Raw genomic sequence first — 576,716 nt, 5'->3', positions numbered from 1 at the left:
CCAATTCCAGTTAAGTGTATCTCAAACCAAGGGCTCTAGGTCGTGCCCTGATTTCGGAGGACCATTTTTCAAGTTCCTTAGTTCAGGTGCACCCCTTCCACAGCATTTAAACCATTTATCAAGTACTAGGACATTTGTATGGTAAGCAGGCCAAATGAAATTACATCATATCAACTCAGTTCACATTCCCACGCAGAGTATGTTTTTTTCTCACTGAAATCATGATTTCAGCCTCTGCTTTTTCCCCACTGAACCCTGAACCAGCACCTTCCCTGCCTTTGACCAGTAGCTGGAGGATTTCCATACACAAGAGGGCTCACAGGTCATCTTGCGGAGAGTCAAGGGAAGCTTCAAATCTGTGACCAGCAAGCTCCATACCTTAGGCAGAAGCCTTCAGGAGAAGACATACTTGGCCTCAAGTCACTCATGCAAAACCTAGCCCAGCATATGATCAGGCTCAAGCCTAAAATCATCACTCTATAGCCTACTGACTGGCAATTTTCCTCTCTCATGCCCACCCACTATAGCAGTGCATCTCAGCGGGAGGTGATTTTTTTTCACTTTTTTTAACTGAAATATAGTTGATTTACAATTTTCAGGCATACAGTTGATTTTCAGGTATACAGCAAAGTGATTCTGTTGTGTGTGTGTGTGTGTGTGTGGCTTCTTTTTCACATTCTTTTCCATTCTAGGTTATTACAGGATATAGAATATAGTTCCCTGTGCTATACACTAGGTCCTTGTTATCTGTTATATGTATATAGTAGTGTGTATCTGTTAATCACATACGCCTAATCTATCCCTCCCCTCCATTCCCCTTTGATAACCATTAGTTTGTTTTCTATGTCTGTGAGTCTATTTCTGTTTTGTAAGTAAGTTCATTCGTATCATTTTTTAGATTCCACTTATAAGTGATATCATATGATATCTGTCTTCCTCTGTCTGACTTACTTCACTTAATATGAAAATCTCTAGATCCATCCATACCACTGCAAATGGCATTATTTCATTCTTTTCTATGGCTGAGTAATATTCTATTTATGTGTATATATATATGATACATACACACACACATATATATAAGATTATATATTTTACATCTTCTTTATGACTTCATGGACATTTAGGTTGCTTCCATGTCTTGGCTATTGTAAATAATGGTGCTATGAACACTGGGGTGCATGTAGCTTTTCAAATTAGAGTTTTCATCTTTTCCAGATATTTGTACAGGAGTGGGATTGCTGGATCATATGGCAATTCTATTTTTAATATTTTTAAGGAACCTCCATACTGTTCCCCATAGTGGCTGCACCAATTTACATTCTCAGTGAGAGGTTATTTTGACCCCCTCCTCCCACCTGTCTGAGGATACAATTTGGTTGTCACAAGTTGGGAGGTGTGTTGCTATTGGCATCTATTGAGTAGAGGCCAGGGGTATGGTTAAATATCCCCCAATGCACAGGACAGCTAGCACAATAAAGAACAATCTGGCCCAAAATGTCAATAAGTGCCAGGATTGAGAAACCCCTCACTGTATTCTTTGTTAAGCTGAGTACAAACGAAACTGCCACCTGTCAGCCTACACAATATCCATTCATCCCTCAGACCAGCTTCAGTGGGTTCTGGGCCCTTTGATTAGTCTAAGCAAGTTATACCCTTTTTTTTTTCTCTTGCTGCAGTTTACGACTAGAAGAAAAGTGCAATTCTGTCAAATGAGATATGTCAGTATAAACGCTGAGAGGCTTCCGGGGAAACCTCCCTTACTCTTAAAAAAAAAAAAGGGGGAGGCACTGTGTTCTCTTCTGGCCTTTCAGTATTGTGCAGGATGTCATTCCTGAACTGGTAGAACTGCCTTGCAACCATGACGGAAGTAGATGACACACTAAAAGTGACAGAGCAGAAAAGAAAAAATGGGGGGAAAAATCCTGGATCTTTGATATTGTCATTAAGCTACTAGCTTAACCAACATTAAAAATGCCATACCCCAAACCTTCCATATCATAATAGATTTTCATTATAGTTTCCTTATTGTTACATATATCTCCTGTTACTTGAAGCTGAAAGCATCCTAATACATGCCTATGGCCCATTCTGTCTTTCAAGGAAACAAAGTTGGAATACTAAATATTATTTGTTTTCTTGGTATTGTAGAATTCAAATGAAATATCTGATTGAGCGGCAGCTATGGGTTGAAGCTCAACTGGGATCCCGAGTCACCACAGCATGCCTCACTAGGAAAAACCTAAGAAACTTGGCTCTCTCCTAGACTGTGTGAGATGCCCCCGCAAGATATGGATTTGCCTACACTGGCCATTCTCTTTAAGAGGCCCAACTCAATGAAGGACATGAGGACCACATAAATGGAACCCTGGAGCAAATGATAAAATTTCACAGAAATAGCTCTAGGACTTTTCCTGAGCCTTTGTTTCACTCTCCCATCTCTGTCATCACATTGCTAAACTTCATGCATGCTGTGCATCAACTAATGCCTAGGAATGATGGTGAAACTATGCTACAGACATCCCTCCAATTGGATTTGCCATTCAATTACCTAACCGTCATCTCTTCCCCATGGCCATTCAGCACAATCATAAGGCCTCCAAAATCTCCGTGATATTCTCATGCCAGGGTCATATCAAATCACAGACAGATGTCTTACTATATCCTGAAGTAGCAGAAACCCTATCAGATGCAGGTCTTCAATGCAAAACTCATCATTAAGTCAATTTCATTTTGATTTATTAAGCAAATGTCTTTATAAAATAAATATAGGCAGTACTATTAAAATCAACTACAACTATTTACTAGAAAAAGAATCATTCCTTTGGTTTTAGAGAAAAACTTTGTTCATAAGAAAAGCCTAAGAAAACCAGATTTCTAGATTCCCTGAGAAGAGGAATTTGGTTACCACTGTTATCTTTACAAATGCTGTGCTCTACTGTTTCAGACACAAGTTTATTTAATTTGTAACCTATGAATTATAGAACAGATTCCTGGCATTATTATCTGCATGACCCAATAAATACCAATATTTCCATTTTTCAGCTCTTCAGAGAAGACCATAACAGAGTTATCACTGAGTCTGGCTGTCTGAGCCCATCTTCTTAATCCCAGTTTACTGATGTATCTAGGATCTGATTAAAGGTCTCAATGGGAAAAACAAAGGTTGAGAGATCTAACTGTAATGGATTAATTGCTCAAGACATTAAAGCTGAATACTCCTCCTCTCGTTAATTAATAGCATCAGAATTTTCCTTCTGTTTCTAAAGGTGGGTTTCCTGGAAATATTCCACAATAATCTGGCCCTGCTTTAAAGAGACATCATTTACCAAGCAAGCATTTCCACTTTGCTCAACAATGAAATCCATCACACTGCAATGGACATTCTCAAATTCCTGGAAGATGCTGCTCAGTAGAATTTCATTCAGTGAGCTCTTGGCACAAATCTCCTGAGCCTGTCCTTTGAAAAGCAGTATATAAATACCTGTAGTGTTAATGGGTCTATTGCAGCAGTCATTTCGAGGAAAGGGTGGAGCAGCATTACATTACTTGAAATGGTTTTCAGCTACAGCATCCCTAGGGATTTGCAAGACTGAATAAGACTCTATCAGTATTGCAAACTCAAATTTTATAAGTATCTGTGCTAGTCATTTGTCCACATACCATGTGTTGTGTAGTTAGAGCATATGGTAATTGATATTCCTATTTTTACCATGTTGCATTCCCATTTTCAGAATATCATACATTTATACACTGATAGAATGTAACCACCATATCTGGAGGCAAACATTCAGATTAAATACATTTTTATTAAAGGTCATTAAATCTGTATCAAATAGTTTTAGCCCCAAACACTTGAATGTGTAAGCATAGGTAAACTTTATTCCTAATAGGTATTCAGAGACGAAGTCAACCTTTAAGAATACTGGGATAGGGCTTCCCTGGTGGCGCAGTGGTTGAGAGTCCGCCTGCCGACGCAGGGGACGTGGGTTCGTGCCCCGGTCCGGGAAGGTCCCACATGCCGCGGAGCGGCTGGGCCCGTGAGCCATGGCCGCTGAGCCTGCGTGTCCGGAGCCTGTGCTCTGCAACGGGAGAGCCCACAACAGTGAGAGGCCCGTGTACCGCAAAAAAAAAAAAAAATACTGGGACATTATTTATCGTTGGGAAAGGTAGAAGTTTGCTTGATTGTTTATGTTTTTATTATGTTATGTCTCCAAAGAGACAGTAACTTGAAACGAGGATAGACATTGAAGGCAGACCTGTGACTTTTATTTCTTCACTCTGAACATAAGTAGTAGCTCAATAAATATTCTGATTTGTAGCTGGAGATTGATTGATCCAGTTGCAAAGGTTTCATGGAATTTGGAGACAAACTAGGAAGCCCCTTAGAGTATTTTTATGGCAAAAGTGTCAAAAGATGTTTTACACAGAAAACTGTTTATAGAATTTGGGTGTCTTTTTTCAATTTTAAGAAGGATATAATTTTCAGTGCTAGATGGGAATGCTACCCTTTCCAGATGAATGTTCACACTAAGAACCCATAGCCTTACCTTTAGACATTCAGACATGAGTGTAATTGTTAAAGTAAGGACTATGTATTAGAAGTTTTTGTCAAGAAACAAGGCTCAATGTGCATTTAAAGCAGGCTCACTCTGGAGAGTTCAGAGTACCCAAAAGCCAGCCAGCCTCTGGAGAAGCACAGCAGAGGGGAAAACAAGTATGCAGGCCCTAAGCAGGATGGGGAGGAAAGGTGTGCTCCCATTTCTACGAAAGGGCAGGAAGACCTGTGTGGCTGGAATAAAGGCAGAGGCAGAGGGAGAGCTGTAGGAGGGCTTCACAGGCTGTGATAAAAGCATACATTTTATTCTGGGTGGAATGGAAAGTCATCAGAGGATTCTGAAGAGAAGAATGAGGTAATCTGACTTAAAATATAAAAAATATATCAAATGTTCAATACAATCATCAATTATTAGCTACCTGAGTAAAAGAATTATAAGCTTTCATCTCACTCAAGTCACTTACTTATACAATAAAAATTAAATTTTGGTAGTTGGAGAATTATCTACATTTAAATAAAGAGAGAATTTTCAGTGACCCAAAACATACTCTGTAGAAACACAGCTATGACAGCCTGGACTTTAGGGCCCCTCTGGTTTGGGGCTCATCTGGTTTGATGAGTTCTTGATGCATGGGGAGTCTCCCATGATGCTTTTGGAAGCTTTAAAATATAACTAAACTTGGCTTTTGCTTCTTTACGTTTATCTGTACAGATATTTTGGCATGAGAAGCTAAAACTGTCACTCTCTTCCACATTAATAAAACAGAGGCAAAGTGAAGGTTAGGGGTAAGGAATATCACCAAAAAGATCCAAGGAAGTACCACAGAGTCAAGCCAACATCACTGTCTCTGAGAAAAGCTGTAATCTCCAGACTCAACTTCTCTTTTCTTTCAAAAGAAAACTACATAGATATTATAATAAGCGAGGTTAGAAGACAGTAGAAAGTCTTATATCTTTGTCCTAATTCTCTCTTTGTATGATGTTGGGCAGTTTATCTCTTTCATAACTCCCACCTGGAAAAGAGGATATTTCTCATCTGTTTCACTGAAGTGCTTATGGAAATAAATTAATTCATATGGATGAAGTATTTTGAAAATGAAATGTACTGAATAAATGCTATATATTAACAGGTGACTGCACATTTAAAAGAATTATTGTAACAAATAATAAAAACCTGTACTATGACATTTCACTGCCTATTACCTCCTTTTGAGTGACTTTCACTGTATTTAAAGTAATAATGCATGATTATTCAAAACAGGAATAAGTTGTTAGGTACTTGCAGTTACATGAGTTGTCAACTGTTAGAAAGGCTTATTTTTATCACACAAACCTGGTACAATGTTTAAAGTGTTATACCTCCAATGAACTTGAGTAGTTTGAATACATTATTATTAATAAAATAAAATAATAGCATTTAAGTACCAGTGTCAGAAATAACGGAGCAATAACCATATTTATCTTAATATTTTGCCTGTAATTTCATGCTTTTATATTGCATTTGGGAATGAAGAAAATTTGATCTGTAATACAAGTGTGGATTGTATTGGATTTCCGCACACTAGGGAATGCTCTAGTTCATATGAGAAGAAATGGCCTTTTGTTTAGGAAAAAAAAAAACTTGTGGCTGCTTTGGGTATGAAAGAAGTCTTCCTTGCATTGTCTTGAAGGAGAATATAGAATAAAAGTAAAATGAATGTGGGGTGGGGGGGGAGGGGAGGGGATGAAGCATCAATAACTTTAGAATAATAACAACAGGTAAAGCAGAAGTGAGAATGGTGCCACAGTTGGAAAGAAAATAAGCCCAGCAACATGGTAGGAGACTGCGGTCAGAGTATCCTTAGTAGTAGAAATCCCTGCAGAATTCTTTAAGAAAAATTTTACATTTTAAGTTGTCTTCTCTGCTATGTGATAGCTGACAGTAGCACCTGTTCCCCTGCCCCATTAAATAACCTCCTGAAAACTACATGTTGCATACTGCTTGTCCTGTAGGCTTTGGGGGAACCACAGAAAAGAACTTTTGGTCCATCTCTGTGCTGATCTTGGATGTAGGGATCAACCCAGTCACAGAAGAACATGCTAATAAGATTGAGGTGGGAATTGGGAATTGGACTGGGATGCATACATCCTTGAAAATTTCCAGAAATCATAGAAAAGATAGTGGCTTTCCAATGAGGAATGGAATAGGACCATGAATGATATTTTTACAAATATTAAAGAAAACCTGACCCCATATGGTGACTCATTTTGATCAAAGAATTCTAGGTTATAAATATGTGGTAGAAATTATGATGACACCATTATTTCTTATGGGAATTATATTGAAATATATATATTATTTATGCAAGTGGATTCTAAGCTTTCAAAAATTCACTAGAAATAACTTCCTGGTTACTTATAATCGAATAGACTTATTTCTTTGTGTGTAAACTATCTGTAGTCCTTTTTTGCTTTAAAATTTTGAAATTCAAAGGTTGCCTTATTTGAATCTTCCTGAGCCTCAATGTCTTATTTCTTCAATTTTCAGTTTCCACTTCCATGATTAAACTCATCAGCCAAAAGAATAACTAAGGCAGGCTAATCACTGGTATCAGCCCTCCAGCGTGCATTATTGTGTCGCCAAAACTCTGCAGGGACCAATCTTCTGCCTCAAAGACCATTAGATGAGAAGAGAGGGAAAACATCCCAAGCTGTTAGAGAATTAAAATGGTTTATCTACTCCAATGCACTCAAGCTACTTATCAGATAGCCAGAAAGGGTGACTTAAGAGTCGCACAGCAGTGGAGAGTCTGGACCCCTGGCTTGGAGCTCTGAAGTAGTGCATGCTCCCAGGGGCTATGCAGCAACCCCACACTTCTGCTCCATGTTCCCAAGAAAGTCTGCCCAACCTCAGGGGCACTGAAGAGCTCTCTGCTCACAAAGACTTCACAGTGTAGGTCTTGCTTCATAATTGGCATTTCTGCCTATAGCACTGTGCCATTCTTCTGGAAATGGGTATTTCAAGGAAGTATGTTTCTCTCAGTGTAACTAAATAATGCCAAAGAGACCAGATCTGTTTTTTTTTAAAGGTCCCATTTCATCATGTTAAATGCACAAATATGGTGCATGTAGCTGTCAAACTCATCTTCATAAATGGTCTGTTTATACCATAATATGATTCAGAAAAGTTACCTAACTATCCATAGTAGCCAGACTCCATGATGGTCCCCAATGATCCTCACCTCTGGGTATTCACAGTCTTGTGTAGTTCCCTCCTATGTTGTTCCAGGGATTTGTGACCCACAGAAAAAGACAGAAGTGATAATATGTCAATTCTGAGATGAGGTTGTAAAAGACATTGTGGCTTTCACCTTGGTGGCTTTTTTTCTCTCATGCTTGGATCATTTGTTTTGGGGGGCATCAACTTGTGAGCAGCCTCAGAAAGAGGCTCACATAGCAAAGAAATGAAGCTCCTGCCAACGGCCACTTGAATGGGCTTGAAAGCAGATCCTTCAGCCCTCATCGAAGTCCTCAGAGACAGCAGTCAACACCTGCAGCCTACGAGACCTGAGCCACAACGACGCAGCTGAGACACTCCCGGATTCCTGACCCCCCGAAACTGGTGTCATAATGAATGTTTGTTGTTTTAAGCTTCTAAGCCTCGGAGTATTTTATTACATAGCAAAAAATAACAAATTTTCTTATCTTCTTCCTTTGGCAAGTGCATGCCAGGACAAAGCGAGGCTTCGGCTGGCGCACAGTATGTTATAGTCCTGAGGGCATAGCATTGCTAACTTGTGGTGCCTTTAGGTTTCAAGAAACAGTATCTTGAAGAACTTATAGATGAAAACAAATTAGACAATTTGAAATCAAGACGTCAATATCAAACAGGCATGGCAAAAAGATAGGATGAAGGACAAAATTCAAAATGAATGGGGGAATGGAGCATGGAATCTCTTCTGAGACTTTGGGATTGCCTTATGTGGTTTCTGTGCCCTCTGAAAAGGGCCTGTTAGAAGTACTTACAGAGGTTGCCCTGAGAAGATATTAATCTGACGTTCAAGGGCTACCATATGGGGACCAATCTTACTGTTTATCTTCACCACTAATCTCACCTCTGAGCTTCAAATAAATATAGTACTTTCTAATCTCTATGTTTTTATGGAAGCCATTACATCCTGCAGGAATTTCTGGCCTCTTATTCACGTGTCCCCTTGGACTGGACCTAGCTTTTAATGCCAGTCTGATCTCTTTATTTCTCTTTTCAGTCTCCCCTGAACAACACAACTCTTAGGGATTGCTCTCCTGTTAGGAAATCAGTATCTGTGACACTAGCGTACTATCTTCATTTTTTATGCCTACCTACCTCCACAATAAATAATTTCTAGAGGTCAGGAGCCTCCCAAACACATTATTGTATCTTCTACAAAGATCCGAGTACAATACCATTTACTTGACAGCAGTGTGATAAACATTGGTTAAAACTGACTTCTATATCTTCTCCGACCACAATGCTATGAGACTAGACATCAATTACAGGAAAAGATGTGTAAAAAATACAAACACATGGAGGCTAAACAATACACTACTCAATAACGAAGTGATCACTGAAGAAATCAAAGAGGAAATTTAAAAATACCTAGAAACAAATGACAATGGAGACACGACGACCCAAAACCTATGGGACGCAGCAAAAGCAGTTCTAAGGGGGAAGTTTATAGCAATACAATCCCACCTTAAGAAACAGGAAGCATTTCGAGTAAACAACCTGACCCTGCACCTAAAGCAATTAGAGAAAAAAGAACAAAAAAACCCCAAAGCTAGCAGAAGGAAAGAAATCATAAAGATCAGATCAGAAATAAATGAAAAAGAAACGAAGGAAACGATAGCAAAGATCAACCAAACTAAAAGCTGGTTCTTTGAGAAGATAAACAAAATTGACAAACCATTAGCCAGACTCATCAAGAAAAAAAGGGAGAAGACTCAAATCAATAGAATTAGAAATGAAAAAGGAGAAGTAACAACTGACACTGCAGAAATACAAAAGATTATGAGAGATTACTATAAGCAACTCTATTCCAATAAAATGGACAACCTGGAAGAAATGGACACATTCTTAGAAATGCACAACCTGCCAAGACTGACTCAGGAAGAAATAGAAAATATGAATAGACCAATCACAAGCACTGAAATTGAAACTGTGATTAAAAATCTTCCATCAAACAAAAGCCCAGGACCAGATGGCTTCACAGGTGAATTCTATCAAACATTTAGAGAAGAGCTAACACCTATCCTTCTCAAACTCTTCCAAAATATAGCAGAGGGAGGAACACTCCCAAAGTCATTCTACGAGGCCGACATCACCTTGATACCAAAACCAGGCAAGGATGTCACAAAGAAAGAAAACTACAGGCCAATATCACTGATGAACATAGATGCAAAAATCCTCAACAAAATACTAGCAAACAGAATCCAACAGCACATTAAAAGGATCATACACCATGATCAAGTGGGGTTTATCCCAGGAATGCAAGGATTCTTCAATATACGCAAATCAATCAATGTAATACACCATATTAACAAGTTGAAGGAGAAAAACCATATGATCATCTCAATAGATGCAGAGAAAGCTTTCGACAAAATTCAACACCCATTTATGATAAAAACCCTGCAGAAAGTAGGTATAGAGGGATCTTTCCTCAACATAATAAAGGCCATATATGACAAACCCACAGCCAACATTGTCCTCAATGGTGAAAAACTGAAACCATTTCCACTAAGATCAGGAACAAGACAAGGCTGCCCACTCTCACCACTCTTATTCAACCTAGTTTTGGAAGTTTTAGCCACAGCAATCAGAGAAGAAAAGGAAATAAAAGGAATCCAAATTGGAAAAGAAGAAGTAAAGCTGTCACTGTTTGCAGATGACATGATACTATACATAGAGAATCCTAAAGATGCTACCGAAAAACTACTAGAGCTAATCAATGAATTTGGTAAAGTAGCAGGATATAAAATTAATGTACAGAAATCTCTGGCATTCCTGTACACTAATGATGAAAAATCTGAAAATGAAATCAAGAAAACACTCCCATTTACCATCGCAACAAAAAGAATAAAATACCTAGGAATAAACCTACCTAAGGAGACAAAAGACCTGTATGCAGAAAATTATAAGACACTGATGAAAGAAATTAAAGATGATACAAATAGATGGAGAGATATACCATGCTCCTGGATTGGAAGAATCAATATTGTGAAAATGACTCTACTACCCAAAGCAATTTACAGATTCAATGCAATCCCTATCAAACTACCAATGGCATTTTTCACAGAACTAGAACAAAAAATTTCAAAATTTGTTTGGAAAAACAAAAGGCCCCGAATAGCTAAAGCAATCTTGAGAACGAAAAACGGAGCTGGAGGAATCAGGCTCCCTGACTTCAGACTATACTACAAAGCTACAGTAATTAAGACAGTCTGGTACTGGCATAAAAACAGAAAGATAGATCAGTGGATCAGGATAGAAAGCCCAGAGATAAACCCACGCACATATGGCCAACTTACCTTTGATAAAGGAGCCAGGAATGTACAGTGGAGAAAGGACAGCCTCTTCAATAAGTGGTGCTGGGAAAACTGGACAGGGACATGTAAAAGTTTGAGATTACATCATTCCCTAGCACCATACACAAAAATAAGCTCAAAATGGATTAAAGACTTAAATGTAAGGCCAGAAACTATCAAACTCTTAGAGGAAAACATAGGTAGAACACTCTATGACATAAATCACAGCAAGATCCTTTTGGACCCACCTCCTAGAGAAATGGAAATAAAAACAAAGATAAACAAATGGGACCTAATGAAACTTCAAAGCTTTTGCACAGCAAAGGAAACCATAAAGAAGACCAAAAGACAACCCTCAGAATGGGAGAAAATATTTGCAAATGAAGCAACTGACAAAGGATTAATCTCCAAAATTTATAAGCAGCTCATGCAGCTCAATAGCAAAAAAACAAACAACCCAATCCAAAAATGGGCAGAAGACTTAAATAGGCATTTCTCCAAAGAAGATATACAGACTGCCAACAAACACATGAAAGAATGCTCAACATCATTAATCATTAGAGAAATGCAAATCAAAACTACAATGAGATATCATCTCACACCAGTCAGAATGGCCATCATCAAAAAGTCTACAAACAATAAATGCTGGAGAGGGTGTGGAGAAAAGGGAACACTCTTGCACTGCTGGTGGGAATGTGAATTGGTACAGCCACTATGGAGAACGGTATGGAGGTTCCTTAAAAAACTACAAATAGAACTACCATATGACCCAGCAATCCCACTACTGGGCATATACCCTGAGAAAACCATAATTCAAAAAGAGACATGTACCAAAATGTTCATTGCAGCTCTATTCACAATAGCCCGGAGCTGGAAACAACCTAAGTGTCCATCATCGGATGAATGGATAAAGAAGATGTGGCACATATATACAATGGAATATTACTCAGCCATAAAAAGAAACGAAACTGAGCTATTTGTAATGAGGTGGATAGACCTAGAGTCTGTCATACAGAGTGAAGTAAGTCAGAAAGAGAAAGACAAATACCGTATGCTAACACATATATATGGAATTAAAAAAAAAATGTCATGAAGAACCTAGGGGCAAAACGGGAATAAAGACACAGACCTACTTGAGAATGGACTTGAGGATATGGGGAGGGGGAAGTGTAAGCTGTGACAAAGTGAAAGAGAGGCATGGACATATATACACTACCAAACGTAAGGTAGATAGATAGTGGGAAGCAGCCGCAGAGCACAGGGAGATCAGCTCGGTGCTTTGTGACCGCCTGGAGGGGTGGGATGGGGAGGGTGGGAGGGAGGGAGATGCATGAGGGAAGGGATGTGGGAACAGATGTATATGTATGACTGATTCACTTTGTTATAAAGCAGAAACTAATTAAAAAAAAAAAAACTGACTTCTATAAGTTTTCTTATTGCAAATGGGGGCCTGTTTTTTTTGTGGACAGTTTTAAAAAATCAATCAAAAAGAGGGAAAAAAATCAATACACCACTCAGCAATAACCACTTAGTATTTTTTGGTATAGTCTTTTTTGCATATGTGTGGGTGTGTGTGTGTGTATGCTATGTGTTGTGCATGTGAAATGGAATCAAACTGATTATGTACTTGCTTGTTTGATAATGAATAGCAAAATTTATTCACTGAATGCCCCATTTTCGGACCTGACACAAAGTCTGGGAGTGTAATTTTTTAATGTAGCTCTACGTTAATATACGGTGCTCTTTTGCCTATAAAAGCAATATGTCCCTTATTTCAGACCCCTTTTGGGCTATTTCTATTAAAAAATATAATGATTATAAACAACATTCTCAGTTGGTACGGATTTCAATGTCATGTCATAACAATACCTCTACTACAAAGAAAATAAACAACCATCAATCAATTTGTGAGATTCAAATAAAATGGATAAAGAAGTCAACCTGCAATTCAAAATCCATTTATAGCTCACCTAATTTTTCAATATTGACCATGGGAAGGGTTACTGCTCCCAGAAAATCTGTCTGCTTTCATTTTATCATGCTTAAACACAGTTCTGAAAAAGACAGGACATGACAGAATTGCTGCTCCCTTTCCCTTCTTATTTCTCTTGTTCTTTTTTGGGTTGTTTGTTTGTTTGTTTGTTTTGCGGTACGCGGGCCTCTCATCGCCGCGGTCTCTCCCGTTGCGGAGCACAGGCTCCGGACGCGCAGGCTCAGCGGCCACGGCTCACAGGTCCAGCCTCTCCGCGGCATGCGGGATCCTCCTGGACCGGGACACGAACCCGCGCCCCATGCATCGGCAGGCGGACTCTCGACCACTGCGCCACCAGGGAAGCCCTATTTCTCTTGTTTTAATCTCTCATTTTCTATAGTTTAAAATCTATATATATTTTTCATGTGATTTAACTGTTCAGTTTCATAAGCTATGAAATAGAAAAAATAATGGTACTTACCTAACAATGTCTGGCACATGGTAAACACTTAAAAATGTTACTATGTATTACACCTGTCTTGTTTTCTCACCCTAGTAGCCACACTTATGCATGCATATGTGTATGCATGCGCTCTCTCTCTCTCTCTCTCTCTCACACACACACACATTCACTCACTTCCTTTAAACCCAGGAACACAACTATGACAGGCCCCTTGGTGTGTGAGTTCTATCTGTGTCTCATTTTTGATTACTTCAAACAAGGGTCAGTTACATAATTCATTAAGCAGGTAAGTATAAACTTCTCACAAGGAAAGCCAACATACTGTTTCTGTTTAATAGTAAAATGTTTATCATTAAAAAGGAAGTCCAGATTAATGATCACCAGAAGAAAACAATTTGGATTGCTTTGAGACTGTGTAGTAATGCACAGTCAAAACCTTGCAATCAATACCAAAGATATTTCTTTTGTTATTGAGAAGGAAGGGTTAGGAATTTGTAGATTCATAATCTGTAGCAGAAAATGGTATTAAAAGCCCTGACATTTGATCTTACTATTCTCCTAGTCCTCTCTTAACAGCTGTGCTGTGATCCTGCCTTCATATTATGACTGCAAATCCCATCTGAAAATGTATAAAGTCCTAATCCCTCGATGGACTCACTACTGGCTCAGGAATCTCACAGACCACGAGGCATTTTGGACATGACCATTTTCACCCCCAATCACAGCTGCATCCACACTGTAAAACCCTGATCATATTCTCAACCAACTGAACTACGGTGGCAACACCTTTCCAGGTCCCAGCAGCAACCCAGGCATAAAACTCTCTCTTCTTGGAAGCAGAGTGAACTCTGGGAAGAATCTGGGAAGAGTAGCACTTAGCCTTCCTCCTCCTCTCCTTCCTTCACCACTTCCTCCCTTCAACATATCCACCCCCAGAATCCTCATGCTCTCTTTCTCTCCTTTACCCAAATGATTTACACCGACGTTCCAAAGACCAAGAATGCTTGAAGTATTATTTCTCCAGGTATTTGCATTCATTGGGGGCCAAGCCTTAAACAATTGAACAGATCTATAAAATTTAAGCAGCAGTTTTAAATTACAGGTATTTGGGGGGACTAAAATTCTTTGGAAACATATCACATAGTCCCTTAATTAGGCCATCCTATTGGCCAATATTGAATTTGAGAATGCAGTGATATATATGTGGTATTCTGTCCATCAGCTGAACACCTCTCACATTTCCAGTGCTTGGATCCGCTTTTCTATCACTAGAGACTGTCCATAAAAGGGATAAAAACAGCTCTGGTGTGGAAAAGTGTGAAGTTATAAAGAAGATAAAGGGTTTTAATAATGGTGTCATCCAACCAATTGATTTTTAACTTATGAATATAATATTTAAAAGAAAATTGAATAATTTTATCAACAATATCACCACTCTAACCATTATGTGTGTATATATATATATGTTTTATTGAAGTATAGTCAATTTACCATTGTTTCTTTTTTTGTGTGCATTAATAGTTCACTCATCAATGTTTACTGATAACCTTCTATATCCCAGGGGACTTGCCATGCTCCCTTTTAGTCCTTTTAATCCTTATTCAGGCAGAATTGTAAATAACCTGAAATCATAGCAGGGACTGAATTTTATTTTTCTTTCACTACTATAACATAAGCATTTAAATATATATATTTATTTATTTATTTATTTATTTATTTGGCTTTGCTGGGTCTTATATGCGGCCACTGGATCTTTAGTTGCAGCATACAGGCTCTCAGTTGTGGGATGCAGGATCTAGTTCCCTGACCAGGAATCGAACCCGGGCTCCCTGCACTGGGAGCATGGAGTCTTAACTGCTGGACCACCAGGGAAGTCCCTATCATAAGCATTTGTATGTGCTGCATACAAATATTTGAAAGATATTACTTAAATTAGACATTCAGGAAAAAAAAATGTTCTTGAGATGAGCCAGGTGAGAGGTAGCTGGGAAATGTGTCTTTCCTGGAATTAACAGGAGGTATTATTATTTATTTATTTATTTATTTATTTTTCTGCAGTACGCGGGCCTCTCACTGTTGTGGCCTCTCCCGTTGCAGAGCACAGGCTCTGGATGCGCAGGCTCAGCGACCATGGCTCACGGGCCCAGCCGCTCTGCGGCATGTGGGATCTTCCCAGACCGGGGCACGAACCCGTGTCCCCTGCATTGGCAGGCGGACTCTCAACCACTGCACCACCAGGGAAGCCCAACAGGAGGTATGATTAATGCCATGAAAGCCCTTCCCATAATTCCAAACTAGTTTACCTGGAAAATTTCCAAGGAACATCATCTTTTGTGTCCAGTGCAAGAATGAGGCATCTTTTATTGGATTGGAGAGAAGCTAATAGCCTTTTGAGAACTTATTACGTATACTTTATTTACATACTAGACATTAGTGTGTGCTCACAAGGTGTTTTTCAGACTTCTTTTCACAAAAGAGGGCTCTAGTAAGAAACTGAGTTTTGTTTCCAGTAAAGTTTCTACTGGCCTGTACTCTTCCCTGTCAAGCTTCCAGTGACTTTTAGAAACCAAATAGGGGTGATGAATTTCCCAGCCCAATGGCCTCCTTTGTCTAGTCATGAGTTGCTAGAAACTGAGCTGCAGGATCTATTTTGCCTTCAAACGAAAGCATGTTGCATGAAGATGCAGGACTTGGCTGGACTGTGAAGTGAGTAGACGAGGGGTGAGCACAAAGAAATAGGGAATATTAAACTCCTACGTGTAAGGATCAGCCTTCTAGGCCACCTTCCTATTCTTCTAAAGTAAATATGATTCAAAGAGGAAGGTTGTAAAATGGCATTAAACCTCTCTCCCTCCATCCTTAAAACTATGAGTAAAGATAAGCCAAATTTTCCTAAATCAGGCCCTGGAAACAAAATAAAAGTGATGCACTGGGCAAGGTGAGGGAGGAAAGCAGTTCAAGCTACAGGCTGGTGTTCCCTGTCAATATGCTGCTATGACATGAAAATCTTAGTTGCCGTTGAGTTAGTTTGGCCAGAAAGTGGAGAAGTGAAAGGCAAGAGTCCATGGATTCTGTGTGTAGGATGGGGTGAAGGCAACAACAGAAGAGTGGTTGAGGATGAAAAGATTTTTTTTTTTTGACAGAGAGGTTTTGGTGTGACCAAAAAATCTATCAGTAATAAACTCTGTTTTCTTTATTATTTTGCCTAGCATTCACCTGAGCATCCACTCACCTTTCTCATCCCACAGCTCTAGCTAGTGCATCTACGTGTCCCTCTTACAGGAAGAGGGACCAGCCCCTGATATGTCCTAGTAGTCACAGAGTGGTACTCAGACCACGTAATATTCAACAACCTCTTCCTATTCCTCCCCTTCACCTCCACTCCTACTATATACAAGAATTGGCCTCAAACGAGAGGGCCTGAAAAACTGTTAAAAATGACTAATAATAGTTATTTATTGAGAGCCTGTTATATGCCAACCTCAGGTCCATCCAAGTCCAAATGCCCTGCTCTTGCTCTTGAACAGTATGTGCTACTTTTGGTTAATATTTTCTTACAGGTTATAGGTTTAAGCTGTAAACCTGTACAGGAGCAGCATAAAATTAAAGACACTTCTTCACTCAGGAATTCTTCAACCATTTAAACTGTGGATGAACATTTGTATATCCAAGAGAAAAGTTGTGAGGAGGATGCCCCAAATTCCTAGACCATGCTACTTCTCCATCCTTCCCTTTGTTATTTTCCCCCCTTTTTCTCCCCTCTTTCCCTTCCTCTTCTTTTCCTTTCCTGCCTCCTTCCCTCTCTCCCTCCTTCCCTCTTTCCCTTCTTCCTTCCTCTCTCCTTCTCTCTCTCCCTCCCTCCCTCCTCCCTCTCTCTTTCTTTCTTTCCTCCTTCCTTCCTTCCTCCCTCCCTCCCTCCCTCCCTCCCTCTCTCTTTTTCTTTCTTTCCTCCTTCCTTCCTTCCTCCCTCTCGCTCTCTCTCTCTCTCTTTCTTTCTTCTTTTCTTTCTTCTTTCTTTCATTCTTTCTTGTCCCAGGCTTCTGCAGCACTACTAACATAGATAACATGCCAAATATATTTAAAAGATAAAAGGGATCTATATAAATCTATTATACACAGAAGCCAATAAACCTGCATGCAAAGTTCCTAAGGCTTATATTTTACACTCTTGCCATGAATTAAAACCTAATTTGGTTTTAAGATTCTTACAGAACAAAAAAGTATATTTTATAAAGAAAAAAATGACCCATCTTTTCCTCATGTGGTAAAACAAGTTAAAGAACTACCATTAGAATAAAGCAAAATTTAATTAAGGAAATAAAGAGACAAACATCTACCTTGGCATATTACAGACTCATGTCATCTAATTTCAACGGAGGTTTCACTGCTGCTTCTTGGTAAATCATGTTTCCTTGCTGATTTCATAACACACTCTCCAGAACGGCGGTTTTAACACTTCTGCTTTCCTTAGGTCCCCGTCCCACTCTTCCCAGTCCACCTCTCTCCACCCCCTCCCACGGCAGATGGTTTGACTCCTGCTTCAGCAAATAGAAGGGTGCATCCATCACTAATTCCCTCATTTGCTCTCCTCACTCCATCACTCTAATTCTACTCAGCCAGCTCCTCCCTAATTTGGGTCATTCTGGGCCTTCATTTCACTCCCCTCACTGGCATCTTCATCTTCCCTTATCCAAGTGCTTCCTGCACCTCCATCTTTAACAGAGTCAGACTTTCTTCCCACATTCCTCTACTCTCTTTTTTCACTTCTGAAAAAAAGTAAATATCAAGAGCCTAAGTTATAATCTAAGAAATCTTTTGCCTAAAGCATCCACCCAATATTGTAGTATGCTGTTTTTTTATTTTTAATAAAAGCCACTTTGGGTTTCTGTGGAGTGGATATAAACAACTGGGAAAAATAAATTCCTTACTTCCATATTTCTTAACCCTGAGGGTCAAAATGAAGGTGGGCTCTACAAATATATCACAAATACAAGCCTCAATTCAAAAATTGAATTGTTCAAGAAATTCTATGTCTAGTTCAACAAATCCCTGACATTCACCACAGCCCCATGCAGTTCCATTTTTAGTGGGGTTGTTTCTGTGTTTTAAGGAGCGGGGGAAATCAGACCATTAGTTACCACTTTCTGAGATGTCCATCATCCAAAATGGACCTCAGTGATTATCTCATGTGGGTCACAGATGCATTCTTCCTCATTTCAATCTAAAGGGCCCAATAAGCCTCACTAGAACTCATCAGGGCTCTCCACACAGTAGCCCCACCAATTCTGTGTCTGCTGGTTCCCTTGAAACTCTGACATTCATTCTGCACCTGCCCCATGCTGCAGTACAGACAACTCGTGACTATGGCACACACATCTGCCTAGACAAACTAAGCAGGCCTTTCCTCTCGGGGTCTTGTCCTCTCCTTGGGTCTACCTGGCCAAAGAGGCACAAGTAACTTCTGCTACCAGATCTCCCCGGATTTCTCCAGGGTTTGATCGCCACTGCTGCACGTCAGCTTGCGTGGGGCAGGGACTAGGTCTCTCGTCTCTCAGACACCAACAGCAACGACCCTTCTTGCTTTGCCCCTGCCTCTTCTCCTCACCAACCCCCAAACCTGAAGCCTCAGGGGGCTGGAAGGCTTGTTCTGATTCATCAAACTTTCTCTGAAGACGACTTTCAAGATGGCAGAAGAGTAAGACGTGGAGATCAACTTTCTCCCGAGAAACAAATCAAAAATCCATCTAAACGTGGAATAACTCCTACAAAACACGACTGGACACTGGCAGAAGACCTCAGACTTCCCAAAAGGCAAGAAACTCCTCACGGACCTGGCCATGTGGCTGAAAGGGTCTTGGTGCTCCGGCTGGGGGTCAGGCCTGAGGCTCTGCGGTGGGAGAGACGAGTTCAGGGTATTGGACGACCAGAGAACTCCCAGCCCCACATAATATCAATCAGTGAGAGCTCTCACAGAGATCTCTGTCTCAATGCTAAGACCCAGGTCCACACAATGACCAGCAAGCTCCAGTGATGGACACCCCATGCCAAACAGCTAGCAAGACAGGAACACAACCCCACCCATTAGCAGAGAGGCTGCCTAAAATCACAATAAGTTCATAGACACCCCAAAACACAACACCGGACACAGTCCTGCCCACCAGAAAGAGAAGATCCAGCCTCATCCACCAGAACACAAGCAACAGTCCCCTCCAACAGGAAGTGTACACAACCCACTGAACCAACCTTAGCCACTGGGGCAGAGGGACAACCAGAGCCACTGGGGACAGACACCAAAAACAACAGGAACTACGAAGCTGCAACCTGCGAAAAGGAGACCCCAAACACAGTAAGTTAAGCAAAATGAGAAGACAGAGAAACACACAACAGATGAAGGAGCAAGGTAAAAATCCACCAGACCAAACAAATGAAGAGGAAATAGGCAGTCTACCTGAAAAAGAATTCAGAATAATGATAGTAAAGATGATCCAAAATCTTGGAAACAGAATGGAGAAAATACAAGAAGCATTTAACAAGGACCTAGAAGAACTAAAGAGTAAACAAACAATGATGAACAACACAGTAAGTGAAATTAAAAATTTTCTAGAAGGGATCAATAAAGAATAACTCAGGCAGAAAAATGGATAAGTGACCTAGAAGATAAAATAGTGGAAATAACTACTGCAGAACAGAATAAAGAAAAAAGAATAAAAAGAATTGAGGACAGTCTCAGAGACCTCTGGGACAACATTAAATGCACCAACATTTGAATTACAGGGGTCCCAGAAGAAGAAGAGAAAAAGAAAGGGACTGAGAAAATGTTTGAAGAGATTCTAGTTGAAAACTTCCCTAATATGGGAAAGGAAATAGTTAAGTCCAGGAGGCACAGAGAGTCCCATACAGGATAAATCCAAGGAGAAACATGCCAAGACACATATTAATCAAACTATCAAAACTTAAGTACAAAGAAAAAATATTGAAAGCAGCAAGAGAAAAGCAACAAATAACATACAAGGGAATCCCCATAAGGTTAACAGCTGATCTTTCAGCAGAAACTCTGCAAGCCAGAAGGGAGTGGCAGGACATATTTAAAGTGATGAAAGGGAAAAACCTACAACCAAGATTACTCTACCCAGCAAGGATCTCATTAAGATTTGACAGAAAAATTACAAACTTTACAGTCAAGCAAAAGCTAAGAGAATCCAGCACCACCAAACCAGCTTTACAACAAATGGTAAAGGAACTTCTCTAGGCAGAAAACACAAGAGAAGGAAAGACCTACAATAACAAACCCAAAACAATTAAGAAAATGGTAATGGGAACATACATATCGATAATTACCTTCAATGGAAATAGATTAAATGCTCCAACAAAAGATATAGACTGGCTGAATGGATACAGAAATAAGACCCATATATATGCTGTGTACAGGAGACCCACTTCAGACCTAGGGACACATACAGACAGAAAGTGAGGGGATGGAAAGAGATATTCCATGCAAATGGAAATCAAAAGAACACTGGAGTAGCAATTCTCATTATCAGACAAAACAGACTTTAAAACAAAGACTATTACAAGAGACAAAGAAGGACACTACATAATGATTAAGGGATCCATCCAAGAAGAAGATATTACAATTGTAAATACTTATGCACCCACTGAGGAACTGCTCAATACATAAGGCAAATGCTAACAGCCATAATAGGGGAAATCGAAATAACACAATCACAGTAGGGGACATTAACACCCCACTTTCACCAATGGACAGATCAACCAAAATTAAAATAAGGAAACACAAGCTTTAAATGATACATTAGACAAGATGGACTTAATTGATATTTACAGGACATTCCATCCAAAAACAATAGAATAAAGTTCTTCACAACTGCTCATGGAACATTCTCCAGGATAGATCATATCTCGGGTCACACATCAAGCCTTGGTAAATTTAAGAAAATTGAAATTGTATCAAGTATCTTTTCTGACAAAAACGCTATGAGACTAGATATCAATTACAGGAAAAAAACTGTAAAAAATACAAACACATGGAGGCTAAACAATACGTGACTAGATAACCAAGAGATCACTGAAGAAATCAAAGAGGAAATCAAAAAATACCTAGAAACAAATGACAATGAAAACACGACAACCCGAAACACATGGGATGAGGCAAAAGCAGTTCTAAAAGGGAAGTTTATAGCAATACTATCCTACTTCAAGAAACAAGAAATGTCCCAAATAAACAAACTAACCTTACACCTAAAGCAATTAGAGAAAGAAGAACAAAGAAACCCCAAAGTTAGCATAAGGAAAGAAATAATAAGGATCAGATCAGAAAAAAATGAAAAAGAAATGAAGGACATTATAGCAAAGATCAATAAAACTAAAAGCTGGTTCTTTGAGAAGATAAACAAATTTGATAAACTATTAGCCAGACTCATCAGGAAAAAAAGGGAGAAGGCTCAAATCAACAGAATCAGAAATGAAAAAAGGAGAAGTAACAACTGACGCTGCAGAAATACAAAGGATCATGAGAGATTCCTACAAGCAACTATATGCCAATAAAATGGACAACCTAGAAGAAATGGACAAATTCTTAGAAAAGCACAACCTTCAGAGACTACAAGAAGAAATAGAAAATATAAACAGACGTATCACAAGCACTGAAATTGAAACTGTGGCTAAAAATCTTCCAACAAACAAAAGCCAAGGACCTGATGGCTTCACAGGCGAATTCTATCAAACATTTAGAGAAAAGCTAACACCTATCCTTCTCAAACTCTTCCAAAATACAGCAGAGGGAGGAACACTCCCAAAGTCATTCTACAAGGCCACCATCACCCTGATACCAAAACCAGACAAAGATGTCACAAAAAGAAAACTACAGGCCAATATCACTGATGAACATAGATGAAAAAATCCTCAACAAAATACTAGCAAACAGAATCCAACAGCATATTCAAAGGATCATACACCATGATCAAGTGAGGTTTATTCCAGGAATGCAAGGGTTCTTCAATATATGCAAATCAATCAATGTGATACACCATATTAACAAATTGAAGGAGAAAAACCATATGATGATCTCAATATATACAGAAAAAGCTTTCGACAAAATTCACCACCCATTTATGATAAAAACTCTCCAGAAACTAGGCATAGAGGGAACCTACCTCAACATAATAAAAGCCATATATGACAAACTCACAGCCAACATCTTTCTCAGTGGTGAAAAACTGAAACCATTTCCACTAAGATGAGGAACAAGACAAGGTTTCCCACTCTCACCACTATTATTAAACATACTTTTGGAAGTTTTAGCCACAGCAATCAGAGAAGAAAAGGAAATAAAAGGAATCCAAATCGGAAAAAAAGAAGTAAAGCTGTCACTGTAGAAGACATGCTACTATACATAGAGAATCCTAAAGATGCTGCCAGAAAACTTCTAGAGCTAATCAATGAATTTGGTAAAGTAGCGGGATACAAAAGTAATGCAGAGAAATCTCTTGCATTCCTATACACTAATGATGAAAAACCTGAAAGAGAAATTAAGGAAATACTCCCATTTACCACTGCAACAAAAAGAATAAAATACCTAGGAATAAACCTACCTAAGGAGACAAAACATCTGTATGCAGAAAACTATAAGACACTGATGAAAGAAATTACAGATGATACAAAAAGATGGAGAGATATACCATGTTCTTGGACTGGAAGGATCAACATTATGAAAATGACTATACTATTCAAAGCAATCTACACTTTCAGTGCAATCCTTATCAAACTACCAATGGCATTTTTCACAGAACTAAAACAAAAAATTTCACAATTTGTGTGGGAACACGAAAGACCCTCAAGAGCCAAAGCAATCTTGAGAAAGAAAAACGGAGCTGGAGGAATCAGGCTCCCTGACTTCAGACAATACTACAGAGCTACAATAATCAAAACAGTATAGTGCTGCCACAGAAACGGAAATATAGACCAGTGGAACAGGATAGAAAGCCCAGTGATAAACCCATGCACATATGGTCACCTTATCTTTGACAAAGGAGGCAAGAATATACAATGGAGAAAAGACAGCCTCTTCAATAAGTGGTGCTGGGAAAACTGGACATCTACATGTAAATGAATGAAATTAGAACACCCCCTAACACCATACACAAAAATAAACTCAAAATGGATTAAAGACTTAATGTAAGGCCAGACACTATAAAACTCTTATATGAAAACATAGGCAGAACATTCTATGACATAAATCACAGCAAGATCCTTTTTGACCCACCTCCCTGAGAAATGGAAATAAAAACAAAAATAAACAAATGGGACCCAATGAAACTTAAAAGCTTTTGCACAGCAAAGGAAACCATAAAGAAGATGAAAAGACAACCCTCAGAATGGTAGAAAATATTTGCAAACGAAGCAACTGACAAAGGATTAATCTCCAAAATATATAAGCAGCTCATGCAGCTCAATATCAAAAAAACGAACAACCCAATCCAAAAATGGGCAGGTGACCTAAATAGACATTTCCCCAAAGAATATGTACAGATTGCCAACAAACACATGAAAGGATGCTCAACACCACTAATCATTAGGGAAATGCAAATCAAAACTACAGTGAGGTATCACCTCACACTGGTCAGAATGGCCATCATCCAAAAAATCTACAAACAGTAAATGCTGGAGAGGGTTTGGAGATAAGGGAACCCTCCTACACTGTTGGTGGGAATGTAAATTGATACAGCCACTATAGAGAACAGTATGGAGGTTCCTTAAAAAACTAAAAATAGAACTGCCATATGACCCAGCAATCCCACTACTGGACATATACCCTGAGAAAACCATAATTCAAAAAGAGTCATGTACCACAATGTTCATTGCAGTACTATTTACAATAGCCAGGACATGGAAGCAACCTAAGTATCCATCAACAGATGAATGGATAAAGAAGATGTGGCACATATATACAATGGAATATTACTCAGCCATAAACGGAAATGAAATTGAGTTATTTGTAGTGTGGTGGATGAACCTAGAATCTGTGATACAGAGTGAAGTAAGTCAGAAAGAGAAAAACAAATACCTTATGCTAACACTTATACATGGAATCTAAAAAACAAAAACGAAAAGGTTCTGAAGAACCTAGGGGCAGGACAGGAATAAAGATGCAGATGTAGAGAATGGACTTGAGGACCCAGGGAGGGGGAAGGGGAAGCTGGGACAAAGTGAGAGAGTGGCTTTGACATATGCTGCATATTCTAGATGCCTAAATTACTGGTTAATATTACAAAAGCTATCACCCTGCCATAATGCCTGCTCCCATCCATAGTGATACATCCAAACAGGAGGCTACTCTGGTACTCGGCTACCTGGTGAGCACTTCTAGACATACTTTCCTTTAGACATCACCCCCCAACTCCCTGCTGAATGATGCACAATCCCACAGGGGCTGTACCAGTGCTTCTGCTCCCCAGTACCAACTGAACAGCGACTGTGTAGTTCTGGAAGCACTGCTACCATTGTTGCTCACTGTGGCCCATCAGAACTCCAAACAGGATGGCTGTCGTGTTTCCTGCAAGTCGCCACTCCCTTGCTCAAGTAGAATAGGTTTCCTGCTGACCTTGAATGGCCTGACCTATAAGATACTGATCATCAAGATAACCCAACTACTATGGTGTTCAATTGCCTGAACAGAAAGAGCTTCCCAAGAGTGTGCCTTACTACTGCTCATTATCCCACTGTGTACCTGCCTCCCGCCCCCAAAGTCTACTGTCATCCAGTAGTTTGTGTAAGACTTTAAAACAGTTAAGTCAAAGCATGATGTTCATCTGCTCAAAGTCCCCCACTGGCTCCGTGCATGAGTGGGAATGAAAGCCACTTTCTTATGAAGGTCTGCACAGTCCTGTGGGATCAGGTTTCTTACTGTCCTTCCCAATTGTCTTCTCGTTTGCTTACTCTGCTCTCATCTCTTTGTCTGAGACCCTGATGCTGAACTCACTAACATGCTCCCACCCTAGAGTCTTCACACCAGGCCTGCTCCCTCCCCTCCAATACTCTTCACTTTGATTGTCTGCCTTGCTCATTCCTGTTATTTCTTCCAAAAACTTGCTCAGAGGAGACATTCTCACTGAAGCCTACTTTGGCCACTCCACTGACAGCTGCAACCGCTGCCAGCACTCCTTACCCTCTTCTCAGATTTATTCTTCTCACTAGCACTTATCACCTTCTAACATACCTCATACATTATTTATAGACCATGTTTACTGTCTTCTTCCCTTTACAAGGTAAGTTCCATGATAAGAACAGTGATTTTTATCAATTACCTTTTCACTTCTCTATTTTCAGCACTCAGTGTCCAGTACACAGTACTCATGCAATAAATATGTATTCACAGAATGGATGCTTGATGCATGATTCTTCAGGAGGTGGCTGAGTGGCAAAGTATGTACTCTCCCATTTGGTATCAGCAGAGCTTCTTCACTGAATCCTCCAAAGGGAAGCACAGCGCTTTGCATCTTCTCTACCTCAGCAGGGGTCTCCCTATTCAGTGATTCAACCTCCAAAAGAATTTAGGAAACCTTCATCCCCCTTTCTTTTTGTAAGAGATGTGGGCTGGTGCCAGGGTCCTTTCTGCCACCCAGATCTTCCATAATCTAACTCAGTTAGCACGAAGATTCCTAAGCAAATCAAAACCATGATGCTCTTTTCTAAATTCCTAGTGTTTCTTATATGAACATGGTCCTCCTAAGAACATTAGAGTAATAATAGGAATAAATGCCTTTCACAGAGCATCCTCTCTGCCAGTTAGTACAGAGTGCTTTATATATTTTCAGTTTAATCCTCAGAACCACCATTTAATGTAGGTGTTACCTCCACTTTCACATAGACATGAGGCTCAGAGAAGGAACATAATATTCCATAGTTTACAAAGCTAAAAATCCCATAGTTCAAAGATATTTCAGAGACTTTGTGCATCCCTTTAACCCCCACGAGGACATCTACTCTGAAGACACAAAAGCCTTTTGTCCTCCCTCATTTCTACTCTAGTAAGTTCACGAGGACTACTGAGACCTAGGTGGTGTCTTCAGCACCTGGAAAATACCTGCTATGTATTTACCACTACATAAATATTTATTCAGTTCAATGAAATCAAACTTCATCCTGTGCAGGAACATTATATTTTGACTGAAAGCAATCCACAAGGTAATTCATTAGATGCCTTAACATACCTTGGAATGATAAATAATTATGGGAAATTTAGACACACGTCAGTCCCCAAGAAAAAGATTTATATAAACTATTGCAATTTGAGATGTGCTGCCATGTCATACTGATTTTCAGCAAACAGCAAGAACCACAAAATTCCATATATTTTTATCAGCCCTGGAGCAACAGTCCACAGCAATAGATTAGGAAGTAATATCCCCATGGAAATGGTCAGTATTTCTACCTTTTGTTACTTTGTTACAAATACTCTCTGAAAGAATGAATCTTCCCCAGCAAGCATGAATGAAAAATTTATGTTGCCACAGAATCCACTTGAATTATGGGTGACCAAGTGTTGATGTGGCTGACATCTTTCATACTTATGTCACTTGACAATGAATGTCTTACATAAAATTGCTTTTGTCATAGTATAGCCATATCAGGCCTATTTACTATATCTTTGCCCCATATTCAGACATATAAGAGGTTCTAAAATGTTCTGAATTTCTAGAATACAACAAAATCCTGGTAAATTCACAGTTATCAATCTTAGTTTAACCTCTATAGTGAGTTAAGTGATTTTCATTCTGACCATCTGGAACTATGACTAGGCTTAAAGTGGTTTTTAAGTAAAAATGCCACACTAACTAAAATAATATTTCTAAGACCCATTTTCCATTTGTTTAGAAAACAAATGTACTCAACCTAAAAGGAAAGAGATTATCTGAGCTGCCATTTAATCCCTAACAATTTCATTGTATTACTTACGCTTTTACAGTTCCAACTGGAAACTGATTCTCTCTGGGGAATTGTTTCTGCTGGTTGTGGGACTTGGGAAGCCAGAATCCTACGACTACTCAGCTACGCTAGCATTGTTAGAGAAACACAATGTCTGTTTTAGTCTCCCATTTTATATTCTAATCTTCTCTATTTCTTTTGCAAAGACTGCATCCTACTCTCAAAGTGAATCCCATCACTCAAAAGTACCTTCATATAGATGGAATTTTCAAATCTCTAAATGACAACAGACTGAAAGATAATAGACCAGGAAGCTCAGCTGAGGCAATAATAATATACATTATTAGAGAAGCAAAAAATGAATTACCATACTCATAAACATTCAAAGTAGTGAGGCAAAGTACCTCATCCATCAACTCCAAAGGACTTGAACATGGAGTACGTTATTCCCCATCATACCAGCATTAGGAAAAAAATGATTGAACAAAACATCTGAGCAAAACAATTCTAGGTTAGTACAGTTAAATGTGATATCCCCAGAAATTAAATTATTTTATTTTCCAACATGTTTTTAAAATCAACTGCTTTTAGAGTTCATTTCAAAAGTCTGAATTTGCAGACCAAAATTAACTGGGAGAAGAGGTAACTACTACCTTGACCCAAAACTTCTTGGAAAGTTTAAAGCCAAGAGAGTAAATGCAAAACATAACAAATACTCTTTAAGATGCAAACACAGCATTACAGCTCCTTATTTGTCCTTGTCTATTTTTAACAAGCCAGAGTCAACATGGACAAATTACAGATTAAGTCTGTGTTGCTGACAGTGACAGTGATGCAAGCACGTTCAGATCTCATTCCAGTGAGACACTTGCAGGAAGGACCTGGTCCCTCCCTAAGAGAAGCACGGTTTCTGCACATTTAGAATATGAATGTAGTCCTTTCTACTACTAGGTTTTGGGAACTAGAGCATGTCACAAAACTTTTTGGCATTCTAACCAGGAAGCCAGCTTTCAAACAGTGTTTCTTTCTTACAGGTGTTGAAAGGTGCTACTCCCCAAACGGTAAACAGCAGTGATTCATTAGCATAATGGCACAGAAAAACAGATGACCATGAACTGTGGGAATGGATGACTCTACTGTTGGGAGTTGTGGTAATGAATCATCATTTCCACTCAATACTCCTCCCTCCTTTTCGTTTTGAGTAGCCTCCCTTTTTGAAGGAAGACATTATGAGGATGACACTTTGTAAACTAGAATTGGGAAATGACGCCCTCCACCTCTGACTCAGAAAGTTGGTTTAGAAAATTTAACTACCCATACCAATATGTCAAAGTTGAGTTCAAAATGTCATTAACTTTGAGCAATCTGTTTTTGCTAATTCATTTTTACACAGACTATAAAGAACTAAAGTTTCCAAAAAAAAAAAAAGTTTAAGGCTAGGATGACCAGAGGTCCTTTTCATAAAATATTTTTCCTTAAAAAATACATTTGGATCCAAAGCCCCCAAATGTATTATCTGAACATCAAACTTTCCTTTCCTTCCAAATACATGTGCAGGAATTTCTCTTAATTAACTGGACTAGGTTGGGAGAATTTCTCCTGATCAATGACTTAAAAGATTCTTAGAGCAGAGAAAAGGAGGATGAAAGCCAAGACTCTAAGGGATCTTATCAGAGAAAGAGGAGAACCTAATCTATCCAACAACTTTCTCAGAGCCATAGCATGCACTTATATTTGCATCCCTAAAATTCCTAATTTACAGGTTTTTGGAAGAGCAGCGAGTAGCTCTACTTTCAAGATCTACATCTCCACTCACGTTCTCATCCAGTAAGCAGTGGTATAAACAGAGAGGGGATGGCTAGGAAAAATACTGTTTGTGAAAAAGTCAGAGTTTCATTTTTGGCTTGTTTCATTTTAACAGAAAAGTTTGCACCTAGGCCAAAACTGGGAGAAGAATGACAGCTGGGAAGCCAGCTGAGAGGCCTCAGGGAATTAGTGAGACTTGCACTAGATTGAGAGTCAGGAGAGCTGTGTCTTAGCTCTGCCCCAACTGGCTGTATGAACTTGGCAAAGCCTCTTAGAGTCCCAGGCCTTCATTCAGATCCTGACCTTGAGGGCAGCTGGACAAATGAGCCAGTTCCAGTGAGTTTCTCCATTGCAAATTTCAAGCTAAAGAAGACAAAGCTAAGGTGGGAACACAGTAACATCCCTCACATCTTCCAGCAAGAAAAGTAGCCAACAAATCTGTGCTGGGGAAAATGGTCCTAGAGTTTTGTCTTTTCAGTAGCATCACTATATGCCACCACAAGGTCTTTTATATCCTTGGGAAAGAAAAAAGCAGAAAGCTGTGAAGTTGATTCAAATGAAAGTACTTCCTCTGTTAGGTAGAAACACCCAAATAACAGACAAATCCTGTGGTTAATAAAAGTAAATTCTATTGTAAAGAATTAAATTAAAACATTCTCTAACACCATACACAAAAATAAACTCAAAATGGACTACAGTCCTAAATGTAAGACTGGATACTATAAAACTCCTAGAGGAAAACATAGGCAGGACATTCTTTGACATAAATCACAGCAGTATCTTTTTGGATCTGTCTCCTAGAGAAATGGAAACAAAAACAAAAATAAACAAATGGGACCTAATTAAACTTAAAAGCATTTGAACAGCAAAGGAAACCATGAACAAAATGAAGAGACAACCTACAGAATGGGAGAAAATATTTGCAAATGATGCAACTGACAAGGGATTAATCTCTAAAATATACAAACAGTTCATACAACTCAATAATAAAAAAACAAACAACTCAATCAAAATATATAGGCAGAAGATCTAAATAGATATCTCTCCAAAGAAGACATATGGATGACCAAAAAGCACATGAAAAGATGCTCAACATTGCTAATTATTAGAGAAATGCAAATCAAAGCTACAATGAGTTACCAACTCACACTGGTCAGAATGGCCATCATAAAAAATCTACAAACAATAAATGCTGGAGAGGGTGTGGAGAAAAGGGAACCCCCTACACTGTTGGTGGGAATGTGAATTGGAACAACCACTCCACTATGGAGAACAGTATGGAGGCTCCTTAAAAAACTAAAAATAGAGCTACCATATGATCCAGCAATCCCACTCCTGGGCTTATATCCAGAGAAAATCATAATTTGAAAAGATACATGCACCCCAATGTTCGTTGCAGCACTATTTACAATAGCCAAGACATGGAAGCAACCAAAAAGTCCTTCAACAGATGAATGTATAAAGAAGATGTGGTATATATATATATATATATATATATATATATATATATATATATATAATGGAATATTACTCAACCATAAAAAGAATGAAATAATGTCATTTGCAGCAACATGGATGGACCTAGAGATTATCATACTAAACCGAGTAAGTCAGACAGAGAAAGAAATACCATATGATATCACTTATACGTGGAATCTAAAAAAAACAAATGAACTTATTTCCAAAACAGAAAGAGACTCACAGACATAGGAAACAAACTTATGGTTACCAAAAGGGAAAGGGGGTTGGGGGAAGGGATAAATTAGGAGGTTAGGATTAACATATACATACTACTATATATAAAATAGATAACCAACAAGCATCTACTGTATAGCACGGGGAACTCTACTCAATATTTTGTAATAACCTGTAAGGGATAAGAATCAGAAAAAGGATATATATTTATATATATGTGCGTGTGTGTATGTATGTGTGTATATATATATATGTGTGTATATATATATATATATAACTGAATTGCTGTGCTGTACACCTGAAACTAACACGATATTGTAAATCAACTGTACTTCAATAAAAAACTAAAGAAAATTAAAAACTAAAAATTAAAAAAGTCAATTCTAATTGAGGATTATACATAAGAATGGCAATCATGATAAATTGGTAAAAGTTAATGATTACTTTTTTCTTTGAAATAAATTTTTTATTTAAAATACTTTATTTAAAAACTAACAATACATTCCAATTAAATAGTAAAACAAAATTTCAAAATTTATCTGAGACAACTGTCAAATTAACCTCTAAGAGAGCTAAATTGTTAAAACAATAGAGAAATGGAATTTCTAACAATAGTTAATTTTTTTTTAATTTAAAATATCTGAAGGATGTAGAATAGGCTGTGTAAGCTTAGTTGGCCCTACAGTAAGTATATGATTACTCTGAGCAATACCCAGTTTTTTCAGTTTTCCTAAAAGCTTGATAAATTATAACATAGTTTTAATGGCAATGTTAAACAACATAGCCAATAGCACTATCCTAATATCCAACATGTTTTGAGTCATTACCATGTGCCTGAGGTGTTAAAAACACTGTTTAATTTATTCTTGATAATAACTATATATATAACAAATAGGTAATATCATTGTTTTCATTTTACAGGTGAGGAACGAGATTCACAGATCAGAAGGAATTTGTTGAGGTTGTACAGTCACTAGCAAGAGAGCTGGCACCTGAACTGAGCCATGGCCTGTCCTCTCAGAAATGATGCTCCAATGCCTCCCTGCCTGTGTTCAACTCGTCTCATTCAAGATGTAGTTCTGTTTTTCAAGAAACAGAAACAATCATGCCCATTTTAAGAAAAATCATCCTTATTCTATAAACTTGTTTCATAAGCTATTCAAGACCATCTCCCCCAGGCAAAGCTATCCAAATTAAACAGTAAAAGTTACTATCTGCAAGGGAATAGCCAGTTTTATAAGAGCAAGGATAATCAACCTATCAGATTTCTCCTTGGAAAACTTTTCAAAATATTTCACCAAACCTGGACAGTTAAAATTTTTATTCATTTCTTGTAAGATACTAGAAAGTGACAGTGATAGTAAAAGTGACAGTGTTCTGAAAAGTTTTAAAAAATGGTTAAATATCATTTTTGTTTATTCTCGTGTGCAGTTTACATTTAGGGCTCAGAACAATGTTGTGTGTAGTCTCTACAGTCCTTTTATGAAACTAACCCCATGCAGACCCAGATTCATCCCAAATTTTATTTGGGCCATTAGTTCATACTCCTCTTTTGATAATTCTCTTAGAAAATAATTTCTCTCTCTTGCACACATTTCCCACCTCATTAAGGACCAACTGTAGCCATTAAAACAGCCCTCTGCACTTAGTCATGCTGCTAACCACATGAACGACACTAGGAGTTTAAAATAAAGCATACTTTTAAATAATGTAGGATTTAAAATTCTTTTGATCCTCAGATTTGGTGTGTTCAGCATTGTGGTCTATGCAACACAAACTTATTAGCTGAGGAAATGAAGATATTTGAGCATTTCTTGTTTCCATTCTTTGAAGTTAAAATTAGAAAAAGAATCGTAATAACTCTGTAGGTACTATCAGATTAAAGTAAACACATGTCACTAATATGAAAACTAATTCAATACCTTAAGCAAAATAATGAAAGTAGGCTTCCCTGGTGGCGCAGTGGTTGAGAGTCCGCCTGCCGATGCAGGGGACACGGGTTCGTGCCCCTGTCCCGGAGGATCCCACGTGCCGCGGGGCGGCTGGGCCCACGAGCCATGGCCGCGGAGCCTGTGTGTCCGGAGCCTGTGCTCCGCAACGGGAGAGGCCGCGGCAGTGAGAGGCCCGCGTACAGCAAAAAAAAAAAAAAAAAAAAAAAAAAAAAAAAATAATGAAAGTAGAACGGGACTTGAATTCACAATATATTAAATATATTTTAAAGAGAAAGTATGATACAATAGAAAGAACATGAGTTTTGGAACACAAGCCTGGTTTGAGCTGAAAAACTCCTCACCTGAACACCTACTAATCTGTTATCTTAATGAAGTTACTTAACCTTTCCAAGCCTTAGCTTCCACATCTGCAAAATGGGATCCATACTATTTAACTTGCAGAATTTTTATGGAAATTAGAGATATTGCATGTAAAACAATAGCTAATAAGTCACTTATCATTTTCATTACCTGTGCCTCTTCAAAACTAATATGGTTAATGTTCAAAGACATAACCTGTTATGGACCTACTTTGCAAATTCTAAAATGTTAGCAATGATAGCAGCATAAGATTGCCCTTGGCTGGAGTTTTAGCTGCTATTACATGAGACACACGATTAGGTCTAAAGTGCTTTCGTTTGGGAGAAACATTTATGGCTGGGCTGCTTTCAAAATCCTTGGTTTCCCTCTCAGTGGTAGCTCTTTCAAATTTTCCTCATTTCCAAAATATGTGAATCTTTGATAACTAACCACCTGTTCCATGTGATGGTGAATATTTCCAAGAGGAAATTAAAATTTCTATGAGCAAGAAAAAGTGAAAAATCTGGTTTAAATGTGTGGGCAAGTGGGCTATGTAAAATGGACCTCCAGAATCAGACAGACTGCCCACTCAGTCCCTCCGACACTGGTCCTGACCTCCTCACCTGCAGGGCTATCCACAGAATGTACATACAGCATGGGAAATGTTGTATGTACATACAGCATGGGAAATGCTGTATGAGGGAAATGCATGATCCTCGCATGCAGTTCACATGCCAGTGAGCAGAAGTGGGGGAGATAATGCATAAACAATTCCTGTTATCAAACTCACCCATCAAATTAAGTCATTAAATCATCCTCTATAAAGAAAAGCATGCGAGGGAGTGGAGAGAGACCAGGAGAATTCCACTGTTAAAGATCTCTCCACATTAAAGGAGACCATCAAGGGTAGAAAAGAAATACTCCCTCACCAAAAACTGACATACGTACTAACCCCTGATTGGGACACATACTTTAGTTAATGAACATAGACAAGTTACCCCCAAAAATTACCTGTTCAACTCCAAAATTTGCAAGCTATGAGAAATAGAAATTTACTCAGTATGGTAGATGATTGACGTGGTTAGAATTAACCATAACAATAATCGCCATCATGACAATCACACTTCCAGGCACTGAGTCAGGCGTTGACCTGTATCCTCTATCTATCTTACTTAGTAAAATATCTCAGAGCAGGTATTATTTTTCTCATGTAATCTCTCATAGAGTTTAAATAATTCACATAAAAGCACACAACTTTTTAGTTTATAGTAGAGCCAGAATTTAAGTATAATCTGTCAAAACAAAGCCTGTGTTCTAAACATCAGGCATATATACAAGCTTTTTGTTGTAACAGTACAAACGCCTGTATCATTGTTCCACTTCTCCAGGATGAGATACAAAATGAGGTCACAAGTGTTCTGATGTTGAATTTATAAAAACTCCACTTTATATGCCCAAACTGGCAGGAAGAACAATCTTTTGCTGAGTTCCTCTCCAAGGATTCATAAAGACACCCCTCCTCCCCAACTAATCATTTGAACATATTCTTCTAGGGCTTATTACCTATTGCACTAAATCAGATGTACCCATTGAGACCATTCTCTGTCAGACCTGACATTTAGACCAGTGCCCCCTGCTGGCCTACCTCAGTTCCTCACAATGGAGCTCTAATACTTGTAAGGAGTAGGGCTGGTGTCATTGATAAACCTAGGATAGTCCAGCGGTTTGGTGGGAGGCCCTTTCAGTGCAACTGCTGGTCTTGCAGTGTTCTCTCAGGTGCTAAGGAGGATACACCTCTCTTCAATTTTATGCTCAGCAACAAGTGTCCCATAGATCTAGCCCCAGAGTCTTTATAACTTGGATTTTTACTTACTTATTTGCATGGTTCCTCCTTAGCACATTAGGTGGCCAGCAGGACAGCGGGTCAAAGCAGGTAACCACTGTAACCACCTAAGAGACCTTCAGCCTTCCAACTTTCAGTTCAGGCACCAGCCCAGTGTTTCTCTGTCTTATTGCTTTCTTCACCATACAACCTTGTTAAAATATTCCTGATCTATTCAAAACTTTTTGATAACTTTTCACTTTACAACAAAGTACTTCAGGTCTTGACCCCTTCCTGTCCCAAAGACCTCTATGCTCATAAAACAAAGCTTTGTAGCTTTTCACCAAGAACCACCAGTTCCCCATAGCAATGAGCAGGAAGAAAGGGCATCGGGCCACCTCTCCATGCTGATTTACTAAATATATTCAAATACACTCTCGCTATTAAAAAAAACTCTTTTCTTCACACTTCCTTTCATCTCCCTAATATGGAGTAACTCCAAAGTGCACACCCTGTCTTACCTAAGCACAATCTACATAATTTTTTTCTCAGATACCATATACATGGTATATATCATCAATGTACAAGTTTGTATTGATTCTCATCTTTCCATCTAGTTTGAGAAATAATATGTTTTCTCTAAAATTAATTCTATTATCCAGGTCCTACTCTTTCCTTACTGCTGAGGGAACTCATTTGGAAGCTACTTTCTCTAAGTGAAACTTCTAAGGCCAAGAATGGCTTTCTTCTCACAAAATCTAATATTCTTTCCTCAGTACCTGTTCTTCTGTTCTTCCTTATAATAAACTAATGTCTGTTCTTGATCCTCCATCTTTTCTTGTGGCCTCAAACTTTGCCATTTGCTCTTATGTTTCTGTGCTATTTATTATTTCCATGAGAAACATCACCCACATTCACAGGTTGAATGATGCCTGATTCTCAAATCTCTATCTTAAGCTCCTATTTCTATGTGAAATTTGAGCCTTCCCCCCACCCCCAGCATCCATCTCACAACATGAATGCCCCAAACTATGAACCTACTATGTCTAAATTGGATTTACAATTCTGTTCCCATTCCACAGCCCAAACTGCTCATTTCAGAGATGGATATTAAAAATCCTAGATTTATTTTTGATTTTATCTTCTTTTCATTTCTTATATCCAATCAGTCATCAAATTCTGAAAACACATCCATCAAAATGTCTAAGATGTGTCCTTTAATTTTAACCCAAACTCTCATAGCTTCTTGTCTGAGTTATTGCCGTGGCTTCTCAACTGGTCAAAGAAGGCTCTCTTTCCTTCTATGTCCTGAATACTGTGTTCAGTTTACTTTTCTAATATGTGACAGTCCTATTTGCAACAGTTACATTGTAAAATCAAATCAAATTTCTCATTCTGGCTTTTTAGTTTATGAAAAAAGCAGTTTCACTTACTTCTCCAAACTTTCATTGTTTTGAAATATAAAATTCTCTCCAGTTATGTCTTCTCACCACTTCCCCCCAATTTTTGCCCAATATTCCCCTCCTACCACCATCATACACAAACATCCCATGCCCAGTGTTGTCTTCAGTTTTTTATAATTGTTTTCTTCAGACTAAAATCACATATCAAAATCCAATCCAAAACAAGTATCTCTGGCTTGAAACCATTTTCACCTCTATTGTTTCACTCTCTTGCTAGTTTGTTTAACAGCTGTTAGCCATACCTTAAACTTTGTACCCATCCCAGGGATGGTTATACCCTGAAAAAAATAAAACTATGAGTGTTTCTTCTCAATTTAAAATATTTAGATAACTATACACTTAGTTTGCAGTCTTCCCTATTTAAAATTATATTTTAGTTATTCAGATGAAATTAGGAAAATTACTTCATTTAGGCACCGTTAGGATTCATTCATCTCTCTTTAACTTGATGCTAAAGCATTCTGCTTAACTATAATGGCAGTCACTGGGAAGAAGAAAAGCAAGGCACGAAATGCGATAGTATATAGTAAATACTTTGAATCATAAAGCTCAAAATCAATAGGGCTACATTTAAATACATAGGACCACAGAATTTTAGAGACTGAAGGGAAGGCAATTCAGCAGGAATTCCTTGAGCATGTGCTATGTGCAGTAGTCTAAAACTTTTAATGAGACACAACCCTTGGCTTTGTGGAGTGGGTAGTTAAATAAGGGGATTTATTTTTTTTGCAATGACACAACATCAATATTTTAAAATTATCTAAAACTTGAAATAAGTCAAGTAATGGTAGCATACCCTTTTAATGTCATACTGAAACATTTTTTTAAAAGGCCCAACCAAGGACTATTAGGTTATCTAGGCGAATGTACCTTTGTTTAAATTGCTATTTATATATGGATAAAAATTCAGTTATTGTGAAGCATAAAACAAAGAATGTTGCTGATATCCAGTTCTACAAGGATTAAGTCATTAGCCACAGCAGTCGCTGACCTACAGTACACCCGAAAGGAATTCAGTGTAGAGAGCAGAATGACGCACTCTGTGCTTTGGGTAAACAGGCAAAATAGGCCCTCAGATAGTTATATTTCAAAAAAAAAAATTACATGAACCCAGATTCTTGCATCTTCCTATTAGAAAAAAATATTCATTAACTGAAATCATTAACTAAGATATCTGCTCTTCTAACTAGCAGTAACCTTCTACTGCAATGTATGATGGATGGCACATACTCCTTAGCCAAAATCACATATATACTGGTCTCACCCTACCTCTTCAGAGCAGTTTCTCAGAGCTATCTGAGAGGTTGTCTCCCAGGCTACAGTCCTCAGTAAGACACTTACAACTCAACTTACAGCTCTTATATTGTGCATTTTTCTTTCAGTTGACAGAAATTACATGATTTCTGTTCAGTAGAAAAGATAATCTGAAAGGTTATAGTGTTATAGTCCCATAGGATATTAGCAATTTTTATAGCTAACTTAGCTATCTTATTTTAATTTAATCTTTAAATGCTTTTGTGACGAGTTATTTCAATGAACAAATACATGTTCATTCTCTATCTGCACGAGTGAGAACTAAAACAAACATAATTTTCAGTCCTTTTGTTAAACACAAGGATGAGGCATACTTCTCTGTCCCTATATTAAACAACGCTAAGACCAAGTTAAAAACAATTATCTGCCTGCTCAATGAAATGTATTTGCTCTTATTAGCCAATGAAAAGAGCATATGTATTAAAACTAGTGTTATAGTTTGCTTATCAAGATTTGCTTCAAAACCTTGCTTTGCTATCCTCACCAGTACAAACTTAATACATGTAAACTCTGCCCAGTCCCTAAAATCACCCTACTCAGAATCTAAAACCCTAAAAATATTCTTAATTTCCCCCATTTTTAGATCCCACTGTTGAATTCTTCAAAATATCACCAAGCAGAGTTTAGGGAGAAGATGGCGGAAGAGTAAGACGCGGAGATCACCTTCCTCCCCACAAATACAACAGAAATACATCTACACGTGGAACAACTCCTACAGAACACCTACTGAACGCTGGCAGAAGACCTCAGACCTCCCAAAAGGTTAGAAACTCCCCCACGTACCCGGGTAGGGCAAAAGAAAAAAGAAATAACAGAGACAAAAGAATAGGGACGGTACCTGCACCAGTGGGAGGGAGCCGTGAAGGAGGAAAGGTTTCCACACGCTAGGAAGCCCCTTCGCGGGCGGAGACTGTGGGTGGCGGGGTGGGGAAGCTTCGGAGCTGCGGAGGAGAGCGCAGCAACAGGGGTGCGAAGGGCAAAGAGGAGAGATTCCCACACGGAGGATCGGTACCGACCAGCACTCACCAGGCCGAGAGGCTTTTCTGCTCGCCCTCCGGGGCGGTCGGGGCTGGGAGCCGAGGCTCGGGCTTCGGTCGGAGCACAGGGAGAGGACTGGGGCTGGCGGCGTGAACACAGCCAGGAGGGGCTACTGCACCGCAGCTAGCCGGGAGGGAGTCCGGGAAAAGGTCTGGAGCTGCCGAACAGACAAGAGACTTTTTCTTGTCTCTTTGTTTCCCCCTGCGCAAGGAGAGAGGAATCAGAGCGCTGCTTAAAGGAGCTCCAGAGACGGGCGCAGGCTGTCGCTATCAGCGCGGACCACAGAGACGGGCATGAGACGCTAAGGCTGCTGCTGCCGCCACCAAGAAGCCGGTATGCAAGCACAGGTCACTCTCCTCACCTCCCTGGACCCTGTGCAGCCCGCCACTGCCAGGGTACCGTGATCTAGGAACAACTTCCCCGGGAGAGCGCACGGCGCGCCTCGGGCTGGTGAAACGTCACGCCGGTGTGCGTCTGCCGCCGCAGTCTAGCCCCGCCCTCCGTACCCCTCCCTTCCTCCGGCCTGAGTGAGCCAGAGCCCCCGAATCAGCTGCTCCTTTAACCCCATCCTGTCTGAGCCCAAAACAGACACCCTCAGGCGAGGCACACGCAGAGGCGGGGCCAAATCCAAAGCTGAACCCCGGGAGCTGTGCGAACAAAGAAGAGAAAGGGAAATCTCTCCCAGCAGCCTCAGGAGCAGCGAATTAAATCTCCACAATAAACTTGATGTGCCCTGCATCTGTGTTATACCTGAATAGACAACGAATCATCCCAAGTAGAGGAGGTAGACTTTGGGAGCAAGATATATTATTTTTTTCCCCTTTTCCTCTTTTTGTGAGTGTGTATGTGTATGCTTCTGAGTGAGATTTTGTCTGTATAGCTTTGCTTTCAACATTTGCCCTAGGGTTCTGACCGTCCAGGGTTTTTTTCTTTTTCTTCTTTTTTTTCTTTTTACTTTAAAAAATTTTTTTCTTCATAATTACTTTTTATTTTAATAACTTTATTTTATTTTATCCTCTTTCTTTCTTTACTTCTATTTTTTTCTCCCTTTTATTCTGACCCGTGTGGAGGACAGGCTCTTGGGGCTTCAGCCAGGTGTCAGGGCTCTGCCTCTGAGGTGGGAGAGCCAACTTCAGGACACGGGTCCAGAGGAGACCTCCCTGCTCCATGTAATATCAAACGCCAAAAAACTCCCAAAGATCTCCATCTCAAAACCAAGACCAAGCTTCACTCAACGACCAGCAAGCTACAGTGCTGCACACCCTATGCCAAACAGCTAGCAAGGAACACAACCCCACCCAATAGCAGAGAGGCTGCCTAAAATCATAATAAGGCCACAGACACCCCAAAACACACCACCAGATGTGGACCTGCCCACCAGAAACACAAGATCCAGCCTCACCCACCAGAACACAGGCACGACTCCCCTCCACCAGGAAACATACACAACCCACTGAACCAACCTTAGCCACTGGGGACAGACACCAAAAGCAACAGGAACAATGAACCTGCAGCCTGCGAAAAGGAGACCCCAAACACAGTAAGATAAGCAAAATGAAAAGACAGAAAAACACACAGCAGATGAAGGAGCAAGGTAAAAACCCACCAGACCTAAAAAATGAGGAGGAAATAGGCAGTCTACCTGAAAAAGAATTCAGAATAATGATAGTAAGGATGATCCAAAATCTTGGAAGTAGGATAGAGAAAATGCAAGAAACATTTAACAAGGACCTAGAAGAACTAAAGAGGAAACAAGCAATAATGAACAACACAATAAATTAAATTAAAAATTCTCTAGAAGGGATCAATAGCAGAATAACTGAGGCAGAAGAATGGATAAGTGACCTGGAAGATAAAATAGTGGAAATAACTACTGCAGAGCAGAAGAAAGAAAGAAGAATGAAAAGAACTGAGGACAGTCTCAGAGACCACTGGGACAACATTAAACGCACCAACCTTCGAATTATAGGGGTCCCAGAAGAAAAAGAGAAAAAGAAAGGGACTGAGAAAATATTTGAAGAGATTATAGTTGAAAACTTCCCTAATATAGGAAAGGAAATAGTTAATCAAGTCCAGGAAGCACAGAGAGTCCAATACACGATAAATCCAAGTAGAAACATGCCAAGACACATATTAATCAAACTAAAAAATTAAATACAAAGAAAACATTAAAAGCAGCAAGGGAAAGACAACAAATAACACACAAGGGAATCCCCATAAGGTTAACACCTGATCTTTCAGTAGAAACTCTGCAAGCCAGAAGGGAGTGGCAGGACATATTTAAAGTGATGAAGGAGAAAAACCTACAACCAAGATTACTCTACCCAGCAAGGATCTCATTCATATTTGATGGAGAAATGAAAACATTTACAGGCAAGCAAAAGCTAAGAAAGTTCAGCACCACCAAACCAGCATTACAACAAATGGTAAAGGAACTTCTCTAGGCAGGAAACACAAGAGAAGGAAAAGACCTACAATAACAAACCCAAAACAATTAAGAAAATGGGACTAGGAACATACATATTGATACTTACCTTAAATGTAAGTGGATTAAATGCTCCCAACAAAAGACACAGACTGGCTGAATGGATACAAAGAGAAGACCCGTATATATGCTGTCTACAAGAGACCCACTTCAGACCTAGGGACACATACAGACTGAAAGTGAGGGGATGGAAAAAGATATTCCATGCAAATGGAAATCAGAAGAAAGCTGGAGTAGCAATTCTCATATCAGACAAAATAGACTTTAAAATAAAGACTATTATAAGAGACAGAGAAGGACACTACATAACGATCAAGGGATCAATCCAAGAAGAAGATATAACAATTGTAAACATTTATGCACCCAACATAGGAGCACCTCAATACATAAGGCAAATACTATCAGCCATAAAACAGGAAATAGACAGTAACACAATCATAGTAGGGGACTTTAACACCCCACTTTCACCAATGGACAGATCATCCAAAATGAAAATAAATAAGGAAACACAAGCTTTAAATGATACATTAAACAAGATGGACTTATTTGATATTTATAGGACATTCCATCCAAAAACAACAGAACACACATTCTTCTCAAGTGCTCATGGAACATTCTCCAGGATAGATCATATCTTGGGTCACAAAGAAAATTGAAATCGTATCAAGTATTTTTTTCCGACCACAACGCTATGAGACTACATATCAATTACAGGAAAAGATCTGTAAAAAATATAAACACATGGAGGCTAAACAATACACTACTCAATAACGAAACGATCACTGAAGAAATCAAAGAGGAAATCAAAAAACACCTAGAAACAAATGGCAATGGAGACACGACGACCCAAAACCTACACGATGCAGCAAAAGCAGTTTCTAGAGGGAAGTTTATACCAAAACAATCCTACCTTAAGAAACAGGAAACATCTCAAATAAACAACCTAACCTTGCACCTAAAGCAATTAGAGAAAGAAGAACAAAAAAACCCCCAAAGTTAGCAGGAGGATAGAAATCCTAAAGATCAGATCAGAAATAAATGAAAAAGAAATGAAGGAAATGAGAGCAAAGATCAATAAAACTAAATGTTGGCTCTTTGAGAAGATAAACCAAATTGACAAACCATTAGCCAGACTCATCAAGAAAAAAAGGGAGAAGACTCAAATCAATAGAATTAGAAATGAAAAAGGAGAAGTAACAACTGACACTGCAGAAATACAAAAGATCATGAGAGATTACTACAAGCAACTCTATGTCAATAAAATGGATAACCTGGAAGAAATGGACAAATTCTAAGAATTGCACAACCTGCCAAGACTGAATTAGGAAGAAATAGAAAATATGAACAGACCAATCACAAGCACTGAAATTGAAACTGTGATTAAAAATCTTCCAACAAACAAAAGCCCAGGACCAGATGGCTTCACAGGCGAATTCTATCAAATATTTAGAGAAAAGCTAATACCTATCCTTCTCAAACTCTTCCAAAATATAGCAGAGGGAGGAATACTCCCAAACTCATTCTACGAGGCCACCATCACCCTGATACCAAAACCAGACAAGGATGTCACAAAGAAAGAAAACTACAGGCCAATATCACTGATGAACATAGATGCAAAAATCCTCAACAAAATACTAGCAAACAGAATCCAACAGCATATTAAAAGGATCATACACCATGATCAAGTGGGGTTTATTCCAGGATTGCAAGGATTTTTCAATATACGCAAATCAATCAACGTGATACACCATATTAACAAATTGAAGGAGAAAAAACATATGATCACCTCAATAGACGCACAGAAAGCTTTCGACAAAATTCAACACCCATTTATGATAAAAACCCTGCAGAAAGTAGGCATAGAGGGAACTTTCCTCAACATAATAAAGGCCGTATGTGACAAACCAACAGCCAACATTGTCCTCAATGGTGAAAAACTGAAACCATTTCCACTAAGATCAGGAACAAGACAAGGTTGCCCACTCTCACCACTCTTATTCAACATAGTTTTGGAAGTTTTAGCCACAGCGATCAGAAAAGGAAAGGAAACAAAAGGAATCCAAATCGGAAAAGAAGTAAAACTGTCACCGTTTGCAGGTGACATGATACTATACATAGAGAATCCTAAAGATGCTACCAGAAAACTACTAGGAGCTAATCAATGAATTTGGTAAAGTAGCGGGATACAAAATTAATGCACAGAAATCTCTGGCATTCCTATACTAATGATGAAAAATCTGAAAGTGAAATTAAGAAAACACTCCCATTTACCATTGCAACAAAAAGAATAAAATACCTAGGAATAAACCTACCTAAGGAGACAAAAGACCTGTATGCAGAAAATTTAAGACACTGATGAAAGAAATTAAAGATGATACAAATAGATGGAGAGATATACCATGCTGTTGGATTGGAAGAATCAACAGTATGAAAATGACTCTACTAGCCAAAGCAATCTACAGATTCAATGCAATCCCTATCAAACTACCACTGGCATTTTTCACAGGACTAGAACAAAAAATTTCACAGTTTGTAGGGAAACACAAAAGACCCCGAATAGCCAAAGCAATCTTGAGAAAGAAAAACGGAGCTGGAGGAATCAGGCTCCCTGACTTCAGACTATACTACAAAACTACAGTAATCAAGATAGTATGGTACTGGCACAAAAACAGAAATATAGATCAATGGAACAGGATAGAAAGCCCAGAGATAAACCCACGCACATATGGTCACCTTATCTTTGATAAAGGAGGCAGGAATGTACAGTGGAGAAAGGACAGCCTCTTCAATAAGTGGTGCTGGGAAAACTGGACAGGTACATGTAAAAATATGAGATTAGAACACTCCGTAACACCATACACAAAAATAAACTCCAAATGGATTAAAGACCTAAATGTAAGGCCAGACACTATCAAACTCTTTGAGGAAAACATAGGCAGAACACTCTGTGACATAAATCACAGCAAGATCCTTTTGACCCACCTCCTAGAGAAATGGAAATAAAAACAAAAATAAACAAATGGGACTTAATGAAACTTAAAAGCTTTTGCACAGCAAAGGAAACCATAAACAAGACCAAAAGACAACCCTCAGAATAGGAGAAAATATTTGCAAATGAAGCAACTGACAAAGGATTAATCTCCAAAATTTATAAGCAGCTCATGCAGCTCAATAACAATAAAACAAACAACCCAATCCAAAAATGGGCAGACAATCTAAATAGACATTTCTCCACAGAAGATATACAGATTGCCAACAAACACATGAAAGAATGCTCAACATCTTTAATCATTAGAGAAATGCAAATCAAAACTACAATGAGATATCATCTCACACCAGTCAGAATGGCCATCATCAAAAAGTCTACAAACAATAAATGCTGGAGAGGGTGTGGAGAAAAGGGAACCCTCTTGCACTGTTGGTGGGAATGTGAATTGGTGCAGCCACTATGGAGAACAGTATGGAGGTTCCTTTAAAAACTAAAAATAGAACTACCATATGACCCAGCAACCCCATTACTGGGCATATACCCTGAGCAAACCATAATTCAAAAAGCGTCATGTACCAAAATGTTCATTGCAGCTCTATTTACAATAGCCAGGAGATGGAAGCAACCTAAGTGTCCATCATTGGATGAATGGATAAAGAAGATGTGGCACATATATACAATGGAATAGTACTCAACCATAAAAAGAAACGAAATTGAGTTATTTGTAGTGAGGTGATGGACCTAGAGTCTGTCATACAGAGTGAAGTAAGTCAGAAAGAGAAAGACAAATACCGTACGCTAACACATATATATGGAATCTAAGGGAAAAAAAAGTCCAGAAGAACCTAGGGTTAAGACAGGAATAAAGACACTGACCTACTTGAGAATGGACTTGAGGATATGGGGAGGGGGAAGGGTAAGCTGTGACAAAGTGAGAGAGTGGCATGGACATATATACACTACCAAACGTAAAATAGATAGCTAGTGGGAAGCAGCCGCATAGCACAGGGAGATCAGCTCTGTGCTTTGTGACCACCTAGAGGGCTGGGATAGGGAGGGTGTGAGGGAGGGAGACGCAAGAAGGAAGAGATATGGGAACATATGTATATGTATTACAGATTCACTTTGTTATAAAGCAGAAACTAACACACCATTATAAAGCAATTATACTCCAATAAAGATGTTTAAAAAAAAAGAGTGTAAAATCTTTCCTCTGTATAATTTTATTATATATTTGGTGAAATAAATGTTATTGACAAATAAAAAAAATATATCACCAAGCAAAGAATCAATAAAGCTGAAGTTATTAGAACTCACTACAGTAAAGCAGAATACCATGTTAGCTGTGTCCTAGAAGAGAGAAGCCAGAGGGTGAGACTTATAGAGTTTTGGTTTCTGAGCTCAAGTGGTTTTAAGGTGGGTCTTTCAAGTTTTTGTAGGGAGAGGAATAAAATGGGAATGGGCAAAGTTCATAATAGTTTGGTGTTGGTGAACACAGTAAGATGAAGATCTTGAAGTAAGTCTTCATAAGTAAATTGCTATTTGATAAATGAGCTATTTTTCCAGATGAGCAGATTGTTATCTCAGATAAAAATGATTTACACGAATTTCCTAAAACAAACAGTGGAAGTATTTACTGGTTTGCAGTCTTATCTTTTTAGAGCAAATATTTATTGGAATGAAGTCAGGCTGGCACAGATCATTTAGTTCTTAGTGCTAATAGCTCTGTCTTGTTGCTGTAGATGGTCTCCTTTCCCACTAAGACTCAGTCAAATTGGTATTCACCCTAACAAGAATAGGTCTTTTGCCAGTTCAATACATTATTCTATTGGTTTCATGAGTTACACTATCATAGGAAAATATACTTTGACATCTTGGTCAAGTTTAAATGGTCTAAGTTTAGATAAATGATCAACAATTGTGGAAAGAAAGGACATCTTATGAAATAAAATAAAATAAAAATATCCTATTAAAAATGAGGGAGATATATATTTTTTAATTTAGTTATCTAAAAATTTCATCCTTGAAATACTTCTACCATTTTAATGGCAAAGTTTAGCTCCTTCATACAGTTGACCCTTGAACAACCCAAGTTTGAACTGTGCAGGTCCAGTTACACATGAATTCAGTTACACATGAATTCTTTTCAATAACTGCATACTATAGTACTACATGTTCCACAGTTGGTTGACTCCATGGCTGTGAAACTGAAGATATGGAGGGCTGACTATAAAGTTATACTCAGACTTTAGACTGCGTGAGGGTTGGTGCCCCTAACCTCTGCATTGTTCAAGGATCAGCTTTATATATATATATATATATATATATATATGGTATAAGTCAGCAGCTTATAAAGAACATCCAGGGAATTCCATGAATATGTCAGGAGAAAAGAGTTCTAAAGTTGTTATGGTTAATTTTATGTGGCATCCTGACTTGGCTGAGAGATGCCAGATAGCTGGTAAAACATTATTTTTGGGTATGTCTGTGAGGGTGTTTTGGGAAGATACCAGCATTTGAATCAGTAAACTGAGTAAAAAAATGACCTCCAGTCACCAACGCAGGTGGGCATCATCCAATCCAATGAGAGGCTGAATAGAACAAAATGGCACAGGAAGGGCAAATTTGCTCTCTACTTGAGCAGAGCATCCACCTTCTCCTGCCCTCAGACGTTGGCACTCCTGGTTCTCAGGCCTTCAGATTTAGACCAGTATCTACACCATAGGCCCTCTGGTTCGTGGGTCCTGGGATACTCCACAGTTATGATTCCCACTATTGGCTCCCCTAGTTCTCAAGCCTTTGGGTTTGGACTGGAGCAACATCATCAGCTCTCCTGCACCTCCAACTTGCAAAGAGCAGATTGCGGGACTTCTCAGTCTCCACATTCAGGTGAGCCAATCCCTTATAATAAATTGATTGATTGATAGATATATAGACAGATATCTCCTACTGGTTCTGTTACTCTGGAGGACCCTAATACAGTTGTCAAACAAATTTGATAAATGATCATTCTGTTGTAGACCCAGAGTTCACTTTAACATAGCAATAGAACTGAGAAGCTTTATATTAAAGGACAAGTTTAAATTTTACACAGAATTTCCAAAGTGTACTTCACCATAGAACTCTTTAGTTTTATAACTTTAACAGTCTACAGGACTGGGTTCAATATAACATTTGGGGGAAAATAAATGGTGATCTTCGATTTGTTCTTTTTTCTACTACAATGTGAGCTCAGAGGCATAGACACAAAGTTTCTATTACAAGCCATACACATAATACCTACTTAAATACTTCATGACAATTATAATTGTTTTAATAAGCAATTGACTCAGAACTTGGGATATTCTCTAAAGTTTGCAATAACACAATAAAGCCAAATATTTTATTTTTCATGATTTTCATCACTATTGATTTACTTTTGCTCACTTTTTTAAAATATAAAGTTCTGCTTACATTTTATGTTTATAATATTCAAGGGAGAACATTTTAGGGCCAATCATTTTTGAAAGTAAATAACTTGTTTGAAATAGTTATTAAAATGGCCTGTTTTTACTACTTGCTGTTGAATTATATCTTGCTAACACTTCAGAACTAAAAACCATATGGTGCATTGAAAAATAAAACTCATGGCATTTTATTACAAATTATTATAATGAAAAAATCAAGATGTTTTCTAGTTTTTGGTAATCAACGCCACACAATTATTTCTAACGAATCCCAATAATTTAAAAATAAAGTTGGAATTGTAGTTCTTATTTGCTATTTCTTAGAACACCAAACCAGTAGGAATATTTCAAACTTTATTTTGGAAATGATTTCAGATTTTAGAGATGCTGAGCCATTAATATCTTTGCTTCACAATATGCCCAAACACGTTTTTTTAAAAATACCATAAATGAGGTACTTTGAATTATATATCGGAAAGCACAATGAGTTTTAGTTATTGAAATAGCTTCATAAGGAGAATGACAAGTAGGCTTTCCTGGCATTTTGAATTTGAGAACTATTTTTAATAGGATCAGGTCTCTTTCTGTCTTTTTAGAGAGGGTTAATATTCTAATGCTTTACAAGTACCATGAATGGTATTCTAGTAGAAAAGTGTGAAAATAATAAAAGGAGCTAAAATCTTAGCAAAGGCTGCGGCAATTCCATAGGACTCGATAGCACCACTTTCAGCACAAAAGCCAGGTTTTCAGCTGAGGTTGCCAACATCCTTGCAGAAGCCTCTGTGTAAGTGCCAATAACATGGTTACCCATTTCTCAAAAGGACCTGTGGCTTATCTTTCCAAGAAAGCAATTGTGACAACACAAACAGCAAAGCAAGCCAGTTTACTTCCAAAGCCTTTCAGGAAACTACATGGAAAAAGAAAACACCCCCCCCCACCCCCACCACCCCCCACACACACACAGAACTTCCCTTCCCAGTATTTATCATGCCTTATGAACTTAGAATACAAATCAAATTTTCAAAGGAAAAAGACTCAAAATTTTTTAATTGTTCTAATTTTTCCTGTGTATCATGCACATGGATAGCAGGGTGTGTATCTATTTCGAGCTTATCTCAAAGCCTCAAGGCACTCACTGAATTTTTTTCCAGTTGGTTGGTTTGCTTTTGCTTTTGCCTTTTCCCATTTAAAAAATCTGGGCAATGAACTAATAGAGGAGGAGATTTCATTGGAATTTGGATGAGGTTTTTCGAAAAGGAACATAGATACTTAAGAGTTTATAAAAGCTCAAACAGTGGCTATATCCCTCCAGGCAAAACAGGAACTCATCATTAGTCAACTGTTAATCAAGAAGGAAATTTCATTCTCTCAATGCCCTAAATGAGCTTCAGGCTTTAGGCTCTGTTTTCTTGCCGGCAAAGAAATGTGGAATGCAATGTCCAGAAAGGCAGCAAAGAATTTAGCATTTTCTTATTGGGACATGAGTTACTTTAGTGTGTCCTTTCAAACAATGGACCTGAAGCATTTTAAGAGCACTGTATTGAGTTAGAGCAAAGACCAAATGATATCAAATTGAGTAGAAAAATACCGGGGAGGTGTATAACTATGAAGTTGCTAAAAGCAAGGTGGCTTACAACGAGTAGAGGATGTCTGTAAACACAGGTGGTGATGCAGCAACATTTCTGCTTCTCACTGGCCTCGCCTTGCACTCCCCATTTGAAATGGACTTTTAGAACAGAAAGTGGTAAATGTCATTGGCCACCTGCATGAAACTGCAGCATCTCCAAATTCAGTGTTGACTGAAAAAACAAAATGCTCAACCTAAAAGTGCGAGTTATGTTTTATTTGGGGAACTTACTGAGGACTATAGCCTGGGAGACAGCCTCTCAGAGAGCTCTAAGGGCTGTTCCAAAGAGGGAAGGGAGGAGCCATGATACATGGGATTTTTTGAAAGGGAAAAAAAAGAAAAAAAGAAAAAAAACAAGTAGTTGAACATCAAAAGATTACTGCTTATCACAAAAAAAACAGACATCTCAAGCTAATAATTTTAGTGCTTTTCTATGTATGGGAAGATGCAAGAGTCTGGGCTCAATGAAAGTATTCCTGTGATATGCATCTTAACTATCTAGGGCCAGTATCCTGTTTTTCTCCATCCTGAATTCCCCTAAGGGAGCATGATAAGGGGTAGCTGCAGCAGCTGAGGGCTTGATGGCAGGCAATATTCTTTGTTTACTGAAAAAGCAGGCAATACTTTCTGTCCACACTAGGATCTCACAAACATAGAATTTTCTTACAGTAATCTCCAAAAGGAGACCTGCCTTTCGTGTGCTAGCAAAATCAAGTCTGAATTCATGGCATCTAAAAGTCATTTAATCTGAAAGAATAAGACAGGCTACAAAAGAACAGTGTTTGAGTTTGTTTTAAAGATTAACTATTGCATAGTAAAAACTCATTTACCTTGCATAGTCAAAGATAAGATTTTCTCAAAAAAGCAAAGTTCACAAATAGTTTTCGAGCCAAGCTTTTAATTTTTCTTCACAATTTTAGCTGGAAATATGGCTAAAATGATTACACATTTCCTGTCTTACTAAACAAATAAACCTAACAACATTTGTGGTAGCTAAAATTCATTATTAAAAGCAGCACTTATGGGGCTTCCCTGGTGGCGCAGTGGTTAAGAATCTGCCTGCCAATGCAGGGGACACAGGTTTGATTCCTAGTCTGGGAAGATCCCACATGTCATGGAGCAACTAAGCCCGTGTGCCACAACTACTGAGCCTGAGCTCTAGAGCCCGCGAGCCACAACTACTGAGCCTGCAGGCCACAACTAGTGAAGTCCGTGTACCTAGAGCCCATACTCTGCAGCAAGACAAACCACCACAATGAGAAGCCCACGCACCAGAGTAGCCCCCGCTCGTCACAACTAGAGAAAGCCTGCGTGCAGCAACGAAGACCCAACGCAGCCAAAAATAAATAAATAAATAAATAATTTTTTTTTAAAAAGTAGCAGTTATAGATGCTGAAAAAAATACTACTACTGAAAAAAATACTACTACACTTGAGGTAGGCAAGATCTTTACGCCTAAACTAAATGGGTCAAGATTGACTTTTTTATTGTGACTATTTAAATTATTTTCTCTTCCTTTTGTCTGTTTGCTCTCACTTACTGCTCTCACTCTGTCTCCTTTCCTTTTCTTCCCCCTGTGAGCTTTTCCCTTCTAATCTGCATCTGATCAAAGCTGTCATAATGCTGTCTGTATTTAAGAAAACACCATCTGAGGCAACATGGATGGACCTAGAGATTATCATAAGTGAAGTAAGTCAGACAGAGAAAGACAAAAACCTTAAAATGGGACCACTGTTTCAATATACGCCACAAACATTCCATGTGGTAACTCAAGGAGATGCAACAATTCCTTCCTTGTGCCCAAGTACCCTGATCTACAAATACCCAGGAGGCCAACTGTAATAACACGTCAGTGCAGGTGGTGGTGTTTATTAAGACATCACATGGAAAACAGATGGTTACAACCTAATCTCCCATGACTGCTCCACATGGCCTTGGCATCACCAACTCCATGGTGTCATTAATCTTACTTTGTGAACCAACTGCAGAGCATCCCATTTCTGGGACACTTACTTATTCAGTGAATTTTTCAGTTTCTTAGAAGAAAATCACAATCATATTCAATCAATAATGGATACTTGAAAAAACTTGAGACATTCCTGTGTTATATCAGAGTCAAGAATTGAGAAAAATTGTTGTATCTTTATAACTTAATTGGGCAGGCAACAATCAGGCAAATTTTAAAAAGTCCAATCAGAGATGTTTCTCAAAATTAGAGAGAAGGAATGATTTATGTCCCCATATCTGGAGACTTATTAATCTCACTAATTTTTTCCGGATCCTTTATTAGAGAAAACCGGTTTACCTGGCATATAGGAAGTACCTGCAAACACTTATCAAATGAATGAGTTATATGGTGATATTTTTTCAAAATTTTAAGAAGCTGCGTTTTCACATGGGGAGTGCCAAAGATTTGCTAACAACCACAGACTGAGACCTCGATACTCTTATCTACAACATAAAGGTCTGGTGCTCTGGTATTGCCATGCTAGGGCTTAATTCCATTATGAAATAAACAATCACAAGCATCACTGACAGAGCAAGTCCATTTACCTTAATTGGCTTTGTTCTGTCAACTCTTTAAATCTCCCTCTAAGCAGTTTTAAATTTATTCTTTCTAAATCCTGGTAGGCTTAGGATACAGTGATTAGAGGGCACTCTCTCCAGCAAGCAAGACTTCTATGCTTCCCGACTTGACTCAGCTGCTATTCCAAGGAGTGAAAATGAAAAAGAGACCAGGGGAATGCTGAGCTGAGTCTCTTGCTCCAAAGTGTATGCAAATCATTCATCAAGGGGCAAATTAAAACAGTTAATTGATTTCCATTTCTGTCATTACTTATTAACGCTTACACATTCGTCGAGTGTCTCACCAGCTATTATTCATAATCTAGATCTCCTAGATCAAGCCCGTTTCTCCTAGCACATACTTGCTCCTTGATTTTTGGCTTCCTACATATTAGACCGGAGGAAGGAAATAGGAAAACTGAATCCAACTCCTTTTCTTCTAAACTAAGGATCCTGTTCTTCCATAGAATCCTGCTTCAAAATGTCTCTTGACTCTTAAGCCTTCTTTTTCTTCTAAAAAAGAAATAGATATCTCATGCTTATTTTGTTAAACAATTGAAGCAGATGGTACATAGCATGCAGAGACCAGCCATCATTCAGATGGGAAAAATTTAATTTTTGCATACCAAATTGAAAATTAATGTATTTAGTTAATAAAGAGGAATGCTCTGTGTTTCAAGTACATAATTAGGAAAGATATGTTTTTCTCAAAAACAACCTAAGACAACCCCCTTTGCCTCTTCTAGTTTAGATTATCCTCTGATGGTAAAGAAGAGGGTCACAGGAGAGCTTAAAACAGTACTGAATAGTCAAATAACTTTAATCCCTACGAGGTATATCTTCCCTCTTTACTCACGTCTGAAGGAGAGAAACTTTAAGATTTATTCAGCTATATATAAAAAATCTTACTTTCAGGTACATTTATCTTTCCTGTTCCAGAAACAAGGAGTGAGGCCCATAGGAAAAGGGCATTGACCTTTGGTAAAGAGCTATATGCAGTGATCAGTAATCAGTGGCTTATGCTTGAGTAAACATCCCAGCCATCAGCTTAGAATTATTTGCAATTGCCCACATTTTGCTCATCCAGTCATTATTCTGTATCCTCTGGCTCCAAGAGTCATTTTAATCACATGGTGTGATGATGCTAAGGCTAGTTTAAGACCTTTAGAGACCCTAAATACTGTTAAGATAACACATCTCATACACATTTAAACAATGACTGGTACAGAACCATAAAATACGTCTTAGAAATTGCAACAAGTTTCTGATTTTTCCCAGTTACTTTGTTTTTTAAAATATCATATATAAAATTATTTTGAGAACAGATTTGGTGTTTTTGTTTGCTGAGCCCTACACACAACCTTGACCTGCCTCTTGGGTGTCTCAGAGTGAAAATGTCTCAAACATTAACACTGCAGTAGAACCAGACCCTAGCAGTTAATCTATATCTCAGCTTTCCCCTTCTTCTTGAATATTTTAATTAGCAATCATTTTAAAAGAAACATTTGAATTACCTAATATAAGCATACTTTGCCATTCAGATGGAAAGGAACTGTGTGTCACTAAATAATGACTGTTCCATACACACCACACATACTGCTTCCCCTAGGCCTTTCTGTCACTCCACTGCTGCTTTGGAAAACAGTAAAGAGGAAGCAAGAGTGAGCCTCTGGTTGCTTTAATCACAACAGAGTAGTAGGGTTTCCATATCAGCAATTCTCCTGACGCCAGCAGCGTGGGCAATGGTGACACTCCCCACATAGGTGTATCCCTGGAATCTCTCAAACCCAAGTGGCAGGTGAGGTACTGTCCACCTTCCTACAGCAAAAACTCCCTGCTGCTGTGTTAATTTGGTATGTAGAATCACAGAATATAATTTTCAGGCAGGACCTGAAAGTTCATCTAGTCCAACCCACATATTTATTTTTGCTTAAAATTTATTTTATTATGCAAGGAATACAATTATACAAGGATTAAAAACATCATCAGCAAAATGAAGAAATGTAAGGTTGCCCTAAATTTCACCTCCTAGGTATATTTCATTTTAACATTTTAACAATCTGGAGAATATCCCTTGGTAATAGTGACTATATGACCATCCATCCATCCGAGTGACTACCTCAACAGTGGTATCCAAGAGTAACAGCTCGCTGAGAGAATGACCAGAAGGAGGGAATTGTTAAAATAAAATAAAAAGGAGAACAGGCTTGAAGACTCCTGAGCAGACAAAACCAGTTCAGCCACATAAGCAAAATTTAATCTTGTTTATTCCATGAATGTAAATGAAATTTAACTTAAGTTATTTCTTATAAATGCCTCTGATAGTCATAAATAAAACCTAAGCTGTCTTCTTAACATGGTACAAGATAATCTCTTTTAACCAATTCTCTTCTGTCTCGAAACCCCCATTGTAATAATCAATCACTGTAAAGGTTAAACAACTTCCTCATTCTTTCTTTATAAGACACCCTATAATATCATGCCTCTGAGCTTCATACCACTTTCGGGTTTGAAGTCTCCCTGTTCACCAGCAATATGTTTCTCACCCAATAAAATATTCATATCATGTGAAACTCTTAATTTTCTTTTGGACATGGTGTGCATGTGTGTGTGCATATGTGTGTGTATGTGTGTGTATATATATACACACATATAAATATATACATATATAATAGTTTATATATTAAAAATACAGTTTGTATATATAAAATAGTTTTTATATATAATGCTTTTCCCCAAAATGGGATAATATTATATACACTATTTTTTAACCCACTTAATCCCAGATCTGCCACTTACTAGCTGTGTGTTAAATTACCTAATCTCTCTGTATTTTAATTTCTTCATCTATAAAATGGGAAGTGAAAAAATAGTCCTTATCTCATAGGGTTATTATAAGAATTAAATGAATTGATGTATGTAAATCACTTAAAACAGTAACCAATAAATGTCAATGATTATTATCCTACAATTCATTAAACCCTTCCTTATTGGTCATATAAGCTATATCCAGTCACTCCCTTCACTGTGCCAGATGAAAATTCTAAATTGAGAGAAGTTAATTGCCTTGACAACTTGGGCAGCGTCTGGCAGAATCAGGATGCCAGGACTTGTCCCAGTACTGGCCTCTTCCTATAACTAACAGAACAGCCTCCTAATAAGAACTAAAATGCAGAGTGCTTCCTAGATGCAAGGTCCTGTGCTGGGAACTTTACATCCATTAATTCATGCAGTTCTGGCAAATAACCTTAAAAAGGCAACTGCTGTTACAATTCTAATCTTATCCATGAAGAAACTGGGACACAAGGAAATTACAAGTTACCAACTAGGAAGTAGTAGAGCCACATGTGAATTTAGATCTTCTAGCTCCAAAGCCCTTGCCTTGAAACACTATCCTATGCCATATCACATGAGAATTTCTACAGAATAAAGATGATGCACCCATAAATCTGTAAAGGTCAATAAGATTATAAAGGTAATTAGGATAGCATATTTCCCTAATGACCTAACTCATTATGAAGGGACTTAAACACCACAAAGAATTCAATGGCCTGACATTCAAAGATGTAACTCAATTCACCACGGGTACTTATATTCCTACTCTCTGCCTCACAGCTTCTCAGGCATATTAAGAGCATGAAAATCCACCTCTGTGCCCATATCTCACTCAGTTCACCTTCTATTTTTCTTGTAAAAAAATCCAGCTGCTTTCAGTTGGGTTTTGAAAACTGCTTCAGTAACAAGAGTAGAACTTTCAGATCTCAGGTTCTTCTCAAATGGCTAAGGAGGGATTAATGTATTTGCCAGGTTTAAGCTTGCTGGGTTCTCTGGAGGCTGGGGAATACATTTTCAATAATGTAGGAAAGAGCAGGCATGCTGAAAAATGTTGCATAGATTTGTTTATAAGCCAGGACAGAAGGTCATATTTCCCCTTTTGAATAGGAAAAAATCCCAGGCAATCTTTTGTGTTGAAATATGAAATTATTCCATCATTTCAATCCTTTGCTGCTTTCATATATTGCTCACTTGTATTTCATAGTGAGTCATGCCTGTAGCAATCTAAGGCTTGTCTTGCTTCATTGTAACCACCTGCCTTCTCATCAGCTCACTTGATGAAAACTTCAAGTCAAACTACAGTAAATATTTTTACTGATTTTTGTGTCCAGACAAAAGCCTTCAAATGACTGTTGGAAAACTACAGCCACATATTTCACCCATTAAAAAAAAGAAACCCAAAATCTGAACACTCAAAGGGAAAACTGGCCATTTTCATAAAGAATTCTACATGTTCATTTCATAGGCCAGTTACAAAAAGTTTGCGTAATATTTTACCCTCATATACAGATAGATGCTTCACTTATTTAGGTGAATATATGTTTTGCCCAAGGGAGCTCCTGATAGAAAATGGCAATATCCTATAAAACACTGTGGGTAAACAATGACAAATCCAAGGAAGCAAACTGAACAATAAGGATTTGTAAAATAAATAAAATAACTACTTACTATCTAATACATAGATTTACCCGATTAACTCTAGAATCCACTAGCAATAACTCTGAGGGTTAAGAGGTTAAGAACTTGCTGAAGCAGATCAGGAAGGTAAGTCAGACAGATCAGAGCCAGGTAACATTACTTCTTCAAACTGTGAAGACTAAATAAATGCAACCAGGGATTTAAATGCATGGTACAGTGTCGCACATAGTAGATGCCAAATAAAAATGAATTAACTTTTCCCTTACCTTTATCTTAGGAGGATTCATAGAATTCTTTGTAAAGCCAGTGGACAGTGTGAATATTCTTCCTAAAACATACCTAGAAGTATTTGCATCTCAAAACTTTACCATGGAAGGGTAGGAAACACAGACTTCCCAAACTCATCCACAGATAAGGAGGAGGAACAAACTACTCCTTTCAGGAAACATTCCCTCAAGTAATGAGATGTTTTCCATATACCTGTTATGAGAATTAACATTCTCATTACACACTGAAAGCGGTCCCCACAGTTGGTAAAACACTTAGAAACACTGAAATGTGCTAACAAAGTTGCTACATTAAGTTAAAGAACATCCTGACATTCAATTAAATTCAATAATTACCAATTTGCAAATCACTAATTAAGTAGTACTAAAGGTATTCTCAAAATTCTTTTAGCACTGAGCCCAAGATTCTGAGAGTATTTTGTTTATATTTTGCCTTTATTTGTATATATATTTACAAATGTGTCTTTCTGGTCTTAGATATTTTATATCTTTTAAATCATTTGTTTAAGCATTAAGATGGTCAATGATCAGATCAACTTCATAGCTCTCTTTTATCATTAGATCCAATAAATCACATGAGTTTAAAAACAACTAAATCCAAGAGACATATATGGAGCAGCACTTCAATTTTCATTTGAGTCTATATATGTATATAAGTGTTTTAACTTGGAACTCTTCTGCTCTCAAAAGTCTTAAAATTGCCAATGAAACAAACAACCAAAAAATCTCAACAGGCTTGTTTAGGATTTTCCACAATGAATAGGTTGAATACAGGTTTTGGACCTAAATATGTTTAAGGCTTTGGTTGGGATCCTATGGTCAAGTTGAGTCCACACAACTGTAGGAGCACCTTGCAAATCTGAATAATTAGAAAATCATTTTCCTACCAAGTAGCTAGAGTCAAGAGGCTGATTCTAGCCCCAACCCGGAAACCAATTGTGTGATGATGAGTAAATCAACTAACCTCTCTAGACATCCATTCTCTCATCTGCAAAGTAAGAAAGGTTTAAAGGAGGTCTTCGTTTCTTTTTCTCTCAAAATTATGGTTATGTTGTATAGGTAGCTTAGTGAGAAGCAAGTTGGAGGAAATAACTTGAGGGTGATTATCACAGTGTACCATGTGCCTTTTAGCTGATTTTATCAATGATGGTCTGATAAACTGAGGAAGCAAGGAGATGAAGGAAGCCCTGATTTACAGCATTTGCCAATTTCAGTTGTGTAAATATTCCCACCGTTGTCAATTTCAAGCTGTCTATGTGATGACACTGAACACAAAGTTGAGAAGAGATGGCCATATTTAGCTCTCGGGAACTGGTACAAGCAGGTTCCAGCACACAAATGACTCCATTCTCCAGATCTAAAGCTAGTCTCAAGATGAGAAGTACCCATTATCAATTTAAAATGATGCCTTAGTAACAAACCAAACCAAAGCTTTCCTGGGGAACATTTTCCTATTTGGATGAAAAGATACACAGTACCCATTTGTTTTGACCTTGGGGAAATAAATGTGCAAACTAATATCCTTAAATGAAATGCACAAAACACATCTGTTTCGCTTAGCACTAAAGTAGGTTGCAAGTTTGCAAATTCTCATTTAACACAGGAGCTCAAGTGACTCCTTTCACTCATATCGGCTGGAAATATATCTCTTAACATGCTACATTTACACAAAGTAAAGTTGGGGAACAACTTAAAGTTGGAGAAGTTTTGGATGAATAATTCAATTGAACATATTTAGAAATCTACAGAAGACAGTTCTTCCTTTCCTGAAGGCATCACTCAAAAATACTTTCTGTATTGAAAGATATTACCAGAGCTTCACCATTTATATCATCAGCCGTATTTATAGTACAGAGAGACTCTGAAGAAAAGACATATACCCTACCCTGAATAGCCAGCAGAAAGCAGCCTATGAGAAAAAGGCTTACATATAGTAGTTTATTTCCAAAAGTGATTCCAGGGAACAAGAGCAGAGGATGGGAAATAATGTAACAGAGAAAGAAGGAAACCAATATTGGGGTATGTTATCAAGCTGACCAATGTTTTAGGCAACTTTTTTTTTTCTTCACACACTTAGCATATGCAACTTTAATCAACCAAAAGAAAAAGTCCCAAATGTACAAGTGAAAAAAAATCGAAACTGTTGACACAGGCTTAACTAATATCAGCTACTTTTATGTACAGCTGTGTAAGTTCAGAAAAGCTATCCTATATGTATGTACAAAAGTTGTTTATACACAGGTCTGTACATAAGGGTCTATACATTTATTTCCTCAGAACCCTTAAGGTGCCACCTCTTGGTGAAGACACCAACACTTCATTCACATGTCTTACAAAAAACAGACTGTTCCCTGTATTCAGGACTGACAACACTGCATCCTGTATTCATACCATGGAGGCTCCACTCGATTGGTTAATAAGTTCCTTCCATCATAATGCAGACAACACCAGGTGCCTGGGTGCCCTTAAACAGCTTTGCACAGAGTGCTACAAAGTAAAAGCCCACAAACCAACATGAGATGAGGAAGCAGCGTCCTGACCAGGGTGCCACCATAAGGTCCAGACTTAGACAAGCCTGCTGCCCTGCTCACTGTCGGTACTCCAGTTCATCTACACTGACAACTTTGGCGGGCATGGAGGGCGGGGGCTGCTGTAGCACATCTGAGCCACACCGTTTGGCAAGGCCCACAGGAGAGATGCTCCTCTGGCTGGGGCGGTGCTCTAGCTGGGAGTGCACCTGAGGCAGGCCTGACCGGCTGGGCACGAGCTGAGTCATCGTCTGAACGCTGACAGCAGCTGCCTGGGAACCAGAGCCTGGAGGATGAAGAAGTGAGCACTGTAGCTGCTGTTGCCTCATTGCCAGATGCAGAGGTGTCCCAGGACGAGGGTTTAGGAGAGGGTGACTAGTGGCAGGTAAAGGGTAAAAGGGTTGACCCAGGATTGGGCCAGATATTCCCTGTAAATGAGTCAGGAGGAAGCACACCAGCTTGGAGCAAACTTGGAAGATGCTGTGGATGTACTCCCTGGGCCAGCATCCTCAAAACTCTCAGTATGTAGAAGTGCTTCAGAATTTTCTGTCCTATGGTTTGAATTGGGGGCATTTATTCACCATCTCTTCTACCACACTAGTCAATAGTTACTCCATAAAATACATATTTTTAGATTTTACTACTTTACTGAGAGAGAATGTATATACATTATCCTGCACAGATTTTAAGTATATAATTTAATATATATATAAGTTAGTGGTTGCCTGGTGATACAAGTAGATATATATAGATAGATAGATATCAAATTATATACTTGAAATTTGTACAGGATAATGTATGTATATGTGTATATATATATATACACACACACATACATACTCATGAAATTTCACCCACAATCATTACTTCAAACATTTCCATTGCTGCAAAAATTTCATCATACCTGTTTTCAAATCATCCTTCCCTCCACTTGTATCACCAGACAACCACTCACTTATTTAGGTCCATATGGTTTACTTGTATTTTCTAGAATTTAATACAAATTGAATCATAGAGTATACACTGCTTTTGTCTAGCTTCCTTCACTAAGCCTAATTATTTTCAGATACATCATTTTTGTTGCACATATTAAGAGTTTTTTTTTTCCTTTTAATTAAGTGGTATTACATTATTTAGCTATCTTATATCTTGTTATCCATTCTTTTGTCTATGGACATTTGAATTGTTTCTAGCATGGGACTATTACAAATAAAGCTGCTATGAATATTCAAATACGAATCATTGCAGAGACATATACTTTTTATTTCTCTTGGTTTGTACATTAGATATGTGTTTAACTTTTTAATAAAATATTAACCCATTTTCCAAAGTGGTTATACCATTTTACATTTTGCTAGCAGCGTATGAGAATTCCAATTGTTCCATACCCTGCCAACAGTTGGTATTGTCACCCTTTTTCATTTTAGCCATTCTAACAGATGTGTAATGTTATTTCATTATAGTTTTAAGTTGAATTCTTCAAACGGCTACAGGAGCTAAACATCCTTTCAAGTGCTTATTAGTTATTCTACTTTGATGACATGTCTGTTCAAATATTTTGTCAGTATTTTAATTAGGTTTTTTGTCTTCCTGTAATTAAAGGGCTTTTTCATATATTATGAATATAAGTTTTTGTCTTGTGAAAATGAATAAAAGAAAATTTCATTTAAAATGAAATCAGGAAGCCCTGAAGAGGGATAAAGAAGATGTGGTATATATACAGTGGAATACTACTCAGCCATGTAAAGGATGAAATCTTGCCATTTGCAACAAAATAGATGGACCTTGATGGCATTATGCTAAGAGAAATAAGTCAGTTGGAGAAAGTCAAATACTGTTGGCTTTCACTCATGTGGAATATAAAAAGCAAAGAAACAAACAAAATAAATGAACAAACCAAACCAAACGGTGACAAACACGTAGATACAGAGAATAGAGTAGTGAATACCAGATGGGGTTGGGGTGGGGGTAAATGGGTCAGCTGAATGGTGACAAATGGAAACTAAATTTTTGGTGATGAGTACACTATAGAGTACACAGAAGTAGAAATACAATGTTGTAAAATGAAGCTTATATAATGTTATAAACCAAGGTTACCTCAATAAAAAAATAATAATACATTTTTTAAAGTTTTGTTAAGTTCAGTTAAATCATGAGCTAAATTCACTGAATATCTGAATGATTTCCAAATAAGGTAAAACACTGAAACATTAAATACTGAACATAAGTTTATCCACTTTGGCGAGCTTTTACAGAGAAACTGAAGATCTTTGATTCTATTAGTACAGGTTTTGTGTCATGGCAAGAAATTTTTCTGTGAGAAAGCATTGGTGAATGGGTGAATGCTAATATGTGTTCTAGAAATTGTATAAAATTCCTAAAATTCTGATATGTCCTGTTGTGACATTATCAGTCATAATTTTAGTTACTATCTTAAACACATGTCACAGAAATAACCAAATTTCCTTGCCAATTGCCATATAATGAACTCTCATTAGATCTTTATCCATTGCCAGTTTTAGTCTTTTGTCATTTACAGACAGGTATTGTTTTATTCTGGCGCTTTTACAAAAGCATTCCCGCAAAAGTACTTTAATGTCAAGGAAATTTAAGGACAGGACTTTTGACAAGTATAGGCTGCTGAAAACTTTCAGATCATAAAACTGAACTGAGTAAGAATTTCCAGAACTAATGGAAAAACTGAATTCAACAGAACAAGTATTAATTACATGGGACTAAATGAACTGAGGAGGAGGATTATAATTTTTTATCATTTTTTTGTTTGAAAGAACGCTGGCTTCTTAATGGGTTTTTTTTTCAGATTTAAGGAAAACTTTTCTCTTAAGCTATCTATGACTTATGTAGACAAAGATAAAACATTTGTTTTTTTTTTCTCTTCCTGATCCCTTCAAAATTTGGAAATTTGGAGCATTCTTTTCACAACAATATAGTTATTTACATGAATTAATTAAGAATCTATTCTCCTTGTAACAAGGCAATTAGAGATATTGGCTATATTACCAACACTTTGACTGGAATATCACATATGAGAGAGGCATGCATAGACTCAGATATAACAAGATAGCTTTAAGGAACTACTTAGACTTGGACTTGGACTTGGACTTGGCTTCCTGGTCTTGAGAGGTTGTTAAGAGCTCAATCTGAGATTCCTTATAAAAAGTTCTAACAAAGCAGTCATAAAAAGAGCTTATATGGCCCATCACTATTATTGGTGCACTTAAGTAAATAAACAGGCCAAGTTCAATAAAAATAAATTAGTTTTACTGTCACTATCTTTGATAAAAATGGGGGCAATTTTGGAGAGAAAACTTATTTTCACACCTTTGTCTATATTAGATTCTAATCCTGTTAATTGTCCTTGAGATTTTGTTATCTACCTGTAAACTGTACTAGATCCTGAATTCTTCTAGTTTCCTCAAATATCTGGTTACAAATCTCCAAAGTAACATTTCAATCACTAAGAACAAAGATTGCTCTTGAATATCCTTGGAAGGGACCGTATTAGGTCCTCTTCACTACTCAGATAGCAACCAAACTTCAGGGACTTGAACCTTAGATACATGTCTTACAGCTGAAAAAGGCTCCATCTGACCTCGTGTACAAAAGCCGGAGACCTCCAAATAAAGTTGAGTAGGAAGAGAAGTATCTGATATTGAGGTAGACTACTTCCTCTCAAAATGCTAGATCAAGACTTCATACTTTGGCTAAACATAAAACACTTTTTTCTTCCCTTTCTTTCCTTTACCCTGGCATTGACCTGAAAAGATGTCATCATCTCTATCTCAGGCCATTGCTAAGGGGAGGGAGGGATAACCTTTCAGACTGCACGAATTGTCATCAAAAACTGATCTGTCCGTGATGCTAGAGACTCCCTGGTCCATTTCCCTGTCTCTGATTAACACCCAAACTTGAGAAATTTTGTCTCCAGGCTTTATGAAAGAAAGGGACACAAGGTAAAAGTAACCAGAATAAAACTGCCTGTATGACCTACAGACCCTTAAAATTCTACTGGCCTCCATGGCTATTACCTTTCCAGTCCTGAGGCATAGATTCAGACAAGAAAAACCCAGAGACATACATGACTCTGGGCTTGCCTCCATAGGGAGAGTCTTTCTCCCTTGCGTCAGATCAAGTGCCAATGAACATGTGATCAGAAATCTTTCTCTAATATTAGGAGAGCTGGTCAATGCCACAGCCAAAGCAACAGCAGCCCCAAAACAATCGCTTGACTCATTGGCTAAAGTAGTTTTGGACAACTACATAGCCCTTGATTACTTTTACCTGCTGAACAAGGAGGCATTTATGCAATAGTAAATATCACCTGTTGTACATGGATAAATGCCTCTGGAGAAGTAGAAATTCAATTACACAAGATCAGGGAACAAGCACACTGGTTTTAACAAATTTCACCTGATTATCCACAGTCCTTCGATTTGTTCAGTTGGCTACCTTCGAGTCTAGGATCCTGGTTTAGAACCATCATACAAACTGGATTTGTCATATTACTTTTAATCCTGTTTTGTGTAATTATTTTTTAAGCTTTGTACCTATTGCCTGCCAAACCCTTATGGAAATGATGTACCCAATAAGGGGATGCTAGCTCAACACTTTGAGATGATCTCCAATGCTTATGACCTTCATAAGATACAGACTTTAAATGGGAAATGGCTGAGAGTTCTCCTTCCTACCCTTCCTTGTTACTCAGATGCGCCTTCAACAGTTCCAGTCTGTACACTTTTCCTCTGATGTGGGACATGGCAACCAGGAAAGGTCCTTCCTAACACCAAGGGACCAAACCACTAAATATGAAAAACCCAATTCTTGATTAGCAGTGTTTTTTGGTTTTGTTTTGTTTTTTCAGTACGCGGGCCTCTCACTGTTGTGGCCTCTCCCGTTGCAGAGCACAGGCTCCGGACGCGCAGGCTCAGCGGCCATGGCTCATGGGCCCAGCCGCTCCGCGTCATGTGGGATCTTCCCGGACTGGGGCACGAACCCGTGTCCCCTGCATTGGCAGGCGGACTCTCAACCACTGCGCCACCAGGGAAGCCCGATTAGCAGTGTTTTCATGGAATGATATTAATTAAAAGGGGAAATGTGAAAATAAATAAAGGAAAACTGCATTTAAAGTGAAGAGGGAGCCCTCACACCTGTACTGCCTGTCACAGCTTAATTTACATACCCCAGCAAAAAGAAGGAAGATTTTCTTCCAGCCCAGCAACAGCTCAGCCAATGACAAATCGCTACAAAGTAGCCAATGAGAAGCCACCACAACCCCACCACCCACAACTCTCAATCTCCTTCAATAAACTTTCATTCAAACCAGCCCCTCTCAACTTTCTCCCTTCCTCTATCAAAGAATGCTCCTCTCCTTTGTTCTCTGGACTTTCCTGTGGTTCACCATGTTCCAAATTGCAATTCCTCTGCTATTCCCACATAAACTCAATTTTGCTGACTAAACGCTGACCTTTTTGTTTTAAAGGTTTACACAGTGATATAAATTTTGTCAGTATTTTCTCCCAACTTGTGGTTTATCTTTGTTTCTTTAATGATGTCTTTCAAAGAGCAAAATTCCTACTTTTGATGAACTTGAATTTAACAACAACAAAAAATCTGTTTTGCTTCCTGTTTTCTGTATTTTATTTAAGAGACTTCTACACATACCAAAGTTAAAAAGATTTTCTCCTAGGTTTTCCTCCAGAATTTTTATAGTTTTAGGTTGCCATTTAAGTCTGATCTACTTCAAGTTAATTTTCGAGTGTGCTGTGAAGTCAGTATTTACATTCAGTTTTATTCATACAGCTATCTAGTTTTTATTAAACCACTTTTTAATAAATCACTTTTATTAAAAAGACTTTCCTTTTCCCCCTGGATTATCCCATCACCTTAAAGTTGAAATACTTGTGTATAATTAATGCTTTCCTTCTTTTCTCTAGTTTTTATGTAACTGGATAACTATTATTCAGATAACTTGGCTCAGTTTAGTTTTTCACTGCATTCAGTTTCTGATTATGATGTTTGCATATTCAATGCTTTATTGTTCTTCCTCCTTACTCTTACATACCTTCTTATACTCTAATCCTCCCAAAATACACTAACTGAATTTTGAACTCTAGATCCCTGCTTATTGATGCTTTTCATACTCTATCACAGTAACTGTGGGAGTGGCACCACTGACATTTTGGACTGGATAATTCTGTTTTGTGTGGAGCTGTGCACTGGAGGATGTTTAGCAGCATCCTTGGCCTCTACCCAGTAGATACCAACAGAAGTCTCCAAGTCATGACAACAAAAATGACTCCTGTGGGGTTAAATTGACCCCAGGTGAGAACCACTGCTTTACATCCATGTTTACATTCATGAATTATTATTGTCCCAAAATGCATATGATTTGCCTAGAGTTTGGGGGCAAAATCATCAATAAAACATGTCATTTTTGAAGCTGGTATATTCAATCCTCACTTTTAGCCAGTAACTAAGTTTTTCTATGGATATGGATTAGCATATAACACAGCATGGGTTGTTGTCTTGTCTCTTTTCACCTAATAAAATTTGTTGGCCTCCATGAACAATAAAAACATAGCTTGAACATGTAATTTTTACCTTAAAGGCTGTTACTTTAAGCGTAGCCTTACATGCTGCTATTCAAATTTATTTCACTTTTTACTTCACTTGCATTCTGAAGTAGGTTGACTAGGTGGTTCAACAAACGAAAATAAACTTGTTAAAGCTCATTGAGATCATTTTTAAAGCATTTTAAGAGAAAATAACTACCTACAGGAACATCTCTTCTGAGATATTAGCAAAAAAACTGACATAGGCCAAAAAATCTGAATATTTTGAAAAGTAGTTCTTTAAAGGTGGGTGGGATGTTATTCTGCACACATAGTTATGGTGATAATGATCTTGCTTAATATTAAAAAGTAAAATTAAAAGATATCAAGCAAGCTATTCTCCGTTAGGTTTAAATTTTCAATTAAAAATGAATCAATGTTCATAATCTTTGTTCATATGTCTTTGTGAGTTAAATAAGTGAAGCGTGCATTAACTAATTTGGTTCTTTCTGAATCTTAAGTGTTCTTACAACTAAGAAGGATTTCTGAGACTGATAATAAGACACCATAATTATTTATGAAAATTTCTCACTCACCCTGCATATGCTTTTATGTACTTGACATATTTGAGACTCTAAACTGAGGATCTTGCCATTATAAACCTGCTTTTCTGTACATCAAGAAACATCTCAGCCAAGCATTTTAGAAATTAAAGTCTCAAATGAAAGTATGAAAAAAGGATGTTTTGGGGGCTAAGAGGAAAACAAGGAAGAGTTAAAAGATAATTCATAATTTAACCTGTATATGTCATGTCAGCATATCTTCTGTCTTCTAATTAAAGATTCATGGGTTTGTATCAGAATTTTTGAAACTTAAGCATATTTCAGGAAACACTAAAAACAAGTAATTTCTTTTCAAAAGTGTTTATAATTTGTACCATCTTAAAAAATGTGACTTGTTTATCATAAAAGAGAAGTGCTTTATAATCATATTTAACCAATATTCTATTGTTATTTCTGCGCCACTTGGCTTTCTTGGTATATTTTCTTGGAACATTTCCAAAAGGATAAACAGTGAGCAGCAACTGAAACCAATAGAATCCATGAGTTTTATGTCCATTATTCCTATTGCTGATAGACAATCCTGAATGCTAACTATAAAGAGCACTTTAAGATTATTGTTTTATGAAGAAATGGAAACTATAAACCAGTTGTTTATAGCATTGTACAGGGATTAAAAATTCAGCTTTGAAAAGCGGTAAATCTGTGTTTGAATCCTAGTCCTATCCTTTCCAACCCATGTGACTGTGGTGAGATTGCTTAACTTCCTGAGTCCCCATTTCCACATACGTAAGATAAGGGTAATAATATCTTCTTCACAGGTTTGCTGAGACACTCAATGAGATGACTAGGGCCTGGCACAGGAGGGCAATGTATTAAGCTGATATTATTTTTATTGTTATTTTTGCTGCTGTTGCTTTTATGATCATTCATAGTAGTACAAAAACTCTTCTACTTGAAGGGAGGAGTTTTAATTTATGAGAATGAAAGACACTTAAAAATTAAACTCCCCAAGGGGCTTTTTAATCATGGTTAGTATATGAAAAATATATGGCAGAATCCAGAACTTCGGTGATACTCAAGATGGTCTATCCACAGCACCCTGAGACAGCTGAGTGAGTTCCTCCCACACGATGCCTTCCCTTATCTCTGCATGAATGTTCTCGATTCTTGCTGACATCCATCCATATGTCATCATAAACTTCCTACTCACTGCTGGGATAACACCCTTTTCTTTATTCATAAGCTTTCAAAATTCATGAAAACCCCAAAATCACTGTCAAGAGATGCAGGAAAATCTAACTTTTTGTCTGTTTGCAACAGAAGAGATTGATTTTCTTATAACAAATAATTTTAAGAACTGATATTTTAATATGTATTTCTAAAATGAAATAACTTAATTTACTTTGTCAACATCTTTTTGAGGTGGATGAATGTTATAACTCTATTATCCAGAGGACTAAAATAGTGAACATAAGAATGCCAGTATTTCACCAAGTTAAAATGCCTTTCACCTCTTGTTGACTATCCTGTGCAGGCTTATCCCTAGGCATTTGGGAGACAGGCAAATCACCACCTTGTAAGTGTTTTATCCAGGTGAACTTAGTGTTAAGGTAGCACAACAAAATCTTAAAAGAGAAAAAAATAATTACATTAAAGCCAAAATGCAACATATTCTTACTTCCTAAATATTTCTTCTTTGGGTTATTTTATTCATGCGTTCTTCTCAATATTATCTCTTAATGCCTCTTTACCCTGTTTCAATAATATCACTCATAAATGTGCTTTCTCTAATAAGAAAATAGTAATAATAATTATTATTCTTATTTAATAATAAGAATAAGAATTTACTGAGTACCTCCTATGAGCCAGGCAATGGGTACATCGTACATGTAAACCCCTTTAGAAGATGAAGAAACTGAAACAATGCAGTTTAAGCCACTTGCTCAAGGTTACCAGGTAGCAAGGAACAAGGCGGGGCTGAAGATAATCAGGATACAGGGAATTCTGAAGCTCTATTCAGCCTAGTTTAATAAAATTCTTCTGTAAATAAGAGGTTTAGCCAAAATGTTCTTTAGTAATCCTTTCCTACATGACATAGCAGGGGAAGGGAGGCATTACTCTGCAAAAGAAGAGATGGGGAAAGGTGAAATAATGCTGTTCACAAACTGGCCCTCAAACACAGAGGACGAGGAGTGAGGGAAGAAAGAGGCAACCACTCCAGATTCCTGGGCGGCAGTTCTAATAAGCAAGGAACTTACTTACCAGGCTTGTCTCCACCACCATGAGACGAGTAGATCTCCACCTCTGCCTGCCAGAATCTTAAAAGTTTATATAGCAGCCTTAACTGGATTCAGTCATATATACCGTCCACGTGGTCTCAACAACACATTGCGCTCTCAAGGCTGCGTCCTTGACAACGGTTCCCATTATGAAAATTTGGGGCAGAACATACATTCCAAGAATGGGGAGGGGGCAAGAAGCCTCCCATTGCCTGGGTCCAGGTCGCAGGTCAACCAGTGGTCAAGTCCTCTTGATAACCTCCTCCAACAAATACATTGTTCAGGTTGGATTTGCACCCAGGTTTGCTTTACGTCGTGAATTTCTGTACTTCCCACCTTATTAATTTGTCAAAATTATGGGTTGTTCATTAGTTCCTCATATTTCTGATTGTCAGATAGCGATGATCCTGAGAAATATTCCCTTTACTTTAAGAATATTTTTCTTGCTTCAAGGCAAAGAAGTGAAGGGCTCTCAAAGCATCTTCTAACAAATGCAGAAATATTTCCTTCACCACAGACCCAGACACTTAAGATCAGTCTAACTTTAGGTCTGAAACTTATCACAAAATGTCTAAAGCTGCAAACCCAAGTGTGATCTCTTTTTTCAACCAGGCTCAGAGTATTTCCATGGGTCAACTTATCAGATACCAGCTTGTACCAGAGCAGAGGGAAGCAGTGGGAGTCAAAGAACAGGATAACATAAGTAGAACATTCTTTAAAAGATCCTAAGTTGCAAGGAAATTGGAGAGTTTTGTTGGTTTGTTTCTTCTGAAAAAAAAAAAGACAAGGTAAATCATTTTTAATATGTTTATTTCGATTTCAACTTCAGTCTCTTGAATGACAGATGGAAAAAAATCATAGAGAAACATTTGATTAAATAGATATGTGTTCCAAAATAATCACTGAGGACATATTTTTTTTATTTAAAAAATGACATTATAAGATTACACTTTGAGCTTTTTCCTCTACTCTAAACAACTGCCATAGATGGATATAAAGTAAAATCTAAACATTAAAATGTGGCGAAACTAAAACAAGACACAGAGATAAATACATAATAGTCAAGGTCCTAGCAGGGAACAGATGTTACCCTCTAAGGATTTAAATGGTCAAGAATTAAATAAGAGGACGATATGTGGAGGTGTAGTCAGAATTAAAGAAATCAATAAGGGATGATGAGTCACTGAGGGGCAGGCAACAGGGGGAAGAATGATGAAGGAAGGGAACAATGACAGCAGTTGTGTGTGGAAACCACAACTTTCTTTAAAATAAACTCATAACACTGGCCAACTTTGTCAAAACTAGATAAATGTTATTGTTCATTTCTTTAAGTCACTCTTGCAGGTACTACCAGATAAACTTTACCTCAGATATTCCACATTTTACTGTAGAGCCCCAATTTGTCTTAGTCTATTATCTTTCACTTTCTAGTATAACCAACCACTTTATTTACTTACTCTCTTTTTCCCTTCATGGACAAAAGTCAAGCCCATTATCTTCTATACACATTTATATTTCTTTGCAACTTTTGAATTTATTAGAGCCTCAACCACCAATATTGGTTTCAACTCTTAACTGCAATTACTAACTTCTGTCATAGGCCAAAAAGTACCAGGGAGTAAACTGAAAATTGTCCATTACATACAAGCATGTCAGAGTAGCAGTATTCCAGAAACAATCGTACACCATTATACATATCCGCATAAGGTAGACTAAATTACTATTTCCAATTATTCACTGATCTGTTGTGATTTTTTTTTCACACATTCTCCATGGCCTCATGGTGAGTGAAGTGTATTTCTTTGCCCTTTGACCCGGGAATGGCCACATGCCTGGCTTTGACTATTGGGATATTAGTGTACATGAAGGGAGCAGAGGCTAGAAATGCCCTTTCATATTAGGGCATACGCTCCGGTGATCTGCCATCAGAGATGCATGTCCCAGGTAGCCGATGCCTGACAGTCTATACCCCAGAACAAATATAGTTGCATCACGGTGAAACCTGGGGCCTGAATCCCAGAGCTGGGGGTTCAGCTCAGCCCAGCTAATGTATAGCCTACCTGCAGACATATGGGCAAGGAAATAAATATTCCTTTAATCCACTGAGTCTGGGGATAGACAAGCAGTATTATTATGGCAATATCTGACTGAATCATGAAACAGGCATTATATTGCTTTTACCTTTGTGAAGGTTAATTATAAACATGTACACTAAAACAAGGTATTTTATATCCTTTCAGCCTACTAACTGATAGCCACTTTTTATTGTATAAAATATTTACCCAGATAGTGTATTTGGAATAATTAGTCTTATTGATTTGCAGCATGATAAACAGTTTAATAGTAGTTTAGACGATACTGTTATTGTAATTTAATTTAGTTAAACATTCAAATTTTACTTAACCATTTTTTGGAAACAATGATAAATTATTTATCCATAAAATCAGTTTAGGAGATTAAAAATTTCAGAAGAATTAAGCTTTTTATGAACAAATATACTTGTCTTTTATAAACCAAACACTGCTAAATAAAATAAAATAAAGCGTGTTAATATTATTTTTCCCACATTGTGATAAAATCAGATGGCATATATTGCTTTAAATCAAAATTATTAAACCAGTATAAATTGTCCAAAAAGTCACCTGAATAAGAAATAGTCTTAACCGTTTTCAAGATTTATATAGTAAATAAAATTTTTCAATTATTTTCTTTTATTTTGTTTTTCCTAATATGATTTTCTTGTTTCTTTTAACACTTGATTTTGACAAATTTTAAACCTACAGAAAAGTTGAAAAAATTGGCCAGTAAACATCCATATATACCTGTCATCTAGACTTACCAATTATTAATATTTTGCCACATTTCCTTTATCTCTCTCTAAATACATAATTTTAAATAAACTTATAATTTTGGAATACCTTTAGATTTGCATATAGTATTGTTCAGAGTTCCTGTGCACCTTTCCCTCAGTTTCCCCTAATGTTAACATCTTATATAGCCTGGGTTCAGTTGTCGAAATTAAGTAATTAACATTAGTGCATTATATTATTAATTAAATTGTAGACTTTATTCAGATTTTATCTTTAAAGTATATTTTGAAGTACGAAAGTTCTTAGGTTTTTTGGGTTTTGTTTTTTGGTTTTTTCCTGGCTATTTGTCTGATATCAATGACCTTTCTGTGCTTCTTCTCTTCTAACTTAGGAATCAAGGTCATTATTTTAAAGTTCGTTTTTTTTCCCTTGAGTTATAGCCCAACAAGTATTTAAAGTTTTTTTTTGTTTGTTTCTGGAAGTGTATGAATTCTTGCATTTTAAATTTACATAGGCCTTACTAGTCTCAATAAGCCAATAGAAACAAGAGCTCTATTCAATTTAAGTGAATTTATAATCTAATTCATCATTTTGTATTTGGAGATAAGCAGTTACATAGCATTCTATTTGTTTACAAAATATTTCAAATCACATAATGGGGTGTTGTTATCAAGCTCTAGTCAGGCTAGTTTAGAACTATAAATTCCAAATTCTGTTGGAATTTATAATTTTATTTCTCCCGCATACATTAAGTGTTGTTTTGGGCAGTACTTTTTTGGTCAGATGAGGGGGTCACAATTTAAAGTTTACTAACACCTTTTTGTTTGCATGTGAAGCTTTCCCTCACATTTTGACCTGAGTCATTTGTATATTTCTATGGGATTTCCTTATTTTTAAAAGAGTAGAGGGAAACATCATATACTCAGAAATCTGTCAATATCTAAGAAAGTAATGAAGACAAGCTGGAAGCCATCTTTTTAATCCCCAAACACTCAGGATTATTTTTAAAATTTATATCCAAAATAAGCAAAATTCTCTTTTAGAAACTCTTTTGTAAATCATTCAAGCAGTTGAAAAGTTGTTCAACCTTATTACTTATCAGGGAAATACAGATTAAAGCTCCAGTGGGATACCACTTTGCACACACTTGAATGGCAACATCCAAAATTCCATTGCAAGTAGAGCAACTGAAATGTTCATAAATTTCTAGTGTGAATGTAAAATGGTACAAGTGCTTTGGAAAACAGTTTGAAAGCTTCTTACAAAGAAGATACACATAAACATAGGTACAGTAGTTCAACTTCAAAATATTTACACAAGTAATGTTAAAATATGTCTATAAAAAGCTGTGTATAAGGATATTCATATCACTTTTAGTCATAACAACCCCAAACTAAAAACAGTTTGGGATTCCATCAACAGGAAAATGGATGAACAAACAGTGGTATATTTATACACTGGGATATTGCTTAGCAATAAAAAAGGATGATCTACTAAGACAAGATGGACGAATCTCAAAAGAAACACACACACATGTGAATAATGTTGTATAAGTCCATTGATATAAAGGTCAAGAGCAGACAAAACTTAACCTGTAGTGATAGAAATCAGAAAAGTAGTGGTTGTCTTGGTGGAAGGAGAGAATTATTTGGTATATTTGATATAATTATTTTGTATAATGGAAGGATACTTTATCTTATTTACATATTACTTGTCAAAATGTCTGTGCATTTTACTAAATGCCTCAATTTTTTAGAACTCTATTATAAAAAATACAAACTTCAGGGTACTATTTACCCCTGGGAGAGGCAGCAGGACAGGATAAAGAAGGAGCACTCAGTGGCAACAGTACTGGAACTTTTTAAGGTTTTAGATGCAGTGACATGTCACAAACATTTATTTTATTAATATGCCATATAATATATAGAGTATATATATTGTTTGGCATTTCTCAACTATTATAGTATTTGACAAAATTCCTTCTTTTTCACTTTTATTAAAGAGTATTTAATGTTAGAATTATTTTTTTCTTGAAAGTTTGGTAGAACCCTCTTGTAAAACCAAGCTCATCCTTGAATTTGCTACGGGAGAAGCTTTTTTAACTGGTGATTTAAGTTCTTTAAAGGTTATAGACCATTCAGATATTTATTTTCTCCTTCATTAGTATCAGATTTTATATTTATTATTTCTTTTCTTCTTTTTATTCTATTAATTGTAAACTCCTTAGGTAAGATGCTTATCTAATTAATTTCAAACTTTCTTCTTTTATAATAAAAATATTAAGGTTTTATATTCCACTCTAAGTATTGCTTTGGTTGTATACCAAACACTTGAATATATAGCTTTTACATTATTCTTATAAAGATTTTCTAACTCACTTTATGGTTTTTACTCATAAGATAAAGCTTTTCTTAATTGAAAGATAAATGTTTTTTTCTGGTTACTTTTGTTGTTTTTTTTAAATTAATGTCAATGTGGTCATATAATGTGGTTTGGTTGCTCCTAATCATTTGAAATTAATGAGATAATTTGGCAGAACTTCCATATATTCTGCAGATTTAAGTTTCTGTACATATCCATTAGACAAAGCTGTATGTTTTTGTTGTTCATATTTCGAGTTAACACACCTGAGTTAAATGCACAAACAAAGACTTTATTCATTCAGTCAATTACTATTTGCCTGTGAGATGTTACTCCAATAAGTATTCAGTTAGTTCCTACTATCTGATTCAAACTGTGCTCAATGATCAGAGCCATAAGATATTTTACTCCACAAATATTTATTAACACTTTTGCTTGGTATTTTAATGGAAGAGGCAAATAACATAAACAAATATATACAGTATTTGATAAGTGATATAAATGCACATTAATTCAATCACAAAAGTGGGGTTAAAAACTTCAGAGAATCCAGGAGGTCTTCCCAAAGTATTGTGCTCTTTTAAACTCTCTGTGAGCCTCTTAAGTGGTGTCAGAAGCAGAGTAATGAAGTAAGGGAAACTGGCACTTTATCAGTATTCATTGCAAGAGACTTATTTTGATGATTCATTCTTTTATTCAGATGTTCACATTATTTTAGATGATATTACAGCAGTTCTATATACTTTTCAAACAAGCCTTATGCCACACCTAACTTCTAGTCCCAAGAAATTCTTATTACAATATAATCTCTAATATCATTAAAACATTTTTACCTAACTCAACCCAACTATGAATACTGATAAATGAGTCTTCAATGCTCTTCTCAGTATAGAATAGCTGCTGGGGGGTTCTGGGCACAGAATGCTGTTGTTTGCAGTTCTTAGTATTTTGATTACCAGGAGCTCAAAAGCTCAGAGCAGCAATTTAATATCTGAAAACCAACTATAGTAGATCAAATGTTCCTTTTTATAATGGTATCTCCAGAAAACATTTATAATGAAAGTTATCTGGGTTGAGTTTCTGGTGTGCCTGTGAAAAAAGTTGTTAAACACCACCTGTGAAAGAAGAATTATCTTTTGATACTAACTACAAATTTTTAATGCAATCAGATTTGCTAAGTCATTCAGCAAGCTCCTCTCTCTACTTTGCCATTGAGTGGGTCTCAAAAATATGAACAAAGATCCTAAAATTCAGTTATATAGACATTTACTAAATGTATATAAAAGGGTATGGTGGGTGAGCTATACTGGTTTTCTCAAATCTGAAACTCTATTCCCTTTTAAGCCATTAACTATCTCTAACTGAATTTTCAGAAGAAATACAGTGATGCATTTTTCACCCTCCTCTCCCTTTCTCTTTCTCTCTCTTTCTCTCTCTCTCTCGCTCTCTTGCTCTCTCTCTCTCTCTCTCTCACACACACACACACAATTAATATTTGAAAAACTCACTTTGTGCACTGCATAAACTCCCTCATAGTATGAAATACACATTTTCTCTTTCCTAGGGATACAACCTGAGTTGCCTGCCCTAATTCATGGCCAAAAAATTAAACTACATTGTCATATAAAATGAATTCATAATATTTTATGAGAAAAGATTGATGTTGAAAGTAAAAGATTGACTTATTTTTATCTTCTCTGAATTTCTCTCTTTGCATTTGATCCAAAACAGTCACCAGAAAGTTACTTAAGATAAATTAAATTGAGGTAATGCCACCTATTCTGTTTAATTTTACTGAAATCATGAGTGCTAAAGCAAATGCCACTGGCTGCCAGATAAGACTTCCTAAAACACCACTATATTGTATTCTTTTCTTTTTTAAGAACTTGTTTCTCTGCTTCCTACTGCACATATATCATATACAAACTCCTTTTAAAAATCTGATTGTCATCTACAGACCATATTTTTCAATGATTCCCAATGTTCAACCCAGTCACCTTTTTCATTTCTAGCCCTGTACCTCTCCATAAGTTTTACTGGAGAAAGCAGGGAATGTATTTGCAGTAGAAAATAATAAAAAGATAATCAATATTCCACAGTCCCTGAATTTCCTACCTGCCACCTCCTATGGCCACAGACACCCTTTCTTTACACTTGTCAGTCAGTACACAGAGACTACAGACAGTCACATTCTTTTACTAACTGGGATTTTGACTCCAAACCCCTAGCTTCCTGGGACCACATATGGATCATGAGAACTCTGAGAGATAGGATAAGGAAGGAATGGAGAGAAGGAGATACTTTTTCACCACATAAACTTTAAAGCTCAGAATCTCAAAGATAAATCAATGAGCAGAATGCAAAGGAAAACCTGCCCTCAGATGCTATACTTTATCATCCTTTCTTGGGTCACATCAAAAGCTCTATCTTCTACCACTATGGCACAGTTTTCTCTTTTTCTTCGAGAGAGGTAAGATAGCCTTGAACAACCTAAGAAGAGAAGTGTATAGCAACAATTCCTATTTTCCCTTTGAAGGCAAGTTAAAAAAAAAGTTACCACATTATATGAAATTTTCATCAGTGATGTTAGTTTTCCATCCATGTATTCATTTAACAAATGTTCATTGAGTACCTACTATGTGTTCGGCTTTGTTCTAGGAGTTCAGGATATACTAGTGTGGAAATAAACAAAGACCAACCAAAGGAGTAAAGCAAAGGCTGCTTATTCTGAGCTTGCTAGAGTAAGGGAGTCAGCCACCATCACATGTCACCTGCACTTTGGCAGAGATTCAAAGACAAATGGAAAAGCTTTATCGTGTTAAAGGGGAAGGCTTCAGGTGTGCACTGATTGGAAGCTGTTGGCATGGAGAAGCTACAGGTGGGCCAACTAGAAGCAGGGCATCCTCTGCGATTGGTTAGGGGTACATATTTGACTTTCTATGGTTGATTTTAAGTTGGAAGCAGGGACAAAAATTAGGGAAGCTGTCAATTATTAATCAGGTCCTGGCCATGTTGGGCTGATTGTTGCAGAAGTTATTGTTTAGCTTCCTAGACTGTCACTAGAGGTAACAATCAGGCTTTCTGCAAGTGTGACTTATTGCAGGTGGGCTTCCTGGATTGTTTATTATAGATAAGGAGATTGGTTTCATAGGCAGTTTGCTGCAGGTTGTAGGTCAAAGTTCTTTTTTTATATATGGTCTGACCATTGACCATTTGTATGTTCAATCTCTCAGCAGTAAACAAACAAAAGTCCTCGTAGAGTGTTTGTTCTACAAGGGATATTACACTGACTTCTTTCTCTAGATCTTTTTGCACTTATTATTTCATATAATTGGTAAGAAGTATGCAGTCTTTTCTTTAATTATTGGCATCTCACAATTTGGACTTTATTATGTCCATATGTAATATTAAAATATCCATTCATTTGTTTAAAAATATGTATTGATCACCTACTATGTGCCAGGAACTATTGCAATCTGTAAAGATTCAGTAGTGAGCAAAGTCCTGCCCTCATTGAACTTACATCTGATTAAAGAGACACAAATAATAATCATAATAAATAAAATAAGTCTTGTTTTTTAGAAGGTGATAAATCTTATGAAAATAAAAAAGCAGAATAGTGGCCAAGATGGCAGAGTAGGAAGACCCTGAACTCACCTCCTCCCATAGGTACAACAAAATTACAACGGTTTACAGAGCAACCATCAATGAAAATGATCTGACGACTAGCAGAAAAGATCTTCTATGAATAAAGATATAAAGAAGGAGTCACAACAAGATGGTAGGAGAGATGGAGATACAGTATAGTCAAGACCCACACCCCCAGATAGGTGACCCACAAACAAAATGATAATTACAATCGCAAAGGTTCTCCCCAAGGAGTGAGGTCCACATCAGATGCCTCAGGCTAGGGGTCCTGTACCAGGAAAATAAGCCCCAGAACGTTTGGCTTTGAAGGCCAGTGTTCCCATAGCTGTGGGAACTAGACTCCACTCTTAAAGGGACCACACAAAATCTCACATGCACTAACACCCAGGGCAGAAGCAGCAATTTTAACGATGTCTGGGTCAGATCCACTTGCTTGATCCTGGAGAGCCTCGCAGAAAAGCAGGAGGCAACTAGGATCCTCACCCTGGGGATAGAGATGCTGGAAGCAGACATTTTGGGGAGCTCATTTTGCCATGAAGACACTTGTGCTGGCAAGCGCCATTTTGAAATCCTCCCTCTAGCTTATTAGTACTGGAGCCCGGCCCCACCCACCAGCTCGTCAGCATCAGTCCTGGGGCACCTGAAGCCAAACAGCCAGCTGGGTGAAGACACAGCCCCACAAACCAGCAGGCCAGCTTCCATAGGAATCCTTGAGCCCCCATCAGCCCCAGGAGCCAGTCCTTCCTACAAGAGGGCCCAGGACCCAGCACTATCCACCAGTGGCCAGTACTAGCCCCAGGACATCCAGGGCTCCACAGTCAGCCCTTGGACTTGGACCCACCGACCAGCAGGTCAACACCAGCTCTGGGACACATGGATCCTACAGCCAGAGACCCTAAGACCCAGCTCTGCCCACCAGTGGGCAAGCACCAGCTCCAGGAACACCTGGCCACAGCCAATCCCACAAGAGAATAGTTACAAGCCCTGGACCACTACGGACCTAAAGCCAGCTGTGTCAAGACACAGCTTATCCACCAGTGGGAAGGCACCACCTCGGGACGCCCTGGGCCCCAGCCCTGGTCACCAGTGGGCTGACGCCAGCTCCAAGACACCCTGGACCCACAGCCAGCCATGTCAGGAACCAGCCCTATCCACCAGCAGGTGGACTTCAGACCCGGGGCATCCCAGGACATGGCCTTATCCACTAACAGACCAATACAAGATTTGAGACATGCCCCCCACCCCCAGGGCTCCATAGCCAGCCAACTCATGACGCTGCCCCACCCACCAGTGGCTGGCAGCTTCCGGCCAAGGCAGGGCCTGGCAACCAACCAGACTTGGGTTCAGCCATGCCTACCAGACTACACACGGTAGTCAGCTTGCCACAACAGAAGGGCCCATGCAGCTCACATGGAGGGCACCCTTGAAGCATATAGCTCTGGTGGCCAGAGGGGAGTGTGCTGCTGGATGCCATAGCATGTTTCCTATATAGAGCCGCTGCTCAAAAATCAGGGAACATAACCAACCTACCAAATACATAGAAATAGAAACTAAATTAGGCACAATGAGGTGACAGAGGAACATGTTCCAAACAAAGGAACAAGATAAAACCCCAGAAGAAGAACTAAGTGAAATTGAGATAAACAATCTACCTGATAAAGAGTTCAAGGTAATAATCATAAAGATGCTCAAAAAATTTGGGAGAAGAATGGATGAACACAGTGTGAAGTTAGAAGTATCTAACAAAGAGTTAGAAAACATAAAGAAGAACCAAACACACCTGAATAATACAATAAATGAAATTTTTAAAATACACTAGAAGTAATCAACAGTATATTAGATTATACAGAGGAATGGAACAACAAACTGGGAGACAGAATAGTGGAAATCACTAGAGCAGAACAGAAAAAAGAAAAAAGAATTTAAAAAATGAGGACAGTATTAAAAACCTCTAGGACAACATCAAGCATACTAACATTCACCTTTTAGGGGTCCCAGGAGGAGAAGAGAGAGAGAAAGGTGCAGAGAACATATTTGAAGATGTAATAGCTAAAAACTTTCTTAACCTAGGAAAGGAAATAGACAACCAGGTCCAGTAGCACAGAGTCCCAAACAGGATCAACCCTTAGAGAAGCACACAAAGACACATTGTAATTAAAATGACAAAAATTAAAAATAAAGAGAGAATATTAAAAACAGCAAGGGAAAATCAACAAGTTAAATACAAGAGGACTTCAATACGGCTATTAGCTGACTTTTCAGCAGAAACTCTTCAGGCCAGAAGGAGTTATAAGATATATTTAAAGTGAAAAAAGTGAAAACCTACAATGAAGAACACTCTACCTGGAAAGGCTATCATTCATATTTGAAGGAGATACCAAGAGTTTTACAGACAAGCAAAAGCTAAAAGAGTTCAGCATCAAGAAACCAACTTTACAAGAAATGTTAAAGGGACTTCTCTAAGCAGAAAAGAAAAGGTTACAACTTGAAATATAAAAATTACAAAAGGAAAACTCCCATTGGTAAATGCAAATATACAGTAAAGATAATCGATCAACCACATATAAAGCTAGCAGAAAGGTTAAAAGTCAAAAGTACTGAAATCATTTATATCCACATATAAGTAGTAAAACCATTTCTATCCACATAGAAAGATCAAAGCAGAAACAAATGAAATAAAAACTAAAAAGAAAAAAAAACAATAGATAAACAAAATTGGTAAATCTTTACCCAGACTCAAAGGAAAAAACAGAGCAGGCAGAATTAAATAAAATCAGAAGTGAAAAAGAAGTTACAACCAACACGACAGAAATACAAAGGATCATAAGAGATTACTGTGAACAATTATATGCCAATAAAATGGACAACCTAGAAGAAATGGATAAAATTCTAGAAGTATACAATCTCCCAAGACTGAATCAGGAAGAAAGAGAAAATATGAACACACCAATTACCAATAATGAAATTGAATCATTAATTTTTAAAAAAACCTCTCAACAATAACAAACAAAAGTTCCAGACCAGAAGGCTTCACAGGAGAATCCTACCAAACACTTAGAGAAGAGTTCCCCCATCCTTCTCAAATGATTCCAAAGAATTGCAGAGGAAGGAACACTTCTGAACTCATTCTATGAGGCCAGCATCACCCTGATACCAAAACCATACAAAGATATCACAAAAAAATAAAAATTACAGGCCAATATCTTTGATGAAAATAGATGCAAAAATCCTCAACAAAATATTAGCAGACTGAATTCAACAATACATTAATCATCCTTTGTGAGTAAAAGGGATTTATCCCAGGGGTGAAAGGATGGTTCAATATCCACAAATCAATGTGATACAGCACATTAACAAATTGAAGAATAAAAATCATATGATCATCTCAATAGATGCAGAGAAAGCTTTCAACAAAATTCAACAAACTGGATATAGAGAGAACATACCTTAACATAAAAGCCATATATGATAAGCCCACAGCTAACATCAAACTCAATGGTGAAAAGCTGAAAGCTTTTCCTCTAAGATCAGGAACAAGACAGAGATGCCCATTCTTGCCACTTTTACTCCATATAGTATTGGAAGTCCTAGACCCACCAATCAGACAAGAAAAAAAATAAAATTCATCCAAACTGGAAAGGAAGAATTAAAACTCACTGTTGGCAGATGACATGATACTATACATAGAAAATACTAAAGATACCACCAAAAAACTGCTAGAACTCGTCAATTAATTTGGTAATGTTGCAGGAAATAGAAGTAATATACAGATATCTGTTGCATTTCTATCACTAACAGTGAACTATCAGAAAGAGAAGTTAAGGGAAAAATCCCATTTACAATTGTACTACAAAGAATAAAATACCTAGGAATAAATCCAAAAAGGAGGTAAAAGACCTGTAACTGTAAGACACTGAGGAAAGAAATTGAAGATGACACACAAGATGGAAAGATATACTGTGTTCATGGATTAGAAGAATTAACATTGTTTAAATGACCATACTACCCAAGACAATCTACAGATTCAATACAACCCCTATCAAAATACCAATGGTATTTTTTACAAAACTAAAACAAATAATTTTGAAATTTGTATGGAAACATAAAAGACCTCAAATAGCCAAAACAATCTTAAGAGAGAAGAACAAAGCTGAGGTATCATTCTCCCTGATTTAAAGCATACCACAAAGTTACAGTAATCAAAAGAGTATGGTACTGGCACAAAAACAGACACATAAATCAATGGAACAGAATACAGAGCCCAGAAATGAACCTACACTTACATGGGCCATTAATCTACAACAAAGGAGACAAGAATATACAATGGGGAAAATACAGCCTTTTCAAAAAATGGTGTTGGAAAAACTGGACAATTACATGCAAAATAATCAAGCTGGGTTACTTCATCACACCATATACAAAAATAAACTCAAAATGGATTAAAGACTTAAATGAAATAGGTGAAAACTTAAAAGTTCTAGAAGACATCATATTCAGTATTCTCTTTGGTCTTATCAATATTTTTGGTCTTATCAATATTTTTTGGGGGGATATTGCCCTTCCTCAGGCAAGGGGACCAAAATCAAAAATACATCAAACTAAAAAGCCTCTTCACAGTGAAGGATACTATCAACAAAATGAAAAAGCAGCCTACTGAGTGGGAGAATATATTTGTAAATGATATATCTGATAAGGGGTTAATATCCAAAATATACAAAGAACTCATACCACTCAACATCAAAAAAAACAAGCAATCCAACTGAAAAATAGAGGAACTGAATAGACGGTTTTCCTAATCAGACTTACACATGGCCAACAGGCACATGAACAGATGCTCTATATCATTTATCATCAGGGAAATGCAAATCAAAACCACAATGAGATATCACTTTACACCTGTCAGAATGGCTATTCTCAAAAGGTAACAAATCACAAGTGTTGACAAGGATGTGGAAAAAATGGAACCCTCATGCACTGTTGGTGGGAATGTAAATTGGTGCAGCCAGCATGGAAAACAATATGGAGATTTATCAAAAAATTAGAAATAGAACTACTATATCATCCAGCAATTCCCCTCCTGTGTATTTATCTGAAGAGAACAAAAACACTAATTCAAAAAGATATATGTACTCATGTGTTCATTGCACCATTATTTACAATAGCCAATAGACAGAAGAAACCTAAGTGCTCATCAATAGATGAAAGGATGAATAAGATGCGGTATATATGTATGTACAATGGAATATTACTCATACATAAAAAGAATGAAACCTTGCCATTTGTGTCACCATGGATAGATCTACAAGGTATTATGCTAAGTGAAATAAGTCAGGCAGAGAAAGGCAAATACTATACATTTTCACTTATATGTGGCATCTAAAAAAATGAATAAATATAACTAAACAGAAACAGAGTCACAGTACTGAGAACAAACAGGTTGTTGTTAGGGAGGAGGGGATTGAAGGAGGAGAGAAATAGGTGAGGAAGATTAAGAGATACAAACTTTCAGTCATAAAATAAATGTCACAGACATGAACTGTAGAGTGTGGGGAATATAGTCAATAATTATGTAATATCTATGGTGACAGATGGTAACTGTACCTATTGTGGTGATCATTTTGAAATGTATAGAAATTCGAATCACTATGTTGTGCACCAGGAACTAACATAGTGTTGTAGATCATTTATACTTCAAAACAAACAAACTCATAGAAATAGATATCAGATTTGTGGTTTCCAGAGGCAGAGAGGGAATTAGAGGAAGACAGTCAAAAAGTACAAACTTCAAATTATAAGATAAATAAGTATTGGGAATATGATGAACAACATGATAAATGTAATTAACACTGCTGTACAATACATATGAAAGTTGTTGAGAGTAAATCCTGAGTCCTCATCACAAGGAGAAACTTTTTTCTTTGTCTTTAATTTTGTATCTATATGAGATGATAGATGTTCACTAAACTTACTGTGGTAATAATTTCATAATGCACATAGGTCAAATCATTATGCTGTACACCTTAAACTTACCCAGTGCTGTATATTAATTATATCTCAATAAAAATGGAAGAAAAAAAAGAAAAAAAGGGTAGTGGAAAGTGCCAAGGAGAAAGGTTTAAGAGTGTAAATAGAGCTACAGGGTTTGCAAGTGCAAATAGGTTTGAATCAAGGTTGACTCCAAACACAAAAAGACCTTTGAACAAAGACATGAAGGCAGTGAAGGTGAAGGCCATGTGGATATCTAAAGAATGAGAATCTAAGACAAATGGAACAGTCCACACAAAATCCCTAATTGAGAACATTCCTGATGTTTTTGTGAAACTGCAAGAAATCCAGTGTGCTGGAATGAGTGAATGAGGGGGAGAAAGTGAATTAGAGAGGAGAAAGCCAAGATAAGTTGGGGGCAGATATCAACACTAAATTTCACAACCTTCTATTATACTTCTTTCACCAATCACGGGAATGATAATTAATAAATGTAGATTGTCCAGGTCTCCTAGCTAATAAATAGCAAAACTTATATGCAAACTCAAATCTGTCTGACTCCAAAAATCAGTGCTCTTTCCACTGATTAGGGCTTATGGATACTTAATAGCCAAGTCTGTTAAAAGAAAAACTGAAATAAATAGACAAAGATTTTTTTTTTACTGATACCTTATTTACTGATCTGAGAATTGAAATCTATCCTCAGTCATCCACTTGATTTATATCAGCCTTAAATTTGTCACTTCTTTACTTAGCTGACTTCTGTATCTGTCCAGCAATTGGTTATTTGGAAATGTAATCTCTCACAAGCCTACTTTAATACTAATCTGAGCATACATATTTGGGAAGGCTAAATTAAAATAGAATGAAATAGTTAACTAAATATCAGTGCCTGAGAATGTTCACCTTCTCAGAAAGCATTAATATATGGCAGACTCTGTGATGTAAGCACACAATATATTAACAATCCAAAAATCTTTAAAGGGAAATCAAACTTTTTTTCCAAAAGTAAAGTTATTCATGTCAGAGCCATTTGAATTAGACCCACATGGAAAATGGGAGTAGCAGGGGAGTCTGGAGCTGATGTATCCATGGGGAAAACTGGAAGACCAGTTGCATTAGAGCAAGCAGAAGAAATACACAAACACACCGCCACAGCACACTGTAGGTCAGGCAACAGCAGTGAAGGCATCAGTACTGAATTGTTGGTGTCTTGCCCACCCTGTGATGAAGGGAACTTTATTGTTCTCATTTTACAGAGGGTAGGCTGAGGCACTGAGTAAGGCATAGATCTCAGTTACAAAGCTGTGACTAAGACCCATCTCGTTGACTGTTAGTGTTTTCTACAAGATCACATAGCCTCCCTGGATGGTTTTATTAAACAGAATTTATTAATTCTGATTCGAGCTCATGCTGGCTGACTTCAGATTTTGAACATAGGTAAGCATTCATAATAAAGGTGAATGGTTTTAGTTACCAAAACTAACCCTTGGAGTATTGTACTGGCCAAAGAATGCTTCCTCACATCTGGATCTGTAAGGAAATAGGAAAACTTCTTCATCCTTATCCTACTCTTTAGGACTCTACACACCATTTTCCAGTAGTTCTGAGTTAGCCAAAAATAACTTCTTATTGATTTTATCAGTTGAAATCCATTGATAGCACTGTACCTTCTAATAGTTTTTCTTCACCAAAACTACCAGGTGGAGGCTACAGTTGTACTGCTCTGTCAAAATGAATATGGGCTTAGTGGCAGCTACTGAAACTTCTGGGTAAACATAATAGGATGTTATTCAAATTTAATTTGAATCATATAACCCCAAAAGCAAAAGCCCCTTATTCTTCAGATAGGTCATTTTATGAATATTACATAAAGAATATCTCTTAAAGGGTTATTAATGTGAGTTTGGTGTCTGTACTTATGTACATGGCTTTATATAATGTGGCTCCATCAGTTATATCTCATATTTATAAGAATCTGTATTTTCAGTGGGAAAAGTACTTACCTTTTTTAAAATTAGAAGAAATTCTATCCCATTGCCAATTCTTTTCAAAAGTGTTGCTGAAATATTTCTTTCCCTAAAAATAGGAAAAATGAATTACTTAGGATCAAAGAGGGATTTGGATTTCCTCTGTAAACTCTCATGTTTGACTTAATTGGGTGGAGGAGGTTTTTAATATAATTAAAGCTATAAAACATCATTAAGTGGAACAAAATGGAACAGGGAAGAAGACACATTTCAACACAATAAAAATCTATAGTGATACAGGCAAAGCACTAGGAACTTTGACTTCAATGAAAAATGTATTACTGCAAAAACAAATTGGCCACAAAGAGAACAAGATGTTACTATTACTTTGGAATAGGTCCTGAATAAGTTGTTTTTGTTTTTGTTTTGTATCACGTATGTGCTTTTTTTAGTGTCTCGTGGTGTACTTAAATGTATACTTGGTAAAATTTCTATTCTAATTTCCTTTTCCTTCCTATTCATAATAAGCATTTTCAGTAGGTTTTCCTTGCCTTTGTCATTGTGGACTACACTGTCTCAAGTTGCATGGTGTTTAAAAGAGTGGGCTCTAGCTAGACTCAGAGCAAGGGTCAAAACTCAGTCTGCCACTTGCCGGATGTTTTGACCCTAAATTCTTTGTGTCTCTATTTCCACATCCTTACTTCCCTCCAGGATAGGACTAATTTTATAGGTTGTAGTGAGGATTACATGAACCAAGACACAACAAGCCCTTAGTATACATAGTCAACACTCAATAAAAGTTATCAGTTATTAATGCAACCAAACCCACCCTATGATACGCTTCTACTTCCAATTCATTGTGCGGTAACATATCCTACTCCACCTTCCAGTTCAGGGATTTTTAGAGGTGTTGGATAAATTGATAATAAACACCTTTTACAGTTTTTTCAGTGAGTGGATGGTTATTTGAACATTTTCTAGTGCTGCTGTTTATGACTCAAGAAGCAAGGGGCACCTGGAAGTCCCTAGTTTTCTTTCTTCAATAAACCTCTGTGGACTTAGACCAAGCAGTCAGCACCAAAACAAGCTGTAGATAGGGCTAAGAGTCTCTGCTCCAGGACCAGAATTCAGTCTGCTGCTTCAAGACCCTCTAAGAACTCTCTGAAATCCAGGTCTCTGCATCCTATCAGTCTGAAGCTATACTTGCCTGGTCAGAATATCTCTTCCCCCATAAAACCAAGAGTTCTTACAGCCCTATTATACTGAGGCTTTTAGCTCCCCTTTTTCTCAACATTTCCCCTTCGGGGTGGGATTTGGATCTTTCCTTTGTATAAGCAGAAGTCCTACTAAAATATTTTTTCTCAAACAAAGGAACAGTTTTCCTGAGTACTAAATTTTGCCAATACTCTTGGCGCAATAGGTGCAGCCTGCAGGCAACTTTCAAAGAGCATATTTCTGATCCTGATACAAAGCATTCACATGCTGTTATTCAAGTCCTTACAGAAGAGAAGAGAAACCAAGGGGGGTTAATAATCATTTGTAACCTGGATTCTTGAATTATGCTGGCAGACATGGCAGGTAGACACAACTCAGTCTGACATGTCTGGAGAACTGCAGGCTATTTGATACAGGTGGAAAGTGGGCTGTAATAGGGAAATGGAGCTAAGGGAGCAGGCAAGGGTCAGAGGGTAGAGGACCACATATGTCATAACAAGAATTTGGACTTTATCTAGGAAACAGTCTTTCCAAATCTGGAGGCACATCAAAACCGTCTGAGAAGTTTTCTTTTGTTAATAGAATTTTTTCCAAGTCCTATTCCAGACCTATAAAATCAGAATATTTACAGAGAAGGCTGCTCTGCTTTCTCTTAATCCAGGCCTGAACTCCCATTGTTTGCCACATCTCACTGGAACAGAAGTTGATATTAAAATTAAAATAGAGGGCTTCCCTGGTGGTGCAGTGGTTGAGAGTCTGCCTGCCGATGCAGGGGACATGGGTTCGTGCCCCGGTCCGGGAAGATCCCACATGCCGCGGAGCAGCCAGACCCGTGAGCCATGGCTGCTGAGCCTGCACGTCCGGAGCCTGTGCTCCGCGACGGGAGAGGCCACAACAGTGAGAGGCCCGCGTACTGCAAAAAAATAAATAAATAATAAAAATAAAAATAGAAAAAGTTTACTAATTTTGAAAGTCCTGTAATGAAATTTCATGTTGAACATGAATTATATGGAAACATATTGCTGTTTAAGCATCTTAGTTGATCAATAATTATGTGTTTGATTGAGGTCTTTTCAGCACTTAGATATTGGTGAATATAATTATTCTATATTTATTTGTACTTTTTGATGATTTTCAAGTCTGCTCAAGTCTTTGTTATGAGTTTATGTCATATTCATACATACATATACACATATGTATATATATACACATATGTATATATATACAAAAAGTTCTGTTCTGCCTTATGATCAAGGACACTGATAAAAGAGAATAGAGAAAGGAGGCCAGTACAGAGAAAGAGTGATATAAAATATAGAATATAGGGCTTCCCTGGTGGCGCAGTGGTTGAGAATCCGCCTGCCAATGCAGGGAGCGCGGGTTCGTGCCCCGGTCTGGGAAGATCCCATATGCCGCGGAGCGGCTGGGCCCGTGAGCCATGGCCGCTGAGCCTGCGCGTCCGGAGCCTGTGCTCCGCAACGGGAGAGGCCACAACAGTGAGAGGCCCGCATACAGAGAAAAAATATATATATATATATAGAATATAATCAGATATTATAATACTGCTTTCTCATAGTCCAAGACAGTGAGATGTAAAAGTGGTATAATCCCTATGACGTGCTGCTGGAGCATCATTAAGAGAAACATGGTACAGTCCAAAGAGGGCTCTAGGATCTACTTCCACACTGAAAAGGTAGAACTGATCCTAAATGATTAAGCCAATTGGGTTTGGAATTTCCAGTACATTCCAAAGCTTAGAAATAACCCAAAACACATAAAACCTCTCATTTATCTTTTGCTCTCTATACAGTTCCTCAATCATGAGTCGTGACAATTTGTCTCAGACATATCTTTCTCAGGATCACCTACAATCCATACCCATTGCAGCTGACCTACTCCAGGTTCTCATTTTCTCTCACAAGACTCGGACAAGTCTTTCCACTGTACTTGTAGCCTTCAACATCTTCCTATTGTGACCTTCTGTACATTAGAATGGTATCTGGAAAGCATGCTGATGGGGTGATTTCTAAAATGTAAGGAATCATATTGTTTTTATACATAAGACTGCTGGTTACTCCAAATTACTTTTTAGATCAAGTCCAAATTCCTTGACTTGGCATAGAAGGCTGTGCGAGGCCGTGACCAGTCTTTAACTCTGATAACTCAATAAGAAAAGGGAACGTAAAGAGTGTAATCAAGTTTCAGCTAGGATTGCATTACATGGGAGGAAATAAACCCTTGAGTGGTGTCTTCTTCTTCCCTGCAGCCTAATGTGATAAAAGCTAGCAGCCTCCATAGTTTTCCTGCCACTCTGATGTTTTACTCCAAGGCCCACACTGCCCATCAATTTTCCGTAGGTCGGGGACCAGGGGCTACTTACTCACTTGTTTCCTCATAATGTGCACTTTGCATGAATCATTTGCTGATATTGGTCGTCTATTGAAAAGCAAATTTGAATGTGATCTGAATGGTGATTCTCATCAATCATCAAATCCAGGCTAGCCCCTTCTAGTTGATCGAAGACCTTTGATGATCTAGAACCTGCTTACATTTATTGCAGACTTTTCCTTCCAAGTCCGCCATACCACACTTTAGTCCAGACACTCAAAACTACTTATAGTTCCCTCCAGACACAATACCCACGCAAGCCTCCCTGCTTTGTTCTTACAACCCCTGCTTTATCTAAATATAACTCATCTTTGAGGACTCAACTCATGCATAATTCTTCCAAGAAGACTTCACAGATGCTCCCCTTCCCTTCCAGACTGGGATAGGCCTACTTCCAATCTGCTCCCATAGTGTCCAGTGATGGCTCTATCAGAGCACTGGTCACCAGCTACTGAATGTCTTTACTTGATGAATTCCCCATCTATACTCTAAAATCCTTGAGAGTGGGATGTAGTTGATTTATCTCGCATGCCCATGCCTAACATATTCTCATGCTCAGTGATTATTTAATGAACTGAATTAGTGGGTTTTTTTTTATTTGGAGGGAATGCAATTACAATGTTGGGTACTTGTGCTCTCTTTTAAGATATTAAAATAGTCGCAGTTTTCCCCAGAAGAAATACTACTGCAAAAAAGGAGACAAAAGTCTATTTTTATTCCCATTCAGTGCTAGCCATTAAGAAAATCTCTTTGGAAGGTTCTCTAGATAATGATGATGATGATGATGATGGTAACAACCAACATTGACTGAGGATTTGTTATTTCCAGGCTAAGTATTTTTGGTCCATACCTTTTTTTAAGTGTCACAACAGTACAGGCAAGTATTGTTATAATCCCCGTTTTACACGTGTGAAGCACAGAGAGATTAAGTATTTGCCCCAACGCAGCTATCGTGTCCAAACAATGTGCTCTAGACATTCATCAGAGCATTTTCTAAAAAAGCGACCATGTAAAGATTACAAAGCTGAATACAACAGGGGCTCCTTAAATCACATTTGACCTCTAGCAGAAAGACATCACTGTATATGTTGGCCCTACCATCACAAAAGCCTTTGACAGCTTACTAGTGTAGCAGCTTTTACTTGTAAGTACACGGGGCACTCCTTGAAGGCGGCAAGCGTACATGGACCAGTGTATCCCCCACTGGCCCTACTGTGAGCACACAGATTCTTGTGATATATTTGTTGGCTAACTGCCTATTGAAAGACCTTGAATGGTGGCCTCAACTACTTTATGCACAGCTCTCCTTACGGAAGCATATGCATTACCTTTATTCACAGAAGAGTGCAGTATGAGCACATTTTCTCTCTTCCAATTTTTTACTTACTCTTCAGTCGTCACACAGCTCCCTTGGCATACAGAATGGGCATCATCACTTGATGTTCCATCTACCTCCTGCATTTTGGCTTAAACAGTATCATTACTCTCAGAGAAGAATAGATTTTTCCAATTAAGCTCTGCACAAATTAGCAATATATTTTACATAAGCCACTAAAACAGTATTATGCGTAGCTGCATTAGGCCACTTTGGCCCTGGATGAATTTCATAATGCTGCAAAATACTGCCTCTTCCTCCTGATTTTCTAACCAAGTAGTCCCCATCCTGTAGAGTTTATACCTAAGTATTACAAATCTTGAAGCAGTGTTAACTTATCTAGGTCTCAGAAATCTTTGGAGACTGGAAAAAAATGAGAGAGTAATTTTTTAACCTGTTTCCTTAATGAAGCAGATTCTAATTTTGTTCTCGGCTGTGTAACATCTGAAAAACCCTCCTATCTAGCCTCATTCACTGAGTGTCTAACATTATATCTAAATGCCCATGATAAAGCATATCCAAATCCTTGTGGATCCTGCTATGGTCCCAAGTAAATTGTGTCAGTTTAATTTGCGTTATGGGATAGTGCTATGGTCTCCTTTTCTTGTTTTGTGTTCAAAAAGAAAATGTCTTTTGCATGTTGGCTGTGTACTTTCTGATGTTTGTTTCCCATTTGAGAAAAAACATAATGAGGTTGCATTTGCACTAATTTTCATAATAATTAGACCAAACTGTACTTGTCCCAAGATGTAGAATCAGGTGAAGCAGAGAACAGTACAATCTAGTCCTACCTATGATTGCATTTATCTATCAGGATTCACTTAAACCATGCAAAATAAAATATTTTTATTTTACACAGAGGCTTAGGGAAAAGTTAAGTTTAACTTTTGTTCCCTTCTTACAACTCTGAGACACTTCACTGCTGATTAAGCTGGACAAATTGCAAACCTTATGAAATAATTGGCATATAACACTATTACGTTACTGTAATTAAATGTGTTTATTGTGTGATATTGGACAGGTCAGCTAACCTCTCTGTGCTTTGGTTTTCTCACCTATAAAATTAGTTACTGAATTAGTCTATAAAAGTGACATTCTAGTGCTTCCAGGTAGAACTCAAAAGCAAATGGATATTTGGGATGTGAAAAGAAAATTTTCAAACTACAGTTTTCTTTGGCAAGGCAGTATTGTATAAAGGAAAGAACACTGATTTGTCACTTAACAATATGAATTTGATTTCCAAAATTGAAATGTACTAGCTATTTGATCTTGACCTCAGCTGTCAAATGAAGAAATAAACATTTATCCTGCAGAGGTGTCATAAGCTTTAGAAGCAGCATGTGGAAACTGCTAGCATATAATAGATGCTCAATAATTGTAGTGCTCTGGGGTATAACAGAGTACTCTTCCCTATCACCCCTTTGTTCTTTCATACCTTCACCTGTGGTAGCAAAGTGTGTCTTTGCATAAGGGTTCATAGGTGCTGTGGGATGAGAAGTGATGGATATTAGTAAAAGAATGGTACATTACTGCTCTATAAGTCACTCCTGAGAATTCCAAACAGCCCAAGCAAACTCTCAGTAAGCATGAGTAACCATAACATGAGGGGCTAAAGGTGAAGTCAGGGTACTAGTCTTCTGATTGGTACCTCCCAGGGTCAGCTCTGACCCATTTACTTTGAGCATTTGAATAAGAACCAAAGAGCAGAGAAATAAAATGCAAAGAACAAAGAAATCAAATGCAAAGAACAAAAGTAAAGGACCTTTTAAACCTCAGCTGAGGCCATTTCTGTTGGATTAATATGTGAGCTGCTAGTAATTATTAAAATAAAATGTTATACCACCTTCATGAATTCAAGTGTCTATGTCATTTTCAACTAATAAGATTTCTTCTTTAATGGATGAACCTACAGACCTTCCTAGGTATGTACAGTGACCCATCATTAAGAGGAGGAAAAAAAGAAAGATGACATTTGAGATCTTGTTAGTTTATGCACTGAAAGTGACCATCTGAAGAAGAGCCAGTCACCTCTCATGCAGAGAAAAATGGCAAATGACCTGTAATTCATGTTTGCTCTATATGTTGCTTCAATTTACTTTTATTTATTCATTGAGGCCTTTAATTCTAAAGAGCCAACTTGGCAAAATCACTTGGAAGCTTAGCAGGCAACTCCGACTCACCCTGGCCAAAAGAGAACTATTGATATTCTGTCTCCACCAAACCTGCCCTGCTATAAGTCCTCCTCACCTCACTGAACAAGGAAAAAAACAATCCCAAATTATCTCTTCTTGCTCTCTCACACCATACATCCACTGCAACAGAGGCCGTGTCCATTCAATTTATAAAATGTATCCTGAATCTTGTACATCTCTCCATCTATACTATTTCCAAAATAATTCCAACCACCCCACTCTCTAGTTCATACCCCACATAAAAGTGATATTTTAAAAATGTAAATCAGGTCATGCTGCTCTTCGCTCTAACATTTCAACAGCTTCCCATCAAACTTAGAATAAACGTCAGACTTCTCACCACGGCCTTCAAAGCCCCAAGTCATCCGCTCCTTCCTTGCTCACCGACCTCATCTCCATCCTCCTCCCCACCCCCCAACCAAGCTTCAGTGGTCTTCTTTCTCGTTCTAAAAAGTGCCAAGTTTATTTCTGCTTTAAGGCCCTTACAGCGAATTCTTAGTCTGCATGGAGGGCCAGCTTCACGGGTGTATGGCCCCTGCAGTCACACGGAGCCCTGACATCAGAAGGGCCCCACTGTTGGTTTGATGTTCTGCTGTTGCCATCTCAAATATTTGTTACTAATTTCAATTTTTAACTTGTGTTTTATAAGTGAAATCCAATGGGACAGTGGAGCACCTGGGTGAGCAAAGAAAATACATGCAATATTTCCATCACTCATCACCCCTCATGTGCATATGGCGTTTGCAATGTCCCACGAGCAAAGAATTCTGGTGGACCTACTATGTGTAGGAGTTCCTTATGACTCAAAGTGAGTACAAAGTGAGCATATTATATCCAGAACTGAGTAAGAAGGGGCGCCGACAACTCTGAGAGGCCACACCTTCTATTGAGAACCAGAACTTGCTTCAGAAAGGAAGCAATGCTGTTCTAAGAAACATGAATGATCAAAGAGCCCTAACATAACCCTTCTTGTTCATGTAACTTCTCAGTATTAGCTAACCATCTACACTGAAAATGATGATATAGACAGAGAAAGATAGGACAACCAGAGCTCATTTTCGCATTTTCATTTAGTCCTTCCTTACTCATAAAGAAGCTCAAGGTAGAGAGTGTTGATAGAATGTATGCCTATGGAGAAGTGAAATTTAAGACGTTGAGTCAATTTTGTACAATGTTTCTGGTAAAAATGAAAAAACATAGGTATGTACAAGCTATGAAATTAAAAACTGTAATTTTGGTGATGCCACCTATGAGTTCAATGCTCTTATTTTTGCACTGAAAACTAGTACTGCACAATACAAAGACGAACGGTAAGGTTCACGCTAAGAATTTGAAATTTTAATTCTCCCTGCTTCAAATAACATTAATAATATTAACATAACAGATTAAAAAATAATAGGATAAGTGAAGAGAAACACCGTAGAAAAAATGAGAAAGCTTTATATTTTTGTACTCTTAATGGTATTTTTTTCTGTTTTGAGAACAAGGGATCATACATTTTCTCTTTGCAGTGGACCCTGCAAATTCTGTAGTCAGCTCTGCTGGCATGGAGTGTTCTTCCTCTGTCCCCAGCTTCACAAAGCTGATTCATGTCAGCTTCTTTGAGAAGCCTCCCCTCACCCACCAATCAAAATTAGTCACCAAGTACTCTCTAGCAAACTATCCAATCTCTGTACTCTACATAAAGTTATGTAGGAACGCTTGTACATTTCTAGCTGTCCGCCTGCATCCTACCTCTGTAGGAGCAGAACTTTGGCTTTCCTGTTCCCCACTTACCTTTAGGGGTAAGAACAGTGTCTGATATTTATTAAGCATTTAATAAATATTTGTGCAATGAGTGAATGAATGAATCTAATGATTATTACCTTACCCAATTTAAAATAAACCTTTATAAAGTTACAGTGTAATTTAAAAAACCACTTGCACTATTTTAAATGTTTTCACTATTTAAAAAATTTAGAAGGGGAAAAAATAAATAAAATAAATTATGAACCATAGAGAACCACAGAAAGTTGGTGACATTGATTTTCAGCATATTTTATACAATGTGGCTACTAAAAATAATGGTGTTGAAATAATACCTTTATACTTTAAAGAAGCTTTCATTTCCAAATAATCTCTCATTTAAAGGCTCCCTATAAATGACCAGCTATAGGTTTCAAGAAACTAATAGATCATTCTTTTTTAAGTATTATTTTAAAATAATTTCCTCATAAAACATCTAGAATAGAGAAGGCTGGTGGGCTTCATCTTGTATGTAATGCCGCAGAATAGAAAATAGATGCCTGCAAGATTATGTTAAAAAGAAGAGGAATCTTTTGCCTTAATCTCTGGAATAGACTGCCCTGGCTGATCAATGCTGCCTTTATGGGTGTAGAAATGGGGAGTGGGAACAGGAGTGCTCTCTATCTACCATCTTCATCCTGAGATACTCTGAAATAGGCATGGTATAAACCTACAAGGTTTTCAGTTTTTCTGGCCTAGAATAAAAGTGTACATTTTTTGTGCTACCAAGGCAACAATTTTGCCTTGGGAAACACTGGAAATAACTGTAAATGATAACAAGAAATCAAAATTCTGAAAAAAAAATTCTGCAGAACATGAAACTATGTCATCCTGTGATTTGTTATGAAATAGAATTTCTGTAGAGCTGAAAAATACAGCTACACCTAATGGTTGTTAATACAAAAAATATTTTCATCTTTAACAAGATGAGATATAACTTTTTGGAGGGAGATATTGATATATTTGATATATTTGGAATACAAAGGTAAGAAGTAAATATAAATGTACTATATATTATAAAAAGCATTTGGTTGCCTTTTGTATAAAGGATTAGAATGTAATCTAGTAAAAGTTTTTGCAAAATATTTCTGGCTGTCAGGACTTATAACAAATTTTTTGCTGTATTAAATTGTACTGTCTACACCAAAGACAGAATAAAATGGCTTTTTGTTTTCCTATTCATCACTAGTGCTGCATGACAAAGGTCTGGGGATGATCACATAGTTATGCATGTTGCAGGTACTCCAAGAAGACATTTATGATACAATAATATATTCCTAGTAAATATATAAAATGTCATAGGTAACTATAAAATGAGGATGTAAAGGAATACCACCAACAACTTTACATACATAAATCAGACAATCTAGTTGAAATGGACCAAGTCCTCGGAAAGCAAAACTGGTTCAATACTCAAAAACCAATTGATATATTACATCATATTAACAGCTTACGAAGAAAAATCACATAACCATATCAACTGGTACAGAAAAAGCATTTTACAAGATTCAACACCTATTCATGATAAAAACTCTCAGAAAACTGGGAATAGAGGGGAATTTTCCTCCTAAGATCAGGAAGAAGGCATGGATTTCCTCTCTCACTACTTTTGTTCATACTAGAAATTCTTGCTAGTGCAAAAAGGCAAGAAAAAGAAACAAAAGGCATACAGATCAGGAAACGTCTATCCCTATTTGCAGATGACATAAAAATTCCAAAGAGTCAATAACAAAAACTCTTAAAACTAAAAAGCAAGTTCACCAAGGTCACAGGATACAAGATTAACATATAAAAATAATTTTATTTCTATATACAAGCAACGTATATGTGAAAATCAAAATTTAAAATATAATACCATTTAAGGTTGCTCAAAAAGAATGAAATACTTAGGTAAACCTAACAAAATGCATCAAAGGCTTGAATGCTAAACTGCAAAATGTTGATGGAAAGAAATCAAAGATAATCTAAATAAACAGAGAGACACTCTGTTCATGGATTGGAAGACTCAACATATTAAAATGTCAGTTCTACTCCAGCTTGATATAGATGTTTAGCACAATTTATTTTAAAACCTCAGTGAAAGTTTTCATAGATATAGACAAGATTATTCTAAAATTTATAGAGAATGTCAAAGGAATCAGAAGAGCTCAAATAACTTTGAAACAGAAGAATAAAGTGGGAAAAATCAGTCTACCTGATTTCAGGACTTCTAGCTACAGTAATCAGGATATGTGGTATTAGCCCATGGAAAGACACATACATCCATGGAACAGAATAGAGAAACCAGGAAGAGGCTCACAGAAGTGCAACTACAGTAGGCAGAATAATGCCCATCCCACCACAGAAGATAGCCAATCGCCAAAACTGTGATTATATTAGGTCACGTGACAAAAAGAGATTTGGCAAGTGTGATTAAGTTCAGGATCTTGAGTGGGGAGATTATCCTGGATTATCTAAGTGAGCCCAATGTAATCCTAGGGGTCTTTATAAGTGGAAGAGGGAGGCAGAAGAGTTAAGAGTCAAAGAGAGATTTGAAGATGCTATGTTGCTGGCTTTGAAGATGGAGGAAGGGGCCATGAGCCAATGAATGCAGGTGGCCCTAGAAGCTAGAAACATCATGAAAGTGTCTCCCTTAGAGCTTCTAGAAAGAATGCAGGCCTGACAACACCTTGACTTAGCCCAGTGACATCCACTTTGTGTTTTAGACCTCCAAAACTGTAAGATAATAATTTTATGCTGTTTTAAGCCACTAAAGTTTGTGACTTTTCACAGCAGCAATAGAATACAATGGCCAACTCTTTTTTTAAAATTGAAGTACAGTTGCTTTACAATGTTGTGTTAGTTTCTGGTGTATAGCAAAATGATTCAGTTTTATATATATATATATATATATATATATATATATATATATATATATATATATATATATATATATAGGCATATATATATGCCTATGGAACCTTAGTAAATTTTGTAATGATGTCAGTTCAGTCCTATTATATCCTCAGTGTTCTTTCTCTTTATAATAAATTTGCTCAAAGAACTTTTATCAAGTACCCACCACATGCTAGGCATGGAGCTAGTGGGATATAGAGATGAAAGGAGACAGTATACCCTTAGAGATGTTCAGAGTGTAGACCTGCAGCAGGTCCTCAATGAACAAGTACAACACAAAGTGGTGTACACTTAATAGAGATATTAGGAAGCTGCTAAATACAGTCACCTTCAGTGTTCAAAGATCCATCAGGACACATGAACAATGTAACTGAGTCTATTTAGAAAAGCACTTCCTCCTTGACAAGAGTAAAAAAGACAAAGGGAACCATTACTGACCTTCTACCATACCTTATGTAATATGATGGGTGGGTGCTTTTTGTACTTCATCCCATTTAATCCCTGCAACATCTCTTGAATTAGGTTCTTCTCATCGTTCTTTTACCAAAGAGGAAATTGAAGCTCACAGTGACTTGACCAAGGCTTTTCATCTGGAAAATGTGATTTGGCCAGCATCTAAATCTGAATCTCACTGACTGTGCACTTTCCTCTCCACCTGGCTAAGGTTCACTGGGGGGATGATAATCTAGTGTATGCTACACACAGATGGTTATTTGTTCTTGCTTCCCCTGCCCTGATTTGCTGGCAGTATATGTAAACTGATTGCCCTAGCCTCAAAGACAAAATATGTAAATATTTAGAAACTATGCTGTTTTTAAAATATTCTAAATGAAGATTTAAGGATTAAATGATGCTTAAACTATTGCTTACAGTGAGATTTGGGGAATATATGTAAATTCTATTAAACCTGAACTATTTTCTTAGCCCTGAATTGCTTTCTATTTCTATACATTTTACCCTCTGTCATCTCCCCGATAAGAGAAACTCCTAAAAATTAAGTGTGTAGTTGGAATAAGCAAGCAAATATACATGTGTACATATATGTGTGTATATATGTATATGTGTAAGATATATCTATATGGAAAAGGTATATGTTATATATATGTATGTATATTACATATGTACATACATATGTGCACAGCACTGAGGCATTTACATCATTCTTTCTTTACTTTGCAGTCCTGGACATACAGGTACATAGCAAGACAGACATGACTCCTTTCCTCTAATGGCATGTAGTCTGAAGGATAATAAGGAAATAAAGAAATAATAAATAAAAGGAAGATAAATATGTATACATACATAAATGAACAGAATAAGGGTGAAAGATTTGATAGTGTGAAAAGGAAGCTATCCCCTCTCTAACTTTCACAAACATTGTCACGTTGGTAATGGGTGCTGTAGTTATGTTTGATCAATTTTGGTTATAAAGCAGAACATTCAATTCTGATTGTAAAACAAGTACGAGGTATTTCATGTCTTCTTGAAGTTAGAAAATCAAGAAAATGGTCCCCCCAAATATAAAGAAGATAACTGACTTATTTGAAAGCAACAAACATTCAGTATTATCAGCATAAGACATGTTCACAATCTCATAGGAAAAATTTCTCTCTCCTGGGGCTATTTCAAGAAAGAGACTATAATCCAATAATGCAGAGTTAATCGCAAATTTAATTCTCTTATTGACAGAGAAATCATTTGTTCTCTCAGAGTGGCAGTACTCAGCTAATTTTTATTTTCCTTATAATAATGCATAAAATTTTGTTAAGTTAATTTAAAGGAAGAACTTAGAGTAAAAATTGCCCAACATGGAAGAATAATTTTCCGATAGTGGAATTTCAGGCACCAACTAAAAGAGGATATTATTCAGCAAATATTTTTCTTAGCAGTCCTCATTTGAAATCTCTAAAACGCTAGTATGAGATATATGTGTGTGGGAGAAAGAGAGAGAGAGAGAGACACCCAACATCGCATGCTTTGTGCATAACTGTCCTAAAGGATCTTATGTTGTGTACTAGATGTATCAATATCAGGGTAATGTACATTGCCACATAATGTAAAAAGAAAAATGTACATAAAAACAATGCAACCAAGTATCCAAGTGTCATACCAACTAAAACACCAAATAAACCTTGAGCAGTGAATAAAAAAGGGAGAGAAAATGAGAGAGGAAGAAAAAGAAGGAGGAGGAGGATGTAGAAGGAAAGGGAAGAGGGGAGGGGGAGGGAGGGTAGAAGAGGGAGAAATACAGAACGATAGAATGGTCTAGTCACCACTGAGCACTCATCTTTACCTTAGTGATGGTGACCATTCGGAGTGAGATGGAGCCAGCTTCCGCAGAAGTGTGTCACGTGAAGCTGAAACACCAAGCCTCTTCAATGTCTCCATTTCTCTACGTACAACAATCCAGCCATTTTTACACTGAAAACTAATCTCTCCTATGACCTCTCTTTATTATTTATAGCCATACAAAACCTTGTTTTGCTTTCTTCTCTTTAAAGTCAAAACTGAGGAGCAAATAGGACAAGGTTAGGGGAATATTTTTAAAGGTAGAACCTGAAGAAGACTTAGGCAAGAGAACTGAGGAGGCAGTAGTTTTGTGCACATTATCCATGGGGTGTAGGAAGAGTTTTTATAGCCCCAAAATAAATTCTCACAACATTCAACAAAGAAAAGAGCAATTGTTTTATATTCATCATGATATAGAAAACTTAGAATTTTAGAAAAATAAAATTGTAGGTGACTTCATGTTCATCTAAAGTTCGGGGCCATGTCTTCACAAATAACTCTTAACTGAAGGATGAGATTTGAGCATCCTGGAAGATGGGCTTAACAGACATAAAGAAAGACATAAGCAGGGAGGTAAAGATCAATAAAATAATAATGGGAACATCCTACGTCCTAGGTGTCCACTTGCCAAAGTCACAAATAAACTATGACCAGTAAAGTCAGAAGAGGGAGTCACCTCATGCAGAGAAGGATATGGAAGTTAATGGAATGAGTTCCGAAAAATGGTTAGCAAAATTCCCAGGTGCAAATGCAACTGGTATTAGATCAGCTACTTGATCTTATCCAACACTTTCTTTGGATAAACAAGTGGTAGAGCTGGGATTAGAACATGAATCCATGGACACCCAGGCAAGACCTCCTTCTTCTCCCTCATATTTCAGGGCCTAAATTTGATGTTTGGGTTTTTTTTTAATTTCTTTTTTCTCATTCTTACTGAGGTGTAATTGACAAATAAAAATTGTATATTTTTAAGGTATATGACTTGATGTTTTGATAAACATATACATCTTAAAATTATGGCCACAATCAAGCTAATCAACATATCTATCACCACGTGCAGTGAAATGGGGAGACATTGGTTGAGGGGTACAAAGTTTCAGTTATGCAAAATGAATAAGTTCTGGTGATCCAATGTACAACAATGTTAACATAATAAAAAAAAAATAGTTAACAGTACTGTATTGCATACTTGAAATTCCCTAAGAGTAGATCTTAAGTGTCCTAAACACACACACACACACACAAAACAAACTAAAAACAAGGTTTGTTTTAAAGTTAGAGAGGTTAATTGATCTGTCTAAGAGCTATAGCTAGCCGTGGAAAAGCCAGGGCTAACACTCAGGACTTCTGGTTCTGGTCCAGGGGGCTTCTTTTAACAAGTGGTCTTGAAATTGGTGTTTTCCAACCTGGAGATTGACCAAGATGAGCTTAAAGTTCCCCTTAGCTTGACTAAACTCTAGATAGGCTTCTTCTTGATGACAGGCCTCTGATCTCACTTTTCTTAGATGAGTTACTTTATAAAATGTATAGCTGAAAATTCTTTCTCTGCCCCTTTGAAATGTATATAAATCTTCTCCCAGCCTCTTGCCAGTTTTACAACCCAGGAATATCTTTCTCAAGAACCTACAACCATCTCTTTGAAATATAATCATCAAGGAAGAGAGTACCCTACATCCCCATCTCTGTGGGAGGGTAGGAGGCTACTGTGCTGTTAATTAGTGAATACAGATGGCTATATCACAGAGAACACTTGCAAATTCAGGAATGATTCCACGTGCTTGGCACCTCCCATGTGTCAACTTCTCCACCAACATCCTTTAGTACTTTTCTGTCAACTCACCCCAACTCCTAAAATCCCTCCTGCCTTTTGTTTCTGTGGACTTGATTTCAATCTCTCTTCCCTATTGCAATAGGCTTGAATAAAGTCTTACTTGCCTGTTTAACTTTCTCCTGTGCAATTTTTCTTAGCCACGTCCAAATTTTCCTGGACAACTGTGGGAACTCTTCAGGTCCAAATAATCAGCAGTATTTTAGGTCGGGTAAATAAAAGTATTTGAATTAAATCTATGCATATTACTACCAATAATATATATTATTTATATATAATAAGTATTTGGTATATAGTTAAATATATGTGGCTGTTATGGTTATTAAATACAGATTTATTTGAAAGCATCTAAATTTTAAATAGCTTTTATACATTTTGTACTTTCTCAATAAATGGAGCAATTCTGTGGAAACCTTTGAAATTAGGCGATGTTAAAAACGGATCTTCTTGCATAATAGCAGTCAGATCATTTTTAATGTCTATTCAGCATAAAGATGTAGAACCATGTAATAATAAGTATGGAACTATGCCACAGATACATTTCTACCTGAACTGCTTCTGCTACTGAATTTAAATGATCACGGTGGGAAATATGAATTCTCAGTGACCCTAGAAAAACCTTTTTTCTAGCAACAGACAAAGAGCTGAATAGACAATACCTTATTTTACCTCTTTTTTTAGTTTATACCATTGTTTCTGGAGAATATGCTAAGTCTCAAAATTCATGCATCAGGCAGAGAGAAGACTATCCATATACAAAATCGTTTGTTGATATTTTCCAATATTTGCTTTCAGATTCCCCTTCTCCACAAGAGCTCACACTCTAAGGGGATACTTGATGAAGTGAGAGATCTGCCACCTGATTCCTTAGATCAAATCTCTCAGACCACCATCATCTCTGGGCTTATTTTCTTCCAAAACAACACATCATGGGTTGCTATAGTTTAGGAACTTGCTTTCTTCAATCTATTCTATTTCTCTAAAGAATCTAAAACATTCAAAAGAGACAAAAACAAAACACCTGAATCTTGTTATAACAGGGGATGAAAACAGAAGAGCGTGGGATTCCCCACTAAACCTCCTTTCATTCTTGGTGATGTCAACTGCCTCAAAGAAGTCATCAAGCACTGTGGCTTCTCAACCCACCCATGTTTTCCTCTAACCCCTCCTTTGCCACAAACTTTCATTATCATCACCAATAACTAGAGTAGCACCTCTGAAATCTCAATGGCAAGGCAGTACTGATTACCATCTTGTATTTACCTGCTTATTATAAAATCCCAACTGCTGTAACACTTTGATTGTGTTGATTCCTCTTATTCATTGACCCCATAACTTTTTCCCTATGAAGTTCATTCAGGTCTGTGGCTTGACATTCTATCTACTTGCTGATAGCTCCCAAATTTCTACTGTAGTGTGTGTGGATGACTGCTGTGGGGAGGGCACATTTAAGATTCTTAGATGCCCTCTTTTTTCCAGATGAGGGAATCTATTAGGCATCGGCTTAGCAATTCCCTTTAGCAAAGGGTTGCACAACTACATACACAATTTGATTTTTATCCACAGGCCTCGTATGAGAATTTTTTTACCAGCTGAGAGACAGGGTGGAAGGTAGTTTACATTCCAACCCAGAAAGTCCTGGGTCTTCTCTATTTCCCCTAATTTCTTCATACAAACTGACCAGTCTCCTGTAGCTTATATCTTTCTTCCTGTATCTTGTCATACTTTATTAAGAGAGGCAGCCTGGCCCATTCACCATTCTGTCTCTAGATCTCTTTTGCCAAGTGCACAAGTACATTAGGTATATTCTCTAACTTCCAGTTTACCACAGGCAATAGTTATGCTACTTGCCCTGGAATTATATAGCACAGGAGTCCCTTCTCCAGCCTCCAGCAGCAATTTCCCCACTGATCTTCCAGCTCCTCTAATAGTTGTGTGGTTCACTCTCTCTCATTAACCTACCACTGGGCTCAAAGCCAATGCTACTTTTGCAGGTCTGCTCCAATCCACATTTAGGTGTCAGTTTTGGTCTCAGTTAATTATTTGTGCATAAAATATCACCCCAAGACTGGAGGCATAAAATGACAATTTATTATTGCTCATGATGCTTGGATTGGGTAGGAGGTTCTCTGCCAGGCTCTCACGTGACTGAGTACGCTGGTACCTTGCCTGGAGTAGAGGGTATACGGTGGCTCTCTCACATGTCTGGGAACTGGTGCTGGCTGTCACCTGGGCTGCTCTCTTCATGTGGTCTCTCACCATTCAGGAGGCTATCCTGGGTTTCCTTAGATAGTGGTGGGAGCAGTACAAGAAAGCAAATCCAGAAGCTTCAAAGCCTCTCGAAACCCAGGCTTCACACTCACACATCTTTACTTCCACCATATTCTACTGATCAGGCAAGTCTCAAGGCCAATTCAGATTCAAGATACATACAGAAATAAACTCTTGATGGGAGGAGATGCAAAAAATTTGTGGACATATTTAACCTGTCACACTCTACATGTAGTCCTCGACTTAGGATTTTTCAGCTTTAACAATGATGCAAAAGTGATATGCATTCAGGAGAAACCATACTTTAAAATTTTGAATTTTGATATTTTCCTGGGCTAGTGATATGTGACATGATACCCTCTCGTGATGCTGAGCAGGGGCAGTGAACCAAAGCTCCCAGTCAGCCATGCGAGCAGAAGGGTAAACACTGATACACTTAAAACCATTCTGTACCCACACAGCCATTCTGTTTTTCCTTGTCAGAACAGTGTTCAATAAATTACAACAAGTTATTTAAAAATAGGCTTTGTGTTAGATGATTTTGCCCAACGGTAGGTTACTGTGTCTGAACACATTTAAGGTAGGCCAGGCTAAGCTATAATGTTTGGTAGGTTAGGTATATTAAATGCATTTTTCAACTTACATTTTAGACTTATGATGGGTTTATCAGGACTAACTCCATCATACGTTGAGGAAGATCTGTATAATGGAAAATACTATAGAGTTTACAAGTTTAAAATAAGCAGAATAATTCCAGGCAATGGAGTCTCTTTGGCTTTGGAAAAGAATATAGACCTCACTGGTTGGATTCACACCATCACTTTGCCCGTTCCTTCTCATGTGGCTTTGGGCAAGCAAGTTTACTACACTATTTCTCAGTCTTGTTATGTGGCAAATAGAGATGATAATATCTACTTCTTTAAATAAAACAATATATAAAGTATTCTTAATACATTAAGTAGCTAATATCATCAATGGAGTGATTAAGAGAATGGGGGAAGAAAATTAATTCCCAACAGGAAAGGCTTTATTATGAAGCTGGGAATGAGCTCTCCAGAAAGAAGTGAAAGAGTAGATAGGATTCAGAGAGAAAGAGAAGAGCAGGTAGGGCCGGACCATATAACACTAATAACAGCTAACATTTACTGAGCAGTAATTTTTTTGCCAGTTGTTCTGTGTATATCATCTCACTTAATCTTCACATTCACACCATGAGGTAGTTATTATTACCCCCATTTTCACTAAACAATCTGGTTTGCAGAGAGTTTTTTAAGCACGAAGATAGTCCCTGGCTCATAATCCACGTATCTCGTTCTTTAAAAAAGGCATTAATCATCCCAGTCTGCTATACCAGAGGTGAGAATGTGTGACATGAGGATTGGTCACAAATGCAATTAGAATGAGTTATGAGAGAAGAGTGAAAGCTAAGGGTGGAAATGTAGGCTGGGCTCCGCCTCTCAAGAAGAGTTTTTATCTGCAGTGGTAGCCCTCAGTCTGCTCAGATAGACTATCCATTCTCCCTCAATCCTGTTGAGTTCAACAGATGTTTCCTGAGTGCTCACCACGTACCAGGCACTTTATCAGGACCTGCATAGAAAAGTTTATAGTGTGATGGGGTGAAGGACACAGCCGCAGATACGGGTTAAGGGTGAGGCTCTGTGAGTAGCAAAGATAGGCAATGGTCCATGTAGGAGATTCTGAGGGAGAGTCAGGTATTGATGGTAGGGATGAAAGGGGGGAATCGACTGAGAAAGATTTAGGAGGCCTTAGGTAATTGGATATTTGGTGAGGAAGAAAAAATATTCAAGATGAAATTGAGGGTGTTTTTTTTAGCTTGGGGTGCCTGAATATATGCTGTTGCCCCCCAAAACAATAGGAAACATAGGCTGAGAATCATGTTTGGGGTTTGAGTGTATTTCTGCACAATGTCATATATATGGAGAGACACACCCAGGTGGAGAAGTGCAGCAAGCAGTTCTGAAGTGAGATCGGGTCTGGATGTACGTCTTGGGAGTTATCAGTCTATGTCATAACAGCTCAACCCAAGCCCTCCAAAGCTCTGACCTAACCACACAACCTCTTTGCCTAGTGGAAGGGAGGTACAAGGAAGTTACAGAGATTCAGGGAGTGGTTCGATCCCTGCTTATTTCAGGCAAAGCCAAATTCCATATTTAAATAAATTATTCTTGCTATTGGCATTTACATTTTTGGTTATAAAATTCCCAGATCAACAATCATACACTTAAGCTTAAGGTTCTCTTGATGGTAACAAATTGAAAAGATGATCCTGGATATTTTCTAATTTAGGACCAACTGCTTTTTAAAACACTAAACCAGCACTACTTAAGGATTAATAATAGAAAAAATAAAGCAATTTTTCTTTTTGGCCACGCCATGTGGCTTGTGGGATTTTAGTTCCCCGACCAGGGATTGAACCTGGACCCTGGGCAGTGACAGCGTGGAGTCCTAACCACCGGACCACCAGGGAATTTCCTAAAGCAAATTTAACATTAGTTTTGTGCCTGGCATTATGCTATACACTTTCCTACAATTTTTTTTTAATCTTCTCCCTAAAACTTTCAAGAGGGATACTGTGGTCACCACTTTACAAATAGGGAAACTGAGGCCTAGGGAAATTAGTTAACTTTCTAAAAGTCACAATGTGTGGACAAGATGCTTAAAAATAATCTTGGTAAAACAGCTTATTTTCTAGACATCTTCCTAGTTTTTCTAAATGGGCTTTAATGTTTATGTCTCATAGAATACAATTTACCATGTAACTTATTAATACCTCTTTGCCTTAACTGAAATGTTACTCTCCCACCAATTCTGTTTTCCTTCTCCCTTGTTCTTTATGTATGCATTGCTGCCTTTTAGAGTGGATTCAAAATGCCTTGACTTTCTCAAACACAGGATAGTCCAACTCTGCTTCACTTCAAGTTTTCATTCCTTCAGTCACGGAGAATTTCTGCTGGAGGCCTGACAAAGATAGCATAACTCCCTAGGTGAGTTATCAAGTTCTCCACGCTGTGCCACTGACACCTCTGATCCTATGGCCCACCTCTCTAAATACACTCTTGTCTACTTGATTACTTTCCCTGTCCATTGTCATTTCACCACACAGATGTATAAAAAGTAATCTCAGCTGTATCAATCCAACAGCTCACTTTTTCTGTTTCTAAACGATACCTGCTTCTAAGTCCTACTGGAGAGGATTACAGAATCCTGCAGGTTGGTTCCCTTATAAATTCATAGTTTCCAGTATAAGGTAGTACTTGAGGCTCCTCAGAAAAACCTGCTGTATGCCCTCATTTACCTCTTTCGGTCCCTCAACATCTGTTTTCCATTGACTCTTCAAACCTTCTATCATTTCACTTTCATCTTTAGTCCCAACACCTAGTCTCAATGTAGTATCAATACCTACTTCACAGAGAAAACAGTGATGTCATACAATACCTACTTTCTCCCCGTCTGTCCTTCCTACAACCCGCCTACCTCATCACCCATCCTTTAGCCCACTTTCCTCATGTGTTTATCAGATGTGGCTCTCTCCTGTGGATGGCTCATCCCTGGGCTGGGCACAGGATAGCATCTCCATCTCCACAACACACATCTCTAGATTTCTCTGTATCTCTCACATTCCTTCAAAATCACCCTTTTAGAAAAAGTGGTGGTTTGGGTTTTTTGAAATTTAGATAGTTATCTTGGTTTCTACTTTCTGACTCTTCAAACCATTGTAATTTAGCTTCTACTCTCACCGTATCAAACTAAAGTGTCTTCAGGATAAATTCTTAATTTTCAATATAGTTAGATTTCATATGGCTTACTCCATCAGCTTCAGTTACATTATGGTTACCTCCCCTCCCCCCAGTTGTTAAATTCAATGCTATTACTAGTAAAAAACCTCAAAGTCAGGGGCAAGATTATAAAACCCAGGCAGTAAAAGCATTTTCCAGAATTCAGCTGAGTCTGTTTTAGAGAACCAGGTGGCTTTATTTATTTTTCTTTTTAGGCTAGTCCTGCACTATTCTCCTTGACCTACTGCATCACAGGAGCAACAGGAAGTGTTTGGTATAGAATGAATGTTTTCTTTGGATAGCTGCATAGAAATTAAGGCTTGTGTGATCAACCATGATAGCTCTGAATAATTTATATGATTTGGGGGGCTTCCAGACAGAATTTGTCATTTAGCATGTCTTCTAGGGTCAGAATACTTTTTCCACTTGAATCATCCTATAGTATGCACAGAGAGTCAGCAATCCCTCTTAGAAGTTTTCTTAAGCAGCCTGTGTTGGCCTCTTTTGGAAGGTTTATGAGTATTCTTTTCAGAGAAACATGATCCACTGGAGGCTGGCAACTATAACCATCTAAAAGTCTCTGACAGGTATCCTGAATACTTAGGATAAGTTAGCATGTGACAGGTGAGGGTAAGCTCAATGTCCACATGAGAACTGGTAGTCTAGTGGGACACAGACTGTATTGGGAGTAGTGATGTCACTTAGTGCCAGGAGTAAACCAATTTTGTCCCTCAGGAGGGACAGATCCCTTGACTAGAGTTAAAGATTTCCCACAAAACAGGTCTCTCGGGGCTTCCCTGGTGGCGCAGTGGTTGAGAGTCCTTCTGCCGATGCAGGGGACGCGGGTTCGTGCCCTGGTCCGGGAAGATCCCACATGCCGTGGAGCGGCTGGGCCCGTGAGCCATGGCCGCTGAGCCTGCGCGTCCGGAGCCTGTGCTCCGCAATGGGAGAGGCCACAACAGTGAGAGGCCCTCGTACCACACACACACACACAAAACAACAAAACAGGTCTATCAAGAAAACAAACTGACAATTGTAGCAAGAATGGCCCCAAATTAGAACCCCCTCCTGATGAGCTAGGTTTTACTGATAGGGTTGTAATAACCTTAGCTGAAGCATTCATTGACATGAGGTCAAAGTCTAATTTTTATCACACTGAAGTGTGTGATATATGAAGTAAACATAAGTTACCGAGAGGTTCCTACAATAATGAATCTACTTCTGAAATGTCTAAAAGAACAGTTATTAAATGTTGTCAGTAATCAGAGCAATAGCTATAGTCTGAGAAAAATACTCCAGAGAGTTTTGCTTTTTCTTAAGTGGCAGAAGAGGGGGGGTCCAAAGTAGCAGGATAAAGATAAAGGGGATCATATTGAGAAACTTTAGTTAATGGAGAATAACAAAAAAAGAACAATAGGCAAGATAAGTGGTAAAGGGGAAAAATGCTGGAAAATCATATAATTAATCTTGTTTTATCATCTTGAGCAGAAGCTGTTTACTTCTGTAGTCAGCAGATTGTTCTGTCATTCCGGGTAGAAGTTGTCCACTTATATAGTCAGCAGCTTCAGGAGAATTCCTAAATATCATCAATTCAAGGTCTCCTGATGGAATAGAAGTCCAGTAGTCAGTAGGAATTGCTGTATATTTTTTTTAACTTGGGAAACAGGAACCCAAGAATTAACACCTTGGAGTTTTATGCTGTGTCAGTTATGACAGTACCTTATAAAGCTTTTTTTAATCGAAGCTCGAGGGTAGGTTTTTTTTTTGTTGTTGTTGTTGTTTTTTCCTGATGCCTTTTTCTGAAGCCCAGATCTCCAGGTTTCAGCTTATGCAAAGGTTGCTTGGGTAGGCATTTTGGAAATCCCCCTTTTACCTGTTGGTGATAAAGCTAGAGGTATCATTTGAGTCTCCTGCAATAATTAGTCACACCAGCTTCTGAAAGAGTACAATCTAGGATAGAAAGTAACTCTCAAAAATATTAGACAGGCCGGCTATTAATTCAAAAGGAGATAACTTATAGATACTACTAGAGAGGATTGGTTTATTGTCCTCAAGGTTATTGGCAGTGTTTTGGGCCTTCATAGTCTGAGATTCCTGAGAGCTTTATTAATTATAGTTTTGGAATTCCCTTGCTTCTCTTTATCTTTCTTGAAATTTTGGATGAAAAGGACTGTGGAGATTCTGAGTAATTATAAGTTACAGCATTCTTAAATAACAGTACCTGTCAAATGTGTGTCCCTGTTATTGGAGAGAGAAATTGGAACTCCCCAAGCTGGGAGTATAAAACCACATTATTTTTTTTTCTACCATTACAACATAGCTCTCTATCAAGGTGAAGCTTCAAACTACCCGAAAAATAAATAACACTAATTAGAACTTATTCAATATATTCAAAAGGGTCCTGAGGCTTACATTCCTGTCCATATCCTACATCTAAGGACTCACTGAGACTGTGTTATTAGCAGGTAGGACATGCCTTGGAGAACTCCTCACCAGTATTTTAAAAATATTCACGAAGTTGGTTCAGTATCATGGCAAATTTATTTTTGCTATTGAGGTTAATATTATGAAGGATTTTGGGGAAATTCCACTTTTATTATGTCAATCTCCTTAGGTAACAGCAAAGAAGCTCCAATTTCTTTAACTTGCCATCCACTTTCTAGGGGTTCCTGTGGTAGCTGGGAAATCTCTATAATCCAAGCATTTCAGTCATGGACTAACCCCAAACCATATATCTCCTATCAGGATAAATATTCAGTCTTTTACCTTTTTTCAGAAGAAGGGTCTGAACAATAGCAATTAACTTAGCCACCTGAATTGATTAAATTCTGTGAGGAGCTTAAATTTTAAGGATGAATTCACATCTGTGATAGCACAACCTAATTGGAAAATTTTAATTTTTTCTTTTTAAGAATGAAATGATCCATAAATATAAGTATTTAAATCAGAATTATCCAAGGGAGTCTCTGTCTAAGAGCTCTGTACAAGGGATGGATAGTTCCCTTAGAAAGGTTAAATATCATGGAATTCTCCTTCCTCCAGTGAAGGAAAGAGGTGGCTGGCTTTACAGTACTGCAGTGATGGACAGCTGCATGTGAATGGGGAAAAAAAACCCTATTTCATAGTTAGACAACTGGCCGTAAAGCTCTAAGGTTATTTTGTCAACGGAAGAGTTTGTATAATATGGGAAACCATGAAGCTTACTTGGTACTTTATAACTATACCAACTGAAGTTTTCATAAGGTTCTCTACTGCTGTATCACTCTTAGTCAAGGGGATATGTGTTGGCTATTGGACCTAAAGAAAGACTGAAATAATCAATAAACCTCTGACAATTTACTTGTTATTGAGTCATACTCTAAGACTTATCCAGACTTTAAGTGAATGAAAAAAAGGTTTTATGAATCTAGAATCCTGGAAACAAATCACTTTGGTCAAAGTTATTGTACCCATCTTTGAACTGAAATAGGAATACATTTTTTTATTTGAAAAATATTCAATCATTAGATCATTTATATTCACATATTTACTAGGGAGACAAACTTTCATTGATTTTGGGGGTTTTTAAAAATACATATTAAGTTTGGTAGACAAAAGCTTTCATAACAGTTTTGACTAAATTAAAATTTGCTGAATTTTTAGAAAAACCCTAGTTATTCCTATGATCCTTTCTTTTGTAGGGTGAAGGATGAAACCTTCGTGTTACCTAATGGCCATTTTGGGAAACTCAAAGATAGTATAGGCGTAAATGACATCTTAGTAGCTTTACAAAAACATTTTTTATTAATTTTATTTCACTTTTATCAAACATCTCAAAATATTTTACTTAACAGCTGTTGATAATTTTTAATTTTTTAGGGCTTTGTTGGTATATAATTACTAAGGCAAATCAAAATCAGTGAGATGTAGTCAGGGTGGGCCTGGAGGAGAATCAGTATTAGCTCTTGAAGCAGCTGTCTGTGATGTAAAGACTAAAGAGGAGGGATGATGGAGAGAGGAGACCCTTCCCTCCACAAGAAAGGGAATTTCAGGGCAAGCTGAGATTAAAGATCTCAGTCTCAGCCCACATTTTCTCAAATGTCCTCAACCCAGATCTCAAGGACCCACTGCTTTCCAGCAGCAGTGTCCTTGCTTTTAGAGTGAGAGTCGGACAAGACTGAGCATTTAATTGGAGCTTCAACTCTGCAGTCCTTACCCCAACACTTCTAGACTGCAACCTCTGGAGAGGAAGAACGCCTTCAAAGCTGTCATGGAGCCTTCCAATCCTTCCTTTTAATTATATGTTTATGATTCTTAATTTCTGTATATGTTCTCTGAGGCCCAAAGAGAAAAATGGGTGATTCCATGGCCCTTACAATCTTCACTGTTTACGAAATAGCCAAATTCCTCAGCCAATCGATCTATGTCTTGCCTGTCACTTGTACTGTATCTTATGCTCACAAGCATGACAAGGTGAGAAAGGGAGATTTTACCACATGCCATGGGTTGCCCATGTTCCTTTCATCCCAGCAAGGATGTTATCCCTGACCTCCTTTAAATATAAATCTCCCAATTCCAGACACCCATCTTTAAGGTGGCTTTCTTGGAAACACTTATGGTATGAACTGTTATATCAGTCAGGTTCCCAATAGGAAACAGTTGGCACACTCATGTTAGAATAACTCACGGGGTGTTTATTTACTAAAAGATTATTTACAAAAATGTTGCAGGATGTAATGGAACCACAAGGGAGAATGCAGGATCCAAGGGTTAGTAAGAGATATTATCATTCCTCAGCCAGAAAGGATGAGGAAGGAACAGTTACCAAAACCTGGAAGGAGTATATTGGGAGAGGAGGCTAACTTGAAAGCAGCTGCAAGAGACACGGACTTCCTGAACTACCTTGAAGGAAGGGAGGAAGGAGAATAATTACCCTAACCTTATTCTTCTCCTCTCATCTGATCTCCTATCAGTACTCCTTGCTGGCCAAACCCAGCTGGAAGCTAGAAGACAAAGGAGGACGACCAGTGCTGGACCACCAGTTCATTCAAGTCAGACTCCTGGGGATAAAAGCAGAGAAATGAAGACAAGATCTGGAGAGGAAAATAGATGAGGTCTGGCTCACTTGTATTATGGACATTCTGCTACGCTCCTATTTCAGCTCTGCTAGCAACTAGAATCATTGCTATTGGGTATATCAATGTAGTATAGGCTTCCATGAAAGCCTATACTTCTAGATTTCCCGTAAGGGGCCTTTTGGATCTGTGCTTTTGCAGCTCTTCCAATAATTATCTAAGCTTCAAATACTTTGCATATATTAATTTTCTTTCCCCTAAATATTCCGACAGTGGCTTCTGCGTCCCCAGTCAAACCTGACTGATCCAAGAATACTACCTCCCTTAAAAGGGGCTCTATAGCCAAGAAGTAAGCGATCGGAGAGAAACAAATTCAACACTTCTTTCTCCAGTTTCTCTGGTCAGAAAGATGATGAGAGCTGAACATAGAGAGGGAATTTTTTTCTTTTGTTTCCCTGAAGACCCATGATGTTGAATGAAAGTTCATGAGAAGTCTGACATAACATATGTAGCCATATTTAAGAATATAGTATTGTAAGACCATACGTTTAAATGTGTGTATATAACACGGACTCAGAGAGAGAGAATAGAGGTTTGTTAAGGCAAAATTCCTATAAAGGGGTCGTACTTTTTAGCTCTTCTTTCTGGGCTCCAAAATCTAGACTGCAGCAAGTGTACAGAAACCAACCAGAATGATCTTCCAGACTGGAGTTGTTTTATTAACTCAAGAAAGGTGAAAAGTAAGGACTGAAAATAAATGAATACACGCTTAAGAATAAGAACCATCTGTAGGTCACTCTGTAATTAATTTTGTCACAAATCTTGACAACAAAGTAAGGACAAATCTTATATTAATTTTTAGGAAAACTGAAAACCTTTAACCCTGTCTCTAGTTCAGGCCATGTTGTTTTTCTTTCTAAATCTGATGACATTCTTGTTTACCACACATTTCTTTTCTCTTATTGGTTCACACTTCAGTGTTGTTTCCTGATAGAAAGCCTTTTGCTTTCAGGTACTGTACACTTGCTTGCTCAAAATTTAACTACAGCCTTTATTCAATAGTGAGGGACAAAGAGCTAATGACAGCAGCCACAAACTCCTGGGCACTTACATACCCGGCATTTCATTAATCTCTCTACATCAGCAGTCCCCAGACTTTTTGGCACCAGGGACTGGTTTTGTGGAAGACAATTTTTCCACGGACTGGGGGTGAGGGTGGGGGGATGGCTTTGGGATGATTCAAGCACATTACATTTACTGTGCACTTTATTTCTATTATTATTACATTGTAATATATAATGAAATAATTATACAATGCACCATAATGCTGACAGGAGGCACAGCTCAGGCGGTAATGCGAGCGATGGGGAGCGGCTGTAAATACAGACGAAGCTTCGCTCGCTCACCAGCTGCTCACCTCCTGCTGTGAGGCCTGGATCCTAACAGGCAGTGGACCAGTACTGGTCTGTGGCCTGGGAGTTAGGGACCCCTGCTCTACATGCATTACCATACTTAACTCTCACAACAACTGTATAAGTTAGTTTATGATCTTTTTATTTTTCCCAGGTATAGAAGAAGAAGTGGAGGCTTCAGGTTCCTGCCTAAATCTACAAATTGGAATGAAAATACGTCTCTACTGATCATAAAATCATTGTTCTTAACCCTTCTATTGTCCTCCTCCTTTCAAGCAAATCTGCAGCCTATGCTGGGAAATGCTTTATCTCTTGGTTTCTACCATGGTGTTGTGCTATTGTGTCTCTCCACCATGAACTGATAATTCTACTTCCTGTATCTTTTCTATTGTATTATTCTATCTGCACCACAGTAAGGGAAGGGATTATATTCCATCAATTTTATCAGGAAGAATAATTTACTGATTGGGCAAAAAGTATGTTCTTATATTAGGGGACATTTGGATGCACTGCTGCTCCCTATGTAGCACTGTGAAACTTCCCTGGAGACAACTATTTCATGTCCTCTTTTGTGAGCATGATGAGTTGAGTTTTTACCATCCATTAACACCTTTTCTTACATAATCTAGAGTCACATCCTATTTGCATGGGCCCAGTGAGTTCACAATAAACAATCACAACTATCATTAGCTTAGGGTTTAAATGACTCAAAGGTTTGTTACCCACCTTACCTTATTCATTTCTAGAAACTGTTCCCATCCTCAACATTTGTTTTCTAGGAAAAGAACATCTTACATTCATTTTCTGTTTTTCCCTTATTTACCACAAAGAGTTTTTATGAACTAAAATAAATATAGGAATGCATATTTGGAAAAATCCAAATATGAACATATACTTTATTTTAGCAAATAAAAATGTTTTCTATGAATGCTCCTTTGATCCGAAGATCTTTAAGTGTTTAAAAAAGACAGCTAACTAAGCTTTTCTATAGTCTTATAAATCTTACTAGCTGCTCTAAAGCACCTTCTTCTTACAAGTTTTAGAAACATTCAAGGAGGGCTTTTAATCCCACTGAAAACCAAAGAAAAATAGGCTGTACTATCACGCCACTTTTCACCAAAGGTGAAAAGTAAATGTCTTCTGAAGTGTACCCAAAATCTGCTTCCTTGATTACCCGAAGCCTTCCAAAGACTAAGAGACAGGGCCTTTCTGTATAGCCAACAGAAGGTCATGGAGTCCACTCTATCATGTGCCTCTTTTGTCTTTGTTTAACAAGTTTAAAAAGATGTTTTAGATAGAAGAGTTTAATCAAGATCTCCTGTAACTGATTTAAAATCCTCTGTAGGTGTCAGAGAATGATGAAAAGTTTAAATTCAAGTTAAAATCGCTCTGGGCAGACAAAATTTGTTAAGTTCTTGGTTTGGGTTCAATTCATTCAACCTTGGTAGAGTGAGGCAGTGTATCCAGTTTGGGGAAGGCTTTTGACAGGATGCTTTCCTTGGGTCTTTTTCCTTGCCAGTTCCACATGCTGGTGCAGTTGTAGACGTGAATGCCTTACTTGGAGGTGGACTGCTTTCTCACGTGCAAGTAAGGAGAATGAAATAAACACTTTGCTCTTTTGCACTTTTCTCAGGTTTCTTATCTGATTTCATTGAAAGCTCGGATTCCTGTACTACATTTTTAAACACAGTGGCCTTAATTTCACACTTGCTCAACAGTAAGTGCAGAAACTCTAAATAAATTAAGAACAGGACAATAGGACCATACACCCAGGGAACTGCTACACATACACTCATACTCTCTTCCAAAGTAATCTAAAATGAAACTTTCCCGGTAACAAATAAAGTATACTAGTAATGAGCTGAGCAGTTTTATGGCTTATTGGTCATTTTCTTGGTAATATCTCTGATCATTTCAAATACCCACACACAAAATGAGTTTTCAAAATGGGAAATAGCACTGAACATTAGGGTAATGGGTTCAAAAATTGAAGCCAGATTTATATAACAAAAAGGGTTATTTCTAACTGGCTTAAACCTCCACATTTAATGAAAAGATGTTCTTGAAGAAATTACCACAATATCAAGAGTTATTAATCAACTATTCAAATATTTGTTCCCGAAAGGTAATTAAAATCCAGTACAAGTCTTAATTCAGATGTGTAACTGACAAATTGAAACTAATTGGAAATATCCAATTTTAAAATTTTAACTGGTATAGTCCAGATAACCTAACAAAGAGAAAAGCTTTGTTAAAAATAGAATATAAATGTCAAGTAATAAAGTATTATTTGAAAGGTAAAACTATGAAAAGCTCAGTATCTATTTGTAATAATTTTTTTGAGAAAATACCAGTGAATTAGAGATATAGTGAGTCATATCATGATAATCAGTCCTATGGAAAAGCTAAATAAACAATCAAAACTCTCTTATATTTGATCATATGTTGTTGTGTACTTTCACTTGAATATGGACTTAACTTCTGAGAATTCACAATATGGTAAAATAATTCATAGACTGGTATATGAGAGTTCTTGATAATTCAGTACTGAACTCAAACTTTATACTACTTATATAAAGAGAATTTTATTAAGCAAATTAAAATAAGTGAGATTACAGAGGAATGCATAACATCGTAAATGCATTGTCTTTAAGTGCTTTATAATTATATTTACCAACAAGTAATTTATCAAGTGCTCAGCATTTTATAAGAATTATCTCACTTCATGCTCATAACCTATGAGGAATACCCAATTAATAGTATCCCCATCTCACAGATGAGGAAACTGAAGAGTAAAAAGACTAACTTCCCCCAAGCCATTCAGTCAGTAGATAATGGGGTTGAATTTGAAGAGTGTTAGACTACAGGCTCCTAGCTTGCACCACACTTCTTCCCGGTGGACTCTTAGAAACAAGTTCTGTTGGTGTGAAAACGCGGGGGCAAGGGGAAGATAGACTAGAAATCAGGATCCTTTGGTTGCTTCCTTCTTTACTCACACACTGTTACAGTCTCAGATGACCTATGGAAGCACACACCCAACCTGCTCTCAGGGCAAAGAGGTGATCTTTTTTCCTTTCATTCACGTGTTGAATGCTCCCTCTGTGCCAGGCATGGCTCTCAATGTTTGGGATACATCCCTGAACAAAGCAGGTAAAGGTATATATCTAGCAGGGGGAGACAGACAATAAACTATTACAACATAGATAAGTATGTTATATAACAGTTTAGAAGCCACTAATTGTCAGGGGGGAAAAGGAGTGGTGAAGGGGATAAGGGAGTGTGTGTGGTAGGGTGGGCTGTAGTTTCAACAACGTGATCAGGTTAGAGCTTTTTAAGCTTACATTTGACAAAACGCTTAAAGAAAATAATAGAGTTAGCATACAGAGATATCTGGAAGAGAAATGTCAGGGCACAGGCAATGCTGTTAGATCTTGCCTGTCAGTTCAAGGAAGAGCAAGGAAGCAAGCACGATGTGGGTGGAGGGGTGGATAGGAGGGAAAGCAGTAGGAGGAAAAGCTGGGGACAGTGAGCTAGCAGGCTTCCTGGGCCTGGTAGGCTGAGGCGTGGATTTTGGTTTCCTCTCTAAGCAAAATGAGGAGAGACTGCAGGATTTTGAGCAAAGGGGTGACCTGATTTTTAAGAGATTGCTGTAGATGCTGGGTTGAAAAGAGAAGATAGGGACCAAGGTGCAGAAATGCAGGGGAGAAGTGATGGTGGCTGTGACAGTGGTCGCAGCGCAGTAGTGAGAAGTGGCCAGGCTCTGCATTCACTTTGAAGGCAGATTCAAAGGATTTCCTAATAATTCGATGTAGACTGCAAGAGAAGAAAGCCCCAAAGAAAGCAAACGAGCAGCCTTAAAAAGGAAATTCTGGCATATGCTATAACATGGATAAACCATATGCTAAGTGAAACAATCCAGTCACAAAAAGACAAATAGTGTATGATTCCAATTATCTGAGGCACCTACAGTAGTCAAATTCACAGAAACAGAAAGGAGAATGGTGCTGCTGTGACCTGGCCAGAGGAGAGTGAAATAGGGAATTGTTACTTAAACGATGTAGAGTTTTGGTTTTGCAAGATGAAAAGAGTTCTGGAGATTGGTTGCACAACAGTGTGAAGATGCTTAGGACTACTGAACTGTACACTTAAAAATGGTTAAGATGGTAGCTTTTAGAATATGTGTATTTTACCCAAATTAAGATTTTTTTTTAATTTTAGAAAGGAAAGAAATTAAGTCAAAGATGACTCCAAGTATTTTGGTCTGAATAAAGGAAAGAATGGAGTTGCCAGCCTTAGATTAAAACCTAGCCCAGGTGATAGTACTTATCCCCTCTAAGAAAGCCTCAAAAAACTGGACCACAATTCTCTACCATCCAAGTAATGTTTATTTTCCATTAAAGCTGTAGTTTTGTTGCTTATAGATGAAGTCTCCTCTAAGAAGAGAGTTTAACATATCTTCTTTCTGGGAGTTGCCCCGCAGTGCTCCTGTTCATACCATGCTTTGTTGTCTTCTACGTGGAAACAGTGAGTCAATATATGCTCTCTAATCCATGCTAATTTAATATCAGCATAATGCAATTCTTAATACCTACCAATGCATAACAGCAGCCACTCTGCTTTATTTCTACATTTTGATGGCTTATGAACAGCATGGCCGTTATCTTCTGTTCCAAACAATTGCTTACAAAGCCCTCTTGCTTACACTGCATTGTCACTTCTGCCCATTACAGTGACTGCTGTCAACTTTTATGAGAAAATCCTCTTAATATTATGACTTCCAACAACCGAACATTTTATCACCTAGCTCGCCTTTTGGTATTGCTTTCTCCTTTTTTCCTCCACTGTTTTCCCCCCAACTTGGAGCATGTGGCCTTGGTATCACTCTTGATTCTCACTGTCTCTTTACCTTCCTGTGTGAATAACCATGGCTTGAGCTAGATGTGTATGTGTAGGTTCCTCGGACTCTGGAGGAATCTCTGCTCCTCTGGGACAATTTTCTTTGGCCAAGAAGAATATGTTGAGGAGGTGGGGAGTGGGGAGAGTGGAAGTGATGGAAGGCAGTCAAATACGACCAGTCAGTAAAAATCATTCATCTCAATTATTCCCATTAATGGGACTTTTACCTTCAATGTTTCTGTAAAAGATTTGCTAATTCTTTAGAACAATATAGTCAATTAAAGTAACAGTTGTTTTCTCTGTTGGATTGACTCACATACCCTCCTTCCTGCCTTTTTCTAGAATGCCTTTTTTACAGAGCCACGGGGTCTAGAAAATAAAAATCTATATTTCCCAGAATCTTACGGAATCAAGGTTCTAAAAGCAAATTAGGTTCCATTAATTCAATGTAGTCAAGTAAGATTTAGACAGCCAAAGTACAAATGAAGCCATTTGTGCCTCTTCTGACTGTTTGATGAATAGGTAGTCTCAATGGAGGCAATTTTTCTCTATTTTGGCTTCCTGCTCCCTGAATCACAGCTATGAGATATGCTTTTGAACTCAGTATTGCAGGAGTAGCCACAGAGGTTGCAGAAAAGTTCCATGGCCCATCAATTCTGAGACATTCCTTGAGCATCAGCCTAAGAGCCCATTTTTCCAGCTGAGCCAACAACCCTTTAATGATCTCTAGGTACCAGACTGGCTGTATGAAACTGCTGTCTTCCTAAAATGGAGCGGTTTCTGTTTTCAGAACTGAGTCCTGAGTAATGCACACTCACATATGTGCAAAGAGATGTGTTCAAGGTTGTTCAGTGCAGTCCTGTTAGCAATGGCAAAAAGCTGAGTATCAATAAGTAGAGACTGGTTAAGCAAATAGCACTGAAGCAGTACAGAGAAACAGAGGGATTTTTAGGTATTAATACTACATAATCTCCAAGTTGCGTATCTTGAGTGAAAGAGGCAAGGTGCAGTGCAGAGTGTATATAGTATGTTACCGTTTGTTAAAATAGTATAGAAAAAGACATAGATATGGAAGAATATATAAGTATATAAGAAACTAATCACCTTGTTCACTTCTGGGGGAAAGAATCTAGGTGGCTAGACAGAGAGAGGACACAGAATTTTTACTATGTGCTTTTTTTTGGTAGCTTTTGAATTTGGTATCATGTTATTATGTTTGACATCTGCGTTCCTCCTCTTTCTCTTATTCTGTCTGACTTGTGAATATCTTTTCTCCAATATTTCCTGGTCAATTCATGTCTTTTCTTGCCATTTGTTTCCCATCCCCATCCTGTAGGTTTTAGTAATTTTCCAGGCCAAAGGTTAGGGAAGGTTTGAGGAGCATTGCTTCAATAGAGGCAACTGAAGAATTCTGAGGAAGAAACAAAGCCCTAATTCTTAGGACTTAGTGGAAAGATCTGAGAAAGAGAAGCTGAATGTTTGGTGAAAGTTCAGCTACACTGAATCTAGTTAGAATACAGAAAGAGATCCTGGAAGAAAAAATTGGGTGATCATTGTTTCATTGCATTGAAAACTGAACCCAGTCTGAGGCCTTAAGAACTATTACTAATCCTGTTTCCAATTCTTATTTTTTGGACATGTACATTGACCCACAGCTACAACACCTATTCTCCCTACAGAGATGGCAATTTGTCCTCTTTATTTCACAGGAAGTTGTAATATTCAATAAACAAAGTTTTTGCAAAGGACTAACATAATATGTAATATGAAGCCAAAAAGTTTTAATTTTAAAAAATAGTATGAATGGGTGGAATGTCTAAATAGACATTTCTCCAAAGAAGACATGATGGCCAAAAACACATGAAAAGATGCTCAACATCACTAATTATCAGAGAAATGCAAATCAAAGCTACAGTGAGGTATCACCTCACACTGGTCAGAATGGCATCATCAAAAAATCTACAAATAGTAAATGCTGGAGAGGGTGTGGAGAAAAGGAAACACTCCTACACTGTTGGTGGGAATGTAAATTGATACAACCATTATGGAGAACAGTATGGAGGTTCTTTAGAAAACTAAAAATAGAGTTATCATCATATGATCCTGCAATCCCACTCCTGGGCATATACCCAGAGAAAACCATAATTCTGGAAGATACATGCAACCCAATTTTCACTGCAGCACTACATGCACCCCAATTTTCACTATCTATAATAGCCAGGACATGGAAGCAGTATAAATGTCCATAGATAGAGGAATGGATAAAGAAGATGTGGTACATATATACAATGGAATATTACTCAGCTATAAAAGAGCGTGAAATAATGGCATTTGCATCAACATGGATGAACCTAGAGATTGTCACACTGAGTGAAGTTAAGTCAGAGAAAGACAAATATCATATGATATCGCTTATATGTGGGATCTAAAAAAAGTGTTACAAATGAACTTGTTTACAAAACAGAAATAGAGTCACAGATGTAGGAAAAAACCTTATGGTTACCTGGGGGGAAAGGGGAGGAGGGATAGATTGGGAGACCAGGATTGACATATATACACGACTATATATAAAATAGATAACTAATAAGGACCTACTGTATAGCACAGGGAACTCTTCTCAGTACTCTGTAATGACCTACATGGGAAAAGAATTTTTAAAAGTGTGGATATATGTAAATGTACAACCTATTCACTTTGCTGTACAGCAGAAACTAACACAACACTGTAAATCAACTATACTCCAATAAAAATTAATTTAAAAAATAGTATGAACTAACAGGTCAAAGTTTCATACAGTTTTCTCTAAACTTTTAAGAACAGAAATCAATAGAGCCACAAGCTAATTTATAAAACAGTCTAATGATATGCTCAGTTGAAACCAGATAAGAACATATACGTAGTGGAATCAATAGTGATCATGGTTAGACAAGTTACTTAGAAAGTGGAAAGTGTCATTGTTGTACAATGCACACAAAGACAATGTGTGTGGGGATATAATAAGGGTGACCAATAGAGTGGGCCATTAGACTCAGACTTCTAATTTTAACATAGTCACGCTGGTAACAACAACAATAATCTAGTTAATATGATTTTATGCTAGACGTAACCCTATTTGTTTTATGTATTTATTCTCCCAAATACATATGTAATACATGATGTCATCTTTATATATGGGGAAACTAAGATTTAGAGAGGCTAAATTAATTGCCTAGCATTGCAAAGCTAGCTAGTAGGTGACAGCCCAGACTTTGCTGGATGCACAGGTTTGAATTCTTAAAAGCTACTTTATACTACTGGAGCAGCTACATTTGTTTTGCATTTATTTATATGTCTTCTTCCCTGTGCCACAAGGACGATGGTATAGTGGGTTCAGAGGTGCCCTTGTATTCCTCAGGCCATCCTATAGGGAACTGATGGATAGAGTCCCTTTCCACAGAGAAGTTCTTCTGAGAGTGGAAATGTTTGCACTCCCACCCCTTGGCAGGTGAAAAGCCAGATTATGTAAAATTCCATCATAAATATACTATTTTTACATGTGGGACTTAGATCATAAACCACATCCATCTGGAAGGACAAAAGGACTGTGCATAATGAGACACTGTCTGTTCTCCCTTTGGTGAGGCAGCATGCTGAGCCATTTGCAAGAACAGCTCTCCTCCTGGGGATACTGTCTGGGGAAGGAAGATACAATCCCAGGCCAGTATTCTTGGCAAGAGTGTATCAAGTGGGAAGTTCCTGGGCTTCTGAATATTTTGCAGTTTCAACTGAGATAGAAAGAACATGAATATTTTCTTCCTTTTCCCTTCATGGATGAAGCAGTCTTCACCTACTTAAAACACAGTTTACATAGAGGATGCCTTCACTGCCTTCTAAGATGCTGGGGGGGGAGACTCTCACATGTGACATTGTAAAACTTGGCTAAGGAAGTCACCTCCTCCCTTACGCCCTGTACACAGAGCTCTCAGAAATCGAGTGTATTCAATTAAAGTTTGGCTTAACCAGTACTTATTTTTTACTAGTAACTAACTCAGAAGTCCTCAGAAAATGCAACAACCTTCATCAGAAGCACAGCCTAGAAAGTAAGGTAGAGCCTCAAGGGACATGGTATCTCAAAGGGCAGTTACCATGTGATTGGCATCTTGCTTTCTTGCAGTTTTCCCGAACTGCAAGTAAAAATCTGCCTATGGGCTTCAAGCTCTAGGCATTTGCTTGGCACACTGGATAAAAGTGTCTGGGGCACAAAATTCTGTGCTTTCAGGTTCCTTAACATGAAATTGACAGATCATAATTCTTGCTCACTTCCTTGTGAGGGTTGTTTTGATAATCAGCAGAGCATGTGCAAATGATGAGAAACCAGCTCCTAATTATTTCTCCTCTCTGAGCTCAGATGAGTAGAGCCATGTGTTCTTGCCCATGAGGAAAAAAGAAAATCCTTCCACAGGATTCCATTCCTAAACTCCTCAAAATTTAATGAACACTAACTCATTTCTACTCCTTTCTTAAGTTGTTTTCAAATCATTTTGTGTTTGGGGAAAATTCACAGTATTTACTATGAGCAAACTTTTTCGGTTTTGCACCTATCATTTCTACAAGAAGCTACAGGAAGAAGCAACTAGAAGGACAGAAGAGGGTGAAATTAGTAAACGTGGTCCCTCACTGTGGGTAGCCAAATTGATCCTCTCAATGTCAAATACTCTACATTCTCCTTTCTAGAAAATGTGAGAAGTTGTTCCTAGAGATTAGAAGGGTCACGTAAGTAATAGACCTGAGGAAGCAACGAAATTGGTGCCTATGATATAACTCTAAAGTATTTAAAAAGTGAAACATGTAGCAAAGTCTCCAGTGGTTGTTGATATGCCCAAAACCTTTTTACTGAAAAATCCAGCCTCATTAAATTAGAAGCATCACTACTGCTCCTTTGTTTTCTCCTGGGCTAATCTCCTCTGTTCGTTTTATGAGGAAAAACTGATGAATTGATATGAAGGATATTAACAGTCTGTCTAGCACTTTGTATAGTTCAGTATAAATTCCCAGAAAAACACTAGGCCTTGTTCACATTTAAGATTCAAGCTCATGTTTTAGGGACTAGATTCACTCACTCTGAGCAGAAAAGTCTTTACTGTAAAATATTATTGTTAGCCCATCTAGTTCATACACTTCTTAATAATATCTAAAGGAATAAACCTTAGTTTAAAAAAAAATCTTAAGCCAAGAATAATCAGACCTATCCATTGTAATTGTCTCTATAGTTTACCAAAATCAAATACAAATATACCCTCTGTATATAAACATGTATACATACATACATGTATGTCACATACAGAAGTAACAATCATCCCCTCAGTTATCATCAGTGTTGCTAAAACCACCTCTCACATATCTCATAATCTGCTTGACCTTCACATACAATCCTGAAGCTATTAAGAATTTCTCACTAGGGAATGTGAAAATTTGAATGGAAATTCAAGTGACTGAAAGTCTAAATGAGGAATGCATAAGCCTCTGATGCTGAATTCCCCAGAGCAGGCCTAATTCCTCCACTGGCTTCTCCAGCTTGTCTACCCATTCTGGACAAATCTTAGCATTCTGCCTATATATTTTGTGGTTCCCTTAAGTGAGTTAGAGTCAGTTTGTTGCTTGTGAACAGAATTCCTCAACAGAGCCATGTATCCACATACATGCATGGATGCCTATATTATGTATGGCTGTCATCACAGAATAGCTTTGTTGGCAAATATAGTCCCTCCTCACTAGACAAATGATGAAAAAAGTAGCCACATGGGATTCAGCCATGAAAAAAGAAGATGGTAATAGTCCTTAAGGTTTGAATAAATATCTTAATCTCTTTAAGCCTCAATTTCCTCATCTGGAAAATGGGCCTAATACCTAACAGAAAGATTTATTGTAAAGATTAAATGTGATAAGATAATAGACTCTCCCTTTATGCTGGAGCCCCTTATTTTGTGATCTCTTTCATCATCACTATCCTGTGTGCTTTCATCTGGTCAGCATTACACACCAGCCTGGAACAACGGTTACTCTCTCATACCAGAACTGACACTCCTTTGCTCATAGTTCAGACTTCTAAAGGAAGAGTTTAATTAAACAACACTTGGAAAGCTCTAACCATTTCATAATCCATAAATCACCCTATTTGCATGGAATGCGGATATTCTGTCAATGTAAACTATACAGAGTTGCTTGCCACAATTGCTCTGTATCTTGTGCATCAGTAAGTATGATTTATTTTTAGACCACTCGGGATTTTAGTAGGAAGAGCACAACTTCCAGATTAACTACTATCAGAAAAATACTCTCTCAGTACTCAGGGATATTCTGGGCTTCCTTTCCAGGTTTCATTTCCAAAGTCCCTGCTATTTTACGCCACAATATTCCCTACCCCCTGCCCTCCAGTTAGCCCCAGAAATCACACAAAGCCAATGGAAATATGACTACTGACTTCAATATTTTTGGCATGTAGATGGATCCACCCACAATGTTTGCCTAACTTTGAAAATATTTTTTACCCTCTCCTACATGGTTGCCAAAAGACATTTCTGCCCAAAATCTTTGAGTCAGAGGCTGTATGTAGGCGCAGCTTAATCTGCTGTATGAACTCATGCAAGTTAACTGACATTTTTTGGTCCATGACTCATCATGGCCCATCAATTTATATGAATACCCCTTTGTCAGTTTGTGGATTGAAAGGAATGATCAGTGTGTCAACCATAATATTGGATGATTTTACTTTACTTTTTATTTGCATTCTTTTTCACACTGTGTTTCATCTATAGTGAATGACCAATTCCATTGTTTACAGCAGAATAATAATGTAAAGTGAAATATTTCCCTTCAAGTTCTCACCCCCAGTTTTCTCTTGGCCTTAAACTTTTACTGTCTTTTATAAAAATTAGTATAAATAGCTTTTAAAGTTTTTTTTTTGGTTGATTTTATTTAAGAATAACAAAGATTAGTTCTGGTAGAGGCATTCGTTTGAGAAATGGCAATGGAAATTAACTACGAGTATTTACCTTGAGTAGAGGAATTGTGAAGTTTATTATTAAGTCAGAGTGGAGGTTGTAAACCATAAGGCACAAGTCATCATATAATCTATGAAATAGAAGAATTACAAGGAATTTGTTAATTTTTCAAGAGAACCATTTGAGGAGGAAGATGTTTTTATTCTAAAGTCTTAGTCCTGATTCTTAGACAAAACTAATCTTAGAATAGAAATGGGGAATTTAGCAGGTAACTCCCTTTGCTTCAAATCTATACTTAGCAAATAGTCCTTCTTAGTTATTATTTGATTTCCTGAATTCATCTATATATTCAACTCCTAGAACTGTGTATAGCACAGAAGGGTTCTCAACAAATATTTGTTGACAGGAAAAAGGAATAAAAGAGTATATTAAAAATGGTCTCATCTGACATGTCACCATTTCTCATGTGGGAAGACTAAGTAAAAAAATGAGAAAAACTTAGTGAAATTACTCATTACTACAGGTGACTAAAAGTAGATGATATAGAGTGGCCTGTAGATTATACTGAATTTTTTTTTTTTTTTTTTTCGGTACGCAGGCCTCTCACTGTTGTGGCCTCTCCCATTGCGGAGCACAAGTTCCGGACGCGCAGGCTCAGCGGCCATGGCTCACGGGCCCAGCCGCTCCACAGCATGTGGGATCTTCCCGGACCGGGGCACAAACTCGTGTCCCCTGCATCGGCAGGCGGACTCTCTACCACTGCGCCACCAAGGAAACCCTATACTGAATTTTTAAAAGACATTTTGAAGGAGTAAACATCAAGGAGATATTGACTCTTAAATGCTTGTATTAATAAGCATTTATTTACCACCTATTCTTTTTAAAGCATATATGAAAAGAAGCTCAGAAGAACTGGGATGCTCTGTGTCAAACAAAATACTTAAAACAATAACATGTAAAAGACAACAAAAACCTTTATAAAATATTTCTATTTAAATATAAAAGTAGTCATAGTAAGGAGGAAATTGGTAAATCTGGGATTAAGGAAGAATTCTGGGACATTTATTATTTTGTATAATTTTTAAGGATAAGTAAATAATCTTAAACCTCCCACTTAGGAATTACAACTGTTAGCTTATACTATACAGAATATTTTCTCCAAAAGAAAAAAAAAAGATTTAGAGGAAGAGCATTGTAAAAGTATAATTGAAAAAAAAAAAGGTAAAATCAATATTTTCATGAAAATATGAAATGAAAACATCAAGGATTTTATTCAATTCATTAATTAACAGGGGGAACCAGTAAACTGTTATAACAAGGTCAAAGAACATTTGAGAAGCTAGTCATATGTGCAATAAAATATAGAACTGTGAGGATAAAATAGCTAGGTTAGAAATAAAACCGAGGACTTCCCTGGTGGCGCAGAGGTTAAGAATCTGCCTGCCAACGCAGGGGACACGGGTCCTGGTCTGGGAAGATCCCACATGCCATGGAACAACTAGAGCCCGTGAGCCACAACTACTGGGCCCGCGAGCCACAACTACTGAAGCCCGCGTGCCTAGAGCTCGTGCTCTGCAACAAGAGAAGCCACTGCAATGAGAAGCCCGAGCACCGCAACAAAGAGTAGCCCCCACTCGCCGCAACTAAAGAAAGCCCACACGCAGCAACGAAGACCCAACACAGCCAATAATTAATTAATTAATTAAAAGAAAAAAATAAATAAAACAGATTTATGTCTTACAGAGTAGTGAACCATACCATTTGGGGTTGTCTCTTCTGTAGGAAAGAAATGATCTGCATCCCTACCAGACAAAAATCTACAAGTTAACCTCAGCCCCACAGATCTGTAAGAGAACCCAGCTGCTAGACAGTCCAGCCGGCACTGCCCTAAAAGCACACTCAGCAATCTATTTTGCCTGTTTCCAAATTTTAGAGACCTTTCCTGACATCATCAATACATCTCTATTTAGCAAGCCTCTCTCCTTACAGTATATTTAATGAGTTCAATGTATATTTTTTTCATGGTTGCTTTTAATCTGAGCTTATTTATTTGGAAGAGGGATAAAAAATATAGAATCAGGAAGTACTAGAAGCTCCCAATTACTTTTGATTCCTACACTTTCAAAATATTATAACTTCTCCTTTAGTGAAATATTTAGGTCACGCACACACACACACACACATGAGAATGTAAAGCAAAATGTCTAAAAGACAATTTCCTCTGCTATAATGTACACAGGCAGCATTTAGTAACATGTGACTAAGCAAGAATGAAGTAAATGTAGTATCCAAGGAGTGACTGCATCATCAACTTTCCTCCTCATCACTGAGGATGAAGACTAGGCCATTTTTGGCTGTAAGGATGCAAGATTTACACAGGCCAACTTGAGGGTATATGTACGTTAGGACTGGCAAGCTGTCAGGGCAAGATGTTGCTGGAGATGAACTCAAGCCTCTCCCCTTCTCTCCCTTCTTCCCTTTCTCCCTGATTCTCATCTAATCTTTATTTTTTAGCCTCTCTGCCTCCTGTTGAGTATACTATCTGTCTTCTTAAAAAGAAAAAAAAAACAGCTATTAACCCACCACTGAGTAAATTCCACAGAGAACTACAATGATGAACAGAGCTAATTACCAGTGACTACCTTAGGAAAAGTCCTTTGTGCTATGACAAGTTATGGATTCCCACCAGCCTGCATTGAGCACATTTGGACAGGTGCATTTCCAGTCCAGTCAGTGCCTATTCGTGTGCACAGGAAACAGCATGGCTTCACTGAGACGTGGAGGTGAGGTGCACTGTCAGGCAGAGAAGGATGCCAGACATGGCAGCCCTGGGACCGCTGTGCCCAATACAAAAATCTAAAAGAACGAAATAATGTCATTTGAGCCACATGGATGGACCTAGAGACTGTCATACTGCGTGAAGTCAGACAGAGAAAGCCAAATATCATACGATATCGCTTATATGTGGAATCTAAAAAAAAAAAGAGTACAAATGAGCTTCTACAAAACAGAAATAGAGTTACAGATGTAGAAAACAAACTTTTGGTTCCCAGGGTGTGGGTGGGGATGGATGAACTGGGAGATTGGGGTTGACATATACACACTACTATATATAATATAAAATAGGTAACTAATAAGGGCCTACTGTACAGCACAGAGAACACTACACAGTACTCTGTAATAGCCTACATGGGAAACGAATCTTAAAAAGAGTGGATATAGGTATTTGTATAACTGATTCGCTTTGCTGTATACCTGAAACTTTACAATTGTAAACTTTACAATTTACAACATTATAAATCAACCGTACTCCAATAAAAATATTTTTAAAAATCTAAGAAATAGGTTTCATTCCTTGTTACGTTCTACAAATTTAAAAATAGTCTCTTATAGCATGTATGTAATAACATTGTGCTTCCTTTCATTACAAATAAAAATATCAATACATATTCATTTTAGAAAATATATAATTTACAGGTGAATAAAAGTCATAGCCTATAATTCTATCACACAGAGACAACCACCACTGTTAAAAATTTTATAATAATATATCCATGGATATATAATCCATATATGATATATTACATGTATATATACCCATATGTATATATCATATAGATGTATATATCATATATATATGAATGAGTATATGTATACGTATACATATACAAATCTAATTGCTAACCTGTTCTTTCACTTAACAATAAAATAGAAATTTACTTCATCAATAACATAATGTCTAGTTATATTCCAAATTTATGATTCTAATTTGAATAACTTTATCAATCCTGTGTTGTTGACATGTAATTGAAGTCCAAATTTTTGCTGTTATAAAAATAATATAACAAAGGAATTGACAGATGTCACTATACATTAATGACTATTTACTTAGGCTTTATTCATAGAATTGCTAAATCAGAAATAAATCCATTTTTAAACAATCTATATACTTATATTGCTGAATTACCCTCCAAAAAGTTTATGCTGCTCTATATACCCACAGATAGTGCATAAGAATTGTATTTCCCACAAATGATAAGTTTTAATAGGCTACTTTTAAGCCTTAATTCTTTGATCAAAACAATATAAAATATAAATATAAACATTATAAATAATAAAACTATGAAAAATACTCAATTTTTTCTCTTGTGGATCACTTAGGAATGCCAACTTTTTCTCTTTGACTTGTAAAAGGTCTATTTATCATAATGATATTGATCCATTATCTGACATTACAGCAGCAAGTTACCATCTGCCCTTTGATTTACTTATTATGAAAAGAATTTTAAATTTTATGTAGCCAAATAAACCTATTCTGAAATGGATTTTGTCTTTATCATGTTAAAGAAATATTCTACTTTTTGGAGCTTAGTAGGAATCACTATTGAATTTTATCTAATGCCTTTGGCATATATGAAAATAATATTATATTTTTATTGAACCTATTAAAGTAATGTTATATTAATACAGATCCTATTATTTAATAATTCTTGCATATCTTAAAACCAATCTCACTATGTAATTACTTATTTTTCTTTAACTACATTGTTGGATTAAATATTTTTAAAATATACAATAAAATGTAATCTATGAACGTAGAAGTGCACGATTCTTAAGTGTACAGTTCAATGAATTTCCATAGATTGCATCAGCTTTGTAACCAGCACTCAAATCAAGAAAGGGAACATTCCCTGTATTAGAGAACTCCTCCAAGTTCCCTTCCAATACTACTCTCATCAAGAGAAATCAATATCCTGATGCTAATACTACAGTTTTGCCTACTTTTGTACTCAGATAAAACATTTTTCCCCCCACCAATAAAAGCAAATGTGTAAACTGATTAAATAATAAATAGAAAAATCAGAGATAAAAAACTGAGTAATTGAAATTTTTTCACAAAGAAAACACCACACTTAGACAAGTTTACAAAACAAACTATAGGAGATATTTCAGGAACAGGTAATCCCAATCTTACAATTTTTACAGAAACTAGTAAAAAGAGCAAAACATCTCAACCTATTTTACTGATACTCCAAATTTGAAAAGCAAAGCAAAGCAAAGAAAAATTACAAGCAGTTGACTTTGATGAACATAAATACAAGAATCCAGACCAAAATATCCTAAACCAAATCCAAGATTCTATATAAAAGAAAATATATCATGACCAACATAACTTTATTCCAATAATTTAACATTGGCTTCATATCAGAAACTAGTTAATTTAATTCACACATTAACAAATTAGAGGAGAAAAACTTGGCAATCTCAACTGTGCAGGAAAAAAGTGATGAAATTCAGCATATACCAATGATAGAAACTTTGCATAATCTAAGAATTAGGAAGAAAAGCTTCCTAATATAAAAGTAAATTTATAAAACTCCCATAGTGAATATCATAATTAATAATAAAAATTTTAAAACAAAAGAATTTTCTTTAATATTAGGAATACATTAAGCATATCACTGCCCTTTTCATAATTGTCCTGGAGGTCCTGGCTAGAAATGTAGAAACAGAAGAAGAAATAAAAGTAGGAAGATTATAAAAAAAAAAAAGTTAATATTTTCAGCAGATATAACCAGTAATAGAAAAACCCAAAATAAACTCGATAAAAGTTTGAATAAAAAGGAGAGATGTATAAGTTTCTTAGACATTAAGTTAATGTACATAATCCAATTACATTTTTATATAACTTTAAAAATCACTTAGAAAATATCATTTTAAAAAGATGACGTTAACACACATTAAAGAAGGCACTATAAAATGCAACAGCATAACATACAGTAAGATAGAAAAGGTCTATATCTTAAAGAAGGCAATTCTTCCCAAATTGATCTAAAGATACAGTTAAAATTTCAACAGGGCTTAGACAAACTTGAAAATTTTAAATATTAAAATTAATGTAAAAGATTATCCAAGATTATCCTAAAATAACAAAAAGGTCATTAAAAAAGGAAGCATAATCTGAGGGGACTTGTTTTTCCAGATATGAGGGTCTGTTTTCAAATTATTTTACATGAGACAGGGTAGTATTGGAACATGGCAAATAATAAGTGAAAGGGCAGAATAGGGAAGAAAGGGTGTCATGCATACATATAAACTTGGTTTATGAACAAAACTGGCGTTGCAGATCAATGGAAAAGGGATGGGTTATTCAATAACAAGGTGAGCGGATGCCTGTACTTTGAATTGTAAAATTATTTTACTGTTAAAATGTTTAAACATACAGAAAAAATTTTAAATAGTAAAATGATTACCTTTATCCCTGTATTAGTGATGATTCTCCAGAAAAATTGAGTCCAAAATAGGATGGGGGGCGCCAGAAGACTGGAGACTCAGGGAAGATTTGCAGTTTGAGTCCAAATGCCTTCTTGCACAGGGAAGTCAGTCTTTGTTAAGATTTTCAACTGATTGGATGAGATTCACCCACAATATGAAGGGTAATCTGCTTTTCTCAGAGTCCACCTATTTAAACATTAATCACATCCAAAAAACACCTTCACTGAAACGTCCAGAATAATGTTTGACCAAATATCAGTGCAAGTTGACACATAAAGTTATCATCACTGTAGCCATAATCTATTGAATAAATTTAAAACTGTTAATATTTTGCCATTTTTGCTTCATTTTTTTTTGCTTATTTTAAAGTAAATTTACAGACATCACAGTATTTCATCCTATATACTTCAGCATGTCTTTATAAAGATGAAGGACATTCTCCTCCATAATAACCACATTAACATTATTATAACTAACAAAATTATCAATAATTCATATGTAACATCTAATTCCAAGTCAAGCTTCAGTTTTCCCCAATTGTCGTAAAGTGATGTTTATATTTGGTTTGTTCAAACCAAGATCCAATTAAAAACCACACACTGAATTCAGTTGTTATGTCTCTTCAACCTCCATTAATCTAGAAAGTCTCCCAACCCATCTCATGTTTCTCATTGATCCTACTCCTGTAGGATTTCCCACATTCAAAAACTGACTGATTGAATCATAAATCATTTTAACTTCTTCCTCCGTTGTCTTTGATTTCTGTAAAATGGAAGTTAGATTTAAAGATTAATTTGATTCAGATTAAATATTTTTGCAAAAATACCTCATAAGTGATGCTGTGAACTTCATTTTGTATCACATAATGATACTCCTAATGTCAGGTTGTCTCACTTGATCACAGAGTTAAGGTGGTGATGAATCCTTTCACTGTAAAATTATTTTTCCTCATGTATGCAGCTAAAATACGTAGGTTGCTACCTTGGAAACATGAAATTATTCAGTTCTCCATCATTGCTTCACCTAATGGTTTTTGCATCCACTGATGATTCTTGCCTAAATCATTTAAACAATAGGGTTATAAAATGGTGACTGACTATCATTTCTTAGCTGACCTTTTTCTGTTCAGAAGAGCTTACTCTCATGAACCAGGGTTATTTGCTAAGTCTAAAATTAAGCTCCTATTAGAAAGACTGAATTGATGCTTATTTATTTCCCTTTAACGACAATTTTATTTTTACTACAGGATTAATGTAATAGTAATCTATAATGATTTTTAAAGTAAATTTTGTTAATTTGAATTTTGTTATTTGCTATTGTTTTCACATTTTTCCTTGTAGACTAATGGATTATTGTATACCTGTTGTTTTGTCTATATTATTTTCATACTCAAATTGAACCCCTTCAAGGTTGTTCCTGCATCCTTCTTCTTTTTTTTTTTTTTTTAGCGGTACGCAGGCCTCTCACTGCTGTGGCCTCTCCCGTTGCGGAGCACAGGCTCTGGACACGCAGGCTCAGCGGCCATGGCTCATGGGCCCCACCGCTCCGTGGCATGTGGGATCTTCGCGGACTGGGGCATGAACCCGTGTGCCCTGCATCGGCAGGCGGACTCTCAACCACTGTGCCACCAGGGAAGCCCCCTGCATCCTTTTTGATGGAAACCCTTTGATCTTGGCAAGTTTCCTTGTTTCCTGGCCAAAAAGATGCCTTGTCTACATTTCCAAGCCCAAACTTGAAATCAGTCAATTATCAAAAGGTTCTACTTCCTTTGCAAGGAATAGCATTTAGAGATCAAAATCTGGGCACTTAAAGAGTTTATTGATATTGAGGTGTCATTTCTCTAGGCCTTTTCAGTGCATAGAACTAAGTAATCTATATATTTAAAATCATGACTTTATATTGATATTTCCAATTCAAATCTAACTTTTTTGCTTTTATACTTAAATAATTTTTCTTTCATACCAAAAATATTTGTTTTATTTACTTTGTAATGATATCAACACAACTACTTTCTTGCCTTATCCTACAAAATACATAAAGTAATTTCAAAAAATAATACTAGTTTTACTACAAATGATAAAACTATTTTTAAAAGTTGAAAACTTCTAGAGTATTTTTATTGCTCTTAGACTATATCCCACTAAGAATGTATAATGAAAAGTTATTTTTGCAACTATGCCCTTATACATTACCCTTAGTCCCATTTTTCTTCACAGTATTTATTAGTTCCCTACTATGAGCAACAAATTACCAGCTTACAAACTTATTCTATTATTTACCTTCCTTTTGCCTATCATCTAACATGAAACATACCATTTGAAACAATAACATCGTTTTAATTTTTTTTTTGCACTCTGAAATACACTTAGGCTTCTTCTGTTTGTCAGTTTTAAATAATACCTATTGATTTCCATTTCTTACCTATGAGGCAATGCAATTATCTTAATCAATTATTTATCCTACTATTCTCCTTCAAGCTCTTTCTCTCTTTCCTTCATAAGTTGTTACTTTTACACCATCAGAGCATAGAATACTAGCATACTATTCTTCACACATTATGTCAATAGTTGTTTAGACCATTAATTACATATCCACTGTTCAACACTAATTCTTTCCTCAAACTTTCCTCAATTATCACTCTGGCAGATTCCTCAGGAAAAACTCACAAGCATAATATTCCCTTAAATCCTGAATGTTCAAACAGTTTTTCTCTGGTCTTGATCTCTGAAGGATAGCTTAGCTAGATATTATACCATTGGCTCATTATTTCCTTGCACATCTTATAGACATTGCTATACTATTTTCTGATAAAATATTGGTGAGAGGTCAGAGGCCAACCTGCTTTGATTTCCTTGGAAAGAACTGGATCCTTTTGTCAGAAGCCCAGAGAAATTTATCTTTAGTGTCTAATTAATGCCAGGATATGCTCCAAGTTGACAATTCAGTGTGTAGATTCAGGTTTCTATAATTTCAGGAGAATTTCCTTGAATTATATTTTGAAATATTAGTTCTGTTCTATATTTTTCTTTTTTTACGGTCTTTATATATTTATTAGATTTACTTTACCTTTCTTCTGTCAATTTTTCTCAGATTTTTTTGGCTCTCTTTTTCCTTATATCTGCATAGTATTCTTGACCTTCCTCATTTCTATCATCTATGCCCCTGTATTATACAGTCATATTTGTTGATCCCTGTGTATCAATAATTCATCTCCAATCGTTTCCATTTCTCCATTTCTCCATTTCTTTGTCAATAATTCGTCTCCATTTGTGTCCTTTCTGTCAAAAGGACAAAAGGTGATTTTGTCCTTTTTGAAAAATTTTTTGAATTCTCTCAGATATTCTTTTATATCTCCTGTTTAAACCATTTCTTCTGAATTTTTGCAATTAAGCTATATAATGGATTTTTACATTTTTGAATGCTTCATTTTTATTTGTGTTTTATTTTTGTTTCAATTTTCTTGCACTTTGCAGCAGCATTTCTCTTATGTACTTTTTTTTCAAGGTAACAGTAGTGTGATTTTTTTTTAATTGCACATGTCTATAAACCTAATAAATAGGTTTTTTCTTTTTTTATATACAGCAGGTTCTTATTAGTCATCAATTTTATACACATCAGTGTATACATGTCAATCCTAATCGCCCAATTCATCACACCACCACCTCACCCCCCCACGACTTTCCCCCCTTGGTGTCCATACATTTGTTCTCTACATCTGTGTCTCAATTTCTACCCTGCAAACTGGTTCACATGTACCATTTTTCTAGGTTCCACATATATACGTTAATATATGATATTTGATTTTCCCTTTCTGACTTACTTCACTCTGTATGACAGTGTCTACATCCATCCATGTCTCAACAAATGACCCAATTTCGTTCCTTTTTATGGCTAAATAATATTCCATTGTATATATGTACCACATCTTCTTTATCCATTCATCTGTTGAGGGGCATTTGGGCTGCTTCCATGACCTGGCTATTGTAAACACTACTGCAATGAACATTGGGGTGCATGTGTCTTTTTGAATTATGGTTTTCTCTGGGTATATGCCCAGTAGTGGGATTGCTGGGTCATATGGTAATTCTGTTTTTAGTTTTTTAAGGAAACTCCATACTGTTCTCCATAGTGGCTGTATCAATTTACATTCCCACAAACAGTGCAAGAGGGTTCCCTTTTCTCCACACCCTCTCCAGGATTCGTTCTTTGTAGATTTTCTGATGAAGCCCATTCTAACTGGTGTGAGGTGATACCTCATTGTAGTTTTGATTTGCATTTCTCTGAATCTGAATGAGATCCTTGCCAGGTAGAGTCATCTTTGTTGTAGGTTCTTCCCTTTCATCACTTTAAGTATATCATGTCACTCCCTTCTGGCTTGTAGAGTTTCTGCTGAGAAATCAGCTGTTAACCTTAGGGGAGTTCCCTTGTATGTTATTTGTTGTTTTTCCCTTGCTGCTTTCAATAATTTTTCTTTGTCTTTAATTTTTGCCAATTTGATTACTATGTGTCTCGGCATGTTTCTCCTTGGGTTTATCCTGTATGGGAGTCGCTGCACTTCCTGGACTTGGGTGGCTATTTCCTTTCCCATGTTAAGGAAGTTTTCGACTATAATCTCTTCAAATATTTTCTCGGGTCATTTCTCTCTCTCTTCTCCTTCTGGGACCCCTATAATGCAAATGTTGTTGTGTTTAATGTTGTCCCAGAGGTCTCTTAGGCTGTTTCATTTCTTTTCATTCTTTTTTCTTTATTCTGTTCTGCAGCAGTGAATTCCACCATTCTGTCTTCCAGGTCACTTATCCGTTCTTCTGCCTCAGTTATTCTGCTATTGATTCCTTCTAGTGTAGTTTTCATTTCAGTTATTGTATTGTTCATCTCTGTTTGTTTGTTCTTTAATTCTTCTAGGTCTTTGTTAAACATTTCTTGCATCGTCTCGATCTTTGCCTCCATTCTTTTTCCGAGGTCCTGGATCATCTTTACTATCATTATTCTGAATTCTTTTTCTGGAAAGTTGCCTATCTCCACTTCATTTAGTTGTTTTTCTGGGGTTTATCTTGTTCCTTCATCTGGTACATAGCCCTCTGCCTTTTCATCTTGTCTATCTTTCTGTGAATGTGGTTTTTGTTCCACAGGCTGCAGGATTCCAATGGCAGACTCTGGGAGAGCTCACACCAAGGAGTATTTCCCAGAACTTCTGCTGCCAGTGTCCTTGTCCCCACAGTGAGCCACAGCCACACCCCAGCTCTGCAGAAGACCCTCCAACACTAGCAGGTAGGTCTGGTTCAGTCTCCCCTGGGTTCATTGCTCCTTCACCTGGGTCCTGATGCACACACTACTTCGTGTGTGCCCTCCAAGAGTGGAGTCTCTGTTTCCCCCAGTCCTGTCGAAGTCCTGCAATCAAATCCTACTAGCCTTCAATGTCTGATTCTCTAGGAATTCCTCCTCCCATTGCTGGACCCCCAGGTTGGGAAGCCTGATATGGGGCTCAGAACCTTCATTCCAGTGGGTGGACTTCTGTGGTATAAATGTTCTCCAGTTTGTGAGTCACCCACCCAGCAGTTATTGGATTTGATTTTGCAGTGATTGCGCCCCTCCTACCATCTCATTGTGGCTTCTCCTTTGTCTTTGGATGTGTGGTATCTTTTTTGGTGAGTTCCAGTGGCTTCCTGTCGATGATTGTCCAGAAGCTAGTTGTGATTCTGGTGTTCTCACAAGAGGGAGTGAGAGCACGTCCTTCTACTCCGCCATCTTGGTTCAGGCCTCTAATGTACTTTTATTTGCAAAACAATTTTAAAGCTTATTATCTACTATTTCCTTATAGTATATCTGTGGAACTTGCATATTAGTTTTAGCTTGTTGTTTTTTATTTTTAAAGACGTTAGATATTCCTAGTATTCTAGTCAGAAGGGGGATTCTACGGAGTGAGGTACAGGAGGTGATTGAAGTGGCTTTTCTGGTTTCTCAGCTCAAGGTTTCCCTCTTTTGTTGCTACAACAAAGAGAAGTTGTTTCAATACATGGTACCATTTTGTGGCCAGTCTTTTTATGGTTCTTCATTCTTGATTATCAGTGATTAAAAGCCTACTTTTTAATCACTGGCTGCTGTTTTCAAAGGACACCTCCAATTTCCAGGTTGTTCCTCTCTTTCTACCCAAGAAGTGGTGCCTTTCTAGGACTATCGATTCCAGTCCATGCACTTTGAAGTCTGTTCCATTCAGCTCCTCCATGTGAGTCCTCTGAACTACTCCATCTCACTTTTGCTTTCAGCAGTTCCCTTAGGATGGGATTCCCTCCTTCATACAGTAAGGTCATCTTTGTACTGATGATATTTGGCCTCTGCCACTGCCAGCATGCCTCTGGACTTAAAAATTTTCAGTGTAATTTTTTTCTGGGTTCTATGCATTATTAGGGGTTCTGGCAGCAACTCTGCCTGTCTTGTTTGTTTTCCCCTAATTACATGCAAATTGAATTTCTTAGTCTTCTAGGTCTCCCAGTTACACTGCGGAAGTAATTGTAAGAGTTTTAATTTCCTCTCCTTTTACTATATGTCTATTTTAGTAGGAGGTTTCAGGTAATTCCAATGTAGGTGGCTACCATTATCCCAGGGAGCCTAAAACTCCTAGATTTCTTCAGCTTAATTTAAATGAAAAAATCTAAAATATTTAGAAGGAAATACAGGTGATCCTCTGTTTGAATTTAGGATATAGAAGATCTTCTCTAGCAAGACTGTCTTTAGAAAATTCTATTATTTGTTTTCTGAGGCTGCCATAACTATAGGCCATTTGCCTTAAATAACAAAAATTATTTTTTTTCACAGTTCTGTAGTCTGTAAATCCAAGATTAGGGGACCATCATGGTAAGGTTCTGGTGAGGGCTCTCTTCCTGGCTTGTAAGTAGATGCCTTCTTACTGTGGCCTCACATGACAGAGAGAGAGACAGAAACTCTCTGGTGTCTCTTCCTATAAGGCACTAATCCCATCATGAGGGCCCCACACTGTGACCTCCTCTAAACCTAGTTACCTCCCAAAGGGCCCCTCTCCAAATACCATCACATTGGAGACTGGGGACTTGACAAATGAATTTGAGGCTGAGTGAGACACAGTTCAGTCCATAGCAAAGTGGAAGTCATATAGGGAGAGACTGGAAAATGCAACCACATTAAATTTAAGAATTTTTGCTTATCAAAAGTCATCATAAACAGACTAAAAAGAAAATAACAAATTGGAAGAAAACATGTCTAATACAAATAATAGACAAAAGATTGCCATCCAAAATACATGAAGAATATCAAGGAATCAATGGGGAAATGGCAAAAAATATGACATAAAAATGGGCAAAGACATAAATAGATATTTCATAAACAAACAAAACTCCACGGTCAATGAACATATGAAACAGATTCTAAACCTCACTTAATGTAATCCATGCAAACTTCATCCATGTAATCAAGGAAATGCTAATTAAAACCACAGTGAATATAAATATATACCCACAAAAATCAGCAAAAATATTTTATAAGTCAGGCAATGTGCAATGAAAAGAAATGAGCTATCAAGTCACAAAAAGACACAGATGTGACAGAAGTCAGGATAGTCATTATACCTTGGGGGTGGGGGCGGATAGCAACAGTAATAGGTATGAGGATAGTTTCTGGGATAATATTCTGTTTTTCAATCTATGTGCTGGTTATACAGCTGTAAGCAGTAATTCACTTTGTAAAAATGTATTGAGGAGTAAAATATGATTTATGCACTTTATATGTATGTTATACAATAAAAATGTTGAAAATTTTTAAGTTAAGTTTTAAAAAATAAATAAAGTAGAAATCTACAAATCCCCAGGGCTGGAAGGAAAAAGGTTTATAAATCCAACAAGAAATAATAGAGAGGAGTAAAAAATAATCAGGTAAAAGTAAATATAAAAAATATGACATTAATAATTTTAGGCAAGCCAGTAATCACATGTTAAGTTGGGGGAAATATATTTTTATATCATTTATAAGAGATATATTTAAAACAACATGACAAAGAAAATTTTTAAGTCAATGGATATACCACAAAAATACTAAGATAAAGAAAACAAAATAGAATTCAATTTAAAAAGATAATCAAAAAAGCAAGAGAGCAATTGTACATTGAAGGATAAGTAGAGTCTACTAAAATAATAATAGCAGTAATAATAATATTTAATTGTATGGGCCAACTTTATTTATTTTATTTTATTATTATTATTATTATTTGTGGTGAGAACATATAAGTTCTTCTCTCTTTGGACCAACTTGTTAAGGTTCAAGAATGCCCAGTTGATAGCACCTTTCTTCTCCTTACATGTTCTTAACCAATTCAGAAATAGAAGAAGCATCAGACAAATGAGACTAAATTAGCAAAGCTGATATTGGGGGAAATGGATTTTTTTCTATGGACACATAGGTGAGTGAATCCTGATAGCAGACACTCACACCAAATCAATCAACAGTATCATTAGACACTGCAGGTCTACTCTATAAGGGCAGGTTCTTTACCACTAAGTTCATCACATATCCATGAGCAATTGAGCACACACTGTCTCTACAGAAAGGGCAGTGATGAAAAAAGGAAAGAAGAAACAGAACTGTGCATGTCCAGTTCATCCCTAAATCAACAGTTACTGAAGTTGCTCCCCAAGAAAAGAATGAGTAAGAAGGGTAGAAGAAGGTCAGTGGTGATATGCTAGTAACTGGGCCTCCATTTGGCAGAGACTTCTAATTGTCCCACATAGTCATACTCCTTTTTTAATAATAAACTTTTAAAAAAAACTTTAGTTTTACTGGGTAGATGGATATCCAACTAGATACTGCATTTCCAAAGTCTTCCTTGCAAGGTTGTGGGGACATATAACTAAGATCTGGCCAATGGAATAAAAATAAAAGAGTTTATTGTCTCATACTGATCAAGCCTTTCAATGTTTAGGTACTCCACTGGCTGGGAGAGGATGAAAACTTTAGACTCATAGTTGTAGTAGTCCTGAGGTAAGCAGCTCAGCTGTCTTCAGCTCTGCCACCCTCAAGTCCCAGGCATAAGCCACTGTATTTCAGGCTGTCTTAGTTATAGCTACTTAGCCACTACCTAAGTAACACAAAATAAGTACATGAAAGTATAGTGATGTCAACATGTAAACCTAAGAACATTAGATTAGCTATCAATTTGTAGATAGTGATGGCAAAAGTATCGAATGATGGAAAAGTGATCATATTTATTGTGCTATGATAAATTGTCATCTTCTATAGACTGAAAGTTGGACTATATGCCCACAGAGTTCTATAATTTTAGCAGAACTTATTAGTGTGTGTTGGAAACAGCTTAATACTTTCAACAAATTTCTACTCAGGCTAATTAAAAGACATGGCTCTGGGGAAAAAAAAAAGGCACAGTTGGAGGCAAAGTCTCAGCTTTCAGAACCTCAGATTAGCTGAAGGACAGGGACAAGAATAGTGGAGTAGGAAGATCCTGGGCTTGCCTCTTCCCACAGACACGGAAGTACAGGACTACACCAGAACTACAACAACACATACAGCAACTATATTTGACCATGACCTGAAGAACAGCAGAAAAGATTTTCCACAACTAAAAAGAAAAAGGAAAAATCCACACTGAGACCAGTGGGAGAACTGGAGGAGCAGTCTAGCCGGGACCCACAGTCCCAACTCAGTGACCCACAGGCTGGAGGGATATCACAACTATGGAGGGCCTTACTGGGGAGTGAGGGGTTCAAACCCCACCTTAAGCACCCCAGCTCCAAGGGGCCTGTGCCTGAAGACAAGCCCCCCATAATATCTGCAATTGATAAAAAAGAATAAAATTCCTAGGAATAAATTTGATCAAGAATGTGAAAGACCTGTACCTGGAAAACTATAAGACACTGATGAAAGAAGTTGAAGACTACACAGATAAATGGAAAGCTATATCTTGCGCATGGATTGGAGAAATTAATACTGTTAAATGTCTCTACTGCCCAAAGCAATCTACAGATTCAATGCAATCTCTATCAAAATACCAATGGCATTCTTCACAGAGCTAGAACAAGTAATCCTAAAATTTGTATGGAACCACAAAAGACCCCAAAGAGCCAAAGTAATCCTGAGAAAGAAAAACAAAGCTGGTGGTATCATGTTCCTTGATTTCAAACTTATCTACAAGCTACAGTAATCAAAAGAGTACGATACTGTTTTAACAATTGTACCATAAGCACACACATAGATCAGTGAAACAGAATAGAGAGCACAGAAATAAACCCACAATTATATGGTCAATAAATCTATGACAAAGCAGGCAAGAATATACAGTGGGGAAAAGACAGCCTCTTCAATAAATGGTGTTGGGAAAACTGAAAAGCTACAATGCAAAAGAATCAAACTGTATCAATTTCTTACACCATGTATAAAAATGAACTCAAAATGGATTAAAGACCTAAATTTAAGACCTGAAACCATAAAACTCCTAGAAGAAAACATAGGCCGTAAACTCTTAGACATTGGTCTTAGTAATATTTTTGTTGGATCTGTCTCCTCAGGCAAGGGCAACAAAAGGAAACATAAATGGGACTACATTAAACTAAAATCTTTTGCACGGTGAAGGAAACCATTAGCAACAACAACAAAAAAGCAACCTACTGAATGGGAGAAGATATTTGCAAATGATATACCCAATAAGGGGCTAATATCCAAAATATATAAAGAACTCCTACAACTCAAAATCAAAGAAATAAAAATCAGATTAAAACATAGGCAGAGATATTTTTTCCAAGACATACAGATGGCCAACAGACATGAAGAGAGGCTCAACATCACTAATCACCAGGGAAATATAAATCAGAACCAAAATGAGATACCACCTCTCACCTGTCAGAATGGCTATCATTAAAATTACAACAAATAAAAAGTGTTGGCAGGGGGCTTCCCTGGTGGTGCAGTGGTTGAGAGTCTGCCTGCCGATGCAGGGGACACGGGTTCGTGCCCCGGTCCGGGAAGATCCCACATGCCGCCGAGCGGCTGGCCCATGAGCCATGGCCGCTGAGCCTGCGCGTCCGTCCGGAGCCTGTGCTCCGCAACAGGAGAGGCCACAACAGTGAGAGAGGCCCGCGTACCGCAAAAAAAAAAAAAAAAAAAGTGTTGGCAGGGATGTGGGAAAAATGGAACACTCATGCACCTATTGGGAACATAAATTGATGCAGCAATTTTGAAAAACAGTGGCAACCTTGTCTTGTTCCTGATCTTAGTGGAAATGGTTTCAGTTTTTCACCATTGAGGACAATATTGGCCGTGGATTTCTCATATATGGCCTTTATTATGTTCAGCAAAGTTCCCTCTATGCCTACTTTCTGAAGGGATTTTATCATAAATGGGTGTTGAATTTTGTCGAAAGCTTTCTCTGCATCGATTGAGATGATCATATGGTTTTTATCCTTCAATTTGTTAATATGGTGTATCACATTGATTTGCGTATATTGAAGAATCCTTGCATTCCTGGAATAAAACCCACTTGATCATGGTGTATGATCCTTTTAATGTGCTGTTGGATTCTGTTTGCTAGTATTTTGTTGAGGATTTTTGCATCTATGCTCATCAGTGATATTGCCCTGTAGTTTTCTTTCTTTGTGACATCTTTGTCTGGTTTGGGTATCAGGGTGATGATGGCCTCATAGAATGAGTTTGGGAGTGTTCCTCCCTCTGCTATATTTTGGAAGAGTTTGAGAAGGATAGGTGTTAGCTCTTCTCTAAATGTTTGATAGAATTCGCCTGTGAAGCCATCTGGTCCTGGGCTTTTGTTTGTTGGAAGATTTTTAATCACAGTTTCAATTTCAGTGCTTGTGATTGGTCTGTTCATATTTTCTATTTCTTCCTGGTTCAGTCCTGGAAGATTGTACATTTCTAAGAATTTGTCAGTTTCTTCCAGGTTCTCCATTTTATTGGCATAGAGTTGCCTGTAGTAATCTCTCATGATCCTTTGTATTTCTGAAGTGTCAGAACTACTACTTGCTACTTCTCCTTTTTCATTTCTAATTCTATTGATGTGAGTCTTATCCCTTTTTTTCTTGATGAGTCTGGCTAATGGTTTATCAATTTTGTTTATCTTCTCAAAAAACCAGGTTTTAGTTTTATTGATCTTTGCTATTGTTTCCTTAATTTCTTTTTATTTATGATCTGGTCTTTATGATTTATTTCCTTCTGTTAACTTTGGGGGTTTTTTGTTCTTCTTTCTCTAATTGCTTTAGGTGTAAGGTTAGGTTGTTCATTTGAGACGATTCTTGTTTCTTAAGGTAGGATTGTACTGCTATAAACTTCCCTCTTAGAACTGTTTTTGCTGTATTCCATAAGTTTTGGATCACGTGTTTTCATTGTCATTTGTTTCTAGGTATTTTTTGATTTCCTCTTTGATTCCTTCAGTGATATCTTGGTTATTAGGTAGTGTATTTTTTAGCCTCCATGTGTTTGTATTTTTTTACAGATCTTTTCCTGTAATTGATATCTAGTCTCAGAGCATTGTGGTCGGAAAAGATACTTGATACAATTTCAATTTTCTTAAATTTACCAAGGCTTGATTTGTGACCCAAGATATGATCTATCCTGGAGAATGTTCCAAGAGCACTTGAGAAGAATGTGTATTCTTTTGTTTTTGGATGGAATGTCCTATACATATCAATTAAGTCCCTCTTGTTTAATGTATCATTTAAAGCTTGTGTTTCCTTATTTATTTTCATTTTGGGTGATCTGTCCATTGGTGAAAGTGGGGTGTTAAAGTCCCCTACTATGTATGTGTTACTGTTGATTTCCCCTTTTATGGCTGTTAGTATTTGCCTTATGTATTGAGATGCACCTATGTTGGGTGCATAAATATTTACAATTGTTATATCTTCTTCTTGGATCGATCCCTTGATCATTATGTAGTGTCCTTCTCTGTCTCTTGTAATAGTCTTTATTTTAAAGTCTATTTTGTCTGATATGAGAATTGCTACTCCAGCGTTCTTCTGATTTCCATTTGCATGGAATATCTTCTTCCATCCCCTCACTTTCAGTCTGTATGTGTCCCTAGGTCTGAAGTGGGTCTCTTGTAGACAGCTTTTATATGGGTCTTGTTTTTGTATCCATTCAGCCATTCCATGTCCTTTGGTGGGAGCATTTAATCCATTTACAGTGAAGGTAATTATCAATATGTATGTTCCTATTCCCATTTTCTTAATTGTTTTGGGTTTGTTATTATAGGTGTTTTCCTTCTCTTGTGTTTCCTGCCTAGAGAAGTTCCTTTAGCATTTGTTGTAATGCTGGTTTGGTGGTGCTGCATTCTCTTAGCTTTTGCTAGCGTGTAAAGGTTTTCATTTCTCCATCAAATCTGAATGAGATCCTCGCTGGGTAGAGTAATCTTGATTGTAGGCTTTTCCCTTTCATCACTTTAAATATGTCCTGCCACTCCCTTCTGGCTTGCAGAGTTTCTGCTGAAAGATCAGCTGTTAACCTTATGGGGATTCCCTTGGGTGTTGTTGTTTTTCCCTTGCTGTTTTTAATGTTTTTTCGTTGTATTTAATTTTTGATAGTTTGATTACTATGTGTCTTGGCATTTTTCTCCTTGGATTTATCCTGTATGGGACTCTCTGTGCTTCCTGGACTTGATTAACTATTTCCTTTCCCATATTAGGGAAGTTTTCAACTATAATCTCTTCAAATATATTCTCAGTCCCTTTCTTTTCCTCTTCTTCTTCTGGGACCCCTATAATTCAAATGTTGGTGCATTTAATGTTGTCCCAGAGGTCTCTGAGAATGTCCTCAATTCTTTTCATTCTTTTTTCTTTATTCTGCTCTGTGGTAATTATTTCCACTCTTTTATCTTCCAGGTCACTTATCTGTTCTTCTGCCTCAGTTATTCTGCTATTGATCCCTTCTAGAGAATTTTTAATTTCATTTATTTTGTTGTTCATCAGTGTTTGTTTGCTCTTTAGTTCTTCTAGATCCTTGTTAAACGTTTCTTGGATTTTCTCTATCCTATTTCCAAGGTTTTGGATCATCTTTACTATCATTATTCTGAATTCTTTTTCAGGTAGACTACCTATTTCCTCTTCATTTGTTAGGTCTGGTGGGTTTTTACCTTGCTCCTTCATCTGCTGTGTGTTTCTCTGTCTTCTCATTTTGCTTAACTTCCTGTGTTTGGGGTCTCCTTTCGCAGGCTGCAGGTTTGTAGTTCCCATTGTCTTTGGTATCTGTCCCCAGTGGCTAAGGTTGGTTCAGTGGGTTGTGTAGGCTTCCTGGTGGAGGGGACTAGTGCCTGTGTTCTGGTGGATGAGGCCAGATCTTGTCTTTCTGGTGGGCAGGTCCACGTCTGGTGGTGTGTTTTGGGGTGTCTGTGGCCTTATTATGATTTTAGGCAGCCTCTCTGCTAATGGATGGCGTTGTGTTCCTGTCTTGCTAGTTGCTTGTCATAGGGTGTCCGGCACTGTAGCTTGCTGGTCGTTGAGTGAAGCTGGGTGCTGGTGTTGAGATGGAGATCTCTGGGAGATTTTTACCGTTTAATATTATGTGGAGGAGGGATGTCTCTTGTGGACCAGTGTCCTGAACTTGGCTCTCCCACCTCAGAGGCACAGCCCTGATGCCTGGCTGGAGTACCAAGAGCCTGTCATCCACACGGCTCAGAATAAAAGGGAGAAAGACATAGAAAGAAAAGAAAGAAAGAAGGTAAAATAAAATAAAGTTATTAAAATAAAAAATAATTATTAAGAAAAAAAAATTTTTAAGTATTAAAAAAAAAGGTTAGACAGATCCCTAGGACAAATGGTAAAAGCAAAGCTATACAGAGAAAATCACACACAAAAGCATACACATACATACTCACAAAAAGAGGAAAAGGGGAAAAAATAATATATCTTGCTCCCAAAGTCCACCTCCTCTATTTGGGATGATTCGTTGTCTATTCAGGTATAACACAGATGCAGGGCACATCAAGTTGATTGTGGAGATTTAATCCGCTGCTCCTGAGGCTGCTGGGAGAAATTTCCCTTTCTCTTCTTTGTTCGCACAGCTCCCGGCGTTAAGCTTTGGATTTGGACCTGCCTCTACGTGTAGGCCGCCTGAGGGCGTCTGTTCTTCGCTCAGACAGGACAGGGTTAAAGGAGCAGCTGATTCAGGGCCTCTGGCTCACTCAGGCGGGAGGAGGGAGGGGCACGGATGCGGGGCAATCCTAAGGCGGCAGAGGCCGGTGTGACTATGCACCAGCCTGAGGCGCACCATGAGTTCTCCCGGGGAAGTTGTCCCTGGATCACGGGGCCCTGGCAGTGGCGGGCTGCACAGGCTCCCGGGAGGAGCGGTGTGGATAGTGACCTGTGCTCGCACCCAGGCTTCTTGGTGGCGGCAGCAGCAGCCTTAGCGTCTCATTCCCGTCTCTGGGGTCCGCGCTGTTAGCCGCAGCTCGCGCCCGTCTCTGGAGCCCCTTTAAGCAGCGCTCTGAATCCCCTCTCCTCGCGCACCAGGAAACAGAGGCAAGAAAAAGTCTCTTGCCTCTTCGGCAGCTCCAGACTTTTTGCCGGACTCCCTCCCGGCCAGCCGTGGCGCACTAACCCCTTCAGGCTGTGTTCACGCAGCCATCCCCAGTCCTCTCCCTGCTCTCCGACCGAAGCCCGAGCCTCAGCTCCCAGCGGGCGAGCAGACAAGCCTCTCTGGCTGGTGAGTGCCGGTCGGCACCGATTCCCTGTGTGGGAATCTCTCCGCTTTGCCCTCCGCACCCCTGTTGCTGTGCTCTCCGCCGCAGCTCCGAAGCTTCCCCCCTCCGCCACCCGCAGTCTCCGCCCGCGAAGGGGCTTCTAGTGAGTGGAAACCTTTCCTCCTTCACGGCTCCCTCCCTGAGGTGCAGGTCCCGTCCCTAGTCTTTTGTCTCTGTTTATTCTTTTTTCTTTTGCCCTACCCAGATACGTGTGGGAGTTTCTTACCCTTTGGGAGGTCTGAGGTCTTCTGCCAGCGTTCAGTAGGTGTTCTGTAGGAGTTGTTCCACGTGTAGATGTAATTCTGATGTATTTGTGGAGAGGAAGGTGATCTCCGCCGCTTACTCTTCCGCCATCTTGAAGCTCCTCCTGAAGCTTACGTTTTCCCATGGCGTTAACGTAGCCAAAATAAAACTGAGGTAAAAACAATGGGTCAGGCAAAAGTCCTGATGTAATAAAAGAGGAAACCTAGAGGTCTTAATTTTTCTAAAGGACACTTTTGAGCATACAAACTAGGACGTTACTAAGTCAGAGAAGGCAATTATATTACAAAAAAATAATATACTTGACACTCAAAAGCATGTGACTGTTTCATTCCCCGAAATAACCCCACTTGAGCCAAGCCACGTCAGTAGGAAGCAGGTGGTGAAAGCTGTTCAACTTCCAGTAGTACTTCTGATGTGGCTACAAAAGGAAATGGAGTAATGTTTGCCCTCAGAGGGCACATCCCGAGGCCACACTGAATATGGACTTAGGGAGTTCTGCCCAAGCAGCTGAATCAATGTCGAAAGGAAGAAATCCCTCTGTGACCAGAGCAGGGAGTCAGAGCAAGTCTTTCGCAGCAAGAATTCTTTATTGCTATCGTGCAGGAAGTGTGTGCTTCCTGTTCTTCCCTCTTCCATATAAGAATTATTTTAAGTTAACTAGTTCAAACTCACCATTGTGCATAAGGTGTGTTAGAAGGGCTGCAAATAACGCATCAATCACGGGGCCCCAGGGAGCAATCCTTTGATCTGGACACAATCAGTGTATAGGACTTGGCGTTGTTTACCTTGGGGAGGCTTGAGTATGTTCTAGGTTGGAAGGCAGGACAGGCCTGGATATGCGGGAACCAAGGAGAGCAGGCTGGGGCAGTGACAGCTAGTTGTCCACTAATTTCCCTTCCTCCCTTCTTCAATTATAGAACTGAATTACAGCTGTCTGCTCATACTAGACAAAACATTAATATCCAGAATCTACAGGGAGTTTTTAAAAGTAAAAAACATAAAGAAAGAACAACTCAGTAGAATAACGGGGTTCTTCTGGCTAGAGATGGCCAATTGAACTCATGAATTACCAGTGAATTCCCCTCCCAGTCCTCGCTTCACTGCCCATAATATCAAATAAACAAGAGTGACGGGATTAAAAAAAGGGAAAAAAGGTTCAGCTCACAAAGGCAACAGGATCAGGAGAGGAGTCTAGCCACGGTACCTTGGAAGCTGGAAAGCCATGGACAGTGGTAACTGGTAAAGAAATCCTAAGTAAACTGAATCCTAAGTGAGCAGTGGGGGAAACTGAAACACATCAGTATTTTTGCTGCAAACCCTCTCGGGAGGCTTAAGAATGGCAGCTGAAGGTAGCTCAGGAGCTGAGGCTAAACACGGAGTGAAAATGGAAGATTCTTTTAAAGTCAGCTTAGGAAACAACAGACTGAACCATCTCTTCCTTCGCTTCACGCAGTGGGCAACTGCTCCCTCACCAAGCAAACACCCTGGCTTCTGCCTGCCTCTCACCTTTTTCTCTCCCACCAGGGCCTCCAGTAAAGATGGAAGGATTATTCTCTGGGGAGTAGGGTCGACGGCCTCTAGACCAGGAAATAGCAGGTATTGCTGAGGAAGCAGGAGGATTATATGTGTTTACACCACGAGTGCTGAGAACTACACACTGCTTTTTATGTAAAATCTTAGTCTCAGAACACTGCTACATCTTCTGGTCTATTTTTACTTGAATATATTTCATAAATATATATATATGCACATAAGTATATTTGCTTTTGACTCAAACAGACTTTTTTTTTTCCGTTCACATGCTGGCTTAATTCATTTATCTTTTTTAAAATAAGTGATTCATCTGGCCTTACTTATATCTGGCATATAATTTTTCATATGTTTTTAATGCTGCCTTGATGTTATTTTTGTTGCCAGTGTTTTTGTCTACAAATATATATTTTTTGCCTCTATGTTTTGTTTCTGTGAAGTGTGTATCTCATTGCCATTATTTATTGACCTTAAGGCTTTGAAAGGCTGCATTAAATTTGTATTGCAATTAAAATCAGAGTCAAGAGTGAAACGGCATAATTTGTATATTGCCTTCTTCCTTCTAATGTGTTAAATTTCTGTCTGACTACATGTGCCCAAACGGTTTTCCACCAACCTCCTCCTCATCTGTGTTAGATTAAACTAGGGTTTTAAATCCAGGTAAATGTTCTATCATCTTTTCTTTGTATTTATTTTTATTTTGAGAATAATTTTGTTCACTTTATTCACTGTTTAAACAGATTCATAGCAATTTGAGTTTTATTGATTTAGCTTATCAGTCAGAGTCCAACAACAACAAAGAAAAGTAGGAACCACTTTGCCTTAAGACACAAAGAACGCATCTTTAGAGAACTGGCTGCCCAGATGAAGGGCAGGCTGAGAAGCCAAGTAACAGACAGTGAAGTAATGCAGAGATCAGCAAAAGCTAGGAGCCACTATTGTCCCCAGACTGGAGGAACAAGAGGAAGAGGCAGTGACACTGACCTAGGTCACCTGTGGTAACAGTGATAGGCCTGTCCAGAGAGGACTGGAGTCATCAAGGAAATGCAGCATCTGCCAGTTATACCGCAGAGGACGCAGGGGAAGCTACTTTTCCTTCATTCATTTAATTTTCCTCTAGGGTCTATCATTGGCTGAACCTCAACCAGAAGCTGGCCGAGAAGGGATATTGACAAGAATTAGACCCATGATATATGGCAGAGCAGGGAGAGGGCAAGGAATGGATCTGAGGACTGAGAGACCCAGGGCTTTCACTGTCCACTGTTCTATTATTCAGCATCTATTCTCATTATTCTTCTCATATTTAATAACTAAATGTTTTCACCTAACATCAAATGCCTATCCATTGTACAAATATAGATAATAGCACCCTCTTCCCCCTAAAAAAGGGAGACACTAAGGACTATTAGTCATTGAATCAAATTCAAGTTCAGGATCTCCAAGATAACCGGTTTTTACCATGAAGACCTACATATGTTTCCTTATGGCCACGACTTAAATAAATTTAAGTGTCAACGTCACATCTCATACAAAATAATAGTGGAAGGAAAACGGGGACAGTCACTGAGAAATATATACGTTAAGGATATATTCATAGCTGCTATAATTCTAGAGTCTGTACCTAGTTCCAAGGCCATATTCATAAGATTTTTCTTCCTCTTGCTATTTTGTTTCTCTTGCCCCCAGCAGTGTCTCAGGGGGTTGGTGTTCTTAACAATGGGATAATCTAAGCCTTAATTCCTGATGTGTCTGAGTCCTTAGGGTTCCTGCCCTTATTGGGCTGCTCTATGCTTCCACTGACATTTACTATCAGACACGGAATTACTAAGAGGTAACTCAGTTAATTCCTGAGTTTGCAGAAATAATATCAACTTCTTCCATTTGTAAAAGCAATCCAGTTGTCGCCTTTGTAATTGAGATCAATCACCTAGATTCCTTCTCTATCTCTTAATTTTGTGGTTTAAGAGGCCCCAAATACCTAGGTGGTGGTCTGAACCTCTAGTTTGATAGGACCCCTATTTCTTCTTCTACTACAAACATTCCACCATGGGAATAAAGAACTTACTGCTACATAACTCTTGTGGTGAAATTAGTTCCTCGGATAGAAGCAATGTGTAGAATACCATTAGGATGAATAAAGCTTTCTCTAAGTCCTCAGTTGTTTGCAGTAGTAGTATTGTGAATAAGGAAGGAAAATCAAAACTGAGAATAAGTATCTATTCCAATGAGAACAAATCACTGCCTTCTTCATGATGGAAGAGAGCAATGTTATTAACTTACCCCTAAGTGGTTAGCTGGTCTCCTGGGGAAATGGAGCCGCATCCAGTCCCTAGGATTGGCCTCTGCTATTGATAAGTTGGGCAGCAAGCAGGGGCAATAGCTATATCAGCCTTGATGAGAGGGAAGCCATGTTGTTGAATCCATGCAAAGTTTCCATCCCGGCACCACAGTCACTTTATACAAAGTTATAGGATGCCTGGGGAAAGAGACTGACCAACATTCATAAGATGAGCCAACTTGTTCAAATGACTTTTGAAAGCCCCCTCTGCAGTGGCTCTATTTTTATGGGAAATCACATGGGACACAATATCATCCCTCCCTGTACCCATTACAACAGGAACTTTCACAAACATCTTCTCTAGAGCCCTCTACCATCAATCATCCAACCCTGTTTTTCCAAGTTCATCACCAAGTCAAGCCATTAGTTGCCACCCATGAGTAAGAAGATCCTTAGGCCATGCCTCCTTCCAGGCAAAGTGGAAAAGTTTATATATTGCCTGAATTTTTCCATTCACCAGACAGCCTCCTCTGAGTGCTCAAGCAAAACAGCAATAGACCATTTCCAGCTGGAGCCAGCTTATCCTGCAGAACTCTATAAACAAGACCTGAGTTTTTGTTTCCTTATATGTCAGCTATTTGTAAGAAACTCTCTATGAGGCCATAAGAGTGGGTAGAAGAAATCGTGACAATGCAGCATGAGTAGGTGTCATGAGAGCCTGAGCCACTTGTCCATACAGTTTTCTTGTTCTTTCTATGCCTTCATGAGTCTAATACAGACCATAATATTTCAATTTCATCATGACTGATCCTGCACAATCTTACAGGTAAATCTGATAACCCCTAATGCATTGCAGACATCTCAGTGTCTTGGTGTCCAGTGTTCTAGCACTCGGCCTCTACCAGGTCTCAATGGCAAGTCAGGAGTGGCTTCTCAAAATGAAATAGTTATCAGCAGAAGACTTCCCCCAAACACTAGGGAACTGTGTCATGCATCTTTTAATGTCGTTGCCAGAGGTTATATTATGGCATTTTTATGTATCACTGATACTTGGAGCACCATTTCATCTTACGGACGACAGGGCACTTTCAATAGCCTGAACCTGCTGCAGAGCCTTCTTTTTTTGTGTTCTCACTCAAAACATGAACTATTATGAATCACTCAATAAATGGATCAGAGCTTCACGCCCAGAAGGCCTCTATAGGAGTCTGCCAAGTGTTGTACTATTTTTTTAATGATAGTCAGTACAAAGCACAACATCTTACCTTCTTACTTGGGAAAATATATCCCCAAGTGCTTAAGACTTTGGACTCCCCAAAACTTACTGTACTGGAAGGCCCCCAGATGGGACTGATTTCTTAAACTCTAGCACATATGCATCCAACTAAAGTATCTAGTACACTTGTTATTTCTCAAAACTCCAATCTGCACGACATCATCAATATAGTTAGTGCTCCATAGTATGTTCTGAAAGATGTTCAAATGATCAGTGTTGGGGCAGCTTACCATGCATTGGTTACCAATCCCAGGGGAGGACTCTGTGCATTGCATCTTGGTATCAGAATCACCAAGAAGAACACAGTCCAGTCAAGCCCTGGGTGGAACAATGCTTTACTTACATAGAGAACAGCCAGAGCAACATCAGCTTCTAGAGTGGACAACAGCCCCCATAGCCAGCGGGTCCCTCCCTGTGGCCAATGCGGGGCAGTTTGTGCCATACTAGAAAGACGCCATCCCCTCCTAGTGGAGGACAGATATGACAGTGGGGTTGACCAGGTGCTATATGAAGCACAGACTTCAAGAAAATATAAAAGAGCATTCTTTGAGCCTGAAGCAGGGAAAGATACTCTTATACAAGGTGAAAATCTTGGCATAGGCTGTGTGAACTATTTATCTCTTGGTAGGGAAGTGCTGCAAGCCCAAGGCCTACTTTTGGCTGAGGGGGGGTCGAAAGACTGAGTATATGAGACTGTCCTTCCCAACGTTCAACTTCCCACTAGACTGTATGAGTAAAGAGATTTGAAAAGACGTAACCTTGAGGTGAAACAGTGAAGGTGCGCTTCTATTCATGTCAGGTGAAAATGATAATGCTTCTCATCATTTTGCCAGTTCCTATGATGTGGTAGATTTCTTGCAAACATGGATGCAATAATTCTTCACATCCGTATATGACACTTCTTGGCAATAGGACTTTGCCATTCTTCACATGAAGGAGCATTTATTTCTCTACCCCTCAGGTGTGAACTGGCCTTGTAACTTGCATTGACCCACAGAATGAAATAAAGTGATGCTGTGAGACTTCTAAATCTAAGTCTCAAGAGGCCTTGAAGTTTCTGCTCTCACCATCTTTCTACGTAGTTTGACTTGTGAAGAAGCCATTAAAAATGATACGAAGGGCTATGATAACCTTTTGTTTTACTGTTTTGGAGGTAAGGGGCAGCGCCAGGGGTTTCTCTTGTCCCGCATTCCTATCATAATAAGCTCTCACTTCACACATAGGGAGGCAATGTGGAGATTTTTCAGTGGCCAAGAATGTTTATTCCAACTCTGCATTCAGGATCTGAGAAGATAACTACAGGGCGGGTCTGTGGGCCTACTGGGCCCTTTGGCAGACGAAATCAAGCTTGTAAAATTTTCAATACAAAAGTGACATTTTGTCACTTTCACAAGGAGCCCAAATACATGCCCACGCCTAACTACAAGGGGGCTGGGAGACATACAGAAGAATACAGATATTTGTTGAGCAGTAAATTCTCTGCCACAACTGTCTAGTGCCTTTTGTTGGAAGAAAAGAAACTAGCTTCACTTTTATTCTTCTGTAGGTAACTTTATGGGTTTGGTTTTGTTTTCTTAGATATTTTATGGTATTTTTTTTCTTTATCTTTGTTGTTTAAATGTTTCCCAAGGTGAATGTAAATATAGATTTATTTTCATTGATTTTGCTGGGAACATAACCTGTTACCATTAGTCTTTATTTCCTACCTGATTGTTTTCTGAAAGTCACTGTCTCTGGATGGTTGTGTCAGTGTCAATGGTGAAAAAGAAGATGGAAAAAACCAAGGGTCAGAGACAAGAAAGTATTTACACCGTACAGATCAAAGTAGGAGAGTAGAGGAAGAATAATACTTTCTTTTGGTTAGCTCAGACCTTGAATTTTTCAGTCCATTGACAGAGTGGGAAAGTTATAAATTATCTTTCTGATTTTTTTAAATAGCAAGGCAAAAATCTCAGTGTGCTATTATGTTAAGCCAGATTGGGGTTTTTAAACATTAGTTCTATCTGCTTATAGGAAAGAAAGATTTTCATAGTTTCCAACTATAGGTTATTTGTACTTTTCAGCTCTGTAAGGAATTGTCAGCTTTTCCCATGTTTTCTTTAGTTTTGTGGAAGGCTGGAAGAGACTGCATAGACACACGCCTTTTGGATGCAGAGGGCAGCATCCCAGTTTAACGTATTGTTGATCACACTGCATCCGCAAAGCTGAGGGTTCACTGGCACATTGAGAACATGAGGTTTAGAGTGGTCGAAGCATCCTGCTCTGTGCCAGTGAAAGTTTCACTAAATACAGAAGTGTACTTAATGCTTGCTGGCTCTCCTATGCCTTCTGTAATATGCAAGATGTCTCAAAGCCTTCTCAGAAATACTAGGTTTATTTGTATTCCCTTCACTGCCTGTATGATTCCCAGTCCAGTCCTAAATTCTACATGTCATGGAAACTCACTGGCACAACGTGCAAAAGAAAAAAAAAGTTACAAGAAAGAAATGAAAAGGAAATGAATGCTTTAAACTGAGTATTTCTATTTAAAGAAGTCTGGAGGATTTATTTCCTTATTGAGAAAGAAAATGCATGTAGAACAAGGCAGTTTCTGACCAATGTATTTCCTTTTTGTATCCTCCCAAAGTCCCATCTATTTTCTCATCTGAGCAATTCACAGAGAATAAAGAGAGCCGAGAGACAGAGGCTATCATAGGCTAAAGTAGAATGAGTCACAAAAATGTTTTATTGTACAGTTGTCAGACTTCAGAGCTGTCCATTTGTTCCTAGCACATCAACATGAACATTTTCTTATGACTAATGAGGGACAGAGTTTCTTTTTATTTTTTGCTTACAATTCCTGCACATCAATTGATGGTTATCTGTGTATTCGTCTACTAAGGATATATCAAGTAGAAATAAGTACCCAAGTCTGATGCATATCTTGTACATTTCTCTGATGACTAACCCATTTTGAAATAAGAATTATATCTAAAATACTGTATAGCTGCTCAGTAATCATGGCTTCAATTTACGAGGAGAAAAAGAAAATTAAGATTTTAACAAAACTGCAAAATTCTCTAATTTTCTGCCATTATTATTCACCATGCCCTCACTCAGGCAGGTGGCTCCAAAGGTAAGGAAGAGTAGCAAGTCAGCTGTAATATATCTTTATAAGAAAATCATTAGGCTAACCATAATCTTTCCTCAAGGAAAATAGTTCCTTTTGCATAAGAGAGTATTAAGATTTGTGATAGAATAAGAATCTTCCAAGAAAGCAAAGGTATTTTCAAAACATATAAGTTCTTTTCTACTGTTTTCAGATGTTACTTTTATAGTGCTTTACATAGGACTGGAGTGAAGATGAAAAACCACCTAGTTGGAGAACTACAGATTGTATAAAAACTGTATTCATTTTTATTGACCTGTTGTCCAGAAAGTCAATGAAAATTTGAGAATATTTATTAGAATGTTGATAATAGATGAATATCACCCACCATTTTCCAGTTTCTTGTAAAAGAGTTATCATAATTCATAAGTTTAGTATGACTATTTCTTTTTTTTTTTTTTTTTTTTTTTTTTTTTTTTGCAATACGTGGGCCTCTCACTGCTGTGGCCTCTCCTGCTGCGGAGCACAGGCTCCAGATGCACAGGCTCAGCGGCCATGGCTCACGGGCCCAGCCGCTCCGCGGCATGTGGGATCCTCCCGGACCGGGGCACGAACCCACGTCCCCTGCATCGGCAGGCGGACTCTCAACCACTGCGCCACCAGGGAAGCCCATAGTATGACTATTTCTTAAATCTATAATGTAAACTTCTTCAAAATGTATATACTTATATTTTATATTCTTCTAAAGGATTTATGGTAGATTATAGAAATAAATATAATATAAAAAGATTTTCTATCCCAAATCTGGCATAAAATAGGATGTAAACACAAGTAACTATACTTAATTGTTCCAGGATTCTGACCAAAATGATGAAAAGAATATGTAAATTAAAAAAAAAAGGGGTCAGCACTGGAAAATAGGCAAGGGGCTATTCATATCACAAAATTCAAGAAACACATCAGTGCTTAGGGAGCCAAAAGAAAAGAAAACACTGTAAGGTGATTTAAAACTTTTATTTTTGAGAAAGCAGTGCAGTGTTTCAGGGAGTTGGCTGAAGGTTTACCAGAAAATTTTAAACTCTCTGTTAAATTCCTTTCAAACCATACAACAGAAATAGCAATTTAGTTAAACCATTTAGTTTAACAAAGCAATGTAGAAATGTTAACTATAAAAGGAATTGAGGAACTTTCCTGGTGTCTCATTGGTTAAGAATCTGCCTGCCAATGCAGCGGACACAGGTTCGAGCCCTGGTCTGGGAAGATCCCACATGCTATGGAGCAACTAAGCCCATGCACCACAACTACTGAGCCTGCGCTCTAGAGCCCACAAGCCACAACTACTGAGCCCACGTGCCACAACTACTGAAGCCCGCGAGCCTAGAGCCTGTGCTCTGCAACAAGAGAAGCCACCGCGATGAGAAGCCCGTGAAGCACAACGAAGAGTAGCCCCTGCTCGCCACAACTAGAGAAAGCACATGCACAGCAAGGAAGACCCAGCGTAGCCAAAAAAATAAAAAAAGGAATTGAGAAATAAATATTATTCAAGAGTAGGACCTATTAAATAAATAAGCCTTTACTGAATAAAGAAGAACAATCACATGATTAAAACAGGAATGCCAAAGTGGGAGTTGAAAAAGTTAAATATTAATAGAGATTATTAAATTAATTGAAAAAATTAAATTTCCAAAGTTAGAAAAAGTAGAATTAAACTAAAGATAGAAGAATATTTTATTAATACAACCCAGGATATCTATGTAAAAACAACCACCACACTGTACACATGAGAAAAAATTATGGTTATATCATTAAGTTGAGGAACACTAAAAGAATGCTCACACTTTAATATTTTTTTAAAGTGATAGTGAAGTAAGGCAAGAGAAGTTAAAGTAGTCAAATTATCACCTACTGAGAAAGTCTAAGAAATTAGTTTAAATAATTTTTAAATAATTTTAAAGTATTAGCCAATGAAGATAACAAAAAATAATCGGTTAAAATTACATATAAATACTTTTCCAAGCACCAGCAAATGAAGTAAGAAATTCTTTTTCAAATTTATAAAAGAGAAAACTCATTACCTATCTAGGAAATCCAAGATAATTGGATAAAACTATTTTTACAAAGAGAATTTACTGAGGTGATTTGAAATAAAACAGGTATACACAAAATTAGAACCTTTCTATGTACCTACAATAATTAGTTATTAAACATTATGGCAGAAATTCCCAGATGAATCACACAGTTAAATATACTTGTTTACCTCCACCTTCTCTCAAAATGGCAGTAATTTAAAAGTTTAGGGCATTAACTTATAAGCACAAAAAGAATGAGACTAATGAGAAATGGAAGTAGACAAAGAAAAATCACAGAATTTTAGGACTCAAGGAGAAAGGAACCAGTCAAGAAAAGATAAAAAGCAAAGTGTGTCTTGGAGGAGAAGCCAAGAAACGAGGCCAGACACTCCCTAAGGTCAGCCAGGAACTAGAGGCCTCGGGTGTTTCTAACGTTGAGGGAGCTATTAATGGGTCCAACAGAATTTCTATTAAAAAAAAAAAAGGGTGAAGTCCTGTATGTCTCCTCTATCCTCCTATGCACATGAGACAGACCTTTAATGTGAAAATGGACCCATAGAAAACAAAGTGGAGGCAGAGAGGTAAAGATATTTTCAAAGGAAATATAATTGATATCTTCAGAGAAATTTTTTAGAAAGTTAATGTATCCTTAAGAAAAGAAGAGGGTGATGTTCAAAAACACTCATGGAAAGTTAAAAAAGATAAATGAAAATTAAATAGAAGGATGGGAAGATAAATTTGAGGAGAGCTCTCATAATAATAAAGAAAAGTAGAAGGGAAAATATTTTTAAGTGGATTATTTTTCAAAAAGTCTATGACACATACAATAGAATTCAAGAAAAAGAGCAGATAAAATGGAAGTGGAAGAAAAAAAACTATGAGAAGCTACATAAAATTTCCAGGAAGAAAAGACCCACTGAATACACAGCACATTGAATGGGAAAAAAAGAAAATTCGTACCAAGGTACATTATCATAAAATTTCAGAATATCTGAAGGGTGATACCTATAAGTTCAAAATTTGTCAGAAAAAACCCAATATGTCATTTGCAAAGGAATGGGAATAAAAATAGCATCAATTAATATTATACTACAGCTATATAGTTGTTCCCATTGGGATGGATCAACTTCCCAATATTGGGGTCAGTTGAGAGAAGGACACATGTGACTCTGTACAATTTTTTCAACTTCCTGTGAGAATATAGTTATTTCAAAGTAAAAAGTTTTAAAAATAGCATCAGCCACTTCAACAGCAATACTGAAAGCTAGAAGACAATGAACTAACTTAGCAGTCTTCACAAGTCTGATGGGAAATGATTTCCAATCTAGAATTCTACACCCAAGTGTGAAAATAAAGATATTTTCAGATGTACAAAGTCTCAAACAATTTGACTCCAATGGCCAGTTTCTTATATTACTGGAAGATGTTCCCCATGAAATCAAGGGACTAAATCCAGAATAGAAATTCAAGAAACATGGGATCCAGACAAAAGAGTCTTATGAAAATTTTCACATTGATGATGATGAAGGGGTAGCTCTGGGCCACACAGTTGCAAAGCCAATAAGCAAAAAACTAAACTGAGGGAACAGAAGGCTCCCAGAAGCGATATCTCAAAAAATAAATAAATAAAACTGATATATTACCTGATATGTTTGGCCTCTTTGAGAAGAGATTCCTATTTCTGGTAAGAATCTGGGGATAAATTAATAATAGGTATGTAGAAGAAAACAAGGCAGAAGAAAAACGAATCACTTATCAACTCAAAAAATAAAAAGATGACCAAGCAAGGCAATGTACAATGGATGTGTCAATTATAAATAATATTAATAATGTTATAAAAATGTAAACAACTTTGTAGTGGGGTAGCAGATATAAGAGAGCTAAATACTCATCTTTCACAGTAGGAATCTATGTATAGTATCTGAAGTTCAAAGGTCAAAAACAGCAATCTGAGCATGCCATTTAGAAATGTAGAGGTGAAAACACAAATAAAGAGCTAAAATACTGAAAATGATTTCCACTGGGGTATAATGATCAGATTGTGGCAGAATAAAGCAGAGGGCTCTCATTTCTCATTATAATCCTTGAAGAACTATTTGACTTTTTAAATTATATAACAAAATACTTGGAATGAAATTAGATTAAATTTAAAATAAAAGATAAAGAAGCCTCTAGGTTCTCTTGACAGAATCTGGGCAATACCTAATTCGTCTACCCTCACCTCCTCATTTAGATATGAAAGCAGTTTTTTTAAGATTGAAAATTTGAAAAGTAATGGACACTTAATCTGTAAATGCCACCCATTTTCACAAAGTCAGATAGTAATGGAATTAGTAAAATCTTGGAAGAATCCCCTGGGGGTGGGGAAGGATGTAGGAGTAGAGAACACAGAGCAGATCTTCCACATTTTGGACACAGATTCCCTTCACTTACCAGAAAGAGAGAAGCCTCCAACCTAGGGTATGAGAGCTGCTTTTTAGTAGAATCACAGCTCTTCTAATAACCTCCTCCCATCCTTCCCTTTAATAACTTTTTGGGCACAAATTCTGGAAATAATTTTCCTGGTAATATACTTGCTCTAAAAGGTACTTACATGTGGGTATCTGGCTGACCCAAGAAGATCCATGGAATGAGGGACTTGAGAAATTACAATTTGGTTTGTTTGGGGAGTTAGTTTGTTTGTTTTAATTCACCATTTCTAATAAGGAATCACAAAAAGCTTAAGAATATTTTTAAAATAAAATTTCTCACCAAAATAAGCTCAAGAAATAAAACCAGGAATTCCTCCTTCTGCCTAAAATATTCAAATTAAATACCTACAGAATAGCAGAAATCTAGTTAGGGGCACTACAGGTTAAAATAACGGAGGAAACTCTTTTCCCAGCAGGTCTTTCCTAAAGACCTTGTCAGAAATTACAAGCACCTGCACAGCTCCCCTACTCCCTATACCATCACGTTCTGCATTTTCCCCCAGAACATTTACCATCGTCTAACATACTATACCTTTTACTGATGTATATTGGATTCTCTTTCCCCTTCCTCTGCAACAAGAATATAAATTCCATGAGGATGGGAGATTTGTCTTTTTTATGTTTTCAGTGATGTAGCCCAATTACTAGCATGATGACTGGCACATAGTAGAAAATAACTGTTTGGTGAGGAGCCAAGGCCAAGCCACACAGTCAGTTTACAGATCAGGCCTAGAAAGAATTTTCCTCATATAAAAAGTTAAAAAAGAAAAAAAATATGAGGCCTATAAAAATGCTTTATAATCTAAGGCACCTACCATGTGACAGGCATTTTAAGATTTTATCATATTTTTAATAGATGATATAGTGAATTGTTTCAAAATCAAAACCATGTAAAAAGATAGAAGCAGGGAAATCTTGCTCCCACCCCTGTCTGCATCTTCCCCATTCTTCTAATTTATTCCCATTAGTTAGCACTCTCCTTAGTTCCTGTGCTTTCTTCTAGTGTTTTTTAATATAAATTGGTATTTTTCCTTGTTTCAAAAGTAGTTTTTGGATTTATGTTTTAAAATATTTGTTCTGGTCCATGTTTTGGTTTTCTTCTTCAGGAATTTCCAATATGTGCATGTTAAATCTCTTTTGTCAGGCTCCTAAGGATAAAATTTCCCTCTAATCTGTTGAAATCTTTCTTCTTTTCTGCCTCATTTTGTTTGCTTTTACCACTAACCCATCTCATTCTTGCCATGCTTTCTGTAATGTCTATTCACTCTTACGTCCTTGCAATTTAGTCTCCATTCCTGAAATGATCTCATTTACTTTTATTTCTTTCCTGAATTCTGCCACTTCCATTTTTTTCCTTCTCCTGTTTTCTGGTCTTGGTTCCCATTGCCTGGCCATATTGTCCACCAAATTCTTGTATTATTTCTTTCAGTCTGCCTTCATAGCTGCAATTACTTCATTACATTTTTCTTTTCAAGTTAGAATTAGGTTATTATTTTCTCCTACCTTGAGGCAATATTCTTCTGGCATTTTTTTTCGTATACAAAGTTTTTCTGCATACTATTTGTTCATAGTTTCACCATACAAAAATTGGATTTATCCCTTCACATAATTCAACTTTGAAGGAGTTGAATTCTTTTAAGCCAGCCATTAGCAAGTTCCTGGGAATTCTCTGGAGGTCCAGTGGTTAGGACTCTGGGCTCACTGCTGAGGGCCTGGGTTCAATCCCTGGTCAAGGAACTAAGATCCTGCATGCCACACAGTGTGGCAAATAAATAAATAAACAAAAAGAAGAAGAAGAAGAATTTCCTGGAACAGAGGAAAAAAGCCAAGGTACCTGCCCAGGTTTCATTGATTGTGGGATCTCTCTTTAGTTTCCTTAAAATATAACCCCTCTGGGGCTGGGAGGGGTGGAGAATGGGGAGTTGTTTAGTGGGTATGGAGTTCCAGTTTTGCCAGATGGAAAGAGTTCTGAGGACTGTTTGTGCAACAATGTGAATATGCCTAGCACTACGGAACAGTACACTAAAAAATGGTTACAATTGTATATACTATGTGTATTTTACCACAATTTAAAAGTTTTTTAATTTAAAAATATGTCTTTATTTATATCATTTAAATATATATTTGCTATATTACATTTTTAACATATAAATATTATATATTTTCTGTGTAGTCACGTCATGCCACTTTTACATCCAAGAACCTAACCTAGTTCACAGGGCTTCTCTCATCACTGGCTTCCCTGGTACCATCCCTGGATAAAATTATGAAGGGATACAACTTCCTTTCAAAGGTATTCATTTTCTTCTAAAAGGAGGTGCTCTCTGAGATCTGCCATTTTAGGATGTTTCTATGGACTTCCGCTTCACTCTTTCTCTACTTTCCCAAGTACTCGTGACCTAAGTAATTCCAATTCTGTTCACAGAAGTTCCAACTTAGGAAGGGATAACTCTCATTCTGGAAGTAAATATTTGGAAGTGTCTGAGACCTATCACTACTTAGTCTGGCTTCATGTCAGATTCTAAGTGAGGTGATGTTGACGGGAGAATAAGGTGATACTAGGTAACTTCAGCAATGCTCTTAGTCGGACACCAATAGACGATAGCAAAAAACAAGGGGATTAAGGATATTTTTTAAAAGGTGGCAGTATAAAGGTGACTAGTAGAATCAAAGTACAAACCTTCACATATATATGTATAGTGCAACAGAGATGTATGTAGAGAATAATTTGGAGAAAGACAATTACAGGTATAAGATCAATTAGGAGGTTTTATAGTAGTCTAGGCAAGAAATGTTGGTGGCTTATATGACAAGGTGACAGAGCAGAGAAGCTGACAGATTTAAGATACATGGAGGAGAGGGAGTTGAAGAAAGCATTGCTACTCTGTGTTGTGGGGATATGAGAGTGATGCTACAGGCATCTTCCAGAGGAGATGACACTGCGATAGGAACATGGACGCTGCCTCCGTGGTACTGGAGGCTGAAACAAACAAAAATAGTTGCAATTGCATGTTGGAGTTGCTTTCTAATGACTTATACTTTCCCTAAAGTTGTCATATTGTATCAGTGGGGAAAAACATATATTATTCAACAGAAAATGTTGAGCCAAGTGCAAACTATTTGGGAGCAAAATATGATTAGAACCATACCTCAAAGTATACTCCAAAATAAATTTCAGGTAATTAAAAGTCATATATAATATATACAACAACAACAACAAAAGACTTAAGAAGTATACAGTGAATATATTTCACCTTAGCATGGACAGGGAACAAAAGCAAAAGCAGAAGCCATAAAGAATAGTAAATATAACCACGTAAGAATGAAATATATATAGTAAAGAAAAGAATATTTAAAATGTAAAAAATAGGGCTTCCCTGGTGGCGCAGTGGTTGAGAGTCCGCCTGCCGATGCAGGGCACGCGGGTTCGTGCCCCGGTCCGGGAGGATCCCACATGCCGCGAAGCGGCTGGGGCCGTGAGCCATGGCCGCTGAGCCTGCGCGTCCGGAGCCTGTGCTCCGCAACGGGAGAGGCCACAACAGTGAGAAGCCCACGTACTGCAAAAAAAAAAAAAAAAAAAAAAAAAAGTAAAAAATAAACCACTAGGAAAGTAATTGTATCATATATGACTACAAAAAGGTTTAACATATCTATAACATTGTGCATTGATGGCTTATAAGGAAACAGTCATGAGGCTAGATTTTTTTTAATGTATCAGCAGAAGAAATGGTAGCAATGGAGCCATATTTAGTTGATGTTTATTTGATTTAAGTAGGACTAATACAGCAAGGTCTTAAGAAAGATTTTACCAGCTATTTGAGACTAGACAACTTGCACTCCAGAATTCTTAAAACTTTTCAAAGTCTGTGATTAATAGAAGGTTTGAAGTATATGAAGAGAGATGATATTAACGTTTAAAAGAAAGCTCGGGGGTAGAAAAGATTTCAGTCAAGTATGGTGTCACTGTTACACTATTCAGGAGAACTGTTTTTTACAAAGAAGCTAGAAGCTGAAAGTTAAATTTATCTGTGATGGGTGTCATTCATTTGCAACTGCAGCCCCTAGAAAAGTGACTTACAATTTATTGTGTCACATGGAAAAAACTGTTAAGAGAAGGAGGATCCTGCTTGGTGTTCTGGAAAGAACATTATAGTTAAATGATCTTAGAGCTTCTTCAGGTGTCCCACAAACTTATTGTTTGAACTTGAGAAAATCACTTACATTCCATAAGCATTAATTTAAGCATCATGTGCAGAGACAGGATGGTGGTTCAAAGCTTGGATTGTGGAGCAAGCTGCCCCACGTTTGAATCTTAGCTATGCCACATACAAGATTTGTAATCTCGCACAAGTTAATATTTCTGTGCCTTGGTTTCCTTGTGTGCAGGATGGGAATAGTAATAGCACTTACCTCACAGGGTTATTGAGAGAGTTAAATGATTTATTATATGTTAACCACTTAGAAGAATGCCTGAAACATGGTGACTGTTTTAGCAATTATATGATGAGAACTTTGAACTAGAACTCAGCGGTTTTCAAATTACTTTAAGCTATGGGACCCCAGTTCAAATGAAATGCCACATGGATGTCCAAATAACAAAACAGATGTTATTCGAGATGTTTTCATGGACCGGCTCAGAGAAGTTGAGAATCATGCCTTCCTCCTTTCCAACCCTTCCCAGGTAACGCCCTGAACAACACCAAGAAACAAAACAAAGGAGCACAGTTTAAAAACACTAATGGTTTCTTCCAAATCTGTCATAAGCTGTGTATCAGATGGGAATTGTGCCTAGTCATAGAAATCTGACAAGAGCGGTTTAAACACATACAAATTTATTCTCTCATCTAGAAGTTCAGCAGTGGGCAGCTGAAATTTGTACGGTAGCTCTCCAATGCCACCAGGAAACCACGCTATTTCTGTCCTCTGGAGCTCTACTCATAATATTCATGATCCAGACAGAAAACTATAGGGAATGGCAAGGGGAAAAAATTGCTTTCTGATAAGCCTCACCCAGCATCTTCTGTTAACATCTCAGTATTCATCCCTAGACACGGAGGTGGTTGAGAAATGTAACTTTTTAATTGGATGTGTTTCTTCCTGGAATTAAGTAACAGTTCTGTTACTGTGGAAGGAGAGAATAGATTATGCTAGGCAATCACTTTCCACATAGTAATTTTAAAATGTCATTGTGTTTTATGGGTAAAAGGATTGTTAAGGCTGCCCTGTAGATCAAGGAAACTGTGAAAAGAATAGTATGACAATCAAAATCTTAACTCTTTTAATTGGCTTTTAATCACCATTAATTTTTATCTGGTTTCTGAAAAAAGTATATTAATCCCTCTGGTGATTAAAATAATTCTTAATTAATGTACACTAATAAGTTTTAAAGTATTTTCTTCTTGGCCAGGGGAGTAAAAGGTTAACTAGATGTTCATTTACAAATGAAGGTTAACTTGAAATTATAAAACAGATAATGTATGCATGGATCAGAGCATAATGTCCAGCACATATTTAAGTTACAATAAGTGATAATTCTCTATTTCCCCTTTATTACTCTGAACTTCAATTTCTTCATCTACATTATGAGGAACTTAAGCCAAATGATATCTGAGGTTTCATAAAATGCAAACATCCTATGAAACACAGAGAATCCCAGAAAAAGAAAAACATTTTAGGGGAGAAGGGGTTCAGATACCTTAAAAAATAAGCATTAAATACATGACTTCAGGAGTCTAACCTCTTACACATAAAGCAGACCAGAGCTACTACCAGGATATGACAAAAGCTAATTCGTTCTCAAAGGTAAACTTTTGGGGAGAGTATATTTTGCCCCGTTGCCAAGCTAAATTTAAACAGTTGGAAGGAGTGGGGACTTTTCTCCCTCACACAATTCATTTTACCTAGATGAGCTAATTATGATTTTAAAAATATTTGTGGAATAATTAATATCATTGGAAAATGTTCAAGTAAGGTGGGTGAGAAAAACCATAACACTAATGTCCTGCTTTTTTTAACTTAGCATCACATCACAAAAATGTCCCAGGTTATTTAAAATTCTACCAAATAGTGTTTGTAATGGCTATAGAATCTTCCATTGGCTATAGCTGGCTCAGCTAATTAGAAATTATCAGTTCTCTCATTAGTCAGATTCGTTGAGCCCCTACTATTTACAGGATCACTGCAATTGACAGGACTTTATGGGAAATACCAATAGGAAGCATTAGGTCAACAAATATTCACTGAGCTTCTATCGTATGTCAAGTTCCATACAAGGAACTGGGTATTAAATGTTGAATAAGACCCAAGGCTTGATATCAAGGTAGGTCTGCCAATCAAATGTATTGTCCAGGGTCACTGTACTCCCTGCACAAATAATGTTACTTATTACTCAAAACCTACCCTAAAATACTATGGACCAAATAACACTTCCTGTTTCACACATCTTCTATTCTTGTTCATACTTAAGATTGACTTAATTTCTTTAGACCAAGGAAACTTTCACTCCTGGGCAGCAGAGATCCTTGGAAAGTTTTCATAGGATACTTATTCTTACTAAAGCTGGAAACAAAGGATCTTGCTGAATAAGGAAATTTCTCTTTAGAGCATTATGAAAATCAACTTCCAGAATTTGTAAGAAAATCAAATTGGAAAAAAAAATGTCTGCCTAACTCTTGGAAAAAACTCACTAAAAATGACAAATCCCAGGTAATAATCAAAATGAGAGTTGAGATATTTGACAAGCTCAGTTCTCCAAGACAAGAGATAAGAAACATACAGGCTGAGTGCTATGCTGAGCTTAGCTTTTCTCATTATCTGCTTTCCGTATCATCCACTCTCTTTTTCCTTTTTCTCTTTTTTGCCTTGAATTTCTAGTTTTGAGTCTCTAGGAAGTGAAAAACAGTGGGAGATGCCAGGCTGCACGTGATACACATCTTAAGTTACATACTAAATCTCAGCATCTTCCCCTTCCCAACACTACAGCACCTTTAGGAGGCCTGGGAGATGCCTTCATCACTGTCCTTTGTTTTTCATCATGTATTTTATATATACTTTAAAATCAATATTTGCATCTCTGAACAAGTTTGAGTGTTGTTGTTTGGTTAAGGTACTCTTGGTGAGGATATGATTTATGTCTGGGTAATGAGGAATAGAGCCAGAAGAAAGGAGGGATGTCCCCTATCCCAGAATAAAGAGATCATCGCCAATAAAATGTTTTGGTATTCACTGCTATCATGCTCTGGACAAATCTAAATACCTCCTGAGAGCCACTCAGCTACCAGACTCATGGACTGAGATATTATCCTGCATTTTCTAATCATATACAAAATTTAGAAGACCTTGTCTATGGTAGAAATAGATGCATCTGTGCTTCTAACCCTGAACAGAGTGCCTAAGAGCTCAGAACTAGTTTATTTTTTTTCCAAAAGAAACAACTTTTCATTGAAGTATAGTTGATTTACAATGTTGTGTTATTTTCAGGTATATAGCAAAGTGATTCAGATGTAGGCAGGTAGGTAGGTAGATAGATAGATAGATAAATAGATGTTCTTTTTCAGATTCTTTTCCATTATAGGTTATTACATAATATTGAATATAGTTCCCTGTGCCATACAAGAAGTCCTTGTTGTTTATTTTATATATAGTAGTATGTATCTGTTAATCCCAAACTCCTAATTTATCCCTCCTCCCTTTCCCCTTTGGTAACCATAAGTTTGTTTTTTATGTCTGTGGGTCTATTTCTGTTTTGTAAATAAGTTCATTTGTATCATTTTTTTTAGATTCCACATATAAGTGATATCATATGGTATTTGTCACTCTCTGTCTGACTTACTTCAATAAGTATGATAATCTCTAGCTCCATCCATGTTTCTGCAGATGACATTATTTCATTCTTTTTTATGGCTGAGTAATATTCCATTATATATGTGTGTGTGTGTGTGTGTGTGTGTGTGTGTGTGTGTATATATATATATATATATATATATATATATATATACCACATCTTCTTTATCGATTCATTTGATTTTGAAATTCTGTTCTCCTCTAGAGTTTAGAAGGAAAAGTAAATTCTTGGAGGATAAGAGGTGCCAAAGAAACGAAGCAGTAAGTCAATGATGAGTGGTAGGATTAAAACTCTCCATGTAGGAAATAAGTTGAAGATGTGATACTATTAAATGAAAATTGAGGTACTATTGAATAAGGCTGAAATCACCTTCAAAAGGTAGATTGTAATGTATCTGAGAAAAGGACTTTGAAGACTAGTACCAGCTGAGTACCATGTTTTAGAGAATAAAAGTCTTTTATTCTAGGATATCAGGTACAAAGAGCATATAATATTATAGGGATGTATGGTGATACATGGTTTAAATATATGTTTCAGTATAAAGTTTATAATTTGGTTTATAAAGAGGTCTGGATCATAGTCCCCTAGAGTTAATATTATATGTGGTTTTTTCCTGAGACTATGATTAAATATAATGAGACAATTCAGAACTGATAAAGTAAGGGCCAACAGAAAAGGCTGGATTCAGTGAAGACAAAGAAAACTGCTATAAAGAAGTAACAGAAGAAAGATCCATAGTTACTCTTTAGATCGAGGATAATATTTCAACCTCTCTCTAGCTCTAAAAATATAGGCCCATGTAAACAGTAAAACATAGAAAATACTTAGAAATACAAAAAAATCAGCTTAAGACTATACTATAACATAATGCTGCAATCAAGAAGAAATCAACAAGGTCAAACAAGTATTCCAGGAGTATCACTATGTATCAAAAGCATGAAAGCACAGGAAAACCCTATGGTACCCTGCTCCTCTAGAAAGTGCCAAAATAATTTGGAGAGACAGGCATGACTCCCCACCACTAAGCTGGAACCCAGTGCAATTGTTCATCACCCAAGTTATTTCTGTTATAAATTATTCTTAATTAGGAAGGTTATTCTCTTTAGAATAACTTGTGAAAATGAAAAATTTATGGAAACGATCAGTCTTTCTTTACACGTCCACCAGGGTGACCTGGAAACAGTACTGATCTTGGAATCAGTCAGCTTGGTTTGGAATGCAGCTTCAAACTGAAGGTAGTAATAATAACTGTTGTCCAGAGTTGTTCCTATGAAGAGCTTGCAAGTGCTGGGTAAAAATGCTTGTGAACATCTCTTTTTACATTCCAAATTAAAATTCACACAGTTCATTTGATGAAGAAGGAGGAAGAGGAAGGAGAAGGAGATTCTGAGTACAAGGATGCTAATTCACTTAGTCTTCTGAAAGAGGAAATCTATGGACACTATGTTTTTGTCTTGGAAGAGTAAAATGGATTTCTTCCACTTGCAAATAGAATCACTTTTCTTCTAGGAATGTCTCTAGTGATAAACCGACTGTGTGAATAGGAGTTTCAAAAATTGAGAAAAATACCAGTTTTAAATTGATCTAAGGCATTAAATATATGTCCAGCATTTTGTTACTACAGGTTCTAAATCAAAGAGTAGTTGTAAAAATGGTTACTTACAGCAAAAAACATTTCTATAATTCTAGTGAAATAATAATCTAATCCTTTATACTTAGAAATGACTATTATACAAAGAATTTAGAATACTATAAAGATAGCATGTCACCAAATATTCAATATTACCTTAGGATATCCAAAATATCTTTTTTTCTCCTAGAGAAGAAAAGAATGCAAGTCTTACAAATTAATAAAATCAGATAAAATAAGTGTTAAAGATAAGAGAAACCAGAGTTTTCATTTTCTTTTATATATAAGAAAAGGAAAATACTTTTTTGATATAGTGAGTCTGAACGAGAGAAACTCATAAGAGGACCAGAAAGGCATTAAGTCATCAAAACAAAAACAAAAACAAAAACAAAGGTAATACTCAGGGAGGACTAGGTTTCCGTCAAAATTTAACTCTCTTCTCTGGGAATTCTGTGAATTTCTAAGTTTACAGTCAAACCAGGGGAATCTGGGGTTTCCACTGAGTAGATGAGATCGCCCACAAGCTGACCAAGATAGAGAGATACACAGGTCCATAGACAGATACGTAAATGTGCAATTTATTATTTTATAACTAAACAAATTGGACTTAAAAATCCTCTTCTATCAATTTCACTGATGATGGTTTAACATACTTGCCTAGTCTCTGCCATGGATGATGCAAATTTTGTAACTTATGTAAAGTACATTATACTAAATCTAGTTACAAGTCTTACACACTGAATTTTGAAAGTACATAGCAAAGGAATAGAAGCATTGCTTTTTAATAGGCAATGGTAACAAGTTTGTTAACATCTGGGAAAAAAGCAAGGGTGAGGGAGTTCTTCAAAATAGCAAAACGAACAAAAGTGCAACCTGACCATAAAAGCATGTTAAAACTTTGAGAAAGAAGAAAAGCTCTAAAGTCAAATGAAATTTTTAAAAAAAGGCAGGGGGGATAGTTCTTAAAACAGGGATTCTAACTACTAAAGTTCAGAAGTCCCAGACAATTTAGATGTACAAATGACTGATTATAATGCTGAGACTTATGGTATGAGTCTACAGCAGGTCTTAAGAATTTTTAAGAAGGGGGGAAAAACCCTAAATCTTATCATTTTATAATCATGCTCATATGAGATCTTCAAAGCTGTGATTGCAACACAGACATCCAGGGGAAATGTAAATGAAGTGGTAAAGAGAGAATATATCATGGAAGGAAGGAATAAACATGACTGACAGGGTGCCATCTGGAAAAAATAGTTTTGTTTGTTAGTAACAGGTGAACTAAGTTTAACGGTGATTTGTTAGAAAAGTAGCATCCCTTGGGTTATACTGATTTGGAGAGAAGTGAGTTAATGACTTTTAAATATTCACTATCAGGCATATATGTTGTCCAATATCTTGCCTAAATGTACACAGAATGACTTTGACGCTGATGAAATATACAATTTGAAGTTCTCTGTAGTCTAAGAAGTGAGGATAGCTTATAAATACTTGCAGTTTTAACCCTGAAAATTCCTCACAGAAAAGAGATAACACAAGAGGAGTGATCATAGACAATTTACAGGAGAAACAATTTACAAGGCATAGCCAAGCTTAAAAGAAACAAAAGGAATGGTGAAAAAACCCAGGGCTAGAATATGTAAGAAACCATTGCAACTAAAGAGGGAAAGACATGATTAGCAAAACTAGCAAGATGTGTACCTGTCAGGAAGAAACTCACCTTAACAGCTACGGCCTTTGATGTAGGAACAAAGCTACAGGCAGAACCATATTAAAGTAAGGATGGGGGAATTAGGAAGGGGGGACATATACCAGGGCTTCTTTATCTTCCCGTTGTCTGATTTCTTGCCAGTATCTCCCATAGGTTGAACCCAACTAGAAACCAGAAGGCAACAGGGCCCATTATTTCAGTCCTTAGAGGACAGCCTCTCCGCACACAGAGCAGGATGGGAAACAAAAGTATAAAGTGGGTCCAAAGAGTCAAGTGGAGAGTATGTAGCCCAGACTGCCCATTCCAAACATCTTCAGAGTTGCTTCACTGGTTTGCTGAATCAAGAAAACATCTGGGCAAAAACAAGGTCCATTTAGTCTATCATTTCTTTGGTGCATTGTTCATAACCAACAAACAAAATGAGAAAGTTGAGTAGGCAGTGTGTAACTATAGAATGGTAAGTATATTTTTAAAATGGAAGATTGAATGCTCCAAGGATTACAAACAAACAAAAAAGAAGATGATGAAAAAGAATGAGAGTTTTACATTACGGAGTGATGCTTTCATTTTTGAACTACTATCAAAACAATGACATGGAATGCAAATTTAGATGTGAGAATGAATTACGCTGGTACAGAACGGGCTCAGAGAGAACATTAACAAGTGACAGCCTGGAACCTAGGGTAATAGAGAACACGGCAATAGTCCCAATACTGATTAGAAACCAAAAGTCCCAGAAAATTGATAAGACTTTTACATCTAATTTAGCCACATTTAGTGTTTGCAAAGAGATGAAGCACTGAAATAATTCTTTATTAAGTAATATCAAAACACTGATTGAGTAGCCACAGAACAGTCAACAAATTACTGAAGTTAAGGTCAGGACATTAAAAGAATGGGGGCAGTTAAAACAAAGACATTTAGAAATACATAGTTCTTACCTTTGCAGGTGACTGTTCCTATACCTAACATATACCTGAAAAGTAAGCAACAGATGGTGTAAGGCATGGAAAGGAAGAGGCTGATATAAAGGCCTGTTTAGGTTAATTAACTAATGACTTTTAGTCATATGTTAGAGAACATAACATAGCCAGGCTCCTAGTTAATCAAAGTTAGAACACAAATAGATTGTGTTCTTTAATGTTCTGGCCTCCAGTTTAGCTCCACATAGTATTTTTGCTGAGGGCTATATGACAGGCTCTCCTGTAAGCTAGAGGCAGAGATGAGTAAGCTATGATTACTGCCCTCTAGGAGGCTACAGGGCTTAGGAGGGGAAATGGGCATGTAGACACATAATCCTTTTGTCTAAAAAGCCCAACTGAAAATGGTTATGATGGCTGAGAAGGACAAGAAAATGGCCAGGGCTGAGGATCATGAATATGTACATCTGATTCTGCTACAGTCACCTTTCTCAAGTTCCCTGAGGGAGACTTATGGATAAAGAACATCTGATGAGGAAAAACCTTATTCAAAGCTTTGGAAAGCAAATCCCACTGCAGAACCTTGGAAACATATCAGAATGAATGAGGCATCTTTGGCTGGCTTAGGCAGGCCTAAGAGTCCTTCTGGTACCTAGAATTGATTTTCAAAGGAGGTGAGAGAAGCAGGGTAGCTACCAACTCCAAAAAGGAAGGAGAGCTCAGTGCTTCTCACACCATCAGACTAGACACAACATAGCAGAGGAGGAGAAGCAAACTGTAGACATGGAGAAAACCATATCAACAGTCTCATAACGTAAACCCCCTTTCTCCTCATTTTGACATTTCCAGTTCCTAGTACCATAACTGAACAAATACCCCTGTTTCTGTTACCTATTGCTGTGTAACCAACCACCCTAAACTCTAATGGCTTAAAACACTATTTATTTTCTCTCACAATTCTGCAAGTTGACTGCACTCAGCTAGGAAGTTCTTCTCCTCCACCTGTTGTTAGCTGGGGCTGTAGTCATGTGAGGGCTCAGTTGGGCTGGAGCATCCAAGCCGACTCACTCAACATGGCTGGCAATTGATACTAGCTGTGGGCTGGGAGCTCAACTGAGCCTGTTGTCTGGAACACCTGAATGCATCCTTTCTATGGGGTTGGGGCTTCTCCCAGAAGATCAGCTGATGTCCAAGAGAATGTACCCCAACTGCATGCATTTAAAGAACGCATTTGAAGCTGCCAGGGTTTTAAGTCAATGTCTAGAAGAGACACAGGGTCACTTCTACCTCATTCTATTGGTTAAGCAGTCAGAGAGCTGGCCCAAATTCAGGAGAAAGGAAAATCAACCAAAATAGAATTCCTAGCCATTGCAGTTCACTACAATCCTTGAACATAAAATATTCCTTTCAGCATGCCCAAGAATGAAGTAAGGGACAGTGATGAGGGGTGGTGGTACAGAGAGTAGCCATGAGTCTCCCTAGAGGCCAACATCTTTTGTCTAGTGACCTTGAGTGGCAATAGGTAATGTTAATCGGCCAATACTGTCAAACAGTTAGGTATTGGAGACAGTTGCCTAGTTGCTGACTACTTAAACATAAATCAAAATTTGCAACCAGAAGAATACAGAATAAAGAGGAGTCGAGGGAAATGAATGCTCAAAAATGCGATGAGTTTAGAGAAGTAAGTCAAGAGAACCTGGTGCTAGGTCTGACTTCACTGAGACTGGAAGGTAACACTTCGTCCAGAAAGTGGAATTCAGGTGAGAGTAAATGAAATCCCTACAGGATAAGATACAGCATTTAGCAACATGCCTTTCTGGAGAATATGAAATTGAACTATGGAATATGAATATGGTTAATTCAGCTTCTCATAGTTTAAATTGTTCCCATTGTGCTTCTGGATAGTCTCCCTCCCCTTCAACCGATAAGCATGCTTATTATCTCAAAAAGCAATAATGATAACCTAGGAGTTTTCTTAAACTACCAGGAGGCATAGTCTGTCCAAGCAAAGGGAACTATAAACAACATTCTATTACAGAATGTGAAGGAATGGAGACTGAAAGAAGTTGAAAAAAACTTTGAGCCAACTGTTTTTTTTTTTGTTCTGTTTGAACTGATTAATTTACTTCTCAAATGAAAGCCAACTTAAGAAACACAATAACTCTTACTATTTCAAACTCATTGCTTAAACTTTCAGATACATTGCATTAATCAGTTTTAAATATGTTTTTTAAATCTGCTGCCTTTAAATGTGTTTCTATTTTACTTCTCAGAGATTTTCTGGGGGAGCAAGCCTCCAATTTTATAACGGAAGTCAACAAGAAGATCAGCTTTCACACGGAGAGAACTGCTTTCATAGGCAATCTTCATTTCACAAAGAGAGGGTCATCTGTATTCTCTGGCTGACAGTTCAGAGCTAGTAGCTGTTCTTTGGGACTACTTTTCTGGAATTACCTTAACATCAATTACTTGAGATTGGTTTATATGGATGGGGGGCAGAGAGAGACTGTGAAACAAATAATTTCTGATGGCTGAAACAGGAGTAGTCAGGCAAAGTTCCAGAGAGCAGCCAAGGCTATAACTGCCCAGTTCCCACTGACATCAGTGTGAGTAATAAAACTAAATCCTCTGGAGATACTTTGAAATTTTAGCCTGCAGTATCTTTGGAAATGCTTCACAGTGAAATTGTATTTCCAATTCCACAGCCAATAGTTGTCCCAACCATCTCCTTCCCATTCCCCCAAACATGAAATAGCTTCTAACTCTGTTCATTTGCAGTGATCACTTCAATTTATATCAACAGTGCATGGTGTAGGTATGTCCAGCATCCACTTTTGATTTACTCATTTAAAAACAGTGCACCAGGGCTTCCCTGGTGGCGCAGTGGTTGAGAGTCCGCCTGCCGATGCAGGGGACACGGGTTCGTGCCCTGGTCCGGGAAGATCCCACATGCTGCGGAGCGGCTGGGCCAGTGAGCCATGGCCGCTAAGCCTGCGCGTCCAGAGCCTGTGCTCCGCAACGGGAGAGGCCACAACAGTGAGAGGCCGGCGTACCACAAAAAAAACAAAAACAAAAACAAAAACAGTGCAGCAACAGCTCTTTCCCTTGCCCAGTTGACAGAAGAACTGTACAAGGTCTTCTCCAAGTGTTGTAAGCCCTACCTGAAGAATTTTCAAAAAAGGATAATTGATAAACATTACAGGAGTGGATTTATTCTGAAGACTTAGCAGATGAACCTCACTCTTTTTCATGGACAGAAGAAAGAGAAAGAACTTAAATGCAGTCTCTCTCTCTCTCTCTCCCTTTCCCTCTCTCTTTGGTTTTAAGTTTTTTTTTTAACCTTTTTCTTCCCCAAAAGGACCCAAAACATGGATACAATAAAACAATATGTGCTACATGCTTATTTAACTTCTTAGTATGTCTCTGTGCCTCATTTAATGAGAATGTATTCAGAACACTTACCCTATAAGGTGACTGCAAAGATTAAATGAATGTGAAATGTTTAGAAGAGTGTCTGGCACACAGTAAATATTCAGTACATGTTATATGTGTTTAAAAATCTTTCCACAGAATTAGGATTAATAGGCTAAAAAGTCTAGCCCTAGTCCTCTTGTAAACTGTTAATTTATACCACATCCTCCCCTCTACCCTTTTTCCATACATATAAAATCACTGAGTCTTATATCCAGAATTGTAAAGTAGTAGGTAAGAATAACGAAGTTAGGGCTACCAATGACTGATAGGGTGGTAATATACTAAAAGAACCCTTGGAGATTAACTACCTCCAGAAATGATGGTGGTGGTGGTGATGGTGGCTCACATTTAATGAGTCCTACATGCTGTCCAGGCATTGTGCCCAAGCTACACGCTAGTCTTTTTTTTTTTTTTTTTTTTTGCGGTACGCGAGCCTCTCACTGCTGTGGCCTCTCCCATTGCGGAGCACAGGCTCCGGACGCACACGCTCAGCGGCCATGGCTCACGGTCCCAGCCGCTCTGCGGCATGTGGGATCCTCCCGGACAGGGGCACGAACCCGTGTTCCCTGCATCGGCAGGCGGACTCTCAACCACTGCGCCACCAGGGAAGCCCCACGCTAGCCTTTTGATGTCAGTATTCTTGTATCTATTTAATAGATAAGAAAATACTTAGGTTTTATAAATTGCCTCTACTTCCTCTTTCTTTTGCCTTCAGTCAAGTTTTAAAAGTGATCTCTATTTACCTGACTCTACTTCCTTAATACTATTGCCTCCTGAACCTAATCAAGCCCCACTTCATCACTGAAATGAAACAAAATCATCTCTGGCCTCCTTATTGCTAAATCAAATTAGCTCTTTCTCACCTTATCTTACTTGATCTCACTATAGCAAGTAATAATGGTGCCCATTCCCTTCTTTTTAAAAATGCCCTCTATCCTTATTTTTTATAACACCACATTCTCCTGGTTTTTGCCTCTCTCTGCCTGTTATAGTCACTTTTTAAGAGACCTATCCTTTTGGGTCCCTTAAGAGACTGGCTTCCAAATATTTTTATTGTAACCATGGGAGAAAATATATTTTGAATCACAAATCTGTATTTTAAAACATGTTTATATAATTTCTTGAAACCATACTTCCTAGGTGCACATATATTCTGATAAATTTGTTTTGTACCATTAAAAATAATACTCATCATTACTCATCATATTAATTGCCTGGTTTATACATTTTTCAGCATTCTGTCTCAACATTATGTTTTCTCTTGCATGTGGTTCAAACAAACCCTGAAGTGACCAGTCTACTTGGTCACAGTTATCCAAACATCTGTCATGTACTAGCAAATGGTCGTAGCAGAACCCAAGAGTCTGGGTATTTGTCTTAGTTAAGCTTAAAAAAGCTTAAAAAAGAATTATAATTAAGTGCTGAGTAGATTTTTTTAATGATGCTACAAACGTCAGAGGCATTTTGCTAAAAGTTTTCAACTGAATGAACAAATACTACTTTGGGGAATAGGTTTTAAATATTACAGAATAGATATCCCCTGTAATTTTGAATTACCCAAAGCATCTACTACCAGAAAAGAAAAAAACACCCTTAATATTAGAGTAAAATATGACACTTGGATTATCTTCTAATTTAATATTCCTTTGCCTGATTTTATTCCTAATGAGAGAGCAAACAAATCTGTGCATCTCTTGTCATCACTTTAAGCATCACTTGTCCACTTGTTAATTGATTCACTCAGCAATAGCCATTTAGCATTTTTCATGCACATGGTATTGTGCTTGAGACCACAAAGGATACAAACAAAAATCAAAAATGGATTTGCCTCGGGCTTCCCTGGTGGCGCAGTGGTTGAGAGTCCGCCTGCAGATGCAGGGGACACGGGTTCGTGCCCCGGTCTGGGAGGATCCCACATGCCGCGGAGCGACTGGGCCCGTGAGCCATGGCCGCTGGGCCTGCGCGTCCGGAGCCTGTGCTCCGCAATGGGAGGGGCCACGGCAGTGAGAGGCCCGCGTACCGCAAAAAAAAAAAAAAAAAAAAAAAAAAAAAAAAAAAAAAAAAAAAAAATGGATTTGCCTCTCAAAGATGTTAAATGTTACTTATTCGTTCATTCATTTATTTAACATTTTAAAATAATAATGATTATTTTTGACTACTTTTTTGTCTCCCAAATATTCATGGATATATGACTCATAAACCTCTTAACTCAAGATCAATGCTCTTTCATCATGTTCAATTCAACTGCTACTATAAAATCAAATCCAACAAGTCATCTGTGTGAGGCTTTTTCTTCGCTTTCTTTTTCCCTTTTTTTTTTCAAGTACTCCTTTCATTCTGAGAAAGCTTTATCTGTTAACAAACAATTAACATTTAGATCCAAATGGATGAGTGATTAGCTATGATCCACTTGCGTTACACGAAGTAAATATTAACCACCAGCTAGGTTTTAAAACTAAATAACAAAATCCCAATAAAGTGGATTTTTGTCTATTTTTAGGACATGCTTTCATGACTTTAGCAAAGTTCATCATTTAGACAACAACCTGCTGTTCACCGGTTTCTAATCTCAAAGAAAATGAGAGATTACGTTTTATCTTCTCAAAGCCTGCTGGGTAACAGTATTTTTAATCTAGTAGAATTATATTCCAGACAAGACATATAAACCCTTACAAAGTAAATTAATCATGTAAGATGTTACTAATGTCAGGGCACTTTATAAATGACCATGCTGTGGAAGTGATGACCCAGGACAGGGCTCGTGCTGGTATGTTCGTACCAGTAAATCACGCCAGGTACACCCTATTCCTAATGATTTCTCTTTTTGTTTGGAATGGCACCAAGCATGGCAACCTAGGCTGGTAGAAAGAAATCTTAGTCTATATGTTATACAACACAGCAGTTCCACTTCAGGATGTACATTCTTGCATAAATGACAAGAAATCTTGCATGTGTGAAGATGCTCCTCCCAGCATTATTTGTAATAAAGGAAAGCTAGAAAGAACTCAGATGTCCAACACACACACACACACACACACACACACACAAGATAAGAAGATTCTATTGTATGAATACTATAAAATAAATATCCTCGACCTAAATATATCCTTAATCATAAATCTGACTATTGGAAGACAAAAGTTTAATTCAGAGAGATACATATATCACATATGCAAATCTTTTTTTATTGGAGTAAAACTGCTTTACACTGTTGTGTTAGTTTCTGCTGTACAATGAAGTGAATCAGCTATATGTATACCTATATCCCCTCCCTTTTGGACCTCCCTCCCCAGCCCCCATCCCACCCATCTAGGTCTTTCACATGTGCAAATCTTAAAAGCACAGGATAGTATAAGTGTATATGGTAAGTTAGAAAACATAGATAAAATAGATACATACTAACTTTAGAAGAGAAGTTTCTTCTAGGTAAGGAAGGAGGGGATAGGATGGGAAGGGAGGAATTTCATTTGTACTTTTAATAGTCTTTTTAAGAATTTTAAGTACATGTGGCCAAACCTTGACATTTGTTAAATCTAGGTGGTAGATAATTTGTGTTTTTAAATTTGTTCTATTTGATCTTCCTTATAATTCAAACACTAGCAATTTTTAAAAAATGATACAAGTGACATATAAACTTGGATCAGATCTGAATCAGAGTCCATATCTAGTGTAAGAAAATTGTGGTTGAAGTCATCAAATGGTCTTCATCCACCTCCTCAAGCTGATGGTGCAATTATGATTCCAGGAAGTCTGTCCAATTTGAAGCAGACCCTAGATGAGGGTATTTAAACACAGAGGCTGGGCAGATAGGTCAGGGACCCATCCATCAGAGAAAAAGAAATACTAAGGAGGAACCTAGTTGAAAGTTAGGGCACTGCCTGGGCTCACCTGGCAGGCAAGGAACAAAAAATGACAGTTTTACAAAAATAAAACCAAATTGGGTAGACTGATCATACCCATTGTTTTTGACGGCATTCTTAATTTTCTATACAACCTTGTCAAATTACATGAAGTGAGGCATTGTACCACATAAGCCCTTCCCATGTGTTACTTCATTTTATACTTATGTCTAGGTTTGATATTATCTAAGTTTATATGTAAGGGAACTGAGACACTGTTACCAGGTGTTGAAACTGGAGTTTAAACTTAAATATGTAAAGGAACAAAAGGAAGGAGGGAAGAAAGGAAGGAAGGAGAAAAAGGAAAGAAGAGAGGAATAAGAAAGTCCCTACAATATATTTCAGTAAAAGAAAGGTTTAAAATATTCAGGGGGCAAAAAACTTCAGGAAGTATAAGGCCAATAAATGTCTTTTTTTTTCATAGCTAAATCCATTGTTGCTACAAATGGAAAAGTTGACCAACAGTGCCTCTGTCTAAAGTATTAGTAGAAACTACCCTGTGCAAACAACACTCGATTCTATTTCAAAGATTTATGTAGTCTTTTTCATGCCTTAAACTGAACATAGCAGGTGAATAAATATAAAATAACCGTGAACCAAAAAGAAAAGGATAAGTGATTCCATATAAATTAAAATCAACATTCAGTTGGGGAAGTAGGGAGAAAACTGAAGGTACACTACTCCAATGAGAATTTTATTTTTACATCTTATGTTTAACATTCAGTCTTAAAATGAAAAGTCCTTTTGACATTTTTAAAACAAAAGACAGTTTTAAAAGCTATGTTTGGCTTGCATTTTTGTCATTGTCTGCTGTTCTCATGAGGCAAAATGCAGTGTAGACCAAAAGTCTGAATGACCAAAGATCCTTTGGGAATACAATTATTCAGACACTTGAAAAAAATATATAAGGGGGAGAAACAACCTTGGGAATGGGTTCTAAGAAAAATAGCCAAATTGTAAGTGAATTATGTTTAACTTTAAAGGAAATATATTCTTAATTGATAATTTTTTTTAATTATAGGGAAACTTTAACTATTATTGTATTGGAGAATTGAACGTGTTTTTGTTCTCAGTAGTTGAAAATAAAATATCTGTGAGATATGAATAAATGGCAACTCCTAACCCCCTTTTCACTGTGCACCATCCACCCACCACCTCAAGGGAGAAACAATGCATTAAGTAAACATAACAGAGACTTAAATCACCCTCTAGGTAACAGGAAGTGGATCTCTTTTATGATTCTGGCAGGCCCCAAGACAGAACAGAAAAGAAGCCTTATGATCGTCAGTGAATTTATGGGACCCCATTGGCTCAAAGCTGTGCTAATTGTAAAATGAGCCTTTTCTCAATACAGGTTTCAAATGTACTTTTATGAGGGGGAGCATATGATTAAGCTGGGGCACTGAAGCAGAATAAATGTTGTTTTCCAAAGGAAGTGTTAGACAAAATGTCAAATTTATAAAGCAGTTAAAGTTAAAAAAAGTTACATGATTCTTGGACTTGTCAACCACACTGAGGTGATGAAAGAGGCAGGTTATGTGAAGAATTTGTGAGAAAGTCTTTTGGATAAAACTCTTTGAAGCTGCAGAGGGAATAAGCAACCAGATAAAATAGTAAAGTTTGAGGGTATTTCAGGTAAGAGATATCCAGAAATGGAGGAGGACTTCCTCAAAAAACAAAAAAAAAAAGAAAGAAAGAAAGAAAAAAAAGAAGAGGAATCAGCTTCAAACATCTGCTGGGATTAGACAGTTCAGAGCCATCTTTTGTGAACATAGTCAAAATAAGTTTTCTGCTTCCCTTTAACTACCTATCCTATCTCCTTTATGCCTACCCTGCCCTTAAACTCAGGTGAGACAGAAAGAGTAGCTAGTAATTAGGGATGGAAATAAGAAAAAAAAAAGTGGGTGAACGCTCTCCCTTCCCATCAGGCACAGAATAAGAATAAAGAAGGATCATGAAGCAACAATAAACAAGCAAGGCCAAATATTCTGCTTTTCCCTAAAAGAATGATAAAAATAAGAATAGACTTCTTTACAGAGCTCCAAATAAGTAGGTATATTTTAGATGTCTTTATGCATTTATATATGTTTTTCATTTTTCAAGGTATCATTTACAAAACTATTTTATTTAGTCTGTACCAAACCCCTACATATCAGTTACCAGCTTTATTAGGAAAACGACTCTTGTATTACTCTCTGTGTGTGAATAGTAACATGCTTATAGTAGGGATCAAAAGGTTTTTTGTTTTTATTTTTTGCCTGTGAACTAAAGATGTAAGAGTAGAAATTTGAAGAATTGAAACATTGCCACATTCTTTTACACAATCCCATCTTTTCATACCTAATGATTATACACTTGTAGTCAGGTGTAAATGTGAGCCAAAAAACTCAATTTCTTCATTATTCACTATATGGAAAAAGCAAAGGGGTCAAAGGTCCTACTGTGCATAACACTGACAACTCAAGTGAGGAATCTGTACAAAGGAGCAATCTAATAAGTAAAATTTGTGACCTGTCACTAACAATAACTACCTAATAATATATCAATGCTGGCAATGTTCTCTTTTTAGAGAACTTTAATTTAGTATAAATTAGTTGGCGTTTAACTTTTAGGATGCTAATTTCAGAAGAAATTTATTTATTGGATTAATTTTATTTTGATCTGATTCAATTTACTTTCCATCTCAATTTAAATTATTATTATTTCTAACACAATATGCAGTGCTTACAAAATCAGTCTATTTTTATAAGAAAATGGTAATATCCTGTAAATGCCCCTAGATTCAGTTCCCAAAATCTAAGTAGTCTCTAAAAGAATATTCCGTTCTTATAATTGTGCTGTAAGTGATGCTCATCTACTTGCCACAAAATAAATTTTAAACATTCCAGCTCGGCCAAAGTTCATGGAGAATTTATCCATTCTTGCATTCTCACTTCCTAGACTTTGTGTTAAGTGAAAACTTTATACTCAAATATTAATCATTCACTGTGAACAGACCTTTGCGAGGCACTAGAGCAGTGACACTAACATTTATGTTAGTTACCTTCATCTTACAAACTCTGGGGAGAAGCTAACAGTCCTTGGAGGATGTGGATTGGGTGTTTGTGAAAAACCCTTCTCTAGCTCATAAATCTTATAGAAGTTAAAAGATTTCCTACAATAAGACAAAAGAAAGGATATCCTTTTCAAGTAAAGGATAACAGTGTCAGGTTAGGAGATACTGAGTGAGTATATGTGGCTTAGGGTTCTACCAGTTCAGAGAGAGACCCTGTCAGACTGCAGAAAGCCCAGAAGAGGGAATTAACAGAGTTTGTACATCCCTAACCACATCAACCTAAATCTTCAGCATAATTATCCAAGATGTTATAAAAACTGCTTTCAACAAGGTGCAATACTAAGCTTTACCATGTGGGTCTCAGGTAAACTGATGATTCTTGCCAAATATTGTAGAGTGAGTATCACACATGTAATCATATGGCAATCATTTAACAATAACCAAACTTTAAACATGTCTAGTCATTGCAAGGGTGAGTTTGAGTGTAGAAAGTCAGAGCCTGCAATGATAGGAACCACAAAAATGTTACATTCAGGAAATAAATAACATTATTCATGAAATCATTTTCCTAATAACATTATCAGAAATGAATATAGATAAGAAATGAGTGGTATGGGACATCTCTGAGTCTCTGAAAGACCCTCAGGATCACAGATAACCAAAGCACCTTATTTTTCCATTGACCAAAAGGCCCTATATCGGTAATCCCCAGGAGCAAGTCTACCACACAGCTCAGAAAAAAAAAAAAAAACCCAGCATACACAAGAAAATCCAACACCTTGAGCAGCCCTCAGAAGATCCCTCAAACAGAAGAATTCACACCAACAGAAAATAAGGAAATAATCTGGAAGGGATTTTTAAAATACAGCTGACCCTTGAACAACATGGGTTTGAACTGTGTGAGTCCACTTACACTGGGATCTTTTTCAATAGTAAATACTGAAGTATTACATGGTCCACAGTTGCTTGAATCCAGAGATTACACATGGATTAAGCCCCATAGTTGCTCAAGGGTCAACTATAGGTATACAGAGAATACTCAGAGATAATGAGGAAGCAATGCCTTTGAAATAAAAATAGATTATTTTCCTATTATGAAGATGCTAAAATGGAATTGCTGAAAACTAGTCTTTGGAAATCTTGGGAAGTAAAAACTTACAGTCACAAAAATTGCATGCAGAGCTAGTGTATTTAAACTAGAACTTAAGAAGTCACCTAGGACAGAGCAGAAGATATAGGAGCTGAAACTCCTCCAGATGGGGTCAGAACTCAAATTCCCAGACTCCCTTGAAGCTTGGATTCAGTTATATGTATTTGATGCCACTAATCAGACATACCTATCTGAGACTTTGATTTGAAAGTGAGCCAAGAAAGGAATTAATCTGTTTATGCAACTTCCACTTTTTCCGGCATGAGTAGTAAGAAGGTAATTGGTATTTTTGTGGTGGAAGTCAAAGTAGGAGTGGTTTTCAAGCAGCTGCAAGTTGGTCTTCCTGGTGCAGAAGGGTTCTTGGAGGCGCAGGAAGGGCTCCTCTTACCTGCATGTACACTGGGAAGCAGAGAAACGGCAGTTTGCTCATCAGGCAAATTCTCTGATGTAGTTTTGGAAAATTTTTTTCTGCTTAGAACCATGATTAAAAATGGTGAGCCAGGGCTTCCCTGGTGGCGCAGTGGTTGAGAATCTGCCTGCTAATGCAGGGGACACAGGTTCGAGCCCTGGTCTGGGAGGATCCCACATGCCGCGGAGCAATTAGGCCCGTGAGCCACAACTACTGAGTCTGCGCGTCTGGAGCCTGTGCTCCACAAGAAGAGAGGCCGTGATAGTGAGAGACCCGCACACTGTGATGAAGAGTGGCCCCCACTTGCCGCAACTAGAGAAAGCCCTCGCACAGAAACGAAGACCCAACACAGCAAAAAAATAAAATTAGTTAATTAATAAATTCCTACCCCCAACATCTTCTTTAAAAAAAAAAATAGTGAGCCAAAATGTTGGCAAACTTCGTTAATATCTAAATAAACGTTGTCGGCATATAATAATAATAATAATTTTCATGTTTAAAACAGAATTAAATTAAATATCCTAGAAATCTATGCTTTTAATTAGCTTAGCATAATATTATTAAGTTGTTTGAGTCTCAAGGTCAAGCCAACAATATTTAACCCAGAACAAAAGCCCTCAAAGACTTTTGACTGAATTTACTCTGCAGGAGGTCCCTCACTTAGGGACAAACTATGTCCTAAAAAGCATTTTAGATCACACATATAGAATAGATATAGATATAGACATATAGGATATATATGACCTAAAACTATTTTAAGATAGCAGTTACTTTCTTATTTTTAACACACAGAAGTATAATACCACCAAGAGTAGGAGAAAAAAACTAGTTGAGATAAAGCTCAGGATATGTGTAATGGTAAGTTATGTGATCAAGAAATATGTTGAGATGATGGTCTGAATCATTGGGCCAAAGAAAACTGTGTTCCTTAAATAAGGATACTCAGACCTTTAGAAGAGATAATGTAGTTTTATCTTTTCTGATGATTATAAAACATCATTATAAACTTGAAATACTTGATTGAAAATATATTTTTTAAAAGTAAAAATTACCCTGATTTCCAATACACAGAAATAATCCCTGTTAACAGAAATAGCCTCTGATTTATAATTGCCAATAATTCTTCTATGTATACATAAAGATATATGTTAAAGAATTAAATCACAGTATTCATGCCACATTTAATTGTTATTAAATCTTTCCAATTACTGATGGTGAACAAAGGCATTCTGACCTCTTCCTAAAAATCAAGTGAAATTTAATAAAAAATGAAAAATAAAAAAATAAGGAAACAAGGAGAGATGCAAACAATAAAATTGCATAATTGTATACATAAAATAAGATGGAAAAAAGAAAACCATTTGGATCAGTTAACATAATTGAACTGAACAGTTTGAGTTTTCCTTTCAAAATAAAAAGAATTTCAATTTGCTTTAAATGAAGAGAATCCAGCTATTTACTGGGTTTTGGGTCTCTGAGAATCAACAAAATTTAAAGCCAGTATCTAATAAGCCCTAGATATTTGAGAGTTTTTCTTTTACCTAGCACTCACTCACTTAGGTTCATGGCTGAGGTCTCTCTGGGGAAAACCTGGAGGAAGATTCGCAGTATACATCTGTAGCCACTTTGCAGAGTCCTTTCCTCAAGAATATCTGGCCTAATATATGACAAACCCACAGCCAGCATCGTCCTCAGTGGTGAAAAATGAAACCATTTCCACTAAGATCAGGAACAAGACAAGGTTGCCCACTCTCACCACTCTTATTCAACATAGTTTTGGAAGTTTTAGCCACAGCAATCAGAGAAGAAAAGGAAATAAAAGGAATCCAAATCGGAAAAGAAGAAGTAAAGCTGTCACTGTTTGCAGATGACATGATACTATACATAGAGAATCCTAAAGATGCTACCAGAAAACTACTAGAGCTAATCAATGAATTTGGTAAAGTTGCCGGATACAAAATTAATGCACAGAAATCTCTGGCATTCCTATATTCTAATGATGAAAAATCTGAAAGTGAAATCAAGGAAACACTCCCATTTACCATTGCAACAAAAAGAATAAAATACCTAGGAATAAACCTACCTAAGGAGACAAAAGACCTGTATGCAGAAAATTATAAGACACTGATGAAAGAAATTAAAGATGATACAAATAGATGGAGAGATGTACCATGCTGTTGGATTGGAAGAATCAACATTGTGAAAATGACTCTACTACCCAAAGCAATCTACAGATTCAATGCAATCCCTATCAAACTACCACTGGCATTTTTCACAGAACTAGAACAAAAAATTTCACAATTTGTATGGAAACACAAAAGACCCCGAATAGCCAAAGCAATCTTGAGAACAAAAAATGGAGCTGGAGGAATCAGGCTCCCTGACTTCAGACTATACTACAAAGCTACAGTAATCAAGACAGTATGGTACTGGCACAAAAACAGAAAGATAGATCAATGGAACAGGATAGAAAGCCCAGAGATCAACCCACGGACATATGGTAACCTTATCTTTGATAAAGGAGGCAGGAATGTACAGTGGAGAAAGGACAGTCTCTTCAATAAGTGGTGCTGGGAAAACTGGATAGGGACATGTAAAAGTATGAGATTAGATCACTCCCTAACACCATACACAAAAATAAACTCAAAATGGATTAAAGACCTAAATGTAAGGCCAGAAACTATCAAACTCTTAGGGGAAAACATAGGCAGAACACTCTATGACATAAATCACAGCAAGATCCTTTTTGACCCACCTCCTAGAGAAATGGAAATAAAGACAAAAATAAACACATGGGACCTAATGAAACTTAAAAGCTTTTGCACAGCAAAGGAAACCATAAACAAGACCAAAAGACAACCCTCAGAATAGGAGAAAATATTTGCAAATGAAGCAACTGACAAAGGATTAATCTCCAAAATTTATAAGCAGCTCAGGCAGCTCAATAACAAAAAAACAAACAACCCAATCCAAAAATGGGCAGAAGACCTAAATAGACATTTCTCCACAGAAGATATACAGACTGCCAACAAACACATGAAAGGATGCTCAACATCTTTACTTATTAGAGAAATGCAAATCAAAACTACAATGAGATATCATCTCATACCAGTCAGAATGGCCATCATCAAAAAATCTACAAACAATAAATGCTGGAGAGGGTGTGGAAAAAAGGGAACACTCTTGCACTGCTGGTGGGAATGTGAATTGGTACAGCCACTATGGAGAACGGTATGGAGGTTCCTTAAAAAACTACAAATAGAACTACCGTATGATCCAGCAATCCCACTACTGGGCATATAACCTGAGAAAACCATAATTCAAAAAGAGTCATATACCAAAATGTTCACAGCAGCCCTATTTACAATAGCCCGGAGATGGAAACAACCTAAGTGTCCATCATCGGATGAATGGGTAAAGAAGATGTGGCACATATATACAATGGAATATTACTCAGCCATAAAAAGAAATGAAATTGAGCTATTTGTAATGAGGTGGATGGACCTAGAGTCTGTCATACAGAGTGAAGTAAGTCAGAAAGAGAAAGACAAATACTGTATGCTGACACATATATATGGAATTTAAGAAAAAAAAATGTCATGAAGAACATAGGGGTAAGACAGGAATAAAGACACAGACCTACTAGAGAATGGACTTGAGGATATGGGGAGGGGGAAGGGTAAGCTGTGACAAAGTGAAAGAGCGGCATGGATATATATACACTACCAAACGTAAGGTAGATAGCTAGTGGGAAGCAGCCGCAGAGCACAGGGAGATCAGCTTGGTGCTTTGTGACCGCCTGGAGGGGTGGGATAGGGAGGGTGGGAGGGAGACGCAAAAGGGAGGGCATATGGGAACATATGTATATGTATAACTGATTTTATTTGTTATAAAGCAAAAAAAAAAAAAAAAAGAATATCTGGCCTACCTTTCAGTCAAAGCTGCATGGATCTGTGAAATGGCATAGTTCTGGAAAAAGTTAGGAGACTACAGAATATAAGCCTCCTACAGTGAGATAGGTTCCTGCCCAGTAGCCGTAGAAGTTCTTCTGAATAAGTATCTTCTAAGGTTACCAATTTTATTTCTATAGAATACATAGTATACATTCTTCCTTGTGCACTGTGATCAGTTAGGCTAGGCCACAGGTTTCTGTGACTCAAAACACTGTATCTCTATGGCTTATTGACGTAATGGGGCCCACAGTCTATGATGATTATATTGACATATAAAATCTAACACTCTCAGAATCATTTATTCCCACTGAAATCAAGAAACTTAATTCCAGTAGTGCAAATCTAACTTTCATAGAAGCTAATCACCACAACTCCCCACAAGGTTGCTGGTGTCCTCCTAACCTATGTGTTTTTTAATACTTTGACAAAAGTAGGGTCCTCCAGGCTCTCGCAGGGTTACGGTTGAGGAAGGTGGATGCTGAACAAGCTGCACATCTAGATCCTCAACAACCTTTACATGTTTCTGAGGTTTGGACTGTTTCCTCTACAGAAGCTATGCCAAGAATGTTCTTGAACTGTTTGATTCCACTTTTGTGGCTGGGCAGAAGGAGAAAAGAGGAATTGTTTAATGGGTATAGAGTTTCGGTTTTGCAAGATGAAAGAGTTCTGGAGAGCTGTTTCACAACAATGTGCATATACTTAGCACTACTGAACAGTGTACTTAAAAATGGTTAAGATGGTAAATTTTATATTATGTGTTTATCATCCTAAGAAAGAAAGAAATTTAGTTTTGGATAATGTAACCTGATTATAATTCCCAGGTCATTTGAAAATGCAATAGAAACCAAATCCAGTGTGAGTACCTTCCTGGCAATTAATTTGGCTTGATCAAGCCTTAAATTTCTACCTCCCCCGTTTAATACTGCTACACATGTTGCCCAGACTCTTTCTGATAAAGATCAGTGATGTCTTTTAATTTTTTTCTTCTAAATTTTGGCTTTTCCTAAAGAAGATCTCCTACTCTCTCAGTGTAGGCTATCTTGGAATCTAACTCTTACACTCGTCCTAGAGGCCATGAGTAGATGAAAGTGAGCCAGGGCGAGAACTGCCCTCACCTTGACAGAAAACTGTCCCAGAGAGAGTGATTGGAAAGTTTTATGCTGAGGAAGCTTGGTTCCCTTAGATGGCAGAGGTGCCCTGTCTCTGTCAACGAGGAATTTGAAGGTTCCAGAAGAATCTGAAGGTTCCAAGTTCTCAACATTACCCATGTCTGCTGAAAAGTTCCCATATCTGAGGCATGTTCCTTCCCCACTAGTGCCTTTACTTCACCTTTTAAAAACTTAGCATTCAACTGTTACTACCATTCTGTAATCCTTATTGTCAGATAGACCATGGGCATGATCCTGAGCCATCAGGATCTTCCCTGCACCTACAGCAGATGCCAGATAACTTCAGATCTGTAAGGAGACCTGATAATCTCCATATTTCTTCTCAAATGTATATTCATAGCTTTCAATGTCTGCAGTTACCCTACTTACATCTCTAGAGACATAAGAAAAATCCAGTTGACTCCTCAATTTTTATCGTTACTACTGTTGCCATAGAAGTTGAGTGTTACAGCCACTTGATCTCCGAATTCCGGCTACTTAATATGTGGTATCATTCAGTTGTATTAGCATCACCTGGGAGCTTGTTAGAACTGCAGCCTTTTAGACACCATCCCAGGCCTATTGTATCAGCAACAGATTTTAACAAGAAATTGCAGTGGTTTGTATGTACATTAAAATTTCAGAAGCACTGTCCTAATTCCTTGCCTTCCTCAGGCACTACCACTGGTGACAGTTTGAGTAACTGTGACACCACTGCATATCGTAGATTTATCTGTGACTCATTTTCCCCTTGCAAGAAAGTTCTCTCTGCATTTTTCAATTTTATGGGCAACCCAATCTCAGATACAATTTTGACAGTTTATTTTCTGGGACCACTTCTGGTAGCAACTACTTTATTAATCAGGGTCCTGGCAGAAAACAGATGACACAAAAAATTATAATTTAAGGATGGTTATAAAAGGACTATTCACAAAATGTAGGTCATGACAGAATAATATATTATGAAGTCCTCAAAGCACACACACATGCACATACCAGAGAGTTCCTTCCTGTAGGAGTTTAGCCCTGTTTAACATTACTCTTAACATGTGATTTTTATATATCTATTTATTTCATTTATCTATGCTCCTGCTTTGTTTCTATAATTGAGGTAAGGAAACAGAAAATGCATAAAATCAAGACAAATTAAATTCAAAGGAGAAAAACAAAGACTTGTAACATGAAGTCAGAAATGAGAAAAATGAGACCATTAGAAAAAATGTATGCCATATACTTGGGACTAAATATGACTATAAACTTCTAGCAATGAACAGAGAAATGTGCACAAGGCTAAGTCTTCAGGAATAACAGCTTCTCCTACATAAACACCAGAAATAAATATCTCTAATTCAAAGAGAGAACACTATGTAACCGAGTGGTCATGACTCTTTGTAACGACTTTATAAAAATTGCAAGTATCTGAAGTTTGTAGATTGAAAGTAAAACAACATTGAAACTTTAAAGGCACTGTTTAGCATGTAAATATTTTTTCCCAGTGTCAAATACTTAGCAAGTCAAAAAACTAACAACAAAAAAGGTAAATACAGATCCATAATCCCTTATCTTAAATTCTTCGAGGAACATGTGTTTTGCATGTATTTTAAACGTTTTCCAATTTTAGAAGTCCACTACAGGGCACAGAGCATACATGAGAAGGCATTCCCAGTGGGTATCTAAAGCAGCAGCTCGTAATCAAACACAGTAACACATCAGCGAAATATATGAATATTCATATGAAGTGAGAGAAATAAGGACTATAAATATCCTCACTTCAGTCCAAGGTAACTTTTATCACTAAACATCAAAGAACTTAGCGTTTTGTTTGGTTTTGAAATTTTGGCTTTTAGAATTGTAGTTAAGAGAGTATGGCTCTATATCACTCTATTTATTAACCAAAAATAGATCATATTTACTAATATATTATTTGAGGAGAGCAGTATGAAAAATAATTCCAGGTGTTTAGAATATTTCCTTACATTGTGGAAATAAGGCAGTCATCTTTATAGTAACCAATAGAGAAACCCTCCCTAGGAGACCTGTCAAAACTCAAGATCTGGAAGAGTTGACTACAGGAAATGTTTATTGCCAATATCCTATCCCTGTGGATTGTGTAGGTATAGGAGGAGATGAATTCTCTTTAATTTTATTTTTTAATTTCTTTTGGCTGTAACAGTTTATTGGCACTAGCTATCTATTTTACATTTGGTAGTATATATAAGTCCAATATATAAGTCCACGCCACTCTCTCACTTCGTCACACCTTACCCTTCCCCCTCCTTCTGTCCTCAAGCCCATTCTCTATGTCTGCATCTTTATTCCTGCCCTGCCCCTAGGTTCTTCATAACTTTTTTTTTTTAGATTCCATATATATGTGTTAGCATATGGTATTTGTTTTACTCTTTCTGACGTACTTCACTCTGCATGACAGACTCTAGGTCCATCCACCTCACTACAAATAACCCAATTTCATTTCTTTTTATGGCTGAGTAATATTCCATTGTATATATGTGTCACATCTTCTTTATCCATTCATCTGTCAATGGACACTTAGGTTGCCTCCATGTCCTGGCTATTGTAAATAGAGCTGCAATGAACATTGTGGTACATGACTCTTTTTGAATTCTGGTTTTCTCAGGGTATATGCCCAGTAGTGGGATTCCTGGGTCATATGGTAGTTCTATTTTTAGTTTTTTAAGGAACTTCCATACTGTTCTCCATAGTGTCTGTATCAACTTACATTCCCACCAACAGTGCAAGAGGGTTCCCTTTTCTCCACACCCTCTCTAGCATTTATTGTTTCTAGATTTTTTGATGATGGCCATTCTGACCGGTGTGAGATGATATCTCATCGTAGTTTTGATTTGCATTTCTCTAATGATTAATGATGTTGAGCATTCTTTCATGTGTTTGTTGGCAATCTGTATATCTTCTTTAGGAGAAATGTCTGTTTAGATCTTCTGCCCATTTTTGGATTGGGTTGTTTGTTTTTTTGATATTGAGCTGCATGAGCTGCTTGTAAATTTTGGAGATTAATCTTTGTCAGTTGCTTCATTTGCAAATGTTTTCTCCCATTCTGAGAGTTAGATTTCCAGACACAGAGGAGATAATCTGGACCTGATGCAGTGACTACTGTATACCATCTAGAGACCTTGAACTCTGAGCTACATGCATTGACAAGGTGAAGTATTTAGATTGAATCCCATGGAGAATGGTTGGATATTTTCTATATGCAGAAGGAATAGCAAAAAACCATGTTGTATCAGGCAAGAGAAGTAAATGTCTACCAAATACTTATTGAAATGAATGCCTCCTTCATTTCTCTCTTCCTCTGTTGTAGCAATGTTGGAAGCCCCAAGTTCCAAAAGGCTGAGACTTAATATGAAGGAAGGCCATTATTTCATTTCACAACAAACTTTTAATAAAATAAAAATAAAATATTACCTTATATGCCTAGTGGGATTTGAGAATTGCTATGGAAAAGTGACTGCTGTGTATCTCCTAGTCTCTCCATATCTGAATGGAAACTTCATGGTGGTTAAGCCACTGAGATTTTGGGGTCAGTCCATTTGTGCTAATTATTATACAAGCAAGATAAGGAAACAAGAAAAAATCTGGGCTGGTAAAGACAATATTTCCTTTAGGAAGACAGTAATATAATAGTAGGGGATATTAACACCCCACTTACATCAATGGATAGATCACCCAGATAGAAAGTCAATAAGGAACCAGTGGCTTTAAACAACATATTAGACCAGATTGACTTAATAGATAATGTAGAAGATTTCATTTAAAAGCAGCAGAATACACAATCTTTTCAAGTGCACATGGAACATTCTCCAGGATAGATCACATGCTAGGTCACAAAACAAGTCTCAGTAAACGTAAGCAGACTGAAACCATATCAAACATCTCTGGACAACCAAAACAGGATAAGACTGATTAGAAATCAACAACAGGAAAAAAATTTCAAAAAACACAAACACATGGGAGCTAAAAAATATGCTACTAAACAGTCAATGGGTCACTGAAGAAATCAAAGAGAAAATTAAAAAAATACCTGGAGATGAACAAAAATGGCAACACAATGATCCAAACTATATGGGATACAACAAAAGCAGTTCTAAGAGGGATGTTTAAAGTGATACAAGCCTACCTCAGGAAACAAGAAAAAACTCAATCAGGCTAACCTTACATCTAAAAGAACTAGCAAAAGAAAAACAAACAAACCCAAAGTTAGTAGAAGGAAAAAAAAATACAAATATTAGAGCAGAAATAAATGAAATAGAGTCTAAGAAAACAAAGGAAAGGTCAATTAAACTAAGATGCAAAAATCCTCAACAAAACATTAGTAAACCAAATTCTACAATGCATTAATAGGATCATACACTATGATCAAGTGACATTTATCCCAGGGATGCAAGGATGACTCACAAATCAATGTGATATACCACATGTTTTTAAAAATGTAGGATAAAAATCATATGACCATCTCCTTAGATGCAGAAAAAGCTGTTGACAAAATTCAATATCCATTTATGATAAAAATTCTCAACAAAGTGGGTATAGAGGGAACATACCTCAACATAATAAAGGCCATATATATAAAAAGGCCAAAACTAACATACTCAATGGTGAAAACCTGAAAACATTTTCTCGAAGAACAGAAACAAGACAAGGATGCTAAGCTTATATCACTTAACATTATTGTTTTACTACTTTTTGAACTAAATATAAATGGAATCATCCAATATATATTGTTTTGTGTGTGGTTACTTTTGAGAAATTTATCATTGTTCTATATATCTGCAGTTTCATTCACTTTTATTGCTATTACCCACTGTAGAAATATTTATTCTCTACACTTTATTTTACTATTTGTTTTACCATTTTATTATTATTTTACTATTTATTTTACTCTTGAAGAATATTGAGTATGTTACCAGTTTGAGACTATTATGATGCTACTATGAACATTATGCATATATCTCTTTTTATACATGTGTATTCATTTCCCTTGTGTATATATACCTGAGTTCAACTGCCAAGTTGTATGGTATGCATAATTTCCACTTTGATAGATAATGCCAAGCTGTTTTCCAAAGAGGAAAATCCAATGTCTGCATACACTAGTAGTATTACCAATACAGGGTATTATTTGGCTTTTTAATTTTCTCACTTAGAAAACCCATAGAAATGGAATATATTTTCTCTAACATCTTATGTCGAGAAACTTTGCAAAATCCACTTATTAATTCTAATAATTTATCTGTATTAATTTTCAATTGTTATGTACACAATCATGTCATGACTTTAGGGCTACTGTTTGGAAAAACAAAGAAGTATCACTCCCAGGAATGGTCAAGGCAGAAGTCCAAATTTTAATCCTGATCATCAACCAGGAAGCAGGCAAGAGAAAATGATCCTTTTCTGGGAACAGCCTCACTCAGTGACCAAACTCTTTTACTAAGGGATGTAGACTAAGAGGAGGTGAGGAAGGTACAGTTGGAAAACTTTTTGAGTCAAATTTTGAAAAGACCTTTCCAAGACAACAATACCAGATGCAGTGGATGGTAGGAAGTATGGAAGACCTATCAGATACCTTGACTATTAGCCCATTGTTGAGTGGCTTTTGCAATAAAAAGAATACCGTTGTCAAGATACAAATGGCACAGATTTGTTTCATGGGCCACAATAGTTTGAATGGTAATCTGAAAAAGCGTCAATAGCAGTGAAGCACCGCCAATAGCCCAAGAGTGGTCAAAGGTGTGATACAGCAAATCCGTCAGTAATGCTCATGGACAAGACCCCATTCAGTGTAATCTTCCTCCCCAAAAAACAAGTGGGTAAACTTTGGGCAGATTCTTTCAAGGAGATAAAATAACTGTCAACCTAGAATTCTATAACCAGCAAAGATACATTTTAAGAATGATGATGATGATGATGATGATACAAAAATTCTCCTTGAAGGAAATTCTTCAGGATGTACTTCAAACAAAGGGAAAGTATGCCCGAGAGGAAAGTCTGGAATTTAAAAAGAAGAAAAGAAGAGAATCCCAAATATTATTGCATATTTAAAGGAAGACATAACTACATAATTTATAGCATTAAAAAGATAATAAAAGAATATTATGAGCACCTTTATAGTAATAGATATAATTAAAATGGATAAATCCCTAGAAAATTTAAACAACATGAGTAAAGGGCAGAGAAATATCTTTAATAGTTTTATGATATTGACATTGATATTGATAAAAGAAATTGAGTCAGGGTTTCCCTGGTGTCTCAGTGGTTAAGAATCCACCTGACAATGCAGGGGAAACAGATTTGAGCCCTGGTCCAGGAAGATCCCACATGCCACGGAGCAACTAAGCCCATGCGCCACAACTACTGAGCCCACGTGCCACAACTACTGAAGCCCATGCGCCTACAGCCCATGCTCTGCAACAAGAGAAGCCAACGCAATGAGAAGCCCTCTCACCACAACAGAGTAGCCCCCACTCACTGCAACTAGAGAAAGCTCACGTGCAGCAATAAAGACCCGACACAGCCAAAAATAAATTAAAAAAGTAAATTTATTAAAAAAAGAAAGAAATTGAGTCAGTCATTGAAAATCATCCCACAAAGAGACCTCCAAACCCAGCTGTAGATCTTCATCAGTGAATTCTACAGACATTCAAGGGAGAAAAAATTCCTGCTTTAATTATAAGGGATTCTACAAAATACTTAGCCACTACCTTACAAAATTATCAATGAAAATCTTGAAAAATTTTTCTCGAAATACAAAGAAAATCTTGAAATACAAAGAAATACAAAGAAAATCTTCTCGAGTAACAAGACTAAAGGGACACAACAACTAAATACAATTCGTGATACTGGATTGAATCCTGAATCAGAGAGAAAATATATATATTATAAAGGACATTATTGGGATAATTGACTAAATTTGATTATGGACTAAATATTAGACAATTTTAACAATGTTAATTTTCCTAATTTTGCTAATTGTACTCTAGTGATATAACAAAATTCTCTTCTTCTTATGTAATAGGTGGTGAAAGTTTTAGGAATAAAACTTCATTATATATGCAACATATTCCCAGATAGCTCAGAAAAAAATAGACAATGATTAAGCTACTGTGGCAATATGTTAACAATTAGTGAAACTGAAACTGGGTGAAGCATATACAAGATTTCTTTGTTCTATTATTGTGATTTTTCTGGAAGCCTGAATTTATTTCAAAATAAATTTTTTTAAAAAAGAATCCCAATTTTGTCATCTAAGAGACAAAAAAAGAGTTAATGCTCCCCTAGTGTTAGCATTACTTCATATCTTGATGTGCATAATTTCAATCTCAAAATGGCAGGAGGAAAAAAAAAGAAAAATGACAGGGCAACTCATGAATGTGAATGAAAAAATTTCTAAACCAAATATGTAGCAAATTGAATCCAGAAACATAGAAAAGGATAATGCATCATGAATAAATTTCACGTATCCCATGAATCAGGGGTTAATATTTGAAAATCAATTAATGTAATCCACCATACAAACACAGAAACAGGAAAATCAAATGATCTTATCTTCAAATGACAAAAGATACAATTCAATATTGTTTCATGAAATAAATTCTAGCAAGCTAAGAATAAATGACAATTTTCTTAAATCTACAGCAATCAATGTAGTTAATAATAAAACATTAGAAGCTTTCTCTTTGAGATTAGGAACAAAATAAGCATGCCTCTATCACCACTTCCATATAACAGCAAGTAATGCTGACCTACATATGACCACCATAGATATGCAAACAAGAGAAATAAAGTTTAAGGATTAGAAAGAAAAACAAAAACTGTTATTATTTGCAGATAATATGATTGTATATATTTTAAATCTCCAAAATAATCTGTATTATTATTAGGATTACTAACAGTTTACAAAGTTGTAAGATAAAAAAATTAATATATATCAATTTGCATTTCTATACCAGCAACAAGCAATTAGAAAATGAGATTAAAATACAACATTTCCCACCACATTAAAACATATGTAGTATATAGAAAGTACAACATCAAGAGTGAACCCTAATGTAAACTCTGGACTTTTTGTAATAATGATGTGTCAGCGTAGGTTCATCAGTTGTAACTCCCCACTCTATTGGGGGATGCTGATAATGGGGAAAGCTATGTATGTGTTGGGGCAGGAGGTAGATGGGAAATCCCTGTACCTTCTGCTCAGTTTTTCTGTGAACCTAAAACTGCTCTAAAAATTAAAGTCTATTAATTCTTTAAGTGCAGTATTTAAAAATAAATCTAGTAAGAGAAATACAAAATCTGTATGGAGAAACTTTACTGAGGAATATTAGAAGAGCCTAAATAAGTGGAGACATACCATACACATGTGCTGGTAGACTTAATAAAAGTTGTTAAGTCCATTCAAATCACTCTGTAGATTCAGTGCAACCCAAATCCAAATACCAAGCCCCAAACCCAACCCTTCACTCCCATTCTAGAACTTAACAAGCATATTCTAAAATTTATATGAAGTGATAAGGGACAAGAATAACCAAGGCACCCATGAGAAGAAACATCTGGGAGAAGTTGCTGTACTAGACATCAAGACATAAATTCATAGAAATTAAGACAGTTTCAGATTGGAGCAAGAACCAACAATTAGACCAAAAGACCATTAAAGAGAGCCAAGGACAGGTACACAAGTGAACTCTTACTAGACAATTCAGCAGGGAAATAATGGTAAACAGAATTGTGACAACTTGGTACCTGAAAGCACAATTGGATTCCTACTTTCGCCACATACAATTATCAATCCCAAGTAGATGAAAAACAAATACAAAAGAAAAAATGAAGAAAATATTAAGAATAAAATATATCTTCATGGCTTCAAAGTAGGGAAGGATTTCTTAAACAAGTATAAAGTCAATAATCATAAAAGAGAAAGATTGATAAATTAAATTAAGAAATTTGTTCCTCAAAAGAGACCTAAAAAGAGTAAAACTATAAGACAGAAATTGGGAGAACATATGTACAACACATACAACCCACAATTATTTGTATCTGAAAGCTCAATAAGGAAAAGACAAGAATCTAATAGGAAAATGGGAAAAGAATATGAATGAGCAACTCACAAAAAGGAAAATCTAAATTGCTAAAAACATGCAAATATGCTCAGTTTCACTGGTAATAGAAAAATGCAAATTAAAACAACATAGTAACATTTCAAATTTCAAAATAACACATACAATGTTATAATATTTATCTGAATTTTTTTTTTTTTTTTTTTTTTTTTTCTTTTTGCGGTATGCGGGCCTCTCACTGTTGTGGCCTCTCCCGTTGCGGAGCACAGGCTCCGGATGCGCAGGCCCAGCGGCCATGGCTCACGGGCCCAGCCGCTCCGCGGCATATGGGATCCTCCCAGACCGGGGCACGAACCCGTATCCCCTGCATCGGCAGGCGGACTCTCAACCACTGCGCCACCAGGGAGGCCCTATTTATCTGAATTTTGAGAATATGTATGCACATGTGTGTATTTTATACATTTATTATTATTATACCTATCACAGATTTCAGGGCAGGAAAAATTATCCAGTCATGCAATGGATGTGCTACAATAAACTCACCAATTATTTGTACAGTTATTGCTTGGACACCTCTAGATATAAGGAACTGAAGGAAATACAATCTTTGAATAACTTAGAAAGTTGCTGTTTTTCTTATTTTCTTGTGATTGATTTGTTTCATTTTTGAATTAACATTTGTCTCCCCATTGTTTTCTCCACTTGAATTTTGTTCTAGAATAAGTCAAATTGTTTTTTCACTTGATACAAGAGACTTTATAACTTAAAATAATCCAGTAATAACAAAGGTAATAACTAGGTAGTAGGCTTCTACTAGATGTGCACAAGCAAAGGAGGAATTACTATTTTTTACAATATTATGAAAGGTTTTATGCATTAAGTGACTTTCCAAGACACTCCTATGAGTTTGGTTCACATAAGTCAAGCAATATTCAAAGTCCCTTACACTGTTTCCTTGGGAAAACATATCCCGTGAACAGCCCTTCCTGTCTGTCTCCTACAACTACTCTGGCAGCTGCAACTGGCTGTTGCCAAAATGGCAGCAGTCGCTTGTTGGGCATGAACAGGATGAGCTCTGGTGCCCAAAGACCATGACATTTCTTCTAAACAAGGACATGCCAACAGTGTATATGTATGTGAGAGCAGGTACTCTTAAGCCTTAGACCTGTGCTGTCCAATATGGAGCCACTAGCCACATATGGCTCTTAAGCATTTGAACTGAGGCCAGTAAAAAGTGAAATGTGCTGTATGTATAAAATACACACTACATTTCAGACTCAACACACAAAAAGAGTGTAAAATAGCTCATTAATAATTTTTATAATGATTACATCTGAAAAATGACAATATTGGATAACTAGGTTAAATAAAAAATTCATTGTGTCTGTTTCTTTTTACTTTTTAATGTAGCTACCAGAAAATTTTAAATCACATATGTAACTCACATTGTATTTCTATTGGACAGCCCTGCCTTCGAGACTAAGGTAGGGTTCAAACCTGGTACTTTGTAAGATAAATACTACTCACAGAAGTGCTTTGCTTGCCCCTTACAATGTCATTAAAATTTAAACTTCGTTGCTAACTTCGAAAAATTACACATATGTTCATAAAATTGAGATTTAAAAAAAAATCAATTTTACTTTTCTTGAAAATCCAGGAGATGAGGCATTGCTTGGGCTACTTTATTACATGGTAACAATTTTCTGGAGCTGGAGAGCTGCTGACTTCTTTTTAGACCAGGCTTGCCGCTTCACCGCAGTTGCCAACATTCCCTTTTGTTAGTCTTTACTCCCTTCACCATCATCTCTATTTAGTTATATTACCCACCTGAGCACTGGATGCTTTTGAGTTTGCAAGCCCTGTCTTTTTTTCTTTTTTTTTTTTTTTGCAGTACGCGGGCCTCTCACCGTTGCGGCCTCTCCCGTTTGCAGAGCACAGGCTCCGGACGCGCAGGCTCAGTGGCCATGGCTCACGGGCCTAGCTGCTCCACGGCATGGGGGATCTTCCCGGACTGGGGCACGAACCCGTGTCCCCTGCATCAGCAGGCGGACTCTCAACCACTGCGCCACCAGGGAAGCCCCCGCCCTGTCTTTTAACATCAATATTTTAGTACTTAACAGTGGGGAGAGGATTGTTGTCATGTTTGGAGGGCAGATGAGGTGGATGTTAGTGGTGCATTATTCCACTGGCCCATTTTCTGCTTCAAGTGTTGAAAAGTAGAAATCTGTATTTGCATGTGGAGAAATCACCTGTGGGAAAAATTGTTTCAATTAAATCAGTTGAATGAATGAAGTAGATGAGGGTTGTTATCCACGTGCGAAAACAGAGGATTTTGTTCAAAAGGTGTATGGGGGGCTTCCCTGGTGGCGCAGTGGTTGAGAGTCCGCCTGCCGATGCAGGGGACACGGGTTCGTGCCCCGGTCCGGGAGGATCCCACATGCCGTGGAGCGGCTGGGCCCGTGAGCCATGGCCGCTGAGCCTGCGCATCCGGAGCCTGTGCTCCGCAACGGGAGAGGCCACAGCGGTGAGAGGCCCGCATACCGCAAAAAAAAAAAAAAAAAGGTGTATGGGGATCCCACATCCTGAGATCGATAGGGAGTACTGATTCATGTGTATACCAGAAAAGAATTCAGTGTTAAGTGGTCTGTTGGTTCTTCTTGAAGAGGAACCAAATAGCAGTCACCCAAACCTTAGAAACAAAACTCAAAGGAAGCTAGAAATCAGAACGAACAAGGAAACCCTAGGGAGGTGGTGCCTGAAATCAGAGAAGCCCTCATTCCTGTATAATAATCAGTTTATAATATGGCCACCAAGGGAGACCTAAGACTTCCAGACATATTGGTATTTACAATTACCTTGTAGTCAAGATGGTCTAATAATAGTTCATTACATACTCTGTCCTTCCCAACATTTCAGTTTCTCCCTAATTACCAGCTGGCCTTTCAGAGAGCTGGTTTTCAAAAAAGGCACAATTGTACATCGTATTCTAGCTCAACACTTCCTGACAGAATTATTGAGGAAGCATTATGCCTATCTATTGTTTACCAAAGCCATAAAACCATCTGGTCCTAGGGGTTCATTTTTTGTAGTTGACTTCTAGAAGGCAGCATGGGTTTAACTTCCTCTGTCCTTCCTATTCTAGCTGCCAAGCCACTGTTGACAAAACACAGGTGTTTGAAGTTTCTCATTTTTGACTGGGCTTTCCATCCTGATCCTTGCTGTATTTATTTTTGTTCTATTTTCTGTACAGTCACCTTATCTTCAGCATTTACACATTGCACTCAGTTTCCATACATCACATAGGTTTCTTTTGAAAACCTTCTGCCTATTTCCAAACTTAGTCGAACATTTATAAGTATACCTCAGAGACACAAAGTACATTTGTAGGAAGTCACAAAAATGACCTTGGTAATAAAACCTGAGGGCAGAGACATAACATTCAGGTGATAGCATCTACATGTCACAGAACATGAACCATCATCTGAGGAATTTCAGGTTTTCAAAATCAGTCTCTGATCCTACTCATAAATCCATGTATTTTGAATAACAGATAGGAAATCTAACACCGTTGTCATTAAGCAGGCTTAGTAAGTATTTAACTCTCAAGTTCGCTATATAAAATTATACTCTTTCATTCCCATTTTCTATGAGACTTTAGGGTATTTCTTTTAGAATGTCATTGTTGTTTAACACACCATTGTTCCTTCAAATCATGGCAATTCTTGCACCTGCCTAAGGAATGGAACTGTGTTTCTGCCTACAGAGTTCCTCCAACGTAAAACTATGGAGGCTGAAGTAGATCATTGCATACAAAGTGAATGATACCTCTTCTTAAGTCCTTAAATACCCTAATTGAGGGCAGCTGTCATGTGGCGCAGCTGGGGTTGTCCCGTAACCTTCTTGCTAACTGTGTTAACATGAGCAAGAAGCAAAAAAAGAAGTTATCTTTGTTCCAGTGATTTAGACAAGTAAGGAGACACACGCTATGATATTTATTTTCTATGACAATTAAAATGTTTCCGACACTTAAGAACTTTTAAGACCACTGTAAAGAATGTTAGATCCACTACCTTGTCCAACTACTAGTAGAACAGGTTGAACCTTCTATGTGCTCAAATAGCTGCAAATTGAAGTCAACCAGAGAAGAAATTCTGATGGTTTCTGAGATAACAAGGGACAGATAATGTTTAACATAGGAAGATAAATAACTGTTGTTTGATTATCGCTTCTTCTTGGTATCACCCTGCTAGAACATTTTGGCTAGATGAGCTTGGTTATTTGAAATTTCTAATGCCTAATATTTCCATAATTTCTATGCCCTGTGCTCTGTACTAAGATTATTGTGAGAATTGCTGGTGAAAGAAGCGGGTATGATAGCAATACAAAGAAGACGTGAACTTTTGGTTAACGTCAGAATCCTGGGAGTCGCCGTAAGCTAAAAAAAGAACTAGTGGGAGGAGGATGTGCCTCTTGCTCAAAGACCTATAGTTCTGCTCTGGCAGCCACATCCTGCCTGTGGCGAGGTCAACCCAATACCACATCTTACTGTTTTCTTGACGGATAAAACACCACCTGCTATTGAAGAAGGTGTCTCTCTTTGCAATAAACCAATGTCATCATGAAAGATTAATAAACATTTAGGGTTACAGGAAACTTGGGGCCTTGAACATTACATATACATGTGAAAATGTTTGTGGCCAAGATCTTTTATTGATAGGAAAAAATAATATGTCATCATACAAGAGAATTCGGAAAAGTACATAACGATGCAAAGAAAAATAATAGAAGAGAATTTGGAAAAGTACATAGAGATGAAAAGAAAAAGTAATTCAAAGTCACCTCTTCTGATATACTGAGAATAGCGTTTTCTTCTGCTGGAATGAATGTTTATGTGAATATATATATACATGAATGATTTTGATTCTACAAATATGATATATACTTATATGTACTTACAAAATGGAAGTCATATTATACATCATTCCCATGATCATATTAAATGGGAACAAATTTTATTCCCCTTTTAGTCACTTAATAATATTAGGTTTTACGAATTTTTCCATGTTGTGTTCTTTGAAAACATTTTGAATGTCCATTAATATTCCATTGCATTAGTGATTCTCAAGCTTTTGTATGCGTCAAAATTATCTTGAAGGCTTTGTGAATGCTTGGTGCACACTGAAGAGTTTCTGAGTCAATACGTGTCAAATAGAGCCAAGAATGTACATTTCTAACAATTTGCCTGGTGATGCTGATCCTGCTGGTTTGGGGATTACACAGTCATTCTTTTACAATTGGATATTTGAATTGTTCATCATGAGTACCATTAGAATAATAATATGCATACATGACAATTTCCACAGGATAGGTTTCTATAATGAAAATAACTGGAAAAGTTATGAACTTTTTGGACACCTTCAATATGTACGGTCAAACTTATCCAGAAAAACTTTACCAATTTATACTATGTGTGAATGTTCTTATTCTACAAAATCCTTGTTACTCAGCATATTTAGCCAAAATAACATCTTATTTCAGTTTACGTTTCTTTGCTTACCAGTGAAGTGAAATATTTCCTCTCATTTTCAGTATCCATTTGAAAGAACTATAAGCAAAAGCCTCTGGCTGTTTTCTTCAAGCTGTTGGGATCTTAAGATTTTTCTTACGTATTTCTAGTGATCCTTTATACTTTCAGGCTGTGAATCCCTAGTTTGTCCTATTTGAAATAGATATTTTCTCACTTTATTGTTTGCTTCTTTGTTAATTGGCTATTTTTGACAGTGGTTTGTTCTTTCCAGTTTTTATGTACCTAAGTCACTTTTTGTGATTTATTTTGTTACTTAGAAAACAGGAGTCCTAAAATAAACATTTCCCCAAATTTTTCTGTTTCTTATGGTTTTATGCTTAACATTTGTTTCCCTAACCATTCTGGAATTTCTTACCTTTCTCTTCCTTCCCTCCTTCTTTCCTTTCTTCTCTCCTTCCTTCCTTCTTCTCTACCTCTCCCTCTTTCTCTCCCTCTCTGTCTCCCTTCCTCCTTTTCTTATTCCTTCTTCCTTCCCCCTCCTTTCCTCCCTCCCTCCCTCCCCCCTTTCCTTCCTTCCTTCTTTTTTTCTCTTTCTCTCTCTCTCTTCCTTCTCTTCCCTTCCCCTCCCTTCCTTTCTTTCTTTCTGCTTCCCACAATGCGAAGGGAAGCCCAAGTAGTTAATTAATTGCCCAGCACCATTTATTAAATAACCTTTCCTTTTCCTATTACAATGTGATGTACAATCACATTTAAAAGTTAATTTGCCAGCTGGGAAATTAGTTCTTGGTTGGTATTTGTAGGAAATGTGACCTGATATAAGATATTCTTCTTAGTAAGCACAACAGGAAACACATGTATGACATCTAATGAGAAAAACTGAAATCAAGCCATGTGTCCTAACCAGGGCTTGGTAGCTCTAATTTCAATATGTGTCTTGGCTTCAGCTTAGATTCCCAATCAGCCGTTTAGAGGGTTTCCTTGTTTTGCTCATTGCCTTAAAGGTAATGTTTTCAAAGGGACAAAAAAACATTCCATTACCTTCAGGAAATATTGAGAGTTAAGTGTGTTTTCCAGAGTTTGAGGTAAATGGGAACTCTTATTTTAAAATCTTACTGCATCATTGCACAAAACATTTTTATTATCTGGCCTTACTTTTTCATTCCTTGTCATTTGGTCTGCCAAACAGACTTTTCTCCATCTATTACTTTTCCCACTCACACCACACTTCCTCCAGAATATATCAGAAAGGCATTATGAGGTGTAACAGAGGTTAAAATAAAATAACCTCTTGACGTTTGCTTTGACAGAGTCATTTTGTTTACAAATGTAAAAGTCCCTCTTATGAGTAGCTGTCAACAATTCTTTAATATTACTGTAGCGCCCTCCATCAAAAGTGTCTGGATGCAGTGCTAGCAAAAAAAAAAAAATCGCTACAAAATCCAATCTCTGAAGCAGTGACAATTATTCAGCACTTTTCCAGTTAGCTTGTACAACAAATGTAATTATCTTTAGGACACTGAGTCTCAGTTGTTACACGGATAAAACTGAGGGTAACATCGGAACTTCAAACTGTTTACCAAACTAATGACCAGTTTCCATGTCCTGGTGAATGAATGGCAAAGTAATAAATTATTTTTCCAACTTGATTTTCTAGGAACTCACATCTTATGAATTTTGAAATGGAACATTGTTATTAACAAAGACAAATAATGCACGTATAATTCAAAGTCAATTATATTTTTAAAATTCATTTAGCAGTTGTATCTATGAATGTTTATTAATTTTTATTAAAAAATTTTTAATAAGTCTGGCACTATAGAGATTTGTGAAGGCTCAGTTTCGGTTTTGTGGAAATTATATCCTGACACTTCATGCCATTCCTCTTGTCCAGTTTTTTTCCTTTTTCCCACTTTCATGCTGATAATAACAACATCATGCCTGACATATTTTATTCCCCACTCACCTAGCCACTGTTACTGATATGAGTCAAAGATGGTAAATATCCTAATCATGTGTTGCAACTTCCCAGTTCTGGTCTGATGATAGATATCACTAGTCAATTGCAACATCTTTCTCTTTATATTTGCTATATGTCTCTTTCACAACTCTTCTAAAGGCTGGGAGGTAACTAAGTAGTTCGAAGGTCATCCCTGACACTAGCTGTGGAAAGTGACCTTATGCATCGGTTCCCTTCAACTCCAAGTGGACAGAAGGAAGTAGCAATGTCCACAAGAGTGGAAAGCAAAGTAAGCAAAGTAAGAATTGAGGATCCTAAGAGCCTTACTGCCACAGGTTACCTGCTGATTGTCACTGAATAATAGGGATTTCAGCAACCCTAGTTTCTGGTGTTACAGCAAGGACTGTGTGTACTGTTCTCCTGGACTAAATGACTCCCAAGTATGGAGTTCTCCCTTAAAAATGGCTACACTGTCATGGACAATTAAACCCTAAAATGAAGCCTTTCTCTATTTAAAGGTGCAGCTTTATCCACTTCTTTCTATGAATATATCTAAGAAAGGACAGCCATTGTACCTATTAGGTATATTTTTATCAGACCCACCTTCCAAACCGGTTTCTCCAAATATAATGTATACAACTGATATTAAAATTAAAAAATAAAGTATGAAAAATAAGCCCACACAATTCAGAACTATAAAATGCATTTGCTTTCTCCTGAAAGTTTTGAAATAATAAGGAATATTTGATCAATTGCTAAAATGCATAGAGCCCCATTTTTTTCTGCCACAAGAAATAAGATTGCAACAGAAAGAACACGGGTACATGGCAGCTGCTGTTACACAGAGTTCCAGATATTCCTGGCACAGGCATTCCCACAGGACTGGGACAGTGGAGGAATCCAGTATCTTGGAGATTTGCAAGAGTATTTTGGCTTAGCTCCTTTATTCGGCTCTCTGTACTTTGGTCATCATTAGTATTTTTCCAAGAGCTACATTTAGTTTTCTGATATAGCTAAGGGGGTTACATAGAGCTGAAGAAAATATTTAGTGTGTTCTCAGACAATTTTTAATCAAAATGTAACTGATATTCTCTACTTTCCTTTTTTTCCCTCCTCACCCACCTACCAACTGTCACAATCTAGATCACAGTTGGCCGGTATTTGGCAGGAAGATTCTACTCCCTCCATCTGGCCTCATCACTGACGGATCACAGAATACCTCCCCATCAGCCTCAGAAGCCTTTCAGTACAGGACTCTCAGCAGCCTTTTCCAATCTACTGTAAGAGATGACACTGACTTAACTCCCTGAACCAGTCTGAGGTCATGGGGTATAGAAGACATGTTCCAGACTTGGCTGTATAACAGAATCACTTTGTCAGAAAAGCAGAATACCTGAATCTAACCTAAACTTATCAAACTAGGAGCTTCAGGAGTGAGGGTCCCAGAATTTATATTTTAAACAATTTCACCAGGATGATTATCGTGCAGTCAGCCCTGCACCTGTTCATAGACTGGCATCTGGGAGACATGGATAGAGAAGAAAAAAATTAATCAATTTATTGAAGATCCGTTGAACCCCCATTTGCTAATTTATCAGAACAGTATCACCATACTTTCTTCAGTGGGTTCTTTGAAAGACAAAATGAAATCATGTGCTTGGATGCACTAAGTGCTCAACTCAGGACTGGTGTTCCACACATGGTTCCCTTTGTTAGACTGCTCATTAGCAATCTGACTTCAAGGGAGAGCATCACAATGTGATTAACTCATTAAGGCTTTCATCTATCATCAAGGAAGCAAAAAAGCACATATCCCCCTCTCAAAGACCTCTTATCTGAACAGCTCCTGATACTTTTGAAATTACCACTTTTCTTGTAGGTATTTGATATGGTATGGGTTTTTTTCAATAGTGTACACATGTACATATTAAAGTCTTAAAGTCATATTACCTTCTGTCACCTTGACACGGAAATGAAGAAGTGATACATACGTCCAATAATGGTTGATGAAGACCATGAAATCTGGATTGCTTCTATGACAAGTTGATGAGTGAAAATTATTCACAGCTCTGAAATAATATTTTGCTAGTTTCCTTCCAGCCAACATCTTCACCAAAAGGCACAACTCACCTGGAAAGAAATAAAGGCATGACTAAATGGGAGATGCACATGTGTGTTCACTGAGAAGTATTTGTGGTATCCCTAAAATCATGACAAATTTAATATTTTGCATTTATCACTTGCCTATGGAGCTAACTGTTTTGCTCAAAGATCTTGAAGACTTTTAAGAAGCTGTATACACTGAAACGGAAAAGAGATGGTGTCAGGGAAATATGATGAAAAAAGATGTGCCTGGGGGCTTCCCTGGTGGCGCAGTGGTTGAGAATCTGCCTGCTAATGCAGGGGACACGGGTTCGAGCCCTGGTCTGGGAGGATCCCACATGCCGCGGAGCAACTAGGCCCGTGAGCCACAACTACTGAGCCTGCGTGTCTGGAGCCTGTGCTCTGCAACAAGAGAGGCTGCGACAGTGAGAGGCGTGTGCACCGCGATGAAGAGTGGCCCCCGCTTGCCACAACTAGAGAAAGCCCTCGCACAGAAACGAAGACCCAACACAGCAAAAATAAATAAAATAAATTAATAAATTAAAAATAGTAATTAGTTTTAAAAAAAAAAGATGTGCATAAGACAGTAAAATTGGCCACGTCAGGGTTATGTGCTCTGTGTTCATCCCTGTAGTCTGGGGACTGGAGGCTATAGGTGGATGAGGAGAGGATGTGATTGTAAGCATCACCAAGATGACATGAACTGATGGAGGGTGATTTCTCCAAGAAACGGCAGCTCGGCCGCCCAAAACAATACATGATAGATACTCTTAAAATGTCACACTTCACTATTAGGTACGGATTTTTTCTGATCACATGATATCAACATTTGCCTGGCTAAAATGAGTATTAATTACAATGAGATACAAGCTTAGGCTTCTATTGTTTATTCCTTATGTCACATGCTTCATGAAGCATGCTCAATCTAGAAGTCCAGTAAAAACCAGTAAGGAAAGAACCTCTCAAAATTATCTAAGTGGAAGCTGGCTAGCAAAATTAGTGGGGGATAATTCAATCATTGAAAGACTCCTTCTGCTTATCCTAAAACAATGAAATTCAGTTCAATAAAAAATCTTATAAGTGCTCCTTAAATGATATGCCCCATGCTCAGTATCACTCATGACTAAGGAAATGCGAATCAAAACCACAGTCATACAACCTCACACCTACTAGGATGGCTAAAACTTAAAAACATAGACAACAAAGAGTGTTGGTGACTTCTGGTTTCCAGTCCAGCAAGTAAGGAGCTTAAAAGTCACCTCTCTGTCCTAATGACAAGTTTAAAAATGAATAAACTGAAAAATCAAAAATTCTTCTTAGATTCATCAGAAAAGTGAGGTTACAGGGCAAAACCATTGCACCCCAAATTGAAGAGACAGAATCACCATTTAATAGATATAAGAATCGCCATTTAATAGTTTGGAAACCCAACAGGAGAAGCCTCCATGGGAACCTGTGTCAGATAAGAAATCCTGAGCTGTAATTGATGAATTGCTAGAGGCTCAGTGTGGACAAGTCTAAGATTTAAAAAATGGAGAGGTCCCATAGTGAACCAAGAGTGAACACTAATGTAAACTGTAGACTTGGGATGATAATGATATGTCAATGTAGATGCATCAACTGTAAGAGATGTACGACTCCAGTGGGTAATATTGATAATAAGGGAAGCCACGCATGTGTGGTGACAGCAGGCATACAACTTCCTCTCAACTTTGCTGCGAATCTAAAACTGCTCTAAAAAAATTGTTTCAAAACAAAATTTTTTCATCTCATAGTAGGCTGTGGAACACTTTTGGGTGTTCTATCTCCACAAAACCTACCAGGGCCTCACAGTGAAACTTCCCTCTTGATTCCTTCAGGGGGAGGGGGAAAGTATCATTTTGACAGATGCCATAGCATTCTGTTCTTCTTGACAAGGTCTGCCCTCAGATAAAATTATTTTGCCACAGGCTAATCTGCTGGTTTATATCAGATCCTAACCTACCTGTGGAAAGGGAAGTACCCAAATCCAGCTGACTCTTTGTGGGGGGAAGGAAATCTCAACTGCAGTTCCCTCGATCTTTCCACAAAGGGACCTAAATACCCAGCTCTAGGCCTCTCTAGCCATTCAGTCACCATATGTGGGTAGGTGGGGGCAGAAACTGAGAAGCAGTTGTGAAAGTCACAGTCCGGGGCACAGGTTCACCAAAAGGCTGAGATCTAATCACAGGACAACAGAAACTTCTTCTCCAACACCTTACTACCACATTACTAAAGTCCTATTTATCACAGTTCCTTTTACCGAGTATGTCATGTCCAGCTATCAGGAAATCTTTACAAGGCGTAATAAAAAACACAGCTTGCAAAGACAAAACAAACATCAGAACCAGAGGCATATATGGCAAAATTGTTGGAATTATCAAACCAGGAATTTAAAATCATTCTGATTAGTATGTTAACAACTCTAACAGAAAAAGTAGATAACAAGCAAGGACAAAGGGATAATATAATCAAGAGAGAAATTCTAAGAAAGAATAAAAAATAAATGCTAAAGAGTAAAAAAACCCACTGTAGCAGTAATGAAGAGTGCCTTTGAAGGGCTCATTGATAGATTGGACATGGCTGAAGAAAGAATCTCTAACCTTGAGAATATGTGAATAGAAACTTCCAAGACTGAAAAGCAAAGAGAAAAAACAACTTTAAAAATGGAACAGAATATCCAAGGACTTGGGGACAACTACAAAAAAATGTAAAATATGTGTAATGGGAATACCAGAAAGGGAGGGAAGGAAGGGAGGGAGAGAAGAAGGTAGAAAGAAAGGAAGAAAAGCAATATTTGAAGCAATAATGACTGAGATTTCTTCCAAATTGATTCAAACACCAAACCACAGATTCAGGAATCTCAAAAAACACAAAAAGGACAACTGCCAAAAGACAAAACAAAACAAAATAAAACTCTATCTGAGTATATCATATTCAAATTTTAGAAAATCAAAGATAAAAAAGTAATCTTGAAAGAACTAGAGGGGAAAAAAAACCCTTAATATAGAAGAGCAAAGATAAGAATTATATCTGACTTCTCAGAAACCATGCAAGTAAAAAGAAAATGTATTAAATATTTAAAATAATGAGAGGAAAAAAACACTAACCTAGAATTCTATGCCTTGTGAAATTATCCTGCAAAAGTGAAGGAGAAATTAAGACTTTCTCCACAAACAGAATTGTGAGAATTTGATGCCAGTACACCTACCCTGCAACAAATTTTAAAAAGAGGTTCTTCAGAGAGAAGGACAATAATATAGGCCAGAAACTCAGATCTACACAAAGAAAGAATCGTAGATCTGCATTCATCAGAGAATCAGTAAGTAAAGGTAAAATTAAAACTTTAATTTTTCTTATTCTTAATTATTCACAAAAAAGTTTGCTTAAAATAATTGCAACACATATATACAATGGAATATTACTCAGCCATAAAAAGAAATGAAATTGAGTTATTTGTAGTGAGGTGGATGGACCTAGAGTCTGTCATACAGAGTGCAGTAAGTCAGAAAGAGAAAAACAAACACCACATGCTAACACATATATATGGAATCTAAAAAAAAAAAAAAAGGTTCTGAAGAACCTAGAGGCAGGACAGGAATAAAGACACAGATGCAAAGAATGGACTTGAGGACATGGGGAGGGGGAAGGGTAAGCTGGTATGAAGTGAGAGGGTGGCATGGACATATATACACTACCAAATGTAAAACAGATAGCTAGTGGGAAGCAGCCACATAGTACAGGGAGATCAGCTTGGTGATTTGTGATCACCTAGAGGGGTGGGATAGGGAGGGTGGGAGGGAGATGCAAGAGGGAAGGGGTTTGGAGATATATGTATACGTATAGCTTATTCACTTTGTTATATAGCAGAAATTAACACACCATTGTAAAGCAATTATACTCCAATAAAGATGTTGAAAAAATTTTTTTAATAAATAAATAAATAATTGCAACAATGTATTTCCTTATGTGTGTGTGTATATATATGATTAAGTGAAATGAATGACAGCAGTTATACAAGGGCTAGAAGGGAGGACTTAGGAATATGTTGTTATTATAAGGTACTTGCACTACCTGTGAAGAGGTACAGTGTTATTTGAAAGCAGACTTGGATTAGTTGTAAAGGTCTTCTGCAAACCCTAGGGCAACCAATAAAATGTTAAAAAAAAAAGCATAATTGATACACTAAAAAAGGAGAGAAAATTGAATTATAAAATCTTCAATTAAAACCAAAAAATACACAAAAAATATGGAAGACAAAAATAGGAACAAAAGAACAAGGGCACCAAATAGAAAACTGTAACAAATATAGTAGATATTAATCCAGATATATCAATAATCACTTTAGGACTTCCCTGATGGTGCAGTGGTTAAGAATCTGCCTGCCAATGCCAGGGACACGGATTCGAGCCCCGGTCTGGGAATATCTCACATGCTGCGGAACAACTAGGCCTGTGCGCCACAACTACTAAGCCTGCACTCTAGAGCCCTCAAGCCACAACTACTGAGCCTGCGTGCCACAACTACTGAGCCCACACGTCCTAGAGCCCATGCTCTGCAACAAGAGAAGCCACCACAATGAGAAGTCTGCACACCACAACAAAGAGTAGCCCCCGCTTGCTACAACTAGAGAAAGCCCACGTGCAGCAAATCCCAAAATATGTGGAGATTAAGCAACACATGTCTAAAGACCCAATGCAACCAAAAATAAATAAATAAATAAATTTATTTCTTTTTAAAAAATCACTTTAAAGGTAAATGGTCTAAATAAACTAATTAAAAGAGATTCTTGGATGGATCAAAAAACAAGACCCAAATATAGGTTGTCTACAAGAATCCACTTTAAATATAAAGACACCTATGCCCACAAATTTCATAAATTAGAAGAAATGGACCAATCCTTGAAAGACACAATCTGCCAAAACTCACACAATAAGAAATAGACAATTTGAACAGGCCTAAATGAATTAAAGAAATTAAATCAATAATTACTTACCTTCTAAAACATAAAGCATCAGACCCAGACAGATTCGCTGGTGAATTCTACCAAACATTAAAAGGAAGAAATTATTCCAATTCTATTCCAATACCTTCTCTAGTATTAGAAGTATTAGAAAATGCTTCCTAATTCATTCTTCCAACAAGAAATCAACTTTAAATGTAAAGACATATATAGATTAAAAGTAAAGAGATGGACAAAGATATGCCCTGCTATCACTAATCAAAAGAAAGTGAAAGTAGCTATACTAATTTCAGACAAAGCAGACTTCAGAGCAAGGAAACTGTTCAGGAATAGAGAGGGGTATTATATAATTATAAAGGGGTCAATACTCCAGGAAGACAGCAATACTCGGTGTGTATACACCTAAAAACAGAATGTCAAGATACTTGAAGCAAAAACTGATAAAACTGCAAGGAGAAATAACTGAATCCACTATTATAGCTGGAGATATCAACTCTATTAGAAATGGATAGAGCCAGCAGGCAGAAAATCACTAAGTACATGGCTGAACTCAATAGCACTATCAATTAACTAGATATAATTGACATCTAGAGACTACTTCATCCAACAACAGCAAAATACACATTCATCTCAAGCTCACATGGAAACTTCACCAAGACAGAATACATTCCAGGTCATAAAACACACCTTAGCAAATTTAAATGAATAGAAATCATAAAATGTCTGCTCTCAGACCACAAGGGAATTAAGCTAGAAATCAGTAACAGAAAGCTTGAAAATCCCAAAATATGTGGAGATTAAGCAACAACACATGTCTAAATAACACATGGGTTAAAGAATATATTTCAAAAGATTTTGAACTAAAAATATTTTGAACTAAGTGAAAATGAGAACAAAACTTATCAAAATTTGTGGGATACAATTTAAAGCAGTGCTTAGAGGAAAATTGATAGCATTGAATGTATATATTGGAAAAAAGGAGAAACCAAAAATAAGTAACCTATACTTCTACTTTAGGACACTAGAAAAAGAAGAGCAAATTAAATCCAAAGTAAGCAGAAGAAAAGATGTAATAAAAATGAAAGCTGATATCAATGAACTCAAAAACAGGAAATCAGTAGAGATCATCAACAAAACAAAAAAAAAGCATTTTTTGAGAAGATCAATAAAATTGATAAGACTCTAGCCAAGCTAATTAAGAAAAAGAGAAGGAAGACACAAATTACTAGTGTCAGAAATGTAGCTGGACAACTTAGATCTTCAGCTGAGGAATCTTCTGGCATCTTTAGTATCAGATATAAAAGTGGGGAAATCACTACGAGCTTAGTGGACATTAAAGAGATAATAAAAGACTACTATGAACCAGTCTATGACCCCAAATTTGATAACCTCGCAGAAATGGATCAATCGTTGAAAGATACAGTTTGCCAAAACTCATACAAGAAGAAATAATCTGAGTGTCCTATATCTATTAAAGAATTGGAATCAACAATTAATAACCTTCCAAAACAAAAAGTTCCAGGCCCAGATCAGTTCAATGGTGAATTCTACCAAACGTTTAAAGATGAAATTACGTCAACTTTTTACAATCTCTATCAGAGGCTATAAGCAGAGAAAATACTTCCTAATTAATGCCATGAGGCCAGGATTGCCTCAATCCCCCAAAAAAGACAAAGATATTACAAGACAAAGAATACAGTCAATATCTCTCATGAACACATGTGCAAAAATTCTCATCAAAATATCAGCAAATTGAACCTAACAATATATATAAAAAACTATACACCATAACCAAGTGGGATTTATTCCAGGTATGCAAGCTGGTTCAACATTCAATAATCAATTAATGTAATCCATCCATCTATAGGCTAATGAAGGAAAACTGTATGATCATATCAACAATGAAGAAAAGCATTTGACAAAATCTAACATCCATTCGTGATCAAAACTCTCAGCAAACTACAACTAGAAGGGAACTTCCTCAACTTCATAAACAACATCTATAAATACCTACATTTAATACCAAAGAAGATAAATTACCATGAGTTGTGGGCAGTCAACAATGTTTGTTTTTATAACTCATTTTGGAAAAGTATTTGAAGTTGCGGGTTTCGGAATGGAAAAGTGAGTAGAAGTTGTCGCAAAAGAACTAGTAAACAACTAAATCTTATAGCCTAAAGGTATAACATTGAATTGGGGATCAGTGCAGAGGAGCATTACTGAAACACTTGAAGTACTCTGAATGCCTTCTCACTCCTACTAGAGGAAGGCTTTTTTTTAAAAAAGAAAAGTGGTAAAAAAAGGCCTCAAACCACCATAGTGAGTACCATGAAGGTACACTTATCTGATAAGATTAGGAGCAGTAGTAGCTGCCCAGGTAATTAAAAAAAAAAAAAAAAAGAGGTTAAAACAAATAGTCATATAAAAATATATATGTACTATTAAGAACTGTGAAGGCTCTCAGATTTTCCAATCTCCTTACATGCTAACACGTTTGCCTGCCATAGTTTCATCTATCACAAAACACCTAAAAATTATGGGCAAAATATAGTGAAAAACTTGTAGGTGCATTCCTGAGGCTACTGGAAAGTGAGGGACATCTTAGAAGACAAATGAAGGAAAAAAATGAATCCATCCTTGATACTAGTGACAGTCTAAAGACATTTTACAACCCCTAGTGGCATCTGTCTTGTACAGCTGGTAGGTGAGAAGTATTATGCAAATATGAGACTCAGGAACCAATCAAAAGCCCCATTTTCTGAACTGGAGTACGACATAAGCAGGTTATCATGGTGATGTTGTTGAGTAGAGTTGTTGAGTAGAGTCTAGGAACTAGGGAACTAGGGAACTAGGACTGAGCCTCAGCCTGTGGGTAGGTATTAGGGTTGAAGACTTGGGACCAACCTGAACCTGGTGATTTAATAAACACACATTAATTCTCCTATTTTCAGTGATCTCTTAAAGGCATGGGTCATTTGATCCTACCTTAACTATATAAAATTACATGTGTTCTTGATATTCTAGGATGGTGTAATTACTCTAATTAGCACCTTATTTATTTGCAAATTGAAAGTCATCTATATCAGGTCTGAACAAAACAGTTTATAATTCAAAGATCAGTTCTAGGGACAAGTTGTACTCCTTTTTTCCCCTATATTCTGAGAAGTTCAAACCATATTTATTAATTACCAAAGGAAGAGATGATAAAGGGCTTCACTTTGTACCTTCTCTCAGAATGGGAGGAAGTTTGTATATTTATCTCCAAAAGTAAACTGAATATTTTTTTAAGTGAATTGCAAAAAGGTCAACTCTATAGGAAGGGTTTTGTGTGTGTGTGTCTTTAGTTTTTCTTTGGTTTGTATTTTTTGTTTTTTGATTTTGTTTTTGGTTTGTTTTGTTTTTATCATCAGACTACATTGTTATTATGCACTTGGAGAATCTCCTGAATACTTTCACTCTCCTCAGCCTCCCCTCAGAAAGAAAAACAGACCACAGTTTCTTGGGTTTGAGCCTTGCGGGCTCTCTTCTGCTTACACTGTAGCATGACTGGCAGGAGGCAGAATCCAGCCTGCTTCACATAGCCAGGTTGCTATGAGTGTCTCAAAATTCCTCTGCCAAATTTGTGGGAACTTTGCACATCAGCTGGATAACTGTGGATCTACCAGAGCAGAGTCTTTCATCACTGCCTTCATATAACTTTTGAAGTACAAAGTAATTAATTCATTCAGGAAGATCCATTGCATCTACTGTTGTTGGCTATGTTAGACATGGATAATAAGATGCCTTGGGGACATTAATTAAATATTGTTAATTTATTGGCACAGACTATTTCACTGTGATGTGAGGAAAATCAATGAAAATGTTTAGGCCTCAGTAAGGAGAGTACTTACTTTGTGGCTAAAAGGCTGTAATAATTTGTGGCTAGGCAGGTTACAATGTACTAAAAAGGAATATTTATATAATGCAGGATATAACTTTTGAGAGGGCCATTAATTTGTTTTATTGCTATATGAACCACACAAGTTAAATATTACTGGCTGTTTGAACCACTGGGTAAGACAACAGTTCTGCTTGGGTAAGAGATTTATGTACATTGTTCTCTCACACTGCTTTCATTGAGGACTCTGAAATTCTTCCTAATAATGCATCAAACAGGTACATTCCTTAAAGACATTAAGTAGTAAATATCATTTTTAAAGACCTGTTTGGGGGAGAACTTAGTAAAGCCTGAAAAATTCCAACTAATTTGTTTTTTCAAGGATTTATTTTTATTTCATTTTATTGAGATTTTGAATGTGCAGTGTGTTGAAAACACCTGAAATTTTATGCAAATCAAAATTACTGCCAAGAATCATCAATAATATATTATGTGTGTGTGTGTATGTGTAACACAGAGACAGAGAGGAGAGAGAGAGAGACTAGAGCCACATGTATATGTGTTGAGGTATTTTAAATTGCCTTGTCATTTTCAGACTATAAGTGTTTTCTGAACAGAAATAAGCTAAGATCAATAAACAAAAACAAAAAAATCCTGTTTTATTTTGTGGTAATAAATCTGTGTTCTCAGAAATAAAATCAATCAAATACTAAACAAATAATCATGGAAAAACTCTCTTTCTCTGTCTCTTACCCCAAAACCCTAGTCTCTTGTTCTCAGTGATGATTGCAGAAATGATTTTACCAATTCTTTCCTGCAGTAGACTTATATATTGATGACTTTTCTTGAAAGAATGAAAAGAAGAAAAAAGAAAACCCAGAGATATGCTCCCCAAAGAAACTCTCCATTTTCTTCAGTACCTCACCATGTCAAAAGATGAATTGGACAGGAACTCTGACCTCTGAGTGACCTCAGAAAAGCAAAAGAAAGTGAACTAATGTTAATTTGCTATTTCTCTTATACATCATTAAAACATTACTCCCTTTATATTTTTGAAGGTAACTCTAATAACAATAGCTTTTCATTCATTATATATCTTTTGGGACTAGTCATAAGATAAAGAGATTTTCCATTTCCTTTTATAAAAATATTTGACATAGGGATTCCTTATTTTGCTTAATGCTCCCCCTTTCTCAAAGAGCCCTTTCTCAATCACCTTAATTTTTTCCCCACCACCTAAGTATTTTTTATCCTGAATGTGGCAGATGTAATAACAACGATGAAAATTTTAAAGTGAAGACAAAGATACACAGAATGAAGAAGAGTTTATTGAGTTTTATTATGTACCAGGCACTCTTTTGAGTGCCTTGAACATCTTCACTTATTTAAGCTTCACAAAAATTTTGTAAGATAGATTTTATTTTTAATCACATTTTAGATGTAAGAACATTCAGTTCATACATCATTAGAGGACATTCAGTTACTTGCCCAAGGTCACAAAGCAGTTCCCAAACTGTAGGCTTTCTAAGCTGGGTTCCATCGACATGACCTGCCCCTGCTTCCTGTCCTTTTTAAGTACAGCTTTCCCCACTGTGTCTATTTAATAAGGCTTCTGGAAAGTTCAAATGTATATCTCTTCCAAAAATTACTATAGAGAATTGAGATATAGCACATCATGCAGTGTCAAACTATATAACGTAACCTGGCATAAGTTTAAAACTTTATGCTCTCTTTTCCTTATTCACTGACCTTTCATGCCAGGTCACCTTTCTTAAAATCCTCGATTCAGGATAAGGCCTTGCTTTGTGTCAGCTATCAAGATTCCTAACAAAGTCAAGTCTAGTCAGTCTCCCTCAGCGTTGGGCCAGACTCATCAAGGTCACTCCATTTAGCCTGTTCTTCTTGGCACCTCCTTACAAGGTCTCTCCCTAGATTTTATCAGTGGCCTTGCAATCACATGTAGTCTGCAGAACTGCAGCAGTAGCAGCAACATTACCTGGGAACTTCTTAGAAATGTAGATTCTTTAGTCTCACCAGAGACCTATAATTAATTCCTAAACACATCATGTTTGAGAAGCACTGCTACTGGACATTACCTGCCCTTTGATAAATGGACCCAAGTCTCTAATGTAGAGGTTTTTAAACCCTAGTGGGCATTAGAATCACTTGAAGATTAAAACACAGATTTCTGGATTCCCACTTGCAGACTGTCTGCTTCAGTAGGTCTGGGGGAGGGGGACCAAAAATTTATTTTTCAACTAGTTCCCAGATGCTGCTGCCACTGCTACTGGCCTGTGGACCACACTTTGAAAACCTGTTTTAACTCTTCCTGGATTTTCTCCTCTTCTGTATTCAAAACTTCTCTAGAAAGTTGGGAGTTCTCCCTACACTGTGTTAGGGAGAACATTCCCCATTGGTGATTTAGACATGAAATTGTTCTTTGCAGCTATTGTCTGAGAAGAAACTGTAGACTGATGAGAGCCAGCATCTGTAGGGTGGGGAAGTGGGGATGGGTGTCTGCGATCCCTGCCCTGACCCTGATGTCTAAACCATTGTTTCTTCTATCATGGTAGTTTCATAGGATAATTTTACTTCCATATTTAACTGAATATTCACAATTACAAACAAGATGGGACAAAACATATTTTAGAGTCTGTTATAGTAGTTTCTAAACTAATGACAATGTAATCAAGAGAAATTTAGTTAAGAAATCCAACAGCTGGAGGATCATGGTGTAAAAGGAGAATTTGGGATTCAAAAAGAAAGAACAATGAGAGAATAATAAACTGATTGTCTGGGTCTTTAGTGGGGAAGTGTTTAGGGAGCTTCTCACTCCCAGATTGTTTTAGAAATTGATATTTTGGAATTTCTAAATTGTATAAAAGTAAAACTATAGGTTATTCTATACCAAATCACTAAGAAAACATAAAAATAAATATATGACAGTTTGTCACTGACACATAAGATTGAAAAAATTTAAGGTGTGCAATTGTGGAATATTTCCCAGAATGTTCAAGCTTTTACACAAGACAGCTGGTGATTTTTCCAACATGATAATCATTTATAACAGGGTTTCAGAGGGAGTACTGAGAACTACCAATTACTAACTCTTTCTTCCATTTCACAGAGGTTTTAGAATTTAAAATAAAGGTTTGGAACATTGAAAATATAAGGATATATGTACATACAAAAGCTAACATGGTTTCTTTAAGAGAACTGGTGCTTATTTGGAATAACTAGAGTAAAAAGAGATCCAGAAGCTTTAAAATCTATTTAGATTTTCAGATATTTTTCTATATCAAACACTATTGAAACGCATTGAGTCACCAAGCGATGAGAACCAGATTTTTACAGTGGACTTGAACAGGAATTACAGGATAATGATGACTAACTCATCACTGTAGTCTTCTTTGATACTTTTAAAGATAATTAGGAGGAAGCAGTCCACAGTCAAATCTCCAAGTTTATAAATGGTGTAAACTTTTTATTGCAGTGAAATTCTAAGGTAAAGGAGATAAACTACAGAGCTCTCTTTTTGTATGAGAGGGCATAATAAAGGCAAATACGTTTCTATATAACAAAATCCAGAAAGAAAGTGGCTTATAGAAGGAGAATCCAGACTTTACTCATGGAATGGCAAATTCAAAGCCAGCAACAATCCAGATAAAGAACTAGGCAATTATTATATACCCTTTTCTGGAGACTGGTTCACTGTGACATCTCAGGGGAAAATATTCAAAAGCTGGTATTCTTAAAAGAAAATAAAAGAGTAAAATAATTGTCTGGATATTGCACAGTCATAAACAAAGACAATAGAAATGAAGCCCAACAACAGGAATCTGAGGCCATTAAGGGGGTGGCAGAACTGTTTAATTAGATTGGTATTCAAAGATAAAATTTTTCAACCTGCAAAAATGATAAACTGACATGACATGGAAATCTTTGAAATGTGAAATAAGAAAACATATAAAATGAAAAAAAGAGCTATTTTACACAACGGGGAAGTAAATTACTATTATATACTGAGAACAATCTAAGAAAACTGAAAACATTCTGAAAGGTTTTTGATACCACGTTAGGTAATGGTCACAATGACTTTCTTTCTAAGGAAAAATGGGGACAGACAGATTTTTACTGGCAGTTCTTTAATCTCTGGAGTGAGGACAGCCGTGGATGACCACCACAGTCTCCTGGGGCCTCATTTATGAACAAAATATTAGGCTGTATATACCATGCTATTTTCTTATCTTATTGGTCTTACTGTTCTGTAAAAGTAACTCTCTTTCTGATAAATTAAAGAAAAAAATATCTCCTTATAGGTTCCTGAGCCCTCCCCTGTCCTTTGGGCATTTGTGCCTGTCTCCTATCTTGTTTCTCTACTACCCTGCTCCTTGCTTCCCTTCTCTGTTGTCTTCCCACTATGCTTTATTTTCTGTTCCACAACAATGTGTTCTGGGCCTCTTTCTGTCACTCCATCATTTCTCCTATCCATAGTTTCTTCCATCGCCAGTGTTCTAGTCATACTGCATCTTCTCTTTTCTCTAGTTTTCTTTAACCCTTGCTATTTGATGTTTTGGAAATTCTCAGGAGGAGAAAAGTTGGGAAAGCAGACAAGAGGAAGCTTTAAGGTGAGGACAGAGCTCTGGAAATGTATGCAATACCTGTTGTGTCTATAAGCACAGGACAGTAAGGACACACAGTACAATGGTATTCTATCTCTATTTCCCTCACTCCACACTATTCCAAGTATGTAGCCAAGTGCTTGGCCATGCCTCTTTGAATTTAGCAGCCTAGATAGATATTGAATCAAAGAAGAATATGTATCATGACCTGAAAAAGTTACTAAAATACTCCCCCCTTTTCTAACTACATGTCTCTGAGACTGGACTTTCTTCATATATTTCAACCAAATATTGCAACGCACTGAACGTAGGAACATATGAGAATCCAGCTCTTTCATATTAAGCCAGACCTTAAGGAGGTATGCAAAAATATAAAACAATGCCTCTGTTCTCTTTATTTTTTGTTTTGGAAAATACAGTTTTTATGAAAATATCTCATTTATGTTAAAATATAATGGATTTATTGTGACTGTTTTATTGATAAATTCATAAACAAAAAATTTTTAAGTTCTTAATTTTGATTTATAACATAGTAAATAATGATAGCTATAACCCACAAAAATAAAAGGTGTGAAGTCCTCAATAATTTTGAACAGTATAATTTCTTCATAAATTATATTATTTTAAAATAAAAACAATTGTTTAGTATAGTTTAGTTTAATATATTAAGCCATTTTCTTAACTGGGGAATACTTTATATTTCTCAGGTGTGATCATTAGCTACTGAAAAACCTAGACTATCATTTTGCACTGAAGAGTTTTCAGGTCAACTTCTCAAAAATTTTGTGCATTTACCCTTTTGAGGTAAGTCTGTCAAAGTCCAGGATAAACTTCTTTAAGATAAACGTTTGAGTTCAGAAGTAACTAAAGGAAACCTCTACTATCTCCTAAAGTAGGAGAAATTGAAACCCAATGGAATAATCAGGCACTGGCAATTTGACAGCCCTGGAAGTTTTGCTAGGCTGAATAATCAAGACGCTTGGCCTTTAAGGGCCACATGAAGCCCTGGGCACCTGTGAGTTGATAAACTGGAATGAAGATGACTCACACAATCACAACCCTCCAAGGACATCATCTACTATGAACGTGTGAACTTCATTAAAATCCCTCCACTTGAAAATGGATAAAACAAAGGAACTTTGTGTCATCCTTGGCTCTGGGTAAAAAAACCAAATGAAAACAAAACACCTCCCGTGAAACACTGTTTGCATAGGCCTGCTTTAATAAGTTTAAGGATTTAAATTTACATGGTTTTCATGGTCTGGAAAATTAATATAAAAAGTATTTCCCCAATTAGCAGATGCAAACTATTATATATAGAATGGATAAACAAGCTCCTATTGTATAGCACAGGGAATTATATCCAATATCCTGTAGTAAACCATAATAGGAAAGAATATATATATGCATAACTTAATCACTTCAGTGTACACCAGAAACTAACACAACATTATAAATCAACTATCCTTCAATAAAATAATTTTTTTAAAAAAGTATTTCCCGGGCTTCCCTGGTGGCGCAGTGGTTGAGAGTCTGCCTGCTGATGCAGGGGACACGGGTTCGTGTCCCGGTCTGGGAAGATCCCACATGCCGTGGAGCGGCTGGGCCCATGAGCCATGGCCACTGAGCCTGCGCGTTCGGAGCTTGTGCTCCGCAGCGGGAGAGGCCCCAACAGTGAGAGGCCCGCGTACCGAAAAAAAAAAAAAAAAGTATTTCCCAAAGTGGTAATGGCTAAGCCTGGTAGATGTATACGCAAAACTACTCTCTAAAGAGAAAATAGCAGGCAATCTTTTGAGGATTCTAACAGGTAAAGTCACTTAAACAGGATTTCCCAGCTCAAAATTACAAAATATGAAAAAAAAATCCATAATGAGCCAAGGTCAACAAAAACCAAACAAATGGCAGATATATACTCCTAAAACCTTCAGGTGAAAAACTTATCAGGTATGTGATATAGTCACGTTTAAAATTAGAGAAAAGAGAGAAGAAGCTAAACACATGGGTAACACATAAGGTATTATCCAAAAAGACCAAGCAGTTTGGAATAATAAACAAATAGAAATGTGAGAAATAAAAAATGTAATGGGTGATAAAAAATGTAGAGGCAAGGATGAGGTTAAAAAACAGATAGGATAAATGCTGGAGAGGGTGTGGAGAAAAGGAAACCCTCTTGCACTGTTGCTGGAAATGTAAATTGATACAGCCACTATGGAGAAAAGTATGGAGGTTCCTTAAAAAACTAAAAATAGAACTGCCAGATGACCCAGCAATACCACTACTGGGCATAAAACCTGAGAAAACCATAATTCAAAAAGAGTCATGTACCACAATGTTCACTGCAGCTCTATTTACAATAGCCAGGACATGGAAGCAACCTAAGTGTTCATTGACAGATGAATGGATAAAGAAGATATGGCACATATATAACAATGGAATATTACTCAGCCATAAAAAGAAATGAAATTGAGTTATTTGTAGTGAGGTGGATGGACCTAGAGTCTGTGATACAGAGTGAAGTAAGTCAGAAAGAGAAAAATAAATACAATATGCTACACGTATATATGGAATCTAAAAAATATGGTTCTGATGAACCTAGGGGCAGGACATGAATAAAGGTGCAGATGTAGAGAATGGACTTGAGGACAAGGGGAGGGGGAAGGGTAAGCTGGGACGAAGTGAGAGGGTGACATGGCCATATATACACTACCAAATGTAAAATAAGTAGCTAGTGGGAAGCAGCTGCATAGCACAGGGAGAACAGCTGGGTGCTGTGTGACCACCTAGAGGGGTGGGATAGGGAGGGCGGGAGGGAGGCGCAAGAGGGAAGAGATATGGGAATATATGTGTACATATAGCTGATTCACTTTGTTATACAGCAGAAACTAACAACATTGTAAACAACTAACAACAACTAACATTGTAAAGCAATTATACTCCAATAAAGATGTTAAAGAAAAAACAACGGATTGGAAAGAACCTAACAAAGTTGAATATATACTGGAGAAATTACTCAGAATATAACCCTTGAGCAAAAAGAAGCAGGAAATGGGAAAGAGGAAAAGGTGACATGAAACATAAAATGAAAGGAACAGCATATATCTACTTAGGCATTATAGAGGGAGAGAAAAAAAGAATGGGGAAAGCCATTGTTCACAGCAAGTTAAAGCAAAAAAACAAAACCCCAAAACCAGAAAAGGCACAATTTAAAAATATTACACATTTTAAAAAGACAGAACTATACATACAGGGGATTTAGTAATATATTTTTATGCCAGTAAATTGCAAATTTACACAAAACAGACAAATTTCTAGAAAAAAATGTATCTTACCAGAGTTGTCTAAAGAAAACAGATCTATAGGAGAATAGGCCTATTAAAATTAAAGTAATTGAAAGAGTAGTTAAAAATCTACAAATGATGGGCTTCCCTGGTGGCGCAGTGGTTGAGAGTCCGCCTGCTGATGCAGGGGACACGGGTTCGTGCCCAGGTCTGGGAAGATCCCACATGCCATGGAGTGGCTGGGCCTGTGAGCCATGGCCGCTGAGCCTGCACGTCCGGAGCCTGTGCTCCACAACGGGAGAGGCCACAACAGTGAGAGGCCTGCATACCGCAAGCAAAAAAAAAATCTACAAATGAAACACTAGTCACATGATTTTACAGTGGAGTTCTTTCAAAAATTACATAACAGGAAATCTTTATTCTATGCATTCTGTACCGTATAATAAAAGGAATGGAAAAAATTCCCAATTAATTTTATGAGACTGTAATAATTATGATACCAAAACAAGAAAAAAATAATAAAAAATAAAATTATATCGTACCTTATTATTTTTCTTTTTCATGTTAACTTTTTTTCAACATCTTTATTGGCGTATAATTGCTTTACAATGGCGTGTTAGTTTCTGCTGTATAACAAAGTGAATCAGTTATACATATACATATGTTCCCATATCTCTTCCCTCTTGCGACTTCCTCCTTTCCACCCTCCCATCCCACCGATCTAGGTGGTCACAAAGCACCTAACTGATCTCCCTGTGCTATGCGGCTGTTTCCCACTAGCTATCTAATTTACGTTTGGTACTGTATATATGTCCATGCCACTCTCTCACTTTGTCCCAGCTTGCCCTTCCCCCTCCCCGTATCCTCAAGTCCATTCTCTAGTAGGTCTGTGTCATGACTCCCGTCTTGCCCCTAGGTTCTTCATGAACTTTTTGTTTCCTTAGATTCCATATATATGTGTTAGCATACGGTATTTGTTTTTCTCTTTCTGACTTACTTCACTCTGTATCACAGACTCTAGGTCCATCCACCTCACTACAAATAACTCAATTTCATTTCTTTTTATGGCTGAGAAATATTCCATTGTATATATATGTCACATCTTCTTTATCCATTCATCTCTTGATGGACACTTAGGTTGCTTCCATGTCCTGGCTATTGTAAATAGAGCTGCAATGAACATTGTGGTACATGACTCTCTTTGAATTATGGTTTTCTCAGGGTATATGCCCAGTAGTGGGATTGCTGGGTCATCTGGCAGTTCTATTTTTAGTTTTTTAAGGAACCTCCATACTGTTCTCTGTAGTGGCTGTATCAATTTACATTTCCACCAACAGTGCAAGAGGGTTCCCTTTCCTCCACACACTCTCCATCAATTACTGTTTGTAGATTTTTTGATGATGGCCATTCTGACCAGTGTGAGAGGATATTTCATTGTAGTTTTGAGTTGCATTTCTCTAATGATTAATGATGTTGAGCACTGTTTCATGTGTTTGTTGGCAATCTGTACATCTTCTTTGGAGAAATGTCTATTTAGGTCTTCTGCCCATTTTTGGATTGGGTTGTTTGTTTGTTTGATATTGAGCTGCATGAGCTGCTTATAAATTTTGGAGGTTAATCCTTTGTTAGTTGCTTCATTTGCAAATATTTTCTCCCATTCTGAGGGTTGTCTTTTGGTCTTGTTTATGGTTTCCTTTGCTGTGCAAAAGCTTTTAAGTTTCATTAAATCCCATTTCTTTAATTTTGTTTTTATTTCCACTTCTCTAGGAGGTAGGTCAAAAAGGATCCTGCTGTGATTTATGTAACAGAGTGTTCTGCCTATGTTTTCCTCTAAGAGTTTGATAGTGTCTGGCCTTATATTTAGGTCTTTAATCCATTTTGAGTTTATTTTTGTGTATGGTGTTAGGGAGTGTTCTAATTTCATACTTTTACATTTACCTGTCCAGTTTCCCCAGCACCACTTATTGAAGAGGCTGTCTTTTCTCCACTGCAAATTCTTGCCTCTTTTATCAAAGATAAGGTGACCATATGTGCGTGGGTTTATCTCTGGGCTTTCTATCCTGTTCCATTGATCTATCTTTCTGTTTTTGTGCCAGTACCATACTGTCTTGATTACTGTAGCTTTGTAGTATAGTCTGAAGTCAGGGAGCCTGATTCCTCCAGCTCCGTTTTTCTTTCTCAAGATTGCTTTCGCTATTTGGGGTCTTTTGCGTTTCCATACAAATTGTGAAATTTTTTGCTCTAGTTCTGTGAAAAATGCCAGTGGCAGTTTGATAGGGATTGCATCGAATCTGTAGATTGCTTTGGGTAGTAGAGTCATTTTCACAATGTTGAATCTTCCAATCCAAGAACATGGTGTATATCTCCACTTATTTGTATCATCTTTAATTGTTTTCATCAGTGTCTTATAATTTTATGCATACACGTCTTTTGCTCCTTAGGTAGGTTTATTCCTAGATATGTTATTCTTTTTGTTGCAATGGTAAATGGGAATGTTTTCTTAATTTCACTTTCAGATTTTTCATCAGTGGTGTATAGGAATACTAGCGATTTCTGTGCATTAATTTTGTATCCTGCTAATTCATTGATTAGCTCTAGTATTTTTCTTGTAGCATCTTTAGGATTCTCTATGTATAGTATCATGTCATCTGCAAATAGTGACAGCTTTACTTCTTCTTTTCCAATTTGGATTCCTTTTATTTCTTTTTCTTCTCTGATTGTTGTGGCTAAAACTTCCAAAACTATGTTGAATAAGAGTGGTGAGAGTGGGCAACCTTGTCTTGTTCCTGATCTTAGTGGAAATGGTTTCGATTTTTCACCATTGAGGACGATGTTGGCTGTGGGTTTGCCACATATGGCCTTTATTATGTTGAGGAAAGTTCCCACTATGCCGACTTTCTGAAGGGCTTTTATTATAAATGGGTGTTGAATTTTGTCGAAAGCTTTCTCTGCATCGACTGAGATGATCATATGGTTTTTCTCCTTCAATTTGTTAATATGGTGTATCACATTGATTGATTTGCATATATTGAAGAATCCTTGCATTCCTGGGATAAACCCCACTTGATCATGGTGTATGATCCTTTTTATGTGCTGTTGGATTCTGTTTGCTAGTATTTTGTTGAGGATTTTTGCATCTATGTTCATCAGTGATATTGGCCTGTAGTTCTCTTTCTTTTTGACATCTTTGTCTGGTTTTGGTATCAGGGTGATGGTGGCCTTGTAGAATGAGTTTGGGGGTGTTCCTCCCTCTGCTATATTTTGGAAGAGTTTGAGAAGGATGAGTGTTAGCTCTTCTTTAAATGTTTGATAGAATTCGCCTGTGAAGCCATCTGGTCCAGGGCTTTTGTTTGTTGGAAGATTTTTAATCACAGCTTCAATTTCAGTGCTTGTGATTGGTCTGTTCATATTTTCTATTTCTTCCTGGTTCAGTTTTGGAAGATTGTGCATTTCTAAAAATTTGTCCATTTCTTCCAGGTTGTCCATTTTATTGGCATAGAGTTGCTTGCAGTAATCTCTCATAATCCTTTGTATTTCTGCAGTGTCAGTTGTTACTTGTCCTTTTTCATTTCTAATTCTATTGATGTGAGTCTTCTCCCTTTTTTTCGTGATGAGTGTGGCTAATGCTTTATCAATTCTGTTTATCTTCTCAAAGAAACAGCTTTTAGTTTTATTGATCTTTGCTATTATTTCCTTCATTTCTTTTTCATTTATTTCTGATCTGATCTTTATGATTTCTTTCCTTCTGCTAACTGGGTTTTTTTTGTTCTTTCTCTAATTGCTTTAGGTGTAAGGTTAGGTTGTTTATATGAGATTTTTCTTGTTTCTTAAGGTAGGATTGTTTTGCTATAAACTTCCCTCTTAGAATTGCTTTTGCTACATCCCATAGGTTTTGGGTTGTTGTGTTTTCATTGTTATTTGTTTGTAGGTATTTTTTGATTTCCTCTTTGATTTCTTCAGTGATCTGTTGGTTTTTTAGTAGTGTATTGTTTAGCCTCCATGTTCTTGTAGTTTTTTTTACAGATTTTTCCCTGTAATTGATATCTAGTCGCATAGTGTTCTGGTCGCCAAAGATACTTGATATCATTTCAATTTTCTTAAACTTACCAAGGCTTGATTTGTGACCCAAGATATGATATATCCTGGAGAATGTTCCATGAGCACTTGAGAAGAATGTGTATTCTTTGGTTTTTGGATGGAATGTCCTATACATATCAATTAGTCCCTCTTGTTTAATGTATCATTTAAAGCTTGTGTTTCCTTATTTATTTTCATTTTGGGTGATCTATTGGTGAAAGTGGGGTGTTAAAGTTCCCTACTATGATTGTGTTACTGTCGATTTCATCTTTTATGTCTCTTAGTATTTGCCTCATGTATTGAGGTGCTCCTATGTTGGGTGCATAAATATTTACAATTGTTATATCTTCTTCTTGGATCGATCCCTTGATCATTATGTAGTGTCCTTCTTTGTCTCTTCTAATAGTCTTTATTTTAAGGTCTATTTTGTCTGATATGAGAATTGCTACTCCAGCTTTCTTTTGATTTCCATTTGCATGGAATATCTTCTTCCATCCCCTCACTTTCAGTCTGTATGTGTCCCTAGATCTGAAGTGGGTCTCTTGTAGACAGCATATATACGGGTCTAGTTTTTGTATTCATTCAGCCATTCTATGTCTTTTGGTGGGAGCATTTAATCCATTTACAATGAAGGTAATTATCGATATGTATGTTCCTAGTCCCATTTTCTTAATTGTTCTGGGTTTGTTATTGTAGGTCTTTTCCTTCTCTTGTGTTTCCTGCCTAGAGAAGTTCCTTTAGCGTTTGCTGTCATGCTGGTTTGGTGGTTCTGAATTCTCTTAGCTTTTGCTTGTCTGTAAAGATTTTAATTTCTCCATCAAATCTGAATGAGATCCTTGCTGGGTAGAGTAATCTTGGTTGCAGGTTCTTGTCCTTCATCACTTTAAATATGTCCTGCCATTCCCTTCTGGCTTGCAGAGTTTCTGCTGAAAGATCAGCTGTTAACCTTATGGGGATTCCCTTGTGTGTTATTTGTTGTTTTTCCCTTGCTGCTTTTAATGTTTTTTCGTTGTATTTAATTTTTGATAGCTTGATTACTATGTGTCTTGGCGTGTTTTTTCTTCGATTTATCCTGTATGGGACTCTCTGTGCTTCCTGGACTTGATTAACTATTTCGTTTCCCATATTAGTGAAATTTTCAACTATAATCTCTTCAAATATTTTCTCAGTCCCTTTCTTTTTCTCTTCTTCTTCTGGGACCCCTATAATTTAAATGTTGGTGCATTTAATGTTGTCCCTGAGGTCTCTGAGACTGTCCTCAGTTCTTTTTATTCTTTTTTCTTTATTCTGCCCTGCAGTAGTTATTTCCACTAGTTTATCTTCCAGGTCAGTTATCCTTTCTTCTGCCTCAGTTATTCTTCTATTGATCCCTTCTAGAGAATTTTTAATTTCATTTATTGTGTTGTTCATCACTGTTTGTTTGCTCTTTAGTTTTTCTAGGTCCTTGTTAAACTTTTCTTGGATTTTCTCTATTCTGTTTCCAAGATTTTGGATCATCTTTACTATCATTATTCTGAATTCTTTTTCAGGTAGACTGCCTATTCCCTCTTCATTTGTTAGGTCTGCTGGGTTTTTACCTTGCTCCTTCATCTGCTGTGTGTTTTTCTGTCCTCTCATTTTGCTTAACTTACTGTATTTGGAGTCTCCTTTTCACAGGCTGCAGGTTCTTAGTTCCCTTTGTTTTTGGTGTCTGTCCCCAATGGCTAAGCTTGGTTCAGTGTTTTGTGTAGGCTTCCTGGTGCAGGGGACTAGTGCGTGTGTTCTGGTGGATGAGGCTGGATCTTGTCTTTCTGGTGGGCAGGTCCACGTCTGGTGGTGTGTTTTGGGGTGTCTGTGGCCTTATTATGATTTTAGGCAGCCTCTCTGCTAATGGATGGGGTTGTGTTCCTGTCTTGCTAGTTGTTTGGCATAGGGTGTCCAGCACTGTAGCTTGCTGTTTGTTGAGTCAAGCTGGGTCTTGGCGTTGAGATGGAGATCTCTGGGAGATTTTCGCCGTTTGATATTACATGGAGCTGGGAGGTACTTGTGGACCAGTGTCCTAAACTTGGCTCTCCTACCTCAGGGGCACAGCCCTGACGCCTGGCTGTACCACCAAGAGCCTTTCATCCACACGGCTCAGAATAAAAGGGAGAATAAAATAGAAAGAAAAGAAAGAAAAGAAAGAGAGAGAAAGAAAGAAAGAAAGAAAAGAAAGTAAAATAAAGTTATTAAAATAAAAAATAATTATTAAGAAAAGTTTTTAAAGTTAAAAAAAAAATGGATGGACAGAACCCTTGGACAAATGGTAAAAGCAAAGCTATACAGACAAAATCCCACACAGAAGCATACACATACACACTCACAAAAAGAGAAAAGGGGGGGAAATATATATATATATATTTGCTCCCAAAGTTCACCTCAATTTGGGATGATTTGTTGACTATTCAGGTATTCCACAGATGCAGGGCACATCAAGTTGATTGTGGAGATTTATTCCGCTGCTCCTGAGGCTGCTGGGGGAGATTTCCCTTTCTCTTCTTTGTCCTCAGAGCTCCCGGGTCTCAGCTTTGGATTTGGCCCCGCCTCTGCGTGTGGGTCGCCAGAGGGCGTCTGTTCTTCGCTCAGACAGGATGGGGTTAAAGGAGCAGCTGATTCGGGGGCTCTGGCTTACTCAGGCCGCGGGGAGGGAGGGGTATGGAGTGCGGGGCGAGCCTGCGGTGGCAGAGGCCAGCGTGACGTTGCACCAGCCTGAGGCGCGCCGTTTGTTCTCCCGGAGAAGTTGTCCCTGGATCACGGGGCCCTGGCAGTGACGGGCTGCACAGGCTCCCCGGAAGGGGGGCATGGACAGTGACCTGCGCTCGCACACAGGCCTCTTGGCGGCGGCAGCAGCAGCCCCAGCGTCCCACGCCCGTCTGTGGAGTCCACGCTTTTAGCCCAGGCTCGCGCCCGTCTCTGGAGCTCCTTTAAGCAGCGCTCTGAATCCCCTCTCCTCACGCACCAGGAAACAAAGAGGGAAGAAAAAGTCTCTTGCCTCTTCGGCAGCTCCAGACTTTTTCCCGGACTCCCTCCCGGCCAGCCATGGCGCACTAACCCCTTCAGGCTGTGTTCACGCCGCCAACCCCAGTCCTCTCCCTGCGCTCTGACCGAAGCCCGAGCCTCAGCTCCCAGCGGGCGAGCAGACAAGCCTCTCTGGCTGGTGAGTGCCGGTCGGCACCGATCCTCTGTGTGGGAATCTCTCCGCTTTGCCCTCCGCACCCCTGTTGCTGCGCTCTCCTCCGTAGCTCCGAAGCTTCCCCCCTCCACCACCCGCAGTCTCCGCCCGCGCGCGAAGGGGCTTCCTAGTGTGTGGAAACCTTTCCTCCTTCACGGCTCCCTCCCTGAGGTGCAGGTACCATCCCTATTGTTTTGTCGCTGTTTTTCCTTTTTCTTTTGCCCTACCCAGGTATGTGGGGAGTTTCTTACCTTTTGGGAGGTCTGAGGTCTTCTGCTAGCGTTCAGTAGGTGTTCTGTAGGAGCTGTTCCACATGTAAATGTATTTCTGATGTATTTGTGGAGAGGAAGGTGATCTCCGCGTCTTACTCTTCCGCCATCTTGAAGCCTCTTAGCTCATTATAATATAAAAGTTCTTTTAAAAATAGCCAGTTGAATTCAGAAATAACCCATTACTACACACACACACACACATTTGTATATATATCATGACAAATCTGGATTTATCCGTGGAATACAAGGTTGCTTTAACATTAGATAATCCATACATCCACCCACATAATAACACTCTATGACAATAATTTCAAGAAGAAAAATCATATAAATATCACAGTAGATGAAGATCAATATTTAATAAAATTCAATACTCTCTTTGTGATAATAAACAAACTTAGCAAACTAGGAGTTGAAGGAAATTTGCATAACTATAAATAGTATCTACCACATTTTGCAGCATACATAATATTTAATGGTGAAAACTTGGAATTTTTTTAACTTTAAACAATTGTTATTTCACAAAGGTTGTTACATAATTGGATATTGCTGTACTCTGTACCTAATTATCCTTACTCTCCACAGAAAGGCTGCTTCTCAGCTTCTCCTCTGTTGATGGCAATCACTAAATCCTGATTTTAACAGAATAGTAGTAAAAATGCCTCAGTGATTTAAGTTGAAAGCAGTACATTGGTACATGGCTCTTATACTCATTTACCAGGAATGTAACAGTGTCTTTATTCAAAAATACAAAATAAATTATCTGTAGGCATGGACAATGACAGCAGTAAACCATTCTATGTTGTCAACTGAAACCAGTAACTGATGGTTATAGTGATTTTCTTAAACATCAGCCGGACTTTTCTTCAGTCATCTCCTTCAACAGACCTCTCTTCAAGTTTCTGGTGAGGAACGCTGCCTTGAGCTTCCTCTCACAGTTCACTAATGATGGTACAGCCCTATTCTAGGAATTAGAACATGCCACCTCCCATCCCACTTCCCATCCCACCCATTCCGCCCATTCCAGGATCCTTCTCTTCTTTAGGAATTTCTGTGACTACAACTTCTGCTGTAGTTAACAGAGAGGCCACTCCAGCAGCATCCAGTAATGCAGTTCTTACAACCTTAGTTGGATCAATGATTCCTTTTCCCACCATATTCACAAAACCTCCAAGCATAGCATCATAACCAACTTCTGAAGAACTCTGCGAATTTTTCTCAACTATCAGTGATCCTTCAATACCTGCATTCTTAGCAATGGTCATTGCAGGAATTTTGAGTGTTTTTAAAATAATTTCTATACCAGTTTTTTGATCTTCATTAGCTGGAGTTATTGAATCCAAGGCTGGAAGGCACCGAAGCAGGACACAGCCCCCTCCCAAAACAATGCCTTCTTCAACAGCAGCTCGTGTAGCATTAAGGGCATCTGTAACTCTGTCTTTCTTTTCATTCACTTCAACATCACTTGTCCCACTAAACTTTAGCACAGGAACACCATCTGAGAGTTTTGCCAGACGTTCATTCAGTTTTTCCTTTCCATATTCACTAGTTGTGATATCTAGCTGCTCGAGGATTTCTTGAATATGCTTTTCAATTTGAGCCTTATCACCTTATCCTGTCAACAGCACGGCATCATCTTTGGTCACAATGACCTCTCCAACTTTTCCTACGTCATGAGGCTGAACATCTTCAAGATTTAGAGTTAGTCCTTCTTCTCCAAATACTGCACCGCCAGTAGCAATAGCCATGTCTTTAAGCTGGTTCTTTCTATTGTCACCAAAACCTGGAGCTTTGACTGCTACAGCCTGAAGACTAACTTTCAGCCTATTCAAAACAAGTGTACTTAGAGCTTCTCCATCCACATCTTCAGCAATTTTGACCAAGGGCTTACGGTGAGCGTTGGCAATTTCAAGAGCAGGAACAATGGACTGGACACTAGAAATTTTCTTTTCACTCAAAAGAACATAGGGAACTTGGAATCCACTTTTCTGACCTTATGATGTATTAATAAAGTATGGAGAGATATACCCTCTATCAAACTTCATGCCTTCAATAATTTCTAGTTCATCATTCAGTGTTTTCCCATCCTTTCCTGTGATAACACCCTTTCCTCCAACCTTTTTCATTGCATCAGAAATGATGTTGCCAATTTCTTTGTCTCCATTTGCAGAAATCGTAGCAATCTGGGTGATCTCTTTCGGGGTTGTCACAGGTTTAGACTGCTTCTTAAGTTCAGCAAGTACAGCATCAACAGCTAACATCACACCTCTCCTGATTCCACTGGATTAGCACCTTTGCTAACCTTCTCGAAGCCTTCCTTGGCAATAGAGCATGCCAGGACAGTAGCAGTAGTGGTGCCATCCCCAGCCTCTTCGTTTGTGTTATTGGCAACATCTTGAACAAGTTTAGCACCAACATTTTTTTTTTTTTTGCGGTATGCGGGCCTCTCACTGTTGTGGCCTCTCCCGTTGCGGAGCACAGGCTCCGGACGCGCAGGCTCAGCGGCCATGGCTCACGGGCCCAGCTGCTCCGAGGCATGTGGGATCTTCCCGGACCGGGGCACGAACCCATGTCCCCTGCATCGGCAGGCGGACTCTCAACCACTGCGCCACCAAGCACCAACATTTTTATATTTATTTTTTACGTCAGTGGACTTTACAACAGTCCATCTTTTGTCACTTTGGGACTTCCCCAACTCAGTAATCACTGTCCTTCCCTTGGACCCCACAGTAACAGTTACAGCATCGGCTAAAAGGTCTACACCTTGGAGCCTTAAGGTCGGGCATCTGCACCAGATTTTACATCTTTGGCATAAACCCGAGTGAGATGAGGAACCAGGGCCCTGGACACTGGCCTAATCTGGTGAAGGACTGCGGGCAGTCGAAGCATTTCTGTGAGGCAGTGGCACGGCGTGCAGGCGACAAGACAGGCCGTTGGCAGTGGGTGAGGGCGGAATTTTTTCTTAAGATCAGGAATAAGATAAGAACATCTGCTTTCAGTGATTATTTTTACGTTTTTTTCCAGAGGTTCTCGCCAATATAATATAAAAATGAAATAAAAAACTAAGGCATACAAAGATTAAAAAGGAGAGACTATAATTGTTCTTCTCAGACATTATGCATTGTATATTTTAAATGTTAAATGTATGTTAAAATGTCCGTAAGATAGCAAGAAAGTTTAACAAAGTTATTTGATAAAAATCAAGAGAAAAATGTAATTGCAAGTTTCTAATAGTGATGGGGTTGCTTGCATTGAACCAAGCCTTCTACTTGGAACAATTATAAATTCTGAAGAAAAAAAATTTTTAACTATCTTTTGAACAGAGATGAAAAACAAAAATTTGGAGCAATCTCAAATTTTGAAAGAAGGGACCTTGCCTGGGGCAAATTAGCATTTATATGGCTTTCTGCCTAAGGAACCCCCTGATGCTCTCTTGGAGCATCTAGAACTAAATCAGAAAGCAGCAGCCTCACTGATCTACTGTCTCTTCTTAAAGGATCTGTCATTCCTCAGATTTCAGGCTACCTGGCTATCCTAAAATCTCAGCTCTAGGATGGGTTTAAGAAAAGTTATGATTCTGTAGTTTATCTAGAATTTTCTTGTTGTTAGGGCAAAGGCACCACTCTTTCCCATTTTCTACAAACTCACATAGAAGCAGAATTCCCCTACCCCACTCAATCTTTCGCAAAGCCCTGCCCACATTCCAGAAGGGCCAGCTCCCACTTGAGGCCAGATTTCAGGTGCTGGCAGAAAGACTGCCCACAGATAGATACTTTTAAAATTTAATATCGTATTTTTCACATTGCCCACCATTACTCACAGTTGCGACCTCAAGATGAAGCTCCCTCAGTGTTGCCCTCCGAGCCACTGAGGGAAAACGGCGGGGCTGGCATCTGTCCTGCCACGTTGCGGCGTGGAAGCCGCTAGAAGAGCCTTAGGGAGTTGCAGGGTGCACTTCCCCCCTTCCCCTTTTTAATCATCCAGCCCCAATCAACATTTGAGGAGCCTTTCTATTTTTTTAAATTAATTTAATTAATTTATTTATTTGGCTGTGCCGGGTCTTAGTTGCAGCAAGCAAGATCTTCATTGCCGCATGCAGGCTCTTAGTTGTGGTATGTGGGAACTAGTTCCCTGACCAGGGATCGAACCTGGGCCCCCTGCATTGGGAGCGCGGAGTCTTAGCCACTGGACCACGAGGGAAGTTCTGAGGAGCCTTTTTTAAACACTCAGGCCTGTTGGTTTCAGAATGTATTTAAGTGGTGCTGCCACATTATGTTGCATGGCAGAGGGGACTGTGAGGTCTTGTTATTTCCCCTCCTCCCACCCCTGCTCTCCATGGCACATCCGTCTTGAGAAAAAGTTTGTATTTTCTTTTTAGAGTTATTATTTAGGTAGGGTTCCTTCTTGTTCATTGCTATGAAGTATTTTGTTGTATGAATATATCGAATTTTACCCATTCTGCTTAAAGAAGATGTGAGATAGATACACACACACACACACACACACACACACACTAGAGTATTACTCAGCCATAAAAAAGAATGAAATAATGCCATTTGCAGCAACATGGATGGACCTAGAAGTTACCATACTAAGTGAAGTAAGCCAGACAGCAAAAGATAAATACCATATGATATCACTTATATGTGGAATCTAAAATATGAGACAAATGAACCTATCTACAAAACAGACTCACAGACAGAGAAGAGACTTGGGGTTGCCAAGCGGGAGGTGGGTGGGGAGGGATTGGGAGTTTGGAATTAGCAGATGCAAACTATTATATACAGAATAGATAAACAGCAAAGTCTTACTGTATAGCACAGGGAAATATATTCAATATCCTGTAATAAACCATAATGGAAAAGAATACGAGAAAGAATATATATATGCATCACTGAATCACTTTGCTGTGCAGCAGAAATTAAGACAACATTGTAAATCAACTATACTTCAGTAAAATGAATTTAAAAACATATTGCCCATTCTGTGTTTAATAGACATTTGGGTTGTTCCTATTGGCTAATACAAAATAAAATAGTCAAGAATAATTTTGAAAAGGTCTTTTAATGCATTCTATTGACGGGAAATTGCTGGTCTTCAGGAATATGTATAGTCAAGGTTAAGACATAATGCTAAATTCTTTTCCAAAGTCCTTATACCAATCCTTTTCCAACCATGTATGATAAATCCAGTTATTCCACATCTCTCCATAGCAAAGCTTTATGGTACTTTATAAATTTAAACCATTCTGGTGAGTATAGAAGAACCTCACAATTTGAATTTCCCTGATGACTAATGTGGTGAACAGTTTCATATGTGCAATGGCCACTTGGTTAGTCTAAACTTTTAAAGTGCCTGTCAACATCTCTCATCCATTTTTCTATTCATTTGTCTTTATTTTTCTTACCAGTCATATTTGTTAGCAAATATCTTCTTCCACTCTTTGTGTCACTCTCTTAAAAGTATCTATTGATGAACAGCATTTTAATGTAATGCTACTTATCAACATTTTTTTGTGTCCTGTTTTTAAAATGTTTTTCTACACTCAAAATCCTCAAGAGATTTTCCCCTTCAAGAATGTCTTGGCTGGGCTTCCCTGGTGGAGCAGTGTTTGAGAGCCCGCCTGCCGATGCAGGGGACACGGGTTCGTGCCCCGGTCCGGGAAGATCCCACATGCCGCGGAGCGGCTGGGCCCGTGAGCCATGGCCCCTGAGCCTGCGTGTCCGGAGCCTGTGCTCCACAATGGGAGAGGCCACAATGGTGAGAGGCCCGCATACTGCAAAAAAAAAAAAAAAAAAAAAAAAAAAGAATGTCTTGGCTGTTTTCGGTCCTTTGCATTTCCTTGTAACTCTTGGGCTCAACTTGTTAAATTATATTTAAAAATATCTTTTGGCGTTTTTATTAGATGATTTTAAGAATTTTTTCCCTTTGATTTTCAGGAAATTTACCTATGATGCTTCCACATGTGATATTCTTTGTACTTATCCTGCTCTGGATCTGTTGTGATTCTTAAATATGTGGCTATAGATGTTGCAGAACTTTTGCAAAAATTTCAGCCTTTATCTCTTTAAATATTGATTCTTTCCCAATTTTCTTTCTTCTCCTAACGGAGATCAATTGCATATATGTTACAACTTTTCACTATGTCTTCATGTGTCTCTTATCTATGTTTTACCATATTTTTTCTCTTGGTGCTTCCGTTTGCCAATCCTCCTTCATCCATGTTAATCAGCTTTAAACTCATCCACTGAGTCCTCAGATTTAATTATTTTATATTTTAGTTCTAAATTTGTCTTAGATTTCTTTTTGTGAATTTTAACTTTCTGGTAAAATTCTTTTCTTCCATTTTCCTAAATATCTTAATCACAGTTATTTTAAAGCCCCTGTAAGTAAACTCCAATACTATATGTATTTCCTGTGTGTTTATTTCTACTGTTTTTTTTAATCTATTGGTTTCTGCTCATTAGAATGTATTTCTTGGTATAAATTTTATTTTTATACAGTTGAACATACAGTAGTTTTATTGAATGCAGGATATTTTACATGAAAATTTCCAGAAATAATTTAAGGACCAGAATGATGATATCTTTCTCCATAAAGGATTTAATTTTGCTTCTGTTCCTCTATTAAGGCATGTGGGGGCTGATTATACAGTCTGTACAAACCTGGGCTTCAGTTTTGTCAATTCTGTTCTATTATTGTGAGCAATCACTCATAAAGCTCACCCATTCAGTCATCCAATTAAAAGCTAAAGTCTGTACCAGGGCCCCTTCTCCTTGGAAACCTTCATACTCTAACTTTTTTCTCCTTCCCTTTCTCTCCACCTCGGCACTATGAGACTGCCTAAAGCTTTGCTTAGTTTCTTGGCCTCTTGGTCACCTTTCACCTGGTTTACCCTCTACTCTGCTTCTATTATACTCATCTTAGAATCTGGATAGATGCTTAATATTTGGCAAAAAAGCTATGCCAGATGTTGGGCTAATTTCAGTCCCTCTCTTCTCTCTCAGATCTTAGCCTGTTAGGTTCTCATGACTTTCTGATTGCTTCCAGTTTCTATAGTTTTGTTTTGCCTGAGAAACTTATTAGAGTAATAAGAACTTACACAACTGTAGGGGAATCTGGAAAACAAAGATCCGAAGGAAGAAATTGAAGAATCAGAGACAAGTCACTAACTAGCGCTCCTGAAGCCAGGTGCTCCCATTTGCTGAAGTGAGAACACAAAGGGATGTTAGTGGAGAGGCCTATGGAAGGCCACTGCTTCTGGATCCAGTTTGGAGCTTAGGACCACGACTGATCATCAGGGCTAGCGATCATGAAGAGGAGCTAAATATAGTGGGGAAAAGAAAGGACAAGGTGGAAACCACGGACATCTCTGCATCTATTTTTCACCACGTCAAAAATCATAATAAACTTCAAAGCAAGATGCCAGCTGCTTCACTTCTACCTTCCAAATCTCATACAACTTTCAGTTTGGCCAACTCTAAACTGGAACCATACAGAGAAAGGAATTCTGGGAAACATAGGTCTAACCTAGCCAAGTTGACATGGTACAAAACCACCAGAGACATGACAAAAATTTTACCCACAGGGAAACCAGATAGCCAGTAAACATACTGAAAGATGCTAAACTTCACATTTATTCAGAAAAATGCAACTTGAAAACACAAGGAGATACAGTTTCACATGCCTCTCATTGGGTAAAATTAAAAGTGTTAATGAAGATCACATAATCCTGACAGAGTGGAAATTGGTTCAACCACATTAACAAACAATTTGGAATATCAAAGAAAATTGAAGACGTGCATACCTTTTAACCCAGTGATTCTACTACTAGATATACACTATTCACACATGTATACAAAGAGAAGCTTACCAAAATGCTCATAGCAGCACTGGTTTTAACAGAAAAAGAAAAAAAAGAAGAAAATTAAATGGCTTCTAGTGGGATTCTAGATAAACATTTATTTGTTCATATAACAAAAAAGACTATAGAGTAGTTAAAATGAAAAAATTAAAACTGAATGTATGAACATGAGTGACTCTTAGAAACAATATTGAAAAGCAAGCTGCTAAAGACTATATAGAGTGTAATAGCATTTCTATTTTTTTAATATGCAAAATAACACTAGTACATATATTTATGGAATTCATGTATATGTAGTAGAAATATGAAACATTCCAAAGAGTGAGATCAAATTCAGAGGTGTGAAATAAGGGAGAGTTCACGAGAGGCTTCCATCGTATATGTGATGATGTTATTTCTTGTGCTTGGTGTTGGCTGCAGGGATGCTTGTTTTATTCTCTCAATGCTTCTTTCTCTCCAAATTTATTTATTAATCACTGAAAAAAGAAACTTGATCTTGCCACGTATATTTCGTCCCACCTGCCTATGAAAGTAGTCAGTTATTATTACCTATTCACTCCACAGGCCAGAGAATCTTCCAAACCTTAATTATTTTCCCTGTTTATTTAAAGTTTTTTCTCTCTCTTTATATAAAATTAACCATAGTTGTTAGATATTTTTTAAGGCATGGTTAAGGCTGAGCTCTGTTTTTTTTTTAATTCAATAATACTATCTCTGTGATTTTTACATTATTAAATAAATTTAGATTTGTTTGATATATTTTTCTCTACTCAGGTAGTGTCTTATTTTGGAATTGATTTAAAAAAAAAATAAAGGGGCATTTACTGAAAAGAATTTAGAGGATTTATACCTTTTGTTAAAAAATTGAGAACACTTGCTCACTGGAATTCTAGGTGGTGATTTGGAAGGCAGAGCAATCTGGTAGGGCTGCTCCATTGGGGAAAGGGGGCTATGACATAGAAGGAGAAGCAAAGGAGGCATCCAGGCTTTGGAATCTAATAGAATGGAGGGGAAGAAACAAAAGGAGGAAGGAAGATGGGAGAATGTTGTGGATTATGTGAAATGGTCCTCCCTCACAACCCCTCAAATATTCAATATTATGTTCACAAAATCAAAAAATGCTGACTGAGACTGAAATTTTGAGGAAAGTGTGAAAGAGGGGATATTCACATCAGGGTCTGACATGGCAAAGACTAGAACAGTACACATGGCTAGGAGCTCAGAGGCATAGAACTTTTGAGAAAACACAGCAAAGAAACACAAATTTTAGAGAGAGCTTTGATCTACTACTAGACCTACGAGTAGAAAGCAGACCACGTTTATTCGGTTTTCCAAAGGATAGGGGGCACCACTGTTGAGCTCTCTATTACACGAAAATATATTTATACCCACTGAACAGTTTCCATTCCGTTCAATACAGTTTGTAAATAAAATTGAGATATAGTACTTGTTTCCAGAAGAGTTGTTTCAAAGCAACCAAATTCAAATAATATGTTTAATTGCATATATTCTGCTTAGGACTTAGCTGAAGAAAAATGGTAATATTTTCTCAGAGAAAAATGTGAATTAAAGACAGAGTCACATACTAATTTCATTTTTACATCTAAATATATAATGAGAATATCTTGATGCCTTTTGGCAAATAGACATATGCTTTTGCCTCTCCCTTCAGGAAACATAGATGGTAATACTGCATGATTCCTAATCAGGGCAACAATCTCTAAATAAAGTATGCAATACTTGGGAAGATTTTTTTTATTAAACATTTTTTACTCTTCACACTTATAATCTTTCAACAATATTAAACATATATGTTGATAATTTTCACTGAAACAATTTCTTTGTTTTCTTATATTCTATTTCTCATGAACTAAAAATGATTCTACTTTATTTTAAATTTAAAAAGTGCTTGTATTAGAAAAAGAACTATGCTAGAGATACAAAATAAGTAAAATTTCTTTGATTAAAAATAGTAAGAGCTGTACTATACTAAAACTATTATTTTTTTGTTATTAAGTGACTAAATTTCAGTGATTTTTGTTTTTATGCATAATATTTGTTACTTTTTTAATTCCCTGCTGATATGAGAACTGCATCGAAGTATGTTATGCCATTGGTGGTTTTCAGTGAGAGAAAGAGAAAAGTTAAACCTGAAATTTCTTGGTTTTTAAAGACACTTGCTAAGCAATAGAAATGTTTCTCTTTTATCAGAAGTTTCATGAATGGTAAAAGTTAGAACAAATCTACTTAGTATTAAAGAGTGGAAGGCTCTGGAGTCAAAACTGTGGTTCAAAACCACCACCTGGGTAAAGATAAGCAACAAGGATATACAGCATAGCACAGGGGATTATAGCCATTATCTTGTAATAACCTATAATGGAGAATAATCTTCAAAAATACTGAATCACTATGCTGTATACCTGAAATTAACGTAATGCTGTAGCTCAACTATACTTCAACAACAAAAACGACAAGACAAAAACACATCACTTGGGTGAACTGCACAACTCCTTCATGCCTCAATTTCTTTATCTCTAACAGGGAAATACAACCATATGTCTTTCTGTTTGGATGACTGAATGAGATCAAGTATGTAGAACTCTCAACATAGTGCTGGACATAAACTAAGACATGATAATTGGTCGTTTTTATTATTGCTTTTAAACGATATAGTCTAAAAATGGCCATCACAGATGATGGAGGTATAAATATAAATATATATGCATGTAAATATGTAGATATACATACACGTATATACATTTCACTGTTTGTGTAAGGATGCAAACTAGACCAACAGAATCAGACTGCACAAAGCCCAGGCTGGCTTGCTGACCAGCTACTTTGTGACGTGGTGAATTCAGCTTCTCCACATCTCACCTTCCTTGTTTGTAATATGAGAGTTTAGACAAGAAAATTTTTATGATTCTAATCTAGTCCTAACAGTCACTGATTCTTTTTTTTTTATCAGTAATGTCAAATAGGAATATGTGAAGTCAGAGTTTAGAGAAGAGTGACTCTCAAAAGAAAAAAGAAAAAAGCTGAAAAGAGAGTTTTTCCTGCCAAAATAGCTGAGCAACAGGAACTCAATAGTAGATTCTAATATAATTTTTAAGAAGAGTTGTTATGGACTGAATGTTTGTGTCTTCCAAAGTTTAAATGTGGAAATCCTAAGCCCCAATTATGATGATATTAGGAAGTTGGGGCTTTGGGAGGTAATTAGGTCATGAGGGTGGAGCCTTCATGAATGAGATTAGTGCCTCTATAAGATGACACAGTAGAGCTTGCTCCCTGTCTTTGCTCTCTATCATGTGAGGATATAATAAGACAACCATTTGCAAACCAGGAAGCAGTCCCTCACCAGACACTGGATCTGCTAGCACCTTGAACTTGGACTTCCCAGCCTCCAGAACTGTGAGAAATAAATTGTTGTTGAAGCCAGCCAGTCTATAGTATTCTGTTGTAGCAGCCTGAATTCTCCTCAAGAGTGAACATATTCATTCTTTCAGTCATTCATTTATGTGAAATTAGTGAACATCTACTATGTGCCCAGCATTGTAGGAGGTGCTAGAAATACAGAAATAATTATTTTCCCTTTGAGTATTTAGTGGGAAAGGCATACAATTACAATCATTGTGGAAAAGACTGTATCTTACGTGATATGGTAATATAGGCCATCCACATACCTTTAGGTGAGGTGCTGAGGAAAGAGGCCCTCATCTGGAGATGGGAAACTTTATTTTCAGGTTGTATATCTTTTATATATTGCCTAATTCTCAGTTTCCCTCTTTTATAAATGAGGATAATTTCCATATCCACCTTACAGAATATTATGAGAGTTTAATTACATAATTCAGGTAAAGTGATGAGTGAGTTGTCAATAAACATTAGATTTTTTAAAAAAATTTAATAAGTGGACTATATATTTTAGTGGTTAGGAGTTTGGTTTTTTGAGTTGAACAGATTAGTTTTGAATATCAACTTTGCCATTTACTATCTGTGTGTCCTCAGGATATACCTTAATCTTTAAGTTTACCTTCATTTATAAGATGAGAATTATGACTTACTATTTTGGTTTGCTGAGATGATACAATTATAAAATGCATGTAAAGTGCTTATTAAAGTGGCAATCTATTTTTCAGTGCTTAATGAATGCTAGGTATTTTAAAATAAAGGATCAAAGATACCACCAAAGCTCTCATAAGCATATAAAATGGTACACATATGTATCATATTACAGAACAAACTTGGCCAGGTATCTTAGAGGTAGAGCCTAAGACAGGGATTCTTTTTTTTTTTTAACTCAAATTAATTTAAAATTCAACAAATCAACCAAATAAATTAAAAACTCAACACAAACTCTTCATTATCATTTAGGTATCTAAATTTACTACTTCATCAAATCATTCTGGATTATAAACATGACAGTAATAGTTTATACATATGAGTTTCTTTCACATCAAGATGTAAAATGTTTAGCTCATTAATCTTATACTGCTGTGAGGAAAATTGAAAAAATGATGACAGCCTCATCAGTAAGTATAAACACACTAGAATATTATTTTCTAAACTGGGTCACAGGTCTTTGCTCAAAGACCGGGTTCAAGTTGTTTGTCTTCGTGCAATGACATTGAAAGCATCTCTTGAATAATCCTTATAATGTGGACTTCTCCAGCCTAGGGATGTCGACAGGTAAAGATGATACATTAATATCCATTTTATATTGGATTAGTCCATCTCAGGTCCCATTCTGAGATTCTTTCCTCCCCGTATTGCTTGGAGGTTGTATCCCAGTGGTGGTCTCTACTGCAACAAAGCTGTAGCTCTACCATCTTCATTTATTCACTCAGCCCTTCATTCATTCACATATTCATTGATTTTTTAAAAATTTATTATTATTATTATTTTTAACATCTTTATTGGAGTATAATTGCTTTACAATGGTGTGTTAGTTTCTGCTTTATAACAAAGTGAATCAGTTATACATATACATATATCCCCATATCTCTTCCCTCTTGTGTCTCCCTCCCTCCCACCCTTCTTATCCCACCCCTCTAGGTGGTCACAAAGCACTGAGCTGATCTCCCAAGACAGGGATTCTTGTTCTAGTGATTTATTGAAGAAGTTCTCTCAGGAGAGGAGAGGGAGGGAAACAGGATAAGGGAGTGGAACAAACTAATGAAGAATGTAGTCCTAGTTAGACACTAGCTTCAGTCTGATTCCTTGGGGAAAATTTCAAAGCACAAATTGCACCACAGAGTTAGTTCCACTTTATGGCAAGTGGACCAGCCACTGTACTGCTGTGTCAGTCTGTCACTGGTCGACTTCTTGAGGGAAGGGAGGGGGGAGTCAGCCTTCTAGGAAAGAAGTTCCCTGTTGTCTGAGAGCAACTCTCTGGAAAAGGGACAATGGTGAATTATTATTAGTCAACAATCCAGCAACAGGGTGATGGATACAAATGGATAAAGGCAAATTTAGTGGGACACCAACAGCATGCACTACACAGCAGAGGGGAAAAGATATGTTAAAAGATATGTTAAAGTTTAGCTTCCTGGAAGTCAAAGAAAATAGGGTTTTGAAGCTTTTCTGGATTTATAAAAGTAATATGAAGTCTCCTGTTTGGCTCTCTGGAGCCATTCAGCATCTTTCTTGCTTTGGGCTGTATCTCCTGGAAGCTGGAATGTGTAAACTGCATCAAATGTTCTTTTGATATTTGGCTTTTGATGGGGTCAGGCCCATAGGACTACTGGAAGGAGAAAATGAGCAAGAAGAACTCCATGCCTGTGGGGTTTATGCGAGCTGGCTGTGTGCCTTCTCTGGTCACAGAACCTTAAGGGAGCCCACTCTCTTTTTGTCTCTTTAGGTAGAAGAGTGGTAATAATGCTTTCTGTTGCTGTCTTTACACTAGAACACACATACTGCCTACATCACTGTAAAGTGTTTCCTGGGAATTCTTTGGCGGTCCAGTGGTTACGACTCCGTGTTTTCATTGCCGAGGGGGGAAAGAAAGAGTTTCCTTATTAAACTTTCTTCAAAGTACTCAAATTAAGTTTGCTACTTGTTTCCTGACTAATATATGTGGTATATCGTTTAATTACAAAAATGGCTATCTTCCTTACACTAAATTCTAGACACAATTTATTACCTGAATATATTCTGACTTAAAATACATTGAATATAATAGACTGAATATGTGAAGTATTCTTCCAATAGCCATTTTTCTGGAGACCTTTCATAGTGTTGAATTCATACTGAATTGTAATTCATCAAAGTTATTACTATAGAAAATTAAAATAATATATCCCAGGAAATTGGCACATTCACCTAGCCTTATTACCTTATACCTGTATGCAAATGAACATCAGCCTGAAGACTTTGGCTTTCCCAGAAAATCAGAGTCAAATTCCAAGTCAGTTAATTCTTCCTTTAAAGTACACATGGTTACCAAAAATTTTCAAACATCTAGTTTTTTAAAATCTAAGGATATATGTACAATGTCTCTTCCCCAAAAATATTAAGCCATACTGACAGAAATTAAATTCCTAGATAAATGAAGAATTATACCACATTCATGGATTGGAGGACTAAATATTATAAAGATTTTAACAAAAATTAATCTAAAAATTGAGTGCAATCCTAATTAAAGTTTCCGTGGATTTTTGTAGAAATATATATTGAAATGCAAATAACCAAGGCAACCTTGAAGAGAAACAAATAGGGGCGACCTGTTCTATTCAATGTCAAAATAATTTTGAATTTCTAATTCGATGTCAAAAGAGCTACAACAAAAAAGTGTGGTATTGGTGCAAGGACGGATGAATAGACTAATGGATCAGAATACGGTGTGCAGAAACAGACCTGAATAAATATGAATACTTGATTTATGTCTAATGTGGCACTGCATAACAGTGGCAAAAGGGCAGTCTTTTCAATAAATAGTGTTCTGTTAGTTGTATATCCATATGGAAAAAGCAAAGCTCAACTACCATCTCACACAACAAATAAAAGTCAATTCTAGAGGGGTATAGAACAAAATGTGAAATGTAAAAGAAGAAAGTATCTAGAAGATAACAAAGAGAAGATCTTTATAACTGTGGGATAAACAAAGATTTCTGAAAACATAAAATATGCTGACCATCAGGGAAAAGACTGACAAAATTGGACTACCCCAAATTAAGAATTTCTCTTTATCAAAAGACACCATCAAGAGAGCAAAAAGTAAGTTACAAAGGGAGAGAAGATACAACCAACAGAAGAGTGATATTCAAAATATAGAGAGAGGTTCTAAAAATCAGTAAGAAAAAGACAAGGTGACAGTAACATGGCAAAAGACTTGAAAAGTCACATGAAAAGGTGTTCAATATCATTAGATATCAGGGAAATGGAAGGTAAAAACATAACTTTCGTAGTTGTGTAATGGTATGCCACGAGAACGGTAAAAGCAAAAACAAAAAACAGAAAAAAATCAAGAGTTGGTGAGAATATGGAGCAACAAGAGCTACTATAAATTGCTGGGGAGCAGAGTGTAAATTGTTATTGCACTTTGGAAAGCTGTTTATCAGTACTTACTCAAGTTAATCATAAACATACTTCATAATCCCATAATTTAACTGCTATCTTTTATACCCAAAAGAAATGCACACATGTGCACCAAATGAAAAGTTCAGTAATATTCACTGCAGCATTATTGCTCATAGTCCAAAACTGGCAATAACCAAAATGTTCATCAACAATAAAATATTTAAATAAGTATACATACATGGTAATACTATTCAGCAATGAAAATTTAAAAAACACTTACACAAAAAACAGGTAAGTTGAGTGAAAGAAGGCAGAAACATTGTGCTAATATTGTTTGATTCCATTTGCATAAACTTTAAACTGGCAAAGAACTTATCCATGGTATTATAAACCCTAAGATTGGTTACCTTTAGGAAGAAGGAAGGGATTAATAATTGGGAAGGGGTTCAAGGTGGAGAGTGGTGTTCCTGGGCTGCTGGTAATGTTCTATTTCTTGCATCTGTCATGGTTACACAAGTGTATTTACTTTACAATAATTCATTAAACTGTACGCTTTCCCACTTATCTGTTAGTATGTTGTACATCAATAGATTTTTAAAAATTATACAGACTCAAACAGAGGAAGAAAGTGATCACCGAGTTGTAATGGTCAATTTTAAAGCTTTTGTGGTAGCAACTTGGACTGAAAGACTTTCTAGAAAATCTAATCATTTTGACAATGTTCCCGCTTAGTGATGTGTACATATTTGTGTGTTATCCATACATAATCCAATATATTATTTATGTGCTATCCAATATAGTTTCTATATTACTTTAATGTGTCTACTCATAAGTAAAAGAGAAAAGGAAAGGAAATGGATATTGTGGAGCATATACACTATGTAAGGCACAATGACAGGTGCTTTATACTTTAAAAAAAATCCTCAGAATACCATGGTAGTTATTATTGTTCACACTTTTCAGGTTAAGAAGTTGAGACTCATAAATGCTAAGTAACCTGCCTAAGGTCATATATCTAAAGGCTATATATCCAGGGACATAGCTAATAAATGTCAGAGTCTGACTTCATATCAGATTGTTTAACTCCATAGATTGTATACACTGGACATGGGAAAGATCTGAAATTCACTGTCTGGCTTTACTGTCAAAAGCCCTGAACTTATGCCACAACGCCATCATTTACTCCTGTAGAACCCTGGAGCAAGATACTGGACCATTCTGAGCCTGGGTTTCCTTACTTCTAAAATAGAAAACTGGAGATGTTGGCGCTCCCCCCAGATCCTCTTGACCCTCCAGAACAACCATCCCCTATCTGCTATGAGTATTGATTGACAATGACCCCCTTCTCCAGAGAACTGCCCCCAGAGTATTGGTCATACAGGAACCTCCACGTATCCCCGGAGATCTTGACCAATGCCTGACGGGTACAATAGGTCAATCTCTTGCAACAACGGGGTCCAACTCTGTGGTGCAGTTTGTGCTCAAAGCTTTTCAGTGGGAATAGACTGAAGCTTACTGACATGAAGCTCCATTGAAACCTCCTTCGTGCTTAGTTTGTATTCCTCATTCTGTCCCGCTTCCCTCATGCCCCCTTCTCCTGAGGGCACTTTTTCAGTAAATCATTTGCAAAAAATCACCATCTCAGTCTTTGCTTTTAGATGACTTAAGATAAAAATACCCACTAAAATAGTATGAGAATAAAGTGAAATAAATATAAAGGAACTATTTTAACTGTAGAGTACTATAAAAGTTCTATATGTATATTATGCAGAATTATAAAACAAGTCAAGTTCATTACTTTTATACCTTTTCCCTTGAGTATTAAAAACGATCACCTTTCAGACCTAGTATACCTGCATTCTCTCTTCTCTCTCACATATCAAAACAAAAAAATTAGTTTATGCTTTTATTCCTTGGGGCTTTGGCTAATTAAAGTGTTTCAGTCTTAGGGTCATGAGGTAAGGTATTCAAGAGAATGAAAAGAAAAGATGGGTTTGGTTGGCTTCTCTTGGTCATAGTGCTTTAGTCTGGGTGAATATATTTTGCTTATCTAGAAGTATTCACTGTTTTTGCTCGAGTATCTCATAAAATAATTTTTTTTAATTATATTTTTAGGGCTTCCCTGGTGGCGCAGTGGTTGAGAGTCCGCCTGCTGATGCAGGGGACACGGGTTCGTGCCCCGGTCCAGGAAGATCCCACATGCCGCGGAGTGGCTAGGCCCGTGAGCCATGGCCGCTGAGCCTGTGCGTCCTGAGCCTGTGCTCCGCAACGGGAGAGGCCACAATGGTGAGAGGCCCGCGTACCGCAAAAAAAAAATATATATATATATTTTTAGTTGTTAGCTAAAGTTTTATATTGAAGGCTTAATAGTTAACCATGATTATAAGTTCTAGAAAATTGTATATTGCATTTGTGTGTTAAATACTTTTCATCAAAACATTAGAGCAGCAAACTAAACTTATTTAATTTAGAGGAAAAATATCTGCCAAAGCTGGTTCTTAATTGTGAAACCAATAATCTAAATTAGGCTTTTCTGTGAGGGAAAAAAAAAACCTGATTTTTTTCAATCACAATAAACATATAAATATGCATTCCCACTATCACTTCGCTTCTGAATTCTAAGCTGTATAAGTAACACATGGTTTGGGGGAGATAGATAAAGTTGCAGAATCCTAGCCATCAGACTTTCCCCTAGATAAGAAAGGGCACTTTTCTCTCCAATGTTTTTGCTGATGCTTTTCTAGCTTTACCATCTTGTGATTCTCCCAGTGTCACTTCTCAAATTTTCTTTGTCTGGCACCCCAGAAGCACCTTGGGATAACACACCATACTGATTTCAGATGAGTGAGGGGAAGACAGAAGGGTCTGCAAGAGAGATATGGAAAAGAAGCGGTAGGTCCCAGGAGACACTCTAACAGATTAGTTTTAAGAAAGACTAAGTATGAACTTCGAGGATCTGGAAAATGGACCTCTGAAAATATTCCTACGTGGGTAACCTCTGGAAAGCCTTCTTATGTCTCCAGGGCTATGCATTTCACCACCTTAGCCTCTAGGTCACCCCACATGCAGCCAGACGCCTAGAGATAAGGAACCTCCCCGAACTCTACCCAGGATTTCTCCCAGGCAGAGTTCATAGTTGAGAAAATGTGTGACTCCTTGTTTCCCCTTGTTATTTATTACTCTTTGGTTGCATGTAACTGAACTTCAGCACAACTTCAGTGCAAAACAGGAATGAATGATAAGAATGCACTGGGGACATGTATATGTATGGCTGAGTGGCTTTGCTGTGCATCTGAAACTATCAACATTGTTAATCGGCTATACGTCAATATAAAATAAAAAGTTAAAAATAAATCAATAAATGACTACTTGGAAAAAAAAAAGAATGCATGGGGTCTCATGGGGCCCAAGAGCCATCATGCAGCCGGGCCTCAGGAACATAGTAGAATCAGGAAATGGAATACTAGCAGTCTTTCTTCTGTCTTTCATCTCTGCTCTTCTCTGCATGTTTGATTCATAATTCTTTCTCTAAACCCTTTCCCTGCTTTTCTGATCTATAAGGTAGAGTAATATGGCTGCTGAAAATGCCTTAGTATAAATTTCATCTATCTTCCAGAGAAAGACTGAATCTAATTCTCCAAAGAAAGGAATCTTATAGGGGAAGAGGGTGTCATGCACCCAATCTTGATCCATGGAACTATGCCCCCATGATTCATGTAAAATCATAGGGTTGAATCAGGTTTGAGATGAGGCTTCTGAACAGATAAAACATTCAGCATACACCCAATTCCTTCCTAGGTTGGACAGAGAACCTAGCCACAAACACTTAGGACAATTTTCAGTTCCAAGTTGAGCCAATGTATTTCCTGTCTTAGGAATATTTTCACATTAGTCTATCCACAAAGCGACTAAATGCTGTATTCTGAGACTTAAGAACTTCATACAATAGAAGGGGTGTTATTTGGGGATTGCAAATGGGAAAGGAGTGAGACCATCTGCCCATGAAATCACATCATGTTTACTTCTAAGATGGTAAGTCCATTGTGGAGAGGAGACTAATTTGAAGTGATATGAGAAAAGAGATAATTGTTAAATCTGCATACCCTCAATGAGGTGCGGTTGTTTTCCTTGCACCATGCTTCTATCCTAGTGGCTTTCAGTCCTGAGTAGCAGATGTTCTCAGTGCCCACCCATATCTTCTGCAAACCTTTTCCATTTTCATGCACAACAGCTACCTGCATGTTTTCACCTACATCTCTATCGGAGTGATGTTCTCAGACCTCCCTCGCCTTTGCCTCAGTACAGAGAGAGCCGAAGGGGCCTAGGAATTTGCGTTGCCACCAGTGACTACTGGGTAAAATACTCAGCTCTCTGGTCCCTGATGGGGACAGCTTGGAAGTGTGACTTATAAGTCTGCAGAGGTCCCCTGCAGGACTGAACCAAGTTAACCACCCCTGGGTCTTTGCTTGACACCAGTCTCTTGCCTGGCTTCCTTCCCTTCCCTGTCACTTGACATACTTTTCTGTGGTTTTTCCTTGGAACATTCTTTAATAAATCACTTTTATATGAATCTTCATGTCAGGCTCTACAGCCAGGCACCCCAACCTTAGATACTGCCTATCCATTAGAATTACCTGGGAAGTTGGTAATAGAAATTCTTCACTTAGGCCATGAGCGAGAGAAACAAAATGAATTTTTACCCTACAAAATTAAATCAGAAACCTTACCTTTTAATAAATATATAATTTGGTCCTATGTGATGTGTTGTGTGTGTGTGTGTGTGTGTGTGTGCATCCACATGTGTGAGAAAGAGACAGATTGACAGAGAGACTGAGAGCTATAGATACAGAAAGAGATATTCTTTCATGATATTTAGAATAACTACTGACCTTGAATTAGAAAAAGTATGTATATTGTAGGTATCAGTCAGGGTTTGAAAGAGAACCAGAAGGAGATACATATATATGTATCTTTACGTGTGTATGTGTATATTAAGAGATTTGTATAACGAACTGGCTCACACAGGTTGCAAGCTGATGAGTCTGAAATCAGTAGGGCAGACTGGCTGGCTTGAAACAGGCAGGAGTTGACCCTACAGTCATGAAGTAGAATTCTTTCTTCTCCAGGAAACCTCAGCTTTTGCTCTTAAGGCCTTCAACTGATTGGATGAGGCCCATCCACGTTACCAAGGGTAATCCCCTCAAAGTCAATTGATTGTAGATGTTACCACATCTACAAAATACCTTCACAGCATGACCTGGATTAGTGTTTGGTTAAATAACTGGGTATTGTAGCCTAGTCAGGTTGACATTAAGGCTACTCATCATATTGCAGGACTAATAAAGTAAGAAGAAAAAGATTTGTTTTGTTGTGTTAAAAAAGTACCAAAATGTGGCATTCTCAGAAACCACTCAGCATTTACGCAGTATAATAAGTTTGCATATTGTTAAACTGGTGATATTAACTTCTTATAAAAGGCAGTGACTCAAAAAAATCAACTCTCTATATACTGTATATCTATATATAGACACATTCATATTTTTAAATAATCTGCTCACATCTTTGAAAATTAGAAAAGAAGTTAATGCTTCTAGTTGTAGCTAAGACACATTAAGAGGGCATTTTTTTCCAGGCTGGTTTGTATAATATCAACAACTGTCAGTGATTGCCCAACAATACCCATCTACAAAGGCACTAGAGTATTGAGAGTGAGGGAGAAACCAAGCCTTGGCCTAAGAGGGAGCTGGCAAGGTTACAAGAAGTGGTAGTGATACCAGGATTGGCTGTAGGACTGCAGGCCATAGGGAAGATGTAGTAAGATCAAAATCGAGCCAAGTGGAGTATAACCGATTCAGTCCAGTGGAGGCCACGTGGCAGAATAGGAAAGGTTCAATACAAGAGGCAGATCAGTAGCCACAGGCACGCAGGAGTATCTTGGCATGTAAAAAAGAACTAAGATGTTTGTCCTAGTCTCTAGCTATCAAAAGGTAGCATGGAAGTCCCACGTGGGTTAGATTATTTAGAACTGCTGACTGGCATTATTACCCTTTATAAATATTTGGCCTCCCTCTGATCTTGAACATGTGGGAGGATCACACACCTGTGCCCCCTTGAAATAAGGTGTGGCCAAATGAGGAGTTCCAGTCAATGAACTGTGAGTGTAGTCATTTGTGAGTGCCACTTCCAGGCAGAAGCATTTGATTGCTGGAACGCAGCTCTCCAGGGCTCTCCTCTCCTGCTGGGTGACTGTGAAATGCTGATATGGGTGCTTCTGATTGATTGAAGCAGGCTGGAATGCTGAGCCAGCACACAGAGGATGACTGCCCTGGAGGGTGGCCCAAGCCTGCAGAGAATGTCAAACTGTGTTAAGTTACTGAGATCTTTACATTTTTACTGCAGCATAGCTTATAAACCTGCCTGAATGTGACATGGAAACAGGCAGAGAGCATATTCAATTAAATACCTTCGAACTTACCAAGACTCTTCAGGCGGAGTCAGTCTCTGCCTCTGTCTCTGTCTGTCTCTCCCCCTCCCCTATCCACCCCTCCCCCACATATACTTTTTTCACTCTTTTTATTTTTGGTATTGAGTGTGCTATAGAAACAACTGGGATGGGCAAGGATGGGAGCATCTTATAGTCTTTTTTTTTTTTTTTTTTTTTTTTTTGCAGTACGCGGGCCTCTCACTGCTGTGGCCTCTCCCGTTGCGGAGCACAGGCTCCGGACACGCAGGCTCAGCGGCCATGGCTCACGGGCCCAGCCGCTCCGCGGCATGTGGGATCTTCCCGGACCTGGGCATGAACCCGCGTCCCCTGCATCGGCAGGCGGACTCTCAACCACTGCGTCACCAGGGAAGCCCTTATAGTCATTTTTTGAATGAAGAAAAGGAACCATCACAATCAGAAGGTGTCAACTTTTGAAAACCCACAGAGGGCATGAAGTCACAATCTTAGCTGCTCTTTTCTACCCTTCGTATGATTCAGTGAGGCGTTTTGGGGTTTGTAAGGAACATAAATCTCAAACCAGCTCTAGAAAACAGGATTTGTTGTTAAGATATTGAGGGGTCTCATAAACCCCCCCAAAATTTAAACCACCAGGCCTTAGAACAAAAAGGAAAACAGATTTAGGGATCTCTTTGTCTCTGTCTCTCTCTCCTCCCTTCACTCCTGCAGAATCTGAATGATGGTCCCTCTGGCCTGAATGGCTTCATCTGTTTACCCACCTTGCACATGAATCATTTGCTAGTGGCCATCTCAGTTCCAGTCTGCAAGACCTTTCATTCAAACAACCACCCCCAACTTTCCTCTGAATTTTTAAGTCATGTTCTTCCAATAGAGTATCTGTTTAGCCTAGCTTACTTTGCAAATTAGTTTTGGGAAGTTAAGGTCACTGGTCCTTAGATGTTCTCTAGTTAGATATTCACCCACCCTGGTCCAATCCTCTGTGATGACAGCAATTGAACCTGTGAATTGATGATCACTCAGCAGGTGCCGTGGCTGGGGCATTTTATCTAAGATGGGAGTGGGCAGGACAGGCACCTGAAAGCCTATCTAGCACAATTTCCCTGACTGTTTACACTTCTGTGGGCTGGACATCAGGGACACCCTGAAAGAGAGAAGGAATCTCTTTTGAGGGTCTGCTTCTAAACAACCATCACCCAATTCTACCCACTTCCTCCCTGAAAATTGCTAATGTCTGGCTTAATTTATCACTAGGGAATAATTCAAATGTTTCAAACAATAGAACTCTTTGTGTATTTGAAGAAAGAGGAGCTATGAGTAATACTGGGCCCTCCCCTGGATTTACACGTGTAATTATTCTTACAACGGGGACATGTGAGAGACACACCTCACATGAAAACGGAATTCCTGAATTCCCATCCCATTTCTCATCCTGGAGGTCTGAGTCAATTCTCTTTACTCTATTAAAGTTGATTTTTGTAATTAAAAAAAAATCTAAACATGAATTTTTATTTTTCTCTACAAATGCAAAATGATTACCATCATAAGATTAGTTAACATCCATCACCTCACATAGTTACAATTTTTTCCCTTGTGATGAGAACTTTTAAGATCTACTCTCTTAGCAACTTTCAAATACATGATACAGTGTTACTAACTAGAGTCAACATGTTTTACTTTACATCCCCAGAGGTTATTTATCTTATTTCTGGACATCTGTACCTTTTGACCACATTCACTTAACCCTCCCACCCCCAACCCCCTTGAAATGCTTATTTCAACTGCTGAGAAAATAAGACAAACTAACCTGGGCTAGCATTGTAAGCCCATTCTTTCAATAAACAGCTGTTAACCATGGAGATTCAAATGGGAACGAGACAAATTCCCCTCCCTCGAGGGTCATGTCATCTAGTTTCAGGAAGACAGACAAACACATCACAGACATAGCATACCCGCACATGTACTGTCAAGTAATTATAAATATAAAAAAGGGGCTAAGTCAGTATAAAGAGGCAGAGACTGATGAGGTGCTATTTTAGATAGGTATAAAGACTGCTTGTTAGAATCACCAGTGAACTCACCTTTTGTCAAAACCAGTAGTCAATTCTCAGTTGTCGTTTTACTCAAATCTTCAGCATTGTTGACACTTCGTTTGCTTGACCTCAGAGATACCACATTTCTCCCCCAGAAGCTACTCCTTTCTGCCAGATTTGCGGGCCCCTCCTCTTCTCCCTACCACCTAACTAAAATAAAGAACTACTAAAATGCCACGACTACTCACCAGCCTGGCTCTTTCCTCTCAAGTCCAGATTCATATATACAATTCCCTATATGCCATCTCCATGTCCACATATAATATGCATCTCAAAGTTAACATATCTAAAACTAGCTTTAGATCTTCTCCACAAAATACGCTCTTCATTTCCAATATTACCTCTCTCAGGAAATGGTAACACTATCTTTTTTTTTTTGCTCAGACCCCAAACTTTGGAGTTCTTGACTCCTCTTTTTTGTTTTCCCACAAAGTCTATCCAATCCATCAGCAAATCTGTTAGCTCTGCTTTAAGATATATTTGGAATAAGATAGCTTTCACCACTTCCTTCTAAACTCGATAATCCAAAGTACCTTATTTCTAGCCTGGATTGTGACAATAGTCTCTTACTTGGTGTTCCCATTTCCACCCCTGCTCCCTTCCAACCACTGCATCCGAGGTCAGTTCTTACAAAAGAGCGAGGTTATTCTTTAAGTTTAAATCATATCATATCCCTTTCCTAATAAAATACCGCTTATTTCACCAGAATAATGTTTAGAAGTTTTTTATGTTCTACGAGGCCCTGTATGATCTGACCCTACATCACCTCTCTGACCTCATCTTGTACCACTCTCTCTTGTGCACCAGCTACACTGACCTCCTTTGACAGTTCTTTAAAAATGTCAGACTCTTACATCAGGGCCTTTGCACATGTGGTTTCTTCAACCTGGAACACTCCTTTTCCAGATAGCTACATAGATACTGTCCTTACTTCATTTGAATCTCTTGAAATAATACCTTCTCAGAGAGGTCTTCCCTAAACAATCTGTCCACAACAGTAACACCACTTTGCCAACCATTCCTTCCAGTGTTGTTACCACTGTACATGATTTTTACCGCTTCATTCACCTGCATGTGTAATTGTTTTTAATTGTTACTTTTAATCATCTGTCTCTCCTCACTGGAATGTAAGGTTTATGAATGGAGAGACTTTGATATTTTCCTACTGTATTCCCAGTGTTGATATGCATAGGTGTTCAATAAATGCCTATTGAATATAGGATTTCCAATAACCATGAATACTAGCAAAATAAAACCCCACTAATTAGAAGTAAATGGGAAGATGGCTAGACTGAGTGCAAGATTCTTTTTTAATAGAATGTTTACTTGCAAATTCATGAATTTCCAATCAATAGTGGGCAAAACTTACTTGGGGTAAGGTTACATTTCTGCTAGCTTTAAAGAGTGAAACTCATTTCTAATTACTATATTGATTTTGTATATGCAAATGTGCTTTTAGAGGACTTGAGAAAGTTTGTCCTAAGTTGATTTATCAGGTCTTCCACAACATGGTATCTTTAGTTTGATTGCTAAGTCATTTGATGTTGGTCTTGAAGTTGTTCTCAAAGCACTTCAAGTGTAAACTTCAGCTCATTTCAGGTCAACTATTCTGAAATTCTGAGTTTAGAAAAGCCAGAATACATAAAGTTTTACAGCATGAATAGTTCTTAGATTATCAATATAATACAACATATATAGTTATTTTAAATGTGAACATTTATGACTTGACACCATTAATCTATTCATAATTTTTAAATTAATAATAAAATTAGAATTCAAACTATCTAGGAGAAAGGGCTATAAGATTTCTCTCCAGTGTGTGTGTATGTATATATAGATATAGATATATAGATAGATATAATATATATATATAAATATTTTTATATATATATTAGTAATATTAAAATATCTCTGAGAGTAGGGGTTGTGGTACTTACTCTAGTGCCTCATATATTGGATGACAATAGACTTTTAAATTCACTCAACAAAATTTGTTGAGCATTTACTGTGTGCCCAGAACTGGGATATGAGATGAAGGTATAAATACAAATAAAACAAATGTAAAAATATGTTTATTAAATCCAAATTAATAATGATTGCCCATAGTCTTGCAAAATTTTACATAAAATATATCCTCTCCATATTAAACTTAGCATACAATTCCATAAGATATAGATTGGTCCCTGATGGAGAAAAAAAAAACAAATTTATTCCTGAATACATTTGGTATAACAATTTTTTATGTTCTTTGAAAAATAATTTTCCTGGGCTTCCCTGGTGGCGCAGTGGTTGAGAGTCCGCCTGCCGATGCAGGGGACACGGGTTCGTGCCCCTGTCCCGGAAGATCCCACATGCCGCGGAGCGGCTGGGCCCGCGAGCCATGGCCGCAGAGCCTGTGTGTCCGGAGCCTGTGCTCCGCAACGGGAGAGGCCACAGCAGTGAGAGGCCCGCGTACAGCAAAAAAAAAAAAAAAAAAAAAAATTTTCCTAAATGAGTAAAACTATCTTCTGGAAAAAAACAAGGCTCAATAAAATTTCAAGAGCAATCCAAAAGATAAACAATAAGAAGCACTTTTAGTTTAAACCTCAAATAAAATCCATGTTGAATATATATTTCATAGAGCCTCTACAGTGAATAGGGTAGAACATGTTAAAAGTGCATGTCAGAGGAATTAGCTTAAAGATAATAAATCGAATTCTCATACACATTCATGGCTCTGCCAGGATTGGCTGTCTACAAGGTCCTTCAGCACTATGCTCCCTCATCTCAGGTGAGAATAGGTCAGACATGCTGCTGTCTGCCATCAACTACTCAGAACGAAGTGCGTGTCTCAGAAGAGTCGAAACCGGAAGTTACTAATCAGCTCTTAAAGTCAAAATGATAGTAATTCATCCAAGAACCAAAGGAAAGTCGAAACTTTCAAAAGCTGGTTATTCTCAAAACAGGGTACAAAATGACATATCTTTACTTTTTTTCTTAAAAAAAAAAAAGCTTCTAGATCTAGCAGAGCACTTAATAGCAAACTAAAACATTATTCATTTACGATAATTTGTACCAATGGAGGTAAGCTGTGACTTGGAGCATCTGAATGCATAGGTGACTCCAAATCCTCAATAGTTTCTTTTCTCATACATATTTATGTTCATAATTAGTTTTGATGAAATAGCACCTTACACCTAAATGTTTGCAGAGATAAAATATGTACAACTCTTGTATAACAAGACCTTGAGATCCTTGAACGAAAGGACTAAATCTTGACTCCTTTATACATTTATGCATTATCTAGCAGCACAGTACCTTGCACAGAACAGGTGTTCGAAACACAACTGGCAAATCAATAGTTCTTTACAAAAAAACAAAGTTTGATGCTCATGTGTTTAAAAAAATAAGAATATTTTTAGTTTTCTTGTAGTTATATAACAGATACACAATAATTCTGGATTTTACTTTTTGAACTAACATAAATAACTTTTGTGTGCTAATTTGTGTGCTAATTTTGTGTGCTCCCCTAACAGACATATCCCCACATTTCAATGGAGCAACACTAAGAGTTTATTTTTTCTTCATGTAAAGTCCAATGCAGATTTCTAGTAGGTGGGCAGCATTTCTCTATGTCGTAGTTTAGGCACTGAGCTCTTTCCATTTGAGGTTACACCTTCTCCAGGACCCTAGAAGCCTCTGAATCCAGCTATAGGATGGGAGCCCATGGGCTAGAGAATGCATATCTGCTGCTTAATGGCCTTAGCTGGAAAGTGATGAAACACTTCAGCCCACAGCCCATTGACCAGAACTAGTCTCATGGACCCACTCAGATGCAAGCAGGTGCAGGCCGGGAAATGGAGTCCCTACCTAGCCAGATGCTTTGCAGAGAGAAGTATACTAAAGAAGGGGAAATACAACTTTTGGTAGACAGTAAGTTGTTTTTTCCCAAGATTTTTTTTTCTCTCTTTTTCTTCATAAACAGAGGACATTGTCAAAGTCAGCATCCAGGAATTGCAGTAACTTTTTGAAAATGTAAATTCCATGTCTAAGGTGATCTGATGCAAGAGGTAATATAATCAAGGACTGCTTGGGCAATCTAACAGGATAAAAAAAATTGTCAGTAGCAGATAGTAGGACACCTGAAAATATCTAAATAAAAAAGATGATTTGGCTCTATCAGTAGGCCAGCTACGTGGACATAACTAGTCTGTAGTTAATATGCTGCTGTCTAGTTTTCCTTAGAGTAGGGTTTAATTTTGATTAAGAAGATGTGTCTGTGTTGCAACAGTGTGGAACCAGACACATGCATTAAAGGCACATGATGATAATAAGCTGTGTTATAAAGTGATTATGATTCATAACATTTTTTTTTTACCACACATACCTCAGCTAGGAGGTGTCCTAGACTTGTAGCAGACTGAAGGGTGTGCCTGAAAAGTGTGCCTTAATTTCCTATCTGTTTCATAAAACTTTTCTATGGTGCTGACTTTTTAAGTCTCTGAGCTTGGTTCAAAGGTATGTTTTTCTTTCTTTTTTTTTAAAATACCTGAAAAGTGAGTCCAAATAATGGTGGGAACTGTATCTCTGTTTGCAATACGTGGGAAAGAACATTGCGGCATTGGAAGTGAGCATACCTGGATATGGTTTCCTGCTCTTGCCTCAAGTAGGCCCTCTTCTTTACCCACAGGTCTTGGCATCCCTGCCTTGCTGTGTGCCATCTGGCCAGGGACCAACTTCCCAAATCTGCCTTAGCAACTAGCTCTGCCTGTGCTCAGGAGGTTTGTTAACAGTCCCTTCCTGAGGCAATACACTGGCCTCTCAGAGCTCATATTTTTATGACAGTTCTACTGGACTAGGCTTTATTACTGGCAAGGGCCCTTTTCAATTCCCCACCCCACACAAATTACCTATCACAGTGTCTGGCATATAAAAAGAGCAGGATACGTATTTACTGAATGTACTGTCTGCCTAATTACCACAAAACAATCCTAGGGTTGTGAATTGGGCAGCAGAATTTGGAGCCAATGGCAGTCTCCCTAAGTCAGGGACATACCCTGCGCGGTCTCCTTTTGCTAAAAAGGCCTCCATAGAGGCTCACCTGCCTCCTAGTGTGAGCCCCGATTCCTTGCAGGCCACACCGCTGAAGCCACACTCCAGTGTCATCAGCCAATTCCTAAAACTTCTTTTCGGGTTTGAACTTTAATCTAATCCCTGTCTCCAGCCTCTGCTGGTCCTTGGTCCTTGGTGCTGAGGTTGATTGGGGAGAGGGGCTGCGGAGAGGTGACCTTCTTGCAGAGGGAGACCTGCTCCTCCTTCTGTGGCGCAGCAGGCAGGTCAGAAGGGAGCATTTGGGCCACTGTCACTCTTTGGCCTTCCACACCTCCCATTCCATTCTCCACACTCCTTCCAACGGGAGGATACCAGAATGGGGACCCACTTTGGGCTTCAGTGCCCTGCAGGTACCAGGAGCACCAGGTGGGTATCGGGTGCTGGGAAGGGAGACGTGGGGTCACCAGTTACGACCAGTCGCGGGGTGTGCAGTGTCAACAGGAAAAAGGCGACCCTCTCCGGTGTTTCTCCCGCCCTCGCATCCCCATTTCTCCCTGGAGACCAGCAGGGCTGCCCCAGGTAACTCAGAGTTGCCCAGGGTCGCTTGGACTCCCGTCCCCATCCTCAGTGGACAGCCCGGTCCCCCGTCCTATAGTGTCCCGCACTCTCCGCCACGTCCCTGGCCGGAGACGCCCGGGAGCGGCTGTTCCTCGGAAGGTGTGGATGCACGGGTGGGAAACCTTAATAACCACTACACCACGCCCCACAAAAGCCCCAACAGGAAAACCACCGTACACCCATCACAGGCGGAGCCCGTCTCTCCAAGGTAAGTTGTTTATTCGTCCCCGTTTTGGCGCTTCTCTCTTGACAGCTGAGGCAGCGACAGCAGCTGTGCGGCGGGCCCCGGAGCTCCTCGCGCTCTTCCTTCCTCCGCCCTCTCTCGGTCGCCTCTCACCCCCACCCCCTTCCCTCCTCCCTCCGCCTCCTCCCTTCTTGCCCTCTCGCGGGCCACGCACACACCCGGAGACACCCTCCGCACTTGGCTACTCACACTGCGGCTTAACCCAGCCGACCAGGCACGGTTGCCAGAGCGGCGCGGGGTGTGTGTGCGGGGTCCAGGGGAGGAGGCCAAATGGGGCTGGGGGAGGCATGGTAGAGCCTCTCTCCTCCCAGCCGCGACCCCCTGCCCATTCTCCTTCCCTAATCCCGGGCTGCCAGTAACAGTGACACCTGAGCAGAGACTGGGCGGTGGAGGCAGCAGACCCGCTCGACTGGCAGCCGCGAGAAAACAGAACGGGGGCGGAGACAAGAAGGAGGAGCGGGAGGCGGGACCAGAAGGGAGCGCCGCTGGCAGTGAGTGACGCGCACGCTAGCCAATGAGCGCCTGCAGCTCCAACGTCGAGGGAGTAGGGGGCGGGCTCCGCGGGGAGGAGGAGGTTGCCGGAGAGCTAGAGGCGGGGGCCGGGAGGAGGAAGGGGAGGAGGCGGAGGCGGGAGCGGTGGCGGCGGCGGCGGCGGCGGTGGCGGTGGCGGAGGGTAGGTTGCGCCAGGGACTGTGTCTGCCGAGCTCCGCGGCTGTGCCTGTGTGAGTGAAGGAGCAGCGCGGGGAGGCAGAGGCGAGCGCGGCCGAGAGCGGCGGCGGGACGTCTCCGGCGGCCGCCTTTCAGCGGCGGTGCTCTGTGTGGGGAAGCAGCGGCAGCGGTAGCGGCAGCGGCGGCGGCAGCAGCAGCAGCAGCAGCAGCAGCAGCAGCAGCAGCAGCGGCAGCGGCGGCCGCCTCTCCGCCGCCGGGGACGCCGAGGCGCGGCTGGTGGCACTGACATCGGCGGCCCTGCCTCTCCTCCCTCGCCCCCGGCCCTCCCCATGTGATCGGTCTTAATCCCGGCAGTGTGCGCGCGTGGGGCTCCATTCCGCGGTGCCCGATCTCCGTGCCGGGGTGGGTGCTCTTGTGTGCGCTTCCCCTCCCCATCCCCCTTCCCCCAAGAATAAAAGAAGAACCGAGAGGCGTGCTTAGAAAATAAATAAATAACCACCACACACGCGCAGCCCGGAGCAGAGTCGGCGGGGCTGGCGGCGGCGGCGGAGGAGGAGTGAAGGCGGCGGCGGCGAAGGAGGAGGAGGGACGCGCGGAGAAGGCAGTAACTTTCAAGCCAGCTCAGAGCCCAGACCTCCAGCCAAGCGGTTTGCAGCGCGGCGGCGGCGTTGAGTGTCTGGCCCGCCGGTCCGGTCGGGGTGTGCAGTAGGACGGACAAGCAGCGCGTCGCTGTCCCCCGGCGGCCGGAGATGTCCGAGCCCAAGGCAATTGATCCCAAGTTGTCGACGACCGACAGGGTGGTGAAAGGTAAGCGGCGCGCCGCGGTCGCCCGGGTGCACCGTGTGCCGCAGGCGCCGGGCGGCTCACCTCCCCTCCCCCCGCCGCGGGTTGTCTCCCGGCTCCAGCCATGGACCTTCTAGGATATTGTGCAACCCTCGAATCCCCCTCCCTCGCGCGCCCTTCCCCCAGGCTTCCTACCCGGCCCCCCTTGGGGCATTTTTATGTAACGGGGGCGTCATTTGGCAAATGGCTGAGCCGAGGGGAGGCGGTGGCGGGGTTGGCGGTGGCGGTGGCGGGAGGGGGCGCCCGGGGGGTGGTTGCTGGCAGGGTGTAGCTGCTGTGACAGAAATAGGAAGTGGGTGGCTGCTCGCAGTCTTGCATGGGATCGGGTTTATGGTTTTCTTTTGCAGAGGGAGGGGTGATTTATGGCTTTTCAGAAATTAATATGGCATTTTTATGTGGCCGTGGCTTTCCACCGCCTGCCTCGCTCGGGCAGGGTTCTCTCGGCGCTCCATTGCAGCAATTCCCTCCGCGCCCCCTCCCTCTTCCCTTCCCCCTGAAAGGGCCCGCACAGGACTCGCGAGAGAGCGGGAGAGCGTGGGGGGAGCCCGGCGCTTCCTTCCGCGCGGGGCGGGGGCGGCCGCAGGGAGGGGGTGGCGGAGGGGACGCGCAGGGGGCGTGGGAGGCGGGGAACGACCCGAGAGCTCAGCCGCTGCCGCCCCGGGATTCCCCCGCAGGCCCTGAGAGAGACACGGAAAGCGGTTCCCCAGCTTCCCTCGCCGCCCCCAGCCTGCCCCCGCCGAGCTGTCATTGCTCTTGAAGGGTGCCCTGCTGGAGCACACCTCCCCGGTGGTAACCTCACCCCGCTCACTTCTTCCGTGCCCCTGGCACCCGCTTGTTAACGGGCTATTTGATTCCTGTCATTGGCTCTTCTCCCCCCCGGGATCACAGACTCCTGGCGGCGAGGGCCCTGGGGTTTCTGGCGAAGAGAAGCCGGGATGCGTGGGGTGAGGAAGGGGACAGGTAGTGGTCTCCCCTCTCGCACCGGGGAATCCGCCGTCTCCGTTGTATTCCGTGGTGGAGTGGGGGAGGAATCATCCTGTGAATCCTGGAGGGATGAGGCCACAGAGCAGATACACCAGGATTAAGTAGTACCCCTACTTAATGTAGTAGCCCTACGTTCCTGGAGTCAGGACGCGGAGCAGAGTAGGGGTGGGCACGGGCTACGCGCAGAGCGGGCCTCTGAAACTGGAAACAGCACTGGACCGCGTAGAGAGAAAGTGTGTGTGTGTGTATGCCTGTGTGTTTTGTGCAGAACAGAGATAGTATCTAATGTGGCCTGAGTATGCAAGTAGAGTGCAAGGCAGTGAAGTCGTATGCACCATGAGCACTTAGGTGAAGTAACCCAGCAGTCTAAAGACCATGCATGATGCCTAAGTCCTTATGGGGCTGCGGAACTATTCATTGCTTCACTCAGGTTTGCTCAGTTTTTTTTTTTTTTTAAAGTAATGTGCGTGTGAGTGTGTGTATGTGTGGTTTCTCTCTTCTCTTGTTTTGGTTCTATTAGAATCATTCCTGCTTCAGTGCAGTACTCACAGACCCATCAAAATAAGGAGGTAATATCTCTTAAAAAATGACTTGAAATAAATCTACTGATGCACAGCTATTCTTTCTGCAGGCATGAATTCTAATGTAAACAGTCAATTCACATTCATTCAAAAGAACTATGTTTTGTGTTAAGGGCCTCTGTTGACATTTTCAAAAATTAAGACCTTTTGCTGAAATATTAGAGGCTAACAAATATCTCCCTAAGGTGTGAAGTTTAAGTGTAACGCCAATCTGTATGTTGAGATTACCTTTTTTCAAAACACTTGATGTAAAGCTTACAATTAAAATGATAGCAGTAAATGTGTCAGCAATTAGAAAACACTCATATGTGTACACATAAGGTCAGTTCTCTGTTTTAATCACAGAGTGTGGTTTCTTAATGTAAATGTAAAATTATCATCAAGTGAAGAATGTGAAAATAATTGTTCATACATTCTGGCTTGATGTCTTTACCAGTTGACCTGAAAGAGCCCATTGAACCATTCCATGGCTATTTTGTCTTGCCTTTTTACAGTACTGTATTATATACATACTATCGTAAACGGCTTTTCATTATACATACACATGACCACCCATAATTCAAAAAACTTTGATTTACCTATTTTTGCAGAACTGAAATGCAGTTGGATGTAATTGATTCAAAATAGGAAAAGTTAATTTTGCATATATTTTGATAGGGATCTTGATGTGAAATTTTGTTTATAGAAAAGGTTTTATGATGAATCCTGATGTTAAGGTGGATATACTACTGCTATTCCTCTTATGCTTTCTAATAGACTTTATATGGTTGGCTTAAGAGGCATTATTGAAAGTTGGATTTGACATTTTGTCATACGTATGATTTTTACCATCATTTGAGATGGTAATCTATTTTGATTATCAGTCTTCTATGACATAGCATTTCCATGTGAAAACATATGTATATGCTTAATGAGTAGGAAGTACATGTTTGCAGAATGGAATACAGGTTACCAAACGATTTTTCACATTTGCAAAAATTCAGTAAGACATAGTTCACGAAGCCATGAAGCCATGACTTTACTCTAAATTTGGTAGAATTTTTATCTCAGGGGTCTGAGATTGACTCATGTTTTTAAAGTAGGCGAGTGAAATTTTTGTGCTCCTTAAGTATTCTTTCACTTTATAAAGTACAGATAACATTGAGTCACAAGTAGAAGTAAGAAGAATTCGGATGATTATTACTGTGGCAGGCCATGGCGTTTGTTTACAGTTATCTTCATTAGTGTGATCTGGCTTTTGTTGTATAACAAACTGCTGTTTACAAATAAAGCTGTGCTTGCGGTTTTGTTTGTAGTAATGCGATGATGTGACGGCCTTCTTGATTTGTGTTTCCAGAATGCAACTTTAGAAAGGTAGGCAGGTTGAGTTTTAGTCTCGACTGACTGTAGTTTTTCAGATTTTCAGCATCTTCTTGAGTGTGTTCACAGGCCCTGGTCAGTTTTTAAACCTTAAAAATGGAAGGGCATGGCAGCATTGGAGAGGAAAAGCATTCGTTTAGATAACGTCAGAAAGAAAGTTACTTCATCTGGCAAAACTTGGGCTGTTTCATTTTGTCTGTTCTTGCATAAAAACGATGGAGCGTAAAACAATGCAGAGAAAACATCTTGGTAGTGCCATTTGTTGGAAAGCAGAATAGTTTGATCCATTTACTGTTTTATATTTTTAAAAAGAAACATTGTATAATTATAAGGCAAAAGACAGAAGTCAATAAATAGAAGAATAACTATTTCCCCCTCTCCTCCCTTAATACAACCCATAGTCTGGTTTTTTCTCTTCAGTGGTGCTCCACGGGCCTTGTTCCAAACTCTGGCTTCCCTTCATGTCTCCCTGCCTGTTCCTGTCTTTAACTCTTCTTCGTGTGGCCCTAACATTCCCTACGGGCTGGGCTGTAGAACTTTGCTTATATGACAGTTAAACACTTGGAGGAAATCGAACTGTATGTGACAAGTCTGCTGCTTTGTTATATCTCTTGCCCCTTCCTCTCTTCCCATCTCCAGGTATTTTGTAATGGGCCTTTTACCTTAACCCAAACTGACTTTAATGGTAGAAATTCCAGATACCATGGTAGGTTGTTGAGGGGTCAGTTCCTGGGAAGTGTTTTGGGGAATTTCTCAAAAGCTCTAGCTAGGGGACTCTTGTGCTTTATATCAGATTGCTTTTAACTCTTGGGAATGCAAAAAAAGGAGCTGTCCTTCTGTGTATTGTCAGCTTATATAGTATTTGTGTAGACAAAGTACACATAGAGAAATTCTGGAAAGCTATCTAGGATCTTATAAGCAAGACGATTGTAGCTAAGTAAAATGTTAAGTAAATAGGGATTCAAGCCACTAGTGTTTCTAGCTCAATGAGGCTGGTAATACTACTTAATTAAAGAAAACAAAAATATGGTACCTCAGTGATAACTGTCATGTTTGGATCTTGAAATGGAATATTAAATGACTCCAATTCTTTGCAGTGTGTCAAGAAGAGCTCATTGTGAATTTATTTTACTGATATTTGTTACCATCAGTTGAGTTTTTCCATGTATCTGGTTTTCCATTTGAGTATAGTAAAACTGCATTAATTCAGTGTCATTAATTGAAACTTTGACTAAATGTCATTGTTTGGTGGCTGAAGTTTACATCAGCACTGGATGTGAAGAAAGGGGACTGACTGCTAATCTAATGAATACTATAAGCAACACGATTTGGGCATGGTGAATATCCTTCAAAAGAGAACAAATTCTTTTCAGGACTTAGTGAACAGCATGCAAATTAATGCTGTTAATTACAAATTAGATTGATCTATTCCTTAATCCTTTCAGAATTTCTACTATAAAGTAAATATAACACAAGTGCATTGTTTTCAAAACATTCTGTAAACTTAAGGCTTAAGGCAACAGTTGCAGCTGGGATTCAGGGAAATTCCAGTGCCATCAGTTAGAAGAATTAACGTTTAAAAAAATAATAGTGTTTTGGGAACTGTGGGAAGAACCTCTGCTTTAAAGAACAATCTAAGACATCCAGTTAAAATGTGAAAAAAGTAACAAAAGTAACACCTTAGACTCTAGTTAGAGGTTCACTCTGACATTTGTTTAGATTAGTTTAAAAATATGCCTTTTAAGATCTGTTTGTTTATGATGTGCTTTTATTTGTAATTTTAGAGATACGCAATATGACTGACATAGTATGCGTTTATAGCTTTTATAATTGGCCTCTTCTACTTTTCCTTATCTTTTTTGTGTCAGCCATGTGTAAAGTTGAAACTAATTATGAAACCAAATAAAGAATCCATTTAGAGTGACCTCATTGGAAAACAGCATTTTTCTAGACATAGTCTCCTTTTAGCAAATCCAGTTAAGTGACATGGAACTTTGATAAAAACTAAAAAATCATTTTGTAATTTTTTCAGCAGCTTTCCAGTGTAGCATTCTCCTGATGTTCCAGAAGAATACAGTGAGATTTTGAGTTCCAGCTTCCTATAATTCCACTGTTACGTGTTAATAACATCACAGGCTACTTTTCCTATATGTAAATGGGCAGCAGTTGTACCCGCCACTCACTTGTGAGAACCCGAAGATCATCTAATGGGAGTTGAGAGCCTGGAAGGTTACCCTTGGTCCACTCACCTGGGAATGGCAATTCAGTCACTGCTGACCCAGAATTACAAGTGACAGCGTGTTAATGTATTTTCAGGGTCACTCAAGAATAGTCAGAACATTAATATTGAAATTCATGAATGCCTGGGGTCTACAGTGGTAGCTCATGTGACATTTATTTTATGGTTGAAGAAATGGAGCCAGAATAGATAGAATGGTTGGTCACAGGACTAGAATGGAGGTGAGTGTAAGCAAATTCTTCCCTTTGGCAAAGATGCTCTTCTCTCTTGAGCATCTGTTTGAAACTGTCATTTCTTTTAGTAATATTTAGGAGATCACATTTTGTTTTGAAATTTTCTGTATTGAATTACTGGCTATATAAAATAGTTTTATTAGGAGAAGCTTTTATATCTTTATATTTAGCAGAAATTTAAATTCTGATGATAAATGTTATAATCTGGTTTGATCTTGGCCTGAAGTTTACTAAAGGAAAACTGTTAAACAGTGTTTTCTATTCATGTCAATATATATGCAGAAATAGAAATAGCGTACTCTCCTGGTAAGGAGTTTTATTTACTTTTATTTTGAAAGGTGTTATTGTAAGACTGTTTGTCTGAACTACAGATAATGGCCCATATTTGAGGATTTTGTTAATTTCTAGGGAAAGCTCTAGAAAATAGGAAGAAGTGTTTTTTTTTTTTTTTTTTGCGGTACGCGGGTCTCTCACTGCTGTGGCCTCTCCCGTTATGGAGCACAGGCTCCGGATGCGCAGGCTCAGCGGCCATGGCTCACGGGCCCAGCCGCTCCGCGGCATGTGGGATCTTCGCGGACCGGGGCACGAACCCGTGTCCCATGTATCGGCAGGCGGACTCTCAACCACTGCGCCACCAGGGAAGCCCAGGAGCCAGTGTTTCTTAGGCGATCTACTCCTTTTTTAAAATACAGTCATCAGGTAGGGATCATGTAGACTGAAACAGGGTTTCAGTTTGTAAACTGTCTTTAATATTCTTTGCATTTTGGCATTTTTAACCCATTTTATTTTACAATATTTCCATCTCCTGTATTCATACAGGCTGTATTCATTGATAAGCCATCCACTATATTTCATATAATAAATCAAATTAAAAATTTCATATTCCTCCATGGTTAGGGGTTCTGAATAATGGCTTAAAGCAGGTGGACTATCAACTTGAGGACTTAGACCTATTGCTGGAATCTCAAATCCATTTCACAAGTGCACATGCAGGTATTTAAAAAAAAATACAAACTCTGAGGAAGCAGTTATCAGTTATTAAAATGCTATGTTTTTGGAATTGGATGGATTCCTTTTGAGACCATCATAGAGAGGAATAGAACTTTGTGTTTTCCTTTTTATTTCCCTAGTCCATGCTTTTGCCTCACAGAAAAATATATTCTACTCTATTTTAAAAGGTGGTCTCTCTGACTTTCTTTGAACTTCTATCCCTTACATCTGGAAATTCTGCATGTCTCTGCAAAAGAGCAAAACAAATAAGTAAATTACCAAAGATTTACGTTAACAGCTGCCTCCAGATTACGACATACCACCTTTCAATGTTTGTCAATTTCAGATACTTTCTATAGTTGTGAAACCCGAAGAATGATGGTTGATGTTCAGAGAGAATATTTTATTCATATGGAGCCAAATTTAAAAAAAATTTCCCATCAGCTCCAGGATTCTAAGAGTTAAAGAGTCTCTTTCTACAGTGACTGTATAGCTCCAGTTTTTCTTTTTGGGAGGAGCAACTACTTCTGATTTAAAATGTTCAGTTGTCTCTATGTAGTATTGGAATGTTTTGGAAATTTTAGTATGTCAGTGTCTAAACTGTATCTCCCATGGTTGCTGCATTTACTTGGATGTTACATAAAATGATTTGTTAAAATGCGTATTCAAACTTTTAGTTTGGGAAATACAGTGCCTAGCTAATAGTGCCTAGCTCAATGCCTTGCACTTTGGGCACTGAATAAATTCTTGTTGAATGATTTGGGCAATGCAAAATTATCACGTGTCTCCTGAAGCCATAAATGGAGACACATCATATGTTTATTTTGAGTGCGTTATATAAATTTTGATTCTCTGTAGATGGCTCTATATGGTGACTGCCTGGTTAATTGGAATGCTGCTTTCTCCAGCGACATCAGGGAATGGAGTATGAGAAGAAGGCATTACGAAGGTGACATAGTTAGATTGAGGGCAGTTTTGTTGTTTGGTCATTTGGACTGGCTTTATGCCAGCTGAGTTTAAAAGGCTAAATCCTTTTCAACTTAGCATATTAACTTGAACCTGAAAGCTTTCTTTCAGTTTCTGTTGTATTTCTCCTTAGGCTGATCAATTTTTGACGAATGAGAAAAGATATGTTAAACATTCAGTGTTTAATTTATTGGGTGATTTATGTGTTTTAATTATGGTCCAGACTTGGACTTGAAGAGAACAGTGACCTGGCAAATCTCATGACAAAAAACAAAACACGAAAAATCGAAACCAAAACAAAGCAAAATTCTCTTCCTTTGTTTACGTCTCAATTCATCATTTTCTGTAAAACTTTTGTAACCCAGAAATGCAGCCTTCTCCAGCATAAGCTCCTGCCCTACTGTGCCCCCCCCCCAGTGTCACTGGATGCTATCTAGTGGGAAGAAACAGGGGCCGTGAGAAGTTAAAAAAGGTGGCAACAGGCCTCCCTGGTGGCGCAGTGGTTGAGAGTCCGCCTGCCGATGCAGGGGATACGGGTTCGTGCCCCGGTCTGGGAGGATCCCATATGCCGCGGAGCGGCTGGGCCCGTGAGCCATGGCCGCTGAGCCTGCGCGTCCGGAGCCTGTGCTCCGCAACGGGAGAGGCCACAACAGTGAGAGGCCCGCATACCGCAAAAAAAAAAAAAAAAAAGGTGGCACCAAGTCTGCTGACTCCTTGTATTCTCCTAAGTGGGCTTTAAGCCATCCATTGACATTTGGTTTTAAACATCTTGTGAGCTATGCCATTTTATCAAATTAAATTAAAAGCACAATATATTCTCTTAAAATGACAGAACCTGAGTCAGGGCTTCAAGTTTGTGTTATAATTTTTTTTGCTTTTTATAAAGGAATTAAATTTCTTTTTATTATTAAACCTGGCATTGTTGGTCTGCTATGTATATTTAATGTTAATAAATTAAAGTACATGCATACCTTCTCTGTGCGGGTCTGATTATTGGCATGATAACAGTTCTCATCATTTAATTCTCATTATTACAGCTTTAGTTCGAATGTCACCTCCTCTGGGAGCCACATCTCCTGATACCTTCCCTCACTGGAGTGAAGGAACTCAGTCTCTTCAGTCTCACAGCGGACACCTTGAATAGAGCATGTTGCTGTGATGCTTTGTTTACCTGACTGCCTCTCCTCCCCAGAAGTGGAGAGCCCAGAAGACTGGGGGTTGGTTCCACTTATCTTTGTATCTTTAGCCCTAGCACAGGGCCTACCCTAGAACAGGCATCTGATGCATGATTGTTAAATAAATGAAATAATAGATAAAGGATAAGAGGGATTTACAATTTTAAATTATAGGGTTCTTTTCTGTTTTGAAATGTTGTGGATCTTAAATCATGGGTGGCTCGCAAACGTGAGGAGTTTCTTGATTTGTAAGCGCCCATCCTGTAGAAGGTGTTTTTCACATGAGTTTTGAAATACTCTGTTTTATAATTGGGGTTGTATGTTTTTTGCCTAATAGCCAGCCTGCAGAAGCATAACTGGCAATAGTGGCTTACCCAGGGAGTGCTTAGTTTCCAGTGAGTCAGTGTCAAAGGGTGTATAGGTCGATTTACTCAAAGTTAGGCGATGTTTTTTTTTTCCTCAGGAAGATTGGAGATGATCCCAGGCTGTGGGGTGACCTCTTGTGACAGGCACCTGGGAGGCCCAGGTTCACTTCACTATCATATTGCTTACCTCGAGAAACGCACACATCCAAATGAATAAAGGTTAATACGTGTAGGAATCAAAACAGAGATGTAAAACGTACTGCAGGCCCAAATATGAGATGTCTGTGTAATAATACTAAAAGTCTTCAGGCCGGGAGTACAGGCTGCTTGTGAGTCAGCTCTCCTGACGGCATATCTGCATGGTGAATGCTTTGAGGAAAGCACGGCCCTGGGATCCACATCAACAGGGAGGCAGCATGGTGAGCTGCCTGCTCTGATGGCTGTCACAGAGGACCACAGATGGATCTGCACGAGCCCAGACTTGGTCATATGGCTCCCCATTAAAGCAGACCAGCCGGGGCTTTCCCAGCTCTGGTTTATGAGCCAGGGTTTAACGTCTCCCTAGCACAGAAATACTTTTCCTTCAAGGAGCTGAAGACTAGGGAAACTATATTCCTACCTAAAACTCTCATCATTGTCAGCCTTCGCCGATCTGCGTTTAGCAGCCGGCGGGGATCGTTCGTCTTCACCTCTAGTCAGAATTCTGCATGAGTGCTCCGTCGCACTGCAGTGCACTTCTAGAAACGGATGTAGAAAATTTGGAATATGCTGGGGGGGAAAAGAACGAGGTCCCCTCCGAGTGACTAAAGGATTTTAAATTGTGACGGGAACAGAGATTCTTCAGTCTTAAAAAGAAAAGGTGGAGTGGTGATTTAACTGTAGATTTAACATATTAAAGAGTCTCTTTCTACAGCGGATCACACTCAGATGTTATCCATCACCCACTATCAAGTGGATAAGAGAAAACACTGTTCAGAAGCATTAGGGATTTAGGTGATTTTTTTTTTTTTTTTAATAACCAGTCAAGGACATTTAACCCTGGAATGCATTGTGGGGATCTTCTGAATAGAGAGAATACACGATCCTCATTTATTTGGGTGTAAATGAGATCTGAGACTAAAATTATGAAAATTTGAAGCTAGAAGAAACCTTGGAAATCTGACTCCTGTCCAGCCTGGAGCCAGTCCTCTGATTGTGAACGGGGGAGAGGGATCGGAGTTTATGTGGGAAACCTTTTATCTCTTACACTTGCCCAAGTCTGACCCTAACCACAGTGAACAAATCAGACTCCTAGAATGGGGCAGTGCCCCAGAAGTCTAGCTCAGGCTATCCCCGGTGTGGAACCCCTGTCCAGACTCGCTGAGGGATAGTTTTCCACTGCCTGTGAACATATCTAGTGAGAAGGAGCTCCCGACTTCTTAAGATCTGCTCTATCCTGGCCATTTCTGCCCATCAGGATGTTTCCTTATGTTTGACCTCAGTCTGATGCTCTGACACACATGTTTGTTGTTCCTTGCATTGCCCTACAGAGTTCGATGAAATGAACCTTTTCTGTCTTTTACAAGAGAGCTTATTTGATACTAAAAACAGCTTTCCTGTTCTTAACTCTTCTAGCTTTTTCCCACATGTCATGGTTTCTGGGCCTTTCCCCATCCCAGGAGCCTTCTTGGAAAACCACATCAGGTTGTCAGGGTCTCTTGAAACTGGGGAAGTGGGCAAAGGTTCATCTTGGCTTCCTTCTGTGGAACCTCCAGCACCATGGGCTTGGTTGCTTCGCTGTTCTTGCCCTTCTGTGCCCTTGTGCTGACCTTTAAACTTCCTGGAACTCAAGTCCTTCACTTGGGGGGCCCAGTCTAGCATCCATCCCATGATGTCCCTTGTCTGGTGAGGACCCCCAGCGTCGGGATGCCCTTCCTACTGAATTTTCCTTCAATTGTATCTTCTCCCAGTCCCTCTGCATCTGCGGCTTTAAGGTATCGAATACCTAATCTGCTCTGTAACTAGGAGCTTTCCAGAAAACCTGGCTAGCAGATGCATTTTACCAGTGACTTCTGTAGGCATTGTTTGTATTTTGCTTGCTTTTATTTGTAATACAGGCGAGTACTAAAGACAGTGTGATAGCCTGACACCACGGTGGTTTAGTGGGGTAATTGAGGACAGGCCAAGTTCCTTGTTTACTTTTCAAATCACACCATGAAGGCACCTCAGCACCCCACTTGACCAGAGCCCAAACCTGCCTCTTCTAACTTCTGGCACACTCTGTCTTTCATAGTTGTTGATAAACAGCTCCTAAGGCCATTGAAATTGGCTAACCCAGTGAGTCCGATTGTAATTTGATAACTAGTTTAAGTTTCACCGAGGCCTAAAAGAGGCCAGTGGCTTCCAACTGCAGTGTCACAACACATTTCTGTGTTACACTCAGCTGTGAGGTATTAACAGCTACTGATAACGACGTACAGAAGTTTGCAAATGACTTATTTTAAAATATCTATATATAAACTAGGGTGGATTCAAGTTCAGCCTTAAAATGTTACTTTCACTTCATCCTGATGTGTTTCCTCATGCGGGAGAGGAAGGGATGCGAGCTGCAGCTGTCATGGTGGGTATTTGCATAGCTTGCAGTCCTCTTGATCTTACCGATATGCCTTTAATCACAGTGGAAATCAGACATTCTTGTAAGCTGTGGCAGTGTTTGCCTTCATTTCCGTGAGCATTTTTGAGGATAGTTTATTAGAACCTGGATTCACTCATGCTAGTGTTCTGTGCAAGTGAATGTCATGTCGTATGCGTCTCGATAGAAAAAAAAGTCTGAGACGAGAGTAGAGAACAGACCTTTGCTAGCCAGATCTGTAGATTGAATAGATCTTGAAACATATAGGTAGGCACTTTTGGGGTGATTTCAAAGTGCCTTATGAAGCTTTCTCTCCTCAAACATCTCCTAGGGGGTCACACCTGAAGTTCCATTATAAATTACTTATTTAGAATAAGATTGGCCTTCTTGATAGAGGTTTCAAAAGTAACTGATCTTTAAAAAATAATTTAGTGAATTGACTAGGTTTTTTTTTTTTTTTTTTTTTTTTTTTGCCTTTGGGTGGTATTGAATCCAGGAAAAATCATGTATTTTAGGAGCCTTTTTGTGAGTGAACGTTCATTTCTCTTTAAATCCATATCTCATGCCTCTTGTACCACTCAATTTTCCATACTGCTTCCTTCAAGTATATCATTGTAATATCCCCCAGTTGGTAAATAGATTAAATAGTCCATTATCAAGTGTAAAATAGCTGTTAAAAAATATTATTTCCTTCGCTTACCACACCATCCATCTCTCCATCCGTTCTTCCTTTCTGTCCACGCATGCATGCATCAGAGGTTTAGTGCCCCCTGCTTCCTGGCTCTGTGCTATGTTCTCAGAGCTTACAGTAAAGTAGACAGTCTCTGAAGGTTACTGTCCAGTGTGGGGTGTGAAAGCAAATCACAATATAAGTTATAATTACTTTAATAGCAGAAGGTGCAGCATGCTGTGGAGTGCGGTAACGGAAGTGACTGTCTTCAGAGACTGTACTTTCATTTTTTGGCAAAAATAAATGGAGCCGATATTAATTTTCTCTGTGTGTAGCATGATAGGCACATTGGTAGGATGCGGGCTTACTTTAAAGTGAAGATGGCATAAAAAGTGCTGCAAAGGGAGTGATGAGCATTTAGATCTGAAATTCTGTAGCTATTACAGCTACCTGTGAGCAAGGTATATGAGTGAATCATGGGCTATTGAAGGTGGAAGTGACTTTTAAAGTCAACTAGTTAGCTATCTTCCAAAAAAAAAAAAAGACCTTCCTGTAAAATGGTTAATAACCCCCTACCCGCCCCCTAATTTCCAGTGATGGGGAGGCAGCGTCAGAGTGTGGAAAGAGTACTGGTTTATGGTTTGACAGAACCTGCATTTCAATCTTCCTTTCTCCGTGTGCCAGCTGTGTGTTCATGGGGAAGTTATGTAATCATCCCCAACCCAATTTTTCTTAACTGAAAAGTGGAAACAGTAATACTGATTTTGAAGGTGGTGGTAAGCCAGGAGAGGAACTGTATGTGAAATGCCTTCCCTCCTGCCTGCTCGAAAAGAGCCCTCGGTAGCTGTTAGGTATTGTTATTTTATTGTTGGACAGCTCCCTTGAAAGCGCAGCGTACTTCTTCTAGAAGTAACCTGCATTAAAGCATATACTTTGTCACCTCCTACCCACTGTCAAATCCATTGTAGCTTGGGGGCTTCTACCATTCCTCTGAAACAGTATGGCAAAGGTCACCAATGACTGTCCAGTTGCTGGTCTCTGTGATATTTGACATGGTGGGCCACCTCTTTCTTCCTGAAACATTGTCCTCTTTGTCTTTCATGGATTTCCTCTTTCTCTGACTTGTCAGCTTGTCTTGATTGAATCCTAAATGTTCTTTTATCCCTTTACAAGTTCTTCCAGGCAGTTTCACCTCCTTACACTCATAGGATTTACTTCTGCTTATAGGCTGATGATGAACACATCTGTATTTGCTACCTAGTCTTTGGTCTGGATCTTTCTCTCAAACCGTATATGCAGCAGTTGCTATGGATGGATATGGTGAAAGTAAAGTGGGGTGTTTGTTCTCCTGTGTTTTTTATCCTGGGCGCAATGTGACCACCATCTGTCCAGTTAATTAAATCTGTCCTTCAGTTCAGATCTTTTTAATACTTCACCCAGTGCAGCAGTATCCTCCCAACATTAGTCTCTTTGTTTTCAAACTTGTCCCCTCTCTAACATTCATTATCATTAGAGTGATCATTTAAAAATGAACATCTGATTCAGCTAATCCCATTTTTGGTGATCTTTTTCTGACTGAATTTTAGGAACTCTTTATTTTATAGGATTTGACCCTTATTGCCTGAATATCAAAAATATTTACAGTATATATAGCATATGTCACATTGTGCTGAACTTTAAGTGTCTTCAGTTTATTACAATATAAGTCCTTGGGAGCAGGGAGAACATTTTTTATTCACATGTGTATTCTGCATGCATGGGGCTATTTGGTCTATATAAAGTTGATGGAACTAAACTGAACAACTTAAAAATCCCGGTGATACCTTCTATGGTTTTCTGTTTGTTGTACCTCTGCATGGAACACTCTTGCTCATTATTGTGTCTTTCTTCTGTGTAAACCTTACTTTTCTGATCCCCTCAGGCACAGCTGTCTGTGCTTCCTCTTGTACTTGGTACACACAGGGTATCACAAACATTTGCAACACAGCTTTCTCTTTAACTGTGAAATCTTCAAGGACAAGCCTCTATTTGCTTCATCTCCCCAGGCTTAGCATGATGACTGGCACATAATTAATCTTTTTTTTTTTTTTCCCTCCAGCAAACGAATTGACTGGAAAAGCTATACCTGATCATCACTAAAATGTAGTGATATCAGTACTTCCTTTTTTTCTCCTCCAATATCATACTTTTTATTAATGTAGCCCAGGTTGGATTACTTTTTCTAGTATGCTTGACTTATGGAATCCCTGACTTCCTTATCCATCTCCCCAGGCATTTTCATGTAAACGTATAAGCCAGGTCTCCTTTACTCTGGATTTTGTAATTATTTTACACACTTCTAAGCACAAGCATTAGCTTGTGCTAATAATATAATATAAGCTTCTAGGCTTTTTAGGTCTTTTATTTAAACATATGGATTCTTTTACCTCTTCTTTCTAGTTATTTGCCCCAATTTATGTCCTTAGTAGATTTGCCTAGGCCTTTATTTAAGCCTGGCAACCAAATGAATTTTTGGAGCCAGTCAGTTTGGATGAGTGAGTTCACAAATCTTTATTTTAGGTTCTGCATATATAACATGGGAAAAAATCCCACCTGCACCTGTGTTAATAAAAAACTTGCGGCTTCTGTTTAAAAAAAGAAAAAAAGGGAGGTGCTTGAGTAATCGTTGTCCTTGACCTTTTCCTTACCTAATTGATGTGTTTTTCTATAGCTGTACTTTAGAATGATAAATTAAAAAAAAAATTTCCAATGCCTTTGCCTGCCCTGAGACTTACTTTAATCTTTTGTCATTTCAGGGAGTGGAAGGAATGAATTTTCCATCGATAATGGTTAGGGAGTTGGTGTGTTTATTAATGGCATATGTCTTGTAATATGTTATTTCACCTGATTTTATTTGAAGAGAACACTTTGTTAACTTGTCAGCTACTTTGTTTCTCCATAGGATCTCGCTCAAAGTAAATAAATAATAAAGTGAATACACACACACACACACACACACACACACATATGAGCTTTCTATTCTAAAAGTGTTAATAACATTAATGTATATGCCCTGCACATGCATTACCTAGCTCTATCCTTCTAATCACACTGAGGCTAGGGGAGATTCAGTACCCTTCCAAGGTCATGCAGCGAGTAAGTGGTGGAGCAGGTGTTTGGACTCCAGATCCTGGACTTTTACCACCATGACACTAAGCTCAGGTGTACTCAAGGCCAAATTCATTAGTTGGTCTCAATGAATTGATAGAAAATAGAGTTTATCAGGGATTTGTTTTTATGTAAAATCTTGTTACTGCTGGAAATCACTTTAGTGGAACACCATTAGCCTTTCCTGTGGGAGAAAAATGTAGCTTTCTAATGGGGCAAGTATATCGGCTTCCTTTTTAGAAATATGTAGCTGAGGTTCACAAACAATGGGACTGTTAACCGGGCTTTACTTGGCACTGCTGACCCTATCATGGTGTTATAAGACAAACTAATCTAAAACATAAAAAGAGTGCTAACTGTGAGTTACATAAAGAAGGTATTTTTATTGGACCTTGAGTTTTCCCTCTAGGTTAAAACCATGAAAAAAAAATCTAGTGCTGGCTATGGTATCTACTGTTGGCCTTCGTTTTAGAGTCTTTGCTTCTTTATATTCATTTTCATATTTTTGTCACTAAAGCAAATAAAGGAAGCCACACATAGCTAAAGTGAAAGCCACTTCAAGGAGACATCACATGAAACATTTTGAGGAGGGAGTTATGTGGTTTCATCGGAGCATTTTAGATGCAAATGTGAATCTTTCTGAGATCAGAACTTTTCGTTTACCACTTGTAACCATTCTGTACTATGGCGAATGCTGAGGATTAGCCTAGTTGCACTTTTAAACCAATGTTGTAATTAGTTAGAAGGGTGATGATTCAGATTGAGAATTTTAATGCTTCTCTGAGGCAGGTGATTAGAGAAATTTATTTCTTTGTTCATATGATTGCTAAACACATTTCTGATCTAGCTAAACCTGGTTGGACTGACTGTGGGAAGTCTTGCAGGTAAAATAGCTGTAGGTCCCAGGCTCAGCTGGAACGAAAGATGGAGCACCCTGCCTTGATGCCCTGAGTGTAAGTTCCGGGAGCTCCAATTTTATTCTGAGGCCTCTGGCTTTCCCTTGCTTCATGGCTAATACCTTTGTATGTGGGAAAGTTTCTTCCCTGCTGGAATCATCTTAGGTTCATATTTTCTTTTCCTCTCCTTTTTTCCCCCTGTGACATTTTTGTGAACCTTGGATTTCAAATATGATCTTTTTTTTTTTTTTTTTTTGGTGGTGGTTTAAAGGTGTTCATTAACACATAGAAGACAAAATTTGAATAACCTTAATTCTTACAGCGCAGTACAACTAGGGTATTTCATTGACAGTTCTTGTTTTTTATTTATAAGTATATATGTATAAATAAATATATATTTCATGGCTTGAAGAAACAGAATATACGTTACAACTTTCCTGCTGTGTGTGTTTATTTTAATCCTTGAGCCAGACCTTGCCTGAAATAAGCTTTACCTTTTAAGGAACTTGATACCATGGTATGATTATGCTTAGTGTTTATTATTGCATGCATAGATAATTTGAATGTTATTAGTATAAGAAAAATATCAGGTAAGTCTGTATTCAGATAGGAATATCTAAGAAAAATAACCAGTGACTAAGCGTTCCATTCATTCCGTATATGAACAGTATGAAAAATATGTAAGAAACATGCTTGGTTACTTTTTTTTGAAATGTGGCTTTAACTTGTGTCTTAAGAATGAAATTGTAGTGTAGAAGATTAACACAGAGTGCTTCTTTGGAGAGTTCCCCTAGAAAGTACGACTTCTGAACTCATTTTACTGTTTGTTCTTTCTTTAACTAAAGAGGGAGGCCAGCGTATTTGCAGTACATTCCAGGCTTTAGAATTTGTTCTTATGGAAGAGAGTCATGTCCCTTGGAGTCCCATTAGTGACAACATTTGATTAGAATTCAATTGGAATGGATATGAGACTTGATGTGTCATTATTTCTACATATTCTTTAAAAAATGGAAATGTGCATAAATTGCTTACTATATATCCACTATCTAAAATAATTTTTCCCTGTCACTCTTATGCTAAACTGTGTATTGTGAAGTTATGCACTTTCCCTCTATATAAGGTTTCCAACTATGAGGTTTTATGAATGATTGGATTTATTTCTGGAATGATGGAATTGTCTCCAATAATGTATATTTTTAAATGATTATGTAATTATGTTATAGATAATAAAGGTACCATCTGTTCTTATTTGAACTCCTGTCCTGTGAAGAGATGGAACCAGGAGTGATAGTTTGCTTTTGATTATTCGGCATGTATTCAAGATATTACTTTCCTCCTGAACTGCTGTCCCCAGCTGCTATCCAGAGATTTTCATAAATGAAAGTAGTGAGTGTGAGAAAAAGCCGTGTTACTTGTAGTCAGGGCAATAGTGTAGCAGCTAGATGTGATGTTTGTCTGTAGGTCACCCTTAGTTGATTGACATGCGTTGACCCTTGTGTTGTCATGCAAGAAACCTTTTTATGCATTTATCTCAGGATACGGCATTCTGGAGAATTCGTTATGTTACTTGTTGCTATTTATGATGGAATCTGGTCTAGACTGTTAAGAAAGGGATAACAGGATGAAATGGCCGGGTGATGGCAAACCATCTTCAGTCTTGATAGACCCACCTGTTTCTATTTTAGAAACACTTTACCATTCTTTTTGCTTCTCTTTAAATTTGACCCATTTGGATTAAAATTAAATTTGTCTTTATGATGTGACCTGCTTAGTGTCAGTTATTTTTTAAAAATTCTGTTTCCTTTAATCCCTGTGATAAAAGTTTATCAGGTGGCTAATGTGAAAACCTACTGAAGAATCTTCTGGGGATCAGAGAAGTTAAATAATTTGTTCATGGTCACAGAACTAATCAGTGGTGAAGCTGAGATTCAAAAGTAGAACACTTGGGCTGCCCTGGTGGCGCAGGGGTTGAGAGTCCGCCTGCCGATGCAGGGGAGATGGGTTCGTATCCTGGTCCGGGAAGATCCCACATGCTGCCGAGCGGCTAGGCCCGTGGCCATGGCCGCTGAGCCTGCGCGTCCGGAGCCTGTGCTCCGCGACGGGAGAGGCCACAACTGTGAGAGGCCCGCGTACCGCAAAAAAAAAAAAAAAAAATGTAGAACACTTAAAAATTATTTTGAAAAATTTCAGGTATACATAGAGGTTGAGAGAAGGGGACCATTAAACCCCAGGTACTTAACTCAGTTAATCATGGAGATATTCTGATTTCACTGTATTTGCTTTATAGATTCCTTTTTTCTTCTTCTTTGGTGAAGTATGTTAAAGCAGATCTCAGGCATCATGTTATCGAATGTCAAATTTTGACTCTGGGGCAAACATTTTATCTCTATACCAAATGGTCTAAGTATAGGAGAGAATGTCATAATGTAAACACGGAACAAATGGAAGCCATACTTTTCTAGAAAATGAGTTATATATCTGCATTCAGTTTTCTTGATATAGGTAGTCATCATTGCTACTCATTTGTTAATAAAATAGTGATGAAAGAGCTAAAAATTAGGACTGATTCTGGGCTAGGAACAGCCCCTCATGCTTCATGCGTATTAGCTCATTTAGTTCACAGTAACCCCCTGTTATATAATCATTTCTTGTGGGTCAAATTGCTTTTTAAAAATAAGTTATGTCTTTATATATATAAAAGTGAAATATTCTACATCACCTTCAACTGTAATATCTTTTCCACTTCTCACTTTTAATACTGATTATAGTATATATGGATGGAGGGATAGCAGGTTGCTGCTCAGAAGTGTGGTCCATAGACCAGCAGGATCAGCTTTGCCTGGGAGCACATTAGAAATACAATCTCAGGCCATAACCTAGGCTTTTTGCATCCATTTGCATTTTGAATAAGATCCTTAAGACTTCTATATGCATATTAAAGTTTGAGAAGCCCTGGATAGCATTTAAACAAGTGCCTCCCAAGCATGGCTGCACATTCAATCACCTGGAAAACTTTGAAACCTACCAGTGTGGCCTCCCCCTGACCAATTAAATTAGACTCTCTAGGTGAGGCCCCAGCATTTGTTTTGTTTTTGTTTTTTTTTAAGTCTCCTGGCGATACTTAAGTTTGGCCAGGCTTTAAAGTGCACTGGTTTAATAGGACTAGAGTATCTTTCCATTCTGTTCCAGCTACTTAACTCTAAACAAAACATTTCATCTTGTAAATCATATATTGAAAATGATGCTATCAATATGAGAATTGAAGATGAAAGAAATTTTTGGCTTACACTGAATCTTTTTGGTGATGTTAATTCATTGATAATTCCCGTTTATGCAGGACTGAACTTCCTCACTGTTCTTATTCATCTTTGGCACTAGGGAATGAAAATGCTGCCAAAATGTATTGTCTTTTTTTTTTTTTTCCCCATTTTATCCTTCAGGTGAAGAATTAGAGGGAGGCAGGGAGTTGTGAAATATCAAATGGATGAAAACTGGGCTGAGTCATTAAATAAACTCATGAGATTACACTGGATAGGAGTCTATTTTAATTTTGCTCTTAAATTTTGTTTCCTGTGTGTACATGGATATTTGCTTTTCTTTAAGTCAATGACTTCTGTATTCTGTCATTCATCTGCAGTTATTGAGTGCTTAGAAAATGCAGCCAAACGAACAAGGTAGTTGAAGGGAACCGAACAATGCAGAGAAGTGTAGTATTTATGTGCTCCTTACCCTGAGTTGCAGGTGGTGGAGTGGTTTAGAGCCTGGGCTCTGGAGCCAAACTACCTGCATGGAACCCTAGCTCTGCTGCTTATTTGCCGTCTGACCAGGGGCAAGTTAATTATGTGCCTCAGTTTTTTTGTTTATGTTTTTGTTTTAATCTGTAAAACAGGGTAATAATGGCATCTACCTGTAGAATTGTTGTGGTGATTAGATGAATCAATATATGTATAAAGCACTTAGAAGAGTGCCTAGAACATAGTAAGTGCTATGTATTTGCTGATAGTATTACAATTATTAAATTTTCCATACCTAGAAGAGAAAAGGTGGCTTATATATGAAAGTATAGACCCTTACCCTAATGCTTTTAACATGGGAGAGATTCTTCAGGCTAAAACAGGATTTTTGTTTGGGGAAATTGGGTCCCTGATTAGAGCAGGGACACAATATGTTTAGACATTTACGTATTCTGACTCCATTTGTTCCTTGATACTTTGGGTAAGTGGGTTAATCAATCCAAGCTTGACTGAAGTGGGGGGTCGGTAACACTTATCACATGGATACAATTAACCTTAGTTTGTCGAAGTACTTTATATTCCTCGGATAAGAGGCCTTGAAGAAATTCAAATTTTAGTCTTTAAAATAATTGCTTTCCCAAAAGCCCTGTGGTAGCACGTTTTAATAATTTTAAAGCCATTCACTAGATTAGTAGCATTTTATAGTTTGGTTTTATTTGAGGAATGGCTTTAGACATAGAGGAAATGTGACAGATTAGGAGGCTCTCATGGCAGACCTGAGTTATTGGAATATTAGGACCATAAATATGGATACTTAAAGGAACCTGAAGATTACAGTTTAGCCCAGTGCCTTTATTTTACAGATGACAAAATTGTGGCTGAAATGTGACGGTTTTAATGCTCTAGTGAGAATGCACATTTTATTTTTACTTATTTTTATACTTTTCTCATTGATTAAATACATTTTATGCACATAAATACACATATGTGTCAAGTGTGGCAAAAATAATGTAATAGCAACACTGAATACTTTTCTCTAATACAGGATTTTTTGTGTCCATTTTTATATCTCTTCAAAGTTGTGATATCAACAAAATATATTACTTCTTTATCACAGTGATTGCATGCATTTGGAATAAATATGGTATCTATTTTTTACGGCCAAGTTTAGGCATGTTTCTGTTGGCACAGAAAAAATCACTATGTGAAGAGAGTGACTATTATTTATTTAACATTTAACCTGAAAATGTTAAAAATGTGTTCAAAAGAGCTCATTTGACAAGGGTTCTGGATCAGAAGTATTAAAGGACAAATGAAACAAGGATTTCTTATTCTTAGTCAGGCTTGGGGGCAAGTGCCAACCTTCTGCAGGGGAAATGACTGTAAATGGTCTTCGCAGTTAAGACACTCTGTTGCAACAGCTGCTTTTCTGGTCGACCTGTTTTTTCCCCTTTCTTCACAGTATTGCTGCTAAAGACACCTTTCTATTGGCACTTGAACTCTGCCATTTGACTCTTCAACTTTCTCTTGTTTCCTGCATGCAATTAAAATTTCTTGCTCTTATCTTGGCAACTTTGTGCAATCTTGGTACCAAGCTGCTTATCTTTGTTTTCGTTTTGTTACTCCCATCTTGGGGGCTTGTTCACTGGTCCTCAGCATCCTTGGAAGGGTTCCCACATTTCTTGCCAGATGACAACAACAAATGAATCCTGCTCCTTTGTTCTTTTGTAGTAAGCTTTTGGGGGAGGAAAATTTAGAGAAAGAACCCCCCCCCAAAAAAAAAAGTACTCTCAGCACTGAAGATGGAAATGACAGTTGTGCTCACTGGTGGACTTTTTGGTGCCTGTTGACATTTTTAAGCCTTTAGGATAAGGATTGCTTTTCCTTGACTTAGTGACATAATAGTGTATGCCGAGTAACAGCCAGTACTTATTTACCTGTGAAATGCTATTGTGTTTGTTTTTACAACTAAATGTATATGGTTTCTGGACTATGTCTATTTTTTTAAAAAAATGTGACTCTGAGTCAGTTGTATCAAAGGACTTGTGTTTCTACTTTTTATTTCTGTTAAAATGCATAAAAAATAAACATGTCTGGACATGCTTGTATCTGTAGAGCTGATGTCCTGGAGCTTGTTTATAAGCATTATCGTTGGTAACATATAGGTGAGAAAACTGAATCACAGTTTTGGATCACACAGCTCACTGGTGAACATAGAAGCACAAATTATGTCTACTCTATTGGATAAGAGTCATTTGATAGCAAACACATAAAAACCTTCAAAAATAGCTCTTCTTACAACTGGAAATCCAAGGAATAGATTTGGCTTTAAACACACATGTAAAGAGGTGTGGTTCTTCCCTCTGTGATGCTTTCCACTTAGTTGGCTTCATAATCATGCAGGCTTTCCATTCCCCTTAAGGTAGATTAGGTCCCTTTCTGCTGGACAAGAAACTTCTCAACCAAAAAGTAAAAAAAAAAAAAAAAAAAAAAAAAAAAGAAAAAAATCAAATTGGCAGCAAATAGAATATAATGAAGTGGAAAAAATTATTTTAAAAGCACACACTCATTGGAGAGAATTTCTTATGAGCTACTGAGGTTCTGAAAGCAAAGAATTCTCTCTCAAAGAGTTTTATCAGATTGAAAAAAGCTGCCTGGCTTACAAAAGGAAGAACAGATGAGAAAGTTATCTGACCTTCCTTCAATAATATGTGGCCCCCCCAAAAGAATGAGTAACAAATTGCATGATCACTTTTAAAAGCTAGTTGGATATGCTATTTTTGAAATGATTAAGATTATGGTCTGACTATTGATTTTCAGCTGTTTGGCATATCTCCAAGGAAAAGCTACAAATGAGTGGAGATGCCACTCACACCCATAAACGTTCACTCACACCCATAAACATCTGTTTAGTGTTCATTAAGTTTCAATAAATTTCTAAACCAGCTACAAATTGTATGAGTCTTACTCAAGAGTACACGAAAATTTCACACAAGCCACGTTACTTAATTGAAATGAATTATACTCCTTTAAAATATTAAATCATCAATTTTGAACGGGCAGTAGTAGATTAGATGATAATACAAAATTGACAGTAGTTTTATAATAGCAGTTTGTTTCTTTCATCTAGGATAGGGTTAAAGGAGAAAAATATTCTTAAATTAGTTGAAAAATTTGAGTTAAGAATTCATTCAGGGATATTTAGAGGGGGTTTCAGACAAAAGTATAATAGTGTCAATTACTGAATGTGTTTAAACATCCAAGGGATAGTAATAAGCCTATGTTAATACAAAATAAATATCCTACTAAGTGTGGCAAAGTAGATCCAGCAAAAGCTCTTAAGTACAATTGTTTTTATAATATCATATATATTAAGCAGACTGAGTTGGGTGCATTTAGCCTCTTTATATCAATTTTCTCTTCTCAAATGGAGACATCTACTTCCCTAGAATAATGGTGAAGAATATGTAAGTTACTGTGTGTATCTTACATTTCCTCTACTCAGTCCATAAGAGTCAGTGAGTTAGAGGGACAGCAGGCCAAAAAAATTACCAAGAATCATTAAATCTAAGAGCAAGATCAGGAAATAGTACTCTATCTTACAGAAACTACTAAGAGTTATACACACATCACTTCTACTATATATATATATATTTTAATCTGGAAGTAACCTATCCCAAATTGTGATTAAAATAGTTTACATTTGAAATTAGATATTAACATTAAGGAGGCACTCCCTATAAGCTACCCTAAAATGTAATCAATAAAACTAAATTGTTCACTTACATGTTATATTGATATTAAAATAGTAGAGGTGCTGAAGGAAGACAATATTTTAGAAACGGATCAGCACAGCCACAGAATAGCTTCAGCGGAATATTTTTTTTAAATTCAATGTGTTCCTTAAAAGATGTGTACTTCTAATAGAAAAAGGAAAACGTTTCAGACTACAAGAGTTTGACTAAAACATGACACAAACACAGCTATTCCCTCATTTTAGAGTTCAACAAGCAATATTCTAATTGGTAATTAAACTATCATTAATTTGTAAATTGGTTGGCCTATCAGACCTGGACACAATGACTGATCCAAGAGTGGGCATATGATCCCATCAGAGTCTTTTGAGAGAGATCATATGGATTTCACAAATAGATGAAATTGAAGGAGAAATTCTACTCTCTTGATTATGGATTGAATTAGTGGAAATTACATCATGTTACCATGGGAGAAATTGAAGGGTTTCATCAGTGTGTGCGCACATGTGCATATGCCTGTACATGTTGGGAGTGCTGAGATGACAGAGCCCCAAGACCATGTTTAAGGAATGACACATGACTTGGTTTTATTTTGCTGAGGACTGTTTGTCTAGCTTTGTCTAGCTGAGTGCCGTCAGATGGGTTATGGAAAATGATTGTGGGAAGTTGGGAATGCGTTTGAGAAAGAGGAGATGAGAGCGGAGGGTAGGGGAAATGCCATGAGGATTGGAACATTGGGGAAAAATACTTAAAGAGAATTTTGAGGATATTTGCTTTGTTGTGTGTGAAATGACTCCCTCCTCTATGTTCCCAGAACACTTTTGAAAAAAATCACCTTTTTTTGGTTCTTGTTTTTTTGAGATGATGTTTGTGTTTTTCTCAAATGCCTCATCATCAAAGACTGACTTCTAGTAGAAAAGACTGTGTCATGTAGGTGACATCAGGGACCAAGAAAGCCTACTTACATTCAAGTTACAAGTTTTTAAACACTAACATAAGTATAGCATATATGAGGAAATACTTGCGCCTAGGTTAACTATTGAAGCACCTTTCAGATTTGATTCCTTATCAACATTTGCATTTTCTCCTGTGTTCTCCATTCAGTTATTTGTTCATGACCTCTGGGTATTAGAAGTTTTAGAAGCTAGGGGCCATTTAAAGTGTGTGGTACCCCCATTGATAGAATTTGTCACTTAATCCAGTGCCCTATATTCTAACCCTGGAAAAAGATCACCATTTATTAAAGGAATCTCACTTGATTTTGTCTGATAGACTTAGTGATTCTTTATAATGTAAATGTTGAAAATAAGTTGCAAAAATGTAAAATCACATTTATTCATTTGATTGCCTATAATGAGATGAATCCAGTGGGGTAATGTATTCTACCTAGGAAATAACACTGGGTATGTCAGTCTCAGTTATCCCTGATCTGCTTGAAAAGTTCAATAATATTATGAGTAAACCAGAGATTATATGCAAATTTCTCTGGCAATTTCATCTAGGTGCCTCCAAATATCCATTCTAACCTTCCATTTTAGTAATAATAAAACTCTGCTTTTTAACTCAGCACCTTCGTACCCAGTCAGAAAGCCTACATTTCCCAGTTTTCTTTACAGCCAGGTGAGTGCCTGTGACAAGTTCTATTTACTGGGAAAAAGCTGAAGTACTGAGTGTTACTTTGAGACATGTCCTTAAAAAGGAAGGATAATACATTTCTTTTCCTGACTCCTTCATCCTGCTTCCTGGAACACAGATGTGATAGCTGCAGCTCTGACAGCCATTTTGGATCGTTAGGATAAAAATCATACTGTAGAGAGTGTGGAGTAGTCAGCTAAAAAGAATATGAGTCCTTGATGACTTTGTGGAATTGCCATACTAAATCTGGATTACCCACCTTGACTTATTTTCCATGAGAGAGAATTAAACTCCTATCTTACTTAAGTCAGTGTTATTTTGGGTTTGTTGTATGCAGCTGAATCTAATTCTAGCAGATATAATTCCCTTCCAGTACAAAAAGGCCAGTGAATAGGATCTTTCTTGGATACTTTATTGACTTTATTCTCATGGGCATATTTCTGTATCCTGAATGAGAAACTCTGATTCCCACGTATAAATGTCAGTGAATAATGGGAAGCAGCAAAGTACATACAGGAAAAAGAGCATGAACTTGACTTCGAATTCTACTGATTATGTGTAAGTTATTTAACCACATTGAGTCTCAGTTTCCTTTTCTGTAAAACTAGGGTCGTAGTGTTGTCCAAAGGTTCTTTTTGAATAAAATGTAAATGCTTGACTCAAAGTGTAGCACATAGTGGGCTCAGAATTTACATTTGTGACTTCCTGTTTTCCTTTTATATTAAGGAATCTGAGGTCCTGTCAAATGGCATCTTCCTCTAATGGCAGAGAGGAAATAAAGAAGCCAGAAAATGGAACGTGTATTGGCAGGAAAAAAAAAGTCAATAAACTTACGCAGATAGGAGGACCTTCATCAAGCAACAGTTATAGAAGGCTACAGACAAAAAGTGGTTATAAGAATTCAGTGCAATCTGAAATGAAAATTGGGATTTTACGACCTAATATTTATGTTTTAAGGCTAGTTTCAGGGCTTTATACACAGAGAACAGACATTTAGTGCTGTAAGTTAAAATTTCTGTAAGTCGAACTGAAGCTTAAATGAGAAATCAAATCAAGAGCTATTTGTTTCTAATTATGTTTTGAAAAAATGCTAAAAAAATACATCACCCTGCTGCAGAACAACTTTTATAAAAGAAGAGAATAAGCGATGATTCTTATAATGAACGAAGATGGCCATTCAGATAACTTGAAGAAACAGATTGGAGGACTTTTTGTATTTTGTTTTAGGCTTTCTATGGTTCAAGTAAAAAAATGTAGAAAGTATCTCACGGGGATTACTTTTATTCTCTAAAAATATATCGAGTTAGATATTTTTCATTAAATTATTCAAGATGACAAATGGCAGAGGGGTATTATAATGCCATTATTTGTAGTTTTCACAGCAGAGCAATACGCACCTTAAGAGTTGCTGTTCTGGGGCTTCCCTGGTGGCACAGTGGTTAAGAATCTGCCTACCAATGCAAGGAACACAGGTTCGCACCCTGGCTTGGGAAGATCCCACATGCCCGTGCGCCACAACTACTGACCCTGCGCTCTAGAGCCCGCGAGCCACAACTACTGAGCCCACGCGCCACAACTTCTGAAGCCTGCGCTCCTAGAGCCCGTGCTCCGCAACAAGAGAAGCCACTGCAATGAGAAGCCGGTGCACCACAACGAAGAGTAGCCCCCGCTCGCTGCAACTAGAGAAAGCCCACGCGCAGCAACGAAGACCCAATGCAGCCAAAAATAAGTAAATAAAATAAATTAAAAAAAAAATAAAAGAGTTGCTGTTCTGAAAATTAAGTGTTTTGGTAAATTGGCTGGTCATAGCTCCTTAATTAAAACGTGATAAATTAGAAGCCTAACTCCAAAACTTACTCTTTAAAATCAACATATATTGAAATATCTACAGTAATGTTGCCAGTACAAGTGTTGGATAGTGTAGTGCAAACATATTTTTGCAAATATCTGATTTCCTTCGGTTTCTGGATTGTTTCCCAGTTGTAAATGTAGGGTAGGTGATGAAATCACTGGGCATTAAATGTACTTAAAAATTGCAAATGCATTCTATTTTCCATCACAATTACTTGATAGCCTGTGCCTAGTGTTTCCTGTTGTACAGTAATGACTGTATCCTCCTAGTATTTGTCCGTCAAGTGAAGCGCTCCTTAGAATAAAAGAGCTTTGGGGATCAATTCCCCCATTTTTCATGTTTTTGTTAATCAGCTGGGGTTGACATTTGATTATTCCAACCCTCAAATTCACAGCCATTTAAAAGTTAAGCTTAATAGAGTTTTATTTTATTTTTAAAATTTTATTTATTTATTTTTGACTGTGTTGGGTCTTCGTTGCTGCACGCGGGCTTTCTCTAGTTGCGGCTAGTGGGGGCTACTCTTTGTTGCAGTGCACGGGCTTCTCATTGCGGTGGCTTCTCTTGTTGCAGAGCTCGGGCTCTAGGCGAGCGGGCTTCAGTAGTTGTGGCACATGGGCTCAGTAGTTGTGGCTCACAGGCTTAGTTGCTCCGCGACATGTGGGATCTTCCCGGACCAGGGCTCGAACCTGTGTCCCCTGCATTGGCAGGCGGATTCTTGACCATTGCACCACGAGCGAAGTCCCTAATAGAGTTTTAAATAATCCAAACAAGGTATATCTTATATAATTTTATTTTAATTTAAAATTCTGTTACTAAAAAACCCAGGGTAGCCATTTGCTTATAATAAATCATGGCTTCTTCTAGGAATTTTTAAAGTATGTTTAATGAGCCTCCTGAGTAGACAGCTGTGCTGCCTGAATTGCCTTAGACTCTGAAAACATATTAGATGGAAGGTACTACCAACATGGAGTGCTGAGCTCTACACATACCACTAAAGAGGGTGGTTCAGAAAGGTAGGGCTGGGATGTTTTCTTGCAACTCAAAACAGAACATTAACTAAAACTAAGAGAAAACTGTAGAAAATCCTCATGTCTACCATGTTTGGAGGTGTCAGCTAGACAAATAGAAACACTAATCTGAACCTTCAAGAAAATGATCCTTTGTTTTAGAATAACACATCTTGGAAAAGGAGATGACTCTATTTGTTTTAAGTCAGAACCTCCAATGGTATGTCTTACAGATTAATTCCACATATAGGATCCTCTTAGGACAGAACTTCCTGGTATCAAAAACTAAAAGAGAGATGTTTAACAGAAAAAAAATGCATTCTTACACATGAAATGTTTTGTAATAATGAAGGATGGTGCTTCAGGAAAATGCAAGAATTTGCAAGGTCAAAGGTGAGGGATTTGGTTAGATAGTAAAAAGAAAAGGAAAGAAGAAATAAACTTTTGAAAGTGCATTAGAATGCTCTTCTTGCCTTATATTTTGGTTTATATTTCTAAAGTGCTTTTTTATGCTCACTTGTGTTTTGATTGTCTTTTATAAATTCTCTTTGCTATTTGTCTCGGTAGCACTAATCTATACACTTTCTTTTCTAAAATTATAATAAAAGATTACTTGAAATTTCTTCAGATAATGATCATACGGCTGTTTTCAAACAACATTTTGCTATAGGAGGAGCTATTTTAACTTTTTCATTTTATGCACAATCTTTGTACATTAACAAAGTGAATGGTCATTCATCCAACCCAGCAGCTAAAATCATGGCGGGAATATAATAGAAGAGCAAAAGTGAACATGTGGCACTGTGTTTTCATAATTTTTAAAAAAATGTACACTGATCTCTTAGAATTTTAGCTATACTTGGGTTCACTGGCAAATAAGAAATCCTGGAATGATGGATTATCTATTTCATTGCTGTGATTTATTTAATGTGAGTGAGAATTGACTCTTAATTCTTGATCTTTAAATTAGTCCCTTTTCATAAAGCTTAATTTTTGTGTGATTTTATTCTTTGCTTAAATAAAAAGATTTTGGTAGTTTTCACTATTGCATTTAGTATTAACTAAATTTTCTTCTCATGTCTTTAGGATGATGAATTTCAAGTAATCTGCTATTCTATCTCAAATATATTAATATAAATTGTATCTTGCCAAGTAAATCTATAATTTCTATTTAATTTGAACAAGATCCTAGTCTCAGGCTCTTATGCATGCCTTCTACTGAATTTTGTCATGGATTTCATGTATTATTCTGTAGTATTTATTTTTGGATTGAAGTAAATAATATTAATTTATAAAATCAAACATAATTTCCTTCTTTCTTTTAAAATGGAGTTTCTGTAGTTTACCTGCGTTATTATTCTTGTAGGACAAGTATCACTCATTTTGAAAAAGTTTGAGGGCTTGTGTAATTACATTATTCCTGTGAGCCAAGTTAAAATAGAGCTTAATAATCATTATTATTGGCTACTGAGAATTCATGTTTTTTTTAAATTTAAGCCTTATTTTAAGTTTTGTAGCATTATATTAATTGTGAGAGATTTAAAAAACGTTGGCAGTGAAAAACAAACTAGTATGTGGAAAAACAAGAAGTCAGTCATGAAAAGCTTGTCTTTATTTATTTATTTATTTTCCCGGTATGTGGGCCTCTCACTGTTGTGGCCTCTCCCATTGCGGAGCACAGGCTCCGGACGCGCAGGCTCAGCGGCCATGGCTGACGGGCCCAGCTGCTCTGCGGCATGTGGGATCTTCCCAGACCGGGGCACGAACCCGTGTCCCCTGTATCGGCAGGTGGACTTTCAACCACTGCGCCACCAGGGAAGCCCGAAAAGCTTGTCTTTACACTTATACAAATACAATTATCAGCAATACTTCAGTTGAAGAAAGTATAACTGGCATACTTTCGTTGGCCTTTGTTAGATGCTAGGTAACTTCAAAATTTGTTAAGTTTTTGTAATTGTACTTAGCTAAGCAAATCTTTATTTACATATTAATCTTTTCATATGGAGCATGAGGTATAGAATTAAGGTATTTGGATCTGTGGAATGATTAGGGTAAGTTGATAAATACATGCTTTCTTTTTAAAATAGAGTAATATGTACCATTTTTTAGAAGTATTTTTTCTTTCTTGATCAGTGTAAGAATATTTTATAGCAACACTCAATTGTATTACATACTAGAAAACAGAATCTCTTTTGGTTGTTTCTGACTGCTAGCCATCCTTGTGTAGACTACAAAGAGAATCAATCAACAGAATAAAGTCTGTTTTTATGTGGTACGTCTGGGTTTCTTTTAAAAGATACACAGTTGGAATTTTCCCAGGGCCCTACATGGTAGATAGATAATAATACTTTTTCTTTTAGCTGCTGTATTTTATTTTTCGGCAGGGCCCCATTTCTTTCTTTGTAATTAGTGTTGCAGTTTGCCATATTTAAGAAAGTTTTCCCTGAGCCTTAGAACAAGATGAACTTTATGGGACTGTGAAGTGTGTCTGCCCCTACCCCCCATGCATGGTACACACAGAGACACACACACACAGAGACACACACGCACATATTTTGCCTTTTGGGTTTCAAGTGTTTATATAAAAGCTACATCACAACATAACTGCTTCAGAGCCTGGCTGCCCGCACTTCAGAAGGATTGTTTCTTATGTTCTATTATTTATGGATTATTGTCAAGTAGAAAGCTTTGTCATTTTATATTATCCCCAGGAATAAAGACCCTTACAGTGGGAAGACACAGGAAGTACCAAGATAACACCTGATGTGCAGTATCTTTTTTTTTTCTTTCTGTTCCCTTTTTATAAATCATAGATGACAAAAGCCTTGCTCTCAAAGTGCAGAAACGGAATGGCAGAGGAAGACGGGGTTGGCCTGGGAGAGCTCTTTATATAAAACCCCGGATTCCTTTTTCTGGGAAGTAACTTCCTCTCACTAATAAAAAACTTTTAATCTCATGTGTATATGTGTATACAATTTCACATTTCAGAAAGTATACTTTAATTGAATAATCAAGTGTTTTGTGAATATAAATTAATTTTTGGCTATTAAATTTTTTATTAAAAATAAGTCTGAAACATGTATATGCCAGGTATCATAATAACAAAACTATAAATATACTGTATATATTGTGCAGTGATAATAACTCAAACTATTAGGCTTCTGTAGAGCAGTTTTTCCCTTCTAGTTTTAAAATCTAGGATTACTTTGGCTCTGGTATAGTCATCTTGGAAGAAAATAATTTAAAAAATTCCATTTGCATAGCATGAAGGATTTTGAATGTGAAAAATACATAAAAATCTTGATAAATTGCTTTTAATTTCACATTCCAGGCTAGCTTTTAGATTGTATGAATCTTTAAGAGCACAAATAAGAGTCCTTGTAATATGTAGACATGAGTCATTATAAGATGTATTGTTAAAGTTGTTTGGGGCACACCCAGTAGATGAAAAGGCTAAAAAATGTATAAGATGTAATTAGGAAATTCTCCCTTGATTACTCAGTTACCATTGTGCTTACTTTATCGTTAATTATTTTGAGATAACAGATTCAGTAGATTTATAGTAAGAATTCATATTGTGAAATGGCAGTTTGTGTCCTTGGCTGAAAACAAACTTAGCAAAGAATGAGAGTATATATAAGATTTTTAAAGAAGAGAAATGTAGCCTTTAAAAAAGCAGTGAATACTTCAGTTATAACCTCATGATTACTTTGGTTTGTGAAAAAACACTGAGCATAGTATTTTCTCTGAAGGAAGGCTTCACATACCAGGCACCTAGTAGTGCCCAAGTGTTGGCCGCAAGGCACATCTGGCAGATTTAGAAACGTAAGAGAAAAGAGAAAATTCCAATCAAAAAATGTCACATAGTTGACCATGTTTTAACCTTTTTTTGACACTGAACCAGTTACAACTGCATTTTATAATCAAGATAGCAACCATTTGTCACATAATTGAGACAAGTCATTTGTTAGGAGAAAACTTTTTTAGGGAGTAAATTTCTCCATCTGCAGACATTAGAATTCCACTAAGGAAGGTTCATTTTCAGCTGATAAGTCAGCTAACCATGGTGACCTATCTGGTTTCCTAGGTTTGTGCTGCCAAACTACATTCTCAGAATTGTTTTGCAGAAGTAAAAGCCCCAAAACACTAGAAATATGGCAGTTATTCATCCTCATTTCAATGTACTCTGTGTTCAAGTTCCCTCGGACCGAGAGAAGTGAAGCTGTAATCACAGCATTGATTGGGGCAAAAGTTTACGAGTCAGAGTTCTACCCTAGGACATTCTTGTTTTCCACGTAATGTGGGGTCATTTGTATGAGTACAGTATGCCAACCAAGTCTGGTTTTCTTTGATTTCAAATGAAAGGGCAGTGCTATCTTTTAGTACCACTTTAGATTCTTTGAGCGTACACCACGATCTAAGTTTAGTGTGTTTTGCTGGGGAAAATTGTGTTTTGTTAGAGCTGTAATACCTACATTGCCTACCTCAGAGGTGGAGAGGAGAGGTGATGCATCCATGGAGGCAATCAGCAGATGCTTGTGGATCAGAGGTCTACCTGGAAGGGAATGAGCTCAATCTTTGACTCATGTTCCTGGTCTTGCTCAGAGATCTTACACTCCCTGTTTTTGTCTTTCTATCTGTACCATAATTCTTACATCTTATCTGTACCATAATTCTTACATCTTAAAGGAGATGACAGTAACTAAACCAGGAAAGAAATGAGAGCACACTGTCAAGGGAGTTGGGTTTGGTCCTTCCATCAGTAATTCTGTAATGCTTGCTATGTCAATTTCAGAATTACAGTAGAACAAAGAGAAGGAAATCTGTAGCTCAGCTTGGTTACTTTTTGATTTGCTACTACTGAATAGTTTTTCCTTTTGGGTCAGAATTCGAGCCTTTTTGTGTTCTCTTCATTTATTTCTCTGAGAAACGAGGATGGTAGTGGGTATACGGCCCTATTCGCTTACTTTTTGTGTAGCTCATACATCATTTATTACTGTTGGTTTCTTAGTGGAAATTTTTCTTTCACCCTCATTTTGGCTTTACCTCCAAATGCCTTCTTCTCTTGGCTGAAACCTAGCGCTATAATTTGTGGCTTTCCGGAGAGGGAACCTCCGTGGTCAGGTGGAGGAGGGAGGCTGCATTCCAAACCTGGAGTGAGTGGTAGGTGTTCCAAACAGAGCACTGATTCTGGAGTGAGTTGGGTTTGGGGGGGATGGGGGAGGGAGTTGGCTACTAATTCCAGCCTCACCTGAGGCAGTATTTTTTAAATGGAGAAGTGCCCTCTCTAATTAGCTACCCCAGTATGCAATTAGATTAATGACAGCCAACCAATTTAGAAACCTCTTCCAGAGTAAGCTAACCAAAGAAAAGATCTTCCAAGGACATGACAAAGAGCTAATTTTCCTGCATTAAAGAACTTCTAGTTTTACCTCTTGTATTTGTGGTGGACTGCCTCATCACCTTATGATGGTAAAGTGCATTCTCCTTTTTGGGAGGCAGAGTTGAAACGTTTTCCTCTGAAGCTGTCTCCTTAGAGGGGGAAAAATCTATTAAACCTACCTTTCCAGTAAATCCTATGCTCTCAAAGCATTGTGTGAAGCTTTGAAATGAACTAGTTTAATTGATAACAAAGTTCTCAGGTACTGGAGATGGATGTATTTCCATCATTTAAGATTCTCTGAATATGTGGTCATTTTTGTGAACCATGAAAAATAATTAGCAAACTACTTGGTTGTTAGGCTAGATATATTTTAGTGATAATTCAGTATATGTTCTTAAAATATTTTTTATACTGTTAGATGCTAGAAGATCATATGTATAAAGGTTAAAAAATTTATCATCAATTTTTTGGTAAACTCCCTCCCTCCCAAAAAAACCTTTGACAAACTGTTTACTGCTTTTGAAGTAGGAAGATTGCGATAAATGATTTCATTCTGAAATTGCACTCAAATAGAAAGTTTTGATATTACTCACCTTATTTTATCCTATTCAAAGAATATAGTTACCTTTTACAGTTTATATGAAAAAAGGATGATGTTATCATTTTTCCTTCATACTTGTACTCTGAAAGAAGTATGTTCTAGGTTTTCTCATCATTAGCTTGGCCCCAAATTAAATCATGGAAACAGATCATTATGATTCACATTTTAAATATTTGTTGGTTTTCTAGAAGGCTTCAATTATGATTAAAAGTAACCATTTAATTTCATTTCCCATCTTTTTCTGAGGTGTGAAGCACACTAATTCTGTAAATTCATTTCCATTAACGGTTAAGTCATGAGTGCAGACTGTAGTATTTCCCAGGTTATGTAGAAAATATTCTTTATTTCTTTTTTTTAAATTTATTTATTTATTTATTTATTTATGGCTGTGTTGGCTCTTCGTTTCTTTTTTTTTTTCTTTTTTTTTTCTTAGTTTCTGCTTTATAACAAAGTGAATCAGTCATACATATACATCTGTTCCCACATCCCTTCCCTCATGCATCTCCCTCCCTCCCACCCTCCCCATCCCACCCCTCCAGGCGGTCACAAAGCACCGAGCTGATCTCCCTGTGCTCTGCGGCTGCTTCCCACTATCTATCTACCTTACGTTTGGTAGTGTATATATGTCCATGCCTCTCTTTCGCTTTGTCACAGCTTACCCTTCCCCCTCCCCATAGTATAGGATGACAGAAAGAAAGGATAATACCTTTCTTGGTCTCAAATAGTTCCGTTCTCAAACATATGCTTTATAGTTCGCATGAGCAAAATGGTTACTAACAAAGCAGTTAAGCTTCTTGAAAACCAAGCAGCTTTTCTCGCCTGGATGCTAAGAAACATTTTCAATCCATTCCAAACCACTGGGATCATTTGCTCTGACTTCCGATAAGCAAAATAAAATAAACAAACTCTTGCCCATGTGGGAACTGGTTCTGTAGTCTCTTGTCCTGACTCTGCAAAGCCTGAATGTCTTTGAATGAGTCTCATTGTTTATTTATTGTGCTTTTCACAAGTGCTGGTAACTTCACCCTTGTTTTACTAATAGCTTTCTTCTAAAGTGGGTTGACATTTCAGTTAATTTTCAAAGGCCTCAATGTTTTTCCTTAAATTGGGCCATACTTGCTGATGGGCCTGTTTAGACAGTCTCATATAAATTGTAGCATATCAAAATAATGAATGTTTATTAGAGATTTTTGAATTTGTTTTGCTATTTAAAAAAATGTAAGGTCAAAGAGAAATTTTTCTTTCATTTCATGTTCTTTACTTGTTTGTATTGGTAAATTATGTAAATGGGTATCAAGTTTAGAACCTACAGAAGTTGTAAGATTTTATGTTAAAAACCATTGGATACAGCAAAAATTAACAACATTGTAAATCAACTATATTTCAATAAAAGTAAATAATTAAAACCTATTGCATATGCAAAAACATATTTTTATTCATTTTTGAATATAATACTGTTTAAAATCTTAACATGAGGAATTTGGAAGATTGATCAATGGCTTCCTTATCTAGGTGAGCAAACTTCAACACTCCACACATTCTATGTTTAGATTTTTATTGCATCAACTTTAAAAATCATAAATGAGAACCTTTTCAACTGTAGAAATGAAACTAAATTGAAACTAAGCAGAATGTTGCCTGGTATAAGTTTTATACCAAGAATTAAAACTTACAGACCACAGGGCAATATTGGCACAGAAATGGGCATCATTAGGCAAAATTCAGAAACAGGTTCTAGTAGACAGTGAAACTTACTTAAATGATAAAATGACATTTCAATTAAATAGAAAAAGCACAGATTATTCAAAGAAATCATATAGCATAGCTCTTTAGGCTTATTTAGTATCATATACAGAAATAACTTCCAAATATATTAACAGTATAAATAATACTAAAAACAATCTAAATAAATATAGTAGGAGAAAACATAGGAGAATGTTAGTAAAATATCCTGATGAAAGTAGTCTTTCAAAGTTTGCTATGAAACTTTGATCCATAAAACAAACACTGGCAGATTTGGTTACATAAAAAGTAAAAATTCTCATTTTCAAAAGACATAATAGAGAAAGGCAGAAAAATATTTGCAGAAAAATATAATTATTATATAAAGGGCTTCACTCTGTCTCAGTGATCCTATCCTTCTTCTAAGAATCAGTCATTCAGAAAATACCAATACATAAGGATAGAGAACAAGGTTTCTATTGTTAATAACCTGTATGTTGTTAATATAAGTTAATTGTTAAAATGTATTTTTATCAAAAATTTTGAGCCAAATATGGTACATTCACACTATGGAATATTGTGCAGCAATATTAAAAATAATTTGTAGATACCTATACCCTTGGGAAAATGTACATGATACTTTTTAAGAGAACAAAATAAATTTCAGATACTTATGTACATATAGATGTATGTTTGTATTTTATATTATTTTTGTTAATAAAAAACAATTATCCCAAGAAATAGATACATTTGTATATTTTTGTGTACACGTAGTGAAAATATGGACATTTCCCTTGGGGTGAGTTAATGTGATTGTTGCAGAGGTAGAGGTAAAAGAAATACAAGTATATCCATTATATTTGTAATTTTCAGAGTACCAACCGAACTTTTAAATAAAAATTTAGACCATTTAACTTTAAGGAAACACGTTAATTTGAAATAAGTCAGAATTACACATTTCATGAACAAATTATTACTGAGTTTAGACAGTTTGGACAGGGCTGTCAATTCTGCCATTGTTTTCGTCTCACTTTGATATAGTCACAGGGGAGACTGAAGCCCTTCTTGATGATGAAACATCTTTCTGGCGTTTTTTTAAAAAAAATAAATTTATTTATTTATTTACTTTTGGTTGTGCTGGGTCTTTGTTGCTGCGCGTGGGCTTTCCCTAGTTGCGGTGAGTGGAGGCTACTCTTTGTTGCAGTGTGCGGGCTTCTCATTGCGGTGGCTTCTCTTGTTGCGGAGCATGGGCTCTAGGCGAGCGGGCTTCAGTAGTTGTGACACGTGGGCTCAGTAGTTGTGGCTTGTGGGCTCTAGAGCACAGGCTCAGTAGTTGTGGCGCACGGGCTTAGTTGCCAATTTTTAAGTGAGACATAAATTTGGCCCTAAACTTTGCACTTACTTTATAACTCTGCCTTAGAGTGATTCAGGAGACAGTTACTGCATACTCCTAAAAGACAGTGGCTGAGAGCCAGGAACTTTTGATTTGTCATGCTGGACTCTGTCTTGCTGATATTTGGCCAAATGACTCTCCTGGCTCTGAGACTCAATTTCTCCTTTTGTCAAAGGGGAATGATAATATTGAGAATTAATTAGTGAGTACTTGTAGATTATTTGGAGCTCTGTGTCAAGGTGTACGGTAAGGACAGACTTAGACATGGCTTGTTGTGTTAATTATCTTTTTATTAGTGGATGCTATAACCAATTGTCATTACAGATCAAGAGTTATTTATTGCTTTGTGGTAGTATACTAATTTAGAAAAGTTTGTCCATTTCAGCAGATCTTCTCATAGTGTTAGAGCCAGCAGGGACCTTGAAGATGAGGCTGCAGATACATTTTAAAGATCAAGCTGAGGTGAATTCCTTGTCCATGCTTACATAGCTGGTAAATGACAGAGCTGGGACTTCATTCAAGCAACACGCTGAGAAGTTTTTCTGCCATAAATGAATTAATAAATTCATCTCTTTACTCTCAATCTAGAGTTCTTTCTATAGCATTTATACGTTTTACTTAACATTTCCTTATTTTCATACACGGAATAGATATTATTCAGAAGCCTAGGTAATCTCTACCAATGAGATTACTATCTCAAAGAAAAGGTGTACCCTTGTAGAAGCTGGGTAGCTTTGCTTCATTTTTACATTTTTTCTTTCAAACTGAAATTTCTTGAGGATGCTCTACAAACTAAATTAAATGGACCAGTTGTAGAAAACATATAAGTAATATTTACTTACTTGCATGTTTTATTTTAACTATCTGGTGGTTTCCTTTGAGCTCATGTGATTTAAAAAAAAAATGTGTGTGTGTGTGTGTGTGTATATATATATATATAAAATTTTTTTAAAGTAGTAACTTGTTATTTGGGGTAAGCACCATATCATTAAGTATGTAAAAAGGTACAAGGTAATTTTTAAAATATGTAAACCAGCCTTTAAAACCTAAGCAGGATTATTTTTCTTAGAAGTGAGCATGGTTGTTGCATTACTTGGGTGAAGAATGACAAGAGAACTGGGTGATTCATACACTAATTTCGTTGGAAATATTTGAGTAAGGAGGGCCTGATATGTAATGAGCAGTGGAATATCATGTTGTTTTTGATATTAAATGAATTGAGCTTTGTAGTCTCAGTAAGTTTTGGACATCTGAAGGCATGAATGCTTGCTTTATATGTCATCAGAGTTTGTGTGTACATATAGTTATATAAATGAAACATATTTTATATGTAGATGTATGTATATATGTACATTTGTAGATAAGGGCATGTATAAATATGATTACTCTGTTGGTATTTGAGATGATTCTATTTGTGACGAATGATGGTGACTTCTGTTAAGGACTTCTGAAATTATTTCCCAAGATTGAGTACTTTTAGTTTAATACTACCTCCCCCCTTTTTTTCTCCCTTTACTACCAAATTATCCATGAATAGTGATTGAAACAATATTCTTAGTATGGAGAGAACTCAGCATTATTCAGAAATACATTATTTTGGGGAATCTACAGTATAGTCTTGAATAACATCTAAGACCTCTACATGAAATGCTGTGTTATGTGACATAAAGTGATTTAAAATATGAGGTTAAAAGTAATGACAAAAATTGTAAATCAACCGTTCTTCAAAAAAAAAAACGTAATGACAAAAATTGTTTTATCACTATGGTAACACTAATACCTTTTCCCTAGTAGATTGTCATCACAGTTTATGTTTTGACGTGATCTTTGTCCTTTATGTGTCAGGAAAAGCTAAGCCAAGATGTGTCACTTTGCCAGTCTTTGATCCAAACAGGTTTTCTGACTGAACGTGTTTTATAATATTACTATGATTCACATCTTCTGGATACAAAGTATTTATATGGGTAGTTTGACTTGAAAGCTTGGAATGTTTAATATGTATGTGTACTAACCTTATTACTTTTTAAATAAAGTTGGTGATGTTTTAGCTTATTTCTTCTTGACGAAGAGACAAATTATTTGTCTCTCTGAAATAGCAGTCAGCATGTTAGTCTGTTATTTGCCTTTTTACTTTACGTTTTCCCCCTCTTCCTTAGTAGACTATGTTCCTGGAGGGCACAGACCATTAACTTTACAAACCTAAGCACGGAGCTGGGGCTCATATAGATATTGAATAAAAGTGTGTCGAGAGAATGCCTTATAAAGTAGCTATAGGAATGTGCAGGGTACCAGTCCTTGATGATAAAGGGAGATAGTAGTATAAATGTGTCTTTACCTACTAATGCTTCTGACCTGATGAAAATAAGTTAGATATTTCATAATAGAAATTACAGATCATTTACTCAGTATCACTTATTGATGCTTACTGCATGTTTGTTATGAAGTTTCTGTCCTCCAGCATTTCAGAAACATGAGGACAAAACTATGAAATTCTGATATATAACATTTATTGAAAAAAAAAAAAGATTCCTGCTAGGTGTAAGTATTTGCAGCCAGTTATTAGGTGACATTGAATGAACATTCTTTGCCTCAGTCCAGTTTAAAAGGGAGTATGAGACTGTGGTCCTGAATGACTTTGGGGTGTACCTTGGGGACACTTGAATCTGTCTGGGGGAACACCTTTCTGTAATGCTGGTGTAGAAGGAGCTGTGAGACCTACTGGCTTGTGCTGATTCTAAGACCTGTAAGGGAAACACTAGATCCCTAACTCTTTGGACCTGAGAGGAACCTCTGGAGTCATTCATTGGAATTGGCCTGTCACTGCTGAGAAAGCCTGGCAGGGATTGGCACAATTCACCCTGAGCAGAGCCTGTTCCTTTAAGAGCTGGTCCTCTCATTCCTGGTCCTATTGCTTTGTGCCAGCAGTGTGCTCTGGCTCCTGAAAGTGGGGGAGATAAAAGTAAGAACAGCTGAACAATTCAAACAAAAATAGCTATAATCAAAACATTATGATAAGGCATGAAAAACCAATCCAAAAAAATTACCTTCATGGTTTTTTTTTTTTTTTTTTTGCGGTACGCAGGCCTCTCACTGTCGTGGCCTCTCCCATTGCGGAGCACAGGCTCTGGATGCGCAGGCTCAGCGGCCATGGCTCACGGGCCCAGCCGCTCCATGGCATGTGGGGTCTTCACGGACCGGGGCACGAACCCGTGTCTCCTGCATCAGCAGGCAGACTCCCAACCACTGTGCCACCAGGGAAGCCCCCATGGTTTTACTGAAAAATGACTAAAACAGAATGCAGCAGATCTTCAGTGTCTGAGATTTAGGGCAGGGGATCCTCATGGCCCAGACCAGTATTTCTGCACAGAACAACAGGGGAGAAAGCTTGTGGAAGCTTCTGTCCCAGTACGTTACGTTCAGAGTTTTCTGCTAACAGCTGGCTATGTGTGTTAGATGGGTTGACCCCATCCCAGGGCTGGTCACCCAGTGGGTTCTCCTTCCTGGGAACCCAGGCAATTGGCCAGTATACCTTCTACATTCAAGTTACAGAGTTCTTAAAAGACCTTGGGCCAGCTTCAGTCACCTTATATCGATCTGCTGATGTTATCCTGGTTGAGCGGTGACCTGTGTTACAAAGCCAGTTCATGGTGTCCATACAGTAATCACTTAGGACGTGGGTAAATGAGTGTGATAATGATATTTTTTCTCCATGCCTTAGGTTGGTCATTTTGAAATGGAAGCTTGTAGTTGCTCTTGAACTTCTATGTGGTAGGCGTTGTGCTAAAATAGATGGTAAGTATTATCTAGAGTAAATCTCACTGCAACTCTAAAAGAAGTAGATTATAGAAAATTAGGGAGGCTCAGGGAACTTATCACTTGCCAGTGTCATTGACAGAAGGCAACCACACTTTTTTACAAAGAACAGATCATAAGAGAAGCTGAAGAAAGCAGGAATGTATAAATATTTCCTGTTTTGTCATTATGCATTATTTCATTTGCTACTATCTCTAAACCAGTGATATTTTCGTAGGAACTTTATGAGTTCCTGGAATGACATTGTGTCCAATTGTGCAAATATTAAAACTTTTCTGAAGAAGCTCTCAGCATTTAAATATATTGCTGTTTCACATGTTCTTATTTCACTTCAAAATTTCTGCAGTGGCTTGACTGCAGACTTGTGTTGTAGGAGGGACTGTTAAGAAGGACACATTCGATGACGTAGCAGTGTTTTACTATGAGTCATTGACTAATTTAGCTACAGTTTTATGTCTCCTAACTTTTAGGTATATGATTGTTTACTTTATCAGTGGTACCCACCTTTGCATAAATGTAAATTTTTGCATATGTCTGCAATAGTACATAAACTTCAGAAAAGCTATCCTTTATTTTAAAAAAAGTTATTGGGAAACAGAAACACAGTAATGTCGTAGAAACCCTCAGGAAAATAAGCATGTGACTGAAACCCTTAAATAAAATGACATAGTCACCAGAATCCATAGGAATAATAGGGACATGTGGGGTTCCATCTTTAAAGAGAGAATGTACATATTCTCCTAATTACCTCATGATTATTTTTGAGGAGGTTAACTCAAAGCAAAAAAAAAAAAAAAAAAAAGAAAAAGCTGAACTGGTTTATCAAAACCTGGAGTGTAGTGAAACTAGTTCATTCATCTTCTTTTTATTCTTCCTTAGCTTTCTCCTATAGCTATTAAGGAATAGTGAAATGAACAAAGAGTAGGCATTAGGAGACGTGGTCCAAGTTAGACTCTAGATGAATAATAAACTTAAAAATTTGCATATCTATGTAATGTGTATGTTTAATTGTAGAAACACACATACTAGCTGATAGGTAATGGTTAACTCCTATCTTCCACTGTGAATGAGACACAAATAGAATTTAAAATGACTTAAAGGTTAATTGACATTAATTGAATTTTATTTGAGAAAACTACTTGAACAAGGTTGGTAATTCTTAACAAAGTTTGGAAATTTCTCTCAAGCTACCGTGTAAAAATATCTTTAAAATGCATAATTTTATTTTTTTAAGGTTATACGGTCAATGTGTCTCTCCTCTTGACACATTTTGCTTGACAGACAATATTCCTTAAGAAATTAAAAAAGAAAAACACCCAACTTTGTTTTCAAATCAGTCACAAAGGAAAACTCAGTGAGAGGGAACCATTCTTGAGGTTTTGTCATTGCAAAAAAGTTTGTCTAAAGTTCATAAAATATTGGGTCTGGTTCATCACAGTGAAAAGATCCCAGTCTCTAGTGTTCAACTTAGAGAATTTGAGTGATTTTTTTTTACTCTTTCCTCTGGGATTCAGAACCAGTTAAGAGGTCTCATGGAAAAAGATGGAAACATCTTTAAATCATTACAGTTGGTAATGTCTACATAGCAAAAGTTATTTGTAATAACTTGCTAATTATCTGGTTAAATTTATTAGTGTTGACAGCAAAAAGCTATAATTTAGACCCCAAAGAGAAAAGTTTGAAGTGAACTAATTGTATCAAAAGAATCGCCAAGTCTCCTTTTTGTTTTATTCTGTCTAGATGTGGTCTTAAATCATGAGCTCTACAATGAGATTTTGAAAGAGGGTGTCCAGTTTTCCAAAAGGAAATTTCCAGAAATGTTTAGGAAATGTTATTTAGAATTCTTTAATAGTCTTAGACTGTGCGTATGCTCATGTTTGAGGTTTTCCACCTGTGTATGCTTTATGTACAAATTAGAAATTGATGCCTATTTTGATAAAACTCATTTGTCTGATTATTCATAAAAGGGTTTAAGCCTCTAACAAATGAGTGAATATTCTTTAAGATAAGTAGTTCTTTCCCTTAAGTAATTGCCTGTTGGTACCATAACCCTACCTGTGTATAATGGATATTTTGTATTCTGAGACCTAGATAATTAGTTTAGTTATTTTAATGTTATTCCCCTAGTGGTTCCCAATGTGGCGGAGATTGGGTCGGGGGGTGGCGATGTCTGGAGACATTTTTTGTTGTCATAACTAGGGGTAGGGGTCAGGCCCTAGTTCTAATGTAAAAGGCCAGGCATGCTGCTAAACATTCTGCAATGCACAGGACCACCCCACGGTGAGGAATTGTCCAGCCCCAAATTTCAATAGCGCCAAGGCTAAGAAACCTTAGCCTAGATGGAAGGAACTGTCTCTCTCTCCCATCCTTGCCATGTATAATTTTTTTCATCAGTATTTATTTTTTCGTCATTAACAGGTACAAAATATACTCTTAGAATATAGTGGTATTAGAGACTAAAATTTATGCCTTATTGAAATAAACCATTAAATTAGCTGTGTATAGGACATAAAATTTTAGCATCTAGTTGACATGTGCTTAGTATTTAGGAGTACTAAAGTATTCCTGGAAAAATAATAAAGATTTGATAAAATTTAGTATGTGTCCTAGAATTATACATTGCTGAAGCTGGATGGGCCTAAATGATCATCTAATTTGCTGGTTCCTAATTGAGGTGGTGTGTCGGAATTACTTGAGGAAACGCCTTCCTCAAAAACAGAATGCTTAGAGCCCCACTCTAATACAGTGCTTTTTATAAGCTCGCTCACTTTTTACAAGTGGCTCTGTTGACCTTAATCCCATTCCCACTCTCCTTCCTCTTTGAGAGCCACTGCTCTCTTCTACCCCGTATGACATGAAGGGTCAAAGATGCTGGCATCCCACAGGTAACACAGTTGTAGTTCAGTGACTACTGAACTAAAAAAACAGATCATTGTTCTTTCCCTATTGCTTTAATAGACTTGCTTTTAAGATGTTGAAATATTGGGGCTTCCCTGGTGGTCCAGGGGCTAAGACTCTGCACTCCCAATGCAGGGGGCCCGGGTTCGATCCCTGGTCAGAGAACTAGATCCCACATGCCACAACTAAGAGCCTGCATGCCCAACTAAAAAAAAAAAAAAAAAAACCCACATGCCGCAATGAAGATTCCCCGTGCCACAACTAAGACCTAAATAAATAAATAAATAAATAAATACCAAAAAAAAAAAATGCTGATTTTCCTCTCTATGTATGTTCATTCTCCTTATACATGTAGAATGCCTCCTAGGTGCCTGCCAGGCCCAGTGCTAGCCCCTGAGAATCCAGACATTATCCCTGCCCTCATTGAGCAGAAGAGAGACAGAATAAGCAAATAAGCAAAAGCAATAAAAGCAAAGCTGTAGGAATATTTAACAATTGGGAACAAAAATATTGAACTGCAAGAGATCTAGCCATCACTTGGATCACCTGAGACGCAAGGAGTTGAAATGACTTGCCCAAAGTCACCTGTTTACATGTCCAGGTGAAGGTGAAAGGAGAGCCTGGACTGCCTACTCCATGCTAGCAGACAGGTTGGCAAAGGAGTGTCTTCCAGTTCTGGGAAGATAGGAGGGAATGTACCGGAGTAGCAGGAGGTACTGCAAAGAGAAAGTGAGCAGCATTTCTTCCTTTCTTAAGCGGACACAGCCGCGGCCGGGCTGGTTGGGCTCCCTGGGAGGTCTGAAGGATGAAGAGTTCCTGAGCTTGTCTCATCCCTTGGACTGGGCTCTGGCCTATGGAAAAGGGGAATCGTGGGAAGGTGAAGAATGGGAATTAGAATATTGCTTGCTGTGGGACCAGGAAGTAAGCGAGGAGAACACTAAAGGCACAGTGGGATTAGAATGGAGAGAAGATAAAGGCAGTGTCTATGCTGCCTACCCTTTCCTGCCCTGAGCTTCACGATGCACTTGCCCACAGGCCACATCGTAAGTGTGAGTTTTGTTTCTAGGCTAGCTTCCTGTAGCCTACCTGCACTATAGTATCAAAATTTTAATATAACATTTTGAAATAGTGGATGAGATTTGGGCAGTATGGTTAGAAAATAGATTCATCAAACTTGTAAATGGTAGCCTATGAATGACCACATAGATTTGGAAAAGGATTTTTTTAAATATTTAAATTTTATGATCGGATACCTGAGATTATCATATGGAAAAGCACTTCAATACAAACTAGATTCACTGTTCACCATACGAGAAAAAACATTTTTTTACCCTTTTGAATCACATCAGTCTTAAGAATTCATGAAATTTGTACAGGAATATGTGCGCTTCACCCACCTCCCTCTTCATTTTTTGGTGAATTGTTGTTTGCTCTATCATAAGGACTAAAAGCTGTACTTAGTTCCACTTAGTTCATCATTCTTTTAAAATTTTTTATCTAAAGTGAGAACAGCCTGATTAAGGAGTGTTGTGGCAGTAGACATTCTCTAATTTATTGCCACAGCATAGTGGCTCTGGTATATGGTGCTCAAAAGTGAAATTCTCTCAAGTAAGTATCTCCTTGGCTCCCAAGAGTACTTTCCTTACTTCTGTCAGTGAAAGCAAAGCAGGAAGTTATTTTGACCCACAAAGAAGAGGCTGATTTAGAGGCCGCATGGAGATGCTGTGGGAAAAGGTGCCTTTGCTGATGGCATTTAGGATGAGTACCTCTGATAAGCTTTCAGCTGTCAAAACAGATAAGAGAAAATTAGTACTCTGTCAAAAAACCATGAAGTTTAACTAGGGCTAGAAATAGCATCTATGGTCCTTTTCAAAAGTTTGAGAACAAAACACCCGTATTTGAAGTGAATAAACATTTATGGGAGACATTCTGTATTATACGGTAGAAAGTTGGGAAGATATATAAGAAGAATAAAAGATTTACAAAAGAATCTTTTTATAAGAAAGATTGGGCACAATTCCTGCCCTCTAGGACCGTAGAACCTTTTAGGGGAGAGATGACTCCCATGTTGGGGGCTATATATGTAGGATAATAAATGGATCCCATCAGTGGGCGTAGAGGAAGTGAGGGAAGTTGTGGACCACCTGAAACATGTATTTTATTCGCCCCACTCTTCACTCTGTCACTGTCTCCTACGCATCATTCTCTCCAAGCAGCCATTAGCCTGCATTTGCTTTTTCAGCTATTATTGAAGTATTTTCCTTCCTTTTTGAAATGTCCTTAAGAACAAGGACTGTGCCTTATTAGCCTTCTCTTTCTCAGTGCCTGTCAGTGCCTGCTAAACATATATTTGATGACCGAATGAATAATGAATGGATTAATAGTAAAGCTTTGTGAAAGAGGTAGGGAAGTGGGATATGGATATCCTAGGTAGGATTGGTAGAGAGTTGAGGATGGGAGTGGAAGGCAGAGGAAATATTCAAACTCAAACAAGGTCATACTGATGAGCATGATATGTGCTGGGAAGACAATTTGTGTTATATTTTTATAGTAAATTGGAATGCATGGCAGTACAGACTCATTAGATTGCAAGTAATAAGAAACCCAGCTTAGAGTGGATGAAACAACATCATAACATAGTGACTCTAACTTTTCCAAATGAGGAAATGGCCCCTAAGAGAACTCCTGTTAGTGAAAGCAAAGCAGGACGTTATTATGCCCCACACAGAAGAACTGAGTTGATTTAGAGGCTCTGATTGCCCTAAGCAACTACAGAGCTCAGTCAGGGGGCAAATCTTTGGATGTCAGTTGAACCAGACAATCATGATGTAACCAGTGCTGGTTCTCTTCCTCTCTTTGGCTCTGCCTTTCTACCTATGATGGCTTATTCTTATGATTGCCAGATGGCTACAATAGGTCCAAATCATACACATTCACAACACCAAATACGGTGGAGCTTGCCTGCTCCAATATCTCTTGCATCCAGATGACTCTGATCTTGTTATCTGCGCATCTCAAAACCAATCACTGTTTCCAGGGAGTCTCCCACTGGGATATGCTGTTGGACTTTTGTCAGTCTGGCCTATTCCATGAGCCAGTATTTATCGACTGTCTGCATGTTCTCTTTTAGGTGCTGGAGATGGTATTTAAATTGCATCTACACGCCTCCACTCTTACCCTGGGCGCTCTTTATATTCCTTCCTTCTGGTATTTTTCTCCACAGCACACATTACATTCTAATACACTGTAGATTTTACACTCAAAGTGGATTGTCTTTCTCTTTTTGTTGGAATGTGAGCTTCACCAGGGCACACATTTTTGCCTGTTTTCACTGTTCTGCCCCCTTTGTACAGCATATGTAGGTGCTCAATATATATTCATTGTCATGAATTAAAAAGAGACAATGCCCTTACTTTCATGTGGAGAAGACATATATTAAATAAGAAAACAAGAAAACACCAGTTAGTTATCAGTATTGTTAAAAATAAAACATAGCGATGGGACAACAAATGCAGGAGGGGTGGTTTCATTTGGGTGTCACTTGATGGTATGGCTGATAACAGGAGAGGCATAGATCACCAAAGAAAATTCCAGTGACCGCACCGGAAAGAGGCAAACTGACATAGAGATGACAAAAGTGATGCTCCTTACAGAGGGGGTCTTAATGCCTTTACCAAATATATTAATACAAGTTATACCCTGTAGAGAAACCACTATTTCCAAGATTTTGCTAGTTTTTTCCTGGCAAGTCTCATGAACTTTTGTTGACTTTTAACTCTGTGTCACTCATCTCTTTTAAAACTGTAGGTCACTCTTTTGTCTTGCTAGATACAATGTTGGTGTTATACAAGTCTTGGTTATCCACATGTGGTCACACGTTTATGATATCAGGCTAGCTTCCTTCCTAAACACTTCGCTGTACCGCCCTAGTGATGCACTCTTAGGGCATGCAAGGTCATGTCTGGTCTTAAACACAGACAGGAAGGTAATTCTGAAACATACACACACACACACACACACACACACACCCCACTGTTTAAAGTTTGGGGATTATCTTCTGTTTTAGGTTATTCAGGAGTGGCAGTTAACTGAATATTGATATAATACTTTGTGATGTTGCTATACTGAATGTATAACTGGCATTGAGTGATATTTGAATGAGATGGAATCATATTACAGAAGGCATAGAAGTCACATAATGAGCTCATATTTGAAGATAGGAAGAGATTTAGTATTGTAAAACGAAAGAAATGTTTAGAAATCCTACATATATACAGACATGCTCTCACACCTTTTCTTTTGTTGTACAAAAAAGAAAAGGTGTGAAAAGGTACACTCCAAATTGTTAACAGTGCTTACATCAGAGAATGGGTTTTAGGAGTTGGGAGAATATTGATTTTACTTTAGACTGTGGCAAATACATATTTGAAGTTTATCTAGAAGTATGCATTATTTATTTAATTCTACAAAGTGAAAAAAAGTTAAGAGCATTTAAAAAATTGACTTTAGACCTGTCTCAGTACTGAAATAATTACTGGATATTTGTTTTACTTTGTCATTCTTGATATTATAAATAGGTATGAACATTTGGTAAAGCAATGAGGCATTATAGTTACTAAAATATTGTTTACAACCTTTGACTCATTAGGAAGAAACGATTCAACTGAGAAAGGGAGCTGTATTACATGAAGTTGCTGATTGCAGGTTTAGCTACAAATGGGAGAAAAAAAAATTGGAAACAGTCTAAGTGTCCAACAACAGAATAATGGAAATCACGATCATCTACCCCAAATGATAGTGATTCCACACCAAGCCCATTCTGTAAGAAGGCATTGTAGAAATAAGTAAGCAAGTAAATAAGTAGCTTACTAAATTTGTGGAATATTATGGAGTTCTTAATGAAATTATAACTACAAATACATGGGGCATATGGAAATGATTATAATGAAATATTAAGTGAAAATGCAGAATACAAAACTATAAGGGAACCACGATTACATCTATGTGACCAATATGTATTTTGAGATATAAAGATGAAGGAAATAGGAAAGTAAACATGCATATTCTAGATTGGAGCTATTTTTGTTGTACTTTATAAGTATATTTTAATGCAGATATATCTTTTTAGTAAAATCAGATTGGCATTAAATTTATAATGGTAACTTGTAAAAGATAGCATGTCATTTTCCTTTTTTAAAATTCAAACCAGCAAGTAAGTACTTAAAGTTTTTTAGTCTTATCATGCACTGTTGGGGAGTGACAGATATTTGTCGATGACCCTCACTTTCAGGATTTCCTTCTTGCAGCCAAGTTAGGAGGAAATGCCTCAAATCAAAAAGGGGAAGGAGGAGGGGACACAAGGCACTCCAGGGTGTGTGATTGTGTGTGATTGTGATTGTGTGCGTGTGTGTGTTCTAATGGGTTAAAACATTGCCTCAGCTTGGATTAGTTCTATCCTCAGAACAGCCTATAAACATTTTTTGGGAAAAAAGCTAAAATGTTTAGACAGCTGCTTCCTTTATTTTTTTAAATACACAAATAATATTTTTACTACCTCACAGACATCATCATGCCTTTGTAACTAGCATGCTTTTGACTCCTGTAAATCCCTTAACTTTATTTCTGCTTTTGGTAGCACTATTTTGATATCAATCTTTTTCTCCTTCTTTTGAAAAAAATTATCTGTGAATTTGTTTGACGTAGGGTGCCTAAAAATGAAATGACATTAAGAGTGGTTAATATCATATTTAGTATCCTGTATTGACGTTTAAGGGTATTAATTTTATATTTAGTACTTTGTATGGACAGCCTTGCATTCTTTTTTTTTTTTTTGGATGAGGGTGAGTAACCATTATTTTATCTCAGTAAAGTAAATGGCCTTTTTGTATAAACTAAGACATGTAAAAAAGTGGAAGATTAGTGTCCTTTACCTGTAACTCTGCAACATCAAATAGTCTACTCACTGGCTTTTCAGCCCAACACCTGGCCATTTTAGTGTTTTATTAATTTACCTGATTAATGTGGTAGGAGAGGTGAATTCTATGCTCCTTCAGATACAGCCTTAAGCTTCAGTCACCTCTTTTGCGTTTTTGGCCATCTGAACTGCTGGCCGCACGATGTGCTTTGCTTTCCCTGGATTCCTTAGGCTCCTATTTTTATATCAGATTCTGCTTTGGTTGCTGGCGTGACTTTCACCTGGCAGGGCAAAGGGCCTTCTTGAAGGTGACCGTCTCTTCAACCTGTCTGACTTCAACAGTCCAGGCAAGGAGGGAAGAAAAAGGTATAAGGAGACAGGAACTGGGCTGCTGGAACTGTTGTTTTCACTTGCATTTTCTGAGATTGCGTAGAATTTAAGTTGCCAACCACTGATTAGCAAGATGACTTTAAAGTTTGTCCTTGGACAGATTTACCAAAAACGTATTTAGATATTTTCTCCACGTCAATTAAAAAAAGTTAATAGACAACTAGCTCTGTTATGTTTGCTTTTCTTATGCCACATGATCCATATATCTTGGAAAAGAAAAAAAAATTCTGTGCCCGTGCTAATTGAAATGGAGAACCTTTGCTTGCCTTGGATGTAGAACAACGGGCCCTTAAGCAGAAGACTCTGTACACTTGAATCGGAGCAGAAGACAGGCTGTCCAGGGCATCTGAGCTTCATACTCCCACACGGAGGGCTGGACCGCATATCTAAGAAAATTCAGCTGCTTTGCCACTGTTTTGATCAGAACCTTGTGTTTCCATGCTGAGTATTTTCGAAACAAGATCTCTGTCAAGTAGAAAAGGTCATCAGTTCTTTCTAAAGACTCTTATCTCTATTTCTTTTGGTGGTTCAGCACTAAATGTGTACATTAAAAGGCGTGTAGAAAAATGAATGTGACTTTTCAGTTGTGTTTCTAATACTTAAGCACCCGTATATTTAAATACCTTTAAAGGAATCAAAGCTGTAAAGCTGATGGCTATTCCAAAAATTTTAAACTTTGCTAAAACAATATAAATTAACTTAGGTATTTCTGCTAGTAGGTTTTTTTTTTTCCCCTTGCAGTTGCTGGGCTTGAGAAATGAAATACAGATTTGAGAATGACCTTTTATTTAATCTTTAAACAGTAAATGTTTAGTAAACGTAGTCTTGAAGTACTTTTTCCCCTTATTTTAAGAGAAAAGATGTATCAATATTACACACACACACACGCACACACACACACATACACTTTTTTCCCCCCTAAAACTTGCTGGAGAAAATATATGTTTTCTACTAGAAAAAACATTACCAATGACTTAAAAGCCTAAAGGTTCAGTGCCAGCTGTTGAAAACTGATCCTGGGCTGCTGCAGCTAATGCATTCTCCTTCAAGAGGCCAAACACTGTCACAGGTGACAGCTGAGCCACTTACCCAGACCTTGTTTAAGGACCAGGTTCGTTTTGCAGGTCTCCAGATCCTCCCTTGATGGCTTGTCATGACCAACTGGGGCTGCTGAAGCCGAATCGCTTATACTTAATTTTTTGTAGCTTTGGTATAACTAATCAGTATTGGAGGAAGGGTTAAAATAAACCTTTGGCAAAATTCTGCATATAGAGTAGCCTGTAATAGTGTTTAGAGTTCCAGTTTGAAATGAAGATAGGACCCACACATGCTGTGAGTTTGGTTCAAGAGCCCCTTCAACAGTGTAAGGAAGTTTTTATTTTTTAATCAGTGGTTTGACTCTTATTAAAATAATCAACTCCATAACTTCCCTTCATAAGACACCATGATTTGTCCTCCTTCTTGGTAACTTATTAGTGTAGTAAATATTTCCAGGTGCATAACTTTATGACCTGACTAATTTGTGATCCCCTCCACGGTATGGAATGTTTCAAAGGAGTCAGGTGTTTGAGTAAAAGCCAGGATTGTGGTTGGCATTTGTGTTCATTTGCTTTAAGATATACTTATTGGCTTTCATACATTTTCTCTACAGAACATATGCTTTAGCCATGCAATTTAGGTGTTGGAATTTATGCCGTTTTGCTTTTTTTGGTTCTTGTTGTGTTAGTTATCTGCTAAAACCTTTGTGGAAAGACTGAAAGTTCTTGGTCTGTGCTCCCTGGACTGTTTTTCGATGATTCACACCACCATTGATTAATGACGGTGATTCACAGCAGCAGCCACTGAGTTCAGGGCTTCCCCTTGTTGACTTTGTGGGTCATGTTCCATGATCTTGGGAGAATTGTTTTCCGGAGACAGGAATGGCCAACACCCCTGCATGTTAGAAAACTTTGTGAAACAAATGTGTATGTGTGTATATATATATGTAAATATATATTTTATATATAAGTTTATATTTGTGTACTCACAAACCACTGGTGTTTAAAAGGGAGGGGAAAAGGAGATAGCCTTGGTTAATTCTTTGAAATGTGTATCATTGTTTCAGAAAATTTGGAACATTGGTTTATGTGATGTGATGTGAGCAGGGGGAAACATTTGCTTGTTTACCATTAAGAAGGAAAAACCATACAGAAATATGGATTGTAGTGATTTGATATATGTAGGGGTTGTAACCATTTTACTCCACTTCTTTATCAACTAGTCATACTAGATGCAAATCTGTATGTGGGAAAACATGTAAATCATTTATTTTTAATGGAAAGGGTGGTTGGGAGGTCATAAACGCCTCTAACACTTGACAACAGTTGACTTCAGGGAAGCTAATACGGTATAAGAATTGTTTAAAAACAGTCTCTTCTGGCAAAATTAACATTGCACGATTATTGAATTCTATATTTACCTGAAAGCAAGCTGTAACTTCTCTCTGCTGGGTGGACGATGACAGATTTCACTGCAGTTAGGTGTGGGACAGTGGGTATGATGGAGCGTCAGAATCCTGTCTACTGTCAGTGTTCAAATTTGTGATTTGAAGGTTTGTTTGTTTTTTTTGGCTAGGAAGAACACGTTTCCTTATGGACATGCCAAGGGAACTTGCTTTAGCAAATTTAAATCTACTGATACATAGGTATAACATTTTAATCCACATATTTTAAATGATGTTTGGTTACTGTTTGTTTAAAAGCAACTGAATAAAAATATCTCCAGCTATCCAGATTTCAGTCTGTATAGATGACTAATCATGTGGCAGATTTGAACATAAAGGTTCTAGTGAAAAAGAAAAATGACAGTAAAAAATGTATTTGTTTGCTCCATGATTTGAAAGTACAGAATGTTTTCTGTGCTGTTTAGATATGGGGAACTATGACATTGAAAGCATTGGTAACCATGGTGCATGTACCTTACAAAATAAATGAAAAAAAAAAAAGAGATGGGGGTGGGGGGTGGGAAGGAATTGGTGTAGTAACAGCTTCCTGAGTAAATAAATATTTAAACTTCATGCCTGGTTACTTGTGTAATCATGAGATTTGCAGAGTTATGTTGTATATTACAGTTTAGTTGGTACCTTATTTATCTTGTCTTAACCTGTTAAATCAAATTTAAGTGCTGCTCAGAAACAAAAGCAAGTTACAAGCTTTCTGGCTCTTCATTTTTTCATGTGTGAAAAACAGGAAGTCGAATTAGATATTTGCTAAGGTTTTCCCAAGTTCTTAAATTCAGTGATTCCATGGCCCAGAAGTCCAGGAATGAGGTGAGTAAACCTTAACTTTTGAAGTGACATTAACTCCAAGACTTAGAACCTCTGAGAGTACCCAGAAATCCTTTACAAGTTTTCCATAACGTTACCATTGACTCTTGTTCAGACTTTTATGAGTGCAAGTATAAAACACATAGGTGTATAAAACACATACGCACATAAAACAAAACAAATTCTGATCCTTAGCAGCTTAAGAAAAAAGGAAGTTAATTAGAAGGAAGTGTCTGGGGCAGTGTTATTTAATAGGACTTTATTTGATGATGGAAGTGTTCTCTAAATCTGGGCTGTCCAGTATGGTAGCCAGTAGCCATATGTGACTATTGAGTACTTGAAATGTGGCCAGTTCAACTAAGGATGTGGATTTTAAGTTTTATTTAGGTTTAATTACTTTAAATTAAAAAATTTCAGTATTTAAAGGAGTTCTGGGAATAACAACCATCAGTCTTAAGAAGGGTAGAAAGCAGCCAGGGTGGCCCTAAGGTCTCAGGACTGCTTTGGGGTCTTTAGAAGCAAGAGTGGTGGATTCTTTAGAGTGGCTGTTACTGTGACTCAGATGCTCCCAGGCTGTGTTTATCAGATCAAAATGACAACTCCCAGGGAGAGACAATCTGATTGTCTTAGCTTGGGTCTAGCATCTACCCTCAAATCAATCAGCTAGAGGTTGGGTTAAAGAATTACAGTGCAGGTATAGGTGTGCTGATGGCAGTGCTCAGGGGAAAGGAAGTGTGAGCCAGGCAGCAGTCTTAAGAATTATCTGCCATATTACTTAGATCTTTTTCTCTGCAAGCATTTTTTTCTGCATTTAAAATACTCCAATTTTATTAATTCACTCATATTGCACCTGACTACTTACCTTTTTTATTACAAATTAAAATAGTTGCAGTATATGTTGATAACATTTACTAAGCTGGGAGACTAATAATTTATAACATTGTGTGGAAAGAAGTCATTGAACATTACAACTGAAGAAGGCCACAAGGTGAGTGTATTTGCCAGTGCTCTCTTTTTACTAGTGAGAAACGAAGGCTTAGGTGTTGTGCTACCTCAGGCCACCAAATGAGTTGCTCTGTTAGGGCCAGATGCTTGCTTTTATCTGAACCTATCCTGCTGATCAGTTAAATGTTAAAACCAGGTATTTAAAAACCATCCCTTTGAAATTCAAGTCTTTTTTGAAAATTCTGTTTTTGTAAAATCGTAGTGCTAAAAATGTGTGTGAAATCTGAGTAGTGCAGGTTTTGATTTAATTTTTGAAAGCATGAACAAAGAGTTTTGATGGTGAATGTGATATCTGTGTCGCATGAACTTATAAAAATCACTTCTCCTTATTTTAATACATTTGAACTGAATAATACTTGACCCAGTAAATGAAAAACAGGTAAAAAGGAAAGACGCTTATGATGACAGCTGATTCTACGAACGTCAGAGTTTGAGTAGCTGTTTAGAAGCCCACCATCCACGTGTTGAGGACCTCCCCGGGAGCAGGTTTGTCCTCTCTGTGGACCAGCCATGCTTCTGGAGTGAGGAGTGGGAACCTTGTTTTGTTCCCTGCACCTCAGCAGGCTTAGGAAGGGACGCTTGCTAAGGGTGCTAAACACTTACATCGAATATGTTAAATTGCCCTAAGTAGCAGTCTATGGATATCCATCGGCAAGAGAATTATTTGGGATGCAAAATCAATGATCGAGTCAGAGAAGAAATGAGAGTCAGTGAGAAGCTCCCAGAGCAAGTGTGAGTCAGACACTAGGTCCACATGGGAGGAGCTCGAGAAGCCCAGAAGTCAGTCAGATCACAGAGAATGTTCTGCATACCCTTCCTTCCGAATAGGCCCTGGGGAGCTCGGGGCCTGCGTTTCCGTGTGTTTATCCCGACTTGAAGCAGTCATCTGGGGAGAGATCTAGACACATACCTCAGGCACGTAAGCCCTCCGTAGCATTCCAGTGAGGTCTATGCATCACATCCCTCTCGTCCTAATCTTCACCGTCTTCTGGTTTTCACAGATAGGAGAGAGAAACTGTTGTTTTTCTGTCACCACCTAGCTCTGGCTTTGCTGCCACCAGATGGATGTGAAGTGGTTATCAGAGCTCAAAAGCACCCCCATTCAAAATAGGTGTTAGCAGTTAAGCCAGGTTTAAATGATTTGGGTAGTGGGATTACCTATACTCATAGAGAATAACTCCAAGTCACTTTTAAACTTGTCATCGATGAGAAGATAATAAAATGTTCTTGTTATCTGGACCAGCTCTTCCAAGGAAAAGGTATGGGGTGGAGGGCTGTCAATGTTAAATATCAATTTTTGTAGGTATGGAAAGACCATGAAGATGTACTTCTAGGCTCTGTAAGATCTGAGTGTGTGTTGAATGCAAATTCTGCCCCTCCTGTTTCCCTTCTCGTGGTTTGTCATTTGGGAACCTAGTACAGGAAGAAACACCCATGATGACTGGCAGGCTGCCTTTGTTGTATTAAGTGTTTTCACTGACTGAGTAGAAGATTATTATTTTGCTATATAAAATTAAAACGAAGTTGTGGAAAGATGGGAAAAGGAAAAGAAATTTAAATACGAACAGGAGTTTGTTTTCCTACCTGAGTTGTATGTTGTTGTATGTTTCACTACATTCTTGTTACTACATTTGATTTGTTTAAAACCCAGCTGTGCGTAGCCTAAATAACTTAAGAATTTCATAAAGTTGCGACAGGTTTTTTTGACTCATTCTCATTCATAGCCAACACAATTTCATTAACAAAATGTAAACAGACCAAATCAGTCTGTAGCCTGTACACATTCAGTTTCACTACAACCAGGGAAGGCAGGCCCATCTTCACTAGATCCCACCCCCTTTTACCTATCTGGGGGGCATTGCCCTGCTAAGTTCTTCTGTCTTCTGCATCGTTGTTTTCTCTCCTTACTGGATCTTTCCCCTTGGCAGAAAAACATGCTATAATTTTTCGGTCTTGAGATAACAAACCCTTTCCTGAGCCCTCGTTCTTATACAGCTACTAGCAGAAACCCTTGCATGTCTAAATTAAATTAACTTGTCCACAGTCAAACGCCTGCTTCCCTTTGTTCCTTCTGAGCAGCAGCACTTGCTGTCCTGATGTTCCTCCAACACAGAAAACATGCTCCCAGCTCAAGGCCTTTGCATTTGCTGTTACCTCTGCCTGCCCTGCTCTTCTCCCAGATTCCCACACGGCTGATCTCCCCACCTCCCTAAGTCTTTGCTCAAATATCACCACTCTCCACCCAACCACTTTCTCTTCTTAATTTTCTCTGCAATGCTTTTTTGACATGTTTTATAATTGCCTGTTTATTAACTGTCTTTCATTACAGTGACTTTTGTCCATTTTATTCACTAATGTATTCCAGTTCCTGTAACACTGCCTGATCCATAGTAGGTGCTCAATTAATACATGTTGAGTGGCAGACTACCTGAGTACTATTCCCAGTTTAATGCAGTGCCAGGAACTGAAAACCTGGAAGAGCTTCCATCAGTTTCTCCTTTAAGGGTTTGCTTTAGATTTACATCTTTGGGAGAGACAGAAGCCCCAGTCCGTAAAGGAAAATTTCCATTGTGTTCTTTCTCTTCTGCAGCTGTCTCTTGAGCAAATTGCTCATCCTCGCTTCTTCTTGGAATGAGTCTCTCCTCCTCTGAACTTCCCTTGGCTCTTCCCTCTTCCAGCTTGGCTTCTGGTCACCGAGCTTAGTTCTGCCACCTGACCTCACAGAGTCTGCCCTTTTTATAGTAAAAAGTCTGTGGTGATGTCATGTGCTCAGCTGGTTTCAGTCAGGTTTCAAACTGAGCATATTTGAAGCTGGTGAATGACTCTGCAAGTTATCTTTTGATGGGCCAGACTAATTCTGACACAAAACAACAAGTTATATACAGCACTCGCCCTTTAGCAATTATCACACGCAAGTCACAGGAGTGCATTTCTTCACTGCTTACTAATGGAAATTCTAAATGATTGTTGGCTGTCCATACAGTGCAGCATGATCAGGTATCTGATGCTGCTGGTCATCTGCTCCCTGGCTCTCTCTCTGCTCCTACCCCTCCACTACCTCCTCAAGCATTTTTGTTGCCCTTACTTCATTCTGTTCTCTAAATGTCATTCTTCAGACCCTTAATTAAACTCCCCAGAACTCATTTCCCGCCTTGTTCTTACTCATCCCTCTGTGGCTCCTGGATCACATTTTTTTTTTTTTTTTTGGCCTTGCCATCTGTAAAATGAAATTGAATTGCATTGTTTGTGGCCATGCTTTCTTCTTTTTTTAAAATTGACTTGAATTCCAGGGGCTCAGCTTTACTGTTAATTTTGAATTCCCTACAATTCCTATTGTGACTTTAGAACATTGAACAAACTTCTCTTAGTGAGAAGGTGAATGGCTTGAGATTCTTTTATTCAAGAAGAATGTTATGCTCCTAAGTCTCATGAAAGACTTTTTTTTTTTTTTTTTTCCCCACGCTGTGCAGCATGTGGGATCTTAGTTCCCTGACCAGGGATCGAACCTGTGCCCCTTGCAGTGGAAATGTGGAGTCTTAACCACTGGACCACCAGGGAAGCCCAAGTCATTTTAATTACACTTTTTAGTTGGAAAAATGCTTTATGGGGAAACCACTCAGTTTTCATAAAACAAATTTGTTGCATTTAAAAATCACTCCTTCATAGAATATAGTGTGTATGAAAAATAGTGGCTGCAGAATTCTTGTAGTCAGAGCTCTGGAAGTTTGACAGCTGCTGGCATGAAGGGGCTGGGTGTCAGCAGGGGTGGTTGTTTAAAGGGACAGTAGAGAATATGGAAAGTCAGTGAGTCAGGGGGGATGCGTTTGACCAGGGTGACCACATAATTGTCTAAATCAGAATGCTTTGAAGGTGAAAGTACCACGGGCAGAAACTGGGACTGCCTTCCGCAAACCCTACTTATGACATTGCTAGCACAGGTCAGAGGTATGGGTAGAAGGCTGGCCTTCAGGTTCTCAGGACACAAGGAAGCTGATAGCCCACTTGCATGATTTACTTTATAGCAGAAAGAGAGACCAGGAAGCACACAGTTTAAGAGCCCTGAGGTCTGTATGGAGAGGTCCATTTCTGAAGCAGGTGTTATTTCTAAACCACAGCAGACAGGAGATGGTGGAGCGAGTGCCATGGAGAGCATCACATTTCTCTCTGGACAGTTAATGGACCTAATTCTGAGGGCCAGTGAGAGGTCAAATTTGGAGTAATGAGGTAGTAGTGGAGGGCTGACAGGGAGATTATAAACAAAATAATGACAGGGAGATTATAAACAAAATAATATTTAAATAAAATATATTTTAAAAATGCTGAGCTTGTTATAAGCTTACAGTTCTTTTTAAATTGTGTAGACATATACACACTACTATATATAAAATAGATAACCAACAAGGACCTACTGTGTAGCACAGGGAACTATACTCAGTATTTTGTAATAACCTATAAGGGAAAAGAATCTGAAAAGAATATATATATATATATATATATATATATATGGAACTGAATCACTGTGCTGTATACCTGAAACTAACACAACATTGTAAATCAACTATACGTTAACGAAAAACAATTGTATAGAAAGAATAAAGTAATTGCAGTGTTAAATTTATTCCAAAACATGACTTTAAAGTTCAAAAAGTAAGTAAAAGTCCTAACTGTTCTTAATTTTTTAGTAATGGCTTTTACTTATTCTTTTTTGTTTACTGCCATGTAAAAATTAAGAAGTGGGTTTCTCTCCATATTAGAAATATGCATTTTTATGTATTAGGCAGGTTCAACATTGTGACTTGGGGAAAAATACCTGGTTTATTTAGGCTTTAAGGTAAGTCAAGATGGATCCTAGGGAGATTAGGAAGAGGACTTAGAAAACTAAAATATAGTCAGTGTCTTAGTGTTATGACTTATTGCTTCAGTTTTCATAGAAATTTCTGTTTAAGGAGAACACTGTGTGCCATTGATATAGAGAGAACTCTCACCACTCAAACTACTGAGCAGTAAAAAGTAGAGACCCTGTTTGTAGCCAACTACTGACTTACCTGTAGTAGGTACTTAAGAAATATCATTGACTGGATTTGACTGAGGATTGTCATTGGAAAAAGGTGAAGTCCTGTGCACATTTACAATTGATTTAATTTTCGTTGAGCATTTTGCGAGGCTGTTTATATCTACTCTGTAGAAGTGGTGGCTGATTTTTTTGTTTAATAGGAATTGTGTGCATTTGTGAATTGAATGTGCACCCCACTTTATCCTGGATAACGAATGAATCTCTGAAGAGACAAGAATGATTAGAAACTCTTACATACTTAGTTATCTAAATATTCATAATTAAATGCAAGTGAAAGAAAAAGTCGACAGGAATTAGGAAATTAAAAAAAAAATCAGGTGTCCTGTTAGGAAACAAACAAACTATGTTTTTTGGTATTTATCAAAATACCACCTCAACCAGAATAAGTTGGAAACTTATGTCCATGTAAAAACCTGCACATTAATGTTTATAGCAGCTTTATTCATAATTGACAAAACATGGAAGCAAACAAGATGTCCTTCAATAAGTGAAGGTGTAAAGAAACTGGTGCAGAGGTAAAAAGAAATGAGCTATCAAACCATGAAAAAAAGTGGAAAAACCTTAAATGCTTATTGCTGAGTGAAAGAGGCTAATCTGAAAAGGTTATGTGCTGTATGATTCCAGCTGTATGATTTTCTGGAAAAGGCAAAACTAGAGAGAGAATAAAAACATCAGTAATTCCCAGAGGCTCAGGGGGAGCACAGGAGAGCAAGAGGCAAGAATAGATGAAGCACAGAGGGTTTTTAGGGCCGTTGAAACTATTTTGTATGATATTGTAGTGGTGGATACATGACATGCATTTGTGAAAATTCACACAACTACACAATACAAAAAGTAACACTAAACTGTGGACTTTAGTTAATAGTAATGTATCAATATTGGCTCAGTTGTAACAAATATATCACACTAATGCAAGATGTTAATAGTAGGGAATACTGTGGGGCGCTGGGCAGGAGGGACATCTGTAACTTTCCATTCTGTTTTTTTCTAAATCTAAAATTGTTCTAAAAAATAAAGTCTTGTTCTAAAAAATAAACTCTATCATATGTTTTTAAAAAGGGGAATCCCATTTCCTAGTACACAGTGGATGTCTAATTAATATGTGGTACATGAATGTAAGATGGGGTGAATGAAGAAAAAAAAGACAGGTGATAATGTATGTGAAAGTACCATATATTTCTCCACGAATGTGGGGTAAAAGAACTAAAAAAGGAATAATAAAGAAAAATGAAAAAGTGTAACTGTGAAAAAATTCAGTGAAAAAGATTGAGATGGCATAAGAGGAATTTAAATTTGAATTAAAGACCGATGCTATTTTAAAGAGGTCAATCTTCAGAAAAAATAATTGGTATAGTTTCCTTTATGTAAAGGTTGATACTTATGCTTCCGGATTGTGTGAATTAAAGACACCCTCATGAATCAAATTACTGCTTATATATTTGGTTGTGTTCTAGAGGTTTCAGGTTACAAGTTTCAGAGGGGGGCCCTTCTTTGGAGGTACTTTTTGTTTCCTTCATTGTTTAATGTGGTCAGGTTTCTATAACATTGATACAAAACCTTGATAAGATGTAAATGTGACCTCTTTACATAGCAAGCTTCCAGCAAAGAAGGTTGAAAGGCAATTACAAGAAATAGATAGGTGGACTATTATTTGCATAATATTTAAAAATTTGGGGTCTTTGGTCTAAAGAAAAAATACAACATCTTTTGTTAAGTTCTGGGTAAATTTTGGAATGACCTTGGTTTTTTAGTTTTACTTTCAATAGTATTAAGTACAATACGTTGAAGGTATAGTGCTCTTTTTCTTACATAAGCCTTTTGTTGTTTTTGGAAATAATGGTGGAAATAGCTTTGCAGTAATTTCTCTTTGGGAGAAGTGTGTTTTTCCCAGCCTTATATCTTCTTTGCGATGTTCTATAGCAGGGGTCCCCAACCCCTGGGCCACGGACCAGTAGCGGTCCGTGGCCTGTTAAGAACTGGGCCACACAAGAGGAGGTGAGTGGCAGGTGAGCGAGCAAAGCTTCATCTGTATTTACAGCCGCTCCCCATCGCTCACATTACCACCTGAGCTCTGCCTCCTGTCAGCATCATGGTGAGTTGTATAATTATTTCATTATATATTACAATGTAACAACAATAGAAATAAAGTGCACAATAAGTGTAATGCGCTTGAATCATCCCCAAACTATTCCCTATCCCCCCACCCCAGTCCGTGGAAAAATTGTCTTCCATGAAACCGGTCCCTGGTGCCAGAAAAGTTGGGGAACGCTGGTAGGAATGTGGGTGGTGAACGGTTGTCACATGTTTCCAGCCATGTTCCTGTAGGATTTGACCTGAAAGAAGGTATAACTTCTGTAAGCTAGTACAGAGAACAAGATGCTGTAGGAGCAGAGGGGGGATGCTTACGTGTAGCCCTGAGGAGTCAGGGAAGGTGTCCTATGAGAAGTGACAACTGAACAGGACCTGAGGGACAGGTGGCATTTAGCTATATGAGGAGGTACCAAGAGAGGGGGCACGTGCAAGTAAAGGCATAGTCTGTGCAGAAGCTTAGAGTCGAGGCTGAGGAGAGTTTGAAGAACAGGGAGAGATGCTCTTTGTGGCTGGAATACATACCGTTAAGTTAGAGGGTGAAGAGGCCATAATGACGCTAATGAGGAAATAGGATCAGATGAAAGGCCTGCAAGCCATGTTATGTAATTAACCTTTGAGGCCATTCAGTTTTATTTTCGAACTTTTGAGCATCTTGTGATTAAGAAATAAAAATGAGATATTAATGATTGATTTTTGAAGGCTTTAAATGCTATTTTCACACATCTTATTGGATATAAATTGTCTCATTGTTCAAAATGGCTTGAAATATAATAAACCACCTGTTAGATTTGTAATAATCTAAATGAAACTTCACTTTAGCTTGATTAAAGTGTTTTATTAAGTGAAACATTAAATGAATTATATAGACTGGATTTGTGGGAAGGAAGGCTTTCTTTAAAGGCAAAAAAAAAACCTCTGAAGAATTTTACTAATATGGAAAATACATCAGGTATTCTTTTTATATAGTCCATGTCTTTCATGCCAGAATATAGCAGATAGAAGAAGGGATTAAGAGAAAAAGGAAAGAAGGCATATTTAAACACTGGAAGAATGTTATTTCTAAAGAAAAATTGGGAAGTCAGAAAGTAATGTTGGTTCAGTATTCCTGCAGAATCAATTATGCCCTAAATTACTGAATAATTCAACAGATCTTTGATCTGATTAGTTGAAATAAAATAATTGAAGATTTTGGAAGTTGTAGTAAAATAATAGCTGGGATGTCCTTCAATACTAATTGAATAAAGACTGCAAAACAGACTGAAACTTAAACACATTTTCTCATCTATAATGTTCTCCTTTCATCTACTCTGTGCTATTTAAAGAGTTATTCTGCAGTTTCATTACGTAAAGCTTTTAATTTTTTTTTTAGGTGCCTAATTTACTCAAATAAATTTAAGCAGATTTAGGTTATAATAGCCAACTTTCTATTGCTTCTTGGTCCAGAATGTTTTCAAATTTCATCATTTTTTCCCCTTTTACTCTGCATTGTTGATAGGTACTGTCATTCCTGTAGAGGTGGTAGCATCCTTAACCATTTTTCTAAAAGAATTCTTTCATTCTACTCCTTTATTCATTCTGACCCTAGAGGTTTGAATTGAAACTTATTTTTGAAAAGAGGGGAAATAAAACTACTTATTATATCTTATAATCTCTTATACTTGATTTAGTTTCATAAATGTGAGTTGTCTTAATAAAATAAGTAATTTTAATTATTATTTTTCTCTATTAAAAAATAGAATCTTTGAGTAAAAAAATTGTGTTAATTAATTCTTGAAACTAAGAGTAAGAGAAACCCTTACCACAGGTGTTGGGAAGTTACACTGTAGTCTTGATTTAGAAAGTAACACATTGCCAGTTTGTACTTTCAAAATATTAACTAATAATACCATGCTTAAATCAGTTAAGCGATCAGTTGGAGGATCATAAACAATATGTACAAAATCTGCCTACTTTGAACTAGGGCTGATCTTAACATCTGATACTACTTTAGATGATCTAAATTCAACCTGGAAAATGCGATTTTGGAGAACATCTGAAATCACTTTAGTTTCTCTTCTGCTCCCTTCTCACCCCAGCTATTAGCTCTTCATTCCTACCTAGGAACAGTTTGCTCACTGTCCACCCTTCCAAACTAGCTCCTTTGCCCTAAGGGAGTGCTTAAAAGTATCTGGGCTACAAGGTGTTTCTCTATAAATAAAGTACATGTTGTGCTGTCAACAGAGTTTGCCATTAAGCAGATTTGATACAGTCTACCAGTGGAGAGTGTTTTTGTTTAACAAACACCTTACCCTTCTTATCTGCCAGGTACCATTTCAAGTACTTTACAAATACTTATTTGTAAAGTACTTTACATTTAGTCTTATGAGGTAGATAGTGTTATTATTCACATTGTGCAGATGAGGAAACTGAGGCACGGGGAAGTAAGTGGGGGAACTGGGATTGGAACCGAGATGGTTGGACTATATAATCTTTGTGTTGTGTTGCCTCCCTAAGACAAGGCTCAGTACCAAAGAGAGGTATGCTAATGTTCCATAATGTTGAAAACATTTTTCTTGGATAAGCTTGTATTGAATAGATAAATGAATCTTTTTTTTTTTAATATTCATTTGGTTGCACTAGGTCTTAGTTGTGGCAGGCGGGCTCCTTAGTTGTGGCTCATGGGCTCCTTAGTTGTGGCTTGCCGGCTCCTTAGTTACGGCACATGGGCTCCTTAGTTGTGGCAGGTGGGCTCCTTAGTTGTGGCATGCAAAGTCTTAGTTGCGGCATGCATGTGGGAATCTAGTTCCCTGACCAGGGATCAAACCCGGGCCCCCTGCATTGGGAGCTCGGAGTCTTAACCACTGCAGCACCAGGGAAGTCCCAAGATAAATGAATCTTGATATGATTACCTTATTATCCTATACTTCTTGTATATTATAGGATGAGGCAGGCTGTCTCTGGAAGGTACTCAGACTTTGGTGCTTAGTAGAACTGGGTTTAAATCCTGAATGCTACTTAGTTATAATTCTTATAATTACTTATAATTCTAGGTAAATGTCTTCAAAGGTAAAATGGAACTAATAATACTTCATAAGGTAGTTATAGTATTCAATGAGATAATGAATGTGACAGGCTGTTTATTAAAGGCATTCAGTAAGTGGTATGTAGTATTATTAAGTGCTATCATTAGAATGATAGAACTAGAAACCCTGTAGTGGAGGAGATCAATCCAATAATAGAGTTTCAATATTATTATATTATTGGCTAAGGACAGAGAGTGAGGTATCCACAGGCAAGTGTCAAGATACCTAACCTAACTTTCAGGTGTGTAGAGTGTGGTGTCAGGGAAGTCTTTTTGAAGCAAATTAGGCCTAACTACTAAGAAAGAAAATGTCATTCCTAATTATTAAGTGAGTTCATAATTATTACATTATTATATTATTATTAGGAATGACTAAGATAATAGCGGTATGTTGGGTCTTAACTTTTTGTTTTAGAAAGGTAAATCGTATCAATGAACAACGTCAACATTTGTTTAGCCGCAGTGTTTTTGTTATTTGTGTTTTGTGTGTGTGTTTAATTTGTCCCACAACATTTTGGGTGCATCTTTTACCCTTGTTTGTGCTTTAGCTACAGTGTATCATTCCACAGGGAGACTTTTCTGCTTAATAAACAGCAGGAAGCTGTCCATTTCCAGTGGTGCTGACTCACGCAGTAACAGGAAGACAAATAATGTCTGAAGATGGGGGAGGAGGGATAAGATCCCCTTACCCACAAAAGGGGACAGATTCAAGCCAGAATTAAAAGGCAGTAAGTACATAGATAGATAAGTAACTTACAGGTCTGCAGTTTTTGTCCTTATTTATGGCATTTTTATTTGTGTTTCATTCTTGCTCCATTGGCTTACCCGTGAAAAAATTGTTAATGCTTATTACCTTTTAAATTTATGGTTGCTTTCTCCAATTAGAAGGTGAACAAACAGGGAATATCATATATACACATCAACTATTAACTTCAACTTTTAGTTGGTGTAATGTGGGAAAATAGGTAACTACAACTTACCAATCATGGTTGGCACCAGTAAATTATTACTGGTTGAATAAAAGAAAGAACTGTTAAATGGATTTTAATTATACTAGATATAACTGTCTAGTTAAATGCACGAATTGTTAGTATTTATCATGAGATTACTGTTGACTAAAGCTGCTTTTTAATTATTGAGGTTTAGAAAACATATGGAGTTTTATAAAGAGAAATCTAGAGGACTTGAAAAGATGTATGGGGAGTGCTGGTGTTTGGAAAATAGCATGTATGAGAAGTTAATTCTCTGAGGAACCTTGAGGAACACATATATGAGGTGGCAGGTAGATTTGCCAGTGGCTAAAACCAGCTGCCATCACTAATGTTGACAGAATCATGTCTATTTTTGTACCTTTCAAGTACAGAATTACTTCTGTTTCCCTTGTCTGATTTTTATAATAGAATGCATATTATATTTTATAAATTTAGCCATAAAATGACTTTTACAGGCAAGGGTGGCTTGTTATAGGTAAAATGAGTAAGTTTTATAGTAAATTTGATAAGACCACAGGCCTTTCCTGTTTTGGAAGCCAGGAAGTTGGCAGTTTTATAATGAAGGGGTCTAACAAAAAATTATTAGAATGATTTTTACATGTAGTTTATGGAACTATTCTTAAAAGTTCATAGAATCACACTATATTTAATCTATTTTGGAGTATAACCTTATAAAAAGGACTTTTAGGCCATGATTTATTTGAATGCAGATGACAATGCTACTGCTAACTAAAAATGGATCTTATCCAATTGTTAGAGCTGATGTAGGGAATCAGGGACTGGAGCAACCAACCTGTAAATTAAGAAATAAAAACGAAGTTAAATAAAGTGAGTATTAAAGAATTTGGACGGGTCCTTTTTGCCAGTAGGCAGGTGTGCTATTTCTAGGAGATATACCTTAGTATGTCCATTTAAATGGACTAAGGTCTACTTGAAAGAGGCTTTTGGAACCTCTTTTAACATAGTGCATCTCAAATAATTGGCAGGCAGTTGCTTTGTATCAGTAAACATACTTTTAGAAACTTACAGCATTATGCAGTGAGCCTTTCCTATTCATCCCTGAGTTTAAAGGAAGCCCAGTTTGAACATCCTCGCTGGTAACTGATAGTGGACATTCCTCTGTGCCTTGTGATAGAGCAGTGGATTGAGATGCACACTTATCACAGCTAACAAACTGTACTTCTAAACTGTGCATATGGTGGTTTAAGTGCATATGCACCTATACGAATGGTCTGTGTTCTTCATAGATCTCAATGCTTCTTATTGTGCAGTATCTATAGCCACTTCAAAAGTTACAGATGTTAGATAATAAAAGTACTATAAATTCAGCACCTTGTCTTTTCACTTTGACCTTTTGTTTTGAAAACTGCTGTCTTTACACAGTATTCTTCAAGGAACTTGATTGCTATGTAGTGTTCCCTGAACCACGTGAAGTGTATTTTTCTTCCTGTCTCATGTTATGTGTTATGTGCCCTTAACTCCATTTGTAGGAACTCCTCCTCACATTTAATGAAATCCTCAGCAGCTAACTCTATGCCATGGAGATTACTGTGGGAAAATGAAAATTTATGAAATATTAACGTGTTCTTGGAGAAAACTGTGGCCAAGTCATAGAGACTGGCTAATAAGTAAAGGCCCTCCTTCTACTGACATCACATTTCTGGAGTACTGCCATATTTAGACACTTATCTTACAAACACTTGTATGTTATCGTACCTTGTTACTTGTACCTTCTGTGTTTCCCAGCTGTAAAGCAAAGTGGATTAGCACCACAGCATGCCTGCATTTCCAACAATCCAACTTAATGAGTGCCTGTTAATACCAAGATGTTTTCTGGGTTCTGGGGATATAGCAGCTAAAAAAAAAATAAAGCAGTAAAAATAAATATATACAAAATTCCCTGTTTGCATGGAACTTACACTCTTTTTTTTTTTTCTTCTTCTTTCGATTAGGTTATTGATTCTGTGGGTTGTGCATTGAATGCTTGTTATTGAACAGTCTCTCTGTTTAATGTCACTTTTGTGTTGGATAGGAGAGGGAAGAATGAATAACATTTTATCCTGTAATCACCTTCATCAATGGAAATAACAATTTAATATTGTTTATTTGAATTCTAGAATATAAGTTAGAGAAAAATAGATTTAAAAAGATAGTTTGGGGCTGTACTGTGCAAAGCCTTGAATAACAAACTAAGAAGACTGCACTTAATTCACTTGAGAATGTGGAGTTAGTGAAGATTTAGAGCAGCATAGTCACATGATTGCTGCTGGGCTTCTGGAAGATTATTCTACCATTAGGATGTGGGGCACATTGTAGTCTAAATTGTAAGTAAGGAGTGGTCAAGTTTGTGTCTGGAAAAATTTATTATAGCATGTTGTAGGCAATGGATTGATCAAGGTGGATAGACTAGTTAGGAGGGTTTCACCATATTTTAGGTGGAATTTAAAAGCACCCAAAGTAATGTACTGGCACTGAGAGGTATATTTGAGACAAATAATAGAAATATCAGCTAAATATAAGACCTTAGTAACTGACTGCAGGCATAAGGTGACAGAACTGAATAGGTCTTGGATGACCCTAAGTTTCTGACTTGCCAGCAGATAGAGCAGTGGGTGTGTGGAAAAATAGGAAAGTGAGGAGTTAGGAGAACATTTCAAGTGAAGTAGAGATGGCTTAAGCAGTGTACGCGTGAGGTGGTGGGTGGGAAGTGAGGAATTAGCAGGCTGGGGCAGTCTCATTTTCAAGGCATTCAGAGGGGAGGGGGAGGTATTGTGTTGAAAAGGAACAGAATCAGAGGAAAGGTTTTTCCTTCCTTCCTCCCTCCCTTCCTTCCTTCCTTCCTGCATGGGGAGGCCTGAGACTTTTTGTAGCAAGAAGAAAAGAGCCAATCCACAGGGAGAATCTGAAAATGTAAGAGAACTCTTCTGCTTAATTGATTTAAAAAATGGACTGCTAGAGAGGGCAGTGAGGCACTTTCAAGAAAATGGGCAGAAGATTCACCTTGGCAAAGAGGAAGTATGCTTAAAACTCAGAGAAGGGAGTGGAGAGGGAATTGAGGAAGTAGAGGGATTTTGAGTTGGAGAGGATGGTGACTATGGAATCTTACAGCATAGATGCTCCATCTTCTTGGCAGAGTTTTTGAAGGCAGGATTTAGCATGGCTAAAAGGTAACAATAAAAATGAAAAATGCTAATTTGGTAGTAGTAGACAAAATAAATGAATTTGGTGACTGCCCTCCTATCATTTTTATAGCAGTTTGCTCCTGGGTTGAACAAATAATGCGTATGAACTTTGGGCAGCTAATATTTAGCAGGAAGTCCCATAAGCCAACTCAGTTAAAAGAAACAAGTGCCAAGATTGGGTTCATGAACATGACATAGAAATCAAATCATGGTAATGCCCTTGGCTTTTGTCCCATAGCTGTTTAAGGAAGATGTCTTAAATACACACATGTCTTGGACCTTTGGTTCATAGGTATGTTACTTATATGTGTGACATATGTTAAGCCTGTTGCCTCAGCACATTAATGTAAATGATATGCTATTAGGATATTATGGGATTTGAATCTTCCTTAGGTTTGTCTAGGTATGGAGGGGAGATAAGGTTGAAATTTTATTATCTTTAATTCAGGAAGAGTCAGATGATTGCAGTGATGATCTGTGTGTTGTTGATTCTGTCTTGCAGCTCTCTATAGTGGTGTTGGCATATCTAGGGCACCGCTGTAGGTGAAGGCGGTTTTGTGTGTTGGAGTTGATGCCAGCCTTGTGGTCACTATGGAGTCAGAGTAAGAACTGAGAGTTCAGAATTCTCCCCACCCCCCACCACGATTGCTGACGCCTCACTAGTCAGCATGTACCACCTGAAGCACGTAATCACTAAAATGTGACAGTCTTGCCTCCTTTTCTAAGATTTCTTCCTCTGATGATTAACCGTGCAGATATTTTTACAGAAAAGGGGTAATGTCTCTTTCCCATTTGCTTTAGTTGAATATTGACTAACTAATGAAAATGTATAGATTTTTTCTCTCCTTCATATCGATTTAATCCAGGCCATTTCAGGTATCCCTGAAAAGAGGAGGCTATTTATTTAAACTGAAAATGTTAAAAAAAAAAAACACCTTAAAAATGTTCTTGTATGACTTGAGTTTCTCCTACACTGACTGCAGTTTTCTCATGCAGCTTGTCACTCTTCAGTTTACAAAACTATAGTTGTTCTCCATTAGCTTCCAAATGAAATTAAAGGCATTTTATCTCCCATTCCACCTTATCATTTTTTGTGCTGACTTTTTTCTGAGACTGAAATCATCCTGCTGTTAGAAGGAGCTTCAGTTATTTGCTTTGCCAGAACAGGCCCTGTGCTTTCCCGTATCCCTGTTTCTGTGCCTTTGTTCATCTTGACTGTGCACTCCCACCCCAGTTCTCAATGTTTTCTCTTTTTTCTTCAAAACACACTTCCACCTTCAGAAAATATTTATATTTATTGGGTCAATTAATTACTTAATTAGAAGTGGGGGTAAGACTTTAAATGATTAATTGGAATTTGATTTTAAATGTCATGTGGATTTAGCTGTTAGTTGAGTATTTAATGTAAAGGCAATATGAGGCAGTTCAGTAGCTGATGTATGCCATTTAGAAGTAGCCTTGCATATTATTCTTTTGCTTAAAATCTTTCGGTGGTTTCCTTTTTCTTAAAGGATAGAGTCCAAGTTCCTTCTATTTCTGGGTCTCTATTTGCTTCTCCAGCAGACCACTGTTGCTTCAGTCTTGCACATGGGCTTCCATCTGCCTGGAGCACACTTCCCTCCACTTCTTTGCCAGATTGCTAGATTAGATGTCACCTCCTTAAGAAACCATTCCTCAAATACCCTTACACCTTCCTCTTCCAGTCTCAGTGTAGCATGAGCTTCAAGTACTTCCATTATTAAACCTTGTGCTTATGGCCCTCAAAGCAGGCACCATAGCACAGTTTCTGCACTGTGATTGTTTGATTACTTGTCTTTCCCACTAGATTATGAGCACCTGAAGTACAGGGACATTTTTATCCCAAGTAGGTAACACAATTCCTAGCAATTCCTAGGTCCCGAATAAATAGTGATTGAATATTCACATTTATGGATAATTCATACATATTATGTATTACATTGACTTATGAAAACCTTTTGGTTTAACGGAGGTAGAATTTTATTCAGCTGTTAAGTGTGCCATTAACTTATTCTATTGATATACCTAATGTATATTCTGTGCATTATGTGAATTATCCACTAATATTTTTCTAACAGGCAACTGAGTTCCATTTTCTAGAGCCCTTGCACTTGGTATGTGGGTGTGGAAATCTACGTGCATACATATTATTTCATCCCTAGGTAACCAGTGAAGCCCCAGGGCAGAGGCAGATTTGTAAGAAGGTGTTTATCTGACTTCACATGGTAGCCTGAGCAGTAGTCTGAAAAGGACAGCCAGGGGCAGTGATGTGGTACATGGGTTTCTTGTATTCTTAAAGCATTTGGCTTATTTGAAGGAAAGGTCAGATCCTATAGATGAGAGAAGACGTCAGTAACCAACAATTATTGAGCATTTACTATCTCTTCCCTCCTTTCAGAATATCTGTTCTCTTACTTTTCTTCTGTGAATGTGTTTGTGTTTGATACAAATTACTCCCAATTTAAATCCTTTCACTGGTTAGACTCAGGTTCAACTGGAAGACTTCGTTGTGGACTTACTCTTATTTCTCATCGTATTGTCTCTGAGTCTGTTGCTGTAAAGACATTTTCTTCAGGTTATTCCCAACCAACCCTGACTTTTCATTGAGATTTCATTAGGTAGTTCTTAGTGATAGGATTTTAATTTTGTCCTTAAGCTGTGGTTTGTATAGACTGAGTTAATAACACTTGGTTTTAAATGAGAGACCTTAGGTAGTCACTCAATTTATAATAGTGAAATTAATTTTTAAAATATGTTAGTAACTATCACATAACCAGGGCTATATCTGAATTTAATAACTTTATTGAAAAAGTATATTTACCTTATAATTGTATTTACTTTTTAAAATACTTTTGATACTACATATAAATCATAAAAGTGTAGGGATATATGTCACTATTACTGTTATTTTCCTCCTTTTAGTTATTAATGATTTTATGTATTTTGGCAGAGTTTAAGGAGAGAAATAAGAGTATGGGGACTGATGAAAGAAAATACAGGATTTTGCTGAAAAGGACAGTAAATGAAAGGAGTCAAGAAGCTTTAAACACAGTGTGGAATTGTCAATTTTTATCTAAGGCACTTGGTAAAAAAAAAGTAGACTTATTGAAGTATAAAATTATTCTACTTTCTCTTTGTGGATATAAAGGTAATTCGTCCACAGGCAGAGGTAACATGTAAATTCCACATTCCCTCCTGTATGCTGCCACAGATACATTTGTAAAAACACAGGGTTTTTTTTTCCAGGTAGAACATGCAAGTTGTATCACTGTAGAGATATTTATATATGTCTCTTCCTTTGATTTATTCACCTGTATTACATAATTAAGTCCTTCTCTATTTTATGAGCAGTTGACCATTGAAGTTTGTCAGATAGTTGAGTTTTATTCTTTTGGAATCTTGTGAAATGGGTTATGTTGGGTTGGAGGCAGTGTTTGTGTATCTGTTGTTGATCTGGTGTGATCGTAGCCTCTCCTTACTTTTCATTCAGCTTCTCCCCCGAAATGTGACAAAAACAGAGAGCATGAGTGAGCAAAATCTCACTGTTTATATTTATTCATGTTTCCAAGTGATTCATGTTTAGTTATCCATTCTCTGAATCGCCACCATTCATAAAAAAAAAAAAAAGAGGTAAACAGCAAGGTCCTACTGTAAAGCACAGGGAACTATATTCAATATCCTGTGATAAACCATAGTGGAAAAGCATATAAAAAATAATGTAGATATATATATAACTGAATCACTTTGCTGTACAGTAGAAATTAACACAACATTGTAAATCAATTATACTTCAGTAAAATAAATGAAAAAGAAAGGGTCAGTCTTCTTTCTGCCTGTGCTGTGTATCTGTTGGAACATTTTAGGGGTTCAGACCAAATACGTTAGAAAAACTCAAGATGAAATCTTGAAGAAAGCAGACTCTAAAGCATTACTGCATACGAGTTGACAGATATAGACTACAAGAAAACACATTTCAACAGAAGGCTTATGGAAAACAGTAGTAATATGAATTTTTATTCCTCTCCTGAATTATCTTTCTTTTTATCATCTACATCAGCAGGCTGATGTAGCAGGCTGAAGGCAGCCTCCCAGCTCTGAGAGAATTACTTGGCCTACAAAGAAATATAAATAGTTTGCATTAGTTTCCAACATGGAGGATTCAGAAGTTTTCACATAAAAGCTGACTTTTAGGGCTGCATCTTCTTAGTAAGGGCATTATTGCCAGAACCCCATCTTGCCTCCTCTATCCTCTCTTCCCTCCATATATATACACATTGAGTTGTTTTGTCCGCTTGGCTCCTGTAGGTATTCAAGTTGCCTTTCTCGGGTGATTAAATGAGATATTTGTTTAATGATTATTTGAATTGTGAGAAATTGAGGGTCATTGGCCTGCTAGCCTGTGCAGCTGGGCATTTAGAATTTAGATTAACTCTGAGACTGAGGCACAAAGGTTAGCACAGTAAACTGGATTTTATGTGCATTTGTATGTTGAGCACTTTGCTATATGTTAAATAGTAATTGCTTGCTGGTTTTGAAAAAGTAGTTCATGAGGAAAGTTTAAGAGGAAATTTTTTCTTTCCTTCATAGCCCTCAGAAGTCATTTCAGTTTTTGTTTTAAATATAAAAAAACCTCAATTCCTGTTGACATTAAAAACTCCCCAATTCAAATGTAATTGTGAACTATAGTAATTTCTCATTTACTAATCAAGTATTGGGTCATTAAAAAAAAAGAGAGATAAATAGAAATAGTATTTCCCTTGCAGCAGCTCATTATATGGACAAAAAGAAGTGTAAGGAGATTTATGCTTTATTTGATTTATTTAATGTAAAGAAAATACTTTATGTGTAGGTATATAACATTTTTCTGCTTGTTTGCCTGTTTCAGAGTCTGTACTTATGGGTAAAATTGCTAATTAGTAAGAGAATCAGTACATTAAGATAATTGTGTGGAAGGATAGCGTTGGATGGAGACTCTACCCGGCAATTGTTGTGTCATATCAGTGAAAGAACTCTCTTCACTATTTTCTGTGTCAACCTAACTGACCTTACTTAATAATTTGGTAAAGTAAGAAGAGTGATCAGAAGAAGATAGTTTGCATTAGCATATCTAGATTTCTGCTCCATTTTTATAAAAAACCCTTGAATGGTACCTTAATGGCCACACTATACATTAAAGCTAATGTGGGTTAGATGATGATGTGGTTAAATGGATTTTTCCCTGTTTGAACAAAGGAACTGACAATTTAATTAATGGATCCGTGTCAGTCCGGAGAAGTGCTTCTTGTGGTGAGCAAGGGGGCTCTGACCTTTGTGTATGTTTGTGAGGGTGGGATGGGGGAGGTGTTGGAATTTTGTCATTAATCCTGGGAAAAACAATAAAACAAAAAACCAAAGTAGAAATGTAAAGTTGACAGTGAAAAATACAAACATCATTTTAGAAAGCTCCCCTACTTGAAGGTAAGAAATACATCTTATCTCTCTCTCTTTTTTTTTTAATATTCTTGATGCCTATCATACCTCTGTGAAGGAGGTATTTAAAAACATGTTTGTTGATTCAGTCATTGAAAGAGATGTAACATGTATTTTGGCATCACAGGGACAAGAAGGGCACCAATGCCTAGACCTCGCTCTTAAAAATTCGGATGCAATTGATCTGGGATGTAGTCCAGGCATTAGTGCTTTGTATAAGCTCCTCAGATAATATGAATCTTCAACGAGGGTTAAGCCTTACTGGTTAAGTCATTTACAAGTCTAAGATTTTTTGAGATGGATCAAAGATTTCCTGTTCCCACATAGTGTGCAATAGCTATTGCTTAGTGGTATATACTTGTCCCCAGGCTTTTGCTTGATAAGATTGAGAGCTGAAGAAAATGAAAATATCCCTACAAATATGTCACATATGTCTCCAGCTTAAATGTATTTTCCCAGGTACATACACACAACACATCCGGGTGCATGTGTGGCTCATTGTAAGTGCATTGACTTTGTGTGTGCTGCAGATTATAGTGGTGTGTTCTCAGCCTTGTGTCTCTTTGGTTTCTTGTTTTCCAGCACCCCGTCCTCCCCTCAGGGTCCTCTGAGCCCACACTGCCTAAGAGAGCATACCAGGGCCACTGGGACAGCCATGGGCATAAAACTCAATGTAAATTTTCTTCTCAGCGAAGTAGCTGGCCCACTAACTATAGGAGTAAGGTGGTCAGCAGGGTAGTTATAGCTAACATCAGCCTGATTTGCATTTTTCTAATTACTCTTAGAAGGCATTATGTACAGTTGAAAGTTATGGGGCATGCTATGGTCCCGGGAAATTAAAACCATGAGAGTCAGGAGACCTGCATCATAGTCTCAGAGGTTTAGGGGCCCCTTAACATTGTGACTTGCAGCAACTTATTTACCTGCCTTTGCCTCCTTTCTCTAAGATGAGGAGCTTGAATAAGGTGATCACTAAGGTTCCTTCTAGCCTTTAAAATGCAACATGCTACTTTTATTATTAGTTTAAGAAAACATAAGCATTCATGTGTAGCTAAGTACTGTTTTCTCATCATAAAAAAAAATATCCAGCTAAATACAGCACTGTGGTGAGTGATCTTGGTAATGGGGAAGGCTGTGCATGTGTGGAGGCCAGGAGTAATGAGAAACCGCTGTACCTTCTCCATTTTGCTGTGAACTTAAAACTGCTCTACAAAAATAAAACCTTAAAAAAACAACCAAAACCAAAATAAAAGTTAAGGACGTCAACAATTTATATAATATCGTGTATACCCTTAATATGGGGGCATTTTAATTGGAAAGTGTCTTAGTGCTATGAATTAAGACTACACCAGTTTAGAAATTTTTATAATCTGTGAGGGGGAAGGCCATGGGTGTATGTGTGTACTCTCATTATTGACTTCGCTTAAAGTGCTTCTATAAAATATAGATAACATTGCCTTTGCCTATTTGTAGAGTGATTATTAGTCAAGTGGGGAGTGATCGGTGGATTCCTCCTTTTCCAGTAAAGGAAAAAGAAAATTTAATATAAAAATGGTTATGGTAAAAAAATCAGTCTTTATATTTTACCCTGGCTTATGGTCAGTATTTAACTCACCAAATAGTTTTTAGGAAAATCTTTGAAAATCACTTTTTGTTGTTATTATATAGCAAGGTTAATAATCTCCCTGCATATTTCGTACTTTAATCCTATAGAAATATGTAAGTAGTTAGAGTAGATTAAGTAATTCGGGGGAGAACAAACATTAATGCTTGATTCTTTCTTTTGATAGCTTTTCTGCAGAGGTTAACAACACACGTGGATAGTTTTAAGTATTTTTAAAATGTTCTCTTTAGAAGAATGTTTGAGAAGATTCATGATGATTCTATAATTAATTTGGGAATTTGCAGTGCTCATAGTTAATTGAATATTTCTAAACCAGTATGTAAATCTCTGGCCAGTACTCTGCAATGGGATCATTGACACCTCTGCAGAAAATAAAATTCTGTTAAGTGAAAAGAATTTTCTTAAGTGAAAAGAATTTTCACTTAAGTGAAAAGAATTCTTTTCTCTTAAGTGAAAAGAATTTTCCTACATTAGTAATTTATAAAAGGATAGAGCAGGCTTTTTTTCAGACTGATGTACTGAAAGTAATTACCTTGTGATGTTTGCAAATGCTTTGGAAGAAATGCGGTTGTTTGGGACATACCTTTAAAAAGTCTGGAAGAGTTATAAAAATTGTGCAGTGATAATGTTACATTAAGATAGACAGAATATCTTGTTATAAATACTAAAGTGTAAAGAAAATCATACTGTGGCTTCAGATTTAAGGGTATGGTTCTGGGGTGCTCAAGGTTAGATATTTATGTTGTTGCCTCCTTTTGTAGAATTATTGGCAATATCCTTTCACTGTGACTGAAAACTGACTATAAGACTTTTATCATTCTTGGAGTACCCCAATATGCTGTAAGAGAGAGCCCCGACTCTGACACTTTTACCTGTTTTGATCTTGGTTAAGTAACAAAGCTGCCAGACCTCAGCTTCCTTACCTCTAAATTGGAGATGTTAATGGTACCTAACTCATAGAATTTTATGAAAATTAATTAAAACAATATGTATAAAGTGTTTAGCTAGAGACTGCTCTATAGTAAGCACTCAGTAAAAGTTAGTGATAATGTTGTTCTCCTTCCTGTATATGCTAAAAATCATTTGTTCCTTTGCTATTGGCTGATGCTTTCTCTTTGAAAGTAATGCCTTTGACTTTTTTTTTTTTTTTTTTTTTTTCCTTTTAAGGTCTCATATATCCCTGGGACAGTGAAAGTAATTAAGTGGTTTACTTTAATGGGTCTTCCTTTCTAGCTCATTCTAGATAGGAATAATCAGAAAGTAGGTGATAATTAGAAACAGAAATTAACATCTTTTATGAGGCTAATTTACCTGATGACAGTAATTGAGAAGTGACTGTGAGATTGTCAGAGGGCAGTTTATAGGATGGTTACTTTAGTTGAGCAGAGGTGGTGGTTTCAGAGGAAGAGGTAGATAGTTTGGACTTACATTTTAGAGAGATACAGAAAGCTACAGTGTGTTGCTGGCATTCACTCTTTTGTTAATAATTTGGCTGATCAGAGTCATACCTAATGGTTGAAACAGAACTTGCCTTTATTGATAAAGACCGTTTGAAAGTTCTAATATAAAAGATCATTTAGATGACATATCTATCACTCTAGAACGATTTTGGGTAGTCCCACATGGACCAGAATAGTGCTAGGAAAGTAAAAGACTTCCAGGGAAACAAGATATGCTGTTTTGAGGAATGGGTTTATTAGGTCATTTAAATTTTGTATTAGACTTTGAATTCTCTCTCTCTCCTCTTTTTTCCTTCCCCCTTTGGATTATGAAGTGCTCTATAAGACCAGAAAGGGAGCCAGCATATTAAGAAAGTTTTAAGTTACTACATTTCTAATACTACATATACACACCACAATTTCTTTGTTGTCTCAGAATTATCTGAGGGAAATTTTAAGTTAGAGACAGCATGAAATTCCATGAGGCTAAGATCTTTATTAGAATAGCAGCTTTGCACCTTTCTTGTTGGTATGATTTGCCCCGTCTTCAGGAGCCTGTGCAGCTGAAGGTGAGGCATGAAGAGAAAGTAGCATCATTGTGGAAAACTGCATTTTTACAATAACGCTTTCTGAACTGGTCATCTAGCTAAAATAGGCTGAGGCTGGAGAAAGCAGTTTCTGCCTTGAAAGGAAAGAGAAATTAGTAGTAAAGTTGGTCAGGACATTTCTTATGCTTTGTGCCTCGACAGCTCTTAGCATTTTATTAGCATATACTTTGGAAACGGGTTGTGTGGATTACATAGTAGATCATAAGGACATGAGGGTAATAGAGCAGTAGCGTATACAGCATATTCTAGTCTCGGAGAAGGGAGCATAGGACAGGAGATTCATATGCTTACTTGAATTTGCCAGTGATCTCCTGCCCTGATAAAAAGTCAGCATCTTTTAGGATGGTGTGGTTGTTTTTTTACCCAAAGAATCTAAAAGACCTTTCAGAATTTGTGCATTGTTATGAATATGATTTCAACGTAGCACTGTGAATACATCTGGCAATATAATGATGTGCTTTATAATTCTACCCAGGTTCCTTTTATATCATGTCAGATATACGCAAATGAGTTCATATGTTAAGCTAGTATTCAGATACCTGATTATTAGTTCTCATGAAAGAAAATTCTTACCTGGTATAACGATCCCTCAGCTCTAAAGGCATGGTCTGCACTGTGGGGACTGGTCTGGGGGAATGGAGGGGGGGTTGAATTTACTGGGATTTATTGACCTTCCTGGTGATCCTGGTCAGTATGGTGTCCAGGCTCATTGTGATTGCTTACCTGTCAACTGGGAGAGGAGGCAAGAAACCATGAAATGGAACAGAAAATGCTCAGCAGTAAGCTTTCTTACAACTGGGTTCATGACCCATATTCTGACTAGTTTCCAAAGTTGAATTTATCTCGGGGCTTCCCTGGTGGCACAGTGGTTGAGAGTCCGCCTGCCGATGCAGGGGACACGGGTTCGTGCCCCGGTCCGGGAAGATCCCACATGCCGCGGAGCGGCTAGGCCCGTGAGCCATGGCCGCTGAGCCTGCGCGTCCGGAGCCTGTGCTCTGCAACGGGAGAGGCCACAACAGTGAGAGGCCTGCGTACTGCAAAAAAAAAAAAAAAAATTGAATTTATCTCAAGGGCACATGAGAGGAAACAGTTGGCATGTGGGGTGGTGGAGAGTGATGATACAGAAGAGGGAAAAAGTACTTGTACTGTTATTTTCTCCAGAGTAAAGACAAGGAAGTGTTAAGAGTAATAAAAATATTTAAATATAAACTGAAGAAAACCTCTGGTTCCTGTTTTTGGCCGAGGGGGAAACCCAGAGCAGAGATTAAGAAGTATAATCTGTTCTCCCTGTGGAGTCAGCTGACGACTCAGAAACCAGGTCTTCTGACTCTGGGCATGAAGTGGGTGCTCCCTTCAGCACTGTGAAGACTGGGGTGAAAATCCTAACTTAGAGTGGTTTCTTGGCTTTCCAGAATCAACAGTATGCTTGTCTAGTTTCTTCTCAAAGAGACTTAATTTCCCAGAGATATAATTGCTGTCAAGAAAGGAAACCGAAGACTTCATTGCCAAGCTCAAGAGAAGAGCCAAGCTTCCTCCTTTCTGAGTTTTATCAAAGGAAGGCTCACTGTGACTCTTTGGGGAGAGGGAGGGATAAGTGGAGACCTGGAAACGACTGGTGACAGAGAAAAGTTTTAACCCAACAGTAGGTGAATAAGAAAGAGACAGAGTCCAGAGGACTGAACAGTACCTCAGGGAGAGAGATTATGGTTTTGGAAATCACACCTTTCCCATCAAAGCAAAGGAATTTAGATGGTATCTGCTATTTCTACCTGGGAAGTTAGTGTCTAAAACACTGACAGATTTTAGGGAACATACAGATTACCTTCTCGTCCAAGAGGAAGACTTACGTGTGGGCAATGTAGCAGCCCTCTGACACACTTTTCTATTTCTTTTGCTTGCTAGTGGCTCATTGGTTCATCAGAAAATTTGGGCAAATTGACTGTGGAGGTGTGGACCATAGTTCTTTCACTTCAGTGATAACCCATTTGGATAGTTCCTTAAGTCTCCTCTACAATAGCCACTTTCTTTGGTGAAGTTCTGTGAAAATTTCCTTAGCTAATATATTCTACAGTTTTTATTTTCCATCAATGTATTTATGAGAATTTAGTATTTGTGCTTCAGATTTAGTGTTTTTGATTAAAGTTGGGGTTTTGCTTTTCTAGTTGATTTTGTGTTGTTTTGAATGCTTTACTACTACTGGGATCATGTCTTCTTTTTAAAGAATTATTCATTTATATACTTATTTGTTCTTATAGTAAATATTTATTGAATCCCAATTGCCTGTAAGCAATTTTTTATGCTTTTCTGCCTCTTGATAAGTAGGACATGATATTAATAAATTTGTTTTGAATACTGCTTTATTTGTTTACATAGTTTTAAAAAGAATTATTTGTGGTCACTTTTGGGAAACAATGATAATACATTCTGAACTTTCTAGATAGAAGAGAAGAAAAGTTGAAAATGTTCTTGGATATATTTTGCATACTCAGTAATTAATGTTCTTAGACCAAAAATAAATAAATAAAAGGTATGTTAATATTGTTAATATTGTCTGCCAGGAATTATATAATGTTCTATAGGTTTCATGGATGAAGGGGTACATTATCCAACATAATAAAAATAAATAGTACTTTATAGATCATGCTGCATACCAGATACTGTTCTAAGTGTTTTACATATATTGATACATTTAATTATCAGAACAACCCTGTGTAATAAATACTGTTTCTGTATTAAACCAGTAGTCCCTGATTTGCACACTGTAGATGAGGTAACACAGCCCACACGCAATAAGTGTTTGTGGGCTTCACAACAAACTGATAGCAGATTATAAATGTCGAATAAAATGGCTGATAATCTTCTCGTTGGATTTAGTCGCTGAACCTAGAGCACTGACAGAATGTCTTCTCTCTGCAGATGGAGACCTAACTCTAACTTGAGGTGAAGGTAGCTAACCAACCCCTTTCTTTAATGGTTTTTCCCTTTGTAGCATTAATACATCTTATCTCTATTAAGCAGCCCGCCACCATACATTTATAAAGGCATAAGAAAGAAGACAACGAAATTAAAAGAATCAGGAGTAAGTAATAACATGGAAGTATCTTTGGAACTCATTGTAGAGATGTGGAAACTGAGTCTCAGAAAAATTAAGTGACCTGTGGAATGGCACACAGCAGGGCTCAGATGTGTTCTCTAATCACAAGTATTTAGATTCAAATCCAACCCCCTCCCACTTGAGTGGCCCTGGAAAAATTAATCCTTCACAGCTTCTGTTTCTTCATGGGTGAAAAACATAGCAATGATAAAATTTACAGCATTAATGAGAATACTAAGCAAATTAATATGGTACTTGAAAGTATCTAGTTCAGTGCTTTATTTTATAATAGACACGTGATAAATGCCAGTTTTCCTTGGTCCACACTATCTCACTCTTCGTGATTTAATCTGCTACCCTAGGACACAACCCTAAGATTACCATGCAACTCATGGGGCCAGGCAGTCCCACTGGCAAACGTTGCCAACATACACAGCTGTTTCATAACAGGTCTATTGACTCCTTCCATCATTAAAATTTTGCAATCATCATATCTCAGTTTAACTTCATCAGACTTCTTAACAATCACTTAAATGGAAATCGCTGTTGTGGATATGGTTTATCTGATACCAGTGAATGCTAACACTAGTGAACAGGCAGCCTTACTAGCCAAATATTTGCCTTTGGAGTTGGCCAGTGATCATGATTGCTCTACTTTTATAGCACATGTGGTTCCACTTCTAGCAGGTAGACATTTGAAATTTTTAGCAATATTTATGTGCCTTTATATAATTACCAGCCTGTTGTAAATCATCCAGTCAGTGGTGATTTGCCAGAGTGAACAATAGCTAAGATTGTGCATTGCTGACTTTTAAATTGTAACCTGAAAGATAACATCCTTTTTCCTGGTTGATATGAAACTCTTCTGACATGAGATGATTTTTAAAAAGTTAACTCTCTTGATTCTGACTCTGGTTTGATAGCAAAATAATTTAGTGTCCATGTTGGACTAGAAACAAATCTCTATTAAGAATCCATATGTGTACTTTTAAAAATTCTTAATACATGTTTTCAATAAAAATCTTGATATAGCAAGAGTAGTGAATAGAAGATCAGTGCCAGGTCCAAGGGCAGAAAGGAATATAAATTGTTAGACATATTGGTAATTCACCAATTATTTTAACCATTCAATGGCCATAGTGTAGACAGAAGAGAGAGGAAAATGATTTTAAATGTTTTGTTATCCTACTTTAAAAAAGGGGGGGAGGAAGAGAAAGGTAAACAAGAGTAGACTTGAAGATTATTTTATGATTTCCTTATGAAAAAGTAACATTAACGTAGTACCAACTGTGATTACAGTAAGAAAACAAAAGGTCCAACTAAACATACTTATTATGTGTCTGTACACTTTTGGACAAAGTATTTAAATACATGTGGCACAATACAGCAGTGTAAGATATAAAAAGGGGAGCAGGAGTAAATAAACCTTCAATTTAAATTTTAAAAATTTTGCTTTTACTTTAGGAAGATTAACATTTAAATAATAGACTGCTTTTATATTTGCAGAATTCAGTCACTTTTAATTGATAGTAAGAATTGATTTTCTTATTAATTTTCAAATGAAGTTGATATTATAAATATGATAAATTTGATAAATTTGATAAAATACTGGAGAAGAGGGTCTGTCTTAATTTGTTTTCTGTCTTCATTGTTGCCTTTCTTGTGTAGGGCTTGGCATGGTATAAGTGCTAGGTGAACTATTTATGTTACACTGAAAAATGTAATAACTGAAAAATGGAAAATATAATCTCACTTAAAGCAGCCAACATAACATGGAAACATATTTTTGCCTTTTTAAAAATAACAATGACAATGGAGAACTTCTACTTTCTGGTGAAATAGGAATCTAAACAGTTTATTGAGTTGGGGAGGAAAGAAGAAAGGGACAGAATTCTAATTCTAATTTCAAATTAGAAATTAAATGGAAGTGCTGATTCTCCTTCCCCAAAGTGCCATCTCTTTAAATTGTTGACATTCCCTGTCCCCCCAGCCCCCTTTTTTAAACAGAGCAAGATGTCCTGCCTCCACAGTTTACCTGAATTAACACAAATACCTGGGATTATTGGTTATTAAATATTGTGGAAATGGAGGTTTGGATCAGAGATGTAAAGGGGGACATCTTAGGGGGGCTTAAGAGAGAACTTAGAGGATGGGCCTCTGAAGACGGATTTGTGGTGGGTTAGGGCAGGGTAATTGGGGGATAGGGAGAAACAAAATTGAAAGTCCTGAGGATAGGCTTTTCCATTTCAGTGATTTCAGATTTGTAAAATTTGAAGGTTTCTGGTTCCTCAAAGGAAAAAAAAAAATGAAAGAAACATATTCCTGTACAACTTTACATCTTGATCCTGGGACTCATGATTTTTAAGAAAATTTCCTTATGCTTTTTATGTCTATGGTATTGTGGAGGGGAGGGATTTCTTCATTCCCATATGGCTCATTTCTTGCAATTACATATAAGGCTCTGTATTTTGCATGATGGAAGATACAAAGATTAATTGGACACAGGGTTTGTCTTCAAGAATGGTATAATTTAGAGACGGAAACAAGCTAAGGTCATTAAATGTTGTTTGAGTGACTAAATGAAAAAATTTATGACAGTCACGGTGGCTATAGGAGTGAAACTTGTGAAGGACAAGACTCAATATTTAACATTTAGCCTAACTGAGGGAATGGTCACTTAATACTTACTGATTTATCTTATTAAATTTACTAAATGAAGTTTGTCTTCAAAGTCCATTTAGACAGTGTTCTCTCTGATCATTTCTATGTGAATCATTGAACACTGTTCCAGTTTTCTAGTGGTGAGAGGGTGTGCTTTTCCTTTTAAATACAAATTTTATCATTTAATCTTTATTCATAGAGACCTTGCCAAGAATTACCAACATTAATTATTATAATAATTAACGTTTTGGAGTTGAAGAAAGTTATAGAGCAAGCACTAAATCAATGACTCCTGCTTTTTAAAAAATTTAAATGCAAGGCAGTTTTAGTGACTCAGGCAGATATATAAACTAATATTTCTAGTACAAGTTGCTAAATTGTAACTGGAAGAGCAAACTCCACTGGGAGTTGGAGGAGATTGAGTCATACTGAGTAATTCAATTTGGATACGTATCTTGAAAGATAGAATGATTTTTAAATTTTATCTGGCATGGGTATGATACAACTCTATAACTCTGAGTGACTGTAGAAGTTAAGTTGAACGGTTACCAGTTGGACAGGGGGGCGGCAAAGGGTGACAACAGCAATAAAGTGACTGCCTGTACTTTAAATAATTTTCTGGAGTGTGTTGTTTGCCATATTCCCACCAAGAAAACTGGCATTGATTTCTCTTTTTCTAAGGTGGATCCTAAAAGAGAGGTGTTATCTTTTCCCTTCCTTTCACATCTACACACTGACATGATACAAGACTGATTCACTCATTGGAAATACTGGGATTGTGGCATAGGGGCGTAAGTGCTAGAGCTCTTATTTCAGTCATAATGCTATCATAAACTATTCATGAATGTGTTAATCAGATAATCTGCAAACTTGTAATTTAAAGCCCGTGGAGCAAATCAGATTTGTTCAATAAATATTTATTGAACAAATAAATGAACAGATTGGGACACTGGTGTTTTTTATTGGTATAAGTGATGGGGAAATTAAGAGAAAACTCTATAATTAGAATGATTATACCAGGTGTTCGGGGTCATAGGAGATAATGACCAGGAAGGAGGAAAGGTGTACAGAAAAGAGGTGTAAGTGTGCCAGAGAGATGCCATATGGTTGCTTGGGGTTCAAGTACTGATGGTTATTTTCGTGTTTCTGAAAATCTTGGAGTCAGGCTTAGAATGCTGTTTTGGGACTCAGGTATTCATGTATATATGACATTAAATATGACTTATCAGACCTTTGAAATACAGGTATCAATATTTAAGGCATGTATATACTGCTCCTGCATATATCATAGCCCCCTGCCCCTCTCTGGAGATGAAATCATCAAATTTCTGTATCTGGGTCTTATTTACATAAAGGAATACGTTTTAGAATTTTTTCCTGATGCATTTGTATGTGATTTTATAATAAGTATTTGTATATGTGCCTTTAGATTTGGATAGACTAGAAATACTTGATTAGAAATAATAGACTAAACAGATTATTATACACTAAAAATATATTACTTTAAATTTCCTTTTAGTATAGCATAAAGGAAGGACCCTAGAGTCAGGATTGCGTTTAAATTCTGTCTGAGTTTGAATCCTGACTCTGCCACTTACATGCGGGTGACTTAGGGGGAAGTTAATGATCTTCTCTATGCTTCAGTCTCCTCATCTGTAAAATGGAGTTAGTGTTTCTTTTTCCGGTCAGGGGGGCAACTTCATGGGCATTCAGCCAGTGACATGGCACATGGTCTGGCACTCAGAATCTGGCCCTGCGCTTGCTGCTTAATGCTCTGTGCTCACCATCTTGACATCTTCAACAATTTTTTACTTTGGGTTTCTCTTTTGTAATGAAGTCAGATGGGACAGTGTCGCTTGCACTGGGGGCTTGCAGCCTTGGCTCCCGTGTGATCTCGCCTGCTCCTGCTTCCCCACTTCCCCGGAGGGGTTCTGGGCTGCCCCTTCTCCTGCCTCCTCTGCCTCGCTTTGCCTCCAGTGGGGCCTGGGCGTGGGGGCCAGGGAAGTCCGGTCAGCCAGTGGTGCATGTGCTGAGTGTCAGGGACAGGAGAGGGCCCAAGCACCTGGGGAGATCTGCCTTCATCCTGCAAGTATCTCATGATCTGTTGTGAGAGAAAGACCGTGGAAGACAGGAAAAAGCTTTTATCCTGCAATTTTAACAAGGGACCCTGCGTTTTCATTTTGCATTGGGTCCTGCAGATTATGTAGCCAAGCCTGGAGGACTGAAGAACTAACAGAGGTAAGGCAACTAGAATGATGCCTGGCATAGAGTAGGCACCAGAGAAGGCTTTGTCATTACTGTTATCTGGCATATTCACATATCTAGCATATCATCTAGTTAATTTATATTATATGTATTATAATACATTTATATCACATAGTAATTTTATAAAAATACAGAATTAGTATCATTTCCTTGTACACATTGTCATGAGTAATATTTATTGCATTTAGATGGAAATAGATCATTTAAAAATAACAGGTAGGGCTTCCCTGGTGGCGCAGTGGTTGAGAGTCCGCCTGCCGATGCAGGGGACACGGGTTCGTGCCCTGGTCCGGGAAGATCCCACATGCCGCGGAGCGGCTGGGCCCGTGAGCCATGGCCGCTGAGCCTGCGCGTCCGGAGCGTTACACTCTGAACTTGACGAGCTATACGAAGAGCAGATGGTGGAATGGTGCCAAGTTGACATTCACCATCTGCTTCTCACATATATAATTTTGTATGGTACAAAATAATACAGCAGGGATCTTCTATTTATTGGTTGTTGGTTAGAGAAACTGTACCATTTGGGACAATCCTATTTCAGCATGAATACCTTCATTAAATCAACCTAAGCAAAAAAACTTGTCATGATAAAACTCAGTATGTGGTTTTGTCTGTTATCTGCATGTATGAAATCTTGTTGTTTTTGATCAAAACTTGATATAGGACCAGAAATCATAGAAGGGTAGATTTGACACTTGGTTGAGTTTGACCAAATGCCTCAACAGATTAAAAAATGTCCTTGTCCTAAACTGGTAACAAGCTTTTTTTCCCCCCAGGCTTAACTTAAACTGGGATGGAAGGAAAGAAGGGTTTTGGTCAAACAACACGTAATTCTTACACATAATATGCAATAGAACAATAGGGGTTTCTGAACAAAGTTGTCTCAGAGTTGATCAGGAACAAACCCAGGCCATCCTATTATAGGAAAAGTGGGGATGGGCAAGGAGAGCTTAGATTAACCCTTGGGCCCTACTGGCTTAGTCAGGATGGGTTTCCCAGGCCTTCAGAGGGTTTCCCAGAGTCCTTTTCCCTCTGTGTAGGAGCCACACGCCTTAGCAAGAGGCATTCTGCAGGTAACAGCCTCACTCCTCCACTGCTTCACCTCATCCCAGTGTTAAGTGTGGGCTTGATGGTAGAGTGAGACTGATGTGAGAACAACTATCTGTTAAACAGGAGAGATATATCACTGAGAAGTGCCTCAAAGGAGGGGAAAAGAGACATAAGGAGTTAATAAGCCTCTGAACCAGGCTGCAGATGTATAAAGAATAAGTTAATAATAATAATAACTGTAACTTGCCTTCAACTTTCAAGTATCCATAAAGCAGGGTTATATTATGCATGGACCTATATGGAGCCAATATATAATCTTCAGAGGGTCTAAAAATTACAAACGTCCATGCAGCACTTTTTTGTTTGTTTGTTTAGATGCACACAGTCAAAAACCATTACCATGGAGTTATAAATATGAATAGAGTGTTTTTCACCAGTACCACACTGGTGTGTCTTAGTTTTCATTTAAATCACCAGCTGGGGAGAAAATCACATATAAATCCGAAAAAGAAGTGAGAGAGTGGCATGGACATATACACACTACCAAATGTAAAATAGATAGCTAGTGGGAAGCAGCTGCATAGCACAGGGAAATCAGCTCAGTGCTTTGTGACCACTTAGAGGGGTGGGATAGGGAGGGTGGGAGGGAGACACAAGAGGGAGGAGATATGGGGATATATGTATATGTACAGCTGATTCACTTTGTTATACAGCAGAAACTAACACAACATTGTAAAGCAATTATACTCCAATAAAGATGTAAAAAAATATTAAAAAAAGAAAAGGTTAGAAATAATTATATTCTGATGGATGTTTATAGTCCTTTAGTAATTCTCTACTGTATTTACAACCCTGCCAAAGTCTGTATTTAGTCATATGACAGACAGATGAACAAATAGGTTATATTTACCTTACCTCCTTTGAGGCTAAGGTAGAAAAATAAGACTAATTAAATATGGCAGTATACTGGTAATATGGAGACTGGGATGGTAATGTTGGCTAAGGACATGGACTTAGGAATCCATGTCTAGAGTTTGGGTGTAGATTCTGTTGCACATTACTGATTGTCTTTGGACATGTGGGCAGAGTCGTCAAAAGTGGACTTGCAGTCAGTTTACTTACCTGGAAATTGGGGATAATAATATTTATTCCTCTGAACCGATCTTGTCTTAAAGCCATAGTTTCAGGGATGAGAAGTGGGGACTATGGGTACACACCTTTTCAGCAAGGTGTGACCTTTCTGAAATCAGGACTTTTCTTGCAGAATCTGGTACTGAGTTTCTGAAGGGACCCCTTTGATCTGGGAGATTGGCTTAGGACTATCCTTTGACTCTCATTATCTCCACAGACAACTACCATTGGTATTTACATACATGCCTGCCTATAGACAGAAGCTGAGACCCTACTTTGCTTTTTGCTTTTGGGGACGGTAAACATTTCTTGTAGCTGGCTATTGATGTATACTGCATCTTTGAACCTCTTGGGAAAGGAAAGGAAGGTGGTATTAGAATGTATATTTGTTGAAGTTGTAATCTTTATTGTACACCTTTAGTTCATCTGGGACTTGCACATTGCTTTTAATCTCTACAACATTTTTGTTTCCTGTTATTCAGGAAGAGCATTAGAGAATCCCCATGGTTAGTAATTATGGGACATTTAATAAATGATATGTGATTCTAGAGGGTGAAATGTCAGTGAACTGTATTCCAAAGAAACAGTCATTGTTCGGTCCAGCTTAATTTTGTCCTGTGTAACTTGTGTGGATGTTTCCTTATACTTTTAGCAACTAGGGACACTGTGTCAGTCACATGTTCACATAGTAGAAAAATATCTAGAATTGAGTTTTGTGGTTAGCAAAACATAAGTGAAAATGTCTAAGGCCCTTCATTTGTAGGTACTGTGGTACTATAATGAAACAAGTTTATTTATCTTTGGGAGAACATAGAGAGAAATTCAAAAAAATATGTGTACATACTTTATTATGTATTGTTACATATTCCTTTTTCTGATAAATGAAACTATATAGGACTTTTTCCAGCTCTCCCCTGTTATTTTCTTCTCACTATTCCACATTTTTCTCCATATAGACATCATTTTATGATACTTTGAGAACTAAGAACATCATTGCTAGTTCTTCCTCATAAGTTGATATTAATGCATAAAAAAGAAGGTAAGTAATACGAAAATTTTCTTTTGATTAAGTGGAAATGTAGTTTCTCTTATAAAATTGAAAGCATTTGGGCTTCCCTGGTGGTGCAGTGGTTGAGAGTCCGCCTGCCGATGCAGGGGACATGGGTTCGTGCTCCCGTCCGGGAAGATCCCACATGCTGCGGGGTGGCTGGGCCCGTGAGCCATGGCTGCTGAGCCTGCACACCCGGAGCCTGTGCTCCACAGTGGGAGAGGCCACAGCAGTGAGAGGCCCGCGTACCGCAAAAAAAAAAAAAAAAAAAAAAAAAATTGAAAGCATTCTTCTCTTACAGGCTGTAAAGATTATTTGAAAGAAAAGAAAAGAAAAGAAAACAACCTTTTTTTTTCTTTTTAAACGATTGTACTAAGCTAATTGTTCAGTATAAAGGCCACTTGGTAATCACAATTGAGACATTTTGCTTGACTTAAAAATTTTTTATTTCCCCTTAGTGTAAAGGTCAGCAGTCCATTGTATTTACAAAGAGCATTACACTCACTCATTGACCCTATTAAAAATTTTGCAGTTGGAAAAAACTTAACCTCACTCAGGGAAAAAGAGCAGAGGCTAATAAATAGAATGGAAAAGCTTTATTTAAGTCACTTCAGATTAATCATGCTAATTTAATACGTAGATGGCAAAAGTGCAGTTTCGAATTTATGCGATTCACGTAACTGGGTTGAGTTTAAAACTATATGAAAAAATATGTATTTCGAATTTTGAGCAACTAGAAAGTTAAGCAAAATATCACGTTGGTGACTTATAGACAAGAAAGTAAGAAATTTGGATTGTATGTGGCTATTTCTTTAATAAAGCTAGAACTTCACATGTTTACCATCTTTTATGTAACATAATACTCTATTCAATTTAATTTAATTGTCACTGCAACATAAGAAATGCTTATTATTATGTCCTTTTTACAGATGCAGAAACTAAGGCCCTGAAAGATAAAGTAACAAGTATAACATAGCACAGCAAGGAGTGAGCTTGGATTAGTATCCAGGTCTGTCTGACTCTAAATTATAGGCCTTCTCACTATACCACACTAACTGTGTGACCTTCACCCGGGCTTGATTTATTTGGGGAACAGTTTCTTAATCTATAAAATGAAGATTTAGACTTATTTATATCAGAAATCTTATTGCTTCTCAAATTCTGACAACTTAGTTTTATTCCTTGTTTTTAAAATTTTGACCATAAAGTATTACAGAGGTTACGTATTACATAATATATTCAATAAACTATTACCTTGATACCTTACACATCACTTCAGAATCACAATCTATATTCATCCAAAATCGAATGTTAAAAGGCTATTCAGTTGTATGTTAGCACTGAGAAAATTAGAGAAACAGTCATTTACTATATAATTTATGAAAAGTTAACTAGAAAATTGGTTGGTTTATATTTTGTATTGTGTTGTAAATGTATTAAGGGGACTCTTCAAAATGTGATGTAATATAAACCACTAAACTTATTTTGCTTTGTGGTAATTTAGCTTTGTCATATTTAAGCTGTCTTTGCTAACATATCATACAAGTAAACAGGGAAAGTTGATAATTTGTCATCTTTGTCCTGTATTAAAAATAAAGCTTAATAAATGTAAATATTTTAAAAGCCTACCTGTATAAAATGAAATTAAAAGCTAATGTCTACTATAAGTTCTTTGTCATGTTCTTAAAACTATATTAGTGGGCTTCCCTAGTGGCGCAGTGGTTGAGAGTCAGCCTGCCAATGCAGGGGACACGGGTTCGTGCCCCGGTCCGGGAAGATCCCACATGCCGCGGAGCGGCTGGGCCCGTGAACCATGGCCGCTGAGCCTGCGCGTCTGGAGCCTGTGCTCCGCAACGGGAGAGGCCACAACAGTGAGAGGCCCGTGTACCGCAAAAAAACCCAAACAACTACATTAGTTCTGATAACTGAAGTGAGTTTATCAAGAAATTGCAAAGTTAACATACTGCCCTCACAAAATAATAGCTCAACTTCCATGCTTACTCTTTTTTTTTCTATGTTTAACTTTGGTGTTCAATGAGGAACAAATGCAGTAAAACAAAAAAACAAAAAAAAGAAAGTAACACCCATCTTTCCTCTGGCAGTGGATGGAAAATTACTAGCAATCTTGTTCCAAAAGAGTTTGTCATACTCTTGAATGGTTTGAATGGTTTACTATAAGGAGAAATGATAGCATATGCGTTATTTTATAGGACATAAAGTAAAATTTTAAAGCTAAATTTATTTGTCTTATTTTTGCTAACAGTGCAATTAAAGTTATGTCAAAGGTAGATACATGTCTATAAGAGAGGAAATTGAAATCATCTAACTCTGCAGTAACGTCTGCATTCTTTTAAAATATATTAAGAGCAATAATTTTTTTCCTGTTAAGTGTTGCTTAACACTTAATTTCTGACAGATGTGTTCAGGATATTTCAATTCCGGTTTGAATTACAAAGAGTAGCTGCTAATGAGGGACAGACAGAAGAAAATAAGTAGAATTTCATTAATTAGAAGTTTGACAGTTTTGTCAGTATATAGCCATTGGACAACCAGATCATCATTAGTGCTTTTGGAAAAAAGGGCAGAAGATACTTTGAGATGAGTATAATATACTAAAAGAGACTGGGCTATCCATGTCAGAGGCAAAGGAAAGTTATGGGAAACAGGTAATTAGGGGTTCATAAAGATGGAGAACGGAATTGAAAACTGGAGAGGTGTTTTGAATTGATACATGATAATAACAATCCCCACCTTGCTCCAGTAACGGGTGGGTCCCTTGATAAAACATGTATGGAATATGCTAGACTAGAGAAAGGTAAACTGATTTCTGCACCTCAAGACTAAAGAGATTTTGGGACTTCCCTGGTGGCACAGTGGTTAAGAATCTGCCTGCCAATGCAGGGGACACGGGTTTGAGCCCTGGTCTGGGAAGATCCCATATGCCACAGAGCAACTAGGCCCGTGAGCCACAACTACTGAAGCCCGCATGCCTAGAGCCTGTGCTCCGCAACAAGAGAAGCCACCGCAGTGAGAAGCCCGTGCACCTCAATGAAGAGTAGCCCCTGCTCGCTGCAATTAGAGAAAGCCCGCATGCAGCAACGAAGACCAACGCAGCCAAAAATAAATAAATAAATTTATTAAAAAAGAAAAAGGCTAAAGAGATTTTAATATGTTACTGTACAAGGTGAAAGTCCAAGAGCGGGCTATAGCATGCAGAATATCTCGAACCTTGTTGGTCACGGGTGCTTTTTCATTTTTCTTGTGACAAATAGGATTTGGGAAATATTGTAATAGAACATAGATGCAACCAGCACAGGTTCTAGAGGACATATTGAATAGTGTTTTAGGAAGATAAGTCTTCTAGAGATAAACTAGGTAAGCTGAGAGTAAAGGATAAAAGCTCTTGAAATACTTAAGGGGAGCATTGAAGAAGGTCTGGCCTAGGGTGGCAGCAGTGACTGGAGGGTAAAGGTAAATTCAAGACCTTTTTCAAACAAATAAACAAGCAAAAACCCTGCAGGATGTGGTAACGAATTGAATTAAATAAAGCAGTGGTAAAAGTATATGGTATATAGATATTGAATGCAACTCTTGTCACTATTAGTGATAAAAAGGTGAAAAATCAGAAACCAGTTCTATATGTTCTATTTGAGGGGATTGCAGGTATGATGGCCCCCTCACTAAGACAGCTATCAGTGAAGAGGGGCTCGAACTATATGGGAGAAGATGGTAAGTTAAACACCAGGGAAGCAAGTGCAGTTGGATGGTGAGACTGGGCCAGTGTGGAGCTCAGGGTTGTAAATGGTCCTTGTCAGTCTGCGAGCCTTCTCTTTTGTATAATCAGAGTTGCATCTCTTATAAAAAGAAAAACTTTTAAAAAGCCTTGATGGGAATCCATTAAACAAAAAATCTTTTCAAACAAATATGGAGAAAGTACTCACCAATCTCATTAAGTTTCATGAGATTACACAGGCTGATGAGTTGTGATAGTCCAATTTCATAGGTAGAGCCAATTTCTCTCCCTTTTCTCTTTTGTCAGCATCATGTGTAAAATTATGACCTAGCTTGGATATTTTTTTTGGGGGGGCGTGCCACATGGCATGTGGGATCTTTAGTTCCCCAACCAGGGATCAAACCTGTGCCCCCTGCAGTGGAAGCACGGAGTCTTAACTACTGGACTGCCAGGGAAGTCCCTGGACATGATTTTAAATAGTTTCCTTTAAAGCTCTTTCTCACAGAGCCATGTATTTGGCATCTCTAAACATTTTACAGGCAGGTACAGGGTACAGAATAGAGAGTTCTGACTTGGTGCCAGCTTGACTTGAACATCCATAGTAACTGATTCCATACTTAACTAAACTGGATCATGTGTGGTACATCTTCAAGGAACAGCTACGGTAATATTTTAAACTGTTAAAATATAGAAAGCGTGTGTCACATCAAATAACAGGATCTATTCTCTTTTGTTTTCCTGTGTGACTTTAGTGTGTCCCTGTGTAGGTGCGCCGTTGGCTTTCCTCTGTTTGCCTGGGGACAGTGTCCTCTTTCCTTGTGCTCAGAAGCACTTTGGGAAGGAAGTGACTTCTCACTTCCTCTTATTCCATGGACTTGATGAAAGTCAACAGGTTATGTGCTCTCAGTTACATATTCATGTCCTGACTCTTTTGTATGCTGTTTCTGGGTTGTTCAACTTGCAGATGGAAGGTTAATTATACAGCCTCCCTGTTTCACTCTTCTCTCATTAACATTACAAAAATGATTAAGCAACAAAAATAGGAGATCCTGTAAATGTATATAGACTCTAACTTAACTTTTGGTGGAAAGTAGACCTTGTCTGGTGGAGAATAAAGAAATGCGTAGTATTGGAGGTTGGCCCTGGTGTGACTTTTCTCCAAAAGGTATTTTAAGAAATAAGCTTGTGTACAGGAAGCATGTTTTAAAATAACACATTGGAACTAAAAATCAGATAGTTTGAAGGCACAGTGACTAATGTGTTCCTCTAATGTTTCAAATGTTACCAATATTTTGGAAAGTGTTGTAATCTTGCCTTTGGCATAGGGAAGCCAACATATTACTCAGTTAAGAGACTATGATCCAACCATCATGAGACAGAACATTTTTGATCCTATACAAAAAGGTATCAAAACCTTATCCTATAAATCAAAACTGTTGTCTTCCTCTGAATTCACTTTTTTTCTCTCAAGAGTTAAGAGTTTTGAGCTGGAAAGTGGATTAGCTATTTCTTCATCCAAGATTCAGTGAATGAGAAAAGTGAGGGTTGGAAAGATTAAATAATCACCCAAGACCACACAGGCATGGAGGGAGGAACTGGGATTTGATTCAAGATGTCCAGCTCCGGGCCAAGAATTATTAACCATACACTTCTTTCCACAGCCCTGTTTTATAACTCACTGTGCTGTTTCTCAGCCTAGAGCTTATATTGGTGGTTCAGAATGGATGGTATTTTCTATATCCTTTGGTGTTTGAATAAGAGCACGTGCTGTGTCTGTGAGGGTGTGTGTGCTTAGGTGTGTGCATTAGTGTGTGTGTGTGTGTATGTTGTAAGAGTCACGCCGGCAGCGCCTGAAACAGATGGACAGTGGTGGGAGTTGGGCAGTTTTAGGCAAATGAGCAGAAGGAAAACTCAGAAGAAGATTCTTCTGGTTTGTAGGTTGTGAAGGTTGGGGTATAAGAGAAAATGGTTGTTTTAAGTGTTCTCCAAATTTCTGAACCAGTTTTGGTTTAGAGCCACTGTCAACCTTTCTGCTCACTTCAACCCAGTAATATTCCATTGCATGAGCTGCTTCCATATTAGTGGATAATACAATATAGATTCAATGGCAACAGGAGCTCTTGTTCAAGGGATCAGAAACAGATTTAATTTAATTCTGATAATGACACATACAGATAGCCTAGAAGTCATGTAAATCCATGATGTGAGAAATGGCTGGAGAGTCCAGTGTTCCTATTTTTTTTATTAAACTTACATTTTTCTTACTGAACAATCTCAAATACATGGAGTAGTTATAATTAAACTTCATTTCTGTTCTCTGGCATGTGTGTTCCCCAAATTTGACCCTTTCTATTTCTCTTTAGAACTTTTTATTTCAACTAGTAATGTATGAGTTTTCAATTGAAGATAAGTAGTTTTTTTTTTTTAATGTAGTTTCCAGGCCATCTTACATAAATATATTTTGTGTCTTAATTAGATTTTAAATATTAATTTAGATTATGTCTTTAATTGCTAGGCTGTCCCCATTCAGTAGCTAATATAATGCTTATTGCAGTCAGTAGTAAATAAATTATTAATGAACTAAAGACTATCTGTAAACATTCATGTAATCTAGGTGTCTCTACTATGATTCTTTCTTTAAAAAAATATTTATTTATTTTTATTTGGTTGCACTGGGTCTTAGTTGCGGCTTGCCGGCTCCTTGGTTGTGGCATGCAAACTCTTAGTTGCGGCACGCATGTGGGATCTAGTTCCCTGACCAGGGATTGAACCTGGGACTCCTGCATTGGGAGCATGGAGAATTAACCACTGCGCCACCCGGGAAGTCCCTCTACTATGACTGTTTGTTTATGAATTCCACACGTTGAAGCGTTTTCACATCTACACGAAACTACTTAAGATATGCCATTACGAGTATATCTGGGGATTGGGGAAAGAGGTATTTTGAAGCAGAGAGAAGAGTGAAACAAGGAAGCGCATATACTTGATGCGATGCCCCATTGAGTCAGCTCCAGAATAGAAGGGAATTTTGACTGTACAGCACAGTCAGCAGTGATCCTGAATTGAATTTATCTGAAAATACTATCGTAGTCATGTACTGTAATGTTTGTACAGCTATGCTTACCGATTTGCCATTGAGTATATGTGTTAATAATTCATTTTAGTTTAAAAGCATGGTTAGAAGAGCCAGATTTTTTTAAGTTTGAATTCTTCCACTTACAGACTCTGTGATTTTTGATAAATTATTTAGCCCTGTATTTTGAATTAGGTCATTTTCTTTATCTGTAAATAAAGGTTTATAGATGAAGTAGATTCTAATAGTAGATTCTATCTCATGGAGCTGTTGTCAACTTAATATTTCTAAAGTCTTTAGAACAGGGCTTGGCAAATAGTAAGCACTGGATTCATACTGGCAATTTATTGTAGAGAACTAGAACATGCCAGAAGTTAATGTTAAATATAATGTTACCTATTGGAATCATTTGGTGATTTGCTCTTGGGTTTTAAAAATTATTTTAAAATGTTCATTCTTTCATTCAACAATGATTTGTTGAGCATTTGCTTTGTGCTGGAGATAGCAACAGTGATACTGCTTCTCGTCAGTGCTACCGTTTTTTGGGTTTTTTTTTTTGCGGTACGCGGGCCTCTCACTGCTGTGGCCTCTCCCACTGCGGAGCACAGGCTCCGGATGCGCAGGCTCAGCGGCCATGGCTCACGGGCCCAGCCGCTCCGCGGCATGTGGGACCTTCCCGGACTGGGGCACGAACCCGTGTCCCCTGCATTGGCAGGCGGGCTCTCAACCACTGCACCACCAGGGAAGCCCCAGTGCTACCTTTAACTGCTTCATGCTCTTACCTTTACAAGGCTCTTCCATATATTGTCTTATGTGGCTTTTCTGTCAAAAGTATGAGGTAGCTGTGAAAAGTTATATTGCCAGTTTCTGGATGAAGTAACTTTTCATAGGGGTGCAAAGATTTCCCTCATTACAAGAAGTACAGTCTAGGTAGTTTCCTTTCTCTCTGCCATATGATCTTGTTGTAGGAAGAGCCTTGCTTACTTACATTCCCATGGAGCTTACTGTTTGTTGCCTCTGCAGGTTTATACGTGGATCACTTGGACCTAGGGTAAGAATCCATGTCGGTTTGGATTCTTCTAAGACTGGACCACAATAATTCCATCCTTAGGGTTTTTTTTTTTAATTCATTTATTTAATTTTTGGCTGCCTTGGGTCTTCACTGCTGCACGTGGGCTTTCTCTAGTTGCAGTGAGCAGGGGCGACTCTTTGTTGTGGGGCATGGGCTTCTCATTGTGGTGGCTTCTCTTGTTGCAGAGCACAGGCTCTAGGCATGCGGGCTTCAGTAGTTGTGGCACACGGGCTTCAGTAGTTGTGGCTCGTGGGCTCTAGAGCACAGGCTCAGTAGTTGTGGCGCACAGGCTTAGTTGCTCCATGGCATGTGGGATCTTCCCGGACCAGGACTCAAACCCGTGTCCCCTGCATTGGCAGGCAGATTCTTAACCACTGTGCCACCAGGGAAGCCCTAGGGGGTGTTTTTTTTTTTTTTTAACTTTTAGAAAGATTTTTCTGAATATTACCAATATTGCATTTAAAAAAATACATTGAAATTATTTGATTAATTCAAAAACATTTTAATATTTCTGTTTCTCTTTATCCTTTTGTGTCTTTGGCTTATCCGAATCCTGGTTTCCTTTTTACTTTTTTACCTTTTTGCATATCTGACCTCCCAACATTCCAGTTTTAAATTCAAAGACCAACCTGCTTATTTTTTCTTTGACACAGACAGAAATCTGAATAGAAGGGGACAAAAAGTAAAGCTGCCCATCAGACATGTAATGGGCCTCTTTAATAGACCTGATTGAATTGATTACTCTAGCAGTTTACCCGGTGGGATAAAAAGCGTAAAGCACTCATCATTTAGTTATAAATTTATTCATTGCAAAGAGCCACATCCCATTAATTTTATGTAATTTGGTAATTCCCAGTAGCTGCTGCTGGAGAATGTGTTCCCCCTTGGTGTCGTGTAGCTCTCTGGAGAGAGGAGAACTCTATTGTGTACGTGAACTTTAAAGGACCAAAAGATTTTCAGAGCATTCACAATTTTAACTGTTGCTTTGATCATGCTTATATTCTCACTCTTAAAAATGCTTTCCTTTACTGTGTTTCTAAACCCAGGTATGTGTAGAACTGTAGAGCAGCATGATGTGCAAACCAGTTGTTCTTGTGTTCTAGTAGCTATCCAAAAACGTACTTGCTATAGCCTCCTTTTAGCCTAAACCTCTTTAATCAAACTGTCCTGGATTACATTCATTTAAGATCTAGCTGATGTCAGTGTACAGGAAAATGTGTTAGAGCTGACCACTACCACCATCGCCACCACAGTGAGCTACATTTTAACTATCAATATTGTTGTGCCTGAAGAATGAGGTTTTGGCCTGGATTGCCATGCATAGAGAATCCCTGCTGTAACTGATTCCCTAAAAGAGTGATAATTTTGACAAGTTAGTTTTAGCCTGTGTTGGAATATCAACTTGTTGTACTGAGCACCTATTCTGTGTCCAAGGCCCATAGCAGCCTTAATATGTCTTTGTATTTTATCTTAATATATGGTATGTTAATATATGATATATAATAGATGGTATTTACCTTAATATATGATCTTAATATATGATTGGAGAAGAATTGGGAAAGCAGAGATGAATCATTAAATTGATCATCATTTTTTGCATTCTATTCACGAGTTTGTATTTAACTGTTACTCTCCTGTTATCATCTACTTGCTTATCTCCATTGCTGCTTTTTGTTTCCAAATTGTGATAGTTAAATATCCTAAATCTCTCTAGATCCTCTCCTGTATCTGGATAGAATTATTTTTTTCTGGAATTGCTTTTCTTCTGTGTGTAAAGACAGAATTTTAAATTCATTTTTTTTCCTTCATGGTATGTGTGCTTTAGACTATTGAGATTTTGACATTATTGAGAAAGAGAAAGGGAGTAATAAACAGTGACATCAAAGTGCTTTTGAGTTTTAAGGAATGATAGTAAACAAAATGTTTAAATTTTGTTGGAAAGCAGAATTCAGTGAGACTGTGAATTTTTTTTTTTTTTTTTTTTTTTTTTTGCGGTATGTGGGCCTCTCACTGTTGTGGCCTCTCCCGTTGCGGAGCACAGGCTCCGGATGCGCAGGCCCAGCGGCCATGGCTCACGGGCCCAGCCGCTCCGCGGCATATGGGATCCTCCCAGACCGGGGCACGAACCCGTATCCCCTGCATCGGCAGGCGGACTCTCAACCACTGCGCCACCAGGGAGGCCCAGAGACTGTGAATTTTTAAGAAAATGATTTATGGGCTTCCCTGGTGGCGCAGTGGTTGAGAGTCCGCCTGCCGATGCAGGGGACACGGGTTCGTGCCCCGATCCGGGAAGATCCCACATGCCGCGGAGCGGCTAAGCCCGTGAGCCATGGCCGCTGAGCCTGCGCGTCTGGAGCCTGTGCTCCGCAATGGGAGAGGCCACAAGAGTGAGAGGCCCGCGTAGAGCAAAAATAAAAAAAAAAAAAAAAGAAAATGATTTATTTATTTGCTTCTGACAAAAGTGAGATGTTTGTGTTGATATTTGCATATAGTAAGGTGCAAGGAAGGACCAAGCAATCTAAGTTATATATGTAACTTTTAACAGTAATTGGCAGAAATAAACTTCTGTTGAAAGTCCTGCTTATGGGATTCAGTTAACTCCTCATGGTCTGTTTCCTGACCCTCAGGAAATTTTCTTTGAATAACAGTGTGTGGAGATAGAGAAAGTTAATTTAATTTTCGGTGATAGATGTGTATGTTTCAGTTATACTAGGGAGTACTAGCAAACGGGAGGATGGTTACATTAGAGTTTTGATCCTATAAATAATTATGAGTCATCAAAGTGCCAGTAAAGTAATAATTTTGTAAGACATTCGAAACTTCTTAGGTCAGAGAGAGAATTAAGTCACAGAAGGCTAGTTGAGGGATAGATGATAGGATATATTTGAGAGCATAATTCTAGTTTCTGGTGAACAGAGTAGATTCTCTTTTTAAATCCATTAAAATTGAAGGGCTTCCCATCAAAATAATTAAGATTCTAGCTTGTGGTCTGAAATAAATATTGATTTTTGAAGTAGAAAAACTCTGATTTTTGAATCCTAACTCTTTAAGCTATGCACTTTAAGACTGTAAATAGCCCCAGGAAAGTTAAGTATTTTATATGGAGAAAAATAAGCTTGAATGTATTTCCTGAACCTCCATTTTCAGTATTTTTCCCTTATTTTTTGATCTTTAAACTAAAACTTTTCAGTTATATATTTAATTTTTTATCATTTTATATAGAAAATTAGAATTATACTAGAGAGTTTGTAAGCTGCTCTTTTAACTTAAAAATAAGATATTAACTTGTCTTAACAAAACTGAATTCTTTATTTCTTGAATTAAATCATTTTTCCCTGTAAGTAAACATTAGGTCTATTCTTAAGAAAAAAAAAAGTAGTTGGGTGTGGAGGTTTTAAAGAAATGAACTGGTCCCAGACATCTATTTTAACCATACATTATTTTCTCTATAAAAATAAGAATAATTTTTTTGATATACCTATAGAACTAATGTCATCAGCCTTTTTTTTTTTTTTTTTTTGTGGTACGTGGGCTTCTCACCGTTGTGGCCTCTCCCGTTGCGGAGCACAGGCTCTGCGGCCATGGCTCAAGGGCCCAGCCGCTCCGCAGCATGTGGGATCCTCCCGGATCGGGGCACGAACCCGCGTCCCCTGCATCGGCAGGCGGACTCCCAACCACTGCGCCACCAGGGAAGCCCTCATCAGCCTTTTAAATGGCTTGTGGTCTCAGAGTGAAGGACAAGATATTAAATCACTTCAGGTAGTAATTATTTTATTTGACAACATAAAACAAATAGTGCAATGGTAAGATGACTGTTTTTAAAACTTATTCACATATCTTTATTATCAGTTTATCTGTTGGCTTATGCTTTGGATGTGATCATGTTTTGAAAAAGGTATGTATGGCTCTAGTGGCAAAATCATTCATTTATTCTACAGTATTTGTTGGGTGTTGTCTTAGGGCGAGTTGCTGGGAAACAGTCTGAAATTTGTGTGCGGGAGGTCTACCGGTGAGCACTCTCAAGATCTACACCTGTGGGGGAGTGAAGGGAGTGAGGATTGGAAAGAGGGAGAAGTCGAACCAGGATGCAGTTTTAGTAGAGGTGTGAGCCAATCCTATGGTGAGCTCTGGAACTAGATGGCCCTGCAGAGCTGTCCCGTACGGAGGCCAGGGACTGGGTGTTTGCAGTCCCGCCTCAACCAAAGAAGTGGTGCAGCCTTGGGTGGTGCGGTTGTGAGTAGTCAAGAGCCAGTACTCTTGGAAGCTGGGGGCAGGAGAGTAAATTGAGTCTAAGAGGGAGTCCTAGCTGGGGGATCTGGACAGTGCGCCATAGCATCTACTACCACTGCCCACCAAGAATCCAACTTTGATCTAGGCATTGGGGGCACCATGCTGAACAAAAGCTGACATGATCATTCTTTCAGGAAGTTGGGGTCTATTCAAAACCACAGAAATAAAAGCAAAGTTTGGTTGTTACAGAGCTAAGACATAGTATTATGAAGGCCTATATTAAGAAGCTAAGAATCTGTTACGAAGCTATGGATAAAATACTTTTTGAATGTATATTGATGGTAGTCAACCTACTCTTTTTGCAAGCTCATTACTGGTTTGCCTTCTCTCATATAAGCTTATCTTGTATTATATTTTTCACGCTATTTTGCATGGATATTGTTTGAGTGCTCAGTAACTGAAGCTCCAAATTAACACCCAAACCCTCCACTTCCCAGAATGCTGGATAAATGTAATTCAGGTGATTCAGCTGACACAATGCTAATGTTATATTCATCTGCTCATGGAAAAGTGTAACTATATGCACATTAGATTTGATTAATTGGGAAGCCACAATTGCAGTTGTGATATTTTCTGTTGGACTTGAAGTTTCAGGAGAACTTTTATTTTCAAACTAATAGAAAAAGAGTGGCCAATAAAGGAAGACTTCTGAGGCTGCTTTTTAATAATAATTATAACTAAAATAATAATAACTATTACTTCTGAATATAATGATCTAGTTGCCAAGTGCTTTATATGGATTATCTTCTTTAATTCTTATTAGTCTACTGTTCTAAGAGGTTTACACAGATTATGTGATATAATCTTCATAATATCTCTAGGAAATAAGTTCTATTCTTATCCCAACTTTACAGGTAAGAACACTAAAACTAGAGTCTTTACAAAACGAGTAAGCAGAAGAGCCAAGATTTTAAAAATTGACATTCAGAGTCCAGAGCTTTCCTTAGGGACGTATTGATTATGTTTATTTGAAATAATGTGTTGGTCGTAGAAAAATCAGGGATGGTTGAAAAAAGAAATGTTCAGCAATTCAGAGGAAAAGAAACAGCTTTAAAAAGTGCTCCCGGGCTTCCCTGGTGGCGCAGTGGTTGAGAGTCCGCCTGCCGATGCAGGGGACACGGGTTCATGCCCCAGTCTGGGAAGATCCCACATGCTGCGGAGTGGCTGGGCCCGTGAGCCATGGCCTCTGAGCCTGCGCGTCCGGAGCCTGGGCTCCACAACGGGAGAGGCCACGACAGTGAGAGGCCCGTGTACCGCAAAAAAAAAAAAAAAAAAAGTGCTCCCTTATAGAAAACAAGCTAGTGGTTACCAACAGGGAAAGGGAAGCAGGGGAGGAGCAAGAGGGGGAATGAGATAAAGAGATAAAAATTACGGTGTATAAAATAGATAAGCAACAAGGATATATTATACAGCACAGGGAAATAGAGCCATATTTTGTAATAACTTTTAAGGGAGTATGATCTGTAAAAATACTGAATCACTGTGCTGTACACCTGAAACTAATATAATATTGTAAAGCAACTATACTTCAGTTGAAAAAAAATAGCACTCCCTTGTCTTCTAGAGATGGTGAAACTTAAATGTATCAAGGCAAGGGTTTGGTCACCATCAGTTTCCATACTTGCTCCCCACTGTCTTTCTCCACATGGTGAGGAGGGACATCTGTGGGATCTTAGTAGTTCTCTGCTTAAACCCTTTAATGGCTTCCTGTTGCCCTTGAATATATCTTCTTTGCTGCCTACTTCTTCAGCCACAGATGGTGTCTCCACCCCAGCCCCCTTCAACTTTGCCCAAGTCAACAAGGTTTCTTTCAGTTCTTCTAAATGTTAATCTCTTTCCCACCTCAGGCTTTTGCTCTTACTGTTTTCTGTGTCTAGAATGTGCTTCCTTCTGCTTTTCACATGACTGAGTTTTTCTCATCCTTCACATCTTGACTGACATGTCAGTTCCTCAGCAGAGCCTGCACCGACCGTAGTACTGAAAGGTGCTTTCCCCTTTCACTCCCTTTGTATCCCATTTCATTCATTGTTCTTGCCATCATTTGTGATTATATTATTTGTTCCTTTGGTTGTTGTTATCTAGGTACTCTACAATACTACAGATGCTGAGTACAGGGCTAAAGTCTATCTCATTCCCTTTGTTTCTTCAGTGCCTGGCAGAGTGCATGTTCTTTCTGTGTTGTTCTAATGAATCATCAGCTGTGGACATCTAGTGGTTTTTATAGTCAAGCCGTGGTGAATTGACTTTTTTACTTATGTCCTTTTTTAGTTCTTTTAAGGTAGAACATAGATTTAAATTTAAATACAGAAAAATTGTCAGTTTTATTGGAAAGTCATGTGGGCCCTGCACAGTGCAAAGGGTGTATTGATGTTAAAAGAGTTAATGTTCATTTTAGTTAAAAGTTTATGTAATACCTTCAATCACATCAGTGGGGGGAAGTACCTTTCTACATATAAGGTAAAACAATTTTAGACAAGTTGTCTGTTAAAAACAATTACACTGTGTTATTTTGGGGTAATATTAGTTATATGAGAAGTTGCAACCAAAAAAACTATTTCAACTAGTTGTTAAATAAAGTACTAAAGTGTTTACTATTTATGATTGTTCCAAAAGCAAGATTTCAAAGGCCATAATCTACTGTGTTAATTAAACCTGTTTATTGAGCATCTACTATGTGCCCAGGCACCTTTATAGGCTTCAGGGATTTGGCAGAGAAATAAGCAACCCCTGTCTTCATGAAGCTTCTAGTCTAGTGAGGGGATAATTGTTTTAATTAGCAATCATTTTCCATTGCACATGATTTTACATTCATGTCAGTGCCAACCCTGATGCATATGCACACATTATATATTTGTATAGTTTGTATGTGGGTGTGTATGATTCTGATATTATTTACAAAAATATAGGTCTGGTAACCCTTTTAAAAGTCTGAAGTGACATAGATTGAAGCTGACTGATAGGGAGAATGGTCAACCTCATTACTGTTCTTTAAGCCCCAAATGAGATGCCTTAAAAAGCTATTTTCATTTAAATTTTCTCCTAAGGCAATTCAACCCCCCACACCAAATGAGTTAGACAAACTTAGCTTGTTGTAAAAGGGTGTCTTAAATGGTATAAATTATGTATATCTTGGGCAGTTTAAATTCAGGTATATACTTTAAAAAGTTTTATTATTTTGATAATATCTCACACAGTATCTTTCATGCATTAATAATTTGTATGTTAAAAAAGCCAACTATTCCTATGATTCATTCACTAGTAATATATGTATGATTGCAAAGTTTGTTGTAAAGAAAGCCTGCTTGCAGTAATTATTTGTAAATAACTCCATGGAAAGCTTCACATTTTTTTCTTTTTTTTTTTTTTAACGTCTTTATTGGAGTATAATTGCTTTACAATGGTGTGTTAGTTTCTGCTGTATCACAAAGTGACTCAGCTAAACGTATACATATATCCCCATATCCCCTCCCTCTTGCTTCTCCCTCCCACCCTCCCTAACCCACCCCTCTAGGTGGTCACAAAGCACCTAGCTGATCTCCCTGTGCTATGCGGCTGCTTCCCACTAGCTATGTATTTTACATTTGGTAGTGTATATGAGTCCGTGCCACTTTCTGACTTCATCCTGAAAGCTTCACATCTTTTTTAAGCAGATTAATTCTTTGCCTCTTTAATAATTTGAGAATAATATTTAGACTCTATGAGTTCATGATTAGAAAACAAACCAGAGGAGAATTTGGTTTTTAGGCAAAAAGCTATGGCTAAGTGAAAGGTAATCATGCCATGCTAATATTTACCTTTGTACATTTTTCACTTTGAACATGTAAATTTCTCACTGCCTCAACTATGAACTGCCTTAACACATGTTGAAGTGGATGAGCTTTCTATTACTTTTTTTTTTTTTTTTTTTTTGCGGCACGCGGGCCTCTCACTGTTGTGGCCTCTCCCGTTGCGGAGCACAGGCTCCGGACGCACAGGCTCAGCGGCCATGGCTCACGGACCCAGCTGCTCTGCGGCATGTGGGATCTTCCCAGACCAGGGCACGAACCCGTGTTCCCTGCATCGGCAGGCAGACTCTCAACCACTGCGCCACCAGGGAAGCCCTCTATTACTTTTAATAACTTGCCAAGCAATTTAGTACCACTTTGTGATACAAAAAATAAAAATTGATTAATGGGAACTCTACTTAACCTAAAGCATTTAATAAGAAAAGACCTAGATCTCTTTTTTGACCCACCTCTTAAAGTAATGGAAATAAAACCAAAAATAAACAAATGGGACCTAATGAAACTTAAAAGCTTTTGCACAGCAAAGGAAACTATAAACAAGATGAAAAGACAACCCTCAGAATTGGAGAAAATATTTGCAAATGAAACAACGGATAAAGGATTAATCTCCAAAATTTACAAGCAGCTCAATATTAAAAAAACAAACAACCTGATTAAAAAATGGGCAGAAGACCTAAATAGACATTTCTCCAAAGAAGACATACAGAGGGCCAAGAAGCACATGAAAAGCTGCTCAAAATCACTAATTATTAGAGAAATGCAAATCAAAACTACAATGAGGTGTCACCTCACACCAGTGAGAATGGAAATCATCAGAAAATCTACAAACAACAAATGCTGGAGAGGGTGTGGAGAAAAGGGAACCCTCTTGCACTGTTGGTGGGAATGTAAATTGATACAGCCACTATGGAGAACAGTATGGAGGTTCCTTAAAAAACTAAAAATAGAACTACCATATGACCCAGCAATCCCACTCCTGGGCATATACCCTGAGAAAACCATAATTCAAAAAGACAAATGGTGCTTCCCTGGTGGCACAGTGGTTGAGAATCTGCCTGCTAATGCAGGGGACACGGGTTCGAGCCCTGGTCTGGGAAGATCCCACATGCCATGGAGCAACTAGGCCCGTGAGCCACAACTACTGAGCCTGCACGTCTGAAGCCTGTGCTCCGCAACAAGAGAGGCCACAATAGTGAGAGGCCCGCGCACCGCGATGAAGAGTGGTCCCTGCTTGCCACAACTAGAGAAAGCCCTCGCACGGAAATGAAGACCCAACACAGCAAAAATAAATAAATTAATTAATAAACTCCTACCCCCAACATCTTCTTTAAAAAAAAAAAAGACACATGCACCCCAATGTTCATTGCAGCACTATTTACAATAGCCAGGTCATGGAAGCAACCTAAATGCCCAACAACAGACGAATAGATAAAGAATATGTGGTACATATATACAATGGAATATTACTCACCCATAAAAAGGAACTAAATTGGGTCATTTGTAGAGATGTGGATGAACCCAGAGACTGTCATACAGAGTGAAGTAAGTCAGAAAGAGAGAAACAAATGTCATATATTAATGCATATATGTGGAATCTAGAAAAATGGTACAGATGAACCGGTCTGCAAGGCAGAAACAGAGACACAGATGTAGAGAACAAAGGTATGGACACCAAAGGGGGAAAGCAGGGAGGGGGGTGGTGGTGGGATGAATTGGGAGATTGGGATTGACATATATACACTAATATGTATAAAATAGGTAACTAATTAGAAAAAAAAAAAGGCCTGAAATTTTCTAGATTAGGACTTCCCAAAGTTTTCATTTGAGATAAATACTTAATAATTTAGTTCATTTTATTTATTTTTCTTGACTTTTAAACTGAGACATAAAGGCCAGTTAACTTGGTGGTAGAAAGCAAAAAGTAAACATTGTAGACTAAATTCCCTAATTTACAGGGTGGATTTTCAAAAGCCTTTTTAGGTTTTATTTATTTACATTTTCCTTAAAATATGCAATGAAAACAAGCATTATTCTAAAGTGTTATAGAAAATGAAATTGATAAAACCATACATTTTCTCTCTAAAATGTTTATGATTTACTTTTAGTTCACTGCTATAATAAGAGAAACTGAAGTTCCAGTTTGCTGTGTCAAGTAGGGAGATTTGGTTTTAGCCCCTTAAAAAGACCTGCATAAGGGAAATATCCTCCTCACTTCCAGGCAAACCAGGACGGTTGGCTACTCTAATGTAAAGTTTAAAATCCTTCTTCCTTGTTTATTGTTTCCTTCATGTTTTCTGGATAGCCGTTCTTTATGTCCTTATATTTTAAAATTCTTTCTAAGTTTTCGGAGGTTCATTTATATTCTAGGTATAGTGTCTTCAAGTTTACTTATTAAGCAAGGTGGCCTTTCCTTTGAAAGTAGGCATAGACTAAAAAAAAAAAAAAAAGAACAAAAAAACCCACACCTCATTTTTGTAGTTCATGTCGAGTTGAGTTTAGATAGTTTGTTTTGGGAGAGGGCAACATGATGTGTGAAAATGACAAATAAATGAATAAATAAGAAATAAGTATTTGAGAGATAATGAGGTGGGAAGTAGTGAATTAAAAAATGTCATCATGATGTTTCATATTGATGATGTTGCCTAGAAGTGGGGTATCAGTTTGCATTGAAATCCTTTAAATGAACATGGAGAGAACAGCCTGATTTTATTTCACTGCTAGGTTTACTTACACAGTATTTTAATACACATTATAAATGTTTGTAGTGTTCTTCATATGTTACTGAGGATTTCTTTTCTGCTGTTGGAATACTAGAATGTATACTATTAAAAATAGAATAACATTGTAAATCAACTGTACTTAAATTTAAAAAAATAGAATAACATAAGTTTTTAAAATTGACATTTTCAGAATAAATGAACCAAAAAATAATAGTATTTTTTATTTAAGGTCATGAAACTAATTTAAATTTAAGAGTGTTAGGGAGGAGGTTTTATATAGAAACTGGAAAGCAGGGGATATTGATTTTTCTATGAAGCTGATCTGTAGTGGGACCAGCAAGCAGTTGAAAGTATTTGGTGTACAAGTGGTCAGTCATAAGGTAGTGAGACCAAAACTGACTCATGTCTGAAGGAATTAGAGATGATCAGAAGGTCTAAAATCTCCCAACAAAACATTAAACATTAAAAAAACCAAAAACAAAACAAAACAAAAAAAACATTAAACATTAAGCATTTATTGCTACTGCATATGCTCTTGGTTATTTTGTTTTGCTTTTAGTAAAATAGCTACAACTTTTTAAAGAAGAAAATGCCACCCCTACTCAGTGGTCAAAAATTATAGCTTAAATCCTGGCAGTCTATATGAAAACATGTGTGCCATTGGTCCCAGGAGGAACCAAATGGCTCAGTCAGCACAATTCATCATTACTACTGGAAAAAATAACTCAGCATGCCTGCTTTGCTCATGGTGAGTCAGTGGCATCATATTCATATACTGACAGCACTTTTTTCTTTTTAGGAATTACCCTTTCTATCCTGGGCCAAAGCACATGGCAGTAAGATTAAGTTAGGTATCAGAGTTCCAAAGAGCAAAGGCTGATATGTTTATTTTAAATTGGTAATTCACTCAAAAATGTTTAGTAAGGTTTACCTTAGGTGCTCAGGTGATGACAGAGGTCAGTCTAAGATGGGTCTTAACCTTGGGGAGCTTTTGATCTTATAGAAAGTATGAAATATACTGAAGTAATTTTTTTAATGCAGAGTGAGTTACGAGTAATATGAAACGAACGGTAGTCCAGGAGGGAATGAGTACTTCTGGTTGGGAGGTCTTCATTTGTTTATTCAATAGTGTGATTACTACTGTGTTCTAGTAGGAATTTTTAGCAAGGAGATTTAATTGTAGCTCTAATCCATCAAAAACTGATTGAACTAGAATAACTGATTAAACTAGAATAAATGAGATACTTAAGAGAATAAGAGATGACTAACACACAGTTTAAGTTTTTTAAGTAAGTCATGGTCCAATGGAGTGAGATAGACATATAATAAGTATTTAAAGCAAGATATGAGAAGTATTATAATGCATGGGTAAAGGCTATAATTTTTTGCTTACGGTGTGTTATATATGTGCTTTATATATCTTTTTTTTTTTTTTTTTTTGGTCAAAGCCTCTAACACTAGATTTAGTTCAAATTGGAAAATGCTCACCACACTATCTAATAAATAAAGCTAGTCTTCATTTGTCAAACCAATAAGCCAAATCAGACTTAACTTCTGGTAAGAAAAAGTATGACTTCATTTTTGAGTTAAAATAAACTATACCTCCTTCCCCAAGCATCTCACTTCTGCTTTCTAATTCTAAATTAGGTGGATTGATAAACAGTTCGACCTACAGTAGATAAAGGCATGGAGTCCGGCTGTGACTTAGAGGCCAGATGAACTAAGACTCTGCCTTTCTTATTTTTTACTTGGTTCCTACAGGACTCTTTCTCTGGATTAGAGCTCTGAGCTGTCTCCAGTTGCTTGGTGATCTGGATGTTTTTGAGCCCTGAGCAGTGCATCATTGTAAGATTTGTAAAGTGGAGAAGAACCAGAGTGTTTTCAAGATGGTTTTAAGAAAGAGGAGATTTGGGAATTGAAGATCTGGAAACATTCTTATAAAATTATCCATACTCCAGTGCACTTTGGAATGACTTTGTGTTTTGAAAATGCTTCAGAAACAAGTTATGCAGTGTGAGTAGGATTTTCCTAGATGAGGAAGGTGGGGAGTTCGTGGAAAGGGAGGGATAGTTCATATCATACATAGAAAGTCTTGAAAAGAACATGCTGTCTTTATGGAAAGTAGAGATCCTCATTGTGACTTTATGGTAGTTATGTCGTGGGAGTGATAGAAAGTGAGACTAAAGAGTTGCTGGGGTTTGGTTTGTGAAAAACTTTGCATGCTATTAATATATAATTTAGATTTCACTTATGCAGGCAGAAGGGAGACGCAGTGGCTTTTTAGCTGGACAGTGCTTGAACATGCAGATACTTCATGTGGCAGAGTGAAGGGTGGAGGGGAAGATGGGACATGAGATAAGCAGGTGGACAGCTAGTTGGGAGATTTCATCCATTATGAAATGAACACTTTTCTCTCCCCTCATTTCTGAAATTGGGATGCATCTTACCATTGATGGATGTTATAAATTAATTGGCAGTAATTTTTTTCTTTTTTGGAGATACATAAAATAATGATATATTTTAAGTCAATGAAAACTATAATTCAGATAGAGGTGATGTTGGTCTGAAAAGTAAGACCTGCAAGTGCAGATACATAGAATGTAAGATCCATTTCTGGAGAAGAAAACTCTGAAGAAAACTCTGATAGAGTAAATTTGTTTTTTGACTTAGGATAAGAGGTTTCTAAAGAGTGTTAGAATTTAAGGTCCAAGAATTGTCAAGGTACTTTGATTCAAGTCTTTTATAACTCAAATCAGTATGATTTCATGGGAACTGGATTATTTTTTGCAGCTGAGAAAATTTTTAATGGAGAAAAAAATATATGTATGCATATATAGAGAGACATAGATATAGATATAGATATATAATCAAGACCGGTGATAAATGGTTTCAAATATAGGCTCCCCCCTCCCACACTTTGACTATCTTTCTGTCTTTTTCCCACTCCTTGGACTTTTTCTTCTGTGCTTTCCCAGGTCTCTGTTTGTTATGTCTTTACTTTTCTTGCTTATCCTATTTGCCTGAAAAAACAACTACTGTCAGTCCAAAAGCACTATCTACCTACCTTTTAATTCCCTCCTTTTCTACCTCTCCCTTTTCCTGCTGCCCTTTTTACCCATGTTTTGTGGACAGCACTGGGAATAATATGTAATACCGAAGGGAGCAATTAACTCAACATTTGGCCCAGGGATTAGAGACTGACTAGCTGTGACTAACTCCTAAGGGCTTAATTTATATTAATGCTGCCTTGAGATTCACTTTCTTCACCTGATAGCACAGGGCCAAACTCCCTAGTTGTTTATTCAAGTCAAGGTTTACTTTTGCAAAGAATGAATCGATCGAAATAGGAAGCAAATAAGGTTCTTGAAAAGTGCCAGTTAGAAGAGTCTATCACACATTTTTGCTAGAATGCTTGTCTCTATATATGATGAGGCTTGGTAATTGAATCCTGAAGAACATTCAGTTTCTTTGCACCGAGGAATCGGCAGCAGCAAGACCCTTGAATAGATAGCTGGCTTCCTAGAACTAGCCTAGAAACTCAAGCTCTCTTCTCTTTGAGACTGGATATTGGCAATTCCATTCAAAGCTGTAAGGCACTTGTCTCTCAACTGTATTCTTTTTGTTTATGTGTAAATAATGTATGTACAATAATGAATACAAATCTTAATTCTGAAAATAATATTCCCCTTGTAGTATTTCAAGTTGTTCCTTCTCTGTTAATTTCTTAGGTTTTCTTGAATTATGTTTTGGTTTGTCTCTAAAAAAAAAATTCTGTTTTGTACCATTCTGCAGCACATATTTGGAGAGATAGAGTTATTTATCAGACTTAATATATCATTCTATTTTATACTTCAGCCACTTGCAAGCCAGTATAATATTACTGTGGAAATGGCTTATTATTTCAGTGCTGTTATGTGGAGTAGCAGGAGTTCACATGCTGGACATCCTCCCCCAAAGAGTCACTTGCACTTTAATTGGAGAATCAAAACTGATATTTAATGGGACAGAACCAATGGGACTGGACTTTTGGGAAAAGTTGTCTTTGTAGAGTTCATATCTGTTTCCAGATCTTTTCTGATTAAATGGCTGTCTTTCACAGTAGTTTATTTATTTGCCATTGCCTGTTGTTTCCTGGCTATTAGTAAAAGAGAGTATTATACCACGGATAGATTTCTCCTCTGTTAGGGTTGCCGGGCCCTGTCCTGATTCTGAAGTTTAAATCTTTAATAGTTGGCCCTTTGTGAATTTCACCAAGTGATCCAATTCACAAAAGTGTCTTTTGATAAAGAGCCCCTTGGCAGGAAGGATTCTTTTTTTCAGATATGCATGGAGAGATTTTGTTTTGATGACTCATGAACCAAATGAAAGAGTCCTAAATTAAAATGATTTGAAGAGATAAAATATAAAACTCCTTATTGTATAGTGTCTTTAATCAAAGCTCTTTAATGTTATTTAAGAGTTACGTTTTTAAGCTTCTGTATTTAAGATTGAAATGCTTTTTATTTAAGTTAAATGCCATTATTTTGTAAAATTTCTGCAGACATTGTGGATGCTGTCCATTCATAATTTTTAATTGTGATTTAATTCCCATAAGACTTTCCACATATTAGCATTTCAACAATTTTCACTCAGAAACTGAGATTCTATAGTTCTGTAGCAGAGTCTCTGGAGGTACATGCTGAAAGAGTAGTCTCACGGTGATTTCAAAGAGAATTTCCTATTTGGGTGACTAGATAATTCATAACATGAAAAACTGTGTATGTTCTGGCTCCCTTGAAACACAAGTATTTTAGATATTTGTTCTTTGTTTTCTTTATATATATGTTTCAGATGTACAGATTTATTGTTCAACATCTGTATATGCTAGAGTGATCATTATCACAAGTCTAGTTGCTATCCATCACCATACAGTTGACACCCTTTCCCCATTTTGCCTACCCTCCAACTTCTCAACCCCCTTTCCCTCTGGTAGCAACTAATCTGTTCTCTGTATCTATGAGTTTGTTTTTTTTTTGTTTTGTTTTTTAGATTTCATATATGAGTGAAATCATGTACTGTTTGTCTTCCTTTATCTGACTTACTTAATTTGGCATAATACCCTCAAGGTCCATTCATGTTTTTGCAAGTGCCAGGATTTCATTCTTTTTCACGGCTGAGTAATATTTCATTGTGTATATATACCACATGTTCTTTATCCATTCATCTGTCCATGGTCACTTAGGTTGTTTCCATATCTTGGCTATTATAAATAATGCTTCAGTGACCATAGGCACATATCTTTCTGAATTAATGTTTTTTTGTTCTTTGGATAAATACCCAGAAGTGGAAGAGCTGGGTCATATGGTAGTTCTATTCTTAATTTTTTGAGTAATCACTATATTGTTTTCCATAGTGGCTGCACCAGTTTACAGTCCTGCTAACAATTCCCTTTCTCCACATCCTCTCCAATATTTGTTATTTCTTGTCTTTTTGATAACAGTCATTCTAACAGGTATGAGGCGATATCTCATTGTGGTTTTGAATTGCATTTCCCTGGTAATTAATGTTGTTGAACCTCTTTTAATGTGTCTGTTGGCCATCGTATGTCTTTGGAAAAATGTCTATTTGGATCCTCTGACCGTTTTTTAATCAGTTTGGTTTTTGTTGTTGTTGAATTGTATGGGTTCTTTTATATTTGGGCTATTAACCCCTTATGGGATATATGATTTGCAAATATCTTCTTGTGTTCAGCAGGTTGCCTTTTCATTTTGATGATGGTTTCCTTTGCTGTGCAGAAGCTTTTTAGTTTAATGTAATCCCATTTGTTTATTTTTGCTTTTCTTTCCCTTGCCTTCGGAGTCAGATCCACAAAAACATTGCTAAGACTGATGTCAGTGAGGTTACCACCTCTGTTTTCTTCTAGGGATTTTATGGTTTCTGATCTTACATTCAAGTCTTTAATCCATTTCAAGTTAGTTTTTGTGTATAGTATAAGATAGTGGTCTAGTCTCTTTCTTTTGCATGTGGCGGTCCAGATTTTCCAGTGCCATTTATTGAAGAGACTGTGCTTTTTCCATTGTGTATTCTTTGCTCTTTTGTTGTAGGTTGTCCTTGCATGTGTGGGTTTATTTCTTGGTTCTCAATTCTGTTCCACTGATCTATATATCTGTCTTTGTGCCAGTACCACACTGTTTTGATTACTGTAGCTTTATAGGATAGTTTAAAATCAGGGATCATGATACCTCCAGCTTTGTTCTTCTTTCTTAAGATTGTTTTGGCTATTTTTTTTTGTGGTTCCATACAAATTTTAGAATTATTTGTTCTAGTTCTGTGAAATATACCTTTGGCATTTGATAGGGATTGCATTGAATCTGTAGATTGCTTCATGTAGTGTGGACATTTTAACAATATTAATTCTTCTGATCCATGAGCATGGGCTATCTTTCCCTTTTTTGGTGTGTCTTCTTCAATTTCCTTCATCAGTGTTTTATGGTTTTCAATGTAGAGGTCTTTCACCTCCTTGATTAAATTTATTCCTAGGTATTTCATGCTTTTTGATGAAATTGTAAATGGGCTTAATTTTCTTTTCTGATAGATTGTTATTAGTGTATAGAAACACAACATATTTTTTATATTGATTTTGTATCCTGTGACTTTACTGAATTCATTTATTAGTTGTAACAGGTTTTTGGTGGAGTCCTTAGGGTTTTTTATATATAATATCATGTCATCTGCAAATTGTGACAGTTTTACTTCTTCCCTTCAAATTTGGATGCCTTTTATTTCTTTTTCTTGCCTAATTGCTGTGGCTAGGACTTCCAGTACTATATTGAATAAAAGTGATGAGAGTGGGCATCGTTGTCTTGGTAGATGGCTTACATTAATTGATTATTGAATGTTGAACCATTCTTACATCCCTGGAATAAATCCTACTTGATTGTGGTATATGATCTTTTTAGTGTATTGTTGGATTTGTTTTGCTAATATTTTGTTGAGGATTTTTTTTACTGAATCATGTTCAGCAAAGACACTGACCTGTCATTTTCTTTTTTTGTCTTTGTCTGGTTTTGGTATCAGCAATGATGACTTCATAAAATGTGTTTTAACGATTTCCCTCCTCTTCAGTATTTTGGAAGAGTTTGAGAAGAACAGATATTGAATATTCCTCCAGTGTTTTGTAAAATTCACCAGTGAAGCTGTCTGGCCCTGGGTTTCTGTTTGTTGGGAGGAGACATTTGTCCTTTAGTTAGGAAAAGGAATTTGCATTTATTTAAATTGTTTATTATATTAAATTTTATATGCTATACAGTTTAGCCTTATTTGGTCAATTACAGCTTCAATCGCTAGAGAGAGAATTCCCTTGAAAAGGCCTGTTAGATGCTGAGAGGAATTCTCTTCGTTATCTTTGAAGGACCACTATTGTGATTAAAACATGAGGAAGAGAAGTTAGAATTAAATATTTATTTATTTATTTGTTGATTCATTCATTCATTCACTTAGTTAATTCAACAAATACTTTTGAGTAGCCTTCTATCTGCTAGGAACTAAGCTAAATATTAAATGATCCATAAAGTATTTCCTGCCTTTTTAGCAATGATAATGTAGAATGAAAGAAAGACGGTTGCTGAATAACTGTAGCATTATATATGACTACACGATCTGGTATATAAAACAAGAGGGGAGAATTTACAGATGATGAGGAGAGAGCAGGTGTCAGACATCAGGGAAGGATTTAGTTGAATTTTAAATTATACATAACCCAGTGAGTCTATTAAGAAATTGATGAGCATCTATTATCCTAAGAATAATTTAAGTATGGTGCAAGCTTTCTTTCCCTCCAAGGTGTATTGTCTTTATTAAACAATATAATTTATGTGTGAATATACACACACACACACATAATAGGTAAATGTCTTTCTGTGTGTGTGTGTACGTATGAATGTAGAAACCTATACACCATAACCGTATACCAAACCTGTACACCATATACCCAACATTAGGCTTATCAATAGGACCACATTTATTTTCTTTTTTGGAATGCTCTTTATAGTAGACCTGTTTAATTATAAAGGATTATAAACATCTGTATCTTTGATACTATGCACTGTCCGTCACATAAAAACAGAATCCTACTCAATCACAGAAAGTCGTGGGGTAGTATGTCAGTTTTCATTTTTCTACCTGAAGTGGTAACGTTTCATGATAGCAATATTTCTCAAACATTTATATTAGAAGACACTATGACTGCAGAGGCGAATGATGTGAATGATCATGTTCTTCTGGGTTGCTTGAGAAATAGAGCTCTGAGGGACTTTTTAATAGGAACGTATTTTGAAGTCTTAGACTTTGTATGAAAAAAATCTTGCAAGCATTTTAGTTCCTTCAAATATATGTGTTATCTCAATACAAAAAAGGTCTAGGGTGTAATTACTACTTCCTAATAACTGTAGTGCAAGAAACATGGCTGTGCATTTGGAACTTTAATTCACTGATATTCTAAACTGGCGAGTTCACTGAGTTAGAACTTGTTTTGGTTTTGACAGTTGTTGAAAGGGCCTATATAGATGTTCATTCATCTAGCAAAACTCTTCCCCATTATCAATATCTGCAGTCTCTGACTTTGGTCATTCTGCTACAAATGTGCACTATCTCAAGGAAACTTTTGCACCTGAGATATGTGATTGTTTCCCAACTGTCATATCAGGATATTAGGAGGTCCTCAGTTTTTAATTTTGTCGCTTCTTTTGGGTAATTTTGCCTAGGTGCTGAATTAATAACAATTAAATGGAGAAAGGAAGGAGATTCTGTGTGTGCACACACAGCCGCGTGTGTGTGCGTGCGTGCATGTGTGCGTCTTGCAAGGAGCCTGGATTCTGAGAAAGTTCACAAAAATCTGTTCACCACTTATGTTACAATCCTTCCAAGCTCAGGTTCTCTATCTATATGGTTTTTTCACATAGAAAAAAGAGTAATAATTATTTTAATGTTAGAATTTCAAAATTTCAGGTATTTCAACATTAATATCATGACAGTATTATATACAGCACAGTTTATTATCTGTAAATATTTTCTATTGAAAGCAAACACAAACTTTGTATTTGTACATCACATTTTTTTCTTATTCCCCACACTCATATACAATGGGCATCTTGATGGAGAAAACTGAAAGTTTGATTGTCAATGTTTCTGATGTTGCAATTTGTATTTTTATGTAGTTTGACATAAAGTGCTCACTTTTAAATCCACATCTATCTCAGACGTTTTAGAGACAAAAAGGAAGGTCTTTGTTTTCCTATTAGTATTTTATGTATAATTTCCTGTGAGTATTTGTGAGACTTATAAAGGAATCATTGTTTTTTCTATTTTAAATTCCTCTTAACTGTCATAAAATGTATATGTTTAATATTATTTAAAAAATATACTTAAACAAATAATAAAATTCTTATTTGCTATGCCTGTTACTGATAAATAACAGTCTGGAACCAATAAATTCTTTGAAATCCAAATAATTCTGTATTTCAAAGATACCCAAAAGGACATTTGCAAAATGGCCAACATTTTATCTATAAATTTTAAGTCATCTTTAGGCAACCGGGGCTTGTGGAAGGATTTGTAACCACTGTGCTAGATTGCTGGGCATTTTTGTGAGCTTAGTGCATTTAAGGGGGTTACATTTCTTCAGTTATGAGTTTATTTATTTATTCAACAAATTTTTATTGAGCCTTTTTTAAAGTAACAGTCATTTTTCTAGGCACCGGAGACACAGTAGTGAGCATTTCAACAAAAATATCTTTGTCTTTATGGAGCTTGCATTCTGGTGGGAAGGTGACAGAAAAAATAAGTTAAGATATATGATATATCAAATAGTGACTTTCTGGAGAAAAAGATAGGAAGATGGGGAGTGCTAGGCGGGTGTTCAGTTTAAAATAAGGTGTTCAGGGAAGGTCTCCTGGAAGTGACATTTGGAGGAAGACCGAAGGAGGTGAGGGAATAAATAAGTGCTTACATGGGGGAATGTGTTCCAGCCAGAGCATATTCTAAAGCCCTGAAGCAGCAGCATGGCTGGAGGTTCTGGGAGTCTCCAGGAGTTGGGTGCACTGGTGCCGAGTGAATGAAATGGGACAGTAGGTGGTCCAAAGAGCTATTTTATGTAAGGAATGGGGTAAATCATATAACACTTTGTGAGGACTTTGGCCTTCCTCAGAAGAAGATGAGAAGCCATTGGAAACCTCTGAGCATGAAGAGTTAATGAAAAAGTCTTCAGAAACCCTAAGTATACTTTGTGCAGTGAAACCTCTTATTTGTAATATTGACTAGTCCTTCTACGTCTCCCTTCCAAATTCCCTTCTTTCTTCTGAATGTTGAATTTCAGAAGACTTTACATTTGAAATATACATACATCAAATGAGCTGTAGCAGGTTTTTCAGAGTCCAGTTTCAGTGATGTCCAACACAGAGCAGTGTATTCATGCTGGCAGAAACCAGATCTTCAGGGCTCTGGCCGTGACATTTTGAAATGGAAACACAGAGTCCGTAAAGCTGAGACTGTAGAAGAAGTAGCTTTTAAAGAAGATTTTCAGACTAATACACATGTCCTGCCCTAGTTAATAGACAAAATAGGACATGCAGAGAAGAAAGAGTTTAGTGGTTTGACTAATATTTTCCTGGATTGTAAAAGAGAAGTAGGGGTAGGAGGGAATGAAGACAAAAAAATTATTCTGACCTTAAAAAATTTCAAGATGCTTGGGAATCCTCGGAAAAACCCAGCTGGTGCAGACATAAAATTAGAGTGATCATATGTCCTGTTTATTTCCCAGGACAATCCCAATTTATGCCTCTTGTCCAGTGTAATTATTAATAGCCCCCTTTCATTCCCCAAAGTGTCCTGATTTAGACAGTAAGCTAATGTGGTCACCCAACATATAAGTCCATAACCGTTTATGCTACATTTACATTATTTATCATTTATATTATTTCAAATCATTTCAGTTTTGGGTATGTTCATAATTTTAGTTTGATTTTTGGGTTATAATTAGTGTTCATTATTTCAATATTTTGTCTTTTCTTTAAATTTTTTTTCTCCTGTGGGAATAGTTTTATAGATTTGTGTTGAAAGAGATTGGAGATTGTTCTCTTTCTAGGCAATTCAGAAAAATATGCATTTTTTATTTTAGACGATGCTTCTATTTATTTTATTTAACATTTGTGACTGTTGAATGAAAGACTATTTCAGAGTCAAATGTATATATAGTTTCTGGAGTATTGCTGTTAAAATAATATTAAATATTATATATTAAAATTGCAATGTTATATTTATGTATTATTTAAAAGCATTGAAGAGTTTTGGTTTGTGGAAGGATATTGAAGAGAAAAATAAAGGTTTCATTTTTAAGGGAATTTTCTGGAAGGAATGCTTTTATATATGTGCCCAGATTTGCTTTGCTAATATATTATCTCAATTGGAAACATCACTACACTGTAAATATTCCTATAACATTCTTATAGACATGGCATTGTGGAGTCAGGGGAAGAGAACTAGATGGAGAGTCTGGAAACTTGAATTCTAGTTTTATCTAGTAAGTGGCATCATGATTTTGCCAATATCATTTATCCAGTCTGTGCCTTAGGGCTGGTTCTCTGGCCTAAACTAAGTCATGGGCTATTGTGTGGAGCCAAGGAGCTAATATGTTTGAAAGAATTTTATAAATTATCATTTCTATCTAAATCTGAGATTGCATTAGATTTGTAGAAAAAAAGAAAGCTCTTTTAAGTGAGACAGTTACATTTCTTTCCTAAGGAAGTTCTGAACCAGTAAGTTAATTACATCTTTCCCCTAGGGAATGAATCAGCTAATTATAAAGAGAGAGCCAAGGTCAAATTTAAGCCAATCTTTCCATTAGTCTGGGAGACTACTTAGTTTCATCCCTTGCATGGAGGGAATGCTGGAGCTAATGTGAACAGTTTGACAGGTTTGGGAGCCTAGGCAAATAGACCTTTCAGACTGACTTCATTATTTTATTGAAAATAACGTGTATTAATAGGCTGCCAGAGATACCCAAATGTCTATCTTTCACATGGAAATACTTTTTGGATTATGTGCACCAATGACCTGCATGACTGGCATAGATAATTAAATTTTAACTGTGTCTCTGCAACTAATCCAGTTTGATATCTGTGTTTCAGTGTAGGACATAGCTTTCATCAGAGATATTGGAGCAAGAAAGACTATGTTTAAATAGGCTTAAGCATATTCCTTTTTAATAATGTTCATTCATGTTTTTATTGTTTGATTAAGAGTAGATCCACATTATAGACTCCTATAGTTGACCTGTCTTTGATATAAATGATATTTTTATGAGCCACATTTTCATCAGTGCAGTGAATCATCCATTCCTGGATATCTGCCAACAGATAGTCATGGCCTTGGGATAAAACAACAATTGGGAAAAATAATCAGATTTCCCTATGTGATGCTGGGCAATGTAAAGAATATAAAGGTGTGCCCTTTCCCTAGCACACACTTATTTAAATGCACAGAAATGAAGGAAAAATGAACTTAATCTTTTGTGTGATATTATTTTTAAGGACTGGAAAAACAATGACTAAAGAGCAGTTACGGCGTACCATTGTTATTGAGTGTATTTTTAATGTGTTTAGGGTGGGGTTGCGGGTGGAGAGTTCTACGGGCTGGGAGATCTGATTCAGTGTGGAAATAAATTCTGTCCATTTATATTATAATGTTTTTCTCATATATATATATTTTTAATTAAATGCCACTCTCTCCTATAGTAAAAGAAAAGAAAAAGAAAGAGAGAGAGAAAGAAAGGAAAGAAAAAACAAATGAACAGAAGCTTCTGAATAAGGATTGGTTTTTGGTATAGCTTGTGCTAGGTTTGGGTTTTTTTTGCGGTACGCAGGCCTCTCACTGCTGTGGCCTCTCCCGTTGCGGAGCACAGGCTCCGGACGCGTAGGCTCAGCGGCCATGGCTCACGGGCCCAGCCGCTCCACGGCATGTGGGATCTTCGCGGACCGGGGCACGAACCCGTGTCCCCTGTATCGGCAGGCGGACTCTCAACCACTGCGCCACCAGGGAAGCCCTTTAAATGTGTTTTGATAGTGTTAAGAACACAATCTAGAAGAGAGAGCTTGTGTGAACTTTATATTATCTTGGCTACTGGGTAGTGACTAGTACATGCATTTGCTCTTAGAAGGAAGTATGTTTTGTTCCTTAAAGCAGTTTTAAAAGTTACTAGCTGATACTATTACATATTATTTTTGCACAATAAATATGTTTGGAGTTGTAAATGTTACTGCATACTACAATGTGTCCATTCTGGTGGAATGCAGTCATTCTTAAAGGAACCCTGAGTATGCCCTACGTTTCTATGTGCCTGTTGACGATGTTGGACTTGATTTGGTATGTAGTTTTTTGTATGTAGTTAGCCTGTTTAAATAATTTTTATACACTCATGTTTTTTAACAAAATAATCATAGAACTTAGAATTCCAGTTTGGAATTGTTGCGGGGTTTTTTTGTTTGTTTTCACACCCGTGAAGGGGTGCTGACTAGAATCCCTTTTAATTCTCAAAATATGATTTCTCTTTGAAACGAACTTTTAAGTGATGTGACCTTGAATATATCAGATCTGATAAAATGAGAAATCTTTTACATTGATGTAAATGTTTTACTAAGCATGTTACTATGGACAGACATTTAGTTCTATTATACATAGCAACTACAGAGGCAGCTATGTATTTCATATAATTCCATGTGAGTTCCTTATATAAGAGGCACTACAGTGTGACCTTTTTTAATGGCTTTTGAGTAATCCATCACAGCACTTCACATTTTATACAATGTATAGTCGGAATTAGTGCTTTCTACCACTTAGCAACTAATGGAAAATATATATGAAACCATGAATCTATACAAGCAAGTCATTTCGTAGGAGGAATTTGGAAGATTTTCTCTTATCAAATTATAATATGAATGATTTTAGCTTAAAATTGTTGAATTCTATTTGACATCATTTTTGATAATAAAAATTCCCTGTTCACTGGAATTTCTGGTACAAGACTCGTGTGAAGTGATTTGGAATAGAATACTTGGATTTCCTCATGGTATAATTCAAATAAGACAATCTGAATAAAACTGCAGGAGGAATTTAAGGCAAAGGAGGTCATTTGGGTTTAGCCAACATTTAGTGCAGACCTTAAGGTAAAATTCTAAGTATATCAAGCTTATTGAAGTGACCAGCATACATGCCATAATTTAATATGAATGACTAGTTTAACTTTTGAATGTGTGTGTATGTGAGTTATTGATAGATAATATTTATAAGAGGGCATTAGATAACAGACACCATCCTCATGTGAATTGGAAAATTGAAGAGGAAAAATAACCAAGGTGTTTCATTTGCAATTGCATGTACTAGGGAAAAAAAGCTGTTTCCATAGTGCTGATTGCACTCAAACAAGTATATTCTTCCTTGAGTATCAGAAAAGCTAGATCTTTTTACTAAAACCTATTCATCTCCAGATGAAAAGGCATCAGTAATTCCAGTAAATAAAATTTAGTGTCAGTCCTATTTAAAGATTATATTTTAGATTGATTATTAAAAAAGATTAAAATAGAAGGGTAAATGTTTTTGGTGAAAAAAAGAGTAAGTTAATTTTCTCTTTCTCATTGGACTATTCTTTTAGCAAGTAAAAGAAACGAAACAAAAGGAAAAGGAAAAAAAAAAAACCACCAAACTTGCTGTCAAGTAATTGTGAAAAATAAAGCATTGGGTATACATAGTATTATGTAAGAATGTAGTCTTTGAACTTATTTCAAAGGATTTGAAAATTTAAGGCTGTTGGAAAAATTAAGATACTAAATGATCTGATTTCCTTTATGATGAAAATATTCATATGTACTTATAATCTTAACTATATAAGTGGCAGTGAAACATGTTTTCTTCCTAAGTGTGTTCATCTGTTTTATATTTAATTGGAGAAAATTTCTTTCAGTTTTCTGATTATAATGATAACATGGCATGCAAGAAACCAGATCATGTTCATCAAACCTCATGATTATAAGTATTTAACTTAATGGAAAATGATCATTATGGATATTCAATAACATTCATTTGGCTACATTTCATGTAAAGTTAGTTCCATTCTCAATACTATTAAGGTTATGCATTTGTGTATCACACTAATGAAGGGAATTTGTAAATCTCATTTCGAGTTTGAATCTCTCATTTCATTTTGCAACTTAAACAATACTTTTAGAAAATCAGTCTACATTGTTATATGGAATACAATTTGTTAACTGGCCTCTTCCAAGATGACAGTACTGAAGATTGTAATGCATATTGGATATTCATTTTATTCAAGGTGTTGAGTACTTTTAAGTACTAATTGCTTTTTTTTTTTTTTTTTTTGCGGTACGCGGGCCTCTCACCGCTGTGGCCTCTCCCATTGCGGAGCACAGGCTCTGGACGCGCAGGCCCAGAGGCCATGGCTCACGGGCCCAGCCGCTCCGCGGCATGCGGGATCCTCCCAGACCGGGGCACGAACCCGTGTCCCGTGCCTCGGCAGGCGGACTCCCAACCACTGCGCCACCAGGGAAGCCCTAATTTCTTTAATTTAAAGAAAATAGAGCTTCTAGGAATAAAAGTATTATTGTTCACCATGATGGTTCAGAATAATATGATTTACTTTCCCATTTGAAATAACTTATAAATGACATTTCCTTATAGGCTATTCTACTGAAATTTCGCTAGATGAAAGAGAGATATGTGTTTAACTTAATGATGAGATTTTATTTTCACAATCTCACTTTTTTAAACTTTATTTTATATTGGAGTATAGTTGATTAACAATTCTAATTTTTAAGAAGAGATTAATTCTCTTGTTACTCCATGTTACTTTTAAATTTTATTATTAAGATTTATTCAGAAGCTAAAAATCATATACTAGAGCTTTACTTTTAACTGTATTCCTACTTATCTGCAATGTTCATAATACTGTAGAATACTTTTCAAGGGGAGAAAAGATTTTATTAAAATTTCATGCATATATTATTCATTGCTGGGTAGTCTCTTCTATAAGTAGAAAAATATGGCTATAAAATATTGATTTCATTAAGGAAGTATGAGTTGGAAATGTCACAGGTGTAACTGACCATCATCACTGAGGCAGTAATATTTTTCTTTAAATGGTAATAATGTCAACACTATTCTGTGTATTTTTTTAACTACTAATTTTACCTTTAGATTTTCTTTAAGTATCTTATTGTGATTTTAGGCATTTCTGTGCCTTTCTATTAAAGAGCTGGGCTGTGTACATGAATACTTGTCATTAACTTAGGTATATCTTACTGTGGCATTTTTTTCAGTTTATTTTCTCCTTCTTATTCCATGACCCCACGCTATTAATGGAGCTTCAAATTATTGTTTAAATATTATACTTTCCAGATGCATTGATGAAATATTTCAAAATATGAAATTTTGAGGACTTCCCTGGTGGTCCAGTGGTTAACACTCTGTGCTTCCAGTGCAGGGGGCACAGGTTCGATCCCTGGTCAGGGAAGTTCTGCATGCTGTGCAGTGTGGCCCAAAACAAAACAAAACAAAAACAACAACAACAAAAAAAACCCTTGCAGTCTGAGAAAAACTGTAAACTGATGTGAAATAAAATTCATTAAAAAATATGAAATTTTGAGCACAAGATGATAAAATTATAGCATATCAGACTTTAGCAGTGAATCTGAGAACCCCAATCTCACCCTTCCATTTTTTCCCTGTTCTTATGCCCTACAGTATGAATTTAAAAATTGATTCCACAACACCTAGCTCAGTGTCTGACACATAATAGTCGTTAACAAGATCTTTTTAAATGAATGAATAAACTCACATCTTCAACAGAGTTCTTAAAAGGACCATGTGTTTATTTGTGATATGAAGGACTGTCTGGATATCCAGTAACAACTATGGAGGATAAATAGTGGTAGATAACATTCTTCATTCGTTGCTGATTGCTTATGTCTGATTTGAGACTTTAAAAACAGTGTATATTTCTGCTCATTTCAAAACCTTTTACTTTTCCACATCTATTTACTTCATTAGTTCTCGGTTTCATCCAGAGAGCAGTTGGTTTTACAGATTATCCCCATTGCTGAAATATTCTTATTTGTTTTCTTATCTGATGATGGAAGAACTGTATTTTCCATTGTTACACGTGATTTTTTCCTTTGTTTTCTCTAAATGAATTGTTTCTAGAAAGGAATCTAAACTGTGGCTAATTATTATTCAACCTTCATAGTGTTAGTGAAAACAAAAGTTGACCTTATACAGTGAAGGGCTATAGGAAAACTTGGGTGTAACAAAAATTGTTTTTTAAAGTGAAGGGAAAAAAAATTCAGCAATGAAGTTGGGAGAGTATGCTTCAGTTTTCCACATTTTAACTCCCCCCAAAAAAGAGAGTCATTCAATGTAATGAAGCAGTTTTTAAGGGATTTTTCTTAGAGTATTTACGTTATCTGAATAATATTTGATGGTAAAGATCAAGCACCTTTGATTCAACACAGGAGATGCTGAGGGTAAAATCTTATTTTTTCGTGGAGGGCTTTTTCCTTTCTCCCATTAACGTTGAGAAGGAAAACTTGGATATGGTCTTCATAGCTCCCTTTAATAAATTTTCCTCTTCCTCCTCCTCCCTTTATTCCCCTTTCTTTTTTTCTGTAACACTGTCATTTTCTCCTCTCTTCTTTTCCTCTTTCCTTCCATCAGTTTTTATTAAGAATTTATTCCTTGCTGGGCTCTTCTTCAAGATATTTGGTTCATCTTCAAGCTCCAGAAAGAGAAGAGAAGTAAAAGAACTGTGGCATTTCTTTTCTTGTCCCACCTCAACAAGCAAATCCTTTATTGAGATGTAGATCTCTTTAGCATCACTCATGGTCTCTGTCTGGCCTGCATCCACCCGTTGCCGGTTCCGGAAGTAGAAAAGGCAGAGGGTTTGCCTCATTCAGTGGAGACAGGATTTCAGCCCTCAGTTTCTGATTCCTGCAGACCCTTTTGTGCAATACCCACACTGTACCATGGAATGCACCAGCCCGCCTTATGCTGATTTTTGTTTTTGAAAGTGTTCCTTCTGAAAATGTAGCTGTGGGGAATGCCCCCGGGATTTGTTAAATAGGTGACATGATTATACATCATAGGTGAATACTTGAAACCCCTATGTGGCTTGTATTTTCAAAATGGAAAGGGCTCTGGAGCCTACTGGTATTATTCCCTCATTTTACAAACAAGGCAGTTGAGGCATTGAAAAGTGAAGTTATGTAGCCATTTAGTGGCAGAGCCTTGCCTGAATCTGCCTGCAAACCAGAGGCCCTTGAGGCTCAGTAAACATATCCCGCTCTTTCACTCACTCAGCATATAGACAAAATTAGATTTGATAGTCTAAAAATGGAATATGTTTCTGAAAGTTATTTCGAATACAATTTTATTTCATAAATTAGGTAGTTTAGTGTGATCTAGTGCAGAGAATTGAAACCAGATGTACCTGGGTGTGCATCTAAACTGCCACTTAACGTTAGTATGAACTTGGACAACGTATTTAACCTGTTTTTCTTAATCTGTCAAATAGGGACAGTGAACCCTTATTTTATGTGGTTATGGTAAAACCAGGTCTCAAATCCAAGTGTTCAAAATTCTTGACACCAAAGTGAAGTGCTCCAAGGAAAATGAAATCCATATAGAATGTTTGGCTTCAATTTACCCATTAGTGTAGCTCATTTCTTTCAAATTTTAGCACCATTTCTCAGAGCTAGCACCATTTAATTGATTTGTACTCCAAATAGCATCCTTTACTTATATAATTTTGGAACATTTTTTCTTTTCACTGACCACTGAAGGTATCTTATTAACATCAGGATAACACTTTAGGGAAGTGATTTTTCAGTAGTTCCTCTTTCAAAATGTTTTATGATATAATTTATCATAGATGTATGTGGCGATTTCATTTAATTTCTTGAAGTAGGCTGTTATAATCAACAGGACATTTTTTTTGTAGCAAGTGAGCAGTTCTGGAAAGTTTTGAAGGACTCACCGGTTTTTGGAATGCAGGGCCCACACTCTGGAGATCAGCTGGTGAAATATAATTCACAGCACCATGACTGGGAACAGTCAAGAAAATTCAGGATTCTCAAAAAAGTGTAATTGTTCTCATTTGTTATCACCACTTGTTCTTAGTATGGAACAGTGTCATTTATTTGGCAAATGAGAGGAAAAGAGTTCGTAAAATTGAAGTTCATTTGGGGACTGTATTACTGTAGTTGCCCTTACATGATACAATGACTAAATAATGTTTCCAAATGAGAAATTATATATAATGCTGTGCAATTTATTGATGGTGAATGTCTTTCCTTTGCATTCATATGTAGGTCAGCCAAAAAATTCACCTCAAAGATCACTTCCATTCTTAGATTCATCTATTAGATATTCATTGTTGGCACAAAAGTTCAAGACCTAGGGACTTTTCTTCTTCTTTTTTTTTTTTTTTTTTTTGCGGTACACAGGCCTCTCGCTGTTGTGGCCTCTCCCGCTGCGGAACACAGGCTCCGGACGCACAGGCTCAGTGGCCATGGCTCACGGGCCCAGCCGCTCTGCAGCATGTGGGATCCTCCCGGACCGGGGCACGAACCCGTGTCCCCTGCATTGGCAGGCGGACTCCCAACCACTGCGCCATCAGGGAAGCCCCTTTTCTTCTTTTAATTAAGCCAGTTACTTGTTTCATAAAAGATCCTCTAAATTTGATGATGATGTGGCCTGTCATCTACTGAATATGACATATTTCACTACTTAGGTGCTGCTTTTATTGAGCTTTGGTGAGACAAGTTTAATCTGAAACTGATCATGTTATGTTTCTAAATCTTTGCTAAATGTCAAGTATTTTTTGTACCTATACAGTAAAGTATATCACACATCTTAAATAGATTAGCAGTGTTTTAGAGTGAATTCGGTATATCAGCAATATGATGTTCTTTTCCTGGAGTGAGCTGCATTAGCATTATTAAATTAAGAATTGTAAAGATGCTTAAATGAAAACAACTGAGGTTAGTTTTATTTAGCTAGAAGGGACATTAGGGATAGAATGATGAACAAGTCCTTGTTTCTGAAACACGTAACTGAACTTTCTTTCCCTTTCACTGTTGTTTATCTTTCTTTACCAAAGGGAAGAAAATGCTTGCACTGTAATAAATTAAGAAGAAATTATATTTTGCTTAGTAAGTAACTGGATGGTTAATAGGTAATTAGGTACAAGAGAAAATAAGTATAAAAGACTTTTTATTCCTTTTCTAATATTGGAAATGAGGAATTTGGAAGAAATCAATACAATGTATATTAATTAAAGCATTTTGTGTTTTGGTAATAACTTTGTTCAGTTATATACAAGTATTCCTTAGAAAGAGAAGTCTATTTATATTCTCTTATTTTGCTTAATATCTCTGAATAGCTGAATAGTTTTTTTCCCTTTAATTTCATAGTAATTTGCATTTATTTTTAAGTTTCAAGACAATTTTCTTTTCTTGGCTTGAAGGGACATATTACATGTGGCAAATGTAATATTGTATTTGTACATGACTATTTACATTATTAACTGCACATATTATTATTGTAAACATTACAAATGTAAATATTTCATTGGGCAAAATGACACTCATTCAATGCAGACTCAATTTAGTGAATGTATACAAGATAAAATCTAATGAAAGGATATGAGAGTAAAGAAGTACATGGTTATACTGTTCCACCAATAGAATGAAAACACTTGATTATTGCTATATGGTAAACAGATTGTGTTCTTCTAACATTTTTTCTCTTGCATTTTAGCTAAGGAATTAAATTAATTTAAATGAAAATGAAGGTAATGTCTAGGAGGAAAATTGCTCTGGCTAATTATAGGTATGCACCAAATCAGTGTGCCAATGATTTTGTATTTCTGTGCAGTCAGGGTTTATCAAAATGAGACTTTCACAGCACAGTTTGCCTCTTTGTATCTGATCACTGGTTATTTCAGTGAGCTTTCCCAGGTGATTTTGCAGGCTAGTTACATCAATACACTTACATGAATGGCTTCCCAGAGCACATGGACCTGATGAAGGGAGCTGTTATAGATTATTCTGCTATGGGAGGAATCATATTCTTGTTTTAAATTCTATTTGTCTAATAGGTACAATAGAACTCCCTCCAAGGAGACGTTTATCGGTGCTGAAAGCCAGCATATCCTGTGGTATGGGGGTCATCTCTAAATGAAGGCCTGCAATGATTCTTGATCTCTTTCCTGGTAAATCGCATCTCAGGGAGCTACTGAATTTTTCTGCTTCGGCTCACATTTTAACAAGTCTCGAAGTAATGAGAGTAAGATCTTATTGAGTGCTTAGCACATCAGGCATTGCTCTAACTTTTTATATGTATTACTGAAGCCTTACATAGTCTTGTGTGATAGTTGCCATTATTATCTGCATTTTACAGTTGAGGAAGCTCAGACACAGTGAGATGAAAGAGATTAAATGAATCATCCCACCCGAAGACTTAGACCTATTAGGTAGCAGAAAATGATGTGAACCCAGATAGTAGGGTTCCAGAGCCCTGGGGCGAGCACAGCTGCATTACCCAAACTTCTTCTTTTTTTTTTTTGTGGTACGCGGGCCTCTCACTGTTGTGGCCTCTCCCGTTGTGGAGCGCAGGCTCAGTGGCCATGGCTCACGGGCCCAGCCACTCCGCGGCATGTGGGATCTTCCCGGACCGGGGCACGAACCCGCGTCCCCTGCATCCGCAGACGGACTCTCAACCGCTGCGCCACCAGGGAAGCCCAACTCAAACTTCTTTAACTGAAGCCTCTAAAATAAGAAGGAGCAAATCTTTTATTTGAGAGCAAAAATCCATTGTAATTAATTTGAGTAAACACTTAAATGATTGCTAGTTTTTGTTATATCTGACTGGCATGTTGAAAGGTTGGTGTGGCCCCCAGATCGTGGATCTAGAATGCCAAACATTGGGTCTGAAAGTGGAAGGAAGACAGGGGAGATGCCTGCGGCTGTGGCAGTCCTATCAATGTCAAAAACCAAAGGTTTTCTTTCCTTTGGTTGGAATTCTTTGGTTTCCTTCTTCCTTAATTGTAGAGTAAAAATGTAAACTTTTATTGCATGCTCATACACTGTTCAGTAAGGTACGTATATGAGTAAGGAGACATCAGAAATAAGCTGATTTTACACTGTTTTTTTGAAATTGTTAGACACATACGGTATGTCCTCAGCTTAAACTAACATGTTTATGATTTTGATTAAAATTTTTTGGCCAATTTTACTGATACCCTCTATTATTGAATATTAATGTTTGTGTGAACTGACAGACTCACTTTGTCAAAATAGTTGAATTGGTTATTTGTTTATAGTAGGTTTTGACAAAACATATGTGTCAAGAAGACAGTTTTACAGAAAAATAATTGGGAGTTGAGGCATGATTGATCCCCTGCTAGATAGTCACCAGACATAACAGCATGTTCAAATCTGTAAGAAAACTTGCCATAAATAAGTCCATTTAACCATGTTTAACAGATGTTCCAGAGCTTTTTTCTCCTCCAGAGATGCTTTATTTTATAAAACACCTATTATCTAAGAACTGTCTTTGGTAAATGCTGCTATTTATGTAAAATCTGATATTCTTAGAAGGCCCAGTAGTCTCTGGAGTTCTTATGTGAATTGCTCTTCTGAACCTTCCACTAAAGTCACATTAAACTCATAGTAAGAATTTCATACATGCCCATGATGATGAATTCAGTTCTTGATTAGACACCCCTCTTGGGGCCATATTTAATGTCAATTGGCATGATAAGTTTCTCTCTGCTAGACCCCAAATATGATAGAAACACTTACATGATACTTGGGTTTTTGTTTTTTTTTTTTTAGGTATAAATAAGCCAAGTGTAAATGAGAGTTTTCAGGTGATACAACAAAATGCTGGCATATGAAACTACAGAAATCCTGTGGGAATTCACTGAAGCACAATAATAACAAATAATAAAAAAATACTTAAATTTGAGTTCATACTTCCCACTAAGTATTGCACTAAGCACTTTTGCAAGTATGGTCTCATTTAATCCTTTTAAATGCCTCTTGGTTATGTAAATATCTCCATGTTACAGGTGAGGAAACTCTGGTTTCTCAAGGATTTCTTAAGGACCCATAGCCGTTTAAGCCAGAATGTGAAGATAGGTGATTAGGTACTTCAGAACTCACCACTGCTACACTTAGTGTCATTTAGAGCTCAGATTCTGCTCCATATGGCTGAAAATTGTCAATGGCAGCTGCACTAACTAGTCTTTTTAAGGAGTAAAGGTTGGGGAGGCACATTTTTTAGCAAAATCACAGGCTGGACTGAGAGGCAGCCCACAGTCATTGATGGAAAACTTTTGAGTTTTGGATAGGATCCAAGCTCAATGCTCATATGTGGAAACACTGGAGGTATAAATAAGCCAAGTGTAAATGAGAGTTTTACTTCTTGATCAACCCATCAAAAACCAAATTACAGCTAAGGCCTTGTACCTTTCATAAACTGAATACTGAACTAGCTGTTCCTTATACTATTTTGGTCTCTTTCAAGTTGGGAACAATTAGATAAGAAGATAGCAGAGCCAAATTAAGATGTTGAAGGAGCAGACTGCACATTCAGGATAAATATTATTGGGTTTAGAGAATTATGTGATGAGATGTGAATCGTATATCAGTAAATCATTGGAAAGTTTTTTTTTTTTGGATTGCTTGCCATGTCCATTCTGGGTAGGGAATAATGAACTCAAAAAGAAAGAGCATGGTTCAGGGAATCCAGAGAACTAGGTATGACTTCAGGCTTTGCCTTTAATTATCTTTGGATTATTGGATAAGTCACCTCTTACCTATAGAGGCATGGTAGCAAGGATTAAAAGCACAACTCTAGAGTCGGGGGTCCTCATAGGAGCCCTGGTGTCTCCTAGTTATTTGCTATGTGAACTTGGTAAAGTCATTTTTTGTGCCTTGAATTCTTGCATATGAAAAGTAGATTAGCAGTATCCACATCTTAGGATTTTTATGAAGTTAACACATGCAGTATAAAGTGTTCAGAAGGGTGTCTAGGATATAGGACATGCTATGTGTTAACGATTATTTTATTATTGTTTTAATTATTATTATTATCACTACTACTCTTATTCTCTTTAAGGCTCAGTTTCTTCAACTAGAAAATTAAGGGGTGAAATTCATGAATTTAAGATCATAATTTCAGATTCGTACACAGTTATTGAATTTAGCATAAAAGTCTTCTAATGATTTGTGAGGAGTCTTATGAGTACAAAAGTATGAAAATTAATACAAACAGCAAGTGCTGTGTGTTTTTAGGGCAAAAAAATAAACACAAAGCAAACACAAAGTAAAAAGACAAAGCAAAGCCCTGTGTTTGGCAATTGAAGGACATGTTATTAAGTGTTTGATTCTCAAGGATGTGGAGGTTTAGATGGAAAGCAGGCTTTGCATCTTTGCAGAAGTTGTGACATTTGAACGGGGACGATTAGGAAGTTACAGCTTAAGTAGGTAAGCAAGGCATTTGTTAATCATAAGGACTAATTAGGAAGTATTTGCTATGCCAGTAATGTTCCACGCACTTTACAAATATTAGTTTATTTAATCCTCAAGAAACTAAATAACTCACCCAACATCATACAGTTGGTGAAGTTGGGATGTAAACCCAGGCAGTTTGGCTTCTGAGTTTGTGCTTTTAGCCCCTTTGCCTTACTATCTCTGAAAGGCTTGAAGAAAGGTATAAGGTTACATGGAATACTTAGAATATGTATTGTGTAATTGGGTATGGCCAAACTATAGGGTTTGAGGGTAAGATGTATTAAGGGTTGGTAACTGGAGAATTAAAGAAATAGTCTGATCATTATCTTCATAATCTAGATAAGAATGTATTGAGGAATTAAACTAGAATGGTCACCATAGTAACGGTGAGAAAGCCACGTTAGAGAAGATCTTAGCCTCTTGGGGTCAGGGATCCTTTTGAGAATCTGTTAAATTGTGGGCCTTCTTTCCAGAAATGTGTGTAACATATGACATTGCTACAGAATTTCAACAGTTTCACAAACCCTTTAATTTATTTGATGCTTTACGCAGCTTGGTTTTCCTCCCTTGTAATAATTGTATATTTTCATAAGTCTACAGTTTGTTTTTACTTTGTGTTTGTTTTGTTTTCTATGTTTTCTTTCAGTAGTCATACTTTTTAATATTTTACTTTCCTTTTTTTAAATAAATTTATTTATTTATTTATTTATTTTTGGCTGCGTTGGGTCTTCGTTGCTGCGCGCAGACGTTCTCTAGTTGCGGTGAGTGGGGGCTACTCTTTGTTGTGGTGCGCGGGCTTCTGATTGTGGTGGCTTCTCTTGTTGCGGAGCACGGGTTTAGGGTGCGCGGGCTTCAGTAGTTGTGGCTCTCTGGCTCTAGAGCACAGGCTCAGTAGTTGTGGTGCACGGGCTTATTTACTCTGAAGCATGTGGGATCTTCCCGGACCAGGGCTCGAACCCGTCTCCCCTACACTGGCAAGCAGGTTCTTAACCACCAGGCCACCAGGGAAGCCCTAATATTTCACTTTCTTCAGATACCTGCTCTTTGGTTACTAATTTTTACGAAATTATAATTTTGTCAAGTTCTTGATCAACTTTAATCAACTTTATGTCCTTGCTGTATGAATATATGTAAATAAATAATTGCAGTGAAATTTCCTTACTTTGTTGCTTGAGTACAAAAGTGTTAGTAGACCTTTTGGTCAGTAGATAGTCTCTACTTATCCATATCATTCTGTGTTAGTTCACAAATAGTTTGTTATTTGAATAACTGTATCTTGGATGGGAACATTATTTGCATTAAAAAAAAAAAAAAAGATCAGTCCTATTTGCAAAATGCAACTGAAGTGGCCTCTTGTGGAGAGCCAGATCCAAGATTCTGCCTTTGCTCCTAGGACCCTTTTTTGTCTCTTGAGCGTGGAAACCCTTAGGGTGACTAAGTCTAGAGGTAAGGGAGTCAGAAGAGGATGGGTGACTGATTATCATTTGTTTTGTTTATCATTTGGTGTGAGAGTAGTAATTGGGTCCCCCTTGACTATGTGGGGAGTAAACATTGCCAATACCTATGGGAAATTGCTCTAGTAAAATTCACATGCTATTTAGGATTTGATTTTTTTAAAAAATACAATCTAACTTGGCAGTTTGGTGAGCTGAACTCAAGCTTATCTTTCTGAAGTGATGAAAATCAATTCTTTTCTTTCTTTCTCCTTTTCCTTTAATTTCCCCTGAACTTTTACTCCACTTGGAGTAAAGTTAAAGTCTCCATTTCAAAAGTATAAATTATTTCTTTGTACAAATGTACAAAAATCATGATGTTATTAACCAGTTAGTTTAGAGGAAGAATGTTATCAGAAAAACAACTTTAGAGGTTTCTATATTTTCTCAGACTTCAAGCTTATGAAAGAAAGTTGCTTTTATTTAGTTTGCATTTATGTAATAGATAAAATCTTTATGACATTTTTCTTTCTTCAGTACTTAATGTATGTACCCTATATATCATTTAAAAAATACACCTGATATATAGAGTATTAGCAAATCAAAGACTATTTTGAGTTTCATTATGAATGACTAAACGCACATTTTTGGGAATGAAGACCATTTATATTTCTAAAAATAACTGACAATATACATAAACCTTCATGTATATACTCTGATTAGGGAAGGAGACATTTCACTGACGGTGAAGTTATCACATAACTGAGACATGTATCTCTTTTAAACACTAAATTATTGAAAATTCTATTTAATGAAAGTGTATCAAAATTGTATTATACCTTTTCCACTTTGTAACAGTGTATTGTCCAGTAATCTGGAATAAGATGCTTATGAAGTGTGGAATGTGTACCATTATGAACACCATGGATATGCCCTGATATCCTCTAGGGCTGTTGTGAAATATGGAACTCTACACAGGAATGCTTAGTTATGCCTGGCCAGCATCCTTTTCTATTTAGTATTCTGAGAATGCCTCCATTCCTTTCCTATGGAGTAATGGGCACAGATTTTCTGGTGAGTGTTCTCACTCCAGCTCAATTTTTGATTACCTCTGGGTGTGTAATTGAACTGTTGTTGGTGAAGATGATGAGAACCAGAGCTCTGAATAAGTGGAGCATTATCGTGAATCAAGGGATTTAAAGAGCACACACACAACTCCATTGTTAAAGTAACGCACACTCTTTCACCATTTGATTTGTATGTGTGTGGATATATCCTTTATCTTACATTTGTATTAATCTGTTAGTTATATATTCAATCATGATTATTTCTTGAGTGGGGATTTAAGGCAAGGGAAGATTTTAAATGATGTAGTAATAAAAAAACCCACTATGTTTCTAAATGGGCCTGCCAGTTGTGAATTCGGCACATGTAACTTTAAGAAAAGCATTCACAGTGTTGCCTAAATGATTCACCATCATGCCCAAATGAGTATCTTGAACTTGGGTAGTGAAAAATTTATGGGACTGAAGCTTTTAAGATGTTTTAGGGAACCATAACCCAAAGTCATATATCATGGGAATTATGTTACTCTGTTTGTCATTCTATATGTGCTTAGAATGAGTTAGATAACCTAGTTTTTGGCTATTCTGGACTGCTACATTTTACAATACATTTTTCATTTGTGTCTACAAATAAGATTTGAATTCATTCTGACTGGTAGTGATAGTTTGTCAAACAGATACTAAAAAGAGGGGAAAGAAAGTCCTGAGCTACTTCTGACCCGTAGAAATGCTGAGAAAGTGTTAGTTTATTAAGTCTCAGATATTTCAAGTTTAACAGTTAAAACAAAGTCTTTTTCTTACTGAAGCATACTTCAGTAAATACATATTAATAGCATTCTTATAAGCTAGAAAATGTTCTTTTTAAAGGAAATATTTGAATGTCTTTCTGAAGTTCCAGAGAATAGTGCTTTATAAGCTTAAAAGCACCAAAATACTATCGTACTGATATGGTATTGTCTTTATTGTTGTTGGGTTAATTTTACATCACAGATAACAACAAAATTTTATATATGATCCTGTAATCACATGTGGCATTAAAACATTCAGTACTTCAAACTTTTTGTAGTGATTGTTTCCCCTTCCCTTTTCAGTTTTCTCTGCTGCTCACTTTTGACCATGTCTGTATGTTTCATCTTGGGATGAAACATACATCTGACAGACTTGGTCTCTTTCCTGTAATGAGAACTTTAAAGACACATTTACTAAATGCAGTTTTCAGTTTGAGTTATTTTGGCCATTGACTGTTCTTTTTATAATTACATACATACTTTTAGATCTGAACAAAGCCATTTTTTTCTATTCTCTCTTCTTAAACTACAGATCTTCCTCGACTTATGATAGGGTTATTTCCCAATAAACCCATCCTAAGTCAAAAATATCATAAGTTGAAAATTCATTTAGTACATACCTCTAACCTACCACATATCATAGGCTAGTCTAGCCTACCTTAAACGTGCTCAGAACACTTACATTAGTCAACATTGGGCAAAATCACCCAACACAAAGCCTATTTTTATAATAAAGTGTTGAGTATCTCACATAATTTATTGAATACTGCACTGAAAGTGAAAAACAGAGTGGTTGTAAATGTATCATTATTGCTTGGCTAACTGGGAGCTGTGGATCAAAAAGAGTAGTATACTGCAGATCCCTAGCCTTGGGAGAGATCAAAATTCAAAGTTAGAAGTACAGTTTCTACTGAATGCATATTTTTGGTTATCATGGTAAAGTTGAAAAATTGAAAAATTATAAGTTGAACCATTATAAATTGGGGACCATCTGTACTTCTAGTACCACAGAAACTTTACCCCCTATCTGAGTGAACAAGGAGAAAAAAAAAGTTCATTCATTTTTGCATTCACTCAAAAACATATTGATTGAATATCAAATGCCAGGGTACTGGACTTGAGCCTTTGGTGGCACTCGATTGTTAATCTTTCTACTTATTATTAGAATTATTCTGATGTTTTTCAAATAGTGGTGATTAATTGACTCATTTAAAGAGTTGCCTGTCAATTTGCAATTGACATTATAATCCCAGCAACCTGTTTCCTTAGTTCTTTGAGAATTTTCTTTATGCACAAAATATGCGCTGTTTACGAGTGGAAAATCTTTCTTAAGAGTGTTTCTTTATGGAGGAAGGGAATGCAGTCGGTTGCAGCTTTATTATGATATCAGACATTTTCCATTTCATAGGCTGAGAAATGCATATGTGTTTTAAAATCAGAATTGACAAGGACATTTTAAGGATAAACGAAACATATGAAAATGAAGTTTGAGAGGGTACATTTGTGGGTGGTATTCACTAAAGCATTCCAGTTTTTAAATAGATGTGTGAAGATTATGATTCGTGGGGTACATATTTGAGGTGCCGAGAATTGGGACCTCCTGTATGCTTCTGCATTATTCACAGGAGTGGGTCGTTCTTAGAAATGGGAGACCAGAGAGAGTGGATGAGAGCAGGTCTCTGGTCATCAGGGTGAAGCAACCAGTGTAAGCATTACTAGAACACGGGGAGGCCCAGAGGTCCTGATGCTTCATGATTGAGCCCACGCGGAGTAGGGAGCACGGAGCAAGGGCAGGGGCAGTTAAATGCAAGCCTGGGAATTTAGCTCCTGCCCTTGGCTCTCTGGAGGGTGACTCTGAGGCAGGGTATTTCAATCTTTGCTTCACTGTGGCACACAGATATAAGGCTCTATGCCAAATTCATTATTTTTTTTAAGCAATCACCCTTTATATGCAAAAGTGGTAACATCCTTAAATTGCCACTTAGGATTTACATCATTCGATATCATTTGGGTCATAGGTTTGCCATTTCATCAAGATCTTTCAAAGAAGAGAGAGTCTGTTCATTTAAAAAAATTATTCTGACGCCTGTAGGTGTTTCAACCACAGGGGATGGGGACCGAGGGCGGGCACGTGGGCATAGAAAATGTGTGGGCATCTCCAGCTGAATGATGAACTTGAAAGGAAAGAATTGTGTGTGGGCATAGATTGATTTTTTTCATATTAACTTACAAGTTTCGGATTGAAGACTAAGAAGGCACACATTATACTTTGCAGGTTTGCTATTTTAAATACACAGATTTATATTTATTAATGAATTTCTAATCAAATAGTTCAATTCAGGTAAAGTCCTTCCTTATATTTCATGTCTTAGGCCATGGAGTGGAGGATTTCTGAATGATAAAGTGTGTCTCCGGTTAAATAAAGTTTTAGAATCTCTGGATACTCTTCATTCCTAAGGAATGATTATCGTGTTCATAGGGACCTGCTTGCTTGGGAGATAAATTCAACTTGTCTTAAAGTATCTTGTTTGTTGCTTGATTTTTATCTCCTCCTGTGACATATGTCTCCAGAGAAGAAGAAAATGTTCAAGGCAAAAAATAAATAAGTAAAAAGCCCTCTATGTAAATGGATCCAAGTGAGTGGAATTTTATGCATTACTGTAAATTTACTATTCCAGAGATTACTATAAATACCATTTGCTGAAAATACTGCTGTAGTCATTTTATCTAGTTCCAAGATCCAGTATAGCTGGAGTACATACTGCGGTAAATGTTATCTCTGTCTTTATTTAAAACTGAACAAAACAGAACAAAACACACGATAGAGTAGACCCTTATTAAACAACACATCTTCAATTACATATTAAGACATTTAAAAATATATAATTTAATTTACATATCTAAGTTAAAACCTTTAATATTTAATTTAAATTCTTGGTTTAATCTAAACATTCGATATCATGTATCAAAACCAGTAAATGTAATTTTGCTTTTATCTTGTACATGTATAAAATAATTTGTGATTGGCCTGACCCGCATGTTAGTCACAGGACTTGTGCATAGAACTTTTTAATTTTCACTGAAAAATCAGATTTTATTTAAGCCTCACAGTAATTCTGAAATATTTTGAAACTTAAGACTTTTGTTAAATAATCTTTCATGTTGAGTCATTATTACATAATTCATTATGTAAGCCACTTGCAGTTTTTCTGGTAATTAAATGAACTAAGCACAATATCAGAACTTCAAAGGAGTTTTGTGATAGAACAACCCAAGACTTCATGTGGAGAGAGTTGTGGACTATGTCCTTGAGTCCTTAGCCTCAAGACTGAGGGTAGCGGCCAGAAAATAAGAAAAGCTGTACATGGAAAGGAGAGGGGGGTAGCTGTACATCAAGAAACATACTTACTTGAAAATTATTTTGAAACAGACAATAAAAAGAAGCTCTGATTGTACTGTTAAGGTACTCATTTTCACTAATTAATTATTAATCCTTTGTTGTTGGAACAATATTTATTTTCATTAATTTGTGTCTGATCTTAAAGAATTGCTTTAGCACATTTCAGATTTAGGTTCAAAAATTACTGTGTATAATATATGTTCTGTAAGTCATAGGAAAAAAAATTGCTTATTTTAATAAATGTTTCAAGTACTGTAGTGCTCTTTTATTAACACTTTGGGGATGTTACATAAAATACCACTGTGCTATATTTGCACGTAAACATTCAGGAAAACCAGATGGGGTATTCAGTTTGCTAGTGAAATGATCAGTACACATACTGTGTCTAATAATTGAATACATTTTAAAGCTCAGGATCTGTGTGGTCGTATTCAGAGAGGGTGGGTAAAGAGGTCTCTGCTAAGGATGAATAAAGTCATGATAGCAGTAGGGGGAAAAAAGAAAAAAAACACCAGTAAATTAATGAATTGAAGTTATATTTGTAGACCTACTGTGAAGAATTTTTTTAGCTTAAGTGGGACCGGATGTTTCTGTTTACAAGATTAATGTTTCTGTTTATAAAATTAATATTCAACTGCACTTGAGGTGGGCAAGCATATTTTAATTTGACAGGCATTAATATCTATAATGAAAGCCAGAGGCTTTCAAACAAGCAAGTGATGAGTATCCACAGGAGTAGCATGAGTAGGACTCTAATAAATACCTTTCTACAGTTTTTCTTAGAGGCTAGCTGTGGTTAATTTTTAAGCTATCTTTGCCACACAACGTGTTTTGTATATCTTTGCATATAGACATTCTGTGCATGGATAAACATGTATCCCCATACTGATAGAGTTTTTTTAAACCCAGAAGAATATAAGTCAAACCTAATTTCTCTGTGTTAGAACCCAAAGAAAATTTAGTGAAAAGTCACTCGTATTTCCTTTTATGTACCCCATCACTCTGTTCAGAAGTAGGATCAGATTCCACATATTTTAATTACTGATGATGGAGGTACTTATGTATATTGTAGCTGGAATATTGTACCTTACAATTAGCATATTCTATTTTCATTACTTACCTTCAAGACAGAGCCTCATCTTTCAGAGTCATCTAAAAAATTAGATATTTATTATATACTTTAGACAAAAGAAATGGGTGACAGCATTTAAGAGTTTCTAGGAACCCAGGCATAACTTTAAGGTAGATAAAGACACTTTTTTTTCTTACTGCTTATATTGTCTGTCATTTTCTTTAAATTTTGCCCTTAGGTGTTGTGGTTAAACAGTTTCTCACCTATCCCAAGCAAAAACTCATAATTTTACCACATGGTAAGTTCTTCAGAGTCTGGCTCTGCTTGTTTTTGTTTTCTTTCGCTCACTTCTCCCCAGCCCTTATCACTGCCTAGCATGGAATACAACACATAGTAGGTGTTAAAGGTGCTTGACGACCGATCAATTGATTGATTGATATGGTTTGATTAGAATAAGTTTGTGACATATACAGATGTCCAGAAGGAAATCGATGGAGGGCCAATCTGTGGAGGCCAGGCCAGAATGTGTTTTGTGTCTGACACGTGGTATCCTTAAGCTATTCTCTTAACATGTGTTGACATAAGTATCTTAGCCCTGTGCAGACAGTAGCCACATGAAATATGGGACAAGTGTTGTTCTTGGACGCATTCTGATTACAGAGAGGGATGAAATAAACGTGTCTGGACTTGCAGAGGCATTGCACCTGCTGTGGATGATTGACATTGTGGAGCATGTTTGGGGGGGGAGAATTAAACTGCCTGGTGTTGTGTACGTCTTTACTTGATGATATAGATAGGTCAGTGAATCTCAGTCTGGACTTCACATTAGTATACTCTGGATTTCTTTAAAAAACCTGCCACTGTCCTGGCCCTACCCTAGACAAGTTAAATCAGAATCTCTAGAGGTTGGGCCTGGGCATCATTCATTTTAAAAAGCAATTCCAACGTGCAACCGGTTTTGAAATAGTTTGAGGTTTTGTAGGAACCAAAGCTGAAAGAGAAGAAAGATTAAGGAATATAATTTCCACTCACCCTGTTCTCGTTTACTTGTTGAGAAAGATACATCACGGTTCAATAATGATGTAGTATAAACCATTTATGCAGTTTTAAATACTCTAGTCATGGAATTAAAAAGAGGAAAGAGGAATAGTTGGAATTAATTTTAATAGTACATTTTATTTAGCCCAATATATCTTATTATTAAAACATATAATCAATATAAGAATGTTAATGAGACATATACAATCTTTTTTCCCCCTTGTATCAAGTGTTCTAAGTCCAGGGAATCCTGTAGCTTTGCAGCACGGCTTGGTTTGGACTGGCCACTTTCCAAGTGCTCAGCCGCCCTCTTGTGTGGCCAGTCAGCCTCATATCGGACAGATCTGGAGGGTAAAGTGCTGGAAGAGAGACCAGGAGACCTGAATGTAGTGTTGGTTTTGTCACCAACTAATCCTGTGACCTTGGACAATTCACTTATCCTCTCTCTTGACTTCAGTTCCTTTTTGTTTACTATGAGGGGGTCAGCAGTCAGTCTAAATTGGGAGTTTTATAATTTTACTCCAAAGAGCCCCAGGATTCCGTGAGCACACCTTAACTGCCGTCATACGGAAGAAGAGAAACAAGCAATCTGCTTTAGGCTCTTCTTTCTTTTGGATATACTTGCATTTCTGGATGTCATTTTGTTTGAGGAAAGAAACAAAAAAATTTTTTTAAACCAAACCAACGTTTGAAAAATCACTCGGTTGAATGTTTTCTTAAGTCTGTGGTTCTCTCTTGTCAGCATTTATTCCAGGAAGAGGTCAGGCAGCAGGTATCCTGCTTTTCCTTCCAGTGAAGGTATCACCATGACAGTGACTCTTGAATATTTCCTATCAAGTAGTAGGGATTCCTTCAATAGTGGCTACAGTGGCTCAGAGTTGAGAAATAGAAAGCTCAGATACCGAGGTCTACCCCAGAGTGATACAGTTCACTTATGGCTACTGAGGCAGCTCGTGGTTGTCTAAAACCGACCTCTAGCCCAAAGCTCAGGGGACCCCTGATTCTGAGGTGTGGTCCCCATAGTCAGCCAGAACCCAGAGCTAGGAATACCTTGGCTGCAAGGCTTTTCTGACTTGGAATGTATTTCTCTACTGGTGAATGCCTAATTGACACTAATGTCAATAATTGTTATACAGATGCCAGTACTGGATGCCCATGGCTTTGGTTCCTAGACTTTCAACCTTCCTCCCTATCACATAGATGAACTCTCTGGTAGCATCAACAAATAGAAAAGAAACAATATCATTTCCAACCTGTTCTTTGGAAATCAGTCTTTGCCAGATTTCCACAGTCAATGACATGGGAATACAATCCTAGTCCAGTGTGTTGTTTGCCTTTAAAGACTTCTTTGGTGGTTTGTGGCAGGAGTCAGTCAAGGACTTACATGTCCCAGATTTTGGCTACTTTGCTGTTTTATTTGACAACAATAGCAAAAAAGACACCGAGTGGGAATAGTGAAGTGGGGAAAGCTGAGAAGGTTTCTATCTATTTTTAAGATGCTTCTAAGAAGTCTTCTATAATATCATCTTCTTTACTTAACAGGCAATTATGAGAAAATTGTTTTAGAAAGAATCAGCCCGAATATCAGCAGTTATTTCAGAATTTTTATTAGCATGCACAAGCTTAATTCTTCCAATCTTGGCCTGCTCATGTATAAATGGAAGCAACTTGTCATACTCAAAGCAAAAGAGGGAAGGGGAAATCCCATTTTGCTATAGCAAGTGTAGCCACTTATACAATGAGTTAATGAAAGAAATGTTTTCTAAGCATGTTAGACTCTTTGGTCCAAGTAGTTTTCGCTCAATATTTGGCGCAGGTCTGCATGTAGGACTCTAGGTGAACAGAGAAAGCAAATAAGTGTGACCTTTGTAAGGCTGGTGTTTTCTTTATGAAGCCAAAAAGTGTACAAATACAAATATTAGCCCATGCTTAGTTTTGTCCCAGAAAACTTCTCTCTGGCTGACTGCATCTCTCCGTTTGCTCTTTGGCATCGTTGCTACCCATCTTGGTTCCCTGCAGGCCTTGCCATCTGTTTAATTGGTAAAGGGGCCCATCTTATCAGTGTCCCTATCATCCACTTGGAAATAGAGCCCTTCGATTGGCCTTTCTCCTCTTTTTTCTTGCTTCGGTTTATTTGGAACCAGCCCCAATATCTCAGTGCCAGGTGGCTTTACCTTAGCCAGTTACCTTAGGATTAGCAATTACTGGAAGGTAAGAGATCTGCAGCAAAGGGTGGGAGCATCTGTTATTGCAGTGATCTTGGCCTTGGAGAGAGTCTAGGACTTGGAGAAAGTCTAATTCATGAAGGTGATGCCCTCCCTGGGGTGCTCTCCTTTTGCCTCTCATCTTCTTAAATGCTTCAGCTCTTTCAGGTTTAACCCTTTGATCTGCCGGAAGTTTAATAAGGCCAGCTAGGGGCTTCCCTGGTGGCGCAGTGGTTGAGAGTCCGCCTGCCGATGCAAGGGACACGGGTTCGTGCCCCGGTCCGGGAAGATATCACATGCCGTGGAGCGGCTGGGCCCGTGAGCCATGGCCGCTGAGCCTGCGTGTGCGGAGCCTGTGCTTCGCAATGGGAGAGGCCACAACAGTGAGAGGCCCGCGTACCGCAAAGAAAAAAAAAAAAAAAGGCCAGCTAGCATGTGTGTGGCAGAGATCTACTGCCTGACAATAAATCAGCCTCCTTCCCTTCTGTGTTCTATGATTCTTGCCTGACAGTTTTGCAGAGTCACTTAAACCTTGACAGTTGTCCTAGTCACACTTTAGGAACTCACTTGAAAAAAAAAAATCAGCTCATGGCCTAACCCCAAGTGTCCTTTTGAAGTTTCCCCCTTTCCACCCCCATCCTGTCTCTGGGGAATTTTGAGGAGTTGCCAGGTAAGATATTTTCTACTTTCAAACCAAACATAAAGACCCAGGTAAAGAAATGTGGCCATGGAAATGTTTCCGTGTTTTCTTAACAAGCGTGTATGTTAGTCAGGCAAGAAAAAGGGAGGAGGGCAAAGAAACAGAATGAACAAAATAGAGCCCAAGTGCCAGAAGTCTAATGACTTCGTTGCCTCTTTTTTCTCCTCCTTGTTTAATTCTTGAACTTTCTTTTTCTTTCATTTTACACTATGCTTTGGTGTTAATGCATTTTGTCTCTTATTTTACCTCTTGCTTTTGTATTACATATCTATTCTACTATAAGCCACTCCAAATAATTTTTGAAAATAAAAGTGTGGTCTTTATAAGAAATACTGCTCGGGATTCATTAGAATTTCAATTCTAGAAAGTGATTTACTCATCACTTTTTAATTATTAAGCACTGTCTTAAGTACTTTCTGGGAAGTAGTGTGGTGTAGCTATTAACACAAGTATTCCGGCATCAGAGTGCCAGGGTTGACGCTCAGCAGGTGTACATATAAATCACTAGGTGATTATCTTGGGCAAGGTGCTTAATATTTTTGAGTCTCAAGTTTCTCTCCCACAGTCATGTTATAGGGACTAGATAAGTTTATATATAAACACTTGTACTTATGCCTTCCTCACCTTACAGCTTTATTGTGTCTGACTTTATTACCCAAACAATGCCTGGCATAAAATAAACACTCTATTAATGATAGCTACTACTAGTACTAGTTACTTTAGTTATTATAACAATCCTCAGATAGATATAATCCCCACTTTCCGGGTGAGGTAACTGAAGCCAAAGGTTATTTAGCTTGCCCAAGGTCATATAGCTGGTGAGTGCTCAGAGCTAAGGTTTGCACCCAGGTTCATCTGACCATGAAAGCCTCCTGCATGTCCATGGAGTCTGCACTGCCACTTCATTTTGGAGGCATAATTAAATAGATATGCTTGGATTGTTAGGAAAATCAAGCTTGCATCCATCAGTACATGTTCATTTCCTGACTTTTAAGTAGTTGTCATTTCTCTTGGACAACAAGTCTGTGCTATTAGATTGCACAAAATTTCTTGGCATAGGTCTACCATAAATCTTGCTTCTTTGAGAGACGCTTTCAGGAGGTAAGAGGGCTAGGTTTAATCCGTAACATCAAGTGTTTTACCTAAGAGAAGTGCTTCATATGGAGATGTTCTTATGCATATGACATAATGCACATGGCAGATGAAAGTTACATGAAACAGTGTTTGTGCTTCTTCCAGATATTTCTAATAGATCTGAGTTATCCAGTAAATGAACCCTCATGTAAAATGGAGAAATAATGATTTTCCCTCACTGAAGGGGCTGACTGGCCATTTATCAGAAATTTAACCTTTATAATACCATCTCTGACCGTGGCCCTTTGGACGTCCTGGCACATTGTAGGAGTTTAGTGAATATCCTCTAGCTGAATGAGTGAATGAATGTATTTAGACATGTGAAGAATGGCAGGAGCCACAAGAGACCTTCTCACTGTTAAGAAGGCATGGGGGCACGGGTGGAAGAGAGAATGGTTGGCTCTAAGTCTGAGCAACAAACGGAATTTGTCGTTATATCATACTCCTAAATACCTGTGTCTCCTGATGTCACACTGTCCTCTCACTGTTCAAGAGATTCCCTGATTTTCTGTTCAATATTCAGTGTGTTTTCGCCCTCAGATTCCTGCTTTCTCCTTATACTGTGAGTCAGTCGGTCAGTTTACTCAGAGATGTAACTCCCATTGAAGGGCAAATCTGGTCTGAAAGGTCTTTTCCCCTTCCTCTAATCCCAGTAGAGGAGTCTGCTTTTGAGTGAAGAAATGTCTTCACCTGAGTCAAAATTAGAAGGATGGATGTATAGGAACTCTTTGCTTTTGCTGAATTGATTATTGCCTAACAGAATCAAATCTCTCTTCTTTTTTGTTATTCACTCAGTCAGGATCTTCTAGATGCATGAGATAGGCACTGGATGAAGAAGAAATGTAAATTTCCTTTCAGCAGTCACATCACATCTAGAATCATAGGAAGAAGGCAGTCTTTAATTCTTGATAGCCCTTGATCATATTTTAATGGGGGGACTTTTTAAATACTCCAGTAGGTGGTTAGCGATAGGGATAAATATTTGGTGGTTATTATCAAATCCTAAATCTTTGGTTGTTGAGTTTTGACTAATGTAACAATTTGACTTCTTCGCTTTCAGCTGTCCCGTTTCCTCCAAGTCACCGGCTTACGGCAAAAGAAGTGTTTGATAACGATGGGAAACCTCGTGTGGATATCTTAAAGGCACATCTCATGAAGGAGGGCAGGCTGGAAGAGAGCGTTGCATTGAGAATAATCACAGAGGGAGCTTCAATTCTTCGACAGGAAAAAAATTTGCTGGATATTGATGCACCAGTCACAGGTAAGTCCTGAGGATGGAGACGGTCCACTTGGACCCACACTTTGTTGTTTTTAACATCAAATCAAAAGTCTTAGATACCAATGAGTCTTCACCTTCTTCATCTTACTCTTTTCCTGCCAAATCTGTACATTAGGAACAAAAGATTTAATACATATGTAACAGTATTTTTATTTTCATGTACTAAATATCTGTGTGATGTGATACCCTAAAAAGTGGTGTGCAGCTTAGAGATGATGAAGATATTCTGAACTAAGAAGTGATATTTGGTCAGTAGAACACTGTCACGAAGAACACAAGATAGTCATTGGGAAAGATCAGACAAAGCATAGGAAGACTTCCAAAGTAGTTAAGTGGCTAAGTTAATGCAGTGGCTCTCAGAGTGTCATCCCAGACTGGCATCACCATCATCACCACCTGGAAACCTGCTGAACTGTACCTTCTCAGCTCCCACCCCAGAACTACTGAATCAGTTCTCTGGGGTGAAGCCCAGGGATCTGTTTTATCAAGTCCTCTAGGTGACCGTGACAAACATTAAAGTTTGAGAACCATTGAACTTCAGGAAGAAGACAAAATTTCTCTCCTTCCTATAGCATTTTAGGCCTAGAAAATATGTCTTCACTTTTTGAGAGTTTTTGTTCTGTTACTTCTTAAGGGCAGATATGTATTTTGGGTAAGTGGAACTTCACTTAGACCATAAAAATTAAATCTTGCCAAAAAGTTTTGTGTGGTATAGAGGGTCAAAAATAGTAGAGGCTCTTCATCTACACTTTGTGAAATTTGCTAAACTTGCACGTTTGTATTTCTAGAGAATCTAAAAAAAACATGTATTTTCTCCTTAATTATTATCATTCTGGCAAAGGGAAGAAGTTTGACATAGAATATTTCCTTTTCAAAATAAAGAGGACATTTAAGATATTTCATATATACTACTGATTGCTTCTTTCTTCCAAACCTTCATGGACTTATAATATTATTGGCCTTCTAATATATTTTTGAAGGTGACTGGTAAGAGCAAGATAAGCGCTCTTGATATCAGACTAGACCTTCCTTGATCAAAATGCCTCTAATGACTCCTCTGCCAGAGACATTGACATTTACATTTTGCTTTGGGTTGGCAATGCTGTGTTTCTTATTTGTAATTCAGAAGAATAATGAATGTGTTTGGGGCCAGGCAGCAGGAGAAATTGGTTCCAGTGGTAAGTCAGTGTTGGACCAGTGGTGAAAAATGAAGCTACATACTTACCCTGTGTGTATCACTATGAACCCCGTTTTCCACGTGTTAAAATGCAGTCATGCAGTATTATCTTTGACTTACAGACACTGTGGAAATATAAGAACAAAACAAATGTGAACATGCTTTATACTCTTTGATACTAAAATATGAAAAAATTTTAATATCTAAGTAGTAGCTTGGAATCTACCGGAAAAGAAACTACTTTAAAAAATTGACTGTAAATTCCACCTATAAATAAATGGTAAAATAGTAGCTTTAAATGATATCTGTATCATTAAGTTTTTTTGATTTTGGTAAGAATGAATGGCTTGATATTTTACTATGATATCATAATATGACATTATGAAATGCTAAATATGGTATATTATGATATTTATTATGATATTTTCTCTACTTCACATGATAATGTGTGATTTCCAATGAACAATTCATGTTAAACTCACTAATGAGCCCAGTAGGTATTAATGGAGGTGATAATTATAACAAAAAGGAAACACGTAAAATAGACATTTAAGGGAATGTATTTCCTGGGATACCAGCTCTTCTGTTTGATGAGGCTCTGTACTGAAAGAACACATAGGGAGGTTTCTGGAAAAGTCAGATTCATGATGTTTTACCCCTGAACCTTTCTGGGGTCCATTGACTAATAGCCCTCATATTCAGCAGAGGTTGCACCTTGTTCTTTCTAGTGAGATCCCAGCTGACAGTTTGGCACATTTCCCAATATAGATATGAAGAGACTTTAGAAATCAGGACTCAATTATGTATAACTTTCCCTGGGGGAGAAAGAAAAAAAAATCCTTCTAGATGGTGACAGAAGTAGCTATGGAGACATCACAGAATATGTAGCACAGCATATGTAGTGTTTATATTTCTTAATGAAGGCAGGATTCTAAGGAACCTCCAGTAGATTCCATTGCAGTGATCTCTTTCTCCCTTTTCTGGGAATATAAAGATATGTAATATAAGTGGCGGGGGGAATTTATTTGAACATTTCCATTAAAAGGGAAAAAAAAACTCTTTTGCATATGATTCACCAGAAAGCTAAATCCATAGCTTCATATTCTAACCCATGAACTCTCCAAGCTGAAGCACGGAGGACTGCAAAATAAAAGCAGGGTACGCTAATCCGAGAAAATGGCTATCTCTTTGTATTTCAAGATACTTCTTATAATTTATTGATAACATTTTATGATATATGATTGTGTTCTGAGATTTGATTTTATTTGGACAGCTGAACCAGCAATGTAATATTTATTTTTAAATGTAGAATATTCGTTATTTGGATAACTGAATCAGTAAAGTGAATCAATGAAGTCAATATTATGTTGACACTACGCTATGCAATAAAAGGCATAGTTTACACTTCCAGATCTTAAGGGTAGAGTATTCTTTATGTAGTTCAGAATTCCACACTTAAGAAAAATGGAGAAGTTAAACAGTTTAAAAGAGAAAGCAGAAAGGAGGAAGATGTAGAAGAGGAGGGGGAGGAGAAGGAAAACAGTAGAGCTGCAAATGAGAACCTGTGAAAAAAGAGTGAGGGGAAAGAAGCAAGGACTTCTAATGTAGGGAGAAAAAACCTGACGCCTGAAACCATATGGTGGTTTTCAAGTGGTATTAGAAATAGTCTGTCACCTACATAGGTCAGATTCCTAACAATGTAAGGTGAGCCATCAGGGTAGAAACTGACGATTAGCTTCTTGTGGGCAATTCAGCTTTAAGTATAGCCTGATATGTAAACTCACAAAATGAAACAAATGGCAACTATTTTATAATCATGCACAAAAGCCACTCCCCAGCTTTCCCTCTTCTTTTCTTCCCTCCTACTTTTTATTAATAAAAGTGATTCACACTCACATGTTTAGAGAGGAGTTATGCTAACCTCTGTGTTGTGGTTTGCTCCTATTTAAAGAAAAATCTAGGAATTAGTGTCCTGGTTATTGGAAATCTGGGCATTATTGCATTCCTTTAGCATTTCTTTAATGTTTAAATTTACAAAGGTGCTCAATTTCCTTCCTCCCTCCCCTTCAAGTGTTTTTTTTTTTTTTTTTTTTTTTTGCGGTACGCGGGCTTCTCACTGTTGTGGCCTCTCCCGTTGCGGAGCACAGGCTCCAGACACGCAGGCTCAGCGGCCATGGCTCACGGGTCCAGCCGCTCCACGGCATGTGGGATCCTCCCGGACCGGGGCACGAACCCGTGTCCCCTGCGTCGGCAGGCGGACTCTCAACCGCTGCCCCACCAGGGAAGCCCTCAAGTGTTTTTAAAGTAGTAAAAAAAAAAAAAGGTTTATGTTCAGTTAGGATTTTTTTCCCTTAAAATTCTGTACTTTTGATTTTGGAGAAGAAGGACCAGGAAACTGCCTGGTCCCAATGCTCCCTCCATGTATCCCGCTGGGGAAGGTGATAAAGCACTATGTACCTTACCCTCCTGGAGCATGGATTTAGATAAGCCAGTAACCATCTCTGTGGGAGTAGAGGTGAGGATTAGTTATGGGTCCCTAATCAAAACAAGGGAGGTATGAGTCACATTCTGCTCTTTTCTCTCAGCAAACTTGCCTGATTAGAATGATGGCTGTTTTAGACATTTAACTTGAAGAATGTGTTTCTATATTGGAGGCATTTTGTGAAGGAAAGTATTTTCCCTCTTTTTGACTCTTTTTTGAAAGTTGAGTTAAATTTATCTTTGTTTCCTTGCAGACATACAAATGGAACATTAAAAAATGTGGCCAAATATCTGTGTAGCAACCTGCTATGGACTGCATGTTTGTGTCTCCCCAGTAATCATATGTTGAAGCCCAAACCCCCAATGTGATGTTATTTGGAGGTGGGGGTCTTTGGGAAATAATTAGATTTAGATGAGTCCTGAGGGTGGACCCCTTATGATGGGATTAGTGCCCTGATAAGAAGAAGATGAGATGAGAGAGCCCTCTCTCTTTACTCCGTGTGGGGATACAGCAGGAAGATGGCCATTTGCAAACCAGGAACAGAACCCTAACCAAACACTGAATATGCCAGCACCTTGATCTTGGACTTCCCATCCTCCAGAACTGTGAGAAATAAGTGTTTGTTGTTTAAGCTACCCAGTCTAAGGTATTTTGTGAACTAAGGTGAACTAAGGTACAAGTCATTTGGGAATTCAATTTACCAAACATTTGCCTGGTACAGGTGGTGTGTGTTATACACAGGTGAATAAGACCTGGTCTCTGCTCTCCCAGGGGTCAGCATATAACAAGAAAACTGAAACAGATATTTGCCGAAAGATATGTGCATCAAACTATTGATTAAATGAAAGGATATGACCTAGATTTATTCAAGCAAATTTAGAAATATCCAACTGGATAGAGCTAACTTAAAACCAAAAAGTTTTCCTCTTTTCTAAATGACTAAGGTTTCCCTGACAGTGTCCATTGATTATTATATTACATCTTTGAGCTAAAAAAAAAAAACCTGTTAAATAGCTCGGATCCTATCTGTCCTGGATATGGACTGAGAACTCTTTCAGAAGGCTAGGAACTGTGGATGGTTGAAACAGATGGGGCATAGTCCTTGAGTAGAATACCCAAGGTCTATTTGGGGAGTCAGATACAGAAATAGATAATTACTGTAAAATTTGTTAAGAACCGTAATGAAGGTGCCTATAAACTACTGTGGGAACTCAGAACAAGGAATGCAGGAAAGCCAAGAAAGTCTTGACAGATTACATGGTACTTGAACTGGAGCATGTGTGATAGGTGAAATTTTACTATGTGAAAAAGCTAGCAAAGGTTATTCTGGGCAGAGACAACAGCATATGAAAGGCACTGATATTTTTTGTAAAGTGGGAAGGCATGACCTTGGAGATTTGCTGTGGGAAGACAAGGTATCGGAAGGGTGTGAGGGGTAGGGGTGGGGGGTGAGACTGAGGTTAGACGGTCAGGGTCAGATATTAGTCTCTTGTAAGCAGCACTTAAACATTTGGTTACTGTTCTGTAGGCACTGGGAGTAGAGAGGGTCTTGGAGCGGGGGAGTTACACAGTCAAGTTTGTGGCTAGAATAGCATCCTGGATGAGATGAGTAGAGTGAGCAGGGAGGAGCTCTCGCGAGAGGGGCTGATCAGGAACCTTTCATACTCGTTCAGTATGCCCCGAGTACGCCTTGTGCCCTGGCAATGATTTTGGCAGGCTAGGAGAATTGGATCCGATTTTGATTACAGGGCCCTTCAAGAATGATGATTGACATTGATCTTAAAATGTCTGATTAGTTTGTGCATAATCAATATCCATTAAAGACTTCTTGAATATGGTAGGATGATTTATGCAGGGATCCAATTTATTACATTTCTCTTTCAGGTTCTCATGGTTTCCTGTTTTCCCTTTGACTTAGCAGAGAACATTTCCCTCATTTATAAAGCAGACGCCGACCAGGAGCTTGGGTCTTTGAAGAGAATGATTTAGAACTCATTTTCTGCTCCCTGGACCGAGGGGATAGGCCAGTATCAGCTGGGCAAACTGCTAATCTCTTCAGTTCGTCTGTTTCCTACAGGGGGGGATTTGTCCCTAGGGCAGCAAAGGATTCCCTCAGTGGCTGTGCCTGCCATTTAGCATGTCAGGCAGTTGCCAGGAGAACCCTTTGGCTTTGTTCCTGGATGTGAGAGTGAACTAGTGGCCAAGTTTAAGGTCATGGCATTCCTTCCCTTACAGCAGCTGACGTCAATTAGGAGAATTCCCCAGGCCTTTACTCTGGGGAGAGTTAAGTGGGGTAAGAATCCAGTGTCTTTTGAGAACTGAAAGATCAGTGTTTATTCTCTTCATACTATCATTTGTCACAATCAGAGCAATGCAGCCTTAGTTTATATGAGGATAAAATATTACTTCTGGGGCATTTTGCCCACTTCAGAGATTTCAGTGACCAAATCTTTAGGGCCTGCCCTACAGCCAGAGGCCTATTTTGGTACCTAGCCCACCGCTGGCAAGTCAGCACATTTCAGGCCCAGCCTGTGGCAGCAGCCACAGTTTGATGTTCTTATTCCCCTTAATTTGGGCCCTTGATTTAAAAAAAAAAGATGATGATAAAAGGATAAAAGGTCCCTGCATGAGAGCCAGCGTCCTTTTCCCTGATTTGTTTTCCTCCCTTGTTTTGCAAGGTTGGTCTTAGGAAACCCATCTTACAAATGAGAGAAGGGAGTCTCAGAGAGTTTAAGTCAGTGTTTCTGGAACTTGAGCATGGATCAGAATTGCCTGGAGGGCTTCATAGAACACAGATTGCTGAGTTCCACCTCCAGAGTGTCTGATTTAGTAGGTCTGGAGTAGGGCCTGAGAATTTGAATATCTAACAGGTTCCCAGATGATGATGAGCCCCTTGATCTGGGACCCCTCTATAGGAACCACTGGTTTAAGTAACTGGCCTCATAGCTAATCAGCTGAAGACCTTGCTATGAACAGGATCCATCAACATAACTCATGCTGAGCTATTACATGGTACATGGTATTACATGCACTATTCTACCTCTGTATTAGGCTGAAAAAAATCAAGCATTTCAGTTCATTTGACTAGAATTTGTTCTTGCTCATTACTGAAGAAAACGTACTAAGCCTGCTGTTCAAGTTTCTCAAGAAATACAAGGAATAAATTATTTTGACTCGATTTATAATTTATTATATTTTAAATTAAAATGTATTGCTATAACAGAAGGGGACAAGACCAAACAATAGTGCTTAGTAGAGTTGGGGCATAGAGTTTATATAGTTTTTCCCAGTGAAAAACCTTTGTAGTGCCTTCCTTTACAAGCTCTTCGAGAGTTGACTATAGAAAGCTACTGCGGAGAATAAAGGAAGACTGGGATCAAAAGCATCTTTAAGTGAATTGTGGTAATGAATACAGTATTATATTAAGAATAGCTGAGCCTTAGGAATTCAGCATTTGTGTGTAACATACAAGTCAGTAATAATCTATTAATGTCAATAAACATATAACCCCACCCAGAAGAAGCATTTGACAGTTATTACATCATAATTACATGAAGAGATATTTTGCTTTAAGACACAGTGTGCCCTATCCTTTTCAATTTGCCATGAGTCAGTTTTCACAAATAGTAAAGTGTGTAAGCACCGTTCATAAGGCAACACCTATAGTTGTTTCCATAGGAAGATAAAAATCCCCAAACTATTATTTTTAAAATCTGAAAGTGATCACTTGCAATAATAATACTCTGATGGTTTTAGAGAAGGTTGAAATATATTATTATCAATACTACTGTGCCTTTAAGAGAAGTAGTATTTCAAATAACACTGAAAGGCTTCCAGGTAAGGAAGGTGCAGTCTTCTTTGATACCTTAAAGGAAAAATGTAGATACATTTCCCTTTGTCTACAGGAAATTCAGATTATATTTATGTTTCCAACTCATGTCATGTTCCATTTTCCCATTGAAGTGTCCCTAATAATTTTATTTTTTTTTTTATTTTTATTTTTTTTTTTCTTTTTGCGGTATGCGGGCCTCTCACTCTTGTGGCCTCTCCCGTTGCGGAGCACAGGCTCCGGATGCGCAGGCCCAGCGGCCATGGCTCACGGGCCCAGCCGCTCCGCGGCATATGGGATCCTCCCAGACCGGGGCACGAACCCGTATCCCCTGCATCGGCAGGCGGACTCTCAACCACTGCGCCACCAGGGAGGCCCCCTAATAATTTTAGATTCCACTGATTTTATTCTCTTGTGATCCAGTTCTTAATGGACGTTCCCACATACTGGCCACAGACTGGTACTGGACTATGACAAAGTTTTCACTGGTCCAGACTGAAATTGCCTTTTTCATTTTAGTGAGAATGCTTTCTTTATGTACATGAAACTATGGTGACAGTAGATAGTAATTGCTTTTTATACTTTTGGGGGGACAAATTAATGAGTTATTTTTGTTGTAAGGCTAACACTTGTTAGGTTCTTGTTTTTTGCCAGTTTGTACAGTGTTATAAACACTGTACGTTTTAACTCTGAGTTTTCACACAACCCTGTGAAGGAAGTGCTGTGATCAGTTCAATTTTACAAATGAGGAAACTGAAGCTCCGTGAAATTGAGTATTATATCTAAGGTTACTGAACTAGAAGGTGCCAGAACTGGTATTAAAATGCAGGCAGTTCAACAGTGTCTATTCCTATTTTATTTGGGGTTAGAAGTTAATTTTACAGGTCCGTGAAATTATTAAATCTGGGAGTAACTATATAGCATGGGATTTAACTACAGTTTATCCTTGTACAACCAGGGGCTTATGGGTGCTGATCCTTCACATAGTCGAAAATGTGCGTATAACTTATAGTTGGCCCTCCATATACATGCAGTTTTGCACCTGCAGATTCAAGCAACCTCTGATCCTGTAGTATTTGCTGTTGAAAAACAATCCATGTGGTTCAAACCCGTGTTGTTTAAGGGTCAACTGTATATTGTACTGAATTTTTTTTATTGTTTCATGCTATCATCCTATTAAATGTTAACAGCTGAAGACATGGATTTTATGTTACGGTTTTGTGAATGTTCCTCTGTTTCAAAATAATTTTAATGTAAATGTAGTGCTGATTTGCACATAGTAGATTATGGTAAGGATATAATGGTAATATATAGGAACCTCTTAAACAGAGTATGTATGTATTTATGCATGTGTGTGGATGTGTGTGTTTCTGTATTTTGTTAGTATCGTCATTTAAATAACAGTTACCTTTTTTGCTCTGTTCTTTTCTCCTGAATAGCTATTTGTTGATATCTGTCTAAAGTGGAGGATTTTGGACAAATGAGATACTGGATAAATATATGAACTGGTCAGAAGTAGTTTCTTTTAGAAGACTCTGTGATTTAATTAGTGGATTAGTAAGAGAATAATATTCAGTTTTGAGGCAGCTGCTTTACCACTATTTAAATGACTATCTTCATATATAAAATGTATTTTTAAAATATGAATTAAATACTTTTATGTACACATCTTGCTAATGTTAAAATATATTCCGTGAGAGAAGACCTTTAGGTAGTTCAGTCTTGGCTTTGCTTTTGTCTTGGAGGTCACATAGCTTTTCCTTCTATTTTGCCGGGCTCTCCACCAGCATCATGGAGTAAGCACTGCCTTGTGAAGTAATGTGAAATCCACAGATGGGTTTGAGACCTAAGTCAGTGTGTTGAGGAAGGGGAAAAAGGAAAACTCTCAAAAAAGTCCAGGGTTCTTTCCTTATATTAAGCCCTAAAATGTGTATGTAGAATACTGTCTATATACATAAATCCAATCCAAGAATAAATTACGAACTGGTAACAAGTATCCTCTAAGTTGCTTTTATCATACGAAAATAACATTTCTAGTTAACTGTATGTTGTAAAAATAGGATTTTACTGATTATATGATGGTAGGAAAAAAACAACCAACACACCCCACATCCAGGGGATAATCAGGTCTGTTTCAGAGGTTTTTATGAAACAATATTGTATTTTAATATTCTGAACAAAATTTCAGTTCCTGCTATCATATGGTTACTTTTTGACTCCAGTTTGGTGTATGATATGCTTCTCTGTATTAATTTCTGTTCATATTTGACATTGTGGTCCGGGTACCAGGCAGTTTTAGACATAGCAGCATTGTTTCATTCTGTTCCTGAAGATATTTAAGGTTTGGACATCAAGGCTTTTGAACTTTTAAGTTCATAAGAGTCATATATGTAGGTGAAAGGAAACTTGACCTGTTTTACTTTTTTTATAAGCTTTTTTTCTTACTATTTTTCTTCTTAATGCTCTCTGCTCTGAACTGTCTTTCTTCATGTTTACAATAAACAAAGCCCTCTGATAGAGTAAAATTAGGATTTGTGGAAAGAAAAATTGTAGGTAATAATGAAGGAAACGTGAAATTACTAACCGGACTTTCCTTTTCTCTTATGACTCCATTTGTTATGTCTTTTTTAAAATAAAAATTATATCAAGATCACCATTTTATTTACAGTGCCTTTCTTTTTAGATTCATTGGTTATATTCAAGACTACATTGTTGGGTTCTTTGGATTTTATGATTAGTGTCAGACATTTTAATATTAAAAAATCTGTTTGGAATTCATGAATTGGATTCCATTTCAGAAACGTAGTTAACTCACCATCTCTGAATGTGCTATCTGATTTAAGATGCCATCTGGTGGTATGCCTTTGATACATCTAGTGCTACTTTTAACTACCATCAATCTTATATCCTTTATTGCTTACAAGGGAGAATATTTTTGAAATGACTTGCAAAGACACTTGTTTCCATTTCAAACAAAGGATGCTTTGTACCTTCCTTTCTGTTTTCTCAAAGTAATATGCATGTTTGCTTTGGTCTTTATTAACATAATTTGATTCTTTCTTAAGGCAACATTGACCTTGAAAATCAAGCTCCCATTTTAGGAATTCAATTTAGGTCAGAGAAATTTGTAGATATTTAACATCCCCTTTAAACTCCTAATTACATATGTTTTTCATTTAGTTTTTTAATGGTAAAATTTGATTGGCTCTTTGGATACCATGTGATGAATAGGAGATTGTCAGATAATCCTAAACATGAAACAGAAATTTTTCATTTGAAATTCTCTTCCTCGTATTTTAAACATTAAAGCCCAGCTCCTTCAAAGGTGGACCTTAGCTTAACCTTAACTACCACTTTTTTTTTTTGCCTTCTTCAAGAGATAAGCTGGTAATTCTTATTAAATATATATCAAAGCTAGGTGGAAATGAGAAAGTAAATTGTCTGCATTATTGATATAAAATATCCATTCCACTTAAGAATCTGGATTAAGGAAGTGTTAAAAGTACATGAGTTTTTTTTTTTTTAGGCCCTTTCAAAATTATTTGTGGCTGGTTAGCTTAGTTTATTAAGGGTATAGTGGCCGTGGGCCAATTTATAGATCCTTTTCCCACTGTGGTCTGTTTAGCATTCTCTGATTCTACTCAAACTTCTGGGCCAGCCATTTTATCTGAAGGAAAAAAAAAAAAAATGAATGGTGTGGAAAGAGGTGAGAAAAGGAGGGGCGATTTCATCTGTGCTGTCCAGTTCACCTGCTGAGGTACATCTCCCAGTGACCGTGCAACCATAACTTCATTTTCATCCTGTGTAGTGTGGTATCAGGGTTACAAATCATGGGCCTCTAGAGAAGCATTCAGGATCTGCAAGTTCTTAGCTATTTACCCCTGGGCAAATTATTTCACCTCTGTAAACCTCAGCTTTCTCATCTTTGAAGAGATGAGGTGTGAGTTTCATGCCTGCCACTCAGATAAAGTGAAGTGTTGCAAACACAGCACTCAGAGTAAGTGCCCGGCAAATAGTAGCTGCTTTATTATCATTGCTGTAACCACTTTTGTCGTAGCTATTATTGTTGTTATGCAGCTAATATTGCAACTATCAGTTCTGTTCCATTGTTCAGTGATTAGAAGCATAGAGGACTGTTAACTATATTAACATTTGGATATTATAGCAGACTTTGCATTTCCCCTTTTATGGATGTAAGTAAATACTGAGAGGGCTGTGAAATGAAAGAGGGAGCCGAGAGGCCCTTATGCCTACAGCTCTCTATTACTCATCCTTTCTAAATTGCAAATGAGTTTCAATTTTAATTAAAGAAAAATAAATTTTGTTTTCATGGTCATGCCGTCAGTATATCAATTAGAAATAAGAAAATGAAAAAAATAATTTGAAACCTGTATAATATGGGCTAAGATGTCTTTTAAAATTAGAAGTAATTAACCAAATATGGGAGGGTGGGCCTTGCTCAAGCATCCCACGTCAAAGTAATAATACTCCATATTTGACGGCTGAGAATCATTCTGACGCAAATACATTTTCACTTCAAATTTGGGTGATTGACCTTCTTTAAAGATAGGTCCCTGTGCTATACAATAATCTTGTTGTTTATCTATTTTATATATAGTGGTGTGTATCTGTTAATCCCATACTCCTAATTTATCCCTCCCTCCACTCTTTTCCCCTTTGGTAACCATAAGTTTGTTTTGTATGTCTGTGAGTCTGTTTCTGTTTTGTAAATATGTTCATTGGATTACTTTTTAGATTCCACATATAAGTGATATCGTATAATATTTGTCTTTCTCTGTCTGACTTACTTCACTCAGTGTGATGATTTCTATGGACATTTAGGTTGCTTCCATGTCTTGGCCATTGTTAATAGGGCTGCTATGTACGCTGGGGTGTATGTATCTTGTCAAATTAAAGTTTTCTTCTTTTCCAGATATATGCCCAGGGGTGAGATTGCTGGGTCATATGGTAGCTCTATTTTTAGTTTTTTAAGGAACATCCATACTGTTTTCCACAGTGGCTGCACCAATTTACATTACTACCAACAGTGTGGGATGGTTCCCTTCTCTCCACACCCTTTCCAGCATTTATTATTTGTAGACTTTTTGATGATGGCCATGGGTGATTGACTTTTTAAATCAGGGGTCCCCAACCCCTGGGCCACGGACCAGTACTGGTCTGTGGCCTGTTAGGAACCGGGCGGCGGCACAGCAGGCGGTGAGTGGCGGGCGAGCAAGGGAAGCTTCTGTATTTACAGCCGCTCCCCATCGCTCGCATTACCGCCTGAGCTCCGCCTCCTGTCAGATCAGTGGCGGCATTAGATTCTCATAGGAGCTCGAACCCTACTGTGAACTGCGGATGAGAGGGATGTAGGTTGCGTCCTCCTTATGAGAATCTAATGCCTGATGATCTGAGGTGGAGCTGAGGCGTTGACGCTAGCGCTGGGGAGTGGCTGCAAATACAGATTATCATTAGCAGAGAGGTTTGACTGCACAGAGACCATAATAAATCAACTGCTTGCAGACTCATATCAAAACCCTATCAGTGAGTGGCAAGTGACAATTAAGGAGTAGTCTGGACATAAGCAACACACTTTGGGTATCATTCTCTCCCATCACCCCCAGATGGGACCATCTAGTTGCAGGAAAACAAGCTCGGGGTTCCCACTGATTCTGCATTATGGGGAGTTGTATAATTATTTCATTATATATTACAATGTAATAATAATAGAAATAAAGTGCACAATAAATGGAATGCGCTTGAATCATCCCGAAACCATACCCCCCAACCCAGTCTGTGGAAAAATGGTCTTCCACGACACCAGTCCCTGGTGCCAAAAAGGTTGGGGACTGCTGTTTTAAATAACAGTTCATGGAACTACCAACAAAGTGTACATCATCTGTATTTTACATTCCCAAACATCCTGCCGCTGGCCATTCTAGGGCCAAAAATCTTGATGTATGAAATTTGTCCTATATGTAAGACAAATATCATACCTCACACATTAAGATGATTCAGGTATTTTAAAGTTTTCATTGATTGGGCATGTACCCTGATACAGGCAGGGTGCTAAATAAGTGTATGTATACAGTGGTGTCCAATTGCCCTTAGCATCAAGTTGCAAATCCTAAGATGGATTAGAAAGTCTTGCATGTTCCATTCCCCATATATGTCTCCAGTCTCATCCACTGCCTACTTCTTATTATTTTCTGTGACCTGTCTACACTGGCATTCTTTCATTCCATTTCTGTCAATAAGAGACTTGGCACATGCTGTTCCTTCTTTCTAGAATGCCCGATCCCTACCCCCACCCCCCGCCCCCATACACACACCCAATAATCTTGAATAGTTAGATTTCAGCTGCAAAGTCACTTCATTTGTTCTTTAGGGAAGCCTTCCCTGACTTACCCCAGTATAGTACCGTGTACCTTTTCTTCAAACTACTTATCATAGTAATACTATTATGTGACTTGTGTGATCGTTGTTTGTGTGATCTCTGGTCCTCACTAGATGGTCAATTTCAAGAGGGTAGACCCTTTGTCTGCCTTTGGCTGCTGTTTATTCTTAGCATCCAGCATAGTGACTGCCTCTTGGCAGATATCCATTAATATTTGTCAAGTGAAGTGATGCATGCAATATCTTAGTTTGTAGAGTTTATTAACATTTCTTATGACCATATATACCATGTGTCAAAGAAAACCAAAGCCAGGTACCAGTTAAAGTGGTAAAAACATATTTTATCCCAAAACTATTGCAACAGGGGAAAAGAAACTTCAGTAGAAAACTGAGCTCAATTCAGAATGTAATAAGGACAAGTGGGAATTCATAGCCAAAGAGCAGGACAAGGGGGTCAGTGGATGGAGAATTGCTAAGAGAAGATGTCAAGGATAGGGAATCCTTGCTCCTGGCAGGCCAAGGTGATCAGATATTAATGATGGGAGGATTCCTCCTAGAACTGAACTAGGCAGGCTGAAGACAGGGCCCCAAGGATGAGGCCTAGATGAAAAGATGACTCAGAGAAGCCTTTCTAAAGTTTGGTCAAGGAGAGAGTTTTTGTCAGTCCCTCCTCTTATTCAAGGAAAGAAGAAACAGTCTGTTTCTTTGAACAATATAAGGCCATTTTTCGTTCAGTCACCTTTTGTTCATCAAGGACCAGCTGAGCCATCTGTTGAGACTTGGCGAAGGTTGCCAATTGCTGAACTGTGTCACCCAGAGACATTTAGTGAGAGGGACACTGCTAGGAGGATAAGCAGAAAGACAGAGATTATAGACTGAATTAGTCTATATGCCCAACTTCATAGGCCTTCAGGGATCTGCCAGAAGAAGTCCCAGAACCTGTCATCTTTCCTGCAAGGAATTTCTTCCTTTGCCTCTTGAACCTTCCTGGTTATTGCAAAGATATCAGTGAGATTACAGAGATGTAGCAGTCACTTCCCTCCATATCCAGGGTGATGCAGTTCTAGAGGACAGTGTACTGGATTCTTGTAATTGCAAGTCACAGATTCAAGGCCAGTGGTACTATTGCCCACAGACGATGTGATTTGCCTCAGCAATGAATAGATGACTCTGTAGCTGAGTCAGACTTCTGCAGCCAGGCAATAGATTCTTTAAGGTAGTATCCAAAAGGTGGCAAACCTTTCCTAAAATGTAATGAGGTCTTGTATAGAACTTAGGCCCAATTCTGTAGCTGTTTTTTTTTTTTTTTCCTAAATCGCCTCCCAGGAACTGAGATCACCTACAAGAGGATCTGTGATGTCTCTGACACCTCTTTGGTTTCTACAGTGAGAGGATGGGAGTTGGGGGGTGATTGTTCTGGAGATAGTTTAAGAAAGGAAGAAAACTGTGGAGGATTGAGTGTGATGAAGGGATTGGTAAGATTGGCAAATTAGCAAGATTCAGTCCAGTTGGCTGGTAACAGCCAAAGAGGCTTGGGTTCCACAGACAAAGTAAGAATTACCAGGAGGTAGCAGGGGTCAGAGAAATAATCGTCCGATGGCTGAGGCTGACAAAAGGTGTGGTCCATGTGTGGTTGGGTTGAGTCTGAGGAATTAGGCCGGGGGGACTAATGGGGACGTTTCCATTCATTTGAAGGATGTCTAGGGGACCCATAGTAGCTACGGAGTTTTATGTTGAAATTAGTGATGGCTAGGTAAATGTAATGACAAATGCTCATTTCAAGAAACAGGCTGGGGGTAAAATTATGATGGAAACAGCCATGACGCTTTCAAGGACAGACTGGAATTGGTTTGGGGGTTGACTTATGGTGGGTTGTCCAGTTTAGAATGGTGGAGGAAAAGAGAGGAAGGAATATAGCAAAATAAGTATTATGATTGATCAAAGGAGTCTGGGAACTGTCAGACATACCCTCGGGAAAGGGAGCACAGTACCAACAATCTGTGTGGTAGGGGCCGAACGGAGATGGTGTGACTGTATTTGTCAGACAGAGTACATTATTTAAGGGTCAGTGATGATCATGATTTTAAATAAAATTTTTTATATGTAAAGACAAGGTTTCTTTTGGAGCAGATTTTGATTTTCTGTTTAAGTAAGGCTTAATGCTAAAGCCACTAAGTATTCACTGTGCTACTGGTAAATACTAAAATTTTAACATTTCTGTAGAAGGTAAAAGTGAAATGGAACATGGATATGTTCAATCATGTGTTTTGAATTTTTTCAAGTAGCATCTGCATTCTGTGTGTCATAGGAATTTTGTCAGGGTAAGGCGCTGTCACCTGGTGAAAAGAACACTGGCTCTAGAATCAAACAGACGTTAAGTTTTAATCCTGCTGCTGACAAGTTACCTCACGCATCCGTCTCCATTTACTCATCTGTAGAGAGGATTGAAATAATTTCTATCTTACAGTGCTGTGGGGCAGGAGGCAGTGTTCAAAAAGATGCTCACACAGTTCCTGAGACCTTGTATGAACTCTGTGAACAAAAATGATCATTTATTATGACTGATATTGATGCTTATACACTCATACCTTCGAATCTTCGCACATGGATGGATAACTATGTAACTATTTAGAAAGAAAAGAAAAATTGTATTTCTCCCTCTGTAGTGGCTTACACTAAATGATAATCAGTCATGGTCATAGGGGTTGTGTTATTTCATCTGCTGAATTTAGCAAACATTTTTGGTAAGAAACATCAAACACTTGCTGATTTATTCAGCGCTTACTTCACATTTGCCCTTTTGGTGCAAGTCGAAGATCATTAAAGTAATTTATGATTGAAAATTCAAAAATCCAACTTGGAGAATTTATATAGACTCTCTTCTTGTCTTGTTTGGTATGTTTTCTAATCACCTGAATTCCACCTTTCATCTGACTCACATATGAGTTACTTGACATTTGTTTTAGTTCCAAGTGGAAGTTTTATTGAGGATCTTCTGGTCATTATTATACATACTATTTTACTAAACGGATATTAAAAGAATATCTTTTTCTGAGCGTAACAAAAAAAAGGACGATGAAAATAATGATATTAGTGAAACCTACTGTTTTTTAAAAGCAGAGGGAAAGAGTAAAGGACTGTGAATCAGGAAGCAGAGAAGTAGTGCCAGTTCTAACAACAATTTCTTCCTGTAATTCATGAGAAGATTATTCTAGCTGATCTCAAAGCTCTTTTCAGTTTTGATTCTATAAATGTGTTTCTTCCTCAAAGTACATATTACCTGACTTCAAAATGAATACCTTGATTAGATACTTCATGAACCTTATCAGGGTTTCCTCCTGCCACCCTTTAAAAACACCTCCGTGTCAAAGAAACTGATAACCCCAATTTTTATTATTTTGTGAGTTCACTTCCCCCCATATGATGGTTTCCTGAACATTTCGGAACCACTGGTTCTGAAATAAAACATTTCTGTGAGTTCTTCAATAACTATTATAGAATGACCTCTGTCATTAACAACATAACCTTTATTGTTATAGCTGGAGCTTCCCCTCCCCCTTCCCCACACGTGTTTCTTTCTTCTTTAAAATACAGAAGGGCAGTTTTCCCAAAACATTTTTTCTTTAAGTAAAAAAAGTAAAATGTAAAAAAAGTTTCCGTCTTCTAATATAACTAAGAAGTGAATTGACTGCTTTTTATTTTGAATAATTTTATTGTGACTATAGAGAAAAAAACACGGTGAAAGGGGATGAATTTGTGAATTTTAAGTAAAATAGTCTGATATATCACTGTGACATAAGAATAAATATATTTGGGTCCCCGCCCCAGGTTCCTAAAACCCTTATAACTTCCTGAGTGATGGGGGAGATGGAAGCATCTTACATAGCACTCCTAATTCCCTTGGAATTTCCTGGGTGATAGGAGCATCCTTTGTTCTAATGAGGCGATGCCTGGTGGATTCCTGGACAGCTTCAGGATGTGAGCTGGTCACCAGAAAGACCACACCGTGATTAGAAGACTGGAACTTTCAGCCTATCCCTCGTCCTCAAGGGAGGGCAGAGGGGCCAGAGACTGAGTTAATAATCTATCATGTCTGTGTGATGAAGCCTCCGTAAAAATTCCTCAGCTACGGAGTTGGGAGAGCATCTAGATTAGTGAACACATCCACATGCCGGGAGGGCAGTGCACCCCAACTCCACGGGGAAAGAAGCTCGTGTGCTCAGGATCCTTTCAGACCTTGCCATATTTAGTTCTTCATCTGGCTGTTCATTTGTATCCCTTAGAATATCCATTATGACAGACTAGTAAATATACGTAAATGTTTCCCTGAGTTTTGTGAGTCATTCCAGCAAATTACTGAACCTGTGCAGGGGGGCGGGAGGTGTGAGAACCCCTGACTTTGTAACCAAGTCTGACACAAATGTTGGTACCCTGGGGACCCGTTATTTGCAACTGGCACCTGAAGGGCTCTACTAACTCTGCGTAGTTAGTATCAGAATTGAATGGAATTATAGGACTTCCAGTTGACGTCTGGAGTGTTGGAACATTGGTTGGTATGAGGGAAGAAGACCCATACATGTGGTATCAGAAGCGTTTTCCTTTTATAAAAGGCAGTTTTCCTTTTATCACATAGCTGCTAACGTTCTTGAATCTTTGCCTCTCTCACTGTGGGTTTTGGGTTTTTTGTTTTTTGTTTTTTTGGTGGGACGGGCAGGGGGGAGATTTTGATAATAGTTGTAAGTAATAGTAGTAATTTAATGAACGCTTTCATTATTCCTCTAAGGGTTAATGATTTGCTCATATAGCTGATAACCAGTCATAACAATCCCTATGATTAAATTCTTCACTTTTAAAAAATATTGGAATTTTTTTCCTGTAATTATTTTCTTGCTGTAATAGTCATCTGATTTTATTGGTGGAAGAGACTTAAAGACCTCCTCCAGCTACCAGCCTCACAGATGAGGCCACTCGCCTGCAGCAGGGTTTGGGCATGACCTGGTCTGGCAGTGTCACCCACAGCTGGTTCGTGCTGAGTCAGGCCCAGAACTCTGGCCTCCTCCACCATGGCCCACGGCCCTTCTTTGTTCCGTCATCTATTTTCTTCTGAACAGCAATGGGGAACACTGATGATTTCACTTCTGCAGCATGTCAGTGTTACTTTCACAATTTAATTTCTCTTGCCTTTCTTGGAATTCAGTGTATATTTATGTACATTTAGTGCATTATTATAACCTTTATTCCTCAGCAAGAGATTTGAGTTTTTCTCCTCTTACCTAGCCTGTAGATCGCATGTTAACTCACTTTTCCCCACTAACCTTTAAGTAGAGTAAGCCCTCAATGTCCTTCTCATGTTGTCCTTGATTCAGAGCTTTCTTCTGCTTCTTACATCATATTTAGCAGCAGGGCAGAGGTAAAGACCTGCAGGGTGTGATGTTTGTCCATTCCGTGCCTATCCCTGTTTAACTGCTGGGAAAGTTTCCCTTATCTTCCCCCATAATTACCTTTAAATGTCTTTAGACTTGAGAAAGTAGGGTTTTATGGAGGCCACATAATTCTAATGGGAGTCTACCACAGATCTCCATTTTCTATTTCCTGTGGAAAGTGGAATAAAATAGAATGTTTTGAGTTTCTCCAATGTACCCCTCTGGGTGGTAGAATCGACCTTATTCATTGTATTTGTGCCTAAAGAGCTAACAAGATTCTGTTCCACTTCTCGCTGAGGTTTCTTCCTGGCCATCACATTTCTCCATTTGAAAACAGAAGGTGTTCCATACACCAAAGACCATAACTTCCAAGTTTCTTCATCCTCATCTAGCATTGACAGCGGATCCAGGTCTACTCATCTTTTCATATCGTGTTCAGCTGTGGAATTACCAAAAAATCGATGTGCATACGTCATAGTTTTAACTCCCTTTGGTCTCCTGGGATACTTCTTCTTTAGCAAACACTCAAATGGAACCATCAAAAACGTACTACATCTGGAAGAAATATTAAGGAGAAAACCAACTCAAGTAGTAGAGTGAAAGGAATGGGGGACTTGTCACTCATCAACTAGAATAAGCTCAGAACAAGTCACTTCAACTCCCTAGGCCTCAGTTTTCTCATTGATAAAGTGAGCCAGACAGCACGGTACAAGAATGACCTGCTCATCACTTTTCTTTGGTTTCATTCACTTAGCTCTGGTGCTTACTGTTTCCCAGGAATCTGCCACAACGCCTCTCCTAAGTCCCAGTATAACCTATGACCTTGAAAGCTCCCTCTCATTTCTCAGAAGTAAGACTTTGTTCTTCTATTAGCCCCTGCTGATTTCTACAGCTTCAAAAACAAGGACAGTGTCATTCTAGCTCCTCCTTCTACAATTCTTTATTTCCTTGCTTTTAGCGTTTTAGTATTTGCTTCCAAGGGATTTCCCCATCTCCTTTTCTTCCATCATTGTAGATTTCCTAGATCTTTTTCATGTCTCCCAATATTTTTCAGGACTTTAAATCTTACCCTGATCCTCTGGCTCTCCCCCACCCCCCCGTTTCACAAAGCACACCCCTTCCCAGCGACGGGGTGCCTAATTCCAGTCCCAGCTCTGTCACCTCCCAGCTCTGTGACTGTTCAAGTTACTTACACTCTCCGTGCTCAGTGTCTATCTCACAGAATTGTTGTGGGCATTAAGTGAATTAGTATCCGTAAGCTCTTAAAGCACTGTCTGGCACGTGGTACATGGTATGTGATGGCTGGCTATTGTAGTGTTACTGCTGGCATCCTTCCCCTGCCCCACCTCACTATTCTTCTTGGTCAGCTGAGGGTCTCATCTTCCTCTGACTTAGGCTGCATATCCTTTTTATGTTGCTTTGGATCAGGAAGTACACATAAACAGGCACCTACTGACTACCCTTAAATACTTCAACTCGTGCATAATCTCATATTTAGGACTGATCACATATACTGTATATTCCTCTAATCCTAAAAATCATTCTCACAGTACTTCGGGCTTTCCCCTGTTGTTGGGAAGAAATGTCGTACTTTAAGAAAACGTTTTAGAAAAGATTTAAACCAGACTACAAGAATACATAAATATGAAGGATTTATTAAGTTCCCTTTTAAGAAAATAAAACACACACAAAGACTACCGTTTGGTGATTTATTCTCCAACTCCAGTTAATTTTGTGATATCTGAATGGAAAATGTTAATCCGCCAAGGAGTTTGGTGGTTTTGCTTCCTTGAAAAGAAATCTTTTGGGTTCATGTTTTAAAAGGGCTAATGTTAAATAAGTAATACTGAAGGAACCAATCTTACTGATAAAAACATAAGTATTTAGTCGAGCCGTAGAATATCAAAGAGTTTAAAAACCTAGAGCTCATTGAATTCAGTGATTTCCAAACTATTTGTTGACAACACAAGTCTTCTAATGAAATGTTATGCAAAACTTCATTGTTACACCTAATTCGAAATATAGAACAGAGGCCCTGGTTAACAGAAAGATGATGCTTCCCTTGCCTGTGACCAGTGACCATACAGATCCAGAGTGGAAAATACCCAGCCAAATTTCCCCTTGTACCCTTGAAGAAACTGAGACTCAACAGAGGTTAGTTTCATTGCAAGGATATTCAGCTAGTTAATGGCTGAACTGGGAGAAGAAATCAGCTGCATTTAACTCCTCCATGAGCATGATTTCCACAGTCCATTCCACTTTTGTCCCAGGAAATTATTGCCATGGTTATCTATAATTATTTGGAAAATTGTGTGTTTACCAGCTGGGATTATGTGGTTAGACTGATCTAGATTCGAGTTCTGGATCTGCCTGTTTTGTTACTTAAACAACTTAATGGCTCTTCTTATCTTACAGATAAGATTTTTTTTCTGTGAAGTAGGAATGATGTTAATAGTGGCGTATACCTCAATGAGTCTTTGTAACGCTATTACGTCAATACATGTTATCTATTATTAGCGTTGATATGGTCATTGTTAATATTATATTCAGTTAGCTAATGATTAAATCAGGAATGATTATGATTGAAAAATTTAAATTAAGCTTAATTAAATTAAATTGGATGAAAAACCTCTTTGCCAAACAGTTATTTAAAACTTAGGCTCACAGAGAATTATCGTTGTGTATCTATATCTGTATCTGTATCTGTATCTCTATATAAATCTTGACATCACTGCCTTTCCTGGTGCATAAGAATAAGTGTGTGGTTTAAATATAAGAACGCTACTTTTTTAGCTATTAATAAAAATGCAGATTGCTAAAGCTGGATGTGACTGTAGAAATCTCCTAGTGTTTTATTGTACTGTTGCAAAAAACAGGCCCACTAAAGTTTGGATTTTTTTTTCCCCTCAGCATACCAGGTTTGCAAAATCTTGTAGTACATCCAAGCACTGCCCTCTGCCTCTTACCCTGTCCACCACATCTCGAGATATTACTACTTATAGCAACATAGCTGGGCTTAACAGGACATTTTCACATACTCCCTAACAACCCCCCCCCCGCCGCAAAAAAGCCACCCCACCCCCCAAAAAACCCAACCAGCCAAACAAAAGCCTTGTTCTATTAATTTCCAAAAGCCATCGTCAGTGCCCAGAACCCGTCTTCAACCTCTTAGCCATGTTGTTGCCCTGGTCCACTTGCTCAGCCCCTATGCTGAGGCAAAGATGGCGGCCGAGAGGAGCCTGAGGACGGAAGCAGGCGGATGGAGCTCAGTGTGTATATGGGTGATCATACATCTGGGGATGCTGAATTTAAATGTCCAGATAACTGCCTCAGTGCAAGGAAATCTCAACGTGTATCTATGTAGTGACTTGGTTTTATTAGTCTAAATGGTGATGGTAAAGCAGTGCTGTGGTTCTGTAAACTTTTTTTATAGGATCATTATTAAATGTATTAAAGTGATGCCATGGTTTTTAGAAAGAAGGAAAATTTAGAGCCTTAACGTTTAATATGTCTTACGGGAATGAGCAAGCTAATGCACTGCTGGTGTAAGTTAGAGCCTGTCCTGATTTAAAGATTAAATCTGCCCCCCTTTGCATTAGTGAACTAGGTGATTTCATGAGAATACATAGGTCTACACCTCCTAAGACTCACTGTAGAAGGGGCCACAGGGCTCAGAAGGAATCTGAAATGGGAAAGGGGGGCAGAGAATCCCTTTCAAGATTTTAAAAGGAAGGGGAAGTGGGAATAACATTTTAGGGACATTTAGTCATGAGGGACGTGTAAGTAACAATGTGTCTCAGTCACAATGCCGGGCGCTTGTATGCATGTTTTCACATTTAAGGCCTTTATCAGCACTGTGATTCCGTAATAAATTTGGTGCCAACTTTATGCCAGGCACTATTCTAAGTGCTTGGGATATATCCGTGAATAAAAAGCAGGATCAGTATATACCTCTCTTTATAGATGAGGTGGCTGAAGCTCAAACATACTGAGCAGCTTGCTTAAAGCCCAAGACGGAAGTGTCCGAAAAGGATTTGAAAACGGGTCTCTGACTCCACAGCCCAGGTTTTGGGACTGTAGCATGAATTGCTAGGCATATTCATGTTGAGTTACCTACAGAATATGGTTGATAATACCTCTGCTGCCTATTTCACAGGCTTCTTCAGAGAATCAAGTGATATTTTGGATTTGATGAGTTTTAGTGTCTTCCTTCCTGTCTCCCAGCGATCGCTCTTCACACGTTGATGGAGCATCAACACTGTGGTTAAGTCTGTTCTGCAGTCTACAGACCTGTCATTCGCTCAGTCAATCAGTCATTTGGTCAACAAATGTTTATTGAATGCTGCCCTGCATTAGACACTGCGCTAAATATGGGGGTGCCAGAGTAAACTAGAGACATGTTTATTTTCATATGATCCTTACCTCCTAGCAGAGATGGGTATTAAACAAATTACACAATTGTGTATATTTATGATAAATATTACAGAGGATAAATAGAGATGTGTCTGTCTTTCTTAAATCTGCACCTGTTTACCAAATACATTAGAAAATTAATGAAGGATTAGGATAAATTCTTCTACAAAGTGGCAACAGAGCACAGGGACTTCAGCATCATCATGGCAGGTTTTGGAACCCAGCCCTGCTGCTTACTGAGCTTTGGGACTTGATGCACGTTTCTCAGCCTCCCGTGTTCGAGTTTCTTGCAGAACAGGAATAATAATAGTTGTTGTGAGGGTGGAATGAAGGACTACTTGGAAACAGTTTACAGCAGAGATACCGTAAATGCGGGAGAAGGTTTAGTTACTATTATGATTATCACGTAGTAGAACTTTTTAGGAAATTCTCTTTACCCATAGCCTTCACCTATGCTGTTAACCTTCTTCTAAGGCTTTGTTAAAAGAATGTTCTTAGACTGGAGTGCGCCTGAGAGTCAATTATAAGGCTGTAGAAAATACATGTTTCCAGGCCCTCTTGTAGAAGATTCTTATGCAGTAGGTCTGGGTTGAGCTCTGCATTTCAAACACTTCATAGACGACCCTGATTCATACCTCAAGGTAAAAAGTGATGGCTTTAAAATGACACAGAGAGGAGGTTACACACATGGCAGAGCAGGAATGTCAACCACTGACAACCATCCCAGGACTTTGCTCTGTGTACCTGCCCTTGAGTGAGTATTAATAGGTACTTGGAAAAATGTGATCAGTAAGCAAACAAATACATAGCTAAGAATTTCTGTAGAGTCTAGATACTTCTTTTGGGATTTAATGTTTTAAAAATTCCAAAATGATTTATTAATTGGCCAAATGAGTTTGACTAGCCTAGAACATGAGCTCTTGGAGGACAGGGATTCTTTGTCAATGTCACTGGTATATTGGTATATAGTAGGTGCTCAATAAATATGAGTTGAAGTGAATTTTGAAAGCCTTCAGATCTTTTGGAAGGGATAAGAAGGATGAATTATAGCCTGTGCAGGAATTTTCCAGTGAGGGTAGATGAAACATAGATTGATTATTCTATTAATTCTCTGAGTAAAATGCTGGTATAGGTGTATCTAAGAAAGGTATGAGATGTAGGGTATAGGTATTAGGTGTGAACATGGTGGACAATACAAATAGGAAAGTCTCATCTTTTTACCACCTCTCCCCTCACTCCCTTGGTCCTTTTTCCCAGCTCTTAGCTCCTTTTCAATTAGTTAAGTTCTATTTAATTACTTGAGCTAACATATAAAATGTTTATTGCTTTTGTATTTCAGTTCTGACTGATGTTCATGTTTGTTATGTGGTTTACTGTGGCTTGAGAACTGTTGTGAAGAATTACGTTCTTGAGAGTCAGAGAGATTAAAGGTGCTTTGCAGTGTGTTTTGGCTTTTGATCCCTATAGGTGGTTTTCAATAAGAAGCAGAAGGTTGTATTTCAGTTTTCTATGTAGCTTTGTATAATTATAGGAAAAATAATGTCTTGAGGATTTAAATAACTGAGATTTTGAGTGATATTTCTTTTTAAAAAAAATTTAATTAATGTATTTTTGGCTGCGTTGGGTCTTCGTTATATCTATTAAAGCATGCGGGCTTTCTCTAGTTGCAGTGAGCAGGGGCTACTCTTTGTTGCGGTGCACAGGCTTCTCATTGCAGTGGCTTCTCGTTGCAGAGCACAGGCTCTAGGCGCACGGGCTTCAGTAGTTGTGGCTCACGGGCTCTCTAGACTGCAGGCTCAGTAGTTGTGGAACACGGGCTTAGTTGCTCCGTGGCATGTGGGATCTTCCCGGACCAGGGCTTGAACCCATGTCCCCTGAATTGACAAGCAGATTCTTAACCACTGTGCCACCAGGGAAGTCCCGAGTGATATTTCTTTAAAGCCACTATTCTTTTGTGATTTCAATGGGTATTCCAGAAATTTTAAATGTGGGTCATTTAAAGTCACTGTTGTATCATGTGTTATGGTTCTTAATTGTGGTGAGGATGATGCAAAGCAGAAACTGCTAGAAAATGAATACGGGATTTTCCTTGGAAAATTATGGAAACAGGGGCAATGATCCAAACAACTTGGGCCAGCCTCATAATTCACTGACTCTATTCAAAATACACTGCTGCGTGGCACTCTTTGTAAAATGAACAGTCTTTCCAGAATCAACACTGACTCCCCAGATTTAAGAGGATAAAAAATCACCAACATATCTTGAAAACATGGCTTTTAAGCGATTTCTGAATCAGCATTTCTTAAAGGTGCTTGCCATGGACTGCTTTAATGTTGCAGCGTCATCACATACTAGAGTCAGCGTTAAAAAGGTGTTTACTGCTTCTGGTCGTTAACATGTGCTTGAGCAATCGCTGCCTTCTAGCACTTTATCATCAAATGCTGCAAGCATATTATGTTCACGTAGAGCAAGGTAAAAAGCATCAAACCCATCCATAGGCATTTAGTAACTGTCTCTTCCTGCATGACACATCTCTGTAGGCCTGTTTTCAGTTTATATCCATCTGCAAGGATATTTAGCACATAGGCGCCATTGATTGCTTTTCAATTTTAGGATAAAAGTCAGAGGCTGGTAGATGCTCCCCAGGGCATCTGCCGCCTGGGGCTTGGCAGGTATGCATTACACATGTCATGACATGGCAGTCTAGGTGACCAGTGCCCTCTGCACTGGTAGAGGGCCCAACCTTCATGGTCCTTTGCAGCAGCTCTGGGTGTGCACACCATTTATTGTTGTCTCCACTGCTTACTAAGCACCTTTTCTACGCACTGTGCTAAATCCATGTAGATAGTACAAGTGATGAATTGCACCCAGCAGCTTTATTAGGATTTAGGTCAAATATTCAGTTTCCTAAGTTGCCTACACATGATGATCACACTAGACAGTCAGTTTGATCTTCAGTGAACACAGGCAAGGCTGGTTGTTGACTCTTGTCTCTAGATATAATTGCTTAGCTGCTTATCTGTAGTTCCTTATTGTAATTAATTGCCCTTGTGGGAAAGTGAGTATCTCAATCTCCTGTTTGCAGTTGTTATTAAAGTCTATGAGATAGCTTTATCATTGTTTCATTTAATGCATAATATTGATCGCCCAGCAAGTAAGTGTAAAGGAGAAAATAGAATTATCAAGAATTAGCTCCTAGGGTTGACCATTGCTTTATCAGGCTAAGATAGTGGATTTTGCAGATGTATCATTGTATCTATAATATATAAGCAGATGTAGCAAATATAAAAGACTTGGTGTAAATATCTAATAGAATATTTTGAGATTTTACTTTGTCTGGATAAGATGGCACAGCTCCTAAAAAACAATTTCCAAAGAATGGTGTCTGTGTTTTTAATAGATAAGATTCAGTTTTATAGTATCTGAACATTTTTTTAAATTTCTTTATTTTTTACCATGAGCCAATTTTTAGTCCTTCCCTTACTGGCCTGCTTGGCATTTGACCCTCCCTCTTCCTTCTAATACGTTCTTCACTTGGTTTTCAGGATACTGTACTCTGCTGTTCTTCCCTTAATTTTCAGCCATTTTTTCTCAGTCTCCTTGGTGGTTCTTTCTCCTCTTAGAGTATCCCAACGTTTAGTGCTTAGACTGGTTCTCTCCTCTACATGTACCCGCTTTGGACATCTTGTCCTCTTGCTTTCAAAACCATCCTCAGTCTGATTCTTCCTAAATAACTACGTCTCCAGTGCAGCCTTTTCCTCTAAGTCCAGTCTCATGTTTCTAACTGCTTGCTATCTCCATTTGTCTGTGTAAGAGACATCTCAAGTGTCCAAAACCACACTCCTGACCTTCCTTCATAAACCTGCTCTTCCTACGGTCCTTTCTCTTGGTACACAGCAACTATATTCTTGACATTTCGCTTTCACATCCTGTATAGAATCTGTCTGAAGATTCTCATGGCTCTGTCTTTAAAACATGCCCAGAATTTGGTCATGACCTATCCCCTCCTCCTCTGCCCTGGCCTTGGCTGACCTGCCTGGATTGTTGCAATGGCCTGTGTCTAAGGGTCCCCCAGTTTCCCCCTTGCTTCGCATTCTCAACCCAGCAGCCAGTGTTTTCCTGGTAAAACATAAGTAGGATTCTACTATTCTCCTGCTCAACCCCTCCCCACTGCAGAAGTCAAGAGAACGAGTGCTTACTTTCATCTTTAAGGTTTTGTAGGTTCTGACCCCTTTCCCCTTCTGCCCATTTTTCTCTTTAATTATATCTCCAACTCCCCTCACCTCATTCATTCACCTCAGCCACGCTAGCCTCCTTTCTGTTCCTCACACATACTCTGTCCTTGCTGGAACACTCTTAATATATATCCATACAGTCCTCACCTTCTTCATGTCTCTGTTCAAGAGTCACCTCCTCAGCAAGGCCTTCCCTGACTACTCTAGAAAGTGGGGCCTCTCTTCTCCCCAGCCCCACTCACTGCCTCTCAGGTGCTTGCTGTTATCACGTACTCCAGTCTTACCTCCCTCCATGGCACTTATCATCCAATGATGCACTCTGTAACTCAGTTTTTATTTTGTTTATTATCTTTCTTTCTCCCTAGAGCATACACTCAAGGAAAGCAGGAATGCTTAATTAATGTTTTCCATTACTCTGTTCCCAGGGTCTAAAATAGTATATGGAATACATATGGTACTTCGTAAATACTTACTTGTTCACTCAATTAGTAATGATTTACATGTTTACTAATCCTTTTTTTTTTTTTTGATGCTTTATACTAGCTGAACAAAATTCACTGTCTGGTAACCATGTGGCTGGGATTTACCCCAAAAGACATGCTTCTCTCTGCGTCCAGAAGCAGTTTGCTCTTAAGTTACCTTAACCAAGAGCCCCTGTAGTGATGGCAGAAATCATCATCTCTGTTGCCCAGTAAAGACTGTGGCTCCTCAGGCTATTAAAATAACGGCCATCCACAGAGCGTAACAAATTATTTCTCCTACATAAATGTGCTTTAGTGTTTGTCCCACTTCCTTCAGTTAATGATACTCTAGCATATTCAGTCGAGAGCGTGGAAGTTTAGAGTTTGACTTAAGGCAAATCATTTTTCACTTAATTTTCTCTTGAATTCAGGTTAAAATGTTCAGTTGCAGGTATAATTAACAAGGAGAGGCAAGAAAGAGTGAGACTGGCCCTGGGCTATTACTTCAGTTTTTAAAGTTGTCTTATTGTTCTCTAATAATGCAGCTCTTATTAACATCAACAGTACAAGGTAAATAAATCAAGTAAGTGATTTGGCTTAGAGACAATGTAGTAGGCACTCAAATGTATTAATGTACCCTATGGAAATGTAAAAGGTAGCGGCAGTCAGTAAAGGTGCTTGTGTTTTTAGGATTGCTTCGGAATCTTAAAGGTAAGGTCTTTTTATCTATCTTTTAAATGGTAGGCTGGGTACTTTTGGATGATTGACTTAATAGAAGGGAACAACCCATATGAAAATCCAAAATAATGGAAGATCATCTCTACAGAAATGAACTGCACAAAGTGGACTTATGGTGGCAGGTAAGACGTGACACGTGGAGTGCCATGCAGTGCGCCACTTGCAAATATGCCTTAGGCAATAAGAAGCTGAATTCAGGAAATCTGTTTTCTTTTCTTCTTCTTTTTTTTTTTTTTTTTAAATTTTTTTAGCTCTTCTCCGAAGGAGAGAGAATGGTCGGGAAAAAGTATCCGTAGGAAGCAAAAGGAATTGGCTGAAAGTAAATAAACATAGAATGTCAGTATTGAGACTGAATTTCACACGATGAAAATGTGCTGGGTCAGGTTTGGAAGACGGTGCACCGTACTGCTCTAGCAGCACCGTTGTATGTCACTTGAGCACAAAAATGCGTTGTGAGACACCATTGGATTGTGTACTTCAAAAAAAGTTAAGGTGATGCTTGGTTGAGGTGAAAGGAAAACTCAGCTGAGTCTGGAAGCGAATCTGTTGGCATTTGATCGCCTGTCACGAGAGGACTTTCTTTGCCTAGGACTACTGCTTCCTTAAGTTGTCTAAATGGTTGTTGTATATGTCTTATCCTAAAATACTAAAGTCAGGTTATGTATGCAAATTCAGGGTCATCTTTTTGAATTCTGCTAAATAAATATGTGTTCCAGCTTCTACCCAGTTGTAGTCTTATCTCCCCCCTCTTATGTTTTGAAATTTTATATGACTCATTCAGCAACTCTGAAGTCTTCGATCTTTGTTCATTCCTTCATTGTATCATCCATCTACTTTTCTCTTAATTAACCGGGGGAGATGAGTCTTATTTAACGTAGAAATCGTTTTTTGTGTTGTTGTTATTTAGGAGAATATATAGATGTAGATATCCTGGTTGTTTATACCCAAAAATCTAATGTCAGCTTGAGTATATCTCAGTAATATTACTTGATAAATTCCTTTTAATTGAAAAATGCCTATTGTCTCATAAACACCTGCTCCGTGCTTGTGTATGGCCAGTCATCTTGAGAGCAGGTAAATTTTTGTTGATGTATGCTTATGCATTTTGTAATATTTAGACCACTTAGACAGTATGGATATCAAAGAAGAAAGCAGTTTCAGTTGTTTAAGGATTTCTCTTATTTTGTGATAAAGCAACAGGAGAAAAGGGTTTAATATCAAATTTTATAAAGTTAAGAATTAAATCTGAATGGATAAAAGGATAAGGCACTGCATGGAGCACATTAAAGGGTTGGTACTGGGTTCATGTCTCTGCTGCTGTCTGAAAGATAGAATGGATAACAAATTGACATAGCAGATAGTCTCCTGTTTGTATAGAGGATGATTATTTATTTTGTATTAACAAATAGCATTATTTCACGTTGTTGAATCAAACCTGAAATGTTTGGGAGAAAGATTTTGCCCTTATGCAGAGAGAAATGTGGAATAAGGAAGGAGACTGACAGTAAACCACACAAAGTTCCTTAACTGTCTTCTTAGTGGGAGGCAAAACATAAACAATAAATATAATAAAGTATAAATAAGCAAGTTAGAAGGTGATAAGCACCGCAGAAATAGAAAAAGTAGAGTGGGATAAACGAGTGTCAGGGTGAGAGCAGAAGACATTGTTAAAAAAAGGTGGTCAGAAGACGCCTCGTGGAGAAGTTGGGATTTGACATAGGTGAGGAGGTAGCCCAGGAGATCATCACGAAAGGGCTCTTTCTAGAGTGAACAGCTGGAGCGTGGCTCTAAGGCAGAACTATGCCTGAGTGTCCAAGGAACAGCAAGGAGGCAAGTGTGACTTCTCCAGAGTGAGCACACGGGAGAATAGTATACCTGGGCAACGATTCTTCTAGTACTGTCCTTAGGAATTTGCCACCCTAAAAAAATCCCGAGTTACTTTGCTTTTATTTAATTAGTTTGTTTTGGTAAAATGGAAATTTGAATACGCATTAACCCTGAATTTAGATTAAATGAATTAATATGCTACATATTAAAATAAAACAGCATTTTTATCAATATTTTCCCCCTATTGTGTCAAAACAAGCTTCAGTGGACATTTATTGGTGGAGAGAAAGATGGCCCAAATGTGGAATTACAAATATCCGTCTTCTGTCATCTACCAGCTTTCTCCTGAGATCACGAGAGACATCTGTCCATTTATGATAAAGAGCTGGTAGCTGAGCCTTAAGCCCTAAACCTCAGGGTAGTGCCTGAAGAGCTAGGCTGAGCCAAATGGAAAGCTCTCTTCTGGTCCATTGAAGTGGACTTAAAACATGTGAGATCTGCTTTACCTATTTCCCTAAATTCAACCAAATCTTTAAGCTGTGGCAAACCCATCTAGAGACAAATTTGATAGATCTAAATCACTACTTTTTCTTGGAAGAAAGGGTTCAAGGTGGGAAATGGAAATACTAGATATTTCAAACTGAAATGGAATTTAAAACAGTGAATTAAGTACCTACAAAAATAGTTGGGAACAGTAGAGTATCAGTCAGAGGGTTTTTTTTGTGTGTTGTCATTGTTCACCGCACTGCAAACTATGAACAAGTGTCCAGGAAACTACTGCTACCATCCACAAATGAAGGAAAACCCTGACAGAGCTATAACTGTCCCACAGCCTCTAAACTGGTGAACGTGGAATTGCCAGTCACCAAAAACCCTGTTTACCAAAACCCACAGGCAGTAACCCTGTCAGGTGCTGGGGTAAGGATAACTTCTACCTTCCTTCACTTTTGAATATCACATGAGTACACCTCATTGGCAAAACCTAAGCTTATCCAGAAACCTAACGGCAAGGGAATTTAGGAAACTTAGTTCTTAGGTTTCCAGCCCTCATATAGGGGAGAGTACAGAAGGGATTGGTCATGAGTGCTGACAATAAAAGTTTGTCAAGGGCATGCCCATTTTAAAGGAAGAAGTGAAAGCTAAGTGGAAATTCTCAAAGGGAGGGGAGGAATCAGATTTGCTAGTGAGAAACTTTAATCCCAGGGACAAGATATTGTGAACTGTACATATAATTGTGAGTAGGCATTTGTGCCTGGGAATGCTACTCATTTGAGTGGATCAACTAAGAAATTAATTTTCAGGGGTTCGGGGGGGGTCCCATTTATTTTCTTTCTTTTTTGTTTTAAACTTAGCTTGAAGCCTCCTGTTTATCTATAAAACCATTATGTTGGGGAGCTAGATCCCTGAAACTGGATGTTTCACAAAGACAAGGATCTTATTTATTTTACTTACTTGTAGCTCCAGTGTTTTCCACCATGCCTGGCCTATTTACATTCAGATAATTTTTGTTGAATGAATAAAAGTGAGTTTCAAGGACTTCTTGCTTCAGAACTACCCAGAATCCTATAAAGTGCAGATTCCTTGGGCACCTTGTATGTGGAACTGAAATCCCTGGGGTATCAGATCCCATACAGACACACACTCATTGCTTCTTTCACACGCTGCATACAGCCTGAGAACTACTGACATTCAGTCTCTACACTTTGCCAGTGAGAAAATTGAGACTTCATGGTTTGCTCAAGGTCACGTGGCTAATGACTGAACCAAAAGTAAGGCCCACACAGGCAGGCCCTGAGAAGTTCGTTAGTTTATTTACTTCTTCTAGTTTCAATGTATAGAAAGCAGGGAAATAATCCAGCTTCCAGTTTTTTGTTTTGTGTTGTGTTTTTTACCTGATAGGTGGTTGATTTGGAGTCAATTTCTCATTGTCATTTCTGTATCACTTTTTCTACCAGCATTATTTCACACTCTGCGTTTTCCTCATTGTTTTTCATAGTGCCTAACTGATATTTCTAATTAAAATTAATTTTTGAAATGCTTGTCAATGTCCATGGACTTCTAAGTTTTTCTTATTTCACTGAATAGAGCTGTGGGAAAGAACTTACTCTGCCTGCCAGGGCCTTTTGAACCTCCTTGAATATATTTTTCTAACATGGCTTTCCCATGTCTCCTAGGGTGACAGCCATTCTCAAATGCCATTGCTTTTGCTTTGGAAATACCAGATTCTTAGGCTTCCCATTTATTATTTTTCCACAAAGTGTCCAAGGAATAGAAATTCATTGTTTAGCTAACTGATATATTTCACTTTTTTTTTTTTTAAATAAACGTGGACTCTAAAGGTAGAATTTTCCTGCAGAATACACGTACAGCCAAGTCAGGTACAGACTTGTGCCTGTGAGAAAGGAATCCGTTTGCCTGCTTCAAAGCAACTCCTATTATGGTGTGCTGGTGAAGACACCAGCTTCCCTGTTCTTTCGTGAGCAAATAGGCTTTCTCTTACATCCCGACCTCATCTGTGCCTTTTACTAGATTCTTCAGAAATTTGCCACTGTAGTTGAATTTGTTCAGAATCCTTTACCAAGTATTGCAGGATCTACACAGCTCTCATCTTTACGTATTAAAAGATATTTTAGAATTGTGTAACCAAATTGTCAATTGAGCATTTTTTCTTAATGTCTATATTTAAATAATTCTTGGGTCTGCCAGTCTTCTACAGCGAATGAATCCCTTCCCATTTGGCAACAGGATAGCTGACTACCAGCCCCTTTCCATCTGATAAATGTTCCCATAGCAACACTAAGGCAGTCTGTTTAGTTTCATTAACTACCAAGACTATAGCCTGAGAAAGTATATGGTGTTATTCCATATCATAGCACCTAGTGAAAGGACTCACGGGTGATTAACTTCATCATGATGGTGGTGTTGGGGCGTTTGTTCAAATAATAAAAATATTACTATTTCTTTTTGTAAGGGAGAAAAAGAAACCCTTGAAATCGGAGTCATTATTTTGAACTTGGACAAGGATTCAGATTTACTCTTGATGTTAACAGATCTAAACTTCCAGCACTCAGTTTCTCTATATTGCTAAACCCTGTCCCCTTATTATCTATTTGGAAACTTTCACTCACATACATTCTAAAGAACACCTTCATTTCTCTGACTTAAAAGAAGATTTTAAAGAACAAATACACTCTGGGTATTCAAAAAGCAGAAATGTCTATTGATTTAGGAAAATTGGAAGTGTACCACCATCTTTTTCTGCAGCAGAGTCATGTAAAGGCGTTTGCTGCTTGAGAGGGTTGATGTGCCTGTTTTAAGCAACCAGGTAAAAATCTGGCTTCACAGAAGCTAACAAGGGGGATTGGTAATCATCTTGCAAGATATATTTTGCTTCTCAAGAATTTATCACAGTTAACTTATAGTGAACTTTCTTTTTGTATTTAATATGATTAGACGTCCACATACTTTATTTGTACATAAATTTGGAGATATATTTTGACCTGGTTAATGAATATTAAAGTTTGAAGAGAATAAAGAAATCATACTGTCCATTCTCCTGCTTCTTGAGGTGTAAAACTTGGGGTAACATCATCTTGTACATCTTAAGCAATACAATTTTTATTTGGCAATTGTACCTCAATAAAGCTGGGGAAAAAAATATCAAAAGGCAGAAAACTTGGGGCAGAAGGAGGAAGTTATTTGCCTAAAGTGAGCCAAACCTTGTTTGTAAGGATTAGAAGTATTTACTATTAATGGTCTTTGCCAATGGGTTTTCCGTGTAGAAACACTGGTACTTCAGAATTTTGTTAGCTACTTTATCGCTGTAGTTGCTATGTAGGTTTATGGTTACCGTACTATTAAATTACATGGCACACAGCAGTTCAGAATAGAGTGTGGAATGCAGCAGACCAATCATACTTTTCTATTCTACTTTCTATATTATGTTTTCCTTTGCTACTTTCCAAAGGTAGCTGTCACCTTAGCCTATCTTGACTATTATAACGATGCATACATGAATATTTTTTTCTATTAGGCTATCTTCAGTAAGAACCAGACAGACTATTTTATAGACAGCTCCAATTTTTGTAACTCTAAGAAGATTACTGCCCCTAGCAGTGGCCCCATTTCTGTGTACAGATGGTTTTGATGTATATATTTCAGGTATCTGGAGCAATGCAGGAAAAGGCAGTCCTGGTTGATACCTATTTTAGAATTAGTCCTACATTCAAAAATGTATATTTTTGAAAGATTTATTTCTGGAATTATGCAGTCCTGCAATAAGACTAAATTTTGTCCTGTGACTTTTAAAATAATGACAATATCACTTAGTGTAGGAATACTTTTAAGACTAGAGACACCGTGAGGTTTTCTGAATCCGTTTTATGTAATAAAAATACAACTCTCCACTTAGACAATTATTGACCATTAATAAACAAAGCTGTCCTTCTATTGACTTTAGAAAGAAAGCCAGTCTTCTGCACTGAATTGAAAAAAAGCTTCTGGGTAAAAACCTATCACAAGACGAAACCTGTCTGTTCGGAGTGGAAGGGTTGGATTACTGTGAAATCCCTGATCTCTTCCCCTGAGATAAAGTAAATCCAGATGAAATCTGTGGCCAGCCACTGTTCTTATCCTGGAGTGGAGGGACAGGTCAGTGGGCGGCTGAAGGTGAGGAGGAAGAGAGGGAGGAAACCACAGAGCACCTACTTAGGTCAGCGTGGTGTCTGGGAAGAAAACTGACTGCCAAATCAGGATGTCTAGTTTCTAGTTCCAACTTTCCCCTCCTCCTGAACTCTCTGTGGGCCATGGAGCCAGACAGCCAGGATTGGTCCACACTGGGGCTGACTGTTCAGCTTGGTGGCGTTATGAATGTGGACCGGTTACCTGAAACTTTGAGCCTCAGTTTACCTGAAACTCTGAGCCTGTTTCCTCATCGGCATAATGGAGCTAATAATAGTACCTTCCTTACACAGCTGTGAGGATTAAATGAGCCATTCCCCACAGTAACTAAACCAGGTAAGACTGTTGTGGTGTACATTTCTTAATGATGTGTGCCGGTAGTTTTCTTCATTCATAAAATGGCAGTGTGAAGATGAAAGAAAATGGATGATATTCGTAAAAAGTACTTAGCAAATATTACTGAGATGTGAATTAACTTTTAGCTGATTAAAAGGCTTTAACTAACCTGCATTCTCAGTTGCATCCAACATTTGAATAACAAAGTCTTTACTGTTTTAGTAAACTGCAATTTATTCATAGGACAGGCAGGTTTTGGTATTTAGTTATTGAATATGACACTTGACTTTATTGAGCACTTGCTATGGGAAATCCTAACTGCTCTCATTATTTCTCCTCACATATCATAGCTAATGATCGTATTGTGTAGAGGCTCCAAAGCCCCAAATATTGAAACTAAGAGTGGAGCCCCCGTAAAGCACAGTTGCTTTCGACATCCATTTTGCATCTGAACCTCCAGAAATTTTTTAAAACTGAAAAAACTCCCTGTCCTCTGAAGTAGTGCTTTGTAAAGTATTATTGCTGCACACTGCTCCCCCTTTTCTCTTCTCACTGGGCTCCCATTTGTGATCTATCTGAAATAACTATTTCCACATGACACATTCTCTACCCACTGCTGATCTTCCCTGGAGCTGCTGCTACTTCCCGTGGGGAATACAGATGAGCCTAGTGATCCACCAGGAGCCGGCCAGGGGACAGGGAGATAATGACTGTTTGTCACTGTGAATAATTCTCTCAGTTTGAATTCTCAGCAATTACCAGGTTTTTGGGGTTTTTTTTAACCTTGGTTTATGTCTAACTTTAATTATTTCACAGAATGTTTGTCACCCTGAAGCTTTTCCTGCAAAACAAAAACGAAAAATTAACACAGTAAAGTTATTTCACCAGTGGCCTTTCTCTCTCCATTATGATGTGTATCAGTATCATTATGTAGATGCACAGAAGTTAATCCCTTGTAGCTCTTAGATAGTGATTTAAAATAGAACTATCTGGAAACTAGTCATGAAAACTGGGAGCTTTGTGCCTGTGAAGGGGCTGTTCGGGATTTAGAAAGTGTTTTCTGAAATAAGAGACAGAATTGTACAATTTTGACTTGGAAAATCAAGAAATTAGAGTGCTCCAAATCTGCAGCATTAAAAGAGCAGAAGAAAAGAGCATTGGATAAGCTCCATGTCCTCTAGGACAGCAGTCCCCAACCTTTTTGGCACCAGGGACTGGTTTCATGGAAGACAATCTTTCCACAGACTGGGGGTGGCGGGTAGGATGGCTTTGGGATGGTTCAAGCACACTACATTTACTGTGCACTTTATTTCTATTATTATTATATTATAATATATAATGAAATAATTATACAACTCACCCTAATGCTGACAGGAGGTGGAGCTCAGGCGGTAATGCGAGTGATGGGGAGCGGCTGTAAATACAGATGAAGCTTTGCTCGCTCACCCACCGCTCACCTCCTGCTGTGCGGTCCAGTTCCTAACAGGCCATGGACTGGTACCGGTCCATGGCCCAGAGGTTGGGGGCCCCTGCTTTGGGACGCATTTCAGAGAACCATAAAGTTATCCAAGTTGCTTCTCTTCCTCCAGGCAAGAGTTCCCTTAAATCAGCCTTTAAGATCTTTATTCAGTGCACACAGACACGTGTCACATTTGCCTAGGTGCTCGGTTCCCTCTAGGATTTATTTTTACTCAAGGCACTAACACGCTTCCTGTCTCCTAGGCTTGAAAGTGAAGAGCCCATCTTGATTTCTTCTTTTCCCTCATCCCCCATCTCTAGTCAGCCAGTACGTCCTACCATTCCTTTCTGATGTCTTCTTGTTTCCCTTTTCTCCTTCACTTCTTCTCCTGCCTTCCTCCTGACCCAACGAATGTGGCAAGTACAAAATGCTTCAACATTCCCAAGGGGTGAATCTGTAGAACTTTCACAAATCAATCACCATTCTCCTCACTGTAACTCACAGTTATTTCTATACCTGTAGTAGAGGTTTACTTGGAGGCATTCTGCATAAAGGAACATACTCCTCTGTTTAGTGAGACAGACTGAGTACAAGACCCTGCTTTGGGGGGGGAAAGATAAAATCCCACCCAGAAGCAGAAGCACGGTGCTAGCTAACAACTTGGCTTCACAAATCGACCTCATAACTCTGTGCCCTAGAAAAATTAGAAATGAGAACATTTGGAGATCATTTGGAACAAGTTGAAATTATGAATGTTCAATCTCTGATTGCTAAGGGGCTGTGGTGTTTTCCTGCGTATTTTGCCTGCGGTTTGTCTCTTTCTCTTCCAATTCGTTTTTTTTGTAATCTGCTAGATAAATTTTTCTAAAATACCATTTTGCATTCCTAATTTCCTGTTTAAAAACCTGAAATGACTCACCTAATATTAGTTTTAGAAATCAATCAATTAGTTTTAGAAATCAAGGCCTTAATAGAGAAGCTGGTTTCAGGCCTCCCACAGTTTGGCCCATACCCACTTATCTCTGATTTTCCTTCATAAACCTGCAAATCTAGCCAAATCGATTTGATTGTTTTTGTCCCTGGAAAAATATTTTCCTATCTCTGCCTTTTTCTGAATTTTCTTTAAGAATAGCTTTCAAATCTGGTTCCCTCTCTTTAATCTCTACCATGTCTGTGTTCAGGCCATCTTGGGACCCGCGTGGTAGAAAAGGCCACACTAGTTGAAATGTGGGAGAAGTCTGTGACGTAAGCGAATGTCATTACTTCAATTTTTAATGTTTATTGATACAAAAAGTTAATTGAATTAGGACTGAGGGTTGACCACACACTGAAAAGAACCACTCAATAATTCCATCATTGGAACCATTCCATAATTGCTTATCTTTGGTAATTCTTCTTGCTGTAGTAAAGTAGGCTTCATATATTCATATGAAAAGCCACAGCTGAAGCTTAGAACAGGTACTAGAAACAGATTGAGTGTAAAACCTCATTCTGACTCCTAGCTGTTTAATTTGGGACCTAGTTTCCATACCTCTGAATGAGTATAATAATGGTACCTGTCTACCTCATAGGGTAGTTGTGAGGATAAGAATAGAGCCCAGCACATGATAAGAGCTCAGTAGATATTAGCTGCTGCCATGAGCATTAGTAGTAGTATTAATATTGTTATAGTTATTGTCTGATGAATTTGATATTTTTTCATTCAGCATTTACTTCACCGCACTTAATTTTGAGTGAAAAGGTATTTCCTGCTTTGAGAACGAAATCTATTTCAAGTCAAAATAAAAATTCATCTAATATACCTTTAAGTAATAATGAGGCATTTAGTGCACTGAAGTAGTTACGTCTTTCCCAAAGTGGGAACTTACAACAAAGGAATCATTTAAACTTAATGGTTCCTTATATTAATCATGTAATTATCCCTTCTCTTAGAAGCCTGGGGCCAAATGGATCTCTTCCCAGGAGAAAGAAACTATCTCTCCTGGCTGAACAAAGATTTCAGTATAAACGCTATCCACTCCCTGATCCATTGCTACCTCCCTGATCTCCGGAGTACCTTTCTCTCCCATATGAAAGAAGAGTAGGTGAGGCAGCAAGAGTAGGAAGGACCTTTTCTCTTGCTTAAAGCCAATCTGAGGCCTAAGACACAGAAAGAAGTGCCTACCTGAGCTCTTCAAGCAAGCATAGGGCCCAGTGAAGGTGCTCTTCATGTGTGAATCTGCTCACTCATTCATTCACTCTTTTATTATTTGTTCCATTCATCACTTATTGAGCATATACCTGGTGACAAGCGCTATACTAGGTATTGGACTTTCAGAGGAAAAGAATGAGAGTTGTTTCTCTGCCTTGAGGTGAGGGAGATGGGTTTTTTGTGTGTGCGTTTTAACATAACAACTCAAATTAAATCTTAAAATACTTCTTCTGGGAATCAAAACTTTCTGAATCAAATTTATGTTTGCTAAACTCAATGCCAAGTGGAACAAACGTAATGCCTATTTAAAAATTATAAAATGGAAGCACTGGAGCGATTGGAGAATCTCTTACTGAGGTGAGGAAAACCAGAGTTGGTGTCATGATGATCAGGTAACTCTGGGAAAGGCCCTAACCAGTGATTTCTAAAATCTAGTCCCTCTGTATTTCTGTGATAAGATGTTGGAGTTTCAGTGTTACTACTAGGCCGTATGATTTTTAGATGTATAGAAAATATTTTTATTGTCCCATAGCATAGCTTTAGACTATTTTTCCCACCATTTCATCAGCCTGGGAAAAGAACCATTTCCAAATTCCTGTGCATTATAGGCCATATGCTGCTTGACTGTTGGGCTGATTTAAGTTTTTGATCCTGTTTATAAGTTTTCTGGTCAGAATTATGTTACTTGGTATGTTACTTTGAACTGAAATTTTTCTTTTAAGTTTACTCATTGCTAGGGTCTCTGAAGTTTGTACAGAACTGCAAACGCTGTTTCAACAGTGTGACCTTTTCCTTACTAACTAGTAGGAAAGGACCATTTACACTTTCTAAAGCACGCTGGCCACAAAATAATTTGGAGAGGAGGAAAGACTTATTTCTTCCAAACTGGAAGGCAGGCAAGCAGCATTCAGGATACAGGTGAAATACACAAGTAAATATGGTACTTTATAAAAAATTGAGTTAATTCCATTTTTAGGTAGAAATTTTCCTTTTTTATGACTTGCAAATTTTTTTTCCTTAAAAGTAACCATGGGCTTCATTTAATAATTTGTATCAAAGAGCAGCAGACAAGGCCATGCATTGTCCACACTGTGCCGGTATTAAAAAAAATTGAGTTGCAGTGGTAACTTGGGGAATTGCAGGAAGTGTTCCTGAGCACACAGTGGTTCTCTTCCCTGTGCTTCTGAGAGTATGATTCTCATGCTGCTTGTCTTTGTTGACTTAAGCCCATCAGAAGAAGGTCATCATAAAGATAAAAAATTCCTTTTTGTTAGCTAGATTAGATGTGGATGCAGCTTGGTTCTTCCAGGTCAAGGAGAATGCCTAGTTGAGTGCTAATAGGATCCTTAGTTTGGTTTTCTAATTGGAAGCCCTAATTAAGCTCTGACACGATCTCTCTCTGTTGATGTTTTGACCTCTCTGTTGACCTGACTCTTTGTGCAAGAGATCTTTTAGCAGCTGAACAAACAAATGGGGGGTGATGACTAGAATTTTCTATTCCACGTGCCCAAGATACACTTCTGTTCTGCCACTAATGTGTGATATCTTCAGAAATCTTTTGCTGTATGTGCACTGTTGAAATGAATGTTATTAAAAGAAAGAAAGAAACATAGTATGTATTTTATTTCTTGCTCACAGTTGAACTTAAGAGGGGATGCTCCTTTATTTGGTATGATAATCATGCTTTGTTTAGATTCCAGGTTGAGAAGAAGCCTGAATTCTTTCTTTCATGTCGTGCCTGCCTCCTTCAGACCCACCCCCAGAGTTCTGCACGCACATGTCAGTCCCCTGCTCCTACAGGAATCCCTTCAATAGCTTCCCTTCACCCTTTGGATAGAACCCAAATTCCTTACAGCCCCAGACGCCCAGAGGACTTCTTTAGATCTCAACTTAAATGTCACTCCAGTGGGAAATCATCTCTTATCCACAGAAACATGCAACCTTCTGCCTTCACACTCTTCCTTTTGGTGAGAATAATGCACCTAAATTTACTTTGCATCAAACATTCTGTGGCCTATAATCTGTGTTCCCTTCTAAACTTTCTTTATTTCTTGCAAGGAAAAGACTGTATTCATCTCTCTTGGTCTCCCTTCACAATGTGCAACACTGTGCCATGGTCACTTATCTTAAATATCTACTGACTGATTGATAAAGAGAAAAAAGTATGCACGCACTTACTACGTACTAGAGAAACCTGTTTTCCAAACAAAATCGATGCATTTTAATTTATTTTCTGTTACATGATCTGGATTAATTACCTGCTTTCTTACTTTAAATTATAAATAGATAGCTTTATAACACTGTGATCTTATAAAGTGAAATATCTTCATTAAAGCACCTACTGCGTTAGAATGTGATCAGTTAGACAGTCTGAACTAGCAATTTTTAAAGATAGCTCATGTAAAGAAAAGTGTTTTTATGATGTTATTTACTTCTAAACAATTGTGCTGGTAATTCTCAAAAACAATTGTGCTGATAATTCTCAATTATTCCTATCTGTTTCTTATAAAGCCCTGTAAAGACCTCCACTAATATATCTCATTCTAGATCAAAATAGTGTATGTATTTTCTAAGTATTTACTTGCATTTTTAATCTATTTAATCCTTGCTCTGTCCAATTAATGCTTATTGAATGGAACAATGAATGAATAAATTTTAAAAATGCAATATTAGGTTTAAGTTTTGAGTATTTAAAAGAAATATACTACCCCTGCCTTCTAGAAATATTTGGAAAATATATTTAAGGTTCACATTTTCAGCAATTCAGATATACTCCATTCTTCTAGTTTCACTGAAGTAATGAGCTTTTGCTACATTGTATTTCCTGAATTCCAGAATATTTGAATATATGTAGAAAAGTAGAACACTTTAGCTCAGCTAAAGTTTGGCAATAATCTATATCTCATCTTCCTTGGTATAGAAAAATGAGAGTAAACATTTCTATGTAGAAATGAATTTATTGAACCTCCTCAAGATAAAGCTTAAATAGATGAATATTTGGTCAAAAAGTATTGTTCAACCTTTATATTCAAATTATGACCAAAGGTTCATCATCACTGCGGATGGGCCAGCACTGAAGTAGCCCTTTATGGAAAGGTACTAATGTTAACATCCAATGTTAAAAACAAAGTCACGTTATTCTAAAATCTTATGAATTTAATTTTGTGGTATTGCAGTTAGTTATAATCATTTTAAACTTTGTAGAACTTAAAAAAAAATCTTTTGTTGACTGCACATGGTGTACAGCATAGTAGGCTAAGCTTGGAAAATATACAAATGAAAAAGGCATACTGACTCTCCCTAAGGACTGGGATTCCAGGGAATCTAACTAATGTTTCCCTTCCTAAATAATATGCTATAGTCTGTGATAGATGCCAAAAATTAAATGAAAAAAAAAGTATTATGAGACTGCCAAGAGGAAGTGATTAATGTGAATTTGTAGACTCAGAGAATGCTCCATAGAGAACATGGTAGTTGAAGGTTGAATACCATTTCAACACACAAATCATGGGAGACAGAAGATTCCAGGTAGATCAGAACCTCTGAAGCACACCACTGTGTGATTGTATCCAGGGAATGGGACCAACCAGGGGGACTGGACAGAGTATGTTTGGAGATGGGTCTTGGGGGTGGTACTGGCAAGTCTGATTTGCATGAATTGGACTTTATTTCGTAGGTCATAGGGAGCTACCACTAAAGATTTTTTTTTAACTGAAGAGAGACTCTACTAATCAATAATAATGACCACCAAAAATGTCTTCCCTTCCAGGAACTTAGTAGAGTTGCACTTTTGCAACCCCCTTTTCTGTTCTTTCTAGTTTGATGGGGTCATGTAGCTGCTTATAAGAATAGTGTTGGTAGTAGAATTGATGCAGCATTTAATGACCAAGAGAAGTCTTTTTCCAGCTCTCTCTCTTCCCTTTGGTATGTTTGAGATAGAATTGCTCCCTATGAGTAGAGCCTCCTGCTGACCAGAGATGGATGTATACTTCGAGCAAAGCTTATAAACCTTTGTTTTAAGCTTAATACAGAGATCTGAGAGTGGTTTATTACTGCACCACCACTGTCTCTCACGTTAAGTAGAATACATGAAGAGAAGGGAAATCTGGAATTGAGACCGCTTAAGAGGTTGATGGATTAATCCTGACAAAAAATAATGACCAGGCAATGGTAGTGGAAATGGAAAGAAGAAGTGGTGTGAGTGGAAAGGTGGAGAAAGAATCCACAGGATAACTTAACAAATTAGATGGGGAGTCAGGGTATGAGGAAAATTGAAGTTTACTTCCAGCAGAAATTCTTGTTTAACTTCTGAAACTTTGCTCACTGAAGAGATTACACTCATATGTTTCCTTAATATTTTTGTGCTTTTCTCTTTAAACAATCTCTTTTTGAATTTTTCCAGAGCTCTGATGATATTAAATTGGTTTATTGTCTTTATCTACATTTACTCACAGTTTACGATAACTATCTAGATTTTCCGTATTTTGGTTCTTTTCTGCTTTGTTAATGAGTCTGTACTGTATATCATAACGCTTTATTTAGCAACATGTTAACTTAAGTAAAACTACTTTGGTTCTCATGAGTTAAGGGAAAAAATGATAGATCTCAACTACTCTGTCAGTTTATAGCATTATATTCTAATAGCGATAATAATAGTTACATAGAGAACTATATTCTTAAAGCAATTTAATATATGTTCTCTCAATAACTCAATGAGGCAAGCAGGGTAGGAGTTAATTTCATTTAGTGAAAAGGAAGCATGAAAGAGGGATTAAGTTAGTAAATAGCAAAACCACTCTTCAACCTATGTGTTCTGTCTCCATGTTGAGCTCTCAAATGCTGCCTAGAACTCCCAAAATTTGGAAGCACAGAGAAAGCTCAAGAGCTATCAAATGTATAAGCACAGAATTTAGACATATATCCAGACAGTCAGACTGGAGAAAGAACTCATTAACCTCTAGAATGGGCTGCCAAGTATACTTTGACTTTTGGGCTTTTAATAGCTATGGGCCTATTCTGAATCTTTTTACTTCCTATCAAGTTCGGATGATCTTGCTCCTACTATTCTAGTCTTTGTTTAGTGAGGTTATGGTGAAAGTATGTGCATTATCACTCTACCCCCCAAATGGATATGAATAGTATAGACTAGAGGTCAAGAACACAGACTCTGGAATCAGAAGGCCTGATTTCAAGTCCTGGCTCCACCATGAGATGCCCTGTGACTTTGGAACTGTTGCACTATCTCTTCTAGCCTTAGTTCACTCACTTCTGAAATGGAGTAAGAGTTGTATGTGGGCAGTGTGATTATTGTGACGTTTAAATGAGGTAATCTACATAAAGACCTTACTATGGGGTTTTGCAGGTTGCAAACTCAGTAACCTAGCCATTGTTAGCCATAATGATCTAATGAGATAGCTGAAATCTTAGGTGTATTTCTGACCCTGCCATCATCAACCACTTAAAGTTTAAATTATAATTTTGCAACTGTGTCTGGTAATTTATCAGTGTCTGATAAATGTTTGAGGAATAAAAATATTAGGATTGGATTTCTCTGCTCAATTCTTAACTATTGGTTAGAGAAAAATCATGTCATTGGAGGTGCAAAGGAGCACATGATTTTTTTGGATTTTTAATGCCTGATAGACAGTGTGAGAAACACAAGTTAAAGGCAAGACAAATGAACATTGCTGTTGTTTTGGTTCTTATACTGAACTTACAACTTCTAGCAAAAATCTTTCATTTTGATTAATGTTTGACTTTCTCCTTTCCCTGGGATTGAATTAACATATGATTTCAAATGTTAGTCTTTTAGTTATACAGGGTACAGGATGAAACCAATTCCTTTTCTTGTTTTCTGACTAGTGCTTTGTTTGTTTGTAACCTGGGTACAATGGTAATACATTGAAAAGCAGTGTTTTCTAAAACAGGTGATATAATATCGCTTGTATGTGGAATCTAAAAAATGGTACAAATAAATGTATTTACAAAACAGAAATAGAGTCACAGATATAGAAAACAAACTTACGGTACTTGGGGAAGCAGCGGTGGGGGTGTTAAATTGGGAGATTTGGATTGACATATACACACTACTCTATATAAAATAGGTAACTAATAAGGACCTACTATATAGCACAGGGAACGTTTCTCAATTCTCTGTAATGACCTATATGGGAAAAGAATCTAAAAAAGAGTGGATATTCGTATATGTATAATTGATTCACTTTGCTGTACAGCAGAAACTAATGCAACATTGTAAATCAACTATACTCCAATAAAAATTAAAAAAAAAAGACCCAGGGACATGATGGATAAAACAAAACAAAACAAAGCAAACAAGATCAACCAAGTTATTTATTAAGAAACTAAGATAAAGAAATAAAAATGCAATTTGCTAGCTTCTTTAGGAAAGGTCTTTAAAAACTAAAAAAATAAAATAAAATAAAACAGGTGAATAATGTAAGAAAGTGTGTGAAGCCAAAGCCCTTTGGTTAAACCACCATGGTATGTACCTTTGTCTAGTTACTGCTGTTGCTGTGAGGGTATGATGTAATGCATATAAAGAAAGATCATGTGTTACACGTACTAAGTGCTCAAACAAAAATGTTATAATTACTTCTAATTCAGTTTTATCTATTTTTTTGCCTTAAATAACTTGTTTAGAATTTAATAATTTATCTAATATGTGCTCATGGTTTCAAAGATATACAATTGCAGCATTCTCAATAGAAATATTTTTTAAAGTGCCAATTTCTGAAAATCCACTTTTCCATCACTTTTTAAAATATAATAGGGAACCTTAACAAGAGACACATTTTAGAGATTTATCTTTATTCTGTAATGCTGTGAATTAGTAAAACAAAATTAGAACCATTGCTATGATAGGTCTCTTCTTTTTTTAAGTCTGACTCTATTAGGCTTAAAAAAATTTTTTTTTCTAATTTGGAATTTGATATAATGAGAGAGTCACCAACTTTACTCCTTTTAACAATTAAATATACAAAGTTTAAATAGTCACAGTGACACCTGTGGGAGAACCTTCCACCCTGGCCTGTCATAGAGGCTTATTTTCCTCATCCTTTCATGGGTCTAATGATGCTCTAACCACGTGAGATAGAGGACAGACCCAGGCACCAGGCTCCTTGGGTCCATATAAAGTGCTATCAAAATCCAGACAGCTTACATGTTACCTTTAAAATGTGTATGCTAATTTGATTGGGAATTCAGTCAGCAAAACTAAATTAGTAATTCTGTCGTATGAACAGGACATCAAGAGATTAATATCTCTGAGAAATCCATTATTTGTAAGTATAAAAAATAAATTATGGTAATGTTTCTTTCCAGGATATCAGAAATTCCTGTGTTTAGAAAGAGAAATTAGCTTTCACAATCAAGACATTTAATAAATTAATAGATAGCCTAACCAGGGCAACTGAGTTAAATATTTAGAAATAATTGTACATGAAAAAAATATCATACTGAGGAACAATAAAGTGTTACAAATTGTGTTGTGGAATGAATGTTTATATCCCATCCCCTCTTTCCCCAAATCATAAGTTGAAGCCCTACCACCCAACGTGATGGTATTTGGAGATGGTGCCTTTAGGAGATCATTAGGGTTAGATGAGGTCATGAGGATGAGGCCCTTGTGATGAGATTAGTGGCCTTATAAGGAGAGACAGGTACCAAATTAGCTGGTACTATGATCTTAGACTTCTAGCCACCAGAGCTGTGAAAAGTAAATCTCTGTTGTTTAAGCCACCCAGTCTATGGTATTTGTTATGGAAACCCATGCCAACTAAGTCAAATTGTACATGGGAATACTTACCTTGATATAGTTATTAAAAACTATGCATTTAATTTGAGGAGTCAGATTATTCAGAGATTGTATTCATTCTTCCTAGCCCCTATTTTTATGTCACATCTAGCTCAAGGAGAATTCTTTTTCCAGCTACTTTTTAAAAATTCTGTAAGGCTTGTTTTTTTGATATCATGATGAGATTTAACTCAGTGATGATACTGCCTTTGATGTATCCTAGGGAAAAAGGTTGTTCTTTCATTTATATTTTGGATGAAGGAGTTGAGATGAACATTTTAAGAAGGGATTGTTATTGTCTGCAGTATGCCCAAAACCAGTACTTGACTGTGTCTGTTTCAGGCTGAAACATGGACCTTAGTAGAAGACACCAAGTTACTTAATCGACTACATTTTGAAAATATCCACCTGCCCTCACAATGACCAGAGACCTGTCACAACTTGGAAAGATAATTCAGTTAATTTTAATCTTGTAGTTGTTTTTTTTTTTTTTTTTTTTTTTGCGGTACGCGGGCCTCTCACTGCTGTGGCCTCTCCCGTTGTGGAGCACAGGCTCTGGACGTGCAGGCCCAGTGGCCATGGCCCACGGGCCCAGCCACTTCGCGGCATGTGGGATCCTCCCGGACCGGGGCACGAACCCACGTCCCCTGCATCGGCAGGCGGACTTTCAACCACTGCGCCACCAGGGAAGCCCAATCTTGTAGTTTTTAAACTGGTAAATACTAGCTATTTAATGGCATCGACTGTTATTAATCACAATGGAAAAACAGCATAATATATGGATGTGTGATTTGAACCTGTAAATTTCTGTGTGTGTGTATGTGTGTGTGTTAATGTAGGGTACAGATGAAGTGTGGGAGAGTAGTGAAGGAAAAAAGGTGGCCATTGTAACAAATGAATTGAGTGTATTGCAAGAAGAATAGCTCTTGGAAAGAATCCAGATTGGTCCAATTTCAAGTAGCAAAGGTAATAATATCTGTGAATTACCTGTATGCCAACATTCCTGTATTATATTTCAATGGACTCAGCTTTTTCTTCTCAGTGTAATAGGAACTCTGTGTCTTTTTTTAGTTAGTAGCCTTTGATATTCTCAGATAAAAGGCATCCTTCTAAATTCTTTGATCGTACACTGCAGCATGCCAGCAAGCTCTCACTCATGGCATCTTTGAAAAATACTCGTATTCTTTAAATTCATTTTAAATTATAATAATACAGTGACATTTTTACAGAGTGTAAAGTAAATTAAGCCAGAATTTAGTTGCATGCTCTAAAGAAGAACTGAGGAGATGGGAAATTATTAGCCGCAAAAGGAAAACCCTAAATTCTAAATCCAGCATCCAGCACCTTATCAGTTTTTGACTATTCACTGCATTTATTTAACAGCAGAGAATCCCATGGGAATAGCCTCAACTTTGGGAGAAATCTGGGTTCAATCTCAGCTCTGCCACTTAGTAACTGTATGCCCTGAACCAGTTATTTAACCTTTCTCTGCTTTGTCTCCTAATCTGAAAAGTGGGCATAAAAATAGTACCTTTTTCTCAGAAGGATGTTGTCCAAATTAAATGAGATACTAAATGAAAAGCACAGTGCCTGGCAGATAGTACATATATAATAAAGTGTGGTTCTTCCTCTTATTTTGACACTGATTCCTATACTTCCTAACTGTATGTTTGGAATCACGTTACTTAGGTCATCCTTTGTAAATAGAGGATAACACTGACCTTCAGGATTGTTGTGAGAATTATGAATGACATAAATCACCTAACATATTGCCTGATGTGCAGAGACATGTCATAAAGGGTAGCTGTAGTTCAGTGCTCCTACCCAATTTCAGTTACTGTTCGTGGTGATTTTGGATAAATCACAGAAGATGGATTTTATGCCCTTAGGAACTTTGTGGAGTGGCAGCACCTAAAAACACAAAAAGTAGATATAGGTAGGTGAGAATATTCCAGCTTTAAACATGAATGAAGAAAAACTTCATAAATTTGAATTCTCCTAAATTTAGATTCTTGATACTTAGATCTGGACCACACTGAAGTTTACTTTGAAAATGTCTCTGAATAAAGGGCTTATTAAACTAAATAAAATGTGAAATAGTTCAAAGGAAGATGATTGGCATATTTAACACAATACCTTGGGAACAAAGTGCTTTTATGTAGTCATTAAATCCAGGACCTTCACATATTGTTTATAGTTTGCAACAATGTGTGAACTTCAAAGAAGTAGCATGATATTTCTTTTTAAATATTTTATAATTTTTCCACATATTTACATTGACAGTTCTAAAGTATGGATAAATGATACATGTTTTCCAATAACATTTATTGTTAAATTCATAGTAAAGGTAAGAGAAATACTTAACTAATTCAGAAATTTAAATTTCTTAAGGTAAGAATTTTTTTTCTAAAACACTACATATACAGCAGTGTTTTTCAAAATGTATCACAATCCATGAGACATGAAAGTAGTTTATTGTTATCAATCCAGTATTTTTTAAATTTAATGCAAAAAAGTAGAATAAGAAAGAACATATCAGAGTTTATCATGCTAAATAAGGGAAAGTATCTATAAAAGTGTTGTTTATTTGTACATATGTATATTTATAATGTCTTATAAAATTTCTAACTTTGGTTTGTGATCAAATAATTTTGGAAAACACTGCCTACAGCACAGAACCTTGCACAGCATTTCCATTGTTCAGAGAAATATGACATGGGAAATACCATGAAAGAAGTTTCCTTAAGCATGAATAGTAAACCTCAAGGAATATCTAGAAGTAGATGAAAGTGGACTAAATAGACTATTCATTCTTCTATTTAGTTGGGAAATATTTATTGAGCATTTACATTTCTAGGATCTACAGGCACAGAATTGATAAACATATAGCCTCTGCCCTAAATAATGTCATAGTCTACTAGATGTTACAGATACTGAAATAAATCTATTATGAAACATATGATAAGTGTAAACTAAAAACTATTTGCAAAGGATAGAGGCTGCATAGTGAGTGACTCTCTGGGTACAGGTCAAGAGGCAGTAACTTCTGATCTATGTTTTAAAAGACAAATAGCGTATCTGACACCTAGGTGTAGAGAGGGCATTCTAGACATAGGAATAATGTGGTCCAAGGAGCAGAGGGATGTTTTATCTTGGTATGTTTGGAAAACTATTAGGGCTGAAGGCACGTGCCAAGAGAGATTGAAGAATTTGGCAGGGGGATGTCTCATACACTAAGAATAAGTAGTTCAAGCTTCATTATGTACAGACACTCAAAGGGTGTTTAGTAAGGAAAAGGCTTGCTTGTATGTGGTTACTGTTATGTTTTATTCACTAGGACATCATTCTGAAGGTAGCATTAGAGGGAGAAAAGCTGAAGGCAGAAAGACCAACTAAAATGTCATTATGATGGTCCAGACAAGGAACTGAGTCAAGACAGAGACAGCAACAGCAGTGGTAGAAAGGATGTGATTTAATTAAATATTTAAGACTTGGTATCAAGAAGGAAGTGATGGGTAGAAAGAGAAATCTGGGATGATTTTCAGCCTTCTGGTTTATGTGACTGGATAGATGGTGATGCCACCATCCAAGACTGAATATCTCTGTAGGACAGATTTCTGTGAGAAGACAGCAGATTCATTTTAGACAGGTTGAATGTGAGTGTCTTATGTAATGCCTAAGCAGAGTCACCCAGTTAACTGCTGTGTATACATTTCTCGAGAGTTCAGCTGAGAGATCTGGATTAGAGTTGCTACTCTGGAGTTATCATTATATAGGCATTGGTAAAATCATGAAAAATGGATGCTAGTAGAGGGGTAATGACAAACCTGGGGATAATGCCTGCGTTTAAGGAACAATCAAAGGAAGAGGGGCCACAGAGAAGATTGAGAAGTTATAGTCAGAACAGTTTGTGTAGAACTACTATAGACTGAATGTTTGGGTTCCCCCCCAAATTTCGTATGTTGAAACCTAATCCCCAATGTGATGGTATTTGGAGGTGGGGCCATTGGGAGGGTGGGGGCCTCATGAATGGGATTAGCACCCTTATAAAAGAGATGTCAGAGAACTCACTTGATCCTACTGCTGTGTGAGGACACAGCAAGAAGATGGGAGTAGCCCAGCAGATTTATCCCTCACAGGAAACTGAATCTGCCAGTGACTTGAGTCTTCCAATGCCTTGATCTTGTTTACTGATACCTTGCCTCTGGTCACCTCTCTTTCCCAGCCACTCCTTCAGGAGGTTTCTGTACCGTTCTCCAGGCCTAATTTCTCAAGGACCATGCTCTGTCATCAATTATTTACTCTGTCTTATACATTTCTGACTTCTTTTCTACTGGTTTCTTTCCCTTTACCTAGAAACACTTGAATCTCTTCCATGGTACAAAGTCTTTCCTTGACTCTGTAATCCTCTCATGCTACTGACATGCTTTTCTTCTCAGTCAAGCTACCTGAAAGAGTGGTCTACCCTGAGTGCCTTCCCTTCCTCTGCCCCAATCACTCTCAATTCACATTAACAGGAATGTCCTTGTCCCAGCCACGCTACTCCTTTTCTATGGACAGAAAGCACCAGGTACTTCCTAACTGTCAAGCCCAGCAGGCATTCTTGAGTCCTTCTCTCCTCAACTTCCACTAACACTATCCCCTCTTCTTGGTTTTTGTCTTAGTCTATTTGGGATGCTATAACAGAATATCAAAAACTGAGTGACTTATCCAACAGAAATTTATTTCTCACAGTTCTGGAGGCTGGGAGACCAGAACATTTAGGGCCTTGGCTTTTACTCAATTCAAATAGGATGCCCCAGGGTTTTGAGGAGAAAAGTAAAATATTGATCTTAAGACATCTTGAGATGTTATTTCTGTCCCCATTATGTTGTAACCTCTTTTCTGAATCATGAACAACTAATCAAAATTGCTGGCTATTCTATGAAAATGTTCTGCTAGGGGATGGTGTCTCAAACATAAATAGTTTAAGGTCAAATCCCTGTCTATGCACTTTTATTTCCTTCATGGAAGTAGATGTCTAGAAACAGATAATATTGTTTCTGTTAAATTTAATCACATGTTTTACAAAATGTGTCTGTGGATAGAGAGAGAGCCAGACCCATAGCTCCAGTGCCCTGCACACTTAACGGGGATACTCTGGAAACCGCAAACTACCTATGTAATAATTCCGGCAGTTTCTTTTTTTGTCCATAGTACAGTGTTTATGTGCTGGTCACAGATACATCTGATATTTACTCAAATTGACTTTAATAGGAAAGACACCTTGAATTTTTTTTTCTTCCCAAATAAAAGCACAAATTAGAGCACATTTTTCTTCACGTTATTCTGAATCACATAGCGTCTTATCCAGAGAAGATAATGCTGAAAAGGGGAAGAAGAGGGGAAAAGAAAGTGTTCTCAGTGTCTAATAGTATGTGATTAATGTTCTAAGTACCACTGAGGAGACCTACTGTAGCTGCCAGCAAGTACCTGTCATTAACATGACCAGGTATCTGCGTGGGGCATGTATTTGTCTGCTGAGCTGTATGGCTTGAAAGGGTAGTATTTTGCAAATGAGAGTATTATCAAGTCATTAGTGCTGAATTCTGCACTCAGAACTCAGCATGGATATACATTAAAATCAAAGTTAATTTGAAAAGGAAATTGCAAAGAAGAAATATAGCACTGAGTTCTACCTTACTGAAGATAAATGAACCTTTTTATCTGTACTCTCTTTCAGCAAACTGAGATAGAATGAAGACTGAATAATTATCAATTCCCTTTCAAAAAACTGTTATGTAAATAAATAAATGAATAGCTTGGAATGGGGAATTTGTACTCTTTCTTTTCTAGACAGAAAACTATGTTAATAAAATATGAAAGTACTATACAAAATTCATTGGAAAATCAACACAAAAAACATTAATTTGTGAAAAAACTCTAGAATTATATAGTAATGTCATTTTGCCAGAAACCTTAAAAATACTGTAAGAGAAAATGAAATTTTAAAGACTACAGAATTAATTGTATTGCCCTATTTATGTTAGCATAATTTTCTAGTAGTAGGAGTTGAACAAATTTAAACTCAAATCCAATAGAAAACAGAAGTTTCTCAAAGCCCTTTATTTTATTTGGTCAGTAGTTACATGACAAAAACAAACAAAAAACCCAAAATCTTCTATGGGTGAAAATCCATTCCACTTTGTAAAAACATAAGGACTCTATTCAGGTTCACTTCTTTTTGGTTCATACCTCAAGCACGGTTTATACATTTGCCATGTTCTTTGTAGGGTTCAAGTAAAATATTATTGGGATCCCACAATGGGAAATTCAAGGCATAATATTAGATTCTGTAGAGAACTCAAACAGGCTGTCTTTGTCCTCTAATTGCCTCATCAAATTTGGGATGTGTGAACACTGCTGTACTAGGAATTAAGAGTCCTGGACCTGACCCGGTCACTAAGCAGCCAGATCACCTTTAACAAATCGTCTAAACCTAAGACTTACTTTCCACTTTTATAAACTACTTAGCTTACTGTGAAAATTTTCTTTGACAATGTTTTTCATACGTCAGATTTTCATATTATTTCATATTATATATATATTATTTCATATCATTTTCCTATCATTCATATAATTTCATTTTATTTCCATTTTATGTCATATTATAATATGAAATTATTATCCATATAAGGTTAAATACGTAACCTTATAGATATATAACCTTATAACTATGTATAAAGTTGTATATATGTAACCTTATGTGTAACTATATATAAATACATGTGCTTATTACAAGTACAGAATGAGTAGTAGAAAGAGCAAGCCTGATAAGATTCAAGACAAGTGCGAGTGCAGAGTGGAATGCTTTGTTATAGTAATAGTTACCATTTATATACATTAACTGTATGTCAGATAGTGTGCATGGTGATTAAACATAGTATCGTGCAACAAGCCAATGAGTAGATGTCTCATCCCCATTTGAGAGATGAGAACTCTGAAGCCCATTGGGGTTTAGTTACTTGTCCCAAAGTTATGCATGTAATGGCAGTAAAGATAAGATTCCAATCAGGTCTAATCAGTGCTAAAGCTCACACACTTGACTACAATGCCAACTTCTTCTCAAAGGGATTTACTGGAGGCAAGGCTGGAGAGGAGAGATAGAACCAGATTGTATTGAGAAGAAAGGATATGGCGGTGCCATGATAGGAAATTTGTGTTTTGTCATTTAGGCAAAAGGCAACCATTGATTATTTCTGCCCAGAGGTGTGACATGGTGAAAGCAATGCTGTAAGAAGATTAGTAAGATCTCAACTTTACAGAAGTGGAAATATAATTGCTCACTTACTAACAATCTGTTTTATATAACACAGAATAATGGAGACAAAGTCCTTTCTGGTTTGAGTTTTTTGTTTTGTTTTGTGGGAGGTTGTTTTTTCTTTTTCTTCGAGGACTGACAGCTGTGAGTTATAATGAGCTTCCCAAATTTATCCATGCCTACTCTCAGCCCATGAAGAGTAGTAAATTGCTGTTGTTCTCATGACATATTTAGATCAGGAGAAGAAGTAGGGAGAGGGGGGTGGCACTGCATCAACTAATTAAAACTAATGTGGGATGATGAGCCTCCAAAAAGAAAAAGATCAGCAACGATGAAAAGAAAAAAATAGCACACAGGCGGGCACCTCAACCAGAGACAGTGGTGACTCAGCTCTTCCCTGGGGCTTCAGCCTACCCCTGCTCTGGGGAGACCTAGCCTTTGGTTTGGTTCACTGGGAAGAGGAGTGTGGCATTGGCATTGAGGTGGCTGGTCCACAGAGAGCTGTGGAGATGACATACCTGGGAGAGTGCAGACACGTCTCTGTGTGTCTCACAGCAGCTGGCCACGATGCCTGGGAACTACGAACCATTCCTCAGCCTCAGGGACAAACAGCTTTGTGATTCCTTATTTCATGTGTTCTTTTACTTGCATTTCAAGGCCTGATAGTCACATCCCCATTCCTCTCCGTATCTTGCCTTTTTAACTGCTTTGGGATGAAAGAATCATAGGTTCAGAAAGTAATTTAGCTGTCCTCTCCTCTAGATAATACTAGAAAATCCCCTGTGTAATATGCCTGCCAGCCTCTACTCCATTAAGCAAACATTTATTGAGTCCTTCTTTTATGTAGATGTACGGGTACATATTAAGACAGACACTTAACTTACAATTGAGGAAAACTACAGTAGAGTAATCAAACAATACCATATTTCACCAATTTGAAACTGAACTCTTTTCATAACCTTTTCTAACCTCTCTGAAATTTGCCTGGGTCTCTCAATCACTAGTCAAACAATAGTCATGTTATAGTTGTCATTGCCTGCTCAGGTATGGGCTTGGTCGAAGCTGTTCATTTTGTTGCCTCTGAGTTAGGTGCATTGCTGGAACTGCATGTGTTGAGTTTAATCGTTATTTACAAACCGTCTTCAAAAATATTATTTGACATTGAAACTAAATGTTACCATGTAGAAAGGCACAGAAACAGGACAATGAGGTCCAATAATTAGAGAAGAAAATATTCACTATTGGAAGACCATTTGCAATTTCCTGTTTTCACACAAAGCCAACACCATATGCCTTATGGGACCTGAGAAATAAAGCTTACCGCAATCTGCTGAAGCCCATTAAATTTTCTTACCAACACAGGAGCAGAAGGTTGCCTATCATACACCCATCAAGACAGTCCAGCAACAAATCCTGGTTATAGCACTCCTTCAAAAACACTGCATTATGAATGCAGCCACTTTTGATAACATACATGATGATATTTGGTGAAAAACCATCGATGACTCTGATGTGAAAAATGCTTCTGATGAGTCAAACTAAATGGGAGGAGGATTTAGGAATATATTAATCAATATTTCTCATATAAAGTATAAAACAAAGATTTTAAGTCATAAGAAAATATTTCATTTTTTTTTGATTTAGTAATACAGAAAATAATTGGTGTTTCTTATAATCAGTGATATCTTAAGGTCATTGAAATATCTTAGTGACAATCACAGTGCAATATACTTTTTAATCATCTGACAGCCCTGCAAGGTGAGATATTATTCTTTTGGTTTTGCAGATGAGGTGACTAGCTCAATGTCTTAGAAAACTAGTACAGACGGTCCTCAACTCACAGTGATGATTTTTTGACTTTACAATGGTGTGAAAGTGATACGTATTTAGTAGAAACCATACTTCCAATTTTGAAATTTGATCTTCTCCTGAGCTACCAATATGTATGCTACTTTTCTCCTGATTCTCAACAGCGGCAGTGAACCATAGGTCCTAATCAGCCACCTGATCACAAGCGTAAACAACTGATCCAGTAACCATCATTCTGTACCCATACAACCATTCTGTTTTTTCACTTCTAGTACCATATTCAGTAAATTACATGAGATACTCAACACTTTATTATACAACAGGCTTTGTGTTAGAAAATTTGCCCAACTGTAAGCCGATGTAAGTGTTCTGAGTGCGTTTAAGGTGGGCGAGGCTAAACTCTGATGTTTGGCCGGTTAGGTGTATTAAATGCATTTTCTGCTGACGTTATTTTCAACTTATGATGGGTTTATCAGGACACAACCCTGTCAAGGTTGAGGAAGGCCTGTAGTGATTGGGAAACTAATAGTTGGTTAATGGTAGCTGCCACTTAAACCAGAGTTCAAGGGACTTCCCTGGCGGTCCAGTGGTTAAGACCTCGCCTTCCAACGCAGGGGGTGCTGGTTTGATTCCCAGTCGGGGAGCTAAGATCCCACATGCCTCGCAGCCAAAAAACCAAAACAGAAAACAGAAGCAATATTGTAACAAATTCAATAAAGACTTTAAAAATGATCCACATCAAAAAAAATCTTTAAAAAAACCAGAGTTCAAGCTGTTTACCCAGAGTAAGTTGCCCCAAGTGAAGAGGATCCTTAATCAAAAAGAAGAAAATTAAAGGGAGGACACAGGGATATGATGAATTAACAGTAGCAACTTGGTGCTTCACTCTCGGCTTAAATATTTCTAGGGTGGGTGAGCACATCATACAATAACACCAGTGACTCCATTCTGAATGCTTTTCTTGTTAGAAATGAATCTTTTTTTTTTAATTGGACAAATAGTCTTCCTTTTAATTTTCACTCATTCACCTTTATTTTGCCCTCCAAAAAAACAGAAATAAATAAACCAGATGTCTCATCCATAAAAGCCTCTCAAATACTTGAGAACCGTTATCATGTTGCCGTCTATTTTGTTTCCTGGACCAAATTACCCCTGTTTTTCTTATAAAACATGTTTTCAAGGTCCAAAATAAATGTTTCTCATATTCCCTTCGGATATTCTGTTGTTGTGTGTTTAAAAATATGGAGTTCAGAGTGAACTTTTGCCTTAGGAGTTTCAGCATAGACATGACACACGTTGAGTCTGCAGTCAACTAAACACTTCCAGGACCTTTTCAAGGTAATAGATATGAACCCAGTCTCACCTTTTCCTGAATTTTTTAAGAAGGATGTTTGTGTCATCTCTCAGGGCACATAACCCAACTCTTACTAGGATAGGGCAGACTGGAAGAGTTTGCAACCTTGGCATCTGCATGTGGAAGATGGTTCACCATGAAGATTCAGATGCTTGTGGTGGCAAGAAGTCACAGCGACGTAGCAGAGGTGTGACAGCTGGCATGAAGAGGTATCCTGCGTAGCTCAAGCCCCACACAGAGACTGTCTGTGTTTGAATTGCAGCTCTGCTGCTTACCAGCTTGGGCAGGTTGCTTAACCTTTCTCAAATCGCCACCTGGAAAATGATGGTTAATAATTGTACCCACCTTCTATGATTATTTGAAGATTAATTGAACTTAAGCATATAAAATGCTTAGAAATGTTTCACATATTTTAAGAACTCACAATACTCGTGTGTGTGTGTGTGTATGAGAGAGAGAGAGAGAGAACTCAAATAGTTGAGTTATAAATCTAGTGTATTTGTTTCCAAGGGCTGCCATAACAAAGTTCCACTGAAACAATAGAAATTTGTCTCACAGTTCTGGAGGTTAGAAGTCTGAAATCAGGGTGTTGGCAGTGCCATGTTCCCTGTGAAATATTTCGGAGAGGGTCCTTCCCTGCCTCTTCCAGCTTCTGGTAGCCCCAGGCTTTCCTTGGCTTGTGGCAGCATGACTCCTATCTCTGCCTCTGTCTTTACATGGCCTTTGTGTCTCTTTCCAAATTTTCCTCTTCTTATAAGGACACCAGTCATATTGGATTAGGGCCCACCCCAATGGAGTATGACCTCATATTAACCTGATGACATCTGCAAAAACCCTATTTCCAAAGAAAGTTACATTCATGTAGGTACCAAGGGTTAGAACAACAACATAATTTTGAGGGGACAGAATTCAACTCATTATATCTAGTAGCAGAGAAGTTCAAAACAGAAAAGCTGGATACCCCAGAAGCAAGTAGAGGACAGCAGTGGGGGCGGGGAGGGGAGATATAAGAACAGGTGATGTTTTGAGATTTAAGCAGTGAGTAGGTACTAGAGGTTTCTATGAATAAATAATACAGCCCAAATTAAACCTCTGGGCTAAGATAAGGGCAAATAAGATTTCAGTTCTCCCTGGGGGCAAATTTGGACCCACATCCTAGAGGGCCTGCAATACTGAACTGGGTACCAAGGTGTAAGCTGTAAACCCAAAGTTGGCGCTGAGGATCCAGTTTACTCATGGAAGTGCCTTTCCTCAAACATGGAATAAATAACATCTTGACAGCTTGCAGGTGTTAATACAGTTTTAACAGCCTTCATAAAAGCAGCATTGTTGATTTTGACTGCCTGGCCAATTTCCAACCTACGTAGTTAGATTTTGCTTATGTAAGTTGCGTCTGAAGTCTCCTAGGGAAGAGTTATGTTTTTGTTTTCTGGTTGAAATACTGAACTAAGAATTTGCTCTGTATCGCCATTAGGCATTGTCTGCTCTTGAGAGCTTTACTGGTGGGTGAGTATGAGTTTGTTAGGTTTGTAAAATGTTTAATGATACTATGAATAAAAGCTGCACCATAAATAGAGGTTTATTATGATTGCCTGTGTGTCTGTACCATCATTATCTCCAGAGTAACCAGTCTTGATTTCCCAGAGGATTCTGACTGCAAGTAAGAAGCAATATGGCTGAAATATTAAGAAATATTAAGAAACTCATCTCTTTTGTATCTTAGTCAAAAAGTCTTTTGTAAATACCATATTAATGACAACTGTGGAAAGAGAAATATGGAAAGTGTGCTTAACGTAGAATTTTCTAATCCTTACAGGAATTTGCATCAACGAAGATTAGATCATCCCCTAAGTGGGTTTTTATATAGTTGTTTCATTTCCAGTTTTCCATGCCTTTCTAACACTTGATCTTTGTATAAAGACTGCTGCCATCTTCAGAGACATGAGTCATGGTACTTAAAATGTTTTCACCATATTTTAGACATCATAGGATACAGCAGGAGAAGAGTCGAGTCTTGGCATTCACAGTTTTCACATTCTAAGACTTGACCTTTCTCAGTGGTTCGTTACATGTATTAATTTAGCTTATGCACTAGGCTAACAGACCTCTCAGCATCTGAATTTCATTTCAGCTTTTTTCTCTTATTAAGTATTGTGTGTGTGTTTAGCTGTATATCTGTGTATGTGTGTGTGTGTCTAGTATGTGTGTATATTTTCTATGAAAAAAGATCTCTATAAAAAGACAGTCAATGGCATTGGAAGTAAGAAGTGATGAGGTGATGACTTATAGCCAGAAAAAAAAGGCTTTAGATAAAGAGTAGAATGCCATATTTTTTAGGGATTTGAGTCTGTACTATAAATGAATCCATCAAAATTTCTGTGCAGATACTAGACAAAGTGAACATTAAACTGTTTCAATGAGTTTTCCAGGTCTTGTCAACATTGCTCAAATGAGAACTTAAAACTCTAGCAAAGGCACTAGAATGCCCACTGAAATGATCTTTGAGTTAAAAGTAGAAGAATTTCAATCTTTTTTTTTTTTTTTGGTGCAGAAATCACCTGTTTGTGGTTGCCTGGAATATTTTTTCCATTCCCATTCTTTTTGATGATAGACTTTGCCCCCTTCCCATCAGTAAGTAGGAGGGGGCTCATGAGCTAGGACTGGCCAGTCAGCGTTCCCTGCACACAGCGCTTGATTCATGAGTGAGCAGGGGACCTGCAAGGGGCCAGTCACAGTTACTACAGGGCTCAGTTTTTCTGGAATTGGTGGATCCATCTCTTAAGTCAGCATACTGGCAGGATGCTATTGGAGGATACTTGGAGTAAGTCCTAACTTAAGTAGCAGAAAATAAGACCAATGTGGAGAGAGAAGCTGATAGGAGAGTGAAAGTTAGGGAGGCTTTGTTTAAGCCCAGATTCATCTGTGCCTGAAGTCAGTGCTTATATTTTACTGTATCTCATGGGAGAATAATATGTTTAGTAATATTTGTGGATTAGAGGATTTTCCAAGATATTGGGAGCAGATCCTTCATGTGGCTTAAAGGTTCTGTGGTATCTTATACCCTGCCACCTGTGTGCTGACAAGCATTTAGACTTCATTGCTGTCTTTGAAGTTTTGAAGTATTCTAATTCTCTGTGTTTTTAAGACATGTTGAAACTCTGATTCATTTTAAATACATTATATTTACAAACACTAGAAAGTATTGTGTGCATCAATTAATTATTCAGAAACCTGTGAATATTTACTTACTTTAATAATGAATGCCAGTTAAGGGGCTTTATAAATGATGGAAACTCAAAAGCATGGAAATAAAAACATGCTACTTAACACCAAAATAGTCATTTCTATATAATTTATTCATATGTAGTTTCTATTTTAAATATTTCTGCAGTTATTTTTTTCTGATTCAGACATGTTGTGGGAAAAGAGTTGAATAGAAAGCAGTATCTCCCTACTTGCACTTTGCATCTACAGATTTAAAGTTGGGACCATCAGCAACCCAGTACCTAGCATTAAATAAAAGAAGGTAAATTTTAATATAAGATGTACAGAACTCTTTATCCAGACTCATGCTAGTGATACTTTACTTTGAAATATTATTGTAGTCACTTATGGGGGTGGGGGGCAGCTTTGATCAAGTGAAGCTAAAAAGAGCTATCATAGAGAAAAGGAACTTACCTTGAATTACTAACCTGTGTCAGTTACTACATTATCAGATCTCATCTTCACAATCACTGTGCAAGGTAACTGCTACTGTCCTTATTCTACACATTAGGAACTTGAGCCTTAGGGAGGTGGAGTGACTTACCAGAGGTAAGATAGAATATCTCTTGCCCAAATCCCTTCAACGGCTCCTCTTTGGATGAAGTTCAAACTTCCTGACTTGGATGAAAAAACCCTTTTTCTCTGAACCTTGTTAGTCTTTACAGCTTCGTCTCTTTTCATTCCTTACCTAGACTCCAGGTAAACAGACCGCCTTTCACTTTCTAAAATTTGCCACATGTCGTTTTTCTGCTGTGAGCCCTATTACCTGCTCCTATCCCCACCATCCTATGACTAAGTCCTCTTCATTCTCCAGGTTTCAGCTTATGCAGTGCATCCTCCAGGAAACTTCCCCAAGTCCATCATGCCCATTGCCTCATTCATAAATTCATTCAACAGATATTTATTGAGGATCCCCTTTGTACCAGGCACTGTCCTAGGCACTAGGAATATAACAGGGAGCAAAGAAGAAAGAGATCTCTTCCTTTATGGCTTTTACTCTAGTATTGTTACTTACTTAGTTCAGTATCCTTCATTAGATACATGAGAGCTTTGATTATATCTAAGTTGTTCTATTACATTCTTAGGGTCTAACACAATGGGATATTGTAGAAATGCTGCAGGCTTTGATGTTTATCAAATTAGGGCACAAATGAATTACTCACTTATTATTTCATTTATAATGGTTCAGGTAGAAGTATAAGAATGTTCTATTTGGCCCCTTTTATCTTTTCACACTGCAACCATTATCATAGCAGACCTCTGTCTTGTGAGTGTATTATTGCAGTGAACCTCTAATTGGAATCAACCTTGCTTTCAGTTTTTCCACACCACTGAACTTTCCATACAGCTGCCATATCTATCTTCTTATGTTAGTGGGATCATTCTCCTTCTTTAGACATCTCATACTGAAATCCAAGGCCCTTCATAATCTCATGACACCTTTCTACTCGAATTTCTCTCCTGCTGTTTCACATGCACCTTCTAATCAATCCAAATTGTTTTGTGATCCACTTAGTCTGGCTCATTTGCACCTTACTACCTAAAGATCTCTTTCTCTTATTCTCCGTTTATTAACAATTTTATCAACACTGCAAGTCACTTTCCTTCAATTAAGTCTTCTTTGATATCAGCCAATCTTCATTTCCATAACTTCTGACTTTCTGTAAGACTTCTGTCTATATCAGTAGTATTCATAAGTATCAGAAGTATTCAAGCAGCAGAATCTCCCCTGGGGGTGCCCCACCCCAGTGCGTGCACACACACACACACACACACACACACACACAGAAAGAAAAAACCCTACATGAAACTCCAAGGGATAAAAACAATAAAAGTAGAGCTTATTGTAATAATGACCGCAACACTCCTCATGTATCCTTCAGCTCTGCAGAGCACATTTGAAGCCAATGTGTGACCTCAGCCACCCTGGTCTTTGCGTGGTCTTACTCTTCGCAAAGCAAAAGTCAGAAGTGGCCAGAATGACTTAGCACCGCTAAGAGGAAAATTACTTATTCATGAAACAGAAGGAAAGGATCATATTTGCCATGCCTGCCTCGGCAAACATTTTCAAGCCCCATGTTTTTGGCTTCTAACCACTTCCCAGGAAACATCCATAAGACACAGAGATTTTATCCCTATCTGGTCCCTACTCATATGTGTAAGCCTTATATCCCAAGTATACTTTATATTTCTTGAGGGAATTAATTGTGTTTATATTCCTTTAGTATAAAATTATATATTATTCTTTATTTCATATTTGTATGAGCTTGTCTTCCCACCAGTTTGAAAGAATAATGACTGATTGTAATTCACCATAACACCTAACACATCGGAGATACTTATTAACTACCTGCTAGTTAAGACTGCATAAAATATCCTCGTTTATGAAGTTAGCTGTTGTTTGCGATTATAGACAGTTGTGTCCCATCTGAAATGTGAACTCTCTGTATAAAGTACCAAATCATCCTAGGAGAAATCAAGTGTTCTTTTGTAAAATGTAGTTGAATTTGTGATGTGACTAATAACAAAGACATTTCATATTTAAAAAGCCTCTGTATTAAGAACCTTAAAATTTTTTTGTTTAAAATACATTAATAAGGAATATAGAAGATGGAAAGAGTTCTGGAAATTTAATGAAGTAGGTCTATAAGGAAATGAAACCTGAAGTTATGTGATTTTATAAAACAAACTTTTTCCTAGTAAAAGTCACCTAGTTAGTAATTCACCAAACACGTTATGAACATGTTTTTCAGTTTTTTTATATTTTGTCAAGGGAAAAAAAAGGTTGATTGATAATCCTGATTGGTCTTTTTAGCAATTCAAATATATAACAACATTCATCATTTCTAATTGATGAAAATTAAACTAAATCTGAAATTATGATTACTAATGAATCAACAAGTTATGATGAGTTATCAGCAGCTATTTTCTGTTTTCCCAACACCTGCATTAATTTGCCATGATGGCTCAGTTTGTATGCCATATATAACATGTTAGGAAAACATGATTTTTGCATAATTTAATTAGTTATGTGTCAAATGCTAAAGAAACATGAGACATGATTCATGCTCAAACTGGTGACAAGCACATATGTAAATGTACAAAATACACAAAGACTTTATGGATGCTATGGTTTCAATCAATTTAGGTAACTGTGACCCATGTTTATACTCATAAAGATTAACAAAATTGATGGTTTGTATCACTGTGGAATATAATCAGCCCCATAAGAGAAGTCTTCAATTGAGTGAATATTAGTTCTGACATAGAAATTTGCAATAACTTAGTACAAATTTTTAAAATTTTTAATTGATTTCCCCCTTTGAATACATAAAAAAATCTCTTACCCTTTCTTAATGAATTTGAAATTTCAAAATAAAAATATAATTACTAAAGGTAAATGTAAAGTATTTATAATTTGACTTTTATTTTTAGAAAAACTGTATATATTCTTCCCTCTGTTAAGAAATTTGACAGGTGGTAAACAGGCAATGAAATGATTTGCCCGGATGGGAGACCTAAGTCTTAAACCCATACTTCTTGACCATGAGTCAGTGCTCAGATGTTTCAGGATGGAGAGAGAAATACTCAGATGTCAGGAAGCCAGTACTTTTTCATGCCATTTCGTATATGTATGTCTTCTCAAGTGTGCTTTAAAGTTCTTGAGACCAAGTTCCATGCCTTCCATTTCTTCATTGTTGCAGTATAATTGAACACAAGTAAAAAGTACTCAGCCTTTGATGCTGTTTATTTATCGTTTTAATACAGCGCTTCTAGTAAACATTTCATATTTCAATGTTTTATTCATTTTTTTCCCAGATATTCTGGAATATCTGCTTAATGAAAGGTAGACAAGGAAATGATAGATAGAGGAAAACTAGGCAGAATTAAGAAACAGGCTTATTGCCTTCGTCAGAATCATGTTCCCAGAAATATTTTTTCTTAACTAATTTTCAAATCAATGTGTTCTAACATGTCTGTGTGGTTCATGTATTTTTAATAATCACTCAATTAAGAATCAAAAATCCCATTTCCAAATATGCCTCATATAACAAATAAACATATGTTTTTGTTTTGTTTTGTTTTTTTAACATCTTTATTGGAGTATAATTGCTTTACAATGGTGTGTTAGTTTCCTCTTTATAACAAAGTGAATCAGCTATACATATACATATGTCCCCATATCTCTTCCATCTTGCGTCTCCCTCCCTCCCACCCTCCCTATCCCACCCCTCTAGGTGGTCACAAAGCACTGAGCTGATCTCCCTGTGCTATGCAGCTGTTTCCCACTAGCTATCTATTTTGCATTTGGTACTGTATATGTGTTCATGCCTCTCTTTTGCTTTGTCCCAGCTTACCCTTCCCCCTCCCCATATCCTCAAGTCCATTCTCTAGTAGGTCTGCGTCTTTATTCCCGTCTTACCCCTAGGTTCTTCATGACCATTTTTTTTCTTTAGATTCTGTATATATGGGTCAGCATAGGGTATTTGTTTTTCTTTTTCAGACTTACTTCACTCTGTATGACAGACTCTAGGTCCATCCACCTCACTACAAATAACTCAATTTCGTTTCTTTTTATGGCTGAGTCATATTCCATTGTATATATGTGCCACATCCTCTTTATCCATTCATCTGTTGATGGACACTTAGGTTGCTTCCATGTTCTGGCTATTGTAAATAGAGCTGCAGTGAAATTAGAACACTCCCTAACACCATACACAAAAATAAACTCAAAATGGATTAAAGATCTAAATGTAAGGCCAGACACCATCAAACTCTTAGAGGAAAACATAGGGATAACACTCTATGACATAAATCACAGCAAGATCCTTTTTGAGCCACCTCCTAGAGAAATGGAAATAAAAACAAAAATAAACAAATGGGACCTAATGAAACTTAAAAGCTTTTGCACAGCAAAGGATACCATAAACAAGACCGAAAGAGAACCCTCAGAATGGGAAAAAATATTTGCAAATGAAGCAACTGACAAAGGATTAATCTCCAAAATTTACAAACAGCTCATGCAGTTCAATATCAAAAAAACAAACAACCCAATCCAAAAATGGGCAGAAGACCTAAATAGACATTTCTCCAAAGAAGATATACAGATTGCCTACAGACACATGAAAGAATGCTCAACATCATTAGTCATTAGAGAAATGCAAATCAAAACTACAATGAGATATCATCTCATACCGGTCAGAATGGCCATCATCAAAAAATCTACAAACAATAAATGCTGGAGAGGGTGTACTGTTGGTAGGAATGTAAATTGATACAGCCACTATGGGGAACAGTATGGATGTTCCTTAAAAAACTACAGATAGAACTACCATACGACCCAGCAATCCCACTACTGGGCATATACCCTGAGAAAACCATAATTCAAAAAGAGTCATGTACCACAATAAACATATGTTTTTACTGATGAAATGGTAGCACATAATCCGTCCTTCTTTCCTTCAGGTCATTTAAGTATTATCGGTTAGGAATAACACTTATTAGCCTTGTTTACTTACTAGTAGACATAAATAGAACCAACTACTTGAAAGTCAGTGGTAGGTAAAAACCCTTTTACGAATATCCCCAGTTATTTGCCTGTAATTGCCAAATTAGTGATGAATAAGTGGACTTTAGAATTAAATATCATTAGCTTGCTTTCCTTGAGTTTTAAAAATATTAAAAAACATAATCTTTTAATAGTAAAAATTTGATGAGTATCATGACAAGAATAAGAGATGACTCACTTTTTTCCTACTCAGAAGATTTTTCTTAACCGAGTTTTCCAGAAATCTAAGAAGAGTAGTTTTTTTGAAAATCCATTTGGTGAAATACCTTACATTTCTTCTATTTACCGTGTCACTCTCAGCTTTTAAAACATTACTACCATTACACAGCCAAGGAACAGAGTGGTCTTGTAAATGAGCTCTGCTACAAAAGAAAATGAGGCTAACTGGAAACTCGTCATGGTGCTGTTACTGGCTGAAAGATGGGTAATATCACTAAAGCCATTTGGAGATATTTCCACTCTTAAAAAATGGAAATTGTGGAACATGAGGCCTAGTCTATTTGATTTCAGCCTTAACAGCTTTCAACATATGATAGCATATATTTGGATAAAAAGTGGAAGAAAATAGAACGACTTTTTGTATGTTTTATTTATGGCTACATTGACTACAGGTACTGCAATCATCTGTCTAAATCTGGCAAAGATGTTTCTTAGGTAGACAACCTCTGAAATAGTGGCCACATCTGCCATTTCACTTTGTGTTAGTGCATTCTGTGTGCCACAGCGTGCTGAGCCTTTTTATCCCCCTTATATTATTTCACTTAATTTTTAAAAACTTATTTTAAAACGGTTTATTATGAAGTCCCTTATAGATGAGCCATCTGAGGCCTCCTACACAGATTAAGTTTTTTGTCCTAGTTACACAAGTGGAGATTTATAGGGCAAGATAGTCAAAGCCTAAAGAATTGCAGTAAAAAAGAATAGAGTGTGACTGTGTAAGGAGGAGATTGGGAAAAGCATATTAGAAGAGCCCATGCTTTCTTGAGATGGTAAATCTGATTCAGGGAGAATTAATGAGAAAATGATTAACTAAAAAGCCACAGCTTACTGATTAAGGTCAGTTAGGAGGAATACACACACAAAGCAAAAACTCACAAATAGCAGTTATGAAACTGAGCAGTTTAGCTTCATAGACTGTGTTCTCACCCATTACACGCTACTGCCTCTCACCCAGGAAGAAATAACATGTCCAGGAAAAATCCAGAATTGAAAGTATACTGTGGCCACAGTTTCCAGACAATTAAAAAAACAAAACAAAACATAAAAACACCCCTCCAGAAATACCAGTTTGGAAGACCTAAGATGGGAATGCTAAGGCATAGATCTATAACCCCTAGGTCTGATTACCATAGTGAGAGCCCATTTTTTAGGGTCCTGGAGGGAGTTCATAGGATCTGAAACCTGGCATCAGTGTTTCAAAAAGTGAAGGGAACAATCTCTCGTTTATTAATAAATATATATAAGTACATAAGATACCAAGTTTATTTATATTTGGCTGAAATTATATCATCTCATAGTTCATCCAGTACTCTTCATTGTCTGGTGATGACAATCAAGGGTTTAGTGAACTACATAATGTAAGTAAATCCACATATCAAATAACTGATAGTTTCCAGGACTGATCAAACTTGGACATATGAACATAATGATGACCAAATTTAAATAATACTATAAGTATTGTACATATTTACTTATTGTTATTATTTACCACTGTCACTGCCATGACTGTGACTTAAAATAATTCCATAATGTTATTATGAATCTTTAACAGTTAGGCATTTTGTTAAAATCTGGATTGGTGCTGAAATGGAAAAGTAGTGATAATAGATGGAACAAATACATTCTTATTCAATAGATTAAGTTCTTCCAGTAAACAAGTAAGAAAAATCTCGATAGTGAGAAAACTCATCTTTAAGAAATAAATATGTGTTTCAATCATTGATTTTTCTGCTGATTGGGATAAACAGTGGATTTACCATGGTGCTGTGTATGCTTGGTCCTTCTATAAAACAGTTTAAAAATGCAGACTCAGGGCTTCCCTGGTGGCGCAGTGGTTAAGAGTCCGCCTGCCGATGCAGGGGACACGGGTTCGTGCCCCGGTCTGGGAAGATCCCACATGCCGCGGAGTGGCTGGGCCCATGAGCCATGGCCGCTGAGCCTGCACGTCCGGAGCCTGTGCTCCGCAATGGGAGAGGCCACAACAGTGAGAGGCCCGCATACTGAAAAAAAAAAAAAAAAAAAAATGCAGACTCTTCTAGTTTATTTCCATGTAATTATAGTTATAAACTGAGATTTAGGGGATTCATGAAGTATTCATATTTAGTACTGGATTGTTGTGATTTTATTATCTATTGCAATCTACAGTATATCCCATTCTTTTTTTTCAGTTGTCCTGTTACATGTCTCATTAATGCTGGCTAATAGTTTATCTTTGTAAAAAAGCATCATAAATATAAAGAAAATGTGTGAAATTATTGCTGTTAATCTACACTGGTGCTGTTATTGTTTTGTATTTAATTTCATTACTGACATTTCAAGGATTTTAAAAGAAAAATATAGTTTTTAGGAAATTTTAATTAGAGACTTTTCATTATTGTTTTATACTATCAAGCCCTGGTTAGGAATTCATATTTTGTGTTTTATAAAGTATCTAATACATATTTAACATTTGAAAAATAATATTCATTATGGGGAAAAGATTAATTATTTTGCAGTGTACCTCTTTGATGAATTAGACCCCTGTTATTATTTTCTTGGTTAGTTTATTTTACAGTTGATGAAGATCTCTAGATGTATAGTGAATGCTGTAATGAAACTCACTTTTATCTCAGTAATTGCCTGATTTCAGAAGTTTACACATTCTGCTAATGAATCACACATATTCGGGCTGGCTGGTTTGTACTTGAACTTATCATCCACTAAAGTTACATAAGCCTGGATGGTCTGCAGGGGGAAACAGACACGTACTTGTGGTACCCACTGTGTTTAACATCTAACAAAACCTCTAAATGCAAGATCGTTCTCTGCAAAATTGCAGATTTTGGAAAAGAAAAAGGTGTAGCAGATAGAGGATTCAAAAGCCCAACCAGTAAATTAATAGGTTAATCTCCTCATGCTGAGAATTAGACATAATATTAGTTCCTTAACATTAGAACTTTTATTGTCTTGGAAAAATGTGTCTATTATGGAAAAAATATTGGGTTGAAGTAAATGAAGTTGAAAGGAGAGTGGAATTCTAATGGTGAAAATTGCTCAGCAATTCAGTAATGTCTTCTCTAAAAGAAAAATTACAACCTGTTAGTTTCATGTGAACTGGAAAAACGTGTAGAGGTAGTTATTCTACTTCATGCATGTCTTCCACAAGCCAGTATTTTGGAGGAACTAAAAGATCTTTATAGAAAAATAAACAGTGAGTCAAGAATTAAAAGCACTTGACTTCTAAATCATAATACTGATGCAATTTTGAAATGCCAGTCCATGAAAAATCTATTTTCACCTGCAATGTATTATTTGACTGATTTGTTGTTGTTGTTTTCTGTAAGCATTCTTTAAACTGGAATTCTATGACATTATAAAAATTTTGCTTAGTGTCAGTACGAAGTTAACCCAATGATTTTCTTTGGATTTCCTTTAATATAGGCAAGTAAACAAGGCCAAATGCATAAGTCTGAGCTTTAGTTCAAAGCTATTCTAAGTAGTTTTATATGAAAGTATGTATTTTTATCTTACGTTTCTTTATATGTCTTCCACTCTGGATGGCAGCTGTAGCAGAGTTCTTTTCAAGCTATCAATTGTGTAGCAATTATACTGGGACTTCATCCTAATATGTTCAGTGCATTCTACTGTTTACATTTTCTGATGTAGCGATTTAGTTGCCAATGTGGATTTAGAAAACAATGGAATTCTTTGAAAAAATAATTAAATGATAATATGAGTATACTTATTTGCAGAATCACTAAATTGATTTAGACATGCATACTTGATTACACATATAACATACATAGGGTTGTTGTTTTGAGCACCTTTTCAACAGAGTTAGCAGTACTTCTGTTAGTCTGGAGATGCAAGGCCTAGGCTTGGTCCTGGTTGTGGTTATCTTTCTAACTTGTCCTCCATCTTTGAGATTATTTTCTCAAGGGTCTGTTTGTCCTCAATACGCTGGCCATTATCTTCTCTCCTGAGCAGTGTGCCAGTTCTAGGGACTCTTAGACTCGCCCTGTGACTGATTCGTTGTCTAGTTTGTAGATCCCAAGAGCTTTCTCAGCTAACTACAAAGAGCCCCTTGTTCCTGCCCCAGCTGTTTATTGCGTTTCTCTTTAGCAGGACTTAGCTGTAATCTACAGTGAGTAAAGTCTTGACCTTGTTTAATGACTCCCTAACTGCTGCACTGACCACTCATCTCCAAATAATTCCCCCTTTGTGGTAGGTGGCTTTACACACACACACACACACACACACACACACACACGCACACATTTAAATTAATGTTTATATTTATATATACTTTAACCTCCTAAGTCTGTGATTTCAAAGTTTAATAACTAGCTCTCTAGCAATGATATGAGAAATAAAAGCTATTTCCTTCCCTAAAAAACAAAGACAAAGGCTTTCTGTATGTTTTCTAGTTCCCCCTTTAAAATTCTGTACTCCTCTTCAGAAGACTTAGATCAAAAGTTACTGAGACCATGCTTGTGTGAGAATCATTTCCAGTAAACTTTTATTTACTGTGGGTTAAGAGTTACTGGGGGAGGGAATCAATATTAAAAGGCAATTACTCAAAAGTAATTGTTTGCTTAGGTATTACTTAGTAGTTGGTTATTTAGGCATAATTTATGTATTTCCTGATAGTAGACGAGAATGAAGAAATAAATGTGTAAGCATTGCAGGATGTTGATCCCTCTTGCATCATTTGGTTGTACTGAGGATGTTAGAACAGCCAGATTCAAAACCACTTAGTCACCTGACTTAGAGAAGTGGCCAAGAAGAAGATAATGACAACCTTACCACCTTCTCAGCAAATAGATTCAACTGCTCAGTGTACCTGGTAGTTCTTACTTGTCCAGTATAAAAACAAGTGGAGGACTGCATCAGTTTGCTGATGGATGAGGGTAGCAGTGGTCCAGAGAAAAACCCGTATGCTTTCTTTCGTTATCTTTGATGTGTTAATTTCATTAAATGCCATAACTATACATCTGTGATGGAAATATATACAATTCTGGTAATAATCTATTGAAGATATATATATTTTTGAATGTTCAGCCAGATGGATGGATATTTCATAGAGACTAGGAGTGCTTTGACTACCTGTACTGTGTGCCTATGTTTTTGGTGCTTCTTCAGTATCGTAGGTCTCTTAGAGCTAGCCCCAGTTGAGTTCCTGCCTGCCAGCAGTGTTTCGTTGGAAATGAGAAGCAAATAATGGGAAGCTAGGGGAATATGGGAAGCAGGAGTATTTGGTGAAGAATGAGCTTGCCTTGAAGGTAGAATAGAACTTGTCAAAGCCTGGTTGTTCTAGAAGTGCTGTTAAAGCCAATGACATGGAAGATGAAAGGACCTAGCCTCGTGGGGAATTAGAGGCTGTGAGCAGCCAAGCAGATGGTTTGCCTCATTAGCTGACATTTGTTGTACTTTACTTCTCTTTGGACACCAGTGTGTTAGGTACCCAAGAGAACGGAAGGTGCGGGCCATGGCATTACAAAGAAAGAAGGTTACCTGGCTATACTTTTCACTTACCATCACATGGAAGTACCCTTCCCTCTATGTGATGCCCTGGCCTTACCCTCCATCCTCTTGGGTACCTAAGTATGGATACCTCAGTGTGGAGATCACTTTCTTCCTGATGTTGGATATTAAAATAGTAAATGTTCCCAAATATTAGGACTTCGGGATAAATCCTTTATCGGAAAGCTGCAATGCACAGGGCCTGAGCAACAGCCACATTCAAATGCACAAGTAAATTTGCTCTTTGTCGTCACCTTTGTTAGATTCATTCCTCTATCCTAGACTCTATCAAACAATCACTTCAATATTATCCTTTCACATAATAGGAAATCCCGATCTCACACCAACCTGAATTAGCATCGAACGAAGTTGCCTTTCCAGTGTGTATCTCCCCCACATGTGAACCCTGTGAGGGGAACCGCACAAGCATGCAGAATGAGGGCTGAGTGTGCCGAGACCGAGGGTCAAAAGCCGAGGTCTGTTTCGTCTTACTCTCTAGATAAGAGTCGTCGAAGAGCTTGTTATAAATCTGCATCTCTGGAGATTCTGATTCAGGACCCAGGAATCTGTAGTTTCAAAAGCTCCCCAAGTGTTACTGATGTAGAACCAGGTAAAGAAACCACCCTAAACTGTGTGGAGTTCCCACATTCTCCCCCAGTCTTGCCGCACACTAATTCAAAAGCTGTGACTTAAAGGCTTAAAACAGGCACCATCTCAGACCCGTCAAAGACCTTCAGCTTCCACCAAAGCAAACTCCAACTGTTGTCCAACCCTGTCAATCCCAAGGGCCCCTCAAAACCTTGACTTCGTAGTTAATGGATTTCCAGATTCAGCACAGCACAGGCCCAGTGGAAGAATCCTAAGGTAGCACGTTTCTCATGTACCTTTTGGGTGGTAAGCGCTGTTCTCCACCTGGTCAGTGAACCAAACTGACGGCTTCACGCAGGTTATAGTCCTCGCGTAGGTTATATTCCAATGGGAAGAATCAGGGAGGAAACAGGCATGCAAATTAATCAACTAGATCATTCCAGAGAGTAATAAGTAGGATGAAGAAAGTAAAACAAGTTAATGGGAAGAAGAATGATTTTAGAAAAAGGTAGCTCCTTTATAGAAAGGCCTCCTTAACACTACTGACATGTAGCTGAGACCTATTGGATGAAAAGGAGTCAGCCTGTGAAAATACAAGAAAGAAACATGGCTTATTTGAGACAGAGAAGACTGGCATATATTGAACAAGAAGGGCAATAGGATGGTGACTAGATAGATAGATAGGTAGATGATTTTTTTTTAAAGTTAAATAGCTTTAACGTAAACTGACCTGGGAAATCCTTAAATCTCTTAATAAAAATATCTCAATTTTTCGGGTGTATTTTATTTGAACTACTGTTTTCTTTCATTGGGCTTTGCATATTTTTTATGATTGTAATGTGCAAGTTGCTTTCCTTTGCTGGACATTGTCATAAGAGGTCCTTACTGTGAAAGTATGATTTGAATTGTGTGGCTGATCTAAAGTAAAGTCAGTGATGATGTGGCCATCATACAAGTAACTGAATTGCAGGGTATTTTGTTCTCCATGCCAACTTTACAGCAGTTGCTCTCTGCTGTTTTATATCGTCAAGCCAAGACCCAATAATTGTGCTGATCTTATAAATCATTGAGATTCTCTCTTATCACAAAGTTACTGTAGGCCAAAAAGAAGAGCTTACTTTTCAGTTTTTATAAAATTGCATTCACAGTAATGTACTTCTGTAGTCCAACAAAAGTTATCCGTAATGTTTGCATTGTCTAGAGCCCGTTTATTTATAATATTGTGTAATTCTGGTTGCCAGATTATGCTACAGTTGTATGTCAGTTGCTAAAACCACTTAACTCCAGACCTGTGGTCCACAGCCTGAATTAATGTCTTGATATTTATCATTGACGTGGAGGTATAAAAAATAATGATCCTTGAATTTTCAGCCATGACCAGGAATTGAAGTGGAGGAATCAAAAATGAAAGAGAGGATAGGAGGGGAGGGAATGGTGAAAAAGATGCTTCCGAATGCCTTTCACTCCTCCTTCCCCAACCCCAAGCACCAGAATCCCATTCTTTCTGGTACCTTGATATTTTAGATACAACTATTCTGAAATGCCACTTTGATATAACATTTATCAAGTTCATATCAGGTCCCAGGAACTCTCCTAATCCCATTACATGATTAATACCTTTAATTCTCTCAATAGCCCAGTAGGGTAAGGTACCAATACCATCCCATTTTATAGATGAATACATTGAGGCTCAGAGAAGTTGAGTAACTTACCCAGAAGCACTCGGGTAGTAAATAGGATTGGAGCCTGAGTGTCTGGCTTCAAAGTCTAGGTCGTTAAATGCTGTACCACACTGCCTCTAATAGCCTTAATGCTACACCCATTTTGACTAGGGGACCTTTTAATAATAGCCTAAAAATATGATTATTAGACTTGCTACTATAATACAAATTCCAAATAATGTTTGAATCCTCCATCCTACCCCATCACCTGGCTTCATGTTTCCCCTGAGCCTTCCCCCATAATTGACCCTCTGATAGGATCCTATCCCTCTGATAGGATTCAGGATAGAGAGAGGGACAGTGGCAAGGAAGTGTCCTGGTCACAGGCGTTCACATTTGACAGGGCTGCATCAGTTCAGCTGAAACAAAGCGCCCTGCTTCATACTTTCTTTCCCTGAAGTTCCTTCCTTCAACTTCTGAACTTAATGGAGGGCATGTAAAGAAAGGCTTGGTTCCCAGCCAATCTTTTTTGTTTGTAATTTCTGGTTTGAAACATAACATGACAGGTGTAAAAATGCCTGCCATTTGAGAGAAACCTGTGATAAGTAAGCCATACCAACTGTAATTTCAAGGGATAAATCAGTGGAAGATGAATTATCTTATTACTTATTAACTAATAAGTTTATCCTTGCCTTCTTAAAAATTTAGTAATACAAGATATGCTAATTCAGTTTTCTAAATGGATTTATTATTATTAGTCCATTTAAGTTTTAAGAATTGTTTTATTATCTACTTATTTTTAATTGTATTATTATTATTATTAACATCAGTTTTCACAGCTCTAAATGCAGCATGGAAGTCTCCCCAAAGTGGGTACTGGCACCTGTACCCGGCAGTGTTTGAACCACGACACTTGTTGCTCTTTATTTCTTTCCCTTTGGTTAAAATACAGTATATGACATGTCTCTCACAAACCAAATTCCTCATTAGGCCAGGATAAGGACCCGTTTGCAAAATACTAACTGTAAGAATAAAAACGATTATTTATAAACAATTTTCTAGTATGATATTATTTCAGAAGTGGAAGAATATGTTTCTGGTATTTGTACTGTGTATGTCTTGCTCATGAGAGGGAAGAAGCTATGGGATTGGAATTTGCAGAAAGAATGCCTTAGCAGTTATAGCTCCTTGTAATTTACATCTGTTTGATAGGTTCTAAGATTTTCGAGTGCAGGTATTTTAAAATAGAGTCCACCTGTACCTGTTTCAGGCTTATAGAACTCTGGGTCCTTACTAGCTGTTCCTTGATGGTAAGAATGAGGATTTATATGACATTTTTATTCACCCACTGTTTTATAGTTCTTTCATCAATGAACTCCTTTGACTTATTTTTCTTTCTATCGGCTTGCATCAGATAAAGGAATGAGGTTTAAAACATTTCAGCTTGCTTGTGATTACAGCATAGAATGTGTTAATATAGCATCCTTTGGCCTCTTGATTTCCTATTCACTGATAACATTCATTCTATGAACCTCTTAGCATTAAAGAAACAGCCACATCGCGTTCATCATTCAAGCATAAAATTGTCTTAAGGTAGTAAATATATACACATGTATAAACCATATAAATGTCAAAGATATTATTATAACATGATGCTTGACAGCAAAAGCTTTGAATTAGACAAATCTGAATTGAAACTCGGTATCAATTTTTTTTTTTCAGTTCAGTTCAGTTGTATCATTCTTTTTTTTTTTTTTTTTTTTGCGGTACGCAGGCCTCTCACTGTTGTGGCCTCTCCCGTTGCGGAGCACAGGCTCCAGATGCACAGGCTCAGCGGCCATGGCTCACGGGCCTAGCCGCTCCGCGGCATGTGGGATCTTCCCGGACTGGGGCACGAACCTGTGTCCCCTGCATCGGCAGGCAGACTCTCGACCACTGCGCCACCAGGGAAGCCCATGTCATTCATTTTTAACAGTGATCTCGCCTAGCCACATAACCATAATGGAGATAATATTTATTTTTTTAGGGCTTTGAAAGTAGTAAGTGAAATCGTAAGTACTGAATAAGGGGTTTTAAAAAGAGAGACTACATAGCTTTTTAAGAATTTTGGTTTAAAAGAGAAGGTGAGAAAGTTAAGAAAGTCAATTCCCAGTCATTATTTATACAGTTTTACAGGATTTTTATCATTTCACAATTAAAAAAAAATTTGACATCTGATGCCAGGGTACATCTTACAAAAATGCTCTTTTATAATATAAATTTAAATTAAATTGGAGTTTTTTTCTTTCTCAGTGGTACATAAAATAATGGTGTGTTTTATAATTGATGGCATTTTAGAGTCAATGAAATACATTTTTTATAACGGGTATCAACATTTCCTTTTCTTCAGGAGTCAATAACATGTAGTAGATACATATTTAGACTTCAGTATATAGATTATGTCAAATTTCTGAACCTCTCTTTGACTAATCTGCAAAAGGAAATCCTATCCCATGACTATAAACTGTGTAGAAATCTCTTAGCACAGTGTTTGGTGCAGAATTGTTAAATGTACAACAATAATAGCCATTATTGTTATTATTATCTTTATTTTTCCAGTTAATCTGTGAATTGGTAGAACTGGATGCAAAAGCCAGGTCTGCCACCAATTAAGTTTGGAATTTCTGTCTCACTTTCCTGTTTTGCAAAAGAACGTTTTGGCTAAGATGACCTCTAAATTCCTTCTGGTTGTAAAATTTTGTAATTTTATCGTCTAATTCAAAGTCTTAACAAAATGTAACCATCAGATGAATTTTCTTTGTTTCTTTCAGTTTGCGGGGACATCCATGGACAATTCTTTGACTTGATGAAGCTCTTTGAAGTGGGCGGATCTCCTGCCAACACTCGTTACCTCTTCTTAGGGGACTATGTAGACAGAGGGTACTTCAGTATCGAAGTAAGTCTGCATCATTTCTTCTTAGCTGCTCAGTAATGGATCAACAATATCTTAGCAAAATAAAGTGGTATATGTATTGCCTTAAGTAAATCCCTAGTCTTTACCAATGAACTTTAATACACATAAATGTGTGGGATATTCCATATCCTATTTTCCGTTGATTCTCATATGCTTTTTATTGCATAGAAATGCCAAGGAAATGGCTCATAGTAAGATTTTGCCTTTCGTACTTTTTATAGGTTTGCAACTTTGCAAAACTTGCATGATATTTGACATTAGATAATTCTATCTCCTGTTGAAACAATGAATCAAATTTGATTAAATAAGCAAGAATGTGTTTGCCTGGTTATGTCTTATAATTATGAGACAATAAGTTATTTTTGTAAATTGATAGTCAAGTGCATGTGTGTGTGTCTGCATTTGTGTGTATGAGTCTGTGTGAGTACACTGACAGCTGCTATATTTTGTCTTTTTTGGCACCTGTCATCTAACTAGGGTAATTTGTCAAAAATCATTAGTTAAAACAAAACAGATAACCTTTGAGTAGAGGTTCTTCCTCAGCATCCCAACTGCATCTGCTTCAGGTAAGTAGAAGTTACGTTCAAAATAAAGACAAGGCTCTTGTTTCATTCACATGTTTTCTCTTTCTGGTGCTTCACATGGTGTTTCATACATAGAAATGATTCATTAAATATTTATTAAAAGAAATAATTTGAAATAAGAATAAGTTTTAAAGAATCAGAGCTGATGCTGTAGTAGCTGACATTATATGTGCTCTTGGAAATAATGCGTTAAAAAGGAAAACAGTTATCTTAATTAAAGAGAGAAATCAAATTTACTGAAGTCTCACACCAATGTCATACATTCATAACAATCATTTATTAAAGAGATTCTAGGTTTTTAAATTTTCATCATAATACTTTATTTATTATAGGAATATTTAATGTTGAAAAACATGTCACTCCTAAATGGCTTTTCTTTTTAAACTATTATACTAACTTTTTTGGGGGGGTTATTCAATTCACCTCCCATCATTGACTATGCATATATGTATATATATATATATAGCCCACCAATATATTAATCACATTTAAGGATCTCATTTAAAGATCACATATTTCTTAATCATTCATGGTCGTAAGGGAGGGAGGGGTGGTGTTGGTGTTTAAGTCCAAAAAGAGGAGTACATTTAGGTATTTCTTCCATGTATATGCACTGTAATTAGGAGAATTTAAAGAAATATACATCCTTGCTCTCTAGAAACCTAAATCTATGTAGGAAAGTATAACTGTAAAAAGCTTTATAGAATAAGAAGCCTTGAACAGATGGTTCCAGGATTCAATTATTATTTGAACTGATTATTAAAATCTTGGGATAAAAAAGGTACAGAAAATAATTACCATTGGAATATAGATGTTTGGGAGAATATTGAGGGCATATATGGCTGGGGTTAGAAACAAAAAACAAGATTTAACCAGGAGGGAAACTCAAGTGAGAAAAGTACAGAGGAAGAAATTAGGAAACCTCATAAACCTCATCCATGGGCTAACTTGACCAACATGGCAGAGAAGTGTGACTGAGTACAAATTTTGTAAGACCTTTGTATCACATTAGGGCTAGTATCTGCCAAGAGTGAAGGGGAAAAAAAAAAAAAAAAACATAATGGTGGTTTGAACAGGATAGAAGTTTATTTCTCTCTCTAGTAAAAGCTCATAGATGGGCGGACCATGGCTGGTGTGACCCCACCTGTTGCCAGGGCCCAGGGTCTCTGCCTTATTGATCTGATGTGCGTGGCCTCGTTACAAAGTCAACCTCATGACCCAAGACTGCTCATATTCCCACATTACATGCAGCTAGAAGGAAAAGAAGGAAGCAAAGGGTATGTCCTCTCATTTAAGGATGTTTCCCGTAAGTGGCACTGTTACTTCCCGTGGGCCAGAATTGGTTTACCTTGCGTATGTGATTTCCATGTGTAGCCAGATTTGAGAAAGACTGCTATAAACAGAAAGCAGTAATGGGAGATAAAGAGTTTCTGCTACTTCCCTTAAATTAGGGTCATGTGGAAACTAAGAAAATATTTTTAAAAATTGTTTTAGTGACTCTTAAATTTATCTTATTCATTTAATATTTATATGCTCCTATGGAAGGTTCTGAGGATAAATGAAATCGGTGTTCTACTTTTCTTGAAGCCCACCTTCTAAGCAAAGAATGGCAAAGACTCTCCTGTTGGGAGTGATTATATTTTCTTAATCTTACCAGTCTATTTACCTTTGATTTTTTTACGAGAAGAGTTCACGCTTCTGAATCTCTGGCCTCAAACCTTTTGAAACTTCCCAAACTCTCTCTAATTAGAGCTTTTTAGAACTGTTTCCTTAAAGAAGTTGCGAAGCAGTAATCACTGGTTCCTCCATAGATTTTTATTTTAGTCTACAATTAATCTAGATTTTTGAACTATGAAAGTTGTGGTAGTTTATGTAATATGTACCTTCTGCAATTCAAACAAAGAATCAAAGTCTGAAACCAAATGTTGGTGAAATATCGACTGTATGTATCATAGGACATTTAAAAGTTCTGAGATGCATATATCAGAGTCCCCATCTTCAAAAACAGCTCTTTAATTCAACTCTAGAAGTCTGGGAGTATAGCCCCAGGGACTTACCACATACACACAGAAATGACAAAAGTGTGATGGCCAGAAGTAAAAATGATCCATTTTGATTAGACTGTGACCTTTGAGGGGTTTGAGAGTGGCTCAGTGATATCAGCCTATTTAAAATAGAACTGATATTTATATAAAATATACTTACTGAAGATACTGTGAGGCTTCGTATTGTGGATTAAGGAAGCTGACATTGTTTGCAAGCTGGAAATGGTATTGTTTGCTTAGTATAAATGATCTCATTTATTCCTCACAGCTCTTCAAGGAACATGTAAATGTCTTTCTTTTCAGCATGCAGAAACCAAGGCTCAGAGAGAGTCACACACATAGTAAATGGCAGTGCCGGGATGCAAAGTCTGTGCTCTTTCCACTACAGCCCATGCCTTGGCCATATACTCACTAAAAGAACCACAAAAAATGCACACGTCAGTGATGCAGGCACTGATACACACTCTTTGTATATAATATATATATTATATTACACATTATATAATATGTAATATTATATATAATAACTCTTTGTATATAATATAATCTGAAGGGCAAAGCATTAAATATAAAATGTTCTCTTTGAGCATCCTGTTGGTTTAAGATAAATTCTAAAATGAGAGCTCAGTTTTCCAGCGTGTACTATCCTAACAGGCTTCCTGATTCATCTCAATAATTCAGAGTTCCACTGCAGGTCTCCTCCTTTGGCTATTCTCTGGGCCAAGAGGAGCAGTTAAGTTTAATTTTTATGAAATCAGCTTTGAAGAGTAGGTTCAGATTTCATGTAGTCTCAGCTGGGTAGTATTTTCAGGCACTGGGTAGTGTGCTCTGGGCAGTACATGGAGTTCATTTTATACACTCCCTCCCCGCCTTTCCCCCCATCTTCTTTTGCCAAGATTAGAAATCGTTCCCCACAAAGTTAGCCCACATGAAACAACCAACCTTTTGAGTAGTGGTGAAAGAGATAATTTTGCCTGGGATAATGATTTGCCTCACACCAAATACCATCCTCTTTCTCATGATGGCGTTATGCTACCTAATCTCTTTGATCAAGACTATGTGTATATATATATTGATAGTTTCGTGTCTGAGTGTGTTACTCTGAGAATGCAGGGAAAAACTCAGAATTGCAAACAGAGGCACACACCACTGTTTCTTTCTTCTATTCACTTCCTCGGGCTCCCTTTCTAGCCATTCTGCCCTGCAAGACCTTGCCTTGAGCTTAGAGAGCTGTGCCCCTGCACCAACGACTAGATCTCAACCCAGGCCTCAAACACCTTTAAGCAGGAAGAGTAGTTGTGTTTATTCACTGTAAGCTCATAGACTAGAACGAACCACAGCACGTCAGGCAATGTTCCATGCTTCTGCATGAGAATAACAAGCAAAGGGTACAGCAAGCAATGTTAGGTGACAGAGTGTTGCCACAGACATGAGGAAGAAATTGTCTGGCCGTCTCCCTGCAGCCAGTCGTCCTTAGAGTGCATTGCTAGTCCCACTGCTGCTTCTCTGTGTGCTTGTCAGACCATGCAAATGATGTCTTAAAGGAGCAGCATTTGACATTTTTTCAGGAGTTTGGATCTTTTCCCAGCCAGTGCATATCCCTCACTTTACCGTCCTGTGACTGAGAGACAGCCCTTTTGATTAGAATGTTTCACAGCATGTATAGTTATTTTAGGGAGCTGCTTGATATGTATCTGAAGCTGTATGTTTGTGTGTTTTACTTCTTGCTTCCTCTTTTACATCCTTCTTTACTCCCCTGTACAGGTTTTTAAGAATACACATCATTAAGAGGCACAAATTACAAAGTAAAGACCTGCACTGCGATTATCAATGAGCCAATTAAACTAATGAAGAAAAGTATATCCTTAGTGCTGCTTCATTGGGGAAGCTAAATAAGAGAAAACTATGCCTGTGATAAAAAATTAACAAAAAGATACAGGAGGCTCGATCTTTCATATTGACTAAACCAAACTAATTTTAGATTGTAAATATCTGTTTATTTAGAGGATGACTGGAAAGATAGTCGAGGTCCAGTTGAACGTGATTAGTGCAATTAATTTACATCTCACCCTGCAAAAAAAGCCAATGGAACTTGCCTCTCTATTTCTACTTTAACCAATTAATCCAGGGAACATTTTATTCACATTAGCCATCTGATACCCCATGGACAAAAATAACCAATTATTTAACTGATTTTTCTTTCATTGTTCATTAAATGGGATAATTTTTTTACATTCTAATAATTTTTTTAAACATTCTAATAATTTTTTTACACGAGACTTTTCTTTTTTAAAAGAATAGCAGGTTATAATTTTGTTCAAGATCTTTAGCTCTCCAGCATGTTAGAACTTTAGATGGCAAAATAGTTACCAGCAGCACAGTGTTGTGCTTGGCAGTGCTCTCCCACCAGATGTTGAGGGTGAAGCTTGCGGGGCTCCACTCTCCAGTCCACCCTTGCCCTGTCATTTACCATTGCCACTTCTTCCATATTGGCTGCATTTGTGGTTTTATTCAGTGTTTGGGAAGATATTTTATTCTTGCCACAGGGGAGAGGGAAGTAAAATGTGGAAAGCGGATTCTTATTTTTATGGTATTCTGAGCCAAGAATTTGGAAATTGAGTTTTCTTTTCTCTAGTCTTGTCTTTACTTTTCTTTCCTCCTCCCTCCCTTCCTTTTTCTCTGTCATCTCTCTCTCTCTCTTTCTCTCTTTCTTCCTCTCTCTCCCCCAATCTCTCTCTACTTCCCCCTCCTTTCTGACCGCCTTCCTTCTCATTTACAGGAAAGAGGCTCACGTTTCCTGAACTCCTGCTACATGCAGGGTGCTTTACATCCATTACATAATAAGGGACATGAAATGTGTACTGAATCATTTAAAAGGTAAATAGGTATGATAAGGATACCACAGGACCTTTGAGGTTTCAGTTATGAAAGAGCTATAGTAATCAGGACTAGAGGTGATAAAGCCATGTGCTAATGTTGAGACAGGATCTTTAAGAGATGGCATAAAAAGAAAATATGGACCCTAGAATATGATTCCTCTAGTAGTAGTATTTGAGTGGGGTTAAAAAATTGCATTTTAGATTTTTGTTGGAGAGATTATAGCTTTGCTTTAAAATAAATTGTTACAGGCAAAACTAATCTAAAGAGTTCGGAACTGTGGTAACATTTTCCAAAGGGCATTGATTTGGGAGGGGGCACAAGGGAGCCATCTGGGTGCTGAAATGTAACTGAATCTGGGCAGCTGTTTCATGGGAATATACATATGCAAAAATTCATTGAGCTGTACCTTTAAGATAGATACATTTCACTGGATATAAGTTATATATTAGTGAAAACAAGAAACAAAGAAAACCTTTTTAAAAAGTAACTACAGAGTAGCCAAAACACGTATTCTCTCCCCCAATGTATGCATTAAATACAGCACTTTCAACAAGTAGATATAATTTTTTAAAGACTTCACATACCCATCCCATTTCTATTCCAAGTCAAACATCCAATGTTAACAACCTATTTGGAAAAATATTTTTTATATAATTTATAATTTAATTTATATTTTAAATTTATAATTTTAAATTATAATATATAAACAAAACATACATATGATAAAATCTTATAAATTTTGAATTGAGAATAGTTCTCTCATTGACATTAATAACAGTGTATAAATATCATCTCTGAAATGTGAGACAAGCTTGATAATACACACTCCTTTTACTAGAACATTATAAGTGTACCTCTAAACCTGATGCATAGCAATCAGAGACTCATTGAGCCACGTACACATATCAACAGATCATAATCCTTCGATACAGGCCATTTGGTCAACTTCTCAGAAATAGTACTGTCATCTTTCACATGAACTTTAGGTAATAACTATAAGCAGAAAATGGTAATTATAAAATTAACTAATGTAACATATATATGTAAAATTTGATATCAGCTAATTATTTTTTGTTTATTCAATCATAATTACAGTGAGGGGCAGTATCTTGCTTGAACAACTCAGTAATACATATTTTTTCTGATAATTAGTATTTTCTTCAAAACTTGGACTATATATTCAAACATTTATTTCCACTCATTTAATAAATTATCACATGAGCGGACAGAGATGATTATTGCTCACAGGTAGCACCACAAATGAATTGCCAGTAGCTTTTCCCTGTGGAGATTATCCGGCATACCTACTATATGTTGGAAAACTCATTATTAAAATGTAAATATTCTTTCAGTTTTGGTTTTAGATTTCAGTAACCAGAATCAGACTTTTGTCTCAATATTTTTCTGGTTCTCTAACATCTTAACTTTCAGAATAAAGTTCATGAGGATAAAAAAGCATACTTGTTTTCAGTGTGCTCTTCTCTTCCCTGTGGATTTTTAATGAATGCTATTTGAGTATAATGAAATTGATGTTAATACTTGAGTATCCCAGTTATCTTAATTCACACTCCAGGAAGACTGTGTCAGTGTCGGTTGATTCCAAGCCTGGTGAATTTATACTTGGCCCTCATTTTTATGCAAACTGTAATACCCAAGTAATTAATTTGAGAGTTTTAAGGTATATGAAATGTTTCCCCTAGCTATCAGTAGCATGTGTAGTGAGATTCCCTGGCCTTCAGTTTATTTACAGTTATGTATAAAACAAAAAGCTCAAGGCTTTAAATACCAAAGGCACTGAAATAAGAGACAAGATAATGGGAGAGAAGAGTAGTGAAGGAGAGAGCATAATGGAAAATAGATACAGGGACTTTCCTGCTGGTGCAGTGGTTAAGAATCCGCCTGCCAATACAGGGGATACGGGTTCGAGCCATGGTCCGGAAAGATCCCACATGCCGCGGAGCAACTAAGCCCGTGTGTCACAACTACTGAGCCCACGCACCTAGAGCCTGTGCTCCGCAACAAGAGAAGCCACTGCAATGAGAAGCATGTGCACCACAACGAAGAGTAGCCCCCATTTGCCGCAACTAGAGAAAGCCCGGGCAGCAATGAAGACCCAAAGCAGCCAAAAAATAAAAAAAAATAAAAAAAAATTAATTAATTAAAAAAAAAAAAAGAAAATAGTTACAATCCAAGTCAGCCTGAGCTTGTCAATGTTTGCTTCCAAATTTTGTGGTGCCTTTCCTTTCTAATTCTCCCATTTCTTTTACCTAATTTTTACAAAATAATTACCTTTATAAAGAGAAGTGACTTTATTTTATTTATTAATTGTCTATCACATTTCTTCTCATACTTTGACACAAGTATTTTTAGTATATTTTCATTTTTAGTATATTTTCATTCAGGCTTTTCCCAATAAACTCTATGCAGTCCATTGTTTTAGTGTGGTGTCTAGATCTCCAGTGCAATGTTTATACTTTAGTATAGATGAACCTTGGCTCTGTACCAAAGTAATGTTTTCTGTTTGATTTTCAATATCCTCCATAAAAAAGACTTAGCCTTTTGGGGACTTTTGGTCACAGTAGTGCATTTGGTTCATGTCTTCCTGATATGTCAGCCAAGGTATGTGTAAGTATAATGGAAAATATTTATTTTTATATTATTCTTTTTTTTTTTTTTTTCCTCAGTGTGTGCTGTATTTGTGGGCTTTGAAAATTCTTTACCCCAAAACACTGTTTTTACTTCGTGGAAATCATGAATGTAGACATCTAACAGAGTATTTCACATTTAAACAAGAATGTAAGTATACTTCAGGCTTCTTCGTTTATCATCGTATGTGCTAAATAGTGATTTTAATCCATACAAAGAGCGTATTACAATATGATCCCTTGCTTAAAAGTCAAAAATTCAAAAACTGATACTATATTATGTCATTCCATATTACTTTCTGAGCATGGTCAATTAAGAGAATTCAGAATTTCTTTTTAAATTATAATTTTTTATAAAGTGATATAAAAATTCAAATTAATATTTGATGTGATTTAGCCTAAGCAACAAGTGATGAAATTATTTTTTTTAAATAGCCAGAATACTGCTGTTGAGGATAATCCTACTCTTTAATCTCAAATCACTCAGTAAAAACAAATGGCGGGCAGATTCAACATTGAGCCTCTCTTTCTGGACCCAGTAGATTTGCCAGCCTTGAGTGGATTTTACAAAATTAAAGACGACTTCTTCCTTTAGAAATAAATGCTAAGAGTGAGGAGTACTTCATATAAATTTCATTTTCCTCTTCTCTTAATTTTCCTCATTGTCCTTGGAAGTTTCAATTTCTCTTTGTCATTTAGTCCTATTTCAATGGAGCATAGAGACTTATCTCAAAACATTAGATATAAGTCAATAAAGGAAAAGTAATGTGCCGTGATTTAGAAACAGCTTTGGAAACTTTCTTGCAATCTGCTTTTCTATAAGAACATTCAGGAGAATCAGCCAGTTTTGTGCCCTCTTCTGTTGGTCTCCTAGTTGCTGTGTTTTTTTGTTTTTGTTTTTGTTTTTAATACACATCTGCAGATAACTAGCAGGGATATATGTATACAAAAGTTCTCACCTCTGTTACACAAAAAGTAACTAAAAACTGCCAAATATGGAAGAACAACAAAAATAAAAAATAGTAGATATAAAGATTAATATATAACTTTTAAAAAGTCTTCTGTAATCACATTTGGAACTTTGCATGTGTAGTTATATGCTAATATGATTCCGGCAAGAAAACATTTTTTTTTAAAACCCTATTTTTATGAACCAAATCCTACCTGTGAAATCATAAGAGTAAGTAGTTGGTTTTTAATCATATATTAAAGGTAAAATAAAGTATTCAGAACGCGTATATGATGCCTGCATGGATGCCTTTGACTGCCTGCCCCTGGCTGCCCTGATGAACCAACAGTTCCTATGTGTACACGGCGGTTTGTCTCCAGAGATTAACACCTTAGATGATATCAGAAAAGTAAGTTCTGTTATTTTCCAAGTCTACCATTTGGTGTCTTTCAGTAATAAATGCAAGGCATTAATTTCCCTGCCTTTATCACTAACTTGAAACTTCTGAATTAAAATGATTTAAAGTGGTCATGAATCTCTTTTTTTTTTAATCTAGAAAGAAACATATATTTATACTTGGAAGAGTTTTCATCTCGAAAACCTCAAGGTTCATTTTACCATGTGATGTGTCATTAGAAATACTAAATATTTGATCACTAAAATATATATATACACACACACACACACACACACATATATATATATGCCTTTTCATTTCCCCTTGGCTTGTTTCAAACAATGTGTTGTATATTCGTGGTATATTACAGTTAAAAGATGTTGCTTTCCTCTTGGGAAAATATCACAACTTGACCTTTAAAATGTGTCCATATTAGCATTTTTTTTTAAATCTAACAATTTTCACAGCTTAAAATTTTAAAGTAACAACCTAACAAAGGCTATGATGCTATTTTATTGATTGTACTGAGAGGCAAGGTGAAAAACAGTTGATTTTTTTAAAGAGGTATTTTTCTACTTAATTTAATATTAGATCTTACTGTTGTTTTGGCCAGCAAAAAGATGAGTTAGATTGAATGTGGGAATATCTCTTTCATGAGAAAATGTAGTATAGGATAGTTTTATGTAGTGGAAGAGGCAGTCTTTTATTTCTTTGATTATGCTCAATATTCTTTTAAAATTTCATTGGTTTTTAAAGAAAAACTATATTTAAGTAAGTAAAACAGTCAAATTCTATCTGAATACTCTATCATTAAGGTCCGAGTCTTCAAATGTAAAAATAATATTGTATTTACTTTCCTGTTAGAAAGGAAATTCATGGGTTTTATTTTTAAAATTAAACAAAAATACATTAAATAAACCTTTGTTTCCTGCTCTGTGTGTTTGTGTCCTTTTTTATAAGACACCATTACACATCTGCTTCTGGCGTTCTGTAGCACAGAGGATTGATATTTGCTCTATATTTCAAGTTCTGTAGATACAGGACACTGAAGTGTAGTCATGGAGTTCAAGTATAGAGTGGTTCACTTTCTGCATGAATGTAACCACTTTATTCTTCTAGAGTCTGATGGACTCCTGAAATCAGTAACTAAACTTCTTATCATAAATTATGTAGATTTTTAAAATATGCTCTGCTATCCCTAGAACTTTGTTTCTGGCATGTTTCAGATATTATGTTCAATTTTTGTATTTGTCAATACACTTTGGACTGAGCCATAAAGTGATTTTTATGTTTGCGTTTGCCATATGTCAGAGTTTCCACCACACTTACTTTAATTAACTTCAGAGTTGCTTATTTTCACAGTAGATGGTATTAATTTCAGAATGCATTTTATAACTTTGCCAGAATAAATTCTCTATTCTGGTGGCCTTACCAGAGCTCTAGCTGGGATTCACATTAATCAGGAAGTCTCCCCCCTCTACTGTTCTATCCCGAATAATCAGTTCTTGCTTCTCAGAAAGAAATTCTGTATTTTTATGGACAAGCATTATTTTTCTTGTATGAATTGTTCCAAAAGCATAAATTATTTAAATTATCTTAAGTCTAAGTTTGCAATGAATATTTTATGTATAGTATAATGGTTGAAATATAGAGAGTCTTGTCTTATTGAAGTTTTTCATTGGGTGTTGAAAAAGTGAAATATTGCTTCGTTCTTTTTAGATATTAGTAAAAAATGGTGTGTAGCAAGACCATTATTTACATCACCTTTTATGTCTCAGAAAAAGAGAGAATTTGATAGGCTGTCAGCCTTATATATTCACCTGTCCCTATGGGGTTTTTTAAAATATTAAAGTATTGAAAATGAAGAATATTGATTCTTAATGTGTTTTCAAAGCTGTTTTATGCTTTTTTTCAAGAGACTCCATAATATCTGCTAACTTCACCCAAGATCCTTTGATTGTAGTCAAATCAGGATAAACTATAAGATGGTGACAGTGTTATAGAATTGTTGGTGAAGTGTCATTTCCAGTTATTGTATTGCTCATAGCTTCTAAATGTACCATTTTAAATTGAAATATGACTTTGCTAAACATTTATAGCTGGAAACTTGGAAAATGGATTTTGTATGAGGACTTAAGGTAAAACTATAAAGCTTAGAACTGTGAGCTGAAGAATGACCAGCTAAATTGGAGTTCATTCTACTGCTTATTGTTAAGATTGGTTTGTACCCAGTAAAATGACTCCAATCATCTTGGACTTTAATTAGAAACTTAGATATCCCCTAATGAGTGAATATCCAAAATGTCATATAGCAAGTAACTACTCTTAAAATGAAAGCCGTCTGTTCTCAAAATTATATTGTTGAATATAAACACCGTAAATTGTTCCCCATCCTGATTTCTAAATCACAGTTTGATGGGGGCAGTAACAGAAATTTCCCCAAAGATAAAAAATAAAAGCTTCTCCTCAAGAAATGAAACACAGAGTCACATCAGTTGGTAATAACTAAAACACTAGGCTGGCTAAAATAAAAAGGAGAGAAAGACGGAGAGGAAACCAGGAAAAAGGAGAAACAGAGTAAAGAGTGGGAATTAAAGAGGCAAGAGGGAAGCAAAGGGTGAGCTGAAGGCAGATAATAAATGAGTGTCAGGAGGAAGAAGGAAGGAAAGTTCGAGAAAGGTGAAGAGTCGAAGAGTGGGGAGGAAGGAGCATAGGTCAGGAGAGAGGTAGGGAACAGTTCACGCTGCGCTGTGGCTGGGGAGCAAACGTGGGTACTGCAAAACGCTGGTTTCTTCTATTTCTGAATTCCAACTTTCCAAAGATTAGTATTTTGTTCTCTGTCTTCTATTTTTCTTAGTTAGACCGATTCAAAGAACCACCCGCTTATGGACCCATGTGTGATATCCTGTGGTCAGACCCCCTGGAGGATTTTGGAAATGAGAAGACTCAGGAACATTTCACTCACAACACAGTCAGGGGGTGTTCATACTTCTACAGGTGAGGACGGAGAGCTCCAGCGTGCCTCTTGGAGCACGTGACATTCGTTAACTGTTGTTATTCGTCAGTTCATGTATTTGATTTAGTTATTATGTGCGTAGAACGTTTCTAGGAAGCAAGTACCAATGAAAGGTTCACTTTGGTAGCCTGGTTCAAATGGGTTCTTAGCCCTTGGAGAATAAAAATATAAATAAATAAGTAGATAGAGAAATAAATGAATGTATCTATATAGACATATAGATATAATATCTGTGAAGAATAGAAAAGGCATAAAAGCAGCAAGTGGCTTCAGCATGACAAAGCAGCTGAAGAAGGTAGTAGGGTTTAGTAGAAGATTTGTTCTGTTTCAGGAACTGTAGGGAAAAAATCCAGCGCCAGCCTTGATTTTCTTTTTTCTTCATTTAATTATGTCATCACTTAAAATTTTTTTTACCAGTTTTCATAACTTAAATGAGAAAACCAATGTCAAATTGATCAATTAAATTATTTTCAAGTTATTCTTAAATTTTCTTAAGTTCATTGGACTTCCTGAATAAATTAAAATTAGCAGCAACCCAGTATATAGGTACCGTAGTAAATTTATTCTTAGCACTTTGACAAGCCATGTTGACAACATTTTTATAGTAATGTTTATATTTGCAAATGTATAGAGATTTGGAAACATTACCACCCCCAATAACATTTCAGAGCACTTCAGGAAGAAATCAACAACGCAGTTGGGTTTTTGCATACCCTCACGATTTTCCTGACATCTTAGTTACCTCAATTTTAGCCTACTGCATTTTATTACCCAGAGTTGCACTAGGTTCCCTTATCAGACATATAGTTTGATGTGAAAGTGGCCAGAATGAAAGTGCAAAAGAGATTATGGAGAAGTTGAGAATTTAAGTTCTAGAATACATAGTCTTTTTAAAAAAAAAAAAAAACTGGAAGATCATACCTGATGTTCACTGAAGTTTACACTCAATTCCTGCCCTGGCAGCCAAGCTAATGACCAGGCTGGAAGAACTCTGTAAAATGCATCCAACCACATATCTTTCATCTCTAGAGTAAGCAGATATCATCCTTCTGCATAACATTGATCAGAGTTTATTCTGGAACATTTTGGTGGAAAATTTTGTTCCATACATTGTTTCCCTTATGGGGGAAAAAGTTTCCTTTTATTTATCTGTTGATGTGATTGAGAAATTGAAGCTTGCGAACAGAAAGTCTTGTACACTATAAAGCATCATTCAAAGAATGGTTTTTGTTTTAAATATTAAGAAAGAGGTTTGTTCCAAGCTTATTTATGAGAAAGTTTACAATTCATTTCTATGTTTTGGAAATTTTGGCTAAAATTAAGAGTCATGGTATAGTATTTCTGAAAAGCCTAAGGTTTCTTTTCAGTAATTAGTTAATTGGAGAGTAGTCTTTTATTAAAGACATTCCAACTTTTAGTGAAAACTTGTATTGTTGAAATATATCAAAGCCAAGTGTTCAATTTTCAAATCTGGTGTCAAATCCCTAATTATACCAGGAATGTTTAAATTACTTATTTGATACCACTGAGTTGTGCTTCAATAATACAATATCAAATAAAATATAAACCTCTTGATTTCAATATTAAGCCATATTGCATTCATCTTTTTTTAATTCATAGTATAACATTCCTCTATTAGTTTTCTGAGTCAGCTGTTCAAATATATTCTAAATAAAGTCCTGTACTGAACTTATATAAAGTTATGATTTTTTTTTGTTTTGTGAATATAGACACAGATGTGTTTACATCAGACGTAAAGTCCATCAACTAGATAATGGGAGGATTATGCGTGTTTTCACACTTTTGTTCTCACCAAAATTATTATTTAACTCCTCTCATTAGAGGTTCTTAAGAGATAATGATCGCTAGCCATGAGAAATGCTGACTGTCAAAATCTACAGCCTATGTACTCTGAGAAATGGCAGAGCAGTGTGGATTGCTTTATCTGAAGAAAAAAATGACTCACATTCTTCTAGAGCTTTTTGATTCTTTTGTCTTTAGTTATATCTTGAAGGTGTCAAGGCATCCTCTGTGGTCATGGTTTATAAAGCTGATCTAGAGGGGCACAAAGGAACAATAAAATTAGTAAAAGAACTCGGTGACAATTACCTGTTTGAGTTATTGGCAGTTAGTTTGATCCACAACTCCCAGTTTTATTTCACATGTATCTATAGAGTTTGTATATTTAATTTGCTATGCCACCCTGTCCATGATCTAATGTATTATCTGGGCCATGATTTAAATAAAATGAAGTTATACGGGCTTCCCTGGTGGCGCAGTGGTTGAGAGTCCACCTGCCGATGCAGGGGACACGGGTTCGTGCTCCGGTCCGGGAGGATCCCACATGCCGCAGAGCGGCTGGGCCCGTGAGCCATGGCCGCTGAGCCTGCGCGTCCGGAGCCTGTGCTCCTCAACGGGAGAGGCCACAACAGTGAGAGGCCCATGTACCGCCAAAAAAAAAAAAAAAAAGTTATACAGATAGATGCATCTGTAAGAATTTGCCAATGCTGCTCATGAGTTATAGAAGATAGTGCATATGACAGAGAGGAAGGAATCCATAAGAACTCTGCTTTTGCCCCAGTGCTACCATCATCTTTAGAACCTTAGACCAGAGTTTGCATACTCAATGCCTATAATGTTCAAGTAACTAAGATGCTTGAAGCAGCCACGCACTAGAGTATAAAGCTTTGTGAGGATCGTGACAAATCAGAGGTAAAATTTCATTTTCATGGAGCCCAAATGAAACTGTCAGCCAGATTTGGTGCTTTGGGTTGTTTACCTTGGAGGCATCCTGTAAGCTTTGTGTTCTAGGTATAGCTTGATTCAGAAGAAGTGAGTTAAACCAGCCATTTTAAAGTTCCTCTATGTGCTGAGATTTGAAGAGTATCTTGACGGTCACTTAAAACGTGTTTTTGAAGCTACAAATAGCAGCTCACTCAAATCACTACTGGTCTCTTAATCACAGATCAACAGCCTTTCTTCTGTTCACAAGCTGCCCAACCTCTCTTCTACAGTTGACACTCTTGTCCACCCCTTCCACCTTGAAATGCTCTGGGTCCTCCTTTTCCCATATCCTGATTCTCCTCTGACTTAACAGGCAGATCCCTGACTCTTCTCCTGCCTCTTTCTTTGTCTTCCTCCTGCTCTTGACATTTTTCTTCACACTGTTCCCAGGAACCTCATCTATTCCCTTAACTTCACTGTAAACTTTGAACTCTGTGGTTAGATTACCAGATCTATGTCTGGTCCCTTTGTCTCTTTATCTCTCCTGAGCTCGAATTCTCTATGCCTAGTTTTCTGCTGGAATTTTTATCTTAAATGTTCCGTTGTCACCTTATCCTGAACTCACCTTGCCTGAAAAGGTTTATTATTTACCTTCCCACTTGCTTAATTCCCACTGGAGATTTCTCCTGGTTTTTCTGTTTCTATTACCAGTTCATTTTCCCAATCACACAGACTAGCAAATACCTTTGCTTTTTCTTCTTGTGCTGAAATCACCACCAACCAGTCATCATGTCTTATTGACCCTTTCTTTAAAATATAACCAGCATCTAGACCATCCTGCCTTCCCTCCCTCCCACTCTGAGTTCAAGACCTTCATTTTTAGCCTGTCGAAATCACGCCTGATTTCACAGCACCTTCCTATCCCCTCCCCTCAATTCACACTGTTCCATTCATGGGTAACCTTTTGAGAATTCATTCATTCATTCATTCAATTATTTAACAAATATTAGCTGAGCACCACTATATATGCCTTCTGTAAGGTTTTATAGGTACTCAAAGTCCCCGCCTTTGAGGGAATGACAGTCTAGTGGCAGAGACCAATAAATAGAAACTGATAAATTGCAAGGTGAGTAGTTCTGTGATAAATGTGGAGGTTATCTCTCACATACACACACAAGGATGACTGGGGTTTCAGGGACTACTCATGGTGGAAATGTTATTAGACCTAAGTGTTAAAGGATGAGTAGAACATATATCCGACCAGAATCCGTGGGGGAGGCTCTTGAAGGCAGGGAAGTGAAAAATATGAGGAAGATAAAAACTCTTGGAATTCTAGAAAGATGACTACCCAAATGGTCTCACTTTACACCCAATCCCAAATTATAGGTAGCTGCTTTGGTAGACACTAACGCTGAACCTTCATATAACTAAGCTATTCTACTCCTATTTTTATATCCACTAGAAGTGTGTACACATGTGTGCCAAAAGACATATACAAGATTGTTCCTAGCAGTAGTATGCATAATAGCCAAGAAATGGAAACAACCCAAATGTCTGTTTAGTAGAATGAATAATAAACTGTAGTATATTTATGCAGCTATATGCAGCAAATGAGAATGAGAAAAACTGCACAGAACAACATGGATCAATGTCACCAGTATAATGATGAGTGGAAGAAACCAGATACTAAAGAGTGCATACTGGGTGATTTCATTGAAATAAGAGTGCAGCATTAGAGAAACCAAGTCTATAAGGTTAAAAGCCAGGATGGTGGTCACCCTTAGTGAGGTGTTGGTGACTCGAAGGACATTTGAGGAGTTCAGGTAATGTTCTTTGTCTTGATCTTAGCACTAGTTACAAGGGTGTCCACTTGTAATCATCTGATTGGTGCAATTTTCTGTAAAGATGTTATACTTCAGTAAAAAGTTTGCCTTAAATAAAAATTGCTCACTGCTCTTGAGGCAGCTGGCAGCCAGGAGCAAGTGAGGACTTAAGCTCTGGTGAAGCTCTGGCAGGAAGAGTTGGGGCCCTTCCAGACTTGATCCCTAGTGGGCAAAATGAAATCAGTTTGGAGAACCTGGGGCAAAGAAAAAAAACACGGCAAGTCCTAGGAAAAGATAGGCCTGACAGCATCCGGGCAGTGCCAGGACACCCCAGGGCTAGGAACCCATTGCTAGGCCCCAAGATGCAGAGGAGGAGCTGGGCAGGGGGGGCGAGTCCTCCATACTACCAGGCTGAGAGTGGGTGAGGCACCAAGGAGGCAGGTGGAGGCTTTCTCTTGGTCCATTGGCAAGGGATTGCAGGCTGCCTGCCTCTGCTTGGCTGAAGCCAATGAGGGAAAGAAACCCTCTGCATCTCGCACCTGCATAACTGCCCCTGTTGAGGCTCCTCCAAAAGTTGTGTGTGAGCTTCAGTAAGCTGACAAATTGCTGCTGAGCATTTAGAATATGAAGGCAAATAAAACAGTGTCTGTCTGTTAAGGCATTCGCTATTAACTGGAGAGCAGATGTATAAACATAAATTACACTGCAGTGTGACAAATGATGTATTAGATTCATATGTTATGGGAACATGGTGGATGTAGCAATTTTATGCACCTCAGGGTGAGGTAGGTTTGAAGGGTAGGGTTCACAAATGATAATTTAGCTAAGGCTTCGCAGAAGAGTGGGCCTTTGCAGAGGAACAGACAAACTCAGGGAAAGTATATGCAAAGGCATAGAAGCATAAAAAGGCATTTGAATAATGCCTGCTAGCTATTATCATGGTTAAAGCATCTGAAATCTACAAGATTTATTTCAAGGTCTAAAATAGAGTTTAATATAGCCAGAAACAAAAATAATAAGAGAAGCAATAGAATGAGTCTAATAATAGCTGTTTGCTCTAATGCCCAGCCAGTTTTTCTATCATTTCTCACATTTTTGTCTTTTCTACTTTCTTTACCTTTGTTCATGCTCAGTCTCCTCCCTATTCCTCTCCTTCCTTCAGTGGAATTTAACCCCTTGCCTGTCTGCTAATCCCCATAAGTTATTGCCTCTAAGGTCTAACACAAGTCACAGCTAATAAATGGAACAGCTACTGCTGGAATCTGGGGCTGCTGACTCACGTTCTGTGGCACATTCCTACCTCCACACTGTGGTGGTGAGGACACAAATAGGAGTGGCTGAATGTCTACTGCCATGGGCCAGGCACGGGGCTAGGACATCTACATATGTTTCTACTTCATTTAATCTTCATCTCAAATCTATGAAATAAATAATACTGTCTGCATTTTTGAAAATGGGGTAATTCAGGCTCAAAGAAGTGGAATAAGAACCCAAATCTAAGGATCCTTACTATTCCATGGAAATTTCCACCTCCCTTTCTACTCAGAGAAGATGCATTTTCTAGTGCTTAAGGAATAATCATATTCCAATAGAAAAACCCCCAACATTTTCAAAGACTACAATAGCTTCTTTCCCAAATACAGCAACGCATGCTGGTAAATATCACAAAGCTGAAAGCATCACTGGCCTTCACCAATCCCTGAAGCAAGTGTCATTACAAGACATGTTCAGGACATAGGGTCAAAAAAAACTGTTCCAGCAGAATCACTCATACAGTTAGATTGTGCCTGACAAGGATACCCCTGTGGAGGGAGATGAGTGGGGCTGAGATTCAGCCCGCCCTCTGCTCAGAAGGCCATGGCCCCGGCTTGAGCTGATCAGCCTGGAGGAGGAAAGCCTCTTTCTTCTTGGTGGGCCCAGAAATGTCACCTTATTAATGAAAAGAGAAAAGAAAAAAAAAAAAAACTACTACAAGATAGATATTTTTCAAAAAGATTTCCTCAGACCCATGTGCTTTCTTTTTTGCTTTATAATTTCTCTACAAAACTTTATTATTTTATCTTTAATGTAGTTTTTTTAATTTAAAACAATATGTTTTACCTTGCTACCTAGATTATATCTTCAGGACAGAAACCATGCCTTGCACTTATCATACCACCCCTCCCTGTGTCTCATAACAAATGGAAAGAAAATCACCAATTAGTGTTTGATAAATTATTGGTGAATTAATGATTTTCCAACTCTCTCTATGGTGTTAAGGTGTTCTGAACTCTGCTTTTCCTACCATTCTACATGTATCTTTTTTAATGCTTTTCAGCTGAACACTTTGTGGTTTATCATCATTTCCATTAAAAAGCATAAAAATGTGGTAGAGGGTTTTTTCCTAATATTGTTCAAGAAATTATTATTTAGAAAAATGTTTGTAAACCTTAGAAAGTTCGAGTATTTGAGTATGCATGCTTTTACATTTCTAAAAATCTTCAAAATGAATTCGCTCAAAGTAATCAAGTGTTCCTCACTTAAAGCTATTAACCTAGCAAATTAACCTAGGTAGGTTAATTTTATCTTCTTCAGATTTCCATTAAAAATAAGATGTATATTTCCATGGGGGAAAACTTAGCTTAAACACATAAAGGTATCAAATTTAACATGAAGAAAATATATTAAAATTATGTTTTCATAAGACTAGGTAACTTCTTCTAAAAGGAAAAAAATAGATAAAAAAGAGCAACCAAGCCCTTTGCACAAGGGAAAAAGTGACAAACATAGACAAACAACCTCTGTCTTACAGTAGTACAACAAGGCAGTAGTGTCTTTCTAAAGAAGCATTTTGAGGGCACAAGAAATGTAAGTACTCTGCTTAAAGAGATAGGGAAGGAACATTTATTGAATGCCTCCGGTACTCTGTCACCCTTTGGCTGGGCATCTTGTAGCTAATATGTACCAAGCAAATGTGCTATTTTTGAAGACCAACCAGTGTCTCTGAAATTAAGGTCTCTTTTGTTGACACACTGATCTGGAAAAGTGATATACTCACCTTTTCCCAAAGTAGAACAGAAGTCTTTGACGGCACATGTTGACCAACTCTTGATCTAGGTACCATGTGGACACGTTTCCATGTAGACACTCTGGGTGGGCCATCTCCTCCAATTTGTAGATCATGCTAATATTCATCAGTTAGGTGGTTTATTTATTGGGATGACCTGGGAACACTAGGAAGGGAAGGCGGCATGGATGTCTCCTCTTTCTATCTCCCTAGCAAATTGCTAGAATATTCTAGAAGACACATGTGCACACACACACACACACACACACATGTGCACAAATATGTGTGCACATGTTGCACATGCACAAAGACTATTTTTGATTTCAGATCACACTTTTGCCAAAAAACTGAATCCTTTTTATAATCAGTATCTCTACAGTGATATGCCATCTTAATGGTATTTTTTTCTCTTCATCAGAGAATTCCTACAAAATCTGTAGCATAGAAATGATTTTCATCTTCTCTCTTTTTTAAAATTATTTGAGTGACATATATTATTTCCCCAAAGAGCTATTTTTATAATTGTGAACTGTTTCCTATAGTATATGTAGTTTAGGTTCTAGTGAATATCTGTAGGTTGTTTATATTTAAACAAGCATTGGTTGCTATCTCTTGATTTGAACTATCTAAAATTTATTCAGTTTTATGATATACATTTTTCTCATTACAAATTCTTGGAGCAGAGATAAAGTGATTGCAAAAGGTCTTTCAAGTTTAGTTTGTAATTTGAATTTCATTTTTAATGAAGTTTTTGTCTTTGGTTTTGAGACTTTCTTAACAGACAAAATCATATTGATTGTATATTTGATATTTTTATTAAGTCACAGGAAAGAATGTCTTAAGATAAAATTCTGTTGGTCACATTTAAAGTACACATTTTTAAATCTTGTGGATTTCATAATTCTGTTTATATTTTGAATGATATAATCAGTTGATGTACCCATAAAGAAGTTGACAGTTTGACTTTTCAGAAGACTTACTCTCTCCCACTCCCTAGCAAAGTCCAAAGTCAAGCTCTCAAACAGGCACCCAAATACAAATAATGCTATATTTGAGAAAATTGGGATTTATACTTTAAATTCCACTCTCATGTTATATTTATGTTTCAGTTCACTTTGTGTTTAGATGTAGACTTAATAATATTGATTTTCTCTATGAGTTGGATACTTTTCTAGTGTCGTTATATAATGACAGCATTCTTTTTCCAATTCACACACCTCCAGCCCTTTAAAAGTACAGCTATAGGGAATTCCCTGGTGGTCCAGTGGTTAGGACTCAGCGCTTCCACTGCAGAGAGCCTGAATTCGAACGCTGGTCAGGGAACTAAGATCCCTCAAGCCATGCGGTGCGGCCTAAATAAATAAATAAAGAAAGAAAAGTACAGCTATAGGCAGATGCAAACTATTATAATGGAATGGATAAACAACAGGGTCTTACTGTATAGCACAGGAAACTATATTCAATATACTGTGATAAACCATAATGGAAAAAAATTAAAAATAATGTACATATGTATGTATAACTGAATCACTTTGATGGACAGCATAAATTAACACAACATTGTGAGCCAATTATACTTCAAAAAAAACACAAAAGTATAGCTATAGGTACTTTTTTCTGCCACAGGGGAAAACCTGTCCTTAGAACCAAGAGGCTTGTTTCATGAATGGGTATATGTTTGATTATACTTGATCCAATCACATAACTCTTTTCTTTTTGTCTCTGGCAGTTACCCGGCTGTATGTGAATTCTTACAGCACAATAACTTGTTATCCATACTTCGAGCCCATGAAGCTCAAGACGCAGGGTGAGCAGTTTTGTGGGTTTATGAAAACCATGCATTGCCCTTTGTCAGTCCCTCATATGCTCAGCCGTGGAGGTTCCCTTTGCCAAGCTCTCTCCCTGAAGGAATTAGACCTAAAAATTGCCTTCTGGTGACACAGATATGGCAGGGCCCTGGGGAATAAGTGGTTGCAGATATGCAGTAAAGTCCCCTTTAAAGTCCTTTCATTTTTAGCTTGAAGAGGTAGAATTTCCACCTGGCTGTCTTGAGCACTGTGGGGCCACCTCCTTTTATTTCTTTCAATTCCTGCTCTTACCATTGTCCCATAAGTGAGTAAATTGCCAGCTCCTTTTCAGTCTTGGTTGTCAGTGTGGATGAGAATTACACATACGTATTTAACAGATATTGCATGTTGTACTCTTGTTTAAAAAGTATCATTCCTGGGCTTCCCTGGTGGCGCAGTGGTTGAGAGTCCGCCTGCCGATGCAGGGGACACGGGTTCGTGCCCCAATCTGGGAAGATCCCACATGCCACGGAGCGGCTGGACCCGTGAGCCATGGTTGCTGAGCCTGCGCGTCTGGAGCCTGTGCTCCGCAATGGGAGAGGCCACAACAGTGAGAGGCCCGCGCACCGCAAAAAAAAAAAAAAAAAAAAAAAAAAAAAAAGTATCATTCCTGATCCCAAGTTTTAAAGGGCAAAAACAAGAGACATTCAAATGATGGGGAAAATCCTATATCTAACTAACGAATGTATAACATGATTTTGTAATATCTGGTAAATTTTAAAAATGTAAACTGATTCTAAGGGTTTAGAAATCTAAAAAATATCAGATATGCACTTTGATGGTACATTAAATCTACATTTAGGAGATAGGCATGGGGAGAAATAAGCATAATTAATTCTAGGATTTGAAGTCCAATACCCTTCCCAGTAAGCTCCACTGAAAGGCATTGTTTTGCCTTCAAAAGCTTAAGCTCATTCCTTCATATTCTAAGTTTTCTGAAAAGGAGGAACATTTATTTTTATAATCTGTGTACTGAAATTGGGAATTCAGATGCCTGCATTCTGAAGTAAGCCCATACCTGTGATGATTCTGAATCAAGGCAGATCCTGTTGTTTTCAAAATTAGCTTTTTTCAAGCAATCAATCAGCAAGTATGAACTGATCCAATATTGTGTGCTCAGTGCTCTTGTAGCTGATGTTCGCAGTAACCTATTGATATACCCAGCCCATCAGGTGCTCAAATAATTTTTTTCACTTTTCAGGGCAGTGGTGTCACCATTGCTTTTTGGCTGACTGTCCCAACTGAACATGTTAAACAGATTTATCTTAATTCCATGATAGACCTGAAGTCCATCTGCTTATTTAAAAACAGGTTAAGTGTGTCGATTAAGATCAACAAGTATATTTGTTTAAAATGAGCAGTTGACTGATTCATTGGGGAAAGTTGAGATTATGTCATCCAGATTCTTTGTTTTTATTTGTTATCAAGTAGGCATAATCAGCCACAGTTTATAAAGTCAAGGTACTAGGATTAAGAGTGTCACTCTCTTTTCCATTCTGATTTTTTCCCCCAACAAAGCTCAGTTCCATAAGCAGAATAAATACTTCTAGGATATTTCAAAACATTTTTAAGGGTATATTTTCTCTTGGGAAAAGTAGTATCAAAATATTTGTAAAATTATAAATTTTAAGGTGGTTATTTAATCTATCTAAAGGTACTATTTGAGGCCTGTTTAGAACCCAGCTAAATTAGGCATGATTAGTCTGCCAGAAATAACTGATGCAGAAGAACCAAGGAATGATAAAATTTTGTTTTGCACTTCAGGAATTTTTCTAAACTAATATTCCTGAAATCTGTCACATAGAAGTCATGCGATACATTTTCACCTTGATGGAAAAGAACAAAATCTCCTGTATTATTTTTTGATTTGAGGACTAGAGTCCTATTTTTGTCTCAGTGAAAGAAAAGTAACTGGATTGTTAATTTATTTCCAAAGATCTTGCAGAGGCTTCATTACTGATTGATTAAATATTTCCCTGCTGAGACAATAATCTTTGACCTATAGACACCAGAAGAGATTGGTAATAAATAAAATTCTAAAATAGAAACAATTTCAGCTCGTAAAACCCATAGATTTAACCAGACATTCTATGAAAAGCAAATCACTTGGTCTAGGCAAAATGGATTTATATAACCATAACAGAATATTGTTACAAATAGAATAATCAGCCTGGTTATTAGTGGTAAAGTTTTGTATATTACTCTGCTTATTTAATCTATTTAGGTTAAAAATATTGGCAAACTTCTGAAAAACATGGTAGGTACAGGTATCTCTGTACAAAAAGTAGCCTTTGTCCTCTCTATTGAACATGGAAAGGAATTCTGATTTTTCACTGAATTCCACTCTCCCCCAGGTCTGCTAAACTTAGAAAAGACCTATTTTGAAATTGTACATATGACTGTGTGTTTCCATTGTCACCCTCAAAATGAATTGATGTCTGTGTATAACAGACTTCAGAGCGAAAATTTTTAGTGCCTCCATAATTGAATTCTCTTTGAATAGTAAAACTTAACTTTAATTTTCTATTTCTAAATGTCTATTTTGATATCATCTTTTTTCCATACTTAGCCTTGTTTTGACTTGTATTTATTGTTTTTAGGTACCGCATGTACAGGAAAAGCCAAACAACAGGCTTCCCTTCTCTCATTACAATTTTTTCAGCACCAAATTACTTAGATGTATACAATAACAAAGGTGAGTGTTTTCAAATCCCAATTGGAGTTTTGTATAGTATGTGTTATAACTAAGTTCTCTTTTGGTTTGGTTTTAATTAAGCATTTTTAGACATTCTTTTTTTCATTTATTGTTTGATGCAGATTTTGTGATTATCTTCAAAGTTCCAGATTCAGTTGGTCAGAGGTGGGAGCCCAGGCACTGTTATTTTTTATTTGTTCTCTAGGAGATTCTAATGTAAAGTAGGGTTGACAGCTACTGCTATGATAGGTATAGGCTTTAAAAGAAAGAATAATTGAAAGAAATCCAAAATCACACTTCTTAAGAAGGATAGGGATTTAAATAAGAATAGTGTGTCTGCACATGTAAAGCATTGTGAAAAATAAGCAAAAAGAAGCTATAGCTTGAAATTTAAATTCAGATTTCATCTGTTGAGCACCTACCATGAGTCAGACCTTGTGACAGGTATGTATTCATTTATTTTTTAAAAATTGAATTAAACTTTAAAGTAAATATCATCTGCCCCCAGAGTGAGTCTCTATGGTAATTGCCTTGCCCAAGGTCACTCTGTTAGGTAGTGATGAACTGGCATCAAACCGACATCATCTGGTCCAGCATCCTGTACTTTCTTTCTGCAACGCTGTACCTGTGGCCCAAAAGAGACCAGGAAAGGAGAGGGCATTATTCACTGACTAGGGAAGAGAGGAGGAGCAGGGGCCACATTGTTTTCTTTCATAAAGGTAATCTCTTTATGAAAGGAAGTGATGTGAGGTGTTACAGGTGTGGCAGAATGAATGAGAGAGTGTGAAACAGTCATTAACCCTCATTGGCATTGGTCTGGATAGTGTATATGCAGCATTTCTGTGTGGCTTTCTGAGATTAAGAGAAATGAAACAGAAAGAAACCAATCAAATAATACATGTGGGGCTTCCCTGGTGGCGCAGTGGTTGAGAGTCCGCCTGCCGATGCAGAGAACGCGGGTTCGTGCTCCGGTCCGGGAAGATCCCACATGCCGCGGAGCGGCTGGGCCCGTGAGCCATGGCCGCTGAGCCTGCGCTTCCGGAGCCTGTGCTCCGCAACGGGAGAGGCCACAACAGTGAGAGGCCCACGTACCACACACACACAAAAAATAATAATACATGTGAGGTCAGATATAGGCCAGGAGAGGCAGGAAAAGGCAGCCTTATCTCTGAGCCAGTCTGAAAACTCCTGGAATTGGGAGCCATTTCCATGCCTCTGCGAGTTGTGAGAGGCAGCTTCCTGTCCTAGGCTGGTGTCCAGGATGCCTTCCCAGGCACCTGCTTGGTGTCCTCCGTCCTTATGAATAGGTTGTTACCTTCGTTTCACGCCTGCATTCCACTTTCCCCTTGGGAAGTGGGTCTCTCCCTTTGCCTGTACCCCGATCTCCTGCTTCGCACTTTCCCACCTCCTGCTGAGGCCTGGACACTGAGGCCCGTACTTTCTGGATCTGTCAGGAATCCTGATCCAAAGGGCAAACCACATGTCACACTTCCCAATCTCTACCTCTCCCCAGAGGAATCTGTGCTGTCCTACAGATACAGAATATGAAGGTCCAACCCCTGTCCCCATGGCTCAGAGAGTGACCCCTGCTGGCTGGAGTTTGCTCTAGCTGCACAGTCTGTTTCATTGCCATTTTGACTCTGGGGGACCCTCCCCTGTGGCCTTGGAGCATGGTTATCAGTAGCCACAACCATGGATGGCAGCATGTGAGGGATAGCTGTCCCCCTTTTCTTACTGCCTAGCTCCTAGAAAAGAACCTGCCCTTGGTCCTCTGTGGCAAGAAGCATGCAAAATCAAGTAAAACATGTTCTCTGCATATCAAGTGCTTATCAACTAGTTGACAGAGCAAGACATCTGGATGATTTCATGAAAATGTAAGACAGTGTCATTAAGTAAAACCAAGAGAGTCAAACACTAAGTACATTCGACAAGGGGTGATTTTTCTAGAATGGTCAGAGAAGGTCTTATTTCAGATAAAATATGATCTGGACATGGAAGAATGGTTAACGTTTGATTAGAAAGAGGAAAAAATAAAGTCAAGACCAGTGTTTTTGCAACTTTTTTATTTTTAAGCAGCAAAGACTTTTTTTGCTTTCATCTCCAAACAAAATCTCAGTCTTGAGGCCTCTTGTGTAAAATCAATAAGAAGTAGTTCCCTTTGGTTGGATAAGGCCTTCTCCATCTTGTCCCAAAAATTCCCCTTGGTACCTACAAGAAATGCAAGAACTCAGTAGGTTGTTTTGCATGTCCCACCGTGATCCTGTTATTTACAAGAAGTATATAAAATATGAACACTTATGTTTTTGTTGTTTTATGGCATTAAACTTTTTTTCTGTTACACCTAGTGAAGGCAGTGCCCAAATGAATAATTTTCTTGACAGAGACTGATTACTAAGTAGCATGTACTATACTTACAAGTTTTTTAAACTTGTAAGCTCGGTGCTTTGTGACCGCCTGGAGGGGTGGGATAGGGAGGGTGGGAGGCAGACGCAAAAGGGAGGGGATATGGGAACATATGTATATGTATAACTGATTAAATATGTTATAAAGCAAAAAAAAATAAAAAATAAAGAAAAAAACCCTCAAAACAGGAAAAAAAAAAAGGAGAGAAAGAGAAAGAGAAAATTGAGATTTTAACTCCATGAAAACAGATCTAGCCTTTTTCCATCCATCACAATGCTAGGCAATGCAGTTTTGCTTGAGACCAATAGAGATTTCTCGAATAAGATGTTCATTGCTTCTTTGTCTGTGGTTCTGATTTAACAAGGCAGGAACTTAAAAAGCAATAGACATCAGTGCATTGCTATCTTTGAGGTTCTGTGCTTCTTTCACTCTGCCTTTAGGGGAGATCATAATCTCTCGGGGAGGGGATAGAAGCATTTCATTTTGGGAACCTTTTCATAAAAGAAAAAAATTCTCCTGAGAGAAGAAGATAAACTGATAGGAAGAAGAAAGATATATTCTTCAGTTTGAGCACAATTTCAAAAGACTTTTGTGTAAAATCTCTGAAGCACTTTCAAGCTATTACGCTAGCACTGTGTACAGTATGTGGGACTGGGAGTTCACTGCTGAAGGGAGGATGACTGTATTAGAATAAAATAAATGTTAACGAGAACTTTAAAAGCCAGTGCAATAAAACTGGGTTGCAAGCACCTTTAAAACACAATCAGTGGAAAGAAACAGCCATGAAGAATCTCTGAGTTAACCATTTGATTCTTAGAAAACAGATGACCATCAAGGCCTCTGGGATTATAACCTAGTAGTTAGAGTGTGATTTGATTTTTAAAATCCCTGCGAATTAAGGAAGCAGTAATAGCTCTCTGGCAAAATGAAAGAATAAGAAAAGAAATAGGTTTATTCTGCCATCTTTTTTTTTAATTGAAGTATATTTGATTTACAATGTTGTGTTAGTTTCAGGTGTACAGCAGAGTGATTCAGTTATACATATACATATGTATTCTTTTTCAGATTTTTTCCCTTGTAGGTTATTATAAAATATAAATAATTATTATAAAATATTGGTTAGAGTTCCCTGTGCTATACAGTAGGTCCTTGTTGGTTATCTATTATATATATATATATATATAGTAGTGTGTATCTGTTAATCCCAAACTCCTATTTTATCCCTCCCCCTCCCCCTTTAGTAACCATAAGTTTGTTTTCTACATCTGTGAGTCTAGTCTGCCGTCTTTAAACTGATAATAGTCATATGATCAGCTTCATGTTTAAATGTCCAATGGTTCGGATTAGTAGTTCATACCTGCCTGCAATTAAAAGCAGCTTTCAGAACGCAGTGAGGACTATACATGTCCCCTCCCCTATGTCAATCCCCATCTCCTGTGTTAATCCATTCAGTTCTTATCCTTTCCAGTCTGCATTAACACAGGCAAACAACTTGCCCCTCTTCCTGCTTTGGTTTCCTCACTCTGACAAATCCTGCTTAATTACTCCTGCAAGATGCCAGGGCCAAAGATGTAGCTCTGAATCCCAGCTCTGCCATGAAACAACTAACTCATCTAAAATTATGGGCATACAGTGACATCTCTGTAAAATGAGAAAAAAAATTTTTTTGTGTGAATAATAGATGAAATTACTTTGAAACAAAGTGTTGTGCACCATTAAGATGTTATCATCGTTGAATATTTTATATTGCTCTAATTATGCCATGTGTCAGTGTGGGGCTTCCCAGAAGCTGGCAGAATACTCTTCCTCTTCAGCTTCATAGTTATAATTTAACTTTATGGGTCAATCTACCTTCGTGACCGATCTCTCTGTTTCCCTCTGCATGAACCCTTTACTTTAGCCAAATTGTTCTGCTCACTGCCCTGAACAACTTTTGGCTTTCCTTTTTGCCACATCTTTTGCCCACCCACTTCTTTTCATCTATATCTAGAATACTTGTCTTGCTCTTCTCTGCCCATCTAAATGGACTACACCCCCTCCAGTCTGTCTGTTGGTAGTTCTTCTCTTAACGCCTGCAAGACCAATCATTTGCCCTTGTACTTAGCATTTACTTTTGTTTCTAGTTAGCTTTTCCGTGCATTCCTATAACTTCCCAATCAGATTATAGTTTGAATTAGGGGCTTTTTGATACACGTTGTAAAGCCAAGTAGCATGCCTTTTACATGGTAGGCAGCCAATACGTGCATTGATCAAAGCATTTTCTTTCTGGGAATTAATAGCAAGACAGTGCCCAAAAGTATCCTATCGGTGTTGACCCTCAGAGCTTTATCTGTCTTTAAATTACTGCTGTAACCAGTGTTGATTTCCCAGTTGGAGTTAAACATTTGCAGAGTACTTAGCACCTTTGAATTGTTTTTCTCCTGTGAAGCTGTAGCCCAAGGGAAAAGCGATTTCACAATTATCCAGATACACCAAACAGAAGAAAAACGCAGTAATGACACGTTGCTCCTGCTGCTGCTTCTTCTTCAAAATAATTTTCCATCTGTGAAAGTGACTTCAACCTCATCCACTCACCAACGTAACAAACCTTTATTGAGAACTTACTGTGTACCAAGTACCATGTGAGGTGCTAAGGATGTAAGATAAACAAGACAGACATGGTCTTTTTTCTAGTGGGATTTATAATCTAGTAGTGTGATAGGCGTTAAAGAATTTCACCAATAATTATTTAAATATATTTGCAAAATCCTACAAAGAAAAGAGAAGTATGAAAAGAGAGTGGAAATAAGCTGGTGGCAACAAAAAAAGCTTAACTGAGAAAGTGACATGTAAGCTCTCTTAGAGTGAAATCTCTCAGTGCTGAAAAACACAATGGCAGGGCTTCCCTGGTGGCGCAGTGGTTGAGAGTCCGCCTGCCGATGCAGGGGACACGGGTTCGTGCCCCTATCCCGGAAGATCCCACATGCCGCGCAGCGGCTGGGCCCGCGAGCCATGGCCGCGGGGCCTGTGTGTCCGGAGCCTGTGCTCCGCAACGGGAGAGGCCACAGCAGTGAGAGGCCCGCATACAGCAAAAAAAAAAAAAAAAAAAAAAAAAAAAAAAAAAACAATGGCAGATGTGAACTCTGCTTTAAACAATTCGGTTTGGCCGAAAACTGTAATAAACCTCTTTTTAAAAGTGTTTTAAACCTTGATGTAAACAGTTAAGTCCTTTGTCTCTCTAATGGTTATAACTGTGCTTCAAAAAAAATCTAAAGTAAATTGTAGTAGGTTTCCATGTGGTGCCAGTTCTCCATAGTTCAGATGAGTTGTCATACGGATAGGTGAGAGGCTAGATGGATGGATGTATGCTACAGATGTAGAGAAATATAAATATGTATACCAGGAGTATACAACTCAGTTCTAAGAAAATCTATTGACAGTAAAATTAAATAATTAAGTTAAACTTATTAAATGAAATGTATTTTGGAGCTGAGAGGAAAATCTAAGTGACAACCAAACTAATACAGTGATCAAGACCAAAGATTAAAATGACAACCAGGAAAGAAATCAATTCAATGTTAAAGTAAGTTAAGGAAGAGAAGTTGAAAATCAGGTTTCAAGGATGGACAGGAAAAGCATTGTTTACAAGAATTTTGTGGGGGTTTTTTTTGCAAAAGTCTACGCTTTTTGATAGAAAAAAACATATTATGATGTTTCGGACTTTTAAACTAGACAACTTGATAGATTTACTTATAAAAAGCATTTTAGTCTTACCAAAACTTGCAATTTCAACATCCTCAAGTATTTCCCAATCAAAAAGTAGACAGGGGCTTCAGGAAGATACCATTTATAAATTAAAAGATAATGTCTGACTTGGCAGGAAAATACCATCGTAAGGGAGGATTGAATTAGTGAACCCAGGTAGGAGTCTGATTGGCAGTCGTGATGTGAATTCCAGGGGCAAATGCAGCATATCTGAAGCCAACTGGCTTTGAAGCCCCACCTTCCAGCAGGAGCTCTCAGCGCTCAGTGACACACCATTGACACAGCATGGTGTTGCCAGGCTTTACAATCTCATTCCCTACTGCACCGCAGTCCTTTCACAGTGGGAGCTTGTTTCACCATTCAGGAATAACTTCCAGGAACTTAGAGATAACTGGAACCTGCCAGGTTCAGGAGCCAAATAGAACCAGCTAGATTCCATCTTTGTCCTGCGTGGGAAAGGGGCAGGGGGAGTCTCTGGAAGGGAGTAGCATCAGTGCCCGGGCAACCCTGAGTAGCACCTCTGCCTCTTTCTCTACAGCATGTTTAAAAGTTTACTTCCCTGCGAAGACACCCACGTTTTATAACAAGGGGCCATTTCTGTAGAGTCTGAGGCCTGTCTTCAGCGTGGGCATCACCTTTATCATTAACATATCCCTTTTTAAAGCATTTTTGGGGTATTTTCAACCATAGCCGTAAATATGATCGCTAGTTGCTTTACACATGGGATAAAATTAATCTAGAGACTTTGTCCAACGGCAGCAGGTTTCCCAACCCTTACTTTATTCCGCTATCATCTCAAATCTAAAGGTCTTCTTAATTGCTCTTGACCAACTGTTTGGCCAGTTCACTTATTTCAATATAGAAAATGTAGATACTTAATCTTTCACTTCAGATTGTATTTACATTTAGATAAACTATAAAAATACCATCTATGGACTGAATGTTTGTGTTCCCCCTTCCCCCCAAATTCATTATGTTGAGACTCTAGCCCCCAATGTGATGTATTTCGAGGTGCCACCTTTGGGAAATAATTACTGTTAGATTAGGTCATGGCTGGGGCATTGTGATGGGATTAATTATAAAGATAGGAGGAAACAGGATCTCTCTCTGCATGCACCAAGGAAGGCCACGTGAGGACAAGACCAGCCAGAGGGCCCTCACCAAGAACCTGACCGTGCTGGCACTCTGATCTGGACTTCCAGCCTCCAGAACTGTGAGAAATAAATGTTTGTTGTTTAAGTCAAAAAAAAAAAAAAAAAAGAAAAAGAAAAGAAAGAAAATGTAAATATATATTCATGTTAGCATTTTGTTATTTGATATTTGCTAACAAATGCTAAAGCAAAAGCAAACAATAAGTAAGATACACCCTCATGAAAAAATAGTCATTTCTTTATTTATTTGATAAACATTTTTCTTTTTTAGCCCAATGAGTATTGGTAGAATTACACACAGCAGGAAGATAATTTCTTAACAATGGTTATTAAACCTAGGACAATCTACCAAGAAGCAGTATGGAATATAAGAATCTGTGAAGGAGTGAAGCAGAAACCATGAACAAAACTCTTCATATGCACTCCTTCTATTATCAGTATGAGATGGTAAAAAAGAAATTTAGGTAGACTTTTAAACGTAAAGAGAACTTGAAGTTAGAAGGTTTTGACTGGTTTTCAGAGAAATCACCTCTCTGAGATAAATGGATAAAATTAACTGCAGAGAGGTTTCAGTAGAATGTCCCCTTTACGCTGCCTTTTATAACCAGGATTCTTCAGTATGTGCAGTTCGTCTGTGGTTGTGATTTCCTCTACCTACAACAATAATAATAACGAATATTTATTGAGCATTTACCATTGCCAGACAGTGCTCCACATTTCCAGTCCATGAATAAATGCCTTTAATCTTTCAAGCACTCTATGAACTACATTATAATCTTGATTTTATTGATGAAAAACCGGGACACAGAGGAGTTACATACGTTCCCCAAGGTTCATGGAAGCTGGTCAGGAAATGGCACTGAGATTGAAACTCAGCAGTCTGACTCCAGGGTCCACGGGTTAACCTCCTTCTGTGCTTTTGTGCATCAGCTTTGTTATGTGAAAGCTTTCAGGGCAGCGTTTGCACTGATCCCCTATTCAACTCTGGGGTTCATTGTGTTTAGGTGACTATTTTTCAATAAGAAAGGAAAAGCTTTTGAAATGAAGAGTCATTTGTTATCACTTTAAAATTACATGAGTGTTGTACATCCAAATACATACATTATTAAAAGATTAGAGTATCTTTTGTACTAGTCTGAAATAAATGTCTCCCTTGAAAAGATATCCCCCAAAGCACTTATGCTTTTGCCTTTGTTTATTCAGCTCTGCTGTGAAAGTGTCATTGCTGGAGGCCGCTTTCTTTTTTTTTTTTGCGGTATGCGGGCCTCTCACTGTTGTGGCCTCTCCCGTTGCGGAGCACAGGCTCCGGATGCGCAGGCCCAGCGGCCATGGCTCACGGGCCCAGCCGCTCCGCGGCATATGGGATCCTCCCAGACCGGGGCACGAACCCGTATCCCCTGCATCGGCAGGCGGACTCTCAACCACTGCGCCACCAGGGAGGCCCCTGGAGGCCGCTTTCTAAATAGATTAGTTTTAGTCCCGTAATCACCTTGCTTACATTTAAACATTTAATTAATGGGACAGAAGATGAAATAGAAAATAGAAAACCTATCAAGATTGAATATTTAGGGATTACTTTCCCTATATATTTTAATTGAATCAAGCTACATATAATCTATGTATCTTTACTCTAACAAATGGCCTTGGTTTCTTAACCATCACCACTACACGATTGTAAATTTCAGCAGTTAAGTAATTGTGGAGCTTCAACAAAGTAAGTACTCTAGGGCCGTGGGTGCGATAATCCTCGCTTTTCACAAAGCTCTACCCATAAAATCAGATCGCAGTGTTCTGTGAACCCTTCCTTGGGGATGAAGACAGGACCTCTAGCAACCTGAGTCCTCCATCCAGATTCCTTGTCAGTGCTCTTCTGCTGCCCCTTGGACGGGACCATTTAAGGCTTACATCTTGTGTTACATTCCATTTTCTGACAGATGGTTAGAGGATTCTTACCCTGGACTGAAACCAACTTCTCTAGAAATCTAATTGTCAATAAGGCATTTAACAGGAGGAAAAACAAGAAATATATATATTTATTTGTGCGTGTGTGTGTGTATATATATGTATGTGTATATGTATATATATACACACACATAACATATATGAAACGTTAAAGATGTGAATCAGTGGATTATCACTTGCTATTCATTATCTAGAGGTTCTAGACCTGCAAGACACTCAGTGACATTACTTCCACGAAAAAAAGTAGGTATCAAGTGTATAGGCTTATATTAACTCAGTGCCAAGGATATCTTGGAGATAGCAACCTAGAACCATTGCAAGCTGCAGCTTAAGGCTTGATACCAAGTACGAGGTGAAAGCGCATACAGACACAGAAACAGATACAGATATAGGCACTACTTTTCAAAGTACCTTCCACCGAGGTACCCTTACCCTTGTTATGCATTTGGAGCTGATAAGTATCAGCTGTACTGAATGAGAGCAAGGCATGGGCACAGTGTTTCCTATGTCCATGCCACCTCCCCCAGGAGTTTAAAGCTTCAGGTAAATCTTAATCATTTAGTCTAGGGTTGATTAAGCCTTATTTTAACATTATAATCGTATAGAATAGAACTTAAAGGAACGTACCAGCTCAAACTGATAAGGAACTCAAAACTGCCTATGACTCCTTCTTGTTGACTTAGCAAAAAATATTTAATGGTAGAAATTCAAATTCTCTATGTGAAATCGTAATGTTAGAAATGATTCACAGTGTTTGACTGGACTTGAGCTAATCCCAAGGATCAATTTTTGGCCCAAATTCTCTGGATCCTAGTATGGTATGTTGATGTGACACATTAAGTGGGAATTGTAAAATGGCAAAACTACTAAAAATAGATAGCCATTCTTTCCTCAAGGAATTTGAAACTGAGTCATGATACTTTACATTTTTCAGGTGCCAAAATTTTATCTGATTGTATATATTATAAATATTAATCCCATATGTTATTTTATTTGATCTTCATATTTTGAAGATGACCTAATTATTCTTATTTTACAAGTTTGAAAGGTACGACTCAAATAAGGAGAAACGTTTGCCAAAGTTCACATAGTTACTGTGTGACAGAGACAATATTATTTCCACTCTTATCTATTTTAGAATCTTACAATTTTAAAACAGAGTTTAGCCTCTGAAGTGACATAGTACCTTTTTCCCAAATTCTTTCAAGCACCCTTCAGACTTCTGTTCATATGTGGTTAGTTACATTTTTAGTGTCCTGACAAGTTACCTGTTTTATGTTTTTAAATTTTTCTTTATTTTCTTTTTTTGCCTGCCTGCCTTCTTTCTTTCCTTCCTCTCTTTCTCCATCTTGTCTTTCTTTTCTCTATTTCCTTTCATTAGATCTTTTCTTCAGCCAACACTGTTGAGCATCAAACATGTGCCAGGTATGGTACACAGCACAATAAAAGAAAAAAAGAAGAGAGATCTATGCCTTCTTCATTCCTTCTATCATCTGCCTTCCACTTACTTTACTCAAAATTCTGTATTTGAATAATACCTGATTCAGAATTTACTAATGCAGTATTAAGAAGGGAAACACACACTCATGCATACACACACACACACACACACACATAACCATAAGATTGGCTCAGATAATAGATATATCTAGTACAGTCACCTTCCTTCATGTAAGATAATATCATCCACATTTACGTAGGAGACTTGTGACAAAGTTAAAGAAGGTGTTATAGGTGCCACGAAAGAGGCATGTGCAAGGTGTACAAGGTAAGAGGAGGAACAAGGGTTAGATTTGGGCGTAAAAGGATTATATACAGAAACACATGAACAGAGGTGTATTTCAATAAGTACAAAATCATTAGCTCATACCTTCAAGAAAATTATATATAACTACTGTTTGTATCCAGTAATACTAAAATATTTCAGGTTGGTTGAAATTCAGTCATTATGTAGAAGTTACTGAGCATGTGCCTGTGAAATACACTCTGATAAGTACTGAATTGAGCAATTTAAACATTAAATTTCTCAAGAAACCCATACTGAAAAATATCATTATGACAGAATTACCTAAAAATGACCTATAAATTGAAGACTTGAAATCCATCTTCATAAATGCCTTGAACACTTACTTTGAGCCTAACCTTATGAGCCATAGAGTCAAAGTGAGTTACAAGTGTAGCCCTTGCTCACCAAATACAGTAACCCTCATGAACTGGTAAATTTCCTTTGACCTAGGTCATGCCCTTTACCTAGGTCACTAATAATAAAAAAAGGAATCTTCTTAAAACAGAATCCTTCAGGCAAGTATAGGACATTGAGAAGAAAAAAAAGGAAACAGGAGTGAGAAGTCAAATTTCTAAATGGAAGGAATCGTAGAGATTGTGTTTATAGATGCTATAACATGTACTACAATAACTATGCATATGTGTGAATGTACATATATATCTTCTCAAGTTTTTAAACGAAACTTGTACCCTCCCCAAAGTAATCTTTATGGGAACATATAGATTTTTTAAAATCTGTAGCATCTCTCCTAGAGAGAAGACCCTTTCATGCAGCATACCAACATAATCTTAAAATTCTGCCAAAGGACATTATGAGTACATAGTCCTACCTCAAGAATTTTATCCATCAAACTATCATGTCTCCGTCTATGATGGTAGGACTTTGTCAAAAGAACACACTGATGCTACGTTTTCTACTAGAGTATCTGAGGGTGGAAGAATTGAAAGGAAAAAACATCCTGGGCTTATTATGCTTTTTTTTTTTTTTTGCGCTTTTTCTGGATGGCTTCCAGGGGTTCTGAAGTGCCTTCATTTGCTTTCCTCTCATCTTTGTTTCTTTTCTGCCCCTCTGTCCTATCTTTTGAAGTGGGGAGTGGATTGTCAATTAGAGTTGAGATAAAAACGTTAGCAGAAGGGTGAAAAGAATAAAATGTATCATTTCCCTTCTTTTGAGCTCTTCTCTCCTCTATCTTAGAACAGCCCTAGTAGTGTTGAGAATGCCTGAGGTATGTAGGGAACATTACAGTTACTAATCTGAAGGCTTTCAGAAAAGGAGCTCTGTGTTCCTTTATAAATCGACTTGGAATGTGTTGAACCCATGGTTCGGTGAGCTAGTCGATGCATCTTGCTAGCAATATTTTGATAACTTCTCTTCAACTGGAAGCTCTCTTTGACCTTTCTGTTTTTGTCATTTACTGCCCTGTCATCAGCTTCCCTGGTGATGGCAGTTGTAAAGAAGATGCTGCGAAATGGTATCAAGTTTTTGTGAACTATTGGTTTTTGTGTCTCATCAAAATTTTAAATTTTAAAGTAAGAGAGACCCCTTTGGTTTACAGATTTGGATATAGCCTAGCAATTTAGTGCATGGTTTGATAGACGGAGGATTGAATTAAGATCTAGATTCTATTCCTCGGGCTTCACTATATTCAGATGGCCTTGTGGTATCATTAGAAATAATAGAGGTCCAGTGCCCCTTCCCTATTCCCTAGTAGGAGCAGTCTCTTTATCACTGATTTTTATATCTTTTACATAAGCATGATGGGACCAACTAATTGCATAATTTTGCAACCATAATTTTGACATCAGAGAAAGAACTGGCAGTCAGGTCTCCAGATTCATGGGGATTAATATTCTTTCTATTATACCAAATTTCTTCTGGCTATTCTTCACCCCTGTGTGTGCAACAAAAGAGCATTTGTTTCTGTGCTGTCTGGTCTGCTCTGAACAACGGTTAATAACCTAAGGCCCGTACATGTGTCATAATCCCTCTCCAGGCCTCTGATACAATTGGTAAAGGACATGAGGTCATGTGTAATTGCCAGCGGAAGAGAGGAGTTCCTTGATGGTAGACTTTGTTCTTTTTTCCTCTCTCTATTTCTCAGACAAGTTCTCAGGAGGTGGTCTTGAGTGATTCTGGAAGTACAACCATTTGTATTATTTATATGCACTGGAGATAAACATCTTTCAAGTACTTCAGAGGAGAGCACCCTGTTAGGGCTCGGTTGAGTTCTGTAATTCCAGTGGCAGTCAGAGGAAGGTGGCAGGGGTGGAAGATAAATGTTAACTGTGAATTTCGTGACGGAATATTTGGGATTGTTCTGGTTTAATGTTTTTCATGTATTTTTGCAACATATTTATTATGCAAAAAATCAAAATGCATACGTTATTAATGTAAGATTATTCGAGAAGTATATTTGCATGAGTATTTTATGTGGCTGAAGAAAAAAGAATATGTATTATTGCACTTGCATTTTTAAATGAAAGTTATTTATTTATTTATTTATTTATTTTAACATGTTTATTGGAGTATAATTGCTTTACAACGGTGTGTTAGTTTCTGCTTTAAAACAAAGTGAATCAGCTATACACATACACATGTCCCCATATCTCTTCCCTCTTGCGTCTCCCTCCCTCCCACCCTCCCTATCCTACCCCTTCAGGTGGTCACAGAGCACCGAGCTGATCTCCCTGTGCTATGCAGCTGCTTCCCACTAGCTATCTGTTTTACATTTGGTAGTGTATATATGTCCATGCCACTCTCTCACTTCGTCCCAGCTTGCCCTTCCACCTCCCCGTATCCTCAAGTCCATTCTCTAGTAGGTCTGTGTCTTTATTCCCATCTTGCCCCTAGGTTCTTCATGACCTTTTTTTTTTTTTTTTTTAGATTCCATATATATGTTTTAGCATACGGTATTTGTTTTTCTCTTTCTGACTTACTTCACTCTGTATGACAGACTCTAGGTCCATCCACCTCACTACAAATAGCACAATTTCGTTTCTTTTTATGGCTGAGTAATATTCCATTGTATATATGTGCCACATCTTCTTTATCCATTCATCTGTTGATGGACACTTAGGTTGCTTCCATGTCCTGGCTATTGTAAATACAGCTGCAATGAACATTGTGGTACATGACTCTTTTTGAATTATGGTTTTTCAGGGTATCTGCCCAGTAGTGGGATTGCTGGGTCGTATGGTAGTTCTATTCTTAGTTTTTTAAGGAACATCCATACTGTTCTCCATAGTGGCTGTATCAATTTACATTCCCACCAACATTGCAAGACAGTTCCCTTTTCTCCACACCCTCTCCAGCATTTATTGTTTGTAGATTTTTTGATGATGGCCATTCTGACTGGTGCGAGATGATATCTCATTGTAGTTTTGATTTACATTTCTCTAATGATTAATGATGTTGAGCATTCTTTCATGTGTTTGTTGGCAATCTGTATATCTTCTTTGGAGACATGTCTATTTAGGTCTTCTGCCCATTTTTGGATTGGGTTGTTTGTTTTTTTGCTATTGAGCTGCATGAGCTGCTTATACATTTTGGAGATGAATCCTTTGTCAGTTGCTTCATTTGCAAATATTTTCTCCCATTCTGAGGTTGTCTTTTCATCTTCTTTATGGTTTCCTTTGCTGTGCAAAAGCTTTTAAGTTTCATTAGGTCCCAGTTGTTTATTTTTGTTTTTATAGAAACATAAGAAAAAAGTTCTATTAATAGCCTCTTAGAATTACTGAGAATATTCATCAGTCTTTGTGTTAATGATGAGATCTTTGCTGCAGAAGTTTGTGAACATCATTTGGGTCTGGAAGAGGTTGTATAAGTTATCTGGATAACCCATGTAGTGAGGTGAGGTAATTTAGACATAGAGACATTAAGTGACCTTGTGTCTTATAATTCATGACAGAATCCATCTCTCGGTCTGGGCGCCTGGCCTTCCAGTTCAGTGCTCCTTTTTTTAAAAAAAAGAATAAATGTGGAAGGAGAAGGGTGAGAATATTGTGGAATACTGGAAAGTTGAGGCACTTCAGATTCAAACCCAAACTGAGGTTTGCTGCTTCTCATGTGTGACCTTGGGCAAATAACCTCTCTGCTTATTTTGAAAATGCAAGTAAGAATCACTTTTGAGAGAGATTGCAAAGATTTGTGATTATAAAAGACCAAATAGGGCTTCCCTGGTGGCGCAGTGGTTGAGAGTCCGCCTGCCGATGCAGGGGACATGGGTTCGTGCCCCGGTCCGGGAAGATCCCACATGCCGCGGAGCGGCTGGGCCCGTGAGCCATGGCCGCTGGGCCTGCGTGTCCGGAGCCTGTGCTCCGCAGTGGGAGAGGCCACAACAGTGAGAGGCCCGCGTACCGCAAAAAAAAAAAAAAAAAAAAAAAAAAAAAGACCAAATATAGTGCCTGGTATAGAGCAGATGCTTAGAAAACGTAGCTGCTGTTAAATGGCATTATTTCTGCTGTTAATAAACAAAAATAAAATCTGTAAACAGTATCTGCTTTATCAGTAGGCACGCAGATAAATTATGTTGAGCCAATGTTGAATGAATAAATGCTTTGTCTCACCAGCTACAAAACAGAATTTCTGCTTTATCTGTTGTGGATAAGCCTTATCCACACTTGTGAATGTGCATCCTATTTCACTTTTCTCAAACATGTATTTTGGCAAAAAGCTAAAACCTCTTTAATTATGAATACCATATTCAAAGTTAAATTAGTGTAACAGCTGGGACTAGAATTCATACATTTATAATTTAGGAGAGAGAGAGGGAATGGTGGAAAGGGAATGGATTTGGTGTCAGTAGAAGCTGAGTTTGAATAGGAGTGATATCTTCCAGTTAGTTCCTGGTTGCATGATCCTGAGAAAGTCATTTCATTTCTTGACCTCAAATCCTTAGTTTATAACATGAGGGCAGTCACATCTGTTTCTCAGATTTGTAGTAAGGATTAAGTGACATATTATAGAAAGCCTCTCTCTTTCATCTGGGGTACTGTCAGTTATAACACTTATTTTCCTTCTTCCTACTGTACCAACCTAACACTAATAAAAAGTGGGGGAGTGGACTTAGAGGAGAAATAACTCTTCAAAAAGATGACTTAGAGCCTTAAGAGATCCTTTTGAAGATGGGAGGATCCATTTCTGCTAATAATATGCAGTATTCAAAAATGGTAAAGACCTTTACCATGAAGCCGGTGCTCAGGGAGCAGTTAGCAAAAGCGAGAAGTACTTCACCTTTCCCATCTGGCAGATCCGAAGTATTGATATTGTAATTTGCCATGATTTTTTCATTTTGCATGTTTCTAATACTATGTGAATGTATCCTTAGGCCAAATGACATATCGCGTAAATGATAGGATAATGCAAAGAAGAACAGGTTTACAGAAGTGTATGCAGGATTCAGCATTCCATGGGAAGAAGACAGTAACTCCCTCCATATCAGTGTGGATTGCATTATCTGCAATTCTTGTCCCCAAACCATCTGTGATTCTGTTCCCTGGAACTGGGTTGGTCAGCCTGAAATACAATTCAAAGGAAAAAACCTCACTGTTCTCAAGTATGATTTTTGTTAACTTCAAGCTGCTGAAAACATCCACTTATTATTCAGCTGCAATATGATGTATGTAGTATGCAAATCACAGAAAACTGTACATCCTTCCCATGCTCTGCACTGATCATCCCCACCAAGATTATATTAGTTCTGAGCCACACTTGAACAGTAGCATTGCTGATGTGGCATGCATCCAGAATAGGATAAGCAAGATGGGGGAAAGGCTCTAGAAGCTGTCTCATATGAGGAAGGGTCAAAAGGATGAGGAAGAATTTTCTTGAAAAAGATTATAGGGGAAATATCAAGATGTATCCTTAGCTTCTGAGCATCTATGCTAAGAAGGTGGTATATGAAACATAAAGGTAGAAAGCCTGCTGTATGGTACTTGTCCTTACAGCCACAGGGAGATGTTGGATATATACATATATACATAGAATAGCTATGATCAAAATTGAATAATAAATGCAAATAGAGCTGTAAGTCAAGGGCTTTTGGAATTCAGAGGAGAGACATCCACCAGAGGAAATCAGAAAAGATTTCACAGAGGGGATAGTGTTTGGTCTGAGCACCGAAGGATGGGAAGAATTTGGAAATTCAGAGGTTTCTGAGAAAACATTCCAGGTGGAAGGAAAATGCTTCCTTCATTTTGAACATTATGAAAGCAATGTTATGTTAAAGATATCGATAAGTAGTTGAGTAAGATATTAGTGCAGACATTCATGCAAAGCTCAAACCCAGTAAACTCCCAGGAAATTTTCCAAAACAATAGATTTTTAAGGGCTATCTTTATGCATAGCAATCACATGCTATAACATCTTCCACATATAAAAGTCAGTCTAAAAATTAAAAAGTCATGAGATGATTAATTTTTCTGTGTTTTAAACCGCCAAACAAAACCAAGAAAAACTCATTTGACAGCATCTAGGATCTGTTCAATAGTTTCTGCTAATATAATGCTAATCATGCTATGATAGGATAATAACAGTAAAATCTTGCCAAAGCTCAGCAAGGTACAGTATGAGAGTATTGTTCTTAATATTTAAAGGACTGTCATTTAGAAACAGAAGTATACTTGATCTGTATTTTTCCAGAAGGCAGAACTAGGATCAGTAAGTAGTAAAGAAGGTTTAAATTCACCCTGAGAATTTCCTACAACTTAAAATTGTCTATCCATAGAGGAGATGACCCTATTAAAACAGGTAGCTTTTGCTTCATTGAAAGTATTCACGGACACCTGCTCACCCTGTGTCCCGATTGCTATAGATGAGGTTCTGAACCTGGTTAGAAGTGAGACTAGCTATGCTCTTAACATCTCTGCAACCATAACATCCCATGTGAGTGTGTATCCAACCTACAGACACCAGGCAAAGCAGAGTGAAGCAGGCAGATTGATTTTCCTATTTTTGAGGATGGTGCATCCTTTTCAGAAGTCAAGGGTGGAGTCAACATCAGCATATTACTTAAGGCAGGATTCAGTCCAAACATTTTACTTTATTAAGTCAGGAGTGCAGTCTAATTTAAACTATTTTGTACAACTGTTGTGAGTTGTACTGGAAAAAAGCGTGCTTTAAAAACAATAGATGTAAATTCTGTTCAAGTATTTGAGGATATTATTAAATTATATCACACTACCTTAGCTATGCCACTTTTATTCGTGTCACCAGGTATTAAATAAGACTAAAATGTTCTTGCCTGCAAAAGGAGCTTGATCCAATTCCTGACGTTTGATTAACTATCTTATATAAATATTTGCCGAAGTATAATGCCATTTCATGTATAGTATTTATACATTGTGCAGTTAGATATTACACTGAATGAAGTTTAAATCCATAACTAAATGAACATTTGTGACCAATGAAGCTGTTTGCCTTGATGTTTTGGAACTTAAGTCAAATATATAGTTGAATTTTCTTGATCAACTCAAGCCATGTGTAGAAGCAGAAACATGTGCTTGTGAATCTAATGTCCTTCTTTTTGTTGTTTTCAGCTGCAGTATTGAAGTATGAGAACAATGTCATGAATATCAGGCAATTCAACTGTTCTCCTCATCCATACTGGCTTCCAAATTTCATGGATGTTTTCACTTGGTCCCTGCCATTTGTTGGGGAAAAAGGTGTGTTGTGGAATCCTGAGATGTTCTTAATAAAATAGTATGGGAGGGAAGGAGAGGTAATGTGGCCTTTTTTTTTTTACCATGAAACAGTCAGAAAGAGAAACACTTTGGCCTAACCAGTAAAACTCATAAGCTTCACCGTAGGAGCAGTGATTTGAAAGTATGTCACTGTATATGCTATTAACAACATGCAATGGGTGGAATTAAGGGGAAATGAAAGAAATGAGGAATATTAGGATAATTTATATAACCTCATTAGAATAATCCAACCCTTTAAAAAATAACAGATTCATAGTTTTGATTGGCTTCAAGCTATAATGGCTACCTTCTTTTCTTACCCCTTTGCATTATAATTCAAAAGTATAATTTTATTTTATAGACTACTGGTCAAATTAAAAGCTTGAAATAACCATGCTTTCCTCACATTTCTGATTTTAGTAATAATCCTTGTAGGAAAGTGATTAATGGCTACAATATTTTGAAACACAACATGTACAGTAACAAAAAAAATAGTTCATTTAAAATATGGTGGCCATCAGTATAAGGTGAGACAAATTTACATTTAAAAAGTTGTTTATTAGCCTGCCCCAGGTTTACAGAAGAATGGGCCTTATCCTTCTTTCCTTCCTTCTCCCTTTATTTGGTTTTTATATTTTGACCTAAACCTCAGCAAAAATTTTGAGGAAAGGCCTGCACCCACTGAACTTGAGTTTTCAGTTCAGGAGGTTTAATGGTGGTAATCTGGATCATTCCTCATGCAACACCTTGAGCATCACAGAGAAGGTGAATGTGCATTGTAATAAACATAAGAGCTTGCATGTGTTTCAGAAAAATGATGTCTTATGGGGGGATTTTAGAGAAAAGCTGTACATTCTTCTGAAATATTTGTTTGTTTATATTAATACATATGTGTAATATATTAATATGTGTAGCATTTATTTTCCTACAGTCAATGTATTTTTTCTTTAAATATTCTAAAAACAATTAAACCCGAGAATCTATGAATTGTCAGCAAAGAAGTCTTCCCTTTCAACACCAAAATAAGTCAAAAGTAAATTTTAATAGTTTTTGGCAAATGTTCCCAGTACTACTCCATGTCACCACTTCCTTGCGCCCATCAGATCACAGGGTGGACACAGAAGCACTGAGAATCCTGACAACTCCCCTTGAACACCCTTTATTTTGGTTGTTTCCATTAATTATTCAGATTTTGAACATCTGTTATAAAAGAATGTATTAATATATTCGTGTACATAATTTACGTTTTTTTTCTTTTTTTTTTTAACTTTATACTGGACCATAGCCAATTAACAATGTTGTGATAGTTCAGGTACACAGCGAAGGGACTCAGCCATACATATGCATGTATCCATTCTCCCCCAAACTCCCTTCCCATGCGGGCTGCCACATAACATTGAGCAGAGTTCCCTGTGCTATACAGTAGGTCCTTGTTGGTTATCCATTTTAAATATAGCAGTGTGTACATAATTTACTTTTGATAATTAAACTGAAGCTCTGAGTTAATGTTGGCTCCAATGAAGTTTTACTCTTTATTATATATCTTCAATGCTAGAAGAACGCTGATTTTAAAAAGTAACTCTTGAAGAAATAGTGGACAGGCTTCTTTTCACATTCATGATGGAACCCAACCTAATTTTTTAAAACGTTCAATGCAAATAACATGTAACTTAGTGTAAAGTGTTGCAGTACTAATTTTCTGTGTTTAATGCTTTTATACAGCCCTCTTATAATCTATTTACTCAAGTAAATTTCTTATTAAACTTACCTGAGCTTCATTTGTAAAACCTTTTTCAAAATGAAATTTAATGTTGTATACGTGTATATATATATATGTATGTATGTATATATATATATATCTCAACACATTCATTTTTTAAAATCAATATTCTCACAACTACCTCAAATATATTAGTTCATCAATCATCAGTTTCTCTTAAACACAAAACCACATTTCTATCACTCTTCTGGGTTCTCTGGGGGACTAAAAAATTTTAAAAAGAGATCTAGCATTCACTCGGTCCCTATGAACATAAAGTTTGTAATCTGGTCTAAATCTAGCAGCATCATTGTACAAATAAATAAAAATTCAATAGTAACCATTTTCTCCTTCATAGATTATAGTATATTCATATCCACATTTTTCTTTTGTCCACTGTCTATTGACCTATAGCTGATAAACGTTACCATTAGATTTTGTAGGTATGAGCTAATAATTTTAAAAATAGAAAGTCTGCATAGAAACACAAAGCCTGTTGTCTTTTATGGTCTGAATTTTATAGAAACTACTTGCAGGAAATTCCATCTTCAATATAGGTAAGAATGTTATTGCTAAGCCTGGTCATTAACAGTGCCAGAGTAATAATTAAGGTTATAGTAGAAAATGTAGACTTTGTTTTCCTTTCTTTCTTTCTTTCCTTTTTCTCTTTAGTGACTGAGATGCTGGTAAATGTCCTCAACATCTGCTCAGACGATGAACTAGGGTCAGAAGAAGACGGATTTGATGGTAAGAGCCTTGAGCCTTTGTGCTAATGCTGTTTGCCAAGTAATTACTTGGTGTCTCGTAGGTAACCCTAAGAATAAATTTCTAAGATTTAGATGTGTAAATCATAACATACTGTTGAGAATGAAAGATATTATTATATTTTCTAGTTGCTTTGAAAAAATGCAAGAAAAAACTTGAGAGAATTTTCCCCTTACCCTGAAAACATAGTTGAAGCTGTGAGCTACTTTAATAAACATCTTTCGGTAGCTCGCATTGCTAAGTGAGTTTTTTGGCTCTTTTAGTGAGGTTGTTTCTGTCAGTTATTCAAATTTTGATGTCTATGATAAAAGAAGATACTTACACATTGGTCTATTGGTATTTATGTCAACCCCAATATGTTTTCATGTCTATAATAATTAATGAATAAGCTATGAGGTTTTCTTATTGTTGTTTTTTAAGATACTATTTGGTATTCAGTTACCCTTGAAGAATACACTTTCTATAAAAGACAAAAGATTCATGAAGTGAATGAAGATAGAAAAAATTACCCTTGCTCTTACAAAAGGACCCCAAAATGAATGGAAACTTACAAAAAAATGTAGTTGGAGGAGGAAAGTGCAAAGTTCACTTCCATAAACATGTGCTAAGTACCTGCTCTGCACAGGGCACTCGGGAATCCAAAATGCATTAAAGACCTAGGAAGTTGCAGTCTGGTTAGAGAGACCGATGCGTAAACATTATAATATCAATAAAATAAGACAAATTCTCAAGTAAAGGGGGAAGGTAGCAGTGGAAACTAGATATTGTGGCAAGTTTAAATTGATAAAATTTTTACCTTTAAAAACTGCACTTGGGTAACATGAAGCAAGAATGTGGCCCTTTCCAAAAGTTACTATCTGAACAGCATGATTTAATATTTACTTGGGCTTAATACAGATCACATCTATGAATGCAGAATACCTAACTCTGTAGGCAAAAGTAAAATAAAAGTGTCCGTACACTCATATAAATAGAGAGTATATACTTAGGTAAATTTAGAGTGTACAGTTATTCCTACCATCTCATGGTTTAAGTAAATATATTGATATATTTTAAAATATTCAGAAGCTCAGTGGATCTTCTGTGCTTTATCCAGATTCTAGATGTTTCATATGTTATAGCCACAGTTTGCCATCATTAACTTTTCCAGGGATAGTGATATCATTTAAGAGATATTAATCTTCCTAGTGGAAGATTAGGAAGAGGCTTTTTTTTCCTCAGGAAAGAACACTAATCTGGTGGAATCTAAATCTTAAAAGTCAACAGAAATTTTGCAATAGATGCCTTTCACTATGTTCCTGTTATTCCTCAAAAGAAAGATTAATTAGCATTAATGCAGTGATGCATCTCTGTTAACAGATCTCTGTTTTAGTCAGGTTTATTGACCAATAATTATAGTATAGACAACATATTAAATATACAACATATGGTATATTCAATAGAATAAGTATACCTGCATATAATTGTAATTATATGTTAACCCATTCATTCAGCAAATATATATTGAGTACCTACTCTGTGCTTCCAGGTCCTATAGCCAAAAGTATCTGCACATTTCAACAGTGCAAGTGGTATTACCAAGACCACCTCAGTGTTTACTTCACTTATAGTGAGTTCTCTTTATCCACCCATTCAGTCACTTACATGAAAGGATATATTTTGGAACTTCCTCTGCTTTAAAATTATTAGTTCCAATCAATGTGCTGTGCTCATCAGCAGTTGCTTTTAAGCTTGTTTATTCCAATGATAGGAGTGCATGTCCTTTTCAAGGCACTTGGAAGAATTTTTTCTTTCTAAGTAGACCAGTGAAATCTTACTACCATGCTTAAATCTTAGGTTAGCCCTGCAGAGAAACAGCAGGACTAAAATATGGGATTTTTCAGTTCAAATCTCACAAATTTACCCTCTAAGGAAAAAAAAGAAAAAAGAAGTAAAAGTTTTAATTAAAAAATATGTTTAACTTAGAATATTATACATTTCAGAGTAAATCATCAGAAATGTTCTTTAGTGCTTTATTTTAACACAGCACAAAAATTATGGATTTCCTCAAAGGAACTCAGAGAACAACTTATAACTCTTCCCAGAACTCTTTAATTCTTTTTGGAACAATAGTTTATTGAGAACATATATTTAAGTTTTTTTTTTCCTTCTTGTGTGATACTATTTTCAACCTTAGGATAAAGGTCCCAGTTCTCCCACCCTGTTCCTCCTGCAGGCAGCCTGCAGAGTCTGTCTCTCTCTGGGGGCGGGCCCTCTGCTCTGCCTATCAGGCTCCTGGGCTTGTGGTTGGCTCCAGAGGTGAAAGCAGGAATCAGAAGACATCAAAGGACTTAATTAAAGCACTTCCTGCTCTTTCTAAAGGGGAGCCATCTCTTGATGAGTCCTTATCAAACCCTTCTCAATATTTTGCTTAGTATCCAACATCGAGCTGCAAAATCCAAGGTAGTAATGGTGCCTTTACAGACCATGCCTATCTGTGGATCTTATCAAGTTGACTTCTTCGTCTTTATAAAGTCTATTGCAGACAGAAATTCTCCTCCTGTCCTTGAGGAGTATAGGTGTGGGATTAATTTTGCTTCTCTTCTCTTATGTTCTGTCAGGTCTCCTTTACCACTTAATGGTGACGATGGCAGCAGCTAACACTTGTGTGTTAGACATCATTCTAAGTCATCTATATGTATTAACTCTTTGCTAATTGTACCTTTTGACCAACAAAAATTTGTAATTATTAACTATCATTTACTTTAAAGAAATTTTCTAGGTGATTTATATTATCTCTAACCCTCAAAACAACTTTTTGACACAGGTGCTATGATTATCCCAGTTTTACATATGAAGCTAGCCAGACTCAGGGCAGTAAGGTTAAAACCTAAGGTCACAGAGTTAGTGAAGTAATGGAGCCTGGATTCAAACCAGTGTCTGCCTGGTTCTCAGGCTCTTGAACTTTCCACAACCTGTGATTACGGTGCTTGCATTTTTTTTTTTTTTTTAAACAGCATGATGCTTTTTTTTTTTTTTAACAGAACAACACTAATAGCTAAACTTATACTTTAGTTCATTCTGTTAAATATCCATAAAACAAAAAAAAAGATTTTTACATTATTATTAGGCCATGAAAGTCAAAGCAAATAAAATAGTTTTGTTCTACTCTGTTAACCTCAATTTACTCCAAGAAGTTATGTGTTTGATAATGTGAAAAATTGTATTGTATCTGAGCAGACAGAGTCTCCTGGCTCGCCTAGGCTTCTGCTGGGTAGAAATCATGTCATGAATCTCTCCTCCTTAGCTTCTGCCTTACAAATAAAGGAATTTGATAGCCTCTCTAGAAAAATATCACTGTTTTATATTGGTCGATGCTTCCTTTATGTTGAAAATAAAATACAAAACTTCTTTTATCTTGTAAAGTTTTGAAGCAGTTTAATGCCAAGTGAATGTCTTTTGAGGATCTAGTTTATATGTATTGGGGTCTTTGATTCCTGTTTCCACTTCTGACTTTGGATGATAAAATGATAGTCTGGTTTCAATTTGGGTTTGTTATTCACCAGAACATTTCAAAGAAGGAAGAAATCCAAGTAGATGTATCTCATTTGGTAGTTGATTCTCATTAAGGAAGAAGACTCATTTCAGACCAAGGATTAGTAAGTGATCCCAAAGTGTTAGCTGGGGGTTGGGGGGAGCTGACAGGAATCAAGCAATCTGCATCATAGAACTTTCTTTCCTGCTCATTATTATAATAAGGAAGTCTGGAATAGCAGTAAGCATTAGAAACCTAATGACAGTTTCATGAGTTAGAAATATTTATTTGGAATTTTCTTTTAGTTCTAAAATCTTAGACTCTGAGATCACTTTTTTGTGTGTATGTGTGGTACACGGGCCTCTCACTGTTGTGGCCTCTCCCATTGCGGAGCACAGGCTCTGGACGTGCAGGCTCAGCGGCCATGGCTCACGGGCCTAGCCGCTCCATGGCATGTGGGATCTTCCCGAACCGGGGCACGAACCCGCGTCCCCTGCATCGGCAGATGGACTCTCAACCACTGCGCCACCAGTGAAGCCCTGAGATCCCTTATCTATCTATCTATCTATCTATCTATCTATCTATATATATATATACAAATTATATTTGAAACTATGATATGTGATGAGTCTAGCTAACAGGAAAGAATTGTGGAGGTAAAACTGAAATCCTGTAGAATAAGAAAGGAAAGAAAAAAATAATAAAAGTAATACATTTTAAGCCAAATATAGTTTCAGGCTGCCCTGGAAAGACTTAATATTAAATTAGAATTTATGTCTCTGTTTTCATCTAAGGAGCAAACCACATGGTGGAACTCTTATCCTTTATCCACATTTTTGCCTTATCCTAATGTTAACCACAGGCAAGTCACTGAATATGGGATCAGAGCAGTTTTTTGCATGCCTCTACAAAACCATCTAAATTGTATACAAGAGAATTATCTCCCATCATCTGCTTTGAATTATTAGATAATTCTTCAGATCTAATATCACGGGTTCCAGAGTGTCTCCCCACTGCTTTCTGTTTAGCTTTAAAAAACCATACAGAACTTTTTAAAGTACAAAGTTGGGAATTAGTAGGACTAGCGTGGCATCTTATAGGTCCTTGAGGAATACCACTATATAGGGTTCGGGTATATCATTTTCTACCGAAGCTGTATATATTTGCCATGATGAATGTTTGAGATGAATTTCATCTTAAAAATTCCCCTCTGCTTTGTGCATCTGGCAGCACATACGCTAAGAGCCATTAGCTTAGAGCTCTTCCTGTGGCTGTAATTATTGTCATTTCTGAGCAACTCATTTCAGCATCTCATATTTCATGTTCCCAATGTGAAAAAAAGTTGTGTGTCTGATAATAATTGGCAGTTTGGGAGAAAAAATATGACATGTTAATATAAAAAATACAAAGAAATGTTTAGACATCCAAAAAAAGAGCCCTGAGCAGCACGGTGGCGACATGATTCTTGTTCTGTCAACTTTGAAGCATAACCTGCCGTTGGTGAGCAGAGGAGTAACATCATAAAAGCAGTGTCTGAGAAGCAGCAAGTACTTCCCCCAAGAAAATGCTTGGAGAAAGCACAAAGGATTCGTTGGGGTATAATTTAGGAACTTAACTATTTCAAAGTGGAGGTGACTAGATCGGAACAATGACAGTGTTAATAATAAAAGGAAAAGGGGGCTTCCCTGGTGGCGCAGTGGTTGGGAGTCCGCCTGCCGATGCAGGGGACGCGGGTTCGTGCCCCGGTCTGGGAAGATCCCACATGCCGCGGAGCGGCTGGGTCCGTGAGCCATGGCCGCTGAGCCTGCGCGTCCGGAGCCTGTGCTCCGCAATGGGAGAGGCCACAACAGTGAGAGGCCTGTGTACCGCAAAGAAAAAAGAAAAAAAAAAAAAAAAAAAGGAAAAGGGAGCTATTCCAAAGAGCTGGTCAAGGGGCTTACAACTATGGCATCAGTGGGGCTAAGGGAACAAAAGTGGATTTGGACGGTTCAAACCTCGGTACCTAGGAGGATGAGAACACTTACGGAAAAACTTCATCCGTTTCAGGGAGAAAGGAGTTCAATGACAGACATGAGTTTGAGTACACACATGACTCTGGAAATGCCCAGGCAGGATTTGGAAATGGAACCCTGGAGACTGGGGACAAAATGGGGTCTGGTGACAGAGGCTTTGAATTAAAAGTCACAGCCGAATCTACTAAGAGTCAAACAGGCCTCCAAAGTTACTGATGTGGAAGGAAATATCAGAAAATTGAGGACCAATCTGTAAAATTATCCCTTCTTTATGAAGCTGGGAAAAAAGACAAACAGGTGAAAGAGAAAGGAGTGATGAGGGAGAGAGTGTAAGAACCAGGATTTGGAGCAGTTCAAGCAGCAGCTATTTTAAAATATTTGCACCAAATGCAGAAAAATTACTGTGAGATATAAGTCTGACTAGAAAACCAGAAAGCGAAATATTAGGGCATAACTTTGTCAGATAACAGATTATTGAAAAGAGGCAAATAGCAAACTTTGTTTTCATTTTTATAATAGCTAAAATAGAAAATTGAAATCATTTTTTAGAAGGCCAAAAACTAAAATAAAATTCAGAGTACCCTAATTTTGATACCATGTTATATTTCTATCTTATATTTTTATTTCCATGTAAAAATATTTATTCATGAAATATCTTTTTCTGTGTATTCAGTGGCAAACAAACACATGGTCTCTGCCTTCACTAAGCTGAGAGTCTAGTGCAATAAGAAACCAATTTTAAATAAGCTGGTCTCACAGAGGATTTAGAGGCTTGCAGGAAGGGGTGTGAATTGGGATAAAATATTTGATAACTGAAGGAGGAAGCATAAAGGACATCTTTCTTGTTCTCTTCTACTTCTGACAAGGAAAAGAAAAGCACTTTATGTATTTTACTGCTTTAAGAAGTATGGCCGTGTGAGAAATCCATATAATTTTTCCAGAAAATTATATGCAAAGATGGGTATCAGTTCACCAGTGTTAAGTTCTCTTATCTTTTAAAAATAACTGAGTTTGCATGATGTAATTGGAGAAAGGAAAGGATGACATCTATAAGAAGAAAGATTAGTCAGTATTTTGTAAAAGGCTTTGTAGTTGCTTGTCAGGCTTTTGTTAATTACCTTCCAGTTTATTGTTGATTTTTTTCAATTACTTAATATTTCAGTGTGTAATTTAGAGGCTAACTCATTTTCGTCACTATAAATGTATCCTTGGTACTCTGTACCCTTTATAGTACAGGTAACTGCTTTTTTTCATCAGGTTATGCTATAAAAAGGAAACAAATAGTTATATCCAGTATATCATTAAAACTGAAACATGTCTAAAAAAATACACAGACATTTACTAGGTACTAGGGTATGAACTCCCATCATATATATGGCTATTGATATTTTGGGGCCGGGACTATCAAACAAGGTACCTGGTTAGCTGTCATATTGTAGTCAGTATCATCAAGTCTGACTTATATGTGATTACAATAATTAAAATCTTTTTAAGTTGCCAATTTAAATGATACAGTAACATAGACATTAAAAGTACTGCTTTCTCTTCTTATTGTACTACATGATTTTGCACAGATGAGTTATATTAGCTGGCATAATTTTCACATTGCACAGAAGTGCAGACTTTGGGGCTTCCCTGGTGATGCAGTGGCTGAGAGTCCGCCTGCCGATGCAGGGGACATGGGTTTGTGCCCCAGTCCGGGAAGATCCCACATGCCGCAGAGCGGCTGGGCCCGTGAGCCATGGCCACTGAGCCTGCGTGTCCAGAGCCTGTGCTCCGCAACGGGAGAGGCCGCAACAGTGAGAGGCCCGCGTACCGCAAAAAAAAAAAAAAAAAGTTCAGACTTTGCAGAACGAACTAAATGTTAAAAAAAAGTCACTCCCTATTAGAGCTAATTGGTTGGATAATGTCCACCATTGGCTAAAATGCTTGCAGTAGAATAATATTCTAGAAGTTTATACTGTATTCCATAGATACCTGTACTATACACATATACAATATTCACAGTTTTAAAAATCATTGTTTTTTTGTAGCATTTGAGTTTTCCTTCAACTTATGGTGACATTGGCCAACTTTTATTAAACATTAGCTATTGCATATCTAAGCATACACTTGGATTAAATGTATTTATAAAACTTATTTGAGAAGGAAGTCCATGTTGTATAATAAGAAGGGAAATAAGCATGGGCTTTATAAACCTTAATGTATTCTTTATTTGAAAGGTATTAAAGTAGAGAGTGCTCTTTTTTGAACAAAGGCAAAGATTTTGTGTATATGTATGTCTCTATATTTTAGAAAAACTTCACTTCTCACACACAAAGTTGAGGTAATTGACACATGAAAGAAGTGTTCTTCACAGAGAGAAGTATAGGGGGTAATGTCAGCTTGCTGAAAATTGATACCATAAGAAAATAAGATCCAGTTTTCATGCGGTTTTGGCAGAGCTTATGTGATTCTCTTTGTACCAAAGCATTTTATGGGTCCAACTTCTTAATCTGAAGGTTGTACTTATATGAGAATAATTAATAATTGATTGAACAACAGCAGACAGTCATTGTTGTAAGCCTGAAGTTTGTAAAACATTCTCTTTATAGTTGTTTCATCTCAGATGGCAGGTTTAAAGGCCATATGAAAAAGTTTAGTGAATGCTCAGAAAATCTAAAGTTTAAAAATATTTTTCTATGAGGATAATCTATTTTCGCTCTCCTAAAAATCCCTTTTATTCCTTCATCTTTACTCCTAGCTTACTAGAAGCTATGAAACTTTCTTCCAGTTTTTCTTAGAATTTTAAAGAAACAGATATCTTGATTTTCTTTGGTCAGCCCATCTTTGTGAAGCGGTCTATTTTTTTTGCCTCAAAGCAAAGCCAGAAGCATCCTGGATTCTCCCCTTCTCCCCTAGTGAACTGGCCATCATCTGGGGCCCAGCCTTTAGCCTGGTTGGCACAAAACACGACTGGGGCCCCAACTTAGGCAGCTTGATATTAATGAAGATCACACAATCAACCTTTTAATTTACAGTGAGAAATGTAACTGTTAGAAGAACTGGAATATTCACTTCTGCACAAGCACTTCCTTCTTCTTAATAGAAAGAGCAAACATTTTTGAGTATTGTATACCAATGATCTATGCTAAGTGCTTTAGCAGATTGCACAGTACCTGGCACTTGTGTTTGTTGAGTGTTGAGAATGAGCGAACGAATTAACTTAGGTAATTCTTCCACCCACCTGGAAAGAAGATCACCAGCCTGCTACTGTAATGAATCCTGGTTTGGGTTCCCCACTTCCCAGCTGATGACCTTAGGTCGACAACTTACCAAGCGAAATAATACAAATAAAGCACTTAGAACCTTCCTCATTTTTTAGATGAGGAGGGTGAGATTTACAGAAGCTTAGTAATTTATCCAAGGTAGCACAGCCTGTAAATAGGGGAGCTGAGACTCAATAGGCCTTTTACTCCAGAACACAAGTTCTTCACCACTGTGCTATTCTGCCTCTCACATGCCAGTTTATTCATTTGTCTTAAAAGACGTCGATGAGCCAGGTATTTATGATCTGAAGTCTTGCTGTAAGGCCAGAATACTTAAAGGCCATTGGCCCCTGGACTGTACTTCCCTAGACATGTCAGATGTTTGCCTCGGCTTCTCTTCTTTCTTATGCCTCTGTAGCTGACCAGTACAGTTTTTGACTGGACTCTGTTGGTTTATTTTTTCCTTCAATTTCTGTAATTTCAGAGATAACATTTAAATATCATTCTACTATTTGATAAATTTATAAATCCATAAGGGTCCAGAATTAAATTCTAGTCTAAATGCTTTCTTCCAGCATTTAGCATGTATGCACAATTAAGTCCTTAATAAATACCTTTCTCAATGGTTAAATCCTCCTCTATATCCAAAATAATCCTGACAGACTAAACATCCAGGCATTATGATTGTTTCTCCTATAGACAATACATCTACATTATTAGCTTGACCTTTGTTATTTCATTTTGCTTTTATTTTCATTGCCAGTTTATAAAATTAATGCATTTCTATTATGATAAAGAGTTCAATCCAAATGAGATTTCACATGCTATTAGTTTCTACTTTGGTAAATATAAATAAACTGAAATGTCCTCTGTAAGGCATAGGCTGAATATATGATAGTTTCTTGAAACATAGGCTGAATATATAATAGTTTCTTGAAAAATCAACGAAGCCTCCTAATCTACCTTAAAGTCTTTAATTTTTACCCAAGTTATAATTATGCTCAGAGCCAGTTTCTGCGAGTCTACCAAGGAATCATCAAACAGATGGAACGCAATGTCTCAGAGAACAAAAGTCCATGGAATCAAATTAACACTTGGAAACGAAAGTATCTTTTAACTACACATTTAAGATAACCAAATAATGACAGTTATTTGACATTTGGGAGTAGTCTGTACCTTTTTAAGACTTCCTATCCGAAGAATCCAGTTATGTTTTATGACAAGAGAAGGTGGAGGAAACTGTCTAGGCTATACTGGCCTTTTTGAAAATCCATTACACAGAAGAGTCTTTTTATTTTAAAAAAAAATATATTTTCAAGGATCTGCCGCTTTCAAAATGACATATAAGACAGAATAGCCTATGCCAAATATCACACCATCGTAGATGCTATTACATGCTGAGATTTTAGTTGAGCTAAAAAAACATATGGAAGAGATTCAGAATATGTGGTTTGGAGTGATTTGGAATGAGTAGCCATTATGTCCCAGTCTTATCACCTATGGATATGTAATATGCTATTGTTAGAATTAAAATTAGAAAGGTATTCCAAATATTTTAGGTTGTAGTCCTCAAAAAGATGAATTTTTACAGAGATTTTTAAAATGTATTATCCTAAAGATGTTTTTCTCTGCCTAATAGAGTAACCTACATAAGCATTCATATAGCTATTATGTGAGGGGCAGTGCCTCCAGTCTCTTTGGACTGGATTTAACCAGCACTGACCCCAAATGGATCAGCAATGCAGGATTCTCAAGTCATGGCTGGTCAAGGAGATCTTCCAACATCTGTCACCTCTAGAAAGTGATTAATCGAATTCTTGATAGAGCAGCTGTCTTCATGCCAGAATATTTGGACCATTGGGGTTACCCAAAGAAGTTTCAAGAGGAGTAAGGGAATCTATTTTCACATCCTCAGTTTCCATATGTCCTCATTCCTAAAAATGATCAGCCTGGGAACTCATCTGAGCCGCAAGGCTCACTGCAGCCTCTCCTTTCCCACCTCTTCTTTCTCAGTTGCTTTTCTCTCATTTTAACAAAAAGGCATGGGTCTCCCTAAACATAGTCTCTGTGAACACTGCCTGGAGTACTAAACAAAGAGACGTTGGAAAAACTCAGTGCCTAGGAAGTCTCCTTAATCAAGGCAGTGTAACCGCCCTCCCATCTTTATCATTAAGGGATGCATTCCAATCAAATTATATTTCTGTGTTTTTTAAATATTCATAAAAATTTATCATATATTTGTGCTACTTAGCTCAGTTATGTACTGCTAATAATTGTGATATTGATTACAAAGGAACTTTTAAGGCTTGGGGCCTTATTGTCTCAGGAAATTTAAAAAAACACATTTCATTTAAATTTCTAAACATATTTTTGGCGGCAAAGTATAATGTGATAAAAATATTTTAAAGTATAAATATATAATTCACTAAAGTAAAATCAGGAAAATTGAAATGGAAATGCAATTTCAAAGAAAAAAGGACTAATGTAAGATTTCTAAATATCAATGAATGTCTTGTGCATGGATTTTTTTCTTTAAATGGATGACGGTAGGATGAAATTGCTATGATATTTATATGCCATTGATTTTTAAAAGAAGTAGTATAGTCATTTCATTTTAAAATGGCAATGTTTACAACATTATATTCCTTACAATTATTTAAACTTGGAGGTGAGAATAGTATTCTTTGGAGGATATACTTTTGTAGATGCATGAGTAAAAATGTAAAGGCCACAGTTTTAAAGCCAGTCCATCAGAATGAACACAGTGTCTCAGTGCTTATGGTGCTGTCCCTAAATCCCAGGACTCAAAGCCTTGGTGGTGTAGAAAAATATAGTGAATCACTTGTCAAGTTCACCACAGCCAAGGGCAAAACTGGGTAGATGTTTAAGTAATTTCTGTATAGCCTTGCTTGGTTGAGGTATAGATGCTCAAGATCTGTTATTTTTAAACTAGGTCAGAGAAAGAAAAGACAAGAAAATAAGGTTTGGGGATTATAGCACATGTTTTGGCCTCATAGCCTTAATGGGGGTCAATTTGGGACATGTGTTCTCCCAGATAAGACAGTCTGTATACTTATAATTTCACCATCATTTGTAAAGAGCCATATAGACCAATTATGCAAGGTTTTTAGAGGCGTCTGAAGACATATTCTGTCTTTGCATTATATCATATTTCAAAGTGCTGATTTTGGAAGGAAAACAAACTAATTTTTGTTTTTAATATAACACAACAAAAGATATTTCTTACCTCAGCACCTTATGCTTTGTTCCATCAATAACCTGTATTCAAATTTAGTAATTGCCCTATGGTGTTGAAAAATAAAATCTGGAGACATGTCTAAACTCTGCTTAAAAATAATGAATCATAATAAAATTTTACTTTCAAGTAGAATAGGTTTCTTACAGAGATAAACTTTGTTATCTTTTTAAAAGTTTGAAAAAGTGGTGAGTTTTCTGTAATATTTTCTCAGAATTTGAATTAAAATGTTTAAGAGATTTGAAGCTTGCCAGCAAAATATAGTTCTTAAAATATAGATCTTTCTTTTGAAAAAGTGTGAAATGTTAATGTATATATACTCCTTTTAATATAATATATTTCATTTAAAGATATATGCTATGGATACACTTGTGTTAGTTAAAAGCCCTTTAAAGAAAGAAGCCTAAATAATAGCAAAACATTTGAAGCCAATATAATAATGAAGTGGAAATTTTCTGCTACTTTTTCCATTAAAGACTAAGCAATTCAGTTTTTTGCAAGCTCCCTTTTCACCTAATAATATGAAAATATTCCTCTTTTATAAGATATTCAAGTATAAAAAAGATTTTTTGCATGTATTTTTTTAATGTTTTTTATTACGGTAAAAGTCACATAGTATAAAACGTACTCATTTAACCATATTTAACTGTACAGTTTAGTGGCACTAAGTACATTCACATTGTTGTGCAACCCTCACCATCATCCATCTCCCGAATTTTTCAACTTCCTAAACTGAAACTCTGTCCCCATTAAACACTGATTCCCCATTCCCCCTCCCCACCCCCAGGCCCCTGGCATCTATCAATGTATAAAAATTTTAGGTAGCTCATCATCACGTCTTACAGTTGCAAAAAGGTATTGACAGCAATTAGAATCTGTTGAATTGGGCTTATCTTACCAGTCCAGTTTACCCCTGGAGATGGTTGGAGGAAGGAAGGGGTGAATGTCACTGCACTGAGAACTTTTCTTCATTGCCTCCTTTGGGAAACTCATGCATCCCCCATATAACACGAAGGAAGGGAGGGATGGAGAGACCCTCTTCTTAAAGCTGCTCTCTCCCTTTTCTCTCAAAACCAAGCTTCTTCCAAATACAGTGGGTTTTTTTGACATTTTATTATGAAATGTTTCAAACATAAAGGAATGTTGAAACAATTGTATGGTCAATACCATGTACCCATCACTTACTTTCTACAATTAACATTCGATGATATTTGCTTTCTCACATCTCTGTCCCTGTATACAACCATCCGTCCATCTTTTTATTTCTTTCTCTTTTTTTTGAAGAGGGGTGGGTAAGTGCAAAGTAAGTTCTCTGTACCTCTGTGATAAGAATGCTAATGTCTAAACTTCTTATTTGTCCCTACTACTATGCTAAAACCTTTACAATTTAGCCCCGGGCATGTCCTGCTTCTCTTCTCATTCTCTTCTCTTCTCACCCCAGTGAGGGCAAACTCCATTCACTCCGGAGTTCTGACCCATCATCTGAACATAACATGGATTCTTGTGGCCTCCACATGCTTGAAAATTCTCTTCCTTTTATGGAGAATTCTCCTTTCTCTTTAACTCTTATTTATCCTTCAGGATCCTTCAACTATCACCATTTGGGTGAATATTTTTCTCCAGACTACTAACATCTACTTCCAGTGGTAAATATTTAACAATGCTTCACTGCAGGGGGAAGAAGACCCTGGTTTGTAACACTTGCAGGTTTTGTTGGTATAAATTCTCTTCCCTACCACTGGTTTCAAGCTACCAGCACGAAGTTACTGAACACGGAGCTAAGAAGAGATGTGCTCAGTCTACTCTCTAGCTGACAGCCCCCGGCCCCACGCGCCACTCACTGCTGCTTCCTCTCTAATTTGTGTCACAGTGCACTATGGGCGTTCAAGTGATCTCCTAAAGCAGAGACCATGCTTTACTCCTATTTCTGTTGCTAGCAGTTAGCACACGGCAGGCTATAGAACAGGATTGGATTCACAAGAACGCTTTATGAATAAATGATTTGGGTAATAAATTGTATTCTATATAGCACTTTCCACACACCGCTAATTTAGTTAAAACTGAGGAATTATAGTAGTCACTCAATGGGACCGTGAGCCATACAGAGCCAGGATCTGTAATGTGTGGCCGGTAGCCCATGTGTAAGAACCTCTCTTCACCCTGGCACTTGGTTCCTCATCGCTGCGATGCGGCCGCAGTTTTACAGTTCCCTTCAGAGGCTGGCAGCTTTCACTCAGTAGGCCACTTGGCATACGTACCTTTCATACTTCATGAGAAGTCAGTAAGGCACTAAGTTAAGGTCAGGAAGTACACATGGTCAAAGCAAATCTTTAAAGATTCCCTTGGACTGTACATTAGCCTTTGAGGAAAATGGAGTGTGCCATGGCGCCTAGATTCTGGAATTAGTAGCATAATACCCCAGGCTTTTTAAAAGAAGATTAGAACTTAAAAGATGAAGCGAAAGAGAGGCCCCAAAAAAGAAGTGATAATTATTTGAATGGAAACACAAAATGAAATTGTACTTAAAATTACTAATGTTTTTAAACTCAGGAAACATTGCCTTTCAGTTTGGGACTTTTGAGTTAAAATAAATGACTAGATTCTTCTCTGAAAAATAGTTAACAGTAGTTAACTATTAAAAATAGTTTAATGTAAAAGGTATTTTTTGCACCTTTATTATTCAATATACTGAATTTTAAGTTGAGCTACTGTGGTATATTTCCACAACTTAAATAGAGCAAGTACCAAGAATGTTAAACATGACATTGTATTTGCATGTCACAGCTAGTAGAAGTCTGAAAAACGTGCATTTTTTTTTCCTTGATCTTTCTACTAAATTATGGACTGTGAGGATTTGCAATGGAACATAAGTATTTGAATAAGAGTTTTAATGATCTCTGGAAAATACCAAAAACCAGGAATAGCAATACTAAATATACAAGGACCTTTATATCTGTACTTAATTCTGTCCTGCTACTGTTCAGCTCCTTTAAGTTTGATTACATATTAACTCAGATATTTTATTTGGTTATTTTACTTTTTTGTGGGTTGTAAATGTGTGGTATTCATTTTGATTTTGTTTATTTGACAAATATTGAAGGTAATCCCCCAGATTATAAATCATCTAAAATTCAAGCACAGAAACTTTAGACTTTCAAATGGTCTCTAGGACAGGTTTTATTATATAAAGAATCATAATTGCAAATCGTAGATAATAATAAATATTGTTAGAAACTCAGAATAAAGTATGAGATAGGGCCTACACACACGCCATTTTCTCCTCCAGTGTTTTGGCCAATAGAGTCTAATTCAAGGAAACAATTATGAATGAGAATCCATGTTTCCACTTGGTTATCAGGAAGACTGGATTGGCGAATGGTTTTCTCCCATATGGATTTAGACTTACTCCACTCATTTGCAGGCAGAATAGCTGGCAATACTAAGTTCTGGTTTGAGAGATCATTATTTTTTAGCACCAAATAATTTTTCATTATCTGGATGGACCACAGTAGATTCACCTACTGAAGAAAATCTTGGTTGCTCCCATTTTGACAATTACAAACGAAGCTGGTATAGACATCTGTGTACAGGTGTTCGTGTGGACATAAGTTTTCCACTCTCTTGGGTAAATACCAAGGATCAAGAGAGGGAACAAGCCCCATGTGCTTTTCAAGCTCCTGCTGGCATTGCTTTTGCTAATGTCACATTGGCCAAAGCAAGACACATGGCCAAGCCCAGATCGGGAGTGGGGAGTTGGGGGAAAATAGATGCAATCCAATTAGATGTGTTGGGGGATACCTGCTATGGTGTCATTGCCACTAGAGAAAAAGAAATGGACAAAAATAGGAGCTGTTTGAGGGCTTTCAGGTCAGAGAGAAGGTGAGAGGAAACCAGCTCCCTGGTACACACCTTCTGAGAATATCCATCCTGGTGACTCACTTCCTCTTCCTGCCAATGCATGTTCTCTTTGTATAAACAGAAGAGAAGGAAGCTCAATCAGAAGAGAAGGGTAAGAACCCACCCCATCTGCTCAGTAATTTTTCAGTTAGCCCTTTACCCCTCCCCTTGGAAATCTCAGAAGATGCTCTTTGGCATTTTGGGGACCTCTAAAGTATCACAGGCAAGTATTCGTGCCTGGAAGCATAGACTTTTAAATTGATTTACAGATAAATCCTTAGAGGGGAAAAAAACAAACCTGGTTTGGCTTAACTGCAGTCTGTTATACATGTAAATTAGTAAACTAGTTAGAGTTAAATAAAAAGTCACCTGACTTCTCAACTCTGTTTTTAAAATATAGGTGCAACGGCTGCAGCCCGCAAGGAGGTGATAAGGAACAAGATCCGAGCGATCGGCAAGATGGCCAGAGTGTTCTCGGTTCTCAGGTGGGATCATGGTCCTCTGTTGAATTTGATTGTCACTCAATAACATTTTAATACTTTAATCTGGTAATTTAAGTATTTTACTAGAAACTCTTTGCTTTTTCTTAATTATTTTTTAAAATGGAATTGTCAGTTCCTCACTGTTTTCGTCAAATGGAAATCTACTAAATTATTTCTGTAGAGAAAGCCTCTAAAGGGACTTTCACATTCCATCCCTCTTTGCTGCACGACTTTAAAACATTTATTTCACAATAGGTTGAACATGTTATGAAATGGAAAAGCTATTATAATCCTTTCTATTTTCCTTTCTGTCTCTGTGGTAAAGATGAATTTATCAGGTGCATTCCATTAGATTTCTAGGAAATGAACAACAATAAAGTTTGTTCATGTAAATCTATATTATTATAATAAATCATTGAGAGAAAAATGTTATTTAGTGTTTCAGTTCCCATATAGTAGTTATTTTTTAAATAGATCATGTATCTTGTTATTACTAAGCATGGCCTTAGAAAACACATGTTTTCTTGAAGAGAATTAACTACACTTTTCTTCACTTAAATTCAGTTATCTATTCTTGGATAATACAAAGTATCTATATTTCTCTTCAAAAGATTACTTTAAAATACAGTATGATTAGGGCTTCCCTGGTGGCGCAGTGGTTGAGAATCTGCCTGCTAATGCAGGGGACACGGGTTCGAGCCCTGGTCTGGGAAGATTCCACATGCCACGGAGCAACTAGGCCCATGAGCCACAATTACTGAGCCTGTGCATCTGGAGCCTGTGCTCTGCAGCAAGAGAGGCCGCAATAGTGAGAGGCCAGTGCACTGCAATGAAGAGTGGCCCCTGCTTGCCACAACTAGAGAAAGCCCTCGCACAGAAATGAAGACCCAACACAGCCAAAAATAAATAAACAAATTTAAAAAAATACAGTATGATTATATGTGACAAATATCCAGTCAATTCACAATTACATTATTAACAAGGATAAATAGGAATATCTTGGGAGAAAGTCCATCTCCACATTATATAATTTCATATTCTAATTTTTGCCAGATTCTGTTTTTCAACTCTTTCATGGAGTAGCTGTACCGGCTCTTCTGATTTCTCCTTCTTGCTATTTCTATCCCACTCCTGGTAGAGTCACTCAAGAGTAATTAAGTGATTTGATACCAAAAACAGGGAGCCATGAGAAGGATGAAAAGCACGATCATCCTTTCCCAAAGACACCAGATCAAAGTCAGCAATAGCTCTGCAGTAGCAGCCAAATCTTGAAAAGTTATGTTAAAGCTGAAAATAGAGCATAGTTGCTCCCTGCGGCCTAATGAATGAGGCTGCCTTTGCTCTAATGCTTTTCATTCCTACTGAACTTGCAGGACTCATTCATTCATTCAAAATAAATATAATGAAACTTAAAGTAGCCATTATGTACCATGAAGAAAAACATGAAGCAGTACAGGGGGATAGCAAGTGAGAGGCGAGGCACTCATTCATTTTAGTACGTGGCCAGCAAAGGACTCTCTGAGTCTAGCATTTGAGCAAGTGTGGGGGTGACCTTCATGAAGGTAGGGAGTAAGAGTGTTTAAGACAAAAGGAGGGACTTCCCTGGTGGCGCAGTGGTTAAGAATCCGCCTGCCAATGCAGGGGACACGGGTTTGAGCCCTGGTCTGGGAAGATCCCACATGCCGCAGAGCAACTAAGTCCGTGCGCCACAACTACTGAGCCCATGCACCTAGAGCCTGTGCTCCACAATGAAGAGCAACCTCCGCTTGCCGCAACTGGAAAAAGACCGTGCGCAGCAACGAAGACCCAACGCAGCCAAAAATAAATAAATTAAATAAATAAATTTATTAAAAAAAAAAAGACAAAGGGAGGAGCAAGTACAAAGATCCTTGGATGGACACAAAGTCAGCAGTTTTTAACGCCAGCAGGGAGGCTTGTGTGGCCAGAAAAATTGCCTTTGGGGGCAAAGGACTATATGAAGATCATAAACTCAGCTGGTCCCTCTGCATAAACACTTGCTTATTTATCATGCCTCAGATTTACCAGTAAATGCGCTTACTTCTTTTTCTATCTGAAGTCTCTGTGAGGATGAGTAAAAACAGCTCCATCACTTCCAGTTGAAAGTACATTTAGGAAAAAAAAGGAGAAGCCTTTCTTAACATAAAAGAAAATTCTTTGTATCTATGTTAGTCTTCAAACCACGTGAAAGTGACAGGTACAATGCTACAGAATCATAGGTAGGTCTTAAAATTGGAAAGTCCCTCTAGTCCTCTGCATGTTGGTACATAAGATGCAGTTATTCCCAGCTGAGAGTGGGTTCCATTTGAACCCAGTGATGATCATTACTTGATTAAGGTCGCACGTATTGATAGAAAATAAAAACAAGGTATATTGTATTGCTTTCCTATAATAAAAGCATTTGTAGAATACAGGGTGGTCATCTCTAGAGAAAAGTAGGATTGAGCATTAAATGTGTACCATATAATACATTAGGCAAAGTGGATACTCTGAATTAAAATGTCAGACATGTAGACAATAAACTAATGTAAGGCCATGAGATGTGTACTAAATACATGAAGAGGTGCCCTGCTGTGGAAGAGGATGGGAAGGAGCCCTTCTACTTCCTGAAAGGAATGTTCATCCTTCTATCTCCTGAAAGGAATGTTCATGAAGAGATTGCCGTTGGTGGAGTGCTGTGAAGTTCAGGCTAGGTTCCATTAGCTGGAGAACTGTGGTGAAGGCATTCCTGGCAGCTGAGCAGTCCTCAAGATCCTAAGGACCTAGGAGCAGTGTTTTACGGGGCCCTTGTTAAGGGCCAGGTGCTGCATGCTTCATGGTGTACACATTTGGGAGTCCACACGGCAAGCTTGCAAGGTTGAGTTGACCTCAATGAGGAAACAGAAACTGAAAGAAGATACGCAGTATGTCCAAACTCACTCAGTGAGTGATCAGTACTAAGGAGAATCGGAGCATGTGCTAACCCATGTGATGTATATGTAATGATAGTCTGAAGATTGGATAGCAAGCTGAATTGTGGGTGTCAGTGCGTTTAAGAAGCTATTGAAATAATCCAAGCAAAAGATGTTGAACTAGCTGTGGGTGGAGAGATGCAAGGGAAGAGGCAAATACAAGAAATTTGTGAAATGAGACATTTTAACATGTAATGGATGGATACGGATGGTGGTACACATTTGTCAGGTATAGCTGTCCAGCACAGTCCTTACATTTTGGTAATTTGCCATATTATAAGGGAACCAGAAACCTATCTTTCGAGAGCCCTTGCACTTCAGGTGCCACAGGTTGCCTAGGATCCACCAATCAAACAAATGCACACAGAACTTCTGCTTCAAAGTGAACATCTTGGGGAAGCAGTGAGCAGGGAAGACAATTCCTCTGTCAGGTGGGAATCTGAGGGACCAAGAGTTGAAGAGCATCTTTCTCAGCATATTGGGGACTAATTACACACCATTAGCTTGAGCTTAGGCATTGGCTCTAAATAACAGTAAAGGATTCAGAAATCTAAAATGTGGATTAACACTGCCATTCTCCATTCTATTTTTCTTTGACTCCTTCATTTAGTAAATGTTTTATGAATCTCAACTATGTGCTAGGTGCTGTTCTGGTCTAGGTACTGTGGATGCAGCAGGAGCAAAGCAGACAGAAACCCCTTTCACATGAAGCTTTTCTGGCTAGGGTGGGGTGTAGTGGGCAGAGGAGCTCAAAAAAAAAAAAAAAAAGCACCAAGGAAACAAACTGTATAGCTCTTCAGGGGTGATAAGTACTTTAGATAAAAATAAAAGAGGGAAGTGGAGATATATATATATGAAAGTGCGTATATATATATATTTTTTTTAACATCTTTATTGGAGTATAATTGCTTTACAATGGTGTGTTCGTTTCTGCTTTATAACGAAGTGAATCAGCTGTACATATACATATACCTCCTCCCTCTTGCATCTCCCTTCCACCCTCCCTCTCCCACCCCTCTAGGTGGTCACAAAGCTGATCTCCCTGTGCTATGCAGCTGCTTCCCACTAGCTATCTATTTTACATTTGGTAATGCCCATGCCACTCTCTCACTTTGTCCCAGTGTCCATTGACAGATGAATGGATAAAGAAGATGTGGCACATATATACAATGGAATATTACTCAGCCATAAAAAGAAACGAAATTGCATTATTTGTAGTGCAGTACATATATTTTAAATAGCATTCTCAAGGAAGTCCTCACTTTGAAGGCAGTGCTCCAGCAGAGAGTTGGAGGCTGGGAGGGAGGGAGCCAGGCAGATACCTGGGTGAAGAGTGTGACAGAAAGGTGCAGAGCCCCAAGGTGGGGTGTGCTGGGTGCATGGTGAGGACCACGAAGGGAAGTGGGTGGTGGTAGGAAAGGTAGTCCAAGAGGTGGATAAGGATGGCAGACTGTGGGTGGGGAGCTAGTTTTTTAGGGCTCTGGTCAAACCTTTTAAAGATTGTTCCTTTCACCTTTAATGAGAGGAGAAACCACTAGAGAGTTTTGCATGGAGGAGTGACAGGATCTGTATAGGTATTAAAAGGCTCAGCCAGCTGCTATACTGAGAATAGATATGGGAGGAGAGGGCAGGAGTGTGACAAGGATGGAGCAGAGAGACCAGTTAAGGGACTGCTGGAACCATCCAGGTGAGAGATGCTGGTGGTCAGAAGAGGAGTCAGTCACAGAAGGCCACCTGATTCCAGTCATAAGAAGTGTCCAGAAGAAGCAAACCTACAGAAAGTAGATGATTAGTAATACAGGCTGAAAGAAATGGGAGTGCACAAGATTGCTTTTTGGAGGGTTGAGAATGTGCTGAAATTTATTGTGCTGATGTTTCACAACTGTCTGAATAGACTAAAAACCAGTGATTGAATCACACACTTTAAATGGGCAAATTGTATGGTACGTTAATTATATCTCAATAAAGCTGTTTTCAGAAGAGATGAGGTAGTAGTATTGTGAGAAATGGTGAGATACTGGAAATACTATGCGGGTAGAGCCCTCGAGATTCGCTGATCAAGTAGATGTGGAATAAGAGAGGATAAAAGGAGTTAAAGGTGGATTCTTTCAGCTTAACTAAAAGACGAAGTCGAGGAAAGATAGTGAAGCAGCAGGTTTGGGGATAGTTTAGGAATTCTGTGTGGGCCATGTTAGCCATCTTCATAAAATTGTGGAGTAAGTGGTTGTACATATTATAAACATTAGATATATATGCGTATGGTAAGGTTTTTTTTCTGGTTATGTGAGATTACACTGTCTACTATATGGAAATATATGAGGTTATCCCTATTTTATGGTTATTTAATCATTTGATTAATGCTGTGCTGTGGTTAATAAATGTAATCCAAATAATGATATACATAAAACTGATTGTAAAACAGTCGTCATAATGAGTAATAAAACAACGTTGTATTAGCAGATCCATGGGGAAAGAGACTGAAAAAGAAAAGTTGGAAATTTGACCAGTTGTTTCATCGGCAACGTGCCATTAGTTTGTGTAGTTGTCATGTAATGTCAGAATTCCTTAACAGTCCCCTGAATGTAACTCCTACTTCCCTAATCCATAGATCAGATCTTTTAAATCTGTTATACTCTCTGGTTTTCTCTCACAAGTCAAATCAGCCCCACGTATTTTTGCAGAGCCTTGGCTGGAAAACTTACAACAGCCCTCTCTCTCCATGGCTCTTTTTTTTTTTTTTTTAAACATATTTATGGTGTCGTGGAAGATGCCCACAAACACCTTGTATTGTGAGCCTGCTTACAAAAGGAGAATTGTTTTCCGTCTCTTCAATAGTCAGAAGAGACTGAACTTCCACAATTGCATAATTCCCAACTTTATCTTAGCAGTCATGTCATGGGCATACCACTACTTCTATATGAATGTGTGAAAATATAGTATGTTTTAAGTAAAAAAAAAGAAGAAACTCAAGAGAGCCAAGGTAGAGGTAAATGTGAGTTCTTACATACATTTTTTCCTTTAAGTCTTTTCTTTCTCTTGAAAGAAAATAAAAGTTAATGTGTCGTCCCCGTTGTGCCTTTGCAGAGAAGAAAGTGAGAGTGTGCTGACGCTGAAAGGCCTGACGCCCACAGGCATGCTCCCCAGTGGAGTGCTCTCTGGAGGGAAGCAAACCCTGCAAAGCGGTAAGCAGGCCCATTGGTACGACACACCGTGTGCAGGCACCTCAGTCAGCCGTGTCGTTAGAGCCCTGATTTATTCACGCATTTAAGGTCCATCTTGGTCTTCAGATCTTCTCAGCTGGAAGAAGGGCTGAGACCCCCCTCCCTTCCCGCACCTCCATCAGTTTGACCAGTCGTCCCCACAGAGTAGCTCCCTCATTTGCTGGAATGTGTTCTTGACCCCGCTACCCCCATGTCCTCATTTGCACATTAACCACAATTTCAGGCCTCGCTGTAATACAACTCATTCAGCTTATCTACATGCACAGTAGGTTTGACCACTTGGAGCCAAGCAGTGGATAAAAACAACTTTTTAATTACATTTTTATAAAATGTACTGGTTATCTATTGGATTGATGAAATAAACACATGCACACATAAATATCCACGCCTAAGTCTAGGATTTAGTGGAGAATGGAGGAAGAGAATAAAAAGGATGATTTTGTTATCCACTTGAATAGAATTGAAGTCATTGGTGTCCTTTCTCTGACTTATTCATTCAAAACATAAGAGAGTGAGTACCATCATATTTTATTTTTAAGAAAGGACGAAAACATTTCCTTGGAGGTAGATTTTGTATTAAAATCTGTAGTTTTCTGGATGAGTGCTGTCCAATAGAACTTTTTGTGATGATGGAAATTTATCTATCTATACAGAAGCCACTGGCAACATATGGCCATTGAGCACTTGCAATATAGCTCTTACAACTAAGAAACTGAGCTTTTTATTTTATCTAATCTTCATTAATTTGATTTAAATAGCCACATGTGGCTAGTGTCTACCATATTAGACAGCCCAGTCAGTGTGCTCTTTTACTTTTGTTACTTTTGTTATCTATTTTAACTAATATTATCATTAATTAGAGTCCAATTTTAGCATACTTTATGGAAATTTTGCTTTTAGATTAGACTCTAACAGAAAAAAAAATGAAAACAACAATACACTCGAACATTTTCAAAGCAATCTCAGCCTCTTGCTTATTTCCCTGTACCTTTCCCTGAATCTTTGTTTGTGTTTTCTTTTCTATCCCTGTCCCTCAGTCTAGAAGATTCTGGTATTCTTATGGTAATGTTATTTAGATACACCTCTTTTACATAGAAAGTGATGCCCAGCTTCATGGATATTGTACTGCTAAGATCACCTCCTAGCAGCATCACTAAAATTTTCTTTATTTTCATATGAATTTATTCCAACATCAATGTCTTCAAGTTTCCACAAAAAGAAAAAAAATTTTCTAAATGAAGGTAGGAAGATACCACAGTATTGAAGTAAGTTCCTCATTTAATTTGTAGCTAAAATTTATCTTAGTAACTTCAGGAAAAAACCCACAATTTTCCCACCAAAGTAACATGCTGTCTAAGAACATTAGCATAAATGGATCATTTATTATATGCACAAAATGCACAACTACCTAATTGACTAAAATCTGCATAGTTTCTGATAAGCACAATTTTAAGGTACAGCAGGTGTATTATCAGAAACTATGGGCCACAGTTGCTTTAGAAGAATACACTTAATAGTGGGCAGTACATATTTCTAATATGTTGGTCCTGGTGCGGTTCCAGATTTTTTGCTTTACTTTTAAACTTAAGTTCTTAGAATTCTTTGTTTTGTTTCCAGATTTTCACCTGTATTTTAACCTGGGTTATTCAGTTTCCTGTTCTGTTGTTTTATTTTAAATGCATCTGTTTGTCATTTGGTGTTGAACTCACACACACACAAACACATACACACAGCCGACATCTTATTAGTCCTGAGAATTTGAAAAGTCAGTGTATATTTTAAATCATGTACATTAATACAGTTTCAGAATTCATTGTCTGATGCCCTTTAATTTGTCTAAAAGGGGAAACTACTTAAGTTTTACTATTTGGCTTTTCTCCATGGTGGTAACCATTCTCCATTTTTATCATAAGGAATTTAAAATGCAGTGTAAGTAAATTATAGTGTACATTTGGCAGTTACTCTAGTTTTAAAACCTTAAATTATAAGAAATATGCAAATTAAAGTCAAGGGGTAGGATTTTAATATTTAAACATTTTAGAAATACAGAGAAGTTTTGCATTTTAGCACTTAATTAGGGAAATATCTCCTAACCTTGATAACATAGAAAGACTCATACATCTTTAAAGCGAGAATATAGACCCTAAGCTTATTATAAAAATTGCTGATAAAGCAATGGGCTTTTAAAATTTTGCCTCTGAAATATGCTGAGGTTTCCGTATTTAGACGGCCCTTTCTTTAAAATGCTGATAGGGGCTTCCCTGGTGGCACAGTGGTTGGGGGTCCGCCTGCCGATTCAGAGGACGTGGGTTCGTGTCCCGGCTTGGGAGGATCCCACATGCCGCGGAGCGGCTGGGCCCGTGAGCCATGGCCGCTGAGCCTGCGCGTCCAGAGCCTGTGCTCCACAACGGGAGAGGCCACAACAGTGAGAGACCCGCGTACCGCAAAAATAAATAAATAAATAAATAAATAAATAAATAAATAAACTAAATAAAATAAAATGCTGATAGAATTATTGTTGCTACTGGCATATTATCACGTGATTATAACATTTCAAGAATTTTGTTTCTAAAAATGCTATTCCTATGAGGAAAACTGATTTTAAGCTGGGTTACCTGGCAAAAGAAGTCCAGGCTATCCTATCCCCATCCTCTTCCTCTTCCCTTTCTCCCTCACTTTCAAAACACGCTCGATGTTTGTCTTTAAAGAGTCACATGTGTTACCAACTCAGACGCAACTCTAAATTTGCATCCCCCCTGCTTTTCTATTACACTAGGAAATCGTGCCATTTAATATTAAATAGTGTGAATTATTCCACTGACATTATGACAACACTTCAAGCTCTGCCATTTGGGGGAGCATTTTAAAACTATAAATTACCAATCATAGCAGTGGGTTTATCATACTTCATGTGAGTCAGATGCACATTTTCGATTGACCTAGTCCCTTGTAGATTCAGTCTAAGTCAAAGAAACCTTTCCTGAGTGTTTTCTTAAAGGGTTAATCATTTTGTCCTGTATTTAGTGAACAAAATCCAAATCATGTCACTCAGATACGTGTAGCCAGCTCATTAAAAAAAACGAGAAAAAAAACCCCATCATTTTCATGGTGTGTTTTCTTTCTTTTAAGTATTTCTATTTTGTCCGTGCCAGAATCCAGCACTTACAGGAACATTAATCCTCTTAGCTTCCTTGATCGTCACTGATTTGTTCTTAGAGTTAAAAATCCTCTGCTCATTTTTCTCATTCATTTTGCACCCCCTTTCTTCTCTTCAGCTACTGTTGAGGCTATTGAGGCTGATGAAGGTAAATTGGCCAGTCCCCTTTCTGTTGTACCTGCAACAGACAAGGGCTCTGCTGGGTGTATTCATATCTTTCTTTCTTTCTTTCTTTTCTTTTTCTTTTCTTTTTTTTTTCTTTTTTTCTTTTTTTTTGCTGTAGCTTGTACAGAGTGTGTGGGTGTTGGGCTAACAGTTGTGGCTCAGTATTAACCAAAATGTTCTTGCTTTAAAGGGGAAAATGTCCTTTTCTGGTTTGTTTGTTTGTTTTTTTTTCCCTTAAAGCTATGTTTGACTTTGTATACAATGATCCTAGTATAATCACAGAAAACAAAAGGATTATAGATCTTGAATGATGTGGGGTGGGGTTTATGGCAGCCGTTTTGACAAATAATGGATAAAACAATATTCTTTGAGCTGAACCATGTCCCTCCCTCAAATCACTTTCAGTCGGCACTGAAAAGGAGAGAATAAAAATAGCTTTATTAAGTCTAGTCTTCAGAAATTTCTAGAAAAAAAAATTCATTTGAATAGTGCTTTGTTGTAATTCAACATTAATTTTTGTCTCCAAAAAATATTCCAACAAGAGACAGCTGTGTACGAATAAACAGTTCTGCTAGTCTTATGAAATTTTAACATACTGGTATTTGTAGGATGGTTAGCACCAGCAAAATATTCTAAAGAGTTCAAAAATATCTAGTGGCTGTAGAAGTGGCCGGTAACAAGCATAGGGAATATTGAGTCATCACTCAACTGGTTAATGTCCACCGAGTGCCTGCTTTGCACCAGGTACTGTGCCGGGTGCTTCAGGAGAAACGAGGCACATTCATCACCGACTGTGTCCCAGCGCTGCTCGAGGACAATAGAGTGGACCCTCTCGCAATTCCTTTTGAATCAAGTGCTTCTGAAACGTAGAGTTATGAGAGAACTGCCTATCCAAATAGTTTTTAATCTGATTCTTACCACGCCCTCTGGAAATTTTAAAAAGAATAATTTGAAGTTCCCCTTTAAAACAAAATTTTTCAGTTGTATTTTGTTCTTGCAAGATAATGTTTTATTGTTCCCAAAATTGTGTGATATGGTGCTTTGGTATGATGTAAAATGTGCCACTTTAGACTCTTTAATTTGTACGTGATTTGGATACAGTAGGGGAAATGATAGCACTGTAAGAGAAAATACAACTGCTTCCTAAATAGCAGTGAATAAACTGCTATTTATGTGGGAATTCTCTGTTCCTCTTGGCAAATTCTAATCTGCAGTGTGCATTCTTGTTGATAGTTTGGCTGTTTTCTGTGGTTTCTGTGACTCTTGTGTTGTGTTCAGTATACTACCAATGTAAATTGCTAATACCCATCGTCTGACCAGCAACTACAGCAGAGCACACATTCTTCCAGACCAGGGTAGACAGAAATGATTAGAAATGGAGCCCCATTCCGGACATAGCCATTGCTCTCGCTAGATTTTGAATTTCTACGCTGTCACCCTATTGGCTTTATTTTAAAACTTTAAACAACCTAAAAGAGAGATTCCACTTTTACCATTTCAATTCGTAAAATCACTTCATCAATTATGCTGACCAACTTTTTATAGTTATTAACTGTGATGGAGTGATATTCACAGTAGTTTAGCAAAACAACAGAGTACTACTTTTGTCCCTCAAAATCACTGAGTTCATTTTCAGGGTGGGTGCTCATCAGACAGCTCTATTATTTTGCGATTTATGACTGAATGAGAGAAGAATTAAGAAGCTTTGCTTTGGGCCTTGGTCTTTTCCCATTTCCCCATCTTCTTCCTCTCATAGTTGACTAATCACCATGACGCTAACCTTTAAAATGCAGAGGGGGAACAAACTGTTTCTCATCGTTTAATGAGTTTGGAAGCAACTGTGTCTATCTTTTAAGAATCTCATCCATACTAATGAAAGGCACTGTACATTTGTGTGGGAGTGGCTAGCAAAGTTTCAGCTTGAAACTGCTTTCCTTTTTTTCTCAAATAGGGTAGGAAGGATAAAGGTACAATGAAATTGTCCTTCATCAGCCATGGAGATGCGACCCAATTCAGCATCGGTGATTGGCCCTTCAGTGTCTGGCTTGCATTTTCACAGGGAGTAAAGCAAACTGATGTCATTGGTTCCCCATCTATGTACTTTATTTTCAGCTCACTGGTTGGTGCACCTACTGAAGAAATCATTAAGCTTCTTGCACAAATGCCTTCTCTATCTCTGGAGCACACTAGGGTTACTGAAAAAAAACCAAGTATCAATGCTCCCCCTTTGTGAATTCCATGGTTTCACTGAATAAGGCCAAAACCATTCCCATTCATTTTTGCTAAAAGTTGAAAAACACATTTTCCCCTTGTTATTCTTGAACCAGCACTTACGTCTATGTTGATCTACTAAGAAAGAGTTTTTCTTCGATTTAGGCAGTAATGGACCAGATAAACATCAGTTTGACCTGTTCACTGCTGGAGGGCAGACAGAGTTTTTCTACTTCGTGATCTGATCCTGATTTTTATGAGTTTCTTTTACCTTGTCCCCACTCCACATGTTTCCAAAGTTGAGTGGAGAAGAAGGAGTTTATAATTTCATTTTTTTTCATGCCACTGTTGAGTTATTTGCCAAGAAAGTCTTTCTGGGATCCTGAGATGGCATGGAAACGCCCCAAGTTCGTGCCTTTTATAACTCCTTTTAGCTTCTGCTCTAAGCTCTTCACTAGATTTTAGGTCTAACTGCTTCAGTGATCCTCCTGAATTTGCCATTACTAGCACAATGGAATAGTAAACTTAGGGCCATTTCCATTCTTTCTAGGTTAGGGCATTTGATACACAGTAATTGTGCCAACGACGTGGCCAGCTTATGCTGGGCCTAGAGACCTTTCCCTGGTAGCAGCCTTTCTCTTTACATACCACTTCGTGGATCTAAACTTCCATGAAGACGAGAGAAACGTTTACATCTTACTAACTTGAAGAGGACATTTCGGTTGGCAAGAGACATTGGCTGTTACCAAACGTCTCGGTTATCTTCGGGTATGGTAAGGAGTCTGTTGTGCTGTGTTCAGGTCCCGTCACTTTGTTCTCTACTAAAGGATTCCCTCTCTCACTGCGAAATCTCTAACATCACCTGCTACAACAGCTGTGCCCTTTGTTTTCCTCTGACTAACGCAGTTTTTCTTTTTTTTAATGATTTTCTGTTTAGCTATCAAAGGATTTTCACCACAACATAAGATCACTAGCTTCGAGGAGGCCAAGGGCTTAGATCGAATTAACGAGAGGATGCCACCTCGCAGAGATGCCATGCCCTCTGACACCAACCTTAACTCCATCAACAAGACTCTCGCTTCAGAGACTAACGGCACGGACAGCAATGGCAGTAATAGCAGCAATATCCAGTGACCACTTCCTGTTCACTCTTTTTTTTTTTTTTTTTTTTTTTGGAGCTGCAGGGCGCGATGGGGATTGCTGCGTATCAGCAGTTGGATGTTCTTGCCTCTGATGGTAGCTTATTTGCTCTGGGGCCAGGAGTTGGATTCAGTTTACACTATCATTAGAAAAGAGGGAGAGAGATAATAAACTATATTTTGGTGAGGGTTGTGATTAAACACCTCTTTTGGGTATGCCTTTTAAAAATGCTTATAGGAAAAACAATTTAAAAAGAAAGCTAATGCTAGTATATACTGCAATGTTAGGGGAATGGACATGTTTTCCTACTGCATCGGGGACTTCTAGATAGGTTAATGAGAGGTCTTTTATTATGTTACTGGACATGAAAACTTTGTCTAATTTCTTACTCTATTGTACGTTTACAGTTGCAGCACTAAAAATGGATGACATCAAACATTTTTAACAAAATGATGTACAAACTAAATAAGGACTATTTATTGATAATGTTTTGCTACTCTTGTCAGACAATGGCTATAAAATGAATTAGGCAGTCTTAAAAAAAAAAAAAAGCAGAAAAAGAAAAAAAAAAAAGAATGTTGCAAATTTGTTAAAATGCCAAAAAGGACAGTTTAATTTTGTACAGATTATGCTTACCTCAGGTTTCTTTAGTGTGCTTGAATGCCCTTGTTTCCATATAACACTTATCTTATTACTTTGGCAATGAATACCTTTTCTTTTCTTTTAAGTTTTAAAAAACTGGAATAATTACATCTATCTCTTTTTTTTTGCTGTTTATATTTAGGGGTTTTTGTTGATAAATCAAGTCTTGGTTGTGGCTTGCTGAATTAAATATTTATGAGTGGTGCATTTTTAAGTATAGTAAACAAGACACCATATTAAGTACAGTGATAAAGCATCTATATTCTGTAAAAAAAGAAAATCTGCCTATGCATGTTTTTTAAGGAAAAAAATGGCTGTATCGGCCTGTATGGGACTGTAATGCGCTTAGTGGTCTGACATATACTGGAAATGTATGTATACTGGCGTACTTTATATTCTCTAAAATGCTTCATGCCTTTGAAATTTTGTAATCAAAAAAAAAGCTTTGAAAAAATCTAAAGGGGAGAGTATTCTTAAAAGTTTTTAACATAAGCTTGTCAGTGCACATATAGATGGTTAGCATGTTTAGCAAACCTTGTGAAATTTAAATAAATTCATAGTTACATGTGAAACTCTAAATGCATGGTAACTGTTAATGTCATAACAGTTGAGTTATTTTGTTAGGTTCTGTCATGTGCCACAAAATATGTACTTTTTTCACTTTTTCCCTTTGTATATCAGTTACGGGTTACAACTGGTTCATTCTGAAAACAACAACAACAACAAAAGTCCATTCATATTTTTTAACAATTGTATAAGTGCCCAAGTAATTCACTACAGCCTAAAGCCTTGCCTTTGTAATTTGACTTCTGAAATGTTGGCAATCAAAGCATGCACTTGTAACAATGAAAAAGAAAAAAGCATTTTATATTACTACTCAATAAAATGTGCATGAACTTAAAGAACTCTCCTCCTTTCCCTGAGTCTGCTGAAGGGATTTACATGCACAATTACCATGCTGTCTTCTAGGTGCTGGGTCCACCCCAGTGCATCACAGATTGACTTGAAGTAGCTGCTCGAAGGGCCTTGGGCTCTCAGGTGTGGTGCCTACTTCCGCTGTAAGAATCTTGGTAGATTTGTGTCTCAAATCACACAAGAGAAATATATTGAAGGAGCATATGTCATCTTCTGGCTCCCTCAAAGGTGGGAGCCCGTTCAGAAACCAGAGCATTCCTTTTTATTGAAAAAAAAAAATGTTATCCGTTGTTTCAGTTGTACTGGATGCCCTGTCTGCTCAATCGAAAAGAGCTAAGCACCTAAATGCATTTTCATCCCAAGAGAGTTGCATTTGTATCGATATGAAATTTGTATCCCGTCGCTTTAGCTAATATCTGATCACCTGAAGATTTAAGATACACCAAATTTTAGTTTGTTTCTAACATTGTTCATTTTCAGTGCACTTTGTTTTTATGTAATAAAGTATGCTGTTATATTAAATAATAAGAATATGGCAATTAGTGATCTAGTGTACCAAAACAAAGATTTTCTAGATATATTCTCTGACAAAAACTATCCCAAATTTATTTCAATGAACTCAAACATCCCCCCCCACCACCATGGATATTTTTCTGCCCTAAAAAAAATGACACCCAAGGAAAATATTTAGATGCAATATTTATTAGAATGATATGAAAGAAATGGTAATTCTGGTACCAAGGTGTTTATTTTCTTTCTTATAACTGCAGAGAAAATATCCTGACCAAAAAAAATCCTTTTTTTGGATTCCTTTCTTTTACAAATTGTGCTGAGGCAACTATGGCATAGAAATAAACATTTGACATTAAAATAAGCAGTTGATGTGAGTATTGCTTGGTCTTTCTGCTAAGTAGTTAGGAAAGTAATAGTGTATATTTTTGCATTATAATTCAGTCTATCAGGGAAATCAATGCACAACTGAAGTTATTTCTCTAAAAGCGATAACACTGCCAGATCATCAGTTATTAAATCTATCTCTTTCACTTTTGGAGAATCTGTTGGATTCTTCAGTTGCTTATTCCAGTGACTCTTTGGCTAAACACACACACACACACACACACACACACACACACACACACAGCCTCCTGTCCTATGCCCTTCTTCATCCACCCCCAAGGTGACTTACATCTCATGGGCTTCAAACTCAGTGCTGACTTTCATCTAGCTTTTCAAGGATTAAGAGCTAGATTTGACTACTGACCCTAAGTCAGCAGTTTTTCTTATCTAAAATATCTTCTACTTATATTCTTTTAAAATATTTTTTGAAGAAAAGAAAGTAAAATCTTCAGACACTAAACTTGTATGAGGAACTAAGTGGCGAGGGGAGGAATATCTTTTGTCATCGACAGTGCCATTCCCTAAGACAGTGTGTCAAAGGGGAAGTGTCTTGTGGTATCGGCCCAGAGAGTGTCATGGCGATGCTGAATCCCCCAGGACGGTCTTGTCCCTAAACATTTCTGTCCTTCCCACCCCACCACATCCATGTGAAATAATAAACTTGAGGACACATCTATCTTTCTGCCTAGAAACCAGGGCCCCGACTTGAAGCCAACACCACAAGAAGGGACCATGGAGATGACTTAACTGTCTCACACTTGCCCTCAATGACTTCATATCTCCCACGTACTGGGTCCCTCTTGTCACACTCCATTGAGAAGCAGGGACCTTGCAGCTTACGCTGCCTGCCTACACTTCTTCAAACCTGGAAGCCCCTTGAGTTGGGCAAATCTGAGATCCCCAGACTAAAGATATGTCCTTTTCCCATGGTAGATGGCCTTCCACTTTATTCACTCCACAACCACTGAGCCTCTGCTATGTTCCTCTCACTGTTCTAAGCTCTTAATTTTTCCACACACACACAAATGCCTGGCAATCTTGACAGCCTATCAATTTTCGTTATGATGTTAAGTGTCAGCATTCCATCAAACAGTAAGGCAGTGTCTGGCTTAACACTGAGCTGCTTTGTAATGCCATTTTTATGCTGTTTCATGGATATTCCTTTTGTATATATTTTAAGGTAATACTAACCAGAAAAGTCCCTGATAATGTCCTTTCATGATAAATTTATTTTTTTATAAATGCATACATAGTAATGGGAGGCAAGAAGTAGCCAAACAAATGTACCTATTCCTGGTGATCACGTTTTCAAGAGGCAACATTGGCAAATTTGAATCATGGGAAAATGGGGAACCAGCAGGGGAGAGGGTCTATTTTAGGAAAGATTAAAGAAACCTAAAAGGTGAACAGAAGGCGACATAATAGCTATAATGTTGAATTGATTATTCCAAAAGACCTTGCTTAAATCAGAACGATGGGGCTTCCCTGGTGGCGCAGTGGTTGAGAGTCCGCCTGCCGATGCAGGGGACGTGGGTTCGTGCCCCGGTCCGGGAAGATCCCACATGCCGCGGAGCGGCTGGGCCCGTGAGCCATGGCCGCTGAGCCTGCACGTCCGGAGCCTGTGCTCCACAACGGGAGAGGCCACAGCAGTGAGAGGCCCGCGAATCGCAAAAAAAAAGAAAAAATCAGAAGGAGCTCTCTTCAAAGGTAACACTGAAGTTACCCTTCAATAGGAAGAGTCTGAATGTCCGTTTAATTATTCAGCCTCTTGGGAGCACAGAACTTTGATTTGCAAACTGTTCCCTAGAACCCCGTGTTTTACAGGAATATTGTCACAGGGCTGAGGTTTCTGCCTCAACCAAAACAGCCTTTTTATCTATTTTGTACATTGTGTTCTGTATCAGATGTTAGTTGAGAAGAGTCTCCGCTAGATTAGCAAAGCTGGAAACTGACTATTCGCTCAGAACAAAGTTGACTTCAACTCCAGTCTTAAGGGGTTCTTATCAAGGTATATTTTGAAATCATTTTACATTAAGTGCTGGGGACATGCAGGTTTCTTCCCAATAGCTTCACATTGTCTACAGCAGGGGTCCCTAACCTGCCGGACCACGGACCGGTACCGGTCTATGGCCTGTTAGGAACCAGGCTGCACGGCAGGAGGTGAGCAGCTGGTGAGCGAGCGAAGCTTCATCGCTCGCATTACCGCCTGAGCTCCACCTCCTGTCAGCATTAGGGTGAGTTGTAAAATTATTTCATTATATATTACAATGTAATAATAATAGAAAGAAAGGGCACAATAAATGTAATGTGCTTGAATCATCCCAAAGCCATCCCCCACCCCAGTCCATGGAAAAATTGTCTTCCACGACTCCGGTCCCTGAAGCCAAAAAGGTTGGGGACCGCTGGCCTACAGCACCGAGTCTGACATCTTCAGAGTGGCACGTGAGACCAGTCGCAATCTGACTCTTGCCAATTTACCCCCACTTTCCCCAACCTGACCTTGAGCTTCCACCATGCCAGGCATTTAACAATGCTCAGAAAACACCAGGTTTCCTTAAGCCTCTGTGTCTTTATTCAAGCATCTTCCACGTGGAATGACCTCTCCTTTGCATATGTCAAATTTGCCTTAAATACTCGGACCAGGCGTTCCCACCTCTCTAAGTGCATAGTGTCCTGTACTGCCTCTAGTTTAGCATTTAATACACTGTATCATTGTTTATTGTCTTTGTCTGGTACTTCAGTAGGAATTGTTGCTTATCTTTGTTTTCTCAGTGTGTATAGTACCTGGCATAACATTTCTTGGAAGAAAGGCAGGGAAGGAAAGAGAACAAAAATGTTTTTCAGCGTGGTCTCCTGATAAGGGTTACCCCAGAGTCCAAGTGGTAAACCCTTACTGAAGGACTGCAGAAACCCTTACCTCAGTTCAGTTTTCCCACTCTTTCCCATAAGTCTCTTCTGGGGCCTGAAGGTCTGGAATGAAACCTACATTTTAATAAGCATCCACCAAAATTCTTATGATCAGACAAGTTTGAGAAACCACGTCTTAGTTTATTTCTATAACAAATTTAAAGCTCAGTCCTATATTTCCAATTCAACGGATTGTCTGGCATGGACAAATATTTTACCACTCACTGTTGCTGCTACACAGAATTATGCATAATGAATTTATTTATTTTTGCTTATAATTGCTTAATGAATATGAATTTAGATGAAAATATGGGAACTATGTATTTATGTAAACCTCAACAACTACTACCAGACAGGTTATGGGGAGGAGGTGGTGGCCTTTTTGAGTTTATAAGACTTCACCAGAAAAAGGAGACTAGGGTGGTAAATCTGTACACTCCTCGGTGAAGAATCAATGAAAAAGCCTTCTGTGTCTCAAAGAGAAGGAAATGCTTTCATACTGAAATAATTGCTTCCTCCACATTACCCCTCCCACTATAACAGCCTCACCCACAATCACCACCAGCTTGCTATGATTTGTTCAAAAAAGACTTTTTGGATGTATAGTCAATGCAGTTTAATCTTCAAGAATCTCATAATGTACCTGAAGTTTTACCATGAGAGAGACATTCCTTTGGCTTCAATAACACTTTCTCCAAAAGTCCTTTATTAAAAGACACACAGTAGAGAAGGAAACCACAAACCACTGTCAGCTGCTAAATCTTAGAGAGAATTAACTTATCCCAGTTCTGACAGGGCTGGCCAAAGGCTAATATAGATAGGTGTTTGTATAGAAAGGGGAAGGCCACAACTGGAGCCTGGGATGGCACTTGGGACAAGCAGGCAGGAGCTCTGGCTCTCAGAGAAAAGGACTCTTATATGATCAACTAGCCCTTTTATTGTGTAGCTCTTTGTGCTGGGCATGGGTCAGCAGAGAGGAGCACGCAGTGAAATTCAAGACCATCTCTCCTTTCACAAGATGCTGTAGCCATGAAAATAAATCAGTATTTTGTGCCACATATGCTCACTTTTGTGCAGTGTACTCTATATGAGTTGCAGTGTGGAGTTAGACCTGAGTTGGAATTTTTATAGCTCTGCTGCTTACCGGTTATCTGTGTGACCTTGAGAAGCTTCCTAAGCTTCTCATTTTTTTTTTTTTTTTTTTTGCGGTACTCAGGCCTCTCACTTCTGTGGCCTCTCCCGTTGCGGAGCACAGGCTCCGGATGCGCAGGCTCAGCGGCCATGGCCCACGGGCCCAGCAGCCATGGCTCACGGGCCCAGCTGTTCTGCGGCATGTGGGATCCTCCTGGACCAGGGCACGAACCCGTGTCCCCTGCATCGGCAGGCGGACTCACAACCACTGCGCCACCAAGGAAGCCCTAAGCTTCTCATTTTTAAACCTCATTTTTCCTTTGGCAAAATGAAGGCAATAAGAGTAATTAATTCATAAACTTTTCCTGGGGATTAAAAAACATAATGCAAATAAAGTACTTGTCATGGTGGCTGGCACAAAATAAGCACTCAATAAACATGTGTTTTGGGGTGTGATGTTCAGTCTCATACAGTCACATGGGTCCTTACAATAAATATTCTGTAGATGAAGATCCTGTGTGTGTGTGCGTGTGTGTGAGTGTGATGGGAGTTGGGGAGGTATGTGTAGTCAGAAAGTCCTCCTAGAAGAAATGGCATTTGGTTGACACCTTACTACGAGGCAGGGTTGGTAGGGGAGAGATGTTGGAGAGGGAATTGAAAGGCACTCAGCCTGGTAGAAAAAGTAAGAGCAAAGGAGAAGCTCCACCAGAAAAACAGTGATATGTCAGCCACTACGGTTAACGCATAAGAGTGGTGGCTCACAAAAGGAGAATGATAGGTGAAAGGGGACCCAAATCAGGTATTTGTATCAGGAGATCTTTCAGGTGCAAGAAAGCAAATACTGATTAACTGTGCTCAAACCATAAGGGCATTTACAGTTACTGACATGGACGACGCTGTATGGTCCCAGGATTAGTTTGGTGACTCAACATCATCGTCAAGGACCTAGGCTCTGGCTATGCTTCTTCTCACACACTTCTACTGTTGGTTTCTCTCTTCATGGTTGCAAAAGACTATCACAGCTCCTGGGGTCACTTCCTTACACCACTAAAATAAAATATAAATAAAGCAAAGCTTCAATTACTTCTTAATTTATTTCTTGCTGTGGTCACGTAAACACTACTTTGGCAGGGTCATAGTAAATCTAGAAAACGCAAAACAAAAGCATAATATGTAGGAGGGTTTTTTGGGCTAAGGTGGATCTTTCCATGGAGGAGTCTGATAAGGATTGGACAAAGTTTGACACAATAGTTTAAGACTGGTAGAAATGGGAAGGGAAGGGTTACTACTGAATTTTGAAGAGTTAGCAATAAATATTTGGGTTAAAATAACATACTTTTTGTCTCAAGTTACTTTTTTCAATGGTTGTATTTATTTTTTAATTTATTATACTGAAATATAGATGATTTACAATGCTGTGTTAATTTCTGCTGTACAGCAAAGTGATTCAGTTATACATGTATATACATTCTTTTTCATATTCTTTTCCATTATGGTTTATCACAGCATATTGAATATAGTTTCCTGTGCTATACAGTAGGACCTTGTTGTTTATCCATTCTATATATAATAGTTTGCATCCAAGATTACAAACTTGCAAGCTTTTGAACAGAATAGCCCAGAAATAAACACACACAAATGGTCAATTGAGAAATGTGCAAAGACAATTCAATGGAGAGGGGATAACTTTTTCAGCAAGTGATACTGGAACAACTGGAGATTTGTTGACCAAAAACAAACAAACAAACACAACAACAAAAAAAACCAGTGAATTCAACCTCACACCTTACACAAAATTTAACTCAAAATGGATCATAGGCTCAAATTTTAAAGCACAAGGTATAAAATCTTTAGATGAAAGCACAGGAGAATATTTCTGTGACCTTGGGTTAGGCAAAGATTTCACATGTATGACATCAAAAGCATAAGTTAAATAAGAAAAAAATTGATAAACTGAACTTCACCATACTTAAAATGTTTTTATTTTGTAAATGGCATCTTTAAGAAAATGGTCTGGGAGAAAATGTGCTCAAAATCACATCTCTATCGAGTGACATATATAGAATATATACAAATTTCTCCAAGTAAAGCAACAAACAAACAAACCAATTAAAAAATGAGCAAAAGATTTGAACTAACACACCAGACAAGGTATACAGGTGGCAAATAAACACATGAAAAAATGCTCACTATCATTAGTCACCAGGGAAATATAAAATTGCAATGAGAAAGCACTATACATCTATGCAAATGGCAAAACAGACACACAGAGCAAAAATTTTTAAATGACAATTTCAAGTGCTTGTGAGGATGCAGAGCAATTGGAGCGCTTATACATTTCTGGTAGAAATCCAGAATGATACAGCCACTCTGGAAAACAGTTTTTCATAAAGTTAAACAGTTTCAGATAAAGTTACCATATGACCCAACAATCCCATTCCTAGGTGTTTACCTTAGAGAAATTAACATTTATGTTCATACAAAAATCTGTACACAAATGTTATGTTCATGCATAACTACCCCAAACAGAAACAACATAAATATTCTTCAACAGATAATGGATAAACAAACTGTGATACATCAAATTCAATGGAATACTATTAGCAATAAAAGGAAACTATTTGTTATGGGTTGAATTGTGTCCCCCCAAAAAGATATATTGAAGTTCCACCCTCAACATCTAAGAATGTGGCCCTATTTGGAAATAGAATTGTTGCAGACGTAATTAATTAAGATGAGTCAAAACTGAAGTAGGATGGACCCCTAATCCAGTATGATTGGTGTCCATATAAGGGGACAGCCATGTAAAGACAGAGAAACACAAAGAGAGTGAATGCTACATGACGACCAAGGCAGAGATTGCAGTAACAAAGCTGCAAGCCAAGGAACACTAGAGATTGTCGGCAAACTACCAGAAACAAGGGAGAAACAGGGAATGGTTCCCCTACAAGTTTCAGAGGGAACCTAGTCCTGCTGGAACCTTGATTTCAGACTTCTAGCCTGGAGAAGACCATAGATTTCTATTGTTTTAAGCCACACAGGTTGCTGTACTTTGTTACTGCAGCCCTAGGAAACGAATACACTACTGATACACACAACATAATGAATTAAAATGCATTTTGCTAAATGGAGGAAGGATCAAGAATTGCAAAGGGTCTGAGGTCTTACTTGGCTTGCAAGCTAACAATTTATCCTGTCACAGTTTCATAGATTGGGACAGAAAACAGGAAACTCCTGGGTCAGAGACAAAGGACTTTATTTCTCACAGCACAGCAGCCAGCATGAACTTCATGTGGAATCAGTTCCCCTAGCCCCTAACCCATGGGCAAAATGCAAGGCAAATGCAGGCTTAAAAAAAAACAACACCCAGCTGATATTTGTCACAGCTGAGGAATGCCACCTTAGAAAACCCCAATCTTATAAAAGGGGGCTCCAAGCAATCCTGCCCAACTTTTGCTTATAGGGAGACCTAATCCTTAAAATCATGGTTAGGGAATAAATCTTCCCTCTGCCTCTATCTTACCAAACAGTCTTGAAATTATAACAAACAGCCTCAGAAAGATAGTCTACAACAAAAGCTGTCACAAGACCTGTAGAAAAGCAAGGGAGAACTGATCCTCAACAGAAGCCAGTCTCAGTAGATTACATGTTGTATGATCCCATTTATATAACATTCTGGAAAAAGCAAAACTGTTGCGACAGGTTACAGATAGATCAATGGTTCTCAGGGGTTAGGGTGAGGGCTAAAGTCTGGTCAGGATAAAGGAATTTTTTTGTGTATTGGAACTGCTGTTTGACCTGATTGTGATAGTGCTTATGTGAATCTATACATGTATTACAACTCAAAATTTTACATCAAAACACAAGCTAATTTTACTGTATGGAAATTAAGATATTTAAAAATTAACAAAACTTATTCATCTTTTTATTGAGATATAATTGCCAGGTAACATTGTATTAGTTTTAGGTGTACAGCAAAATAATTTGATATGTGCATATATTGCAAAATGATTACCACAATAAATTTAATTAATATCCATTATCACACAGAGTTACAATTTTTCTTTTTTACAAATAAGGTTTGTTTGTTTGTTTGTTTTGCGGTATGCAGGCCTCTCACTGTTGTGGTCTCTCCTGTTGCGGAGCACAGGCTCCAGACACGCAGGCTCAGCAGCCATGGCTCACGGGCCCAGCCGCTCCGCAGCATGTGGGATCTTCCCGGACCGGGGCATGAACCCGTGTCCCCTGCATCGGCAGGCGGACTCTCAACCACTGCGCCACCAGGGAAGCCCTACAAATAAGGTTTTAAGATGCATAATTTCTGAAAATCTAATGTGTAATATGGTGACTATAGTTGATAACGCTGTTGTACAATTGAAATTCGCTGTGAGTGTAGAACTTAGCTGTTCTCACATGCACACACAAAGGTAACCGTGTGAGGGGATGGATGTGCTAATTAACTAGATGGGGGTCCTTTCATAATGTATGTGTATATCAATTCATCATATGTGTATACAATGTATGTGTATATAACTTTAAATATATTATAATTTTACTATCAATTATACCTCAGTAAAGCTTAAAAAAGAAACAGTGGTACAAACATATTGTTTAAAACTATTGAGGTATATACCAGAATAAACAGCTAAGAGTTGAAGAGAATTATCTCTAAGGAGAGGGTATTGAGGGCTGGAAGATACACAGTGTGGCAGTGCTGCTTATGTTGAAAGCCTTTAAGCAGTGCTTGCATGTTTAAAGCCCTACACATGTTTTAATTGGATATCTTAAAAGAAAAATCAAAAGGCAACAATAACAAAAAATTCTTTTATCTTCCCCCAAACATTGTTAATGTCATAATTAGTGATATTTTTCTAGAAAGCTCAAAATTGTATTGATGCAAATATTCCTAGAAAAAAAAAGAACTGTGATGGATACATTTAGCCACCTGTAAATAGGTATAATTTCCTTACACAAGGAAAAAATGAGGCTTAAATCAATTAAGGTCCTTATTTGTGTTATATTTTACATTTCTCTTTTTTAAAAATTGATGAAAATCAAACACTAATAAATAGAAAATGCTTGTTATAAAAAGAGGGCATTGGGTCTGAAAGAGTTACAAATCACTGTTCTAACCATTCCTTCTATTTCAAGTCCACTAATAGTTTCTGAAATGCTGCTACTATTTAAGGGATCAGTGGTCAGAGGCAGCCTGGTATGAACGGTTTACACAAGCCTAGGAAAGTTCATGTACACAAATCCACAGGAAACACACACAATAAAGTCTTTGAGAATTAGAAGACAAACATTAGCTTTTAAATGTCTGGTTCTGACATTTGCTCAATTTAAGAGGAGTGAGTCTTCAGGGGAAATGGTTCTCCAATTGTGTTAACTTTCAATTACTCTCAAGCAACAAATTACATGATCTATTTCTTTAAAAGATAAAGTTTCGACTTGACCTCCTTGGCTGAATCAGGAGACCAGACCTTCTTACCAATATGTAGGCATTTTTCATTTTAGAAATGAAATGGAATACTATATTACACCTGACCTCTTTTCCCATCACAAACCAGGCCATCTGTGCTGAAACACTTTTTTTTTTCCCCTCAGTTTTAATTTCTTTTCCAATATTCTTTTTCTCTTGTAAGGAACATTTCCACCTCAAAAGCTCTCAGACCCTATCTTAAGGCAAAACGGATGCTTTGGGGAAACTTGCTTAGAAGGTGGTTAATTAATTTCATACCTAATTTTTTTGACCTCCTATTACCAACGTTTTTTGCAAGGAGTAGATATTGTGTGCAAATTAAGCCACTTAGGTCAATAGACACAGTAGCTAAAAAAACTGATGGAATGTTGCTGTGTTTATTATGAGCACATAAGTCTAACTTCTCACCTATGACTTGTTTTACAACCACAGTGATTAAAGCAATTTCCTCAAGCTTGCTGTTTCTCAAAAGAAGGAATAGAAAAAAAAATATTCTACTGCATTTAGGGAGTCACCTGAAAACACCAAGTTGATTGTTCTTGCTCCTAGATGCTTCTCCCCAAATCAAACATTTTTATGGTCTTTTCGGTTCTCTGTTGAGGTCAGCTTCCTTGAGTTGCTCTCAGCTCATCCTTCCCACAACTCTGCCCCATCCAGTTTTTACAGATCATTCACACTCCGGACTCAGACTTCCTATATGTCACCTGTTTACGGCATTAA

General features: G+C 37.6%; 1 protein-coding gene and 1 pseudogene across 2 annotated transcripts; one reads left to right on the top strand and one right to left on the bottom strand.

Annotated features, from left to right (window-relative positions):
• Positions 1-233,971: 233,971 nt before the first annotated feature.
• Positions 233,972-235,889, bottom strand: LOC308612219 (60 kDa heat shock protein, mitochondrial-like; annotated as a pseudogene). Its single transcript has 2 exons — positions 235,660-235,889; positions 233,972-235,450 (listed from the first exon to the last, which is right to left on the bottom strand). The product of its transcript is annotated as a 60 kDa heat shock protein, mitochondrial-like (transcript).
• A 27,849-nt stretch (positions 235,890-263,738) lies between these two features.
• Positions 263,739-566,453, top strand: PPP3CA (protein phosphatase 3 catalytic subunit alpha). The gene is made up of 13 exons (XM_081224575.1): positions 263,739-264,304; positions 410,953-411,153; positions 488,708-488,832; positions 497,044-497,155; positions 498,217-498,362; positions 501,208-501,347; positions 510,689-510,766; positions 513,407-513,501; positions 532,083-532,208; positions 534,658-534,732; positions 551,078-551,162; positions 557,213-557,310; positions 563,820-566,453. Exons 1-13 carry the CDS (start codon positions 264,247-264,249, stop codon positions 564,014-564,016), a joined length of 1,536 nt encoding a protein of 511 aa, XP_081080701.1. The 5' UTR covers positions 263,739-264,246; the 3' UTR covers positions 564,017-566,453.
• The last annotated feature ends 10,263 nt before the right edge of the window (positions 566,454-576,716 follow it).

This window comes from Mesoplodon bidens (assembly GCF_964165515.1).
Source record: "Mesoplodon bidens genome assembly, chromosome: 1".
In the NCBI taxonomy this organism is placed as follows: Eukaryota; Metazoa; Chordata; class Mammalia; order Artiodactyla; family Ziphiidae; genus Mesoplodon; species Mesoplodon bidens.
Note: the sequence above shows the minus strand (reverse complement) of the source record. Positions and strands in the feature narration are given on the sequence as shown.

What these genes read in the sequence shown, in the direction of transcription:
- PPP3CA (XM_081224575.1), top strand. Translation starts at nt 264,247, where the DNA reads ATGTCCGAGCCCAAGGCAATTGATCCCAAGTTGTCGACGACCGACAGG. An exon ending in TTTCACATTTAAACAAGAAT is followed by an intron (nt 497,156 to 498,216) that starts GTAAGTATACTT and finishes CATATATTAAAG; the next exon opens with GTAAAATAAAGTATTCAGAA. An exon ending in GCCATTTGTTGGGGAAAAAG is followed by an intron (nt 532,209 to 534,657) that starts GTGTGTTGTGGA and finishes TTTTCTCTTTAG; the next exon opens with TGACTGAGATGCTGGTAAAT.